Genomic DNA, 440,089 nt, shown 5'->3' with positions numbered 1-440,089 from the left:
TGTAACTGAGATCCCAGTTTGGGGTCCGTTCTAGAAGTAGATTTTGCTGACAAAATATTTACTACCTGCAAAGAAAGCAGCTCTGGCCTAACACCGTTTGGAAATGTGATTGAATATTTTCAGTTTCAAAAATTCTTTTTTTAGCACTTTTGACTACTGTACGATGCAAAATAAGCAAAGGCGATGAAAGGACTGGTAGCACCTGAAATGCAACTAAATGGTTCATATTGGGTTCAGCTCCCATCACCCTTCGTTTTCTCCTTGATGTCAAAAAGCCTTTTGTTTTCGTATCAGACTTACACAAAAGATCTGTTTAGTTATTTTCATTTTGGCCAGAAGATCAAACCAGCCATTTTCTTGTATTCCTTTTAGTATTAAAACAAGTTTTCTGCTTCAGAAAGATATGCCCAAAGTTAATCATGTGTTTAAGTGCCTTGTAGATTCAGGATGTTAAGCATATGTCTGTGTTCCTGTGTAGTTTCTGAGGGCAAAATACTGCCAGAAAAATCAACTGGACAGGCCCCCATTCCCCCAGTCTGCTTGTTCCTAAGAGTGGAGATTACGTTTATAGGAGATAAATTACCCTGATGTGAACTGAGGTCTCTGAAACTGGGAGCACTGACACATTCACCCCTGAGAGTCTGGAGCTGTTCAAGAAGCAGTGAAAGCCGTCATGCAGCGGTGTTTTTTCATTCCAGCTATTTTCTTTGCAGCTCTAGGCTAGACTTGAAAAGGGCAATTAGGGTTAAACTTAGCCTTCCTGTTCAGGATTTCATGCTGTTAACTTCCTATAGCTGTGACAACTTCTGTTGCTCTTGTTGCACAGTGTTTGCTTTTTATACACCAGAGTGGTGTCACAGGACCAAAACCTCTATGTACACGTGGGATGGAGAATGCAGAGAAATGAGGGACCTCTTTTTCCATCTCCTTGGAGACCTATGAGCAGCTGAGAAGCCTGTGCTCAAAGGTTTTATTTTACTGTTCTCCAAGTAAACGCATTCATGAAGAGATCTGGTCAAGCACAGGGGAGACCATAAATAAATTGACCCCTGGGAATAGACACAGGCATTCACATTTCCCAGCTGCAGGAGCCGTAACCAAGAAGCATTCTGCTTTGGATGTGAATCTATCCCCAGGATTCACATTTAATGTGCTGAGGTCATTCGTTCTTAAGGATTTCAATTAGAAAAAGCACTGATTTTCAACAAATGGCAGGGAATAATACTAATTTTTAAAAAAATAATTCATTTTAAAAAGTTGGTAATTTATTTTCAGAATTTAAAAAAATAATGTGGGATTTACTGAATTTTGTGAAATTTTTTTCTTCCATTAGTGTATAGCATGTCAGAAGCAGTGTACAATATGGCAGCATTACTGGCAATCAAATAACAGGAGAATCAGTAGGATGTTCCATATTTGAAATAATATTTGAACTGAACCAACATTACCAGTGATACACATTACCAATAGCGTATAGGGGCATTTACTTGCCTCGTTTGACAGGTTGCACAATAGTTCAGGGAAAATTGATTGCTCTGCAACCTCTGCAGCAGCTTCCATTTCATAAAGCTCCTGGAGATAATCCTGCTCCCTTTGTGCTGCAGTACCTTCTTTGGGCTGTGAGGAAAAAAAAGAGAGTCAGTTTAGATTTAGATGGGATTTTCCGACTTGGGAGAATACAATACAGGTTAACAGAGGAGTTTTGTAGGGGAAAGGTGGAGAGGATGAAGAGGAGAGTGCTGTGGACCCTGGGCTTCAAGATCACATCAATGCTTAATGTATTTCTAATTCTTACTTCAGACTGAAGAGATACGCAGTTATTTTCAGGATTCTTTTTGAATTCTACCTATTAAGGAGCACCAGCCTGCAGTCCTCTTGAAGATTTGATCCCCTCGTTCTTCAAGTGTACCTAGTCTTTCTAGGTGCAATGAGAACAGCATTTTCTCTGCCTCTTCTACTTTGCAGTGGGAAGAGTCTACATTTTTCCCCCAAACACTGTTCGTCTGCTAAGCCTTTCTATATTAATCCTGCAAAAAAGCAATATTTAAATGTAAATGGTGAATTGTTTGAGGTTCACATATTTGACTCTGATTGTCTGGACAGTGACTCTAAACTGTGTTGTTTTACCAGGCTGCGAGACTCTTGAGACAGGGCCTGTGTCTCCCTCTGGGTATTGTAAATGTCAATCACACAGACAGCACTGAATAAATAAATAATGCTGGGTTTGTTACTGCTGTATGATGTTTCCCCTGCCAGAAAAATTATAGTGGAGCAGAGATGAAAACCCATATGAAACAAAAAAAGAAGTACTCTGATTTATCTATGCAGAGAACAGGAAACCGCGTGAGAGTGCACTCCTGCACAAATTGGATGTTACGTCATTGCTTCTTTTTTTACCACTGGAGATTGAATACTTGGTCTGTTTTAACATTCTTCAGCAGGCTTCAGAGAAAACAATACTGAAGCTCCAAACAGTTGCGGATTGGGATAATGCAAGAATGGGTGTAATGACCAGGATTAGGAATGAATTCAGCAGGCAAGTTCTCTTCCAAATAATGGACTTGACTTGATTCAGAAAAGTCCTGAAACATGTGCCTGACATTTAAACTTTACTTCAAGAGGAGCTAAGGGAGTGTTTAAGCTGCCCTGAATAGCGACCGTCTCTTGAATGCAGGCTTTTTGTGCTGTGCCCAGCAGTGGCAATGGCCAAAGGGAATGCAGCGGGTGTCCAGCGGCTCAGAGGATTACACCTGTCCTGTGAGTGTTGAAAACACTACTTGGTTCTGTGCACACTGATGAACTGAGCTCCAGCCTACTAGCTACAGATTAGAGCTGAAATGTTAACAGCGTCTATAATCTTTCTGCTGCATTTAGCATACTGAAATCCTATGCATCTCTCTAACCTTTCTACAGAAAGTACTGAAGCATTCCCCCAATTCTTTGTAAATTGTTGCCTATCTGGAAACTATCCACAGTATTTCTATAACTTCATGCAAGCACTTTGCTTTTTCCAGATAAAGCAGAGAATAAATTCTTCATTATGAACTGCTTAGAAAGTAAGTAGACATCTTTTTCATTTAAGCTGATAGAAGTCAGGAATTCAGTAGCGTTACACTGGTATAAATTAGTGCAAAATTAGACCTGATATCTGATTCGAGCCTTGGAGAAACTTTTCCCACAAAGGACCCTTGGACAGGGTTGTTCGGCAAAGCCCACCCTGCCTCTCTGGGCAGCTGGTGGGAAGGATCATGACCCTCACATTGCCAGATCCTTGTTTAACTCAGGGGGCAGCCCTCACTTCAACGAAGGTAAATGCTGCTGTGCAGCGTTAGTACCAATACCTGATCCTAGCTGATTCCTTTTATTGCACAAGCACATGGGAATGCGGTGAAAAGGTGGGAAACAAGAATTCCGCTGTTCGCTGCCTTTCCCCCGAGCAGGGGCAGTGCGGCCACTAGGAGATGCTGCTGTACGTGGAATACACTGAGCGCCACGAAAAAAAAAGGAGGGAAGAAATACTTCAAACCAGGCTGAGCCGTGGCACATTTTTTTTGTAGGCATTTAGAGGGGAAATTTGAGACAGAAATATGTACACGACTGTTGTGTGGAGTGAAACAGTAACTCACAGTTTGCAGTAATTTGGGAGGACTACTTTAGCACTTAAAGAAAGGCAGTGCCTTTTAGTTTGATATAAATTGCCAACCCAGGAATTCACTTCTCTAATCTGGAGTATTGACTGCTGGTATTTGGGTAACAAAAAGATTTCTGTTTCTATGTGTGGAAGGGTTTAGCCTGCTCGATAATATGACTTAAATGTATATTGAAAAAAAACTTCCAGGATAAAATGAAATTAAAATTCAGGGATGTAATTAAACAGAGAAATTAGAAATACACCTGGGAATTCAAGTAAGGGGATTTTCTATGTCTGGGCAGAAACCTGATAGGTTTAATGGTGATTCCAGTTCGAAACTAAGGTGTTGGAAAAGCTTTTGCTGGAGCTGGTTGAAGGACTTCCAAAAATACGAAGATTAACTGTAAACTCCATTTATGTGTTTGTATTTGCTTGTTGCTGTAGCAAAGTTCCAGATGCTATGTAGCTTTTTCACCCTCCTCAGTGGCTGGGGGTGCCATGAGTGCTCATGTTGTTCATTTGCCATTAGATAGTATTGTCTTCTGCTGGTTTATGATGATTGCTGCCATAAAACGAAGAATGTGAAAATTAGTAAAACAATGTCAAATTTGTATTGTCCTTTGGCAACATAAATGGCTATTCATCCACAGGGAGCCCACTTATCACTAGCAATCTTTTTTCTGTGTCTTTCTTGACATGTTCACTCAACTCTGGGAATTTTTGTGAAGACTTTTTTGTTTTGTTTTGTTTTGCTCAGGGCTCTTTGAGAGATGGGTGGGAGAAGGGATACTTTTGAGAAGTATTTTGAACATATAAGCTGCTGCAATTCTCTTGCCCCTGTTTTATAGTATAAGGCTAACATCTTCATACTTGTGTATTTATTTTTAGATACCCTATTTCCATATTTAGTAAATGCACTTCTCAGCCTTGCAGAAAAAGAGGTCATTTATTTGGGTATCTGAATGCATAGAATTAAAAGTCCAGAACAGTGTATAAATAAGTAGCTTGATTCCCAGTCAGACTCAACTCTGTGCATGTATGGCCCCACCTTATAGATGTACTACATTGTGCACCTAAAGCAAATGTATATTCTTTAAGGTGCCATTTTAGGGAAAATATACTCCTCAGCCACTGCCTCCACGCAGCTTCCATCACTGCTGCTACCACTTTTGTGACCAGATCCCACTTGTGGCTGCTGTGGAAGGCCGGCATGGCAGCTACTGTCTGGTGGCTGCAGCAGTGGGAAGCAAGGCATCAGCCCATGGCAAAACCAGCAGCACGAGAGGTAGGAGTGGGATGTGGGGAGTGGGGGGTCTGAGGTCCCAAGGAAGAAGAAAATCAATGTGATGAAGGGGACGCATATGCTGCATGATATATTCGATAGTTTTGTGTGGGTCAATGGTAATCAGGTGTTACGGCACAATTCCAGGTCAGCCTTGCCAATAAGCCAACTGTATTTCTGTGGGGCTTCGGAGGGAGAAGACAGGGAGATAAATATACACTGAAAGGATAAAGTAACTGTTTCAATTTAATTGGGTAAGTTGAAAAACTTGTTCTTGATCAGAAGGCCTATGCTGGTAAGCCCTAAGCTTCCAGAAAAAGTATGTCTTGTATAACAGGGAGCATAACAAGAAATAGTTTAATTTTTGCTATTTCTATTCTATAAGGCTTGCGAATATTCATTGTGTGAGGAGTGTACTTGTGAGGCTTCCAAGCATTCCTATGTGCAATAGAAATATTTCCTTTTTTTTCTTTCTCTAAGAAACTGGTTGGAAGATTGTGCTGTTTTCTTCAGCCGTGCCACTGGCAGGACCCAGCTGGAGGGTCTGCCATCAAACCTTAATCCTGGGTTATATCAGTTTTTGGCTGCTTTTTGAGGGGAAGGAAGGGGATGATCTTAAGATATGTATACGCTTTGCAAACAGATGGAAGACTAGGCCCTGCTACAGGCAGCACAAAGTCTACTTTAGGCACAAGTCACTGATATTACTTTACCATAAAGTGGGTGCAGATGTTATTGGTGAGCAGAGGAACATTGGAAGCCTTTCAAAGGAAACACATTTAAGGAGGGATTTGAAGGAGGAAGTGGCGGGAGCTTTGCACGTGAGAGGTTATGATGAAATGTTTAGACTTGATCCATAAATGACAGGACAACATTCAGAACAGTCTCACCAGGCAAATCATAGGATATTTGATCTGCAAGTGTCAAGCCTGAAAAGTCCCTTGGCTGCTTGTGAGCATTTCACAGTGAATTCTTACAAAAGTTAATCTTCAAGTGTGTGCCCTCCTTTGGAAGGAGGATTAACAGTGCTCCTAGAAGTATCAAAATGGGAGACGTACTCAGTTGGACAAGAATCTTGATTAACCAGTCTACAGTCACAGAGGGTGAGAAAGAAACTAAAGATAGTGGTTGATGACAACGCTGCTGTTCTTGCAGACAGGCCCACTGTTATATGAAGCTTTTTGTATGAAATTAATTTCAAAGCTAGCACTGGGGAAATGGAAACTCCTTTAATGTGCAGATGACGGTGTTTTCAGTGCTCATCAGAGCAATTAGGAGCTTCTTGGAGCTGAGTTTGGACACTTTTCCTTTGTCTGGTAGGAGAATCCCAGCACTACTTTAACCTTTCTAAAAAGTACATCTTTCCCTAGTGATTAATTTGCAGAAGAAAAATACACAGACTGATTGAAGGAATGAAATAAAATGTAAGAGGGAGGAAGGAATTAGAACAGTTAACCAGAGGATCTGGTCAAATCCATTCTTCCCAGCTCTCCCATTCTCCACTGTTTACTTTAACTGCACCCCACCACAAAGTTCAGCTCAGTGTGTATGAATTTATAGGGGGTATCTTCTCTATTTTTAATACAGAGGTGTATCTAAACAAATTTTCACAGGAAAAGGGGGAATCTGGTCTTAGAAATGCTTTTAACATTAATGGAAACCCCGCTTCTCTGTCCTTTAAGTGCCTTGAGACTCTCCAGACGAGGTTTCAGATCCTTGTCTCCTATCAGTTTTCTACTGACCGCTCACCCCAGTGAGTTACTGCAGGCTTATGCAAACAGGAGAACTGTGGAATTGGACCTTTCAGTTTTCTGCATGTATCCTGCTGTGTTGACGATTAGTCTTTTTAAAATCAAGTGAGATGAGATAAGAGCTGTAAGCTCTCCTAGCACAGCCAAGCCGTGTATGGACTTCGAGTGATCCACTCCTCTTAAATCACTGCCTGATTCCTTCAATTACTCAAAAGCCAAACCCAGAAACTAATCTATCTATGGCCAAAGTATTTCTGTTCCTAAAAAAGCCAGTGAGCTCCTTATGCAGATTTGGGGCTCTTTTTGCTGTTATTATTTCAAGGTGATGTCTTCTGAGTAGCTGCCATTTCTCATTGCTGTCAGAGCAGACTAGTAGCTCAGACTGTTGCTGCTGGCACTGTGCCTTGTTGCAGAAATAGTTTATTTGTATAGGTTTCTGATTCTTCATATGTAGGAGACCTAATGCATTTTATTCATTCTTCTTCTGACTGAAGGTGGCCAGATCTCATTCTCCTTTTATAGTCTGCATATACTTAACAGCTACCAACTGCTCTCATGGAATGAGGATGAGGGTTTGTAGTAATTCTCTCCTCTGTTACCACAAACAGCTCACTGGGTCTGTGCCAGCTTCTTCAGTGCTACCCCACTGTGATCCCACCACTTGTGTTTCAGAACCTTTGGTCTCTCCTTCGCTATCTAATTCCATGCACTTGCTTCCTGGAGACGTCCCTCAAAAACACAATACCGCAGAGCGAAGCTAACATCCTCCAGGCTAGGGTTTTTTAGGAAGAGTTGAAAGAGGCTGTCCTATCTTGTCAGGCCAGCATCTAAAAAGTGGGAATGTGGGCAGCTTGCTCTTGGATTGGCCATCCTGGGGAAACTCGCTTCATCTCACTCTTCATTTTTATGCCTTTTACAGTCTCATGTGTACAGAGTTTTACTTCTTTTCTTGGTGGAATAGATAGATTAAGAACTGTTGATTAGACAGAAACTGCATCGCAGTTGGTTGAAAATCAAAGATCAAGATTTTCAAAATGTTTAGGAAGATGAATAAGCAGCATGCTTCCTTCATAATTAAGCTGGTGGCTGAGCTGCTGGAGCACAGAATGTATGTAATTTGGGCCATTTATCCGCGTTCCCAAGCATGACCTTTTGAGATAACTTTAGGTACTTCTGAAAAAAATCTTGGCCAACTGTCAACAACATAATCAACAAGCAGAGAAGTTAGTTCTAAGTAGACCACCCTGAAATAGTTCTGCTTTTGCTGGCAATTTATACCATTCCCCCCTGGATCTCTCCCTTGAGTGGAATATCCTGTTGGATTTATTATGGCTTCACCACAAATATGGTAGCAAAGTCCCCTCTAAATTTTCTTATGAGGAAGGATTCAGCTGCAAATGAGGAAATAAGGTGTTAGAGATAGTATACAGCTTGTTTATAAGCTTTTTCTTGAAAGTAAATATCTTCCACCATTTTTGAGCCCTGCTTCTTGGATTCTTTATCCTGCAGAATAGGCAAAGCTCTGCTAAGCAAAGCTATTCATAACGAATCACTAACATATATTTTGGCCCTGCACAGAGAAGTGGGAAGGCAGTGTATATCAGTTGCAGTGGAAAGAAAAATATGCTTTTAGAGGATATATAGACTTCTGTGTTACAGCTGGGAGCTGCTCCCCTTCTTTTAGGGAAAACAGAGGAGCGCTGAACTCACCTATAAAACCCGCAGGGTCACTTTTGGTACAGATGTTTCTGATGCTTTAGAGCAGGGGTACTCAAATGGGGCACCCCGGCGTGGGTGAGATTTTTAAGCACAGTTTGCCCAGACCTCACCGAGGTCTCAGACTGACATGTGGGAAATCTGTGTTTATTGCCAGACCCTATAGGTCTCCCAGGGGCCTGCTGCAGTTCACTGCCTCGGTCCCCAGCTGTGGAGGTGACGTGTGCTACTTTTCCAGGAACCAAACCTCAGTAAAACTAACCAGCTGGCCTCGAGTTCCTCTGTTTTGGGACTCTTCTTGTGGGTCAGTGTTGGGAATGTACCAATATTAGTTTCCCAGGGGCCATGAAGAGTTTTAGCTTTTTGTTAAATGGTGTTAGGTTTAGTAGATTATATCCTGAAATGCAAATGTAAACTTGGCCTTCCGCCAGGTTTGAAACAGTGGTGGACTACTTGTTTTTTGATGAGTATTATGCAGAGGCATTAGTATTAAGTGTTGGGGGGATTACATGGCCTTTCCTTTATTTCTAGATGGGAAGTCTGTATTAAAGGGATCATGTGATGGAAAGGCTGAGAGTCAGACAACTGGCATTTGGTGCTGACATTAAAGTCATAACTAAGGAGAACAAGCAGGTATACGAAGGAACCTGTAATAAGTCCCATAATAATGGAGTTTAGCACTAGTATGGTGCATATTCATATGTTATACCCCATGAGGCTCTAGTGCTGACATAACGACTCACAGCCAGAAAAAAAGTCACTAGTAGGATGTGAGGAATTAGTTTCAGTACTGATAGAAATTACACCTGAGGTGCAAAATGCTTAAAAAGTAGATGTATGTGGGAAAGCAGTGTTATTTGCACTAAATATTTTTACAGTAATGCATGTGAAAAAATAATAACTTTGTGCTGTAAGGTTAGGTGAGTTTAACAAGAAAATCACGTAAGATACTGCCTTCAAATAAATTAGTCTTCCAGACCCATGTACAACTTCTTTTATTAGTTGCTTTTTACCTTTCTTCTAGTCTCTGATTAAGTAAGAATCCATTTTGGTGTCTTTTGCATCCACAGAATATCAAATCTGAATTTACTTCACCATTTGCCTCTTTGTTTTTCTACTGATTTACACCTTATTTATAACTAGCAAACTCCTTTTTTGTCACTGTTTATTTCAGTTCAGATATTGTGCTGCATGTTGGAGGTTCCCTCCACTCTTGCAGCTCCACATGCAGAAGACAGACAATAATCCTTGCAGGACTGCACATCCCAGTGTAACACTTTTCTGCTGATGTGACTCAGGTGCATGTGTCCATGAGACAGCAGTGTAAAAGGAAGGGAAGGCATTCTGCTGGGTAATGGTTTTTGCTGGCTTGGTAAGTCTGTGGTGGTCTCCCACTTTGTTAAACTGTTAGCTGGTGTTTGAGCAGAATGCAAACTCATCATTCCAGAGGTTATGGGAGAATAAGAGGAAGCTATATTGGCTCATAATGAAGAGCAGTGCTAGCAGCACGGTGAACTACCAAGGCACAAACTCATGTCAAGACAGCAGTCACATTGGGCTGAGTCAGTATTTTAAATTCACAGTTGGCTACAGCTTATTGGAGAGCCTTGCTTCAAAGACTGAAAATACCAAAAAGCCCCTGAATAAAATGCATCTGGAGAAGTAATATTCAGAGTACTGGTCACTGTTGGGTTCAAGGACACATTATTAGTAGGTTACTGCTTCATTTTCTGGTATAGGCAGTTGCTCTCTTCGAGGCATTTCTATTCATATTCCCCCTAGGACAACAATTTGCCCTTAAAGAAGGGTTACTGTCTACACAGTTTTAAATTTAAGCAAGAGAAAAATATATTGAAATTGTAGACCTGTTAGAAGCAGTTACATATTTCTTATTTTCAGGGAGTTGAGCTCACTTAGGGCAGGTCTACGTTTGTTTTGTGAAGCTAGGAAAGAGGTGGGTTTAGAGGTACTGTGTTTTGCTTCATTTCTTTCTAAGAGATGACTTTTACCATCTTTAAATATGAATTTGGATGGAATAAATTTAATTCCTATTGAAATTAATTTAGGTTTCAATTTGTTATCTCATCCTTGCATTGAGAGTAAATCAGAGAAATCAGTATTAATTTTCTGTTTCCTGACACTGTAGGTAGCTGTAACACAATAGTGGGACAATGACTGGTTATTTCCCTGAAGTTTTTTGAAATCTCAGGGCTGCACTGTAATCTTCTCAAGGTTTAACATGCATTTACTGACAGCATAAGTTCTAGCCACAAAGCATATGATTAAAAAGTGCTGAAAGAAATGTTGATATTTAATTTCCTTTACATTAGCAGTGGCATTCCAAAAAGAAATAAAAATTAAGAGTTCAGAAACTGAACAAGCAAAAGGGAGGCTTGGGGGAAAGCTTCAGTTTTCTACCATGCATTTGAGTTTACTTAAGGAAATGTGATTTACTTATACATGTGAGGCAGGGAGGCAGCAGTACTTCTCTCTGCAGGATCCTGGACTAATTGCGCTGGGTTCCTGGGTATGTCATTGCTGGACGAGTTAGTCGCAAGCTCATTGCATTGCTCTTCTCTGAATTCTCTCCAGTTGTGGTCTGAAGCAAGCTTGGCTAAGCAATAGGCAATATGATATCCACATATGTTAGCCAAAGCAGTAAAAACCAATAGGAATGAATTAATACAGCATGAGTGAATAATGTAGGTGAAATTGAGGGCTCTGGTTTGCGACCCCTGTCAGATTTGGCAATGGCTGCTAAATCCTGGCTGCCCCAGCTGGCTGTCCTTCCCATTTTTTAAGGTTATTGCTTCTGTAGCAGAAGTGACAGAGTGGGAGATGTACCTGCTCCTCAGCAGCAGTACCCTGCTGAGTATTTTAACATAAACTAGAAACAGTGGTGCTTTAAGTTGATATATTGAGTTGTACACTGTGGCATCAGTGGAGCTGACATGTTGCGTGCTATGCTGTCTCTGCCATTGGGGCAGCAACTTTTGACAAAGGGTCAGAGAAGATTTGAGGGGCAACAGACTTTTTGGATGGCATTGCCATACATGCTGGGAATTGTGTACCATATTACCAAACCGGAAAACTGCAAACTGGTGGGAAGAGGAGCAATATGTTTGCAGAAACTCCCTATTAGTGATGTATTAGAATATTCTTATGTTTAGAATAGTCTTATGTTTTCACTGGGTTTCCTACTGTCTTAATCAGCCTTGAAAGTAGTGTAACTGATCACAATGCAATAGTGGAATTCTGATTGAGTTCCCTTGAATTTTGGTTTCCAAAGGCAATTGGTGAGGCTATTAATATATCACACTCTTTGCCATTTGCTTGACTTCATCACAAGTGTTCACAGCATCTTGCAAGGAAACCAAAAGCAGGTCCTAGCTCTGAAGGATTTGTAATCCGACAGTCAGGCCATGACACAGAATTGAATCAAGGGAGGGGTGCAAGTCTTTTTCAACAGCATGGTAGACAGCTTGCCACAACCACATTATCTGAAAAGGAAACTCTATGGCTGCAGAGTGGCTCAGGCGTGCTCAGGAGGGAATGAGCTGACCCTTCCACACTATGGATGTTCAGCGATGGATTAAGCATTTCGAGATATCCATCTGAAGACACGTTGCCCTGAGAGCTGCAGGAAAAAAGAGAGGGCCCCAGAGCCACAGCAGAGGCAAAAGACATCCAAAAATATGTCTCGCTTTTCTTGTACCCAGGTTTCACAAAGCTTTAGGAATCCTAGAAGCTGAAGATGTTCTTCCACAAGAGAATGAGCACTGTTCTTCCTTCAGCCTCGGTAACTAGGACAGAAAGTACGTCCTCCTTGCAATCCTTCCCGTGAGAGTGAGTCTCCACTTTTGCCCAGTGGAGACATAGATGGACAAGCAAATGTGGTTAAGTAGCAGAGGGAGGGTGAAACTCTCAACTGTAAATAATCATAATGCTCTGAACTACCGTCTAAGTGTGGATTTTATTTTACATTCCTTGGAGGTGTGTACAGAGCTTTCAGCAGTGCTCTTTTCTGCCTTTGAAATTGAGCAAAACTAAACTAAACGAAGAATCTGTCAGATCAAGTCCAACATGCAGACCAAATGGGGTTAGTGTGGGAAAGCTAAATATAGACAGTGTCTCTAGTAAGAGTTGGAAGGCCAGGAATGGAGCGGCACAGCACACAAGATGCAGAAAGATATTCAATTAACCTTAATTCAAGTTCCATGTTTCAGCCTGTGCTGCTCTGTTTGCTGAGAGTTTGCATCAAAGTACCCATGATATTTCGGTGAGGGCATTGTGATCTGTCAAGATTTTCACAGTCCACATCTAAAAACTATTTTTAGACTTCAGCTCTTAAAGGGAAAAAAAAAGGCAAGCTAAGCCAATTTTCTAACAAAGCCTTAGAATAATATTCATTGCTGGGCTGACAACCTTAATGGCCAGTTACGGATGAGCTGCAAACCCCGGAAAATGAGGCTTATAATGGAAATTGCAATTCAACCATGTAACGATAGCATTGCAGATGGGATATGGTAACACAGAGCCATTCCCTGCCTGAGTGAACTGGCTGTCCTAGAGTTCTGAGGAATTCACCCGCTCTGTACCCATCTTCTCTGAGCTGGAAAGGAAGCAGCAGACATTTCCTTAGATGCTAAGGATCAGAAATATCAGCATATCGAGTAGTATCATGGCTAATTTCAGGCCTGGAAATAAGAGAAGGGCATTTGGAATAGACTGTAAATAGTTGGCAAACTGTAGAATAGGCCATTAGGAGAGAGAGGAGAGGAAAGAGTAAAGCAGCAGCACTTCAGTGGCTTAAACCATGCCCACAAATAAGGGACAGATGTTTCCTATTGGAGCATCCACTTATAAAACATCTTCATCCCTGCAAAGCGGCACACTGCAGCTTCTTTATGTAACTGCAGCGTAACACAACATAGCTGAGTGTTTATGGAAGCTTGTTTATTTGTAAAACATTAAGGGTAAAATCAGATAGAGTGAAGAGCAGGTGGGATGTCTCTTGATAAGTACCTAATATTTCCATGTACAGCAACATACTTTCTTGTCTGCCTTCACAGAAGATGCTGTTACATTCCTGCAGCCAGTGTAGTTGGCAGTTCTGAATGCTACTTTTTGCATTTGTGCAAGACTTGAAAGCATCCAGAAGGCTGAGATTTAGGCCATCCAAGGCCAGATAATTGCGGGCTAATGTACTCTCTGTAACCTTAAGTCTGTTTCCACGCACAAGTGCATTACGGTGTTTCATTACCATATCATATAACAGCGTGCTGTGACAATGTGACATACTATTCAGCAAAACAGGAAATGTTGAGAAATCTTTCTGTGTTATTCACATCAGCAGCTTTCAATAATAAAAGTGACATGCCCTCTGTGATGGAATGAGTACAGATGCACTAGTATTCTTCATAAAGCATCACTCTTGTCATTATGGTAATGATAGACTTTGCATGCTTAACCTATCACTTATAAAAAGAGTATGTTTATTTCTATAGAGCCAGATTGTTCTCCCCCCGTGTGTACTCAAGTAAGAGAGACAATTCCAGGATTAAGGGTCTCAGCAACGTCAGTAGGATTAAAGCGACCATTTTTTCAGAAGTGACTGGGATTGGTAAAAAGCCTCTTTCTTTAAAGCGTTATTTTTGATGCATTCCAGCAAGCATGGATTTTACTAGGTTCATCATATACTGCAGTGCCTCAGCTACAAAATCTGGATCCAGATTCATAGCTGGGCTAAAGTCTTGGCTCTTTCTTCCCTTCACAGAGACAAAAAAAATTGTGGTTTATGACATCCAGACACCCTAAGAACAGGGCTTAGTATCAGGAGATTAGAGGTCCCTTTCCAGATGTGATCTCAAGTACATCATTTCACTTGCATTTCAGTTCCACCATTTCCAACAAAGAGGTAAATAAACTTTTGTATCCAGTGAAAGGGAATCATATCTATAGGACACATAAAGCATATTAGCATGAATATATTCAAAGAGTTATTTCATAATATAAAATAGGTCTGGGACACCTCAGAAAAAAGCTTTTCCTCGGGGATACCCTCCCAACCTTATCAAAAAGTCCAGACCTATTTGGTTCACAAGCATCCCTGTTCAGTCCTTGTTAATAATTTCCATCCACGAGGCTGCACAGGCAGCCCTGCCCCAATATGGCATCAGCATTTCGAAATGCTTTCCGTGACTGCATGTCACTTGAAGTGCTCCTTGCTGAAAAAGCGCTCCTGTGTAATCTGCAGGGGCAGGCAGGATGGTGTTCGCCGGGGTGTGAATTTGCAGCGCATTAGCTGCTCTACATTAACTCCTGTAGTAAATGTGTCATTGTGCTCACAAAAGCATTCTTAGTACAGATTAAGGCTATCCACACAGGAAGCTAGTTCAGAGTAGTTAGGGCTGTATAAATTCACACCCTAGCTTAGTCAGTACTGAGTTTCCCCTGTAGACAATCCCACCCTCTATCCACCTACTTAGCTTGCATGTCTTGTAATGCTGTTTTTCCTCAAGTGCCTAATTTCTGAATATGCTCACTGATGCATCTCCCTTTTTGCCTTTGAGAGTCATTCGTTACATACTACCCGCTGGGCAAACCTTTAGTTCCTGCAGCTGCTCTCACGTGCAGTACCAATGACCTCTGAGGTCTCAGCACTAGGTTTGGCTGCTGGAAAACGTGGATGCCATAGGCCGATACCTCACATTACACACACTGACATATTTCCAACTGCTGCTGGTATTCCCTCTATGGCCATCCTCCTCCATCCTCCACAACCGACTTTATCTTCCCCTGCCTCCTCTGAAGCTCGTTGTAGCTGGCTTGGGTTAGAGTTGTGTGAGAAAAGCAAAAAGTCTTAACGCAACCTAAGTGTGAACTCACTGACTTACCCCATATTCAGAGACCAGCGTGCTCAGGGGACCACGTGGAACCGTGTCTGAGCAGAGCTGTTATCATTTAATTACTCATTTTACAATAAGCTCAACACTTCTAAATTGTTAGGACACCCTTTGGCTGGGTATAAAGCCATCCATTGTAACCCAGAAATGCTATAAACTTCCCTTTAGCACATCCTCCACCTCACTGCTTGCTTTTATGTTGCTCAGGCTTGTTGCCTGTTGGTTAGATGGTAAGCTGTTTGGGACAGGATCAATGTCTTTTATACTTCATCAAGCTCTGGTACAATGAGGGACCCCTATCCTGTTACACAGGGGCATAGCCGCCGCACAAGTGATGGTGATCGTGATTACAGCTGACAACTGGAATAAATGGTGCTCTGCAAACCTCTTCCACTTCAGCTGCATTAACATGTAGGGCAGAGAATACAACCATGATCCCAATATTGAAAGCTAGGATCAAACAGGTAGTGTTACAGTTGTATTTTCCCTCCCCTTTTCACGACTGGATTACACACCTTATTAAGAATATTTTCCTGCATACTTTGTGTTATTCCTTTGCCCTCAACAGTGAAGGAATGCAAGAGCAAGCCTAGCTTTTCTATGCTTTCTCTCTTTTTCTCTTGCTAAAGTATGTGGGACTTGATGTCTAATCCATACGGTTTCTAGGGCAGGCTACTCAAAGAGAATACACCATTATTAATAGAGGACATCACTGAGATGCTTGAACAATGCCCCATTGTGAGAATGGAGAGTGGTTGTTGATGGTTCAGCTCCAAGAAGCCTTGAATTCCCTCCGCTAACCCCACAGCTGACCCACGGGAACCTTTTCTCCTTGCCTGCTACCCCTCTCTTTTCCTGAATAGTCTTTGTTGCCTTTCTGTTAATAAGGGTCCTTGGTGTACTCATTTGCATGGCGATTTGCACTTCCAGCTCACAGATACTCCATAGCCAGGATGTTGCTTGAGTTCTAGAAATAAACAGAACGGGTCCAGAAACCTTAAATATTCCATTCAAGCATGTGCTTTGCAGAGGAGAAAGAAGACTGCTCTCAGCTTCTGCACTGTACCTCTTTGAAACACAGGGCTATTAAAGCAGTAAGTGGGAAATTCTTTTCAAAATCCTCTCTGAAAGCTTGATGAGGTGTATGCCCTCTTCTCTGTAACTCAGGCAGGATACTAACTTTTTTATCACAAGGCCATCATAAATAACAGATTTTAGGGGAAGTTGGAACCATTGCTAGGAACTCTTACTTCTCCATAACCACAGATGGAAAGCTCTTTAGGATGGACAACTTGTACTTATTTCCTTGCTGAAAACCTTCACAAATGCAGATTTTGGCTTCCTACCCAGAGCTTTGAAGACATTGCTCTAATAAAATCTCTCCTCCTCTCCCCAAGATGTTTTTCCCCCCCCCAGAGCTACCAGTGTCTCAATGCAAGTGAGTGTAGCCAGGGTATTTAGCGGAGCAGGTATTTGGAAGAGAGTGCACCTAATTCTCACTTTTGACCCTGCAGGCCTGCAGTCAGGCACTAAAATTACAAGCTGCCTTAGTTAAACACAGCTTTTAAACAGCCAAGTGAAAAGTGTGTCTGTGATGATGATTCCTAGTTTCTGGTTAGGTCAAATTAGGTAAGATTTGTGATAATCTTAACTTTTAATTTCCGTATTCCAGGTAAACACTTGTTACTAGTTTTGCAGATTATGTGATAAATAAGTATATTCCTGAGCTTCAGCAATGTTAACTTCTTTGATAATCTTGGGGTTTGGGTTTTTTTTTTTTGAAATAAGTATAAGCAGATTAACTACCACCAATGTGAATGTTTGGATTTATTGATTTGGCAGGTTAATATTGACCTCTTGTCTTGGTCAATATTTTGCTAGGAGGATATTAAATCTTAGTGTCTGTTACAAAAGTCAGTACATATATTGTCACTGGAACAGAAGAAAATTGTAAAGCTAGAATTTTTATTAACCAGTAATGAAAGTTTGGTAGAACTAATTATTTTCAGGTTAAAATCAAATTAATCAAACCATTGGGCTGCTTTTTTAAAGGTGGTCAAGCACCTTGACCTGCAATTTGAAGATGCTTAGTTTCAATTTATCCAAGTTTAATAAAGGAAAGGGGGATGGGGAACAGCCAAGATGTTTGATTTATAGTTAAATAAAGCATTTTGTTTAACTAGAGATTAGTAGAGAATAATAGATTTGTTTTCCTGTGGAAAAAAAAGCCCACCAAAGGAACAAAGTGAAAACCACAGTCCTTTTCCTCTCAGTTCAGCTAACAAATAGAAAAAGTGATGCTTTGAGCAGTGCTTGTTATGGCACTTGTTATACGTGCTTTCACTGAAAGTATCGGGAAATTTCTTTGCATTATGGCAGTATAATTTAGATTTTAAGAAAAAAGGGGAAAAAAGGACAGACAAACATTTATCTCCAGGGAGGAAACAACCGATTCAGCTGCAGCCAGCTGTTTCCATACATTTACCAGAGTACATTCCTCCAGGGCTCCCACACTGCTGACCTATAAAAGGTGAGCGCTAGGAGCTTCCCAACGGGTTATCTTTCCAGGCTAGAAGCAAGACTGTTAATAATGCAAAAAAGGGAAATAGTCGCCCCTGTTCTCACTGCTGGAAGAGCCATTTTCCTCTTTCTAACAGGTTTCTTGCAGATCTGCCACTTAATAAAAAAGGAGGTTACACTGATCCCCATCACACATTCTTCCCATTTCTCTGGGCATAGGTATTTAACAAAATGGAACGTTCCTCTAAAGTTTTGCCTAACTAACTCTTCTCCGAATTACTGCGGGATGGCTCATGCCATTCCACAGCTGTTGTCTTGTTTACATAGCACGGTTTAAAAGGACATTCCCATCATGGGACATATGGAGCATGGATGTTACATATTGCATTCTAGAATAAGGCTAGTTAAATCCCACTTTTATGGCTTGAGTTTTTAAGTCCCTGTGAGACTTTGCTGCAGGAGACTGACAGGAGGGACAGGTGTGTCATGGCTTCAGCCTGGTGACAAGTTTTCGCATTCAGCTGCATTCTTCCAGCAGCAAAGGGCTGAGCAGCTGGCAGCCGCTGAGCCTGCCTGCCTGTGGGAATGCCTGTGGCAGGGAGAAGAATGTGCTGCGTCCCTCGCCCCGCCACGCAGCCACATCGCAGCGCAGGCACGGCTGCCGCTCCTGCTCATCAGGTGAGGCCTCCCTCGGACGCAGCCTCAGCCACCCTTATTTACCCTGAACGTGGTCCTCGGGTCCTCACCCTGAGAGATGATGAGCGCTTTTGGGCAAGAGCAGATCTCATAGCCAAGAATATGCAAAGAACAGGGCTTGCTGAATTCAGGTCTCTTTTTGCAAACAGAAAAATTTTCCAGTTTTGAAATCAGGTGGAAACTAGACATAGTTCATTGTACTCCCTTGCTTGCTTAAACATAAATTTTAACACGAATAAATTGCACCAGTTTTTGCAGGATACAGTTTTAAAAGTGTCCTCCTGAAGCTCATTCAGCCTGCGAGCAAGGTAACTCCATTAAGTGAGCGCTCCTAGATGCAGACGCCTTTTGTATGTCTATTTTAGGAAGCTCTTTTGAGGAATAGGTGTCTAACAGAACTGAGAAGTGTGAAAAGCAAATAAAGACTAGGCTTCTTGTGGCTGCATTGCAGCTAAGGGCAACTACATATGAAGCAAAGGGCTAAATTATGCTTTGTCCTACATGGATGTGTTAGGGAGGAGAGTACGTCCTCCCCACTCCCTCTCTTTCCCCTTGTGTTGCATCCCTCATGGTCTGCAGAAATGTTTCTTCATAGCTCAAGAGGAGGAGTTGGCACTGCTGGCCAGGACTAGGCATTTCTGTAGAAGCGTAAAGTAGGGATCAGCAGGCTGGATATATATCCTGGCTATACCGACAGAGCGGGCATAGTGAGGGCTCCCTGCACTGCACTTCCACCAGCTTTCACCTAGTCAGTCCCTCTTCCTTCTCTTGTGCATATTTGCAGTGCTGTAGCAGTGAGCACGACGAAGTGCTGCACCAAATTCCTGTCCCAGCTATTCAGGCTATGAATCCAGCCACAGAGAAAACAGCTAAGAAAAAGCAGAAACCAGTCACCTTCTTTGGTTGTAAAAGAAGAATGGTGTGAGAATCCAGGGAGAAGTCACAGCCCCCACCCCCTCACATACGGTATAGCCAGCAGGCAAGTGCTCTTCAGTCTTTTCTTGCAAGATGTGTTATAGGTATTTCTGCCTACAAGCTATTTCCTCTTTTTTTTTTTTTGCCCTTTGAAGGTCACTGTAAGGGTGAGCTACATCATTACACAACTCAGCAAAGGCAGGTGCTACAATTACCTAGTCTAAAAAATCATACAAGGGCATTTGCTCTTTTACAATGAGGGCAAGCATCTGGGATCTTTCCTCTTTCACAGTAATCTCATTTGCTGTGAAATGAATGAATTCAGATCCCTGAATTTTCCTCGAAGACTATCTCTAAGTACCAGCCAGCTGATCTGCAGCAATCTAGAAGGTGGTGGATCTATAAATCTCCTTCGTTTACAACCACCTTCCTCCCACCCTCCCCCAAAATCATATTCTCTCTCTCCCGATAGCAGCACTTGTGACTGACGCATCCATGCAGTAGCAGGGAGGACAACGCGGTCTGAAGCTGCAATGTTGCTTGGTAACCACCTGCCAAGAGCACCAAAGAGCCAGGTGCTGGAGCCCATGGCGTCACATCTCTCAGACAAATGGGTGCCTCGCAGTTGGCCTGAGGATCAGCAGTGCTCAACATGGGCCCCTTCTGCACAGCAGTCACGGCATTACGTGCTGGGCCATCTGGTCGCAGCATTTGAGAAGTTTGGCTCTTTTTCTCATCTCTGCAATTAATGTTCTGCTCTTCACACATGGCTTTGGAGTGCTCCAGGTCCATAAGCATGATACAAACCTATTCTGCACAAACAGACAAGGACCTGACCCTGCATCCTCAACACCCTGGCAGAAGGACTCAATGGCACAAGAACTCATTTATTTATGAAAGCATTCCTATTTGGATATATTTATCATATAACTTTTCCTGATGTTCTGGGAGTCTGTCATGTGGTGTACTTAAAATATATTTTGGGATTCTGACATATTTGGAGCTGGGTCAGATGTGGAGCTTGGCTTCAGATCAGAATCTCACGTTAAGTCTAGTTGTGGTATGAAACCCTAGACTAGGGTTTCTATTCAAATTAAACAATACTAGAATCCTGCAAGCTGTTCTCGTAAAAGCTCAGCTATATTTGGTGGCTACCTGAGCAGTTGAGGCTTTAAATAAAATCAGTAACGCTTGCTCGACTTTTACCAGCATGATCAGAAGTCTTATTAAGAAAAAAATCAGACTTTTCCCATAGGCTTTTGCATAAAAAAACCCCTTTTGGTCATGAGTTTGGGTTCATGTCAGGGAATTAAATGAATATTTCTTTCTAAGACTTTCCTTTCTCTGTATTTTTCTTAGTAATGAATGAGCCAATAACTTAATGAAGGGAAGAAGAAAGATGACCAAAGCAACATAGCCGTGAAGTATCATGTATCTGATGGTGTTGAACACTGGTATCAAATTTGTCATTGTGCACATTACTGGCTTAAAACTCAGAAACAAAATCCAAACCAGAATCATAATGTAGCAGAACATTTATTTTGGCACTTTAAACGTGCAGGCACATATTTAGAACAGCTTGCCGAGGAAGAGTCACACCTTTAAAAACAAAATGAAGCCTGTGTTCACACTTCACGTGAATGTAATAGTTTCACTATATTAAGCACACTACAGCACAGGGAGCCATCAAGAACTTCCTTAGCTCCTGGGACCTCCAACCCATTTAATATCTCTTCCTTGCCTTGATCCCTGCTGTGTCATTTTCCCCTTGCATAAATACACATTGTCCCATCGTAGGCTTACCAAGAAGTGCAGAGGCCATGGCCTTCTGGCAAGCAGTGCGGACAAGAGGAGCAAAGCTGCAGAGCAGAACCACAGGTGCTCCTGACCCAGCCCTGACACTGCACAGGCTTCAGGGCCTTCATCCCCAACTACATCGTTCTGTTTTGTTCCAGCAGGGAGGCAACCAGCCTCATGCGCCCAGACTGCCAATGTGAACATGGTAATAGGGGGTAATCAGGCAATTTACTTGAGAAGCACGCTCCTGGTCTGAGCTAGAGCATTAATGTATGTCCAGCCTGATGCGGCAGCAGCTGCTAAGCACCTCTTATTGTTGCTGTAGGCAGGGGCATTGCCTGAAGGTGCCCCTCTCCCTTTCTGCCTCTCTGTTGGTGATCTGGTAACACAGAAAAACCTTAATTTATTCACGCCTTCCCTCCATGTGCTGTGCTCTCGGTGCTGCTGTACATACTGACGGCGTGTTAGTGAAGCTCTGCGTGTGCTTACAAAGCACAGCGGGCAGTACAGAAATGCTCCGTGCTATTTTTGACAATTACACCATTTTATTTAATAGTGCACTGACTAAAGGCTCTCCTGGATGCTGTAGATAATCCCCCCATATTCCGGCCTGGTAAATGAGGAGGAGTCTACTTGTTCCCTCCCGGCGCTGCTCCCCTGGGAGTACCGCTGCCTGTGCAGATGCACAGAAGAAATGGTCCACGTGCTCTCCCCTCGGTGCTGCTGCGAGGGGCCCTGTGCCTGCCAGGCCAGAGGGAGTCTCCTCCCCACGCTGAGCTCCTCACACCGGCCAACAGGTCAGCCATGACATGGCTTTGCATAATTTGCACACAAACCCAACCCCTCTGCCTCCTGACGTGCAAGAGGAGCCTGCCTGCGTTAGTAAATGTGTTTGAGGTATCAGCAGCGGTGAGAAGGAACCAAAAGGTAATTCACTCGTTCCACCAACAGGAAGGACTCAAAAAGCATGAATCCCGCAGGTCTTCATAAAAAAGTCATGAGACTGGCTGTGAATCTTCAAAGTACACAAAACCAATTTCTTTTCAAGTTCACTTATGGTCTGAGCCTTTAGTATTCGCATTTTCAAACTCTTCTGAGATCTGGAGGGCAAGAATTTATCTCACTCACTTTCTTTTCTCTGTTTAACAGGTTCTCATGTAATTCTGACCCTAGGCAATGGGCTGCAGAAGAGCAGTCCCTCCCTGCCACCCTGCCTCAGGCAGCTTCCCCTGCGCAGGAGCTGCCACCTGTGGTGAGGTCTTGCAGAGAAGGACCAGGGGAACGTGTTTCATTCTGAGACATTCCTGGATCACTGGCTACACAGCCCTGTCCAACAGCTAAAGAAACCACTAGTGACCCAGAAAGTAAAGACAGAAATGAAGCCCAAAGAGGAAGACCATGGCATTGACGACTGGGGTATCTTTGACTTCAGGAGGAACAGCAGAGGCCAGGGACAAGCTCAGAAAGCCACTTCCACCATCAGTTTTCTGTGGGCTGCCGCACTGTGTGTGCAAGCAGCTGAGGAGCACGGGTGCTGCTGTGCCCCGTCTGCTGCGAAGGAGTTGCCTCCGGCAGAGCATCCAGCCAGGGGCAGTTCTGCAGCAAACAGCTGTGGTAGTTTCAAAGTGAATGCAAGCCAAAGATCCTACTTTGTGGTGCTCACAAGGCCACTGTTAACAGGAGGGCGGGGAGGGAGAGTAAAAAGCAAACGGTAATGTGGCAACTTTCCCCTCAACACAGGAGCTATTACTGGATTCCCTGTGTATGGCTCACACAGCCCCTTTATTATATGCACCTTTTAAGAGCTGCCTTGCATGATAGAGTCCTTGTTCTCTCTCCTGTTTTAAGTTTTCCAGACAAAATGATACTTTCTTTAAGCACTCCTTAATTACACTATCAGCCACCTTGCTCACCTGGGAAATAGTTAATTGGCCCTGTGTGATTACAGATTCCTATCACAGGCACTCCAGATAGGCAAGATTAACTAACAATCATTGCAGAAATGGCAATGACTAAGCTAGAGACACTTTGAAATTGTCACTCAAAGCTCAAAATTGTGACCAATGTACTACCCAGGTAACTGTAGACTATGAAGTTATACAGACATCTTTGGAAGTTATTTACAGGCAATTAAAGCAGAATTCTTATATGATAAATTGCAACATCCTCAAAATCTCAAGTGTTAAGTGTCTTCATTCTAAGAATTCTAAGCCATGGCTAATATATCCCCAGATCATTTTGTTTTAAACTAGATTGCATGCAAGTGACCTTCTATTCTCCTCCATCTTGATATTCTGTTTCACTTTGTTAGCAATTAGTGATACAGAAAAGCCATCTTTAGCTCAGAACAGATTTTCAACTCATTTAGCAGTTCATTGTTGGATGATGGAAAAACAATTGAATGAGAGACTGAAGCTAAATGCTTCATATGAGTACAGAAATGCTGTTTACTCTTTTGGAGACGTGTAGAATCGGCACTTTCTGCCTCAGGTCATCATTTCAAGAAGGAAAAAACACATGAACTATGTGTTCATGGACAGAGACTGAACTTCATGTGAAACTGCTTCCTTTCCAAAATGGACCCACATTAAGCCATCTACCCCTCCAGGGCTGCCCAACCTTACAACCCACAGCACTCCTCAGGCAGTGCTAGAATCGTAACTTGTGATGTACTTAGGACGAAAGATACTGTCAAAAAAAGTTTTGTATTTTTAAAGAGTTCAAAGGTGGCTAATAAATAAATGAGTCTTTGCGTTAGTTTTAGAACATCGTATGGCTTCAAGTACATGTTCCTTCTCAGGGCAAAACAGAGAAGTAGTTTTTGTCTCTGAATGGAAATGGGTTTAGAGAGGAAGCAAACTGTGTCTCTTAAATGGAAATGAAAAAGAAAACAGTGCAAAGAGCCGTGTGCCTGGCTTCCTTGAGAGTCCTCAGCAGGGGAAGGGAGGGAGTTTTGTTAGAAGGGCGAGATGTGGTCTACGCTTGTATAGACACGGAAACAAGAAAATAGCTTCAAGAGGTGAGAAATGCCAAAGAAATAAAATAGGTATCGTAAAAGAGGTGTTTAAAAGGCTTATTCTTCCTCAATGTATTTCCTTAAATCCTGTTTAATATTAATGGGACTTGAATACGCAGATTGTGGGGAAAGAACAATGACCTTTGTGGTCTTAAATGGGATCCTACGAAATTCGGAGCAGCACAAGAGGTAGCCAAAACAAGTTGCTTAAGTTCTAAAAAAATGCAGAGTACAAATGCACAGAGTGAGACATTGGGAAAACAAAATAAGACCACTAAACCAGAGGAAATATAGAGATAGTTGATTTGAGAGCCATACCCTAAACCCAGGTAGCTTCCTTGCCACTAGTAGATCTCATTGACCTGTAGTAACGCCATTAGATACGTAGCCCATAATGAAGAGCTACTGCTCACTCCAGCCAGCAGATAACTGCAAAGATATACGCATTTTTGGCAGCACATTACTGTAAAGAGTGTTCTTGCCCCTTTTCGCTATGCCATGTGATAAATCTTATGATGAAATACACCTCCTTGCATGATTTTTCATATAGCCACAAACAAAATAAGTCCAGAGGCAGCATTGCAAACATTTGTACAGAGCTACAATTCTGCTGGAAGCGTTTAGGAAGATGCAGCAGGTCAGCCCCCAGTGAGTGTTTGGCAGCAGAGCTCCTCAGAAACCTACAGATCTGGGGTGGTGTGGCAGTGCAGCTGCAGCCGGCAAGGGGACAAACGCTGCTGGAAAGAAGGATGCTGCCTCTGAACTACGGGGAGAATGAGACAGGCCTTTAACTGGGTGGGGCGGGGATCACAGGAGCCACAGGAAGAAACAGCAAAGGTGGGACATAAACACAGAGGGTGATTAATTTTGATGGGTCCCATCTCCTGACTGCAATAAATCAATACATGTTAGCCTCAAATCTGGAAGAAGTGGCGTTCTGGCAGATGCCTTTGAAAAGCTGATTGCTCCAGCGCCCACTGATTCGCAAGGTTATGAATGGTAGCAACGGGAGGGCTACAGCAGTAAACCTGCCCACGGCTTATCTGCGCTTCTTTGTCAATGTATCTTTTTAAATCAGCGTCTAGCGAAAAAAAAAACAAAAGCCAAACAAACCAGCCTCCATATGAAATCGCCAAGGCAACATGCAGCTCTCCTAAGAAACAGCAGGAGTTTGGGTATGGTGAACGCTGAGGAGCGATTAGCCTGCAGCACAGCTACCTAACCAAGAGGCTGCAAAGACCCTCCGACTCACATCGGTCCAGGAAGCTTTGCATCACGGCTGTAGTCATGAAGTTTTACAGCTGATTTATGGTACTGGTTTCAGAACTCTGCACCTTTTATAAGTGTACGGGACTTTTCCTATAAACACGGATTGAGGAAAAGGCTTTGGAGTATTTTTTACACTTTGTAATCATACACAGGCATGCTATCACTTGCAAAAAAAAAATATATTGCTTCTCTCCACGTATATATATGTATCTCCCCCATTTTATTTTAAGCATATGAGCTGGTATTCCTGTGGGTAAACCACCTAAAAATTAGTTCCAGAACAGACACATTAATGGAGACTCAAATAACTAAAACATATAGTACAGCTGATGAAACCTTGGGAGTAAAATATTGAGCATTGCCAGAAAAAAGTATATTCCCATGTTATGGCCAAATTTTATTGCCCTTTTGATGACCAATACTACCATTTTGCTTTGGTCGTGGTAACTTTTAAGTATTCCTTACGTTCTGAAGATTAATGTATTGTTGCCTGCAGTCATAACACCTAGGACTGTGGTGCTGTCGGATTTCTTTGGTTAAGCCGGAGTCAGCCAAGCTTGGTGCCCGGATGGGGCATTTCCTGGGCACCTGTGGGTGGTTGTGATGAGCCCCTTCCCGAGCAGCAGCACCATTTCTGAGAGCACTGCCAGTACCATCTTTTCCCATGTGGCAGAAAGCTGACAGGCGCTTGCTCACACCCATTAAAGATTCCAGGAGGCATTTCATGGATGAGTGAGTTACAGATGCCTATTTGCTGGCTTCCTGAGGGGAGCTGCTCTGATGCCGGATTTTATATTCATCACAAAGTTCATTGGAAAAGGTATCTTCGCTTCCTTTCGGATCTGTTTTGTGAAGCATCTGCTATGTTTCATGCAGGCTATGGCTGATTTCTGTGGAAGGGAGCGATTCCTATGTAGGATTTACACACGACAGCAGCAGGCAGAGCATTGATGGGCAGGCTTAATCCTCAGCTGTGCTCCAGCTGATATCAAAGAGCTTTTATATTTAATAAGTCTCAAACACTTACAATCATAGAGGACAGAAAAGTACAGAAAAATACAGTAGAACCAAACTATCCTCCAGGGCAAGATGAAACAGAAAATTAAGAGCACAAGATTTCTTAAATGGGTAGCAGACCACATTCAATCATAGTAAAGAATTATACACAAATCATCCTGCTGTATCAGGAAGATAGTTTATCTAATATGATGTCAGGCAAAAACCACTGGAGTGCTGATGTTGGGTAGGTATGTGTCAGAAAGCGGACATATGAGTATGTACCCTGGGAGACGACTTCTCCCCAAACCTTTTTTCCTCTCTTTGTTTCATCCAGGAGAGCAAACTCTGCATCTCTGCTCACCCACCTGGCCTTCCACATCAAGCAGAAAATACTTCAGCTGCAGCGATCAAACACATTCCCTTTCCTGCCCCACCGGGGGAATGCTGCTCCCAAAGCCCGCTGGGGTCTGTTTCTGTCCCTCTAACACAGGGACTGTTTTAATTTTAGACCCAAGCTGTCCTTAACCAGAAACACCAGAAAGACATGTTTTTAGGGGTTTTAACTAACCCAGAACAAATCTCTCAGCTGGAAAACAGTTGTCCTTAAGTCCATTGCATGCTTTCTTGCTACAAGACATTCCCAGCGCCATGCACAAGGCAGCCTCTCCATCTGCAAGGGGCCACTTTCTTGATCTTGAGATCTGTTGAGCCCAGATAAGATGGCTTCATCCTGTCCCCCAGCTAGCTGGCAAAACACAGGCTCAAAAGTTCCTGTATCTTCTCCCAGTCCCTGTATATGTAAATATGAAGTGTTTTCTGTCACCATGATAGATCTTTTCTGCCCTTCTGCTTTTTCATCCATAGTGCTATTATCCCCCACCATCAAAGCCTGTCTGTTCTCTTCTCTCAGTTCTACTTTTGCTTCATCAAGAAAAAGCCTTTAGAAGCATCGCCCTCAACTATAAAAGGCCACAATAAATTCCCTTTCCTCATATTTCCCTCCAAACATTACTGCTTTCTGCAGTGTTAACACAGGGTTACCCTTCCGTCCCAGCTTCCTCCTCTATCAGCCCCCACCATTACTGACACTTGCTGTTGATCCTGTATGACCAGTTGCCGATACATTTCTGCTCACCTATAAAGACAGTGTCTCTCCCAAATCCCTGAGAGACTGAAACAGAAAGAGCATTTAACACACGTGTAACTTTCAGCTGACTGTTTTTGACAGTGTAATCTTGGAAGGATAAAGGAACAGGAAAGCTTGTTTGACTTCTAAGCAGACGTCTATAATGCAGCAGCACAATTTTCTGAGAAGAGTGCAAGGGGAGGGCTCTGGGTGAGGCAGAAACATAGCAGGGCTGTGGAAAATAAGCCCTGCAGAAGAGATCCAGGACTAAAGAGCATGACTGATACCAAGGACGGTAAATTAAGAGGTGACCTAGTGGTCCCTGTCTCCCTTAAGTCAGTACTCACTTGGTTAGACCTCCACAGCCAGCACTACCATCAAAGATACAAATTCTCTTACAGGCACAGCAAATAGGGAAAACAAACCAGCTTGACTTTACCTTTGGCATAAAAATAATACAAGTGAAGAATATGACAGCTACAAGAAGTCTATGACAGTAATTTGAAGAATCTGTGCCCCTGAAAGATGCAGTAAAGTCTCTGGCAGCTGGAGGCCTGACGATGTTGAGATGATGCAGACACAAGGCTGGGACCTGTAATCCCAAGCAGCCGGGCTATTTTATTTTGCTTGTTCATGTGAATACTTGTGAAATCTACAGGAGATCTATGGATTCTTTAGCTGATAAAATCTCCTGACTGGCCTCCTTTATCTTGCTACTTATGGCAAGGAAAAATGTCCTAAATGTTCATGATAGGGTTTCAGATGCTTTTCTGACTGCCAGCTTACTTTTTTAGCTCTATGACTCTCCAGAGGCTGTGCTCAGTGACACCTTAGTTCCATAATTTTCATGATAACAACTTAATTTTTGCCCAGATATCACTGGTTTCTTACCGCATTCTGAACCTGACAGTTGGGTAGGTTTTGTCATGTATTTACAGGCAGTTTAACATTTACTTTGTTCTGATCCAGAGAAACTAACTAGTTATTTCACAGATGCAGATAAGAGTGGGGTTTTCTGTTTGTTTTGTGGGGTTTTTTTCCCTGCCTGGGGCGTGATGTAGTTGGGCATTTTTATCTTCCCAGTAAAGGAATTGCTATACATACCTGATCTGAGCATGATCAGGAAGCAAAAATTTTTCTTTGGAAAATTTGTATGAACAAGCAGCCATTTCCCAGAAAAATTTGTTCATGTCCTTCAAAAGTGGATGAAAATCTTCAGCTGCTAATGGCATAGCATTTTGAAACTGTACTTGAAAAACTGGAGAAGGGACCAACATTGATAGAGGTAGTCAAATTAGGGATTAGCACAGAAAAAAATACAAGAAGTAACAAAACTGGGATTTCTGTTGAATCCAAGTTTGATCTGTTCAAATTTTTGTATTTTGTCCTGAATCTATCTTCAGCAGCAGCTGAATTCCAATTGTCTTCAGAAGAATAGGATAAATTTGCCTGAGATCAATCATCATTTATTAAAAAAAGGGATACATTTAATTTATATCAACTTCTCACTGAATTCTATAATACAGGAAACCAAATCTGAAATAAATTAAATTAGTCCTCAGATCTTCCTTTCAAGATGCGACAGCTTTGAGAGTAATGACAGAGTGCTCGTGCTTGGACTACTGACTTCTTCACAATTTGCTGAATGATGCGACGCTTTTTTCCTGTGATGTGACTGACTGGGGAGGTAGTAGTGAGCACGTAGGCATTTGTGCCCAAACATCACTGCAGTAATGAGAGATTCAACAACTGATTGGAAAAGACAAAACTTCAGAACCCACCACTGTTTTATCACTAATAGCATCAAGAAGGGAAGCTGAAGATAACTGAGGGTACTGGACATCCCGATAAGGATTTTCACTTAATATCATCATAGTAATTTGGTTAAACAGAGAGAAGAACATGGTCCTGAGCAGAGTTGCGGAGGCCAGTTTAAAATGAAGCACTGATACTCAAATACTCAGTGATCGTAAGAAGATATTTTATACCAGATAAATTACTTGGAATATACTCATTCCAAATTGGGAAAAAAAAATCACCAAACTTTATCTGTCTTTAAGTCACTTGGAGGACACCATCCACTGAATCTAGGGAAGAATTCCTGCTGCATCTGACTCCCTCACCCTCTTAAAATCCATACAGCGATTTTTCTTCTGCTCCTTTTAATTTAGTAATCAAATCCTCTTCCTTCCGTCTGCTGCCTTTTCTGATTCCTAATTGTTTGTCCCATGATAATCTTTTCCATCTTTGACCCACAATGTCTGTAGGTTTCAGCCTGTTTTAAGGATGTAAATCATTGACAGTGCTTTTAGAAATGTTGGTTATCTGCATCATAATGATTCTATGATTGCCAATGTCCTGTGCTCTTCACCTTTACATTTCTGGTAACTTTTATCTTCGTGTTGGGGCATAAAAATATCCTCAGAGTTACTGTTGCATTTTTCAGAGGTGGTTTCCACTGTGATCCGTCAGGACTATACTCTTTATCGTAATAATTTCTCTGAGAAATAAAATCACTTCTTAAAAGTAATTGCTTCTGCATACAGAAATTATTTAGTAATGACCTCACATGAAAAAGATAGGAAAAAGCAACCAGAAATTTGGAATTAACAAGATGTAGGAAATTTCCCTGCTATATAATTAGCTTTTTGTGCCGGATCCTACATCTTGACCCTCACCTTGGCATTTTTATATCCTCCAAATACTCCAGCACACAAGAAAGTTTACTTCCATGACTAATCCTATTGATTTGGGTCAGACTACTCACGTGAGTGAAGTTATGTGTTAATGTAGGACTTTGCATGCTGAGAAACTCTTCATCCGAACCTTGTCCTCCCAGCCTTTTGCCACGACCCATGAATTCCAGTGCTGTTCATTCATATACGAATAAACAAACCACAGAATGAAGGGATATTAATTGGCCTGGAGCCAGGGCAAGGATGGCTTTTTTTTCAGTCGGAGGTTCTCAAGTTTGATCTCTTCGTCCCATTTCTGATTATGGTTCTCCACTCAGTAAAATTCTTGCCAGGGCTTCCCAAGCATCAACAGCATTTTAAAGCAAGTATTTGAAGCTATGACAAATGTAAGACAGTTGGTTTATCTGTTATGAAAAGTTTTGTAATACATTCACATGAAAAATGCTTGTGAATTTTAGTAAAGGATGACATACAGGGTCTGAATTTTGTCTTGAATCAGTCAGTTTGTAGGTCTAGGAAAGCTGTTTTCATCATGTTGAAAAAGGAAATCCTGTGAAATATATTAAAATCCAGATGCAAGGGGTTTTTTATTTTTTTTATTATCAGGTTTGCCAAAATACCAGTAAGGTTATGGAACTAATAAACTAAATCTTGTGCTCATGTGACTCACTTGCCTCTAGTCTGAAGATAAGTCTGACTTAAAGATTCAAATATATGAAGTGCTTGTACAGTAGATGTGAAGTGAGTATATCTAAGTATTAAATCACAAGCAAGTGTTATCCATCTGCTAAGTATATTAATGTACTGCATCATGTATACTGTACCTTAATGTACTTATATTAAATTTAAAGTGACAGAAGGCAATCAATTTGGATATTTGAAAGTGAAAGGCTTTTCCAGCTTTTTTTTCCAAAACAGTGAAGTAATTTGTTTTCTGGTTTATTTTTTGGTGATTCTGTGCTATCTTGGCAGATATTATGAGCAGCTCAATGAGAAATACCATACTACCTTAACCTGCCAGAGAGCTGAGAAGTGAGGAAAGTCACAGAAGTGCTGGATTCTGGTTCTACCTTGCATTTTACCCATATAAGTATACAAAAGTTGAGTAAAACTCATTTAGGGTGCCAGGTGCACTCTGATTCGAAGGCTGAACTGAGCAGAAGTGAGAGGAATGGAGGAAGCAGTAGAATGCAGGTACAATTCAAGTCTATGTATAATGAATAATATATACGCTCCATCTGAAAGCAGGAACATTTGGAATAGAAGGTTTTAACTCTATCTTGGAGCATGCAGGACCGTTATTAACCATTCAAGCCTTTATCCAGTTCCAACACAGAATCCCAGACTCCAATTTCTACTTGTATTTATTCTCTGCCTTCTGCCTTTTTTTGACCACGGAGGCAGAATATTTTACAAACTCAATGCGGCTTGTTGTTTCAGCAGATGAATGCTTATTTTTCACTGATCTGTTTTTGCGTAATTACAAGTTTATGTTGTATCTGGTAAAGAAATCCAGCAGTGGATTGTGGATTGGTCAGCCAGAGTACGGCACGCTGTAGACATAAAAATATGGAAAGAACTCCAGACACTAGTCCTTTCTGGTGGAAAACTGTTATCTGCAAACACCATCCACATCTTCAAACACAGCCCCATGAAATGCAAACAGTAGCATCTTGTGTCAATATCTTTGGCCTGGTCATGCATGAGATCTGCTGAAACGTGGCGTTTAGAGATTCGAATCTTCAAAGTGAGAGCACTCCCCTCCTGGTGGGAAGGGTGGCTGCCTCAGGTCTGCGTGCACAAGCGCTTCAGCAGACCTTATTTAAAATTCTCCTCCTTTTTTGCTACTGTTTGAGCTGGAGTGCTGCAGATCTGCCATTTCTTATACTCCACCTGCACGTGTTAATGGCCAGCTCAATATATCTGGGGTACAGTTCTTATTTCAAGCTGCTCTATTCTAGCTACCAGGTACAAAACAGGCTTTTTAAGCATTTTAAGTGTTTTGGAACCTGAATTTGCATGGTATAACACCTTAAGTGTGACCAGCAACGTCTGAGATACAGTTCCTGCCTGCAAGCAGTTAAATTACTGTTTGCCCATGTGAACAGCCATCTGTTTTACTCCTGTAGTTGGAGTTTGACTCCTTAGACCAAGTTACTCGCTCTAATTCAAAACCTATAAATCTTAACCAATAAAAAATGTAAAAAATAGCGGCTTTTTTTAAAGAGAGAGAAAAAAAAGAAAATTAGTTTTTTCATTGCATGGATAGCATTCTCAAGAGTGCTACAGCAATCTGGTTTCAGTTTTAGCTATGATCCTAAGTAGATGCCTTCTTGACTCTGGCATCATCATGGCTGCAAAATAAGAAGCAGGCTCCCTGGCACTGAACAAACGCATGTCCTGGAGCCGCTCTTCCTCCCGCTTGTGGAAAGCCAGCAAAAGCAGCAAGGCTGAGTCTTACATGTTTTTTGTGTAGTTTATTGTGTTTAGATGGGGTAAGCGTACTGCAAAGCTGCTGGTTGTCCACTTGATGGTATCAAGTAACTGAACACAGGAGGGTACAGCTGCTTAACGCTCTCCAATTCGGGCAGACGTAACCAGATAATTTCATACCAGGTAAACCAGCTGTGTTAGTTCTTCACCTACACCAACAACTCCTGTGCTAGACTTAATCAGACTGTGTTTAATTTAGCTTGCTGCTCAGATTCTGTAGTCCAGTCTAGTCTGTTCTGGACCAGCCTTGCTGTGAGGTGGATAAATATGCCTCCATCAGGAAGGTCACCATGTTTTTTTTTCTGTAAGAAGAGGGTACTGCTAATTTGCATCTTCAAAGACTCTTTGGTATCTATTTCTATGTGAAAACATATTAGAAAAAAAAAGCTATTTGAAATAATTTCTTCTCAAATTCTGCCATTATCAAATAATTCCTAAGCATTTTAACAAACTTTTAGGTGACATCTTTCCTAGAACCAAGATTTGGCAAAAAGAAGAATGTAACTTTAAGCTAGAGCAAGGAGAAAGTCTTGGCACTGGTCTTTCACCTCTCACTCTTCTTCATCATGTTGCCCTTTGTCTGAGGCTACCTGTGAGCAGACACGTGCTCAAGGAATGAATGAGCCTCATTTCTTTTCAGAGGTGAGACCAGGCAGGGCTAACATCTCTCCCAGGTGTGCAGAGGTACAGCAACCCATTGCAAAAAAAAAGCACAAAAACAATTTCTTGGATATTTTAAAGTTGTTCTTGCCTGATTTGGGGTTTGATTCTAGTACAGCAGAGTTTTCTGTTTGCCCGTATGGGGCACTGAAGCAGCCAGAGAACTTCCATATCTGCACTGAAATAAAAAGAGCTGATCTCGGGAGGAAATTTCACCCTGGCCTAGACGAGGCAGCACCCGTTTGAGTACGGCCCAGGCAGCAGCAGGGTGCGGGCAGCCGTTCTGGCCCCAGCGGCGCCTCACTAACCCCCCCTGCACAAACTGGAGAGGATAATCATATCCTGAGGTTTGCAGCTTTGCTTTGCTGGATGTCACCACGAGCAGGGGTGAGTAATGGCGCTGGCTACTAACAGCAGGGGGTCATGTTAAGTGCTGGAGCTGGCGCCGATGGCTCCCAGCGCCTCGCTCACCCACCAGCCGCTCCGAGGCAGCCTGGGTACTGTTCATACCATGCTCAGTGAGCCCATGCTATGCACCAAATAAGAGCACGTGGGTATTATTTGTTTTCTTCTGTCAGATTATTCATTCCAAATACCATTTTGTCGTCTTATTGCCAACAGATAGTCTGTGAGCGAGTCCTTGTTTTGAAAAGAGCAGTTGTTATTCACAAGTTCTGATCATAAGGTATGTGCCGCTTGGAGGAATTTGTTTGCAAACATGTCCATTGCAACTACTAACTGTTTATGGTGAAGAAATTATCACCTAGGGCTGTGTCATCATAATTTCTTCTCCCTGACTAGAGTCCATGAAACTTTTTTTTTTAGAAAGGAGAAAGACAAGTTACGAAGAATAAATGACTAGCTATGAACTTCTGGTATGCTTTATTCAAAGTCTAAGTAATTATCCTGAAACCCACAAAGCTTTTTGGGTTCATGTCTTCAGGGCAGTTGTGATTGCTTGAATACTTGGGAAACAATAGGTAATAAAACCGCACAAATATGACTCCATAAGGAAACTTGATTCGTAGTACAAACCAGCACACTCAGTCTTATCTGAGAAGTGCCACAGTTGGACAAGTCTCTTTTTCACCCCATGAGTCTTTATAGCTTGTAAGTAGTTGGTATTCATGTGAGTGAATGTCAATCAGAGTGAGCAACGTGTTCCTTCAGAGTCTGGTCCTGCTTTGAGAAGTTTCTCTGGTTCAGGAAGTTTGCTGGGCACAAGAAATGCTACACTGAGTGCTACATAGGAGATGGACTCTGGTAATGCCAAGATGAGAACCAAACTATAACAGGTAAATGCAGCATTTGGAAGGTAAGAGTCAGAGGGGAAAGGAACAGAAATCAACAAGCTTTCCACCAGGCCATGAGTGCCGTTCTTTGGATGTTGATGATGCTTCTCCAGTCGTACAAAACAGGATTGGTGTGCACAACACAGTGAAGGAGCAACGTGGTAAATAAACAAATAGAAAGAAAATCAGCTAAAATTAAACCGACAGCACGCAACGGGGAGTTAGCCCCTTGGAAGAGAGCCCTTGCGTCGCGTGTGCGCCCGCTCGCCGGGGAGCCGGCCCATGAGTTATACACGTTTATCCTCCACGCTCTAAAAAAAGCACGGCAGGACAGAGCGCGGCCCGTGGTTTATGCCCGCGCCGTGGGCATGGCAGCCCGCCCGTAAACCGCCGTAAATTAGCGGGGTTTCCCAGAACTCGCCCCGGCGGGGCCGGCCGCCTCTGGCGGCCCCTTCCCCGGGACCCCCGGCCGCGGGCGCTCCCCCCCTCCCCACCCGGGGCCGCGGCGCCCCCTGCGCCCCCCTCATTTGTCAGTCCAACGCCCCGCGCGCCCTGCATACACTGTGCAAAGAGAGCTCCCCGCCCACCCCAGCGCTTAGGTGAATAAATTATGCTAATGAGGGCGAGGAGGTGGGCCGGCGGGCGGCGGCTCCGCGGCGCGGCGGGCAGCGGGGCTAGCGCGGGGGCTGCCGGCCGCCTGCGGGCTTCCCCGCCGGGCGCGGCGCGGCTGCTGGGCGCCGGCAGGCAGGTGGGGGGGAGCAACAAGTCCGGCGGCGGGGAGGAGAGCGGGAGGCGGAGGGGGGGGAGCGCTTTCCGCCCCGCGTCTGAAAACCTCTCTGACAAGTGGCAAAGCGTGAGCAGAGCACGCTGCTCCCTCCGAAGGGCGGGTGGAAGCCGCGGGGGCTCGCCCCGCACTCAGCCTCGCTGCCGCCTTTTGGCTCCTCGCCCCCCCCTTCCTGCCCCCCGGCTCCGCCGCGGGGCTGAGTCGCGACCCGCTGCCGGGCGGCGTGCGGTGCGGGCTGCGGGACGCGCCAGCGCTTCGCCTTGAAAGTGTGTGAGCCGGTTGCGGGCTCTTCTACTTACTGCATTTTTAAAAAAAAATATTATTATTTTGCCTTTTTGTTATTTATTTTCTCGTACTTTATTGTTATCATTTTTGTTGCCGCTGTTTGTAAGCTAATTGCCTCCATGGGGGGCGGAGGAAAGGAAATCAAAGCTGCTGCAGCTGAAGGGTGTAAGAGCCTGCTGGCGGGGAAGGGCCGAGGTGCCGCAGGACGGGATGGCCGCGGGAAGCCCGGCTGCGGCGGGGACCGCTGCCCGCGGCGGGCCGGGCCGTGCGGCTCGGCGCTGGCCGCTCTCCTCTCGGCGCTGGCGGCCGCCTCCTGCGTCTACCTGGGGGTGCGGACCAGCGACCTCCAGGCCAGGGTCGCGGCCATCGAAGGCGCCCGAGGGGGCTTCTCTGCCGCCGCCCCGCTCCCGCCGCTGCCCGGTTTTTCCCTGGAGCAGCTGAACGCGATGATGCAGGAGAAAGTGGAGCGACTTCTCGCCCAGGTGTGCAGGACGGGGGTGGCTGCTCTCAGCCTGTGTGGGTGCCCGGGGTGGGGGAGTGATATGTGCGGGGCGGCGGGAGGCCGGCGGAGGCGATGAGGGGGCGGCAGGAGCAGCTCCGCGGGCGAGAGGTGGGGGAGAAGCGGGGAGAGTGAGCCCGCATCCCCGGGTGCGGCGGGGCCGGGGGGCAAGCGAGGCGGGGGACACCCCCGGCTGCTGGGGCGGGCGGGTGGGGGGCTTGGGGGGGGACCCCCGCGCGGGAGCCACCGGTGGTTTTCTCATCGGTAACTTGCCGCCGTACCCACGCTTCGGTCCCTGCGTTTCTCGACCGCGCGTGTTAGAAAACAAACCCAAAACCAAAACAAAAAACACCAAAAGTGGGTGCGGGGAAGGGGGGGGGGGCACTTGCGGCGGAGGTGGGAGAGAGACGCTGGCGTCGGGCTTGTTTTTGTTGTTAATGGGGGTGGAGAAGTCAGTGGACACCTTGGGTCGTGTCCAAGCGGAGAAGGCACGGCTGGCCGCGCACCCTGTGCAAGAGCCGTAAATCCCAGCCTGCGGCCGCGGGGGTCGGGAGCGGCGGCGGCAGCGGAGCTCGCTCGCCGAGTGCCCTCACGATGCTTCTCTCGCCTACAGAAATCCTACGAGCACTTGGCAAAAATCCGAGTAGCGAGAGAAGCACCTCCAGAGTGCAACTGCCCACCAGGTAACAGACGCAGCTTGGAAATCTCTCTGAGGCTTGTAACTGTGCGGGTTTTGGTATCCCGTGTTTTTCAAACACATGTAAGTCAGATCCAGGGGATGCCTCTTCAGTCAAGAGCTGTACCTTGGGTGGAGAAGGTGTAAAGCCCAGGATCATCTGTTTCCACTGTGGCACTGGACTGGAATTAATGCTAGTTTAAAAACTCCGGTTAGGCTGGGTGATGCCAAACAATAACACTTATGAAGAAGTTAATGATCTGCCCTAGCAAGAAGAAATATATTCTGTCTTAAATGGGGTAGTGCTGAATCAAGGCATTCTGTGCTCAGCTTGGGAAGCAGAACAAAAGTTCCTAGCAAAAATATCAAACAATTTATAACATGGATTGCAATAGGTGGAGAATCTGTAGCAAGTTAGCAGCAATATATACAAGAGCTTTTCAGTCTCATTTTTCTGTAGTCTTGGATGAAAGCAGTTGCCCTAGGAAGGGGTTGCAGGTTTCATGCTGAGGGTGCAAAACTGTGTGTGTATGCAACCAGTGATGTTGCTTGACTTTGGAAATGGGACCTTCTAATACTGGGATCGGTTGTTCATACACACGTGCTGCAATGTTCCCTGTGTTTTTAGTGCTGCTTTTTGGCAGTCTGATAACTGTCAATATTGTTTTAGCTTTATAAACTTCTGCTAATATATACCCAACTTCAAATGGCATCTTAAAAGCTGAGAAAATAATGCCAGTGTTTCAGAGGGTCATGTAGGAATTCCAGCATCCTCTGTGTGATGAGGCATGCTAGATGCACAGTATGCTTTACGTATCCTGCTGTTCTGTATGAAACACATCTCCTTTAGAGGTGGAATATTGACTGTCAACGAGACTTTAGCTGATGATGTTTGCCAATAGGATGTGTGATAGTACTGTGAATATAAGGAAGGAGCTCTCCTAGTTTAGGATTTAATTGCTGCCAAACTCACCAGTCTGAAAGGACTGCCGAATCTCGATGTTAAAACTAACTACAGTGGCTGGTACAGTATTTGCTGATGATACAGCTGAGAGCAGAGTATACTGGTATACTCTGGTATACTGGTATGTATACTGGCTGGTATAGGGGTTACCATGGCTAGCATGAAAAGGACTGTATATATGACTATGACTGTTTTAAAAGAGTGTATAGAATTACTCAACTCCTAGCTAGTTTTGGTAAGGAACATTGGTTTCCTGCTGCACTATATATAATTATTTCCTTTAAGGCTAACATGAGCATACAGTGTTGATCTTATTTTTTCTGTTGCTTAACTGCAATAAATTACAAGATTCAAGTTTGTGCACTAAAAATGAGGATTGCTCATCATGTTGTATGCAAAGATGTGTTCTGTGAGCCTGAAACATCGTTGAATTTGATGCCAAGCTCTTTCCCTTTTCCTTCTACTTGTTTACATTCATCTGTTACAATGTTTTTGCTTACTGTTTTCATACTAAAGGTTAGTATCTACTTTTTCACAGTTGGTGTTGTGTGCTGCTTTACTTCCTCACTACCACTAGAGCTCCACATTTTACCAATTTTTATTTGACCTTTTTTCTTAAGAAGTGTGTTTTACCAGATAATGAGCAACAGAATATTTTTCACATGCATTGTAAAAATCCTTGCTAGATGAAAGTAAATATAAAGTTATTTGGGAAACACTTTCTAGGGAGCAAGAGTCATAAGATCAGGAAAACTTTTATGAATTGTTATAAAATAAAAAAAATAAATTGCAGAGAGGACTAGCTGGTATGGGGATTAGAAATGTGATACAGAGCTTTTCACCTCTGGGTAGCTATTTCAGTTTGGAAGCAAGTCTTGTAGTGACTGAAAGATGTTGCCAGGTGATAGCCTCATTTTGGACAGCTTAAAATGAGTTGATGCTCTCATGCTTGTTGCCAGTGGACAGGTGTCTACCTCAAAATGGCATCGTCTTGGGAGCCTTGTCTGAGAGAACAAGGGCTGAGTGGCACCCCCACCCGAGTACTGTGCCTTCCTAACAGCAGGCATTAGGCAGAGCAGGAGAGGTTAGAGCGAATAAATTGTTATTTCTTCATTTGGTTCACTTTGTTTGTTAGAATTCTGTTTTGACTGGACGGGATGGGCTTTTGTTTTCATCCTTAATGCTGCTATTACAGTTTTGGACTACTGTGTTCAGAAAGGCATTTGGTTTAATAGGAAAAGTATCATTGAAACTCGGTGGTTTTTCTATTGCCTGCTATTTGTAAAGCCAAAGAGTAAATTGCTTCTTTGCTTCCCCACATGGTTCCCTTTTGCTGCTTTATTCTGCTCAGCTGCTGCATTTCTTCCCCGGGTTTCTGTAATAATAAAATACGTGTCTGTTAGAGATGACTTTGGAAAGCCTTCATGGTACAAAGGTGATTTTTGAAACATCCCTATGCTGTGAGAAAAGGCCACTGCCAAATGGCCACCAAGGTAGTTTCCATCATCCTGCTCTTTAAAGAAAAATAAAGGTTAATTTAAAATAGGTTATATTGTTCCCTACCAAAAGAAGAGAGGGAAAGTCAATCTGCAGACAAGAGGGTGAGAATGTGGCCTCTGATTTAGGCTTGAAGTTATGCAGCTGGTGTAGATCTGATTATCTTGAGATGTCCATCCCCTTGTGGCTCTCCATGGTAGGAACCTGTATGTTCAAAGGAAACTGAGTTTCAATGGCTTGGGTGCCAAAGGCATCCAGATTCACAGCTCCTCATGGGTTGCAGAGCTGTCCACATGTAGCTCCTTTTAATTCAACAGTAGCCTTGAACTTTGTCTAGAGTGAAGAGTGGTCACATTTCTCTTTTTTAAAAATTTTGTTTTCACTAAATGTAGTTTTTCTAATTATTATTTTCTATTTTCTTATAAAAGAAACACAACTTTAGGAGATATTAGAGCTTTCATTTTTAGTTCTGCAGGACTAAAACCAGATACCAAAGATTTTGTAAATATTTTTAAAATGACAATAGCAGGCATTCTTTCTCCTCTTAAAGCAGAGTAATAAAGTTTGAAAAGTAAATGCATGCTGACATTCCTCTTAAATTACCTCAGCTCTAACAAGAGTGCCAGCTTAAATCCCATGTTTGCAACTAGTGCTGCAGTCACTGCTGGTGTTAGCCTTCTGCACATAGGACTGGGGGGCATATTGAGTGGCTAAAATTATTTTAAGTGTAATAAATTAATTTTCCTTTGTCAGATTTATTATTTATTGTAAATTAATGTTTCTCTACTGTAAAAGATGAACCAAAAAGTAGATGCATAGGTAATTATTTCATATGTTTGAATCTTCCTTTAAATGGCTGTGGGAGCATAACCAGCCTTCATGAGCAACAGTCAAGCACATTGCTGGCTACTTCTTACCAAGTGCCAAGAATTACACTCTTGTGGAAAGAATAACACGTGCAGAAAGCACAGGGATACTCCCAATTCAGTAGGGTTTTAAGAAATTCTTAGGTTTTTGTACATTCTTCAGACTTTCCTCTTCCACAAAGCATTCACGTGTATACCTAGGACCTGTAGACTTCAACCAAAATTAACACATGCTTGCATGTTTTAGTGAATTGATCCTTTATATATTGTAAGGGTCAAGTTCTGACAGTTGTGGTCAAGTGCCACAATGTCTCATTCTGTAAGTGGTCCTCAGAGACTGCTCCTGGAGTCAGATGATGTTGGCAGGAGTAGGAGTCAAGTCTATTACTACGGTAGGTTCAAACTTGGTCATCAGGAAGGCTAGCAGGGATTATGTATTGTTCTGCATGTCCCTTTTGGCCAGTTTTGGGAAGCAATTACTTTTTTTTTTTTCCCCTTCTCTTCTGAGGAAGACCTTTATAATGAATTTTTTCCTTTTAAAAAAACCCCAAACAATATTATGTAAGTAGGAATGCCTACATGCCATACATTTCTTTAATTCTGCATTGACAAAAGATAGGTTGCATAATATAAGAGATGTTTTTTATCTCTAACTGCTACAACACGCAGTGTATGTATGTTCACTATAGCTTGCACGTAAAATGCTGGGGTTTGGTTTGGTTTTGGTGGGGTTGTTTTTCCTTCTCTTTCTTCCCAGAACATTAGCTAAACTTCACTGATGGGTACCTGGCGAAGTTGACTGAACAAATTTACTTTTGTTTTTCTTTTGTGCCACAGGCAATGTTTCTTCCTTTGCTCTCTCTCTTGTATTTTTCCCATCAAGACACTTGCATTTTTCTTCCTTTTGTGTTCAGATACCTGTGGCTTCAAACCCTTTCCAGGCATGGACACTGTCATCATTCTTTTTTCTTAGCCAGCTATTTTGTGCTGTTTTTGTAATCATGTCATCTTGATTATCTGTTCCATTCTTAAAGAGCTTTATGGTTTGGCGTTTGAAGTATCTCCTATTTTACTATGCAATCTGCTGTGATCAGGTTATAAAGCTTGTTTCAGTGTAGTTGTGTGTATATAAACCTGTTTGTTCAGCAGATAAAATGCCATGAGCCAAGTATTTTTTGGGGGGCTAGAGAATACCAGTTGGTCTTATTCTGGTTATAGTAATTCTAGTGGGAAAACTGTGTTCTAGAGCTACAGTTCTTCACTAAGATGATGAGTTTGCTATATGTATTTTGGTAGCAGCATGGACGGCAAAAATCAATGTATTTTCTTAGCATCCCGGTACTGTTTTTGTCTTCTTAAGCACCTATTGTTTGTTTTGACATGCAGTGGAAGTACAATTCAGGCACTCTTTCTGATTTCCACATGTTCCATAAGGACTGTTTCCTGGAGCAGTTTGATTAGTGAGGCTGAAAGAATGGAGGGGAAATCAATTTTGGGAATTAAAAGAATCCTGAAATAGATATCAGCAAAGTATTACCTTTTTTAAAATTGTGATTACAGTGAAGTAGTTCTGTAAAGACTGAAGAGGTAAAGAAAAGAGGAGCTGACTTAAGTGTCTACCGGTAGAAAGACCCAAAAGAAAATGCAGATAGATAAAGTATCCAAAGCATTTTTCCCTGTTACTTAAAATTCCGGAGTGTGCTATCTGAACCTAGCTCCCAGCACTACTTATTTCTGCCATGTCTGTGTCATCTGTTTGCTGAATGCAGTGCTCAGCTCTAATTTTGTAATTTTTCTGACAGGGCTTTGAGTTCCCCTTTCATACCTTCACTGGTTTGATATTTTTCATTTCAGTTCCTAGATAAAGATGTTTATTGATGTGCAGCAGCGTGCAACCTTCTGGGTAGTCTGTTGTCTTGTTTGGATGACTGATTAGAGATACTGTTTTCTCCCCACAGAATAGCGAAATATATTTTATTGGCTAAGATATGACCTTTTAATTCCCTTCCCTCTGGGTAAGGAGGTAGGGTGTGCAGCATGATGAGTGAAACATAATGTGGCTCAAAGTAGAACTGATTGACAGCAGACCGCACCAGGTTTCTGTATTTTCTATTACTATTGATGTCAGTGGTGGTGTAACAAAGGTTGATTTGACCACAAAAGTGTTCTTAGCAAAAGGTTTTTCTATGACTTGGATTAAAATTTATTGAACTTGCACAGTTTTGTCAAACAAGGCATATTAAAAGGAAAGTTTGATTATCTGCATTGACTGCTTTTATAATATAAGAGATTAATATTAATATAAGAACATATAATATATAATATATGTTCTTATGTATGTTCTTAGATTTCCTTCCATGTGGCAGCTGTCCATCTCAAACTGCTGAAGTGCCAAAGCTGTTCAAGTACAGTGAGTCTTGCAGTGTGAGAAGTGGCTGTTAAGCCCACTTCTGGAACAATGCTTTTAGTGTGTGTGGTGTGTGTGTGTTTGTTTTTTTTTCTTAAGTTGTTAAATATATGCATCTATTTCCTTAAGGAGTCTTTAAAGCTTGGGTAACAGTTCTGTTCAGCAGCACTCACCTCCTGCCCCTTTTCTTAAAGGTTAGTGTATTCTTGGGAATGTGTTGCCAGAAGAACAGCACTGCTGCACCAGTGTTACACCAGTCATCCTCCTTCTGATTCCCTTTTAAATTTACTGCCTGCAGCTTACCTGTCTATTTTTTGTGTACTTAGCACAGTAAAAATCAGCCAGCTTTGAAAACAGCATGACTGACAGAAGTTGTCTATAGGGCCTTTTAGGTTACCAGATAGAATCATGTAATTAATATGTTCAAGTCATCAATCCTGTGAAACCATCTATCTTACTTTTAATGCACACGTTGCTAACTACAGCCTCTCTAGGCAGGCTCATCTACACAGAGCACTTTCCCCCTTCGTTGTTTCAGCTGATTTCCTGAGTCAGTGGCAAAAAAAGAAATCTGACTGCTTACCTAGAACTATTAGGAAGATATAAGAAGGCATAGAGTAATACAGGCTGGAAGAAATGCTTTTCACTCAGTACGATTAAAGCTGCTGCTTGCAGTTAGATAATACACGCAATGGTGAACACGATGCTGCAGGCTCGCGGTTTGGAAGCTTGAGGACTGTCATGTTTTTCGTGGTTAGGCTTCCAGTAGAGCAGTGCCTGCTTAAATTCATCTGCTCGGGTCTTTTCATGAGATTAAGTTGAGCTGAAGAAGCTGTTTGTGAGAGCTTCATAAAAATAAATGTCAGGAAATAATTTCAGAACTGAGTGCCAAATTTGAAAGTGCAAGATTCGTATGTACCTTTCATGTAAATACAGCTATTTTTTCTCTACGTAGACTTGGACAACTTTAGAAATACAAGTCGGGTCGATACCCCAGGATCATCTTATTCATGCTTCTGGGCTCTGGAGTGAATGTATCTAGGCCATCACTGTCAAGTATTTCTTTCCATATGGTCCACAACTGCAGTGTCTAGCCAGTCATGGCTCAACAGGTTGTTGGATCTGCCTTAATTTTGTGATTAAGTGCAGCAGCCTCGTGTAAGTGGTCTCCTCAATTAAAAATGTGCTGCTCTGTAAATAGGTAAATGTGTAGTGCAAGAAATTGCTAATGCATAGATGTGCCTAAGCTAAAATAATCTACTATTTAAATATATCCATAGGTTGCCTAGTTCTTAGCAGGCAGACTACAGTTTCCTTATTTGTGAAGTAAACCACTTGTCCCATCCTTCGTGTTCATGAAGAAACCTGATATGCTCTCCTTAAAACAGCTTTTTAAATATGTTGGAAGACAGTCTTGTCTGTGATGCACGCTATAGAACTTATTCTTTCTGCTCCTTTCCTGCTCTTCTGTATTTTTTTTGGGGGGGGGAGGGGTGTGTTGTATTAAAATGGATTCTCGTTTATATGTGCAGATGTATGTTTATAGGAGCAGGCATTTACATGCATTTGTAAATATTGCATGCATATTTGGGGAGAACTGTTTCTTCTTGTGCTTGGAAAGCTTTGAAACTGATGATGATGCCTGGCGAGCTTTTTGAAGAAATATGAAGTTATTATACATCCATGTAAATCTTTTTACTAGAAATATATGTTCTTATAATTATCAAAGATATGATGACAGCACTTTGTAGGGCAAAGAAACAATAAATGGAATGAAGAAAGAGTGTGATAACTTGCGTTACTTTTTCTTTTAGAAAGTTCTGAAAATTAATACCATGATTTCAGAGACTTCTGCTTAGACATGCTCAACCAAGCAACAACGTAGCTTTTAAGCAACAATAGTTTGTCCTACACTGTCTTAGAGATTGAGCAGGAAGTTGTCAAATATAAAGAAAGTATAGTTTTATTTAGAATGTGTACAGCTATATTACATGAGGAAATAGATGGAAGTCTATTAAAATCAGTACTTTTAGTTTCGTCTGTGTTAGGTATTAGAATTACCATCTTACTTTTGGTTGTGCGTGAAACTCATCTTTCAATTATTGTGTGTTGTGCAAGTATATTAGAAAATTTCTTTAATGATTTGTGTATTTTTTAAGTGCTTAGGAATTTAAATTTGGGTTTGTAGGAATATGACTTACAGATTTTTTTCATAGATGTTTCCCTTTGCTAATGTGTCTTGTTTGGGCTCAGAATGGAGAGTGGATCACAAATTCGCACATTCGTGGGGAGGTTGAAAAGGGAATAACAATGGGCATGAGTCCCTCAAGTAGCTTCCCTGACCCTTCTGTGGCTCTTTTACAAGCTCATCTGCAGAAGTGTTGAGGGGCAGAAGCAGGGTATCAAATGATCATTCTCTTTGATCGTTGGTCTTCTTTTTAATGCAGTACACTGTACTGTATAACACAGCAGTATGATGTTTTTGGTAGTCTTTCACACTCTGCCATAACCTGGACACACAGTAGGCTGCCTGCTGAGTCACGGTGACATAGTGTAAAGTATAGCTCCCTAGAGCAGGGAAAACCTGCCTGAAGCCAGGTGACTGATCCACTGCTTTCCGCTGACTGAAATAGCTGGCTTGTGCCATTTCCTGGTACTGCTTCAGTCTGTTGGTACCTGGGAGGTGCTTCCTCTGAGCGGCAAAGATTTGTGAGAGGGAAGAGTTTTATTTTCTCTTCTCTTTTTAAAAAAGAAGCAGAACCAATTAGGTCATGAACTTGGCTGTTCCTACCCTTTTGAAGAGTTTTAGTACTCTTAGGAGTAAGAGGCTGTAGAGTAAGAGCCGCAAACATCATGGGAGGAAGACTGTAGAAAATAAGTAGTTTTAAGGCCTTTGCTGTTCTGCCATTTGCAGCTTATGCTGTCTTAAGAAAAATCCATTTATTTTACCTTCCATTTGAGTATTTTCAATATCCCTTCTCTGAATATAATAGCACAGAAAAAAAAAACTTATCACAAGTATATGTTAAAGGTTTAATTTATGAATGAGGTTCCTTCCATAAGTATGAACTCACTCTTAGCACACTGTGCTTAGAATTATGCTGAAAAACTGCTATTTAAAAGATCTTTTCTAGAATTTGGGGGAGGCAGGGGGGATGGGGAACACAGAAGGAGTTTTGAAACCAGGAAAATGTATTGAAAATTGGAAACCAAAATATTTTATCAGAGGTATGGCTGCTATTGCAGTGACAGATTTGTGTATGCATATCTGAGAGCAGCACCCTGTAATTTGAAGGACACTAAATAAACTCTCTAAAAAGATCTTTCTGTGATTAAGATCGTGAACAGTCTGTAAGAGCAAGAGCATAGCTGGCTACAGACTAAGGCCTAGCTTGTGCTGGTAGTACTATTTGTGTTGCTAGGAAATGATGTAAGGTTTCTTATATATCAGTGCTTCAGCTGGATGATAGTAAGGTTTTCATGGAGGACTGCAGTGCTGAAAGTCAAAGTGTATACATCTTAAGTTGAGGAGGTATTTCCTTTAGCTGGCACCTCTAATAATCTCTTAAGAACATGAGAACCAGCTGTTTGAAGGCAACCATCGTCTTCCTCCCCACCCCGTGCCCATATCCTCTGAGTAAGCTCCTGTTCTGATTCCCTTGATGTTCTTATGGGAAGCTTTGATACTTGAGCATAGGGGTATGGCTGCAGGGGATTAAAAGGATAATTTACAGACTATGGAGTTTAATATTCTCTTCTCCAGTCACGGAGTTTACATCTAGATAATGCTGAATGCATCACGATGAAAAATACTGTTAAGTGTTGGCTGGAGAGTCTCTGTACTGTCAACTCTTCAGCTGCTTTTTATCAAATGTTCCTTTAATGTTTGAACCTCCACTGCTGTAGTACTGGTTACTGCCAGTTGAAGGATGACAAGTGTTGAGAACTGTCACTTCAGCTTGACATAGAGGTGATTAATATACTATTGATTTCACACTCTTCACCTCTTCACCTCTCAGACAGGACAGCTATCTCAAACTTCAGTAAAAATACTCCCTGACTCATAATTTGGTTCTGGTACCAGGAGATGTGCTCTGTGCAGACATACTCAAGTGTAGACCAAAGTGGGGTCATTGTTAAGGTGGTCCTTATGGCAGTGCTGAGCTTGAACTCTGCTTTTTTTTGTTCTCTTTCCTGGTGGATGCTTGATAGTTGTTTGTGTCAGTTAATAATATGCGTCTTGGGGAATGGCTTTAGTTGGCACTTACAAATTCGGTGGTGTCGCAGAAACAGATCGTGGTGTTTGCTGTACCTATCTATATGTGTTTATTAAGAAGTCACAGCTCAGTAAGGATCATCTTGCATGTGTTTCCCAAGCGATTCCTGGGAGTACGTGCACAGAATACTGATGAACCAGAGAGGCTGAAAGATGCAGTGGCATGGCATCAGTTCAAAACAAACCAGTGCTTAGACAGCCATTGTCAATACTTACTTAGAGTTGGTGTCTTTGTAATGATGACAGCCATGTTTGTAGAAGGCTGGAAATGTTTCTGTATGTGAAGATGAAGTGTTTTTCCACTGCAGCAAGCATGTAAGTGCACTGTATTCCTTTAGTGCAGGGAGACTAATCTTAGTGAAGAGAGATTAGTATTTAAGTCTGACAGTTGTGGATTTCACTTTGGGACAGCTTTGCATAATTCCTCAGTTTGAATTTGAGGCTGAGCCACATCCTAATGTGCAGTAGGAGGACTTCCTTTTAGCACATTCAATTAAGAGGCAGCAAATAAGCCATTAGAATGTCCAGTTAAAAAAAGGACATGAGCTTTGAAAACTGAACCACCAGCAATGAGGGAGAAATACAGCAAGACCTGAAATCCCCACTTTTTTCCCTCTCTTAAAATTGATTTGCTGCTACAAGGTGGTATTTTGATGTGTTCCAAACAATTCCATTCCATTTTAGGATAATAAGGAGAAATTAATCTGTTTTCAATGTGTACTACAACAACTGGAACACTCTAGAAACACTCTGGAAAAAGCTCTCTCATAGCAAGTTTAAAGGAATGCACCTTAGAGGAAACATCGTGCTTAATGAATTACAGAAGGGATAACTAAGTAATGGTTTTTTATTGTGATTGTATTCCTTTACAGGACTGTAAAGGTGGGGTAGAATGTCTTCATATATGAGTTCTTCCATCTGTAAAATAGAATTAATGTGAATACATTAACCAAAGTGTGCTGAACACTTACAAGTACAAAGTATTCATAATTTTGAATAAAGTTACTGTCTTGAGGAGCAGAAGTTTCTTTCTCTCCAATGCATTCCTCTTATCTCTCTTTAATTTTGGTAATCACCTCTCCGTGTTCCATTTTGATCAGTAGTGCGGGACGTAATCAGATGGATCTGTTGAAGTATCATTGGTGGCAGTCGCATGTTCATTTTCTGAGGATACTGAAATGGGATCTTGTATAGTGCTCTCTTCTTTCCTTAGGTTGCTGAATCATCACCTGTAAAAGTAGTTTCAAAAACATCAGTTTACAACTGAAGTAACCTCTTGGGAACTTTTTTGAAGGATGTTTTTGTTTTAAAAACAACCTAACCGTGAAGAATCTTCTTAATTGAACAAGTGGGCAATGCCAGCCCAGATCACTTACGCAGAGATACAAGTAGCTGCTTCTGCTACCACAAGTTCTGATATCCAAACATTATTTTACTTTTAACTGAAGGGAGGTGAGAGTAGCCTTTAACTGGAATTCTGACTGACAATAATCAGACCTGATGTGTGCATATACATTAGTTCAGGCACATTAATAGTCCGGCAGACTTTAACTGAAATCGGTGTAGTTACTTTGGAATCTGAGAGCTGAGTGTGGCCTTGTTTCTTTGTTATTTTTTTTTTCTTTTGGATTCTTGTCCATACCTGTTTATATGTGCAGCCATTATAATCTACTTTTGCTTTGATATATAGTTCTTTTCCATCATACAAATACTATTTTTTTTATGTATTTACCACTCAGTTTATCATTTATTCTTTCCAGTCTCTGAGCAAGAACATTATGTCTATCTCTACTTCTAGGAATACAGAAGTCGTTTTGTCATATTGAAAGAGTTCTGGCTGCACTTGGGGACAGTCTGAACAGTAGAAATTATTAAATGTATTTATCTTCATGGGAAAGTTACATATTCTCACATCTCAATTCATAGTTCACAGACCCAGTGTGTATTTTTCTTAGGATTGTTGATTGCTTAGAAGTGATTAGATAAAGTTACTAAAACTCTTACAGAAATGTTACAAAAATCAGTTCTGAGGAACAGAAAAAAGACCTGTGTATACAGCTGGACCTTCATCTTCATTTCCTTACCAATATGACTGAAATCTGCATATGCATGTGTATTTCTACTCAAATATATTTTTCATACTTGCTCGAGGTGATCCTTCTGTTCAACTCGGACTGTTCTTTTAACTCTGTGAATTTAGCTCTCTCATTCCCCACTTTTCTGATACTGTGCTTGAAAAGTCACTATTTGCTTAAACCAAATGTTCCCTTCCTTTCTTTATGGAAGCACTAATTAACATTTTTCATACCACTGCACTTTTTAAGTTTCTTTGCTTGCAGTGGTATGAAAAAAGTTGAAGATCCCTGTTTGGGCTGTCAAAATCTGGAATAATCATAGAATCACAGAATATCTCAAGTTCAAAGGGACCCATAAGGATTATCAAGTCCAAATCCCTGCTCCATGCAGGACTATAAAAACAAACCATATGACTAAGAGTGCTGTCCAGACACTCCTTGAACTCTAACAGGTTTGATTGCCATTACCACTTCCCTGGGGAGCCTGTTCCAGTGACTGACCACCCTTTCAGTGAAGAACCTTTTCCTAATGTCATAGAATCATAGAATGGTTTGGGTTGGAAGGGACCTTAAAGATCATCTAGTTCCAACCCCCCTGCCACAGGCAGGGACACCTTTCCTCTAGACCAGGTTGCTCAAAGCCTCATCCAATCTGGCCTTGAACACTGCCAGGGAGGGGGCATCCACAACTTCTCTGGGCAGCCTATTCCAGTGTCTCGCTACCCTCACAGTAAAGAATTTCTTCCTAATATCTAATCTAAATCTACCCTCTTTCAGTTTAAAACCGTTACCCCTCATCCCATCACTGCATGGCCTTGTAAAAAGTCCCTCTTCAGCTCTCCTGTAGGCCCCCTTCAGGTCTACTGCTATGAGGTCTCCCCGGAACCTTCTTTTCTCCAGGCTGAACAGCCCCAACTCTCTCAGCCTGTCTTCATAGGAGAGGTGCTCCAGCCCTCTGATCATCTTTGTGGCCCTCCTCTGGACTTGCTCCAACAGCTCCATGTCCTTCTTCTGTTGGGGGCCCCAGAGCTGAACTTCCCCTGACACAGCTTCATTACATTTTCTCATGTCCTCTCTCTGGTCACCAGAGAGAGGAGATCAGCTCCCCCTCTGCTGCCCTGCTTAAGGAAGTTGTAGACTGTGATGAGATCACCCCTCAGCCTTCTCTTCTCCAAGCTGAACAAACCAAGTGGCCTCAGCAGCTCCTGTTAAGTCTTGCCCTCGGACCTTTCATCATCCTGGTTGTCCTTCTCTGGACACACTCTAATAGTCTGATGTCCCTCTTCTATTGAGGTGCCCAAAACTGCACACAGTACTCGAGGCGGGGCTGTGCCATTGCAGTGTAGAGTGGGACAATCACTTCCCTTGACCAGCTAGCTACGCTGTGCTTGATGCAGCCCAGGACATGGTTGGCCCTTTTGGCTACCAGGGCACACTGTTGACTCACATTCAACTTGCCATCAACCCAAACCCCCAGTTCTATTTCTGCAGGGCTGCTCTCTAGCCTCTTATACCCCAATTTGTATGTATAACCAGGATTACCCTGTCCCAGCTGGAGAATCCGGCACTTGCTGTTGTTAAGTTTCACACAGTTGGTGATTGCTCAGCTCTCTAGTCTACCCAGATCTCTCTGTAAGGCCTCTCTACCCTTGAGGGAGTCCACAGCTCCTCCTAGTTTAGTAACATTGGCAAACTTACTTAATGTACATTTGATTCCTGTGTCCAGATGATTTGTAAAAACATTAAAGAGCACTGGCTCTAAAATTGAGCCCTGGGGAATCCCACTGGTGACTGGCTGCTGCCATGTTTTGTAACTGGCCGCTGACTGATGTAACCCCATTTACTGTAACTCTTTGAACATGACCCATCAGCCAATTGCTCACCCAACGTATTAAGGACTTGTCTAGCTGTATGCCAGACGTTTTGTCTGGAAGGATATTGTGAGAGTCAGTATCAAAAGCTTTGCTAAAATCCAAACCACCTCATCTACTGGCTTCCGTTGGTCAATTAGATGGGCGACGTTGTCATAAAAGGAAATTTGGTTCAGCAGGACTTTCACCTTGTGAACCTGTGCTGTCTATGACCAGTGACTGCATTGTCTCTCAAGTGTTTTTCAATAACTCCCAGAATAACCTTCTCCATAATTTTACCAGGCACTTAAGTGAGACTGACAGGCCTGTAATTACCAGGGTCTTCCTTCTTAATGTTCTTGAAAACTGGGTCAACATTTGTGAGCTTCCAGTCAATTGGGACCTCTCCAGACTCCCAAGACTGCTGAAAAATAATGGAGAGAGGTCCCATGATGACATCGGCCAGCTCTTTCAGTATCCTGGGACGAATCCCATTGAGTCCCATAGATTTATGCACATCCAGCTGGAGCAGCAAGTCTTGAACAAGTTCAAGGTTGACTGGGAACTTATCATCCCCCTAGTAACTGTCTTCCAACACAGGGCTCTGGGGTTCCAGGGCCCATCATTGGTGTTGAAGACAGAGGCAAAGAAGGCATTAAACGTCTCCACTTTGTCTACGTCCCTATTTGTGAGGTGACTGACCTCTTCAAGTAATGGACCAGTGTTGTCTCTGATCCTCCTTTTGCTGTTAACGTATTTTTAAAAAGCTCTTTTTGTTGTCCTTCACAGTGCTGGCCAGCTTGAACGCTAATTGAACTTTGGCTCCACAAATTTTCTTCCTACAGTGGTGAACAGCATCTCTGTAGTCCTCCCATGTCACCTGTACTTGTTTCCAATGTCCATATGCTTTCCTTCTAGAAGAAGATCCCTACTCAGCCAAGCTGGCTTTCTGCCCTGCTTGCTTGAGTTCCAACACTTTGGAATTGCCTGCTCCTGCACTCTTGAGAGATGGCTCTTAAAAAGTGACCAGCGTTAATGGATCCCAGTACCTTAGAAGCACATTCCCAGAAGACCTTACTGACTAGCTCCTTCAGCAGCATGAACTTGGCTCTTCTCATATCCAGGGTCTAAGTTTTGCTGGCAGTTTTTCTCCCATTGCCAATGATTTGAAACTCAACTACTTTGTGGTCACTGTGACCAAGACAGCCACCAATCACCACTTCGCCCATAAGTCCCCCTCTGTTTACAAACAACAAATGTAGGAGGACACTTTTCTTAGTTGGCTCCCTTAGTACTTGCATCAGGAAGTTATCTTTAACGTGCTTCAGGAGTGTGCTAGCAGAGGGGAGAATACCTCAGTCTATGTTGTTAAAAGAAACATCCATACTCAGAAGAATATCCAGTTGTCAGGCTGAGATAAGTGAGGGGGAATACACCATAGCAGAGACAAGGTGCCTGGTTTGTTCATAAAGAGTCTGCCAAGACAGCCTGATGAAGAAGAATTAAGGATTGACACAGTCTTAAGAGGAAAAATTGTAAAATAGTATTTGAACATTTTTCCACACAGCTTCTCTTTGCAGCATATGGGAAGGGTTAGCTCAGGGTGGATTTTGCTATTCTAGAGGTTATCTCAGGTAGTGCTTGTTGTTCACTCGGAGCAGTGGACGACAGCAAGATATGTTGAAGTGTAAACTGCTGAAAGGGCTTCTCAAAGCTTAGAAAATGCAGTGATGTCAAGAGGAAAAAGAAGTGATGTCTGTGGGATGTCTTCTACTGAAGCATATTTTGTAGACGTTGTGTACTCATCTGAGAAGCCCAGATTTAACGGTTTGAGGGGCAGATTGGCTGGTGACTTGAACAGTAGCACAAGATGAGACAAGTGCCCCTTATTTCTGGGCTGTCTCCTAGATGATGTGCATAGGCAAGTAGTCATTGCACACACTCAGCTTCTCCTGAAAAATGGTGAGCAGGGAGAATGCATAGCCTGAATGTTGCCCTCCTGACAGAGGGTGTTATCCTCCTGTGTGGAGCTGACAAGGAAGGAATTTATAGGAAGATGAACGCTAGCGTGAACTAGTGGTAAGTTATTCCCTAAGCAAGGGAGCGATCATAACTCTCTCCAAGTCTATATCACTCTCTTCTGGTCTGGTAGTAACACTGCACAGGCAGAAGCATGAAAATAGCGTACGTGCTGGCTTCCTCTGTGCTGTAGCAGTGCTCCTCAAAGCCCATAGGAGCTATCACACTCTGCATGTTATTCATCTCTGTTGAAACAAACTAAAGCTTCAAGACCAATAGTCTGTGGTAGAAGCTGATGTTGAAGTTGCAATGGCACAGGGATGGACTTGTTTTATTCTAAAAGCTGTTGTCATCTCTCCTTGCTTTATCATGTTGCTTGAGTCCTGTATCTCTCTTTGATTTCTTGCTTTGTGTAGAGCAGGAAGGACAACAGCTAGGGCCTGAACTCTGATCCCTCCTATGGACTGGTATTTTGCTAGAGCTGGACTTCAATTATGGTCCCAGATTTCTTTTTTTCCTGAGGCATGTCATTGATGTGTTTGGCTTAGTAGCCTAGTGACCACATATTCCCATCATGTGTGTTTGTCTTGTGAAGTGTGGGACTTAACAGGAAAAGATTGATGGGGCACGATATTATTATGTTGTCATTAATCGTACTTTGAGATGAACTGTAATTATTTAACTTGGTCAGTTACTAATAATAGCACTTGGATAGGGACTAATGCAGCTAAAATTTTTCTGACTCTTTGGGAAAATTTCTGCTGGTTCTAAAGAATGCTTGTTTTCAAATGAAGAGAGAGATCTCCTCAAATTGTCGTCTGTCTTTCAAATGCCCAAGCATTCTCTCTCTTTGACTGCCTTCAGTGTTCTCTAAACTGTGTTGCTGGAGATGGCAAAGAGGGTTACTCACATCTCTGTATTGCATTGTGTTCAGACACACTAATCTTTTTGTTAGGCTGTGGTTGGTCATCTCAGTCTAAACCCTATGAAGCTGCTGAGTAAAAGTGGCTTGAGGAGGACTTTTTGTGACAGCCATCAGTTTAAAGTCTGGGAGGAATCTATAGTGATCTGTGAGCAGAGGTTCATGGGGGTCCTTTTCATGGCACATGGACAGATGGTTTTGTCCACTTGAGATCACACAGAATATACAATAGCACTAGCACTTGCATCCACACCAAGTGAGATTGCATGGCTGCTTCATGATGGGAGCATATGCTTTTCATAGACACAGCAAGGGAACATTTACTTGTTGTTATTTTCCTTTCAGCTGCTTTGTTGAGAGAATCTCAAGACTGCCCTTTTGTGAAGTGAAATAGGATTCTTAGTAAAACAACAGCTTCATAAATGTTGTCATTGTATACATATATACCTTCTGTATAACTGTCCCCCATTTTCTTTCTGAAATGCAATCAAAAGGAAGGCTAGAACTAGCAGTTACAAATCGTCGTTGTTTGTCTTTTGGTAAAATAAAATTAGTTTTTTTAATTGTGCTGTCAAATGATTGAACTGAATAAAATGACATTTTTTTTTTTTCCATAGAGTATGTTAATTACATGCTCTTTGACTAGCAAAGAAGGTACGTGACATTAGTTTTACTAAACGTGCTGCAAAATATAGCTACTGATGTATTGACCAGCAGCAGGTGGCTCATGTTCATTTGCATTCATTAAATATGCTGCATTTTACCATCTATTTCATTTTCTTTATCAGTTGTGTACAAAATATTATCTTATGACATGGGCCTTTTTAGAGTCTAAAAATGCCTCTTGATTTAACTACAGGGAGAAAGAATTGATTTCTTGTTCTGCTGTCAGCTAAGAACAGTTATAAAATAATGAGATGGAAGTCATGAGTCTATTTATCCCTACATGACATACTTAAAGTTAGTATGACTTTTTTTTTTCTTTTTTTCCCAGTGAAACATCTCTTACTGTGGCCGATGCCAATATCTTTTATTGATAATATGTTAACATAACTTTTATTTGCCTATTCACTGTATGCATCAGGAGGAAGAGTAAATACAAATCTTGCTGGCTTACTTGGTTGCCAAGAGCTGAATACATTTAATAGAAACAGTTGTTCAGAAATTTTGCCCTAAAAGTTGAACTGTAGGGTCAAAGGGTACTTAGTAGTGTTGCTAGCAATAAGTTCTCTTTCTAACCTGTTCTCACATTTAGTGTATTTTTCAGTAATTACTATTTGAAAACTTGGAATTTGAGCTAGGATATATGGTTGTGTATTATAGATAAACCAAATTTTTTGCTTAAAAATATCACTGAACAGACTATCAGTGGAAATTTTGTTAAACAAAAGGAGAACTAGCAAAAATCTTCTACCCTTGGAAGTTATAGTATTCTTATAAAAATTTGGAACTTGAAAAATCTTGGAGCCTTATTTGCTAAGAAAGGTGATTGAAAACCACAGAAAATTTGTCTGTGAACAGATACCTCTCTTGATTGTTCTGAAGTGAATCTTTAAAAAAATCCCAAACAAACCGAAAAAGCCTCCATTTTTACAAGAAAGCTTTTTGTGGAAAGTTTGATAAATAAGCGAAACAGGAGATTGGCTATAGGTAAATAGTGTCCCTCAGTGCTGTATGGCCTTACTAGATGCTTGTGGTCTTGCAGGATATCAAGGGAGTGGAGGAATAGAATGTTCAGAGATTTATTAGTGTTTTCTTCTAGCCTTTTTACAGAAGTCACTGCTCATTTTATCCAAGTGTCCCCCCCTTAAGATGAGAGGAGAAACAGCTCCTTGCAGCTAACTTAGTGAAATTTTATCTTATTTCCATTAATATGGAATCAAAAGTCATTTTTCTCTGGAGACTTGATCTCGTATTACTTGATTTGGTAGAAATATTTTCATTTGACTTGAATGAGCACTAGATAAATTTGCAGTACTTCGTATGACGAAGTACTTAACAGGATTCTTAAAATACACCACAGTTATTGAAAAATACTGGCCTTTATTCATTGGTGTCATTTGCTTTTTGTTGTTGGATGGACACAAACTAGATATACAGGAACTGTCTAGCTGGTGAATCCAGCGTTAACGTTTTACGTATTTAATGGTTGGTGATGGAGTGCTACTTGTACTGAAATACTTTATTTTCAAGGGTTACAAATCTGTTTTGCACAGTATACAAGATCAGCCCAGTAACAACCCAGGATTTCCAGTGCATTGCACTTGTTCTAAACCCCTTATACTACTACATTAAATAGCTTAAAATAGTTCAGTGTGTTCTTCCTGATGGACATGTGGTACTCTACTACTACTACACTTGTTAGACTGACCTTGATTTTGAATTAGAAACGGTACTTAAGTCAATTATAGTTAAGATATATGAAAAAAGTGACTTTGAAAAAGTGAATTCTATGTCTTCCATACATGTGTTTTGTTTGCAGATGAGAGAGGTTTTTTTTCTTTCTGTTTGGCAGCATTGCCGCTCAAGCTAATAAGTGAAAAACAAAGCTGTATTCAGTGTAAAGTTTCCTTCTCCCTGCCTCCCACCAGGAATCACTGTCAATAATAAAGCTTTTGAGGTAGTGCTGGTGATGAATCAGGAGGCAGAACATGCCATTTGCACTTCTGTTGTTTACTTGGTTTCTAGGGAGATTCTTCTTTGCATGTAGAGATGGCTGTTGAGTTGTAGGATATATAGGCCAGAAAGAAAGCCTTGGTTAATAAGGTGAGACATTTCTGTTACTTTCTTCTTGCCCATTAAAATAATGATTGGACTGCATTTGCTAGAAAGAAGGTGCAAGTTTCCCTGTTGTATATTGCTGTTGGCTGGATGTGTTAATAGGGTTGGTATTACATATATATGAGGTGTTAGGTCCTTAGCTACTTATTTGCATGTGCAGTTATACAGATATATTGGTGCACTCCCTGTCCATGCATATATGCTTATAGCTCTCCTTTTTTTTTTTTCTGAATTTTTGGCTTTAAGAATTTAGATTAGCACTTAAATCTCCATCTGTCACATCCAAATTCACAGATTTCCCCTGCTTTCTATTATCCTTGAACCACTGGAGAGAGTCCAGCGGAGGACTACAAAGATGGTCAGAGGACTGGAGCATCTCTCTTATGAGGAGAGGCTGAGGGAGCTGGGTCTGTTTAGTCTGGAGAAGAGAAGACTGAGGAGGGATCTTATCAACTCTTACAAATACCTTAGGGGCAGGTGTCAACAGGATGGGGCCAGACTCTTCTCAGTGGTGCCCAGTGACAGGACAAGGGGCAATGGGCACAAACTTAAACATGGGAAGTTCCATCTGAATATGAGGAAAAACTTCTTTACTTTGAAGGTGACAGAGCACTGGAACAGGCTGCCCCGGGAGGTTGTAGAGCCTCCTTTTCTGGAGATATTCAAAACCCACCTGGATGTGACCCTGTGCAACGTGCTCTAGGGGAACCTGCTTTGGCAGGGGGTTGGACTAGATGATCTCCAGAGGTCCCTTCCAACCCCAGCCATTCTGTGCTTTGGAAAAAAAAAAAAGTCTTATTCATGTAACAAGTGTAGCCTGGATCATATCTCGTTTATTGCTGATGTCTATCAAAGTTGGCTTTTTCCTTTTTCCACTTAAGTAAATCAAAATTTAGCAGATTGAGTTCCTTTCGTGTCCCACTGGATTTCTTAACACCTTCCAAATACTTAGGCTTGTAACTTTATATCGTATCAAAGTTTCTAATGTACTTTTTCTGGAGGTCTGATGGGTTCTCATAAACAAATGATGACAAGTTAATAACTTTTTATTTTATGGTAATGTTTTAGATATTTACAGTTACTTAGAAGTTGAAAGAAGTTACTTTAGAATAAATTTATTTTCTTTGTCAATAATACTTTTAAAACTTCATTTTTCTCACATGTTGCTTGTTTTCATGAGTTCTTGTTTGCCCATGGTATAGTACCAGAAATAAAAGAGCACACCCTGTTCTTACAGCAAACTCTTTTTTTTTTTTCCTTTACATACCATATTCTCACTAGAATAATTTATACCATGATTTGCATATTTTAACTCATCTACATATTCTTTTTGACTGTCTAGCACTGCTTTGATTGTTGCTTTAACAGGTGAGCTAGTGAAAAGTGTTTTAGTTACACACTTAAGGACTGAAATTGAAAGGCATTTTGTTTTTCAGTCTTCCTTCCGCTGTTGCTTTCTGTGTGTCTCAGTTTCTCGAACGGCAACCTGGCCGGATCTGCAAGTATATTTGACGACAGAACTAGAATTCAGATGTCTCACAGTTGAAATGTTTACAAGAATCCTGAAGTGGAGAAATAATCTGAAAAAAATAGGGTACAGTTGAGTAAGGCTGAGTACAAAATACTTTGAATGTAAATAAGCTTGCTGTACAGACATTGATAAAGTAGCTATTCTGAAGAAATTTCTGGGGTTTATAGTCAGTCACAAGCTGAGCGTCAGTGAAGTGTTACGTCATTATGAGGAATGACAAACAGCATGCGGGTATAGCCAAACAGGCTATCTGTATGAAATAGCTCTTCCACTCTGAATAGGTAAGGTATCACTTGCAGAATTTTGTCCAGTTCTGGGAAGCATTTAAATACAAACATGGCTCAAATGAGGAGAGTTCAGAGCACAGCTACAACAGCCATCAGAAGAAAGTCTGTAGATGCAGGGGAGTTTGAGAACTGGGATGGTTTAGGTTAGAACAGATACAACTGAGGAGAGAGGTAAGTTTTCAAAGACCTAAAGTCAACTGCAAAAAAAAAAAAAAAAAAAAAAAAAAAAAAAAAATTAAGTTGTGTGTTTATTTCTTGTCCTCTCTGCAGAAGGCAATGTAAGCAGTGGAACGGATTCTATTTAGTGGTTATAACATCTCCATCACATGTCTGTTAGGAGTGGTATCAATAACTTTTGCCCTTACTTTATGGAAGTAGTCTAGATGATCTTTGGAAATTACTTCTACTGTTGCTTCTCAGTTGCTCAAATGTTAAATGCCCTGCAAGTTAAATATTGATTCATTGCTTGTGGCAGATAATCATTGCTCATGAATTCCTTCCATAGATACTAGTTCTTAGAACCCTAAGATTTGTTTGCTGTCGTCTTTACACTTGATTTCAATTTAAAAGATAGACTGTCTATAGGTAGAGGTGTAACATTAATATCAGAAATGTATAATTTTTTTCTCCCAAGATCAGAAAGGAGGAACATAGCTCAAAAGCCAGGGCTAAGAAATACCGCTTGTGTATGAGAGAGATCCTGAGGAGGTAAGAGATTGGCAGTACTCTCTTTTCTAGTTTTCGTTTGTTGCATAGAATGGTAGTACTGAAATAGTGCAGTCAGAATGGTAGTACTCAAATATTGCAGTCAGATGATTTTATTTCAAGAAATTAATAGCTTTTAAAGTTGAAGGGTAATTTTCTAAATTGCCAGGATAAAACTTAAAAAATAAACTCTGCTGCTAACGTGATTTGGTGGTGAGGGGAATGCTTTTTGGATGTATATATTTTTTTTTTTTTTAGTAGCATAGTGACTAAATTTCTGTCACTGCTTGCCAGTATTTGGTTTCTTTCTGTTTGACATGTATGTGGGATTTTTTTGGTAAGAATTTTTACTTCGGTTTCAGTGGGGCTGTGTGTATCTTTGGTGATATTTTTACACACAAGTCAAGCAAGTATGGCTGTAGTAAGTACTTGGTTGGTATCCTGTCAAGTAAAAAAATCGAACATGCCACAGGAGATATGAGAGTGAGTTAAGTTTCACAGAGCTTTTTTTTCTTGTGTGCTGTTGTTGACTCAGTGTGTTACGGTAGCATTTGGAGAAACTATGTGAAGTTGTGGGGTTTTTTTTCTTTCTTTTTTTTTGTCACGGCGTATACTGAGATTGTGATCGCTGGTACAGTAGATGCACTTCTGTTTCTAAAATAAACAGTAAAACATATTAATAAGAGTTAGAATAGAATATACCTCTCTAAATCCTCAGTACTTGTGAAATTGTTAGGAAATTTGTTAGAGGAACACTTGGAAAAACTATCTTTTTATTTATGTATAGAACCTGGAATGAGTCTGCTTGCTGTATTTCTTTATTCTTCTTTCCCCACAAACCTTCTATACCTGTTTTGTTCTTCACAAAATAATTTGCTTTAGTGGGAAATCTCCTGCAAAATTTAACAGAATCTTAGTCTGATGTGTTTTTCCTCATTTCTTCCCATGTCTCGCTTCAACGTTTCAGAAGTTGGCATGGCTAGCTAAATGCCAGAATGGTGGATGAATGCTCCTTAGGTTCAGAAAAACCAAGGGCCTCACAGTCAAGGGAGCCGCTGTTTGGTTTGGGTCACAGTTTGATCAAGCTTGGTGCTTTCTATGAAAAAAGGTTGCAGTCAAAACCATAGTGCTGTTGGCATTGCTTCGGTATATATGAGGTGGCAGCAGTGATTAAACAAACATGACTTTAAAGTGTGGCTGAATTCTAAAAACCAACTTGTAAAATTAACTCCTTCACTAACTCTCTGCTCTGTATGTGTATGAAGACGTGAAGTATAATTGACTTAAGTGACAAAAAATGTAATTATTTCTAGTCCTGTCAACAGCAGGGTAAGCTGGCTACTGTTTCTCCTTAGGCATCATCAGAATTACCGCAGGAGTTACAAGGCTAATCATTCTCACCCGTGCTAACCCTCAGAAGCTCATGTTGCAGAGGTCTTTGCCAGTGCAATGACTGATATGTTTTGACTTACACAAGCTTTATGGCAATAGTGTGCATGAAAAGAAGAATGATCTTGTTTGGTGTTGTGGGCTTTCTTTTTAAATAGTCTATAGACTGATTTCTTTTTTTTTTTTTTTTTTTTTATTTATTAACACCATCTGTACATTTACTGCTATATCTTTTGGTCCATAGCAGAGCTGCAGAAAAACATAGACTCGATACAAATATATCTATGTGTAAATCAGAAACATAAAACTGAAAATATCGCTGTCAGCTGTGAACACACAGTAATGTTTCACCAAAACATATTTGCAACCTCCAGTAATTTGTTTCTTGGAGTGGTGTTCAGGTAGAGATGATGTCTTTTGTGGTGGGCACTTACAGCTTACCATCTAAACTTGTATCCAGAATTATGCTTTAAAACTCCTTTCACCTGAAATAAGCTGTTCGGAGGCAGTTGCTGACTGCTAAAACTTGCTATTTGTCAATCAGCCAGCACATGGGATAACATTTTTGAGAAATTGTACTTACATTGCTGCTGCAAACTCTAGGGATCAGGATATCCCTGTAAACCAAATAAGCAGTTATGTGCATTTACAAAATGAAGCATTAAGACCAGTGTCTTAACAGTCATTGTTTCAGACCTGGGAAATATATTTAGGGATTTCATTGACCATCTGCAATTTGAAAGCTAGATGCCAGTTTGTAGATTAGCCTTTCTCTTTTGAGAGGCATTATCAGAATGACAGCAAGTCCTTGATGAAGTTTGAGCTTTGCTGCTGCTAATGATTATGCCATTGTTAGTTATGTCTGTAAATGAAGGTTTTAAACATGAAAAGAAATGAAGCTTCAGAGGCAGCTTCTGGGACTCCTCAGAGGAGTAAATCCAAGATGGTGGGCGGGTCCTTGCAGGACCCTGCTGTTCCTCTCATGGGTTTGGTTTGCTTTTCAAAGGAGGCAACTGTATATATTACACTAATTAAAATATTTTAATAAGAGGAACTGTATTCCCACTAGTTCCTCTGAATTAGAGCCCTTTGTGATAACCTTGGACAAAAGAAATGCTGTAAATGTTTTTATTACAAGTTATTTTGTACACTTATAGATTTTATGGGGTTTTATGGAGTAAGATTAACATTTCTGCAAGAGAAGGGCTTAGTTTGGCCTCATTAAGTTTGCTTTTTGGCCTTTGCACCCCTGTGGTGATAGGAAACTTATCTGTAGTCTTTGGGGATTTGTTAGTGTGAATGAGGAAAAGAGGAAATGTCTTTGTGATCTAGATTCATTCAGATGGGGGGGATGGCTATTTCTCTTTTATGAAAGTGCAAAGGTGCATAAAAATTGTGTGAATATGTCAGTTAGGGGGCTGTTTCTTGTAACCAGTGGATTATAGTCGATCCTTAAGATTTAAGCAATTTAACTTCTGAAATGAGTGATACAAAGGCATATCTTAGAACAGCACTTGTTATTTTATATGATCTTAGAAAGGTGAGTCTAAAATAACAAACGTCTTAATTATGTTGCAATAGTATTGAAAAGGTGAGTAATGATTTTCATTAAATTAGTTTGAGAGGATTTTGTGACTGTCAGCAGTTTTTGTGTGGTTTTGGTGAAGTTGGTTTGTTTGGTTTTTCTTTTTATGCAGAGAAGAATGTTGATAATATTTAGTGAATTTTAAAGAATGCAGCAGCTACTTGATCACTTAAAAGGGAAGCGGTTTCCCACTTCATACCAGTGCACTGCCAAGGAAGCTTTCACATGTCATCAGTAACTTTTTGGGTTAGGAATCTTGGTTACTCTAAATAACATCTTTACCATTTCCCAAGACCTGGACAATTCTACATTGTTAAAAGAACCCTAAAAATGTTATAGTAATATTGTGTAGCAATTGGCAGCTGTTGACTAGAAAGTTTGCTCGCTTTGGTGTGTATTCTGTCAAAAAACCCCCACAAAAACCAAAACCCACATCAAAAAACCTACCCCATGCAAAAGCACCATTAAAAAACTTAAGCTTTGCTTCATTTGGATTATATCATTATGACACTGAATAATCTTCTAATCCTGGTAAGTATAATTGTCAATAAGCTGCTAAGAGGAGTTTTAAAAGAACAGTCCTAACTGCTTGCAAAGGTAGGATATGGTCTTAGTAGAGAGATGGTGTATTTCTACATACAGTACTGAATTGTGTTATCATTCCAAATCTAGTTTATGTTACTAGGAATTTCTTAAGGTGATATTTCCTATATAGAACAGATTACAACAGTCATGACAAGTATATAGGGTATAGTCTTATGTATTATGTGTTTATTTCTTTCAGTATTACTATAGTGCTTAGGAACTCTGCTGGGATCAAGATTTTGTTGCCCCAAGTATAAAGCAAATGGGGAGGTGGGGGAAGAGAGAGGCAGTCTCTACTCCTGACAGTTTACAGTTTAAGTGTGAGGTAACAGGAAAAGGTAAGTTCAATACAGGCTCCTGGGGAGAATATGTAAACAGCATGGCAATATCAGTTAATATAGTAGGCAATCATTTGATCAAATTAGCACCGTAAGTGCTATGAAGTTGTTTTATTTGATTAGCTTATCTTGTAGCAGGGAAGTAGAGGGTTTGTCTTTTTAAGTGGGACTTTAAGAAAGACAATAAAGGAGCTTTGCTGATCTTTGAAAATGTCTGACAAAATGGGAAGGGTAGGATGGGGAAAGCTATTTTGAAAGGTACAGCTTTGAAAACTAGAAGAAACAAATGTGGGCAGACACTGTTATTTGCTGTTTAGATGTTTTGGAGATGAGATTACTTGGAATGTGGAAGAACTTGAAGGTAGGCATTGATCCATTAGAGAAAGGAGTGCCAACAGAAAGATGGAGGCAGAAGAGTTCTAAGCGTAGAATTCCATACAGGTCCTCATATCTGGCTCAAATCCAAGATGATGTGCAGACTGTGTTCATGAGTGACCTGGAATTTATTCACTGCTTTTGAATTGAGAGACATGGAGAGTAGTGTTGCGATGGAAGGATCAGGATGTCTGTTTTTATGTTGAACGTAACACTGAGTTATTAGAGTAACTCAGTGTTTAGTTGAGAAATGAGAGAGAGCTAGGCAGATGCTAGATGTTATCACTGGACTCTGAAATGACTTCAGTATGGACTTCTCCATCTTGCTCATACTATCGAACCGGAAAAGTTGGAAACTACCTAGAGAAAATGCGTGGAGGTAGAAATAGGAAGGACCAAAGAAAGAAAAGAGAGGCCTGGCTTAAGGTGATACAAATATTTCAGCATCCTTTGAATTGAACTTTGTTCTTTAGCGTTGTCTGCCCATAAGAGATGGGTGCTTTACTTTATCCAATTTCATGGCTTTGGTTTGTACAAGTTTTATGTCTCCATAATACTCACATATTTTAATTTGATACGATAAAGTTACTACTTCTGTATAGTTCCTAATGCTTCTGAAGTGCTGTATGACCAATAATTTTAATGCAAGTAGGAGACCTGGAGTTTTAAATAGTAAGAGAGGGTTGGATTTCTGAAGCGGTTCTGGAACCTGCTTCTCACTGACTTAATTGAAAAGGGCACTAGGTGCTGAAGTCAATCTAAGTGCAAGTCCTTATTATGATGATGTGTCACACATCTTGCCTTACGAACACATACAAGCACACACACTTAAATGCTTTGTTAAACTAAGGCCAAGATATGATACAGTAAGAGTCAAGTATCTATTTTTTAGTCAAATATATGAAGAATACACTCACAGTTACCCTCAGCAGTCTCACGCATGATTGAAAATTGCTATTACATTGGCAATGAATGATACTGTCCCTGTAGTGCAGCCCAGTTGTACCAGATTTAATGATGGAAGCATCAAGCCAAGAGCATTTAGTCTAGACTGAGCACTTTGGACTCTTTCACTTCCAAAATATTAGGATTGATCAATGGTCTGTGAAGGCAAACAAAAAATAGCTGCACAGATAGAGCACAGTTAGGCCTTAAAAATTCTGGTTATTTAAAGTAGTACTGGCATGTAACAGGGCTCTGCTGAAATGAGTACATCTCAGACCTGTCCATCTTAGTGACGTTGCTCAAATTGAAAATGCCAGAAATGTCACCATCTGAGCATGATGCATGAACATGAAACTTTAATGATCAGATTTGCTTGGAATTATGATGAAGTCCTATCGCTGTTCAAGACCATAATGAATCATCGGTTTGTTTGCTGAATGTTCACGTATCCTTCATGCAACACAGACAGCACGATTTGCCCTGAAACAATAAAGAACATTTATTATTTGAAGATAGAACGCACTTCAGATGCTGAGACACAGTGATGCAAAGGTACGTGACTTCAAGGCCTGATTCTGTAAAGCAGTTGCAGAAGAAGAAAGATTTGGGTTTGGCGTTTATTTTGTTGTGTTTTTTTTGTTGTGTGTTTTTTTTTTTTTTTCTTGGAGGGTGCAAATATGACTGAGCTTTGAAGTGGAACTGCAGTATGCTTACTCATTAAACATGCTGTAGAGTTCTCAGAGTGGGTGGAATAAGAGGATTTGGGAAACCTATAAAGAGTTATCCACCCCCTGCAGACCTCGGATCCTGCATTTATTGCAAGCAGTATTAAAAGCCTCTGAAAAGCACTTTTTGTAGGAAGATGACATTGCTATAAGTCCTTTTGCGAAGATGCATGCAGCATGTTGTTTTTTTCCTGGCTAGGAAACAGTCTGACAGTTTAAACTCCCCAGTCTCAGTCTAAATCTGAGTTTAACAAACCTTCTTTGATGAAGAATGTAATTTGATTTCTGAAGTGAGTTTTGTGAGAATCTGAGGAAATGTATATTTTCAGCACAACGTGGTAGTTGCAGCTGAGATTTTGTTTGTTTAAGATGAAATTTGAATCCAAATTCTGGGATTGGACCCTGGCAAATTAACTCACCCCAATCTGAAAAAAAAGGCACAATTTAAAGAAACTGATGTGACCATAAAAAAAAAAAACCAACAAAAAAACCCAAACAAACAAAACAAAAACAAATGCAAAACCCACACAGAATTTCTAGGAAGTGCTACTAGCGTTTCATTACACCTGAAGTGTGTAGTAACTTTTGATGGGAGAATCTTTTGAAGTTGCTTTACAAGAGTATTTCCATCTGCCTAAGCAAAGTCTCTAAGAGTTATTTTCATCCTATGAGATGAGAAGTTGATGTTAGCAGTAGGGGTACTACGAGAGACTTGTGAAAAGAGTCTAACAAATGAAGAGAAGCTAAAGGGAAAAGATTGTGACAAAGACATCTTGTGATCTGTGAATGTTCAATTTCATTCTGCTTCTTAGTGAAAGGCACTTAAAATCAATCATGATAGTAAAAAGTTTTAAGATGCTGTTTGTCTGAATTTTTGCTTTTTTTTTTTCCTAGGTGTAATGGCAATTCCAGTGCTAGGGTCATCCCAGATTTCTCATATCTCTTGAAATGTCTCAGCATAACCAGATGTGCTTGAGTATGTTCCTCCATAACTTGTGGATTTGCTTTAAAGCAACTAAATGTATTGCAGGAAAACTGGGTGCCTTTTTACTTCACTCTCAAGAAACTGATGAAAGGTGCTGTAAAAGTACCCGACTGCAAACAAACAAAAGCTCTCTCAGCTAATAGTTATCCTAAAACAGAAGGATGCACTTGGAGTAGTGCTGCAGTGAACTAGACATGTTCTGTGTAGGACTATTTCATTGATCCCAGTTCTGAAACCATGTAATCTTAAAAGTAGGATATGTTAAAGATAAGTCCTCGTGTTTGTCTGATACGGTTGCTAAATTTGAGATTGTATATAGATAAAAGTGTAACTTGTGAAGATAAAAAAGAAAACTTCTATTACTGGCTGCAATTCCACAAAAATCTCACAGGCTGTGAAACATATCAACAAGCAGGTGTTCTGCACACTTAATCTGGTGTCATCACTTCCTGATGCACTAATGTGTACCTCTTAGAATATTAATTACAATAATTACCCAGGTGCATGGAATTTACAGACATATATTGCTTTTTCAAGTCTCAGGGTTGTTTTCTGGAGAGGTGATAAAAAGCAGGTAAGCGTGCCTCTGTTCAGCCAAGTTTATTTGTAGTAGTCTTTTGGCTGGAAGGGAAAAATTGTAAAAATTGAGCTTTGTGTATAACTGGGTATGATTGGGTGTAAAATGGGGACACTCAAAGTTAAGGGGGGTGGTGGTGTACAATCACAGTACCTGCTCAGAAGTAAAAAGAAAATAAAAAGCCACATGAAATAAAACTATTTTTTCCCCCTTCTGCATAAGTGCTCCTCAGCATTGGCCATGGTACTGCTACTGACTGCTGTGGTTGCAGAAGGTCACTAAGTGATCTGATTTTGCAGAAAAGCCCAATAATCAAGAGGTCTTATACCTTTCTGTCTGTGTATGCATGTTTCTGTATTGCCTGTTAGTGAAGAATAGTTCTGTTGTTTCTCAGAAGTTATGTGAACCTTGGAGGGGGGAAAAAAAAGCCCATTACTGGCAGTATTTTTTTGGAACAGCATGTCTGTACTGTAAGTGGATTTGCTGTGATTCTTATGGCCCGTACTAATACTATAGCTTTTCTACTGGTTCCAGATGTGTAAAATACAATATGGGGTGGGAGGAGGGAAAAGTATAATGAAAAACTTCTGGATTTCCATGTCATAGACAATTGCTGTAGTTTTGCAAACAGTTTATGGAAGTGTATATGATAGTTAATGGAAGGAATATAAAGTAAGGAAAAGATAATATAGAAAAATAAAAATACTCTATATATTATATATTATTTATTTCTATTGTATTGTATTCACTCTGTATAAAAATATAGAGTAAAAAAGGGTAATTCTGGACCCTCCGCAGGGACTATATGAGTACTACTAGACAGTTTGCCCATAAAAGCAACTTGCTTCATATATAAAAAGCAAGAGAGAGACACTAGGTCAGAAATTGTTGTGTTGTAGCTGGAAATGCACCTGAAAGGATTCCTGAACTATGAAACCATAGAGAAAGCTGATGACAGTTATTCTCCTTCCCTCCACCCTCAGTTCTCTTTGTGAAACTGGAGTTCTCTGGATGTGCTATCTGTTTGTATCCAGAGGCTTTGATCTTGGATATTTGTTGGAGATGTCTTTAGGTTCAGTAGATGTTACTAGAATCAGCTGAATCTTTTGGCCAGTCACTAATGAATTTAAACTTTCAAGCAATATGAAAGATGCCTTAATGACCTCATATCAGATGCTGAATACATCCACCTAACCTGTTTAAGTGTGTGTTTCCTTTTTTGAGAACATGATGTTTCAAGCTTATTGCAATGTATTCAAAGACAGTGAAAGCTAGGTCCTCAAGCTAAAAACAAAGCAATCCCCCCACCCCCCCAAAAATAAAAGCACCCTACAACACCCAATGATCAATCATCACCAAGAAAACCAAACAACCTTCATGTGTGAGCAGCCTCAAAATCAGAGGGGTCCTTATTGAATGGAGGTTATTTTCAGAGCAGCAGACTCAAAGCATAACATGTTGGTCATACTGGCGGAGCAAACTGCTCAGGCTATTGTACTGGAGACATGTTTGGTACATAGCGCTCAGTTTATTTTCTTGCTTTTATACTTACTTTTGAAGGACAGATATTGTTCCTTTATACTAAAGTAAATTAAGAACAACTCTCTGAAGTCAGATTTCTATCTGATCTAATACAGAGATGATTAGCTTAATTCTTACCTGATTGCAGGTAACTGCTAATTGTCCCTGATGCACTGAAAGGTGCAACCATTTCTGCTGTCATTTCTACATCTGTAATTTTGGAATATTGCCATGTGTGTCGACAGTATTAATCTGTTAATTTACCAGAGACTACAACTGAGTCAAATATACACACTTCAGGGACGCTGTTGATCAGCAGTTTAAATATTTAGATTAACCTGGGCCTGCTTGTAAAACAAGGCAAACCCATCAGTTTCCACACCAGTCAGGCTCAGCATTAAGCAAATTCAAATGTACATTTCAGTGAAGAAAAGCTAAACTGAATTGTAGAAGCAGCTATAGCATCCCATCAAACATGTGGAGAGCTGGGAAAAAATGGCTTTTTAAATCTCATGATCCCCGAGAACCATGTGCTTTCTTCCATAGTCTTTGAATATAGATCTGCTTAGGTTTGGGGTTAAGTTTTAATAATAGATGTAGATACACGAAGTATCTTGTATGAACTCCTCAGCTTGTTTATTCATGTAAAACCATAGTTGAATAATCCAGTTTAGCCACTGCATATTTTTTTATCAAGTGGATTAACATTTCATATTATTAATTGAGGGAGGGGGAGCAAAAAGTGTCTTTTTGCTTTGTGTAGCTGCAGTGCATGTTAATAGCTTTAAAATGCTAAAATAGAACTTGAAAGTGTTCTTAATGGTTAGCTGATTTACTTTTTAATCGCATTTCAGACAGAGGGCAAAAGTTTGTCTTTGAATTCAGCTGTAAGACAGCTTTCAAGTTAAGTTTAAAAAAAAAAGGGGGGTCACTTTTGAAATGACAGATACAGGACTCATTATTTAGGCAAATGAGGCTGGCTTAGTTCACACAACTCTTTATATTGTATTTAAAGGGGATAGTGGGAAAAAAAACAAGTGATGCCATGAAAAAAATGATAGTAAAGGGCATAAAACTGGAAAAGTTGCTTGCTTAGAAAATGATTTGCCTGTAAATGCGATGCTTTTTTCTTGAAATAAGTGTGTCCTGAGATGTTTCAGTGATCAAACAGACTTTCAAAACACTTTATCGTAGCAAATGAAGGAGCTGGATATAGGTTGCCTTTCAGATCATTTTGGGTGAGATGTTTCCTACCTTTACTTTGACAAAAAGAGGGGCCTGTAGGAGGGTAATGCTTTCATCACTTCAAACACAGATTATTATTCTAAGCATCTCAGGTGGTCTGTGTGCTCTGAAAACTGTCTTTGGAAATAATACATAGTTTTAATACTTTTTTGATGATGTAGCATACAGTAAAATAACCATCATTTGTCTTCATTAGCATTCTGTGTGTTAAGCATGAATGTCACTGTGTTGACTAACGTGACTCCAGGGAGTTTCCTTTATACTTGTTGGTTTTACATTTCAAAAGTGATTGGAGTCCCAAAACTATTTCTGAAAGCAAATTGATTGTCAGCATTCTCCCCGGAGAGGAGAAACAGGGCTCCTTGTTGTAAGAGGTGGTGTGGGGGTGCAGAGGATAAGGGAGACAAAAATAAAAAACATTAGAAAAACACCTTAATATCATGGGTTGGATGTTATGTTTGAATACTTCGGGTACTGCCAAGCAGTCACTTAAATACATTTTTGATGATATGTATTATAATAGATTTTGAGATTCATGAATTTTTCTCTCTGAAAGTGTGTGCAAAAATATCTCCTGTCTGAGTAAAGGGCACATGAAATGCAGTGCTTGTGATTCAGGAGGAGACTGTGGCTAACACTCACATTTGCAGAGGAGCCAGTGGAGTAGGTAGGACCTTCATTCTGCTGCTGCAGTACTGAGCTGGCAGTGATGAATTATTGTTCTGTTGATCAGCCCAAGTGGGAGGCAGAGTAACTGTTTATCAAGCTGCAAGCAGTTTGTGACCTACCAAAGGGCAGTGAGAATGCTCTTATGAAACCACTGGAGTTCTGTCGTGTAAGGTTTTGTAGGAAATAGCTTTAGGGATGTGCTTAAAGGATATTGAGTTATGTTAGTATGGTCAGGTCCTTCACTGTGACTTTGTAAATGTAAAATTTCAACCCTGATAATGAAAAGAATATCCATCTGAAAAAAAGACACCTAATACAATAATTAACAAATGTGCTTAGTTTTTAACGTTTCAAGTCCACTTTCTTGACTGTTTCTTGCTTTCTTTCTATATGCTTCGTGGGAGTTTGGAAAGAAGGGTTACTTCTGTAGCTTGTTGCATAACCTTTTCATGAAAAAGAATTTTCCCAGCAAGTTCCTTGCCCTTATAGAAAAATCAACTAGAGAGAAAAACAGAGGCTTCAACTCTTGAAAGGAAATGGGCAGTCTGAACCATGAAGTAATGAAAGTGTTCGAGCCATCAAAGGGTACTTAAAGACAGTCTCTAAATCACCGGCAAAACAAAGTCATTCTTTGGGTCTTAGGGGTTGTGGGAGTCTGAATTTCAGGTGCCACTGTTCAGGGTCTCAAGTGGGAAACTTGTCTGCTTTTAAGAAAGGAGAAAAAAAAATATATTGAAGTTTATGCTGTAGTTAGGCATCAAGGATTGCACTGAATTCCTTTGCTAAAAGATCGTGATGTTGTTTCCATGACAAATCAGTGGCTAATATATGGATTGTATATATTTGGCGATTGCAGAAGCTCAAATATCTTTTATGTTTTATTTTGAATAAATTCATTTGCATCAATTAAAAGTGCAATGATCAGAGAAATTTAGTCACCACTAAATCATAAGTATTCTGATATTGGTTAAGAGCACTGAACTGTAATTTTTTTTTTTATGGGAAGCAGGATCAAGGAGAAAATAATTAAGCAGGGCAATCATTCTCTGGGCTATCATCTGGTAAATAATGCTGAATTATCAGACATGTTAATATTTGAGGTCACATCTCCACTTTCAATAAGTAAAAGCATCCAAAAACTCAGTTAGTTTTTGGTAGAGTAAATGAGGAGAAACTGTTCATCTTGGTTGTTTACTTGTAAATTTTTAGTGGTGCTAATTGCTTACCAGAATGTCAGAAAAAGCTTCAATACTGAATCAAGAAAAGATGGACTGAAAACTAAGTAATGTTTTCCATGCAAATGCATGTGGGGAAGCAGTTTGCTGCTGAGCACTTCAAGAGCATTTCTGGGATGAAGACACTGAAGAACTCCCAGGGTACAGGGTATGTTTGCACGTTGTGTGTGTGTTTATTTCCATGCTCCAGAAGTGCCATAAATTTACTGTAAGCTTTAGTGTGGTTGTGTGTAGTCTTTTCCTGACTTCTGTAGCAGGAAGGAATTTGAGATTTTTCTCAACTATACATGTATGTGTTGTCATAGCAGTCTCTTGCCTTGCTTTCCCTTCTCTTCACCTTTTTCCCTTTCACCTTTTGCTTTCTAATCTTCTGCTTGCACACCTGTTTTTATATAACGAAGTTGTAGAAACAATTGCTACAGAAGCATATTACTTCGTGTAATTTTTTTTTAGTGGTGCTAAAATCAAATACTGATAAAGCAGAGTTCAGTTTCCTTTTTTTTTGGCTAAGGCAGAATTACACAGCAGGGAGACAAGAAAGTTTAAGTGAGAGAGTGACAACCCACACACAGATTTATGTGTAAACATGGTATTTTCCATTCAAGTAATTTTTGATGGAGTTTTTCTTCTTTCCAAGGATCCAGGCAAACCAGCAGTTTTACAGTTGGTATTTAGGACAGCTTATTAAACCATTCAAGCTGGTTCCTTTTGGTACACATATCCAGACATCAGACATCCCTCAAGAGTGTATTATGGAAAGCATTTTCAAAAGGCAGAGAGGTCCTTGCACCTCCTGAAGCCACTTAATAGTCTTCCTGGCAATGATGAGCAAACCTGTGGCCATCTTTGGCAAGTGCGTGAGGATTTCCCTGGGGATGTATGCAAAGCTGCACTTCATGTTAGTGTATGTGACCTTAATGTTAATTGGAGCAATCTGTGCATACAGGCATTGGGGAAACCTCCATTGTTAGCTTCAGGAGTTGTGATAATGCACTGCAAATCACTCAAAAACATCAGTCAGGGCCTGGATCATATTGTATTAGATGTTATGTAAACCCAAAAGAAGACACTGGAACATAAAGAACTATGTTCCAAGTAAAGGGTGTAGACAGAAAATGGAGTAGGAAACTGGACCACTGAAAGATGGAAAAGAAGAGTTACAAGAGTTAAAAGAAGGGGGGCATCATGTTGCTGTGTTCTCATATAAAAATACCTCAAATAAAAAGGTGTGAAGGGAAAGTTGCTGAAGACTGAGCAAATGCAGTAAGAGATGCTGATGGACACTTGGGAATGGGAAAATGTCTAGAAGTAGAAATATGGGAAGAAGAAGGTTGGAGACTGACAAAAGTAAAGCACTACCTGTTGTGAAAACCTAGCTAGAAATGAGACTGACAATCTACGTTCAGTCCTAGAGGGGTTATTGGTTGATTATGCTTTGAGTTACTGATCTGTACACATGGCACTCTTCTTTGGCTGTTTGTTTAGAAGAAAAACAGACTGAAGGGATGCATGAGAGGTGTGTTGCCAAGATGTATGGTATCCCACTTAAGTCCTTTGGAGCAGTGACATCACTTTTACAAAATGTGATGTGCTTGAGAGAAAAAGCAAGACTGCTAGTGATACTCCAGACAAAGTTTGTCATCTGTATGCCAAATCGGGCACCTTATTGAGATGCTCAAATGAGGATGTGCACCACTGGTTAAACTAAAAAAATTAGTCTGTATTTGCAGAGCTCAGAGAGCTCAAAGGAGGGGGATGCAAGAATGGAAAGGAATAAATATTTCTTTATGTGATGATGCATATTTTATGTGAAAATTCTTATTTATTTTTGGGAGGTTAAGGACCTATGGAAGCATGGTACACTTGTTACAGTAAAGAAGATTTATGAGAACAACAGGAACTTAAGTAGATAAATTAAAGATATTGATGTACCTGTCTGGGGGTGAGATCTGGGTTATTGGAGTTTCACTAACACTACTTCAACAACAGTTTCAAAATGTCTCCTGTGCTGTAAATTAGAAACTATGATATTTTAATTAACACCATCTGGGAGCTCAAAGGGGACTGAAGGTTGCAGAAAACACCAAGGTACAAGTCGTATTTGTAGCTGCTTGTTTTCAAGGAAAGGACCTTTCTCTACAAAGCAGCATGCTGAATAGGATGAAATCAATAAATGTTATTTTGCAGTCACTATTTTTTTGAGTTGTATAGTATTAGAAAAGATTAATAGCAATTTGACTTGATTGTATTTGGAGAGAATATTGCATGCATGTGCATATTCCCTTTAGATGGTGAGTAACTGAAATTTAGATTTTATCCTAAGCAGTACTAAATAGAGTGTACAGGACAGTGCAAGAGGCTGTAGGTATTTTCAGCACCTGCACTTCAAAAAGCATAAAATTACAAAATGAAGTTGGTTCAGATTGAACAAAAGGTAGTGTTTAATTTTTGTATGTTTAAAGATGGCAAGGTGAAAGTGATGCTTCATTTGACATGAAATGGTTTGTCTGACTAGAGACAGAATACTTAGTTTTGAACGCTCTGTGGCCAGGTGAATAAAAACGGAGATTTAAACTGCTGAGGAGGCAACTCCTTTCATCTGATAGCTTGAGCTTTGTGTTAGCTGCCCTGGATGTGCTAGGTGGAGCCCAGATTTCCCACGTATCCACTGTGCTCTGACTGAGCTAAAGAGGGAACGATTCCAGCCTCTGAGGGAGGTTTTGACACTAGCTCTTAGTTTGTTTTTCCCCAGATGAAATTAGTCAGTGAGTTTGACCTGGATTCTTTCAAGTTGGCTGAAACCACATGTTTACTGAAGAAAACCCTGCCTGCTTGAGCCAAATGCCCTTGGTTTGGTTGCAAACAGAGGAAAAAAAAGAGAATAGCTCTATGAAGTAGTCACAGCTTCATAAGATCGGGTCCAGCACTACTGCCACCCTGTTAGGAGGGGGAACCGAATTGAACAGGCTTTTATCTAAATTTCTCACACAAATTCTCTAGTGTAGCACATAGTGTATCTAATGCTGATAGCACCGTACTGTTGAGAGCTAATTTTCTTTATTTCGGTTCAGTAATTTGCTTATCCTGCTACAGCTGATAACTTCATACAAAAACTTAAGCCTTGATAAGTAGAACAGGAAGTATTTTAAATCCTGTGGATATGAAGGATGATAGTGTTTCTCTGTTTCATGTTAGTTTAGTAATGGAGAATTCATTTTGTTTTTAAAGTAAATACTGATAACTTAAGAGTTTGCAGTTGTATTCCACAGGGTTGTGTCTGTGTGTGCATGTGCACACATGTGACTTAAAGAATATTCCCCTTTTTCACAGGTTGTATGCTAGAATCAAATTCTCAGCTAAGAGGAACTGAGATGCATCCAACTTTAATAGTGCTATACTGACTTAAATCAGCTGAACTTTTGCCTCTTAAATCACTGTCTCATGTTCCCCTAATATGTAGTCTAAACTTATCTTTTGATTAATGCTGCCACAAAATTTGCAGGTGCACCTGGGTGTTTGCCTGTCTCAGTTTGGTGGGTAGGTACAAGGTTACAAGAACTGATGTGCAGATGTATGGTTTTTATGAATGCATACAGCACGTATGTGCGTGTCCCTGGAGCCATATAGAAAATACAAGTCTGTGATAGGGGGGGGGAAAAAAAAAGGTAGAGGCTGACCTCATTACATCACGTAACCAGACATGCTCATGATGTAATGCCCTGTTCCTTCTAGCACTGTGAAGATCATATATGTTTCTGTTCTTCTCCTTTCATCTGAAATTAATTTATGGACTTTCAAAGCCTTTTATATGTAGTCTAGTGCATATTTTCCTCTGCTAGATCAATGGGAATCCAAGCTAACTCAACAGAAGTCTGTGGCACTACTAGGAGAAGAGGATGAATCTTAATGAACTGTTTTTCTCTGGAACTGCACTATACCATCACCTCCCCTAAGAATGGGGGCAGGTACAGATGTTGCAATTTTCGAGAGAATCCTAGAGGAAGAGAAAGGTGGAGCACCAGAAAAATCCAGTAACTGTCACTAGACAGAAGGCAGAATTCCCACTGCCTTTCAGCAGGAGCAGAACAGCTTTGCTTTTGTGGCAGTGCCTGGCTGTGTTTCTAGGCGGAAAATTCTGTACTGTTTACACCTTGTCACGGAGCACTTCTGCCAGTAGTGGTGTGTGCAGGTTCTGTTACAACAGTAAGGATGTAGATAAACTTTTCACCTTGAGTACCTAACATGAGGCACGCCACTCTGTATTTGGACACTTACGTAAGCAGTTGATTTCAAAGTGTTCCTATTTGTTTCAAAGGGAAAATGTATCTTTTGATGTATGCTTAGATGCCTAACATTTGGCATCCAAAGCTTTCAAAGAACTACATTGTCATTGACATCTACAGCATATATATTTATACATATGTAGGAATTAAGGTCCTACCTTCCATAACCTGCCTGAACAGATGCAAGACAGAAGTCAGAGTGGTTGAGTGTGGGAAGATTAAGCTCCAGATTCTTTTACCAGCAGTGTAATCTTTTACAGGGACATGAGTTTTTCAGAAAGTTCTTTTTCAGGGGGGATTCAAAAGAGAAGGCATGCATTCTTGATGTTGAAAGCCTGCTTGTGCTTTTTATGTTGACCTTTCTTAGGAGCAGTCTATCCATACCTAAAGGAATGCAATGCTGACAAGTTTAATAAAGTTTGTCTGAACTGCTCTAGAAGAGATGATTGGCGGAAAAAGAAATTAAGATGTGGGAACTACTTTTTCCTCACAAATAATTTAGAAAAATCTTTCTCATGTTTTGTTTTCTGTATGCCGCTGGGTGTAACTCAAGGTGACCTTTTTTCCCCCTCTCTTCATTTTATTTTATTTGATTGTATAACACTCATACAATAAATTCTGTTGCGGTGAATTCCATTTGACCCAGCCCTGTAAATGCTTGCATGATGTATGATCCGGAAGGTAGCCTAGTTGAATTTAATAAATCAGTTCCTCTGCTGTAGCTAAGGTGTACAGAAACTGAGACGTATGGAGAATGATGGCTGAAAGGTCCTTTTGTTTTGCAGTCCTATTCGATATAGCAGTACAATGTTACTGCAGCTTTTCTTGTCTGTTATACTGAATGTGTTTTTATCTGATATCTCTTATCTGGTCAGAAAACTGAATTACCATTGAATGGAAAATGTAAATACTTAAGAAAAAAGTGCAATTGTAGCATAGAAGTCTATGCATGCAGATCATTGATATATTGAACAGAACTGGCCCTAGAATTGAGCCCTGAGGAGCACTGCTGGTGACTTGTCACTAGCCAGATGTAGCTCTAAATATCAGATATTGATATAACCACATTTAATGAGAAACTCTGTGTCAAAATATTTTTAATCCATGCAGCTACATGTGCTCATCTGCCCAGTCAGATAAACTCTGTATTGTTTATAATACTTTAGTGGACCTGTTCTAATTTGCACTAATTTACAAGGGCTAGCATTGGACAAAAGCACAACTAAATAACAGCACTGCACGAAGGTTGTCTGGCAAGTCCTTTTCCAGCTGTTCCTGCGTTCTCTTTCCTATGCCAGAAACAGTCATATCCTGATGGAGGCTGGCTGTTACAATGAGGTGATCCTCCTGGGGTTGGTAGAAAGGGCGCTTGCCTTATATTGTGGTTAACAGAGCATAGGAGAAAGGTCAGGAAAGACAAGGGGGAGCAACTGGCTTCAGTCTGCTTTCAGAGAAGGGAGGGAAGTATTTTTCCTGATTTCCAACTAAAATTGAATTTATTCCATGTATAGCCTTTGTGGCAGCAGTAATAGTGATGATAATGACAGTAGTAAATATCTGAAGTCTGAATCACAATATGATCCAGAATGCTTTATAAAATATATATGTATTTCTTCACTTAAATGAATAAGCGAACTTTTTCCTGCGCTCTTAATGATATATAAGTAGATAGATAAGCTCACATATACCAGAACTAATTCCAGGTATCTCAGCGGTAAGGGTGATGATCATCTCATGGTAGCGCAGATTGGGCTGTGGGTGAGGTGCAGCGGCTGGCAGGAGGAGTTGGGTGAGTCCCTGGCAGGTGGGATGGCCTGGAAAAGGCAGAGGGATTTTTGAGTGGGAAAGAATATGGGACCAGGCTTTATGGAGTTGTGGGTATGAGCATGGGGGCCTTGCACAGTGTATCCACCTCTCCTCTTGCATTCACTGGTATATGGACCTCTTTTGCACCTTTCCAGCCACAGAACCACAGGTTCCCCGCCTTGCCCGTAGGCACTGGCCTGCCTCCACCCTGTCCACCTCACAGAAAGCACCACCCTGACCACCTGCCTCTTGGGCTGCTGGGGAGGAAAAGGGATGGGAGGAGAAGGGGCTAGAGCCACAGCTGAGTTCTCCTTTCACAGGAACAGGAGGGCATCAGGTAGAAAGGGAGGGTCTGAGGCCAGGACCCAGTAAGTGCCGTGGCCAGAGAGGGGGTTTTCTGTTCCTGGGGTTGCTGAGAGGAGAGTAAAGATGACAGTTACTCCTGCAGCAGTTTTTACCCCCTTGCACATTGCCTTCTTCCTAGTAGTCTGTCAGTAGGTAGGGTATGACAGCCAACCTTTGTCCCCTCAAGCATAGGCAGAGAAGGCAAAGCACTGTCTCTTCAGGCTATTCCTGCAGGCAGCCGTCTTGCTGTGCTCATGCCTTAAGTCACCTCTGATATTTGCTGTGCAAAAAAAAAAAAATGAAAGGAAATAACCTTGGAGCTTTAAAAAAATGTTTTCAAATCTATGGCTGTGCAGAGTTTAAATTGCATCTAAATTCCTACCTGACAAATGGCAACGTTACCACCTGCGCGGTTTGCCTGCGGCCCGTGCTGCAGAATGGCTTCAGTGTGAGCTGTGAATCATCAGTGTTAGCACTTGTAGCTCTCTGGATACTCAGAACAAGTAATAACCCAGAGGAACTGTTTGTGAGGTCTGAGGAAATCATAGCATCTCAGTCTACAGCCTAGCTCTTTCTAGTAAGGAAAGAGGTTTGTTTGTTTTGTTTTTTTTTTCCTGTTGCACTGTTAAGATGCATTTTCTTTTCTAAGATAATGGACTATAATGATCAAGGGATTACCTGAGCCTTGAAATAAAGCACCCAAGAAAAATTTTTCACCACCTTGTTTTCATAATGTACTGTCAGAAGTGATTTGATCTACTGGTCGTCCTTAATTCAGAAATTATTTATGACAATGTGTCCCTCCAGTTTTTATGCTGTAATGATGTTCATCTGAATAGCCACCTCCAGCAAACCAGAGTTCTTATTCTCCCTAAGAAATATATCACATTTAAAATATTTTTGTGTGCAACTATCTGGTTACCAATTCAAGAAACAGAGGTATTGTTATCATACTCCCAGGACTGTGATAAGAACTGTAAGTAAAACAGAACACAATGTAAGTTGTTCTCTTCCCGTGGCTGGTTTGGATCAAAATGATTCAAGTTTGCTAAGGCAGAAATGTTTTCCAGAATGGCAAGGGTAGGTCATACGGTAGCTCTTTACACAGTTTCATTTATCTGGACCTCAATTTACAAGGATCTGAAACAACATCAAGTTACTTTGCTGTCTAGTGAAAGTGCGTTAACTATAACGGCATGCAACAGTCTTAGTGTTCATTCACTTCATTGCTGTCTGACAGTTGAATTGGAATGACAGAAACAAACTAAGTGTTTTTAATTCTTTCCTGGGGCTGAGGATATTAAACAGGAAGGATATTAAATGTCGTGAGTCAGATTATCACTTAGCACAAATTGGAGTAATGTCACTGAAGTCAAAGCGCTGATTTACACCTGCTGAATATTTCCTTAGCCTCAGTACTGTGCATCAGGGCACAGATTCCTGCAATGCATCGCTTCTAGTTCTTATAATAAATTTTGATTTGCAGATATCAGCAAGGGGAATTTCTACTTGATAATAAACTAATTCTTATGAGTAATACCTTATTTTGAACAATTTTTCCATTGTCAAGAAAATTGTGATAGCTTAGGACTAACAACCTCTAGAGGCTTTCCATATTCAAGTTTTGATGTAAACTGGTTCATTTGCTGATGAGTTTCATAGGATGTGTACAACTTGTTAGTATCCTCTAGCTTTCTGAATTTATCAAATGCACAGGTCCAGTGGGCAGAGATGACTGTTGGCAGAGGCTTTTAAAAACATCTGGGAAGTTACAGCTGTACTGGGAGTTTTAAATCTCCGTTGAAAGTGCCCTGCTAGCCTCATTTTTTTGGAAGTCAGGGGACTACAGATCTCTTTTTGAAAGAAAATTGGTTTTAGATGTTTCTTACGTAATTTATTCAAGCATTGCACTAAACCGTTTTTTATCAACACCAAAAATGTAGCTGGTTACATATAGGCATCACGTAACACTCCAACAAGATGAAAAGCGGGTGCCATGCCAAAAGTTTGGATTCTTTGAAAAGACTAATCCCATTTTGAGTGTGCATTCAAAGCAGTTACAGGCAATTTTTAATGTATTATTCTACACTGACACCCTTTCTTTTGAAATATAAACTGTTCAAGAACTTAAATGGAGAGCAGAGTAATAGTTTTTAGATGACTGAAAAATACCAGGTAGGTAGTTATGCTAACTTGTGTCAAATGGAATACCTTGACTTTTTACTTAGACTTTAAACTCTGGCTGTGGGCTAGAATGTGCTTTTTGCTGTGTGCCTGGATTGAGAGGGCAGTGCACAAAGGAAGCTCCAGAGACACAATGATGTCACAGAGGCATAACCTGTCTTTGGTGCCACTACTGCTCTGAGGCATGTCTTAAAAAGGTGCAGAGTACTTCTATAAATTCATCTTGATGCGAATGCCTGTGCTGCAGCTGTGCAAAGTAGTACACTCTTTCTCCATGTAGACACACACACACCATTTTGCAGTTGCCCAGAGAAGTTGTGGCTGCCCCCTCCCTGGCAGTGTTCAAGGTCAGGTTGGATGTGGCTTTGAGCAACCTGGTCTACTGAAAAGGGGTCCCTGCCCATGGCAGGAGGGTTGGAACTAGATGATCTTTCAGGTCCCTTCCAATACAAACCATTCTATGATTCTATGAGGCCCTGCTACAAAATCCTAGTGTTCAGGCTAATTCAGGTTCTGGTATATGTTGTGTATGAGATCCTGTATCTCCTGAACAAGCCCAATGTTTTAGTTTGTGCTTACATAGTCCATAGGCTCAATCCCGTGCTCTCACACTAGTGTAGTGAAGGATGGATCTACAATGTACTTTGATACGCTGATTGCAGTTGCGTGAAATACCCTGGCTATCTGGGAGTTCATAGTAAAGTGGGGAACCATGCTAGGTGATTTCTGTGTACCCTGGGAAGATTTTGCTACTGATGGCTGTGGTTTATTTTATTATCAATCTAGCCAGTTTCAAAATACGTTATCTACACGTGCCATAGCTGTATTGTGAGGGTGGAGATACTCTTGAGTCATTAGTTGTCATGTAACTACTGCAGAGTTAAATGAGTGTCTAGAGTTGTGAAGAATGTAAGATTCTACTTGAGAGGCGTTTATTACCCAAGCTGACAGATAAGGTGTACTGAAGAGTTTACTTTAGTAACTCCTCTTTTCCTGTTTTATGGAAAGTCATAAACTTCTTCATATTTGTAATATGCATAAAAACCCCCAAAACCTGCTTGTTACACTGATGCTGAGCAGTCCACTATATATACCTGATGCACGCATGTGTTCTGTTCAGACTTGATGCAATTCTGGGCATAGTGCTTGTTAGATACCTTTCTGCTCTCCTGTGGGGTAAGCAGTATGTTAAGCCCTGAGAAACCAGTTCCCAAAGGCAATTGCAGATTTGGAAAGAGCTGAAAAAGAAGTAAGGGTGTGTTGAGAGAGGAAAAAAGCTGTGATTTGGAGAGACTGCAACACTTGATCCCTGCTTCAGCACATCATCTTAATTAGTTACCTGAAGCTAGAAGCCTAAACTCAGAGATTTGAATGTCTCCCTGTTGTGTATCCTATTTTCACCTCTTTTATACTGAGCTTTTAAATCCAACCACATATTCTGGAGAACACCCAAGAGAGCTGAGAGTAGGGAATTGTGTCTCAGGAGGCCACAGGACTGAACCCTATCTCTGCATCTGGAGGATCTAGCAAAGCCTGTAAAAGCTGTGAGCCTTCAGGTTCATTTTCTCTCTCTCTCTGGACTTCTGCTGACTGTTAGCAGATCTGTGACATTGGCAGTGTCCGGGAAGAAGGCGGCATGCCTGTCTGCATTTGGATGGCCACATATCCTCTCTCATTCCAGCAGTCTACTACTTCCTCTTTCTCACTTAATACTGCAATTAGCACTTTTTTATGACTTTGAAATATTAGAAGGGGGAACCATGATGAATAGTAATGTAGATGCTTGAACTTTTGGGGAACATTCTTTTCACATGGTGGTGGTGCCAGCTGCTTCTTTGGCTCTGTCTGGTTAATACTTTTTCTCTTGATGGTTTTTAAAAATGAATGCACGCTGAAACCAAGACATCAAGGTTATTTTAAGTCTAACCAGTAGTAGAATTAAGTGGCTGAATTGAAGTGCTTTGCTCTTCAGTAAGGGGCAAAAGTTTTAAGGCTTGCCTTTCAGTAGTCATTAGCCAAGAGGATAACTAAATACCCTATCAAATATAATGTGTTACAATATTTCATATTTTGTCGCTATTAACTCTTGCATCTAAAACCATTCTAAATGTGAGCAATTAAGAGGATAGCCCATATGGTGTTTTTATGAGGGATGTGATTCCCCCAGCTTTGACTTTGTCAACCTAGCATTGCTTGACTGTCTCTTTAATTGGATGCCTGCCACTTTGGTTCACAATACATACTATGTCATCTATACATGTTCTAATACAAGCATCAGACTTACTAAAAGTTTATTTTTCTCAGTCAAAATTGCCAGTTTCATTCCAACATGTTAAATAAAATTTAAAATTTTTAAATTAAAGATAATTTCTTTTTTCACAACTTGGATTTTAAAATCAGGTTTGCATGTAAGGAAAACTAGCTGAAGATGCTGGCAACGTGATCAGCTGTAGACTTCTAACTTGAGGTGCTTAAGACTGTGATTATGTAGTTTTTTAGAGCTGAAAATTGTACTGTGGACACTTGTACTGCAGAGGTGCTTTTGATGTTTGAGGAACAAAACTTAGATAATGAGGCTGATATAGAAATAATATAAAACTTACTTTTTCATGAGAAGCAGGGCAGAGACATTACAAAGGCTCAGGGTGAGGGTGGTGATGAGAAAACTAGCTGGCAGTGTCATTAGTGGGTTGTTCTGGATGCTGATAATACTGAAAGACATGAAAAGACATCTGATTAATTTTATCGTACATGAAAAATAACTGAATATTATACATTCATCTTTTGTTGATTTAATTGTGAATGCCATGTCTGATTTTTGTAATATTACCTCAAACAAACCCTTTTAAAGTGAATTACAATGTGAGAATGTTCTTTTGATGTGGGAGGTGTGAAAATAAGTTTTTTGTGGTGAAACAACACTCTCTAATGTTAATGCAACATGGTGTCAAGTGTAATGACATCGTAGCATAATACTGATCATTCTACTGATCTGTGGAAATAACAGCCGTAGTTACAGAAAAAGGCAGTCCTTCAGTCCAATTCCTATTAACTATGTGGAAATATTCCTATGGAGTAATACAGCTTAGATTGACACTGGACTATTTCATATGTAGAAAAAGGAGCCACTATAAATTTTACTGGACTTAGATATCAATGAGATCTGATTACTGTGCTTACAGCAGTGCATGTTAGTCTTATGATTGAAGAAAGAGGATCCCAGGCTGCCAGGATAGTAGATCTTTATAGCTTAATATTGATGACATCAGTTAAGATATAAGTTCAGGAAAAAAAACCTGACCCATGGCCCAGCCTTCTTTGTGGAATTAAATCATTTTACTCCCTAAGTCATTGCTCTTGGCAGATCTAAATATCAGCTACATCATTTGAAAAGTGCCTGATGGGTAAAGGGTAATAATAATTAAAAAAAAAAAAAAGATAAACACATTGTTTGAAGGGGATAAATGTGTTTTTTTTCCTTTGGGGAAAGCTGTGTTGATCAGGAATCAGTCTAATTATTGGGTGTTTTTAAAGCTCAGTAAGAGTAGCTGTTAGGCAAGGTAAATATTTTATTAATATACCCTCTACTGTACTTGCTCTGTGAAGTACAGAGTGGCTTCTATTACTAGCTCTTTCTAATTCTGGCCAATATCATGCAACACTTTTTTCAAAAGAAAATGTCTATACTGCATCTTAGCACAAAAAAAAAGTATGGTCACGTTCCAGGATGCTCAAGAAAAGATACTAAATTTTAATACATTGAGGAATTGCGTGGAAAAGAACAGAGAAAAGAACCTCAAACTATCATGGCATAATTCCTTGGTGCATATGTAGTGCTGGTCCCCTGTCTCAAAAAGGTTGTGGTAGAACTAGAAAAGTCATAGAAAGGGGTGAAAGGCTGCCTGAAGCTATGGAGCCTGTTCTGTGTAAGGAATGACTAAGACTCTGTATTGAAAGAGGTGCATATATAGCTGTGTGTGAAATCTTAGTTGATCCAGAGAAGGCGAGTAGATAATGATGATTCACTTGTCTTTTTAATGCAAGGTGAAGTGATCATCACACAAAACTGGCTTGCTCACAGTAAGCGGAGTTAAATGACTTTTGTGCAATGTAGGGTTAGTCTGTGGAAGTCCTTACCACAGAAGATGGGTGCTGATGGTGTAAACGGCTTCAGAAAGGATCTTTAGGAATTTATGAAAGAAATGTTTATGTCTGTTAGGCATAAACCCTTGCTTCACAAAAATACCTGAGCTGCACTGTTGCTGTTTTCTGAGAAAATATTATTATGTGCTACTGCCCTGTAATGACTATCCCCAAACATCCACCTTTTATCTGATAAACAAATTCTTGTAATTGCTTGAAACTAGTTAAATAACTTCAGAATTGGATGGCACATTTCAATTTGCTTCAAAATTTTAGAAAAGGCATCTATACCACTGAAAAATCTTCACAGTCAAATTTGAAAAGCTGCAGTCTACAAATAAGTTGATTAATTACACTTTGTGTGGTGCTTTTTTACCAAGTGTTGAAAGAACATTACAGAAATGGGTAAGAAATGTTAACACAGGTTGCAGATGGAGTTGCTAAAGAGCAAGAGATCAAACTTTCAGTTTCTGCCTTCCCATGTATTGACACAAATCACATAAGACTTAAACTATAAATATAGAGGTTAAAAATGATGCCCTAGTTTTATCTGTGTAGGTGTCTTTCTCTGCTAGGTGCTGGTTTGGTCAGAAACAATGCATTAGTGATATGAGGTGTTGAAGGAAAAAAAGTACATAATTCCTATTTATGCCTCTAATTTTTTATTTATTAAAGTGGTTGTCACTGAAGAATAGGACAGGAGTCCTATTTCTCTCCAATGAAGAGAAACTATCTAGGTACCTGTTTTAGAGTTTCTCAATCATCTGCATAAGGGTTGTGTATCTGAATAATTTTATATATCTGGAGATAAGTGTCTTGGCAGGAGTCACGCCCATGAATCTGTGGTGAATTAGAGAAGTGTTGGATTTGCAAGCTTCACATTTGGACTTAATCTTGGAAATTGTGTGAATCTGTGTTAAGGAGAAAGTTTGTCTGGACGCTTATAACAGTTCCAACTCTGAGCGTATGAATTGATCTCCGTAAACTAAATTCAATGTAGGGGATTTCTATTTTCTGCATATAAAAGTTTTTGGTACTTAGTGAGCTGCAACAATTACAAGATTAAAACTTCAGTACTAGGCAATTCCGCTTTAACCAATACAAGGTGCTGGGTTATCTCTCTAGACTGCAGGCTTAGAGCACATACTATAAAATTCAGTTTGTTCTCTCTCTGTGAGTAAATACTCAAATTCTGCTTTCAGAAGCAATGTCTTACAGGACTGTACAAAAAGAAGGATTTTTTTTATTTTTTTTTTTTTAAAATAGTGCCGTTTGCAATGTACAGAGCCACAGAACTAGAGAACAAAAATTAGGTGATCTTTTATGGAAGTATCTATTATATGCCCTAACAGGCAAAGAATGATTTTATCTAATATTTTTCTTCAGGGGTACTGCTCTTACATTGCAGTAGTATTTCTTTTTTCTGTATTGGGCAGGGGGGAAAACCTACCCCTCCCCCCCGTACTTCTAGTCTTTTGCAAAAGGACACTACTAGCTAGTTACTCCCCAGTTAATTTGAACAAACATCAGTAGTATTTTTTCATAAACCAAAGGCAAGTCTGTCCTTAGGTATCCCGAAAATCTTTTGAAAAATCTTGATCTTTGAGGTCTTAAAACACAATGGAAAGTGAGATAGGATTTTTTAAAATGAAATAAGGATTATCAATCATCAAAAACCAGAAAGTAGTAAATCAACAGATGTTTCTCTTATTCCTGTATGGCAACATGTACTGTTGAGGAGTTGTATGACTCTCAAGTTACTGATTTTTAATTTAGATATCTGTTAGGTGTTAAATTTGAAAACTACATGGTGCATAAATGTTTCTGCTGGTTGCTACCATCAGAATGTCATTGAGCAAAATTATTTCGCTTTCTTCCTATACTCTTCTAAAGCTTAATGGATTTTAAAATCTTGGTTAGGTGTTTTTGCTTTAAGAAGGAAAATCTGGTTTGAGCTGTTCTATCACTTTGATTCTTTTCTTCCTTATAAATAACACTATGTTGAGAAGTTTTGCTCGTCTTCATTTCTAAATGTTTCTAAATCATGGTTTTTCTCCTGCTGAATGAAAGACTTAAAAGAAAACAATAGTGATTAAACACTGGGACGTATCTTTTGATTCAGTGGATTTTCCAGCACTTGAAGCACTTCAATCAAGATCAAATTACTTTCTAAAAGATATCTCTGTCTCCAGTAGAAATTATGGGGCTGTTGAAAGCATCAGTTGGTGATATTCAAGAGGTCCAATGAGATGGATAACCATAACGCTTTCTTCCAGGTTTCAGTATCTGCATTTATTGAAATTACTGGGTTGCTTGTCAGCCAGTTCAGTCGGATTTCTTGAAAAAGTTCACAGAATAGACAATAAGCCATCATAACAGCCATAGAAACGTAGTCCTGGGACAGAACTCCCACTGATGCCCCGATTACAGCCTGAATAAGGATTTGCTTTCTGGAATAAGACCTAACAAAGTGTGAATTGTGCTGCATAAATGCATTTCTACTGTGAGGTTAGGCAGGAGGTCAAAGGATGAGTGCCATTCACATAAATATGAGTGTGAAGTAAAAGAATTAATTTCAGTTAACTGTGCACAAAGGAATCAATGGAATTATTAATCCCAGTCTGCCATTCATTGCTATTTGCTCTTCTAATAGCTGTAAACTTTTTTTTTTTTTAATTGAAAGGAGAAGTAATTCCAACTAATGGAACTCTTGAAAGGATCTGTATCTCTTGAATATTTTTTTCAGTAAATTTTTGGGTCATATTTTCAGAAGTGTTCAGCTTTGGTTTGATAACAAACTAGGGCTTCTAGTGTTCAGAAGGTAAATGGGGGAGATCTTGAAAATAGAGTTTATTTACTTGCATAGGTGAACAGGTGCTGTTAGGCATAGGGGAGTTCTGGGAACCTGCTTCAGTCTCAACACTACCTCTGCAGAGTTATGTATGATTTGAACTTGTACTGGTGATCCTTTTCATAACAGCCTAGGGTAAACTAAATGACTATTGAAGGACAGCTATATGACATACCTATATGACATACCTCTACTTCTCTGCCACATTTTAATTGATAGTCAGATCTCCTATTACAACTCACCTATGTGCAATTCTCTGAAGCACAGGTCTGCCCTTAAGTAGGCTGTTATGGTGAATTTAAAATTTAGGTTTTTTGTCTTTAGAATGGTGCCTGGACTTAGGAACAGATCACTTAATTTAGCGCAAGTGTGCTAGGGCACCTGAATGAGAGAGTGTACTAACATTGTGAATTGATGGGTACACGCACATCTTGTCTAGCAGTAATGAACTGCATAAACAGTTTGGAATTTCAGCTGACCTACAGCTGAAAATAATTGTTTGGAAATGTGTAGCAACGTGCTGTATTAGCTGGGGAAGCTCAGTCCACAAGGAACGGAATTGTAGGTGTGTAATTTTACCTTGAAGGTACCATTATTTCATTCTGTGTAGCTTGCTGGACTTTACTGTTTTGCAGATCATGATGATACCTTGTTAGAACTGGATATACTGGAACCTGATACAATCAGGCAAATAAAGTGTTGAAACAACTCAGGGTTAAAGAATGGTGTGTGCTTGCCCTACAAAAGGGAAAATTGGTTCCATCTGCTCAAATTAAATGTTGATTTAGACCTCATTTTCTGAAATGTAAACCATGCTTTTGACAGAACTGTTTGGTAAATAGTTTTGGTTTTATTATATGGATTTATAAATAAATTGGAGAGGACTTCAGGCCTGTCTTGTCTTCCTTCCTCGGGAAAAGGTTTCATTCAATTGAGCAATGTAAGTGTAAGTGTATACAATACAGCTGCTTTTGCCATGCTTGGCACTTTGTATACCTGATTGAGGGCTATTAAACTCAAATTTGATGCACTGGCAGAGTTAGTTGAGTCTTGTTTAACATAATTAAAATTCTGTGGTCAACTTTTTTTCTCCCTGCATTCCACAGCCAAAAAAGCCAATGTGTGCTTTGTGAATGGCCTTTGTAGACAATCTGTTTGTCTCTACTGAACTGCTTTTGTTTTTAATAGATGTCTTCTGTATGGTCATTTCTGAATGTCTCTTCAGTGTGAGTTAAACTGCTAATACAAGTACCTAGAGTGATCTGGAGGTCTGTTCAATCTCAAGGAGCCTTAAGGTTCAAACAAGGGTCTACTGAAGAGCAAATCAGTTAATGGTTAAGACAAAATGTAATGAGCCAAATAAAGAAACCACAGTTCACATAGCTGACATCATCCTATAATATCTCCCAGACAACACTGTGCTTTATAATGTGTTTGATGCATTTTTTTCTTCTGTAGACACAAAGATTTCAATTGACTTGAGTGCTCCAGAGGGCAAATTCTCAAAGGTATTTGAGTACCTAAAGGTACGCATAGAAATTTCTTGGGATTAAAAAATAATGCCTAGGCACTTCATTCCTGTTTGTGATTTTAGGGACATCTATTTGCATTCATAGATACTGAAATACTTTAAAAGTTGAATAGGCAAGAAGGTCTTTCATTTCATGTGAGGTCTGTCAGACATCCTATTGCCTGCTACACAAAACATCAGTGTGGAAAGAGGCGAGAAAAGAGTGGAAGCTGAAGAGCTGATGTTACTGAGCTTGTGTTCCACAGTGAGCAATGCATTTGACATGTTTGGTGCTTGTTTATGGTGACATGATGTATGGGATGGAAAACTGTGACTGTCTGATGTTTAAAACATGACTGAATGCTTGATCTCTGACATTCTTAGTGTGTATGTTGACAGCATATAGAGAGAGGTCTCAGACATTCCCTTCTAGCACAGCCTCCTGTCAGATACCAGAATCACTTATGAGGCTTTTACCAGCTCTTTTCTTGGAAGGCAAAGATTGATAATTGGCTGCCGTTTTTGCAGAAGTACCCTATTCCCTCAAACAGTGGTGATGTAATTTTCTGTCAGTGAGCTCCCTGATATTTTTTGTAGGCTGGATTACGCCCTTTGAAGAGAAAATGTTCTGAAAAGGCTATAGGAAGGAAAAAATGTGGGAGGGTTTCTTTCCCAGTTGCCCAAATACTTTAAAAAACAAAAACAAAACAAACAAACAAAAAAACCAACCAACCAAACAAACAAAAAAAAAAACCAAAAAACCCCACCAAAACCAGCATTTGTGTTAAGGTATTAAAAAGCCCACCTGTTTTTCTAGCTACTTGCTCTGTGTTTCCCAGGCTGGGTGTTAGTGTTTGCACTTGAAATGGCTGGTTTTCAAACAGCCCCTGAAGAAGCTCTGCTGCACAGAATTGCCAGCCTGGGAGAAACCCACGGTTTGAGAACAGTCCTACCTGCGTGCCTGAAGAGTACTCGTGTGGCCACAGATGACCTTAATTTATATAAGGCAAGAATCCTGTGAACTATAGTTCTGTAGGTAGTCAAAACTTTGATCAGCTTTTACATTAGCTTTGTTGTGATTTATCATGATGCAGCCTGTCGTTTAACTTCCATCATCATTATAAGTGGAATGTGATTTTTATGCTGGTTACTTTAGGCTAATACTGCATCATTGTGATGGTAATGATTAACTCCGTGTCTAGGGAGTGCAAAATAAAGTCTTACAGCAGTGATGAGTTATACTGCATAGAGCTATTTGGAAAACAGTTTAGCTATCTGCCTTAAATGTTGTAGCGGTATATTAATATATTTAGAACTGAATTGATACTGAGAGCTATTGTTTAGCAATCTGTTTTGTTACAATCTCTTTATGACATGGGTCAGATTTTGTATCTTTAGTACATTTTTAGAACCCTATAAGCTTTTTTTCTTACTTAAGTAATTAATAACCATGATAGCAATTAACATGTAAGGTTTCCAGATATAATAGAAACACTGTCAGAAAGTAGAGAGTCTTAAGGAGACAGGAAAAAACATTCAGTGGGAGCCTATCTTCAGAATTGTATTGCTTCTCTAGAAATGAGGATTTTAATGCTGGTTTGAAATTGTGCTTGGTGTTGAAGAAAAAGTGCATTTAGGGAAGTATGGCTTTTATTACAAAGGGCTTTGCATATAGGAAATTGTAAAATGTTGTTTTCAGTGATTTCTCACAGTAAATCTAAATGCTGTGGGGAAAAACACAGGCGACCTATCAGTTTGGCATTCCTATAGCAAATCTGAAGGGAAATCTCAAGTCACCAGCACAACTGTGGAGGTTACCAAAGCCCAAAGGGTGATTAAAGTATTTCAGCAGTATTTTACTCTTAGTCCCATCATGCTTAGGTGTGTCTTCTGGCTAACTATACTGATTACTCTGTGTGTTTGAGAATCTGGGGAGAAGCAGAAGGGTATTCAGGATATTTAATCAATTTAGATGACTTGTTTAGGACTGCTTTAATAATAATAATAAAGTTAATAAATAGTCTTTTTATCCTCCTAATTAGTAATACAATAATAAATTTTAAGGATCAGTTCCTGCTTTGGTCAATGCAGAGAATTTATGGTTTTGCTTTTAAGTATATCAATCAGGATTGAGATCCTGTAGTACCACTAAGTCCTGTCCAGAAAGAGCGAAGTTGCTCTTTAAAAATGTGACTCCCTTGCTGTGAATATATATGCTGTACATTGCTGCTTTTCAGTTACCTTCCTGGCTGTGCCCAAATTGCTAAACTTGGTCTGTTTCTTATCTCATAATCATTACAGACAGTCAAGTCTCTCTTCATCTGTGGGTGAAGATAAAAAGTACAAGGCATAGATGGATGTAGAAACTGTCTTCTCAAGATTAGCTCATGTCCATAGCCATTACTAGCTCGGATAAAATGCTGTGGTAGAAGCAGCATACCAACATCACTCTACCAAGACAGGTATTATGGAGCTCAGTCATTAGGATGTATACGTCTCATTCTTAAAATGGAAATTTTGACAAGTACAGCTTAGAATTACCAGTAGATGTGAAGGAGTGTGGACATCAGCATATGTGTTGAGAGTTCTCACCCAGTGAGTGTGCTGATGTGTTGAATCTATTGGAGGAAAACGTTCATGGATGTTGTTTTAAATAGTTATATGTAGTATTGTGTTTACTTAAGCAGCACACAATGGGCAATTCCAAGTTTAGGATGGAGACAATGAGAATCTTGAGCTTTGTGAAGATTTGCTTATTCCCTATACAGCTGCAGAGTATTGCAGGGGAAGCTATATGGAAATATCTGCTCTTCATTAACTATTTTCAAACTATAGCACCTGTGAAATGAGAAGAGTAGGTAGGATTCTGGTTGTTTGAATGGCCCTTGATTACTTCCCTTAATAATGCTGAAAGTTGTATGATTCCAGGTCCAGCTCTGAGATTAGGGAAATGTAAACACAGCATTTGGTGATCAGGTCCCTGGTTTTGGCATCAGCCTCGTATGGAAAATAGTAACATCAAAATTGCAGGCCTCCTGCTGAGGAGAACATATTAAATATAGGAATTTATCCCATGATACACTTTGTAAGGCCTTCATTAGCTAGAAGACCCTGGCCTGTTCTAGACATGACAAGCAGAAACATGAGACTACTGTACAGCCTGTGCATAGAGATCTGAACTTAGGTGAATTCCTGAATAAATGGTTCTGTGTATACCTTTGCCTAAGTTATGCCAGCGTGCTGCTTTTCCAGTTTTGTTCCTCCTTGGAACTTTTCCTGATATTTTCCTAACTATTCAGCAGTCAAGCAATAATAATAATGTTTAATTGTGACTAAATATGGAAAAGGACACAAGAATAATGGTGCTACAATTCCAATTAGAATACCCTGAATGTTAAAGTTTGGCTTGTAATTATAGTGATGCCCTCATTGTAAAATGTTGCCTTTTTTCTTATGGGAAGGACATAAGTTTGAGCTCATTTCTCATTTCTTATTTTCTCTTTTACATTTTCTTTCCATGTGAACGGAAACGGAATCAGAAATCAGAAAAAAATTTTTAAGATGTATTATGTAGTAACATCTCAGTCTTTGAAAGGAGGTATATGGTAATTTTATGTTAAAATGGGAAGGAATGGAAGGATATACAGTCCAGTTGGGAAACTGAGAGGGAGACACTGTGCTTTTGGATGATAGAGCCTTAGAAGCTTTTTACAGATGCTATAGTAGAGCTCAAACACGAGCATGTGTAAGAAAGGGAGTGGCGACGGTTTAATAGTAAGACCTTGAATGTCCCTTTTGCTATTCATGCAGGCACTGATATTATTTACATCTCTCTAACCATACTTTATGGCTGTGCCAAGATTTTGAAGTCTTCCCCCTCCAGCTAATTGATTATCTGATGTGGGCTGCTTTGACTTGGCAGTATCATATATACACAGAATGAGGTACAGGGGCAGCTGGCATGCTCATTTCTAATTTCAATGTTTGGCAGCTTCTGAAATCAGCACGGGGCATACTGAAACACTTGGCACTTCACCCAAAAGTAATGAAGTCTTTCACTTAACCCAGTGTGAGGGTAAACAGGATGTTAGCCAGAGTTGCTTCGGTGTCAGGTATCAGATTAAGGATAAAACGCAAAGTAATTTATGGACTGAACTAAAAGTTCCTCTTTTACCATTCAATTTTTTGTTTACATTATTAAGAATTCATTTATACGTTTTCTTTGTAGTGAAGTTGTAAATTATTATATGGATAGGACTATAAAACAATAAATGAAGTATTTCTTTAATATAAAGCTAATTTATTCTTCCACTTGACAGATCGAGGAGATGATAAACAGTTTCCCTGGTAGTACACATGCTGGGGCTTCAGCATTCTTGCCTAACCTTGTGTTTCTCAACTTTTGCTTCTGTAGACCCTTGCCAAATTTATTTTACATGAAATGCAAATATGACACTAAATTCTGAGAGAAGGAATTATGAAACTTATGGATGCACGTAATTGGACAGAACAGAATATGGGTTTATCAACTCATGCAGTATTCACGAGTACTAATAAAGTGATTAATGAAGTATTGGGAGAGATGATACTGAAAATTGCTCTGTAATGTAATTGTCTTGTTGAAGACAGAAGGTATAATTGGTCTAATGTGGACTTGTAAGCATTTTGTAGGGACCTGAGATATTATTAGTTTAGCTGTAGAAGATGGGGTTAGTTCTGGAAGTGTCTGTAACTAAGGGCCCAGGGAGACAAGAAAGTTTTACAAGGATGTGTAGTGTAAACAGGATTCTACAGTTCTATCCTCAACACAATTTTATTTGATGTTTTCATGAAGAAACTTTGCACAAAAATGCAGAATTCTACCTATAAGGAGGAAAAAAAAAAGAAATGATCATCAATCCAAAGACAATCAGAAACCGTGTATGGAAGAATTGAATGACCTTGAGGACTAGAATAATAAAATAGAGATAATACAGTCTAGTTCAAAGTGAAAAGTCATTCATTTGGGGAGTAACAATCATCACAATTTCCACTGTAAGTTGTGGGGCCAGCAGGTAGAATCCCTGGAAAAGGAGAAAGACCTGAGTTTTATTTAGTCAGAGAAGGACTGAGCCTTCAATGTGGCATATCTGCTTTTAAAAAACCAACCAAACAACACACCCTCTGCCAAAGAAATAATAACAAATATCAGGAGAGAATACTAATGCCATTGTGCAGGGTATTGCTAAAGCCTTATTTGCAGTACTGCATCGCCATGTTCAAAAAGGTGAATTCATGCAGGAGCATATGCATCACTGTAGGGAAGAGAGCTTGTCTTAGAGTCTAAAGCAGCTGGCTTCTTTGGCCTTGCAAACTGAAGTTGGAGAAAAATGCTTCTTGTGTATAAATGAATTGAACAGGGTTAACCATCAGGGAAGAAAAAGATATTTAAGCTCAGGGATGTTGGCAGAGGAACAAAGAGGTGTAAACTGTCTACAAATGAAATGAAGCAGGAAAACAGGAATCTATCTGTTGAAAGTATGAGTTTCTGCATGTTCCTTCCGTTGAAACAGGAATAGGAAAAATAGACTAGCTGAACTAGGTAGTTAGATCGGCTTATGACAAGGTTCCTTGAAGCCTTGAGAAATTGCATTTGTTTGTCAAAAAGGCATACTGAGGCAGAGGAGTTTGTTTGAGTCTCATATTTTTACTATGAAAATTCAAGTCTCTGTGATCAAGCACAGCTTGATTTCTGATATATCTAAACTGATAAATCCCAGTCCTTCTGTGTCTAAGATAATCTTTGATAAACAAAGCAAACAAAGATCTCTTAGGTTTCCATCTGTTTCCAATGTCAAACGCTTTCTACAGCTCTGGCCTTTGTACACTGTCTACTTTTATGTGACATGCAGCCAGATCTCCTTAACATGTGATTTCGTGATCTTGCAAAGTTAGCTTGGTCATTATGCAGCTGGGAGGGTTCCAGGAAAAAAAACCTAGTTTTTGGTAGAGTATATTGGCATTTCAGTAGGTGGCACTCTTCAGTTTAGGTCTTGTTCTAAACTCTATTTTTCCTCAGGAATGAGGAGGTTGCAATTTTGCCTGTGGCCTTACCTAACTTCTGTTTTGGCAAATGTTGTTTGATCTCCCTGAATTCCTCTCACTGTATTGTTTTCATGCTGTGAATTTTACTTCACTGAAATATTCGGAGTAAAATCACCCTAACACTGGCGTTAGATCAGAAAGGACCCAATAAGTGGGACATTATCTGCTTCCTCATCCATAAATGTTAATCTTGTAATAACTCAATAGTTTCCATTAAATTGTTCCAGATGGATTTGGGTAGAGCTGAACTGTAGTCATCATTACTCCTTGATAATGTTTTGTATGCTGTCAAGGCTACTGTGGTGCCACAATATACTCATGGTATACCTAAATCTTCACGTTGGTGGTCTGTAAAGGAGCCAGCCCTGTTTATCCGACATTCCCCTTAGGCACAGGGTCTTGGTCTAATGTAACTTCACAGGAAGGAAAGTTTGCAGTTAAGCTGCCTTTAGAGCTCCCTAAACACACTGGCTCAACTACACCACTTCCTAATGCTGTAATGTTCTGGACCATGGCTTTTTAGTTCACCTTTTCAGGAAATGCAGTAACTGTCAGAAAAACACAGAGAAATCCAACAGACTTTTGCTTAAATCTGTACACATCTTGTCCTCCCAAATGAAAACTGATGTGTACCTCAGTTTCCTCATTGTGTATTTCTTGGGGTTTGGTCTTAAACGAAGTTCCTGATCCCTTTGCTTGATTCTCACGTACCCAAATAATTATCTGTCTTAATCACTGGTAATCTCCCTCTGTAGTTGGTCCCCTATTAAAAGTGCTTTCCCCTAAAAAAGGAGAGGGGAAAAGAAAAAAAGGAAAAAAAGAAAACATGCTGCTTCTTTTGACTCTCTTTTTGCCTTTGACATTAAAAAACATTAACATATTAACTGTGTTACCTTCTCTTATGTTTTGATGATATTCTGACTCTTGCTGCCTGCCAATATATATAACAAAACAAGATTTTAGTTTGGGGGCACTTAAGTCCCTTTTCTGCCTGTTTTCAGTACAGTACAGCCAATAAGGTAAACTGTTTCTTCTGTTTGTAACCAGAAGAACAGATTAGACAGTCAATGGTATAGGATCTCCTCAAGCCTTGCATTGCATAATCAACCCTGAGGCATACAGTAACTAACGTAATAAGCTGGTGTTGATGAAATAGCCATTTCCCAAAATGATCAATTTTTTTTTTCCCTTCTATGCTGCTGTTTGATGTTTTTTGCGTGTTGCCAAGCAGTTTTCATAAAGGTGATAACACGAGCTGAGCTGCGTTCTGTGAAAGAGAAGACTCTATACTGATGACAGCTGCTGTTACAGTAGTATTTCCATTACTCTATAACCTCTGAAAAGCAGTGTTTAGCTTATTTTAGAAGTTCTTACTTCTGTTTGCTGTAAGAGGAGAGTAGAAAGAGAATACATGATTTGAAATAGTTGTACCTGCTGATGTGGTTCTAACCAAAGATTTTTGGAGGTCTGTGCCTTGAAAAACACCTGTCATTGTGTGACATTGTTTGTAAAGCCTCTGCGTTCTTTCTTATTGGCTTTGCCTGCATCTAACCAGTTATACTGTCATTTTTTTCATCTTCATATCGTTCGTTGTATGATAGTGAGGATTAGGCTGCTGACATGAGAAGTCAAGATTCTCTCATCTTTCCCCCCTCCCCCCAAGCTTCGACTTTATATTTAGAAAAGTTTCTCTGATACCTCAGCACTCTCACTATTGATAAAAGCGACACAAAATGTGTTGCTTGGCTGGGGCAATGCAGGTACAAGTTTTGCTGTGGTAATGGAAGTTTCTTCCTGGAGTGCCTTTTACTGTAACACAGTGACAGTGGAGTTTAGACTGTATCCTTGTAGCCATCAACTTCTATACAGAGATTTTGTATTGCAGCTCTCTTGTGACTGATAGCTTTTGTAGCACACACTGAAAACACTCTGACCTTTAGCAATTCCCCCTCTACAAGAACAAAGGGGATGTCTGTTAGTTGTAGCCTGCATAAATTCTGCATTTGCTTTTAAACTGTTTATAGAAGTGTAGATTTAAAACCTTTAGAACACATTTTTTAAGAACTGACAAAAGAAGAATTGAGTTTCTAGGACAACAATATCTGCAGAGCAGTAGAAAAATAACCAAGTCATCTTTTATTTGCATTTTTTAACCCTTCTGTGGTACTGTTCATGTAATGATGTGGTTATGTGAGCAACTCCTCCTTTACTGCTGTCAAAACATTTTGGCTCTAGGCACTCTGACTTGTGGATTGAAAAGATGTGCTTGCTGGAAAAGCATACTTACGCAGTGTCCCTTGCAAACATTTGGCCAGATCCTTTTGCAGTAAGCAGACAACTCCTCCAAAAGTGCAGTGTCAGCTCTGTGGCCATCTTAATTTCATCTTTAGATGCCAATTTTATAATTCTTGCATTTCAAAATCCATCTTACACCTTACAGAAGTTATTTCTGACTTTACTGGAAGTTTTGATCAAGGAGATCTGGATGAGACACTAGTGTAGTTGGCTTTAAAATGACAGATAAGTAAAGGACTGAATGAAGTAAATCGTTTTTGAAAAGAGCAGTTTTGGGTCTGGGTCTTTCTTATGCTGGAAAAAAAGCCAGTGATTTTGTATCTTGTCTCTGTGGTTCCACCTTTAACACTGTACTATAGCTTGCGTTTCCTTCAAATCCTGCAGAACCTCACAGGAATCTTTTTTGCTGGACTGTGCTTTTCAGTAGATTGACATGTAATCAGGTAAGTTTGAGGTTTTTAAAACCTTTTCTTGCAGAACTAAAGGTCTCTTCATAATTGCAATTCACTTGGAAGAGAACTTAAAATTAAGTCATTTTTTTCTCACTTGTTTTCTCGATTGAAACTTATTTGGTTACAATGTAAATTTTCAGATTGAATTTTGCTTTCATAAATGAAATATTATAGATATCTGAAGTAGCTTGAGTTGATTCCAAATCAGCTTTAACTGGACATGAATAAATTCTGGCTGCAAGTTCGAAAAAACTCCCTCGTCATTAAGTCAAAAGTCTGGAACGGTCTTCTAATTAGAGATTTGATTGGGTCAAAAAATCCCACAGTATTTTAAAATGGAATTTGTTAGGTACTGTATGATAACAGTACAGCACTGAACTTGATGACCCAGGAGGGCTCTCATATTCTTGTGTTCCTAAATGTATCCTGTTGTAGCTGAAAGCACAACTTGACCTAGTTATTAAAGTAAACTGTTAACTGGGAAGGGTAGAGTAATTCTATTTCCCAAGATCTGATTGTGTTTCTGAGGTGTGGGAAGCTATGCTGGCTTGTTTACTTAAGACACTTGCTGGGTGGTTTATAAGTGACAAGGAGACTGTGCATACCTTCACAGTCGGCATAAAGTAACGGCAAGCTAACTTAGAGAGGAAGTAGAACTCAACATATGAAAATATGGAACATTCTTTTGAGAAGTCTGAATACTCCCAAGTAGCAGAATGTTCTTGCATTAATATCATATGGAAACAAAATGTTATTGGAGATAACTAAATATTACTGACTATAGCTACAGGTATACCAGTAAGAAATATCCTATTCCCTGGGGGATTTTAAGTGTTCAGGGAACAAGTCCGACAGTAGTGCTTTACAGTTCCTCAGATCCAGAGATGGGAAACAGTAGAAGTTTTCTTTGCAAAGGGCTATATATCTGCATTGTAGCCATACGGGCTTGTTAGTTCCCTGGAGGTAAAGCGGCTCTTTGGCCACCTTCTGTATCATGTGATTCGGGTAGAAATAGTGCTTTCCCAAAATTTCATCACAAGACTGGTTGGGTCTCCTTAGCTGATTTAGCTGTCTTGAAATTATGTTCTGGAATATTGGACAGGAACATGTTTTCAGTAAGTATCAAGTTGCATGCATCTATTGCAGCTATTTCTTTTCAAACATGGATCTGTTCCTGCACAACTGAAGATTTTTCAGCTGCATTAAAAATAGTTCTTACAAGTAGCTTACATGCGCAGTTGCATACACAATTGTGTTGACATACCCATTTAATCTACTTTTAGACTCATAAGAACTTCACAGTTAATACACTTAATCCTTAAATTGTATGTGAATAATGGATATAAATGTGCTAGGCAATAATTGCATGTCCGTGATTGTCAGCTATTAGATTTGTAGCACAAAGCATGAATGTTTGTTAAACAGGGGTGTGAATAATCAGGTGGTATTTAATGAAGGAATTAGATGAATGATTTATGCTAACAACACAGAAATAGCTTGGCAATTTTTATGTTTTAGTAACTTGATATTTTGAGTAGCAGCTCATATACTGGACAAAGAAATCAAATCTAGTATCAAAATCTGTCTTCAAACTTTTGACAATAAAGTGTAGGCTTTGAAAGGTGATTTAGATTAATCAGACTTGTGCCTAAACTGTCCTTGGTTTAGTACCAAAAATAAAAAACTCAGTTTTATTCATGTCTAGTGTTTATACTATTATTTTGAGTATGCTTATGCTTATGAGATCAGTGGAAGGAATGTACTGTACAGAACAGATCATTTCACCTGTAGGTTCCCTTTTCATTCTTTAACCTGTTTCTGTGCTTTGTATGGGAGAGCTCTCTAATAGTTCTGTTTTATACAGACACTTTACAAAACAAGGTATGTGCAGCGACTTACACTTTTGTGCAAGTGGAATGCTCTGGGGTAATAAGTAACAATGGTTGTATAAAGGGGTCGGTCCCCTGTAACTCACTGAAGGAACAGCTTAACTTCCTGGAGTTCTCTGTTGCATTTTCCTGGATGGCAGTTCAGTCAGTTGCATGTGATATGTAAATGTGGGTGTGTATATATCCTTCCAGACAATATGTACTTATTGTACATGTGGTATCTATCCAGCACATAATTTTGGGTAAATCAAATTTCTTTCTTCAGAGTAAACTTTTGGGTGACAGCCAAGCTGTACAGTCATCTTTATGTTGCCATTTTAACCTCATTAAGGGGAAAGGGAAAGCTGCCTAGCCCTGCTTGCTGTCAGTTTTCCTCTACTACCATGTATGCATACCAGGGTCTCTAAGTCCAGCTTCCTGTCTCGTTGATCCAGCTTAATATTTCTACAATATATGTACAACATGTGTTGTGTTTACAGTACACATGAATGTATCTCCCTGTGTGTACTTCACTGCCAGAGTAGTACCCTCATCTGGCTTTGAATGGGTGACTCTTGTGTGCCATCTACTTTGAGTGGAAGTGAGTATACACCAAGAAGAAGGAGGAATCAGGGCTGCAAAGATGGGCACTAACCCCCAGCCCCCCAAGCTTAATAACAAAAAGAATATGGACAGAAGCCAAGTATATTATGTACCAAATTCACTTCCTCTGCAGAATATGATTAAATGAAAAACATATGGAGTAGCTTGTTGAGTTGATTTTGTTCTGTGCTCTGTCCTGGTAATGGATTTGTTTTCAGAATTTCAGAGCATTCTGTATGTTTCTTGGTGGATGCTAGTAGGCTTGGAAATATCACAGCATGTGGGACCCAGTAAAACATGAATTTCATTTGTTTTCCTTGGCTTCTGTGTGTCATGATGTGTTCAAGATGATAGGGTCTGGAAAACTGTAAATTTTAGTTAGGTCTCAAATATGAATCCTGAGCCTTGTCTTCGTGTTGCAGAGGAAGTCTGGTAGGAGGAAGGCTGTTGTTCAGCTGTGTTCCTGAGGGTGTACTGTGCAGCCTAGGTTTTGTTTACATTAAAGGTATGCTGACAAAGCTGCTGGCTCTAATATTGGACTTAATAGTTTTGTTTGGGTTTGCAGCTGTGTCTCACTGTCCTTTCATTCTGTCTCCCTGCAGTTTTTCACAGAATTATATACTGCAGCAGCAAATCCCACTCCAGTAACACTGCTGAGGCCAGGATTCTGCTATATTTCTATATTGTCCTCAGAGTTTGCCAGGCAGGTTGGAAAGATGGAGATAAGTGGATGGGCATGTGTGTACTTTCATTGTTTTGTGACTGTTTAAGGAGCTGTGAGCTGAAATGACACATATGACTATTTGTTTTTCCTTCAGCCTTGTTCTTGAAAAAGTAGGGTTGGGGAGGGTGAAGATAGGGTTCCCCTACCTTATCTGGCTAAGGTACATAGTTTAGAAAAGCAAAAAAAAAAAATCAAAATAAAATTTTAAGACCTTGGAAGATGAGCTTTTCATAAGGAATGTAAAAAAACCCTGAAATACTGTGACTTTACTTCTTAAAAGATACATCACAAATTCAAATACTAGTTGCTTAATATGCGTATTTGAAGAACAGCTGCAGTTGTAAGGGACTGTGGTCCTCTTGTACTACCTACAGTGGAACCAAAACTATACCATGCCCAGCGCGGAGTGCTGCTCCTTAGGACCTTGATTGTGCAAGGCACGGCACCTGTGGGGAATTCTTTGTAAGGCAAGGTCTTAAAAAGATAAACTAAGGTCAGAGAGATGGCAAAAATTGCTCTGGGGAGCTCTGGCTTTCTAGTTACTGAAATACATGTTGACTTCCCCCAAATTTTATTTGGACAAAGGACAGTTCATGGGGGAATTCTATTTCACTTTTCTATTTAGTGACATTTTATTTAACAAAATAAGTACTTACTTTTAAGTAGAGTGAAAATGTTGGTTCATCAGCCTCATGTGACACATTTGATCCTAATCAAATACGAATATTTAGTGGTCTAGTCAGCAGGGTAGATTAAAGCACAGATTTTCTCATCTACCTATGTGGACCTCAGTGCAAAGCTGACTGAGGTCACAAGTGAAAGCCAGTTTGCAAGTCCATGTCCTTAACTGATGCTTCAAAGTCACTACTTTTGTTGAAATACAGTTCCCTGTTCTGGAGTGTATAGGATTTCCCAACATCTCAAGTAGGTAAGAGTTTGTTATTATAGGGAAATGCAGTGGTGTTGCCAAAGAAATTACACTATAAGTAGCTTTCACTTGATCAGCTCTTAGGTTCTATCTGTCACTATAATTCCTAGAACTTTGAGTAAGGTATTTTGTCCAGCTCATCCTGATAGATTGGATGTTTTGTGTCTGGGATAGTGTTTTTGCATTGGTTATAAAGGAAAAGGAGATTTAGAGTTTGGGCAGTGGAGGAACTTCAGAATCTGCTTGCTATAGGTTGTGAGTACTTGGCCTCTTCAGAACAGCTGCTTAAGTTCATTTCACTTCTCTCTGTTTCTTGTGGGTGATAAGTAAAATCTCTCTGGGGGAGAGAGGCAGAGGGAGAATGAAGAGACATCAGGGTTCATAGCCTCAGCTGTTGAAGTTCATCACCCAAATCAGATAACTAGGATTCTCTTCTGAGTTTTCCACAGGGTGTTCTTCCTGCCAGCCTACAAGGTCAAACGTATAATTGGGTATTGCAGTGAACTTTGGTCTAAATCTGCTCTGGTCATGCGAATAATAATCTGAAAAGTGACTTCTGTTCAGCCTGATAAGTCTATTGACCTGCAGTGAGACTGAGCTCTTCAACACTGCTCATTTTCATTCCCAGGAGTTGTTACAGCACTACAAAATACGTGCAAGATACTTGACAATTGGGTTTCCTGTGTGATGGCTGCTGTCTCTGCAGACAGTTAAATAAGCCCAATACCACAGATTTGTAGCTATATGATATAGACAGAATGGTTTGACTGGCTGATTATAAGGGTAGATGGTAGGGCAGTGACTCAGGTCCTTCTTGTTTCTTGGTACAAGTGACAGTTGTTCTGGCCTTGTGTACCACAAAGAGTCTACGTGCCTTCAACTCTTGTCACCTTCTCCTACGCACCTGTGTTGGCACAACCTGCATTCTTTATTGCCTAGCTTCACAGGGTTTACCAAAGTGTACTGAAGATGGGCTTATACAAAAACCCTATAAGGCACAGGGTCTGCAGTCCTCCAATGCCGTCTAGATTTAATTTTCTGTCCTGCTATAATGGCTTGTTTGCAGTTACCACTTAGACTATTGTGATATAAAGATGTCACTACATTTTAATGGCTCCTTAGCTGGCATTACTTGGAAAAACCCCAGTGGTGAAGTGGGATGACACCAATTTGTACCAAGTGTGGATTTGGCCACTATGTTCATTCTAGCTCTGAGCTAGAAGCGGTATGAAGTACATTCTTTCCAGATTGCAAAGTGTGGCATTTCTCCGTATCATTAAGTCTAGTAGGTCTAGTGGGTAGAGCTTTATTTACAATAGGTGGAAATTTATGCGGAGAGCATAGGTTCAAAAGGTCTGCAAACATCAGAGCAGAACTTGAGTAATGGCCCCTTGTGGTTTTCCTGTGTAATGGCATGATGTTTTTACAGGCGTTTAAACTATGGGAAAAAACAGAAGTCAGGCTTGTGTTTAGACAACTTCTAAAAATTTCTTTCATGCAATAATTTTGAGTTTGTTCAGCAAAAATCAGGTTTTTTTTCAGAAGCTTAGGTTTTGGAGAAGACATGAATAAGATATGCTGTAGAAATCTAGAAAAAGGTAATTTAAAAATTTAATAGCCATAGTGTGCCTTATTTCTTAAACTTACATAAGCATTTACTAATTTTTCTTGAATTTGATACCGGCTTTTTGTTCTACCAGGAGCCTCTCTTAAAGTGACTAGGTGTTAATATAATACTGTGTTATCAAACTTCAGTAGTTACCCTCTTTGACACCTAATTCAGCAGCTTGCCCCATTTTGGATGAGTGCTTATCACACTTCTAACCATAAGCCCATAATAAATCCCACTGCTGTTACTGGGGTTTTTACCACTTGTGAGCATTACCTTGGATTATTTTGAGTTATGAAGTTCTCGTACTTCTGGATATGTTTTTCAGAGATCAGATATTGCCTCTTCAGACTGCAACATTACTGTTTTGGCATGGGGGATTTTGTAAAGGCACAAGATAATGAGGACAAGATGAATATTCTGAAGGGGGATGATTTTTTTTTTCCTTATAGTACTGTCATGTTTCCTGTAATCAATCTGCTTACCTGGCTGCTAAACAAATGAAATGTGCTATGACTTATTTTTGGCATGGGCACAGTGTGGTTAGGGGCACTAGCCACACTCTGACACGAGTTGGCATTCTGGCACCTTTTGGCTGCTTTTGCAGCTGCAATGAGACCCAAACTTTATCCCAGAAGGGGCAGTTATACCCATGGATTTGCAAGGGAGCCCTGTTGTTGTGTGTTCACAGGTAGATTGCAGTTTCCCTCTTCCATGTAGCTTCAAAGCAGGAGTAAGAGGAGGGCAAGCCATTACAGCAGTAGCATGTGTTGTGCCTGTTTAGGGTTTGTAACAGCATGCTGTCCTACCCTAACTCTGGCTGTAGTATCATGGGGGAGCTGATAGAACACAAGCCCTTCCAAAAGTTCAGAGTCCTAAATGGCTATTGCACTCCCCCTATTGCTACCTAGATAAAGCAGTCAACCTTAAGATCGTAAAGTAATTGTTCCCAAGAGTATAGAGATTTCAGTATTATAGAAGGGCAGAAATTTGCCTTTTAACCTTGGGATTAGGGGTGACTAACATTTCATTCTGGTTAAAAAAAAAAAAAAAAAAAAAAAAGGCCCGTGTCCAGCACTGACTTTGTGCAGTTTGGCTACTATTCATACAGCTCAACATCTTTAACAGATGCTTGCTTGCAAAAGGACCAGACAATGTAGAAATCTGTCTCTCATACTTGCAGATAACACTGTAAGCATGTGCCTACTTGCAGCCTGTGGCAAAAGAGGTCTCTTTAATCAGAAGTCATACCCAGAAGTATCCCTGTTCTCTTTTCGCATTGCTTTGGGAAGTCATCTTTTACCGAATGTGGAATCTGCGTTTTACATGGTGAAGTATGGCCCTGAAGTTGCTATATCCTGATCATGTTGAGCTTTCCAAGTAACTTTGTTTTTTTTCCCAAAGCTATGACATTGAAGCCTGTTCAGTCTGTGTTTAAGTTGTCATGACTGTTTCTAGTTATAAAAATACCAGTATTACACTTGTATACTAGACAACCAGGACCTGTGCAGGAGAATTATTTTCTGCTCAGCCCTGTAACACCTCATTAGAATGGGGATGTGGTCCTCAGACTACATGCCAGTACATCCATTTTATTCCAGTGCCAAAAAAAAAGAAGAGAAAAAAGCCTGGGCTGTCTTATTGAAAAACTTCTGGAAGCACCACCTGACTTGCACAGAAGAAATATGTCAACAAGCATTCTGTACCCATTAGTCCAATTTCCAAAAAACCCCAAACATTCTTAAACTAATAAAATGCATTATCTGCTTCATATTTAGTTCACTATAATCCTACAAACAGTATTCCTTGAAGTCTTACATCTGGAACTGAGCCGTTTCCTTGGTCACAGGACCCCAAAAGCCAAGAAAACCACAGCCTGCCCGTTCTGGGGTGTGTTTGACAAGAGTGGGACAGTGAAAACATTGTATCCTGGCTGCTGTATCTGGCTGCTGCAGAGATAACGTGCTTAATCCTTCCAGTTTTGCAGCGGTTTCGTTAAGGTCTGTCTGGAAGAGGTCATTGCAGATCACCTTTAGAACAGTTTGATTATTTTGCCACCTTTAGTCTTAGAAAATAAACCACCATAAACCACCTGAAGAACCAGTTTCAGCAGTGTCTTCGTTTGGTCAAAAAAGCATGTGGAGCAACTGTCTCGCATGTAGTCTGTACCCTGAATCATTTTAAAGGAAAATATCATCATTGGAGCAAAATCCAGGCAGCAAACTCAGCACGGTAGACTGATGTTGATGCAGAGTTCGTTAGGGTCAAACCCTTCATTTCTCTCTCTTCTTGTTCCTCTGATGACATAATGGTGAGGGCACAGCAAGGTTGGCAGCTGAGAAAATAGAGGTCTTGTATAGGGCCTCCCACATTTTTGTTAGAGGTGAGGTCACTAGGCAGGTGAACTCCAAAGTTGGGAACATCCAAATAGGATGCAAGGAAGAGGTAGGAAAACCTGGCCTCACTAATAAGTTGGGAAATGAGAACTCGGACCTCAGGGGAAGGGCTCACAAATTCCTTGCCCAATGTTTTACAGGAATGTAAGAATGCTGGTGGTGTTGGTCTCTCTTGGCATCTTTTTGTCAGCAGTCTTGTCTTCATCTGTTGTCCCTTAGTACAACAAAAAAACTGGCTCAATATTTAGCCTAAAATGCTTAATTTATGAACATTCACTAATTAGCCAGAAAGTCTGGCAGCTTTTTTATTTGCTTTTAAATAGCTCATGCATTTCCTCATCTCTGCAATAGAACTGTACAATAGCCAGACACACAAATTGAAAGCGAAAAAAATGAAGTGGAGCCTACTTTGGTCTTTCTTTCATAAAGAACATTCTCTCATATAGAACATGGCCAACCCCATGTAAGTATAGAAAGGGCAGGGAGGGGTACAGCCTTTGTAATTAGATCAGAACTGCTAGTAGACTCCCCAAAGACTGTGGGTGGAGCAGAGGCTAGCACCTAACATACAAGATAAAATTCTGAATTCTTGAAGTACCCGTAACAGCAACAATCCAAAATTTTGACTAATCCCAGCCACCCCAGCACTGTAGGTAAAGAGATGCAAGAGATGGAAGAGGAGGAGAAGAAATATATCTAATATTTAGGATTTACTTTTTAAGTTGTTTTTAAGTTTTCAGCACATGTGACACCTAAGTATATTGCAGCTCAAGTCTTATGTAATAGAGTATCAGAGAGTGATATTAAAAGGGCAAAAAAGTTCTAGTATGAAGGTGTGATAGGGAAGTTTGAATCAGGATTTACTTTCTGAAGTCCAAAGGAGGTGTAGCAAATGTTTGGGATCATGACAACATATCAGAGATCTCGAATGACCATGGTATAACCAAGATGAGACCAGCATGCATAGTTTAACCGTGCAGGGCTTTGAAATCAGAAGCACCAGCTGGAACTGTCCAAACAGTTGTTGTGTCAGGTGCAGCTGGGGCCAGTCACGGCAGGTTGCGTGGAAAGCAGTCTGTGACGTGGTGGAGGATGTGTTTTCGCCAGTTTGGAGGAATTCCAAAATCAGCTGCCCAGCCCATGAAGCTGCTAGGGTACAGATGGTGACTGTCACCTTTGGTGGTCATAGCGTAGCGAATGCTAACTTGCAGTTGTCGTAGCAGAGTCCCACGACGCAGTCCACGAGAGGGCACGGAGTAAATGCACACAGACCAATATGGTCGTTAAGCAAATCTCCTTTATTCGCGTATCTGAGGGTACATTTATACTATTTCACTACCGTGCACGCTCCGTGTGCGTGTCGTCTTAATCCTAATTGGTTAACATACCTTACATGTACTAATATGATTGGTGAGCATGCTTTGTCCACGCGCCTCTATATTAGTTCTGATTGGTTTATGCTAACAGGCCATACTATGCTGTCATGACATTCTTCTTGTTTCAATCTTGTTTCGACTTCTACATATCTCGCTTGTCTCAGTAGCCAAGGTCCTTGCTCATCGTTATGATTGGTCAGTTCATCACCACCTACTACCACCCCCTTGGACATGGCTCGTTCAGTACGTGACCATTGTCTCGTAGAAACCCCACATGCAGTGAATGGAAAGTGTTAATGAGGTGTCACGGTTTAAAGCTGGGCTGGCGATTAAACCTGCAGCAGACGCTCTCTGTTAACCCTCCCCCCCCACCCAAAGGGAAAGGGAAAGGGAAAAGGGAGAGAGACTTACGGGTTGGAAAGTTAAAACAGTTTTAATAAACCTATAATAATGAAAAAGAGTATAATAATAATATTGGAATAATCAAATATATACAAATATATATACAAAACCAAGATCGAGCTCCCCCGATGTCGGCAACGTCACCACCGGCACTGCAGGGCAGGCTCCGGGAAGGCCCAGGCTGGGCCTAGCGACGGTCGAGAGCTGGATTCAGGGATGCAGATCAGAATCGGGGGCAGCAGGAAAACAGTCGGAGTCCTCCTTGGACACCAGCCATAGCAGAAAGAGCAAGAGCGAGCAAGAGGCCCGAGACCCTCGTGATCCCCCCGCTTTATACCGAGAATGACGTGTATGGGATGGAATACCCTCGTTGGTCAATTTTGGGTCACCTGCCCTGTCTGCTCCCCCCTGCAGCTGCGACCCCCCCTTCGGCTTTTCACTTGTAAGCAGTGAGGAATTCAGCGGTGACCTTGGTTTCTCTAAGAAAAAAGTACAGCAAGAGCCTTACTGCACAACATCCCTACCGGTGCCTCAGCGATAACTACAAACTTCGAGCGTTATCAGTCCTGGAAGCAGACACTGTCTGCAAAAACATGCAGTTAGTTTCAGAAAGTGCAGTTATTTAGAGGAGACTTAGCTGAAAGTAAAAATCACTGAAAGGAAAATCGGCCTGGTTTAGGCCAAACCAGGACATGAGGTATGAGGAAATGACAAGAACGTGCTTGTATGAGGGTGGCAGAACACGTTCTTGGGTCGTCAAACACAAAATTTTCTCTTGTAAATTAAATAAGTCTCTAAAGGAAGCAATAAGTTAATCATGCTGCAACGTATTTAAAAAAAACGTCCAAAGGCTTGTCAAAGTTAAGACAGAAAGATTCCTAGAACGAAGGCCAGTTCATAATTTGTGGACCTCTGAACACATGGCCAGTTGTCGAAGCATGACATATAGTGGAAGAGAGGAAACAAAAAAAAATCCAAACCCTTATGGGGATGTCTGTGTGGTTTTTATTCTTTTAATAATGTTAATTCAATGACCATTCCTGCTACTCCAACTGGACTTTTATTACACTACCTATTCTAGCCCTGTGCCAATCTTCTATGGAATGTGGAAAGATTGGAGTAGTTACAAAACTCCTAACAGTTGCTTCTGCATGTCTATTAAAGTATATAATAAAATTGCAAAGCTTGCTATGCCTGAGTGATGGTAATTCATGGAAATATATCAGACGTTCTGTTCCAACAAGCAGCACTGAGATGTTCAGTGTGTGCCTATATCCCCAGCTTAATGTTGAACCAAGGATTCGCATCAACTCCAAAGCATCTAAACAACGGTGTCATGCTCTTCAGAGTTGCTGAGTGTTTACACTGGTTTTGAATTTAGCAGTTCTTCTGTTGATGCCAGCTGTTCTGAAGAATCAGTCTGGTTTTATTCAAGTCTGGCAAGGTTTCCTTGATTAACACTTGCTACAAGTTCAGTATATTAAATATTTAAAAACAAAACCAAAAAACCTCAAAACTCACCATTGTGTTAAAAACTCATTTTAAACTGAAACAAATGTGATATCATGACTGGATTTTCAACAGTATTTGGGATCTCCAGACTTCAACTGCTGCAGTTGAGGATGGATTTGTCAAAAATACTGCTGTGTAGGAAGGCAGCTAATGGCATGATTTTCCAAGTTAGACTAGTCTAACTAGTTTGAAGGGCTTGCAGTAATGGCATAGTGTGGCATGATGTGACCTATCAAAAAAGCCAGTGTCTGAGATATTTTTTTCTTTGCTTGTTTTGAAGAACCTCTTTGATTCACTTCTTCCTTCCTGGGTGGATGGTGCTGGTGATACACTTCCACAAGCAAGCTAAAAGGAAAAAAAACATATGTATTGTCTTTGAAAAATTTCAGGACATAAAACTTTGTTTTCATCTACATCAGCAAGAATGATGACACTAGTTATAATGTTTTAAGTACGTTTCATATATTCTTCATTTTGAGGCTTCTTGCATTTCTGAGAATGCTTAGCTTGCTTTCAAAGATAAAGGGCACTGCTGACTAAGCTTAAGTTGGCTCTGTGGAATCTAGCTTCTTTTTTCTTTTCCATTATTTATAAAGTTAGATCTGATGGCAATTTTGCAGTCAACAGTGTTCGCAGTAGATGCATGTAGATTCTGCAGGCACCATAAACAATGAATTGTATTATCTGGCACATCAAGCTCCGAAGTTTTAAATTATTGAAAAACTTTTTTGTTGTGAGCTGACCCATTCTCATTAGCATGGATCTGGTCAGCCAGGCTGAATCAGCCATGCAGGGCAAATTTGCGAACTGCCAGGCATGTCACCTTCTGTTAACTCAGAAGAGAAACTTGGCCTGAAACAAGTCTCGACTGGGGAGCGTGTGGACAGTATTGATAGCAGATGGTACCCACTCCATTAGCCCTGAGGGAACTCAGCTGTACATTGATGGGTTAGGCTGAAGAGCAAGGATATGGTTAGAAGAAGGTTTTGTTACTTGTTTGAATATGAAGAGAAAAAAAGGAGAACTTGCTGCCTCATATTGCTGAGAAATAACAGTCCAAACTTTAATGATGTAGACACCTGTCACCGATTGACTGAATACAGTGGTACAGGGGAGAAAAGTCATGAGCGCAACTGTGCTCCATGTGCCTAATTCATCCTTAAAATAATTTTCTGGAATTGCAGAGAATGTTTAACCTTTTTAAGGAGGAGGTTGCTTAGTGTTTTTATTGCTTTAAATTTGAAAGAAATCCTTTTTATTCTCGTAACTTCCATCTAAAGCAAGCATTTTTGTGTTTGTTTTTGGTAAGGAAACAAGAGCTCAGTAGCCAAATCTAACTTTCATTTGCATGAAAATCAGAGGCATCGCAACTAGGAAACAAAGAGCAAGGCTCCTTTGCTTTGGTGTGGGCTTTCATGATGCATAGGGATATTGATACGTTTGGTGTATAGGATGAAATTTTGGTCATCTTGAAGTCAAGAGGGTTTTGACAATGATTTAAGCGTAGGGGGAAAATCAAGATTTCATCCCAGAGATTACTGTCCCCAAGACTTCCAGGATTTTCAACTATACTGAGTCACAGTGATGACGAGAAAATGGTGTATGTGTAAGATGTGTAATACTATAGGACAGAATTATGCTTTTGCATGGTATTTTGGTCTACTTTGAAGGAAATGGTGGAGAAGACCAGAATTTTTTTTTTAATACCGCATCCTTTTTTTCTGCTTCAGGTTTCCAGGTTTCATTTGGTAAAGCTACACCTGCAAACAGCTCTGAGACTTAATGTAAGTTTGATGGCTGAGTCTGACAGAGCTTGATGTTTTATCAGCAAATTCAAGCATGGAATTTAATCTTTGTTTTCCTTCAGCAAATAATATTTCTGGGTTGCAGAGTTGTGGCAGCTGCCCAGAAATGAATCTTGGGTCTATTGTCTGGACTTTGCTTAAGCTTTCTTTCAAGTTACACAGGGAGCAATTAAATGCTTTTTCCTACAGTAGTATCAGAGGCTGTAGAAATATTTTTCAGAACCCTGGTCAGGATCACAGGAGAGAGTGGAAGCTATGTCAAATAAGCCAAGAAGTTTTTTAAGGGTGGTCTAAATAGATAGGAGCCAGGTCACTGGTTCAAAGGTGGTAGAAAGCCCACAGAAGGCAAAATGAAAGGACTAAAGTAAGGCAGCGACTTGGCTGTGTATCCATGAAAGGGGTTGGCTTTGCAAAGGGTGGAAACTAGGCTTGAATTTCTCACCGTTGCTTTTGTTGTTTACATTTTGTTGATTATAGTTCTGTAAATAAACAGAATGGTACCAAAGAAACAGCCAACTTAGCAGTCACATACTTCTCTCTACATTTGGTATAGCTCAACAATATCCTAGGCTTTGACTAGTTTCTTGGGCCAATGAACTACTGTATACATATTACTATTAAAAAAAATACTCAGATTATTTCCCTGATCAGTAATACCTCAGTTGCTTCTTTTGCTGTACCCAGAATATAAAATAGTCATCACTTCTCAGACACTGCAAGGGGTTGCTAGAGAGTATTTCAAATGGCAGTCTTCCTGAGTTGAAAAAAGAATAAAATTCCTTAATGGTGATTTGGCAGTCTGAGGTAACCTCAAATCTGAGCTGCCAAACCAAAGTGGGATTTTAATAGGAAGAGAAAAATTCAAAGAAAAAAAAATCAGCAGAAAGCTTGTATCAGGTGTCCACACCAGAAAATGTGGCATTGCTGATCATAACTGGATTTGAAAGTAGTAAACTATTGCTATGCTGAAAGACAATACACATAAACAGGATAGCATCAATATTGGTTCAGTCAGTCCAGTTTAATATAATGGTACACATATTTAAAGCCATAGATTTGTGTTACATAGCACTGTTAAACATCTGCCTTGCATGGTCTGTTTGTCTCATAGTGATTTTTATACAGAAGCCCTGAACAACTGATCATCTATTACAGTTCCATTGCCATGAAATTAAATTAATGCTGCCAGATGAACAAGCAAGCAACCTCAGAAAAGATCTCATATGGCCTTGGGTTTTTAGTCATTCCAGTTTTTGTCCTAAGGTCTAGGAGGAGAATCACTAGGTCAAGGCAGTGAACAACTGTTCAGCTAGTGGGTGGAGTGAGTAGTGTCTTGATGGGTTTCAGAAGAGCATTTTTTAATGTTTTTCTAGAACATCACGGTAACTTCATGTGCAGTAAACACTGATAGCTGTTCTGCAACTCTGTAAAATGCTTCCATAACAGAAGAGCATAACTCTACTGAACACTACATGAATTGTATGCTCTTTGGAAGATTTTTTTTTTTTTTTTTTTTAACACATACGGATTTTGAAGAGACTTGATAGCATGCACTTGCCTGTAATGATGAGTGACCAGTTCATCGGTTTCCAAGGGCTAAAAAGCCATGTTCAGGATTGATTCCAAGGGATTTTAAATCAAACCCTGTAAGACGTTACAAGTTCAACAGGTGCCTTTGTCTTATTGTACGTCTGGTTACTGGTAATATCTAGTGCTGCTTCTTTTGAGAAACATGAAATTTATAAAATAGGTTTGTGTGTACTCATACAGGATGAAGATTAGGCTAAAAGTCAATATTGTGGTTGAACTACAAGTACTTATAAAGGGAGGTACGTTATCATTATGAAAATGTCATGGATGGCTAAATCTTTATTGGATATGTGAGCACATAATTCAGAAGGCTCCTCTGACCCTTAGTTTCATTGTAGACCTTTTTGTTATATTTAGCATAAATATATTAGAGATATGGAGAGAATAAAGAAGAGAGAGCACTTTTTGCTACATAAAAAAACATGCCTTTTTCTTTTAAGCATCAATCATTCTCAGTGCATTAACTACATTTTATCAGATTGTTTGACCTTTGCTGTCAAGGGAGTAAATGTAATTTTACTTCTCCATAATGAAAATAACATCAGGAAATATATGCAAGAATGCCTGTTTAATTTCCTCCTCCCTGAATTCTTTCCCTGGAAAATTATGAACTGTTGTCTCAGTCCTATGAAACATATTTTGCTTGGTCTTGACTTTAAAATATGAACACATTTGTTTTTACTTCAGAATAAAACAAATTAAGTTGGTATTAAATGAGGTAATCAAATTTGTATCTTCACTATCCAGTGAGTGGAATTAAACTAACGCTTAGTCTTACATGTTTAGTGTTTATAGATTTACATAAATGTGTGTGTCTGTATATGCATTTTCTCTTTAAGACATTCATATGAACAACATAAACTAATACTAAGTAATGGTAAGTTAAATTAAGTGATGATTCTGTGTTTTAGCATTAAGTTTCTGTTTCTGCATAGGAATATGCGGAAAGAATCGGCAATCTGAGAGAATATGAGCTCATCCATCTTGACATGGGGCAATTAAGAGAATCCTAAAATAAACATATACTTAAATGAAAGGGGAGAATACTAAAACATAGGAATTTCAGGCTGTTCAGAAAAGTGAGGCAGGAAATCTGGAAGAGGACATACTATTGGAAGAGACATGCAGAAAATACTAAAAATAGCTAGTGACAATGAGAAGCAAATGTGTTATGAAGTCCTGATATTGTATGGTCCATCAAGAGTGGAAACAATTAAAATGAGCCACCTCACCCCTCCACCCAAAACATCCTCTTGGAGAGTGGCTCTTGCAGTACCAGGCAATTACCAGGGAAGACAAAGTGTCTGTTCACTAAACATGTTACAGGTGTACACTGGGCAACTTCTGGTACTAGTCAGTAAATGAGAAGTGCAAGAAGAGCAATTTGGTTGTTGAGAGAAAGTTTTACTCTGAAGTAAAAAGAACATGTTGTAAATACAACTTTTGACATGGTGATTTAATATTGGTTGGCAAATATATGGTGTAGAGAAGACTAACAGCTGCTTGATGGACAGATGTAAGATATCAAACAGAACGACATAATAAAATGGAAAATGCAGGCTGAACAATTAATATTCTGTCAAATGCGTCAAGTGATTGAATAATCTCAAGGAAAATCATAGAAGTTGTATTACTAATTGTGGTGGGTTAGCCTTAGCCAGCAGTGAAATGCCCACCTGGCCACTCTCTCCCTTGCTCCTCAGTGAGACAGGGGAGGGAAAAATAGGAAAGAAAAGAAATGAGAAACCTTTTGTGGGTCAAAATAAAGGCAGGGAGATTGCTTATAAATTACAGTTGTGGGCAAAACAGGACTTGACGTAGGGACAATTAACTTCTTGCCAATTAAAATTGATTTGGGTAGTAAGAAACAAATAAATGTTAATCTTCCCCTCCTACCCCCCAGTTCAACTTCACTCCTTTACTCCACACTCCTCTACTTGCCACAGGAGGCACAGGTGGGATTTGGGAGGGGTTATAGTCAGTACATAGCAGTTCCTCTCTCCTGCTCCAGCACAGGTCCTCTCCATGGGCCACCTTTCCTTCAGGAAATATCCACCTGCTCTGGCATGGGGTCGTTCATGGGCTGCAGTGTGGATATCTGCTCTGATGCCTGGAGCACCTCCTTCTCCTTTTACTTTGGTCTTGGTGTTGCCCCTGCTGTTTTTCACTCTTACTTTTTTTTTTTTTTTTTTTTTTTTTTTTTTTTTTTTAAAATTCTCTTCTGCCTGCATGGGATTTTCTGCCCTTTCTCAGAGATGGCACAAGCTTTTCTGGGAGGTTCAGCTGTGCCCTGTGGTGGGTCCGTTGGTGTTCACTAGACCCAGCTGTGTCTGGGGCATTTCCTGGCCTCTTCTCACAGAGGCCACCCCCGCAGCCTCCCACTGCCAACCCCCTGGGCACCTGTGCGTGATTCTGCGTAGTTCACTTAGAAGTTATCTTCTGAAAAACTGGAAGGAAATAGGCAGTAGGGAATAAAGCTCTTTGTATTCGGTACTTTTTTGATATTGTTAGCGTACACCCATTTTGTGGGTAAGTCATGGGGGGAAGGAAGTGTGTTTTGTGTCAGAGTGGAAAGAGTTTTTGTTGTTGTAGCTATGTTATAAAGTAAATGATTTTGACATTGTATTACTCTTAGCTTTACTGTTTTACAAATGACAGAAGGATTCATAACTCGAAAAGTGTTTCAGCTTAAGCAAGTTATGTGGTCTTATAGTCAGTCCCTCATGCATGAAGTGACAAGAGTGAAAACATTGACTTGCAGGCACTCACCATCTTATTCTGCTTGTTTATTTTGTGGTATTTCCTCACGACTGTTTCTAACACTCTAGATGCTCTGCACAAAACTTTAAGAAATATTAATGTCATTTTGAGGATCACTCAGCTTCTGTTTAAGCTACACTTTGTAAACACTGGTTTTGGAAGATAAAGGAAGTGTTTGTTTTTGTCCTGATCTCCTCTCACTCCAACAGGGTAAACAACCTTTATAGACAAGAACCTGCCAGGTAGGAACATCGCCAAGCAGGGTGGTGAACTTCTTTCTACTACTCATTCTTGCTTCTTTGTGTCAATAAACTAAAAGGTTACAACATAGTACAGTGTCAGCCAGCTTTCCTGAGCTGCATCATGCTATAGCCCTGCATGTACTCTGTCTCCATGTGTACAGTTGTATATCTCCATGGAAAAAGAGAATGAGAAGAATTACATGGTGGTAGTGATAGAAAAATCTTTATTAACAGGAGCTTCAGAGATTAATTTAATTGTATATAATTTGTTGTGGTTTAATTCATAGTGTGTGAATCATGTTTGTAGTTCTAGATGAGTGTCCATTACACCTTTATATGATATGTTGGCATTATATGTATGTCATAGATGTTAAAAAAGCTCCCAGCATTTAATGGATGTTTTGTGGAGACTGTAAACATTGTAATGGGACTATTTCTTGTGTCTGGCTATAATTTCCAAATGAATTCAAGAAAAGGGCAAAAAAGTCTAGACTTACTTCTCTGGACTAAAGATTTCCCAGGTCTCAAGAGTCCTGGTCTTTCTATACAGATTCAAGTTCTGAACAGTTTATGGTCTGCGAGCAATGGTCCACATCTCAAGAAGCTACAGTTTGTAACCATCCCCCTCTTCTGCTGTGGTGGCAGACAGGTCAGGCAGAGAAAACGTTGCTTTTTTTTTTTGTAATCCTGCAGAAGCAGTTACTGTGGACTCTGTGAAATGTGGATGTAGCCGACGGCAATGTTCTACCAGGAGAGTATCTGTGTGTGGCTGAGGCTTTATGTTCCCCATTTTCAGGATTCGTTTAGACCTAAAGGTTTTTTCCACAGAGGTAGAACAGGTTTAGTAAAGTCTTTGATGTTTGTCTCTGCCTAGATGGGCTTCCTAGTAGATGGTACACAGTATGTGCTCCTTAGTCAACATAGAGCTGGTAGCTCCAAGGGCCAAGTGGTGAGGTAATAAATCTGTGCAGTCTGTAGTCAGGTGTACTTTGAGAAGGGATTACTGGATGGGAAAGATGACTGTACCAATCTCCTCTCCCCTTTCCCCTACAATTTCTGCTCTGATTAGATAGCCCTTTCTGTCCCTGCTGTGGTACACACAACCCAAATAAATTCAAGAGGACAAGCATACTGGTAAAATAGAGCTTAATAATTTAATTGAGAGCCAGAACCAGAAAGGATCACAGAGTTATATTGACATTACTTGTGATGCTCTAATTTTATTGATTTTTAGAGTCAAAACCAAGGCATGAAAATGGTGTTATCATTCAGTAAGAAATGTGTGTGTGGGGGGGGGTTTGGAACTGAAGAAGTGCATTGCAACCAGATTGGCAAAAGGAAGCTAATGAGTTACAGCTGTATTTAAAAGAAAATCTTGCAGGTTTTGAAAATTAGCTAGTGATGGATGGATGGAGGCTGTGGCAATTGATATAGCAGTGGTGCCAAGTGAAACACATTTGTTACCAACAGGGAATAAAATATATGCTACTGAAACCCTTTAGCACAGCTTGGAACTTAATATAAATAAAGTATATTTTAAAATTATGCCAACAGTCATTCCCAAGAAACAATTTCACTCTCTATGATTCTTTTTTTCCCCTCTTTTCTGCATCAATTTGTGAATATACACGTTTCTGTATTATGTTTTAGTAAAGAATTATGGTCAAATTTAATAGCTCTTACATCCAGGCTGAGGAGTCACTGCATTCAGGGATATGCATTAGATATTCATTGAGCATTCAGACACACAAGCTCTCTCGAAGTGTTAAAAGGTCACCATCCAGTTGGTTGTGGATTATCAATAATAATCCTAATAATTTTTTTATACTGTAGAAGTGCCTAGAAACTCTAGTCAAAGGGTAGTAGCGCTCTGTCAGGCATGGTGTGAACATGGCACAAGAAGATGGTGGTTGTCCTAGAGAGCTCACAATATAAGCTTCAACCCTGTTGTGTTCTTTTTGTTAGACTTTCCTTTTTTAACAAGGAGACATCTTTTGTTGTATTTTACAGAATTCATCTTCCCCCATTCACCTCCCCCAGTCAGAACAGGATTAAAAGAGAGAAAATAACCTAGTGCTGCCAGATCTTATATTTCATTACTGTTGCACCTAAATTTGAATTTAACTCCTGGTTGGTGCACTGTGATTTGAAAAGATGGATATAGCAGGCTGAAACTGATTAAGGAACATGCTCAATCTCCAGGGCTTTGGAGAGGGAGGAATAGGAGACAGGAAGGAAGAGAAAGTTGTCTTTTCTCCTATACTACTTGCTTGTTCTTTTCATAGACAAAGTATATACCTAATGGAAGCAGTAAAATAACTTAAATTTGACTTCAGCTCTTTAATAATAGATTGAATTTTTAAAGTGCTATGAGACATGCAGTTTATGTCCAGTATTCCATAGAATCATAAAATGGTTTGGGTTGGAAGGGACCTTAAAGATGATCTAGTTCCAACCCCCCAGCCATGGGCAGGGACACCTTCCACTTGACCAGGTTGCTCAAAGCTCCATCCAACCTGACCTGGAACACTGCCAGGGAGGGGGCATCCACAACTTCTCTGGGCAACCTGTTCCAGTGTCTCACTACCCTCACAGTAAAGAATTTCTTCCTAATATCTAATATAAATCTGCCTTCTTTCAGTTTAAAACTGTTACCCCTCGTCCTATCACTACATGCCCTTGTAAAAAGTCCCTCTTCAGCTTTCCTGTAGGCCCCCTTTAGGTACTGGAAGGCTGCTATGAGGTCTCCCTGGAGCCTTCTCTTCTCCAGGCTGAACAGCTCCAACTCTCTCAGCCTCTCTTCATAGGAGAGGTGCTCCAGCCTCTGATCATCTTCGTGGCCCTCCGCTGGACTTGCTCCAACAGCTCCATGTCCTTCTTATACTGGGGGCCCCAGAGCTGGACGCAGTACTCCAAGTGGGGTTAAAATGTAAAAATCAGGACCAAAATGATAGAATGATTATGATAGTTTCAGAATTTTTTAGATTTTATTCCACTGTTGGATTCTGTGTGCCCAGCAGCTGTGAATTCTGTCTGTTGGTAAACATACATTGAATTTGAATGGATTGATAAAGCTCACAGTTAAGTGCTGCACATCTCTATCATCCAGCTAGTAAAGTTTCATGTGGAATGTTGTCAACAATATCTGTCTACTGAAGGCTCTTAAACTGGTACCAACATATGTTCTCAGACAAATCCCTTAGCAATATGAATGGGTCTCATGCCCAGCAGATATTTAAAACAAATCACTAATAGATAGATTGAAACCTTTCAAGAGGTATAACTGAGCCTAGTCTGCAATAAAGCTTTATATTACTTAGGCTGTATTTTTACTTTGAAGAGTCTTATTTTCTGATTAGAGCTTTGGATTGCTCATTTATATCTGTGAAAGGAGTACATAGGATACAGATTGCTATAATAATAAAAATGATCTCATTTTTTTCTGGAATTTACTTAGCAAGAAAATATAAGTTAATACCCTTTTTTTAAACAAAAGGAACATGTCAAATGACTGTGTGAACGTAGAACTGGATATTGTGTTGGCTCCAGATCATGGGAACACTGCAGGACTAACACATTCAGCATTATTCGAGCTGTCTAATGGAAGTGAGTTTGAAACAATTACATATAAAATTAAAAACGAGATCTCGGTTATTGGAGGGGATACAGAGAACGATGGTGAGTGCCACTACTGAGATTAAACAAATATCTCTTTCTTAAGGTTTATATGGACTTACGGAGCTCAAAGAATTTGGATGGACGTGACGGAGAACACTCTTGGGAGGACAGAAGTGTCTAAGAACTTGGAGAAGTTCCATTTGAGATGTTATTTCTATTGCTCTAAAAGTAAAAACGTAAAGAGTGGGAGAGTGCTTTCAGCCATATGCCAGCTTAGGTGGTTGCAGGCTCTTAATAGTGTCTGCATGTCAGTGTTCTTTGAACGCTTTACACCTAAAACTTGGTGTGGGATGGGATGGAAGGATGTGATGCAGGGAAGTACAGATTTGTAGTCGTATTGTGCCAGGGTTCATCCTTCATGGTAATAGTTAAATATATCTGCCATATTGATATAACTGAGCCAATTCACAAAATGAACAATAGATGCTTCACCTGGAAAAGCTAGAGGGGAAAGAGGAATAAAACATCATATAATTCAACGTTTTAAGAAAAATGAAGACTAGTTTATGGTGCTAGGGAAAGTGAGTAAGATGTATTTTCTGCTACCTCCTAGTCCTTCTGCTGTGGCCTTTTTGTGGAGTAGGAACTCAATTCACTAAAAATAAGAAACCAGGTAATTGAAAGAGTAACGACTCAAAGCAGTTGAAACCAATTCTGACATTATTTTTCACTCTGAAGCCAGTTTTTATTAAGCAGTTTTAATCCATTATATGAGCCAATTCATATAGAGAGGTTTGGAACTACAGATGCAGAAAAGAAGCAGAAAATGTCAGGAGTTTAAGCTTTTATAAAGGTTGACAAGACAGAGGAAAGAGAACAGTTGATAAGGGCAGCAATCTTGAAAGGGACCTTTTAAGCAAAGATTTCCTGAAGTTAGTCCAGAGATAAAAATCTGATTTTTAGAAAAAAAAGTCATATAAAGAATAAATCTTTCTAAAAAGAAAGAAATGGCCATGTAAGAGCAAGTAAACATTTGCACTTTAATATTTTCTTGTTCAGTTTGAGTGATTATGCATAAAGAAGCTACGATTGCATTAACATTTCGAGGGTTCAGATTTCTAAATGTCATTTTCCTTTCCAAAGCAAGGAAGTACATACAAGGACTTCTTTTGTTATTTACCGCTTTTAGTTAGAAGACTGTAAGATATGTCTCCTTACATTACCTGTAAATACTGTTCAAGATTAAACAAAACTAAAAAAGAAAATGGATAAACTACTTTATATAATATATATTGTTGTCAACCTTTGTCCCAACCAGGTCTGGGTGGTCAGTTAACCTTTACTTTTGTAGACTTCTTAGCATTTTTCTGTGAGAACTTAATCACTGACCTCATAGGAAATGAAATACTGAACTCTTGGACTGAATGCGGTATTTCATGATTCGGTGTTCTCACTTTTGCAGTGTATGGAGTCTCCATTAAACTCTTCAGGTAACCTTTTTTTACATAATCCTAAGTTGTGGAATTCCAATCTCAAAACTGTTATCTCCATGGATATAGGCAAAAGGGAATTACTGGCAGCCTCTCTGACTTTAAAAAAAAGTAAAGTAAAATAAAATATTTGTGACAGTTAGGTAAGTGGATAGCAGATGCCTAATCATAGTAATTTTTCCATCAGTCCTGGAGATTTTCTGCCCAGTACTTCTGGAATTCTAACAGATTTTGACACTTTTTTTGATTCTCCAGGTATGTGTTCCTTCTGATGAACTGCTGACAATGGAAAGGTATTTTGGAGATATTTCCATACAGTTGTTAGGTTGGCTTTAGGACTCTGTTATAGGATATGCTTCCTGACAGCAGTTGTAGTCTGAGACCTTGACCTTGTCCTGGGCCATGAAACCTTTTAGTGTGCAATCATCCTGTGACCTACAGCACCCTTAAGGCTAACAGGTGCTCTGCTCACCCTCTGTACTGAAAAGATGCTTAAGAAGTAATTGTGAACAAAAAATTATCAGGCCTGATTCTGAAGTCAGTTGCACTGAAATACAGCAGATGTGAAGTACAGCCCCCCATGCAAATTTAGCGCCCAGTGATTTCAGATCTCGGAACTGAGTGTCCTACTGTTCACCGACACACATGACATGAATTCTACATGTACATAGATGCATGCAGATAACTCTGCAATTCTATTAATGGTGGAGTTATCTGTCAATTATATGTTAAATTTGGTGGCTAGTAAAAGTCAGCTCTTTACTAGGATATTCAGGGCTTTATCTCTTAAGTTTGCCATCTCTTTGCAGATTAGAGAGGTTATGAAAGCGAATAGGGTGGTATTGCGAGCAACATTTCGCTTGATGGTAAACGTTAGCAATGCCCTGTCAAGAAGCTACTGACAGCTCTCTTGTGTTGTGAACTTGTGAGCAGCAATATGTAACTTCGCCTGTGTTGTGTTAGAATAAAGGCTGGTAATTGATAATGCTGAATTGTTCAATTTTTGGCATGGCAAATCGTTTTGGGCTGAATGAGCAGATTGCTAATGCGCTCAAAACAATAAGAGAGAATTGTCTTGCTCAAGAAGAACTTTAAAAAACATGCTTAATTTTCTAACAATTTTGTCTTGTTAATTATCTCTTTTTCTGAGACATCTTCCTTGGAAATCAAGTTTTTGCAAGTTATACTGGGATGCTACAAGCAAAGCTCACTAGCTGGGACCCAAAGTTCGGTGTAACAGGAAGTTATGAAAGACATCTTTGCTTTGCGGGTGGAATATATTTTAATTATGTACACTTTTATTCTGAGAAATTTAATTTGAATTCCTACAGTACAAATCAAAAAAGGTCCATGTAATTCCCAGTTATAGCGAAGAGGATCAGAAGTTGAAAAGATATCTGATATGTGCAGGTAATAAAGCTAACTATTTGAGGCCTGAGGGTTTTTTGTTTGAGCAATTACTCATTTGGCCTAGCTAGCTTGGGAAAACCATTAATCATAATGACCGTTTTAAAGTGCTCCCTTTCCTTTGTGGACGGGACCACAGAGGTCATCACCTAGTCATTCAGGTCAACGGAAAGGTCACATGTCTCCTCTTGCTTGACTACTGGCCCAGTGTGTAAGTTGACATTGGGTTAACAAACGGCCACTCTTCTCCTAATTATAGGAAACATGGCAAGCTTGTCCTGACGGACAAGGTTCAGACTTAAAGGAACATTCAGGTGGTGGCTGGGCCTGTGGTTAAAAGCTGAAATAACAATGTAAGCCAAATGAGTTTCACTCTCACCTGAATGAACCTAGAGTTTTCTAAATGACGTTATTGTTTGGCAGTTGCTTCATCTTTGGTATAAATATGGTACAGAGAGAAAATTCCCATAACAATTTAGATTGCATATAGTTTTGTCTTTTAGTTTGTTTTGAGACTCTGACTCCTTGAAGATTTAAGTGTAATAATTTAAAAACTTTGCTGAATCATGCCATTAACAATACTTGGATTTACACATACGTGCATACTGTCTATATGATCTAATGTGTTGTATTCATCTTAATATCTTTATAGCAATGTTTGATTTCAGTAATAGACCTTAAAAGAGGATATTAGTCGTACAGTATTGACGAATACGCAAAGAGTAAATAATATATTGTAAGCACGATATTAAAGAAAAAATCTAAATACCATTTGTTTATGAACTTGTATTTGAGATGCATAACTTCGTGTTGGTTTTGTGTAAGCTTATGACTGATAGAAACATATGGTGGGAGGAAAAAGAAGGTCAAGATTTTGAGTCATCTTCCCAAGGTTGATTAGATGATCTCTAATTCCCTGTATCATATGTGTACCTATCATCATGTTCTAGGAATGTAGCTTTCCAACAAATATTCATAGTTTGTAGGGTCAAATCCTGAGCAAGGTCATGTGGGAGCTTGAAACACCAGGGTTAGAAATGTGTTCTAAACCGTATCTTATTGCCTTGTGTAAAGTTTGCTGTCGTGGCCATGTAGAGGAGGGGGGAGTTGTTTGACATGTAAGTAGAAGCGCTGTCAATGTGTGGGTGGACAGCACAAATTCTGCCACCGATTGCCAGTCTCCCAGTCATGTGGTCAGTCCCAGACGTGACTCACTTAGGACCTGAAGCGAGAGCTCGCTGCATTCTCAGTGCTAGTGCACCATATGCTGCTGATTCTGATCCTGCAACTCCACTGTTGCGTGCAGTTTCATTTTTACTTGACTTGTCCTTTTATTCCCTTTACAGCAGTTGGCTGATAGTTAAGACTGAATTGCAGTTTAACTTATTACACTCATTGGGGAGCTAATACAGTGTCTTGTCACCTGTAAATTGCCTCAGCATGATGCAAGTTGTCATTTCAGGTGTTAATTTTCCTGTCAGAAAGGAGCTGTGTGGATTAAACTTTCATTACCTTGAGAAACTTATAAAGCCTTTTTTTTTCTGTAGTCTACTTTGCCAGCCTCTGCAAGGCAGAAATACATTTTGCAGGAAAATAGGCTTCAGACAATGTGTGATATCAGGTGCTTTGAAGAATAAAAGAAGATTTGCCAACATGCGTGTATGCGTATGTATATTTTCATGTCTATGTATGTTTATGTGCTTTTGAATCAGTCAGCGTACTGTCATCTTTTAATAACCTTGCGAGCTTGCTTTTGAATTATAATCTGCCTCTTCTTTCTGAGATAACTATTTAAAGATACTCACATAATTCAGTGAGTTTACTAACTGGCCTGACTGGCTTTCACTTCACATCTGTTTGTGGCTCTGACAAGAACAGATTAGTACTATTTTTACTCCAGTGAAACCAGCACAAGTCGGGAGGACAGTGTAATGAGCGTGTGAGTGTGATTTGTGTGTAGTCTTGTGATGCCAGCTTTATGCAGATATGTTAGACCCAGGCTCCTATCCAATATCTAGCAATTTTTAATACGTGCTTTACAGAAAAGCTAATGATTTCACACAATGAATACAAAAGTCTCCCACTACAGAAGAAATAAATTCTGGAAAGGTGTTGGGAATTATCCTAAAGAGGCAATAGTCTGACTCAAGATATAGAGCAGGCTTTGGAGTTATGTTCAAATGTGACAGAATACACATCAATACTGGGATTTTTTTTCGACCCAAGTATAAATCTTGTTATTTAGGACAGTCATTAGCATTCACAGGATGCTGTAAATATAAAGGGTATTTAAAGAATCAAGGGGAAGGAGCCTTCAGCTTTTTCACAGATTAATTCATTGCTTTGTGGTTAATGGATAACTGGAAACTTTCCATCTGAACAATCCCATAACTTCCTTTTGCAAGTGTGAATCTCAGTCAAAATTCCGAATTTACTTAGATCTGAGTTGCTGCTATTTTGGTGTTTTCCATAAGAAGTCATGAAGTAGTTATGGTAGTACTTTTCCATCCCCAAAATATCCAGATTCAATGACTATTACTTCTTTCATTGCATAATATATTGTACATTATGTAGCATAGAAAAGACATTTTTATAACAAGTGAATTGGGCTTATTCCTCAAACATTAGGCTGCATGAGTTGCTTTCTGCATGCTGAAGGTCTGTGGTGGTTTTTTTTTTCTTTGGGCTTTATTGTGTGATCTTTAGTTGCATAGATTTCCCTCCTATCAGTCTTCTGCTTATAGCTTTTCTACTGCTGCTGTTTTTCCTGTAGATTGTTCTCAGGCCTACCTGACCACATTCACTGTCTGTCAGCTTCTGTAGTACTTCAATGTCTGTTCAGAAGTTTCCCACTTGTAACACTTGCACCTATTCAGAAACATTTTACTTGCAAAGACCCTAAGTTGAGTAAACCTGTAATGCTACAGTCTAAGATTCTGTCTGTAGATTTTTTACTCCTGAGTAGGTTCTGTGTTTACAAAAGTGTTTTCACTTTTACATTCTTATGGACTCAAAATCAGTCTTGAAATCTCCTGTCTTTACCTGTGTTCTGGCAGTGGAACTACTTAAGTTAGAATGCAGTCAGAACATTTTGCATAGACTTAGATTATATCTAGGTTGCATAAAAGATGGCCAAGCTAGTTTAAAATCTAGCAAGTGGAGTACAGTGATCTGTGCTGGGCCTCTGTGCCAATTCAGTCATAAATAAATAAATATACCCTTGATACTTAGTTCTTCAGCACTAGTGCAAAACTGTTTGTATTTCCTTCTCTTCCCTCTGTTCTTTTCTTGTTTTCCTCTTTTCCTTCCTTCTCCAGTAAACAGAGGCGTCCTACATGGTCCAGCTGCCATGTTTCTTTTACTGCAGAAACAGTGAGAACAGGACCGCCACTCCAGGACTTGTTAAATGTTACCATCTCTTCCAGTCTCTGTTACTTCTCTCAAGCTGTTTCTCTGCTCTCCAGGTCAACTTATTCCTAGCTCTCAAGAGCAGTAGTCTTTTTTGGTTCTGCATATTTAATGGTAACCGTCTGCTAATACTTAATTATGAGATCCCATGTCCTCCAACTGCTTGGAACTGCTGAACCTATCTCAATTGTGCTTAAATACCTTTTTCTGTAGTGTAACTCATATGTTGCAAATAAATGGTAAACCCCATTCTGTTTTAGGCACACACTAAGACTTGTACATTCTTATTACATGTGTGGTGAGAGACAGCTAGGAAGTCAAGATAATAGCTATTTACCAATACACTCTTACAATATAATGCAATTGTGTGTGCAGTTAAATCCACAGTTTAAAAAGAACAAAGTTCCTAGATATGCCTGCGTTTCATTGACATGAGGGCCATTTGTTAAAATGGAGATCTTTGAGATTAGAATGCAATTAAAAAGTGCAAGTTGAGTTTTTTAAATGTGGACTCGTAATTGGATATACAGTCTTTCACTCTTGGGTCACCAGTTCAAATCTAACCCAGGTCAGTAGTCACTGAATCCTGGTACCATCTAACAGCTGGTGGTTTATGTGAAATGAGTAGCCTATCTTACTTCAGTTTGTAGTGAACAGGTGTCCACACTGCAAAAAAGCTACTACTACAATTGTTAGCTTAGCTGACAATCTTTGTATGGGAGCAAAAATCTGGGTTGCTGTAGAATTAAACTGCTCTGCAGCACTTAAAAAGGATTTCTCCAAACTGGCACTGAAGTGTATTTGTGGGCAAAATGATAATGTTTGTAATTCTTATATTCTCTTCTTAAACTGCAAATAAGGGGAGCTGAAATGCTTAACATGGTGGCCAAGATGTCTGTGTCAGAAACTCTAAATTACCTTTGTAAAAAGGAAACAGTAAGAAGACAGCCTAATCTAAGTATCGAAAGATCAGAACGTACCCATTATCAGCATATGGATTTTTTACACTCTACAACATTGCTATTAAAACTTTAAAAAGCCAATGAACTAAAAAAAAAAAAAATCAACTTCCTTGAAATTGTCTCCTTTTCTGTGTTGTAGTTCTTATCTGATACTGTCTCCCAGATTGTTTTTCACAATCTGTCTTCCATGAGAGCAATGCTACTGTGGTATTTGAGCATACTGAAAAGCCAAGTACAGAACATTAAAAACTGGTATTCTCAACAGATATACACCCTGCCTATAGGTGAGAGAGTCTTTGACAGATGAGAATCTGAAAAATTAAAAATGCAAATCCTTAGTCATAGAGATGGATCATGAAATAGTTTTGTCTTAGCCCCTGCCCTGCCCCTAACTCAGTAATGTGATATATAGCCTGTGGATTTTTTGAGACACTTCTTTTCCCATAAAGCTCCCATTACAGTAAGGAACCTCTTCCCTTTCTGCCCCTGTCATTTTGTCCCATCGCAACAAATGTGAGATGGGGTGCTTGTGGGAGGGCACACAGCGCTGCTCGAAGGGCTTGACAGGACCTGCGCGTTCCCAGGCAGCGAGCCCTGGCTGAGCAAGGCAACGTGCCTCTTGAGCCAGGGCCACTGCAGGGTTCCAGCAGGCACCGCCTGGCTCTGCCCTGATTCACACACCAGGGCGGGTGTGCGAGGGAAAGGGAAAAATGTCATGAGGACATGCAGTAAAAGGTGGCCTCACAAGGGCACAATGTAACACAGTTTTTCTTCAGCCTAACAGGTGGCTTGTCAACATAACTGTAATTTTATATAGAGGTATTCAGAAGCTGTAGAGACATAGACTGTGGCATTTCAATTATGTCCATGCCTTTGATACTGGCGCTACAGTGTTGGGAATAGCATGGCACTATTTAAACGCGGTGTATGTCAGTGTTGGCTACGTGGTTGTGTGCCTGGTGCCAGCTCGCTACTTTCTTGTGTCAATGACTGCTCATGCTGTGCATGTAAAAGGCAGCTGGAGTAGTAAAGCTTGGGTTTCGCAGATTTGTTGATAATATGGATGAACACCGTGTTACAAACATCACAGTGAAAAAGCTTCTTGCTAATGCATGACGTTCCGTCAGCTGAACATATGAGTTTAATAAGTAGAGAGAGAGTCGCATATGGTTTAAAGTATCACCTTTGTTAACGGTTCTGGTCCATGCAGACTATATGAGTGTGTGTTCTATTTTTGTTGTCTCTCAAGAGGAGCTATATTACATTCTCTGCAACTGTTAGGAAGAAACAAGGATACTTTTTTGATTTGAAGAGTGGCTTAAGGAGTATTTTAAGCCCCTGGATTAAAACAAACCAACTAACTTGAAATCTTTAAGACTTCTTCAAATTCGTAAATAATATTATCTTTTTTTAGTTTTGTATTCTGACAGATGGTTTCTTTCTCATCTCGTTTAGATTTGAGTAGCTGTGCTGACTTTCCTGATTTGTATCAGTATGTGTGAAGGAAGAGCATGATCGCAGATACATCCTTTTACTTCTGCCATGTTTTCATTCCTATGATAACACGAAGGATCCTTAACGTGTTTATGTCTCTGTAGAAGGAATTGATTAGCAAGGAGCCCGACGTTGCTTCCTTTAAGCTGAACAGAGTTTTTTGCTGGTGATGTCAGAGGCACTTGATACAGGCTATGCTGCTGTGCCTTTTTTACGAAGAAGAAAAAATGAGATTTATATTCATTACACTCTCTACCCATCAGCCTGAAATAAAGTCATGTTCATCTCTGAATTCCACCAGTAGGTGAAAATGGAAGAGAAACAAGCTCTGTCAACTACTCATCCAGATTTCTATGGCAAATATAGTTACTTGTCTGTCTGTTTTAGCCTGATAATTTTCATTTAAATCTGAACTGTGAATTGCCTTTTTTGGGTGAAGGTCCCCCAAAGACATTAAGTTTGCTTACATTTTTGTCAGCTCTCTAAGAGATCTTGTATGGCTCTTGTACCCTTAAAATCACCCAGCAGAGGAGATAACCTTCTGTAGTAACATCTAACTGTAATAACATTAGATTGTTAATTCATAGTCACCAAAATAATAAGTAATCAATTTAATGCTTAGTCTATTTCATTTGCTCTCAGATTTTGCTTAGTGGGTTGCTGATGGGCTACTGCATACTCTGTGGTTGCTTCTCCCCTTTTCACTTGCAGCTGCTTCTTTTGATGCCTTGACAACTGTAAGAAAAAGAAAGAGGAGTGATTGCTTAGATCTTCCCCAGTGTTTCTTGCAGCCCTAAGAGCAGGGATGTAGCATGAGAAACACCGCCACTTTGAAATGGAATAAACCCCAAACACCTACTTGTTATCAAGCCTGGAGTTTCAGAGAGGAGGAAAAGACTGGGCTTTCTTTGAATATACTAAAAGCAAAACAGATGCCGGAAAAAGAGCAGTGTGAGGGTATATGGATATAGTCAGAAAAGTCAATCATCCCCACTGATTAGGACACCAGGAACAACATGATGTTTCTTCCTGTCTGTTTAAAGCACCCTGTTAAGGAGCAGGAATGCCAAAAGGGAAGATAAATGAGCACTTTAAGCCTGTGCAGTGGAGCAGTGCTCAGTGCTGTCTTCTTCCCCTCTTTGTTATACAGCTGCTCAGCACGGCAAAGAGGAGGGTGCTGAAGTTGCACCCCTGACAGTGGATATTCTCTTCCCACTGTATGGAGTGGTCTAAGTGCCCAAAGACAAGAACCAGAACTGCTGAGCAGGAGAACTGAGAGACACAGGCTAAAAGACAGATACCCATGTTGACCCTTATGGTATATGCCAGGGTGGTGATAAGTTCTAGGTAACCCATTTCCTTTCGCATGAGACTGTTGGAGACCTTGTCTAGTGTTTGCAGTAAAATGAGTAGGATTGCTCATTGCTATGCCAGTTGGACTTCTGTTCCTCAGCAGTCTAGGGCTACCCTTTCCCACCATAGCCACTAGATTCTGTACCTTTAAGTCAGCAGAAATCAATGTTAATATAAGAGGTTAAACAATATGTCAATTGACTAATTTGGGTGTCACAGGAGAAGAATCATAATTTCATAATTTGGTGCATATGATAGCAGCCCTCTAAGTGGAATAGATATGATTGTCATAGATAGTCGCATCTGGAATTACTCATGATGTTAAAGAATAAAAAGCCAGAGAAATACTAGTGTTTCAGGTAAGAGTATGGAATATGTGATCTATTGTAGCTTATGTTTGCTGACTGATCAATATGATACTTTCGTCCATAAAAGAGAAAATTGTGTCCGGATGTTCATCTTGTGCTAGCCAGAGGTATAATATTTGAAGGCCGCTTCAGCTTTAGTGAAAGCAAAAATCTGCTATAATGAAGAGCTGTCCCGAATCCCTGAATTGTTCACATTCCAGTACAGCAGCTTCTGGAGAAAAAGGCGCTGGTCAACACCTAAGGACAGACTAAGGATTACAGATTCACAATTTATCTGGGAATTGACAGGAGGTTTACTTCTTTGAATACTACTGTAGTGTGTGCCACTCCTATAGGAAATTATTTACTATTATTAAAGAATCAGGAAAAGTTGAAAAAGGAAAAAATGCAATCTGTAAGATTCATCAGAGTTCATCAGAATTTCAATGGCTGCCTAAGTTTGTGATATAATAGGTTTGCTTTCAGACCTAGCCTTTTCACTGCACTGGCTGAGCATACTTAAATAATTTATTCACCTAACAAGGCAAACATGCCTTAAAGGAGGCATTTTACATATTTTATTGACAGTTTATGTTTTTGTTGTAAAGACAAGACGAGATACGACAGGGCTTTATTGTTTGCTTAAAGTGTTCCTAAATAATGGGTAATGATGCAGAGAGTTACCTGCCTAATCTCAGACCCTTTAGAAAAACCTGTAGGGGTTGTTTGTCTCTCATGATAGATTTCTGAAGATGCCTTCTGAAAGAATGGCTCAGTGCGCTTACAGTAGTTAGCAATGGCTTTTCTTCCATCAAAAGTGGCTCCTTTTATGCATCAAATGTAACATACCACGGATGATCACAAAAGAGCTTGATTCCTATGTTACCATAGTAGAATAATAAACAGCAAGCTAAGAAGTAACTCTGTATTGCCACTGGTTCAGTGCTCAACAGATATTGAGAAGGACCTGTGTAACACTTCCATAATGGTTAAAAAGATAGTAACATCGAATATGTATGTGTGCCATTCAACTCCCCCCACCTCAAACAGTCCTTTAGTCTTACACATCTTCTTAGTGAAGGTAGGAAAGGGAGTTTACTCTTATTTGTCTGTTTTGTGTGTTGGGTTCGGTATCCGTGCCTGAAAAATTAAAACTGGAAAAAAAAAAATAGTATTGGACTCATCCTCACCTTTTCTGTGAAAATTACATATTCAGCACTTCATATAGACTTTTCTTACTTAGTACCATATCTCAAACTATATTAATCACATAGACTGTTCCCAGTTGGGATCATTAGTGGATTACATTGGCATAAATCTACTGTAGAAAGTGTTTAATATATAATCACTGGAAGCAAGTACCTCCTATACAACTTGAAGATGTGTCTTATTGCCATAATCCATTCAGCAGAAAAGGTTACTATTAAGATTTTTAAAGTTTAGTATTTTTTAAATAGTCTTTAAAATGTGGATTTTGTAATTCAATGTAAACTTTTGTCATCTTTAAAGATCACTGTGTTAATTGGGTAGAAGCTACTTAATATTCTTAGAAGATTCCTTGTTGAACTGTATCATTTCATGTTATTTTAAAGGTAAGGAAAATACTAGGGAAAAGACAGCTTTTTTCTTTACCTGAGTGAAAACAGTGACTTGCAATTGCTTGTGCAATTGGTTAATACCCACTACCATATATTGAATATTATATGGGTCAAAATTTACAGTGTGGAGGGACAGAACAGAGGGTGGTTGTCATCACAACTCAGCATCTGATGGATTTCGCTTCTAATGCGTTTTCTACAGATCCATGTGCTTAAGGATTAATTGAGAATGGGGAGAAGCTGGGTGGGTCACTAACTCCCACTCCACCCCAGTAGGCCATTGAAATTTAATTTATTTTGTGGTATTGGTGGCGTAGCTACTAAAACTTTCAGGCTGCGTAACTATATAATTTTCACAGAGTTCTTGCTCATATCTGAAAAGCTAAGAAGTTTTGATGTTAGATTTATCAGTGTTAGCCTCTAAAAAAGAGGATTTTGTAAACAAAGCTGTGCTTAAATCCCTGTGGCAAACATGAATGGATGCTTGAAGTGGAGGTTTAACTGGATGCTTTTTGAATGCTGAACTGAATCAAGTAATCCGTGTAGGTTTTTGAAAGATGTCATCTGTGCAGTGCTTTCGTCTGGTAGTCATGTTAGTAGTAGTAAGAATATTATTGAAAACAAATCAAAAAGGTGAACAGAAAATATTTTGGAAAAAAGAATTAGGGCTAGGAATGGTTATGCTAACTTCTTAAACATGCTTACTGTGTCTGCAATGCAATGTGTATTAGCACTTGCTTCAAGAGCTGTGCCTATGTGATATTCTGGTAATGTCATATCAAACTGCTCTCATTGCAACAGTTTTTCCTTGTCTGTCAGGATTCAGATGTGAGGGTGTATAACTGAAATTTTATACAGTTTTTTTGTCTTTTGCTTGTTTACAGTATGGAGTCTACAGTTACATGGATACTGTGCAAAATTCTGTCTCGTCTTTTGTGGGCGAACTTCACGCGTCTGTATGATTTGGTTATTGGTGTGACATTGCTGGCAAAGATGCTGTTCCAGAAAGTTGAGTTGAACCAATGCATATGTCTAAAGCTACCTGCGAAGCAGTGATACTTCGCATTAGAATATGAATGTGATAAAGTACAACTTCAAGGTGCTTGGAGGTGGATCACAGATGTGTGAAGACGCCTTACTGTGTTGTTCCTCAGTTTATTCTCTTTAAATATTTACAGGTCATGTTTCTATTTCCTAGAGTTTTTGGTGTTGCCTTGGAGGAAAGGGGGTGGAAAGAGTGGGGCAGGAGGTGAAGAGCCAGTGGAAATGAGGATATGTTTTACTCTTGTCCATGTTTTAGTCCTGGGAAGCCCATTTCAAAAGCTGGGTCTTTAAGGGTCTTTGCTTTTATCTGGAACACACAAAACCCGTTAGAAAGTTTCTTTATCTTTTTGTTTCGCTTGACACCTACACACTAGGTTAGCCAGTGTGCTAACCAGCAATGTCTAAATGCTTCCTTTTATGCATTTCTGATGGTGGTTTTTTTTTTCAGAAGGGTCAAATTGGAGCTTGCACACTCTGAGCTGTGGCAGTGACAACTGACAGGACCAGATCAGTTCTGCCTCTACAGGCAGATGGTTGGAAAAAATCTGTTTAAATGTAAAATCTCTTACTCTGAAAGTGCATCTGCCAGACATGTTTGTGTTTACTTTCCCATGGGCTGTTTTCTTACCTTAAATATAAGGGGGTTTTTGTCCATTTGGTGAGACCATATAAAATATGTTTGTTTTTTAATAAAATTTAGGGGGTAAGCATGGGTGAGTGTGTGTGAGAGAGAAAGAAAGGGAGAATGGAAGGAGGGGCAAGTGGATAGTCCCCTGAAATTTGTAAATGCTTTCATTTGGTCTCGTATGGAAGAATACTTGTTTTTTTCCTATGTTACCTGTACTACTATTATACTACCATTCTAAGCAGAATTGCTTCAGGGTATGAATGCATTTTGTGAGCAAAACTAATAGTATGCTGTAAAACATTAGACTAATGTATGTTAGTTGAATAGATCCAGAATTAGCACTCTAATTATTATGCAGTTCCAGGATCACTTAGTGGAAAACCAGTGGAGTTACTCTGGGTATGGAAAGGGAGGGATAAGAGCAGAATTTAAATCTGGAATTTATATATACAGTCTTTTTGTACTTCAGCATATGTTTGAAAACTATGTTAATAAAACTAGAATAACAGCATGAAATAGCTGGGTCCAGAAGTGAAGGCAGGGCCAATGGAATGCTTTGTTTAGACATATTCTGTTAGTCCTTACCATATTGTTCTTGTAGGATCAAACTTTGCTACCAAATGCTGCTGTGCTTTTCTGTGCAGCAAGGGCACCTCATTTATGAATTACAGCTGTTGAAACCAGCTCTTATAATAAGCAAATTTGGTGGCTTGATAGGGTGTTTAAAATTGATACCTAAGCCTGAATAAACTTTCTCGAGTTCTAAAATTTTACTGGATTATAACCTGTTGTTTTATAGCACTGAAAGTAATTTATGACAGTTAAAATAAGTGATAAATGGGGGTTTGGAATGTGCTGCTTTTTCCCAGTAGGCTAAGGGGTTAGATGTGGAGGTCAGATATGCTGTACAGGCAACCTTGCCTTTTCTTCAGAATGCCTCAGTGCTTCTAGTTTGAAACAAAACAAAAAACCAAACCGTCCAGTTGTCTCAAAACAGCTTAAGAAATTGCATCAAGGGTCTTTTATCTTTTCCTAGTGTAAATTTTGATTAGTTGTTGCCTTTTTTTTTTTTTTTTTTTATTTTGAGGAAAAAAGTGCTGCTGAACTTTTCAGGAGAAGTTTTGATTTTACAGTATTACTGCCTTTTATTGTGAATTGCCCAGCCTGTTGCCTCTGATAGCATCATCAAAACTGCAAGCTGTGGTCTTAGGTTTTTATTAAATGTCATCATAGTATATTAGTTTCTGTTTGACGATTGTAGGAATGAAAGACCCAGAAAAGCCTCAGCAGTTTAACCTGTGTGCTGTCTTTCTCAGGCAGGATGGTTCTCTAAGTGCATGTTGTCCAATCTTGTTTAAATTGTTCTAGTGCTAGATTTTTTCCATTTTTGTTGGTAATGAAAATCTATTCTGTGACTTTTTACTTGTTTAGCTGTACCCAGTAGTCTTTGTGGATTAAGTCCTTAATGATAGGTATTAGATAAGAGTCACAGACGAGACGAGCAACTAGAGCAATTCCTAGTATTGATGGAGGATAGCTGCCTTAACCTTCAGTGAAGGGTGGGTAGCCAGCCTTGCATCCTGCCCTTCCATGATGTTATCAGGTAGTTGGGGCAGGCTACGTGCTCTTGGAAGTGAAGGTCTGTACGTTGCAGAATATCACATCCAGTGGTACCATCACCAAACTGCTGAAGGATTATTTCAAGCCTGTTCTCAGCTTGCTCTAGCAGTAGTGTCAGAGTCAATTTTCAGACCCTAATGAGGCTTGTTGAGTATTCCTTCAAATGCAAACATTTCTGCTTCAAATTCTAAATAATAATAATAAATACTGAGGCACCATCATTCTCAGTGCATAGATTCTGAAGAGAGAAGCCATTGATAAATACCTAGATAAATACATTTGTACATGTTAGGGCATTAAAAATAATATTTCAGGTGAAGTAGCAGTTGCAAATGACTCAGTTTTATTTGTGTTGAGTTTTGAAGCAGTCATGCAATTTAGTTTCTTTATTGTGATTAAATGTTTCCAATTCTAACAACTGTGTTACGTAAAATACTGATACTGGGAAGTACAGCAGGAGACAAAAATGCTTCATCTGAGAGTTAAATGATTTACTAAATTACAGAGTTTAAAACTAGTTGCTTCAATATTTTAATAGTAACATTGGTGAGCATTCAGCTATTTCAAAATGGTATTTGATCTGCTGTCCTATGTATTTGCTACAATTATTAATTCCTGTATTACTGAAGCTAGTGGGATTCTTTGTTCTGCTCTTAAGTGCATAATGTGAAGTCTGTGAAGTTCAAGGAGTCCCAACTAATTTAACTTTTATCCCAGCGGAACATCATCTCTAGGATATTACCAAAATAAACAGTGAGGCTAATGAATTTACCCCAAGTTCATTATTAAAATTATTTTTTAATTACAAGTTATTATTATGCAGCCAGTTTTACATATATGGTAATTATGCTTTATAGTGAACATTTTATATATTATAAACCAAACATACTTCAAAGCATGGACCATTATCTCTAAATGCTAAATGGAGAGAAGCATCATATGTGGAATAAAATAGTTTACCTTATAAAATATTTCCTAATTAAATGCTGAATAACCTAATTGTTTTAAAAATGTGGACTGAATATGACTTAGTACTAAGTTAAGACTATTGTCCAAATACAATATTAACCACCAGCAGAATCTGGTCTTGAGTCACACACCCTCCAGTACTGTACCTGACAGTATTTATATTAGAATGCCTGCGGTAACAGCAAAACATCTTCTGTTTTCCACAGTTCCTAAACTAAATATCCTGAAGACACTCTCATCAGCTTGTCACTGTCTTTGCATTAAACAAAATGACTTGATGAAGATATGGGATCTGCATGCAGCATTAGGAGCCAGGGACAGTTCTAGTTTTGCTGTGCAAAATGGCACAGACAGTGGGACTTAATAGGCTGTGGTTTTTCTGAGCAGGTGTGAATATAACTAAGGTGAGTGCCCTCTTAGAACATCTCCTTCTATCTGTTTGTGTAGTATGTCTTTGGCTTTACTGAAATTGAAGAAAAAAGAGAAGTGATAGGACCTGGACACATGTGCCGAAGTTTACTGAAGTCAACAACAACACATGTGCTTGTGTGATTCCTGGGCAGAGCTGTACTTAACTATTTGCTTAATTGCTTTTACTGAATAGGAATGTTCATTGGCAGAACAGGTTTAATGCAGGCAGCTCCTGCCAATCTGCCTCAGCCATGTTGCAGAATGACGCTTTCCAGGACTCTTGAGGGCAATTCATTCCTTGTGCCAATCATTGGCCTCCCTGCTCAGGCTGCCAATAAACTGCCAATTATTATGGTGGTTTTTGTGAGACTAACAGGTATTCTTGAGGAATTGGACCACCAAATCATTTTACACAGTAAGGGACAACAAAAAGTGAATGTTACTGTATATGTAAATGTATTGCTAGGTATTTTTAGTGTTTATACACCATATTATGAGTTTTCCAGAAAATGTTTTTAATTGCTACAATAAAATGTTAGTTGGCTGTATATTCTGTGTAAAAATTAAAAGGCTGAACTGGTGTGACAGAGACTTCCTCCTGTTTGTGAGCAATTTTCCCCATGCAACACACTGCAGAAATAGCTTTGGTACCAGGAATGCACAATAGTCATGAAAGGCCATTTTTTAGCAACCTGCTTCCTCCCATTTCCTCTCCTGAGTTTTCCTGGTGCATACCATGCCTGGGAATGAAGACCAGTGCATGTGGGCCACCCAAAGAGATGTTCCTGTGAGGTTTCAGCAAAGAGAGGCAGTGGCCACATTCTTCCTCAGATTCCTCCATTTTTCCCAAGCATAGGATGAGGGACAGACTGGCTCATGGTTTAGGACAGACTTTGAGAATACATGGCCTTGCCCCTTGGCGGTGTAAGCCAGTTCGCATCTGATAGCATGGTGTTCTAATGTTTGTTTAATTTTATGACTTCATTGATATGGTATTTTGAATATGCTCTTAGTTGGTCTCAAAAGAAAAACAGTGCCTTGAGTATTCTCGTCACAGTTGCAGTAGGCAGAAGGAGCTGCAGGAGTCCTAATTTGGGCTTCAGATATGTGTACATTTTGTGTCTAAGTCATGGTTGACCATATAAAGTATGTTGTAGGAGTGGAAGATTAAAATGTGTTTGCTTTTTTAAAAACTTCCCTGTGTTTCTGTAGGTAAGAAAGTTTTCACAGCCTGACAGAATTCCATTCAGAAACTGAAGTGATTGCTGACTAAGTTGCTCTGAACAGTTTTGGGTGCGATCTCATTAATCCATAGCTGTCTGATAGGAAGATGACAAAGTATTTTGAATGGTGCTGGACTATGTGACAGTGAAGTCATTTAAAAGTGAGACTAATGATACCTGTTAAGAAGTTGAACAGTGTGTGGCTTAGAAAATAGTTGTTACTGGGTTCGTTCTTTAATGTTTCCAAATCTAGTAATCTGGTTCACGGGACTTTGCCCACTGCTGTCCTCCATATGCCACTCTGCAAACACTTGTTTTCAGAACATGAGACTGTAGTCAATTACTCCTCTTTAGGAAGAAAACAGAAAAATCAGTGTTTTAATTTTACATACCCTGAAAATCAGTGTAGTAATGCCTATGTCACGTGGAGCTGGGATATCGCCGTGGTTCATAATGTATTTTGAGATCTCTGTGTGTAAAGTATACTGTATAATGGTGTATTGTTTCTAGTGAATATTAATATAAGCATTTATATATTTGTTCATGACTTCAGCATACTGTGGAGGTCGCTCCTTGGAGGTTTAGTGTAGACTTACAGAAATTATTTTTTTTTCAGCATTTAATTCCATTTCCCCTGCTCATTCTCTTTTTGAACAAAATTATTTCTGATGCATGCTGTTAAAATATATTAGAAAGTTGCAAAGATGTTTCTTCAAGTACATATATTTATCTTTTTGCCAAACAAAGTACTGTTTCATAGATTCACTCCTGCGTCTTACCCTATGCATAAAGACTGAGCCATAACTCCCTGAGTACTATGAAAATGGGATTTTTAGTTGTCTCAGAAGAACCCTTAGGAGGTCCTAGTTGATTAACTGAGTTGAGAAGAACTTCCAAAGACTTTTGAAATTCAAGAAGCCTAAAATTTTTTTTAATTTTAGAACCGTACTGGGGTAAGCCAATTTTCAAAGTATCCACAGCAAAATGGATTTTTAAGTATATAGTTATATTATCTTGATGGTCTATGAATGAACCTTTGTTTTTCACAGCTTTTCATATTAGGCTCTAGTTTGAGATGACCAGAGGCTATATTTCATCTTTCCCACCAGAATTTGTATATAAATGAGATTGCAATTTATATTCTGATATATATAGAATATCATGAAATGGATGTGATTTAATGATATTTTATCATCTTGTAGACCAGTTAAATGCTTTTGTTCATGCTTTGGGGTTTTTTTGCTTTCTCTTCCCTTTCTGATTTGCCTATTGCCAGCAGGCTGAATGTAGAATCGGACTGACAGAGATGCAGTTTTTTTAAAGTGTTGTAGTGCTTTATTACAAATCTTTTATCTAGTGGCTCACAGTATCTCTATTTCAGATTTCATTATATATAGCAAAGACTTATACCTTAGGTATGATTGCTAGGCAGTAGTTTGTTATCCACATGCCTGCTATAATCTATGAGGGTTAGTGAGGGAAGGAATGTTTGACTGGATGACGCAGCAAAAGTGCTGAACTTTACGCTCAGTGTTAAAAAACAGAAAATCTATTTGGTCAGACAAGCGGCATCTACCTAGAAAACGGCAGGTTCCCATGCTGGAGAAGACTTTAATGGTGAAATGATCAAGGCCTAAGGCTATTAAGGCACCTTCTTTGACTTTAAGTTCACCCTAAATTAGTGATGTTAAGTTTAACAGTATATGAAGGTGTTTATTCTCTCTCACTTCTTCCCCTTGTCTTTTGCCATTTGGGTGGACTAGGAAAGCTTCTCAAATAGTAGTCTGCTGGTACTTCAGCATAAGAAGGATGTACTTGCTCAGATGCATACCTGAGTCAAATTTAAAGTCTTTGACTCAAGGACAGTCGGGTGCAAACTTCCCATGGAGATTTTTTGCCCAGGCTGAGCAAACAGTACCTCCATGCTATCTGATTTAAACCTGCCTTAGATATATCAATATAAGTCCCAATCACTGCTGTGTACTCAAGAGTTGCGTGGGTCCCGTAGGTTTGCATTTTTGTTATTATTCCTTGTAGAACTTTTTAATCAGGAAACATACTACCTACGTGTGTGTCCTACTGTATTTTTTCTGCATAATTTGTAACAAGAAATACTATCTGTTACTATCTCTCTCAAACCCAATTCAGCTACTTAAGCTGTATGGTGTAAGTTAGACTAGATTTGATTGATTTCTTTCTGTTGCAGCCTTTCTCAAATCTTGCCTTCCACTTATGCCACAAAATAGCTGCCCAGAGGGCATTACAAAGGCCAAAAAGAGACTTGTTCTGAACAATCTATCCCATGTTATTCACACAATGTGTATGAGGTAAGTATATCCTTGCGTTTTAGATTTTGAAAATTTTCCCATTAAAAAGGGAGAGTTCAGCCAAAAACAGTTGAGCAAGAGAGAAAAATGTTTAAAAAGAATCATAGAATGGTTTTGGTTGGAAGGGACCTTAAAGATCATCTAGTTCCAGCCCCCCTGCCACAGGCAGAGACGAATAGTCAATGTAATGGACATGGCAATTGCAGAAGGGCATTAAAGGTTTACAGTTATGTTAAAAATCACAAATTTTCAAAGTTCTAATTTTTTTTTTGCTTTCAAAATAACACACTTTTAGCTTGGGATCTATTGTGGCAGTGTGACATTCTGACCTCAGAGCCCTGATTCCTCAAAAGACAGTTTATTCTGTACACTGTTAGATCCTTCTTTTCATTCTTCTCATATAGAAGACTGTTGTGGGAAATATTGGACTCTCTTTAGATCAAGCTGCTGATCTGAATGGTGAACGGAAAACCTTCTGCAAATAAATAGAAGGAAAAGGCTAAATACCTTTAAGCAAATAATCACACTGATTTTTATTAAGAGGGCAAATATATAGGGACAAAAGTATTCTAAAAAACATTTTTTTAGTATCTAGCATTTATTTTACCATACGCGTATAAAAAACTGCGGAGACATCCTTGCTCTAGATTGGCTGTTCTTTTTTAATACTTCTATATCTTCATAAAAAGTGTGTTTGCAAATACATGGCAGACTTTCATAGTAATACCATGTTTTCAGTTACCTGAGAAAATGCCTTTTTTTGATTGTCTCAAATTGCTTTACAAACAGTCCATGAATTTATGCTCACTTTAATTTGAATGCAATTTCAGTGCGTTGAAAAGCATAGATTTAATTTATAGTGGTTCATTATGAACTACTAGTATCAACTGGTATATAAACAATTTAATTTATAGTGGTTCATTATGAACTACTAGTATCAACTGGTATATAAACAATCTGTAAGAATTCCTCAGACTAGATCTTCCTTTTCTTTCTTTCTTTCTTTCTTTCTTTCTTTCTTTCTTTCTTTCTTCTCAATTGGATTTTACATGTTATCAGTGATATGCTGTCTATCACAACCCTGGGTAAATTGAGTGGTTAATGTCGTGTTACATACGTTTTCTTTATCATACCTCCTGAATTTTGTCCAGCTTTTGATTTCCTGCCAATAACTGGAAGTTGAAGTGGCGATAGACATGGATTAAAATGGAACTTCCCTAATTTCTCAATTGTGAAGCATCTCCAGCCTAATATAGTTACTGACCTCAAAATTAATTGTGGCTGTTGAGTTTTTCTTCATGGCACAAAGCAGCATAACACAAAGACGTGGCAGTGTACTAGCAAAAGGCTCGCTTACCTACTGAAAGGACTGTAGTTATGTTAGCACGGTGCTTAACTAATTAGTTCCCCTCCCCCCCGCCATCATGACAAGACTGCTGTGATACCTGAGCTAGCACTATGTGTGATAGAGTTTCTAGTTTAAGTTTGTTAAAGTATTTTCCATTTTCATCCCTCTCCTTCTGCCTCCTTTGAAATTAAGGCATATGAGCTCACTGACCACTTCAGTCAGAAAAAGACAAACCAACCAACCAAACAAATGAAAAAATCCCAATTTGAAAGGCTTGCAGGAATGCTGAAACCCTATGTGACAGGACACAAGTGTACTCTAAGTTCTAGTATTAGATCTGAGCATCACTGTTGTACCGTACCATTCATCTGTACACCTGTACTTGACCTTACATGTACACATTTCAAATGAGCTTCTGAAAAGTAAAGCAATTTCATTATTTTTGGTCAGGATTTGAATTCTCAGGCCAGCATATAGCAGAATTCACACATGGTCTTGTTTTGAAGCTGTAAATCTCTCTGGAGTGATCTGGGTTTTGTGGCTTTCACCGGCTGAATGGAACCTTGTTTCTTCTGAGCACTCTTTTGTGTTGGTTTTGTCATTATGTGCCTCTTACTTTCTAAAAGCTTCTCAAACACAAAAGACAAATTTTGTCCGTGGGACATTTCCATATGTCAGAAGTCATTGATGAGAAGTCTTAAAGTTTGGAAAAATGTGTGAGTATATTTTAAGGGAAGCAAAATGAAGGAAATGAGAAAAAGAAACCCTAGGCAGGGCAAATACATGGAGAACTCTCTGTGTATTTAAGGGCAACTCTTGTGTCGGGACATGGTATGCATCACTGCTGCCTCTTGACAGGTTCACCGCGGAGAGACACAAATTAAATTCTTTCAGTTGCAGTTTTGAAGCTAAAAGTGTTTGACTGGTTCAGCCCCTGAATGGTGTTTAAGGAATAAAGGGAAAAAGAGCAGGAAGTTCTAATTGGTGAATTACTTCTTGTTATTCAGTTTGGCTTCCAAATTGGAAATTACGATAATGAGGAGCTTTGTGGGACTTGCCCTTGAAGAGGGCCAGGCAGCTTTTTGTTCAATTACCATTTAATGTGAAGATATTCAAGGAACACATTGTAGCATTTAAGCCATCACTTTCTATTAAACAAGTTTTCTAAAGTAATGATTTTTAAATCCCTCTCTGTGGATGGCTTTTGTGATTTTAAGATGTCAAAGTGAAGTGTAGATCGCAAACAAGGGCTAAAAGGATTGTCTTGTTATGTAATATTTAACAAAGTGACTTTAAATGTTATTTCCCAAGATGTAATAAAGAATACAATGTTGTATGCAATGATAGGAGGACTTAACATTAATCTCAGTAACTGCCAAGGTGAATATATACATTTTATATGTAACTTACATTAATTATATTGTGTATTGCTTTTACAATTTCTTAACAACAAGTGTTATTGTTGACTGAAAGTAAGATCATTGAGAAAGATCTGATCCTGGAAATACATATGTAAAAAGTGTTGTTAACTCTGAATTTTATCTTACAAATCAAGGCCTGAAACTTGGACTGTTTGGTGTTATATATATTCACAAATACAAGGAAAAAAGTCTGAAAAAAACAAAGAGAAGATGTCAAAACTCGGTCCTCTGAGAGGAATACAGTGTGAATTCTCAATTTTTTAAACATGCCACTTGTAATAGGCTTGTGGATATTTAGATCTAACAGAGAAAATCGGTTTATGGTTCCACAGCAATGGGATTGTATTCTGTGACCTGTTTTCATTCTTCCTCTTTTGTGCTTTCTTAGTGCAAATGACTCGTTCCTTTTCTTTGTCTTTGAAAGATCTGTCAGCAGTCTTGTCTACTTTTTATTCTGTAGAGCAGGTTGCACACAAGCTTGGTAAAAATCTAGAGGTTTTAACCTCATGAGCAAGGAAATGGTGTAGATAAATCAGTTAACAAGTTCCATTCAAAATCTAAAGGCAAAAAGTATTCAGTGATGATGCTTTGAACGGACCACATAAAAGTAATAGTTTTACGCTATTAAGAACCATTTCATACATACACGTATTTTCTTGCTTATTGTTCTGTAATTGACCCTTCCCATTAAGTTGCAAGCTCAGAATAAACAATCCTAACTAGCTGACTTTTCACTTATCAATGTCCACATTAATTCAAATGGTTAGGTAGAATACTGGAAGAGAGTTAATTTGTTCAGCATGTTTCCTTCTGAATCGGTTCCTTTCAACCCCAAATTTGGCCTAAAGCAAGTGCACTTAATGCCATTTTTTTTAAACCTCTTAAAACAGAGGCATGTAATAGGGACACAGTTCCTGAACTCTAGGAGTGATGATGTACGCTGTTCTCAGACTGTCTATTATTGTTTTGGTATGAGTGGATGACCAGTGGATGATTCATAGTCTCACCCTCCTGTCCAACACAGAGAGCTGTTTGAGAGCAAACCCACAGGCAATTTACTTCATGTTTTCCCTTTCGGTTAAGCTGGTCCAGGAATAAGAAAACCAATTCATTAAAAAAAAAAAAAAGTTTGTTGTACATGCTGTTTAGTTACATTTATATGTTAATGTGTGTGAGCGTATAACTGTATATCTATGTATATACAGATCCGTATGTACATGCATGTATGTGTACATGGTACTAATAAAGGAAACATCAGCAGATTATAGTAGTAAATTACTTCTTTTTCTGCAATGGTAACCAAAAATATTCTTTGGAATTAGCCCTTTAAAAAAGATGGTAGTTCATATCAAAGTTTCATAGTAAAGCCAGGAAGGGACGTCTGGATAACCTATGCTGACCTCCTCCTGTATATCACAGGCAATACATTTTATCCAGAGACTGTAATGAAAATACTTTATTCCTTGGGAGATGGCATGCCATAAGCAGTAAGCAAGAAAGACAAATGTGTTGGTAAATATCAGAGCCTTCTGTGTTGTCCAGGTTGTATAAAATATATCCCAGTGGCCCCAGGGAAAGCCTGTGTGCTGTACTGGATGGGGGGAATAAGGAAACAAACCAAAGGCCCTTGCCATCTAACACAGGGGAGGTCTTTTCATATTTGAATGGTCTAGTGATCGGTAATGCCTTGAGCATGTGAACTGGTCACGTACCAGTCAGGTATCTTAAAGGCGGATTCCTTTTGCAATTTTTGAACAGTGGGTCGCTTCATCTCATATCTGCTTTGAACCTGTGGCTAGTCTCTGATGGTCCATGGGAAGGCCTGCCCAAATACAGTGAAATGCAGAATAGCATTTGTTTCTGACCTCTCCAGCATCTGGCTGGAGCCCTGAAGCATGAGATTCAGTCACGCTGAGTGTTGCAAAGTGTTACGAGCATTTGGAGGTCAAAACAGGCAATCTTATTCTCCCCTTTTGGCCCTTGCTAGACGGAGATAAGCAGCGGGTGTCATAGATCATCAAGTATCAAAGCTAAAAAAGGACAGCAGTGTCCCTGCAGTAGGGCCCTTCACAAATAGGCCGTTGTTTGTTTATTATTTTTTTTTTCTTCTAGGAAGTAGAGGATAAAAATGTCTTAGATATTGTATCTTTTTTAGAAGATTCCTGGTAAGATCTTACAAAGTTAAAGATGTATGCAGACAAAAGTAAAGATGAGTTTAAGTAGACTGTGCTTTAACATTTGTAAAAGACCTAGATAGACAGAGTGTAGGTAATTGACTATTCAATTTATCTTGGCAGTTCTCTCTGCCAAATCTTAGTGGAGTCTTGAGTATGAACATGTTCTGCTAGTGGGGCGCTGTCATGGTTAACCTGAATGACACTGTTTAAGGGCAGATCATGAAAGTACTACTCAGTTCTTCCATCGGAAATGTTATTGGATTAACTTCCTGGCATTTCTAATTTTTTTTTTATTGGTACATTAGTTTCTGATTCAATGGAAAGCAGCCTACATAATAGGGGTATTTTTGAGTGTGTGTGTTTTTGAGTGATGCTTTACCATGCCTTCTAAGCATAACTGTTTTGGGCATCTTGGATGGTGTATGGGACACCATACAATCAATAAATGCCTTGAAACATCTTTCCTTTGTTCTCACATATCCTTGTGACTTTTGCTAAAGGAAAAAGATTTAGCTTAACAAAAAAAGATAACCTTATAACTTAATAATTCTAAATATCTGTTTTGAAGAAAATATGTTGTGTACTTTTTTGTAGACACGAAAGGAAGAGCACGGGCCAAGGACAGTTAAAATCACAGAAAACTAAAAATAAAAAGAAGATGATTAAACATTGGAACTTAACACTTTTAAAAGAAATGGTACATCTCCATGCTGAGTGTCATCTTTTTATCACTGGATGCCTGTAAGGAAAATATGGTGCCCAGTGCAGGGGTAGAGCATGCAAAGGGAGTTATCCAAAGATGAGTAATATGAAATAACTTTCTAGCCTTAGCACTCTAGAAACACAGTATACATAATTATTTTTATTATTAATTGTGCTGTTTGTTTTCCATTGTAACTTCCTTTCAACCCAAGACACAATTGTAGTATGTCTTCACAGTAAAATAAAAAGTAAGAAAGGATAGAAAATTGAGATTTTTAATCTTCTATTTAATAGTCACTTATATCACGTGTAACTTCAGTTCTCAGTTTCTGTTCAGAGATAATGCATGAGGAAGATGGAATATTTCATGTCTCTGCTGAAACAAAGGTGAAGCAGTTAGATCATTGTCATCCCAATAGAAGATTTTGTAAATCTGAGATCTGAATGCAAAATAGAGTAAACGTGATACTATCTTTGAGAGGTTTATAAAAAAGTTAGTACACTTCTTGCATCTTTGTATAGTTCTCCTGTGACTGTTATAAATGAAAATGGCTAATCATACTATCAGTAATCTTACTGCAACTCCAAAAGCAGCAACAAACACAAACGTTATAAAATTAAACTGAATTTTACAGGGGCAGTGAAGCAACAGCATGCTCTCACACAACAGGCCTGTTAGTAAAGTGAAAGACCTGTCACTTGTAATTTATTGAGTGAGGCACACCACAATTTTGGAGCCAAGAGGATATTTTTTAGTACACCTTTAATGATGCTGTATCATCCTCCATAAAATCCTACCATCTGAACTGCAATGTGCTACATCACCTTCTGGCGGGCAGAGAAGGTGCAAACCAAAGAGCGTAACAGAGCCATGCACATTTTGTGGCTCCTGTTCCGAGTAGTGCACGTGTAGTCACAAGCTGATAAACAGATAGATGAGAACAGCAGGGGAATTGAAATCATGTAATAAAGGGAATGTGGTGAAACAATTCCTTCTTTAGGGTGAATGAGGTCAGAGGCGCAAACATATGCTACGAACTTTGTTGCTGTAGCAAGAATTGTGCTTCAGACAGCTTCAGAAGTACTTACTGTCCACTCAAATATTTCCTTTTTTTTTTTTTTTTTTTTTTAATCTTGGACACCTGAAAGTAAAATAACAGGCATTTAAGGGATTTTAGGCACACTTTCAATTATTGTTGTGAAGTTAATGCTAAATCTGACTTGAAATAATGATGAAACTTCTGTCTCACTTGTGCTTTTGTGGGGATGCTGCTCCCTTGGATGATAACAAGGGCTGTCTCTGGCATATATGGAGACATGAATTAAAACTACCATTTCAAGCTGCCTAATTTCTCCCTTCTCTGGAGGTTACTGTTCCGACCATAGGATCAGCAGGAGGGAAGTGTGCGAGTCTACTTCTGCTGCCCAGTCGTTTGCCTTAAACTGATGATGAAGATGGATTTGTGCAAAGATTGTGTCCGCATCATTACTTCATGTTGAGATGTTATTTTTTTGTTTTTACTTTTTGTATTTTTTTGTTATGCATATTATGTTATTATATAATTAATTATATTCTTTTTTAATGTATTTTTTATTAATTTTGTTTTATTTATTTTATTTTTATGTTTTATTGTCTCTTTTTTGATTTGCTGTGTCACCGAGAGTACATTCCCCTTTCCTTTGTCATACCTTTTCATTGAGTTTATACATCTAGTAATAACACCTGAATACAGACATACATTATGGAAAAATCAGTTTTCTTGGTAACGAAGTGGCTAAAGTTTAGTCTGTCTTTCTACCTATGGTTGTTACACTCTGAGTATATATATTATATGGAAAGGTATACTAATGACTTTCCAACAAATCAATATCAGGAATAAAGTTTAAAAAATACCCAAGTTTTCTACTGTAAGTCCTAAAAAGATTTTGTGGCTTGGTCAGATAGCTTGGAGATGGAAGGAGGGAAGAGGAATATTTTCAGCTTGTAGAACAGGAAAATCCCATTGAACCACTTCCTTTATACCTCTTTGAGAGATTATTATATGTCTATGGAAAAGAGGAGAACAGCACAGAGAACTTCTGCAAAAACCATAAATCTTATTGGTAACATACTGTCACTGGTTTATCCATATTTCCCAGATGCATGTGGCAGCTGGGACAGTCACGAAGCTGAAGCAGAGCTATACTTTCAGGAGATGCAGGAGCCAAGAACAAAACAAAGACCAAAACCAAATGGTATAGCCCATGGAAGGGTTTAATTACAGGCACATTCCACCTGTGTAGACGAAAAGATGTCATAGATGTAGAATGCCTCCCTGTGTTTTCACTGTGTAAGTTCTCATCAGCTTCTGCTGACCTCTGTGTCATAAAGATTGTGTAGTGTTTCATGAACACCAAATTCCTCCTGCTCATTGTATTTTTCTCATGAACCATAATTAGCTAAGGAGTAAATACCATACAATATGACAGTCCTTTGATTGCTCTCAGCCCTGAAGGTCTCAACTCAGTTCTTTATTGTGTGTAGAAGCATAAAGACACAATAAAACATCAGTTCTCATATGCTTTCCTACTATCTATCTTTTAAAATTTCTTGCTGTTGAAGAGATGTACATTGTGTCGTAGTTATTCCCTAGATTTAATTATTGTATCCTTGAAGAACGCAGCATTTTTGTTCCATCATTTTGTTGCCTCTTAAGACTGCCAGCTGAATCTCTTCATCACTTTCAGGTTTTACACTGACTTCTTGACAAAACTCAATTTTAACTTTTCAGTTGCAATTTAATACTCTCTTGAATTTTCTTTGTGTTGCAATTGAAAAAAAAAAAGTAAAGGAAATACTGAATGCCCTACAGAGATATAAAACTGATACTTTACCAAACATGATTAGGAGTATTAGTTCTGCGCAGTAAAATCTCATCATTGCTTTTATAGTGTCCTGCATAAATAACAAAAAAAACATGTATTCTAAGGAGCCAAAGAGGGCCAAGCAGGATCTCACATTTCAGAACATGTTTGTTTACAGCATTTCTTCAGACTCCACAGTGTATTTTTAGCATAAGAATCAGATCAAAAGCAATTACATTGGCTTTATTTTTTTTAATGCTTTATGCTATTTATTGCCTTCTGATACCCTCTTTGGCAGTTGTTCTGAGTAGGGAATGGGAGTTCTGTGGAAGATAGCGATATTTTGTCAAAGCAGATCTTAGTGATGCAGGAGAGTTCAAGAGTGAAATAGTTTTTCTTGCTGCTACTCTAATGAAGGCATACGAGAAACTGTAATGTGCAGCAACCTGAAATGTCACACCGCTTTGTGCTACCTTGTGATCATTGTGTTTAAATTGATATTGCTGGGAGAAAGAAAAAAAAAAAAAGGTGCCGGGCCTTTAAATGTTAGGGATCTTGCTGTTCACAGTTATATCCCTGTTGCTTGTTCTTTAGGCCAGGGAGTTTCACAGTGAGCAAAGTTTATTGTAAAAATGTTTCAAGGCTGGAAACAAAAATCTTCATTTTGTTGAGAGGTTTGTGTGTGTGTGCGTGTGTGTGCATGTATAGGCAGGTTTGCATGTCCACATCTGTGTGTCAGTGCTTCAAAGTGGAATTTAGTTTAGACAGAATATGGATGAGATAATGTAGTAGACTTCTTTCTTTGACAGCACATTACTGACATGTAATTGCCCAGTAGCTTGTGCTGATCAATTTGCAGCCCAAAGTGAAAATGTCACCATAATGTGAAGGCTGTGTATGTCCTTAGGTGGTGAGGACAGTTCTTTTCTTCTGATAACAGGCCATTTAATTTCATCTGGTAAATGCTCATTGAGAAAATGCTTTACGACTAGACGTACCACAAAAAAAATTCCATCTGTCTTACCCTTTCATAGGTCATCATAATGGTTAATTTGTCTCACTTAAAAATTTATACCTTCACCTTGTTCCCAGCTCTTGGATCTAGCCATGCATTTCTCTGCTAGAGTAAATGGCTGTCTAATCTGAGGAGTCTGTTCATGTGTAGCTACTTATAAACCATAATCAGGTCTCATCTTAACCTTCTCTTTGATAGAATAAATAGATTAAATGCTTAAGCTTTTCACTCTAAGGCAGATTTCCAAGCCCTGAATAATACTCTTTAGCTGTTCTCTGAACCGTTTCCAAATTGTCAGATTCACATTTTAAAATTGATGCTAGTACTGACCACTTAATTTCAGTAATGATCTGACTAATGTTATATGAAGTTACAAGCATTACCTCACCATATATATGCTAGAGTTGCTTCAACTGCAGCATCTGCAGATGCTCCTCTTTGCTTGGTTAGTAACCACAACCAGGGAGGCTTCTTTGAACTCATAGCTGCTTATAAGGTTCCCCTGTCATAACACTGGCCCTCGTGCTTTGTTCTTGAAGACGTGACTTTGCATTTGGCAGTGGTTCAGATTTTTCTCAGGAAAAATTTGTCTGTATGCAGTTGTTGATTCAATCCATTTTTACTGAGTAACTGAAAGGTAAAACCATGTCATAACAGTTGGGGTACTCTCCCTGCTGAGTACTACTAGCAAAGTGATTCAGTTAACTCCGGAGCGCTGAAAGAACTTGAGTTCTGTACGTGATGTAAGCAAATAGGGTCCAAGAGGAGCCCTGCTAATGATCAGGCTTGGGAGATAGCTGAAGCTTTTATTATATTTAAAGCAAACTGAAATATAAAGCTAATCCCCACAATGATAAGTTCTCGTTCCTAATTGAAAGGGCCTTGTAGTTGCTAAGTAGCAATTCTGTATGAAGTTCAGCAACAGCAAAAGAAGTTTCCAGATGCCTGATACTGGATATTCAGAACCTTTAGCATTGTTCTGATTCTGTTCGCACTGAGTTTGTGCTCAGCTTTAGAGAAGCTTGTTGTTGTCAATGGCAAAGGCAGTTCAGCAGCTTCAGTATGGAGCTCCATGCGTGATAATTTACTCTGCTGAGAAGTACAGAGTTCTGTGCCAACAGGGCTATATTGAGTCTTACACCTGCTATGGGTTCACTTAGAGCTAGCTCCTGTGTCTCTACCATGTACATTAGACCCTTCGGCTCTTTTGAAGATCCAACCTGTGCTGTAATTTGAGAATAAGAAGTTTCTCCTGGCATTTATGCAATGTTAAGTCCTTTAAAATAATGTTCAATTATTATTAAAATTAATCTGTTTGAAGACTTAATATTGATGCAGGATGAGCAAATACACATCTATACACATGTACACATGCAAACATTTACATGTGCAAATACACACATGCACACAGAGCATACTTCTGCAAAACCCACTATTTTTTTCATAGCCAGTAGCATACTAGGTTTCACAGAGCCATTATAATACTAGTAGGTCCCACAGGCAGCCTTCTGTGGAGCTACTATTGTCATAGCACTGTGATTATATAGTATTTGATATTCTCAGTGTGGGCAGAGGTGGTAATGACATTGAAGCAAACACTTAACGGTGTTTAGTCAGCTGTGTATTAAATGTTATGTATCAGCATACCTTATTGTTTGAAGATTTACATTCTTGCTGGTAATAATATGCAGTGGCCTGGCTTTATAAGGAGATACATGTAAGCAAAGCATATCCATAAACCAAAAGTGGAATATATATATGAAATATTTGTGTCCTTTTAATTTGTCGGAGGAGAAAATTTAACAATTACAATAGATTCACGTTATTAGGTCACAACAGTGTCCAACATGAAGCTGTTGGAATGTGAAACTGAAAAAGCTGAATTTATTGATTTGTTCAAATTTGATCATGCGGGATTGAGGTATGGGACTCTGGCTCCCTGTTTATTGGGCCATAACCAGAGCCAGCAGAGTTTGTCTCATTATCTTTAATGAAGGATTTGTTTGTGTTGTAATGGAATTTCCCTAGTTTTCCCTGAACAACTGGAGTGAGGGATATGTTTTCAGTTATGTAGCTAGTGGCAGGGAAATACCAGCATCAAGAGTATCAAGAAATTTTGGATATAGATGCAGTGATCTATGCATCACCTTAATTTGGATGGAAACCATGATTTTTTTTTTGTATTATTTGTGAGTGTACTGAATCTCTTGTGTGTAAAACTGAGTCTCTGAACTCAGGGAATCAAGTGAGATGTGGCTAAGTGAAACACTGACATTTTGGTGAAGCAGAACTCTTTTCCTGTATTGATTAGCTGAAAGCATAAAATTTTACTAATCTACACCATTTAAACCTAAAAAGAGTTGAAGTGATTGTGCATTGGATTCTGTGCTTTCCTTCCCTCGGAGTGAGCTGGGGAAACGGGGGTGCCACAGGTGCTGTGAATGGCCTGTTATGAAGAGGTTGAGGTGCCGAAGAGCTGCTGGGGGTGTGAGAGGATCAGCTGTAAGCAGGATGGTGAGGAGCTGAGGATGCATCCCTGCTCCTGGGACCAGGCTGTGACCTTCCTTCTGGCTTTATAAAGTGGGGGATGGCTGCTTTTAGAAGCATGTTTTGGACCAGACCAAACTGCATGTGGATACAGAAGGACTAGGTGAATCTGAAAGTAGTATTTCCTACAGTCTTTTGAAAGAGAATGTCTGTGTTTTGTATGCATTTTTGGAGCTATAATAACTTCAGGTTTAATTTTGCTAGACCAGGAAGGATTTGGATTTGAAAATATGTGTGTCTTGCATCTGGAGGAGTTGATCTGTCTCAGCAGAAGAGCATGACTGTTCCCCTTTATTATGAAGCTAGCTTCTATAATTTGAGGCTTGTTCCCTTGAAGTGATACTAGTGGGAGGAGAACTGCTGGGGAGTTCAGAGACATAAGTAGTGGCTGAAGCTGTTGGCTTGGCTTTATTTGCACTTTGAGTTTTGGCTGATGAACTGAGTCTTTCCTCAAGAAGATTTGGCATCTTGCACTCTGAGGTGTTTTTGGAGTAAAAGACTGATATGGCCAAAGACTGTCTGTCCCCATCCCCCACACCCCCCAGATTAGGTTGTATGTGAGTGAGGTAGGCGATGCTACCTTTCAAACACAGCTAAGTTTGCAGAAACAGGAAAACAAAAAAATAAAATGCTTCTACTTGGTAAGCTAAGCTAATTGTTGTAATGATACTCCATATAGACAGTGAACAGTTTCTGAATATGTCTGAGTAAAATATACAAAATAATTTTAAAAGTCCTGCAAACCACCTTTTCCCTAAAAATATTGAGTTTTATGTGGCAGGATAGATGTATGTTCAGTAAAACACGTGCTGGGTATGAATACTTTTTTCTGATCCTCAGCTATGTACCACATTTCTTCTGACAGAGGTTTCCATTATAGTGTTACATTCTGAAGGACTGTGCTGCCTTCCACTGAAGATAAGGTACGTGTTAAATAGATTATAAAGTTTACAGGAATACATTTTTATTGGTGTGTTCATTAGTCATGCAGACACATCAAAGTCTTTCCCCTAATGGATAGCTGTCTGGTCCCTCTTCCTTCTCACTGCCTAGGAGTAAGCAAGAAAAACTTAAGATTACAAACCCCTTGGATATACCTTATGGAAAAGAAAACCTATTTCCATCAACAACTGTTCTTAAGCTCTTCTCACAAAACATGGTCATCTTTTTTTTCCATTCTTTCTTGTTCTCAACAGGATGCCTTTCACTTACTTTATCCTAAATATAGTCTGAACTGTAACCATTGAACTATTTGTTCTGAGCAGTAGTAGTGGAGAGAACAATACAGCTGATCTGCACAAGGATTTCTTAGTCTTTTTCTGTATTTCTGACAAGTTGCTACATGAACTGCATTTGAAAATTAAGATTTTGTAGGGGTCCTTTGTGAACCACCTGAACCTCTGGATTTGCACTAAATCTTGAAAACTACTGCTATTCCACAGAAAATTATTTTCTTCCTCTGCTCAATGGCAAACAAGTATATGTGAAACACTTTAAAAATGCCCTATTGTGCAAATGCAAGTGGTAAACAGTGATCCCTTACATAAATATCTTTTCTAGAAAAAAAGGGGTGTTTTGAAATGGAAAATGAGGGAAGTATACAAATAATTCACTAGCTCTGATAGCTTTTGGTAAGGGTGGCTTGGTTGATGAAGGTTTTTCTGCTAAGAACCTTTCCATTTTGACAGTCCTGCCCATCATATTGATAGCTTTTTCCTATATGGATAAAAGGGATGGGACTATTTTTTTTAATGTGGAACCCAAGGCTGATGTCCTTGGACATGTCCAAGGACTTGTCCTTGAGCCAACTAGGAGAGGAGCATTGCTGGATCTTATCCTCACTAACAAGGAGGGTCTGGTTGAAGAGGTGAAGGTTGAGGACAGCCTTGGTTGTAGTGACCATGAGATGGTAGAGTTCAGGATCTCATGTGGCAGGAACAGAATAGCTAGCAGAATCACAACCCTGGACTTCAGGAGGGCCAACTTTGGCCTTTTCAAGCAATTGCTAGGGGAAATCCCATGGGACAGGGTACTAGAAGGTAAGGGGGCCCAAGATAGTTGGTTAGCATTCAAGGACTGCTTCTTCTGAGCTCAAGATCAGAGCATCCCAGCAGGTAGGAAGTCAAGGAAGGGTACCAGGAGACCTGCATGGTTAAACAGGGAACTGCTGGGCAAACTCAAGTGGAAGAAGAGGGTGTACAGATCATGGAAGGTGGGGCTGGCCACTTGGGAGGAATATAAGTGTGTTGTCAGAGGATGTAGGGAGGCAACTAGGAAAGCTAAGGCCTCCTTGGAATTAAACCTTGCAAGAGAGGTCAAGGACAACAGAAAGGGCTTCTTCAAATACATTGCAGGTAAAGCCAACACTAGAGGCAATGTAGGCCCACTGATGAATGAGGTGGGGGCCCTGGAGACAGAGGATAAAAAGAAGGCGGAGTTACTGAATGCCTTCTTTGCCTCTGTCTATACTGCTGGAGGCTGTCCTGAGGAGCCCCGGACCCCTGAGGCCTCAGAAGAAGTCAGGTTAGAGGAGGAAATCTGTCTTGGTAGATGAGGGCTGGGTCAGGGACCAATTAAGCAATCTGGATGTCCATAAATCCATGGGCCCTGATGGGATGCACCCGCGGGTGCTGAGGGAGCTGGCGGAAGTCATTGCTAGGCCACTCTCCATCATCTTTGCTAAGTCGTGGGCAACGGGAGAGGTGCCTGAGGACTGGAGGAGAGCGAATGTCACTCCAGTCTTCAAAAAGGGCAAGAAGGAGGAGCTGGGTAACTACAGACCGGTCAGCCTCACCTCCATCCCCGGAAAGGTGATGGAACAACTTGTTCTTGGTGCTGTCTCTAGGCACATCAAGGACAGGGGGATCATTAGGGGCACTCAGCATGGCTTCACCAAGGGAAAGCCATGCTTAACCAACTTGATAGCCTTTTATGAGGACGTAACCCGGTGGATAGATGATGGTAAAGCTGTGGATGTGGTCTATCTCGATTTCAGTAAGGCGTTTGACACGGTCTCCCACAGCATCCTCGCAGCTAAACTGAGGAAGTGTGGTCTGGATGATCGGGTAGTGAGGTGGATTGTGAACTGGCTGAAGGAAAGAAGCCAGAGAGTGGTGGTCAATGGGATAGAGTCCAGTTGGAGGTCTGTGTCTAGCGGAGTCCCTCAAGGGTCGGTACTGGGACCAGTACTATTCAATATATTCATTAATGACTTGGATGAGGGAATAGCGTGCGCTGTCAGCAAGTTCACTGATGACACAAAACTGGGAGGAGTGGCTGACACGCCGGAAGGCTGCGCAGCCATTCAGAGAGACCTGGACAGGCTGGAGAGTTGGGCGGGGAGAAATTTAATGAAATATAACAAGGGCAAGTGTAGAGTCCTGCATCTGGGCAAGAACAACCCCATGTACCAGTACAAGTTGGGGGCAGAGCTGTTGGAGACCAGCGTAGGGGAAAGGGACCTGGGGGTCCTAGTGGACAACAAGATGACCATGAGCCAGCAGTGTGCCCTTGTGGCCAAGAAGGCCAATGGCATCCTGGGGTGTATTAGAAGGGGTGTGGTCAGCAGGTCGAGAGAGGTTCTCCTCCCCCTCTACTCTGCCCTGGTGAGGCCGCATCTGGAATATTGTGTCCAGTTCTGGGCCCCTCAGTTCAAGAAGGACAGGGAACTGCTAGAGAGAGTCCAGCGCAGAGCCACGAAGATGATTAAGGGAGTGGAACATCTCCCTTATGAGGAGAGGCTGAGGGAGCTGGGTCTCTTTAGCTTAGAGAAGAGGAGACTGAGGGGTGACCTCATTAATGTTTATAAATATGTAAAGGGCAAGTGTCAAGAGGATGGAGCCAGGCTCTTCTCAGTGACATCCCTTGACAGGACAAGGGGCAATGGGTGCAAGTTGGAACACAGGAGGTTCCACATAAATATGAGGAAAAACTTCTTTACGTTGAGGGTGACCGAACACTGGAACAGGCTGCCCAGAGAGGTTGTGGAGTCTCCTTCTCTGGAGACATTCAAAACCCGCCTGGACGCGTTCCTGTGTGATATGGTCTAGGCAATCCTGCTCCGGCAGGGGGATTGGACTAGATGATCTTTCGAGGTCCCTTCCAATCCCTAACATTCTGTGATTCTGTGTGACTACTATATGCCAAAATAGTAATTAGTAGTAGTTTAAGTAATAATGCTCACTCTAAAGTATTAAGTATTATTAAGTATTATTAAGTAATAATGCTCACTGTACTTGGGCAATACAGAGAAGAAATGGTGAACCATCTCTTTTCCTTTGTGCTTCGATATAGTACTGCCAACTTTTAACACACTGTTTCTGAGTATTGTTTTCACTGTTATTTTTAAATAGCAAGATCTGTAGAGCCATATAAGTGTAGTAACATTGAGTAAGAACATTTGGAAAATTTTGTTCAGATTTTAATTGGCAATTGGCACAAGGCAAAGTCTGCATGCTTCAGTATGAAAGTTGTTCTCATATGTTCATATGAATATAAAATACTTTGCATCACTCAAGGGACATCAGAGCACATAGTGTATGATCATATAGGTCTTTCTCTAGAACTTTATTCTCTGTAGAATTACTTAGGGCTTTTCCACATGCCCTCTCCAGGAAATCAGGGAGTTAGGTAGTGTACTGCTATGGGATTAATCCCTTATCCAAACTACAAATGCTATTCTTATCCTATCACCAAAGGGAGACAGGGCACTGGACCTGTGGTAGAGAGCTGTAGTTTAGGCTTACTGTTATGTCTACTTAATGGTGTTTGAAGTTCATGTAGAGAAATGGAGCCACAGTGCTAACATGGTCTGACTGGCTGTATCTACTGGCATGCAGGGCAGGTAGGACCACATCATGATCACCTACTTGCTCCTCATGCTGCAAATAGCCAAGTCAGAACCGTTACATGGCACCTTGAGTTACAGCTGTGGTCCTGCCTCATCCCTTTCCCCTTCTCTTTTCCCCTGTCTTTTCTTCTGAGGTAATTTTGACTATGCTTAGGTAAGTCTAACACTGAAACTGAAGAGTGGAGTACCACTAATTTTATTTGGTTTATACCAGCATATCTTCATTAGAATTGAGAGTTAGGTTTTTATACTCTCTGCTGTCCCTAGATGTATGGTGGGAAGGATGATAAACAACATCTTCCCAGGTACACAATAGTGTTTGTGAGAGAGAGGTGCTTTTATGATGTAGTGAAAGCTGAGAAATACTGATAAATCATTGCTTCCTGAAAGACAGATAAATGACAGCAATGGGCTGATAATCATCCATTTCTTTATTAATCAGAAGATCAGCAGTTAGATGAACCCTCTAAGAGCAGGCATAGAAGAGGGTAAGTTTGGATTTGGATTTGTCAATATCCAGAGATCCACAGTGAGGCTTAATATAAATTATATTTTCATTACAATGTTCTAGAGCCAAATGCTACTGAAATACGAATACCACTATCAAAATCTTTTTTACTGCAGTGCTTCAATGAAATGTGGAAATCTATGCAACCTGTGAGTATCCTTCCAAGGACAGAATATGGTCCTAAGACTATGTATGCATCTTGGGTTTAGATATCACAAACTATTTGAGTTTCTAATTACACTGGGTGTAATCAGACCCTCTTGATGTGTGTGCATGTGGACATATAGTTTACATTTGCTAGTGAAGAGGTTATGCTCTACTTGCTGCAGGCATTTGGTTGTTGATATGTTAATGGAAGCCTTTGTATAAATTGAGTGGAAAATGTGAGTCATAGTTTCCTTCCTTTCTCTCTATATACCCTGTATAATACCAAGGAAGGCATAATAATATTTAATATAGAGTGCTCTTTAGAATGGAGATTCCTTAGCATATAGCTTCTTCCTGTCTCTGCTGCGGTGTAAATTATTTTATCAGATTATCAGAGGGAGGATGGAGGAAGTTAATTAGTAATGACACAGTTAAGTGATGATTCCTGAAGTATGTTATTCTCTTACCATGTTAGTAAAATGCAGGAAGTTCTATTCCCCATTCTGTAATACCATATCCAATGACACTTGTTGGAGCTGTAATTTTGCCTATGAAAGGGTGAATAAAAGCTCTCTGCCCTTCACGCTTGTAAATTGCTTTATTACTTAGTCTCAGCTGACTTTTATTCCACAAGTAGTGATCTTGTAGATGTCAAGGTATGTTTCAGGCACAGATAGATATTGGCACCTGTACTGGTGACCTAGAGACTCTTCCTTCGTTATCAGTTCTCACCATTTTCTACCCCACCCTGCCCTGCATCATGTGGATTCTTATTCTACTTGACCACCTCCTCAAAAGTACTCTCAGTCTGATGCTCTGTCAGGGGAAAGACAAGATTCACACACTGTATTTTTCTTATGCTCTCTTCTCTGTCATAATTTTGTGCCAAATTTCTTCATTTTTGGAGGTAATTATCATTCACATTTCAGAATCAGCTGAGAGGTGATACTGCATCACATACAAATCGCCATAATTAAAATACCATGGTGCACAATGAATATATGCAAGATCAAAGAACAAAAAGTATCCCTGTAAAAAAAAATTACTCAGATCGCTCCTGTTAGGACTAAAGTAAGTTTTTCTTCCAGCTCTGTGCATCAGGATGAATTGCAAGCTGTGTGAAAAACCATACGCGGGAGTTGAGAAGAGCCTGAAGACAACTGCGGCTCAGACTCATTGTCTTCGATGCACAACTTCTTGCAAAACAAATCAGTCAAAAATACTGCTAATGAAAAATATTTTACAATGCATCTGAAGATAGATCCATCAGAGGTTTTTCAAGATATCCTCAGCTTGTTACTTAAAGATGAAATTATCATTAACATTTTAAAAAGCATATTTTACTTTTCCCGAGGAAAGTGTAACCTGAGGTACCACAAATGTGGGTATTTAGACGGTCTCATCTATCCAGATGGGTTTTCACATGCAAGAAGGTTAAAGATAGGGCCAGAGTCAAAGTAATAATTTCCACTACAAACTTTCCATGAAGGAAGAGGTTTCCTGTGTTTCCATGTTTTCGTTCCATATTTTCATTTAGAAAACTAATGTATCAAATCACAGAAGAATGTGACTGATAACATTGATACTTTCATATTTCTGTGTGAATCAATCATCTGGTTTAAGGCCAGTATCTACTGGACTAAGATCTCTGTGATGGAGTTTGCTGTCATAAACAGAATCTTTTCTTGGTTATGTCAAGAGAAAGGCCATAGCCAGAGCAAAAAACATGAGAGATTTGTTATCTTTCCACTTTCTGTGCTTTGCGGGTCACTCAGATAAGTGCAGCTTTCAGCTGTAATCGGCATTCTTGTGAACACTAAAGTTGTTCTAATTCTCCCTTTCACTTCTGTCTTCAAACATGCTTATTGAAGGGGAAATAAGGACCCAAACCAAAAAGGCCTATACAGATGCATACAGAACACAGACATAATAAGCACATAATGTAAGTAAATGTAAGATGTGATCTGGGGGTTTTTTGATGATAAAGTTTATGTATGTACAGTAGTAAAAACCTAATTGTAGCTGTAACTGCTACAACTGGAAATGCTTTTTAGGCTTCAATAATTTAAAACCAGATTATAGGCTCTTTATTCCTAGCATTGAGTAGGAAATCACTCAGTTGAGTCATTTCACTGAATGTGCTTTTGAGAAGTAAGGATTTGGAAACAGACTTGAGAAAACAGTAGCAGGCATAAAATAAATAATCATCTTCATTGTGTAATACTGATGATTTCCAAAGGAGTTTGTGTAACATCAGAACATGTTTTTTAAAAAGTGATTTTGGTAATTTGTGGGTTTTTTTGGGTTTTTGGTTTTATTTCTATGGCTAAAGAATTAAACTGAAAAACAGATAGGTACTCTTTAGAGGCTGGGTGGGTTTTTTGCCAAGAGAAAAGGACAGTTCGACATTTATATACTTTTATAAAGTAAAAAAACCTTCATATCACCAAGGAGCATGCCAAGGAGAATAAAAATTACGATTGCTGAAACTGCAGTGCTGTAGCTCTGTATAATATCAAGGGGGAGAGATCTGTTCTGCACATTCATGGCAAATCTCTCCCTATAGCTACAAAACAAGTTGCTTCTGTCATCAGGGGGTTAAAGAAGCAGTTGTCTTCCTGTTCTGTTAAGAGAACTTTTATCCACCCTTAGTTGTTCAGGGAAATACATCATAGGAAAGAGATTATTCACAGTTGTCTAATGCTGCTATTACATTTCTTTTTAAAAAATTTGTCTTTCTTTACTGTGTTCATCCAGAGTTAAGAAAATATGGGACTTCAGATGTCATCTTGTCAACTCATTTATTTCTCCTGTCTTACTGAGTAGTTTTTTTATTCATAGGTAAACTTGCAAAATCATTTGACTGAAAGAAATGGGGCGTTTTGTAGATTAATGTAATCATCAACCTAGAGACAAAGTTCTTGTCATGTGTATCTTGAATAAATGCTGCAGCCTCCAGAGTTTTGGCTCATTTTAGATGAGTGTGGCTTTCTTAATGCAGAACCTGACTAAAGGATATTTGTGGAGAGTGCCATCTGATATTTTGGATATGCCTTCAGCCCCAGTAATTGAGATATAATTATTCACCATGGAGAGGATTGTTCTCTGCAACAATGTTTGACAGTTGATATCACCGTGGGACTTCAGGACAAGACATTTTTACTAATTTACAGATGTCTTTTACTACATTGGTTTCCATTTCCATTTAAAAAAAAAAAGTGAAAAAGATTAATTTTTTTCAGTTATAGGGCTCCAGACTCAGGACTAATTTCTTACAGGAAGGAGGAGTAATTTCGTACAGGAAGGTAAGATTCAAGGTTGGTTATACCTACCTAATAAGTTAGAGAAACTGATTACAATGTTGTAATGAGCTGATAAATGAGCTAGTTTCAAGGATCCCTTTTTTTTTTTTTAAAAAAAAAAAAAGTCCTGTTATTAGTTTGATTCTAGAACCAACTGAGACAAGGGATGTCGGAAGGGTGACAGAGTAGATACTGATAGCTGAATGGGGCCATCAGCTATTGGACTTGCTCGAATAGAGCTGTGAAGGAATTTTTTTTGCCACCAATATTTTATTTTAGAAAAATGTTTCTGGCCTAGCTGTTACCATGAGGTCTGTACAGCTTTGTGTACACATAGCCTTTGATGGAATTGAGAAAATGAGCACTCATACCTTGGGAGAGACTTTATAATCATCATGAATAACTTATTTAAAAGATTGCCTATTATAAGAATTTTTATCACTGTCTGTTTCTTCTCATAAGACCTGAGTGAACTTAAGTATGTTTTATTCTAATATACTTTGTGATTTTAATAGATAGGATTGGATTTCACCGCCCTTTTATTTTTAGTTAGAAATATTAAACATGCAGCTATATAGCAACCAGAAAAATAACTAAATTAAAAGCTTGAAGTGAAGGCCAATTTGAGAGCATACATGATTCTTCATTCTTCTTTGTTTTGTTTCTTGCACTGACTGAACTGGCCTGATACATGGATTCAATTTAGCGTTTCTTGTTTTGATAGCTTGAATATGGTTTCACTGATGCAAGGCAATACTGATGCTGCCCCCTCCCCCCCCCCAAAAAACCCCAAACCAAACCAAACCAACAACAAAGTGACAACCACCAGAAAAAACAACTTCAATAGCTCTGTCTATAACACTTAAGTCTTTCCCTGTGAAAGAGATGGTATAGTGATGAACAGGGTGACTTGGGTGCTGAAAGAGTAACACAGGAACCTTCCTGGGCTGTCCCTAGGCATTAAGCTGAGCTCTCCTCTGTTGGACAGGTCTGCTGGGAGTGAGCAGGGTGCCTGCTTTTCCTCTGGCTGCCAGGCTCATGTGGCAGTGACAGTGGCAGCAGAGCCCTTCTTCCTGGGGCTACCTTTGCGGGTGGTGGGAAGGTTTGTCTTTGAAGTCCCTATCCTGTGCTGGTAGGTTTTGCTGTCCACAAGAGGAAGAGGAGGCAGTACAATCCATGCTTTGCTGAAGACGAGCCTCGTTTTTCTTGCTTCTCTCTTTTTGCCCACTGCTTGCCAAGATGTCTAGACCCAATCCAGAGTTTAATGAGCTGTAATGGGAAGGAGCTTCTTAGTCAGGCTTTTTCCTTTCTCCAGTCCTTTGAAGTGTTCACCTGGGAAACAATCTCCCCTGATCCTTAGATCAGCAAGTGTCAACAGACAACTGTTGAGGCCACGCTGTCCTGGAGCCTCATGGGGATCCACTCTCTAGCTGACTTGCTTCTCTTTATCCTGACCATGGAAAACTTCTCAGAAATTAACACCTTATTTAATGTGTTAAATAACACAATGTTATTTAAAGAAAAACATTGTCAGCACATCACTACTCGATGGCAATTGTATCTGAAGGTCTATGCTTTGCTGCAATCATTCAGACTTGCACAGTGTCAAATAGTTTGTATAATGTAACTTCTAGATTTTGAGGTAATAAGTTGATTATTTCTAGAACCCAGATGACAGATGATCTCAGCTGTAGACTCTTTTTTCACTACATTCACTTTATAGTGGATAAACAGTACAAAAAGAAATTACAATAATCACTAAATGACCCTTTCTCTCTGAAGAGAAGGGTCAGAGGAATTATATTTGGGAAAAGTACAGAGAAGAAAAAGGCTGTGGGAGATTAAGACCAAGAAACGTGGAACAAAGTTCTGTTAATGTATGCTTTTCAGGGCTTTTTGGTGTGGCTGGAAGGCAGTGAGTGTAAAAGTACTTCCCTGCAATTTAACTTGTGACAAAGCTGGTGGAAAATAATTGGGAACCTGCAGTTTGTTCCCTATATTAGTTTTGAAGGTATAGTTAACAGTCATACCCAATGCTGTGATACCTTCAGATACTGAAGTAGCACATCTGACAAAAGATTGATGTTGAATAACAGTCCTCAGTGATCAGGTATGAATGTAAGTAAGGACTGGAATAAAAGTTATCTGTGGTTTGAGGGATCTTCTTACCAGGAAAGTATTCTATGCATCTTTTAAAATTGCATTCATAGCATATTCACTGCATTTGCTTAATCTAAGTCAATTTAGCCTTCTTAAAATCTTATTTTTGAATTCATGTCTTTTGACCTATAATTTGCTGTTCCAGTTAGTCTTTAACTGGATACATGAACCTTTCAGTGCCTCATCACTGTAATATACAGTAAGACATAAAAATAAACTGAAATCTTAAAGATAACATCCATCTGGAAAACAGCGGAAAACTCTCATGTACTGCCTCTGGAACAACCTGTTCCCTCAAATTTGTATGTGGAATGGAGTATAAATCAAAGCCATACTGAATTTTCCACCACAACCAAAGCAAACAACCCATAACAGAAAAGCTATCTGAATTCATTATGAGGTGTTAAAATGAAAGAAAGGGTTTATGGAACAAAACTGTGGGAAAGCAAATCAAGAGTTAAGTATCAAAAAGTTGTGAAAACTTGAATGTTTGCTTCAGCCTACTTTTGCTTGCAGTTTCAGTGACTGAGCTATCATTTCTTGGTTAATGAAATGACATAGGAAAGGAAGAGGATTATGAATACAAGTTGAAGATCTCTTTTCATTAAAGATATTGTCTTGTGAAGCAGTAACAGTGTATTTATCATGCTTTCTCTTCAGAAATATTATGTGGGCGCTGAAAGGTGCTGACTTAAAATTTTACAAAAAGAGACTTGACTAGCATTCCAATTAGAAAGGCTGAGTTGTGGTTGTTTTTGTGAATAAGGAAAATTGCTATGAGCACATTTCCAAGTGGCAATTTGTGTTTTGAAACATATCAGTATTTCTTTGATGGTTGTCTTTATTTTGTAGAGAAGCACCTTGTTGATATTATCAATGTTTGCTGTTTCTTTTTGTTGACTTAAGCTGTCAACAACTGTACCATGTGAGTGACATGATAGTTCTGATTATTCTTTGTGTTCTTCAAAAAATAGGCAAGGAAAGGCACACGTATCGGTTTTGCTTTTTTCATTCTGTGTCACGGGAGCAAATTTTTGTTGGCTAATGGAAATTTTTTGAGCATTTTCTTTTTTTTTAATGGTAATTTACTAAACATTTAGTATTCTCATCTCATTAGAAACTTAAAGACAATTATGAAATGTAATGTGACAGCTTAATGAGGCAGTATCTACTTAACTTCACCTGCTAATCATTCATTTTCCCATAAAAACATCCCTAAGTCTCAGACTTAATTTGATTTTTGACAGCAAGCTTTATCCATGTGTTCATTCAGTTGGTAGAAATTGCCTCAAAATATCAGAGAAAGGAAATAATTAAGTATTATTTATGCTATGTGCTAACAAATTTTTTTAGGAAAACTGCTTGGCAGAAGGCTTTGCTTATTTTTTCTTTTGTAAGCTCTTCACTAACAGAGTTTGGGCATGAGAAAGAGAAGCTTTTTTGTGTGTGTGGCGGGTTGACCCTGGCTGGACGCCAGGTGCCCACCAAAGCAGCAATATCACTCCCCTCTTCAGCTGAACAGGGGAGAGAAAATATAATAAAAGGCTCACGGGTCATGATAAAGACAGGGAGAGATCACTCACCAATTACCGTCACAGGCAAAACAGACTTGACTTGGGGAAAATCAATTTAGTTTATTACCAGTCAAATCAGAGTAGGGTAATGAGAAATAAAACCAAATCTTAAAACACCTTTCCACCATCCCTCCCTTCTTCCCAGGCTTAACTTTACTCCCAATTTCTCTACCTCCTACCCTGCAAGTGGTACAGGGGCATGGGGAACAGGGGTTGTGGTCAGTTTATCGCATGTCCTTTCTGCCACTCCTTCCTCCTCAGGGGGAGGACTCCTCACACTCTTGCCTTGCTGCAGCGTGGGGTCCTTCCCACGGAAGACAGTCCTCCACAAACTGCTCCAACATGAGTCCTTCCCATGGGCTGCAGTTCTTCACAAGCTGCTCCAGCATGGGTCCCCCACAGGGTCACAAGTTCTGCCACCAAACCAGCTCCAGCGTGGGCTCCTCTCTCCACAGGTTCACAGGTCTTGCCAGGAGCCTGCTCCAGCGCAGGCTTCCCATGGGGTCATAGCTTCCCCTAAGGGCACCCACCTGCTCTGGCATGGGGTCCTCCACAGGCTGCAGGTGGATATCTGCTCCACCGTGGACCTCCACGAGCTGCAGGAGGACAGCCTGCCTCACCACAGTCTTCACCACAGGCTGCAGCCTACCCCAGCATCTGGAGCACCTCCTTCCCCTCCTTCTTCACTGACCTTGGTGTCTGCATAGTTGTTTCTCTCACATATTCTCACTCCCCTCTTCTGACTGCTGCTGCTGTTGTGCAGGTTTTTTCTCCCCTTCTTAAATACGTTATCCCAGAGGCACTGCCACCGATGCTGATGGGCTCAGCCTTGACCAGCAGCGGGTCCATCTTGGAGCCAGCTGGCATTGGGTTTGTCAGACACAGGGGAAGCTTCTAGCAGCTTCTCAGAAAAGCCACCCCTGTAGCCCCCCCACTACCAAAACCTTGCCATGCAAACCAGGTATGCTGTGTTTCACGTGAAGATTGTAACGGGAATTAATGCCTGACTTTTATTACCTTTGAGGTGGACTTCTGTTGATATTGATTCTGGATTCGGATTTTTTTTTTCTTTTTAAATGAGTAATGTAGTCAAAAGTCTGTAAAATAGAATTTGTGGTTTCTAAATTATATAATTAATTTCTTCACTCTGCAAAAGAAAAATAATTAATTCTGAAGTATGTTCAGTAATGTTATTATTCTTGGGACACTCTGGCTATTGATAAAGCATGAGGTTTGTGTTTGGTTCCCAAACAGATACTTAATTCTTACTTGGAATGTAACACACACTGTAGGCAGCAAACAAAGCATATGTTACCATACCTTTCTTGAACAATATGACTTCTACAGTGTCTGGAGGTGATTAAGAATATAGAAAACAAGCTTTCATGAATATGACCACATCTGTCTTTCTAACCAAATTCTCTTATGGGGTTTGAAATTCCAGTGCTCTGAGCTCCTTAGAAACCCTTTCAGTAACTGAAGGATTTTTCAGAACAATATTTAATGGGATGTGTTTAAAGAAAACGTCATGTATTGTGGCAAAATTGGAGGGAAATTGTTTCCCAGTCATCAGCTACAGGAACATTTCATGCCTTCTCCCTTAATAAAATCACCGGTGATGCAGTTTTTGTTTAATCACATATACTCAATTGATTCTTTTTCTTTCTTTTTTCTTTTTCCTTTTCTCTTTCTTTTTCTTTTCTCTTTCTTTTTCTTTTCTCTTTCTTTTTCTTTTCTTTCTTTTTCTTTTCTTTCTTTTTCTTTTCTCTTTCTTTTTCTTTTCTCTTTCTTTTTCTTTTCTCTTTCTCTTTCTTTCTTTTTCTATTTCTTTTTCTCTTTCTTTTTCTCTTTCTTTTTCTCTTTCTTTTTCTCTTTCTTTTTCTCTTTCTTTTCTCTTTCTTTTCTCTTTCTTTTCTCTTTCTTTTCTCTTTCTTTTCTCTTTCTTTTCTCTTTCTTCCCTTTCCCTTTCCCTTTCCCTTTCCCTTTCCCTTTCCCTTTCCCTTTCCCTTTCCCTTTCCCTTTCCCTTTCCCTTTCCCTTTCCCTTTTCCCTTTTCCCTTTTCCCTTTTTCTTTTTTTTTTTTTCTTTTTCAAAGGCCTAAGATTGAATAATTTCTTAAGTCCAAGTTCTCTTCATTTGTCCAGTTTAATTTAATCTGTGACACTTAGGTCAAGTGGAAGATTAACTTCTACCATGGAGTTAACTACAGTATGGGACAGTGTTACAGTGATTAATACTGTGGGTTCCTTCTATTTCTGCTCTGAAGTATGTGTGCAAAATAAAGAAGTTGAGTTCTGGTTTAATTTAGGATTTCTATTTCCTTGTATTCATAAGAGCTCCTGTATGGATGGATGTGCTGCAAGTATAAGAAATTCATGTTATGTCTGTTCTGAGTGTCCAGGTACTCCTTTGGTATAAAAGTTGTTCCCAGAGAGTAGCCCTTGTTCTTCATGAGTCTATCCGCACTGACGGCTCTGCCATGGAAGGGCAATGTTCTGCAATGTCACAAAATCGGCAGCCAAGTTCCAACATGGGATTCTACTGTCCTCCATCAGTTTTCTGCTATTAAAATATTATCTAGATTTCTTTTGAGGTTTCAGTGAAATTAAGGTAGCCAAATTAGCTTATATCAGGAAACGCAATGAAAGAATGGCCCTTTGAGATACTGTGGATTTTCTCTGTGGATCCATCTCTAGCATTTCTTTGAGTGGCACGGCACATTGTCCATCATAGAACACCTTACAGGTAGAGTGGACAAGAGATTAACGTAAAACTTCTATGATTCTTCTGAATGCCAAGGTACTGGGATAAATTCAAGACTGAACTCATTTTTCTTGTGGCAGAGTTTAATGCTATTAGCATTAAATGGATTATTTTGAATTAATTTCCTTGTAGTGGTGTATAAAGAAGAGTCATGTGAAACTACATTTCTGGCAAACTTTCTTATAATGGCCAGGATGTGCCCTGTTTACACTCTTCTTCAATGTAAGTGAGACTTGAGCTTCTGAGATTGTATTCTTGGTCTTTATTGGTCTTGGATAATAGTGCTTCTAAAGTGTTTAATTATTGAATGAAATAATACATATTTTAATAATATAAAAGGGACAGGTTTCATGTCATTTATTTTAAAATTTCTTTCAAGTTCAGCATAGTTTTTCTAATAAGGTGAGACACAGAGCGCTGCTGGTTATAAATTTCTCACTGGGGAGAGAAAAGAAAACTCCATCAGTAGCTCAGTCAGCTTAGTGTGTATGCAGGGAAGGCCCAGGAGGAGTAGAAAGAGACATCCAGATGTCAGCTTAATGGGGAAACTTTTGTTCATCTCTGTTCAGGCTATGGGGTGTTTCATGAGAGGATGATAAACATATGGAATAAATTATGGGGAAGCTATTTTGAATCTAGAAGCTTCAAAATTCAAGAGATGTCTACATTTCTTTCTAGAGAAAGATAGTATTGAAGGATATTGTGAGAAAATCGGATGGCTGCATTAATGCCATGCTAAAGTAGGGAGATATTCAGGGCTAGGTGGCCTTTTATTCCTAATGATTCTGTGTTTTTCACTTTTTTCTTGAATATTTGTGTTCTGAAATATCCATCTCCAGCCTGGTGCTAGGGGAATGAAGTTAAAATATGGGTATTGTAGTGTTGTTGGTTTGGTAACAACTGTATTGCTGTGGACAATAGAGTAGAAAATGTTTTACTACTAGTTGATGTTTTCAAGGTCTGTTGGGATGTCATGAGCTGTGGTATTAGGCTGATTACCAGTTGAAACATGAGTTTCAAAATTGGCAAGTTAATTGATGATAAGGTTATTGTCCTTAGGCAACTGAAAGGAATTGCCCTTCACAAATAGAGTACCTTTCCACATTAGTCTGAATTGTATGGGGAAGATTGTGCTGTGTGGATGGCTAACAAGAATGCTAAATATGGTGATTAATTTGTAACTCAAGGAGACAGTAGGGGAACATTTTAAAAAGCTGTGCTTCTGGACTCTATGTTATTTTGGTCCATTTCTAAGGTTACCTATTTAAATATTCCATATCTTTCTTTGACATCTTTGTGTATAAAGCTATTTTGGTCTATCCCTGCTCTGTTGAATATAATTAAAATAAATTGTTCTATAAAAGTAATTTACTTCTGTCTGAGGTCTTCCAAGACTTATGTCCTAATTGTACACTCTTATAAATGTGATGTGGTACAAGTGGGACAAAAGGTAATATTCTCCTTTCCTGCTTATAGTAGTAGCTTACAGAAAAAGCTTCTTCACCTCAAGTGTTACAACTATACAGCAGATGAAATACAAACATTTTGTACTGTGGTTCTAAGATAAAAACTGTAGAAAAACAATGTTCTTCTGAACTAGCACAAGGGTAATTAAAATCTGAACAGTTCATTATTGTTCAGATGCCTCCAGTTTTATTTTGTTTTCTACCAGAAGCTCCTCTCGAATTGCAGTATTTGCAGTCAGAGCCTTTGCTCACAAATGAAGTCGCCCCGTAGTAAGTGATCATATACTTGTCCAACTGTGCTTTCACAATGAAAAGTGTGAAATAAAAGTCTTAGTATAAATAAATACACTTAGTATGCATTGTAAAATCAGGAAATTTATCTTTGTGCTTAAGTATAAGCATGTACTAAAAGATCTCTCTCTAACATTGTTTTAAAAAAAAGTGAAGAAAACTTTATGTTAATGTGGACTGCTGTATCTGGCCTCTTCTCCTGTTTGTTCCTTCCTTCTATCTCACACCCTCCAAGGGCTTCCCACAGTTGCTTTCCTTGCATGTAATCTGGCCCTTGAGCTTTATTATTTTAAATTATTCTTCACTTACACAAGTCAAAATCTGGAATTCCACTTCCATCTGTTTTAGATCAAGTATGAGAGATAGAAATAACTTCCTACACTTCAAGGGTGATTGTGCGAGATCTGAAAATAGAGCTTGGTGGCAGTGGAAAAAAGCCAGCATCTCACTGCTTTGTGAGCTGAAACATCTAATTATAACTAGAGGGAGAAAGTAAGTTAGGTATTGGATGTATTCACTATTTCTTTTGTTGGTGCGTGCTAAGGCAGCAATAAAAGATGTAATCTCACATGATGATAGGAGAATCAGGAATAGTCTTAGGTGTTTGCTGACAAAAGTAAACAGGATTTGGGCCAAAAAATGTCCCTAGAAGGAGACACTAATTATGTGGCTGCTTGGAAAAGGAGTTCAGAAAAGCTTTGTTAATTGTTTGGATTCTGTTCATGCCAGATCCGAATGTGTCAGCATTTTAAGCCATTATTACCTTTCCCTCGTTGATAAAGCACTCCAAACCTCCTGATGAAATAACTCATTTACCACAGGTGCTTATAGACTGCCTGTAGCCTGCTGAGATCATTTATCCAGCCCATGGTGGCATCATCTTTGGGGATGCTGAAAGGCACAAAATCTGATAATGGGCAGTAGGAGGCCCAGGTTCCCTCTCTTTCCCCCGGAGGAGGTGGCAGCTGGGAGAAGGTTGCCACAGCTCCAGTCGGTTCACCTCTCAATCCACTGCAGTGTGAGCCTGAGGTGCCTGTGGGAAGGTGAGTCTGTAGGAGTGAGCGGGTGGAGGGCAAGAGCAGCCTGTTGCAGCCATGCCTCCTTGGTGAGCAGGGCTCAGGTCCGCCGCTCCGATGCAATGCTGTTTCAGAGTGTGTGCACACGAGGCAACTGCTGAGGTGACCACAGGCATGGCAGCCCCTGACAGCTGGCAGTGCTGCATGGCTCTGCCCAGCAGAAAGATTGGACACTGGTCAACTGTAGTGTCTCCAAAAAGTGAAGACCTTGTGAATCTCAATGGCAATGCTGTACAGATTCACAAATTTCTGTGGGTGAACAAGCACCAGATTATCATTGCAGACTTTTATCCTGTGACATGACAAATGAGATCAAAGTTGGCAAATTCTAGAAATTTATGTTCTGTTCTGATGAGATTTCTAGAAGCAATTATGATTTTTCACAGGTGGTTTAAACCAAGCAGTTTTATTTAGGCTGTTTTATTTCCCACTTTGATGGATCAGAATCCATGGAATGGATCAGATTTTACCACAGCACACATCTGAACAGTCTCTGACTCTTGTCTGCTGTAAAAGCCTTGCACCTGACTAGTGACAGGGTTTTTGGAGGGTCTGCACCTGTATTTTCATCTAAACCTACCCTATATGCTTATTATTCTTAGTCACAAGACTAATGTGCCCATGCAAGGAACTTACAGCATTTTGTGAAGGCTGAAAATGTAAAATACAGGCCCTCAGGAGGCAACAGTCTAGACGCGAGCATGCTGTGCTGCTGAGTGCACAGGAGAGCATCACACCATAGCAGGCAGGCAAGTGCCACCCCAAAGGAAGCATTTCTGATTCTCTCTGAGCTAAAGGCAAGTTAGCCACCCTTTGGGGGAACTTCTTTCCTCATCCTTCCTCTTACTTTTGTAATGGTTTAAGTACAAAATATCAGCCGTATACAGCCTTGGCCTTGGGAGAAGGCAGAGGTTGAGGTTGTGCCTGGTTGTTAGTGTTGCTGCAGAAGTGCAAAGGCCTTTTGAGCTCCTATTCTGGTAAGCACCCGAGGAAGCAACAGTCCCAACCTATCCTTAATCAATTAATCCATTTTATACTTTTTTTTTTTTTTCTGTAAAACAAGCCAGGTGGCTCAATTCCCAGTCCCTTGGCTTTGATCATTAACCAATATGCCTTTTCTGACATATGAGTCTGAGCACCCTGGAACAGGCAAGCCAAGTGGATCAATGGAGCTGTGTGTTTTCTTAAAGCCTCTGTTAAGTTGTGGAATAAAACACAGCTTATTTTGAATTGAGAGAAAAAATATATTTCTCCTTCAAAGAGATGAATGGAATTGGTTCAGCACTGCTTTTGCTTCCAAAACCACTCCTGCTGTACTTCATATGTTTGCCAGTTTCATATGGATCTTCCTGAATTTCTCTCTCACTGTACATATAATGTAATATATAAGCATGGTACTGAAATGGGGCTAGAGTATTATCTTTACTGAAGAGTAGCATGACTGCCTTAATGAAATGATTGTAATGCACTAGCTTTGCAAGAAAAGCTTGTTCTTGTTCTGTTATTTAATGGGTATATATATAGCACTAAAATATTGCACCCTTCTGTCTACATATCAAAATATTGTATTTGGACACCTCATGCTAAGACTAAAGTTTTAGAATGAGCTCAACATTGTCTATCCAATAAGTTGGTAATCTCTTTTTCTGTTAGGTTTACCTTTCCCACCCAGGGAATAAGATTCTCTGAGCTAAAAGTGAAACCGCTTTCTGCTGCCTGCGCACCTTCCCCTAGAGAGGGAAAGCATTGTCAGCAGAGCAGCTGTTGCATAATACCCTGCAGACAAAATACTGGGGGCGGCACGTTGTTCGGTAATCTGACTTGTTCGTTTGCCAAATAGCGATTTCCATGAAAAAACTTGTTGGCGTAGGAGCTTGATGCATCATGTCACTTTATCTCCGTCTCTCCCTCCCTGTTACATATTAAATTTCTTACAAACAGGTGAAGCGATCTGAGTGAGATTAGCCTGTGTTCCAAGTTTGTTAAACAAAGAAGTGGAAACAACAGGAGTGCTTTCAAGTGATTGTGATGACGGCTGGTGTAAATTTGGGATCAAAGCTGGTTTCATACTAAAAAATGCTTAATTATTATTGTGAAAGAAAGAAAAATGGAAAAGGATACCTCGTCTGGCATGCCCAAGATAATTAAATTACATTCAAGCGTTCTTTCTTGCACATTAGAAAACATTTCACTAGCTTAGAGCACAGCAGGTGCTTACTCATGTCTTCTAACCCTATCTATTACCTTTGGATATGTGGGCTTTGACAATATATTTTGAGAGAACAGCACTGGCACAAGCTAATACATTTCAGCAGTTAGGTCTCTTAAAATTGTGGGCATCCAAATGCTCCTTTTATTTCCTGTGGTCTTCCCCTGTGTTAAAACACTACATTCCACTTCAGCTACCAAGTACCCCTTTCTCTGGGAACAGACAGACATACTCACAGAAGCATAGCATCATTTTCGTTGGAAAAGACCTTTAAGATCATCTATTCCAACCGTTCACCTAGCACTGCAAAGTCCACCACTAGACCATGTCCCTAAGCACCACGTCTATACATCTTTTAAATACCTCCACGGATGGTGAGTCAACCACTTCCCTGGGTGTCTTGCAAAGCAAGTGTCAGCTTTAAGCAATGTGCAGCATTGTCTCTGCTTAAATAAAAGCAGCACGCTGTAAGTCCATGAAGTTTTTTAGGAAGCATGTGATTTTGATGAAGGACTATAAATTACTGTCCAAAGCAATGAAGGCCTTTGCATACACTCTGCTGTAGAGTGATGTAGTAGGACTGCACAGATGAGATCTTTGGAAAATTGATAGGCTGTCTGTCCCTATGCAGATGATGTTTCCTCTGTTTCAAATGAACTTCACTTACTGCTTTAAGAATGGCATTTCTTATTTACTTAAGATAATACTGATTTAGTAAGTTCACATGCCAGCAGCAGCCCTCTGATCAGAAATAGCTCCGTGCTGTGAAATATTGTTGCCGTTGCAGTGAATTCCTGTGCAGAACTGTCAATAATATGAATAGTAATGAATATCTTATATAAAGCCTAAGAACACCTAGAAAGGAGGTGACACCAAAACTCATAAGTTATTACGAGTTTATAAAATAATAAGTTATTTTTCCTACATACTGTTTAAAGTAAAATGAGAGAATTTCTGATTGAAGTTCTTAGATCTGGAAAACAAGTGCTTGTCCTCAGGAAAGAAACCAGCTGAGAGACTTCTGAAGAGAAATGTAAATCTTATTTGTACCTTGGCCTCTTCCCTTACCACACAACAGCCCCTGTGTCCGTATCAGCCACTCTAACCTATTTGTCATCAAAATCTGACACATTTTTTTATATTTTCTTTCTAGGTGTTGAGCTCTTATCGGGCATGAGTTGATTTCCTCTTCTTAGGCAATACTTTGGCCTCCTTCGGCAGAGAATCATCCACCATTAGGGTGCTGGATGCCCTTTCTCAGGCTTTAGCTGTATGAACAGTGCCAAGTCCCACATTTCCACCTTGGTCTGCTCAGTGCTTTGTCATGCTCAAAAACCTGTTTCCTATGGTGTTTACCTTCAGCCCAGGCTCCATTCTTAACTAGGTCAAAGGATTTTAGTGTTATTAACCTTAAAGAAAATAATACTTACAAGATTTTTCTTTCTAGAGATTTTTCTGTGGGAGTAGCTTTGTTATTTTTGTATACTTGATGCAACCTGGTTTTCTCATGAGCCTTTACCTAAAATAAAATTGCTTCAGAAGTTCTCTCCAAGTTATGAACAGACAAAATCTGCAGAGCCTAGAATTAAAATACTATCAGATTTTTTATCATTTTACCTGGTTCTCTACATAAGACCAATATAAACCAAGCTGAGTAGCATTTATTTTTTATCCCTTCCCCCAAAGAGCTTGAATTGTAAAAGGCCTCTTGACAGTTTTAAGCTAGTTCTTGGTTTTGTGTAGTTTGTTCACCTGAACCTATAGATGATCCACCAAATTATTTTTGTTTATTTTTTTTCGTGAAGTGAATTAATACTTCAAAGCTTACTTTCCCTTGTGCATTCCAAGCAAGAATTAATATTTCTGTCTGACTAATCTCTGAGCTCTCAAAACTTTTCAAACAGATGGCATGAGACATATTGCCAAAGCCCATGCATTAATGCTGTGTGATGTAAATTATTTAATTGAACTCTGACAACCTGCTAACAAAACTGTGAACCTTACATCATGCACTAGGTTCATATTTGGATTAAGATAAACTCTCCTGTAAGTAGGAAGAAAGGAAAAAGGATTCTTATACATGTAGAAAGAAAATTGTAAAAACATACTGCTAAAATAGTTTAGGAACCAGGCAATCAATTGCTGTTAGTGTACCATGTAAAGATCATGGAAATGTGGCATACTGAATGTAAGTGGTCCAACCCCAGGCAGACCTGCTTAGTGGATGAGGGAAGGGCTGTGGATGTTGTCTACCTAGACTTTAGTAAAGCCTTTGACACTGTTTCCCACAGCATTCTCCTGGAGAAACTGACTGCTCATGGCTTGGATGGGCATACACATCGCTGGGTAAAAAACTGGTTGGATGGCTGGGCCCAAAGAGTTGGGTGAATGGAATTAAATCCAGTTGGTGGCCGGTCACAAGTGGTGTTCCCCAGGGCTCAGTATTGGGGCCAGTTCTCTTTAATATCTTTATCAATGATCTGGACAAGGGGATTGAGTGCACCCTCAGTAAGTTTGCAGATGACACTAAGTTGAGCGGGAGTATTGATCTGCTTGAGTGTAAGAAGGCTCCACAGGGGGATCTGGACAGGCTGGATCGATGGGCCCGAGGCCAACTGTATGAGGTTCAACAAGGCTAAGTGTCGGGTCTTGCACTTGGGTCACAACAACCCCATGCAACGTTACAGGCTTGGGGAAGAGTGGCTGGAAAGGTGCCTGGTGGAAAAGGACCTGGGGGTGTTGGTCGATGGCCAGCTGAATATGAGCCAGCAGTGTGCCCAGGTGGCCAAGAAGGCCAACAGCATCCTGGCTTCTATCAGAAATAGTGTGGCCAGCAGGACTAGGGAAGTGGTTGTCCCCCTGTACTTGGCACTGGTGAGGCCACACCTCGAATACTGTGTTCAGTTTTGGGCCCCTCACTATAAGAAAGACATCGAGGTGCTGGAGCGTGTCCAAAGAAGGGCAACGAAGCTGGTGAAGGGTCTTGAGAACAAGTCTTACGAGGAGTGGCTGAGGGAACTGGGGTTGTTTAGCCTGGAGAAAAGGAGGCTGAGGGGAGTCCTTATCGCTGTCTACAACTACCTGAAACGAGGTTGTAGCGAGGTGGCTGTTGGTCTCTTCTCCCAAGTAACAAGTGATAGGACGACAGGAAATGGCTTTAGGTTGTGCCAGGGGATGTTTTGATTGGATATCAGGAAAAATTTCTTCACTGAAAGGGTTATCAAGCATTAGAACAGGCTGCCCAGGGAAGCAGTTGAATCACCATCACCGGAGGTATTTAAAAGACGTGTAAATGTGGTGCTTAGGGAAATGGTTTAATGGTGGACTTGGCAGTGCTAGGTTAATGGTTGGACTCGGTGATCTTAAGAGTCTTTTCCAACCTAAATGATTCTATGATTCTAAGTCTTTGAGATCTCAGTAGGGGCCTCTTTTTTCTAAAGGTCTTTAAGTGAGGTATGGTATTGTCTGTTACTTATATAATCTGATTGGTTTGTGTTTATGCATTGAACAGTTCTCAGGACAATAAGAATATATTCCTGTAAGGGGAGGATAGCTGTGTTAGCTTGTTACATAACTGAACCTGCAGTAACTACAATGAACTATTCAGAAAAACTTGTGAATATAACCTATGGAGTGTCTCTGTGTATGGCAAGCTACAGTTTTCATGCATTGAGCGAACAGTTGCTGAACATACAGACTCAAGCTTGTTAACTGTATAGTTTGGTTGAAATAGTTGTTTCTTTACTTCTTGACAGGTAAGGTAATAAAATCTGAGAACATGATACATGAATCCTGCTATGAAATATAAATAAAAGTAGAATTGGAGCTGGACTTTTTATAACCTTTGGATAATTGCTTGCAAAACCAGAAAAGCTTTTAATTCATGTTACTCAGTGAAGTCTAATGTTGCAAACATCTATCCTTTACTGGAGTATGGTATTGAATGCTGCAGACTGCCTTTACGCAGAGCTGAAATTTGTTCTGAAAATTTTTCTCTTTCTATAGCTACAGTGCTTTGACTCCAGACATGCTGTCGTGCCTTCTTTTCTTCGAGCAATGCAACCTAATAACGTTTTCAGCTCAATACCCAACTTCAGCTATGCTAGCAGGTAACTAGAAGCTGCAGTTGATAGAGGAAAAAAGTAATAGCAATCACAGTGTTGACACGAAATAAATGAAGGGCACAGTTTTCTAGAAAATGGAGTCAAGTAATAGCAAGAGGATTAGAAAACAGTGGGACATCCAGCCTGCAGAGCTACCCTGAGAGTTTTTCTCCTAAAACTACTTGCAGAGATGAGTACTTGCTTCCAGCCGCATTCATGAGGGTGTTTTTATGAATGCCTAAAATGCCATTATGGAGGAAATGGAGCTGCAATCATAAATAGTCTATGAAATAAAAATACAAAAATAAAATGCAGGTTCAAAAGGGACTTGCCAGAATCACTCAGATACAAGTCAGGCTATAGCCAAAGCTATATCAATTTTTCTTTAAGGTGAGAAATACCTTATCTTTTCTTCTGTTGTCCTTGACTGAAGGATATTTATATCTCACAAAGTATTTAAAAGATAAACAGATGATTAACAAATGCAAGTAAAGATTTTTTAAATTCATCTCTAATGTATTCCTGTGCTGTGGGGTGAAAGTAGATAAAATTTAGGTTCACAGAATCACAGAATCAACCAGGTTGGAAGAGACCTCAGGGATCATCGAGTCCAACTGTTGCCCTGACACCACCCTGTCAACTAGACCATGGCACTAAGTGCCATGTCCAGTCTTTTCTCAAACACATCCAGAGATGGTGACTCCACCACCTCCCTGGGCAGCCCATTCCAATGTCTAATAACCCTTTCTGTAAAGAAATTCTTCCTAATGTCCAACCTGAACTTCCCCTGGCAAAGCTCGAGGCTGTGTCCTCTTGTCCTATCGCTAGTTGCCCAGGAGAAGAGGCCAACTCCCACTTCACTACAACCTCCCTTCAGGTAGTTGTAGACTGCAATAAGGTCACCTCTGAGCCTCCTCTTCTCCAGGCTAAACAACCCCAGCTCCCTCAGCCGTTCCTCGTAGGTCAGACCCTCCAGACCCTTCACGAGCTTGGTCGCCCTCCTCTGGACTCGCTCCAACACCTCAACATCTTTCTTGAAGTGTGGGGCCCAGAACTGGACACAGTACTCAAGATGCGGCCTCACCAGTGCCGAGTAGAGAGGGACGATCACTTCCCTAGACCGGCTGGCTACACTATTCCTAATAGAGGCCAGGATGCCATTGGCCTTCTTGGCCACCTGGGCACACTGCTGGCTCATGTTTAGCCGGCTGTCGATCAGCACCCCCAGGTCTCTTTCCACCGGGCCGCTTTCTAACCACTCTTTCCCCGGCCTGTAGCACTGCGTGAGGTTATTGTGGCCAAAGTGTAAGACCCGGCGCTTGTTCTTCTTGAACCTCATGCCGTTGGTCTCGGCCCATCTATCTAACCTGTCCAAATCCCTCTGTAGGGCCTTCCTACCCTCCAGCAGATCAACACTGCCACCCAGCTTGGTGTCATCTGCAAATTTGCTGAGGGTGCACTCAATCCCTACGTCTGGATCATCTATAAAGATATTGAACAGCACCAGCCCCAGAACTGAGCCCTGGGGAACACCGCTAGTGACCGGCCGCCAGCTGGACTTTGCCCCATTCACCACCACTCTCTGGGATCGGCCATCCAGCCAGTTTTTAACCCATTTAAGAGTCCACCCATCCAAGCCCCGGGCAGCCAGTTTGTCCAGGAGGATGCTGTGGGAGACAGTGTCGAATCCCTTACTGAAGTCTAGATAGACTACATCCACAGCCCTGCCCTCATCTACTAAGCGGGTCACTTGGTCATAGAAGGAGACCAGGTTGGTCAAGCAGAACCTGCCTTTCATGAATCCATGTTGGCTGGCCCCGATACCCCGATTGTCCTGCATGGGCCGTGTAATGGCACTCAGGATGATCTGTTCCATCACCTTGCCTGGCACCAAGGTCAGGCTGACAGGCCTATAGTTCCCTGGATCATCCTTCCGACCCTTCTTGTAGATGGGCGTTACATTTGCTAATTTCCAGTCAGCTGGAACTTCTCCAGTTAACCAGGACTGCCGGTAGATAATCGAGAGTGGTTTGGCAAGTTCATTTGCCAGTTCCTTCATTACTCTGGGGTGAATCCCATCCGGGCCCATAGCGTTGTGGGTGTCCAACTGGCACAGCAGGTCACTAACCGTCTCCTCCTGGATCATGGGAGGTTCACACAGCCCCCCAGAGGTTCTGGAGGTTCTACCAGATTTTTTGACCATGCAGTTTTGTTCTATCAGAATAGTGTCAGATACAGATATTTCAAAGCTTAAAGTACATATATGCTCCTTAGCCTTTTTTATTGAAACTCCTCTTCAGCTAGTGGGTCAACAAGCCTGTTACAGAGATTCTAAGAATTGAGTATTAAAATGCGAATATTTAATTTTTTAAATTATTTTTAATTACTCAATATTTCTCTGTAATGTCTCTTCCAAGAAATGGTGAATCCATTTCCAGCATTGTAATTGGCACCTTGGAGAATCCGACACATACAGCGCTGAAGTTAAACGAGGTTTCATGGAGAAATGAGTCTGATGCCTTAGTAAGTCTCCAAGTTAAGAACATATTCATGGCTATAAGTGGATGCTGTCACAGAACAACTAGGAAGGTCTGTTGTAATGACCTGAAATACGGAGTGCATTTTATTGCTTAGCTCGCATTGCCTTCTTCCCAAGTTTTTTCTGTTTTTTCTTTCATTTAGCCTCTGTTGCTCTATCACAATAAGTAAAACATTCCTTACAGAGGAAGAAGGGAGAGAAAGGGTGTTGACTGAGGCCAGAATCGGTTCCTGTTAAATGCAATATAAAGTTGTGTCTCTGGAGAAATTTCTTATGTTATTGTGAAGCTTCTAGAACTCATCATGGTTCCCAAAATAGCTCTACTGTGAGACTGCAAGGTATCTGTTTGTTTTGTGGGCTAGGTGCCAGGTTATTTCCACATGGAAACACATTCAAAGAATAACTTCACAGGCTTTCTTCACCCTCACAGGACATTCTGTGTAAGAATGCAATCTGCTCTCTCTCCACATTCATTAAAACCTCTTTTGACTGACAGTGGATTTGTTTGCAGAATTTAGTGGAAATAATTTCCTTTTCATAAAAAGAAATGATCACATGTTCTTCATAAACGATAAACCCATCCAAGTAAAGACTGAGCCATCACTTTCCATGACTTGGGTTGATTGGCAGTGATCTGTGGGACTGTCTGAGCATCAGGAAGGATGGATGTCACTCACCAGCAAAGACCTGGGTGGCACTTAGGTTTTGCTTGGGAAAAAAAAACAAACCGACTAATCTGGCCTTGGTCATAGTTTTTAGGAGATACTTCTGAATAACAGATGAAAAGTTGTGTATGATGCAGTTTTTGAATTAGACTATAATATAATGCTGATTTCAATTATTTTGCATTTTTCAGTACTAGTCATCTCTGACATGTCTTTAGAGATTGACCCTTTTTTAATACAAATTATCTCTCTAATGACTACAGTGCACTCAGGAAAGAGTAAAATTGCCTGTTTTAAGCACCTTTTGCCTGAATTAATGGTTCCCTGTTCTGGTAGCGGTGCACTTTGTCAGCTTTTTTTTTTTAATCAGTTAGTACTGAAGAAATATTTGTAATAAACAGAAAAGTCTGAAAAGAGTGTGGAAATTTGTTTCTCAGGAGGGCATAGCCTGTATCACCAGGGAACTGCTGGGTGATGGATCCCTTGCTGACTGTGGAACCATTTCTGAAAGCTTCCCTCCTTCTGGGAACTGACTGTCAGCTGTAGCAAAGTGTTGAAAGGGAAACCTTTCAAAGTGAGGAGGCCACAAAGGTGGTAGAATAAGTGCTGTTTAATTGCCTCAAAGCAAATAAGGGGAAGATTAGGCACTTTCTGGGGTCCCTACACATTGACGTTTGCAACAGAAGTACCTTTTGTGCAGTGGCCTCTGTCCATGCTGTACATATGATAGTGACTGGCATTGGATGCAGATATAGAAAGATTCATACAGTTATGGTTGTCAAAGCTCAAAATATTCCACCTGGGGTTTGCAGACCCTGCTTCAGCTGTAACACAGCCAGTGAATAATGTGACAGGAGTTGTTGAGGATACATCTCCCATGTGAGCAGGGAGGTTTTTATAACAAATTCACCATGTGCTCTCTTCTTGTGCTTCATGTGAAGTCTGTTTTGCGCTAGTACCTCAGTCTCTTGTGGCTTTGCTTTTGTTCATTGAGCAAGCTGCTGCTTTTTGCCTATTTCATATAATTAGTTTCTAGGAGATGTGCCAGCTGTGTCTCTAAAAAGTTTTCTGTAATAATATAGTAAAAGACGAAATTAGTCAAGGGATGGGATGACATCAAAATAGGCTTTTTTAAGTAGTGAAAGAAACAGTGAGCTGTGATGATATGGTGAAGGGAATGCAGTGACAGTTTACCACCTAAATTGGGGGAGGCCCAATCCTGGTTTTTAAAATTTAGCTAGTTCTCCTAGACAACCAAGTTCACCTCTCCATAGGTGCTTGTGGTGAACTATAATGATTTATAATTAATCTGATTCCATGCCGTCATCAAATCCTTTCACTCCAGCAAATTCTTTGAAGGCCCTACCCTCAGGGAAAATCAGAATATATAGATACCATTAGTATTAATAGCTCTTAATCACCTTTGCTTTTTGTCTGGAATGGGAAAAAAAATGATGTCCAGACTATGTGACCCTGCAGTGAAAATTTCGTAATGGAATGTTATTCATAACATGAAAATCTGAAAACAGTTTGGATAGCTGGATTGTCTTATCACTAAAAAAAAAATATCCTTAGAACTCAGGATATAGTAATATGTAAGAGGAGATTTGCATCACAAAATGAAAAAATCTGTTTTCATAAAATGTAGTACTTTGTTCTATGTTTTTAAAATATCTCTAGATATGGCAGTTTTGGTTTTTGTGTTTTTATCCTAGAATAAGCCACCTTCTTATCAACGAGTTTGCCAAGTATACTAATGTTTCTATAACACTCCAAATGTGTGCCTAATCTCTTCTTCACATTTGACTGCTGATTTTTGCAGTGACTGACAAACAAGAGGTGTTTTTGAAGTATAGGAATGTAACCGATATCCAAGTTTCCTCTGTATGTGCTGTTGACATCCAGGTGAAGGGTCTGTTTCAGTAAGTAATAATCTGAGACATTAGCTTCTTCAGTCTTTTTTGGGCACCTAAATAAATACCATGGCTTTCAGTACCGTTGGGGGTTCATTAGCTTTCAGTGATTCTGTTAGCAAGTGATCAGGTTTGGGGCTCATTTCTGATCTGAGATATTCAACAGCAGAACGTTGTCCTTGGAAAATCTTTTATCCCACTTGTACATGCAAACCCAGCAGCAGACTATTCAAGATAAGTGCTGAGATGCGTCAGCCTGTTTCAGATTGGAACTAAGTCAACTGCATCAATTTCTAAAGAAAGAAATTGGTTAAATGACTGGTTTAGATGAATTGCCATTTGTTACAAAAGGTGAATGGAGGACTATGCTACACATTATACTTAGGCTGTGAAAAGTTGACATAGTTGACCCTAAAATAATTTGTTGACCTCAGAAGTGACAGTAGCTGCTTTTGAAAGCTCTTCACGTCTTTCTAAGCCTCCTATAAACATAGACTGCAGTTGATTGAAATTTTTTTTCCTTTTTCACAATTTAAGAAATGAGGAAATGAGTCTACACGCTTGTCAGTGCAGTTACAGAAGGTATTTAAACTGAATTTTTTTGGTTAATATGTTTGTTTATCCTTGTAAACAATTCTTCAAGAAACACTGCCACAAGCATTGTGTTTCATGAGCTGGTGAAGTCGTGTTCTCTGTCCGCCTGTGTCCTTCTGCCTTCATCATTCAGTACGTCATACTCAACCCAAAATAATTACTTCACTCATTAGAGTGCTGTTGTTTTTATAAGCTCACATGATGTTGGTTGAGAAAATAAATTTTCAAGTGTAATTTCAATCTAGTATATTCTTCTGGACATTCAGACTGAAGTGTTGGTATTTGAAATGAAAGTGAGAAGGAAAGTATTTCTTCGTAACACTTATGAATAAATTACCATTACAGTAACACTTGCAGCAAACTTAGAGATGAATGTACGTGTTCATTTACATTTCAGTACTTAAAAGGCCTGTATTTTAGTGGTTGCCTCCTATGCCAGAAATGTACCTTTTAATTTAGTCTAAGTAAACAACATGAGTGGGTTTTTTTCACCACTAGTTTTCACTAATTTGTGATAAGCATAGCTAAGTGTGAATGATGGACATGTTCCTTGCTGGGCTAATCGATACAGAAAATCACTTGCAAAACTAAGAAGTAATTATGTGGGGGCAGAATATGGAAGGGAAATAAAGAAAATCTGTTAGATAGGAAGCTGTTTGAAGATTAAAGCCCCAGATTAAACACTCATGAATAAATTATCAAAGGCTTTATCAAATGGCTAAACCTTGGAAAAAGCTTGACAACACTCCTGTGTCTCTTTCCTTGTCTGTCTAGAATGCTTGCTTTATATAAATGCAAAAAGACTACCTTGTTCAAGAGAAATCATGTAGTTTAAAAACGTTCTGACTTTCTCCACAAGTGATTTCTGTTATTTAAAGGCAATTTTTTTTTGTAAGAGCAAACACCTGGCATGTTTTGAGATGTGAGGCACAGGGTTTTGGATTTTCTTTTAACCTTTCCAAAAAAGAATGTGACATTTGTGCATTACATTGCAAACTTCATCTGCTTGTTTTTTTTATGAAGTCATTGAAAATATAAGTTTTTTTCTTCCTTTTTTTTCTCCTGGTATCTTAATTCATGTAAGAACTTTTCTTGAAGCAGTTATGAGTCTTCATATTCCTATAGTGAGTAATGCACTGAGTTGCTACTAACACTCAGTCATGGGGGACTGAGTGATGTGGCCACTGGAAGAGAACCACACTCCATGTTGACATATAATCTAAAATGTGTTTATTTGACAAGACAGATACAGTGGGTCAATAGTGGCTCCTGTTCTACAAACACGTGTGTATCACACACAAATCAGAGCTCAGTCCTACAGTTCAGACCTGTCCAGTGCCGGGAGAGTGGGATACTCACTCATCCAGGTGACATGCAAGGAGTGTGGATGACAGCTCAGCTACTACATGTAGCAGTTGTTCTCATCAGGCTGCAGCTTCTGCAAAGTATCTGACATCCATGTATCGCATTTCTCCCCCCTGGCTCCTCTGCCTACCTTGAGACTATTGTCTTAAATATTTATTGCTCTTCACGTTAGATTATTGGCATAGTCATATAGCCCCAGGACAATTTCTCTGACTTCCTCCTTCCTTGAGGCTAATTAGTGGTTGCTGCTGTGGTTTCTATCACCCTTTGGCCTCCCACCTGTATGTGTTATAAGAAATGTTACCATTGTTATCCAGCACATGTTGGATTAATCTAGTCAATTTGAGCTGGGCAGATTTAGTCAAGTCTCATTTATCTAGGCCTTGGGTAGGTTATACCTGGTGTTGTGTATTATGAAAATGAGAATTCTGGGAAGAATATTAACCAGACAGGCTAATGGCAACCCCACAGTAAGGTGTTTGTGGCCACCTATTTGGTGATATAGGAGTCCTGTATTTATGAATATGGTAATAAATGGAGTACTCTGCACTGTATGTGGTTCTGATCTCTCCATCCCCTCCACGCCAACGTCTCTGTCCTCACGTGGAAGGGAGCTACAGATCTCAAGTAACTGAGTGATTAGAAATTGGATTTTCAGATGCATTTTGTAGAAGCTTTTTTCTTCTCAAATGTCTTTGCCTGAAATATAGTACTTCCCCAGTGACTGAGTACTGGCAAGGTGAAAGGGTGCCTAAAAAGATATTCTTTTACTTTGAGGCTAACACTGAAAGATAGTTTTGTGTTTTCCAGTGACTTGGATAGATTTGGAGGATATTTTAATTATTTTAAGTTTGTTCTTTTTAGATAGGCAGCAACTCTAAACTGGCTGAAGAACCTACAGAAAATCAGAGAAGAGCAGTAGCTATTGATTCAGTGCCACTTGTCTGAAATCCTTTCTAGAAATCAAAATTCATCTTTCAGAGCTGACTGCCACTGTACTGCTAGTTTATAAAGTCAGTTTCTCAAGGAACTTCTTGCTTATAGGCAGAGACTTCATTAGTTCTAGGTGTATAATAATGATCTAAACACCATGGTATGCATATCCTTTTCCTAACCCAATATAAACATATAATATGTAATTCCAGTACAAATATAGAATTGTATGATTCTATTATAAAGAAGCATTTGTACATATTTCTACTGATTCTCAGGTTTTTGAGACCTACGATAATTTAGGAAACAGGTATAGAGTTGTTTGACCTTTTTGCAGCATATACCACTGAAGTAGGTACGAGAAATCCTCCAGATCCTGTGCAAGAAAACATGTCTTTAAAACTGGTGGAAGCTTTCCTAGAACAAAGATGACTTCAGAAAGAGCACGAATTGCTGATTCAGATTCAGAGGGAAGCTCTCAGAGTCATGACTAGAAATTTTTTTCTGCTGTACAGTGATGTAGTAAGGGAAGAGAGAAAATTCAACACTATTGATTTTAGTGGGGCTCAGGATCCAGCGCCTGCAATCCTTGTCTGTAGGCGTATATAAATGTTTTCCTTTACTTCCTTTGAGATGCTGAGGAGGCAAAGTAGAGAAGAGGGCCTCTAGGTCTTAACCACACATCCTGTGCATGGCAAATGAGCAGCACTTATGTTGTTTCCATTTAAGTCCAGAGTCCTGTCCTGCACCTGTGCAAATCGTAGCTTGGGAGGTGGATCGCAGAGTAGTGCACTGGGTCAGTGTGTGGCAGTGGATCAGGCCAGCGTTAGTGAGACAGCATGTCTGGATGCTTTGCAGCACTTCTGTCTGTCCTCATGCTTCAGTTTAGAGATATCAGTTCAAATTCTTTTCAGTGCTGAAAAGCTTTAAAAGCGAGGAAGGTTTTGAGTAGTCCTGAGGGGCCATATTGGCTCCATGTATGTGACTCTCATACAAGGAAAGGTTTCATAGAATTTAAGAATAATACCCACAGCGTGAACCACTAATGCCATTGCTGAGTGGCTGGGATCCAGCCATGATTCCTGCATTTCTTGAATGTCACTACTACATCAACTTCTCAGGACATTTTGTCCAAACACTGGGAGGTTGACAGACAGGTCCATGTTTGGCCTGCAGCATTACTCACACTCTGATGCTGTCAGTGATGAAACTGTATAGCATGGATTCAGAGAGGACTATAGGTGACAGCAGGTGTTCCATTACTCACTGTCTGATAACCGTTTTCTTGCCTCAACCCCTGCTGCCCAGCACAATGCAACATACTGTGCTACTGGACCTGTTATTGAATCTGTTTGTGGCACTCAGATAATGCTCTGTAGGTGCCTGAGAAATTCTGGTGGGACATTTAACTAGCTCCTTAACAGGTCCGTGAAGATATTGTGATTTTCTCTACCATCTACTTTGCTAAAACTGGATTCCCGAGCATGGAACAGCAGATGATTAAGAACTAGTAATAGTTTGCTCTTCTACTGTGTGTTGATCAATGATCTCAAGCTGCTTTGCACACAGTCGCATTTATCAGCATCATTCAGAGTTTGGGATGGTTGTACCCGTTTCATTCAGAGAAACACTGAGGTCTGGTGAGGTTTTATGACCTGCTCAGAATCACATAGCACAAATGAATTATCAATCTGGAAATGTCTCCTTCCAGGATATTCTGGCCTCAGCGTGTGCTAACAGCACATTTCACAGATGGTCCACAATGAAGACTTTGTGAAGGTAGCCCACTTACCAGTTTTTAGGGCTTGTTGGTGCTGCACTCTGCAGGCCTTTGCAAAGGCAGAGGAAACAGCCTCTTGTCTCATTGTGAACTTCTTTCAGGTGATTTTAATGCCTGACAGTGTATCCCTGTGAGCAGAGTCTGTAGTGGGAAGTTATCCCTTTATGGCTTTTCAAAATATTGGCAGCTTCTTATGTGCTTACCGTTGGAATAACTGTTTCAAAGATGTTTGTAGTTAGTTATATTTGTGGAAACCTCTATATATTTATTTCTAAAAAGTTATTTATATAAAGTAATTTCAGTTGATTTTTTAAATATGACTGCACCTATTTTTTTTAACAAGAATTGGTGTTTCTGTCTTCATTGGGGCAAATTTTCATATACAGTAGCTAATGTATAATGTACATCTGGTCTGGTCTCAATATTTATGAAGTGTCCCATAGTGAATCATATTTAAGCAGTAGATTTTTGGTTGCGGTGGGTAGGGGTGGGAGGCACAGAGTGGATTCTTTTTTGCTCTTTATCCAGCACTGATTTCTGGAGAACTCTCTATTGGTTGTTTTTCCCTGTTTTGTGAACCAGGCAGGATGCTGCACATTTCAACCAGATGCTTAATATTCAGAGGGGTTTTTTTCTGTTGTACAGAATATTACAAACCTTTATTCAAAGACTGTAAGTTCAAATATGTAAATGGGTAGTTATATCTTATTCATGGTACCAAAAGTATTGTATTTTATTAGTGTTGAATTAACAAGAGTAAGCCTTGGGAAAACATCTTGGATCACACTGCATTCTGTGATGGCTGAGTAACAGGAAGATATTTGAAAGCCAAAAGTCTTCTCCTCAGTTGTGACTACAACTGGAAACTATTGTTGAGCATGAATTTTGCCTGTTGTTTCAAAGTTTAAACTCTTTTGCCCTTTTCAATGTAACATGTGATCCTTGATCTAATAAATAGGGTGGGATCCTATTGAGGGGCCTCTTAAACTTAATGTGGCAGTCTACTTGCATGTTACTGTTGCTGTTTTGTCCAGAGGGTTGGCTGTTCATATCTTGATTTTCTCAAATACGTTGCACTGTAATAGTCTGAAAGTTTGTTGAGCACTTGCTCAGGATAAAGTGCTGGCAGCGTACACAATAGCAATTGCTATATAATGTTACCTATGAAAAAAGCTGTTACCTATGAAAAATCCATCACCTTAAACAATGAGAAGCTGACATAGCATTGTAATTGTACCAGCTTGGGCATTATGCCCAGCTGCAGATGTCTTTAGAGTTCATTGCTTTAGACAGGAATAAAATCCCAGGCTGCAAGTTTGCATGTGGCTATTGCAGAATTGGCATGAACTCCCGAAGAAGATAGGTTACTATTAAGAAAATATTTAGGCCTCCTATAGTGACAATGTTAAGTCACTGATGTGAAAACATGCCATAACTATCTGGGCTGATACAAATTATTGCTCTGGGGTACGTGATGTTTGTACATGGCCTTTTAAAGATCTTGCAGTGCTTGGTAAATGATTCCTCTTATTAGCAGTAGTGAGTTTTGAGAAGTAAGTCTTGACCTTGAAATAATTGAAAAATGTCTTTAAAGAGATCATCGTTTTGAAAAAAGAAAACCAATGATCCTGCACAGACTGCTTTTTTTGTTTTGTTAGCTTTGAGGTTTTTGTTTAGATCCATGAAATACCGGTATACAAGTATATTTCTTAATCCTGTCATGGTGAGGTTGGACTTAAAACCCTTACTAGAGACTGCTGTATTGGCTGCTGTCATAGAGTAGAAATTGTACATTTTAATTTGCAGAAGTACTCAATACTGAAAGGAGGTAAGTATTTGCAGGTTTGAAACCTGGAGTAGTACATTAATAGTATGAATGTTATAGATGCATATGTGTCGACCTTGCACTGCCAGAAACAGTAATAAACATAGTAACGTAATATTATTACATATGTAATAATCTTATTAAATAAGCAGGTCAGAGTCAGCTTATTATGATTTGTGAATACAGAACATTTCTTCTCTTCCCTAATGTAATAGTGTGGATATTAGAGGAAGTAGAGTCAATCCACATTGGAAAACAGAAAGTGAATTAGATCCTTTTAATGTTACTTGACCAAGATTTTACAGTATATGGCTACCCAAGTAGTATATACTACTTTATAGATAGTAAATAAACTGTCTTCATGTGTAAGCTATAGCAACTGTAAATACTGAGCGATTCAAGTTTTAGTTTTTAGTTTCTGTATTTTTATAGTTCATATGGTGATAATGTGATCCTGAGAGCCTAAGTTCTCAAGAGAAACCAAAATGGGTTGCTCCTGATAGGAAAATATTAAATTAGTGCAAAGATATTAGAGATACTGAAAAGTTTCAGAATATTCACACATACAGCAGCATTCTGAATTAAGTATCATTTTTATTCATGTTCTCTTTAGGCTTTGAAACTTAGTTTGTGTGTTATCTGAGAAAGCAGTTTAAACTCCTTTAAGAGTTTTGATATAGTCCTTAGAACGGTTTCTTCTTGTGTTGGTGCAAAGACAACAAAATAATAGTTGTGTACTTGTCAGATTTTCATTACTTTATTTTAAAAATTAATACGAACTACTAATTCCCAACACTGCACATTATGTCCTTTCATCAAAAATCCCCATTCTTCAGGCAGGCAATAACTGAAGGAAGTTTTCAACATATGGTATGGCAATTAAGAAGGCAAATTGACAGTTACTTGTGGTGTTCTACAGAATGTGAACATGGATTAACAAGATTGCAACTCTCAGTCTGATTTTTTTGGTAATTTTTAAATGTGACAGCATCTTGAGCTTGGAAAGCTAATTATGAAAAAAAGAGTGATGCCTATGCACTTTACTGCTATGGAAGATGTAGAGAATCTCATGACAAGGAAAAAGTATTGAGATACTTTGGAAGATTGGCTGGCATTTTCATTCTTTGTGAAAGTGCGTTCTGAAACTACTCGTAGTATATATCTAGAAATAAACAAATACCCTTAGGTCTTATGGAAAGCAAAGAAATATCTGGAAGATGCTTCTACACAGGACAGCAAGCAAGCATGAGGTAGTTCAGAACACTGAGACTGATCCTAGGTATCAGGAGTTGGTGCTGGATGCAGGAGGCTGTGAGGACTGTTTAGACTGCAGGAAGAGGGAGGAACGGAAAAATACTTCCACCTTTATTGGAATGAATGAGCACATTGGACTACAGTCTAGTATTTTCTACACTGTTCTCTCCATGTGGTGCAAAATTTTTTAGTGGGGCAAAGATGCTTTCATAGTCATGACTGAATTTTTCAGTTCTTTAAGGTGTATGAAAAACTCAGTGATCAAGATTTTATATTGCATACTGGGCAAATGACTTGGGGTACCATTGATAATTCAGTACTTCTCTATTTTCTGTGTGATAGAGTCACTGTTTGGGAGAATGGCAAGACAGCATTGAACAAAAGCTTAGAATTGTTTTTGCAATTTAGAAGACTTTGGAAGGTAATTTCATTAACCCCCTGCTGGTCCTGCTGTGAAAAATCTGTATTAACCGTAGATTATAAATACATGAAGATTTCCAAAAGCTCCATGGTAGCAAGCACCTGCAATTTTACTAGTGCTAGCAAACTGTTTTCCATATTCAATCTGCTTCTCCAAGCAGAATAACCTGATTTCACATAGCTTCACCACTGTGAGCTGTTCTTCCTCAAGTATTTACATACATTGCATACACTTGCATACTTTAACACAAAAACTTTTGGATGCACACTTCCTGATTAAGTTATGAAGAAGAAATGAATTACTTAGCCATAACTCTATAGCAAAACTCTTCAGAGGAATTCAGAAGTTTTAGATATGCCTGACAGTCCGACAAATGAGGCAACTACTTATTATGAATTTATTGTGACAGTATTTCTTTTGTATATCCAAGGTATATATTTTTACCTTACATTACTTTTTTTGTGTGTTGAATGATGAAAGTTACATTATCGTACCCCGGAACATTAACTCAGTATTATTTAAGACAGACAGTGTACTAGTGGCACTGATAGTAATGGTGCTACTAACAGTAACTGGCTCTTAGGCATTTTCTTCCATAGATCTCTACTGCTTTACAGAGGAAATTGTAATAGTCTGCGTACTAAATGTATAGTATTTGTTATGTGGTGCTAGAAAGTTTGTGGCTTGGGAGGAGAAGGGAAGAGGGGCTTATACTTTGTGAATATCACTGAGAAAAAGCCTTTATTGAACAGACTGGAAGGGAGTAGATGTTACATGAAAGGTCCTAACCAACCCCATGTATTCATTACCTTATCTGTATTTCAAAACAGGGGGAGCTGAGACTCAACGGAGAACATGCCTTGTCTGCAGGTTATTTTAGACAGGCTTTAGGCAAGGCCAAGGAGAGTATCAAGCTTATGAATTGGAAAGAAATTTGGTTCAGAGACCTTCTGAACCAACCAGCAACACCTTTGTTTTCTGGCTTTTGTCTTTGTTAGATTTTATTTTTAAAGGAAAGGTTACTTGTATCTTGTACCTTAGAAGAGGGAAAACAGTAGCATCTTTGTGAAAGCTTGAATAATCAAAATCAGGGTTGGATCATAGGGTGGTAGTTGCATTTACTGATTGTTCCATAAGTGAAGGAACAATCTTTTCCTTTGACTATTGTGATAATGAGAAGAGGGAAATCTGCTGAACATATTAACAGTAATGACATTAAAGACCATGAAGAGGAAACAGCTGAAATCTGGACTTTTTCTGGCAGTGATGACATTTCTGCAGGCAATCAAGACCCAAAAGGCAGAAAACTTCTCTCCATCCTCCCTTTCCCCGCCACATGTTTTTTTTTAATAGGTAATAGCTACATGACTCAGTATTTGACTGTCAAAGTACTCTTTTCATGGTTATTTGAGCAAGAGTTTGAAGAGCATAAAAGTGAAAGGGCCACCCTTATTGAACTCCTGTTGAGCCTCTAAGGGCCTCTGTTGCAAATTTTTCTCTTCCCAGCTATCTTTATACAAAAGTGCTTGATCCTAGTACTGCTTTCAACATCATTGATTTTGACATACCTTTAAATTCTTGAGGTGTTATTCCTTTGTGTCCAATTCCACTATAAAGCAATTTTAATGGTACATGTCTGACATCGCACCAGTATCTGAATGGATGTTCTTTTGCATAGGAATTAATACGGTCTTTCAAAAAGAAAGGCTGATAGTTAAAGATCTGCCTTTATTTAATATGTGAAAGTTGCCCTAATTTTAAATTGTTCATATGTTTGTTGTTTTTCAGTTTTCTCATGACATGATCTGAACCTGTCACCTAATTCAATTAAACTTGTTTGGGCCACTTGTCTCTGGCAGAGACTAGAGACTTATTCACTAATAATGAAATCTGTGGATTTTTTTCCTGATTATTTTTAAGTGTTAACTTGGGCAAATTGAATTGTTTGCTCTCACCAACAGGTTGTGTAAGTACATAAGTGAGGCGTTGCAAATAACAACAATAAAAATCCGTGTTTTCTCTGAAATTCTTACTGTGTTACAGTGAAATCACTAAACTTTGTAATAATATGGTTAATGTTTGCTCTATGGTCTGTTATTTGTGATTTATCTGAGGACCTAGCAGACTTTCAGATTTGGCATTGTGTGGCCCATAGAAAGGGGCTGCCTCTCCAAGGTCTGCTAAAGCTTACTTCTTTCTCTGTGTTTGTTTGTGTGTATGCATGCATGTGCCCGCTAGCACTGTCTGGTTTATGGCCATATTTGAAAGGCCACAGTAAACAGGTGGTTTTGTAGCATCTTTTCAGTTTGGGTAGGCTTTCGCTGAATGCATTCACTATCCCTTTAATTAGCATTGATATTGTTGTCTTAATTCAGAAGTTATGTTTGGGCTTTGATGTTCAGCAGATGACCATGACCCTGTATTAACATCTGAGAAATATTGCCAGGCCCTAGCACGCTTGTTCATGACTGACATCAAGCAGTTAGTCTATGCCTTTATCCAAGAAAAATTATTCCAATACCCCGCTGTCTGGCTTGCCAAGTAGGTTTATATGCAAACTATAACTCGTTCCAAACATTGTTGCCAAGTTACTGTTTTGTCCAGGAACATATGAGTTCATATCACTGATTTTGGGATGTAAGTAAAGGTGTGGACGTCTTTTTTTTTTTGTCTGAGAGATCTGCACACATGTTGTTTTCACAAGAAGAACGCTGGATGCTTTCGGTAGGTCTGTGGCCCTTTCTAGGACAGCCTTGTAACTGTAAGGGAGCAGGAGGATGTCTCACTTCCTGGCTCAAACAGTCCTTGAAGTTTAATCTAAAACTTTAAAAGAAGATTCTTTTATTAACGATTAACCTTGGTGGGGGTTATGAATATGACTTCCCGTTACATTATGAATATACCTTTTCCCTGCCTCCAGTAAAATGCAACACTTAGTCATCGCAAAGTGCTAATGTTTAACTTCCTGTAAATTCTGCTTTCAGGATATTTAAGTACTGCACCATATAAATTTATTAACTCTGGACAGCATTTTAGGTGTAATACAGAGCCTAGTGCTTTTCAACATCCCATTCTTTTGAGGCAGTGTTAAGTCATATCGTCCAGTTTCACCAAGAAAGATGTTTGTAAAAAGTGGTTTATTCCATTTGTGACACCTTGAATATGTCACATCTGGGCAGGTCAAGAATGTGACTCTTGCTCAAACATTTGTTCAAGGAATAGCCTTCCATTATGGTCAGCTCCCTGAAGGTTATGTTGTGATGCTCAGAGCCAGGTTTTCAATAGCTCTTCACACAGAACATGCCAGGCTCCTTGCAGCTTGACTTGTAGGGCAAAAAGCCAAGAGCTCACTGTTTACAAGCTTGTTCTCAATTATTGTCGTTTCACTCCAAATGTTATTGCTACTTACCAATTGTGGAAAGCTACAGTTGTGTTTTGCAGATGGAAGGCCGAAGTTGATTGCCCTGTTCACGGTGAGGTGTGTTTTGTAACTGGCTTACACATATACCCACTCATAGAATCATAGAATGGTTTGGGTTGGAAGGGACCTTAAAGATCATCTAGTTCCAGCCCCCCTGCCACAGGCAGGGACACCTTTCCACTAGACCAGGTTGCTCAAAGCCTCATCCAACCTGGCCTTGAACACTGCCAGGGAGGGGCCATCCACAGCTTCTCTGGGCAACCTGTTCCAGTGTCTCACCACCCTCACAGTAAAGAATTTCTTTCTAATATCTAATCTAAGTCTACCCTCTTTCAGTTTAAAACCATTCCCCCTCGACCTGTCACTACATGCCCTTGGAAAAAGTCCCTCTCCAGCTTTCCTGTAGGCCCCCTTCAGATACTGGAAGGCTGCTAGAAGGTCTCCCCGGAGCCTTGTCTTCTTCAGGCTGAACAGCCCCAACTCTTTCAGCATGTCTTCAGAGGAGAGGTGCGTCAGCCCTCTGATCATCTTTGTGGCCCTCCTCTGGACTCGTTCCAACAGCTCCATGTCCTTCTTATGTTGGGGGCTCCAGAGCTGGATGCAGTACTCCAGGTGGGGTCTCATGGGAGTGGAGTAGAGGGGGAATATCATCTCCCTTGACCTTCTGGTCACGCTTCTTTTGATGCAGCCCAGGATACAGTTGGCTTTCTGGGCTGCAAGCGCACGTTGCTGGCTCATGTTGAGCTTCTCATCAACCATCACCCCCAAGTCCTTCTCCTCAGGGCTGCTCTCAATCCATTCTCTGCCCAGCCTGTATTTGTGCTTGGGATTGCCCCAACCCACGTGCAGGACCTTGCACTTGGCCTTGTTGAACTTCATGCGGTTTGCACAGGCCCAGCTCTCAAGCCTGTCAACGTCCCTCTGGATGGCACCCCTTCCCTCCAGCGTGTCGACTGCGCCACACAGCTTGGTGTCATTGGCAAAGTTGCTGACGGTGCGCTCAATCCCACTGTCTGTGTCACCGACAAAGATGTTAAAGAGCACTGACCCCAATACCGACCCCTGAGGAACGCCGCTCATCACTGGTCTCCACTTGGACGTCGAGCTGTTGACCACAACTCTTTAAGTGCAACCATCGAGACAATTCTTTATCCACCAAGTGGTCCATTGTCAAGTCCAGGTCTCTCCAATTTAGAGACAAGGATATCATGCGGGACAGTGTCAAATGTTTTGCACAAGTCCAGGTAGATGATGTCAGTCGCTCTTCCCCTATCCACCAGTGTGTAACCCCATTGTAGAAGGCCACCAAATTTGTCAGGCACATTTTACCCTTAGTGAAGCCATGTTGGCTGTCACCAGTCACCCCCTTGATTTCCATGTGCCTTAGAAAAGTTTCCAGGAGGATCTGCTCCATGATCTTGCTGGGCGCAGAGGTGACACTGACTGGCCTGTAGTTCCCTGGGTTATCTTTTTTTCCCTTTTTAAAAATGAGGGTTATGTTTCCTGTTTTCCAGTCAGTAGGAACTTCACCAGACTGGCACAACTTCTCAAAAATTATGGATAGTGGTTTAGCAACTTCATCTGCCAGTTCCCTCAGGACCCATAGATGTACTTCATCAGGTCCCATGGACTTGTGCACCTTCAGATTCCTTAGATGATCTTGAACCTGATCTTATCCTACAGTGGGTGGCTCTTCATTCTCCCAGTCCCTGCCTTTGCCTTCTGCGACTGGGGTGGTGTGGCTTGAGCACTTGCCAGTGAAGACAGAGGCCAAAAAGTCATTGAGTACCTCAGCCTTCTCCATATCTTGGGTAACCAGGTCTCCAGTTTCCTTCTGGAGAGGGGCCCACGTTTTCCCCAGTCTTCCTTTTATCACCAATGTACCTATAGAAGCTTTTCTTGTTGCCCTTGACATCACTGGGCAGATTTAATTCTATCAGGGCTTTAGCTTTCCTAACCTGATCCCTGGCTGCGTGGACAATTTCTCTGTATTCCTCCCAGGCCACCTGTCCTTGTTTCCACCCTCTGTAGGCTTGCTTTTTGTGTCTGAGTTTGTCCAGGAGCTCCTTGTTCATCCATGCGGGCCTCCTGGCGTTTTTTCTGTCTTCCTCTTTGTTGGGATGCATCGCTCCTGAGCTTGGAGGAGGTGCTCCTTGAATATTAACCAGCTTTCTTGGGCCCCTCCTTCCCTCCAGTGCTTTATCCCAAGGGACTCTACCAGGCAAGTCCCTGAAGAGGCCAAAGTCTGCTCTCCTGAAGTCCAGGGTGGTGAGCTTGCTATGAGCCCTCCTTGCTGCCCTATGGATCTTGAACTCCACCATTTCATGGTTGCTGCAGCCAAGGTCCCCCACCAGCCCCTCCTTGTCGGTGAGAACAAGGTCCACCAACATGCATGAACACAAGTAGAAAAGTATGCTGCTATCTATGTATTTGATTAACTTGATTGACTTAAGTACCAGTCTAATTAGCTTTGATTCTGTGCTTGTAGTACGTATGTAAAAAACATTCTTAATGTCTTTATTTCACTTTCTGAAAATACTGTGAGTAAAGTTTGTAGCTAATCTTCAAGCATAAACAATAGCTGGTTCTAAGTACCGATATGCAATTTTGGTGTATAAGGATCTTTAACTCTTATTAACACAGTAGCATGTGTAAACTGTTGTATATTAGAGGACAGTTACTTTTGTAATATATTATGAAGAATATCCATTACTTTTTTTTCTCTTTTGAGTGTCAGCCAGATCTCAAGGTGGTTTTTTTTTAATTCAGCACTTGCCCAAGTAAAAGCCCCATAGCTTCAGGGGAAGATTTGCCTTGGTCAAAGCTGATAAGGCCCTCTGGAGTTGCCTTAAAGTAGAAAGTTCTTTTGTGTGTGTACTTGACTCTGAATGTATATTTGTGTGTCTGGCAGTCTACAATGATAGATCAACTCCATGTGCTTTGCTAGAGATGGATTTTTTTTACCTATTTGTACGGCTAGTCCATTTTCTTTGTACGGGTAAAGGATGTTCTATATAAATTAATATGAACAGTCATTAGATTTTTTGAATCTCTATTATGTCACGAGAAAGGTCTTGATAAAAGAAAAGGGCACAGGTTCCACCTGTGAAAAGGCAATAATAGAGTGGATTAAGTTCTTTAAGTTCAACATGGGGTTACAGTTGGCTGACAAAGTTACAGCATTGGATGGTTTCCAAGCTGCTGAAGATACAGCTGGTCCCAGAGAAGCAGCTGAGAGCATCCATTCTCTTGTGCTGCTTTCTGCAAGCTCTCTATATGTGGGATGTGTGCTAAGCTTTAAATTTACATTAGACAATTTTTGACACTTCAGAAATAGTTGGAAACTTATAGTGAAACAAGTCACTATAGTAGTATAATAAACTTGTCTCCATTAATTCTTAAATCTTACTCCAAGCTTGACCTAGTACAACTTTCCTTGGTTGTCCTCTTAAATTATGAAAGAGACTTGTGTAGCAAGAGCAGTCCTAGTCCTGGTTGTTTTGGCATCTGCTGAAGTCTTTTTATATTGTCATTATCCAGTGCACTCACATCTTAATCTGAAGTAATGTCTGGTCCATCAAAGACACACTGCTGTATTTCATGAGCATAGTCTCATGAGAGTGTTTAAAGCATGGGAGAATGTACTTTCTTTGAAGAATTTTTTTCAGGCAAGTATGCTATTTGAAATAATCGAGACTAAGGTGCAGGTTGTAGCCTGGGATAATAAAAATATTTTACTGTTGAATACGTGTCTCCTTAGGAACTAGAGCCAGTATCACTGCAAAAGTTCACAGGCAGCTGTAAGATGTAAACCAAAGTGAACAAGTTACTTCCTTTATGCTATTTTTGGTCTTTTGCAGTTGTGAACCTCCTGTGTTAACTCAGACAAAATGTTTTGATGCATTTGTATGCAGTTTGTTGTTTTGCCTTTCTGTAGGTGAATGGTGCATCAGTAGAGGGGCTGCTTTTATAGATTATCCAGAAGACACTGACATTTGGGCTTTGGGAGTAAGGCAGTCATGGCACTCTATTTATTTATTTAGTTTTGCTTGTAAGCAATAATTGTGCTGCTTTGGTGCTGTTATGCAATAGAGACTTATTGAACCTTTTAAAGCCACTTATTATTTTTTGTAATTAGAACTAACTTGTGCAGCTGTCACTAAGCTCCTCATCAGATGATATATTTACTGTGTTAGAAATGAGAGGAGGCACGTGAGTAAGACTTTGAAAGGAATATGCTTTGGTCAGGGTAGGGTTTTATGTTTAAATGGGTGATCAGCATGTGTGGGTTAGACGAAGATGATTGCAGTACCAGTGCCTGACTAGTTATGTGCTGCCTTTAATCCCATGGTATTGTATTTCATTGTCTCCCAGTACACTACTGTCACAACTGAAATAAAAACCCTCTAAATTCAATGAACACTTTAATCTGTCATCATAATCACGAAAGTCTTGTCAATCATGGCTTAAAAGTTAAGCATGCGGATCAAATCTGTAGTAAGAGGAGACACCTGGACTCCACAATGTAAGTGGAGATAGTCTAGGATATTAAATATTTGTTTCATTTGTGTTGTACAGTTTTAACTGAATATGGTGTTGATGATGTTCCACATCTTTAAAAATCTAGAAGACTATTCACTGACTTTGCAGGAGGAAATTTTTAGAGTAAAATGAAACTGATGTGCTAAATTATGTGGTGGAAATTTTACTTGTGTGTGTCAATACTTTGGATTTTAGTCTTGCTCTTGAGCTGAGATGAAAAACCAGAAAATGTGGAAAAGTTAAGTAGCTTATAAATAGCTTAAGGTAGATCACTGCAGGTTTACAAAAGGCACCAAAACGGAAGGAGACTGTGGTCACTTAAATGTGTATTTGGTTCAGCTACAGCTTGTAAACAGATATAATTGGTAAACCGTTTGCTTTTACAGGTTCATTTCAAATTCAGATTAAAAAATGTTTTGCTCTTTGCTCATATAGCAGCTACCTCAGTAGCATATCCATAGTACATAAAATGATAAATTTTATACCTTCTCAATAAAATCTAAGGCAATATTGCTAGTATTGTTAGATTTAACCCAGCTTTTTAAATCTATTTTAAAAGGTGGCACTCTTTTCAAGAAATGACTAGTTCTGTAGGTGCTGTAACAGAACAGTGTAAAAATTGAAATTGGAGTGTCATACTTTGTCTTCAGAGTGTTTTGTGGTGTTCAAAGTGAAAAATCTATTTGAAAGCACTTTAAGTGAGATTTTTCAAAAGCACTTGTATTAATCTAAATCGACACTCGTTGAAAATTGTAGCAAAACTCCCAACCTATGATGAGCATTCAGAGTAATCTAAATCATTGATCCTTACGTACTTTTACTTTCACTACTGCCAGTGAAAATAACATGACTGACCGCGATAGGGGTTGTGAGTATCTGACATATCGTTACTAGCATTGCCTCTCCCTTGCCATTGTGAGACTCAGTTTTCAGCGACTTATGTTTTTGCCAAAAATTAACTGCAGTCAGTTGGTGTTTCTTTTTAAACAGGGGCAGCTGTTGAAGAATGAAAGTTAAAGGAAGTACATTCTGGCTTTGCCTGTTCTTTGTTAATAAAATCTCACATAGCCATAATCTGAAGTGAAAGATTGAGATTTAACCTTGGCTGGTATTTTTATCAGGTTTATACGACCTTCTGCTATTGCCATGTGTGGGAAAAAGATGACACTCTAATTTCACAAAGTTATAAGTCTTGGAAAAAATCATCATTTTCATATGCTTAATACAGCCCATGTTTGCACTGAGGTGAGCTGTCCTAACTGCTCCAAAGCAAAACCAACAGCCTGCATTACATCTCCCAAGAGTACTGAGGGGGTGTCTAATTGGCATGTGGGTGCTTGAGCAGGACTTTTTTCCAGCTGTTGCACCTAGTTGCTGCTCTACTGGGCCTGGAAGCTGAAAGCCATATGGCCAGCAAGGAGAAAGGATGCATTTTAAAAAGTAAAACAGAAAAAACATCAGATTGATGAAATGCAAAGGGAAAAGAACATGAGAAACTTGGTGGGTAGTTATAGCAGAAGGAATAAATTGATGTAGAACCTGGGAGGAAATAGAAAAGGCCATTTTGATTTTAACATGCTGCGGGGGTTTCAGCCCTGGTGTGGCACATACCTGTGTTCATCCCACTGTGACATGAGAGAGGTGTCCTCTTTTCCTCAGGAGAGAAGAGTTGAGCGCCTTTGGTTGCTTGAGGGAGCTTTGAGGTCATGAGTTTCCTCAGGACAGATGAACTATCACAGAGAGTAATGACCAATGTCTCCTATGCACATGCAAGACCATGTGCTTAACTGAAAAATCACTCAGACTGAGTGTAACTCGACACAAGTAACATGAAAGCCGCAGCCAAGATGGATGTCTGCATAGTGCTTAGTGGATGAAAGGGTACCTGCCATGTATTGGGGGAGTGCAATGACTGACAACAAAAAAGTCCCTATTTCTCAACAGCACTACCTGAAATGCTGCAGTCCTGCTCTGTCCCGACCTATTGTCTCCATTACTGTGTAGATACTAGAGAAAGGTTGACGCGTGACAGACTCTCTACTTTAGAGTTAGCATGTCCAAAGCACTGCATTTGAGAAAGACGATGTGCTTTCCACTGTTATTATGTTGTTGTTGTTTGCCATTTTCCTGATGGCAGAACTTTGACACCGAGATACAAAGTGACTTGCTAAAGGTGGATGCAGGATTATGTTTTAAGGACTTTTAATTCTGAAGTTTTTGCTTTTATACAACTACAGTTGTACTGTGTAGTTACTTAACCATCTGATATGGATACATGTCCTCAAAAAGTGTCTAAATCTGTCTCTAAAGGTAATTTAAATTCTGTTGAGGCTGAAGAAGAATTAATTCTGGTACCTTATTTCATCTACATTAGTATCTGAAAAAGTTAAGTGAAGCTTAAATAGTTTTTCTCAATATGACATGTGCTTTTTTGCATCATAGGGACAACTATTGATATGGCATGATAATAATACAATGGAATGGCAAGTTGAAATGATGAGAAGACTTTCATGCCTTGCTAGTATAGAATAGCTATCCCTACATACTTCAGCTGTCCCTCAGCAATATTTGTCAGCCAGGTGATGGCAGCTATTTCTGTGTTTGCAAAGATGACCATGTGTGCTTGGAGTGTTATATGTTCATTAAAATAGTTTAGTGGCCTCACCACTAAAATTTAGTCTGTAAGAACTAGCAAACTGTTCCAGCCCAAGCTACTGGGATCTATTTCAGACTGCTTCAGCAAGATAGGTTGTAATTCTAGCCTGTAGCTGGACACAAAAGCTGTGATCTGAGGTGAATCGTTTTACTGGTTGCCTTATAAATGTGATCTTCACTTCTGACAGTATCAGTTACACATGTTCTGCCACAGCACTTTGGTGATGCAGTAACCTATGAAAAATGCAAAGCTCAAGAACCTATTTGTTCTGCATTGTTAAGTCTTCCTAAAATGAAGTCATGTAAGCAGTGGTTCCCTATCCCACTCTTCCTCCTCCTGAGCAGAAAAGAGAGAGAGAAAATGTCAATATGATCAAACTTTGGGACTGTAATGCATCACAAGACTCCTGTAATTCCATAAAGGTTTGTGATATGCGTATGAATAGGTCAGTGAAGGCACTCCTAAAATTACAGCTATGCCAAAGGACATGGCCAAAGTGTTAGCATACATAACTGAATGAGGTGGGTGCCCTGGTGACGGAGGATGCAGAGAAGGTGGAGTTACTGAATGCCTTCTTTGCTTCAGTCTTTACTGCTAAGGGCGGCCCTCAGGAATTCCGGGTCCTGGGGGTAGGAGAGAAAGTATGGAGAAAGGAAGACTTTCCCTTGGTTGAGGAAGATCAGGTCAGAGATCATTTAGGCAAAGTGGACTCCCACAAATCTATGCGCCCCAATGGGATGCACCCACGAGTGCTGAGGGAGCTGGCAGATGTTATTGCTAAGCCACTCTCCATCATCTTTGAAAGGTCATGGAGAAGAGGAGAGGTGCATGAGGACTGGAGGAAGGTCAGTGTCACTCCAGGCTTCAAAAAGGGCAAGAAGGAGGACCCAGGCAACTACAGGCCAGTCAGCCTCACCTCCATCCCTGGAAAGGTGACGAAACAGCTCATTCTGCATGTCATCTCTAAGCACGTGGAGGAAAAGAAAGTTATCAGGAGTAGTCAACATGGATTCACCAAGGGGAAATCATGCTTGATCAATCTGATAGCCTTCTATGACAAGATGACTGGCTGGGTTGATGAGGGGAGAGCAGTGGATGTTATCTACCTTGACTTCAGCAAGGCTTTTGACACTGTCTCCCATAACATCCTCATCAGGGAGCTCAGGAAGTGTGGGTTAGATGAGTGGACAGTGAGGTGGATTGAGAACTGGCTGAATGGCAGAGCTCAGAGGATTGTGATCAGCGGTGCTGAGTCTAGTTGGAGGCCTGTAGTAAGCGGTGTTCCCCAGGGGTCAGTACTAGGTCCAGTCCTGTTCAACTTATTCATCAATGACCTGGATGAAGGAACAGAGTGTACCCTCAGCAAGTTTGCTGATGACACAAAACTGGGAGGAGTGGCCAACACACCAGAAGGCTGTGCTGCGGTTCAGCGAGACCTGGACAGGCTGGAGAGCTGGGCAGAGAGGAACCTCATGAAGTTCAACAAAGGCAAGTGTAGGGTCCCGCACCCAGGGAGGAATAACCCCATGCACCTGTACAGGTTGGGGGTTGATCTGCTGGAAAGCAGCTCTGCAGAGAAGAACCTGTGAGTCCTGGTGGACAAGTTCACCATGGGCCAGCAATGTGCCCTTGTGGCCAGGAAGGCCAATGGTATCCTGGGGTGCTTTAGGAAGAGAGTGGCCAGCAGGTCGAGGGAGGTTATCCTCCCCCTCTACACTGCCCTAGTGAGGCCACATCTGGAGTACTGTGTTCAGTCTGGGCTCCCCAGTTCAAGAAAGACAAGGAACTACTGGAGAGAGTCCAGTGGAGGGCTACAAAGATGATCAGAGGACTGGAGCATCTCTCTTAAAAGGGGAGGCTGAGAGTGCTGGGTCTGTTTAGCCTGGAGAAGACTGAGGAGGGATCTTATCAATACTTACAAATACCTTAAGGGCGGGTGTCAAGAGTATGTGGCCAGACTCTTCTCAGTGGTGCCCAGTGACAGGAGAAGGGGCAATGGACACAAACTGAAAGACAGGAAGTTCCATCTGAATATGAGGAAAAATTTCTTTGTTTTGAGGGTGGCAGAGCACTGGAACAGGCTGCCCAGGGAGGTTGTGAAGTCTTCTTCTCTGGAGATATTCATAACCTGCCTGGACGCGACCCTGTTCAACATGCTCTGGGTGAACGTGCTTTAGCAGGTGGTTGGAACTAGATGATCTCCAGATGTCCCTTCCAACCCTAACCATTCTGTGATAAGGATGAAAAATAATGCAAAATGTGCTGTAGGTCTGTTAGGTAAACTACTAGTGTCATTTTTGCTAGAACACTGGTCACTCATATAGAACATGAAAACAACAATAATGAAACAAACACAGAGGAAAAAAAAAGCAAACTGATGGGGGAAGAATTTCTAGACTGAATGAGCCCAGTCTTCAGATTGGGCTGGGAGCTGGTAGCCAGCAGAGCAACTAAAAGGGGAAATAACCCTTAAGCACTCAAGAATCTAGCCCCAGGGAGCAGCACCAGGAGCATTTGCAAAGCTCTCGGGCAGCTTCAACCCATTGAACTACCTGTGGGTTGGACAGGGCAAACCCGAATTCAAACAGTCCCAGTGCCTGCGTCTGAACAGGACCAAACAGGTGAAGTACATTTGTGCCAGAAAACTATATCTGTGGGGAGTGCAGGTGGAGGGAGAGAAAAGTGGGAGTTATGCAGTGTTTAGGGAATGCTCAAAACCCGGGGTTGCTGTGAACCCTCTACTGCAGCTGTGACAGATGGAAAGTATCTTTGGAATCCTAGGTTAGATGGAAAACAAGAAAGGGTGTCCAGTGGTTACCTGTGGCCAAGAATTGCATTTTGTGTACGTTTTGCTTGTAAAGAGTTATCTTCTACTTTACAGTTGAAGACATTTAAGTCTTGCTTAAGAAATTTTTGCCTTTGATTTCATTTTAAGCCAATGTATTGTTAGGGGGTAAGATGAAGAGGAATGAAATTTGCAGATTTAAAGTGAGCTGTCTTTAGAGAAGTTATGAAACTAAGTTTTGAGTACAGACAGTGCTTGGAAGGAGGACCTGCTCTTGAGAACCCGAGGGCTGAGAGATGCTTCTTGGCAGGTTCTGCAGGAAAGGCTGTGTCAGGCTATTTGTCACCAGCTGCTGACTCCTGGTATAGAGCAGCTCTGCTGGACATGGATTAGTGCTTCTCCTGTAGGAGTCATGTCGGAGCGAGAGCTCAGGACTGTGAACAAAGCATGAGATGCTTCAGCCTTATCATGCTAAAAGACTCACTGCAGAATCAGAGGAAGCTTAGGAAAAGGTAATAATAATGATTTATGATATGGAGAAAATTCAGATGGAGAGATTGAAAAAATAGTGTATGTTCACCTAACAAAGGAGACAAGCAAGAGAAATCTCAAAAATGTGTGTGCTATTTAGCACAGTGGTATCAAGAAGCTGGGTAAGGGATGCAAGTTTCTCAGTCTCATAATAACGTAGAAGGAGACATCTGGGATTTTACGAGACAGTGAATTTACTGTTGACAAATACTTCGTGAAGTGTGTTTTACACGGTGAGGCTTATTGTCACACATGGTTTCTTAGGCCAACAATTTTACATAGTTAGGGGAAAAAAGCAGTAGACATTGATATAGTTATAGAGTTCATTCAGAATGATGTTAGAATTTTTGAAAAAGGATGTTACTTTTCGTGCTTCAAGCATGTTTAACTACTAGAGAAGGAAAAGACATAATATATATGTGTATGTGCAGTTGTGGCTATCTTACAAGTGATGATTGTGAGATTCTTTGAGCTCCCTCAGTAGTGTCTGGTACTAGTGCAATGATGTTAGGCTAGATGCATCTAGTCAGATGGCATTTAGCATGCACAGAAGTGGTACAAATAACCTGACTTAGGGAGGTCAGATTTCTTTGCTCTGGATCAGATAGACTGATTTTGGCATTTCCTCAGCCAAGTTGCATAATAGCCTCTGACATAGATCCAAGCCCTGCAATGCAATGATGTTTCATGGTGAGCCAAAAAGATGATGAACTGTGTGTGAAACAATGAATGTTATTTATCCAGCTGAGGGTCGAAATGAGGTAGATAATTTTATGAGGTAGGAAATTCAGGCAGGCTGTCCCAGACAGACCGAGGTACAAAGCAGAAGACTGACACACCAGGTGGGATGATTATGCAGAGTAGGAGGAAAGAAGAGTCCAAGTGTTATGTGAGCTAAAAAAGCTGGGAAAAGAGGGAAGAGCAAAAAGGCCAATGAAGTAGGCTGGAATAGATCCATGCAGTGCTTGTAAGAATGTGCTCAGCTTCAGAGATAGAAATCTTCTTGTTCTTCCCTACTTGGGATGGATTTGATGGCAGTGCTATGAGAAAGGACCGTGGATGTGTCTGTCGAATCTCATGTTGCCCAGACATCCATCGGGTGAGAACTCAGCCCATTAGGATGTTTCCGTACTGTTTGCTGAAGTCAGTGCCCATTCCAGCGGAGGAGGCTAGCGGGATGGGGCAGTTAACCACGCAACATTAACTGGAGTCACCATGCTGCTCATGGCTTGCACGTTTCACAGGAAGACATGTTAGGCTCAGCGGCTGCCCCTCTGCTCTGCTGCCTACCTGCATCGCTGGCCTGCACTGTCACTTGGTGCTCCTACAGTTGTAAAACACCAAGGTGTCAGTTTGCTGGGGAAGCGGTCCTCTCCCCGTGAAAGGCGAGGGGTTACTCTGTTCAGCACAGTACTGCAAGTTCTTTCTGAGTTTGTTTGACAGGGAGAAATGTGGAATGGGATTAAATGATGGCAGCTGGGTTGTACTCTGGAAGTGGAAAGGAGAGAGTTGAATCCAGTGACAAATTAGGGTGATGGAGCTTGAAATGCCACCAACAGCAGTTATTTTGCCAGTGTTACAGTCAAATCAGAAAGTATAGTTTGGGTGGCTTTGTTGGTTTGGTTCAGCTGACTTCTAGATATTTTAATCACATGGTTTCAGCAAGGTTGGCCGTTTTACACCTAATGATACTGCAGTAATTTACTAACTTCAGCAAAATTGCTCAGGATTTATTCTGGGAATGTAATTGGGCCAATTCATTTTTCTGACTTGACAGGCAAAATCCTATGTTGCTGTAAACTACGTGTGAAATGGATGTCCTTTGAAATGGCCAGGAAAATATTCTTCTCTTCATGTACACATGGAATATTCATCACCTTTAAGAGTAGCTATGTGTGCGTGTCAAGCAACATGTGAGCAAGGTCCTGTGCATCAGTAAAACAGGGAACAGAATTCTGAACTCTCCTGTTATCCTTAGGTAGGTGCACCAGTTTGGTGTAGGAGCTCTTACTTACAGAGACAGTGAATACCTGTTAGAGTTTGGTATAATCTGAGATGAGTAAATCCTTTTCCTTTGACTTTAGAATGCCACTGTACTTCTTTCCAAAATTAAGACAAACTTGACTTTCTAGATCAGCTGATGACCAAATGGCAAAGCATTTTGACACACCCAGCAGGAGCTGATAGGGGGATTCTAGGTCTCATTCACCGAATGTTTTTGGTTTGTTTTTTTTTTCCAGTGTGCTTCTTTGAAAAGTAGAATTTGTTTGCTCTAAATATATCAATAAATGAAAGAATACAAGAGATGCTAGTACCACCCTTAGTTCTACCAATGAATATGTGGGGTTTTTTGAAAGACCTGGCTGTTATGGCATAACTTCCTCTTCCATTTTGGGCCACTTAATTATTGACTCTATCTCCTTAACAGCACAGGATTAGTCTTTAGAAGATTAAGAGAAAGTTACAGAGCCAGAGCGTGATATAGGCAAACTGTATGTTGTCTATCCCTCTGTTTTCAAAGTTCTTAGGTGTGAAGCAATGTAACTTATATAACTTAGTCATCATCAATGATTCATACCAATTAAAAACCTGAGCCCATTTTTTCCAGTGCCTCATAAATATGCATTATTACAGTGTAAATTATTTCTTCTGTAGGTAAGAACGTATCTCGGAGACGGAAAACATTATTCTTGGTTTAGGCTTTTGATAGGTCAGTCCTTTTCCCCTTTGAGCAATAATAACCTATCCATGCTTTTGGAATGTTCTTTTTTAGAAAGTAGATGGAGAACTGAACTGAAGAAAATCCTGCTTTTGCAGTCTAATGTGTGAACAATCTACACCATCTTTACATTTTTGCATCTTCAATAAATTAATGATGTCATAGTTTAACTCATGATTCAAGCCCAAGCACTGGAAAAATACAATAACATATAAATTTTAAGATTATATTTTCCGTCTGTTGTATCTGAATTAAAAAATATTCACAGATCTAAAATTAAGATTTATGGTGTTCGTAACTATCAAGTTAAGATAGATTCTCTTGTCTACTAAAGCTTAAGTGCATAGCTGAGTCTTACTGTAGTGTGAAGATGGCATATTGGCTCCCACCCTTTTTAGGAGTGTGGCTGATTTATGTGACCTTTTTTTGATATATGGCAAGGCATATAGTGAAGTACATGCAACTGTAATCTGCTTTCCTCCAGTAAAAACTGTCTCCCATATAGCAGTATAAAAATAGTACATCCACCGCAGACCTCTGGCACTGCTGTGCACATAGAGGACAAATTATTAGATTATTAAAAAGTAATAAGGCACATTGAGGCAACCTCTCCAGGACCACAGAAATGATCTGACCATAGTCGATCTGTGCTAATTATTTCTGATTTGGTTCACTATACTCTGGGATTTCTGATTGCAAAGATTAGAATACCCATTACTAGGAGGTGAATGTCACCAAAGTGGTGTTTAATATTTTTGAAAATGTCTTGGAAAACCTTTTAATAGTCACACACTTGTTCCTACATGATCTCTACAGTGGTACTACATCAGTAGTTATTTCGACAGCTACTTCTACTGAAGATTGAGAAGAATTTTGAGGTTTAATTGGAGGAATTAGGGGGGGGGGGAGAAATTGTTACAGACTTATTATTGACTTGTTACTTTTTATTGCTTATATTTCAGTTAAAATATCAAGTACCAAAGCCTAAAGCTGTTATCTGGCTGAAGTCAGTTGTGTGTGTGTTTTTTCATTTGTGTTTTTGTTTGTTTGTTTGCCGGTTCCTTATGAGTAGGTGTGAAAGGCAAAACTTTTGGAAGAGCTGACACCTAGTGCTTCAGAAAATAAATTCAGATAAGTAATTGACTCTTAGTTTTTGGAAATATATCCCCACCCATCCCAATTTCTTTAACTTTCAAAATTCCCTTGGTGTAGATATGGAATACCAGTGGCATTAATTTTTTTTATATTTGAATGAAAAAATATCCTTTTTAAACTTTCTCTTCATAAAAATTAGATTAATAAATGTATTTGGAAGAATAAAGTAGTTTCAAATATTTTGAAGCTAAACTAAGTTAGAAATGAAAACCAGCTTATCTTCTGGCATTTTACTCGCACTCCCTACCTACAGGTAAATCTAGTAAGTTTAGGAAAAAGATATATTAGTAAACTTGGCTACTATAAAGTACAATTTGCTTATTGCTCAGTATCATTAGTCTTTATTAACCCAGCTCACTCCACTGTGATTCAGACTTCTATTTTTCTTTCTAAATTTTATATTTTTAATATAAAAAGATGTTCAAAACAAATGACTTTTAAATTCAATTCAGCATGGACATTTCTGATACTATTCTAGAGAGATTTTTACCCCAGACAAGAAAGTTCAGAATAGTTGTGTCATATATTGTGTATCTTGTGCAAACTGTAAAAATCTGTGGACTTGTTGTAAGATGACATTGTGCCTAGTATAACTTTATGCACTGCTCCTTCTGCTGCAATGAGTCACCACTGAATCTTCCAATTAGTGCAAAGTTATAAAACTATAGACAGATGGAAAATTGATATTTATAGCAAAATACCCAGGGTTTTGATAACTGAAAACTCTTAGAGCAACAGATAATGTTAGGAGTAAAGAATTAGAGAAAGCAGCCTGTTCAGGAAAACATGAAAGCTCATGTAGTTTCTGAAGTAGCAGGTCATCTAGTGATGACCTGAAATGTGAGTGTTAGCATTTCTGTGAACTGGAACCATCTGTGATTAACTGCTTAAAATGAATTGTTTTGTATTGGTAAAAAATAAACAAATAGATAGATATATAGAAATTATTTCCTCAAATGGTCCCCAAAACCCAGTAGAAGTTTGCAAGATACACCTCTCATCTCACAATTCTGAGAGATTTGCAAATGCCACCACCTTGACAGAGACCTGAGTAGTGCAGAAATCAAAAAAGCTTTCAATGAGAGGGAGAAGTGATTCACATCACTCAGTAGCCCCTAAATACTGCTGGTCTGATGAGCCAAAGGTCAGGGTCATGATATGATTTCATTAATGCTGGTGTAAGTCCAGAGTAATTTTCCTAACTTCAGTGATGTGGTTACTGTGGAAATATAATAATAATAATAATAAGCATTTTTCTGCTGATTGATACATACATCTGAATCTAGTAATCTCAGAATAATGGCTTAGAAAGGATCAGCGCTTGATGTCAGAGGAAAGAACTGAAGCCCCTTCTTTGCTGTCACTGTACACAGCTACTAAACTGGCAGTTTAATGCTCTATGGAAATATGGTTTGCTGGACAAGATTCATTCCTTCCTAAAATTCGTAGCTTGAAGGTACCTTCAGGGTTTTCTGTTAGTGGCTTTAATGACTTTTGCTGGTCTGTAGCTGAAGTTTTTTAGTTTCAAAGTTTTGTTGTTTTCTCAAAAGGAAACTTGGTAGTAGACATGTTTCTGTGTGTGCATGTGCACACCTATAGCACGGTTAAAGTTTAATAACATAATATTCTGCAAAACAGGATGAGAATATTTTGTTCTTATATGCTGAAAGACAGGTCATTACCTGACGAAGAACCTTGTAAGTTTCTCCTGCACATCCATGTTTGTGCTCAGCCCAAACTGCTGCATTGCTGTGTTGTGAGCTTGGGGATAGCCCAGGAAATCTCCACTGAGGACTACTGCAGAGGTATGTGCATAGGGACTCTAATAAGTTTCAGTGTTAGCAGGGGTGTGTGTGGGGGAAGTATGTGTGTATAGAAACTTACTATGAGTTGTAACATACTGTTACCAGTGTAAGAAGTTTCCATGGATGTCTCTTGCAGTGGCTGGAGTATTTCAGGAGGAAGTTGCAACGTTCTCTACACTGAAGTGACACTTTTGCTATTTTTCAGTGTATAATAACAAAATACTCTTGTCTTGTTAAGTATGCTTTTATCATTCTTGCTTTGTATAATACTGTTGTCTTAAACTTGTGTTGCATTATGCCACTACTGTAATTATTAAAATGTTCTGATAGGAATAAACCTCTCTACGTTTAAGGCAAGAGCTGCTCCTCTTTTTTGTTTCTTTTCCTTTTCCTTTTCCTTTTCCTTTTCCTTTTCCTTTTCCTTTTCCTTTTCCTTTTCCTTTTCCTTTTCCTTTTCCTTTTCCTTTTCCTTTCCCTTTCCCTTTCCCTTTCCCTTTCCCTTTCCCTTTCCCTTTCCCTTCCCCTTCCCCTTCCCCTTCCCCTTCCCCTTCCCCTTCCCCTTTCCTTTTCCCTTTCCCTTTCCTTTCCCTTTCTTTTTCTTTTTAATTTCCCTGGCAAACTAATTCTATTTCACATATATATAGAAATTGTATTACTAATATTTCTTTTCAGCATCTTAGTCTTTTAAGCCAGATTGCCACAAATACATAATGCAAAGGAAGATTTGGCATTCATACACATATAAAAGCAATGGGATGATAGTTCAGATGATTTGTAAAATCTTGTAGCTGTTTAAAGTAGCAGACAGTTGCTTAACCATTTGCACAAAACCACATGTGCTCCCAACATCGATTACAAAGAGTGAGATACAGCCACAGCAGAGGTACTTGCGCTTCTGCATGCATCGCTGCTTTTGGAAATCCCACCCGTGCGCTTGCCTCTCTTCAGCAGCTCTGAGACCCCCACCTCTGGTTCTCCCTTCAGAGCAGCAGCATTTCAGTACTCTGTGTCACCACCACAGCTGCTCACAGCCTCACCTCCAAGCTGTACAAGGAGAAGTGCAAGTGCACTGTCCTTGCATTTTCAGGAACAATAAGTCAAGGTCAACAAGAAGAGGGGAAGAATGCTGTACTGATGTCTGCAGTTTAGAAAGGATGTTGAAGGTTGGAGCGCAGAAATGAGGGACAAAAACGATTTTATTTTTTCTTTAGAGGTGGCAGAAGACACTGACCATAGTATGTAAATATTTGTGGAGAAAGGGCCATGCATAATAAAGGATTCCTTAGCAAAAAGCATACAGGCACTAAGCCATTGTGTTACAGTTAACATAAACTGGAAGCAAAATACCTTAGTTGCTAAGAACACACACACTGTTGTTAGTGTTTCGGGGATGGCAAGTCAAGTGATGGCTTCTTCATCTCTTGGATAGATGGAGGCTGGATGCTTTTTCCAGAGGATTTGCTCTTATAAATAAATGCTAATCTTTGGGCTTCATACAGGAATAACTGAATGCAATTTAATGCCCCATAAGTCTGGTTTAAGCAGATTGAAGGAATGGTGTAGCAATTCTGAGGAATACAAAGATTTTTTCTGAGGGAAGGAAAGGAACAGTTTCTTCTCTGGGGTTTGTGGTGCAAAGCACAAGAATTGATGGGCTTCAGTGCAGCAATTTGGACATAAAGAAAAACGTTCCGCTTGTCAGAACAGAGAAATACTGGGGAACAAAATGCCTGTGGACGTTGCAGTAATGATTTAGATGTGGCTAACTTTTTCCTTGAGAAAGAGGGATGAACTAGATGACTCCTAAAGTTTCTCCCAGCCTTTTTTCTGAGAGTCTGTAGTGGGTAATGTAGCTGTCAATTTTATCTTCAACTTCCTGAATCATATTCTGGTTATCACAGAATCACAGAATCAACCAGGTTGGAAGAGACCTCAGGGATCATCGAGTCCAACCGTTGCCCTGACACCACCCTGTCAACTAGACCATGGCACTAAGTGCCATGTCCAGTCTTTTCTTAAACACATCCAGAGATGGTGACTCCACCACCTCCCTGGGCAGCCCATTCCAATGTCTAATAACCCTTTCTGTAAAGAAATTCTTCCTAATGTCCAACCTGAACCTCCCCTGGCGAAGCTTGAGGCTGTGTCCTCTTGTCCTATCACTAGTTGCCTGGGAGAAGAGGCCAACTCCCACTTCACTACAACCTCCCTTCAGGTATTTGTAGACTGCAATAAGGTCACCTCTGAGCCTCCTCTTCTCCAGGCTAAACAACCCCAGCTCCCTCAGCCGTTCCTCGTAGGTCAGACCCTCCAGACCCTTCACCAGCTTGGTCGCCCTCCTCTGGACTTGCTCCAACACCTCAACATCTTTCTTGAAGTGTGGGGCCCAGAACTGGACAGAGTACTCAAGGTGTGGCCTCACCAGTGCCGAGTAGAGAGGGACGATCACTTCCCTAGACCGGCTGGCTACACTATTCCTAATAGAGGCCAGGATGCCATTGGCCTTCTTGGCCACCTGGGCACAGGCTGGCTCATGTTTAGCCGGCTGTCGATCAGCACCCCCAGGTCTCTTTCTACCGGGCCGCTTTCTAACCACTCTTCCCCCAGCCTGTAGAGCTGCATGGGGTTGTTGTGGCTGAAGTGTAAGACCCGGCACTTGTTCTTGTTGAACCTCATGCCGTTGGTCTCGGCCCATCTATCTAACCTGTCCAAATCCCTCTGTAGGGCCTTCCTACCCTCCAGCAGGTTGACACTCCCACCCAGCTTGGTGTCATCTGCAAATTTACTGAGGGTGCACTCAATCCCTACGTCTAGATCATCTATAAAGATATTGAACAGCACCGGCCCCAGAACTGAGCCCTGGGGAACACCGCTAGTGACCAGACGCCAGCTGGACTTTGCCCCATTCACCACCACTCTCTGGGCTCAGCCATCCAGCCAGTTTTTAACCCATTTAAGAGTCCACCCATCCAAGCCCCGGGCAGCCAGTTTGTCTAGGAGGATGCTGTGGGAGACAGTGTCGAATGCCTTACTGAAGTCTAGATAGACTACATCCACAGCCCTGCCCTCATCTACTAAGCGGGTCACTTGGTCATAGAAGACCAGGTTGGTCGAGCAGGACCTGCCTTTCATGAATCCATGTTGGCTGGCCCCGATGCCCCGATTGTCCTGCACGTGCCGTGTAATGGCACTCAGGATGATCTTTTACTCCTGCTCAGCCAAAGTCTCTGGACCTCGTGTAATGCATCTGTTCAATGCCTTTACATCCAAATACAAATGATATTCTATGTATAATGTCAAGAAAAAAAAGTTACAATAGACTATCTTCTTTTTAGGTCCTCCAGGGAAAAGAGGTAAGCGGGGCAGAAGAGGAGAGACTGGTAAGTTTTCAATTTCATAAGATCCATTGTTATTTGATGTCTGTGTTTTTGTGAGGATGCGTACCCAGCATGCTTTCATTTTTATTTTTATTGCTTGTGTGCTCTGAAAGAGAGTTCTGAAACTTCTCTGGTAAAAATTTGTGACCCTTCGCATATACCTGGTGGCCTTCCAGATAGTTTTCTAGTCTTGGGTGTCGTTAATTTGTAGTCACACCTTATAATGCTTGACATGGTACCATTGGTAACACATTGGTAACTGTCAAACCATTTCAGTGTCTTCTACCACTTACACAAGTTAGAATAACTCCATGTAAGTCAGTAGTAGGAGTACTATAAGTCAGTGTTGCATCAGGCCCCCTTGGTTCAAGGCAAACAATTTTATAGGGAAATAAAGGAAATAAAATTCCTTATGTTAAGAATGTCGATACTCAGGGAAATAATATGATAAGTAGACTACTCTGTATGAGAGAAATTGTTCTTTACTAGAAATGAGCAGCAATTAAGTCCTTACGGAAATGAGAAAAACATTTATTGGTTCATTACCCTGTACCAAGGAGGTTGCTGTTGAGAGAATCCTGCTGGCGGTGTGGAGTTTCATGTTTAATTTGAGACAATGTTGTGAGATGCTCTTCCTGCTGACAATCGCGGGAACTGGAACTGTTGATTACCTTGTGGGGTTGTGTCTTTCATAAAGGTGAACTTTCTGGAGGCGATGCAGGAAAAAAGGAGCATTTCTAATCTCCTTGGCTGTCTCATCTAATCTGCCAGTTAGGAAAATCTTCCAATCAACTTGATCTCTGTAAATCTTATGTAGCTGTTCTCATCTCTGTAAATCATCATTTATCTGGCACTTAAAAACTATTTCCTTATTTTCCTGTATCACAAAACAGAAGCCAAGCCCTGCCAAAGGTTAATGTAAATCACCTTGGTGTTTCCATTCAATGTTGGATTAGTATCTACTTCAGAGAAAAATGCTATGGTATAGAAGGAAATTCTATGGTTGAAGATTGTGTTACAAATGATCCTGGCAATTACTTTGCAGAATGCTTGTCAATTCATTTTACATCTCAAATAAACACATATTAAACTATTAATAAAGGAAATTGATCTCTCTCATTTAAAAGCAGACCTGCACCTTAAAAAGCTATTTAAGAATGTTTACCAGGATGCAGAAGTTACCTTAGTTACTGGACAATAAAATTGCATTGTTAAAACCAAAAGGCTGTCAATATTAAAAGCAATCTCAAAGTACAGCTGCTGCTGTTTTATACTCCTTTTGCACTTCACTTTATTCAGAAATTAGAGAGAGGCATAAAAGCTTAATGAAATGCCATTGATTTGGGAGCTGCAGCTGCTCAACTTAATAAGACTGAAATAGATTTGATTTGTGACCCTTTGATAATGTTTCCAAGAACTGCTATGCAAAAGTCTTTGAGTCTAAATAATTGAAAAAATGTGCAAATATCACTTCACGAAGTGTGGCATTTTAATAGGGACCATTTTATATGTATGCCTTGAGAAAGGAAGGTGATGAAAAGAAAGCTCAGCACTGTCAGGTGGCCACTGAAACCTCCCCTCATAGGCAAAGTTGGAAGGCTGGAAGATGCCGGTGCATGTATGTCTTGACGAGATGCCAAGGTTAAATGCCAAGGGTACTTTGTGCAGTTTTGCAGCCAAGCTGTAATCAAATGCCAGCTGCGTGGGTAACTGAAACTGGTGATGTGGTTACATGTGCTTTATGTGGAGTCTGACAAAATGAATTGTAGTCCATGGCTGGTATTTTTGGACTGCCATGAAATTGCATGGAAATGGATGGAGAAGCAACTTGCATAAGATTGCATGACTGTGGTTGAAGAATTAGTAAGGTAAGCGCATGCATTTAGGCATTAGTCGTATTTACAAGTTGCAAAGCACAACCAAAACTAAAAAGTACTTGAATGGGAAAACGTGTACAGTGTATTAGCAGTGTTGCTCACTCAGAATCCTGAGGCCTTGTGCTTGTCTTTGTACATATATGTGTTTCTTTAATAAGTTCATAAGCTTACATATTCTTTTTTTCTCTTTTTTTACCCTCTTTCCCTGTCCCCTGCCCCGCAGGACCTCCTGTAAGTACAGTGATACACTGTTGGTTCTTCCAGAACCAGGGAGACATCTGTTAGATCCTGTTAAGTTATCACCGTCATAAAATGGTCATTGTCTTCAAGAGGGAATTTTGATATTTATAGTTATACAGTGTAAACACTAATTATCTTGGAGCTGAATAATTTAATCAGAAAGGTCCTTAAGAAAGAAGTCTCTAAAACAATAAAGCTTTATATTCAGCGCTCCAGATAGCAGTTTGGATCACGATTCCACGTAAGTATGTAATGTTCATTTTGCTTATGACTTGATAACAGATATTTTACTGCACTATAAAAACGTGTGCGTATGCTATTTTAAGTCCAGACTCGATCACTCTGCTGGGTGTTACTACCCTTTTTGCTGGGTAGTAACTTCCTGTGCAGTTATCACAATCCTGAGGTACAGGCTCCTTGTTCTTTGGAGCTACGCAGACTGTCCAGCTCATCACAGTGTAATTGTTACTGAAGCCAGTAAGTGCTTGTGTACAATGAATATTAAATAATACCATTCAGTTTAGTAAATTGATTTAATCTCACGTTTGTAAGAAAACGGTTTCTCTCTTCTGGGGTTTTATGGTTGTTTTGGGTTTTGACTACTTTTATTTGTTTGTTTGTTTTTTGTTTGCTTTGTTGTATATTTCCAGGGTAGAACAAAAGTCTGACTTGAAGAACAGGACTAAGGACATGTATCTCAAACAATTGTATTTGTCATGCCATGCATGTGCACCATATGGTGTAAAAGTGTGACCATTAAAACAGTATTTTTTTTACAGTGTTTGCAGACTTCTAACTTTTTTTCTTTGATAGGTATAGTATTTCCACAGTATTTTCAGGACCAGATTATTTGTCTATTCTATGCTACATGCATATTTGAGAATAGTGAATTAATATGTTGAATTTCTGCTGTGATGTAATGATTTTATTGTAAACTGTATATACTGAGCAGTGGTATTACTTATCCTTGAAAGATTTTGACCATGTGCTCAGCGGTTCATAGTGACAAATTCATTTAACAAGGCATCAAAGAAAAGCCAGGCTTAATGCATAATGGTGCTGTTTATTTGAAAGAAACACTAGCTTCCCCAATTTCTTTTGCAATCTTCCCATGAAACACAAAGAACCACCATAAATCATGATACAAGTGATTTTCCTGTAGCAAGATAATGTAGCAAGAGTTCACTATGTGCCTCATTATGAATGTCTTCAACTTCAGCTCCCTACTGTTTTAGTATAGGTCTATTTAAAAAGAAAAAGGTCTAGATTGTGGCAGTATTAACACAAACCTGAAATAGTTCCCAAGACTGAATAATTTTAAGAAGTATCTGACTTAAAATTCCAAGTTTCATATTCAAAACTTAGAAGACTTCATCTTGCTGACAGGCAGTAAAGGTTTAAATTGCTACAAGGCATCAAAAAAATGTCGTTTCTGTCCCTAATTCACTTTTTTATTTTCATAGACACGGTCTGACTAGGGGCAACTGTTGTGAACTCAGTTATTGTTTCACCTGTGGTAATCGTTTTCATTTAAAATAGCAAATATTTGTATATCCCACAGAGCACTGCATGGAATTAGGTGTATCTTGTATTTTCAAAAGCTACTGCAGTGCTCTGTTTATTTTCCTTGTACGTGACTACTGAGTGTCACACGTGATAACAGTCAGATGCTGGGGCTTCCAGTTTTTTTTTTTATGATCTGTTATAGCATTCTCAAATTTCGTCTTTGACACCAATGTTCTTGTGGTAGCCCATGTGTCTAATACTTTGCTGCTTAGGCACTGAACCTTTTTTTCTTTTAACCACATATTGCCCTTCAGTCTACACGGAGAATTCTCTTTGTAACAAAAGGAATTTCAGTGAGCATCAGAAGTAGCCAGTAGCCTTTTAATTAGTGTGTTTAAGTTAAAACATATAACTTCCATTGCCAAAGCCTCATTTCTTCACTGTGTAGTACCAATTTCATATTTGTTGGTTTGTAATATCATCACATATAAAAAAAAATAGATATGCAAATTATAATTTGCCAGTAATGTATTCTGCATGTTTGTTATATCATATGTCATGACTGTGTTGTTAATGTGTGTCATACCATTTCATCTCATTCAACCAGGGTCTACCAGGGCGAAATGGCTACCCGGTAACACATCATATATTTATGATAGCATATATTACTCTAAAATCATGTTGTTCTATTTTTGTTTTCCTTTATTACTGTCAAAAAGACCTTTTTGCTGTTTCTCACATGCCTAGTAAGACTTTCCTTTAAAAGCAAAATAAAACAAAAAACCTTTGAGAATTTTTGAAAAGAACCTGAGTGTTTACAATGCATAAATGCAATGCACTGTATGACATTGTACATATTTTATGTTGTTTCTGCATTCTTGCATACAAAAATAATTTTTTTACTCTAATTTAAAAAAAAATTCTCTAGCCAAGATACTGCTTCTCAGTTTTCCATATTAGAAAGCTGTACAGTTGCCATACGGAACCTCTAAGTCCTTTCTTTTAATTGTGTCCTGTTTCTCTTGACTGCTTCATTCAGTGCATTTTGAGCAAAGTAAAATGCTCTTACAGAGATCCTAGCAGTTGGCTGCATTGTCTATCATGGAGTAATTCTCTGATAATGGATGTAATTCATTTTTCTGTCAGTGTCATTCATATCTTTATCATTTATTGCCTGGAAAAAATATGAAATAATGCATCTTTCTAAAATCTATTAATACTGTATTTATTTCAAGTAGTCAGGCAAGTTGACTGCAGTGTCCCACTCAAGGGAAGAAGTATATGCCTACTGTCATGTGCATTAGAAATCAAGTGACAAAGTGTGTTAGTGGATTCATTTCAGAGACAGTATGTATGCATAACATAGTGACTTTAAAGTATGATAATAATCTTACTTAAGCACTTGATAGTACAGCTTGAAGGGCCCTCCCATACTGATTTGCCTATGTATTCTAGACAAAAGATGCCTAATTTTTCAGTGAGTTTTAAAACTGTTTCTGTTGGTAAATATAAATTGCATACCTTGAACACCTGCAGGTAGAGGAAAATTTCATAGAATCATAGAATCTCAGAATGGACTGGGTTGGAAAGGACCTTTATAGATCATCTAGTCCAACCGCCTGCCATGGGCAGGTACATCTTTCACTAGATCAGGTTGCTCAAAGCCCCATCTAACTTGACCTTGAGCACCTTCAGGGATGGGGCATCCACAACTTCTCTGGGCAACCTGTTCCAGTGTCTCAGCACTGTCATCATAAAAAATCTTTTCCTTTTCTCTGATCTAAACCTACCCTCTTTTATTTTAAAATTGTTGCCCCTTGTCTTGTCACTACAGGTCTTGGTAAAAAAAATATGTCCCCGTCTTTCTTATAAGTCCCTTTTGTATATTGAAAGGCCTCAATAAGGTCTTCTCGGAGCCTTTTCTTCTCCTGACTGAACAACCCCAACTCTCTCAGCCTTTCGTCATAGGAGAGGTGTTCCAGCCCTCTGATCATTTTTGTGGCCCTCCTCTGGACATGCTCTAACAGGTCCATGTCTGTCTTGTGCTGGGAGCACCAGAGCTGGACACAGCATTGAATGCCTTGGCTTTTTCATCATCCCTATTAGTCAGATGATCATCTTCAAGTATCTGTCCAGTGTTTTCTTTAGACCTCCTCTTGCTATTAACATACTTAAAAAAGCCCTTGTTATTTGAAACAACACTGGCCAGTTTCAACTGTAATTGAGCTTTGTCTTCTCCCTGCATAAATGAACCACAGCTCTGTAATCTTCCTGCGAAGCCTGACCTCACTTTCAGAGATGATGCAATTTCTTTTTCTTCTTGAGTTCCATGAGGAGTTCCCTGTTCAGCCAAGCTGGTCTTCTGCCATGCTTGCTTGACTTACAACACTTCTTTTTATGCAGCCCATTTCAGTACTTTTCTCTGGGCATCTTCTGTAGTTGCAGAGTTTTCTGAAAAATGTAACCAATGAAACGTCATCCAGTGCCTACCTTTACTATTACGAGTAATTGAGAGTCAGCTGGTATGGAATTGATCATCAATATCAAGAAACCTGCTTGGATACACTGAAACCATTACCAGGTTTCAGAGTTCACATTCCCATTTCACTTACAGTGCTTAATCTGTTAAGGTGAGTGCTCAAGTGTGTGGAGAAGATGGAGTGAAAAGCTTGCTAAAACCTTTTTTGCTCATCATCCAGCTATGATCTCTGTATACAAAGATCAGGATTTAAAAGAAAAAAGACCCACAGTGACAACAAACCAGCCCTTAGGTTCTTAGGTCATGACTTCTGTGGAAATTAAATATCTTTGGTATTCCTCATTCCAGTTAATTACCTTAACGCACGAGGTAAAGTTTATATTGTGCAAACCACAAAAGCATCATAGATTTAACTTCTTAGCCTAATGTGTAAATTGAGAAAATTAGTGAATGTATTAGTGATGGACTCATGCATGTTTTGAAGGCTCCACAAGGACAGTTTGAAAATATAATTTTCTTTAGAGCCTGGAGGCCCAGTCCTTTGTCCTGGTCCAGCTGTTTTCTTGAAGAGATTTGTTGTGGGATCTGAAGACAATAAAGGTTCTTGGAAACCATGTTATTGAAATTGCTGGGTCTAATAGTGGCATTGTTATGGGCAAGCTGTAGTCTGAATGCATTTCTGTGCATGCGTGCAGCCATCCGTGTGTGCACAGGCAAATGTGTGCCTTCAGTAGTGCTTAGCGCTGATTCAACACAGCAAGTTCAATGTGCTTTAAAAGTACTTATACAGTCCTGTAGAGCTCTATGAAAAGGCTATTGGTGTTTCGAGTTATTTCTCTAGAGTCCTATTTAACTCCTGCAGAAACCTTATTGCTTTAATCTTTATTGGATTTTATAGGATATTCTGTGAGGACAGTGAGGTATATGTGCTACATATAACCAAAAAAAGCTCTCTGTTCAGTAACAAAATATAACGTTGCAATCTCACAAAAGCTAGTGGCTGTTTTCTCCAAGACTTAAGTTTTCATTGTTGTGTGTTCATTCTAATTTTAAAGGTAGCTTAAGAAATAACAACAGTAAATGGAATTACAGTGAGAAATCCAAGTTCCTGGGAACATATGGTATCAAAAGTCAAGAAAATAAGCTGGACTTACTGCTAATGAGTAACACAGTTAAGGGGCCTATAAGACCATGGTTAATTGGTTATTATGTAAGGCACCATGAATACTATAAAAAGTGTATGCTGGTACAGCTCCTTTTTTTCCCCTCATTAAGAGCTTTGTATAACAGAGACTGACCAAATTCAGAGTTGTAACTCTTACAACTTAAGTCTAAAATTGAAATAGGCTATCACATCTTCTTAAATAAAAGACAACAAAAGAGTGCACAAACATTAGAGAAAGAGAACCCAGGCATTTGTTGCAGCGGTTTTGTATGACAATATCACTTCAGAAATAATGCTATAACTTGGAAGACAACAATAAAAAACACCAAAAAAACCCAGCAGCTTGTGAATGCAGTTAAGAGGCCAAATACACGAACCATGTAGTGCTCTGCAGGGGAAAAAGAATCTTATAAGCTGGTTGAATGGGTAGAAGTAATTTACTGTTTTCCACTAAAAAACTGAAGCAAACGGAGAAAATTTTTCCTACCCCTTCTCCCAAGCTGGGGTACAGATCAAGCTCAACATCCAAGTAAATTATCCTGGAAGTTGTTGCATATATGGTGGTAAAGCTGCACTATCTTCTGAATAAAGTGTCAGATTATGAAGATGCCCATATAGTATTTCTTCATTAAAAGAAGGGATTGGGGAAATTTCTCCTACATCTTTCCATGATGTCAGTCTGCGGAGCACCTGATGCATTTACAAGACTTTTAGGAGCTGTGGAGGGTTATGGCTGCTCCGGGTGACCATGTGTCTTGTATTAAATCCCATTTTTCCCAACATCCTTGCTTTGTCTTCAAGAAATGTAGGCAGATTCCTCTCTGGCAGAAAAGGATGTGTCTAAATTGGAGATTCTTCTCCTGTACTTGTAAAATATCATCACTTGGTCAAACCTGAAAGGTAGATCTTTGTAATTTCACCTGTCATTTCATTTAAAATTTTCCTAGCTCTTGAAAGACTTACCTCTGAATGGTGAAGATAACAAACTGGCAAAGCTTAGGACTACAGGTAGAGAATCTCAATTGTTCTGTAGCCTGTTATAATTCCTTCTAGCTTAGAAATGTCTTTATCATCGCACCCATAAAAACGTGTCCCAATATAACATATGACAAGCTGTTCTGATACGTAAAGAATTTCAGGTTGCTGTTAGAAGGCTTTGATTACCCCTCACCCCCCTTTCTGTTCTTGTATTACTAAAAGCGAAGAGAATTCCAGGTAGAACAGAGAAGGACTGTAAAGGGTTTGAGTTTGAAGAAATAGGCCTGGTACGGAAGAACATGAAAACTACTGTTGTGAGAAATTGGAAAAAGGCATTTTATTGTCCTGCTGTGTTGCTTTATCTTTGACAGCGCTTAATATTTTATTGTTTCTGCTGGGTAATGACTGGGGCTGTGTAGTAAAATGTGTAGTCAGTAGCAGTGTAGCACAGACCCTTCCCTCATCCTTCCTCCATCCTTCTTTCATATCGTGAAACTCAGATGTAATTATATGGGGCAAATTTCCTGTGCAGTTTTGAAAGAACATCTTTGTGTAAGGCAAAGCATTGAGCTTCCATTCTTTCTTGTTCCATGCAGTAGCCAGGCAAGGCTGTGTTTGAGGGCTCCGTTGTATTTGCCTGCATTAAGCAACCATGAAATCTGGCTCTTCTTCCACCTGTTCATTTTTAAGCAGCGTAAAGCAGTTGCAAAACCTAACAGAAATACTGATGTGGGTACTTGGGCCAAGTATTCAGTATCAGCAATAACTTCTCAAAAGGTACTGCATATTCTCAGGCACATTATGTATGTGTTGTCTGTTTAAAAATGGGAAAACTGAATGCCATTGTGAGTCAGCAGCAGGAGGCTTACCTGCATGGGAAGGTTACCCTGGAGATTTTCTTCCTCTTGTCTATGCCTCCAATTCCGTGCACATCATTGGAGAGCAACAAGCCTTGGAGAATGTTTCTCATCTGTGCATGAGATATCAGGACCAATGTCTTACAGGAGCTGCCAACAATTGGAAGTAGAGGCTGTGGGTATGACATTTCAGTAATTAGGCTGTGGCTGAGGTTTGGAACTAACGTAGTTTCTGGGAGAGTTTTCATAGGAGATTTCAGGCCATCTACAGAGTTAGGGCAACACTAGTTTGATTTTGGAGGTATTTCATATATTCTTTAAAATTAAGTGGCATAAATTGATTTCTAGCATATGAAATGAAACACAATTGATGCATAAAGTTTTCTCATTGGGGTATCCTGTGGGATGTCTGCTTTTCCAGTTTATTTCTTCTCTTGTTAGTGTTGCTAAAAAAATAATAAAATAATTGCTTGGCAATACTTATTTTCTCCCATTTAACAGATTTGATGTAAAAGTCTACAAAAAAAGGGGGCAGGTGTTGGCTGGGCTTTTTGTTTCAGTTCAGATGTATCTAGTAGTCTTTATTCTGTTGTTAATTTTTAGTGTAAATAAAGCATATAGTATGTAAACTTAATCCCATCCAAATGCAAGTTTTTCAACCTCAGATACTATCGAAGCTCAGTTGCTGTAAAATGAACATAACTGGAATAATCAAAAGAAAAGACATGACCAAAGACTGAGAGTTTTTCATTTCTGATTAAGCACAGCCTATGGCAGTATTAATCATTTCTGAAACAGCTGTGGTATTTCCAGTAGCTGGTCAGGTCTCCTCTTTTTCACAGTTGTGGTAAAATATAAATGTCTCAGCTCAAGGAGCGGCTATGTCGATTCCTGACCTTACCCTGAGGATTTGGCTTGGTGATCCCATAGAAGTTTCCCACTATACAGCATTTCTTTTTCTCAACAGGTTTCTTTGCAGATCACCTTTTATTTTTGGCATTTGACCAAAGTAACATCTTAAACATATACCAGCAAAACTTCTGCAATAAATTTCAGGTTTGGTAGTGAAACATTGATAACTGTTTCAGGTATGTTTTATTTTTAATTTTTAAATACACAGAAAATTCAAAACATCCGAAATCTCAAAAGCATCTTTGTACTGTGATTTTAGTATGTGTTTTCTCAGTTCTGTATACTTTATCCTTATTTTCAGTCCTGGCAGAGGTGATTGGCTTGGGAGACATGAGGTTTTCAGTTGATACATGTACCTCAAACTTCTTGCCTTGTTCTCAAGGAGTGGAGAGAACACATTCTCAACACATTCTCAAGGAGTGGAGAGAATCCTCTGCTCTCTTCAAAGAGGTACAGTTGGTCAGCTGTTCATCTCAAAAGGTTACTGGGTTTACAGATTTCTTTATTCGTAACCATGTACTCTTTGTCCATAGTTCCAAAAAGTTGCTAGCTGATGCCACTGCTTTAGATTCAGCAGAAAATTAGTGACTACTCAGGATGAGTATAAATTAAGTCCTTAGACCTTTTTTTCTTATTTCACATAAACAATTTCTATTAATACATTCACTCTGACAAATCAGAACTCCAAATAGTTTTGCCATGGTTCACCAAAACTCTGCATAGAAGCCATTTGTTAGTATGTCTTCCAAGAACATACTTCAGCTCACGTGGAGTGTAATATTAATCTGTCACAGCCAGTGCCTAGATTTCTGTGTATGCTGTACACAAGTGCTACAGTCCTGTCACAGAAGCTTATAACTAGGGCTGTACTTCTCTATTATAGTCAGCCCAGCAACTGCAGGAGTAAGAGTTGGGGAGATATGGCATCCAGTTCCCACTCTCACGCATGAGGTTAAGCCAGCTTTCTACGACTGCAGGCAAAGGATGCTTTCAGTCTTTTTCATGGATACATCTGTAGAGTCCAGCACTCAATGGTAGCTGTAGCTACTGGAATTGATCGCTCTAAGTGATGGAGACTGGTATGACCTTTTTCAAGCCATACCTGTGTTTTGTGATGTGAGCCTTCAACTTTCTTAAGTATGAATTTTGCTTTGATATCAAACCATAGATATGGTCCTAACTGCAGTTTTTAACTGCAGTATCAAAAACTGTGTTCTGGCAGTATCTTATTCTGATAGGTAAGAGAGAAAGTCTACTCTGTAAAAAGGTGAGTTACACATTTCTTGCTTGCAGTTGTTGTCATCCCGTAGTATTGGTTAATAGGCCTATAGTGTCAAGTTCTGTCAAATTTTTTGTTTCTAGAAAACTTCACTGGCACCTCAAAAATCTTCCCAACAGCCACAATACAGTGAATCAGAGTTTCTCAATAGTACGGTACTAGAATCCACAACAGTTATGCAGTTCCAAAATACACACTTCAGTTTAAACAGGCACAACACACACGTGCTGTTAAGCAGGTTAACTATGTAGTATTTCTGTGCCATGAGAACCAGAGGAAGGCTGTAAGAATGTGGTAATTTTTTGGAAAAATACTGCAGCTGAAGACATACTAGTAATACTCAGCAAATAAACTTCCAGTTTTTCTTACAAATTATGGGAGTCTCTAAATTCACATGGCTAGCTGAGTAATAACTGTGGTCTTTGTAATGATGTCAGTCACATTAATGCGATAACGTTTTTTATGGCCTTTGGATCTATAAATAATATGTAACACAATTCATCAGTTTAATTTTTTCTATGCCAATTTTTTTACAGTGATTGAAGATAATCATAAAAGTTGACTAGAACAGAAAAGTTTGAGACCTCTTAAGCTTACAGTTGCTATTATTTTTGTGTCACAGATGATAACTGAAGCTACATATCTGAACATGTTTATTAGCTTCTTATAAGCCAGTTGCCATTTTGAATGAACTATGGGCTGAATCCTTTCATCTGTTACATTCACGTAATGTTGAGTGTATAAATAAGAGAAGGCAGTGTTTATTTCTGCAATTCCTTGGAGGATTCTCAGGGTGCCCCAGGCTATTCTGTATCTGTGACAATGAAGTAATAACTGCCTCATCTGCAAAAGCCAGCAACATAAAAAGATATTTCTACCCTTTTCCTCCCTTGCTGTTATAAAAAGACATTGCCGTAGATAAGCTGAAGTAGAAACTTCATATGGTGACTTAAGAAAATTACTTGTGCTGCAATAAATGCCTGCCTACATAGTATGTTCTGGTTTAAACTCATTAAACTTTCTAGATTATTTTAGTCCATTTTCTACATAACATCACAAAGAAAGATGTAAAAAGTTAGTAGAATAATGAAACAATTATAATCGATAACCTCGATGTATCATTAGTAATACAGACAATTGTTACCATATGCTGGATCCTCCAGGACCCTTCTTTAAACTAGCAATTTCCATCTCAGATGCATGGACAGAGAACTCTTGTATTGCAAAATCCATATCTCTGCATGGCACTTTGTAGATGTCAGTGTGTGATAAGAATAGAGCACATGATGCTGGGATACTGTTGGCTAGCGTGAATCAGTGTAGTTTAGATTCACAGCTGACATCGGTTTACAATGATGCAACCCCATATATCTATCAGGTAAATACACTATTATAACTGCTGAAAGATAGATATGCTAGGTGTAATTTAACAATTAAATATCTTTTTTTCAGTATTTTCCTTTGTAGCTTTAAAAAATTATGGTCTCCTCTTTCATACTTAAGCATGTATAGGCAGAGAAAGGAACTAAGCTGGTTTGTCATTTATTTGACAGTATACATAAATTCCTGGTCTCTCTAGGCTACTCCACTGAGGTCAGCTTGGCAGCTAAGCAGGTGGTATGCAGAACGCTGTAATTACGATTTTCACATTTATGCTTTGGCAGACATAATTAATGCTTGAACTGTACCTAAGATCATCCATACTTGCCTTTTTTTGGGCATACTACTTAAAATTTCCCAGTCATTTCCTCACAATGCGTGATGTAACTCCCTAGTGTAACAGAAATAGCTTTATTTATGCAACAAACTACCTTGGAGCAAAATTTTGAGTTCTAAATGTTTTCCCAATATATGAATAGCTGGGAATTGTAATTCTAGGCCTCATTTCTCAATTTGTGTTTGACAGTTGCACATGGATGTAGAGTGAATAACCAGTGATAGTTAAAAATCCCTTTTACAATTTGCCTGAACTGTCACTTTCTCACGAGAAGTTTTGAGATTCAAAGAAAATGTTAAATCACTTACAGTAGAAATCCTGTATTTAATTAGTAGTTATATCTGTCACAAATGGGAAGGGAAATCCCAAAGCATCCTGTAAGAATTCTTAAGTCATCCTTTCCTTCATCTTGAAGGAGGGTTGCAAACATGATGTGTCACTTTCTTTCACGCTGGATTTTTCATTCAGACTTATGATATAGCTGAAAGGTATGTAAAACTTTACTACCCTTACAGCTCCCAGATGAATATTCCTTTGTGGGAGTTTAAGTGCATTGTTAATCCTAGTGGAGGTCAAGGAGTGTAAAGTTTCATTGAAGAAACTTGTTCGTAAATCATTAGACTAGGTGGTTGGGTTCTGTGATTTCCTCCAGAAAGTGCAGGGTAGCAGTGTTTTCTCAAAGGCTCTTTGGGTGCCTGCTTCCCCCTGCAGTCAGTGTTCAGCTCCCATTTATGAGAGAGGCAATATAAGAAAGCGAACATCAGGAGCAGGCGAGTACCTGAACTAGTTCTTATAAAGGTGAACAAGGAACTTTTTCCCTACTGGGAATCAAGAACTTCTTTCATATGCCTGTAGTGGGCCCCACACTGCTTAGCATCATCTGGCAATTACACCAGAAATTATTTAGCTAGCATTTGTCAAGGTAATAAGGTTCTCGGCTCTACGTTTCTGGGTCTCTCTTTTCAATGCCAGAAGTTAGCTGGTAGAACAAAGCCTTAAAGTACTTTTTCTCCATTCCTGGGCATCTTTGGAATGGGCACATTTAATGTGCATCTTGCCTCTCGCATCACAAGGAAAATACTAGAGTGTTGTTTGGACTGCCCTTGTTCTCCTTTTCTCAGCTACATGTGTGCATATCGAAATCAAGATTAGTTAAAGCCGTTTCTGAAAGCAAACATACTTGTCTGGTAGGAAAGATTTATAAAAGCAGTGTGGAATGTCAACTGGAAGTTTTTCCGTGACTGTGTAGGATACAGATCATAAATCACCCTCACAAAGTTGGGTTTTTTCCCCACCCCCCATCTTTGACTTAAGGTAAAGCAATTAACGTTTAGTATTTTTCCTAATATTGAGTTCTGCACAGTACTGATAATCTAACAGAGGACCATTGAGTTAAGAATTCTTTTTGGATTATTTCGTATACGTTCACGATAGCTGTTCCCAGTATAAATGAGAGGAATTTAACCCTTTGCTGCTTTGCCTCACAACAGGAGCATGATGAAAAACAATCATGCTCATGGGCACTCATCACTTGAAAAAGAATATTAAGTTTTTAATGTAGAAATCAGTTTCTTGCTGTTACATGATATTCTCACAAAAATAAACTGCTGTTTGCTCCTGCTTGGAAGCCTGGAATTCTTAGCAAGTGAAGTAAAACTGGGAAAATTTGGCAATTGTAAAAAATCACGCTATTCTTTCTGTAGCAGTTCCTCATTTTACCAGATCAATTGCAACTAAGATAAGCAAAGGCAGGGGTAGATTCTTCTACTTTTGTTCATGCTGAACAGCACTTACTCAGAGGAGCAATCCCCAAAATAAGTACTACTTACTATGAGAGGGCAAAGTGGAACTGGGACCTATGTGGACAAGAAATTAGGAGACAAATTGTGGGTGCTAAGGAAGTTCTTTATTTCTCAGTACACAGATTTTTGTGAAACAGAAGCCATATCACTATACTGGAATTCAAGGCTTACATTAAAATTCATATTTTAGTTCAGTAGTATTAGACATGTATACTGAGTTTTTGGCCTCCAGCAGTTAGAATGATCTTAGTTTTCCACCTGCAGTTTGTTTTAGAGGGTGATGTTAATGATGGTACATTTTTCCATAGGTGAGAGTGAAGATTGAAAGTAAGTGCTCCAAAAGCACCAAGAGTAACATACAGCAGTTCAGTAACTTTGTCATGTATAACGTAGGATTTGCATTCCTAGTCTTTGTGAAAGTGCAAGTGCAGGTTCCTTTTTTTTTAATGAGAATACTCCTCCTAAGTGAGGCTTGTGTTTTCATTCAGGTAGTCTGACTGATTAGCCAGTCTCTGAAGAGAAAATGACCTCAATGTTTCCACTTCCAGCTGTGTGGATCAATTATCCACTCTGCACATGATAGGAGATCTCTCGTTTAAGGTCTCTGCCCTTAGGGTATGTGAAGTGTAATCTGGTATTGCCATCACGTACAAATTGTTTCTCCCTAGATGGGAATGCAAAGAAACACATTTTTGCTCTTCATGCTGTCACGAGCTTCTGCAAAAATCCTTTAATAATCTTTAAAAATAGTTATGTCAGAAGAAAGTAATGAAAATGTTTTATTTGGATGTATTCATGTGTGGATCCACAAAACTTTGAGATTAAATGGACTAATGAGATTGGTAAATGCTTTAGGATTTTAAAAACTGTTTCACTGAACTATATTCTGTCTTTGGATTCACCTCTTCAGCTCTGGTGAACTTCAATTTAACTTGCATAATTTGACAGAAATTAGAAAACAGGTGAGAGGACTGTATGATTTGCTGGAGTACGGCTCAGAAAGGCACCGGTATGAAATACTTGGATTTGCAGGTTTTCTTGGCTGGAGCGGGGGAGCCCATGTTCTATACTGTAGGTTGATCTGATTTTTGTAACTTGTTTCCTTGGTTAAATGTTTTTTTGGTTGAGTTTGCTTGTTTCTGTGCAGCGGTTGTCAAGGAAGAAGGAAAGCCTTCTTTCTGACTGTGCAATGAGACCCTGTCTCTACTTGGAGATAAAAGGGGATTTTGGAATCCAAGTGGAAAAATTTCTGAATTTGTTTTTAGGTAGGCAAGCTTCAAAAAGCAGATGTATGAGTACAAAGAAACTTAGTAGCTTTTCCTAAATAGCTTGAGGGGGAAAACAGGCACCAATTCAATTGGAGGATTTTGTAGAGATGAGCTTTTGTTCTCCAATGTGAAACAAACAAACAAACAAAACCCCAAAAATCTGCTTATTTTCACATAGATTTCAAAAATAAATAAATGGAATTTGCCATAAAAGAAAAAGAATTGTCAGGAGAAGTTTTTTGAAAGTTGTGCCTGTATATCCTCTCACCTACAAAAAAAGAAAGAACTGCAGTAGTAGTTTGAAGCAGCATTGCTGCTGAGGCTCTGAATTAAAATGACAAGATTCTTCCAGCATCCTCTCAGTAACCTCTGTCGAGTCAGTTACGAGCAAAACAAAATTCCCTTTAGACACTGCATCTAGCTGGTGAACATATGGCTCCAGGCTTTCCCCTTCATGGCTGCTTTATTGCATTGACTCATTCTTGACTGAGTTTCTTTTCTTCCTTCTCTGTCTTTTGCTCCATTTCCTTACCCAGCAATATGGTTGCTCGGTCCCTCAAATCTTTTGGCAACCAATATGGTGTTGCATCTACACTCTTTCAAGCATCTGCTTAATTCTGATAACAGGTTGGTTTTGGGGTTTTTTTTATGTAAGGATCAGCATTTTTCCCCTCTTTAACACCTTTGATGTTTGCTCTTGAGTGAAATATTGAAAAGCAGAAAATTCTTAAGTTTTCCCAATAAATACTGGCACAAATAGAAAGGTTGTCCTATCTAAAACATTATGTCCTATCCAGATATTATTCATTGTCATCTTCCAGGCATGAGTTACACCTGGACTTACAGTAAGGAATACGCAACTTCTCCTCTTGCTCCTCTTCCTCATCCTCCACACTCTTGTGAATGGGAAAACCTGCTACTTTCAACGTTGTCATGAACTTCTAAATGTTACACTTTGGGTTTAAATTGCAGTATCCAGTGTTTTGCTTGAAAGGCCATTAAGTCTGAGGTCAGTGGGACAGGACATTAAGACAGTAAATGAGGTAGTATTCAGATCCCCAGTTAAAATAATATAACTAGTAAAAGCACAGACTTGCAAACAAAGATGCTGTATGCCTTTGTGAGCACTTTGTGTGATTTATAATCTTTGTTATTACATGCTTAATGATTTCGTTTTCATAGTCACAATAGATGTTACTTCTGGAAACCAAGTTTTGCTACTGATCACGGCAAGATTTACGTGAAAATTTTCTTCAAACACTAGAAATAATCCTTTCTTAAAATACAAATTCTTTCATTGCTACATCCTACAGGTGCTACTGAGGTTGTTTAGCCTGGAGAAAAGGAGGCTGAGGGGAGACATTGTCACTCTCTACAACTACCTGAAAGGAGGTTGTAGCGAGGTGGGTGTCAGTCTCTTCTCCCAGGTAACAAGTGATAGGACAAGAGGAAATGGCCTCAAGTTGTGCCAGGGGAGGTTTTGATTGGCTATTAGGAAAAATTTATTCACCAAAAGGGTTATCAAGCATTGGAACAGGCTGTCTGGGGAAGTGGTGAAGTCACCATCCCTGGAGGTATTTAAAAGACGAGTAAATGCGGCACTTAGGGACATGGTTTAGTGGTGCACTTGGCAATGTGAGGTTAATCATTGGACTCGATTATCTTAAAGGTCTTCTCCAACCTAAACGATTCTATGATTCTACATCCCTCTTTTCATGTTAAATTGGGGAAATAGAACTGGTGGTGCATCATTAAAAACTATATGGGGAAACATTTCAGGAAGAAAGAATGAAAAAGCTTGTAGTGCATCCCTGAATTCTGCTTTATTTGCTGCAATAAAATAATCTTTTTAAGTGTGCTTCATATAGTTTTTCCATAATGATTTATAATTTTTGAGAATTTACTGGTTCCAACTTTTAATTAATGATTTAGGTTATAGTGTGTTTCAGACAACAGTAGTGTCTTTAAACTAGCTACATGTATATTTGTGCCTTTTAAATCTGGTAGGTACAGGACAGAAGTATCTGAATGGGCTTGCATGTGCAGAATTTTTTATTCCATGAGCAAATATGACAGCGCATAGCTGAAAGCTCCTGCTTTGGTGTTTAAGTTTTAATGCAGTGCATCTTCAAAAGTTTTTTCTTTGAATCTTTTTTTTTTTCATATGTTGTATCCCAGATGGAAATACTGAATTTATGGACTAGGACTAGGTATGGACATTGGCATTTTGGTTATCCTAGCATTGTTCAAACAAAGCTTTCTTTGACTGCACTATAGTTGAAAATGATTGGGGTTTTTGTCTACATGTTTATTTATAAACACTTCAGTACCTTGGCTTTTATTTTTATTCTCTTTTAAACCATTTGTAACTGTTCTCTTCTCCTCTTTTATTGAGATGTATCCACTCAGATTCATCTCCTTTGTTGTAAGTCGAAAGGGAAGTATTTCCATGGCAGTCGTATCTTTTTCTTAATTCCCTGGGAGCCCCACTCAAAATATGCACCTCTATAGGTGGATAAAAGGAGCATGATGGTCAGATTCTTCTGTCCTAATGGAGCGAAAATCAATTTATGTACCTGCTCTTGAGTTTTGATAATCGTCCAAAGCTGATGGTTCCACTGAGGGAAGGTCAAAATTGGCCTCTGAAGGTTATTTCTCTATGATACTGTGTTATTTACCAAAAGACTATTCTTATTTTTCCTTAAAGAACTTCATTCCCCCTGAAAAGAGAAGATTTGCAGAAACAAAAAAAGACTGAAAAGAAGTGAAATAGATTTTTTTCATATTCTATAAAGCCATCAAAATACAGATAACAAGAAAGACTGTTCTTTAGTAGGACTTCAGTGAGCAAATGGATTCACTTCCATTGTGGTGTGAGGAGACAGATTCTTCAGAATTATTCCAGGAGAACAAAAATCTAATTCATCAAATTCATCATGCCACAGCTGTTACAACAATCTATCTCCTGCTGAATGCTAGCCAGCTAATTTTTGAGAAGTGACATTTTTCACAGTTTGTTGTTTTCTCATTAACATGGCACCAACCACATCAAATATATTCACACAGGGATGTTGGCGTTGATGAATTAGCCATGTGCTTTCTATTTATGGATATGGGAGTTCCAGTTTCTTCAGGAGAAATGAGAACTTTTAGGCAGAATGTAGGAGATTTCTCTCTTGTCTATGTGTATGTTCCGCATGTTCAAGTACTTGTTAAGCTATGGTGGAATTCAGTAGCGTAATGAAGTATTTTTATGGAAACACGTAGTTCTGCAACCTTTCACAAGACTGTTTTTATGGATGGGTGAAGCATAGGGGCGTAAGCACTTTAAGATCATAATTTTAATACAGTTCATATTTAAGAGCAGGCAGTTACAATGTGCTGTTTGTCAACAAAATGTACCATATGTGATTTGCCAAGATTAGGCAGGATCATTTTACAATTTTTTTTTTTTTTTCCTCCTGAAGAAGTATCTGAGTATCACTTAGGTATTTAATACTTGGAGTTTTAGTCTATATTAAACAATGTTAGTCAGTGGTAAGCAATTAGTTTAAAATGAACCAAAACAAAATAGAGTCCATATGACTCCATTCTTTACTATGACTTGAATGGGGAATTACTATGTCACTCTTTCTGGGGTCAAGAGTAGTTTCCCTTTGCAGTAATTTGTCATACAGACATGACCATACAAATGTTGCAGATGCTGATGAGATGGATAGGCTGCAAAGAGAAAAACAGCGTCTGTCTGGAAATAATCTTCTTGCTAGTCTGATGTATGAAAACAACAAAGGTACTTTGAACTTTGGGGTTCACAGTCATATTTGGCCATTTTTTCACAGAATCACGGAACGGTTAGGGTTGGAAGGGACCTCTGGAGATCATCTAGTCCAACCACCTGCTAAAGGAGGTTCATCTACAGCATGTTGCACAGGGTCACATCCAGGCAGGTTTTGAATATCACCAGAGAAGGAAACTCCGCAACCTCCCTGGGCAGCCAGTTCCAGTGCTCTGTCACCTTCAAAGTAAAGAAGTTTTTCCTCATATTCAGATGGAACTTCCCATGTTTCAGTTTGTGCCCATTGCCCCTTGTCTTGTTACTGGGCACCACTGAGAAGTCTGGCCACATCGTCTTGACACCCGCCTTTAAGGTATTTCATACAGAATCACAGAATCACAGAATGTTAGGGATTGGAAGGGACCTCGAAAGATCATCTAGTCCAATCCCCCTGCCAGAGCAGGATTGCCTAGATCATATCACACAGGAACGCATCCAGGCGGTTGTTGAATGTCTCCAGAGAAGGAGACTCCACAACCTCTCTGGGCAGCCTGTTCCAGTGTTCAGTTACCCTCACCGTAAAGAAGTTTTTCCTCATATTTATGTGGAACCTCCTGTGTTCCAGCTTGCACCCATTGCCCCTTGTCCTGTCAAGGGATGTCACTGAGAAGAGCCTGGCTCCATCCTCATGACACTTGCCCTTTACATATTTATAAACATTAATGAGGTCACCCCTCAGTCTCCTCTTCTCCAAGCTAAAGAGACCCAGCTCCCTCAGCCTCTCCTCATAAGGGAGATGTTCCACTCCCTTAATCATCTTCGTGGCTCTGCGCTGGACTCTCTCTAGCAGTTCCCTGTCCTTCTTGAACTGAGGGGCCCAGAACTGGACACAATATTCCAGATGCGGCCTCACCAGGGCAGAGTAGAGGGGGAGGAGAACTTCTCTTGACCTGCTAACCACACCCCTTCTAATACACCCCAGGATGCCATTGGCCTTCTTGGCCACAAGGGCACACTGCTGGCTCATGGTCATCGTGCTGTCCACTAGGACCCCCAGGTCCCTTTCCCCTACGCTGGTCTCCAACAGCTCTGCCCCCAACTTGTACTGGTACATGGGGTTGTTCTTGCCCAGATGCAGGACCCTACACTTGCCCTTGTTATATTTCATTAAATTTCTCCCCGCCCAACTCTCCAGCCTGTCCAGGTCCCTCTGAATGGCTGCGCAGCCTTCCGTTGTGTCAGCCACTCCTCCCAGTTTTGTGTCATCAGCGAACTTGCTGACAGTGCACTCTATTACCTCATCCAAGTCATTAATGAATATACTGAATAGAACTGGTCCCAGTACCGACCCTTGAGGGACTCCGCTAGACTCAGGCCTCCAACTGGACTCTGTCCCATTGACCACCACTCTCTGCCTTCTTTCCCTCAGCCAGTTCACAATCCATCTCACTACCCGATCATCCAGACCACACTTCCTCAGTTTAGATGCGAGGATGCTGTGGGAGACTGTGTCAAACGCTTTACTGAAATAAAATTAAATATTTGTAGGTATTGATAAGATCCCCCCTCAGTCTTCTCCAGACTAAACAGACCCAGCTCTCTCAGCCTCCCCTTGTAAGAGAGATGCTCCAGTCCTCTGATCATCTTTGTAGCCCTCCGCTGGACTCTCTCTGGTACTTGTCTTTCTTGAACTGGGAAGCCCAGAACTGCACACAGTACTCCAGGTGTGGCCTCACTAGGGCAGTGTAGAGGGGGAGGATAACCTCCCTCAACCTGCTGGCCACACTCTTATTAATGCACCCCAGGATACCATTGGCCTTCTTAACCACAAGGGCACGTTGCTGGCTTATGGTGAACACATCCACCAGGACTCCCAGGTCCTCCTCTGCAGAGCCGCTTTCCAGCAGATCAACCCCCAACCTGTACAGGTGCATGGGGTTATTCCTCCCTAGGTGCGGGACCCTACACTTGCCTTTGTTGAACTTCATGAGGTTCCTCTCTGCCCAGCTCTCCAGCCTGTCCAGGTCTCGCTGAACCGCAGCACAGCCTTCTGGTGTGTTGGCCACTCCTCCCAGTTTTGTGTCATCAGCAAACTTGCTGAGGGTACACTCTGTTCCTTCATCCAGGCCATTGATGAATAAGTTAAACAGGACTGGACCCAGTACTGACCCCTGGGGAACACCCCTAGCTACAGGCCTCCAACTAGACTCAGCACCGCTGATCACAATCCTCTGAGCTCTGCCATTCAGCCAGTTCTCAATCCACCTCATTGTCCACTCATCTAACCCACACTTCCTGAGCTTACCTATGAGGATGTTACGGGAGACAGTGTCAAAAGCTTTGCTCAAGTCAAGGTAGATAACATCCACTGCTCTCACCTCATCAACCCAGCCAGTCATCTTGTCATAGAAGGCCATCAGATTTATCAAGCATGATTTCCCCTTGGTGAATCCATGTTGACTACTCCTGATAACCTTCTTTTCCTCCACGTGCTTAGAGATGGCATCCTTCACCTTTCCGGGGGTAATTTTTTTTTTATTTAATTTTCCTATATACTTGCAATGTGTGCAATGTTGGCCATGATAAATAGAACGATGTCTGCTTACAGTCTTTTAGACGAGTTTGTTCCAACTTAGATCAGTCCAGTTCTTTCTCACGGATTTTTACATATATATTTCAGCAGGAAGAGCAGTCATAGTGCTCAGATACTCAAAAATGTATCTGCACCACAAGAAACTGCCTGTCAGATTTCCTGCATAAACTATAAAAATAAAGATTATCTCGGCAATTATTTTTCAGCTGTGAAATATGCTTTTGAAAAGCTGTGACTATAATTTTTCTTGCATAGAACTCTTTGTACTCCCTTATTGTTACCATATGTGGTGCTTTTTTTGTAGTTCAGCTACTCTCTGAATAGCCAAACTCTGAACAATTTTTCTTTCTCCAAATTGATTGCTTCTAGACATAACCAGCCCATCTTATGATTGCAAAGGAGCTACTGGAGTATTCAGACTGCATGTAGGGCTCCCAGCTAGGAGCCTTGTAATATAGAATGATGTTGCTTCAAGGGAAAGTTTTGGAGACTGTACTTAGCATTTCTGGTTTATTTTGGAATCTTTAAAACTGTCCTTCATTTTTCATTTTGTTCCATTATTGATGATTTCCATCATCTAATTTAGGCTAACATGGACAATAGAGCCACTCCATGAAATTCAAAGCTTCAGGTCACGTGTCCTTTTGTTTCTTGATAATCAAAGAATCTAAAAAGTCTGAAAAAATGGAAACGTTTCCTTTTCTGTAACAAGAACAGCAAAATATGTATAAGATTCCTGCCGGTTCTGCTTGGCATCTTACTATTAGCATTGGCTTATTGCTTTACACATGCATGTTGCATATTTCTCTGTACTGAAGGCACTGCACTTGACAGGTGGTTTAAAATATAAATTGGAATAACTTCTGATTACCTTTATGCTCATGAACTGAAGTCTCAATACTGAAAGCCTAGTCTAGGCATGGTGTAGCTTTTCTGGCTGATGAAGGTGTAGTGTGGAGTGCTACATGGTGCTGCTATTCTTCATTCTCCAACTTTTATCAGGAGCTTGATTCTGAGTCTCTCGTACGCTTCCAGGGTATGCTTTGAGATGCTTGTTGGCTTGATAAAGGAAATTTTGTGGGATATTTTGATGAGAGAGTTAATACATGGCTTGCAACCAAATGAGAGATTCCTGGAATTACAGGATGAGGCTATTAAAGACTTAAGAATGTGCTTGCTTCTTTCTCTCCTTTTTTCCTTTTCCTTTTCCTTTTCCTTTTCCTTTTCCTTTTCCTTTTCCTTTTCCTTCTCCTTCTCCTTCTCCTTCTCCTTTTCCCTTTTCTTCTCTTCTCTTCTCTTCTCTTCTCTTCTCTTCTCTTCTCTTCTCTTCTCTTCTCTTCTCTTCTCTTCTCTTTCTTTTCTCTTTCTTTCCTTTTCTGTCTTTATTTTTCTTTTTCTTTCACTGAATGTAGTTTTCCCATTGAAAGAAAACCAGTGTGGTGTATCAGGGAGGGGTTGTAGTTCAAATCTTGAATAATTAATTTTGCATCAGTGTTTTGAATGAGTCTAGGAGAAGAAAGATGTTGTTTCTGAAGGCTGAATGAGATAAAGACTCTAACAGTTCAGTTGGGACCCATAAGTTGCTGGTCAAGAAGATCAAGCAGTCTAACAGTGCTGTGAATTTTGTTGGGTTTGGTGTTTGTTTTGTTTTTTTTTTAAAAAAAAAAACCCAACCTTCATTTAAAACTCTAAATCCCTACCTTGGAAAACATTTATACTTACTGCGCAATCTCTAGGTGATGATCAGTCTAGCCGAGTTTTATGTCTCAGGTAGAAGCTAATATGAATTGCTTAAGGGAAGAATTCAGGAAATTATGAAATGGACTTCTTTGAAAGAGCTTTGTAGCGCTTCATTTATCTTTGTCAGTAATTTTGCTTTTTGTGGTAAAGGGGTTTTAGACACCAGGCTCATCTTTCTTGTACTTTTGTAGTTCAATCTTTCCACAGTAAAGTTTTCTCCAGCCCAAATGATCTGGATAATTTGTTTTTTTTCCAGTAATGTCCTTATTGCTGGCCAGAGAGACTTGTTGCAGGTTGATTTAGTGCACTTTTTTTCTCCCAGGCTTGGAGCAAGTGACTTCTGTACCTGGGCTGTTTGCTCACATTGCTCTTAACAGTAATCACTTCCAGCCATTGAAAAAGAACCAATAATGTTTCATCAGCAGGAGAAATTTAGCTAGCTGACGAGCTTATCATACTCATTACCCACATAAGTTCTAAAACAAAACTTCACAAAAAGAAATCTCATCAGACTTGCTAGGAATTATATATTCTTGCTAGGAATACTATATTACATCTAATTAAAGTCATCCTTGATAAACCTTGTAATTAACCAAAGGAGAGAAAAAGAAAGACATGGAGATCCATCATTTTAATGGTATCATGATGAGGAAACCTGACCGTTGTGGGTTTTTAACTTCTATCAATCTTGAACTAAAATAGGTGATTTGAAAAGGCAATGTGTCATCTTTCACCTTACCTGAACTTAGTGGGGATGATCTGCAAACCTGCTGTTTGAGACAGATTTTCTTTTTTTTTTTTTTCCCACATAGGTATTTTTAAACTCAGTCTGACATAGTAGCAGACATGCAGCTCATACAGCTGCTATAAGGCTAGATTCCTGCTTTCCTCTGAATCTCCTATTGTATAGGTATTGACATGAGAGATTTCAGGCAGCTGCAAGTAAAAATTTAACAATCGATCTTACTGTAGATTGTTTAGAAATGTGGAATAATTTAGTTACATGATTTAATCAGGTAAGAGTTTCTGAATTCTGAAATGCTACTGTGATACTCTAAATAAGTATAGCTTAAAAGTGCCAAATGTGTGATCTAAAAGATTTTTAAAAAATGACTGGGAGATACTCTAAAATATGGGTGGGTTTTTTTTTTTTGGACAGCTGAGTGCCAAATCATACTCTTATTAAAGTCAGTGTGAAAACTCACTTTTAATTCAGTGCACTACAAACTGAGTCCAGAAAATACTTGTATGCTGCCAGCTTGGCATTGTTATGTCTCACTAGCTTTATTTGCTGGGCCAACATTGGCCATCAGAAGTGTTGAAATAACCTCGGCCACTTATTTGTTCCATGAAATAAGTTCCAGTAAATTGAAACACAGTCTAGCATGGTGTTATTGGGGGGTCTGTTCAGTTTTCTGTGTTCATGTGTCTCTCTGAGATGCAGATGTTTCTGTATTAATTTTGTGTATGCAAAACATTTAAGACACCTATGGTCTGCATTGGCGAAGAGAATTTTTTCCAAAATACTTAATTTCACACTGAATAATCAGGAAAAACAATGAGGCATCAAAGTTTGAGAAATCATTACACTTTTGGAGATGATAATTGGCCTGCTTGTAATTTATTTCTACACAAAACTAGAACTAGAGTAATTTGCAATGTCAAAATTTTTCCTTATTCTTTCCATGGGGAATGTGTTAGCAACAAATACATTTCTCTGCATGTCTCAAGCAAATTTGTCTTTCTTCTCCTATTCTGTAAAGCAAATCCCAGAAGACTTTCTTGGACTTCAGACCAAATAGTCCTGATACAAATGGAATCATGGGGGAAATTCCTATTATTTTCAGTTGTGAGCAGGTGCTTCTCTTCAGCCTACTGGGAATTTCTGATTCTTCGTTACTGAGACTCTTCCAGATGCTACAGATAGTCCTCTACTTCAAGTGCAGGAGCTATGTAGCATGGACAAAGAGCAGGCAAAAATTTAACAGTAGTTGAAATGCCTGTCATTGTAAGGGGACACAAATAGTTGGGTTTTTTTCTATGCTATAGAAACATTCCCTGAAAAGAGTGCTTATGTGCAAAATACAAGCACTGCTACAGCTGCAAGAGCTGTTGACTGGTCCCTCTAAGCCAACAGTTTGATCTTGTAAATAATTTTCCTTCTACAAATACTTGTATAATTCTTTTCTGTATTCATTCATTTTAAGAATAGCTAAATAGCCTTTTATGAGGATGTAACCCGGTGGATAGATGATGGTAAAGCTGTGGATGTGGTCTATCTCGATTTCAGTAAAGCATTTGACACGGTCTCCCACAGCATCCTCGCAGCTAAACTGAGGAAGTGTGGTCTGGATGATCGGGTAGTGAGGTGGATTGTGAAGTGGCTGAAGGAAAGAAGCCAGAGAGTGGTGGTCAATGGGACAGAGTCCAGTTGGAGGCCTGTGTCTAGCGGAGTCCCTCAAGGGTCGGTACTGGGACCAGTACTATTCAATATATTCATTAATGACTTGGATGAGGGAATAGAGTGCACTGTCAGCAAGTTCACTGATGACACAAAACTGGGAGGAGTAGCTGACACGCCGGAAGGCTGCACAGCCATTCAGAGAGACCTGGACAGGCTGGAGAGTTGGGCGGGGAGAAATTTAATGAAATATAACAAGGGCAAGTGTAGAGTCCTGCATCTGGGCAAGAACAACCCCATGTATGAGTACAAGTTGGGGGCAGAGCTGTTGGAGACCAGCGTAGGGGAAAGGGACCTGGGGGTCCTAGTGGACAGCACGATGACCATGAGCCAGCAGTGTGCCCTTGTGGCCAAGAAGGCCAATGGCATCCTGGGGTGTATTAGAAGGGGTGTGGTTAATAGGTCAAGAGAAGTTCTCCTCCCCCTCTACTCTGCCCTGGTGAGGCCGCATCTGGAATATTGTGTCCAGTTCTGGGCCCCTCAGTTCAAGAAGGACAGGGAACTTCTCAGTGACATCCCTTGACAAGACAAGGGGCAATGGGTGCAAGTTGGAACACAGGAGGTTCCACATAAATATGAGGAAAAACTTCTTTACGGTGAGGGTGACTGAACACTGGAACAGGCTGCCCAGAGAGGTTGTGGAGTCTCCTTCTCTGGAGACATTCAAAACCCGCCTGGACGAGTTCCTGTGTGATATGGTCTAGGCAATCCTGCTCCGGCAGGGGGATTGGACTAGATGATCTTTCGAGGTCCCTTCCAATCCCTAACATTCTGTGATTCTGTGATTCTGTAAATCTTTTGCGTTTAGCTTGCAGAAGACCAAACAGTTAAATTTAGCTGCTGGCCCCCTCTGGGGAACTACCATGACCTTACTGTTGAGTGTTTTAACTGGTAATATCTGTAGTTTGCTTTCTAGAAGTAAATGTATTCATAGCCAGGGTTCAGCTCAGCCTTCATTTATGTACCTGCAACAGACTATGTGTGTAAATATTACTAGATAAACATCCTGTAGTACAGTGCTAGAAAAATCTGGGAAAGCTACTAATTTGCAGACTTGCCTTGATTTTTGGGGTATACAGTACCATATTTAGCAATTTGCTAAATAACTATGAGAAAATTAGTAAGTGCTGTATGTGTGAGATCAAAAGGCACTGAGGAAGCATAATAATAAAATTAAATAAAAGCTGTCCTGTTAATGCGCTGGGAAGAGTTGCTTTCTTTATTGGATACCAGGGAAGAACTGTTATCAGAGATAACGCTTGAAAGATATTGTAGGTCATCCCAAGAGTCACAAACTTTCCTAGGACATCAGCACACAAAAAAGGTAGTGGTCGTGCAGATAACCAAGATGCTGGTGACCTGCTTTACACTGTCAGCATGTCATCTACTCATAATGTGACAGGAAACCACAGTAAGAGCTGGAGGGAAGGAGAGTTAAGGGGTTTTATTCCTGTAGGGCTGCCCAGACACAGTAACCTTTTATTGGATCTGACAAGTAGGTTACACAGGCTTCTTAGAAAGCAAATAATGTACCAAAAATCATGAGTTTCACAACATGTACATCCAACCGATGTCTTCTTTCATACTAAGTATGTGTGGAGTTTTTGGCAGAGTCCATGATCTAGGCTGGGAGAGAACAGATAGCTAGGGAACTCACTAGATTGATATGGCATCACTTTTTCGTAGTGTTTATTGCTTTCTTGATAGCTGGTTGAACTGGCACATTCAGATGACTATAGTACCTATCAGTAATAGTGCATAAGGTAGGAATACACACTCCTGGGTGAAGGCGTTAGCAGAACTCCTGCAGACCCAATTTAGACTAAACTATTACACTTTGAGTTTTGCTTGCAAGATGAAGTAGTGCTCAGAAAGGGGGCAAAAAGCAGCACAGACAAAATGCATCAACATAAAGCCAGCAAATATGTTATGTGCTGTCTTCTCAGCAACAGTGATCCAGATCAAGCAGTGTGAGCAATCACTCCTAAGGGGCCATATGCCTAGGGAAGGCCGTCTTGAAAGAGTGCCTGTCAAGCTCCAAGGGGAAAGTCTGGCTGCAGTGCCAGCATTTAAGAGAAAACTTCTCTCCAGCAGACATAAATTAGTGTCTTTTTCGCATGGGGCAGACCTGAGAGCTCACACTTTCAGCCTAAAAGAGGAGTTTAATGGCAGAAACAACTTCTCTGCCTGCTCTTATTCCCTTGTCAGTGAAAGGTTAACTTGATTGTTCATTTGTCAGGAGACATAGCAATTAAACATCAAATTTAAAATTAATCCACTTTTTCTAGCCCTCTTCTCTGTCCTGTGATCACCTAAACATGCAGTTGACACAGAACCAGTTACTGAGTTACAACAGTGTACATCCATGTTAAATCCTTCCTAGAATTTGCATCCATATAACAAGAATCACCCTCTGAATTCTGAAGGAAATAAGTAACTTGTAATGTATCAGCAAGTATAATTCCATGTTTCCCAAGGGAATAAAAAAGAAAGCAGGATAAGGCACAGGACTTCTTGGCCAAAGTATAGGTGGAAATCTATAGTACCTCAGTGAACTGCATGAGCTGAAGTTTCTTATTAACTATCTGTATTGTAATGTTAATTTAAATAAAGACTAGTTATGAGATTTTAAGTGTTTGCTTTTTTCATCTTGCAACCATGTGATAAGAGCATTCAGTAAATAGGTTACTTATTCTGTTTTCTCAGTTATTGAAAGAAAAATACACAAGCCAGATGCATTATTTCATATGTTTGGTTCTGTTGTGCCACTGTGATTTGCCAAGCTAACAATTCCTTCACTGCATGTTGAACCTGTCTTTTGTTAAACACCGGCTATTGCCTGGCTACTTCCCCCCATACTGTTTTTATTAATTCTGTCTTAGGTCTGCTTCTTTTGTTATTTCTTTTCTGTGCCTTCATTCTCAAAATATCTTTAAGGTATTGCATTTAACTGCTGACATAGAGTTATTCATCTTCTACACAGTAGAAGTACACAGCCCACAGTACTCCCCAAGTCTGTATATTTTTCCTCATCTTCATTGTTCCTCTGATTTAACTGTTCCGTTTTGTTTTGACTTTTGATTATCCCAGGGTCCGATTGGTATGGATGGAAAGCTGGTAGGTGATTTGTTCAAAACCAGTGTAATTTAGGTCTTGCACATATTCCCTCTTTGCTTTTTTAATTGCCTATGCTGAAATGTATATTAATCACATATTGGCTTCCTTCGGCATAACTTATTTCGGCCTCGGTAGCATAGATTTTAACAGAGTGCCAAAAAGCCACTTCAGTCTTTCATGTCTATCCAAGGAAATGGAGGTCAGCCATGCTACTCCTGTTTCCTTATCATTTTCAATCTGGATTAGATTGTAAAACAGATGTTCCTACTTGGGTGCTCTGTCCAGAGAATGCTCCACAAGGGTAGATTGGTGATGCCTTTCAAAGAGTAGGGTATTATTTCTGACCACGTATCTGTGGCTCTTGCTGGTTTCCCTTTTCCACAGGTTCTTCATTTTTGCTTTAATTTCTCTGCCTGGATTTTGTTGAGTGATTAGATCTGAACAGCCCCATGTCTCATTTTAAATGCATTTGTACGCTATCCCAGATATTCTTTAGGGAAGTGTTACTTGAATTAAGTTAGAAATAACCTTTAATTTTATACAATGCATTTGTAAATATATTTGTATTTGTGTATATATTTGTATATCCGTATATTTGCATGTATGAGCCTGGAAGTTCGTGTTCCTAGCTCTTTCAAGATTAAAATCCAGTTTCTGCACTTTCTCATGCTATTGTTTTTGCTCCTTTCTTTTTCCTTTTCCAGGACAACCCTTTTCTTTGATACCCTGAATACATCTTTTTTCTATGCTTTCCTTTGCTAGAAGCCCTGTTTCCTCTGCAAGCTCAACTTGCTAACTTGCAGTGTCAGCTTCCATTTTGTTCCCTTAAGACTTCTTCCTGTGCTCCTTGGTGTCTCTTTCTACTGTTAAGTAACTTTTCTGCAATGTTTGCAGCCTCCAGTCAACAGGATTTTTCTTTAATCTCCTCTTTTAGCAGATTGATGACTTACCTGTTGACTTCAGCTAGACCTGGCTACACCATATCTCTTTTCTTTTTCTTTTAGTATCATTTACTTATCAGCACCTAGTATGAGGATAAATTGCTAGGAAGGGATTAACTATCAACCATAGAAGAACTTCCTTCGTGGTAATTAGAATAGGCTTTCAACCCCATTCTTTCCTGCAAAATAACATATTAAGTCAGTAAACAGGAATATACAAGGGAAAATTGTTCTGAAGATTTTGCTTGAAAACATGATCTATTATGCAGCTATACCCACTGTAGTCATGCAAATTCAAGAAAAAAAAAATAAAGATCAGCAATCAGTAGTGGATAATCAAGTACATGAGCAATGAAACAGAGGTTCAAAGCAGCAGCGACTAAAATAACACCTGATCAGTTATTGGTGGTGGGACTGATCTGTAGTTGCGTACAAAGAACATCAGTCATTTGGTAGCTACAATCAATGAATCAATTTTAGAGTACGTAGCACATTTGAATAAAGAGATGCTTGTTAGAAAAAAATCAGAGTAATGCTGACTTTTTGGTCTTGAAGAGTATTTTCGCCCTGTTTTTTATCTAAAATTTAGATAAATGCTTCCATCTAAAACATTTTAATCCACAAGTATCGTGCATTGGGTACAATTTACGCAGCAGTGAGCCAGAGTGATTTCAGCAATCCTGGAGCCCCTTTGGGAACACAAGCATATTAATTGAGATTGAGCTTGCTCAAATGATTTCTAATATCAGATTGTATTTATGTTAGAGGGTTTTTTAATGAACACGAAAGTAACTCACAGAGCTTTATTCCTGACTCTTTCACAACGTACAAAAATGAGACAAGGCAAAATGAACAGCCCTTTTTTTGTCTCCCACACTTTGCATTGTCCTTATGTGACAATGACCCTTTACAGTCAAAAAGGTCAGTATGGTGATGCCTCTTTCTACCTGTACCTTTGTAAGCGAAGCTGATGAGTTCCATAATATAGTGCTTGCTGCATCCTCTGGTTCGTGTCACTTACCAGATCATTAGTGAGAAGGGAAAATCATACCGTAACTGCAGTAGCTAGGATCTAAGAGCATACAAAAATATTGAAGGACAACTGAAAAAACCAGAAAATAATTTACCTTCACTAATGCAAAGTTCCTTCCGTGTTCAAGGAGCTCATAGCCAACAGGATAAAAAAATCAGCGTATATAAACTAAGAGTAATGCAACTACTACATTCCCCGGTATCTCAGAGAGTTCTGTGTCACCATGAAAAACAATTGTCCTATAAAAATTCAGTTTCCAGCTTCTTCTCTCCATATTGCAGACATGATAAAAGAGTAATTATAAATGCACAATAACAAAAAGGCAAACTGGTAATGCTGTTGAGATTGAGAGTGGAAAACACTTTCATAGGAGCATGATTCTATCCCTGACATCCAGTTCAGGGTATCTTTGTGTTATGTGTGTATGTCCTTTATATCATACATATAGCATGTACCATGTGGACACAGTCGCCTCTATGTCTAAGTAGATTGAAGAAAAAAGTGTCAGTTTTCAAATCTTTTTGTTTAAAAATACGTATATATTCTGTTTATTTGCTTTCTACTGCTTTAAATCAACATTTTGTTGAAACATTTTGGTAATTTCAGACTTTCATTTAATTTTTTTTTTTTAATATATAACTTGGAGACTGTCTTTAATGATTTGGTCAAAATATATTGCAACTTCAGATATACTTGTGAGACAAACATATTGTGAGTTTGTATCTAAAAATTTGTATGCATAGGTTTCAGTTTAGTTAATTTATACAAATTTATTGTACAGGCTGCCCAATACTGCATCAGTAAGCAATTTGTGATGATTTTAGGGTCAGATATAGCATATAATATCTTAAAACCTGCTGTGATGGGAAGATTGAGGTAAAGGCTGAGTAAAGAGGAGTCCCAATTGTATTCATTAACCCAGTGAGATGTGTGATGTGTAACTTCATAGAACCAACCAATTCAGATAATTTTACTTCACATTAGAACTGGCAAACCATAGCCATTATTTTTTTTTGTCTGAAAACCTCTATAGTACAGTGTTGTTGTAAGGAACTAATACAAAACTGGAGCATCTACAATAAGGAATGCTTTAGGCTGCCTTCAGTGTAAGGATTAGATAGCCACAATTCTGTCTTTTACCATGATTCTTCTGTAACATTATTTCTAATATTTCTTGTATTTTAAAAAAAAATCTTTAAAAGCTTGCATGTGAATTAAAATATGTTTCTTTTGGTTTTTAATTTAGCACAAAAAATCTTATTAGTTACTAAAAAAAAAGCATTTTTCTTTGGCTGCTTTTCTTGTACATAATAGTTCACAGTCGAAATGCTTCTCCTTGCCCCCTTTAAAAACACACAGAATCACAGAATAGTTGCAGTTAGAAGGGACCTCTGGAGGTCATCTGGTCTAACTTCTCTGTTCAAGCAGATCTATCTAGAGCAGGTTGCCCAGGATCATGTCCAGACAGCTTTTGAATATCTCCAAGAATGGAGACTCCACAATCTCCCTGGGCAAGCTGTGCAAGTGCTTGGTTACCCTAATAGTAAAAAAGTGTTTCCTGATGTTCAGACAGAAAAGTTTCAACTCTGTGTAGCAGTACAGTACCTTCTAGCTAAAGTGAAGAGGCTTTATAAGACTTATGAGAAGTCTTCATGCTCAGTTTCTTTCAACAAAAGGAAATGTAGTTTCAATTAGAAAATTTTAGTTTTCAATAGAAATATTTTTGAAGTGTCATAAAACACGAGAAGCTAAGCTAGCCCTAGGAGTTTAATAAATTATATAAATTATTTATTATATAAATAATAAAATTTATATTTATTATATAAATTAATAAAGTATATAAATATTTGTCTCTGTGTTACAGTGTGAGCTGATTGTCTGGGTGGTTGTAGTTCATAGTCACAGCTACTATACTGTTTTGTAATATAATTCAGCTTCATGCAAATAATTTGTAATGAGTAGGCTAGAATAACTGATGACTTTCACTGGCTTTCCTAGGCTAGGGACCTTAGTGATAGGAAGCCTGCTCTGTAATGGCTTGCAGCAACAAGAGATACATACACCTCCGCGGTGTGCAGAGGGTGCCTCTCCATTTGGCCAGGGGTGGTCCAAGGGTGATGTTGATAAATAAGGGAGAGTAAATGTATCATCTACCTCTTGGGCTGACTGGCAAATGTTCACTTACTGCTGACTTGCTGATTTAAATATTGGTTTATACTTGCTTAAAACTGTGGAGCTTGCAACAATGGCAAAAAGACTATTGTTTGCCCAGCAAGGTGTTCCTCCAGTTTTTAGGCTTTGTTCATTCAATAGGCAGCAATTAGCACGTCCTTGAAACATGAGGATGAGCCGTAATAGAGAAAAAGCACCCAATACCTACTTCTAAATCAGCTCAGTATCTGTGGACTTTTTTCTCAGTTGAGAAGGATTAAATTAGGTCTTTCTATAATTTCTAAATTTTATTGTTCTGACTATCTAAAGTATGAAGTTTCTCAAATGCATGTTCAATGATGTGTTATTGTAATTTATTTCCAAAATCAGTTAATTGCAAGAAAGTTCATCAGTTTGAATTAAAACATTCAAATTCAATATAGACTTAAGAGTCCAGAATCTGACTTAATACAGTTACTGGATTTTTTGCTGTCTCCTTATTGGAGAGTACTGTAACTATTTGCTACTATTTAAGGAATTAATCCTTGTCATAATGTTCCATAACCTTATCTTTTTCTTGTTTTTCAGGGTCAGCCTGGTCCTCAAGTAAGTGCCATCTTATTTTCCTATATAACTTAAGGCTAAGTACAGGGCACACCAAACTCAGGTTATCCATAAAGTATTTTGACCTTTTTTTTAAATCCTACTCCTACTCCTAATAAGATAGAAAGTGGTAACCATTGCATAATTCAGTAAGGCAAATATTTCCCAAGAGAGAAACATGGGCCTCCCCATATGGTTGTCTGAGTTCCCTCAGCTGTTTGACCAGATGGTGGGGTTAACACCGTAATACTGAATAAAGCAAATCTCCTCACTGTGGCTTGAAACATTGCCACCTAAACTTAAAGCAAGATAAAATAACGTAGCAAATGTGTAGCAATTGTAATACTTCAACTGCTTATTAATCACATGCTAATAATGTTGCTATAATCCAGGCAGCCCTCAGTTATTTAAAATATTACACTGCTAGCTATTTTGATTAATTATATACACTGTTTTGAATTAGTTCTGCTTTATTTAAGAATCATAGAACTTTGTCTTGTGAGCTGTAATTGAAGACATGGAAATCTAGGGATCTAACTTCAGTTCTAAGGTAGAAATCAACCAGCAGAAAGGAAACATTAGGTATAGCAAAAATTAAATGTAAATTATTTGAGTTAAAGAGCAGTATAGAAATGTGGAAGAGCAAGGAAATAGGGGTGAAGAAAAAAAATACCAAAGCCAAACTTAGTGAAATCAGTTGAAAAACTCTGTCTTTTGCATACTCAAGATGCATTATGGGAAGTAAACTCTGACCCGTGGGACCATCTTCACACAAGTGAGTTGCCTGAACCAGGATTTCTGTGGGGGTCTTTTATATTTCAGAATAATAATTGAAACTCAAAGCTTTACAACCTCATTGACTGACAATTTGTTTTAAGTTAAGATTTTCTTTATGGGAAGCAAGCATTTTCTTCAGATTTTGTTGTTTCTAATCATCATTCTCTGTTGAAAGACGGTTTGTGTTACAAGCCCTCATCCCACTCAGTTTGAATGCCTAGTATCCTTGCAGTGCCAGGCTCCATTTAATGGTATTATATAAGTAGTCTGTATGATATTGGAAATGACCACCCCCCCATAGCACTTATGTTTCACAGCAGGCTCTTGATGTGTGGCCTACACAGAGAGGTATCTACAGCTTCTGTGTTGCTTGGGGTCAGCGAAGAGAGAGATTGTAATTTTGTGTGGCACTCTTGCTCTGAACAAGCTCTGTGGAGGACCTGAGGCTGTTACTTGAGCCTGTGGACTGCCCTCTAGTTGATGGTGACTTGTGCTGCCACTCATGTCTTTTCCTTCTGGGTTTAGACCCCCACCTCCCACATTTCAGTTGCTTGGAGAGTGTCTCTTGCTTAATGCTTGTAAACAGCTTCTCAGCCTTTGGAGCTCATATCTCTACATGAAATGCCCTGATGTAGCTGTAGGCAAAGAACCACCAATGGAGATGGCAGCATTCAGTGCTGTTTCAAGGGCAGAAAGGCAGAGAAATCTTGTCATGACTGCAAGAGAAGTGGGGTGTGAACCATAGGAAAAACCCTCTAAAAATACCCCACCAAATTGTATCAACTTCTTTGTGCCTTGAATGGTTATACAAAAAACAGGTACAAGGTACTGGGACCCACAAAATTTAGGATGAAAATTCTTACATCCTAACTTCAGTAGTTCCTCACAGTGGAAACGCTCATCTCTGTGCCATGGCCATTATTCTGAGCAACACTTAGTATTATTCTTAATACTGCCTTTTCCTCCTTTTCAGCTCAAGATGCTCATATTGTGACAGGAGGATGAGTATGTACTCAGTCATTTTGACTGGCTCATTGAATCCAGGGATAATTCTTGCAAGGGAACTGGTGAGGAAATCATAACAACATGAGACAGAGCAGGATTCAGCTCTAGATCAAGGTGCCTAAACCTAGAAGTTTGTGTGTAGGTGTTGACATGTGAAGTGTGTAAACGCTCCTTGTAGTCAGTGAAGGTTGAGTTAATACTCAGTGCACTTAGAGACCTCTTCAGCTCATTGTAAACTCCTGGGGCTTAATTGCATTTCCTGCATACAGGTGTTTGTTGCTCCATGAGATGATCCAGAGTCTCCAGCACAACCTCTGTCTGTCATATGTACAAGGGCTGGAGTCTGTGTTGGACCCTTGTTGTCTTTCTCAGTCGTGGGCAGCTGTCTTGGATACCTAGGGAACATCTCGCATGACACTAGTTGCATACATTCTTACCTCTTAATTATAGATTCTGATTATAGGCAGCTACTGAATCTGATAACCATTGTAACTGAACTGCTCTCTAGCCTATTTTGACATCTATGTATCTTAGGCAACTACATGTAGGCTGTATATTTAGATGTCTTTCCTCTTAAACTGAAACCCAGATCCAGAAATCATCATGAGAGAGTGTTTTAAAAATGTTGAAAGCTATGGTTGAAAATCTCAAGACTTTTAAAAATTATTTTTGAAGTATCAATAGAAAACAGAATCTCTTCACATACGGATAAAATAAGTCAAAACCCCTAAGTTTCTCATTAAAAAAAACTGTTTGCAGAAATTTCAGCCACCCATGATTGTCAGTAATTTCCCCAGTCTTGACTGTGTCCCTGAGAAATCCAAAATGAAAAGTATTGGTTGGTTTGGTCAGTAAGTAAAGGCTTCCTGGCTTCAAAGGATCAGAATTGCTATGCTGACAAAAGAAGCACTTAGAAAGTTTTTGATGTCGTAGCCGTGTAAGTCTACACTAAGATCAAAGATAAATTCTAATCCTTTTTACATTCAGTGTTTTATTAACACCTATTCTCTTTTGCTATGATTTTCAAAAAGTACACACGAAATTCACCCAACGCATACATAATTACTGGGTACAAATATAAATTCTTAACAGATCAGTAACACTTTCTACCTTTTTATCTTTGAGTTTTTGCTTCATCTTTTCTTCAAAAATACACCACAAAAGATAATTTTGTTTTGTGTTTTCCTGTTTTAAGTAAAAAGAAGCTTTACTACAACCCACAAGCATTTTTCAGAAAAAGCTTATGGTTCTATTTTATCTCTGAAAGGTAGAGACCATGATCAATAGCTAAACAATTTCTAGCATAACCTTTAAAAAAATAAAATACTGTCTTATAATTTTAGTTTTCTGTTAAAAAAAAACCTGTTTCAAATACCTTGTAAACTGAGTTTCTTTATAGAAGAGCAAATAATGAAATTTTTACTATTTTTACTGAAAATTAAATACTGGCTTTTAACTGATCCCAAAGAATGCCTGTTTTTTCTTGTTTAGAATGCAAATATGTATTTAGATTAGCTTGTACCAGAAAGGTTTATTTTCACAATAAATCTATACAGCCAAATTCTGCGCATACATCTTGTATTTAATATAATGGAAGTATTCATATTTGTCAAAGAACAGAGTTTAACTTCTAGTGGTCTAAAGTTAATACCATAAAGAATGTACTATCTAGATAAAGAGAGAAGGCTTGTTATTTTTTTTTGTTGTTTAGAAGTAAAGTTCATATAAATATTAGAAAAGAGTGCATTTAGTATTATGGTGAAAGAAGACAAAATGATCCTTTACGAAATCCTGCTGAAGTAAAACTATGAACAACTATAAATGTGGGGCAGGATGGTGTTTCAGTGTGACTTTGTCTCAGTCAGCCAACTGTGTTCTTCCTCGTGGCAGTATCTTCTCCCTGACCTATCTCTAGTGCAACATACTTTTTCTCTCATGTCAGCATACATGATCGCTCTTTGCTTGGAACTTTGAGATGTAGCAGCCCCACAGATGCTTCTGCCTTCTCTTTGGCAGCCATTCAAATCTGCATTAGAAATGGACAAAATACTAATGATTGATACTTGTTTTCCTGAGGTTCTTGTTTTCCTGTAAGCGAAATGTCTATGGAAGCCATGTTATTTCAGTCTGAAATTTTCCAGGGTTGTGTGCATGATAAAGGGTTACCATAGCAATTCTGGTGACAAATAACATGTGTGTGTCTTTTTCACCGTCAGGCTTCAGGGTATGTGACTGGAGTATTTTTAATTTCTGATGGCAGATTCTGATTCATGGTTAGACAGGCTATTACTGGCTTGTGCTGTCAGAAGAGCTGGTGGGAACCTTTTTAACTTTTTGTTTTCTGGTTTTTGTCAAGGCCTGAGAAAAATAGCCAGCAGGACACAGGCCATAGTATTGAGCTGGTTTGGATGGCAGCAGTGTATGCAAGAAATTTTTTTATCACTTCCTGGAGAACACTGTGGTGGTAGGGAGAATCCTAGACCTTGGGAAAGAGCTGAATGTCTGACAGCAGGAAGGATGGGAAGGGGGTTGTGTAAAGAAAATGTATTTTAAGTCCTGCTGAGTTTCACTTTCAGTTTTGGTAGTTTGGATACCGCCTGCACTCCAAGATTTGTTAAATATTCCCCTCAGCACATACCATTTGGTACTGAGGCAGCTGCTAAAGTCAGGTGATCATGTCTGTGTTTTGATGGCTTTTTAAGCTATGGGCAAGATACATAATATGTCCTATTGAGTAATGCTGCAAAGTGGTCTCTACCTGGCAGACCATTAGAGTTGGACATACTTCGTTTGTTCTCATCACCATAAATTGAGGTTTAAGCTCCATATTCCTTGTTCCCAGTAGTTTGCCTTTAGGAATGCCTAGAGTCTCTCTAATTGTGTGGAGAGTGGGGGAAGGAGGCAAGAAATACACTTGTGAAGGACAGAATCAGCATAAGGGTGGAGAAATATTTCCTCACCTTGAGATACACAGTGCAGTAAAGTTGCTGCTCCTGAGAGAAGCCCCCCAGTGGTTGTATCCAGGCCATCAGCTGTTCACACTCTAGAGAGGGACCTTGTGGGTTGTTTCTCCTTCTAGTAGCTGATACTCTAAGCTCCTTTGTAAACTTCTGATCCGGCTGAAGGATTGTATGACTCGGTTTGAATCTGCAAATGCTAGTCTGCATTTGAGTTATGAGTTACAGGTCAGATTTTGCTATCAAATTTTAACAGTTAGTTTCTTAACAAAGAACAGGTACAGTCACTCAAATTTTTGTTTTCTAGGAAAATATGGAGTGTTATCTTTGTTTTATATGTTTTTGTGTGTGTATGCTCATTGTCAGATGCCATCAGACCATTATTGCAGTGTAGGTTATGAAATTCCTTCAGTAAACTTTGTGCATCTTAGTTTCTTCTTAATTCCTTATGTAAAAATGTGATTACTTATATAGAAATCAGAATATTAGTTAGAAGTTGTTGTAAATTCACTGGGGAGATGCACCCTATTACTGTGATCTTTCATTTAAAGGAAGCCAAATACCATTTTGCATCTGAAGATTTGGGTTCAGTTTTTTGCTTCTTCTGAAGTGTTTTCACTTGTAGACAGTGCAAAGAGCTACTGCATTGCCCATGTCCTGCCTTAGGTATTACTGATGCCAGTGGGTGTTGAATACAGGAAAACAGAACCTCGATGTCATGTCAAGGCAAGTACTGTAAGTTAAGGAGGAAATGTATTTTCAAAGGGGAATGAAGCTTGTTAGGCTTTGGTAAAGAGGGACAAGTACTGAAAGAGAATATATAACAGGTTTATTTGTCTTTTGAATAAATTCTTCCTACGTGAGTTTAAAACATTTGTAGTTTTTAGTTTTTCATATGCATGCCACACATTTCCTCCCAACTACTGTCATCAAGTCCAAACTAATTAGTTATATCTGTGTAAATGAAAATAAGCTTAGGCTGAGCCTGAGAGCTTGAGCTCATATACAGCAGTAGAAACAGATTATTGTAGTGTCTTTTAAAAAATAAATATTAATCTCATCTAATGGCCAGGTAGGCATAGGAAGACAGCCAAACATGGTATGTGAAAGTCTGTTTCGTACTTGCATCTGTACAAATAACAAGCCAAATACTTGATCCCATTGCTGCTAATAACATTTTGCTATCAATTTTGAGATCAGAAATTAATCTTAACTGAGGGTATCACATAAATAAACAAGCTTGTACTAAGTCTCATGTATTTAGCGGGCAGAGCTTTACCACTTGTTTATCATTTTCCTTCCTTTCTAAAGCCGTAATAGAATTTCTGAACACTATTAAAATTGCAGAACCTTTTTAGGAAGCACTCAGCCTGTATCGACTTGTGAACCTGAAGAAACAAATGTCATCATAATGGCTTTTCATTTCAGGTTAGTTGCCAGATAAGAAGTGAGGATCTAGCTCTTGTCTCCCATCAGGTTTATAACCATATAGCTCAGCCATTTTGAACGACATCAGAGAATGCAGGAGGAGAAATCATGCTCAGAACTTCATTTACTGTCTGATGTGTACGTAAATGTTTATGATACAAAAGATGCAAAAAATATGTCTTCCCAGAAGGAGTTAATGTATTTAATTGTTTTAAAGTATGTTGCTTTCTCAGCTTTGTACATAATAAAGCACAAGTTAATTTTGTTAAAAGGAATTGACAACAGCAATAAGTCATTTCAAAATATAAAACACTTCAGTTTCTCCTGGTAGACTTCTGTACATGTGTGAACCAGGATAGCTGTGAATGTTAAATGCCTATTCAGCTAAGCAGATGGCATTAGTGCAAATAAGAGGATTCTTTGCTTTGTGAAGAGAGCACAGAATTGGAGATTCAGGGGCAAGTTATGCTGGACTATCAGTTGTACCAAGACGAAGGAAGCACCACACATAATTTAAAAAGCCCAAGGGGATTGAGTTCCAGGCATCACAAGGAAAATTCTTGTAGCATTGGATATTGTGCTCTGCTTCCAACATGTTTTTTCACTTGTCTTTTTCTACCCTTTTGCCAGGATTTGTGAAGGAGCCTCTAATGGCAGATTAATGACTTCCCTACAGTAACCTGCTAAGTGAACTTAGTTGGGAATAATCAGACTTGTTAGAGCTCTCTTCATCTGATGTCAGATGGCCAAAGCAGAGGCCAGACTCCTACCCCAACTGTGCAACTGTGTTCTTTTACCTACTCTGATAGGCATGCTTTTAAGTTATGATTTCAGTAACTATCTCTGGAAATCTTGTGCTGAAATAGCAAGATGTTCAAATATTCCACAGCATTTCCTGGAACTGGTAATTTATTTCTGAATTGTTCACCTGATTCAGAAAAAATAACAGATTTTAAATCTGTTAATTTAACAATTACTCATTCAAACTAGGTTTTGATTTTCTACGAATACAAAAATAAAAATATTCGTTGTACAGAATTCTGTGGAAAGGGCTGCTCATGCAAGGTAATGTCAGCTCTGGATGTCCTTGTAAAATAGGTTCTGTCATTATGAAGGTGGCTTCTTTTACTAAACCTGAAGATCTCTCTCCAGAGTAGCTGTATGCAATAGATGAAGAAAGATTGGAAGATGGATTTTTGGAACAGTTTAAGTTGTTTGGCCCCAGATTTTTAGAAGTTAATCCCCTCATTTCATAGTTCACATAGTGACCATTTGTGGTACTGTTGCTCTGAAAAAACAAGTCCTAGAATAAAAAAATATATAAAACTAATATCATAGAATCATAGAATGGTTTGGGTTGGAAGGGACCTTAAAGATCATCTAGTTCCAACCCTCCTGCCATGGGCAGGGACACTTTCCACTAGACCAGGTTGCTCAAAGCCCCATCCAACCTGGCCTTGAACACTGCCAGCAAGGGGGCACCCACAGCTTCTACGGGAAACCTGTTCCAGTGTCTCACCACCCTCACAGTAAAGAAAACATGAAGGACAGCTTTCCATTTGTAGGGTGTTACCAACTTTTCTTTATGGTGACATCATTAATTTCTGAAAAGAATTGGTTTTGTTTTAATAAAATAAACATGAAGGTCTGATTCAGTTGTTACATATGCTAGCATAAATGTTATGGGGAATTACACATTAGCATTCCACCCATTCATCTAGAAGTTGCAGCTGTCACCAGGGCATACTAGATCTTCTAACATCAAGTGAAGAACTGTGAAGCAAAAATGACTTGTAATCCTTAATTTGGTACAGCATTGCTTATCTTAACAGAGTACATATGAGTACAAAAAAGCAATTGCAAGCCTAGTACTGTGGTTCCATTATGAGATGTACAAAGAGTTGTCAAAATATAATTAAGAACTCTGAAATATTTCTTATGTTCCTAAATCATTTCTTTATCAAATGACCTCTGTATTTTTTTCATCCTCTTCTACAGATGGCAGAAACACACTAGTGTGTTCTGTGTTTTATTAGGAATTATGTCAAAGCAAAGTATTGCACTGTGTTCAATAATATTATATAGTATTTTATTATCCTGCTGCACGTGTTTTTAATTCGATATTAAACTCCTACTGGCTTATTGTTTTTACTGATCTTCATGATTTATTTCAGCTTTGAATTCTAGTTCAATTTGTTGCATATCCCAGTAGTTTCACTAGCTTTAAAAAAAAAAAAGAAATGAAGAGTTATAAAAATGGGTATTTCATCAAGCTTATGGTGACATAGAGATAATGCTGTGATATCTAAGACTTTAGTCTTTCATAAGATTTTCAAAATATCAGAATTTCCTTAATCACCCCATTATCAGTCCAGAGCCCTGGTGACTTTCTGTGTTGGAAGCTTGGAAGTCCTGCAAACTAGAGCAGACCTGAGAGATTTTAAAAAAGCTTCAAAATTTGTATTTACCATTTTAAAGTGACAATTTTGTCAATACAAATTTGACTTTAAGCAACCTTAGATGTTAGCAGAAATACTTCAGGTTCTTTATATTGAATTTGTGCTGGCATGAAGAGCTGTGATGATGTTCTATTCTTTCCTTTAAGTATGAGTCAAGTTTGGAAGAGAGAAGAAGAAAATATAGAAAATGCAGCAATTCCTTTCATTGGAGTGTTTTGTGTACTGCCAGTAATGTTATTAATGAGCATGGCATGGAAGTGTCCATTCTGGTGTGAGCTTTAATCCAGAATTCTACATTTGAAAAAATGCTTTGATTGTCCCTGCAGTAGCATAGGAGTTCCTAATAATCTTTTTTTGCTGAGATCTGTCAGTAACATTCAAGAGTAGTGAGCTGCTGAGAAACATGTAAGAGAATAATGTATTTTCAGAAATACAATCCAGTTGTATTGCACAGTATGTCTGTTAGTGATCATTTGCCAAAAAGAATGAATATCCATTTAAGTATACATGTACATATGTGTGTAATTTCCCCTGAAGATGGTCTGAATTTTGCAGACCAAACTATTAGTCTTGAGGAGAAAACCGTTTTGTTTTTAATAAACTTTATGTTGTCTTAAATTGCTTCCTCTATAAAAAAAGACGTTGCCAGCCTTAAAGGTTACAAAAATATCTTCAGTCATCTCACTTTTATATATGCCTATGTATAAAAGTATGTGTATGTTTGTAGTTGATATAAAATTCCTTTGCATTTATCCAGTGTTTCAACTCAAACTTTACAAATCTGAATAGTTCTCAAAATAGCTCTGTGAAGTATGCCATTGTAGTTTTCCCCTGTTGTAGATGAGGAAATTAAGGAAGATAAAGGGAAGGTTTAGCTCTTTTACTAGCATTTGTTTGTCTTATTGTAACATATATTTTATATGCCATTTTTATGCGCTTTTATTTCTATATGCTCATTGACTTTGAATAAATTAATCTGTGATTAAAGGCTGACACATCAAGATTAGAGTTATGACTTAGAGTGTCACGTCTTTGCCTCTTTTAGCAATGACTTGTAGCTCAGATAGTTTGGAGACATTTGCGGTAACCCAGTACTTAGAGGTTGCCTCAGATGGATTTGTGCGGCATAGCTTTTATCATTACATTTGTCAAGCAGTTCTTGTAAAAAGGCTTGTTTGGGTACCGATGGAGCCTGGCATGCACAGAAACGATTTAAGTGACTACAGGATGTGCAAGGCGGGGATAGGAAAGAAAGAAGGATAAGGTCCTCAGGTAAATGTATGTTGGTATTTCACTAAAATATGTTTTTCCCAAGCATTAGAATATACTCGTTAAAAAAGTTACCTAGGTTATGAAATAATTTCATTGCTCTTAATCTGTGGAGATTATACTGTGGTCCCAGAAGCCTTTATATGCCTTGGGATATATTTTACACAGCTATGGCTTTATACTAATATTTTACTGCCATTTTCTTTTAACCATTCATGATTTAAGTAATCTAACACACCACTTCTTTTACAGTAGCATTTTATAGTAGCGTTTGCAGACAACACTAAAAGAATATCTAAATCTTTCTTTGGCATTCTTCTACCTTGAATGAGCAAATGTATCCTGTACTGAATAGTGAAGTTTGGAAAAGAAAAAACAGTGTATGTGCAGGATGAGATGCCTTTGAAATACTGAATGAAACTCAAGGCATTGCTGCTGAAACAAGTGTGGATTCACCATAGTAAATGGAAGAATGGAATTGCCCTCCCCTATTTAAAAGTCTATGTTAAAATCCATTTGCTGAAATTAAGTTTAGTGTTGAAATAGAGCAAATGTCTGTTAGCTGCAAAACCTTGTTTGTATGTGAGCTATCCAGTTTTGCTCATTTACATAAGTTCAGCCTTTATTATTTGAATGTAAATATGCCTTGATATGATAGCAGGTATTGGCCAAAATTCTTCCAAAAGGGTACCGGGCTTTCAGTAGCAGATTCTTTGAAATTAATCTTAGTGCTTTCAATAACGAATTTTGAGTCGTTTTTAATTTCTTCTGGAGAGAGAGATGGGTAAGTGGGAGAATCTGTGAAAACAGAATGAAATGGGTATAGTTCCCAACAATCAAGTTGGAGTTTTTTACCTTGAATTGGCTTACTTTTATTTCACTAGCTGCCGTGTTTTGAAACTAGTCCTTATTTCAAGTAGATGAACAGAGAGTTTTTCAGGTATTTCAATCATTTGTTTCTGTGTGGTTATGATTTTTTTGTAGAGCTGCACCCTATGCAGCATCTGTTAATGAAGTACATGCCCCACGTTGGGCGACTTTAATTTCTGTGGCAGGGGGGATGGAACTAGATGATCTTTAAGGTCCCTTCCAACCCAAACCATTCTATGATTCTATGATTCTATGAATCTTCTCGGTGACCCAGTTGCCAGGCAGAGGAGGATCTGCCTGCTGGTAGATATTTGTATACTATTTCTCTACACGGTAGTAATGGAGACAGTAAAGTTGAAAGATCTGGAAGGCTAGGGAGGTTGGAAGACATATTTCAATGACCACAGGTACTTCTCTTATATGTAGTGACTGGCAGTAGCGAATCTCCATTGCTCTGAAACTCTCCCCTTCCCTTACTTTCTTCCTTTGTCTGTTTTCTTCAAAATGCTTGATGTTCAGGCTGTCATCCTCACCAGAAAGATTCTTTTAAGTCAAACAAAAAAGGCCAAATGAGGGAAGAACACTGTCATTTCAGCTGAATTATCTACAAGGCCACTAAGCAATCAGGGAAGCACCAGAGCTCTTTGAATTACAGAAGCCACTGTTCAAGTTCTAAGTAAAAAATAAATGAAATATTAGAATGTGAACTACTGTTTCTGAAAATAACAGGAAGTTGTTAACTCCTAGTGAGGAGCTGTTTTCTTACTAAGCTTCTAGGACAAATGAGAGTGCTGGCCTATGGATAAAAATCTACCAAAGGAAGTCTAAAAAATATTTAATGGTGTACTTTTTATCTCAAAAATCTGGAAAAAGGATTTCATGAGTTTGATTGGCAGGAGGTATAATTTTTTCTTTTCAATTTCTATTGTGTTGGGAAAGAAAGCCAGAATGTACTTCCATGATCCCTGCAGTTTTATAAGCCCTAAATTCCACCAGACTATATTGGTCTTCCTTTTAAGTCTTTTTCTCTTTCTTTTATTATTGTTTTCCCAAGTTCTCATTTGGTTTTGGAGCATATTAATTGCTTCCATAAAATAGAACGTTTTGATCAGGTTCAAGGCATCAATACCTAATGCATCTGCTTAGACCAGAGGGGCTGAGGATACCAGGCTTTTTGAGCAAAATAGCTCTATATTTGTACAGTTTGTTTATTGGCTGCTTACTGGTACAGTCCTCACTGGCGCGTGCAGAAAACTCCTCTGGAGTGGTACTATGCCATTGTTATTCTAACAAGTGGGGATAATTGGGAGGTTAAACAGTGATAGTTATTTTTTCTCCTTTGTTTCATATCCCTTTTAATGTTCAATGCAAAATAAAAGGCGTGAAGTCTGTGGTAATAAAAACTGTTTAGAGCTATAACTTCTTTCCTGCTTCAGTAGTTTGACGCAAAAATAAATGCAGTTCTTCTTTGAAAAAGGTGAGCAATCTACCTTGAAAACTCTTTGCACTCTAGTTCTTTTTATTGCAAAATTTGAAAGCAGCCTTTCATTCTTCTTTGTCTTCCTGACACCCAAATATGCTTTTTCATAGTTGTTTAATTCATTGCTCCTTGAATTTCTGTGGAATCATTTCTGTTGACTGCAATGAATATTTTTTAATGACAGTACAAGACTCTAGCCAACTGCACTTTCCCTTGTTATTGAATCTTGTAAACTATTGAATCTTATCAAGAAGCCCATGACTTACAATAAATATTTTCATGTTGATAGCATTTTTGCCTATTCCATAGCTACCATGCTATATATTAATTTTTCTGTCACTTGTGACATAAACACTCAAATACTGAGTGAATGCTGGTATAGAAATTCAGTCTGGTTTCTAAATTTCACCACCAGCATGGTCACACATGCAGACACACGTGTGAAGGCACACACACACGTATTTTCCTATTAGAGAGGATATAATAGGAATTCAAAAATAATCTGCTGCATAGTAGTCTAATATACGATGGAGTGGGACTCCAAGTGTCTATTCACAATGCAGTGAAAGGAAGAGGAGGAAGAAGTAGGGAGGCTCTGTGAAGGTAAGGGAGTGCAGAACAGCCTACCAGAGGTACTGGAGGATGAGGAGTTAATCTTGGTCATACTATACATTTTAGCAGGGCCTGTTGCAGTAGGACAAGGGGTAATGGTTTTGAACTAAAAGAGCATGCACTTAGACTAGATATAAGGAATACATTTTTTACAATAAGGGTGGTGAACACTGGAAAATGTTGCCTAGAGAGGTGGTAGATGCCCCATCCCTGGAAACATTCAAGGTCAAGTTGGACGGGGCTCTGAGCAGCCTAATCTAGTTGAAGACATTCCTGCTCGCTGCAGAGGGATTGGACTAGATGACCTTTAAAGGTCCCTTCCAACCCAAACTCTTGTGTGATTCTAAAATAGTATGTGATGCATTTTCAAATCTCAGGTGGGCATGTAATGAGACAGGGATCTGCTGGAGGATTGGTGGAAGAGTAGGAAGCCTGATCCAGTCTGTATCAAAAACATGTTTCATTTTTGGAATGTTTTATAAACCAAGTATTGAACACTGAAAATGGTATTTTGTTATACTGTCGTTAAAAAATATTTTCTAAATCGTGTATTGAACTCTAAAAAATCCTGAGACTGGTTTGGAAATAGCAAATGTAACAGTAGTAGTAGAAAAAGCTCATTGCTCAGTGTTTTTTAGGAATTTTGGTTCTGCAGGGCACATATCAGTTGTGTTTTCAAATGCCCTCCTGCAGTTCTGAGCACCAGTCAAAAATTTGTGTGTTTCTGTCTTTTTGATGTAACCAAGACTATGTGTTTGTATGTTCCTTGCACCTATGGCATTATTGAAAACAGAAGCTCTGGATATTTTCTTATAAAATGAGAGACTTAGCAATATTAGATTTTTTCATCTGTGTTTTTATGTGCTGTTTTACACGTTTAGTAGAGTGATATTTCCTTGTGATTTTTTTTTTACAGTATTGCATCAAAACTCTAATATCATCAGTAAACTTCTTGTCTAGCAAGTAGGAAAGCAGAAAGGTGCAGCGTGCACAAGGCAATGAGGGCTTAGATTCAGGAAATACGTGTATTACAGTGCATTGAGCAGCAAGTGGTAGTCAGGAGGCTCTTGACTTTACCCAAAGCCATTTTCTTTAATATTTCTTTAGCATGTACAACAGCTACTCAGTTCACAAGAAACTTAACAGTTGATTCAGATTATAACATTTGCTTAAACTCATTTATGGCAATAGTAAAGCTGATCCTTGATTTTTCATGCCTAGGCAATAGGTAGTCATATCCTCTTTATACCATGGAATCTTTATAGGTCTATTTGTGTTGAGTTTTGTAGCTTTTCAAAGAAAAACATCATGTTTTGTAGCTTTTCAAAGAAAAACATCCCCCTTGTAGAAGGGGAGAAAATGTGGGGGAAGAGGACAGCCTTACTGAATAATCAAAGAAAGCAAGTACATTAGAGAAAGGAAGAGGAGACCTCCTATAGCAGGTTCGTGCTTGGAACACCAAGCCTCATGCTTCTTCCTGGGTACTGAACTAGTCAGTTAACAGTGACCCCTTGACTTGTGATGCAGTCTGATGATTTTTGTGAGCAACTTTATAGCATTCAAAAAAGCACACTATCCTGATCTCAAGAGCATTGCATGAGAAATGAATGTCTAAATTACAGTCTAAATGTTTTCTTGATGCATTTTGGGTAGATTGTGTTCTCCTGCCTGCAGTTTATGAACTTGTCTGGTTTATGTATTGGCATAAATCACTGACTTCTGAATATGTTTGTATGAATTTATGGCAGGATTCACTTACAATTTACTTGTTGAAGTGAAAGTTAACTGACCTGTTTATCTAGATTGTTATATATATCAATTTTATGCTTCTCAGGTTACATCCATTTACATAATGTTTCCTGAGTCTGGCACAGTTATTGTGTCAAATATTCAGGTTTCCTTTCCTCTGCCTTGCAATATTGTAACAAAAACTTGAGAATATAAGGGGGGCAAAGGAAAGATTGGTAAGAGTCTTTTGGGTGGTGGGTTGTTTTTTTTCTTTAAAGCTTTCACCATAAGTCAGTCATATCCCAGGGGAAGAATAAAATATCTAAAAGAGAAGGGAATATAATTTCAATGGTAGAAGCTGTTCAGATTCACTGGAAATTATTGTGAGCACTTGTAAAATTGATGCAAGGTGAGGTGTTGGCATTGTAAACTAGCATATGTAAACACTGGCTGCAAACATGGCCAAGTTCAGCAAAAGCCAAAACTGCATTGCTCAGTAGTTCAGGGCTTGCACAGTGGACACAAGACTAAAATGAGTTTAGGAACTTTGAAATAGTATTGTGTTTCATATTGCTCTGTGTAACCTCTTATCTTATGATTCAGCATATCTGAGCCTAATATTTTGCAGCAACTATAGGTTAGACTGGGGGTTGTTGTTCCAGTCAGGAAATTGTAATTTGTGAAAGTCATGAGCCAAATTTCAAAGAAATAAAAACTTTGACTTTTGTAACTGACAACTTTGTTGTGTGCTGAAACTACCCTCAAAATAAACTGCAGGAATTGAACTAATTTAGGCAATGTATGGCATGTCATTTAGTTGTGAAAACATAATTAAACTAAGTTGACAAATTGGTTTCCTTTTTGAATTTGTCTAGATGACATTGGACTGTTGGGTTCTCTTTTCTGCTCGTCTCCACAAGGCCACTGTTCCCTTACGCTGCTAGTTACACTCTTATTGTGGATGCTGTAGCTGCTAATAGGGATGAATGCATTGTATGCTGTTTTATCCCAGATGAAAATGAAGGCTGCATATTGCAAGCTGCATTCAGTCCTCTAGCTGCCAGATTGCCTTAGCCTGTGGATGTTGTGGTTGAAATGTAGGAAAGCAGTGACTGTATCTAAAAGGTTATTATTACCTGTGTCTTCTGTGGTAGCTCTGTCTGATGGGAGCTGCTGAGTTTGACACCTCAGGTGCCTTAGGAGCCTTCGAGGTGGATGATCCCGCTGGGACCTGGGACTGTCACAGTCCAACTGATTCTGCTTGTTTGGTTGTTGCCAGCTTCTTCTGGGCACTGACAGGTCCTTTTTGCAGTGGCATCGTATGGGTTATCTAACAGTCACTAAAGGTCTGGATTCCTCTGCCCTGACTTTGGAGCTTTCCACAGAAACTAGAAACTTTGCTGTTTCTTTGAACTCCTTCCTGAGATTCCCTTACTATTTTCAGTTCTACTTTTCCCTCAATGCTTGGAGCCTTTTTGGTGAAGTCATGGTAGAACTGCCTGTATTACAGTTAAAGGCAGATCTATAGCAATAGGAATGTGGAGAGAATATCTCTATAAGAGAATTCAGATAATTTTGAATGTTTGTAAAATGAATATAAACCAAATACTGGCTTTTTAAGAGATCATCTGAATTGTAACCACAAGGGCCACAAGGGTGGAATACAAAATTAGCATCTTTCAGGGAATGAATTATAAAATGCCAGCTGTGTGAAAAATCATGCTGATCACACTCAGTTAACCCTAAGGGGAATGTTGTCTGAATGGACACCACAAGGATTGGTCTCATGTTTTCTAGTACTGCATTCTCTTGCCCTTGTATTTCTTGTACACGTATTTATAATGAGGTAAATATTCCATCGGAGAATGGAAATGGGATTTTGATAGCCAAAAAACAAAAAAGATCACCTGCCAGTAATCCTGAACGTGGCTGTTGAGTGGATTTGACCCTGATTTCAGCTTTGTTCTTGGCTGCCAGGTGCCTGGAGGCCTTTCAATCTGCTTTAGAAGACCTTGTTTTAAAAACAGTAGTATTTGTCGCCTAATTATGAATGCAGATTTTGCATGTGTTTGTGATTTACAGGGCCTTGCTTATGTGAAACAGGCTATAAACTCTCCTTGGAAATGTATAGTAGTCTGGAGCAGATAATTATGCTTTGAGAAAAGAGCCTCTGTTTCCAGTGAAAACACTGTAAAGTTATTTCAGAAATGTTCTGACCTCAGACGTTTCATATAACTTGCACAAAATGCTTTCAGATTTGTGCAACAGCTAGCAGCTTGATCTCTGCCATCTCATAAACGAAAGCACAGAAGTCTCTCTGGGAAAAAAAGCAGGATGTCTATGCTGTGGCCTACAAAGCTAGTGTTATTTTACTCACTCTGTTCTTTGTGTCTATATCCTTAAACAGAAGAAACCTTGCCCTCCTTTAAAGAAATCTGTCTCCTAATCACACCCCACCCCCGCAAACCCAACTTTCCCTCAGATTTTTCTTTCTCCCTGCCTCCACTCAGTGTACACACAATAATAAATTCTGCAGTAAAAACCTTGGGAGAATTTCTTAGTGCAAATGGAAAGAAGATGTCAAAGGCTGAGGATAGGAATTTTCTTTTTAAAGTTGCAAAAACAATAGAGAACAATTGAAACAACAGGGGAAGAGCCAGAGATGGGTGAACAAGCCACGAAAGAATTGTATTAATTTTCTTTTGATGAAACCCCACTGGTTCTCTTCACTAGCATCCAAAAGAGCTATTTTTGTTTGCAATTGTTTGTTTGTTTTTCAAGACTCTTGGTGGAAAGCAAAAGCATTGCAAATACAAGTGCAGAGACTTGTGAGAATGTTCACACCAGAAATGCTCTTGTGGCCTTTTGAAAAGCTGTTTTTAACTTCTGGTACAATAAAGTTGTCAGATATTGCTGACTTTGTATGAAAGATTTGTGTGCTGGAAGGACGACTCAAGAGAAACAATGGTGTGTGGCACTCAGGGAGAGCAAACACCAAGCAGTCATAATTGCCAGCTTTGCCCAATAGAGAGCAATGAAAAGAACCTCTGGATTTCTGAATATGATATGGACCAGTAATTTTCAGAAAACCCAGCACAGAAAAAGGAAAACAAAATTTAATTGAGATATGTGATTCAGTCTTATTAAAAAACATGTTTGGGTATGGATTGTGCTTTCAGAGAACTCTTTAACAGAGGAAAACATGCAGGGGAGAGGCAGGGGCCACTTCTGCAGGTGGAGATAGCTGAGCATATTGCCAGCAGTTGTACCAGGGAGATGGTCTAGTAGCCCCACAAATCTGCTGGCTGAACCTCTCGTGTGAGCACGCTCTAACTATTTTCTGTTCCAGTGAGCCAGCTTAGTTCAGGGAGCTGATGCGGTCTCTGCCGTCTTAGTTTGTACCAACTGGCAGAGCTGTGGCAGGCATGCCTCAGAAAAGTTGTGAGCCAAAACCCATCAGAAGTAGGGCTACACTTGGGTGTAAGAATGGTGTTGAGCATCTGGATGAAGGCAATAACAACTCCTACATTCGCAGCATGATCCAAAAGCCAACATCTGTCTGCAGTCTTGGTCATGTCATGTTATTTGTAATTTCACACCTAAGACCCAAGAAATAGGATTCTGACTGGAGCAGATAGGGGTCATGTTATTTGCAGTTTGCAGCCAGTAATGGTTTGATAATTCAAGGAGATAGAACACATGAGCACAGCCCTTTGCTTGTGCTCAGTGTTCACTGTAAAAAAGGCAGTTACAGCCAGCACTGAGTGATTTTAGTTCTTCCTGTTTCGCAGTTTCTGGGTTACTGATGGTGTGAGTTTGTTCAATGGCATGTATGCATGTTTTAAAATGGGCCTGCTGAAAATGTGCTCTACTGTAATGTCATGTCCAAGTAAGTATATGTGGAGTCTGTAGCTAATAGTAGAAATGCTGCATGTAGTTTCCAGTGTACATATATGAACATGTGCATTGGAAAGGGGTAGTAAGGGATAAAGTATTAAAAAAGTAGACAGAGAAACCTTAAAAGTGCAGCAAAGTTGTATTCATTCAGTCATTTTGTTTAATTTGTTTTTAAAGAGGACAAGGTCTTGCAGGGCAACACAAAGTGGAGAGAGGTCATAGTTAATTGAGCAGATAGTTTCCACTCAGCTTGCAGTGAGCCCTGTCCTTTCTAAAAGAGACGTGGGGGTAGCAGACTTGTTTCTATGTCCTTTGCAGCAGACAAAAGAGATGGCAGGCTGTGGAAGGAGAGGCATATGCTTTAAGTCCTTGAAAGATTTAGCAGCAGATGCTCTTCTCTGGCATGGTTCAGAAGTCCTTAAAAATAAGCAGAAAATTGGCTACAATAGGGATTCTCAAAGACTTGCACGTGGTTGATCACATCTTTAATCCAGAGCAGACTGACCTTCCTTCCATTTCCATTTATGTGAACCACATGAATATTTACTAGTGTAAGTTCTGAAATTGTCCAAACGTGCACAGCTCAACTAGGTTGCACTTGGTTATTTCTAATTATGTTGCTGGTGGCAACCTTTTCTTGTGCTACATACACATGTGCACACACGTATGCACTCTCTCTGTTATAACAGTGGACCCAGCTTGCTTGGATGGCTCCTTCTCTATTTCCAGCTGCTTTCATATGTACCTCAGGTCCTTCTTTGTAATGAAACACCCGCGTATCTTTCAGGAAGTTGGAGGTAGAGTCTGCAATGTGTAAGCAGCCAGTTCCCTGCAGACTGCAGGCATTTTTATTCACAAGACACTAACGTGAAAACTAGTGTTTTAGAAACCTGCTGGTAGCTTTCTGGAAGGTGCTCAATAAAAATGGAATAGGAAAGGATCTCACTGTTTTGTGATTCTGTCACCTTACTGTTTGTCTGGTGGTAAGTAACAATAAATATTACTTTTGCAAAATCATGTTATACAAAAAGCTTATTTTGCCTAAAACTGTGCTTGAGGCTAAACATCAACTTCAGCATTGCCAAAGACAGGAATGAAAACACTACTTTTAGATTCCTTAATCCATTTTTTTTTTGGCAATCTAAGCCAAGAAGGGTGCCAAAACACATGGCAGATTTATACGCCTCTGAATTTATTAGCTGCACTTGCAAAGAAGATTTGCGGTCTAAGAAAACATTTATTATCTGATAGGAGATAAACTATTGTCCCTAACTGAAATCAATAGAAATTTTGCCATTTCAGGAATAGTTTTGCTTGTCTAAGTGGCCTGATACAACACACGGGGTGAGAAACTATTCAAGAAATAACTACACAGTGCCTATGATTAATACAGTGAAGAAGCCATCTCTGGAATAGCCCTGGCATTTGGAGTGAAAAATGAGAAGGAAATACGTTGTTAGGAAGAAATAGCAGGTTGGCGCAGACCTGTTTCTTGCCATGTCCCAGGACTTCATCAGTACCACTAATTCATCTTTGCTTCTGTTTCTTTCAGGGCCCTCCTGGTCCAAAAGGCGAGAAGGTGAGTTGATGTACGGGTGACACTTACAAGGTGAACGGAAAGCCCTCACAGCATGAACTAAAGAGACCGTTTGTATTGACGCAGTGTAATGTTAGATTGTGTAAGAGAGCTGGGTAGCACACAGATGCTGTGTTAAACCTATCATCTCATCTTTCCACTTTGCAGGGAGATCAAGGTGATCAGGGCCCTCGGGTAAGCATCTTAAAAAAAATGTTACACTTCCCCTTCGCTGAGTAGGCAATTAGTCTCTAGTGCAAAACTAAATTAAATACACTGTCTGAGCTAATTATGCTTATTAGCTGCATTTACCCTGCATGTTGAAGTAAGTGTCTGCAGGACAGTAATACTGAACATGACCAGATAGTGTCTGGGAAGATTTGAGTAACAGTAGTAAGTAATGCATTAAAATATACGATTTCCATTATGGGTGGAAGCAGGTTTCACAGTGATTTTGCTCTGCTGTATAAAAGCTGGCTTTCCTAACCAAACCTTTCAGTTTCCCCAGCAATGTTTTCACGCCTTGCATGGGCTCCCACAATGCAGAGGGCCGGTGGGTTTCTAATAAATGTACTTCTAGATTTCATGTAAAATGTATCTAGTATTTAGTGAATTATAAACAAATATCATGTATGCATGTATTAGCTCTTTTTCCTGACACGTGTTTAATATTTTTAATAATAACAATATTATCACCTTATAGATACATCCAGACAGTTAGACAGAGCATGATTTAGTTGTGGAAATATAAAGGTTCTTTTAATTTTTAAATGTCAAGTTTATTTTAACAGAGAAATAGAGGAATACAAGGGTGAAAGTTCAGATAGATTGGCTGTGCCAGTTCATTCTTCTTTACATCTGTGCTTCATTAGAAAACATTTGGTTACATTGTTCTGATGATATAGTGACTCTCTTCCATTACACATTTATGAACTTTTCCGTAAGAGCATGTTCCATGGATTTTTTTTCTGTCAACCATGTTAAATATTTTGAGTTTGCACTTTTGTTTTATTCTACTATTTTTTCATGTTATTTTCTTTTATTTTATTTTACTTTTTGCAGTCAGTAAGATTATCTAAAGTCACTACATGCTTTTATAGTTGAATTTGGTGTTGGTGCTACTGGTGGTGTGTTACATACAGAGTTCAGTTAGGTGTCCTATTATGCTTGGTGATATGAGTGCACATTATGAAGACAGAGGTCTATTAGTGAATAGCTTTAAGTATTTCAGTTGAAACTCAAAAAGAAGAATTGGAAAACTCTTTAAAGAAATACAAAGGAAGTAGAGTAACAATGTGGGGAACATGTTTTATCTAGGCTGACTAATACACAGACTGAAGGTTCTGAAGCATGTAAAAATGTCCCTTTAACATCTAAGCAAATTTAGTATCTCTCAGAGGCCGTGCTGGGCTGTATATTTTGGCTGGTTCTGTGCTACAGAACCTCATGGGGAATGTGAGGAGGGAGAGCAGAGGAGGAGAGTGGAGCAGTGTCTGTGGCTTAGGAGAAGATACTCCATTCAGAAAGCATAAGTCACAGGTCCGTGCGTAGATGCTTGCACCAAGTGACCTTACATTCAGAACTGGTGTTTGGTTCAGAACGGGAGAGCAAGCTTGATGAAGGTATCAGAAAGGGATACAGTAACAACTAAATATGGAAGAGCAATGTTGTAAAGAGTATTACATAGCTGAGGATAAGAATCTGGAATTATGAGTATTCGAGAAGTTTCCAGAGAAAGACCCAGAGGTCTGAACACAGAAAAACAAATGAAGTGCTATCAACACAAGGGAATGATGGTGCTTGTTTTTCTCATGGCAGCATAAAATGGGAGAGCAGAGGACAGTTTTGGAGGGAAACCAAAGGTGTCAGAGCCTCCACTAGTCCAGAAATCTTGGCAAAATGTTGGAGAGACACAAGAGCTAGAAAGTGGTTAAGTGTGTGTGGCTCTCAGTCCATGGGCTGGAAGTGTTGGCAATACCCAATAGGAGGATGCAAGTTTGTTCAGTGTTACCTTGTAGGCAGAACACCTGCAAGGACTGCAGTGGAATATCTGCTACACAAAGACTGTTGTGTCCCACTTTGCCAAGACATGCCCCCTATACTGGAGGGCAGTAGAGTCCTCACTGGACCATACAAATCATGGTTATGGCTACTTTATGGTTTTGGTAAATCAAGTGCAGCTAAAAAGCAAAAAATATCCACCCTAAGGAATTCATGTTTAAGGACATCTCAAAGTTAAATCTGCAGCAGCAGCTGCAGTTGAGACTGAATTCTATATCTGAATATAGAAAAGGAATTTAGTAAGGTCAGCAGTAGAGAGGAAGAGGTGGTGAATAGCACCTTGTGGGCTAGCTGAACCTTCACTGATTGTTTCGTCAATGCATATTGTAGTAACATACCTCTTTTTTAAGTATATGGGTATAACTTAGATAATTTGTCCAGTCTTGTTGGTTTTCCCATTATCTTTTTTTTTAAGTGTGTTTGAATGTGTTCTGCAGCAGTTTCTCTTTTTTTTGCCTTGTGTATTTCACAAGTAAGAAGTACTACAAAGCCTCTGACCATTTTATGTTTCATGGTACAGCAGTTATCTCTTCTGATGACTGTCTTCAGGGTGAATCTGCTCAACTTGCTGTGCCCGGGGATTTACAATATAATTAATGGAAATTATATGTGTAAGCCAGTCATGCACCAAATGAAACTAAACCCATTTAAACCTGATTGGTTACCTCTGCATATAGTTTTCTACCACTGCCAAAGTAAAATAAATGGTTTCGGAGATAATACCATACCGTTTTATTTTAGAGAAATATTGTAACCTGAAAGTGACTGTGCAATGACATCAACATTTAGATTTGACAAGTTTGCAGACAGACTGGATAGAATATCTAAAAGTGATGGACATTTTAAAGATAACTTATCTTTTACAGATAAGAAGCCTGAAGTTTCTTTGTGTTTATATTTTTACATATTGGTTTGAAACTAGCATTTATCTTAGCAAAGATTTTTGATGTTCCAAGTAATTTTTTATGATTGAAATTTCAAAATGACCCCTATTCTTTATAAAAGCTGCTTTCTTTCCTCCAGGCATTTTTATCAGTAAAAGAAACTAAAATAAAATGTAAAGACTGTCCAGGTCAAGATGAGACCTTAAACTTTTAAAATCCTGCTGAAATGAAAAGAAAAATACTTGTGAAACAAGAAATTGTTGCTTTCTGTCCTCACCCAAGTTTTCATCTTGGGCCTTGAGATTTTTGAGAGATCCTTCTTTCTGAAATAATTTCAAAACTGTAAAAACAGTAATCAGTTATCTCGAAACTTATTCATCACTGGACATATTGAGTATATACTGAACTGCTTTGAAGTTCAGGTTCTTGAAAATATCTTCAATAAATTGATACACTAGTAAGAACCCGACCCTGCAAATACCGCCCAGAAGTCAGGCACTTGTATTTTTAGAATAATAGGTCTGATTTTTTTTGTCTTTTTTTAAAGAATCTGAAGGATTTTCTTAGGTATTCAGAAATAATCTGCTGATCAGTCTCCTTCCTCATACAGAGATGGCATAAGGGCTCTAGTTCATAATGCCATATAGCTTAATCTACTTCTGCCCATACTGCCTGTAGAAAATGTGAGCCAAAACAACACTCCAGTAGTTTGAGTAATATCGAAATTCATGCCCTGAGTGTGAGTTTGAGCAGCAGGTTAATACAGCTTTTGGTCACATGAGACCACAGATAAGGTAGTGGTGGATGCATTCAAAAGTCCTGATCTTATTTGAAGAAATGCTTTTTTTATCTCTTTATATATTTTTATATCATGTCTCTACTCCATACTCTAAAGTTCTGGTAGATTAAACATTTAGGTCAAATGCAGAACTAGCTTTCCTCAATACCAGTGTAAGAAGCAGTAATGTTAGTAAATCTTTTGGATGCTTTTCTTTTTGCAGAAGACATGGCTTCATGACATGTCCGTGGAAATTTGCATTAATGTACTGAGCCATGGCAAAATTAAAAATGATGGGGTTTAGCCTGTGGACTATTAGGATAAATGCTTATGTCAGTCCACTGCTCGGTTCCAGTTGCTCAGCTCTACCTCAGTTTAAAAAAAGCCTTTAAAGATTTCACAGTGGTAGGATTGCAAATAATATATTGTCCAAGTAGAGATTGTACCCTGAGTAATGGAAATTGACCTTCAGAGGTGAATGTTTGGGAATGGAACAGCTAGTACTGAGTGTCTTAATCAGTCTGTTCTCATCCTTCTGTAAATGATACAATAAATATCTTCTGCCCTTTAGTTCAGATACACGAGCGATTCCTTGCGTATCAGGACTAATCATCATCAGCTAGCAGCTACCTTTAAATTGGTTTTGGTCTAGGTACAATGAGAAGCCACCCAGAAGCCATACTTAAGTATTTCCATAAAATTATTTTCTTCTTTTGGTATGTGTAAGTAAATTTTCCTAGCAGCTGGGTCTGCACAGAACTGATAACATCTCTGAAATATCTTCAGCAGAAGAGATTAAGTTCTGGAAAAGAAGGGTACCCAGAAGTTTATTTTATTGTGTTAACCTTTATTGACTTGAAGATTAAAAAGATTCCTTGTCTCCTGTTAAAACAGTTAGGTTTGGGTAGTGATATAATGTTCTTTTCTATTTAACCCTTTCCCCTTCCCTGTTTACTTTTAATACATTTGCTACTTAATTGCTGCCCACTAGAGAGAAATCATTGTTTTACAATAGAAATTTTGCAGGTTCTACTATTCTGTGCTGGCAATCTATTTAAAAATTATCTATTATTGACAGAAGTGGTCCTGGAAGCAGTCTATTTACTGAAATAACTAAATACAAATATGTGTGTGTATATAGATATAAGCTATCTTTTTAAACTGAAGTATTGCTTCACTTGTTAACATTATAGACACAACTTTTACAAACAACTGTCCTGTATTAAAGGGAAATTAAAGATAGCCAAGCAATACATTTGGACCTGATTTTTTTTTTAAGAAAATTTTTAAGTGTCTGGTTTTAGAATGTGTGTATTATTATTAGTTAATATGTTTCTAGCGAATGTATAATAAATATTTTGGGCCTCTTCCTGCCTCTACTGACAATAAATGGAAAACCGATATTCATGTCGTTAGAATCAGTACCTCATTCATAAATTAGAAAATACTAGTTACAAAGTGATGATTAAACCATGACCATTAACTTTTTACCCTCAAGCCATCTTTTTTTGTATTATGTTTCGTACAAAGGTCGGCACATTTTTTTTGAGAAAGGAACAAATTTGCTTCACAAAATAGATAGTAGTATACAAATTAATCTGAGTTCTTGCCTTCACCAAAAGCAAGACTACGTCTTTTTTGGAGGCATTGCTAACTGTACAAATGTAGGTAAATCACTGATGCAATATGAAGCTTTGTTCCCAAACAGTGCATGCTGCTAATTTTTATCCTCATTCAACATCTTGTCAAAGCAAAAATTTATAGTATTATAATCAGAGTATTATGTTAATTAGATATAATTTTACATAATTTAAACATATTCTGTGAATTTCTTCCAGGACTGTCCTTGATGATGTTCAATTATACCCTACTAAAGTTTCTCTTAATTTCTTCCATAAATACTGCTCATGAATTTTATCTGCCTTAATAGAAGGACTGTGTAGCTTTCATTAGCATAAATTAGCATTGTCTCCAGCTTTTTCTTTTCTGATTAAATACTCTTTGGTTTCATTTATATGAATATGTTGTCAAAAGCTGTGGCAGAGGTGGTGATATAGTGATGGTATTCCCTTAAGTTATATTCTTATGTGTGTATAAAAGCATATTTTCTGTTTTACTATGGGTTACTTCAAATACATAGTACAAACACAGTACTGTTTAAATTCATGCTTTACCAGTATGACTACCCACATAGTTGTTTCTTCTGTTATTAATTGTCCTGTGTAAGGCAAATTATGGTTCAATTATAAACTATATCTAACCATTGTTTCAGACTATACTCTTAGTGTGCCACAATAAGAAGTCTAAAAAACTGTTCATGATTCCTTCTGTTAACATAACTTTCACCAAAGCAGCATCACTGAGAAAACTGCTGAACATCTGGTTTAATGCCAATTTGTCTGTGAGAGGTTAATTTAAATTCTGAGACTTTGTTTCCTTATCTGCCAAAAGGCAACAGGGATATTTACCTACTCCATTCCTGGGACTAATTATCTGTTCTACTTCACCAGTATTAGGCTGTTGTGGCTCCCCTGTTTACTATTAAGCTGAAACTAGGGTAACAAATTGGAGCAAGGTAACTTGGAGCTCTGTAACTATGAGAAGTTAGGAAAGAACTCAGATTGTACTGGCTGCCAGCTTTGTCTGAAGCATTGAGACATTCAGACTTGAGATATGCTTCCTTTCAGAGTTCACAGGAGTGTCCCTTTGGCTTCAGATGACTCGCCAGGGCCAAGCTATGCCTTTGATGTTCGGCTCCTGAGGTTCCCCTGGGGAATGCAGAACAGCTGTGACACTCTAGAGAGTGCCACATACCTGCTCCCAAGACTAGGATGTTGTCATTCCTGTCTTAAAAGCTAGGCAATGCATGTCTTCACTCACTACCACTTGGTTTGCATCTTGCCCCTTTTTAGTAATGCCAGAGGAACGGCGAGGAAGGAAGTGTCTGTACATCCTGTTCCTTTTTCTACAGCCCTGTCCTGTGACACAGAAAACATCATGTAGTCATTTTATCTCAAACTGCAGCTGTCCCAAAAAAAGTGCTGCAATACCAGACACTTGAGTTAGACCAATTTGATCAAAAAAACCTCTTTAAAAATATTTCATCCAATCCTACTAAATACCATAGAAGGAGCTTGAACCACTTACTCAATTCACATAACTGCAGTGGTCATAAAATTTGAAGAGAAACGTAAGCCAGGACAGAAGACTTTTGCTGTGAGAACCAACTTGGTTTTGGGGAGGACCAACCCATCTTGAAGTTAACTGGATGCTTACCACCAGTTTCAGTGAGAGTAGTAGGTTTGCCTTCAGGAAGGATATTTTGCGTAGGTCAGATGGTGATCATTCATCAGAACTCGTAACTGAGTTGTGTGGAAAAGGTATTTGCCTCACTGAAAATTCACCTAATATTAGGACCAAAATAGAGAAGTGCTGGCTTGTTCCAGTTTTGTTCATTTTAAGTGCAGTGTCAGGTAGAGTTCACTGTGAAAATACAGAGGTCATTATAGAAAATAACACTTTTATACTGATCTGTTTATGCTAGTTCTTAAACATTACATTTTTGTTATTTTAATACAAAATCTGAATCGTTTCATAATGTATTCAAATTAAAACTCTTTGTCGAATGATTGCCTAAGCAAAAAGAAATTCCTGGATCCTTGTCTTGTTGTGGTGCACTGTTTTAGTTAGCAGATTTGCTGATGGAGAAAGCAGCAGTTACGATAAAAGGGATTATATAAAAGAGCTCCTGCTGAGAGTCCATGGCACCGTACAGGCTGATACTGAACACTGTATTCCCCAGGGTGGGCACAATAATTAGCTGCAGGACTGGCACTTGGTCTGAGGGATTAATTAGAACTGGAGGTGGTGTTGGGGGAAGGTAAAGCAGCCATGAAGAGCGTCAGGATCGCTCTGGCCTGAAGCCTGTGTGATTTGATGTGAAATAGCAGCAGCTGGCTGTAACCTTAGGAAGTGCAAGTGAACAGCAGGTGGTAATTCCCGTCTCATTTACCATGTCTTCACAGGAACATGTAAGCTTGTGCAGCTTGGGTTTATTGGCAGGTCAGAAGAAAAGTCCTAAGGAGGACTGTGGTATTTACTATACTGAGCAAAAGCAATAGTCAAAATGGAGTGTACACAGCGTAGAGTAAAACCAGTAATGCTGTTGCTTAATGTTATTATGCTTGCCATACGACAAGGCTGTGATGACCTTATAATATTGACCTCAGATAGACCAATGCACAAAGCTGAATGTACTGTGAAAAATCTAGGACTGCTAGTGGGAATTACATCTTTGAAGGCTGTGATGGATGTAACGGGAGAACTACTTCATCTAAGTAAAAAATCAGACAGAGGGAATGATAAGATGTTCTGGCATCCTTCGGTTTTCTCAGTAGCCATTGTATGGAGACTAGTAGGCTTTGTCTACGTTTCCAGGTAGGTAAGCAGGACACTGAGTTATGTGTTCACATACCTGTTAGCCTCCACCAAGCATCATGTTTTGCTTGGCATTTGGGCAAAAATTGCAGTGAGGCATGCAACAAATGTGCTAATTTAGAAACTGTAACCAGCTAGCATTTCAGGGTGAGCTTGAGTTGCTGTCAGCAGAGGAATTTAGTGGCCCAGTGGTCGCTGTTGATCACTGTAGTGTTTTGTATTCTGTGAGGGCCTCCCAGGGTGTAGAGCAAGAGCCTTTCCTATGTGCAGTTCAAGAATCAAACCAAATAAAGAGAAAATTGAGTAACTTTAAATCCATCGTTGAGAACAGCTTTAGATAGAAAGAAAATAAAACAGATCTAGGGGATATTTGTGGCTATATTTATAGCAGAGTGACAGGAAAGGAAGAGAACTCATTTTGTGGGAAGGATAGCTCTTTTTATGCCTTTTTAGAAGCTCATTGTGTGCCAACATTATCTTTCATGGATGCCAGAAGATGCAATGCCCTCTAAAGCCTCCCACGCATGCGAAAACTATGTACCCGTTATAGTTTCTTTGCTGGGATCCATTCAATATTCCTGTGTTTCTGACTCTCTCCAAATATGCGTGTTACATATGGGGAGATGATCCAGGTCCAGGCTGGCATGGCTTGTCTCTGATCATTAGGTCTGAGATTATGCCTGCTTTGGGCAAAGGAAAGAAAGTTTTGTCCTACTTGAGAACAAACTGAAAGAAGTTACTAAGCTGCTGATGGAAGAGTACAGTTGTCCCCTTTTCTCATGAGTTGTTTATATAGGCAGAAAACTGTAGTACTGATAGCTACTCTTGAACTTGTCCATGTGGTGTTGGGAAGCATTGAGAATGCTGTAGTGGACTGTGAAGTTCTCTATCTAAATGTTTTTGTGGGGAGCTACACAAAGCTTCCAAAATTCTTTCATTTCTTCCCAAAAAAAAAATCTTTCATGGCAAACCAGTATATTTTCCGATTAAACTCCTTTCTTAATTAATTCTCAGCTCTCCTTCGTGTTCAAGATGAAATAAATGAAACCTAATGAGAGTTTTGAGTTTCCAGTTTGTAAAATGTCAAATTGCAAATACACTACATTTAGAGGTAGCTGAAAATTACTGTGCTGTAATCCTAAAGGCTGATAAGTAAAAATGAAGTTGTTAAAAGATTTTCTGTTTATCCCTTTTTTTAATAAATGAGATTTAAAGTTTATTGCTTGCTACTCAGATTTTAGTTCTTTCATAGATTTCTTGTTTGTACTCATTTCCATTACACGGGTATTGTAGTTCTATCTAGAAGAGGAATGGACCATGTGCACAGCAGGGCTAATGAGTCACAGATGTAAAGATTCTGGCATGTTACCATCTAATAACTTCTCTAACTTATATTCCATAATAAGATAAATGCAAATTTGATACATCTGTTTTCTAAATGATATATCATTCCAGTCTTAGCAGTGCCTCAGGAGTGAGTTTCTTTAAATGCTCAGAGTTTTAGCCTTTTTTGGTTTTGTTTTCTTTGTATTTGTTTATAAAGAGGAGATTTCAGGTCACTGAGCAATGCAGTTAGCCACACCATGGCTAGTAAAAGGCTGGTAAAACTGCCACTGGCTTTATGGGATCCACTTACAGGGTCTAGTTACATGGTGATGTCAGGGCAATGGTTGGACTCGATGATCCCAGAGGTCTCTTCCAACCTGATTGATTCTGTGATTCTGTGATTCTGGTCTCATCTTCCTTGTCTTATGGGTGTGTATCAGGAATAAAGCTGCTGAATGCAAATCCAAGGTGCTAGTGAAGGACATGTACGCATCAGAAAGTTACTCTGCCTTTTTTTTTGTAAAGACCAGTGCGGTCTTTGTGATCCAGAGGATCTCTGATGTGATTGCATGTGGAGATGAATAGAGCAAATATTTGCCATGTTGAAAGAAATTCTGCTGCAGCTGAGAGACTTGGCAGGCTGCTGTTGCCTGTTGGTGCTTTCCACCAGGCCAGCTGGGCTGCAAAGCGCTCGTGCACTGTGGCAATGTGGGTTGCCCCAGCACAGCCTTCATGCGGGATGTCTTGGAAGCCATCTTGTCTGGCAGCCAGAGCCAGACGAAGCCTTCCCTTTTGGAGGTGCCAAGCTGCAACCATGCAGCCATACACTTCAGGCCTCACAGAGGGGCTGTGCCACCAGCTCCACCTCATAGAGGTGGCATGTGTGCCTGCATGCATGTAGGGAACTTAAAGCTACCAGACTATATTTTATTCTGTGTTTCTCAGCCTGATGTCTTTTGGCATTGAACTTTAGCAGACAGTGTGCTACGCTAAAGGCAAGGAGAGGACTTGGGGATTTCTTTTTTTTGGAGTTCACTGCTCAAAGGTTTCAGCTTTATCAGAAGGTCTAATTCACACCCTACAAGGCAGCACAAGAAAGGTGTTGAACTGAGACCAAAATTCACCCCTTGTATTTTCACAGCAGGCCACGCTTACCGCACTCTTCTTTTTTGTACCAGTACAGTACAAGTTCTGCACATGTTAGTTGAGTAGGATATGAGAAAACATATGCAGCATACAGCACTTGAGGGGAAAAATTTTGCCCTGGATATGAAAATGTTGCTATGTATGTCTTGAAAAGGTTGACTTTGGCCATTCCGGACTACCCAAGATCTAGCAGTAGATTGTTGTTCGGTGTTTGTAGTTGTGTATGTACTACCAGTTTATGTGCTGAATGTCCTATGTTAAACAGAACAAGAGGAGCAGGATTTTAATTATACAAAGCGTTTCAAAATCCACCATCACTGCTGTCACATTCTGCAGTATTCCAGAGTCAAAGCTTTCCACGTAGCTCTCTTGAAGTGCTGTAGCACATTTTGATTGAAAATGGCTCAGTCATCCTCTGGCTGATAGTCTAACAACTGTCAAATGATCATAAAAATTTCTTGTAATTTTAAGGAAAGTCACCTCTGTGGGACTGCTCCTTCTAAAACCTCTTGATATTCTTGTTATAAAGTAACAACCTGCATCTGCAGTGTCATTCAAACCTAATTCTGTTTCCCATGCGACAGAGAGGCTGTTTCCTGTCAGTAGGCAATGTGGGTTATACTAAACATAGTGTTCGTTCTGTTTGTCTGTTAGTAAATTGTCTCTGTGATGTTTGTGTTGTGCTGTTTTGGTACCATGTTGTGCTGTGTCCCTAGGGTCTGCCAGGCTTCCCCACAGTCGCTGCTCTGCACAGTAATCAGATCCTCACCGTCAAGGTTTGTGGCTGGCAAGTACCTGTTCAGTCAGGTCTCTCTGTATCAGCATAAAAGTGCACATGAAAAATTGTTTTTACCATGGGATACCAATGAATCGTCATGGTGGACCTAAGCCAACCCTCACTGCTTTTGCATTGGTACAAGTACTCCTAATGCAAAGCATGGGGTCAAATCTATAACTGTGTACAGTGTTGTCCCCAGCAGCACCCGCGTTCCATGTGATCTTGGTCAGTATTTTATTTTCAGATGAGATTTGTCTGTAGCTGTGATTCCCAGAGGCATACAGGAGTGTGGAAAATGTCCGTGAACTCTATACTGCTTACATATAGAGTCAGCTATTTGTTTTAGATATCAGAGGTTTGATCTGTACATTTTTTCAAAGCACATTTGCAAATTAAGCAGGAAGGATTGAAGCAATCTGGCCAAGCTGGACCTCCAGTCCTTATTGAAATGACACCATTCTTCATGGCACAATATGCTGGTTAGAAAATCTGACTGAAAGCTGAACTGGTGCTTTGTCTGTAGAAGCTTTGCTGAAAGACAACGTATAAAAATACCGAATTTTAGAGCCTGGGTAATGAAAAAATTAGTACAAGAATTCTCACAGGAAATCTGGGGAGAAAAAGGTACAGTTAATTCATTGTATATGATTAATTCATAAAGTGGTATGTCCTGTACATTAAAGGTCAATTTCTTCAAAAGAGAACGCACAGTTTCTCTCAGGCAGAAGCACTGGTTTATATTATTTTAGGTATTACAAATCTAATGAATATGTCTTTATTTCTTTCTCGGGCCTTCTGATGTCTGTTCTTCAATTTTCTCATCTCTGATCTTCAACCTTTGAACTCACCTGCCTGATCAGATGGTGTTCCCTAAAATCAATCATGGGTTTCTCTCTGCTGATCAGCAGCTCATTAAACGCCGCCTCATTAAGGTAGTGCTTCATCTCACTGGAGTCTGGTTCTTCTTTACATTCAGTTTACTCTTTGCTGTACCTTTTTGTCAGATGCCTTCTTATAGCAGATTGTTCATTTGAAAATATTTTGGAATGAAGCAATTGTTAATGATATTAACAATTAAAAGGCTATGGGTAGCTTTGCTAAATGATCCACGTTTAAGGTGCAGTCAGCTTTTTTCACTGCTTTGCAGTGGTGTGCTGGAAATTAAATAACGAGCACCATTTTTTGGTGTCTTTTTTAAAGGAGAAGGTAATATGTTTTGGCAACTGTCTTGAAAATTAGCTTTTACAAATTAATAGGTATAAATCGTTAAGGGAGTTAGCTAATTGTTACTATAAAACAGCTCCACAAAACAGGTGAAAAATTATGTACAACTTTGTGGAAAAGCAGTTATTTTCCATGCTCTTTTTTTAAATCTATCCATGTATCATTGATGGGCTTGGAAAATTGCTGTGCAAACTGTATATTCTCACACATGACTTTTTTTACCTCAGCTTTGTTATCATTATGCCAATCGTGAAGCAAACAGCTGCTTATTGAAAACAGTTACTTGCTCTGGAAAACTGGATGAGTAAAATATTGCAAGGCTACCCCAAATTTTGGCTTATGTTCTGTGGGTAGGACAAGCAGTTTAGAATTTGAGCCTTCTGCTCTATGGCTGATTGCACTGGACAAACTCCCTGGTCTTCAAGGCAAAGTGCAGTCTCTGGCATAAGCAGTGAAGAAGCAAGTGTCCACCTCATGGCCGCTTCTTCCAGCCTGTCTTGCACTCTTTCTGGGTAAATCAATGTCTTTCTGTGTGGTTGATGCCTCTAAAGCAAACTTCTCACAAGTTTTTTTGTTGATTTAGGGGGACCAAGGACAAGCTGGACCCCCTGGGCCTCCAGGGCCACCAGGACCCAGAGGTCCCCCAGGAGATACCGGCAAAGATGGTCCTCGTGGGATGCCTGGCATACCGGTGAGTTAGTCTGTTGCTGTCATGCTGTCCAAATTCCTCTTGTGTGTGCCAGCTCAGTTTCAAAGACGTTTTCTGAGGTAAGATTGGCAAGTAAGACATGTGGAAGCTGAACCACAGACAGATTTCTTGGTGCACCTGAAGTCCCTCACACACGGAGCAAGTTCATAGCAGGGCCAAGAGTAACACCTAGGTTCCTTGCCTCTCACCCCTGACAGTTTCCCCCACATTCTAAGGTTTCTCTGTTGCTCACTGATGTTTAATAGCTGTATGAGGAGGGTCTGCCCCACTCCACAAGTAACAAATGTTTCTACTCAGACTTTGAGATACACAAGTAGAACAGTACCATTTTATTTGGCTCGTCCCCCCTATTTTCGTTAGAACAACCAGCAGAATCCAGTATATTGCTTATTGTTTGTTTTAGGCACAGGATCAGACCCACCGCGTTTGGCACTTCGTGACCTGATAATTAAACACTTTTTAAACAGATGCATAAACAGGACTTATTTTTTTAGGAAAATGAGTATGGTTTTGGTTTTATATTTCATAGCCTCCTTAATTTTCATTCTTTTGAAAGAAGTACCTCTCTTTTCATCACGAATGTTGCTGTGTTATCAGTATGGAAACGGAATCACAGGCAGGAAGGAGATGAGACAACTGAAATGCCACATGTACAGATGCACACACCCCTCTATAAGTAAAGATCGCGGCCGAGAGGGCACATAGGGAGCTAGCAAGGTGAGGACCAGTACTGGAAACAGAAATGGGTTTTTTTGAAGAAAAAGCATAGCTCATTATGTGGGGCCAGGACAGGAAGGCATAAAATTTCCCTGCAAGGCCTTTTTAGGTAAAACCAAGAAAGAAAATATCTATACTCCTGTTCTGGCCGTATTCAGATTGCCTCATCTGAAATTTTATTAACTCTACAAATATAATATAACATGATGATAATAGTAAGGCTCTGCTAAAATTTCCAATGAAAATGCAGCAAGGCTTGGCAATTAAGGCCTGTAGTAATCTAGGGTTGCTTTTGGTGGTGGTGGTTTTTTTTTTTTACCATCATTGCCCTTATAAGTTCTAGCTCAAGGTTATGAAATGATATTAAAAGTCTCTTGCATTCATTGCAATTCTTTACTTCGAGCACCTGCTCATTTCTTGCTAGTTCTGCAGCACATCAGGCTTTGGGCCTCATCTAGGCCTCCCTTGTGTTCTCTTCATGTGGTAAAATTGACTGCAGTCCGCAGAGTTGCTTCCGGTTTGGTGCAGTGAGGGTGAGACTGAAACCAGAAACCATTTCTGACTGCAGTGATACCATGGACAGTGGGATTGCATGCGCCCTCAGCAAGTTTGCTGATGACAACAAGCTGTGTGGTGTGGTTGACACGCTGGAGGGAAGGGATGCCATCCAGAGGGACCTTGACAGGCTTGAGAGCTGGGCCTGTGTGAACCACATGAAGTTCAACAAGGCCAAGTGCAAGGTCCTGCACGTGGGTCAGGGCAATCCCAAGCACAAATACAGGCTGGATGGAGAATGGATTGAGAGCAGCCCTGAGGAGAAGGACTTGGGGGTGATGGTTGATGAGAAGCTCAACATGAGCCGGCAATGTGCGCTTGCAGCCCAGAAAGCCAACTGTATCCTGGGCTGCATCAAAAGAAGCATGACCAGCGGGTTGAGGGAGGTGATTCTGCCCTTCTACTCTGCTCCCATGAGACCCCACCTGGAGTACTGCATCCAGCTCTGGGGCCCCCAACATAAGAAGGACAGGGAGCTGCTGGAGCAAGTCCATAGGAGGGCCACGAAGATGATCAGAGGGCTGGAGCACCTCTCCTATGAAGAGAGGCTGAGAGAGTTGGGGTTCTTCAGCCTGGAGAAAAGAAGGCTCCGGGGAGACCTTCTAGCAGCCTTCCAGTACCCGAAGGGGGCCTACAGGAAAGCTGGAGAGGGACTTTTTACAAGGGCATGTAGTGATAGGATGAGGGGTAACTGTTTTAAACTGAAAGAGGGTAGATTTAGATTAGATATGAGGAAGAAATTCTTTACTGTGAGGGTAGTGAGACACTGGAATAGGTTGCCCAGAGAAGTTGTGGATGCCCCCTCCCTGGCAGTGTTCAAGGCCAGGTTGGATGGGACTTTGAGCAGCCTGGTCTAGTGGAAGGTGTCCCTGCCTGTGGTAGGGGGGTTGGAACTAGATGATCTTTAAGGTCCCTTCCAACCCAAACCATTCTATGATTTTTATAATCCACATGCAACAAGCTAGGAGAATCATCTGATGTTGCTGATTACAATGTGACTGTGTCGCTTGGGATTTTGTGCTTCTTAGCAAAGGGAACATTAGTGTTTCTCATAACAGGAAAGTAATGCATTTTATGCAATGACGTCATTCCATTTTATAATAGTTCTGTAGTGATTTTGACTTTAGATGGCAAGAGAGAGTTTCTTTTTATAGTTTTTTAAGCAGTGGCTATCTTAAGCCCTATAGCATTATGGAAAATCAGTTCATAATACTGCCTTAGAATCAGATACAAACAAGCACTTGGATAGAAACCATCCAGATTTCTGACTGTTGTTACCATTCTTCTCCTTGCTGCTGCCCTGTACTCTCAGGTTAATGTTGCTGATCCTCACAAGGCTTGTTCCTCCATGGCTATGTGATATACAGTCAAGCAGGAGAAAGCGAGAACTTAGCCAAGAGGTAGTGACAGCTTTGTATTTTTGAAAGGCTTGCATAGACCTTTGAGATGAAGAGCTGAACTATACAATAGATGCACTGTATTATGAGGAGGGACATTGCAGTATCACACAACTATAGGAGGAAGTCCTTACAGTGGCCAACTACCATTAGAAGGCAGTCATTTTTTCTTTTGCAGTGCTCAGCAGAGCAGGGGCTTCTCACAGAATCACAGAATCAACCAGGTTGGAAGAGACCTCAAGGATCATCGAGTCCAACCGTTGCCCTGACACCACCCTGTCGACTAGACCATGGCACTAAGTGCCATGTCCAGTCTTTTCTTAAACACATCCAGAGATGGTGACTCCACCACCTCCCTGGGCAGCCCATTCCAATGTCTAATAACCCTTTCTGAAAAGAAATTCTTCCTAATGTCCAACCTGAACCTCCCCTGGCGAAGCTTGAGGCTGTGTCCTCTTGTCCTATCACTAGTTGCCTGGGAGAAGAGGCCGCCTCCCACTCTGCTACAGCCTCCCTTCAGGTAGTTGTAGACTGCAATAAGGTCACCTCTGAGCCTCCTCTTCTCCAGGCTAAACAACCCCAGCTCCCTCAGCCGTTCCTCGTAGGTCAGACCCTCCAGACCCTTCACCAGCTTGGTCGCCCTCCTCTGGACTCGCTCCAACACCTCAACATCTTTCTTGAAGTGCGGGACCCAGAACTGGACACAGTACTCAAGGTGTGGCCTCACCAGTGCCGAGTAGAGAGGGACGATCACTTCCCTAGACCGGCTGGCTACTCTGTTCCTAATAGAGGCCAGGATGCCATTGGCCTTCTTGGCCACCTGGGCACTGTGCTGGCTCATGTTTAGCCGGCTGTCGATCAACACCCCCAGGTCTCTTTCCACCGGGCCGCTTTCTAACCACTCTTTCCCCGGCCTGTAGCGCTGCGTGGGGTTATTGTGGCCAAAGTGTAAGACCCGGCACTTGTTCTTGTTGAACCTCATGCCGTTGGTCTCGGCCCATCTATCTAACCTGTCCAAATCCCTCTGTAGGGCCTTCCTACCCTCCAGCAGATCAACACTGCCACCCAGCTTGCTGTCATCTGCAAATTTGCTGAGGGTGCACTCAATCCCTACGTCTAGATCATCTATAAAGATATTGAACAGCACCGGCCCCAGAACTGAGCCCTGGGGAACACCGCTAGTGACCGGCCGCCAGTTGGACTTTGCCCCATTCACCACCACTCTCTGGGCTCGGCCATCCAGCCAGTTTTTAACCCATCGAAGAGTCCACCCATCCAAGACCCGGGCAGACAGTTTGTCTAGGAGGATGCTGTGGGAGGCAGTGTCGAATGCCTTACTGAAGTCTAGATAGACTACATCCACAGCCCTGCCCTCATCTACTAAGCGGGTCACTTTGTCATAGAAGGAGACCAGGTTGGTCAAGCAGGACCTGCCTTTCATGAATCCATGTTGGCTGGCCCCGATGCTCCGATTGTCCTGCATGTGCCGTGTAATGGCACTCAGGATGATCTGTTCCATCACCTTGCCTGGCACCGAGGTCAGGCTGACAGGCCTATAGTTCCCTGGATCATCCTTCCGACCCTTCTTGTAGATGGACGTTACATTTGCTAATTTCCAGTCAGCTGGAACTTCTCCAGTTAGCCAGGACTGCCAGTAGATAATCGAGAGTGGTTTGGCAAGTTCATTTGCCAGTTCCTTCATTACTCTGGGGTGAATCCCATCCGGACCCATAGCCTTGTGGGTGTCCAGCTGGCACAGCAGGTCACTAACCGTCTCCTCCTGGATTATGGGAGGTTCACACAGCCCCCCGTCCCTAACTTCAGGCTCTGGGGGCCAAGTCTCCTGAGGACAACCAGTCTTGACATTAAAGACCGAGGCAAAGAAGGCATTGAGCACCTCTGCCTTTTCCTCATCCCCTGACACTACACTACCCTCCTCATGCAGCAAGTGGTGGAGGCTCTCCTCGACCCTCCTTTTGCTGTTAATGTATTTGTAAAAGCTTTTTTTGTTATCTTTCACTGTAGCAGCCAAATCGAGCTCTAATTGAGCTTTGGCCCTTCTAATCTTCTCCCTACACGACCTGGCCACGTCCCTATAGACCTCCCGAGTTACCTGACCCTTCTTCCAGAGCAAGTAGGCTCTCTTTTTTTCCTTAAGTTCTAGCCTAAGTTCTCTGTTTAACCAGGCCGGTATTTTTCCCCGACGGCTTGTCTTCCTACACACCGGGACAGCCTGCTCCTGAATATTTAGCAATTCCCTTTTGAAGCATGTCCAGCCTTCCTGGACTCCTTTGCCCTTCAGGACCGCCTCTCAAGGGACTCGGTCCACCAACCTCTTAAACAGGCTAAAGTCTGCCCTGCGGAAATCTAAGGCAGAAGTTCTGCTCTTGCCCTTCCTTACTTCCCCCGCTATCGAAAACTCTTAACATTTCGTGGTTGCTATTCCCAATTCTCTTCCAGCCTATCATTCTCAAGCAAAGAGCTTTACAATCACCTGAACTATAAGATGATATTTTGGCCCTTGCTTTGCCCCATGCCCATACACTTGCAGTGTATCCTGAGAACGTCAGGCAGCCAGGGTAGCAAGGCACAGGGAGCAACTCCAGCAGCCACCATTACTTCTCTTTCACAGTGTAGCAGGGTTGAGGAGCAGCCTGTGTGCCCACACATCTCCATCTGTGTCATCACCACCTTGCATCCCAGAAGTGTGCATCCTGTTACAGATACTTAAAGCTTCTAGAGATGAGAATATGTTGGTTTCTTGGGCAGGAAATATTTAGACCTGAGGAGGCAGAAATGTTAGGGAACTGCTGTTGGGCATATTGCCAGCAGAGACAGCACCAAGGAAGAGTAAAGGTGTAAGAAAGGGTTGTGCAGCCTTCTGCTAAGCCTTTCTTTGGATGTCAACAACCTGTTGGAACCAGAACATACTTGTCTTCCTACAAAGTAATACCTAGAATAGGTGCCTTCCCTTTGCATCACACAGACACCAGCACGAAGACTGAAACTTTAACACCTCCGAAAAAGAAGTAAAAGAACAACTTTTTTTTGCTGGTAGTAAGATAGTAGAATATGATACAAACTCTTGAAATTATTTCACCATTATTTCCCAACATTTATGAGGATATCTTGATGCTCACTTCAGGCTGTGTAATTGCTGTATACCTAAGTTAGCAAGGGTTCAGAGTGAGCTGAAAAGTCCCAACAGGCTTGGGTAATTAGCTGTCAGAAACCTATGTCTCTGTGGTTTCTCTGTCTTGGGTGTCTCAGTGTGTTTGCAGATGCTATGTGTTTCCTTCTGAATGCAATGTGCACATATCCAGAGAAGCAGTTCTGATTCTTTTCATTTGCCAGGAACAACATCAGAACAGTTCTCAACAGCTTTTTGACACGTTTTCTTTTATGACAAAGCTGCTAAAGAAGATCCTGCAGCTGTGCTGATACAACAGCACATGGACTGCCCTATGCTCTATTGGGTTTACAAGGGAGTGATCACTGAACCAGATCACTGAAACAATAGGAACCCTGGTTTTCAGTTGGGTATTTTTAGCCCGCGTTGTACAACTGATATATTTTACTGTCTTTACAGACAGTTGTATGTGTTCGTATGGGAAGAAAGGGGAGAAGACAGATTCTGACTTTATGTAGGGCTGTGTCCACAGAAAGAGAATACATTGCAAAAATGATTAGTTATCCTTTTGAAAGCCAGTCCAGGTATTTAACAGCTGAGTAATTATTGCATGGCTTCAAATACCAATATTCATGGGTTCATGGAACATGATAATCTGCAATGGTAAGTTATGCCTGCTGACTGAGGTGATGACACAGAGCAGTAATTTTGGAATATGTAAACAGTAGGATTCAGCACATATGTGAAAATAACCTTTCTCTGTGTCCTTTAGCACCACTGACTGGAGTGAAACTGGATTGTTTGAAACCAAGGGACAGAGTCAGGACACCAATATTTAACTGTTGCCTTGAGAACTATACCATTACACGATGGTGAAATAGTACTTTGCCTCTTAAAATGTCTGAGATTCAGCCTACTAGTTTAAAAAGCAAGAAAGTAATATATTTAATGTGCAGTCAGCTGCCATACATGTTTAAGAATGGATTTTTTAACATATTTTATTATTAAGTAGAAAACTGAATTCAAGACATGTTACTGAAATTATTCATTCCTTCTTTTTTATTTTAAGGGTGAGCCAGGAAAACCAGGAGAACAAGGATTGACAGTAAGTACTCTTCCAGTTTGCTAAGGAACTGTAACAGATACATGAGATATGCACTTTTTAAAATGTGAAATTCCAAAAAGCTTTATAGCTGTGTATTTCCTAACCTTCCTTTGTCACAGACTATTTGAAGCCTCATTTGTGATGAAAACATGAGAAAGACAACGTTCTGTTTTTACATACAGTTGGGTGTCATATAAGGCCAACTTCTTCTTTAAGCTTGCAGAAGTAGAGGGAAATAAAACAGCTAAGGGCACAGCAAAGAAAAAAGAGCCAAGCCAGGTGTTCCCAGTTCCTGGCCCCCACTTATCACTGTCTCTGAAGTTGAGCTGTTTCTACCTTGAGACCATTGAGCAGCACAAGAACCATCTACTTGTTTTAAGGGCCAAAATGCCAGCTGTCTCTGTGGCAATAGCTCTTGCCCTTTGCCTGGTGGAACAGTGAAGACACAGCACAGCATACTGGAACTCAGAATATTCTCCTCTCCTGAGGTTTTTTTTTTTTTTTTCCTCTGTGTGTGAGAATGTAACAGCCAAATGAATGCATTTCTTGAAAATATTCCGATGTGGGAGTAGATGTTTTCTGTTGCATCAGGAACTAATTAACCCTGTTCATTTGGAAGCAACTTGAAGCTCCACTGGTTGTAAATCAGCTTCAGCCACAGGGTAAGGCATCAGAAATTTCTGCCTGTCACATATTCCCAGAACTGTGAAACATACGGTGTTTTTTTTCCCCTTAAGATCTCCCTAAACACTCATGGTCATTCTTATTTTTATGAGAGATGACAGAATTGTAGCTCTTGGCATGTGGTTTTGATTCCTGAATGCTTCTGAGGAAGAAGATTATATGCTCAGTAATCAGTGTAGATATGATTGCTATCTGTTTGAATTTACGAAGTTTTAAACAGATGTGATGATATTTTACCTTGACAAATTGCAAAACATCTTGAATTGACAAAATCCAATATCTTTTGGAAGAAAAAACTAATATTCTGAGACTTGGAAATACCTGCTGTGATCAGGCAGTTAAGTCCTGTACTTTTTCATTTTGAGATAATGGTTTAACAAAACCAAAATTGAAGCCTCCCAAAGGTGCCACCTAGTGTTTTAGCATGCTTCTGGGCTCTTTTTGTTCTGTCCTTTTGGTTTCTGAGGGCCTGCTAATAATAGGTGCAATAGCTGGGAAGGGATGTTTTTTTGTTTGTTTTGTTTTATTTGGAATATTCTCATATTTGACCTCTGGACAAAACTCACTCAGATTCTGCAACAGTGTCTTCCTTCTATTCAAGACCAGAACTTCAGGGTCACAGAATCCCTGAGGGCTTTTGTAGCAAAACATAGTCCGTCACCTTTTAGTCTCCATGTTCAGAAGATTCCCACTGCTCTAAAGTAACCACCTGAGTGTAAGAACTGAAGAATTGCTTCTGATCTGTTTCAAGTGAGATGGCTTAAATGTTAGGTTGTGTATAGATCAAGTAACGAGCATCAGAGTATCAGGGAGGTAATTAATTTCTTCTTATTCTTCTTGGTGCTTCTGACATACTGTTTATGCCAGTACAGATTTCCAGACTCTCTTCCCTGCAGAAAGTGCTACAATTATTCAGGTGCTGCCTAGCTGCTTCTGACATTTTCCGTCATGCATTTCTGCACTCAGATACCTCTCTATTTCCACATTGGAAATTGAGACACTACTGCAGAAATGGCTTATTTCCCAATAAGTATGCTGTAAAATTGTGTTGCCAGAGAAAACAGGTATAGTTTGCTGTGGAGAACACAGGCCTTTGCCTACCTGAAATTCTTTTTCTGTATTATGCATGTATTATATTTTCAAAGTAAATGAAAATGAAGATTTCTGCCCAGAGGAGCTTCTAGGTCAGTTCTGAAGGAATTCTTTTGTAAGGACTTGCCTTTGTTTCACACCAAGAGTCTCAAGTCCGAGTTAGCTTCCCATTTTTAATTCCTCATGAAATTGAAAATGTGAAGTCAATGGGTCGCATAAAGGTCCTCCTTGACCAACCTGATCTCCTTCTATGACAAAGTGACCCGCTTAGTAGATGAGGGCAGGGCTGTGGATGTAGTCTATCTAGACTTCAGTAAGGCATTCGACACTGTCTCCCACAGCATCCTCCTAGACAAATTGGCTGCCCGAGGCTTGGATGGGTGGACTCTTCGATGGGTTAAAAACTGGCTGGATGGCCGAGCCCAGAGAGTGGTGGTGAATGGGGCAAAGTCCAACTGGCGGCCGGTCACTAGCGGTGTTCCCCAGGGCTCAGTTCTGGGGCCGGTGCTGTTCAATATCTTTATAGATGATCTAGACGTAGGGATTGAGTGCACCCTCAGCAAATTTGCAGATGACAGCAAGCTGGGTGGCAGTGTTGATCTGCTGGAGGGTAGGAAGGCCCTACAGAGGGATTTGGACAGGTTAGATAGATGGGCCGAGACCAACGGCATGAGGTTCAACAAGAACAAGTGCCGGGTCTTACACTTTGGCCACAACAACCCCACGCAGCGCTACAGGCCGGGGAAAGAGTGGTTAGAAAGCGGCCCGGTGGAAAGAGACCTGGGGGTGTTGATCGACAGCCGGCTAAACATGAGTCAGCCTGTGCCCAGGTGGCCAAGAAGGCCAATGGCATCCTGGCCTCTATTAGGAACAGAGTAGCCAGCCGGTCTAGGGAAGTGATCGTCCCTCTCTACTCGGCACTGGTGAGGCCACACCTTGAGTACTGTGTCCAGTTCTGGGTCCCGCACTTCAAGAAAGATGTTGAGGTGTTGGAGCGAGTCCAGAGGAGGGCGACCAAGCTGGTGAAGGGTCTGGAGGGTCTGACCTACGAGGAACGGCTGAGGGAGCTGGGGTTGTTTAGCCTGGAGAAGAGGAGGCTCCGAGGTGACCTTATTGCAGTCTACAACTACCTGAAGGGAGGTTGTAGTGAAGTGGGAGTTGGCCTCTTCTCCCAGGCAACTAGCGATAGGACAAGAGGACATAGCTTCAAGCTTCGCCAGGGGAGGTTCAGGTTGGACATTAGGAAGAATTTCTTCTCAGAAAGGGTCATTAGACATTGGAATGGGCTGCCCAGGGAGGTGGTGGAGTCACCATCTCTGGATGTGTTTAAGAAAAGACTGGACATGGCACTCAGTGCCATGGTCTAGTCGACAGGGTTGTGTCAGGGCAATGGTTGGACTCGATGATCCCAGAGGTCTCTTCCAACCTGATTGACTCTGTGATTCTGTGGAAGTACTACCAGTTGTGGTCTTCCTAGAGGTCCACTTGTTGGGATGTACTGTAGTTTCCTACTTGCCCACATGTCCAAGGCCCTTTCCAGTAAGAAGCAAGTACTGTGGCATGTATTCTGGTTCTTTGTCCAGGACAGAGGCAAGATACAGCCAAGGAGAGCACCAGATGCTGTGAAACAATCCCTACACTTCGGATGTACTTGCTGAAGGTTGTGCAAGATGAAGGCTATTTGTAGCCTATAGGATCACAATCTCAGCAGCTTTAAATCCCATGGTCCTGTTCAAGTGAAGAAGAACTGCAAGCCTGACCTCTAGATTGTAATAATGGGGATAGAAGCTTTTCTCTTTCAAAAGCGTTTTTAACACCTGTATTCGGTAACATGCCTTGGTATTTCTAGATGAATGTACAGGTAATTGATAGAGCTGGTAAACTCAGTTTTAACCTGTGAACCAACAAAGGCACAGCTTGAAATTACTTAGTTTTCTATTTTCTCTTCTCATAAGAAGTGGAATAAATAAGAGTACAAGACAGTAGATAATGAGATAACAGTGTTTTCCAGCTTGTGTCTCAGATCGTACCACAAGCCTGTTACACAAGTTGAGTAACTTGTGACCTACTCAAACAATGTGTGCCTTGATTCACAAGAAGTTGAATTAATTTTAATGCATTTGGAGTTCTGGGAATGTTCATGTTCTCCTTTCAGTGAAATAGGAAATCCAGTGGCTCTAGTGAAGACATGGCAATTTACTCCAACTGAGAATCTGCTGCCATGTTCTCCTCCATTTTAGTGAAGTTCTGTGTCAATAAAGAAAACGAAAATCATGTTTAAGATGATGTTGTGAGAGAGGGCAGTAATAACCTTTCTCCCTCTCAGGCAGGGTAGATTGGCTTGGACCATACACAGAGAATGACAATGTTTGAGTTCTCTAGCGCGAGTTCTGCTTTGGCATGAGAGAGCTCAACCTATCTTAGGTGCACAAGGGAAATTTGCCTTGAAGACAGGGCCTCTCTTTTCCCCCTTTCCAGTGTAAGTTATGGGTAGGCTGGGGAAGGGTGGTGAGAAGAGAGGTTTAGGAAAGCTAGGTGTTGCTTGCAGGGGTCTCTCATTCCCTGTTGAAAATCTTTCCAGATTATAGAAGTGCTAGTGTGCTTCTACTGCTCTTCCGTCCTTGCGGCTGAGATGTTGGGGAGAGCTGTTTGCAAGGATTTTTTGGCTCTCTGTGTTGCTGTGTCAAGAAGAATCTGTTTTCTCTTTGAGCCAAGAAAGTTCAATTTCTTTTCAGGTGTGATGGAGGCTTAGGTTTAAGTTAAAAAGGCGTGACTGTAAGCATCTTTAATGTTAGAAGGGAATGTAAGAATGACGAGTTAGTTGCAATTTGTGTGTGGTTTCCACGGCACTTCAAAGCCCTGCAGATCTACTTTCTACAAGAGTTGAAGGTATCATTCCTCTGTGCAGAAAGGATTAAGAGAATTCAGAGGGAGGCCAAGCAGTGGGGCGACCAAAGGGATCAAGTTTTGAAATGTTATGTGGAACTAGCAAAATGTATGCTATGCGAGAGGGAAGGCCAGCAGTTTCCTTAACTTTTCAACCTTTTCAGTTAAAGTTCTGTCCTACCTCTCATAATTCATCCTTCTTCCCACACCATTTGTCTGCTCTTCCTGGTGATAAGGACTCTTAAATACCATACAAGAGTGTTTCTGTTTTATCTTCTCATTTTCAGAATGAATCATAAATGAATTTGTGATTCTTTTCTATCCAAGAGCTAGGGTTTCTGGTTGCAGACTATTCATGAGAACTTCAAGTGAGCCAGTGATGGGAAATCTTAAAGACTGACAATGATAGATCGACATTTTCAGATTCATAAGCTGCAATAGGATAGAAGGTGTGCATGGAGTGTTTTTGTTTGTAATTTCCACGTGGGAGAGTTTTTGATGCTTTTATGTTTAAAGTATTTTAAACTAGTACATAGTAATAAAGATTTGGAAGATGAAAATTTGCAATGTTTTCAGCCTCTTGGAAAAGAAGTAAATTTAAGCATGTTCAGTGTATGAATCAGCCATTTCTTGTCACTGAAAAAAAAATATACGTTATTTTATCCCCCAAAACTGGCTTTAAAGACAGATAAGTAATTTTACAGATGTTTTGCATGAACAGAAAAGTTCAGAATAACCAGAGAATTCAGGTAAAGGTGTCTCTTTGCAAAAGGAATCTATACTATAATGATCAACCCAAATGTAAAATCCCTCTGCTTTAAGTTATATTGTTTTGCAAACTAGTAGTTTTGTGCTTTTACAGTCTTGCTGGGCATCTGTTCAAGAAAGTAAGACCTAATGTTACTAGTTATTCAGCATAAAGAGGATGTTCTTCCAAAGGACATTGCCATTTCTGTGAAAGACAGTGGAAAAGTGTAACCTAGCAGTTAAGTCTGCAAAATGTCACATCTTTAAAATGAATTAATATTAATTTTTCATCTTAGGTTAAAATGAACAAAGTGAACTCGCAGGGACCAGGCAGAACTGACTGGGAAGTGCTGCTGGCTTCAATTCAGCCTTTCAGGCCAATGGCTGAGGCCAGATCCTCAGCTGGTGTGAATCTTCATAGCTCCTCTGGGAAACTACTAATTGTGATTTTGTTTTCAATGGCCAGAGTTCTGCAGCAGCCTTCTTTGTTTCATTCTGGTGGCATGTTCAGAGTAAATTTTATAAGGTGTTGTTCTTAAGCTGTTTAGCTGCAAAAGTTTACTAAGGACTAGCAGATGAAATGGAAATTCTCAGCCTGTGCCTCTCACAGCAACTATTATTTTTTTCCCCAGTACAATTGCATTGGCCTTAACTTGCAGGAGATCTCAAGAAAAATAGTCTTCAGTATTTTGTAACCTCTGTACTTCGGTAATGGCTGCCACAACAATGCAACAATGACTAAGAGAATGATGATAAGAAGCTGTGCCTGAGCACTAATTAATAGTTATTGCTGTTCTTTTCGTCAATTAAGGTGGATAGCATGGGAGGGGAGCACTGCTTAATCAGAAGTTATATGAGGTTTCCCATTGTGGTTATTAGCTGGTTGTTCTCTTATCTAGGTGATTCATCAATTCTAAAGCATTGCACATTTCAATACTAGTACTCTAGAAATTGTAATCTTTATGAAACACTCTTCAGCCATGCAGGAACACATTTTCAGAATTCCATCATGCACCCACTATACACGGAAAATGGGATCAGTGGGTGGAATACAGGCTCCACCGAAATGCAGATGAAACCTATGCTTTCCTCTTCATGTACATCTGCTAGTTCAGGTTTCCTGCTTAAGTTCTTTACGCCATTAGACTGGTAAGAAATTGGTTTTGTGGGAGTAAGGAAGTGATCGTCCCCCTGTACTCGTCAGTGGTGAGATTGCACCTCGAATACTGTGTTCAGTTTTGGGCCCCTCCTACAAGAAAGGCGTTGAGGTGCTGGAGTGTGTCCAAAGAAGGGCAACGAAGCTGGTGAAGGGTCTAGAGAGCAAGTCTTACAAGAAGCGGCTGAGGGAACTGGGGTTGTTTAGTTTGGAGAAAAGGAGGCTCAGGGGAGACCTTATTGCTCTCTACAACTACCTGAAAGGAGGCTGTAGCAAGGTGAGTGTCAGTATCTTTTCTCAAGTGATAGGATGAGAGGAAATGGCCTCAAGTTGTGCCAGGGGAGATTTAGATTGGATATTGTGAAAAATTTCTTCACCAAAAGGGTTATCAAGCATTGGAACAGGCTGCTCAGGGAAGCGGTGGAGGCACCATCCCCGGAGGTATTTAAAGGATGTGTAGATGTGGTGCTTAGGGACATGGTTTAGTGGTGGACTTGGTAGTGGTGGGTTAGTGGTTGGACTTGATGATCTTAAAGGTCCTTTCCAACCCAAATGATTCTATGATTCTATTCTGAGTGTTTAATGATTCGTATAGGCACCAAAGTGCCTATACCTGTTCTCAGGGACAGTCTTGGAACTTCTTTTGTCCCATAGAAATATAGACACAGTACCTCCTAGAGGCCTTCTAGTTACAAAGAGCTTTTACTTTACATAGGAAGTATTGAAGTTTAAAAAAAAAAAAGGACTTTTTCTTTTTTTTGCAAAGCTTTGGAATAAGAGAGTTTTTGTATGACAGTGTATTGCACCATTGTGACGTGTTTTACTGTATAACTTTTTCAGTATACAAAAACATTCACTTTTTCTTTATATTTTTGTTAGGCATTTTCATTGGGTGTGTGTGCTCACTCTCCATGATCTCTGATACTTTGTAAAACAAATCATTACTGCTGCCCCAGACCTGCAAATTGAAAATGCTCAAACTTTCTATTTCATGCATTTCTCTAAATGTTAAGCAACTGAGTCACTATAAGTTGAATAAAAAAACACTTTGAAAGGCTGCTGCTAAGGTATCACACCCTGAATTACTGTGCTTTGAAACTGCAACTTTAACCTTTACAGGGCAGAATTATTTCTAATTTCACAGCTTGCTAAAGTACAATGAACAGAGTAAGCTTAAAAGGGAAATATAATTGTAACATTAGAAGGGAGGTCTAGGAAGAATTCTGGACTCAGAACATGTGTTCTAACTACATTGAGGTCAGTCTTTTCAGTTTTTTTTTAATTTATTCCAATAGTTATTTGTCAAGGCCAAACTGAAGTGTCCAACTTCATTTGATCATTTCTATGACGCCAAGATTTGATATGATACAAGCTCTGGAGGTCTGTTGATTTCAGAAAACAGTGATTGAAGAGTGGCAGTCATAGTGGAAATATTTTACCTTTTGAAAACATAGTTGCATAGAAGACTTTTATAAACATTTGTTTATCATTGGTTACCCAGCTTTCCAAGTGCTTAAGTAACTATCAAGTAATTCTCCATCTCCAGAGAAACACAGATAGCAGTTGATTTTCTTTGGAGCAATGCACCTTTTTCCATCCTCCTGTTGAGGAGCTATTTGAATGAGAACCTAATTCAGTGAAGCCTGCAACAGCTTGTCATATCTGCCTAGCTAGTTTACTCAATTGCACATGATGGCAAAGGGTTCTTTCTTTGAAAGAACCTTCAAAGGGTTCTTCTGAAGTCATCATGGTATCTGAAAGAGTGAGAACTGTTTTTAATTTTTATTACAATTAGTTATCTTCCTATTCTGGGCAACTCTCACAACCAAAATTTTCATCCCTCTCAGTTGAAGCTTCTCAGTGAATGTGTATAAATTTAAAGAAAAGTAGCATAACTTTCAAAAATGCTAAGCAGTTACTTCATCCAAAGAGTTTTCATGAACTTTCACTGGAATTTTTGAAGCCTAGATGCTCTTTATAAAATGAGCTTTTAACATTAGTCACCAGTGGTTTGGGAGCTGATCCTGAGCATTCCTACATGGCAACTCTGTCAGCTTCCAATGATACAGGCAAAGACAAATAGTTACTATCAACGTCATCTGCATAGACTATTATAGAGTGATTTTTTTATCAATTATAGATATCATATATATAGGCAGGAGGTGAAAGAATTCTACAGCTTTTGTCTTAAAGGCTTTTGTTTTACAACCTTAATATTGCCAGGGATGATAATGATAGAGGCTGAGTGACAATATATTACCTGTGGTAGCAGATCGAGCCTCCAACTAGTGAAGACTGCCGAGTGTTTCATACGTGCCTGGTCACTGCAGAGCAGAGGCTTTGGGCTTGAGGGGAATGACGTGGGGAGCAGTGGTAGCAGCTGTCTGCACTGGGCTACCAGGACCCTGTGGCAGAAGAGCTATCCAAAGTGAAGTTTAGCTGAGTCTGCATTTGCAAAGTATCCCTTGGGTTGTACTGGAGCAACCAGCAGGGCCAATATACAACTGCAGCTGTTATGGAACACAAAATAGTTGAAGAAAAAGAAAAAAAAACCAAAACAATCTAAGGATTTGGTTGGAAACCTTCACATATTTCTTGCCTTCTGCTCCTGTTTCAAGACCTACATAGAGATTTTGATTGCTGGTCTTACTGTCTGTTCATCAAGTGGGCAACACAGCACTCTTCCCAGTTCAGCAGAATAATCAGGGGGAAAAAAAATCCACATGGTCATATTGAATTTCCTGTATAGATTCTTCTAGAAGCTATTAATTATACCTCTGGAAATTAACTTAAGTCTAGGGTTTTTTTTTATTTTATCCTTTCATGTTCCTCTCTTTCTCCTAGATTGGATTTACTTGCTTATTTCTATCTCTCCAGTGTGATTGTGTGCCTTGCTCAGAGAATGTAGATAACTCAAAAAATAGGCACTGTACAGCAACTCTGGAGTGTTTTACAGTTTTTTGAAGTCATTTTCTGATAGTAATTTAATTTCAGATTTTCTGCTTAAGTGGCTGCTGGCAGACTTATGCAGGGGAGGGATGGGAACTGTCAATGGGTGAGCTGCTAAGTTTCCAGTGGCTTTGAGCTTCTTTCCCAGTGCTGGGGAGCAGTGCTTTAAAGAAAAATTATTGCTATTCAGCTATGTTTTACAGTCTGAGCATTCAAAGGATAGGAAGCACTTGTTATCCTGTGTAAACTGTGAAATGTATCACTTCAGGTAAGCTTTTTCATAGAATTATAGAATGGTTTGGGTCGGAAGGGACCTTAAAGATCATCTAGTTCCAACCCCCCTGCCCCAGGCAAGGACACCTTCCACTAGACCAGGTTGCTCAAAGCCACATCCAACCTGGCCTTAAACACTGCCAAGGAGGGGGCATCCACAGCTTCTCTGGGCAACCTGTTCCAGTGTCTCACTACCCTCACAGTGAATAATTTCTTCCTAATATCTAGTCTAAATCTACCCTCTTTCAGTTTGAAACCATTCCCCCTCATCCTGTCACTACATGCCTGTGTAAAAAGCCGCTCTCCTGCTTTCCTGTCGGCCCCCTTCAGATACTGGAAGGCTGCTATGAGGTCTCCCCGGAGCCTTCTCTTCTCCAGGCTGAAGAACCCCAACTCTCTCAGCCTGTCTTCATAGGAGACAAGAATTTTATTACAATTGGTTTTCTGAGCATAGTGCTGAAGGTAGCTGTAATGTTGGGGACTGTTCTTGTCATCAAGTGGCATGGTAGCTCAATGGGCATAAGACACTAGAGCCATTTCCAGGCCGAGTAAAGGCTTAAGTACCCGAAATGGAAAACTGCTAATTGTATAAAATATTTATTGATAAGTATCTGCTGCTTCTTTTCTCTGAATGATTCATTTTAAATGCACAATAAGAGCAAGAATATGCTACTGTGTAAATATTTTCTTATTCAATAACTCTTCTGGAGGAGCTGGAATGGTGGCAATGGTGAGGGGGAAATTCTGGGGAAAGATCTTTTCCTGGAGACATCTGCAATGTCTTGAATTATATCCGTCCCACAGGCTGACATGTGCAAGCGCCAGGCACAAAGTGCTCCACAGAGCAGGACATTTAACAGTTTACTTTGGGGGATAGTATTAATAACTGAATGATCATTTTACCTTTAAATAGTAACTTTTTATTGAGGACTCCCAAATGGTACTTTGATATAGCTGAATGTCTTTAGAAGGTTTTATTAGCTTCTTAAGTAGTCAGAAACTGAAGAGGCAATATCCAGTCCTTGGACATAAAAGTAACAGATATGAGCTATGAAGGTGGTCTTCAGTTCTGTATTCAGTCTGGCCTACTCATGGAGGGATTTTTCTTAAGACCTGAAATACCCCCAGAATGCAACTGGTTAATATGCAAAAGGTCAACAGATAACTGATGCCCAGGATGTAGACATTTAGAGCCTATTTAGGTAATGGTGATGTAGGAAAGCTCTAGTTTGAGCATTAATTTGTTAAAGTTTTTAAGATGTTAGACAAACTTGCATCTTTCTTACAGAAGAAGGGGAGGCACTGGAAGAGACTTACTTCCTTCTCTGGAAGAAAGGGAAAAAAACCTGTTTGTGGAGTATATTGTTATATCCATGGTTCCTTACCCAACAGGCCACACTCACCTGCCAGCATCCTCTTGGTTTGCTTTATCTAGTTTTTTCCTCCTCTTTAGATTTCTTGGAGACTGTTTGCGAACAATGCTTAAGAAATAATTACCACATTCTTCAATTACCACAAAAAAATTCTTCAATTACCACATTCAGTACTACTGGTGTCCTCAGCCTCTAGCAAATATTAGGGTTAGAATTCAGGCACCTAATGAAAAGACGACCTGATTTAAACAGCAGGTTTTTTTGAAACATAGTGGGCTGGGGCGGGGGGGGCATTTCTCCAGTCTGAAAAAGCAGATGAACACTCTGTTCGCTGCTCTGATCATCACCAGTTCTGAGTGCTTGGGTACTTTTGCTTCCTTTTGAAGACAAGGGAGTAAACTTGTCACCCTGCACCTCACAAGTGGCTTTCCATGAACAAAATCTGTCCCTACAGTCAAAAGGAGATGCTTACAAGACCCTAGTTCTGCTGAGACAATTAGGCAAAAATTTGAAGAAGCAACACTGATCTATGCAAACCGTTTGCAAGGTTTGATACTCAGCCTTGGATTTATGGATCCACATTTAAAACAGCAAGGTTTTCATCCACATTGGTGGATTCAGGACCAGAATTACCACCAGTGGAGCTTCTCCATGTTAGCAGTTCAAAGTTGCATCAGAGCAATACTCCAACAAGCCCTGCACCTTCTAACAGGGGAGGATTCTGCTGAACTTCACACTACCTTAAAAATAAAATTGGCCCCACATTTTGAAGGAGTAATCCTTTTGTTCAAGATGAATTTCTGAATAATTACAGTTCTGATATCAATCAATACTTCTTTTATTCTTTCACACATTAGAAGGATTTGGATTCTCCAGTTTTGGCTTTTTTGTTTTGTACCATTATGGACTCAGAATTACCTTGCTTGATATAGCACCATCACCCACAGGTTGCACCAGCACTCATAGTAGGAACATGGGGAAAAGAGTACGTAAGAACTGCAGTGGACATGGTCTGGCTTTTACCAAAACAGAGTGCCAAAATGTCAGAGACATGGTCGGCTGATCTGTTTCCCTGCTGCTTCCTCTCTCCACTGTGGCCATAAACCACCTGGGTACTTCAGAGACACCAGATGAGAAATGGATCCTATTAATATCAGTGAGACTTTGACTCCTGTACAACATTAAGCAGTTAAGCTTTCCTGAATCGAGATATCTCTTTCTGCCTTCTCAGGTCATAGGGACAAAATGGTGATTCTTTACTTCCCAAGAGCATTCTTAATCATTTCTGAAGTTAATTCTTAATGATTTTTCTCTTAACTTGCAAATGATGGCACAGATCACGTGTTAGGTAAAACATAGTCACGTATGCTGAGACCTAGAAGGTAAGGAGATTTTGAGGCTTATACTTCTCTCTATCTTTAAAATACTTGTTTTTATGATGCCGAGCAGATATATTACTGTGGACCCACAACTGGCTATTAGCTGGCAACAGAAAGAGAAAAAACATAGTCGTCTTAATGCTGACAGATTTGTCAGTGTTAGAAGAAAAGATTAGAAGGGGGGAAAATTTGAGTCTTCCAGTTAGTAGTTAGATCAGTTCCAAAAGAGAAGAGAAAAGATCCATTGTGTGTTTTGAGCATAAAGTTTTACTTTTCCTTGATGTAGAAAACATCGGCTGGGTTCAGTCCAGTATCAGAATGCTTACACAATAAGACAGTTTTAATTGGTCATTTCAGTTTAAATTGGCTAGAGTTATGATGTTAATTGAACTGTTTTCCCTTTGCAGGGACCTCAGGGGCCTCCAGGACAAAAGGTATAGTATAAACAACAATACTGTGAAAGTGATTATTCCTCCTGGTGCCAAATTGTGAGCAGAAAAGGTGAATGGAATTAGCTACTGTACACCGCATTGAATCAGCTAGTTTAGGCTCTGAATTTTGTTTTTGCAAAATGCACCCATATAATGTGAGACATCAGATTTCTCATTTCCCCCATTGTAGGAAGTTCAAGCAATGCAGAGCAGACTGTTTTCAATCCGTCTGCTTAACTTTCAGGTGAAAAGGTCACTATAATTTTCTTATTCGTGCAGTGGTACGACTAGGAAACCGAAGTTAAAACATAGTGAAAGGTGGGGAGATAGAGTTTCTGATTAAATACATGTCTTTACTCAAGTAGATCAGTGCCATATGACTAAAGAGTTGAGCAGCAGAAACAAAGGACATAGGTGTTGCTGATAAATGGTGCTTGGTTCGTGGTGTTCAGGTGGTCTGCTGGTGTCTTCCTGTTCCTTTGGTAACCCAAGATCTGACTTCCTGGGAATGCTTTCAGCATTATTTACGCTCATTAAAGCTGACTGCCTCAGTTTGATGGAGTGAGCTTAGGATTTATCGAATTACACCGTTAAAACAGTCCTAGATATACCAGCAATAACAGATAGTAAGTGGCACTTTTCCAGCATCTCACCCACACACCAACAGGCAAGACATTTTCTAGTTGATTTCAGAAGATTAAAAAGTGGTGTGGAAGATACTTAATAAAACAAGCTTAATTTGTATAAAGAAAAAATGAAAGAGGAAAGGAATAAGTAGTATTAACATATGTGAGAAGGATGACAGCTCTGTTTTTTTTCTTCTGAGATAATATTCTTTAAGGTGAAGGTTTGCTTGCATCTGTTCAAACAGAACTTTTTAGAACAAAAGAAAGAAAGACCTACTGAAATGTAAAAATGTAATCCCAAAGCATATACATTAGTGGAATTTTGTCAGCTGTGAGCTGTACAGAGTTTGCAGGCTGAAGCAGAGGACTGCCCTTCACATCTGGCAATGCAGGAATGTGACATTGTGAAGCTGTACTGATGACTAAATTGCTACTACAAAATTATACCCTGAGACTTGGGGAGGAGGGTATATTACATGTACAGCATCAGCAAAACCCATGTGCTGATAAGCTTTTGTCACATCTGATAAACTTTTACTTGGCATGGTAGAATCACCTTTATTTACACTTTTTAACATCCTGTGTCTCATAAGAAAAATCAGCAGCTGTAGAAGACACTCACTGGGAGGAGGAACTGTTATGAATAGGATAGTTTATTAAGGCTGGTGGTTTAATGCCCTCCTGAGCTTTGACTTCTAGTTTTCTGGAAAAATTATACAAAGATGTGAAAATGTTCACTAGGGCCCCTTTGCAGTGGTTAGCAGTCGTGACCATGCATTCAGCAAAAAGAGGCAACAGGAATACCAATGTGGAAGCTTTGGGAGTAAGGGGAGAGCATTCTGGGTCATGGAGATATGCTGGGATGCCAGTGTGTTATTTCTTACTGATTTGCAGCTCTGCTATGAGCTGGAGCCTCCTGGGCATTCAGATGCTGGAGGTTTTTTGAGGCTTTCATGAGTTGCTTCCTTTTCTTATTTCACAGGATTTCTCAATTCTATTCATTGACAAACATGTGCATCCATTTTGGATGCATTTCCTTTGGGTCGTGGTGTCCTCTGACTAAACCATTTCTAGTGAAACCTCTAACCAATATGAATAGAGGGGGAAATGTCATGCGCTGATAATTGGGATGCAGAGAAAACAAGGCATGAAGGGATTCACAGGGTGCTTATTTGTTTTAAGGGTCCTGGGAAACTGCACATTTCACTGTTGACAAAGCCTCTGCCTTTCTCGGTCTCCTGGCCTCTTTTTAGGGTGCCAGCCTTTCAAACAACACATCACATTTTTGTATCCTGTTAAGGTGTTTATAAATGCAAAATTGAAATAACGCTTTCAGTTTCCTTGCTGAGCAACACCATTATTACTGAACATCTGTACCAACCATTGCGCAAGTTCCTTCAAAAAACTTGCCCATCATACAGAAACTTATCGTGTGAGAGCTTTGTAAAAAGATCCCTCCAATGTCACAAGTCAATGCTAAGATTTTGCTTTCCTTCTTTGTCTGCTCCTTGTGTTTGACCTGTGTTGGCTTTTAAATTTTAATTGCAGTAATACTGTTGTAATTTAAAAAGGTATCTGTAATTTGCACTGTCAGGCTGAATTGTTGCAGATTAACTCTTAAAAGCCTTAAAATAGATTGGTGCTACCAGTTGTTGAGCTTGAAGCGTCCCTCTGGAAGCATTAATGGTTTTTTTCAGGTGCTATGTTTGATTGTGTAGGATCAGTCTCAGAATTTATCAAGAGCATTAACTGGAATTGTATTTAAATTCTTACATTTCTTGTGAAGCATCCAAAACGTTACAAAGCAACCATCAGCTTGAAGCTTGTTTCTGGAAGAGGCCATACAGTGGGCCAGTCAATAAAATGTACAACAAGAGAACATGTCTAATTAGTATAAAATGTCAACTGAAAAGAGAGCTCAGCTTGGATAAAAATTAGGTTTTGAAAAATTTATTACAGTTACAATAAACAAGCATTCACCATCATTTCTAAGTACTGTATTAAGAGATGAAAGGTTTCATGACCTGTTTAATTTGCTAAACACCAGCATCTGTTTCCCACCAGGGTTCTGTTGGAGTGCCTGGTGTTCCGGGGAGAGACGGACAAGTGGTGAGTTCACTGACTTTGTCAGCACTGCCATTATTTATGTAGTTGATTAAAGCTACTTAAGCAATATGCAACCTTACATCCAGAGCTGTGGTTTCAAATTGACTTCATGGAAAAGACTGTACAATCTGGTTTATGCTCTGAAGTAATTTTTTCTAGTTTTACTTGAACAAGCAAAAAATGTAATTAATTAAGCTGAAAGTCTGGTGTTCAGATTTGATGATGAGTGATAGGTTCCAGAGAGAAATGCGTATTAGTGGTGCGCAACTTTAGACAGTATATTTACAAACTAAGTTTTTTTCTGCAGATTTTTTCTTACTTTTTGTTAACTCAGTCCCATGATATAAACACTTACATTGATATTGGGTATTTATACACTACCAATACATTGTTAATACAACCTATAAGTAGCGAATAAAAAGAGACTGGAAACGTAGGTGGAGAATAATGTGAAATTGAAGTTGGGGACAAAAATGCAGAGAAATATATCAAACAGAAATGTTCTCGAACACAATCAGGAGGAAATGCTAACTCAGGCAAGTCAGTGTCATCTTTCAGCACCATCACCACATTAACTCATAGTTCAGAACAGCCGTCCATAAGGAGGGGTCACAGTAAAGCAGCAGGCATGTTTTGCAGCTTTGCCAAGGTTTGTTGGCAAATCTGGGTGGTGAAGTTCAAGTACAGTCCCTCCCTGACTGTAAACAGTATTATCCATCTGTTGTTCTCACAAGCACTAACATTCCTAGTGAATTTCAAAAGTGCTTGCAGGGAATACCAAAAGGGAAATGAATGATATAGGTTGTTCACCGCATTTAAGCAGCAGTAGATGGCAGTGTATAAGGATCATATTATACAATCCCTCCTTCTGCCTCCCTCCCCAAAAGCCCTAGGAATAAAAGCACTAAGATGTTTCAAATAATTTAATTTTGATTCCTCTTTCCTCACAAAAAGGATGTATTATTTTAATAGCATAATATACCATATTAGACCTGTGTTTTGACAGTGGTTATAAGAAATTATGTAATAAGCAGTTATTTCACTTTAGTGATAGTGATAATGCTAGGAACCTAATTTTAAAATATTCAGAGTATTATGACTACTGTGGAACAACAAAAGAAAAAATATTTAGAATTAGCTATATTTAGCACACAAGAAATTATAAGAAAATATTATGAAACAAATTCGTATTAAGACCTGAGATTTTTTTCCTTCATATTTTATAGCTCCGTTCAATTGCAACATGAATGGTAAACAGTACTTGCCAACACAGATGCTGTTGCTGTACATAATTCAAGTAATTTTTGTGACCAAAGTATGAGTGAAAAGCCAGTGAAGACACACTTTGTAGAATTATTTTCTTTGGATGTGCAGGAAGATGTAAGAAGTGTGGACAGGGTGAAGTTGCAAACCACATTGAATAGAATAGAACTGTAGATGCATATTTTATCCAAGAGCTTTACTTTTAATAGCATCATCACTCAAACTTTAGTCAGAAATCTTCACTCAGGTGAGCACAAAAAATGGATATTGATGAAATAAGTCAAATGTGTCAAATGTGCAAAACTAATCTGATTATTAAAATGACATTTTGGGAGATGTGGAAATTTTTTTAAGGTGTATTGGCAAGGTTGTTGTATATCTACTTCTAGGAGACCACATAGACTTGCCTGCAGTCATGTTTCATGGGGAAGAAAAGAAATATGCAATTGCCTTTGATTAAGGGAAAAATGCAAACACATCTTTAAATGCTGTTTATCAACTTCAAATTGTGCTTTAAAAACAGCTCCTAACATTTTCAATTTATGGGTTTACGTTTATTTGATTTATTTCAATATTTATAGCATCTAAAACTCTGAAGACATTCTTAAATTATTACCACTTTAATAAAGATGTCAGCATATTTTAAGTGTAGCTGGACTATTTTACTTTTGACCTTTAAGAAAAAAATAAATTAATTACTAAACTAAAATCTAGGTACCAGGACAAAAACCATATAGAGAAAAAGGAAATGTGGTCACATTCTTTTGTTTGTTTTCACAATTGTTGGTTGATATTGACTAGCAAGCACTTCCTTATGTGAAGAAAATATATTATTTTCATATAATACTAAGCAGATGAAAGTTGAATGTTGATATCTTTTAATAAATAGATAACAAATTTGCTAGCTTGCAAATAGTGGTAGAAATAAAGTTAAACTGAGCAGTATTTATGTAAAGTTAGAAAGTATAGTGCAGCCTAGGACTCCCATGGTAATATTTTGCTACGAAAAGATCCATTCTTCCAATTTCTATGAAAAAGCAGATTCTCAGCACAGTGTGACACAGAAGATATTATTGAATGAAGACCAGAGTAACAATTTTAAGAGTTGGGCTGTACTATGAGCTGGCTGCTGGCACTCCTGGCTTTGCTCATACAGATTCATGTTGATTTGCAGAATAGTTGAATTGGACTTGAATGTGTGATGCAAGTCACCCCCTTTTTAGAACTTACATAGTTAAAAGGCTTTACAAAAGCCATACTGTCTTGATAGCCTTTTAATCATTGAGCTTGCTGTGTCAAACAGCAGCATGTGCAGTGCACTAAGTTCCAAGTTAGTATTTTTTCTTAGTTTAAAAGGCAGTGAGTGTTAAGCACATGCTTAAAATTAAGTGTGTGTGTGAATGGTTTCCTCATATGGACAATGAAATATTTTTGAGCAGTGAATTAGCTTTGCTCTCTCCTTAAGCAATTGAATAATACAGAGTTAGGTCATCTCCATCTTATATGTGTCTGTGTAATTTTCCTTTTCCTTTCCTTTCACCTCTTCTTTAATTGAAATAGTGGATTATGGGAGACGATTGACAAGTCTGACCAATAGGTCTGGGAATGAGATCATGAATTCTGAGTGCACTTAGAACAATTTTCTAATCCCTTAACATATGAACCACTTCTCTTAGACAATCTCTAGATATTAGAGTAAGTGTAATTTTACACAACCCACATGTTTTCACAGGACTGTTAACTAGTAGATTTTTCTTGTATTAAGAGCAGTTGCAAAATCATTGCCATAAAAACTTCATATGTTTTTTTCTTTTAGGCCAAACCCAATGAAACATTACAGGTAGTCTTGCAAGGGCAGTTACATTCTTTGTTACATTTGGGAAACTATAGCCATGCTCTGCTTATCTTGTGGAGAACAGTAACTGGAAAGGAGCTGCCTGATAATATCTGTAGCTAGAGTGAGTGTTGTTCCTGGGATGGACAGAAACCTGAGATAGCAAGGAGAGTCTTTCTGAGTGCTCCCTTTCCTTTGCAGACTGTTGTGCAATCCACCTGTAGCAGGTTGCTTCCTAGCAAGATGCTATGGGAGATAACCTATCCTTTCTCAATCCCTGGCAAGAGATCCTCAGGCACTTGAATAATATGAAAAAGGTTTATACCCACATAGAGATATGAGGTTGCAGTGATCTAGGGATATCAGATCCCTACATTAATCATGTTGATATGACCACAAAGGGGTTCTTGCAAAGTTCTACTGTGCAAGTATAGAATACATATTCTGCTATTTGGTAAGTGGTACTGATTTGATAAGGACTCCCACTGACCACAGCAATAACACAAGGAGAAAAGGGGAGGCTCCCTAAGTAAGGATTGCATTTGGACTGAAGGAATCCAGTTTCTGGAGTCTGTGCAACTAATTCTCTAATTCTCTTTGTTTTAAATAGGAGTTTGTCTGGAGTGCATACACCCCTCACTCTATACTTCCATGGAAAGCTTTTTCTTATGTAGTACTTGGTATTTTTGGCTTTTTGTAGGAGTGTATTGAGAACAGAATGTGTGGTCGGGATAGATCCCTTCATTTCAATTTGTTTCGGTAGTTTGACAATAGCAATTTGATAAACCTCAGCAGAATTTCCTTTCTTATCAGTAGATTCCAAGTCTGGGTATGCACATTTCTTATTGCTTGCTTCATGCTTCTTTTTACACTAATTTACATGTATTGCCCCATCAGTGTGTAGGGAAATACTGTACTATGTAGGGGACACATTTTGAAAGTAATATTATCACTTTTCTCTAGAGAAATGAGTAAGGGTATGCATGTACTAACATTTTTTTAAATAAAGTAGTATAAAGGAAGGAAACATCATTAAATGCGGTTCACAAATTCTCAGACAGGTTTGCAGGCCAGCTGAGTCTTGTTGAAGAGTCTTTCCACTTAATTTCAGCTGGTGAGTGGGCCAGGAGAGATTTTCAGTCCTTGAACAAACAATTTTAAGTTACTTTTGAGGGGGGTGAAAAGCAAGTTGAAAGGAGGTAATTCAACCCTGGTTTGAAATGGAAATCACAGTAACATGTCTGAGAAACCACTTTTTCCCCTTCTGTCCTCGTTTATGTATTTTAGAGTAAAATTAGACTGGATTAGGTTTGGGGGCCTCTTGTATTTCCTTATCCTTAAAATTGATTACATTCTAGTGACTGAAAAATATAGCAATACTGACAGCCTTTCTTCTCAGGGCGAGGTGGATATCAGCCAGCTGGTGTAGACAGAGTTAGGCATCTCACCAAAATTAAACCTATTCAGAACAGCAGCCTCCAGGCTGTTTTTCTGTTACAAACAAGAAAAGCTGGGGCCTCCAGCCGTGTTATTTTTAGCTGATTAATTCTGGATATGAAGGTATATGCCTCCAGGGAACAGAGCACTCCAGTAAGGAGAAGAATGCTTTCAACTGGCTTGACTCCTTTGATACGGACTCTAGTGGGTGATACATTTTCAGACCTGTTCTGAAGTAGGTTTTATGAGACGTATTAACAGATTTTTCTCGTATTAGCAGCAGAGTCCAAGCAGTGCTCTACACGTTTGAGTGCTTATCAAATTCAGATTCACTTCAGTGTAAGCATTAAGACTGTCCCTACCACAAGAGTATCTGAGGAAATTACTACACCTGTTTATTGGGCGATGTGATAAAGGATGTTCTTTGACAAAATACAGGAAAGACAGAGACAGTCTGTCAATGTTAATACAGTTATACAGTCAACATGGCCTCGAGAGTGCCAGGACTTGAACCAAGGTGTTCTGGTGTGCTGTCCAAATGAACATCCTTCTGGTTATTCTTTGAATTATCTGAAACTCTTGTATTGAATGGCTGGGTTGGGTGTGTTCTTGGCATGTTAGCATTTTGTTTGCCCTGGTAATTGATATTAATTGGAAGAAATCCAAACATTTCTGAGTCTCAGAGCATTTTGTTGAAGCCAGTTCTGGAAATTATCAGAAGATTTTGAATAGCTTATGGTGATCTTCTGCATAACTCTTTCAGTCATGCCTTGATATTGCAGTTTGCTGATGGAACAATCTTCTTTCTAATTCATTGCAGTGGTGACAGTAACTTGGTTTGTTAGAGTGCTGCTACTTTTGAGGAACCAAAGTGCCTGTCCTCCCACCAGGGCATTTCGGGTTAACATGTGGAACTTAATTGGTGTTAATGGCAGCTCTCCATCCACAAGTTAGCTCCAGTAACATATTAAAGACTTTCATGTTATTGACAGCAGACACAACATTGCAACCTATCTGTTTGAAAATGCACCGTCATTATTCCGCTGATGGGGACCCTGCAATTTGTCTATAGTGTATAAACAACGGCAAAAAAATCCCACTGTGTCTGCAGCATTCTTCTGTGTAAGTGGTCATCAAATAAATTACTGGAACATTTACACTCCTGCTGAGTTAAGCTGCTTGATTTTGGGTAATTGAAAGAACAATAGCACATTTGCTGGAAATTTTTGTTTCCACCATTTCTGAGACCATTTGTGAATTCAGCAAACTGGATCAGAAAAAAAAAATCGGATGCTGGTGGTGAATAACTGGGGACTTAAGTGCTTACAAAGCTTCTAGTGGCAATGTCCTTTTCTGCAGTAGACAAGAGGCTAGAGAGTTACCTTCTAGTACTACATGTTTTTACATGAAATTTGGGAAAAGGCAGATTTTCTAGCATTTTCTAATATTTTATAGTCTATTTGTCTAGTGGGTCATGGCATGAAAACAATCCTTTTTTTGGGGTTGGTCCAGTTACTCAAAGGCAAGAGAAAACAACTTTCTATGAAACAGAAGTTAATGGCTACCTAAGGAGTATTTCTGATGCAATATTTGCAAGTTTACCAGTTTGGGGCATGACATTTGTGCATCTGGTAGTTTTGTTACTGCTTTTACAAGTACAACAAAACCTTGGTAGACAGTATGTTCAGATAAGATGGTGCTGGTACCGCAGGATCCCACTAGACTATTTCTCTGTCAGTCATGGAGTCAGTTAAGCCCCACGTTGCGGAGGCAGTATGTGGAAATCGTAGCCCATCTCAGTGCCAGTAGGGAGAATTTATTTTTGTTATGGTACAACATCATGGTCGTCCCAGATGATGTTCATTGCACAGCACAGCTTTTGTGGTGTGGTCTGGATGAGAATAAGAATTCAGGAGAAGGGCAGAAAGGGCTAGTGACAATTCCTTTAAACTGAATACTGAGACATTTCACACCTCCCCACAGCATCTTCCCCACAGTCCATCCCTTTCAGGGAAAAGTTCCAAGCAGATGCTCTGAGGGTGGCTTCAGACAATTTCTCTGGGCCTTGCATCTTTTTCTTGTGTGAGGGTGCGGTGTGGCCCTCATTATAGTTTTAACTGGGCTGATGAGTAATGTTATACATAGGTACTAGAAGGTTTTAGAACGTGTTGTGTTTTAGTGATTCTAGTCCATCTGTCCGTGACTGATGATTTCTCAGGAGTTCATGACTGCAGAAAGGCAACCTATGACCTAAAATAAGGTATACTATAGACAAAGTTACTCTTTTGGAGTACTGTGTCCAGTTTTCGGCTCCTTGGTACAAGAGAGACATGGACATACTGGAGAGTGTCCAACAAAGGACCTTGAAGATGAGTGAGGGACTGGAGCATCTCTCCTATGAGCAAAGGCTGAGAGAGCTGAGGCTGTTCAGAAGAGGAGGCTCGGGGAGAATCTCATCAATGTGGTCAAACACCTGAAGGGAAAGTGCAAAGAGGATGGGCCAAGCGCTTTTCAGTGGTGCCCAGTGACAGGAGCAGAGACAATGGGCACAAAATGAAACACAGGAGGGTCCCTCTGTACAGCAGGAATCGCTTTTTTTGCTGTGAGGGTGACTGAGCACTGGCACAGGTTGCCCAGGGAGGCTGTACAGTCTCCATTGTTGGAGATATTTAAAAGCCATCTGGACATGGTCCTGGGCATGCAGCTCTAGGTGACCCTGCTTGAGCAGGGACCAGATGATCTATAGAGGTGCCTTCCAACCTCAACCATTCTGTGATTCTGTGAAAGAAAAAAAAATATGCTGTCTCGATTTGAAAACTAAATGATGTGCAGAAGACAATTGTTTCTGCAGCTTAACACCTTTGCTGTCAGTGCTATTAACAAGAGACTGCAATATGAGTCAGGAAAGACATTAGCCATGGCCTGTTGAATGTAAAAAATATGTGAGATTAAGAATCTAGTTTTATAGCTTCTTTCATTTTACCAAGTTGAAAAGCAGTCTGATTGAAATTATTGCATCCGATGACATTGTTGAATGTCTAGTTTTCCCTTGCACGCATCACTCCTCGAACAGCAGTGTAACAGTCTTCAGCCTTTTAAAGGGCAGCTATACTTTTTGTTCATCTCCAACACATTAACTTGTGGGGCTGAAGCATACTCATACAACATTTTGCATTCCAGTTTTAATATATGTTTTGGTTAATAAATAAAGAAATAAATAAAAGTAACTAAATGGAAGGAAAGTAATTAACTATACTTCCTAACAGGAGTATTTTAAATTGTTTTCATGACAAGAAACAAAATTGTCTTTTGGGACCAATATTCTTAAAATAACACAGTATTTTAGTGTATAGCAAGGGAAGAACTATCATTCTGCTCTTCAAAATGGTAGCTGCTGATTTCCTTCATAACTACTTTCAGAATTTTCTAACCAATGGGAGGTCTGTCAAGACTTCGCTTTTTTTTTGGGTTTGGTTGTGGGGGGTTGGGTTTTTGTGGTTTGTGGGGTTTTTTTGGTTGTTTTTTTAATGTTAGGCTTTAATGGAATTGTTAAAGTATCTACACATAAAGCCAGATTGCCATGCCTACAAGAAATGCAGTGTGAAAAAGGCAGGCTCCCTGGCACAAAGCTTGTTTTGCCATGCACTGGGATCGTTCAACAGGGGTAGGATATAGAATAGCTTGTGTGCTGTACGTTTTTATTTCATCTTATTACTCCCTGGTTCCTTGTATGGACAAGAAAATAGCGTTCTAAAATAGGGAAAGGAATATTGTAGGTATGACAGAAAATTATTTTAGCTCCTGTTCTTCTGGCCATTAGAAGGATAATCACTTCAAAAGCATAAAGCCACAAGGTCCTTTCTGTGCTCTCGTTCTAGGTCTGCCTTCAATCTTTGCCATTCCCAGAGCTAATTTCTGCTGTACTAATGCCTCTGACTAGTACTTTCAGTGCCATAAGTGTAGTGTTGGCCATAGGAAAGTCACATATAGGTCAAAAATGAGACTGTTGGTATGAATAGGGATTTACTATGACTAGGTGACAGCCTGAGGTTTTCACTTTTTTCCAAAGAAAATAAGATAATTCTTTTGTCCCATTTTTGCAGTCTCCTTTTTGTTAGGTCTCTGCATTCATAGCACTGATATGTAAACCTGGGAGGAAAGTGTAAGCTTGGGACTTCAACCCTTTGATTAGAGATTTAAGCCCCTGAAAGTGTCAGCCGACAGCAGCTGTTTTAAAATGAAGGGGACAGAAACAAACTTGTTTGGGATGTGGAGATGAGGAGAAACAAGTGCATATTCATTGATCCCTTCTGCTTCATTTTGTCAGCTGGCAGTTTTCTTCAAGTGCCTTTTAGGTCAATCCTTTAGGACATTTATGTCTACTCTGCAACAGATTCAAATCCTGACCACTCATATATCAAATGCCTGTGCTGCTATATCAGCCTTAGAGCTACTGTAGTACAAAGGAGCCTTGAAAAAGGGCTGACTCAAATGGCCATTTAATTCCCTGTGAGTTTAATGGTACCTAGCACTTTTCTCTGTCTTGGAAAATACCTCATTAGAGTTTCACTAGAACCTCTTACGTTTTTGTTTTATGTTTTGGAATAGTCCAACTCTTGATGAAATTAAAATGTAATTGATGATCCTGTCACCTAATTTAGAAATTAGAATGGAACTTGCTTTTATGGAGAATCTGAGTTCATATATCTATGACTAAAATATGACTGCGGAAGCAAGAAAGATAAAAGTCCTTTCTTTATGGAAGGCTTTTATGGAGGATTAGAAGATCCGCATTGTTGCATTTGGAACAAGCCTTTATTTTACCTCCTCTGTGACTTTTGAGTAGAGGGTTGGTTCATCATGTCTACTGAGTTTGAATACTGTATGAAAATTGTCCACTGAGTTTCTGATATGAGTTACTGTTTCTAATTTGATTACTGTATTAGCTATTGTATTTGACTTTTACACATTTTTATACATTTACATAGCAAAGGGCTTATAGAAGAACCTCATTGCAGGCTTTTTCAAATCTTTTTTAAAATTTATTTTAATGTACTTTTCCACCCCAGAAGTGCAATGCAGTTGTGTACATGAGGGTTACCAAAGACGACAGGTATTTCTTGTGAAACTGAGACATACTTCTGCAGAAGGTTTTACATAATTAGCCATCATCCGTAGTTGTTTTACAATAAAGTCTAACCACTGCTTCATCATTTTAACTAAAATAAATAATATATGGTTTTTTTCCATAAATCTGGGAAATAAACACTAGGAAATGTTTTTAAGGGTTTGTTTTGGGGTTGGATTCTTTTTGTTTGTTTGGTTGATTGATTGTTATTTTTGTTTTTAAATTTGGAGGGAAAAAAATAAGTTTGTAGATAATTGTTATTTGTTGATTGACTGATGAAGATTATTTATGCCTCCTTGAACTGTGGAAGTATAAATATACTATCCATTAAACATATCCAAAATTTAGAACATTGATGTAATGCTGCAAATTTTTAGATCTTTCGAATCTAGTTTTCAGCCAGTGGTATAAGAGTATGAAAAATGGACAAGTAAGGTATATTTAAAAAATTTAAAAGCTGTCTGTTCTTCCAAACTCTTCCATTTCTGGAATGGGACCTTCTCATTTTTCTTCTTTATCTGCCTTCCGTGTGAGACCAGAAGCACAAATGTCAAAATCATTTAAGATAAGCCTTTCTTGCAGTATTTCTAAGTTGTAAAGAAGAGGAAAGCACTGACAGTCTTGCTAGGAAGACTATGCTCTTAAGGTTAATTGGTCAGCTTTTCAGAATCAGAAGTTGCAGTTCTGTTTTCTGTTTAGTTTGACATCTGTGTATTTACACTGCCTCCAGTAGAATTATTTCTTCCTTATACAGAAGTTAATTAGAATTAATCTACCCTAAATGGTGAACTAAGCCATTTTAGCACTCAACTGTGTTCATATTCACAGAGTCTTTTTAAATTTTGTTTGTCATTACTTACCCAATATGAGACAGTAGGGGAAATGCCGTTAACACACTTCATCACGTCTGTCTTAACGACATCTTTTGTTTTCTTTGCCTTTAGGGTGAACCTGGTTTGCCTGGCATAACAGGAGAGAAAGGAGCAGCAGGCCTTAAGGTTAGTATTGAAAATGGATTAAAACCAGAAGCACACAGTATGTGAGTGCATGTATAGATGACAGTCATGCTTTCCAACTTGGGTTTATATTCTGACTGGCTTTTAATGATCTGTTCCCTCCAGTGATCACTGCTGTAAGAGGCTTTACACATTTCACCATAAAGAAGCATATTCTTCTGCTGTGCATGTATAATACCACTCAGTGGCACTGACGCATATGCATCCGCTGCCAAGTGAATGCAATATGCCTGCAAGTGTTTGGGAATTTGGGGACCTTTATAGAAGGGCTTTGTTTATGCTCCTTACAATGTGTTTCAGGCTTCTTTTCAAGAACTACTGTGGTCAATTCTTTGACGAATGTCAGAGTTAAGTCTTGAGAACTGATCCTGCTATTATGGAAGTTAACAACAAGGAGCATGTCTCAGCCTGTATTTGTTACATCAGAATGTCTCTTTGCACTTATTTTGTTGTTAAATAATTTGTTCTGCTGTTTCAATATTAAACAAATGAAATAGAACGTGAAGCTTATGATAACTTCATTTAAAAGAAAGCTCAACATGTCTGAGATGATGGGATCTGTGGGCCTCTTGGAATGGGTAATGCTAAATTCTAATCCATCAGCTGTGAGCGTGTGTCTTCGGTGCACATGTGCTCCTCAGCTGATTCTATGCGTCACGCTGCTGCTGACAGACTTGCAGGGCAGGCTCTTTACATTTACTGACTGGTTGCTTGTCCTTCAGGAATGAAAACAAACCATTTGGGAGCATGACCTTTTCTTACTTCATATACAGAAGCAACCAAATTATGGAAGTTGATGCTTAATTCGTATTCGCAGCTGTAGTCGTTGAGTTGCCTAGCGACTGCCAGCCATCAGAGGGGGCAAAGATGTGCCAGAGTGCAGTTCTGAGCCAGAAACGCAGAGATGAGTTGTCAGGGTCAAGCTGGTATGCAAAAGTGCATTTGCCATTGAGGCAGTTTCTTAAGAAAGTTATAATTTTGAAAAATAATGACTATAAGCCATCTTTTTGTTACAGAAAATGTAAAGAGCACTGAAGGCTCTTTGCTCTGAATCAATTATGAATTAGTTGAAGACACTTAAGGCATTTTTTCTCTCCCGAGGAGCCTTCTAAGCCATTAACAGAATCATAAGACTGTCCCCTCACATTCGACGTCTGGATTTTTCCTTTGTTCATTCCCAAAATAAAGAGAACCATATGTAGGAGTCACCTAGGTCCTGGCAGGCCACTTCACAAAGACATATGCCTGTTTGACAGGGTTTAATCTAGGACAAAAAGGGCGGAAAAAAGTCTTTACATGCAAATCATTAAGCTTTTAAAATTACATTGAAGATCTATTGTCTGTTGAGTTCTATTAAATTTACATATTTTATTGTTTATTGAAGATTTTCGTGTTGGATTTTGTCATCTGAGACAATGTCATCAGTAGTGACATAAGTGTTAGTAACTGACATACTAATGATAGCAATATTAACACTTTGATTTTTGCTTGTGTTAGTAACTTATGACTTCTTTGCTCCAATTATTTTCATCAGGGTGACCCTGGAGAAAGAGGAGAAAAGGTGAGACACGTTTTACTTCCTTTGTGGTGGTTCTGTTTTGGAGAACTGCTTGGAGAATTGCCAGTGCACTGATTCTGAGTTTAAAACAAAATAAATACAGCTACTACCTAGGACTTGAGCGGCATTGTGCAGCCTTTATGAGTGTCAAATAGTACCTGCTCATGGACATTACTGACTGTGATTACTTCAGTGGGATTAGTCACAGAGAGCAGTGGTCGTGTTAAAGGCCGCACAGTCGAGCAACTGTGCAACTAATCCTAGGTTAGTTTCAGAAAAAGATGAGCCTGTTTGAATAAATGAGAGATCCATACATTTCTCATAACTTGGTTTCAATGCTCTGTCACGTGTGCAGAGTAAAATAATTAGGTAACAGAGTGATAACTACATAGACTCTGAATGATATATGGGTAACCAGTTCTTCACATACTAAAAGTGGAGTCCTCCATTCTTGTTTGGATCAGTTTAGGTAAGAGCAAGAGAATCTGCCCCAATGATCTTAGGCTATAGCCTGTCTGGAGAGGTACCAGCCCCACAAATGGTGCACTAATGGTGCTCTGACTTGCAGTGAGTTAGTGAGAAGTTACTTCTCGGACGTCCACAGTCACGCCAAGACAAGGGGACAGAATGAGCTCCACACTGCAAAAAGTGGGTGTAATTCTGCTCTTCGAGGGAGAGTGGCCAGGAGGAGCACTTGTGTGAGAGTACACACTGAGAGCCAAGCTTCTGCATCTGTACAAGGGCAGTTTGAGAAATGGCGTAAGCCTTGAGTAAGAATCTGTACACAGCCTCATCCTCTGCGAGTACACCGAGACATGTTTTTAAAAGAAGGTTGCTTGTATTCAGGTGCAATTTGCTCTTGAGAAATGTTTACCCATGTCTTTGCAGCTGCAGTTGAATTTCACTTCCAGATCTGTGTAAATCCATGTAATAGCATCTGGAAGCATGCTTTGCAAAGGCAATTCATTTCACGTTTTGAAAAGCACATCATACAAATAATCCAGGGGAATCTTGAAAGTGTATACCCCACATGTAGAAGTATGTAACTGGGAATCTCTTTTCAGGAAATCATTACTTTGGTTAAAATTATATTTATTGAAGAATTTCAGTAATCCTTTGTTTGTTTTCAGACACAAAAGGAATAACTATAAATTTTAACATATACTGATTTTCTGTTACTTAAAATCATGGTATTTTTCCATAATTGTCTTTTGTCTTTTCCTAAAAAATGTAATTATAAATGCCCTCAATATGCTTTATCATGTTGAATGAACTTGGGATGACACTCTTTAACTGTTACTGTTTCATGTTTCCATGTTTCACCAAGCCCTTAATTAAAGTGTTCCTAGATTGTTAGCTAGTTCCCGTTGTGTTAGTGACTGTGATATGCAAAAAGGTCTCTGTTATAGGTCCTCTGAATGGAATTTTACGTTAAGGTTTTCTGAGCAATATGACAGACACTGAATAAATATTATTATTTGAATACTACTACCGGTTACCTGACCAAGACCTACTAGAATGTTTTTTAGCCTGCTTACACTCAACATTTAGCAATATTTTTGGCATTTTAAATATTTCTTGCACTTTACATGGACCTCAAGTCCCACAGAAATTTTTGGCCTATAATATCATATATAACGAAGACTTTTTGGTGTAGTCTGGACTTATTATATGGCTATATGACTATAAATGGAAATTGGGTCTTTTTACAGATAAATCTTTTGAAATATTTCTTTACAAAGTTGTTTTTAAAGTAGAAAATGTCTACCCAGCCATGAAAAAGTGTTATCTGCACATCACTTTTTTAACAATAAACAATGCATAGAATTTGTGTAGAGATAACAATCATTTTGGTGGCTCCTTGGAGGAATGACATTCAGTGAAGTTTTTCTAGTTTGTGAATCATTCGTGAAGGGCTTCAGACTCAGAGAGTATATGCCATAAATTACTTGAGATTCCTAATAAAAAAGTATTGGACTTGTATAACTGTCACCTGAATTTGATTAGATGCATTTAGGTGAATGTCTCTATGTTGGAAAAACACATACATACTGGTAATTTAAAATGCTGAATCATCATTAAATCATTCCTTCATTGCTAAACCACAGTGAACTGAGGAAGTCTGTAAACTATACCAACAGGAAGATAGATAGTTATTCGATAGTTTGTGGGCTTTTTGAGGACCTGTGAAAGGGATTACAGTTATAGTGAAGACTGTATAAGACATAGCAACTATATAAACCATGCTTCCTGACCATGTCATAGAGAGATTGACTGCCTAATTAACAAAATTAGCTTGCTAATCACGTTGGAATGCTGACTCTTTTCTGCATGCAGTGTGCACTTACATAAAATCATTAAAATATAATATGTATTTTAATTATAGGGCGATGCTGGAGAAAATGGACCAAAGGGTGACACAGGAGAAAAGGTACGATGCAGCTTCCCAAATGTATTACAGCTGGCCAGTTAAGTTTGGTGTGTAAGAAGCATGGTTGTTTGTTTCTTTGTTGTTTAATGTGTGTTGTTTAATGTGGTTTTAACAGTTATAAACAGTTAGTGTGGCTTTTTATTAGTAGAGAAGAAAATACGTGCTTTAGGCATGCTTACAGTATAACTAGCTAATGAAAATAATAATCTGATCAAAAGAAAAATGCCTTCTAAACTTTTTTTTTGTAAAGATGGTGAGTTATTTGACTGAGTTCATTTTTATGAACAGCAGAAAAAATGTCACGGTTCTTTCCAAATAAGCATAAAATTCCTGACTTTATAAAGCAGCAGCTTTAGTACAGGATACATTAGTATGTCTCAAATTAGCAGTCCTCTTTGCTGAAGTTTGCATCATACAGAAACTTTGGTCACAACCTGCCAGACCAAACCACAACTGGATCTGCTGAGTTATAGACATTTCTGATACATCCTTTTATGTTTCCCCTTCTCTGTTTCCCTCAAAGAGAGGGACTAAACCAATATGGGACAAAAAATATGGTGTCATGATGGGTTACCTTCCTCCAAATTGCCAGCTGGACAATTGAGAGTTGGAGATAAAAACTACATTTTAAATCTTTTTGCCAGATGACATCAGCAATAACCTCACTTAATATCTTGATAGTTCATTGTTGCAAAGTACCAGCATGTTGTAGAAGTCACTAACGAGGTAGGCATTGTCAAAATTTTATTTTACTTAGTTTTGATTTATTTCATTTGAGACTCATGCTGCATTACTGCAAAACAATTTGAACTGTAGTTTTTAAGTGTGCTTTACTTACACAAGTCATAGTCTTTGGCAGTCAGAGCAAAGCCTGTGTTGTACAGGAAGAAGCATCAGTCATAATGATCTCTCCTTGCCATCACTTTGGAACTCATATGCTTCTAAAAACATTCGTTTTAGTGACTACACTCAGGCAGAAGCATAAAAATTTCTTCTTGTACCCCTATATGTGTGATTGCTTAACCAACTCACATCAGTTTAGTGCAAGGAGAAATTTATGATGGATTTATCAAGCTGGTAAGGAACACGCGCAAATCTCTCAGGTCCTATCGTTTCGATACAGTAAAGCTATGCTTTCAAGAACACGAGGATTTTATGGGGCATATTCTAAAATCAGCAATTAAAAATAGGCATTAGATTTAAGAATAGTCAAGTTTTTTGATTCCCAGAGTTCATTTAAATAATACTTCATCTGCAGTCATGCTTATTAACCCAGATGAAAGTCTTAAGAACCATATTTAGTTACTTACACAATGTATGCCGGTAATATCATCTTGATTCACTTTTATGTGACTCAAGAATATCATCTCTTAGCAAGTATGAGATTGTTGTTCAGATAGACAGTCCTGCAATAAGTAAATGGGGAAGTTAATAATCTCTCTGGAAAGCCTAGTGCAGCTTCGCTTGTTGCTTTTCTACTTTATCAACTGCTAGAATGATCTTACATGCACTAGGATGCCCATACTGTTCTGTGGGCTGCAGTGCACACATCACCCAGCTTGGGATCTTGTTTAAGGAAAGAAAAAGGTCTCTCCCTCTTTCAGTGGGAAATCCTTCTCCCCAAGTATAATGTTTTAAATATTTCTGTGTGAGCTTTCAACAGTTTGGCAGGCTAGCTGGGATCAACTTGTGGAAAGTATAGGTCACCAGGAGACTTCTTATATTGGTATATCTGAAGAAATTTCAATAAACTTGTTAAACTTCGTAATACAGAAGTCTCCCATCTCTTCCAGGTTTCATATAAGTTTCAGAGGTGGGGTGGTGACATGGCAATATATGCTGTTTGTGTGGAGTGCATTGCTTTAACCATAACAGGCTAGAATCCACTGCATGAATTTTTACAACAGAGTGAGCAGAACTGTAACTTAGTTGACTTTCATTATTTTTCCTCCATTTTCCCTGCCTGCAAGACAATTTGCCACTCAGAAAAAGAGATCCAGAGCTTACAGGAGAGCTGCAGCTTTACGTTTCTGTTAGATAGCTCTGCAAACAGCACTTTATAGGGAGCTTAGGAGGGTATTTTTTGACAGATAATTTAGGAGTGAGCATTAAACTTGGTGTCATTACATGACATTTGTACTACTTAACAAGGATTGTATTCTTTCCTGCTGTTCAGCATAGGGGGAAGGTTTTGTTGTATGATCATTATGTATAATTCCAGCATGAATTTGCCCAGCAATTGCTAATCATATCAGTATTAGGGGAAATCAGAATGACTATTACAGTCACATTTAATTAACATGTTCACAAAGTAGCCTTGACTTTTTTTCTGTATTTTTTATTTATATTTTTTCTGTATTGTGTCTGCACTTTCTCTACTGGTGTCATGATCATCTTGAGGAGTCAGTTAAACATACCTTGATTATACACCCTGCTATAATGCAGGGTTTCAAACTAGCTCAATAGCATTCCTTCTATGTTTTCCACTGGGTGCTTTCTAATGAGCAGGAGATTAACATTAAAAACTATGTCTGTTGTCTTAAAAGAAGCAGATAAAATTGAGTTCCAGCAAATTTCACAACCAGTCTTACTGATGCATTATGCTTATACATATCTTCTGTTGCAGTTTTTCCCTGGTACACAACCTGTGCCTTGTATTTGGGTAGCTCTGAAAAGTTTGGAGCATGTGTTAAATTATGGAACTTCACTGCCAGATGAGTACTGAAAGTTTTTGCCAGCTGAACACTTGTGGGGAGGAGTGTAAGACTTATGAAGGCTCAGTTTTTAAAGACTGTTTTTAAGAGAGCTGCTGGCTGTATTGTTCAGGAATGAGATAAGGCTAGTATCCATTCAGTTCTCAGGTGTTCAACCACATACATGTACAAACCCTTCCTGCTCAGTAAAGAAGCCATTAATTTTATGTAAATAAATGCAGAGACCTTTGCACTAGATCATAATGCTATATATGTGCTTAAGAGATTTAATTCATAGTTCACAAAACTTAAAAACATTTCTTTAAAAGCTTAAATAGTGTTTCTGTGACATAAATACTAAATTTTCATTTATATTGTGAGAAAGATCAGGTGACAACAGTTTCAGACTTGGTTTAGGAATGGGTTTGTGTTTGTGCAATTAATGTAGCTTTGTTTTCTGAACTGCTGTACCTAGTGGCTCTCAGAAATGTGGACTTGGGTGCCTGCTTCTTGATTGGTGACTTAAGATAGAAACCATCTTTGTTGAATTGTCCTACTTTGAAGACAGTGTCAATGCCAGATGAGTTCTTGCTTCTACTCTTCTACCGCAGCCTTGGCCCCTAGAAACTACCAACTATCTTCCTTCCATGTGCATGTTCCCCTGCTAAAGTTTCTTCACTGTCAAACTGTCTGTCTCATTAGAGAACTGAAAACATGGTGTACCATAATTTTTTCTTTAATCCCATATTAATTTTCCTTCTTGCATAAGGTGGATTATAAATACTTTGTGTCTTATCTTCTTCATATCCATCATTATCCTTTAAAATGTTTAACTGGTGAATGTTTCTTACCAGTTGCTTTGCCAGTTTATAGCTATAAAAAGTCCTTAAGGCTTTGCAGTTGTACATGCTTGTAAGGGATATCAGAAGTATCACTCATGCATGTCTATCAAAATGAGGCAGCTCAGGTTTCCAGACATGAATCAACCCTTCATAAAACTGATTTTTGTTTTTTCTTCACACAAGAGAGAGCTGCAGTAACTGTGTAGAGGAAATCTCTTCCTATTCTTCAAAGAGCAGTGAGCGTGTTATCTGGTACCATTTAATTTTATGAGACTATTACCAAAAATACCCCATACCCAAACCAACTTTGAAACTATGGAATTCACAGAATGCTTTCTCCAACTTCACCAAACCACCAGGAACAGGTATTCCCCATTTGTAATTTTAATGCAAAGAATGTTAAATGTTTATACTCCACATAAACATCCTCAAAGAGGATTACAGTACTGGCTCCTATGATACCTATGTAATTCACTAGCAGGCTGTTGGGGAGCTTGAAGTTGCTACTGTGTAGCAACCTGTTATTTTCAATGAACAATCAAAATTTATATTGAATAACGAATAATGAGACAGTTCTTCAAATATAAGCACTCTAGCCATCTTCAATAGCATGTAGTTTGACTAGCAAACTTTTCATTAATTTAGTTTCTTTCGGTTTTGTTTGGCATGTCATTTAAGAAAAAAAATGCAGCGAAGTAAGTATGCAAGAATTTTAAGGATCCTATGACAATTGTACAAAGCTGGGAGCTAACAGCTTCCATGCAAGAATTTTAAGGATCCTGTGACAATTGTACAAAGCTGGGAGCTAACAGCTTCCTTGGCCAGGTCACTCACTGATCCTCTGCCCTTGTGCACATCACTGCTTATCAAAGCCAGTCAACCCAGCAAAACACAGGTGAATCTTTTTAAATGCTAGATGTCTTCTCAGAACAGAGACCTTTCCTGAGTACGTTAATTACTATAGCTCTCTCATCCTGTAAAGTATAACACTTAACTGCATTAAACTATCCATTTAAATATGCTGAAGAGCTGTGGAAATAGAGCTACAACTTGTCCTGATGGGGATAAACAAACACATAGGTCACTGGGTTTTTTTCCAAGGCTAACCTTCATTAGCACAAAAAGCTTTGTGCTGATGTTGTGAGACCTGTTGAGACCTGACACTTGCCATCTGTAGAATTAGGTCAAAAAGATTGCTCATATTCTTTGTAAATGGCAGTAAATTAATTTTAAGCAATTTAGAGATGTCAAAGTATGTCCCATCTGCCGGCTTTATGAAGTACATTTATACAAAATCTGCATTTATTACATCTGCGTTATTAGTTGTGAAATTTGAGGTTAACTATTATGCTGTTTGGATGAGTGAAATTAAATCTCTCTGTGTATTCTTGAAAACAGTACTGTTCCTTTTCTGCATCACACTGATTTAATTTGTTGGGTAAATTCCTATGTAGCAGCACAGAGAACAGGTAGTCTTGCTATATAGCTATTTTGTTATATAATCTTGCTATACTCTTGCATGTTTTATCTGTTTTCTGAAAAACTGTATATGTAATAAGTGTGATTATTTCTTGTGGATTTTGTATCAGGGTGACCCTGGTTCTTCTGCTGCAGGAATTAAGGTAATTTAGTTTTAAAGCAGTTGTACAGGGAGAAGAGGGGTGGTTGGTCTGTGTTACTTTGTAGTGTAACAGACATTTCGGGTACCATTAATGTTATGGTTTTACCCTTCTCTATTTTTAATTCATGTTGTCAGATCTCATGTCTTTCATCTCTTTTCTTTTAGGGTGAACCCGGTGAATCTGGACGACCTGGGCAAAAGGTATTATTTGGAAATGTTCAGTTTTCCTTTTTCTCTCTGTTGGATTTGTGATAAACATAGATGTTAGCAATGGCACTTACCTGTACTAGAGTGATCCCAAGGCAGTAAAATTTAACAGCCCAAGGCCTGTACACATTTGTTATATGATCATTTTGTATTTTAAAAAAGCACAGGAATGATGATACTAATTAGCATGAAAAGGAATATTAGAATAACCCATTTCCTTTTCGAGCCACAGCGCACTTCTTGCGATGAAAGCTTACCCAATTGCAGCTGGTGAGACTAACAAAGAACGGCTCTGCTCCTTGAGTGATCACCAGTTAACTCTGCATGTTTGGCTGAATATTAACCTTCAGACTATGGCACGTTATTACATCTCATTAGGAAGAAAAGAAATATTGACTAGAAACCCTTTCACATATACGTGTAAGGGGAATCTGTCGGAGGCATGCAGCATGTTTGGAAGGACATAGACCAGCTAATGCTGCCCTGTTCTTCCTTCCAGCGGAAGGAATTCTCCTGGATTCTGTGTAGCTGAGGCTACTTTTGCGAGTAAAGGTCCAGCAGGAGCTGTAATGACTCTGTACTGCATGAGGCCCTCTGAAACTGGGGAATTGCCTCTTTGAATCCATAGTACATCAAACACTGAATTCTGTGCCTTTGGTGCCTTTCATGAGAGTAGGAGGCAGGTTCTGTGGGGAGAGTTAGTGGAAAGGCAAAGAGAAGAGACAATGAGGGAAGCAGGTTTTTGCAGTGCAGTACTTGGTTTCCGTTGAGATCCTTTGGCACCATTCTTGCCTCTTATAACATTGAAAATTACCCACTGCTGCCAGAGTGGAGCAGAGTCCAGATGCCAGTTGAGCTAGAAAGTATTCCAGACAGACAGCCAAGAGCTAAAATTCTATGGAGTGAATGGCATTACAACCATTTTCTAATACTCAAGGTCTTTTGGTGACTAAGCAAAACCCCAAAACACATAAAAAATAAAATAAGAAGTCTTTTTGTTTGAGAAATTATAACTATTATCAATTATAACAGACTAGACAAAGACTATTATGGTTGTAAATGCAGTTCTTTAGTAAAATGCAGTTTTAATTAGGAAAGGTAATCAAAGTAGTTTAAAGCTATCTAATCCACAGAATCATACAGTGTGTGCATTCTGCGGTGTATGCTTTGCTTGGATAATAAACTAGAAAATGCACTTAAGAGCCTGTTGAGATTCATACTCTCATTAGCTGGCTGCCATGGAGGCAAAACTAGCAGTGATTTATCAGCAGGCTTCTGAGTCTCAGACCCCAGGCACTCAGGTTTGATCTTATTTAGGTAACATAGATAAGTGAGAGGTACACAGTTCAGACTTTCTATAGTCTCAGCTTGTTTTTCACACCAAAGGGGGTTTAATGGGTTCTTTCCACTTCACCTCACAAGCTTCCAGTATGCCACATTCATGTCCCCAGCCCGAACCAGCAGCTCCCGTAACGCGCTCGCTCAGAGTGCCTCCTTCAGACGGATGCCCCGTGCCTGCTGTTCTGCCTCCTGCTTAGTAGGAAATTGTTCACCCCACCAGAGGTTATGAGGGACCCTTTTTTCAACTGGAGGCATGTCTCTGCCCTCTATGTCATCTCAATACTTTTTTTCCTACTGTCTCCCATTCCTATTTCCTTCCTGTATTTTCCCTCCTTATATTTTACTTTTTCCTCTTCTTCCAGTTATTCCTTATCTGTCTTTCAAGACAGATAAATATTGAGCTGCCCACCTGAATATTATTTACATGAAATGAAATGTGATGGTATTTCAATGGCCTGACAAGGCTGTTGTGTGCCATATGTATTGCAGAGGTGATAGAACAACCTGCCCTGCCAACCTGAGCATTATGAGATGGAGTTGGTATACAGCCTTGGTTTCTTTAAAAATCATTCTTCTTATAAATCATACTCAGATCTTTTGTATCAGGAAAGGTCCAGAAAAGAAAATTTTATGCATTCATCTACAATACTAATTCTAATGAAGCATTAGTGATTTCATTGTGTTTCACATTGTTTAATGTATTTTTGAGGGGCATTTGAATTGTTTTAGCTTACTGTGATTCTGAACTGGCTTTGCTGGATCCTTTCTGCTTGTTATGTGTGGGTCTATGGGAGTTAGTTCTGTCCCAAGACTAAACAGTGACCTACTGCAGCAATAATAATAGATTATGAGTTATAATTATTCAAATGCTGTACTTGGAAGTGAAATTTAGTACTTCCACAATTAGATGAGAAAAGGTCACGGTAGTAGTGTGGTATGTATGGCTACTCAAGTAAGAAACCAAAAGACGGAGGCGTAGGGTTTTGGAGATAGCATTTTGTCAGGAATGAGTGCAATGGAGACCTTTTAAAGGATTATTCTTTTGCAAGAGTGACAACCCGTTTTCTTCTTTGGAAAGCGTTAGGCAACATACCAAGAAATAATAATGTCTATTGAAAATGGCATCCTAGCCTCTATTTTTTCATCTGATTTTATAGTTAATATTTTGAGACTGGAATCTTTCCTGTGCTTTTAGGCAATGTGAACAGTTAAAACTTGGGAGTAACTGAAATGGACAAAGAAGCTGTTATCAGATCCTTCTATAACATTTTAAAATCACTCCATTTGGTAAAGCAATTTGCAGACCGTCTATTGTGTTTTTCAGTTTGTGGCAGAATGTAATTTCGTTATTAGCCCTTCAAGTCTATTTAATATTATTGCCTCAAAGAAGTGTCTTTGGGGTACTGTAGCCTGATTAACCTCTGTATTATGTATACATGTGTTTATGTTTGTGTATGTATCCACGTGTATATGTGAGTGTATGAATGTATGTAAGTGTGTACGTATACACACATGTGAAATATTTTAATAGCACAACCTGTATGAATCAGCCCAAACCACAGAGTTGAAATCTGGATTTCTATAAAGCTCAGGAGTGTACAAAATCTGGAATATAGTTCAACTCATTATAAAGGTAAAAGGTAAAAGTTCAGACCTGAAATTCCAGAAAGTTCAGGGAATATTCAGATCCAAGGTGCTGGTTAGAATCCATCTCTGTATTAAAATAAAATCTCTAGCCTTTAAAATAATGTTTTCTTCACATGTTATTGCTCTTTTTTTTTCAGTTCATCGTCTTTATTTCCCTAGACAACATCTTTCCATTTATCTGATATCTCAAAATGACCATTTGCACAAATGTTGTCATTCTTGTCTTAGACTAATATCAACTTCATTTCAAAATTAATGCATTCAGTTTTCAATTTCTGTTACAAAATTACCCTTGAAAATGCAGTACTATAGGTCTTTTCATTGTAATTTTAAATAAGCAAGGCATTTCTGGGTAAAGCAATAGAAGGTTACATTCTGACTATCCTTCATGACACCATGTATATTCACAGATAAATAGCGAGCACTGAAATGATGTTATGGATAGCTCTATAAAAATGATGAGCCAGTTATAATTAGGCAGTCCTGCTTGAATTGCACAATTTAAACCAAGCTCTTCTGAACTGATTTATAGCTAGACCGGACAGTTCCACAGCACAATATCTAGCTCAGGGCTGAAAACAGAACAGAATTGAACATCTGTCGTAAGTATGGAACTGAAATGGCAGCATGTAAAATGAATCAGTGCTGCTTGTTTTCTTCTCTTTTGGTGAAGGGTAATGTGAATTCAGTTTTGGCTTTACTGATGTGGATTTTCAATCTGGGTGTCATCTTCACATCCAAGGTTCCCAGAAGATATTTAAGTTCTTAACATGACTCTTACTAATTGTGCATTTAAGTCACTCATTTTGAAAATGGCACTCCTGCTTGAACTGACTAGCAGTCATCTGTGCTCTTTTATCTTGCTGCAGAATATACAGGGGTGTTCCCTGGATAGTGACCATTAACTGAATAATGTCTGTAATATTATGTAATTTTCCTGTATAGGGTGAACCAGGTCTTCCTGGGCTTCCTGGACTCCCTGGGATAAAGGTAAATAAGCTGTAGTCTCTGTTGTACTGGGGGGACACCACAAAGAAGGGGAGACTGCAAGAATGTGGATAAAATGAACTTACTGTGCTCGTGCTCTTATCTTCTTCTGAGTCTCTGGTAATGAACTGGGGATTGTCATAGAAAGGTTTCACATGGAAAATTGGTTGTGTCTATGAGTAAGCAAACAGTACATCATACATTAAAATGTGAAGTAAAACATTGCATTCTAGTGCTTTTAAAAAATAATCTAATATAGTAGGTTTTTGTATTTTTATATAATGGAAAAGGCTTGTCATCAAAGTTTCACTTGGTTTCCAGTCTGATGGGTGCTTTCCAGTAGCAATAGTCTACCGAATTTACTGAGCCTCCAGCCAGAGAACTGCATCAATTATACACAGGCTGTGGAGAACTAGCTCTGTCGACAAAAATACTCTGTGCTCCATTACAAAGCAGTGATTTTCCACTGACAAGTCAAAATGTTTTAGTAAGATTCTAGTCAGTATTAGTTACAGCCTCTGACCTGATACCTGGTTTAGTCCCTGGGTTCCGGTTTGTCTGGGATGTTTAGGTAAGTTGATACAAAAGACATGTGGCTGGTTTAGTTCTAGCATAAGTCTTTGCATTGGGAGTTGCAGACACTTGCACAGTCTGAGCTGTAACTGTATAATGCTCACAAAGTGAGTGGATTCACATAACCTGAGTGAGTGCAGATTACAGTGGTTGCTTCTCCTTTGTGGCAAAGACTATTTTTCTGAGAACAAAATCTCTTTAAAACTTTTTCTTTGCATTCCAGAATGGGCCTGTGCATGCCTCGGAAGATAGTTTATATCATTTCTCCACTAACAAGGCGGATAAGCCAGAGGCCAAACTGGCCTTTTGGTAGGATTCAGGATTTATCTCGTGGAATGTAACATTTGCAGTGGTTTTCTCGAAGGAGCTATGAATTGCCACAGCATTCAAGCACAATGTCCCTTCTGTATTTTTTGTGAATTACGGAAAGAATTGAACTTGCATATTAAAGTTTGTATGTTGTAATACCTGAAAATATAGTTCCCAGGGAGGTTGTTCATTTCCTGCGAGAATGAACCCTATATTGACTAGCAAAGATCATGTAGGAGCAGAGTCTTTTGTGTGATGAAACTGTTATTTTTGTAAAGACTTTTGACAGCAATCCCTATTCTGTTTAACAGTAAGCAAAGAGGTAGCTCAGTTGGAGGTCAGTGCCGGCGTCCTGGGGGCACTTGCCAAAACCCGCTGTAGTTATGGCCTTTGGGGATTCCATGTTCATGCAGACCATGCGTGTCCATGCATATCATCAGCAAGTAAACAAAAAAGTCTAAATCTGAGTCTCTGCTGTGGGAAAATTATTGCTGTTAAGCTTTATTTGTTGGTGGTAAGCCTGGCTCAGAAGGGCAGCTTTCAGATTCACCTGAAAGGCAAGATGTGAAGTGAAAAATGGATGAAGTGTGGGAGTTTTGCACAGTGAAAATTTGTTTTAGAATTCAGTGGATACCATGGAAAAACAGTACAGATGCCTGCAGAATAAAATGGAATATTTTGGTCAAATATTAATCCTTTAGGAGAATGCTAACTTCTATTAAAAATCTAGGCCAGAGGGAGACTAGTGGTGGTTCAGTGAAGAAATTCCACCTAGTGCAATTCTGCATTGAGGTGGCTAGATGCACGCTAGATGGTGACGAGCAAGCTAGCAGAACGCGCAGAGGAGAGAGCAAAGCAGATCTGGTCACATCAGACTTGCAGGATGGGTGCTGTTTGATTCAAGGCATTTGTAAACTCTGTTTAATTAAGGAGTTTATGGAAAAAAAGCCTAGATTTTTCTGTTGCAGAGACTATGTCTGTGGCATGAGAAGTGACAGCAGAAACCAGAGAATGGCTGGAGTTACAAAAATGGGCACTCATCAGCAAAGAAAAAGTAGTAGTTTAGCCCCTTTTCTCATCCTCTGTTTTAAAAACAATTTATGTATCACCATGGTAAAAAGTCATCTCATCAACTTCCAAGAACAACCTCAGTGATATCTTATGGAGAAACAAATTTCCAGTGAACTGATATTGATTGAAAGCTACTTTGAAATAACAGTGACTGGATGGGAAACTTGAGCATAGAGGAAATCCAATTGTCTGGACTGGCACTCTGTTGGTGCTATCATGGTGTTACCGCACAAAATTGAAAGGAATCTTATTTGGAGCAATGGCTTTTTTTTTTTTCCTGATTGATCCTTTTTGTTTGTCACACTTTTTTCAGGGCTTCTAGGGTCTGCTCCCATCAGGAATTTATAAAACTCTCAAAGATATGTCTTTCCTATTCTATCTTAATAGTGATATGAAATGGTGGCATAATCATAGAATCATAGAATCGTTTTGGTTGGAAAGGATCTTTAAGATCAAGTCCAACCATTAACCTAGTATTGCCAAGTCCACCACTAAACCATGTCCCTAAGTACCACATCTACATGTCTTTTAAATACATGGTGGTGACTCCACCGCCACCCTGGGCAGCCTGTTCCAACGTTTAATAACCCTTTCGGTGAAGAAATTTTTCCTGATATCCAATCTAAACCTCCCCTGGCACAACTTGAGGCTGTTTCCTCTCGTCCTATCATTTGTTACCTGGAAGAAGAGACTAACACCTGCCTCACTACAACCTCCTTTCAGGTAGTCGTGGAGAGCGATAAGGTCTCCCCTGAGCCTCCTTTTCTCCCAGCTAAACTCAGCCGCTCCTCATAAGACGTGCTCTAGACCCTTCACCAGCTTCGTTGTCCTTCTTTGGACTCGCTCCAGCACCTCGATGTCATTCTTGTAGTACAAACCTCACACAATGTCATTACAACACCTAGGAACTTGTTACAACACATAAGAAGTTTCCATAAAGGAAGTTTTTCCTAACACTTACATGGATTACAGAGCTCTCGTGCATTTGCATGCCAGCACAGTAGCTGTCAGCGGGGTTTTTGCAGGCCATTCCCAAACTTTGTGAGATGGACATCTGTCAACCCAAACAAAGCGCTAACAGGGGCATGTAGGAGAAAGTGGCGGGGTTTGATACAAGGCAGTGGCCATTTAATCTCTTTCCCAGTAGGAAAAAATAAATGTTCTTGTATTGCTGGTATTATTTTGATACTATTGTTGTTTTCTGCAGTATTGTTCTCTTCAGTTTCTGTTACATTACACAGGCATCCACATGCACACTCAAAAGTCTTCTACAAAATTTTCTGTTGAGGTCCCTTGCAGCTAAAAAGCTTTAGGGTTCTCACTGTACTTTTTGATCTTTCTTCAGTCTTATGTAATTGGAATCACAGAATGTTCTCCAAATTTATGACTTTCCATGGTGTTCTAGAAATTAACACATTCTATTTGTTTTCTAGCTTTTGCCCTGAGTTATTGTTAAAACATATTTCCCAAGCAGGTTTGAAAGGTTAGCCCTAGGTGGCAAGTGCATCTGAAATGCATTGATTCCTGTACATGAATGGATATAGCTTAAACCTGTGTTCAACCGGTCAAGTAGTCAAGGAATGGGGACAATATATTTTCTGAAAATTACATAAATAAATAGCAAAAGTTCACATCCATTTGATGTACAGTAACTCAAATCACACAGGTGATTTCAAATGAACAAACTAGTTGTCTGAGGATCACGTTTACAGAGCTTTTATGTTCTAAACAGCTTTGGAATTGTTGGATGATGATGGACTGATATGTACAGGCATCTTCGAGAAGAAAGAGGCAAGAGAAGGCTCCATGTGGCCCAATTTTGAAAGAATTTCCTTTAGTATCTTCTAGTACCTCCATACAAAGAAAAGAAGATCAAGATACAGGGATATTCTACGCATAGGAAACTCTTGGATGTAGCTTTTCTGGTCTTAAATATTTACCCTTTGACTATTGTGTAAGGAATTGACGTTTCCTTTTCTTTAAATCTGTTAGTTGAACTACAAATTTTCTTTCTTGTGAATGAATCTCTCCACAGTGGCAGGCTGTATTATGAAATGTTTTAGGTAACTGTGCACATACATAGTACTCTTTACAAACGCTAAACCAGCCTGTGAGAACATAAATGCCATGCCAGGCAGTGGACCATATCTTTCCAGCTACATCTCATCTTTCTGCTCATGGTTGAAGAAGCTTCCCAAGGCATCCAGTCCAGTATGCTTGAACATCTAGCCAGACTACTTAAAGGATTAATAAATGCTAATCACTGGGAAAGTTTCAGCTTCTTATAATGCCATTTCAATTAATTAATCAATTTTCCCGGGAACATGTTAGAGCTTGCTTGAATGTGATACTGGAGTCTGAATGAACAACAACACTGGACGGACATGCAAGTATCATATCTGAATTCAGGGTATGCAGCAGGGTCTTTTATTACTCACTTTTCTAGACCCATTCACTATGCACATGCGGATGTTTTGGGAGTTCTTTCTGTTCTTTTTCGTTCTCTCCTCATTGTCAGTTGGTGCCATGGAGGAAACACAAGTGCAGTCAGTTATTTCCAAGACAGTGATGAAGCTGTCTGTGACATGCTGGAGAAACGTTTCTCAAGCACCTGTTGCTGTTTAGGAATGGCTGGAAACTTAATGAGCCCCTGAATGTGTTCCACCATGTCACTTGGGAAGTGAGTAAGGCACCTAAACACAAAACATTAACTCATTGCTCTGATATCCACCAACTGATGCCAAGCAGACGCAGAATGCTTTCTATGAAGCACAAACTTCATCTATCTGTTTTATCTCATAACTGTCATGGGATGATACGAACAAAGCAGCACTCACTCACTGTAGTGGAAATCATGCATACCCTTATTCATTGTAATATCAGACATCTCTCAAATAGATTGTGTTGCATTTTCTGCATTTGGGCAGTACAGTCCTTAACTTTTCATTGCTGCAATGGGAAGCCTTCACAGAACACAAGCCTCTTCTCAGTAGCAGCACTTTATGCAGGATCTGGCTTTTCTTTAATATTGCTGGCATTTCTCCCTCTGTTTTTAAAATTAATACTGAAACAAAGCTTGTGAGTGCAACTAAGTTTTTATTCTGTTATGTTCAAGAAAACTGTGGTTAAATGATTTGGCACTAGAAAAGAAAGGCTGCTTAGCCCTTCTCCTTTTGGGAGGCAAGGAAAGTTTTCTGCGTTTTCAGATCCAGTGGAACTGGCTGATTCAATAGACTTGCCAGTGTGCAGCATCCTGTATTTTTTTATACAATTACTTTGGATTGACTTCCCTGGGACTGTGCCTGAGCAAGGTTTCAGAAGAACCTGGATAAAAGGATATGGAATTTGAATCATGAGGGTTTTTTTCTTTTCTTTTTCTTTTTATAAAAGCAAAAGCAGTTCTAATTTTCATCTGTTCTGTACTTAAATTTCTTTTTTTCTGTTCACACTCAAAGATCTTATCCTGTGACTTTACTAATTCCATGTAAAAACTGAAAAACTCGCTGCTCCACAGAACTTATTTTTTTAGCTCTAGAAGAGTTGATACTCCTTTCATCTAGTGAGTTCTGTTACAAAAGAAAACTTCCAGAGAAAATGAGAGGCAGAATTTTCAAGCTGAATGCATGTTAGTCTCCTATGTAAACTCTTTTAGAAAAGAGAGCAACTGTTGTTGAAGCTCGTGTTTAGATGTTGCTCTTGTCATTTGGTAGCAAAATGAAAGGAAATCTGAAGCAAGTGGTAGTTCCAAGCATTTCATTTTGGAGTCAACGCCATTCACCACCTGTAGGAAAGTTCTTCAAACTCCCCTGTTCCCTGAGAAGTTCTTAGGAAGGCTGAGCACGTTTTCCTAATGCATTTTTCCTTCTACGTATTTCCATTCTTCTTCCTGTTTTTTTTCCCTTGTTAGTGACTCTTACCAGGAAACCTGCAGGGCCTATATCTCTCTCTTGCCATTTTTTTCTAGGACTCAGATATTCTTGCCCAGGCTTCAGTTCATCTTTATCCTTTATGTCACCATACTCAGAACTCTTTCTAGCCTGAACTCAGGAGCTGGAAGGGACCAGCTGGCCTTGTGACAGGCATCTCTGAATCCTGGATACAGAGATGTACTAAAGATGAAAACCGTGAGAATTCAGCTTCAAACCCTCCTTCATAGAAACTTAGGTTTCTCAATTTGCCTTAGCTGATATATATTTTTAAATATTCAAGTGTGAACTCATTTCCAACCTTTCATCACTCACATAGAGTGTTCTTAAGAGTGGGTCATCCACCTGAGTAGAGAAAAATGTGCAGTGTGGTATAGGTCAAATACTGAAAACTAGACTATAAGGATGTATGTTCTGGGTGAAAATGGGAACTGATATAAAAAAATAGGACTTAGTACCTGCATTTGGAGGGCTAGTATTCAGAAGCAGCTCTAAGTATGGGTAGCTAAAATATAAAATAAGAACAATTACACAACTGTGCAATTAATTTTCAGTATTCAGTTTCCAGAGTGGAAGTATATATACAAACATATATCTGTATGTATGTAGTTACATATCTAGCTTTGTTCATTCCTAGCTGTCTGGTTTCCATATGTTATGGCAGTAATCACATGCATAGGGTAGATATGTAATTTCCCAGAACTAATTTTGAGAATCAAGGCCAGAAAATGAAATCATCATTAACATTGGATGGTACAGACATGTCAGAAGTGTTTACTGGGGCGTTCTTCGAGATATATGCAGTTCTTATTCATCTGTCAGAAACTATAACCTCCAAATCATGAAAGCGCTCATTTTCTTTCCTGGAAAAGACTAAAACATAAGTAACTGAAACACAGGATGTTGTTTCCTCTAAAGTTATTACTAGTTGGAAGACTGAGCTTATAAGGATCTATTTCACAGCATCTGTTTTATAGCATAGTTTAATTTTTCTTTTTTTTTAAAAAAATTCAATCCAAATCCAAAATTTTGAAAAGAGCTGAATAATCTGAGAGTCCAATATTCTGCTGTATTCAGGAATCAAGTATTTTGCCATCCATAAAGAAGACTTGACATCAGTAATTTGAAAGTATTTCTGTGCCTCAAATACACAATTTTAGATTGTCATAAATGAGTGCATGCAATAAAGTTCTTTATCTTCCAGAGTAGCAACAAAAATTCCTTAGATTTGTCATCTAACTTTTCTAAAGGAAACAACTTGGGGGCAGACTCTTCATAATTTAACAGTTCAGTCATTGCAAAGAATTCAAAACAAGATGCTCATTACAACAAGTGTTTTTATTCTAATCCTCAAAAGTAGGTACCATGCTGACTTGAATTATCGTTAACCTTTAAGAAGTCCTTGATATGACTAGTGCATGCAGAATTAATCACAATTATTACTGGCTCTGTTAGCACCCTTCCAAAGCAGCATACCTTCTAAGCAGGCAGAACTTAAAAACAATGAGAAAATCAGGCTCACTGAAGAGCGATAAATGTCATACAAAGTAGGGCTCATTGTGAAGCTTCAGGGTTTTAGCTAGGTTGTAAGGTTTCGCTTCTCTAACTCTAAATGAATCATAAAGGCTAAACATGCATATGGAAATTCTAAACCAGAATTGTTTTTCTAAGTTTAGAGACTGATTAGGGAGTAAAGATATTGTTTCAAATGTGATGACTGAGCCAGACAACCTGTTTTAACCGGCCATTTCTGGAGCCAGTTCTGAATTTGTATGAAAAGCCTTAACAAAGACTTCATAAAATGGGGTTAGGTTTTTTTATCAGATTTCCTTTTACCTTGCTCATTTCCTTCTTATAAGCTGAATACTGTAGTCCTCCTGAGAGCAAAATTCCCATGGACATCAGGCTATATATAAAGTCCCTTTAACGCCCTTCACAGTGAGAAAGTATAAGGTGCTGTTCTCTCTGACTTCTATAGTCTATGGCCGGCTGAGTTTCTGAGAAATCGCTTCACTGGAACTGCGTGTTGCAGATGTAGGCAGGGCAGGAGCAGGCATGGCTTCATCAACTGCCCCAGACTGCTCTGTTCTAGACTTCTGAGAATTTGGCCCTCACTGCTCTCCAGAGTGGAAAAGTTGCCGTATTTTGATTAGATAACAATCGCGGAAACAAAGTCTGAGGGCAGCAGATGGCAATTTCTGGAAAATCAGCACAGGCACCAGTGAACCAAATCCAATTTATTATAACTTCATAGCTGTTCTCCAAACTGTCTTGCATCTGGGTTTTGGGGGGTTTTGCTAGCTCTTGTTCTATATATCTCCACCTTTGCATGGTTGTTTTGGTAGTGTTAGGCAAGGAAAGGGCATCATACTGGTTTTGTTTAAAATATGCCTGTGAGTGAGTCAGGGTAATGTTTAAGACAAGTATGCTTTGGTCTCTTGATGTTATTAAAATGAAGACCCTTCTGTATCAGTGCTTGTCAGAAAGGACACTTTGGGCTCTCCCACGATCTATGACTCCTGAAGAGTTTGCAGGCTGCCCCGTGCCAGATGCAGGAATTTTTGGAGAACTGCTAGACCTACAGGCAGGAGTTTGGAAGCTCCAAGCCTGCCCCTAGTTGTGTGCTGGAGCATGTCAGTGTTCTCCTCCAGCCCACACAGCTAGGTTTTCCATGTATGGAAACTGTGGGGTGGACCCACATCACGAGAATCCTCCACAGATATTCTGGATGCTTTGGTGTAGTTTGCCAACCCAGAGGTGTGCATGCGGGAGTCCTGGCCTTGGCACATTCAGACTTGCAAGTGAACACCAGGGAAAGGTGCTCATGTCCTGGCTCTGTGGCAGACCTGCCAGTCAGCCCTGGAGGCACAGAACTGCCATGGTCCCAGCACTGGGGCAGACACTGAATAAAACATTTCAGAACCAATTAACTGTGTAATAATGGTGAGAGTTTGACATTTAAACTTCTCTGGCTATTTCTAGTGCATCACAGTAGATAAGGATAAGGATTGAAATGACATTGTTCCTTGCAAATTAATGGTCTAAAGGTTGGTTTAGTCTCATTTCTATAGCACAGAGAAAATAATGCAATAATCTGATGTAGAAGGAAAATAGTAAGGTGGCCATGAGACTTTAAAAAAATTTTAAGAGCTCTTGCATGGTTTATATCCATGAAAGGAATAACTGGCTCATGTATTTTGTGGCTTTAGCAACAATAAAATAGTTTATCAGTGATTTCAAATATTTTTATTTACTAAAGTAGGATAGCTTCTGTAATTTCAGAAATGGAAGCTAATTTATTTCATTGTTATAGAAAAGATGATGGTTTGGGTGCTTTTCTGCAGCACAGGTTTTCTTTTCAGGCAGACATTGGTCTGGATGAGAAAATGTGTGTTATATTCATTAGAAGAATAATTATAGGAGGAAGAGCCTTCAGTGGGAAAACAGTGTATCCAAAAACTGTTGTTCTCTGTTGATTGCTGGTATTGGCATAGAGCTGTGTATGTCAGACACTGGAATTGGACTAGGCCTGTCTGTGAGAACAGTTTCAAATAATTGTGTTGCTGCGTGTGTCTCAGCTGTGCAATGAAGGCTAATTTTAACTGAGTACAGATTTAGAACTATATTGTTAATAAACTTTGCCAAATTAGTGGTTAAAACTGCAATTAGCATTGCAAATAGCATTTCAACTGTTGCACCTTTTTTAAGTGGAAGTTCAAGATTTAGCCAATTACAGGTTCTATAAAAGTTAAAAGAAGACAGCAACAGCAAGCAGAGTATCTTAGGGTTAACCTGTAATACCAAAGCTAGCCTCTGCCTCAGCCCATAAAAGCTTTGATCATCATGGAAGCCAGTTATGAATATGTCTAGATAATAATCCTCATAAAAATTTAACTGTCCTCTGAAGTAAATTACAAGGTGGCTTTTTTCCTAATAAATTCTGCTGGAGCTCACATTATGCTAGATGTACAGCATGACATTTAAGGGCCCTTTTCTGTTTCAGGCATTTTATGATAAGAGGTGAAAATGAACATTAACGAGGTTTGTGAAAAGTAGTATATTGTTTGCTGTCTGACCCACTAGTATTTCTACAGTTCACAAACATTTGAGGGTGAAAATGAGCACACATATAGATAGTCTCTTAAAATATTAACATTTCAGGCCATTAAAAATTATTCTTAAAAAAGTAACAAATCACTCCTGTAAAATGGAAGCAATTCACAAGCTTGTTGGGTTTTTTTTTTTAATACCCATGTTGTATGATTGATAAAAATTGCTCCAAGTCCTAACGGTAGACGAAATCTGAATGCTGGAATTCATCTTCTTGATTTCCTGTGCAAAGTGGTGGTTTCTAAGCAGTGATTTTGTAACCATGCCAAAGGGTTAAACTAAAAAGCACAGTCATCACTTGCTGATGGCTTTCTACACAGCTGCCAAACAGTATTTCAAATGGGGGAGTTCCTTACTTTTCTTTCAAAACCTATCTGTTTAACTTCGCTTTCCAGATTTTGTGTTCCCTGATCCTGCTTTAGTGGGCAAAGAAGTTTGTGGTAGATTCTTACTAGATAAAACTTTGTTTTTATTGTAAGAAGTTGTAGTGAGCTGTTTAGAAAAGCATTATAAATCTTGGTTACTCTAATTCCTTGCATTCCTCTCAGCATTTCCTGGTAGTTTAGAACAAATTCTGAGCTCATTTAAGCAAGAGTCTTAAGATCAGGAGATGCTTCAGTGAATCCAAGAGCTACAATGTTGTCAAATCGAAGTGCAGTGCTGAGCAAGCCTTTACTCTCATTTTCCCACAGTTATGTGCCAGCTAAATTGTAGATGTCATATATTTAAAACAAAAACTAAAACCCTTAGTCCTTGATTTCCTAACCACATTCCTCTATGGCTCTGGCATCTTATTTGTGTGATGAACTACACAGAATGGTCTCACCCTTGCCTTTGCATAACAAGGACATCAGCATGCCTTACTGGGAAGAAACTGTTCTCTTTACATTTCACATGTCATTGGCAGTGCTAATTTTGATAGATTCTCATTTCCTTTTTTGCCCTCTGAGTGGCATAAAGGATAACATAAAGCGGGAAGCCAGCAATTTTTGCAGAATATAGTTGCAGGATACAGTAGGTATGAGGAATGGGCATTGCTTCTCATGTAAATATTTCTCTTCTGAGTAACGGAGACAGAAATGCTGGAGACAAACCTGATACAGTTGTTACTTCCACTAACTTTCAATGGTGCATTTTAGTTAATACCTTACACTGTGGTCACATTCAAGATATTTGAAATATTAGAGAGGACACGGCTTAGTTTCAAATCATCCAAACATGTTGCCTTTTCACTTAGAAGCCTAGTTCAGATGGCAAAACAGATCTGTCTTTTAATCTGCTTAGGCTCACTAGCACTGGATAGAGGGAGAGATGCATGTTTTTCTTAATGTAGCCAGGTCTTAACTACTGCAGTTTATTTTGTGTGTGATAAGAACACACTATTGGATCACATTCAACTTGGCATCCACCATAACTGCCATGCTACTCAGCCAATCAGTTCCTAGTCTCTACTGTCACACCACTTCTTCCACTCCACATTTGATAATGTTTTAAAGCTCTGTGTCATATAAGATCTGTGTTCTACTTATGCTAATTAATCCATTCTTCTTCCATTATCAATTTCACTAGCTATTTATTGCAAAGCACCTTTTTCTTGTCTCTTTAGAGATTTTGTGGGAAGGTGGGAATTCTTTTTGGACTTTGACCAGAGGTATTCTTGTGGTATGCAACTGGTATAGTCCTGAGCAAAGTGCGAGAATTTGACTTAAAAGCTGTGCATCAACTTCTGAATGACATTTCTAAGCCTTACCACTGAAAAGATTGAATCATGTTGTCACTGCATGTTTCTTCTGCCTTGAAGTCATAATTAGCTGGCCAATAAATTAGCCCTGGTAAAGTCAGTATTAAAATAATCTGGGCTGTCAAGTACCTTCTTGTTCTAAAATAAATTATTGAAGCTGCATTGTTCTTCATTTACTGACAGTAAAGTGTAATGTCATCTGCAATGACAACTTTGTGTTACTCTGGCTGGTGAGCACTGATAAACTGGTGAGCTTATATAAACTGTAGGGTTATTTTCCTATGACAGCAAAAAAACATGCTTCTCTAGGACATGTTTGCATTAGTTTATTCCTTTGTTACCATATTTTGAACCATGGCCAGCTGGAACTTCATGTGAGAAAACTCATTATTTAGTTGTATTTTTTGATAATCTAAGTTGAGGTCACTGAGAGATTGCTATGGCCCTCAATATAGCCACAGGAAAGATTTCTCTGGTTATAGGTTTGCTAGAGACCTTCTTTACTTTGAACTGTTAGTGATGAATTGTTGATGAGAGTGCAGATCAATGTGCAAGAATAGTTCCTAATTTGCTTGCCCTGTGCAGCATACCTGTGTTTCTACAGAGGCAAAGTGGTGAAGAGAAATATTATCCAACTACTTATATTCACTGTCTCTATATGTTGTCAGTAATTATATCAATACAGGATTATGACATATCTGTCTTTTAGCTATTGAAAGAGACATCTGATGGATAATTTTTAGTCATTGAAATCAGGGATATTGTTAAAAGGCTGATAAATAAATCTTTATTAATTTGGTTACACTACTGATTTTAAAATTTACAATACCTTGTGGATACATCTTCTTGATTCAAATCTATGTGAAATAATGCAAGATTAAATAGCAGGAAACATTGTTCAGGAGAGTTTGGGAAGGAAAGCATATAGCTTATTAATCTTCCATTATGCCCCCCTTCAGGCGTGGAGATAGGTAATAAAAGATGTCCTTTCTCCTTTGCTTAATGCTGCTTCTGCTGCAACTCAGCTAGATTCCTGCTGTGTCTGTTATGTTTGTACAAATGAATGGGCAAGAATTGGGCAGAACAGAGAGAGAATGAGGAGAGCTGTGGCTCTTTCCCAGCTGTTCACAGCCAGAGAAGTTGTCTGGGTGCAGAGAACCTAAGTATTTTACTGTCAGAATGAGGAGGGATAGTACCATGGTGCTGGGAGTCTCTGGCTTGAAAGGAGATCACTTTTGATCTCATTTTTGGGGATGATGCAGCCAACTATCTCCCTTGAAAACACATGGCAACAGTACCATCTGGCCTCTCCATTTGTCATTGCTTTGTCATACCCTCACCCTGTCCGCCCATCCATTCACATGCTGCAATAGAAAATTACCTCATAAGATATGACTGAAATGAACTGTCTCTTTTTAAATTTAGGAGTCACTCAGAACTCCCCTCCTGCCTTCAGACTTGCTTTGATATTAGTTTGGTATATTACGTTATAGTCCAGGTTGCATATTAACAATCCTTAACCTCATAAAAACTATGTTTGACAGCTTCTGCTTCATTTGCATTTCGTAGGCTGTGTGATGGCTTGCTACAAGAATTTATGCTGATGAAAGCTACCCGTGATGAAAAGTGTGTCTATATAACTGTTGCATCACAGCTGGAGAGCTGTAAGCAATACAGGGAAAACACCATCCAAAAGAAACTTGGGTTACTGTAACTACCTACTGCTAAGTAAATAATGTAACATTCCTCTCATATCATATTTTTAAAGGGTGAACCTGGTTTCATTGGTCCGCAAGGAGAACCTGGATTGCCAGGGCTGCCAGGAACAAAGGTAAGAGTAACTGGCCAACACTGTAGTGTGAAGCCCTTAGAGCCAATGTCAAATTCAACTTCATCAACACGTAGCAGAGACTGAGACTGTACTAATCAAGTAAGAGTCTTTTATGCAGAAACATAAAATGCTTAGTCAGAATCTTTTTTTGTAAATGGCCAGGAAGTTTAAAGTTCAGGTTAAAATACAGTATATGCAGTGCTTGGAAATGTGGAAAGTCATAGTTTACGGACCAGTGCCATGATATATATGTACTGATGCCCTCAAACAATGTGAAGGCAGATGTTATATCCATCCATAACTTAAGTTCATCCATTGCCTTTGTTCATGTTAGCATCCCAAAAGTTATTTGTTCAAGAGGCAGAATGCATGACTGAAGAAACTATATATTCATAGATTTTTTTTAGGAAAAAAGCTTGAAAATGTGTGCATGTATTAGAACTTTGATACTACACACCAGACTGAAAATACAGATCCACTAAATGTGTTATTTTTTCTTCCTTCCTATGGATTTTCTTTTTGCCACTGTACGGCAAAGTTAGAATATTATGAATCTTACAAGCAGTCTCACAGTTTGGGAATCTTTATTCCAGTCCTTTCAGAATAGGGAAAAAAAACCCCTACAAATCCCATTTCCATTTTGAAGCCCTCTTCTTTTGCCTTTGAGAAGACTGTATTTACTCAGGGGAGAGTTCCCCAACACATTACAAGTCATAGATGAACTTGAAAATGTTTTCTTCTGATGGTTTGGTTCCTTTGGTCATGATGAGTTGGTGGTGTGCTGAAGGATGCCCCATGTTTTGTGATACATCTATATCTGTTGCAATAGGGTGACAGAGGAGAGGCAGGCCCTGTTGGAAAGGGTGAGCGAGGTGAACCTGGAATTCCTGGACCAAAGGTCAGTCTGATATTACATTGGAAATGTTTTTTTTAGTTTTACACCTATGAACATATCTTTTCCTGCTGAAAAATAGAACAAAAACTTGGTGAGTGAGCTTTTAAATGAAAATGCTGTCAAATACTCCAGTTCAGTCCAGAAGACAATGGCAGTTTTGTATTCACAGCTGTGGAACTGCAGTCTGAATGGACTTTTAGTTGGTCTACAAAGTAAAGACACTACCTACATACACTGTCATAGAGTTGGCCTAATTCATTCCAGCTAAAGTCCTGACCTCCAAGTCCCTAACATTCAGCACTGAAGTTTGAACCGTTTGACCACTGTAGCTATTGAATGCAGAGAAAATCCATTTTGCATGCTGCTTTCTAACTCTGTAAGAAAGAGATCATTCTAACTACATATTAATGTTGCCTTAATATTTTCTGTTGTGTCAATATCAAGTTTTCCCTTCCTAATACATCTTGAAAACAGTAAGGCAGATTCTGTGCTCCTTGGCCAGTTGGTTTGTATTCACCTGAACTGCTGGGAAAAGAACTTGTGGTAACACTTTATTTTAATCTCCTTATTTTAGGATATTTAACTATCTTCTCTACCTCTTAGCTATCATTTTTCAGGAGCTATGGAATGACATAGGTCATTCCTGCAAGCCAGTGTTAATGATGTCTACTCTTTACTAAAGCAAATACTACTTTTTCCTGTGGAAGGATGGAATCTGTGGCCTTTGCATGCTTGTGTTAAAGAAATAGCACTCTGGGTGCTATTAAATTCAGTGCCTTTACAGATTCATTATCTTGGTCATATAAAATGAAGTGTTTCTGCTCTTCTGTACTGTAGTTAGTCATTACTAATTTCTTCTTCTCTGCACTTCCATTTCTCTATCATTTTTCTCCTATCTTCCTTCAAACAGGGAAAAACAGGTGAACCTGGATCTAGAGGCCCAAAAGGGTCAAAGGTTAGTAGTAAAGAAACTGTCTTTAGTGGAGTAATTAACACAATGATTTTTAGGATAAATTATTTGTAACATTTCACAGAAAGTTCACTTATCTCTTTAAAAAGAACGTGTAACAGTCTGCAGTGTTTTTTATAAGTGAAACCTTCTGACTTTCAGCTTTAGCTATTAGAGTCGAATCCCATGTGTTTTAAACACTGTGATTCTAGTTCTTCTTCTGTTATAACATCTGTTCCACTCTGCTCTGGTTTTCCCCATGCAACTTGGTTTCTCTCTGTATAACTGATGTGGGTCAGCCCTCCCACGTGCCAGGAACCAACATCTGACTATGCCTGTGGAGATTTAGTTGATTTTCACAATAATTTTGTAGATCCACACTTTGGTGAGTTAGGAATCAGTGGTATCCCATGGACTGCAGGCTGAGATATGGTGGCCAGAAGTCCTACAAAGGCAAGATTTGTAGGTTACATTACTGGTTTACCTACTTTAAAAAACTACTTTGATTATATCTCTCTATCCATCCACCCATCCATCCATCTCTATACAGATATAGTTGGTTCACATAGATGTAGAGAGAGATAAAATATATGCTTTTCTATTACTTCATCCATTGTGCAAATACTGTGCTCACTGGACTCCATGTTATATTATGGAGTCAAAGCAAAAGGAAAATAGATTTGTTTAGGCAGTTATTGAGTCTACTGTCAGAATCAAGATGATGAGACAATGTAGGCTGGTAGGATACTGTTTGCAGTACTTGTAAGGTCCTTGAAGAGCAGCCCATTCACAGTGTTTAAGGATACGATTAAGTAAGTGCCACAACCTGATTCATTCTCACCAGAAAGAAACATTGGAAAGTGAGGAAGCTGATGAGGGGATTAAAGCATCAGAGTGAGAGTATAAGAGTAAATCAGCCTCTCATTTGCCTGCAGTACATGGGCACCTCCCAAATGCACCAAAAAAGATAATGATATCCCCTTTAATTCCCTTTTTATCAAAAAAAGGATATATGATTTTAATTTTACCTGCATACCGGTCTTGACAATCTGGCCCACAGAAGTCAATCTAGTGGTTGGGAGCTTCATTTTTTGAGCAACTCCAATGACATATTCAGCCTGCTCTCCATATTCCTTCATTACCCCATGAAAATTTTCTGTTTTCTGTGTTTTCTGTTACCACTGGTGAATTAATCGTTCTTCCCTGACTTGTAGCAAAGTTTTATAGATTTCAACAGGAGCAAAAGTTACAGTTCTTACCCAAATTAATTTCAAGTAATATAAAAATAATACGATCTTGCTATGAAAGTGACTGTGAAGTGAAATGAATCGTAGTCACTGGATGTTGGGTTATGAATGCATACCTGTTTGAAATTCCCTCCATCACTTGAAACATATTACTAATAGCCAGGAAGAAAAAGTTGCGTGCAAGATGGTGAAGATCTTAAGCCTGTCACAGTAAGGGAGTAAAGGAACTCTAATGCTGGTGGTGGTAATGTTGTGTTTGTAGGGGAGGCAACGACTCAGAGTAGGGAAGTTCAGAAAGTTAGTGATCACAGAAAGAAAAGTTTATACACTTTGAAATACACCTTTGAAGAAGTTGTTGAGTTTTTTCAGACTGAGTGATTTCATTTCTCTAGCTTTCTTCTAAAACTTCTGATTAAGAATAGGGAAGTTATACAAATTGCTTAATAAGTAATGTCTTTTATTGGTTCTTTGGGATTTCTTATTCCAAACCAATGCAGCACTCTATAACAATTCACACAGAAACAAATGCATCATTGTCAACCCTGTCACTACACAGATTTTGAAGGAATTTTTCCTATAATTAATTAAGATCCACATTCTGTTTATGATGAGAGGCCTTTTAAACCAGTTTATTTAAGGTAAACACATTTAAAAGGGAAGAACTATGTGATATATTGTCAAATAGCATATCTGTTTTCAAATATCATTTTTCCATAGGGCGATACAGGTGACAAGGGTGACACAGGATCTGCAGGTCCCAGGGTAAGTCTGCTTCTCATTTCAGCTGTTAGTTTTGTACTCTTAGATTCAGTCCTTACTAGGAATCGACATTGTAGCAGCAACTCCAGTTAAACCGGTGTAATTGGGCACTTGACTCCGGTCAAGTGTTGCTTGAACATATGTTGCTAACTGGCCTTTAATATGAATAACAGCCCTTGCTACTATTTGAAGCAGTCTCCTGTTCACAGTTCATGGGCAGGATGTTACGTGCCAGATGTTCAGGCATTGTTCACAGCCAGTACAGAACTGGAGTGTAGGAACTGCTTAAATATTTGACCTCAGAGGTTTCATATAGTTGCCTTCCCACTGCAGCACAAGTCACTGTGTACTGACCTGTTTATATTTATCTTTTTTTTAAAAAAAACTTTTCCTTTAAAAACAATCTTTAGTTCCATGCTAACTTTTGTAGTTTGTAGTAATATTATAAGTACAACAAGATTTCAACACCGCAAAATAAAGTCAAAGCATGTGCAGTAGTTAAGTGTCTAGAATAGTCTATGGCAGGTGTCTCAAAATTTTTATGGAAAATATATTACAGGGACCACCTGGACAGAAGGGTGATCAAGGTGCAACAGAGATAATTGATTATAATGGCAATATCCATGAAGCTCTGCAGGTATGCAAACATAACAAGGCTGGAGTGACTGGTCTGGGAAAAAGCAGTTTGACAGCACTGTAGTTCTCTTTTGTGCAGACCTTGGAAACGTTTTGTGTGCAAAGATTTGCTGAGCTTATTAATCAGGTATCTCTTTCTATATTTGGAAACCAGGTTTTCTGTTTGGTGTTAGACAAACTGTTTCCTTGATACAATTTAGCTGAGTGAATTAGTTTCATTTCCCCTGGAGAGTATTGACATCATCTAATGAGGATAAAGCTGATTCATTGCTGGCTCTGTTGCTTAGTGGTAAATTCATGCCATAAACTACATACATAGGTTCAACAGAAGTGTCTGCTTTTCAGTTCATGTAGTGTAACACTGACATTTCTTTTTTTCCTCCTTTTCCTCCTCCTCTTCCTATAAAATGCAAAGAGCAGAATATTTGAGTTTTGGAAACCATGTAACATTGTTCCATTAGCAAGCTGTGGATTCAATCAGCAACTTGAGCACGTTAAATAGACCGAGCACCAGTCTTCCCGCTTACTCATTTCCAGAAAACTTATTTTGACTGGTGTGCAAAAAAGTGTGGAGGATTAAAGTGGGGTTACAGAAAAGAATGAATGAGTGTTTGCATAAAAGCAAAGTACCAAGGTGACATATGTCATTGCAGTCAAGGTGATTTTCATTGCAGTATACTCAAATGCAAATTCTGTGCAGTATAACTCCACCAAAGTGAATGGTTTGCTTATGTGCAACTGAAGACTGAATTTGGCTCATTGTGCATCTGACCATTTTCTCACTGAAGCCGCTGAACTTTTTTTCTTGCATTTACTCAGTGGGAGTGGATAGATGTCTGGCCAGTCATTTGGTTTTCAAGGCTCTTTTGAAAAATAAAAAAAATCTCACTGCCTTTACTAAAATCTAAAAGCCTGCATGTCGCTAAGGCTAATTCCACTCTTTCATTGTGAGTGGTGCCTGTGGGGAAGCCTACATAGGCATGTTGTGAGGTTCTGCATTACATCAGTCTCATTTGATTTACTCTTAAGGGAATCCAAACACACAACTTTCAGTCTTTTAAACACTGAGTGAGGTGCCTAAAGTAGCCCAAAATTAAAGTTGCATATTACCAGACACAGATTTACTAGCGGCTTTAGCCCCTGTATCTCCTGTATTCTGTCTTTGTATCTTAACTCTGGCATCAATGTTACTTTCAAGCTTCCTTAGAAAAGCTGCAGCACATAAAGAAGTCTTAAAAAAGGACTAAAGCCTATTGCAGTGGTTGAAACAGATTAGGAGGCCCTTCTCCCATTTTAAATCATTTCAAATGTCATCACCTTCTGATCCAGGGCAACAAATAATTGATATTAGTGGGAATGGCTGTGCAAGGATGGTGTAAGTAAGACTATATAGGATCAGTCGAAAATATCCTTGCCAAATCCAGCTCAGTCCTTTCAGATGGCAAGCACCCATTCCTAAGTCTCCTGGTGCCAAATTCTTAGGGGCTCTGAGATATGCAGCTCTCCCATAGAAGCAAATGAGAACTTTCAGTGCTCAGCACTGAGCTGTGAACTTGTGCAGAATTTGGCCTGCTGATTTAAGAAATTGACAATATTTTGCAAAATCTGGGCTGCCTATCTGCGTTTTTAGAATTTAGTAATAAATCAGCAAGCAGCCTAGAAGCGTCATAACAATTTCCTTACTTTGCCTTGTGCCTCCTACTCAATCCCACGTGTCAGTGGACAATAAGATGTCTTAGTCCATCAGCACTGAAAATTGCGGTCTAAAAATTATCATCATAGTTTGAGCAAGACCCCTGCTGAGAGTATGTGGCTTTCACTTGGAGGACCAGATACAAAATTCATGTATCTATTGAAATTGCTCTTCAGACCTATTCTGCAGAATTTCCAGAGGCAAAAGGCAGTAGCTGCAAAAGTTTGACCTTTGTAGGAACTACAGGATCAAATATTAAAATCTGAATATGCTGCTGAAAAGGAACCCATTAGTGTGAACGTGCAAACATTAATTTGCAATGGTTATTTTAGGTTTTCATATCTAGATAAACTGAATTTTTCAGTATTTTTAAAGTCCTTGATATATTTCCATTAATATATTAAAATGCAAAGGACATCAATGTATTAAAGCCATGTGTTAGAGAACATTTTTTTTTAAAGCTTAAAACAGAAGATTTGCAAACATTTGCACACAGGAAAACAATTCAAAAAGCTAAATATTTCTTGTGCCATGTAGGCCAGTAGATTCTTCACAGGCGATAGGAAAAGCATGTGCAAGCAGCAGTATTTGGGGATTCCACTCTGTTTAAAAATACAGACTAGCATTTTAATGACTTTTAAACACTTTTTCACTTGCTTTTAGGTTCTTCTTTGGCAAAAAAAATAGTGGCATATTTTGGCTCCTTCCATGATGAAAATGTCTTTTGTCTTCCAAACATTTAAAGCAGAACTGTGGTATATATAGCTGGCTTTGTATACCAGCAGTTTTGGATTTAGAACTTAACTTTTTTTGTACATCTGCATTTCTATATGAATATCAATGGTATATCTCCACTCTAGGAATTGCATTTATTAATTCAACATTGGTGTAAAATCTGCAGATTGCAAAACACAGGGCAAGTCCTTTATTCAACTTAAGACAACAACTCATCATGTTTTCTTAAAATGTTTTTAAAAAACTTTTGGAAGACTTCTGCTATGATTTTGCTATTTAGTCATCATTTATTTGATCTCTTAAATTGTACAAGAACCTGCAGTCTTCACCTATGTAAAATCCCAATTCCCATAGAAGCAAAGCAGGTAGTACAACACTGGGAGTTAAAAATAACGTGGTTTTTACTCTTAGCTTTTGGAGGCATGATGTTTCCCAGATGCAGCATAGGTTTTGTGGAGATTATAATTGAAGCAAGCAGAATCATTTATATCCTTGTTCAATTCTGGTAATGGTATCTCTTGTTAATACATTTTGCCAACAGAGGATTGCCACCCTGACCGTCACGGTAAATTCCTATTGCATGACTTAGTGTGTGTTGTAGAACTTCTCCTTTGTGTTGTAGCATGTTCATAATTCTGCTAGTTCAGGACATGCTTTCATTAGATGTCGACCTGGTTCATCATCACATGTATTTATTTATTTGCTTGGCATTCCCCTAACAGAGAACCCATTGTTGAAAGTCATTCAGTAATGGAACCAGTTTTGCTCCAGCTGAATTAATGGCAAAACTTTAGCTCACTTAAATAAGAGACCAGAAAAATACAGAACTCAGTATTTCTGTAGGTACGCATCTAGGCAGATAGCTGCTTTGGAATTTTTGGTGTATATTCCCCTCTGTGTGTGTCTACATGGGAGCTGAGCGAAAACACAAAGCAGGATTTGAGTACCAAACAATTTTCTATTAACAACCTTATTTTCAAGGCAGAAATGTAGTTCTTTCAAATTGGCTTGTGAAGAAACTTCATTTGGGACTTTTCAGACCAGATGCAAATTAACTATTTTCTAGAAAAAGGCCTGTCTTAGTTATATATAAATAAGTAAAGCTAGGTCGAAAGCCCAAGTATGAGGAATTCTCTTGTCCCATCTTGTCAGATCTCAGAAATAAAGACATCCCCAAAATGTGCGGATGACTATACACTCCAGTGCTCTTACTCCAGACAATTTCAGTGGGACATTTAGCCACATCAGGCCAGACACAATTTCTGAGAGTACTGACACCAGGTAAGGAGATGCTCATAGTATTGCAGGTTCAGCCTTCCCTTAAAGCTGCAGACTTAGTGTAAACAAATTATTTTATTCTTCTTTTTGTTTCAAGTTCTTCTCTGCAAGATTGCTGTCAGTCCTATTTTCCTATCTGTACAAATTCTCTCTTTATATTAATAGAGAGAATTTTTAAATGTTTTTTTTTAATAAAAGCAACCCCACTGTGCACCATCCACACCAATATTTGGTACATGAGACTGTGTCCACAGCCTGAGGTAGAAATGAAAGAAATAGTTCCAACCTATTCCATGCAATTTCACAAAGTACTGAGTATCCCCAAATGCACTTAACATCTTTTAGCAGAATCCTCTTTGCAATCAGCTGGTGATTACTCTTGATCTTGGATTGTTTTGGATCAGGATGTGAAGGCTGGCAAACGTGGCTGAGATGAGTTTTCATCTCCCTGCCATTAAGAGGAGCTTTGCCATTTCATTAACGGGAGCAGCAGGACTTTATTAAAAAATCTGAACTTCACTGTTACGTTAACATTGTTTTTTGTGGTACCCTTCTGTTTGTCAAGACTTGTCATAGATTAACAACTTGTCCATAACTGGTCTTTGTTCCCCTTGTGTTAAAAATCTAATTCATTTTGTTACAGTAGCTATATTAACATTCAGCCTGTGTTTACATGGCAAGTCCTGCAGGAATTTATTTAAAAGCTGAGATGTTTGTTTGTTTGTTTCTGTTTAGGGGCCACCAGGACCACCGGGACCCCAAGGGCTGCAAGGGCCAAAGGTGATCTTCCTTATTTTACGCATTGTATCTTAAGAGAGGAGGTATTTTCTGTTTTTTTAACTGATGTGTGCAGGCAGGTACACGGAGCTCTCCTGTACATCATATTTAACTATACTTTTATAAAATATGGCATGTTTCAAACTTTGCATCCTAGCCTTTTGAAATGTAGCTTTCCAGAATAGTTGCTTTGTTTAGTTGCCACACACATGCTCAGCTGAGAACCAGCAAAATTAATTAGTACTGAAACAGGTCAGAAGCATCTCCCCCATGGATCTGCACTGAGGCTGTTCCCTAGGACTTTTGCAAAGTTAGCTGCACAACCAGCCAGTGCCTCCTATGCATCACTTCTGGCTGGGTGGGAATGAGGTGGACAAAACTGTGCAAGGCAGCACTGGCCACAGTATGAGTGCATGTGAATGCAGCTTTATATTACAGTGGTGCCCACCCAAATAAGCACAATGTTTTCTAAAGTCAGTAAAAATTAAAACGTGCACATGGAGGCAGGAGCCTGGCTGCAAACCCAAGCCTGCTAATCCCACCTGGCTGGTGCTATGCATAGGACAAGAACTGTTAGTGAACAGCCCACACAGAGACAATGAATACCATATGCTGCACTGTTCTATAAAATTTAAATAATAAATTTGCCTGTACTTAAAAAAAAAAAAGTGTTGCACTTAGTGGACCCTCCTTAAATTGGTTTTAAATTAGTTGATATAATTCTCCTATTTCTTTAAATACTGGATATATTGTATCTTCTATCAGTGACTCTAAGCTTTTCCAAGAGTAGATGTGCGTTTCTTCAACAATACTAGACATTTTAATTTTCATCCAAGTTATCATATGGAAATACATCCCATTATACACGTTAATTGTTTTGAGAAATTGTGAGAAACTAGGTTCCTTCTACAGGAAAATTCATAATGGAATACACAGTTAAGTGTGCAGAAATGGCTTTCTGCATTAAGATCTACCCAGCATTTCTGCAGTCTGGAGTATGCTGTAAAACATAGAGAAGTTGGAGAATCAAAGAGGTTGTGTTCCTTCATAAGAGTGAGCATTCCCATTCAAAATTAAGGATGTAAAGCAGAATTCAATGTTACAGGAGTTTGTTTCCAATAACGTAGTCTATACCCATCAATGTAACTTGCTCCCTTAGAGAATGCTATTCAGGAACTGGTGCATAGGGCAATGTTGCAAATGTGAACTCCTCCACTGGGTGATTTATATTATCCAGGGAAAGAAAACATGAAGTCTCTGTCTACTCTACATGTATCAAGAGCCAGGATGCCATATTTATTACAGTAACTGAAAATGTTTCCATTGGATTGAGGTCTTTTCACAAGGCTTCTAGGGTTTCTTCTTTTTTTTTCTTTCTTCTAATGCACTTGTCTAGCCTTTAGACATCCCAAAGTTTGTGTACTGGCCTAATCAGCAGGGCTATTTAGTCAACATGTTGCATAAAGATATTGTATATATGCTGTTCTTTTTGATGGAATATTCTCTGGTTTTCTTGTTGTTAATTATGGCAATTTACTAATCTCAGACATTACTAATCATTTTAGTTCATTTAGCACTGCCTCTTTCCTCTAATGTCTGGGACAATTGGGATAATCCAATTCCATCTTATCTTTTGCAGGGTGAGCCAGGATCCCCAGGAACTCCAGGAGCTGATGGGGAGCAGGTACATTATGCGTAAATCATCTAGTGCAGATTGTGTGAGCAACCATAGGTTATTTCAGGCGATTATTTCTGTGATCCCAAGTTGTAGCTTAGATTTCATAATGTAAATAATAATATAATGATAGTAATTATTAAAGATCATTGTTGTGTTGCCGCATACTCTGTGGTCTAATAATGGCTGCATTTCTACATATCAAAAACAAAGGTCAATCCATAGAATGACTTATTCTGCTTATTAGGATCAAAGCCAGAATTCTGTTGGTGTCTGGTTTTTTACACATGACTTGCTGAGTAAGTACATATTTTAGGGTCCTAAAGGCTCAAAAGGAGATACAGGTGATCCTGGAATGCCTGGAGAAAAGGGAGGAATTGGACTGCCTGGCCTACCAGTGAGTATGAAAAATGAATTAATTTTAGCTAAAATACTTGTATTTTTTCTCTCTTCCACTATCAAGAATTTCCAACAGTGCTGATAAATTGCAAATGAGACAGAAAGCACTGGGGAGGAAAATTCTGAGATTGTTCTGCAGCTAATCTAGGAGGAGGTGTAAGATCATCAGAACTTTTCATTCCACTTAGGGTCAAACACAGTATTGCTTTGGGAAGAGAGAGATTAGTTGGCAGCTGATCAGATTTGTACCTCTGTTGTAATGTATAGCACAACTTGGGCAAGTGTAAGCTTGTAGAAGAAAGGAGCTGTTTTGAACACTTGTCAGGAATTTCAGATGACTTAGGCTGAGAAGGGAGAGAAAATGCATCAATATTTATGGGATGCATTCATCCTATTCCTATATACATGTATATGTACAAAGGAAATACCTCAGTAAAAATAGAAACAATTCCAAAAATGTATCCGTAGTACAATGTATCACGAAGGGAGTGCCAGCTTAAGGGTTTGTCATAAATATTGATAGCTGACAATATAAAAGCATACCTTTACATTTGTTAACAGTTATTAATAAAGTAACACCAAAATTAAAAAAAAAGGAATTCCATTATGTGTGCTGTATTATTCTTTTCAAAAAATATAATTATTTGCAAATAAATATTATAATTTTTAGATTGATTGTTAGTAAGATTAAAGCTGTTTATAAACGCTGTTTTGTAATGATTTTGTAGGGAGCCAATGGTATGAAAGGAGAAAAAGGAGATGTTGGTTTGCCTGGTGCCCAAGGTCCCTCAGTAAGTCTCAGTGTGGTGTTGCAGTGAACATAGTAGTCCAGCAATGGTTCTCCAGCTTCTGATTCTGAACAGTACTTTGTATTCATGACAGATCTTTCCTGACATCCTTGATGCTTCCTACACTTGAACTTTCAAAATCTTTTTCTTCTTTGAATAATTATTTGCCCCTTTGAGAATGAACGGACTCTGGTCATAGAGCTAAATACCGTTTAAAAATCTCTAGATATAATCTTGTTCTGTTCTGTTCTCTCACTACGAACAACAGGCCTGCTCACCTCAGTGAATGCCTTCTGGCTCTATAATGAATCAAAAGAAAAATGCTTTGCAAGATAAAATAGAGACACAAAACTGATGGGAAAAAAAACCCCACACAAATCTCTCTCAACCCCTTGTATTCTGGGGATCTCAGAAAGTTCAGTGGGAACCAGACTAGACTGACTTCAGCGATGTCAGGTGATCCAGGATGGAGACCAGACATTGTCCTGATTTTTCAAAGCATTGTAAAGGCATTTAAAAAACCCCAAAACAACAAAAACTCAAAAAAAAACCCCACCCCAAAACAAACAAAAAAACCTCCCCACGCATCACCTGCTATGGGTGATTAACATTATCAGAGCACAGTAAGTTAGGAAACCTCAGAGCAGAAGTTAACTACCACTACCTTGTCAGTGGTGACATGCTCTGGGTATTTGGAGGTATAGCTCTGAGGAATCAAAGAGGTTACCTTCTGCCATCTCAGGACACACTAGGCACACTGTATCTCCAAGTCTCTTTCTCTGAAATTAAAATTAATTTGTTACAAAATAATTCACTAACTCATTCATCTTGTTCTGCTTGTTTTCACAAAACAAGGCTTTCAGTTTTCAGAAGATTTCACAGATGGTGGAATCTCTGTCTTACATTTCAAAGGTCATTTTATTGCCACTATTGCCATCACCAACAGCCAGTGTAGCAGAGGGGTTGAGCATAAGTCTGGAGACCTGATTTAGCATCCCTGCTGCCACCTTGCATGTTATGATAACAGCCCTTTGGGATTAAACCCAGGAAGAGAGGTGATATTAAACTGTAAATATCATCATCAAATTCTGTTCCATGGATTTGTTAGGAACACAAAAACCAGCACAGAATATGCATGCACTAAATGCTGAGCAACCTGATTACCTGTTTCAATGACTTTAGGGAATTCTTGGTAGAAGTAGGCTAAATGAAATAAAAGGAGAGTCAAAGGGCAATTTTGAAAATACACCAAACTCTAGCTTGAATTTAATATCTTTTCCATTCATCAGTATTGGAGAGTAATAAAGTCACGCATCATTTTCTTCTGTTTCTGTAGATTCTGTCATACTAAGGAGCACATACCGTAAAATATTAAAAGTTCAAGCATCCCTGCTCAGTAATGTTTTGTTTAGAGATATTTTATTCCCCCTAGTGTCTTAAAGTGTATCTTAGACCCGAGGAGTAAGAATCAGGAGACAAGCACGCTGCCATATGGCACAGGCAAATCTACGCTTCAGGTACCCTATCTTTCGAATCAAAATAATTCCCATTCCTGAAACCCTTTCTAGATATGCTGTCAGTGTGCACCGTTGTGTTGCTATGTTTGTAAGTGCTTGCCAATAGAAAAAGGGTCAGTCAGACTTTTGGTATTTGTGGGCGAATTCTTTACTCTGCATGATTTAATGCCATTGATTTTCATCTTTAGGTGATAGGACCACCTGGACCACCAGGGCCACATGGTCCTCCAGGCCCTATGGTAAGCTTGGGAGGAAGAGTGGGGCTAGAAAGGGCTTAAGCCCTCTTGTCATTTTAATGCCTGCTTAATAGAAGTGCTATGAGCGTATGTGGCCTTTAGGGAGGGACCTAGTTTAGGACCTTTTATGCATGTCTTAAAATTCATAGGAAGTAGAGAAACAAATTGTACCTGCCAATGTTAGTGTTAACACACTAGTGGTCTGGTTCATTCTCTAAATCAGGTGTTTACACTTGCTTTATTGGCAGCTGCATTTCATTTGAGAGGAAAAAAATACAGGTGCAACTTGCACCCCTATAAAGCAACACACTCTTAAAAATTTATGGCATATTTTTGTAATGAAAAATGGTATCTTTATTTTCAGGGACCTCATGGACTGCCTGGCCCAAAGGTAAATTTATGGCTGTCTTGAATTGTCATGTTCTTGATGTCTGCAAAGTGTCATGCTTTGTTCTTTAATGCATGCAGCTATGTTTTGTCTTATGTCTCATTTAATAAATGTTTCTGATATTCTTAAACCTTAAAGCAGATTTTAATATTAACAGATAGCTTAAAATATTTTTGAATTTTCCATCATTGTTTCTGATTACTGTTTCTCCTGAGCATTGGCTGAATTCAATTTTTGTATTAATATTTGTTATGTGACACTAAATTATTTAGTTTCCTGTTTATGAGCAAGTTACGATTGTACTTGCAATTGGAATTACTTTTGAACATAGAAGCGTATTATACGCTCAGGAAATGGAGTCAGATAAACTGTTCTTCATTTATGCTCTCTTGCATCTCCTACTTCTTCCAGTATGAATGGCCTTTCACCTTCTTAGGTGCCATGTACTTTGCTGACCAGTTCCTTCACACATTATGCAAGTTCCCCATCACAAGTTCATGTCTGTATTTTCATGTTTTCCAACCTGGAATCCCTGATCAAGCAGGTCTGCAATACTATTTGAACATTTTCCACAGCACAGTACATGAAGATAAGCTGTAGGACTCTCTAAGCCCATAGAAACAACTCAGGAGAAGGGAAGGGGATTTTGGCAGAGTTGGAATATTTTAATTTGTGCTTTAATTCAGTAATAACCAGTAAACTAAAATGCAGCATGACACGATAGCATAGCATTCATTAGGGCTAATGGTGTTGTCAGGCCTGATCATTTTAATCACCATGGCTCCCTAATCACATGCATCTTTCTCAAAAAAATAAATAAGAAGAGGTGGGGTTTTTTTGGTTTAGTTTTTGGATTTTGTTTGGTGTTTTTAAGGTGTGAGACAGAAAATCAGAGGTTTGACTCATTATAAGACTGCTTGTTTTACTTTGGTGCAAGAAGCCTGACTCATAAATCATTTTTTGAAGTCAAGTCTGTTCCATCTTAGCACCAGCCCTGCCTTACCTCAGGCTTTTGGCCTGAGACTCAGGCTTCTGTGAGATTTCTCAGGTCTGTTTCCAAAACTTCAGAGTTTTTGGTGCTACTGCTTTGAAAGTCACCGTGAGTCAAATAGAAGAAGAAATGGCTACTTAGGCAGTCTGCAAAGCAGGCAGATGATGTCTGGAGTTACTTAAAGCAGCAGACTAGATTCTATTGAGATTATGTTTTTAAAATATGAATATCATATAAGGTAACATAATACATCAAAGAGAAACCTAGGAACAAGGCGATGGGGAGCAGCGTGGATGAAATACCCACGTATTTCTGTTTCCTGAAAGAGGCAGGTGTGGTCAGTACTCTTTGTGACTGGGCAGCCCTCATACTGAGGTAGTTTTTCATGATGCAAGAATGATTTATTGGCAACTCCCAGCCCACTGTTATCCTCTTAGTGATATTTAATGTAACAGCCTATGCATAATTTAACAATCACAAGACAAGTGCCATTTCTTACGTTGTTTAAACTTCTCTGTATGAAAACAGAAACTATGGACCTCCCAAATAGCTTGGCATTGTATAACCTGTACTGCTTCTTTTCATTTGTTACTGTTTAATTATGTATGCTTAAAGGTTTAAAATATCTTTATGTAAGATTTTGCTGCAAATTCCAGTTTGCTGTAAGAAAAAATATTGCTTCTTTACGAAATGTACTTTTCAGGAGATCCCACTGTAGAAACCTGCAGTTTTCAGGCTTATTTTTCTGCAAGTTTTCTTTCAGTTTGAATTATGGTGGTTTATGGGATTTGAGGAAATTCCAAAACCCCCTGAAACTCATGCTTAATTCAAACCATCTAACTGTAGTGATAATTATTAGGAAAAGATTCAAAGGAATCTGTTTGTTACTCATAAGTTTCCTGTAGTTTCTTTCACACAGATTTTAAATCTCCAGCAGACACTTCCCAAGTGCTTTTGCCCAGTACTATATCAGTATGTAAATTGCCAGTAAGCTGAGAAGGTTGAATTTGTGTCCTTGTTTCAAACTGGAATTTGCAGCCATTTCTGAGACTGGCTTCTTCTGTCCCAGCTTGAACACCCGTTATAGCACCAAAAATTTGGCATTTATACTTTTACGTTTAGGGTGAACCAGGGTTAAATGGTCTTAAAGGATTGAAGGGTGAACCAGGTCAAAAGGGTGACAGAGGGCCCCTTGGTCTTCCAGTAAGTAAAAAAACCCAGCTATTCAATCTCAGTGCAAATCGCAAACTTCTCTTTCTACTCCTGATGAACAACTCTGGTTTACTCAACAGCATACATAGAATATACCACGTTAGAGCAGAGCATCAGTCTCGTTTAGTTTTACCCCAAATCTGTGCTATCGTCCAAAGTAACGTCCTTTCATTAGGGATGGTGGACTGTTACTTTTGCCTTGTTCTTTAGAAAATTTCCATTCTGAGGAGTGTTTGGCATAAATTTTGTCTTAGAAAGAAATGAAGGACCTTAAAAATAAATTTTCATGTGGGAACACTATGGTTCTTAAAATTTAGGTTGACAAAAGAGAAAACACTTTGTGTGCTTACTTTGTGTGTTTGAAAGCACTCTGAAAAGTTAGGGTTTTTTTTCCTCACAAAAAGTTCATTTTTCCTTTTTTTTTTTTTTTTTTTTTAATGTGAGGATTACTCCATGTGATTACATTGTTAATAGTAATTTGGAGGAAAAAGACAGTTGACCAAAAGAATGAAAACGCTTCTAATTAATATTTTCAAGAATGATGTGGAGGGCCTCTGGACAAAGTCAGCTTCACTGAGAATTTTAATTTCTTTTGAAAGAAAAAGATCATTTTCAAGTTGACAGTTAGAGCTATGCAGAGAAGGAGCTTTGGAGATCTGAGCCAACCCCCTGAAGATGTCTAAAAGGAAGAAGAAAGTTTTGTTTCTGCCAGAAATGTTTGTTCTAACCCAGAGCAAAATATGCCATTAGATTTTCAAATCATATAGAACTTGCCTTGCTCCTGCTTACTACTTTTTCTAAATGCCATTTTAAGGAGCAAAATCCAAGTGTTTGGGTTTCTCAAAATGGCTCATTTTCACAGTTAATAAGGGGGTTTGTATTCTTTTTTTTTGGGGGGGGGTGGGGTGGGAGGCGCAGATTATTCCCTATCGTCCCAAATAGTTCCAGTCCCCCTAGCCCCAGCATCCCTGCCAGCAGTGCTGACAGTCGAGCAGCGATTTCGCAGCTGCTCTGTTATTCGCACCAAAGCCACCAGAGGTCAGCCCGGCCCCAAGGATGCCGAAGCCCAGAGCCCGCAGTGCCGGGTCCTACCCACTTCCAGCCCTTGACTGTGCTCTGAACTGGGAGTATAGTGGGAAAACAGGAAAAGTGATTGTCTCCCGGGCTCTTGGAAATGAATGAGGCCATTGTAGTCAGGATCCAGATTTTGTTGGCTGCATAACGCAGTATTCTTGCACTTAAATACTTCCATCACGGTTAACATACATTTTTCCTTCTTTGTGTAGCATAGTATTCAGTATTGTCGTTATTTACAAATCAGAAAGCATGCAAGTAAATTACAAAGTAAATACTTGCACATTACGGCTCAAAAACACCCTAACATCTGGTGTTTGTAGCACTCCTATAGCTTGACATTTTTCTGGTCTAATATACCGTGATGTGAAGGCAGGGGTGGGTCAGTGATGTTACATTAATGTGAGAACAGAATCAGGCTCTTGATGTCTTATGTGAATTTTTAACTAACATGCTGTAGTAATGTGATACCCATTCCAGAACCCTGTCACAACTTGTACTGTACATTTGAATTATGTTTATTCATCAGCACCACTTACTAATCTCACGTTCTTGTCATTCGTGTTGTACCCATCATCCATGCTTCCACCTAACCACACAGGGAGCATCTGGCTTAGACGGAAAGCCAGGACCCCGGGTGAGTCCCTTGTCTTTCTGTGTCGCTCTTTGTTATTGAGTCTGTGTCCTCTCCAGCGGCTCTGCCGGCCATGCTCACACACAGCAGGGAGGAAGGAAGGCCAAACACCGCAAGCATTTTCCATGCTGTATAAGATGGGGCTTCGAGCAGACTCTTAGGGCAACGTGTGGGAGAAAAAGAATGTAATTCTCTGTAGAAGGAGCTCTGAATCTTAAAAAGGCAGTTTGGTTTTGATTTTTGTTTGGATAACTGCCTTGGTTGGTGTGCTTATTTTCCTGAGCAAGGTTAGGGATTTGATTTACACAGGAAAACATCCTTGTTTAATGCTAATATGGAATCAGTGAAATGGAGGCAGACATGCTGGGGTTCGGCTGCAGGCATTCTCAAATTTAACATAAACGTTAAATTCTTTGGTTTTTGTAATGATAAAGAAATGGATAAAGCGAAAGAAGAGTGGAGTTCTGTATTTGAAGGCTTTTATAAGACTCTCATTGATTCTGCAACAGGTATGTCCACTTCAGGTGGACATTTCAATCTAAAAAATAATCAAAGTTTAAAAAAGAAATCTTTGACCCTTATTCTTTCAATAAATTTAAAATCTTTGTAAATCTGATGACTTCCATGAATAAAGTAAAATGTAACTAGAAGAGAGGTGGGTTAACTCATAACACAAGAGCTTTTAGGTGGAGTTTTGAAAGCCAAATGGATTTGTTTGGCCAAGTCCAATCACAATTAATTCTGCATTTTCAACCAATGAAGACTGATTCCATGTTAGTTCTTGGCTACAAGATGGCTATTAAAACTAAAGACTTGTAAGAGCAAGACCTCTCTCTTACCCTCTTTTTTTCCTTTTGTAGGGTGTAGATGGCCCAGCTGGTCCCCATGGCCCTGCAGGTCCTAAAGGAGACAGAGTAAGTATAAATTCTGTGTGCTTCTCTTTACAAAGCAACTGTCGCAATGGAAAAATGTCGTATGGCTACTTACGGTGTGCCTAGATGTTACTAAACAGAACAGTATCTCATCTGTTTAAGGATCAGCCCAGAACTGTAGATGTGTTCTAGTTACGCACACATTTATCTGTTTAAGGGTTGATTTTGTAGCTCATTAACTTCAGAGGAGCTGGTATTTTGTAATGACTAACCAGTAAGAAACTTCCAGGACTTTTAAGTTCATGGTGCTATACAGAAGACAATTTTGGTTGATTTCATTATTTTGTGTAAATTTCGAGAACAAACTAGGACAAAAGAAGATAGTGTGAACTGATTATACATATATGCAATGACAAAAAAAAAAAAGAGTATTTTTCACTTTTTTGCACTTAAGCGTTTTTATCTTGAAAAAATTCTCTAACCTCTATAAAATTTAAACATTTCTTCCTTTTTTTTTAAGCTTAGAAGATAGTACCCCTCCTGTTTCATTTGAAATATTCACAGTAAATTTTCTCCAATGGAAACAGGATAGGGACCTTAATCTTTACCTGTGAACCTGACATCTTTAACAATACAACCACCAGCTTGTACAATAAACCAAAAGATGTTACCTTATACTAACTAAAACCTTCCAAGGAGTTGGCAGCCCAGAATTTTGTCTCTTTGAATTTCTCACTTTAACAAAACAGCTGTGCTAAAACGACTTCAGACTTGCTGTATTAAGGATGCAGCCATATGGCACAGGTCCAGGTAACTTTAACAGCAGTACATCTGAGAAAGGTATGCGTTACTTGATGATTCATTTTTACAGAGCTCTGTGTTGATAAATAAATACAAGACAGGCAGTGTATTCCAAAATAGGAACAGTAGACTGTAGTTACCCCTCAGGCTAGTTAACTGTCTGAAGGACTTGGCTATTTTTCTTTTTTTCCTGGGGCATTACAGATTCATGTCCTTTTTTCAACTAGGACATAACTTTTTTCCTATCATCTCTGTGAAAAGATAGTTGAACATCATCTTCTGAACTTCAGGAAATAATTTAGATGAGATATACATGTAGAAGCATATATAAATACTTTACATTTTTTTTCTTGCGTTAAGAGCTTATATCTTGAATGACATGCATATGTACTACCAGTGGAAATTTCTTTCAAAAACAATGTGCTATAATATAATCTATTCTTCTAATGTATGGAAAATAACTATAATTGTTTTTTCTTATGAAAGTATCCAAGGTCATAATAAGTCGTACAGCTGGATCTAGAATCAGCCCTACCATGGCTGTTGACAAGTAGTAGTTACAAAGGGGATAGGAACTGCTGTGATGTAAATCGGTTCAATAATTGCATGAGCACAGAGAGACAGATTTGCAAAAATATGGAAACTAAGGTGTGCAAAAAAATCCTGCACACCTACTCTTTTCTGTGTAGCTGAATGAATGGGAGGAAGTTCACAAGAAAGACGGAAGGGTTTTTTTTCCAAGCAATCAACTAGCAAGATTATTGCTGTAATTGTTCATTTAATTATTCAATACTGTTTGGGAGCAGATGTTGTTTGTAGTGTAGTTATCTAACAGGTGCTTGGCGTTGATATATGTCTTGTAATCAAATAACAAATCATGTGTTTTTAATGCAGTTTTACAACTTGCATTTGCAACTGTTGAACTTATTTATGTGAAAGCAGGAGGAAAACAGTTGCCTGCAGATTTCAGACTTTGCCTTTTAATTAAAAACGGTGCAGAGTGCCACTGCTCACTATCACGGGACAGGATCACATTTTGCCCATACTGATAAGAAAAACTTTGGGCCAATGTTAACCTCGAAGGGCACTGGGGATTCCTAACATGAACATAACTATGTTCTTAAATCCACATTATTTAAAATTTGGAAAGAAAACCTCTCTTTATGAGAGTACATGTAAAATGCTGCTCACTATATATTTATGTCTCCCTAAAAGTGCAGGAAAGCAAATATAATCAAACTGAAGCCTAGTGATTTCTTCTGTAGAAATCATGGATTCATTGTTGCATTTGAGGCAATACTGAATTACTCTTCTTAGGTAGAACAGACTGTTCTGCAAATTAGGGTTAATTGGTTTGTTTCCAATTTAGCTATTTAATTAAAATAGAAAACATCAGACAGTCTTTATACAAAACTTAGTTAGATAGTGAGAACGTAAGACTAGGAGAATAGCGCATGTCACCAGAAAATAAGAAAGCATTAATTTTAGAACAGATGCACTATTAACCCACCGTGTGAGCTTAACTGTGTAATTTTCTCTCTAAACTTTAAACTGTTCATTGATTATTAAAAGCTAACGCAGGATTTAACACTTCCTGAAGTATGATACTGGTGAACATTCCAATACTGTGTTTTTGTGCATTTCTTTTGGTAGAAACAGAAATGGTAATTAGCAGTGTGAATTAATATCATTTATTAGGCTGGTAAATTCTTAATAATTTACAGTCCTTAATAAATTCTTCAGCTATTGAAAATACTATTTTGCTAGGTGCTTAGAGAGCTTTTACTGAGACCATCTTCATTAAATGGAGGAGTTGCACATAACAGGCCTCTGAACCTGGCTAGGTACCTATTAATCTCACTTACATATTGTCTTGAAAGAAAATAGAGAACATTGGTAAACAGATAAACATCTTAAACTACTAGTAGTGAAAGGGGACATGTAAATCTGAAGGGTAATGAGAGGCATCATGTGTATCCAACTTCTTGTCCATCTAAAAGAAGCTGAAAGACAAAATTAATGAAATGCTAATTTCCTGAAACTCTTGCCTTGGTGGCAAAGACCTGCTTTTGAGCTTGGTTTTGGCTCTCAGATGTGTAGCCTGTGCAACACTGTCATTACTACACACGTTCTGGACTGGGAAGGAAAGTGCATTCTCTTTAATTTGGTTAAAATGTTTGTCACTATGGCAGTGTTACAAAATCTTCATATCAATCTTAATGGAGACACCAATTATGCAGCTTTACTCATGTAAATGGTAGTTCATACTCACCCATGACTCAGGAGACTGAAGTGAAATAGGAGGCAAAAACAAAGGCTATGGTTTCTGTTCTTTGGGCACTGTTTGCGAATGTCTGTTTCCCCAAAGGAAATGTGTTATTGTGATGGCTGAGGGCAGTGTGCCCATGACAGTCCATCAGTCTTATATAATCCACAAACATTCAGGACTTCATCTGATATTCCAAACACATTTCAGCATGTGCTTTGTATTGGAGGCAGAAAATTGAGAGATACATTTCTCTAAATATATTCTTACGTAACAGATGAGATTATTTCCTAGACTGATACATTCAATATCTTTATGTCTACCATATGTTTAGCAACATTATAGCCCTATCTTGGGAGGACTTTGTACAGTCGTCTTCGCTGTTGAAGGTTTAAAAAAAAGATAACCAGTCTTGACATATTTCAGGTATTGATCAAACAGTTTCGTAGCCATTAAATACGTGGGTCAGCACATTAGTTTCTTCTCAGCAGTAAGTTTTAAAGCTGCAAGGGATTTACTGTTTTGAAAATCAGCTGTTACTTCCCAATACCTCCTATTGTTCTGCAAGGGCATCCAGCCTAAGTGCTGCTGCTCAGAAATGGCTGGAGATTAACAGAATCCAGAAAGACCAGACATTACACATCTAACCACCACTAGACTAAAGTGAGTATAGACAGTGTCCACCTATGTAAAAATAGGAAGGATCTAAAATAGATCAAATGTCAGTTACTCTGACAAACTCCTTACTGCTGTGATTATTCAACAACAGGTTCAGACTCAGTTTATTCTGGTGCCTGCTTTTTTGTATTATCCAGTCAATAAACTTGAGACTTAGCAGCCCATTTTCAGAGCTGCGCTAAGGGACTTGGTTGTGGCGATGATCAACACTATTAGGCACGCTTCTAGATCTCTGTATTGTGCTTTTAATAACAGAGTAATGAATTAATAATGAGTAGTAAATAACCCATATTTTTAGAGGATCTTGTACACAGAATTATCTCAAGAGCTTAAGTGCAGCAACTGCTAGGATGAAACACAGCACTTCTGTATGTTAGGAGCCTTTCACGAAGCCTTGCATTAAGTTACATTAAGGAAAGGAGGTGAAGAAGGGATCCAAATAACCCTATGTAACAAATACAGAGTAGGAGCTTTGAAAATTGGAGGGGTCAGGACTTTTTTTTTTAATCTCATCAACACTTTGAGCAGTTCAGTTCACTCAAGCAAGTACGGCTTTTCTGCTGGATTTTATTCAGAAGAAAGAGCATAACAGTCTGAAACAAGACTGCTGCCCGTACCTCCTTACCAGCCCTGCCTCCCTAACAAGCTCACAGAGGGCTGTGCTTGCAGTTACATGGGCTAACATTAGCTCACTCAAGAAGTTTAACTCCATATCAGTCTTGATGAAGAACAATTGGAGAGCAAAGGTGATTACTACTGTCAGCCTGAAATTTGTCATCTTGAAATTTAATTTCATTTGGACAAGTTTGCTCTATATTAAGCTTGCAAAATTATTTTGGTAGCATCCCTCTGGAAACTGGTGATTTTTCCATTGATTTTAGTGCAGAATGAGATCAAACTTCTGGAGTAATCTCTGTACTTGTTTGTCTTGCACATTAATACAGTTTTGATTTAATAAACCAGGGTATTTACGTCACTAATCTAGAATCCAATAGAGCAGTTACCAACACAGTACAGTGCATGGGATAATATTCACACTGTCACTGTTAATAGCATTGCATGCTTAAATGCAAGCTTTGGTTGACACAATGTTTTTGCTTGTCACTGTGTTGCATCTCAGCTGCTGTGCTAGAGCTTGATGCTGTATATCCTCAGTTTTCATTACAACATTGGATTTTTACTGAGCATGATGTTGCAGCTGTTACAAGCTTAAAATTGAAATCGGTGCAAGTTCAGTTTGAAAAATATTTTCAGTTACTAATGGATTTAAAAACAAATTCTTTATGATGAGGGTGGTGAGACACTGGAACAGGTTGCCCAGAGAAGTTGAGGCTGCCCCCTCCCTGGCAGTGTTTAAGGCCAGGTTGGATGAGGCTTTGAGCAACCTGGTCTAGAGGAAAGGTGTCCCTGCTGTGGTAGGGGTGTTGGAACTAGATGATCTTTAAGGACCCTTCCAACCCAAACCATTCTATGATTCTATGTAATATCATATGCCTGAAAAGTCATTTTGCCTAGAAAGTAACACATATTTCTCTTTGTCCCCTTAATCATTTAATAGAAATAAATGAACTTGAATATTTATCACTCAAAAGATTTAGGAATGCATAAACTTTAACCTAAAGCACTTGGTAGATTGTCTAAGATAGACAATGTTTTTGTTTGCTTGATCTGTAATCTTTTCTTAGGGTGAAAAGGGAACTGTAGGTGACCCTGGACCCAGAGGACCATACGGCCTGCCTGTAAGTTGCACATAGTTTATACACATTGCGCTTTTCATCACTCCTTGATTAAACTTTGTGTGCTTTATGACTGCTTTTCACCTAGCAATACAATTAGTTGGAAGAGGCAAAGATAGATAATAATCCCTGACAGTGCAAGGTCACTGGTCTGTATCGCAGATTTAGATTCCTACCCACGCACGTGGTCATGCAAAAGTAATGAAACAGGCCTGACATGAACCAGCAAGAGAGAGGAAATCCAGAACGCAAGTGCTCCTGTTTCTGCAGCCTGTGGCCGTCAGGTGTCTGAGAACCATGCGAGAGTGGCAGGAGTTCAGGATGAGCTGTGGAAAGCTGTGATTTTCTTAATGTCAATAAGCTGCTGGGATTTCTGTGCTGCGAGGCTACTTCGCTGTTATATTTTTGTTTTGTTTGACACTTCAGAGACCAGTTTTTTGTTTTCATTTCTGGGCCATGTGCTCAGAAGCAATTTGAGAAGTTCATTGTTGATCACTCATAGGTGGAGATGGTATGCTTTAAATCAACCACTGAAATGACATTATCTGTTTCTAAAATATGAGTGAGAACTTCCTTTGGCCTAATGAGGATAGCCCAAATAAAATTAGTTGACTTACTCTGTTTACTTTGCTGATGATTGGGTCAGGTGCGTACATAGACGCATGTCTGTTCTGTACTTTGACACAAGAAAAGCCATGTAAATGTGCTTGGCCAGGCACAACCCGCCTCTGCAAGAGACTTGCGATTTTTCCATACACTCTCCAGTCTAATCTGTTTGATTAATTAATTTAAGCTGGAATACAGACTCGTGGTTTAATTGGATCAGGAGTCAATGACTAGAGATAGTTTTTAGTCTCTGTGGAGTGTTAAATTAGCTTGCAGTGCATGTCTATCTGAGGGTCACTTTTTTGAGTTAAATAAAAAAAAAAAAATCCAATTTCTGTTTCCTCTTCCTGGGAACTAAAAATGAAAAATGATAGGCTCTTCTGTATTTTTGGTTTGCTCCTGGAATCTGCGTACAAACAAAATTTTACAGTCAAGCAAAATTTTACAGTCAAGTTATCAGTTCCTGGAAATGTTAAACACTGACAGAAATGTCCTTCACTAACGGCAATACTGTGTGTACAGCCTTAGCAACTTGGGGTACCAGGGCATAGAGGGAGCACAGAAGTCGGGCATCAAGGCAGCCGTTGGTATCACCGCTTAGGGACGCTAATGTAGTTTATATGGTTCTTTGGCAGGGCAAAGATGGCGAGCCTGGCCTTGATGTAAGTAATATGTATGACCAATACACTCTTAATGGTAGGTAAGCATCTTTCAAGAAATAGCTTACTGAGTGTAACACCTTTGCTTCCATTTAGTGTGTATGCAGTACATACAGGGAGTGTGCTAAATGCTGCATTTGCTCTTTCTCTATGATAAAGAGGACAAAGATTGTGCAATATACAGCCCTTATCGACAGACCCCACCAGATATAGTGCTTAGTACTACAAGTAGTCGGTCCTTTGGAAGTCAATAGGCTGAAAAACTGTACTTGGTAAGAAAATATTCAGACTTGTGACTCAGTCGTGGAAGAAGAAGGAGTCACTAACATTTGGTTAAGTAAATTTATCCAAATTAAATAGAATAATTCCATAACCTGCAAGTGATACATTTCAAAATATAGGCTTGCTCTTTGGCATGCTAAAAAGACTTAATGAAAACCTTTTCCTCTGGTCCTACACTGAAATCTCTAACTTGGAGGAGTCTTTTCCAGAACGTACATATGCTACATAGCATGGATTATTGCCATTTTGAGTGATATGATTTCTTTCCATTGCTGGCAAAATGACCCTACCAAACACTATGACTTACTTGTCTCGTGTGCATGCATGTGTGCACACATCACACACATATACATACAAAGCATGTAGTGAAATCATCTTTTTTTATGTTTTCCAAGAGTATCTGAAAGCTTAAGCTGCATGTGTATAAAAGTCGACCTATGTTTGTCCATTTTGTTTTTATAGGGTTTCCCTGGTCCTCGAGGAGAAAAGGGTGATATAGGAGAAAAGGGAGAAAAGGTGACCACAGTGTTATTAACTGTTGCTTGAATCCTCAGCCTAGTCAGTTCTGCTGTCTTTATGCTATAAATTGTCCCATTAAAACTTATCTTTGTTTTTACTGTGTGCTAAAAGGCAGGTCACAGACACATGCTAAGAAAAATCATGAAAAACCATGAAAATTTACGTATAGAACTAGTAATATCAACATGTCCCAAAGCACGGCTTGTTTTTGGCTCATTTTCTCCAATCCATCCTACGCTTGTTGAAAATCCTTGTCAGCCTGAAATTTTTAATGCAGACATCACTGGAATGTGTCATTGTGGTAGTAATTTTATACTGAAGACCCCCGCTCTGTTCATTGGCAGTATTTGCAGTATAACTGTTGTACCAAGCCTGTACACACTACCTATCCCACACCAAATGTATAAGTACAGGAACTGTTTAAATTTTTATTTTTGGCATTGTCTTATTTACAATTAAGTACTTCGTGATACTTGTGGATTGAAATTAGATCATATACTCTACCGTTCTGGTAAACCAACCAGACAGTGAAGTTAACAGAAACAGCCTAACTTCATTTTCACTGTCCAGACACAGTGACTTGGAAATATGTTTAGTAAAAAGCAATTTAGGACTAAATGTGTGCAGAGAAAGCTCATGAGTTTGTAACTGACACAGAGCCCAGCTGCTAAAACTGCTGAATTAGCGCCCAAACCAAGCCACTTAATATGAAAGTCCATACACACAGCAGGTGATTTTTCTAGTTCAGACAGCTATTTTTGCCTAGCTGACATGTATGGGGTTATACTAGGTCCACTTCCCATCACTGTATCTTAAACAAGAAGCAGGGTTAAAAAGTCATCATGGCCATTTGAGTTCATCTCCTTTTCTTAATACTGTTAGGCAAAACAATTCCCAATAATGCATTGATAAGAGTACTATGAAATGTATCCTTCCCTTCTGTCCCTTGTTATATTACTTATTTTGAGCTCAGAGATCACTGGTAAGGTACTGATTTTACAGAACAACTGTTGCTTAAGCAGGTGCTCTATGAATATTATAAAGGCTGTGTCTGACCTGGCAGAGTAATCACAATGAATGGTGAGCTCTTGCTTGTTGTCAAAGACCACAGGTCTGTCTGTCACAAGCAAACAGCTTTTGTTTTTGAGAGCAGTTATCAGTAGAAAGGTGTAACTGATAACTGCCAGCTCTGATAGACGACTGGCAAAATGGCCAGCCTGTGCTAAGTGGTGGGTGCCAAATCAAATGAGCTTAACAGTATATTCTCATACTGGGATACATTAGAAGGGTTGTGTCCAAAAGGTTAAAATAATTCCTCCACTTGGGAGGAATATAAGTGTGTTGTCAGAGGATGTAGGGAGGCAACTAGGAAAGCTAAGGCCTCCTTGGAATTCAACCTTGCAAGAGAGGTCAAGGACAACAGAAAGGGCTTCTTCAAATACATTGCAGGTAAAGCCAACACTAGAGGCAATGTAGGCCCACTGATGAATGAGGTGGGGGTCCTGGAGACAGAGGATAAAAAGAAGGCGGAGTTACTGAATGCCTTCTTTGCCTCTGTCTATACTGCTGGAGGCTGTCCTGAGGAGCCCTGGACCCCTGAGGCCTCAGAAGAAGTCAGGATAGAGGAGGAATCTCTCTTGGTTGATGAGGGCTGGGTCAGGGACCAATTAAGCAACCTGGACGTCCATAAATCCATGGGCCCTGATGGGATGCACCCGCGGGTGCTGAGGGAGCTGGCGGAAGTCATTGCTAGGCCACTCTCCATCATCTTTGCTAAGTCGTGGGCAACGGGAGAGGTGCCTGAGGACTGGAGGAAAGCGAATGTCACTCCAGTCTTCAAAAAGGGCAAGAAGGAGGACCCGGGTAACTATAGACCGGTCAGCCTCACCTCCATCCCCGGAAAGGTGATGGAACAACTTGTCCTTGGTGCTGTCTCTAGGCACATCAAGGACAGGGGGATCATTAGGGGCACTCAGCATGGCTTCACCAAGGGAAAGCCATGCTTAACCAACTTGATAGCCTTTTATGAGGACGTAACCCGGTGGATAGATGATGGTAAAGCTGTGGATGTGGTCTATCTCGATTTCAGTAAAGCGTTTGACACGGTCTCCCACAGCATCCTCGCAGCTAAACTGAGGAAGTGTGGTCTGGATGATCGGGTAGTGAGGTGGATTGTGAACTGGCTGAAGGAAAGAAGCCAGAGAGTGGTGGTCAATGGGACAGAGTCCAGTTGGAGGCCTGTGTCTAGCGGAGTCCCTCAAGGGTCGGTACTGGGACCAGTACTATTCAATATATTCATTAATGACTTGGATGAGGGAATAGAGTGCACTGTCAGCAAGTTCGCTGATGACACCAAACTGGGAGGAGTGGCTGACACACCGGAAGGCTGCGCAGCCATTCAGAGAGACCTGGACAGGCTGGAGAGTTGGGCGGGGAGAAATTTAATGAAATATAACAAGGGCAAGTGTAGAGTCCTGCATCTGGGCAAGAACAACCCCATGTATGAGTACAAGTTGGGGGCAGAGCTGTTGGAGACCAGCGTAGGGGAAAGGGACCTGGGGGTCCTAGTGGACAACAGGATGACCATGAGCCAGCAGTGTGCCCTTGTGGCCAAGAAGGCCAATGGCATCCTGGGGTGTATTAGAAGGGGTGTGGTTAGCAGGTCGAGAGAGGTTCTCCTCCCCCTCTACTCTGCCCTGGTGAGGCCGCATCTGGAATATTGTGTCCAGTTCTGGGCCCCTCAGTTCAAGAAGGACAGGGAACTGCTAGAGAGAGTCCAGTGCAGAGCCACGAAGATGATTAAGGGAGTGGAATATCTCCCTTATGAGGAGAGGCTGAGGGAGCTGGGTCTCTTTAGCTTAGAGAAGAGGAGACTGAGGGGTGACCTCATTAATGTTTATAAATATGTAAAGGGCAAGTGTCAAGAGGATGGAGCCAGGCTCTTCTCAGTGACATCCCTTGACAGGACAAGGGGCAATGGGTGCAAGTTGGAACACAGGAGGTTCCACATAAATACGAGGAAAAACTTCTTTACGGTGAGGGTGACCGAACACTGGAACAGGCTGCCCAGAGAGGTTGTGGAGTCTCCTTCTCTGGAGACATTCAAAACCCGCCTGGACGCGTTCCTGTGTGATATGGTCTAGGCAATCCTGCTCCGGCAGGGGGATTGGACTAGATGATCTTTCGAGGTCCCTTCCAATCCCTAACATTCTGTGATTCTGTGATTCTGTGAAGTTATTAACCCTCTCTAATCAATCCCAGTGAGGCTGCTTGAATACTGCAGATGGTATTTTGAGCCTCACAATTCAAGAAAAATTGCAAGAAGGCTACTAAGCTGTCAGGGGCCTGGGGCACACACAACCAATAGAAGAGGCTGAAGGAGGTGGACTGGCTTAGTCTGCAATGAGGAGGCCAGACTACTTGAAGGCGAGACACAAAGACAATGGAGCAAAACTCCTCTGGGTGATGGCAAATGGGAAAACACAGGACCACAAGCTGGGAGGTTCAGAGTGGCTATTAGGAAAACCTTGTTCACTAGGAAGGCAGCATGGCACTGGAACAGTTTACCCAGAGAGGTGGCTGAACCACTGTACATGGAGGACTGCAGGACCTGGTCTGGTCTGACCTGATCTAGGGTCAGGAATCATCCTGCTCAGGGTGGGAGGTTAGACTAGACGACCTCCAGAAGTCCCTTCCAACCAGACCTTCTGAGTCTGTGTTTCCATGTACAGCTAGAGATAGGCAGACAAAATACAGCCATCAGACCCCCAGAAGATATCTGGAAGAAAAGCTGGAAAGCTGGTAAAACGGCTTATATAAATATGATATCATGTGAAATGGAACAGCTGAGATTCTTGCATTCAGGATGTAGAAACATTTTAACGTACTAGAGCCCAGTATGCTGCTTTTGAGTAGCTTTTGGGTATTAGTTCATTATTCCCAGAGGTTTACTAAATAGCTTAAACACAGAAGCTCCAGTTGCAAGAGGGTGAGGGAACTGTGTGTGGGAATTGTGTGTGTCCACGAGGCACATTAGGCCCTTTTTGGAGTTCAGTTGCGATTCAGGCTGCCCATGTCACCTTGTTCTCTTGAGCTGCAGGACACATCTCCTAGGAAGTCTAGTCCTCTGTCCCCCTAAAAAATTCAGGAAAAGGTGAAACCTGTTTCTTGAGGAGAATGCATGGGATGAAGTACTCAGCAAGTCTGTCAGATATTTCACAAAACATGTTATCTTATGGACTTTCATATTAAGAGGATTGCCAGGAAGTCTGTAGAGTGAAAATGGAGATGGATCTCTGCCTTAAAAACTCTCAGAATATTCAAAGAAAATTAAGGCAAAGGAAGGCCTGTCTTGGTGAAAAATTGGGGAAGATATAGCTGAGACCTCTGTGAAAGAAACTTCTGTTGCAGAGTTTTGACACATTTTTTCCAGAAACAAGGGAGTACTTGTATCTTGCAAGTAAACTGATTTCACCAAAACCACCTCAGCTGCATCAATAGTTCTTTTTCCAAATAGAAAGCTGACTCTCAAAAGACACAATGTAATGCAATTAACAGAAGCTTTCGTTATAACAAATTTTCTCAGTTCTGATGTTTTTCCTTATGTAAATTACTAATTATCTATGACCAAATTGGTGTAACAGCACCCATTTCAATAGCGATAAACCAGTTTACAAGTTGAGGGTCCAGCTCATGATTTCTTGTTTTTTTAAATACTCCCCACAGTACTGGCTGTTAGACTGACATCACACAAGTTGAGATTAGTGAGTTTCTAGTTGAGAAACTTAATTCAAATTGCATTGCAAAAATATATATCATTACTAACATTCTATTGAGAACCAGTGACACTTGTTTTTTTCATAGACATGTGAATAGGCAGGGAATAAATCTTTACTTCTTCAGTTTGAGATGAGTCCTAGACTGACGATTTTTATTCTGGCCTGTCAGTAGTTCTGCTACAGTGAAAGCAAGTCAGTGTTTGCATTATAATGCTGCTTAACTTGGCTGTAAAAATAATTTTAAAAGTGTTCTAGCTGTAATTACTCATATAAAATTATAGTCCAGGAGCACTCAGCATGAAAAAGGTTTGTACAATTTATTTTGTATTTTCACGTTGTATGAATAGAAAAAAAATTCCTTTTAAAAAGGAATAACTTTTAACAAAAGGTAGAGATAGTGTTGTGGGGAGAGGGAGGGAAGGGGGCCCCGATCCCAAATGTGCAGTTGTGTCTATTGTTATAAATATTGACAGAGGAGTATGATGTATCACAACAGTGGCTGAAAAGGCATCATCCTTTTCCCCCTACACTCTGCATTGATGAAAATCTGTGTGTGTAAGGATTGGAGATTGTTCCAACCATAACAGTGTTACAGAAGTGCACAAATTTGTATTTCTCTAGGCCCTGAGGAAGCACAGGAAGGAATTTTTTTTTAATCTTCATTAGAGGTAGATTCTCAATATCTCCTGTAGATGTCTGTAGTTCAGGGTAAGGAGGTGAAGACTTAAGAGACAAGAACTCCGTCCGTAGAAAAAGGAGTAAAGTACTCAGGAAATCCAGACTATTGTCTACACAGATGACTGCTGCATTGGTTTGAATAAGATCATAAGTTTCCCCTGCAAAACTGGAAGTTTAAATAGGTATCTGCTGCCTTGTAACACAACAAGTTAAAGAAATACAAGTCCTAAAGATATGAAAAGAGTCAGAAACCAAACTGTACTGTCCGTTTTCAGAATCATTTTTGAAGTATGTCCATGCTCTGTGCTTGCATATGCTCACAGCAAATATATTGGTGTTACATTGAGCACAAATAACATGAGATTTGACCCTGAAACTCTTGGGCTTCTGTGCTATGCTGTCATGTTTGTAGGTTTAAGATGAAAACTTAGCCAACTTACGGTTCCTGACTTGCAGGGATTTTTTTTTACATCACAATCTTATAATTTGGTAAAGGAGGCTAATGTTTGGGTTGCTGTTTTCCTAAATATTATCCTGTGACTTTCTGGCACACAGAAAAGATAGACAAGAAACTTTGTTCCTATCGTGTCATGAATGTAATATGTTTTGTTCATGGAAAAGATTTTTTCATTTGAATGTGTCAAGTATGCTATGATATTAATTGAATAATGTGCTTTCCTTCCTTTTTAAAATATGCTATAGCTAATTATTTTTTAATTGTGTAAAACCAGTTTTTCACTCTTGTTAATGGATTAAGTCTTTTTGTGCTCGTGTGGAACTAGTTAAATGTCTATTTACTATGCTTCACCAAAATCCATCTGTCATCTGTCTTTCCAAAGGGGCATTCCTTCCTTCTCCTTCTACCTTCATTCCTTACAATTCCTCTGTCTTTTTTACCCTTTTCCTCACAAATTAAATCCTCCCAATAGCCACAACCTCGCTTGCTGGTTCTCCAATGTCATACTAATTTTCCTATGACTATTTTTCCCATTTCTTTGTGATATTCCTGATTTACTCATCCTTCCTATCCCATTTTTTACAATCCTAGTCCAATTTGTTTCATTTTTTTTAACAGGACCTATTTTGATTTTTGTGAAATTGAGAGCAAACCTGAAACTCATTTACCATTGTGATCAGTTGGTGTGAAATCAATTATAAAATGAACTCTCCAAACATCTTATACTGCTTGAAGGTGAGGTCATTTTTGCAGGTAGCTTTGTTGAGGGGAGTCAACTCATTTCCATGAGTAATTAAAGCATTGGAAGTTTGTCATTTAAAAAGAAAACTCAGTGTGAAATCAAAGGACTTAATTTCAGTAAAATAAGGAGGTGAAATGTTGCCTGCAGTAGAGAGAACATTTAAAAGTTGGAATATTTAAATAAAGAATCTAATTATCACTTCTGATTAGTTTATGATACCAAGACATTATGAAATAATTGAAAGTGTCATAGCACCTCTCCATCAAGCAGTTCGGATGTTTAGATTCCTGTAACAGGGTTTGAAAAGGTCGTGTTGTATTTGGAGTGACAGGACTGCACCCTCAGTGATGTCTGTGGGTTTCTGTGGCCATGACTGAGAACAGAATTTGTCCCAAACTCTTACCAGAGTGCAAAGGGTCAATTAAGCAAAGAATTCACCAGGCCAAGTTCACCCTTGACATGACACCATGGAACCTGAGATAGAATTTAGCCAGAGACCAGCTGTCCCTGCAAAGCATCCATGCCACAGGTCTTTTTTAGAGAAACTATGCTGATATACTCTGCTCTCGCAAAGTTACACCTGACTAGTGACAAACCTTCTAGGGAAGCTGACAAATTCAGCTTAGTGTGCAATGCACCTCAGTACTATCACTTAGAGCAAATAGGAGACCTGTTATTTTGGACTGTGGATTGGGGAGATTTGCAGATTTGCCTCTATCTCAAGAAATGAATGATTTCAAGCCCTGTTCTAGGATTCAAAACATTCATAATACCGATATGAAATACCAACACAAACTAATACCGACTGATTGCAGTTCTTGCTTGTGATCATATAATTTATTTTTCCACATAATGCACCATCCAAACCAGAACACAGTGGTAAGTGTCCCTTCAGCTCTCCATTGGCTTAAAAAGAAAAATTCAAACTTTTAAACCAATCTTTCTTTAATTTTTTTCCAAAAGAATGAAACTTGTTTTATCCAAACCATTGTATCCACAGGGGGAAAAGGGAAAGAAAGGCAAAAAGGGGCCTAAAGGGGAGAAAGGAGAACAGGGTGCTCCTGGATTAGATGCACCTTGCCCATTGGTACGTCTCACTTGTGTATTGGACAACCGATCATCCTGCTGTAGACTGATGGAATAAGAAGTGAGGGGAGAGGAACAAGCACCAGCTATTTGTTGCCTGCTGGCCTTTGTTAAGACAGTCTTATCTCAAGCTCTGGCAAATTCTGGAGCACTCTTTGTCAGCCTCCTAATTTGCTTTCAAGCACCAGACTTAAGACCTTCAGGCTAAATTTGTGCGTTTTGTTTGTGGGTTTTTTCATTATTTTCTGCTAAACGTGTTGGAAAAGAACAAAATTTGGGATGTGCCAGAGTCAGTGCCCCACAGGTTGAAATCATACCATGGCCATCAGCTTGCTCCTCTTGCCTCTCTATTGTTATTTGTTTGCTCCAGCTATGTCAATACTGAAGGCATTTCCTTGACAGTAACATTGCAAGTTAATCTTTACAAACAGGGATTCCGTGGAATTAAGGGGGAAAAAGGGGAGCCAGGCCAGCCTGGCCTGGATGGGCTGGATGCCCCTTGCCAATTGGTACAGTATTTCTCTTTCCTACCAACCCTGCATGTGGTTCCTTTGTTTGTAGTCAGCCATTCTCAATGTAAAGTAATGTTTTTCTGAGCTGACTTTACATTATTCACGTAACACATGCATGTGCATGAACAAACCAGCTGCTTCAGTGATCATAACCGCAATGAGAGAATACACATTTTTGTTGGCACCTCAAACCTAACTCCCAGCAGTTTGCTCCCACATCACATGGCAATTTATAAGTTTGTGTCCTTCCTACATTTTCCCTGAGAATCGTTTGTTTGTTATTTTCCTCACAAAATACCTATTGCCTTACTCATCCTGAACGCAAGTCTTTGTAGAAATCCAGCACAATGTCCACTTCTAATCAAGTCTGATGACTTCTGTCTGCACTGGCTCAGTTTTTCACTCTAGCCTGTCCCAGAGCTACTCTGCACCCTGGCCTTCCTTTCAAATCCATGCAATCTTGGGTGCATGTTTTCAGGATTTGGCCAAAATGGGAGTCATGTACAGAATGATGTAAATATAATTTCTAAAAATCAAGTCATAGGTTTCCAGTAAGCCAAGCTGGAGCCTGATCTCCCAGACCTTACACAAGTAATATTTTTGGTGTCTGGCCTGTTCATCAAGTAGTATTCAAACAGATCTGGAAATGAAAAGCTTACCCGAGGCTTGTAAGAAGATAACGGTCTGCAGCCCAAACCCTCACTGTCTTTGTTATTTAACGTCTTCAATTTAATTGTGTTACCCTTGGAACTTACCTTCCCAGAATACACACGACACTCCCTACCCTATGTTAGCATGAAATCAAGTTCCCACCTATACTAAAATGCTACCTGTTGACCCTCTCCCTTGTACCAATCTGGCAACAGTGATTTTTATTTAATAGCAAAGTAAGTTTAAATTCTTTTCCATTTTTAAAAAAACAAGGAAAAAAGAACAGTACATACACATTTCCTAAAGATACAAGGAAGATCTGCTTTTTAATTGTTTGCGGTAAAATTTGATCTGCATGTTCTGATATTGTTTGGTGGTTAAGCACGGTTCTCTAAGATGAATGTTAAATTAAGTAGATTTTATTTCAACTATAGCACTTCTAATTTGAAGCCAATAGATTTTAATCTTAAATACATAGCCCATTAAGATTATTCCATAGTCCATTTTGTTTGCTTCCAATTAATGGTAACCATATCTCATATTTTGTTGGGGATAATCAAGCATGCTTTTGTAATTTAAAAATATTTCTCTGTCTCTGTATTATCATTTATATCTGGAGATTCACTAACCATCATTGATGGATGAAAAATATTCTGTTCATAGGTAATTACTAGAATAAGCTGCTAAGCAAACAGCACTGTTTCTTGCTTTACGCAGCAAGCCATTCCCATCAGATTACATGCAAGCACATTCAAAAATTTTCATTAACCACTATCTTCACATGTAAATTCACATAATAAGTATTGTTATTCTATATTCTAAAAAATGTCAAGGCCTGTTTTTTTTTTTATTCTCATGTATAGTCTAGTAACATGATACGTGCTCCTAATTCTGAGCATATAACTCTGGATAAGCCCTGTATAGCCATGTAAATTGGAATTAGTTCCATGAAAACCAGCATGACCGTGGCCAAAAGTTGGCTCTGATCTTACTGGATGCATGGAGATATGTGAAAGTAGGGTGGTGACAGAAAAGACATGGAGTGACTCACTAACATAACAAGAAATTAGATAGCCATGTTATCCAAGTGATGGAATAGTCAGTGCTGCTGTACTGCCCTGCTCCCACCACTGATGATTTCTTCCACCATGTCGCTTGAGGTATGTTCAGGCTTTAAGTTTTTGCTGCTTCATTCAAAAGCTAAGAATGAAAGTGAACAGAAAAGATCCTACTGAAATTTGAGTCTTGCTATCTTATCATTGGGTTAACTTTGTACTAGGGGCCCATAAAACACAGTACCCTCCAGATAAAAGTGATAATTTTTTTTTTTACTCATTGATCTTTTACATTCAGCTACAGGTTGTTGTGAATAACAGATTATATTTAAAATAATATGCAACCTGATATCTAACAGCAACAAGAAACTGATGAAGATGTTCTAATGATTTAGGAAAAACAAAATCTTTGTGGCAGAGAGGTGCACGTGTGTATTTACAGTGTAAATCTCTCCTTTGGCTTTTCCTTCACCTTGAGAACAAGAGAGGAAATAAGTTAGGAACTGGTAGCTACTTATTAGATAAAAAGTCAGAGCTGCTTCAGCTGTTCTAACAGATATTGATGGAATATCTATCCTATCAAACTTAACTATGTTGTCTTTTTTTTTTTTTTTTCCCTCCCCGTGAAACAGGGTCCTGATGGATTACCAATGCCTGGCTGTTGGCAAAAGGTAGGATGGACAGAGCTTTATCTTTCCAGGGGTAGCACATCCTTGGCACACAGAAAAGCCTGTCACAGTCATACTGAACAGTATCAGGATATACTTCAGAGCCTTTTAGACAGACGTATGCAGCAATGCAAATTAAGACCTCTCCATGACAGTAGTTGGTGTGATGAGGTTGTAATATATGTAGAAGTAATAACTCATTGAGGCAGTATTGTAGAAACAGTTGGCGTTAGATTTCTGGAAAGTCCAAGACTTCTCTTTCATATGAAAAGTCATACATCCTTTGTTTTCTGCATGTGATCACTGCTTCCCATTCTTTATAAAAGCTCATGGATGTGGCATTTTTCTCAAATATTTATATTAAACTATTATGATACTATTTTTCTGGGATTCCTAGAAGAACAGTGCATCCTGCCCTTCTCTGCTTTATGTTTATGTTCGTCAGTATATTCTCCTGGTTGTTATATTGCATGCTAATGTTAACTGGCAACATTATTTTAGTAAATATTTAACCTAGACGGTGCTAGATTTAAACACATAGTATTCAGAATAATGTAGGTGGAGGGATACTGGCGTATAATACATTAGAAAACACAAAGCATAAGTGACATCCTGGATGCATTTATCTCCGAAGAATAGCTGGTGCTGAGGAAATAACTATCCATATTTGCAACCCTGCCATGTCTATGTATTTGGAACAGAAATCTGAAATATTGATTTACTAATTTGATTAATCTATATCTTTTTTTTTGTCTCTGCAGTGATGAATCTAACCTTACAAGCATGAAGTTGTGTATATAGTGCTCCACTTTTTGTATTTATAGTTGAAAACTGAAAATTTGATTTTACAAGTCTGAGATATGTTTACATGTAGCTGCTTCTACTTGTTTGCAATAGTCCATGTGTACATCTTTTTTTCACTTACATCTGCAGTTACGTGTTATATAACTGCAGGGTAAACCTGCAAAGATTCTCTCTCTAATGAGAGAGAGATCTCAATACAACAATAATAGAAATCTGATTATTTCTGTAAATTCTTATATTTTGGCTTGTGGACCTGCATGGACAATGAGTGCCATGAACTAGTTTACAAGAAATTGTGACCAAATAAGAGCAAAATGCTATGAAATGTACTGTACCGGCTGCCGTTGGAGTTTACTGACTTGGCTTCCATGTCCATCTTAAACACTTCACTGATTCATGCCACCATATCTGCTTGTATGGACTAAAAGCATGAGTTTGTGTGCCAAACCTGCTTGTTGTGTGATCACGTCACATGTTAAGTGGCTGCTTAAGGTGACCTTTGATTCCAGCTTCTGAATTGTTTCCTTTTGTCATCTCAAGGGAGTCACACCATGGCTTATTGCTAAAAAGAGATAAACCAGAGGAGGATAGAAGGAGGCCTTGAATTTTTGGGGAATTGAGTTCCAGCTGCAGGTGGATGGCTTCCAGTCCTGCAGGTCACCTGACCCCTTTGATCAAAGAGGGTCCTGCCTGTTAATCAGCATCAGTTTGCCTTGCACTGCTCACAGTCGTGAAGACATTCACGATAGGCCCTGCCGAGTCCTTAATCAAGAAGGAAAGAAGTTTGAAGAAGAAATCAGACTTCTCTGTGGGTTGTTTGAAAAGGTTACAGAGGTGCTGCAGGGATCATTTGATGGCAGACACCACCTGAGACCAGAAGCTTCTCAACCTTACTCAAGGATAGACAGAGTATGTGCTCTTCATATTGTATGTTGGGACTGCTGGAGGAAAAAGCATTCCTGAGGCAGGGATGAATCGGAACATCCTCTGGAGGAGGAGGATAATGGAACTGACCAGAGACGTAGGTACCATGGTGTGGTTTTCAGGTGATTCAGTTTAGATTATACAAAACTAGCTGAACTTCTCTGCAGAATTTTGGAAGCTATGGTTAATTTTGTTTCCTTTTCCCATAACTGTTGCCGTAAAGGATGCATTTCAGTAATCTGTTCAACATTTGTGATGATGGCATTGAAGAAAATACTTCAAGCTACATGTTCATCTTGTTTCAGTGTTAACAGTTTTCATTTCAGTCTTTGAAGCCTTTAAGTCTAAAAAAGAAAAGAGTTTATTTTTGTGTTTCACAGGCTGATTTATTAATCTAGTTCTTTTTCTGCTGTTACAGTGACCTTAGTGGCCATTATTACTCAAAAAACATTGGAGAGAAACAAGTCTGTGTGATTACCACTGCACACTTGTCATCGCACTACGCTTTCAAAGGTGTCACTATTTCTCCATTTCTGTTCAGGTGACTAGGTTTCTAGAGAAACATTGGCAAAGTTTTGCTTTTCCACTTTTTGTATTGCTAGAAATACTTAATTTGTGCACATTTGTAGTTTTTGCCATGAGGTATTTTTTCCAGTTTTGAGTCTTCATATGGTGCACTGTAGTTAGTTTGAGAGACTAGTTTATGAGAAATGGTGCCATATTTGGCAGATGGAAGTTCTTTTTATATCACTTCTGTTCCTAGTGTATAGCAGGATGATCACAAGCTTTTATAGTTACTTTCCTGAGACATGTCTTTCATATGTAGACCAAAACTAAAGTTGAGGAAGACAGCCTGTCTCCATTCATGTGTGGGCACCTTGCCCTTCTTGGAATGCACATTTTTCCTAGCTCAGTCGTTTATAAATCATGTGAAGATGGGGACTGGCTGTGGTTGCACTTTCCGTGTTGCTTCACAATCTCAGATCAATGGAAATGCCACTATAATGCAATTTTTCACTTTCCTAGATCTTTATTGTCATTTTGGTATATCAGAGACAAAAAACAGCTTTTCATAGGCGAAAATATTCCACAGATTTTTAAAACTAAAAATTATTTTAGTGGCCTCCATCTAGTAGTACCTTACTAATAAAAACAAAATCCCAACACTATATAGATATATATACTGAATATATACATATTTACTGTTCAATTCCATCTTTCCAACAGTAAGAAATAAACAAGTGTTCACACATATGAGGAAGAACATTTTTCTTTTTCTTTGCTTAAATTTTCAGAGATGCAAGTATCAACCTATTTGAATAATCACGATTACAATAGTAAAAGCCTTCACATGGCATAGACTTAATATAAAGTGTTAATAAACCCGAGTGCTACGGTGCTAATATGAATGAGGGACTTTCCAGAAAGGGGACAAGAGGAGCACCATGTAAGTGCTTTGACTTGCCAATTTTATTCTGCTTGTTTAAGAAGCACTATCTCAAAAAACAACAGGCTGAGGAGCAAGCTGCCCTCTCAACAGAAAAGAGTCTGTTATGCCTATGTCCTGACTCAGCACAATTTGACTAGGTATATTAGAGATGTGAAGACTGGAAGTTGAACATTTTTGTAAAACATCAAATACTGGCAATCATACAGTAAGATAAAATATTTTTTAAATGTCCCTCAGAGAAATCAAGTGCAAAATCAAGTAGGATGTTTATTATTTGGCTAGATGTTTTAGCAATCCCACGTTGAGAGTGTCCACAAACACAAGTCATTTTAAGAAACAGCAACAAGATAAAGAGCTATTAAATGCATGCTGTCATTAGCACTTTGATATTTTTTAAATTTGTATATCTATATTTTTAAACTGTCCTCATAGCATCCATTTCTACATGCCTCAATAAATCTAGCAGAACCTTGGTTCAGGTTTCTTCATATTAAACGCACTACTGTTAAGCGTTAGTCAAAACTCAGTTCTCCTTTAACTCCCTGACACTGAAACCCTGCTGAAGACACACTTAAGCGCCTTTAGTCACTTTCTTTTCTGTCTTGTAATTTCTTTATTTAACTCCCACCAGGTAGGATACTGGTCTTTTCCAAATAATGTAATGTAACTTTTTTAAGCTTCTGTATTGTTCAATAACATGAAAGGTTCATTCTATTTAAACGACCACGGGTGAACAGCAGATAACTGTTTAATTCACTAAACTGCATACATAGATTCAATATTAATATTTACATAAAATATTTGCATCTCAAAGGTTGACTCAAAATGAAACCTAACAGTATCTAGAAAAGTTGCATAATCAGTACAAGGAAAAAAAATGTTGAGTTTAATATTTCATGAAGAAAAGCACCCTGTGAAGACTTGCAACATGTTTATTTTGTTTAAAAAGCAACTATTTTTGGTGCTAGTATATCTTTTTTCTTTTGATAGCAAACCTACAGTTTGAACCACCTGTGTGTTGTTATATCTTTTAGTATCATTCCTCCAAATAGATATGATTTGTTTTGTTTAGTTTGTGACAGGAACAGTAGTTCCTCTACCAGTCTTTTCAGCTGTAGAAATGTGTAGTGGTATTAGTCTACACAGTTTCTATATCCCTGACTTTTTTGGGTATGATTAAGTCTTGTTTCTTTGAGAGTTTTCAGTATTTGTTTCATACCAAGTTTTGTAATCATTTGTTACTCCCACTGTATTACAACCACATTGTGCAGAAGTCCTGCTACAGAAGCAGCAAGTCTTTTAAGCACTGTATGAAATTTGTCTGACATACGTGGTCCTTGTCTTCTTATTCATAGATTAGCTACGGGGAAATCTTCTTTCAGGATGTTTTGGACACCTTTTTATTTTTTCCTGAGGTAAAGCATGAAACATTAATTCATGGAACAATGATATAATGTATTTTTTTGATTTATATTTTTATTTATTGCTGATTTTGATGTCATGTTCTGATAGTGTAGCAAGGCAGAATGACACTCTTCATCCAGATGTTTATATATTCTTTTAGTCTATCGTGCAAGTATTATGAATGAGTTCAGACTGATCAAATCAGTATACCTGCATATGTGTGAAGTATAGCATTTAAAATGAGGTAGTTCTTAAGACTGATGTATACGGTGTGGAAAGTTAGCATTGGCTCCATTGAACGTTACACTCATGGAAGAGTGCACGTGAACATCGGTTACTCAGTTACACCAGCAGAAGAGACAATGCAACCCCAAATGAGACAATCAGGCCTTTGGTCCTTGTGGGAAGGTGGTGCTGTGTAAGGCTGGGGGCTGCGTCAGGAGATGTGGTTTGGATCCCAGATCCCATCAGGTTTAGAGAGAGTTGTCCTACTGACCACCACAGAACTGTGATTGTGAACCTGGGCTCAGCCATGCAAGGCTCTTCATTGGCTATGCCTCCCTTTCCCCAGCAATAAAATGGGGGGGGTGATACATCCTTCCCTTGCAATGCACTTTGAGACATGCAGAAGGAAGGACCCAGGTATTGTGCTTAGTAACATGGGGAATATCACCTTCAACAGTGGGGTTTTGCCTAAACCAGGACCAGTCCTGTGAGTAAAAACTGTAGAGAAACTCCCAGCCTATTGAAAGTGATGAAGACGTTCAAGGCATGCAAAAGTTGACCTTTCCTTTCAAATTTCCTTGATCTCTGGTGCTTGACCATCTGAAATTACATTTTTAAATCTCTGTATTTTATCTAATGAGACACCTAAATTTTCACACTAGAGTCACACAAAACACTAATATCTGCAAAGACAAGGGTCAAAAGAAAGTCTAATTTTTAGTCATTGCAAAAAAGTATTCAATTTCAGTGGGAGAATTAAAACTAATACCTAGTTATTATTTTTTTTCCTTTCTGCAACTTGCTCTTATGGATCTGAATGTTGCTGTAATGTACAAATGAAGGTTTTATTGCATCTTCTGTTACTGAAGTATTTTACATGGTGGTTGGATTTATTAAATGCTGTTAGAAACAAGTGCCTGCCACTATCATTTCTGACAGAATTTGAAAAAGATACTCCACAAAACAAGTGGAATTTGTATTTTAAAAAAGGATTTGGAGTGTTGTTTTTGTTTCATTTTGTTTTTAAATGCATCCAATTATCAATGCTGCTTGAAAATGGAATTTTCTTTGGAAAACAGGGGGCCTTAACTTAACCTGGGACCGTTGGTGTTTTACTTGTTGCTATTTAAAAAAGAAATTGTATGAATTTCCCAGATACCATTGGTACTTGCACACTTCTCTTAAGTATTATGAAGAGTTGGGTTGGTGGAAGAATGTTTTACATATTGTTAACATATATGTGGATATTCTTATATTATTGTACATGTTTGGGAAAATATCACACAACTTTAAAAATGTTACTAAGATGTATGTATCTGACTTTTTCCTTTGGAAAATATTATATATTTTTATTTGTATTTTTTACTTTTTTAAGTTCATCTATATGTGCCATTATTTTTGTATTGCAAGTGGTCTCATAAATGCAGTAGAGGAGATGAAAAATACAAGGAAAAGTAATTTGGCAAGGATTACACTGCTTGGGGGGAAAAACACATGGGTCAGTATCATATTATGAATACTAGAAATATTTTGCGTGTCTTACACTGTAAATATGTCACGAGACCTCTTTTGATGAGTAGTGTAAAGAATTACAAGGTTTTAATCACCCATTGTAATTTGTTATTCATTACCACTTTCTTGTGGCCTCTGGTCCTGACTTAATTGAACTTGATCAAACAGCATGCTTTTGTTTTTATTATTAAAATTTCTCCTTGGTTTTCAGTTGAATACTGTTTTGTTTTCCTTCAGTTTTGTACTTCGGGTTTTGTTTCTTGCTTGTGAGAAGTTGATCTTCAGAATTATTTTTACACTATTTATGACTTATTTTCATAATGTAAAAAGTGTGTAACTATTAAAATATTAATCCAACCATTGGTGCTGATTTTGCATAGTTATAAAGTTCTTAATGTTGATGCAAAAAAATTGTTCTGGTCTGTCTGGATTGGAAAAAGTGCGTGCTGCATTGTGCCAGTCTGTAGTTTGAAATCTAGTGCTGGTCATGTTGGTCAGTTTTCACATTCACATAAAAATCAGGGCCTTTGCAGCATGCTCTATTTTCCTACAGCATGCGACAAAAAACTCCACACCTTGCTCTTCCTATTTTTAATAAGACTTTTCCCTTCAAAGGCAAGTCTGTTCAGTCATCTTTTCTAAACAGGCAGCACAGGCTATGGGCATCCACAAAAGGAAGGAAGAAAGAAGCTTTGCTGCAAACCTTGGAGCCTTTCCTCGCTCTGGAAAAGCTGCAAGGATTTATGTATTAACCACAAGTCACAACTATTGCTTAGGCAAGTCCACAGGTGTCCTAAGATCCAAAGAAATAAAGCTGAAAATCACCAATCTCCCCTTTCTATAATACTGAAGGTGAAAAATAAATCTGAACTGCTGAGAAATAAAGATGTACGCAGGCACAGCATCACGAGCAACAGTGCAAGACAGAAAATGTGAAGGTCTGTTTTACCACAAATCGAGTTTGTTCAGAAAAGATGGAACATAGTAATTATTGCAAAATAGTGTATTTTCAAGCACCCTGGTCTAAGATGACACATTTTTGCAGGAGTCTCCTTGAACAAAGGACTTTTTTTGAAAAATAAAACATTGGGCAGCAGCTGTAATCTCTTCAAAGCACTATTTAAATGTTTGGGTTTTCTAAATCCCAAAATATTTCAGACAAACAAAACACTCCCCGTCGTTTCCCCTTCCTTCACCTCAAAAATGTAGTCACTCTAGGCGAAGACAGAGAACGAGCACCGAGGGGGTTTGACCTCTGCTCTCGGTAATCTCCATAAATGTCTGTTACTCATATCTGGCTCTGTTTAAACTCTTGAGGGGACTAAAAATAGCTTTGCTCCCTTTCCCAGCTGAGGTACTTACAGCTTAACGTGCCCAGCGTCCCCGAGGAAGCGCCCGGCGATGCCGAGAGCAGGCGCTGCCCCGCCATGCTGCACGCACAGCCCCAGCCAGGCAGCCCTGGCCCAGGCAAAGTCCTCGCTTTTACTGCGGTCACTCTTGCCTTTTCTTCCTTCCAGCTTTCTCCTTTCTTCTCCTTGCGCAGAGGAGGGAAGGCAGTTCTCCATGCTGCTTCAACTGTCCTGCCAAGAAAAAAACACGACGCATGTTCTGGACAATTCCCGCTTTTTTCCCCTCAATGCCATGGCTACTCTGTTGTTGGCCAAGTCACCATACGTGTTCTGTCCATGGTGTGTGCATTTCTGGTAGTGTCATTGCTGGTATGGTAACAACCAACATGCTCTGGCTGCTGCTAGAGCAAACTGGCCTTGGGTTTTCCATTCAGTCCTTTTACTGCCTCCCTGTCATTTTTCAGTATCACACACTCTCTAAAGTCAAACCTCAGCTAACCAATATCCTATAGCCTTCACATCCTACTGCGCTCATGGGACATGACTTTCCTCTGGCATTTCCTCCTATCCCAATACCTCCTTCATGATTTTGAGACGTGCCAAAGCAAACGCAGGGCTGCATGTGAAACGCCTGCCGCTTCTCCCTCTCATTTTTTTTTTTTAATGGAGCTTTTAATTAAATACTTAAAGGCCATTACTCACATCCAACTCTGCTTTGTGGACGTACTAAACCTGCTAATCCTTACCCATTTGTAACAAGGAGTCTACAGAAGTCAAAAAAATGCAACAGAAGTGGCCTTTTATATCCCCATCTCACACAGCTTCACCTAGTTGTTCAATTATAATAACAACACACAAAGAAATGGCTAAAAAAAAAGAACAAAACAAAATATGGAGCTGACAAACCATTCATGTTCCAGCAAGTAGTAACAACTGCACCCAAATAAATATTGAAATAAAACAAACAAGGGAATGCCAAAAAATTAAAGTTATGTTCCTGCAAGCAGAGTCTTTCTGTCTTCCCAGGGCTACTACTTCATCTTCTGTTCTGTTGGCTTCTGCTAATTTCCAGACAGGGCACTCACAGGGCATGCTCCTCTCCTGGCTGCAGTAGAGAAATACAGTGTTCTTGGATTCTTGCTCAAAACTTGGAGCTTGGGTGCTCCGTATGTATGTATATATGTGTCTATATGCACATATACATAAATATATGCATAGATATATATGCATGCATACAAATATATATGCATGACCTGTAGTGTTCAGGAAAATACTGTACACAAACCTCCTCAGAGAGCTCACAGTCTGGTAGTACAGTTGCACTCCAGCTGCTCTAGTCTGTGTAGATCTCAGAGGATCAAAGGTGGACACAGCTCCTGTCACATCAACTAAGGTGCAGGTTTTTCATGTGCTTACGCCAAGACAGAATGTTCAATAACTAATAAATACCCTGATTATGTTCGTATGTGCAGATTACAGCTTTAATGAGTTTTCCAAGTGCCCACACCTCAACTGAGCAGTCACAAGCTCTCACTGGCATCTCCTTTGACTGCTCCCTCCTGGAGCTAACAAGTACCTGGCAACTTTTTGCAAGCCTTTAGGAGCTCTCTTCTCTTTGGCGTATTAAGATTGTTGTGAGGTAATTGATTCTGGTTGAGATAAGACGGATAGTAACAGATACAGAAAAGAAAATCTAAAATATCAATTCTCACTATTATATCGATTAGCTTGTCTCAGAAAGATGCGTATAGAATAAATTTGCTATTTAAAAAATCTGGAACTTCAGACACTACTGTATATTCAGCACGGAAACGATTCTCAACAAAAATTATTCAGGACGCAGCAAGCATGCAAATTGCTCTGGAAAGCAATGCTGCCATGAAGCTCAGTGAGTAACATAATCTGGCTCTTTTCTGCCTTTGCCTTGGCTTGTTTGTACCCAATTAACGCACCCTGCGCTCAACTGACTCAGGGGCCTTCTGGACCCATCACCCCATCAACTCGCAGGCAAGTCCATTCCGCTTTCAGAGTAAACACCAAGCAGCTGGCTGTCCCTGCGGAGGCGCAGGCGGGTACAGGTTGCCTGTCTTTACCTTTCTGTACTGAAACAGATCTTCAGTTCAGATCACTTTCCACCGCCCATCTGTAATGGGTTTGATTCTCCGGATGCACTAGCAATATATTGTTTTTCCAGAGATACAATAACTCCTTAAACAGTTAAAGAGGGAGAGGAAGGCACCTTACTTGGGTATTTTGAATAGCTCCTAAGAAATATTGACTCCTTTTCATCATTCATATAGGGAGCCAGGCTGCTGGTTGCTGGTACTCCACCAGGACAAAGGCCTTTAAAAAGTGTGGGGAAAAAAAAAGAATCAGTTAAAATGTTCAGAAAGCAAACAAAGCAGGATGGAGAAAATAGTACAGTGGCTTTAAAAAAAAAAAAACAAACTATTTTAATAATTCCCTCGATCATGGAGAAATAGCTACTAGTATTTACTTCACAGCATTATGAGGGCAAGTGGAAGGAATGGGAGAGGTCTAAAAAAGCCAAGTGACAGGGTGCTAGAAAGCCCCGTGTCTCAGGCAGAGTCTCTCTCTACTAATCAGGATGGAGAGACCTCCTCTGCTCTACACATGAGACTTGGCAGGCTTGCTCCTGCTGGTAATATCAAAAGAGCATGCAAGAACTATAAGCCAAGAGGCAGGGATATTTTCTTGATTGTTAAGCCTCTTTCTATGGCTGTGAAGGAACAGAGGAGCAACCCTTCCCTTCTAACAAGCTACCTCACCTACCACTCTGAGCTTTCCTGATGAAGTTTATTATCGCTTCAAGCAGTTGCTAATTTAGCTGTGAACAAGCTTTCTGTTGCTAAACCTGCAACAAAAAACCCTGATACAAGCAGGGCTGGCTGCTGATGCGTGCTTGTAAAAGAGTAGAAGCACAGCAGCTTGCATATCCCTTAAATCTGTTTGTGGTCCAGGGTTTCTGAGCGAGCAAGACTGGGCAGGTCAGCATAAACAGCTGAACTGTTCCAGCACTGGCGAGCCCAGCAGCCCCGGAGGAGGGACAAGGCAGTGCTTGGCACTGACAGAGGGTGAGCACCAGCTGGGGGGAGGCAGGAAAATCATCGCTCCTGAAGTGCCTTCAGACCCACAGACTCGCGTGCTGCCATTCACTGCTGGGGCTCCAGCCTTTCCTTATATTACTTTTGCAAAGGGATTGCAATTAGGTCCAGTATATAACGTGTATGACTTGAACTACATCTTCCCTGTGCTAAATATCATTCCCCAGCTTTCAAAGACGTGGGCAAAACAGAAAACCATTGCAGACAGCATTCCTGACAGGCTCTAGCCTAGGCTCAATGTCGGTGTTAGCAGATCTAAATGCCTGTTCTCTTCTTGAGGCTCATCAATGAATCTCATCACTGCCTGTACAATCTCATACTTGCCCTAGCTGACTGCTTTGACAACTCCCTCATATCTTTTAAATCCATGCCTTCTTCGGCCTGCACAAGGCCCTGAAGACAGGCAGCTGCTGTGTCTGCTGGGGTACGGAGGTGTAGCTGCTGGTGCCTCCTACCCTTCCTGCTACACGGCTGTTTTGTTGGTTGGCGAGGCAAGGACGGAGCAGGAATGCAAGAATGTGAACGCTGAGGAGCTTCAAAATTAACACTGTCTAAAGAAGTTCGAGAAAACCCCTGTAGGAAAACAAAAGGTTGACTAGAGAAACAGAAATGTGGCTTACTGGCAGAGATATGAAAAAATGTAAAAATCAGGAGGCATGTTTCTTCCATCTGCAAAATTTGGGATGACTTACTGGGTACTGATCTAGAAAAGACAAGTATTATCAGCACAGGAAATTGTGTGGCTTTACTTATGCTCTCTGAAAAATCTTCCAAGCATAGCACTGCAGGTGGCACAGACGAGCTACAGATGGGGGAGCAGGGACATGGGCGCAGATTCTGCTGCTCTCTGCCCATGCAGCTCAAGGAGCAGCCTCCAGATGAGGTGTGGGTGCATCCATGGCAGGGAGAAGGTAAAGCTGAGGTGCTCCACCAGCAGCTTCGCTGTTTGGAAATGCGATGCCTCTTGACATGAATTCTACCCTTCTTCCCCATGAAATCATCCCCTCCTTTTCTTATGGGCTTTGATGTCCAGTGAGATGGTTATCAAGGGTAACCATGAAGAAAAGCCGAACTCAAGCAAATCACTTCTATATTGGCCCTGTGGTTAGAAAGAGATCATAAGACCAGTTATACTTTGGTCCTGCCTAGACTGAAAAAGGGTGTACCAGTGCATCAGAGCACCAGGGCTAGAGCCCTTCTCTACTTACGTGTATGAAAACATAGAAAACCATAGCTCTTACTGATTTGCCCCACTTTATAAGAAATACGGATGCTGGCTTTGATGGACCTATGCAAGTATATATCCCAGCCTACACTTACAAACAGGTTCTGGGAGATAAGAATCAGTGACGGTCCTTGAATTATGACCCTAATATTGATTAAATCAACCACTCGGAGCCCCCCACGAGGCTGTCTGTAGCAGAAGTGCTTTGACCACCACAATGACCGACAACAGGCCACCAGGCGCAAGCCCGGCACACTGTCCTGTCCCGGCTGGGTGGCCGCCCTGCTCTCCTGCCGTCCCTCCGCTGCCAGCCGGCTGCTGGGCACGTTTGTGCCGTTTCGCATCGCTACAAAAACTCCGAAGCGCGGGGGCAACCCTCGGCCGAGCCTCGGCCAGACGGTAAACACGAGGCGCCCCAAAGAACCCGGAGAGGGAGGCGGGCCGGGCCGTCCCGCCGGGGAAGGAGGCAGGCGGGCGGGGAGGGAGGAGGGGTTTGGCGGGGGCCGGCGTCGGCATAAGAGGCGGGGAGCCCCCGGTTGTGCCGTGCCGTGTCGTCGGGATGGAGGAGCGCTACAGCAAGGCAGAGACCCTCGCCCTGCGCAGGAAGCACATCGGGTAGGGGGCGGCGGGGCCGGGAGAGGAGCGGGGGAGGAGGAGGAGGAGGAGGAGGAAGGTCTCCGGCGGCTGCACCGGCCCCGCTCGGGTGCGGGCTGGGCGGCCCCCCGGCCACCCCCTGCGGGCACCCGGCACAGCCGCGGCCGGCAGCAGGTCTCCGCGGCCGGGGGCTGCGGGGGAAGGACACGACCTGTCAGCCCTTCGGCTTGTCAGATCTTTGGGCCGCTTCATCAAACCGCAGCAGAGCGAACGCTACTGCACTTCTGTAACAGATCAAAGCCAGCCAGCAACCGGAGCGTGGTACCCAGGGGTATTTCTAAAATGCTGCCGTGCAGGGCTTTTTTTTGTGAATAAACTGCACGCTCCTGTCAAATAGCTGTCTCTGTTAAATGAAGCTGAGGAGATTTCTTAAGCCGAGTCTAACTGGGGGAAATTCAGGGAGGCTGCCTGCAGCTGTGACCTGAGCAACAGTCCTGGCTGTGCATGTATCTGATCCCACGGCATTGCAATATTATATTGTTTCCTCCTCCTTCAGGAGGTGTTGCCAAGTGAAAAATAAGTCCAGACTGTTAAAACCAGCCCTGGCTATTTGCTGATTGCATCCTAAATGTGTGGAACGTATAGAAAGCTCACTAAAGACGCATAAAAGTCATGGCTTCATAAAGCGTGCCCAAAACCTTCTCTTCAGGGTCCAGCTCAATGTTAAGGGACTCTTGCCTGTGCAAGGATTATAGGATTGGGCTGTGCTGGGTGAACAAAAAGAAGCTTTCACAGAAAGGACTGGCACCTAACAGAAGAAAAAACTGTAATCAAGAAATGGCCGATGATGATGATGATGTGCACTGCTTTTAAAGCATACAACAGGAATAGCTGAAGATGTCAGAAAAGATCTGTGCAATGGGCCTAGAAACTATGAGACAGTAAACAACTTCACTTTCTAGGAGTCACATTTGGGCTTTACAAGTTCATAATCTCAATTATGACAAGAAGGATGCATTAGCAGCACTGTCTGAGTTACCTGGAAATGACTGTGTTTATCTGAGGCCATATAAACATTACTAAAAGTTCAGAAGACTTTCCTTGTGCTCAGTAATATCACTCAACATAATTACATAGCTGGCGTGTTCTCCAAGGGGAGTGGGGGGGGACAGTGTTTAGCGAGTACTTTGGATGATTTTACAAGGAGCCTGAGTTTTGATGGAAGCCAGTGTGATTCAGGTGCCTATGAAAAAGACATTTTTAAAGATTTTATCCAAAGCAGTTAGGATGAGATATGGAGGTTTTTAGGACCTGCTCAGCATCTCTGAAAATAAAGCCTGCAAGACATTAGTGTTTTGTTCTTGAATGTGACCTCTATGCGATACAGTCATCCATTGCATAATGAATTTTTGGCTATAGTATAAAACAATGCTTAACGACTTAGTTTTATTCCTGACAAATTAATTTGTCAGACATGTTCATAAGGCACGTAAACAAACAGAGCTACAGCCTAGAAACACAGCAGGACATATAAGGACCTGGAATGACTCGCAGTCACTGTGCTCCTGTGAAACCACTCGCAGACAGAGTCGTGTTTTGAAAGTGTGCTTATTAAACACCTACTTCTGTTCCCACTGTGCCTGGGGTGTGTGGGGGCTGTTTTTAATTTCAGCAAGAGCCCCCCCTGACCACCATCTGACCCACTCATGAGCTCCTTGCAGAGGGAGGCAGTTGTCTCCAGTGCTGCAGAAGATCAACCCCCTCACCACTCAAAGGTGGGGAAGCAACTGAGAAAACTCAAATGGTGTTATTCTATAATTTTTTTTTTTAGGCCTTCCTGCAAAGTTTTCTTTGCCAAGGACCCTCTGAAGATAGTGCGTGCTCAGGGGCAATATATGTTTGATGAGAAAGGAGAAAAATACTTAGACTGTATCAACAATGTTGCACATGGTAAGCAGTTCAGTTTGTAAGCCTGCTTCTGTTCCTTCACTTCTAATAGAGATTAGAATACACTTCTTCCAAGTGATGATGTTCGAAGTGCTTCTCTGAATATCCTTGTGTGGTTCAATAACTGACTGGTTGCTACTAATAACTAATTATTTTCTTCTGTAGTTGGCCACAGTCATCCATACGTGATAAAGGCTGCAACAAAACAGATGGAACTGCTCAACACAAATTCCCGGTTCCTGCATGACAACCTTGTTCAGTACGCGCAGCGTCTTACAGCCACCCTGCCGGAGAAACTCTCTGTTTGCTATTTTGTTAACTCTGGGTATGTCTGAATACTTATTTTTTTTCCATTATTACTATTTTGCTCCTGTTTGAGATGGACACTCAGAACAGCTTAGTCCAAATCTTACTCAGTTGGACTTAGTAATAAGCAATAAAAATATTTCCAGTACTGATCGAAGGATCCTTCCTATTTGCAGGTGTCATATTTAGTGAGATGGCTCAATGCAAGAGAGCCAGAACATGCAACTGATCTGCTGAATGCTATGCAAATAGAGGGCGGGGAGGAAGAAAAGCAAATTAGGCTGCACATTGGTGAACGTTATGTACAGATTGGTGAATACTACCTGTAAATTGGCATATGGCCTTAGAAATAAGTAGTTTTCTTTAGGCGGTCCATATAGTCTCTGAGCACTTATGTTGCCAGAACAGACAACCTGTAGGGACTTGTGAGCAGCAGGGCTGTGACGGGCCAGGCTGGAAGTTTGAGTCTTCATCTGGGGAGCAGATTTGCGTTCTGTGCCGCCTGATGGTGCAAGCACTGGGGAGGATGGAGCCGTTGTGGAGGGTGGGAGATGGAGTTGGTGCGCTGTTGCTTTTCGAGGGTTTGTGACTGTATTATGCTCTTGAGTGCAAAGTGGTCTCATTTGTACCAAGAGGAGGTAAATGTCTACAAGCAAACCGGGGGAGGGAAAGAAAGCATCTCTTTGTTTGCTGTTTATACAAAGAGCTGTTTTTTCTTTGCCCTCTTACATGGCATTTACAGCCTCAACCTTAGCATTGTAGTATGTATAGTAACAGAGCCTGCTGTGCTGATTTACTATATCCATTAGTCCTGTGCCTCCTCTTCTGTGTCAGAATACCATTTTAATTGGAAGTGCTTCCTCACTGTTTTGCGGCTGTGTCTGTTATTATGCAGGTCTGAAGCAAATGATCTTGCTTTACGACTGGCTCGGCAGTACCATGGGCACCAAGATGTGATCACCCTTGAAAAGTAAGTACACAGAGTAGCTTATGTGAATGCAGCCAGCAACTCCTACCATTACTTCAGAAGCTTTGCGGCAACCTCCTGCTGTTTGTACTCCACTGCCTGCTGAAAGAAAAGCTTTGTTGCTTTCATACTAGAAGAGGTCAGGATATCCCTTTTCTGCATTTGGATAAACACAAGTTTTGAAGATCTCTGAAAAATAAGCTTGTCAGTCACCCCAGAAGGTCAATCACCCGTTACAGGGCATTTCCCCCAGAGACTCCCAAAGCAGTTCAGGCCAGTCTTGAACGTTGGTTTGAAACATCAATGAGTGGTCTGGCCACTGGGCTGCTTTGGAAAAGGGCTTTCTATTTGTCACGGCCTGCTGGACATGTTTCTTATTGTACAAATAAATATTCAGTGGTCAAGAAGAAAGATCCTGTAGCTCTGCAATGGTGCTGCACCGATGCTCAGCTCCCCTCCAGTGCACACAAAACCAAGCGGCTCCAAAATCGAGAGGCACTGAGAGGGCTGTCAGCCATGGGAAAGGTGGCCAACCACGTCTCTGTGTTTCCCTATCCTAGATGCAGCTGTAGGGTTGGTTACACTGCTGTAGGGCTGGATCTTCTCAGGTTGTGATTAGAAAGTCCAGGCAGAGCAACTGCAAGATCACGTGTCTCTATCTGAATGGCATAAAGCTTGTTTGAGTCAGCTGTGCTCAGATCCCTGTTAGCCCTCCGTGACTCACGTGGCCAAGATTTGGAGCCATGGACAGTAGCTTCCGTCAGGAGAGGCTGAGGATGAAGCTGGCTCTGCCACTGTTTCACTGCAACATCTTGTCTTCCTGAACACCACAGGGTATTTCTTTGCTGAGGTCCCAGGGCTCTGTAGGCTTTTGCTATAGCTGCTGTCCCAGTCAGCGTGGGCTTTCTGCCGTTTCTTTCTGTCCATTGGCAGATTTTGTTGACTCGTTAGTAGAAAAGGGTAAAGAAGAGAAAGGGGTGCAAAAATGTCCTCTCTGCCCTGTGTGTGTGCTACTGTGAGATTGTGTCATGTCTTTGATTTGATTTGAGGTTCACTTTGCTTCAAGTTTATGGCTAAATTAAAGTGTTTATTCCCCGAATGAAGCTGCTACATGCTTTGGGTTCAAAAGGCTGTGTTTCCTCACTTCTAAGTCAAATTGGCGTACTTTAGCATACTCTGCAATATAAAGCTTTTCTACCCAAACAATATTCATCCTTATCCTGAAAGTGACTTTGGTCAAACAGTCCAGACTGTAGGGCCTTCAGGGCAGGTAGCAATGTGCTGCTGCTGCGTAAGATCCCCACCTTCCGTTGCAATGCACTCTCTTGAGAGTCTTTGCAATGGTGTTGAGGTCTAGCTTGCAAGCTTGGGCTGGCCAGAGGGGGGCCCACAGGTTGGAAATGAGGGAGCTGGAGTCACCCTTCAACTGCTAGGTGAGGCTGCCAGGGCAGCCACCTTAGAGACGGTGCAGTCCAAGGGACATCATCTTCGTCTGTCCTCATGCTGGCACTTGATTTTATGCAAAAAAAAAAAAAAAAAAGAATCCTCTGTCTGCAGTCTTACTAGTGAATTAAAGTCAACAGCAATTTCATATTGCCTTTCAGAGAAAGACTGAGTAAATTAAATCGAGATCCCTTTGCAAACAGTGCTACTGTGTTGCAGATAGACTCGCTTATTCTGGATTATTTATGGGCACAGTTGTAAACTTAGCTCTTCTATATACATTTGGTGAAAAGTGACTTCGATATTTAACACTCATGCAGTGCTTACCATGGCCATGTTACATCTCTGATTGACATCAGTCCCTATAAATTTAATCAGCTGGGAAAGGACAGCAAGAAGGAGTTTGTGCACGTGGTAAGTGGTTTTTTTTGCTTTTTGTCATTTTTATGCTTGTTATGCAGCATATTGCATTACCCACTTCCGGTGTAAATATACTTCTGTTTTGCTGATGCTAGAGTACATACTCTCTTTGGCTGTTTGTCGGTGAATTAAATACAGCAGAATTGTTTGCTTTTGGATTTCTAAGAGGTTATTCAGCTGTGAGGCTGATTTCCTTCATAGTGCTGCAAGTTTCCTGAGTCATTGCACTGTATAGTAACACAGTTGGAAGAAATTAGCCATTATCTGATGTGTTGGGTTTGGCTAAAGATATGCAGGACTTCTGGGTCTACTTCCAAAAACTGGAAAGGCAGAACCCACAAGTTCACACAGTTACAGAGCTCATGGGTGTCCAACTGAGCAGGATACTGTTTGGTTTTCAGCCTGAACTTGTACATCTTACAAAGACAAAAATCATTCTTAGCCCCGAGATGTACACCAAGCAGGTCTTTCCTATCTAGACCTCCTTGTGTTAACCACACTGCCAAAGTAGTATCCACCTTTTTACACTGCTTTCCTTTCCCTTATTTACTGAACCTTTCCCAGCGCTGTTTGTAGAGGCTTGAAGGTCATAGAGATTCATACCATGACTAGGACGCTGGAAGGGAAGTGATAGACTGGAAAACACTGTTCTCCAGTTGCAGAAATGGATCTTGCTGCAAGAATCTGAAATAAGATGATGGATGAGGACAGTATTGTGTCTTGAGGGAGAGGAGGGATGGTCTTTAAAGGTGGATGAGGTAGATGATCGCTGTTTCAACATTTGAGTCCAGTAATGTTGAACACATCACAGGGCTGGATTGAGTTTAAGTTCCTGTAAGTATTTTTGCAGTTCCATGCAGAAATTCAGGCTGTGCTAACCCTTATTATCTATCTGTGTGGAAAGAAAAAAATGCAGAGCAATAGAAAATAAAGTAAATGTTTCGTAGAAGGATGGGCTTTAAAAAACAAAAAAAAATGGTCTTTTCAGGCTCCTTCTCCAGATATCTACAGAGGGAAATATAGGGAAGACCACCCAGATCCAGCAAGTGCTTATGCTGAAGAGGTGAAAAAGATTATTGAAGAAACACAGAAGAATGGACGCAAGGTGTGTGTTTTATGCTCTGGAAACACTGAGGCTTCATCTATTAAGTGTGGCATGGGGGCATGAAACAGGAAACTAAGGACATGTTTCTCTACTCAGTTTCCCTTGCTTCCCCCTGCCCTTTATTTTTCTGTGGTGGGTTCTGTGTTCAAAATGGGCCATTTTTCTACCTGATGCTCATTTCATAGTTTTTCTAGGCATCAGTGAAAGGATCAATAATACAGTTGTAAATAAGCAGGTACAACCAAAGCAGTTTAATTGCCTATTTTATACATTGAATCAGTAGATTGTAAATATCTTAGGGCAAGCTTTGAGGTCAGCTGAGAAACTACATCATGAATTCTAGCAAGGATATATAAAAGTCTCCAGGACATGGAGAAAATATGCTAGATAAGATCTTGATACGTTTCTGAGTCTAGTAGCTTAAGATAACTTTGGAGTCATCTAAAAAGATGAACCTTTCAATCATATACAATATGACCTTGACAAAAACAGATAATTGCTGAACAGGTTTACCTAAAAATGTGTGTTAATGTTTTGTATGATGGCATTAGCATTTTGAAACATGTAGGGCTTGATCCAAAGCCCACTGAAGTCACAGAAGACTTCAGTGGAGATTGGAACAACAAGTTGCCTTCTAGTCCAATGGACTTACATCACTCTTCTTTTAGTTTCTTCATCAACTTTTTTAATTCTCTACTAACGGATAGTTTTGTTTTTTTCTTCCCTTGTTTCCTTTCTCTTGCATATTTCTTAGGTTTTGGTGACATAGACCTGTGGCAGGACAAGTTGTGCTAAAGGCTAAGCCTGACATGCTATGGGAAGCTTCGTACTCTTTGGCTGTAGCATGCCTCTTCAAATATAGTGTACGGTTCTTTACACGTTACTGCTCGGCCTTGTTTCCAGGAAGACTGCACCAGCCCAGAGAGACCTCTTGATGCTCAGGGAGGGGTTCAAAAGTGGTGTGGGGATGCAATCCCTTAAATAGCAGACTTATGCTGAGACTTTGGGGTAATATTGTATTTCTGCTGCATAGACCTCTGCTGTTGACAAGAAACGAATTTTGATGTTCCAGTATATTTGATTTGCTGCTCTTACCCTTCCTGACTTGAAATAACTTTCTTTTTCATTCCTAGCAAGTGGAATTATTTCACCTGTAGAATTTTTCTCCTCTTTTGTCAAGTGCCTCATGCTGAACTTTTACTTGTGTAGTTATTTGCATTAGGCAGGGGTGCCCAAAGCGTAGCCTCAGGTCATCCTACAGTTCAGCTTCTACTCACCTCTGCCTGGTGTTCAAGATCGAACAAAAAAGCTGATGACCGCATACACCCATTACTGGAGAGCCTTGGCATTAAGCAAGTCTCATTAACCTCCTGGGGAAAACGGCAAACACTGTTGTGTGTCTCCTGTAAATTGAAATTTGTAAATAAATTTACAGGGCTCCCAGGAGCCTCATCCAACATCAATTGACACCAGTTAAGTGTCTTTCACTTCAACAGCTGTAGGACTAAGGCTTAACAGAGGTCTCTGTATTCCCATCAGGTTGCAAAGGTGGCCCTGGCTACTGCAAATTTGGGCACCCCAGATTAGAAAATGAATAAATTCTCTAGCCATAGCTGTTCTCAAGAGCCCTCAGCTGCCCAACCTATTGCGTGATTAAAATAAGGCACACATTTAAACATTTGTTTCTAGACTGTTAGATGTTTGTGCAAGGGCCAAGTAGATGAACACAGTTCTTACCTGAGTTTGTTTTTTGTAGATTGCTGCCTTCATAGCTGAATCCATGCAGAGCTGTGGAGGCCAAGTAATTCCACCTGTGGGCTATTTCCAGAAAGTGGCAGAGTACGTACATCACTTCAAAAGGGCATAACTGGAAAGTTAACCAAAGGAACAGGTTTTTCCCTATAGGCTTATCCAATCAGTTCAGCTATCACCCTCTCTTGTTCTTAGCTATCTGTGGTTCCTTTCTACTTTTTGAAGAGTATGATTCCACTTCTATTTTTTATGGAACATCAGGTGACTAATTATTTTTAGCTGGATTATTATCTTTCCTTTTTTACCTTTAATCCTCAGGCCATAAGTTTGATGACAGATGAAGTTGAGCCATCATAGATATAATCCTGCATTACCATTACAGTACCCCTATTTTGCATCAAAATATCAGATGTTTTTTCTTTAACATTTAGCAAACTGAATATTTTATCATTTGAAATAGCTATAGCTGTATTTCAGCAGACACATTTGTTCTTTTTTTTCTAACCTAGTCTCACACTGGAGAATTTCTGTGATGCAAACTTTGTTGTCCTTGACTGCCTACCCAAGACATGTACTACAGCACTAGTCATTTAAGCTATTCCATTTGTTTTCAGGTACGTGCATGCGGCAGGTGGTGTGTTCATAGCTGATGAGGTCCAGGTTGGCTTTGGCAGAGTTGGGAAGCATTTTTGGGCATTCCAGCTGCAAGGTGAAGATTTTGTGCCTGACATTGTCACCATGGGAAAGCCCATTGGCAATGGCCACCCTATGTCTTGTGTGGTCACAACAAGGGAAATCGCTGAAAGTTTTGGTGCCTCTGGCCTGGAGTATTTCAATACAGTAAGTTTGTAGGTGAAGGTTTGCCTTTTTTTCTTTTGGTCTGCATTTAGCATTTAGAAGTTGTTCAGGTGATTCAGCTAAAATTTGCATCCATCACTGCATCACATTACTAAGAGCTCGAGTCCACCACCGTCTAATTTAAAAGCAAGTGGAGAGGCTTTGAAATATGCTCTGTACCAAGTGGTATATCTTAATATGGACCAGCATTAGCTCTCTGGCAAGTCATGCAGCTCAGCTCACATCCATACAGATAAATCCTTCCTTCTCTCTCTCTCTCCACCTCTGAATTGTTGACCATGTAAAATTTAATTTTCTAAGATAGGCTCTGTGCCGGTGGGGCTCATGCCCTGGCAGACCTTGCTCTGCAGTTGTCACCTAAAGGGTTGCTGTTTTGTTACCAGGAAACATCTGAGCTGTGTGCATGCCACAGAGGAGTAGCTTTCTTCTTGTTTACCGAGTCCTCGTTCTGCTCCTGTGACTGAGCTGCCTTCCCAGCTACCATGAGTTCCTCTGCTTTCAATGGAGTTTATACCCTCCAGTTCAAGAAATATCAGATCTATCACAGCTCTTCAGAGGAGCATTTTGCCTGCAAATGCTATCAGCAACTCATGAAAGCAGCTTGAACACTTCAGCTGTGAAATCTTCAGATTACTGAAACCCGAAGCAGAGAAGGGGCGAGCCCCTCCCTTGGGCCACCAAAGTATGGGGGACGGTGCTCCACAGCCCGCACGGCACAAAATCCCCACCTCTTCAAGCTTTCCTCACGACACGCCAAGCAGGAGAGGGCAAGTGAAAACTACATGGATAGACACAGATGAATGTTTCTGATGGGTTTTGTTTTCCTGTTTGTCTTTACTATCAGTTTGGAGGCAATCCAGTGTCTTGTGCTATTGGTTTGGCTGTGCTGGAGGTAATAGAAAAAGAAGATCTCCAGGGAAATGCTACACGTGTAGGAAATTATCTCCTGGAGTTGCTGGCTGAACAAAAGGAGAAACATCCTTTAGTGGGAGATATCAGGTGGGTGCCTTGGAGTGTGTCAGAGAAGAAAAATGTGCTAGAAAAACCAACAAGTTTGGAGTGAGGGGAACACAAAAACATCTCATTGTTATGCTACACCTCTTTTAAAAAATGGACTACCCGAAACTGATACTGTAAGGCCACATATTTTTCAAAAAAAGTTTTCCATCCATCTGCTTAGTTAGGTATAAGTGTAGCCACTAGAAAAGCTCTGGCAGAGAGTAGGAGAAAGAGCCACCCCCATGCAATAGCCCAGTTGTCAGCACACTGTTGGGGTGATGGAGATATTGTTCCCACTCTGGTCCGTTTCATTTGGAGATCTTAGTGTGGGTTTTCCTCATCTCATGTTACTACCACGATAATTGCCTTCAGGTTTTTGTGGGGAGTTTGGGTTGTGGGGTTTTTTTAGTTCTTGTTTTTGGTTAATTGTCTTCCACAGCTCCCTGGCTTGAGGTTTGCAGGATAAGAGAGAAAGAAAGTTATTCTATTAATTAGAAATTATTAAATTTCTATATAAATTATTCAGATTATAACTTAGTAAATTTAGAATTTATTAAATTATTTAACTTGCCACATAGCCTTAATGAGCCAGCTAAATTTATTTATCCAGAAATATCTGTTATCCCTCTTGATCATCTGAAGTAGCCAGTGACAAAAGACAACCGAAGAGAAAGTCTCCTCTCTTTCCTGCCTCTTCCCCACTTGCACCCCAGGGAAGGGAATTGCAGTTATTAGAAACAGTTCTTGCATTTGCAGCAGAAGGCTTGGGTTACTGACACTGGATTTAATTCGTCTGTATTTTTTTCTCTACTCCAGGGGTGTTGGCTTGTTTGTTGGAGTGGATCTGGTGAAAGATCAACAAATGCGAACACCAGCCACGGCTGAAGCCCTTCACCTTATTTACAAGTAAATGTTTTTAAAGACTATGTGCAGTGATCAAACTCTCCTAGTATTCCCCAGTAGTTAGTCATTAATTTCAGTTTAAATTTGTGTAGCTTTTGATGACATAGTACTAGAAAAACAAAAGTTTCAAAATCTAACTCAGCCTGAGGGTCTGACAGGACACAATATAGTTTTATACCTGTGTCTAACACAGATGTTTCCTCTCTCTGTAGGCTGAAAGAGCATCAAATCCTTCTCAGTGCAGATGGACCCCACAGAAATATACTAAAATTTAAACCACCAATGTGTTTCACGATGGAAGATGCAAAACACGTAGTGGAGACAGTTGATGCACTTCTCACAGGTATATATGCTTTAGTGCTCAAAGGGATACTCTTTGTTCATTTCCAGATGACCTTTTAGAAACAGCAGCCACCATAATCTAGGCCATTACATGCAAGGGAAAGTAATAAATTACATTTCTTACCACTTGTCCAAAGTCCTGTTCTTAATGCCAATTATTACAAATAAATAAAAAGCCCCATACATACTTCATCCAAACTTTTAGGCAAAATCCTGCTCTTGATCCTTTCTCTCACAGACTCAGTGTTACTACTCATTTCTGGTCGCACAAGCTATATGTTAAGGAGTGGACGTATTAATTCAGCACAGGCCTGAAAGACACTGTGGAAGCACTGGTGCAACTTTCCATAATGTGTTCTGCCTTTTTTTTTTTTTTTTTTCTTTTTTTTTTTTAACTGATTGTCTCACTCAAATTTAGCCTGAAGGTTTTCAGGCTCTATTTATCTTCTACCTGGGAATCAACCCAGGGGAAGATAACCTCAGGTGTACTATTAGCATAAGGACTCTCCAAGCCCCACACTCCCACCTCCTGAGATTATAACAACTGGAGTTAGACTAGGACAAATCTGCTGGACAAAGGCAGAATTCAGCTCTGAAAGGTCTATCTGAACTCCCATGCTACAGTCAAGCTCTAAATTTCGTTCTTTTCTCTAAACACCCCCAAGCTACACAGTCCTGATACATTAATCACATTGCCTCAGAAAAATGTTTTAGGAAGTATTCATCATTATTCAGTTATTCTTCTGTGTGATAAATCCCCAGAGGACTAGCTGATCAGGTATTTTTTACTTCAGCCAGCTGTTAAATTGACTGTATGCTTACTTAGCCCTATTTCTTTTTAATTTAATTATTTTATTACTTTTTTTAGAAATGGAAGAGGCAACAGGAATGAAGACAGAAAATAATGCATCTACAATTGCATCTACAAATGCACAGTGTGAAAGAAAAGTATGTTTTGAATTTTTTTTTAACTCTTATTCAGATAGGTGTTTGGCAAAGCAAGTATAAATTACTCTGGTAGAGCACACCTTCATTTTTGGTGGTGTGAGTGGTTCTGTGCCTTGAATCTGAGCTACTAGAAACCTGAGAGGATTGTGTTACTGGGGCAAATCTAAAAAGAGCTGCCTAATACAGACCTACAACGAGAAACATGTTATAGACAAGCCCCTCACCTTGTGAGCCTTGTATGCAAACAAGAACAACGAGACTTTGGGCTGCACCAAATTGTGAGCTGAGCAGTCAACAATTTCACTAGTTCTAGGTATTGTGTGCTACTGCTGGATATTTGGCTTTCTAAGCAAGCCGTCTGCCTGGAAGGTGTCCAAGTTTTCGGAAGAGTTCCAAGGATTTATTTTCCACTATAGCTCTTTGCGTATGAATGGCTGACACGCATCCAAATTAGGATGACTTAGGTTGCAGACCCAGCTTTGGATAAATCATATATAATTTCTTACACCCTTAAAAACACGTCACCCACTGTGTTATAGGAAAGCTCGCTGAGCGGTTTCTCAGTGAGCTTTCCAGTGATGCTGCAAATGGTGGGAAGGCAATAGCTCAGCTGTCCAGGGATGTAGAGGCCTCCCTAGACATAGAGACCCTATGGTTTATTGGCTGTCTGGATTATACTAGTTTTGGGGTACAAGCCTCCTCTTACAGACATTTGTACACATCCTGTTCAATTTCTTTCAAAGCTAAGAAGCTGTGCCACTAAACGAGGAGAGTCAGGTAGAGCTACCTAGTGGGACTCAAGTACAATGGCTGCCTGTTGGAAGGCATGCACGTGCCTTCACTGACATTTCATTTGTTTCAGACACCTGAAGGGAGTTCTCAACCAGAAGGTGCAAATGAAAGCATCACCCATATGAATGGAGCTGCCTGCAGACAAGAAAATGGTCTTTATTCTAAAAAACACTCAGTGCCAAGTAAAGGAATAAGAACATGAAGAAGGAAAGTTTCCTCATTCAGTTTGAATTTGTCCCCGGCTTGCTTTTGAGGTGAAGAGTGCAATAGTCCAAGTCCTAGGATCTGTGTGAAGCCTAGTCCTACCCTCCACAAACTGGCTGAGTTCCTATTAGCTTCAGTAGGAGTTTAAAATACCTTTTCAGATGCATGAGAACTGCACCATGTGGCTTGAAGTCTAGATGTGCCAGAACGGACAAGTGATACACAAATACCTTGGTGCTTATGGCAGGCTTGACACAGGTACACAAACTCAGTGAAATCTTTGGATTTATCCATGTTACACAGAAACTGAATTGCTTAACCACCATACAAGCAAATGCCAATCCTATTAAGTTTAAAATTATATGCTTAACATGCTATTTTTACAATATTTTAGATTTCAATATGTAATATTGAGATGTTAATTACTTCCCATGTTTTAATGGCTGAATTCACAAAAGAATGCTTGAGACAGAAATCATTATTATGTTCCAGCGTAACTTAGGTCCTATGGACCAGTTTCCCAGTTGATGTAAATTGGTGTAGCTTTGTTAATGCCAATGATGCTCTACCAAGAGTCTACCACTGTGTGTGTAGAGACACAACGTTTATGCAGGGCATTCTCACTTTGTGTTCAAAGAAAATGATGAATCTGCATCCTAATTTTCTATGGATAAAGCAACTTTTATAGATAACTATTTATATAGAGTAAAATTTTATGATTATTTTTTTCCAAAAGTTTATGTATTGAACACTCTCAGTCCAAAAAATATGCAAGTAGAGTATATATCATTTCAGACACACTGATTGATTGATTGCATTTAACCTGAGCGTCTCTCAAAATGAGGTTCCCAGGGACAGCCCAGCTCACATTCCCATGGATTTTAGTTGTTTTGACAGTCGTGGGAATTACTGCCTGATCCTGTTGTAGCAGTGCTGTTACTTTTTGTCAGGGGTGATGAAGAGTCGCATACCTGTTGCATGGGATCCTGACACAATAATGGCTATGCCAATATTTGATAGTGTACTAAAATGAGAGGACCACTGCATAAAACATGCATGCAACCACTGCCTATCTGTGCTGCAGATACTTCAGACTGACTTGTCCCTTTGTCAGTGTTAAATTTTAATGAGAGCACACAAGCCCTGCTTCTCTTTTTTAATAATGCACAACTCCATGCTATCGAAGACGTTGAGGGCTTTACAAATGGTTTGTACTTCAGAAAAAAAAAAAAGACAAAATTTATTTCCTCTTTGATTTTAATACCCTCAATTCTGCTGTTTTGTAATTGCTGCTGCTGACCCTACTGATATGACTGAAAATTGAGCACCTTATCTAACTTTGTGTTTTCCACAATTTGCTATATTAATATTGAAGTTTCCAGTGTAACGTCTTCCAACACGCTCAAGCTGACTTATTTTCTGTTTTATGATCCTTGAATAATTCTTCCATAAAAATAAATCTCTTATTTGTAATTATTATGTCCTCCACAAAGAGGTTTTTTTTTTGTTTTAATTTTATTCTTCAGTAACACCTATTTGATAAGGGAAGTAACTTCAGTTTTGGCTGGGGGGCTGTCTCCATGCTGAAGCAGGACTGGCTAGGCTGTGTTTCCCCAAGGCCCTACGTGGTCCTCAGCTGTCAGCAGCTCTTACCCTCCAAGCCAGATGTTACCTCAGCTGCCACAATTCAGCCCCTGCTAACCCTGCGCCAGGAAAGACGCCACACATCTTTTCCAACATGAAACTACACAAAGACCTAAGTCAACCTAAGTTGGGATGGGTCCAAAGGCACGGTTTATGTCACTGCCCATATGGAGTGGGGCTACTTATGTTATACCTCATCCACCACATGCAGCACCAGCAGCATGCTCTTTCAAGCAAGCAAATGCTTGTGCGATTTATTGGAAGGGTTAAGCTCAAAGGCACACAGCCCACCAGTCTATACTATGGCACTGATTTTTGTGGCAGGTCATTAATATTTAATTTTCACAAGCATGTCAAAGAACTAGAAAAAAAAAAATCTAATTAGCCTAAACCTGAGAGGAGGTGAAGATTACAACCTCATAAACACAAGGGGCCTGTGCCTCTATCTCTACCCTACCTGCGTCTTGCTTCTGCACACACTTGAAATACATGGAACAACCATTGCTCCAATTACTAGTGTTTTTCACCCAGTTTCTGCTTCACAAATCAGGAAGCTCTCTACCTATTGGTTCTGCACGTTATGCAAGGTGCGAGTTAGCCAGAACAACTCAAGTCGTCTATTTTCTTTAAACAAGAGAGACTATCACTTTTATGATACACACTGGAAAAAAACACCATCATTTAAAGGGAGGAACCAATCCAACAGTTACCAGGAGCTGAGCTGGACCTACTAGAATTACTATATAATTGTTAATGTTCCCACAGTATCTCAGAGTCCACCTGCAAGATTAAGCACAATCCCTACTGTGAAGGGCTTACTAATTAGAAGAGACTGACTAAAGGACAGGAGAGTGGAAGCAGAAATAATTATGGCTAAACACAGAGAGAGCAGTTCCAGTCAGCTGAACTGATCAAATATATTCCCTCTACTGAACAGGCAAGGCTTTTTTCCCCTGACTCTCTTATTTCCCTTTTTCTTCTACCTCTTCTGTCCTGGCTGTGCAATTCCTGTTTTTAGCCATATGGTTCAACCTCCACCCTAGCCCTTACATTCATCAAACACCTCTGTAAGTCAGTTCAACTCACTAACCTTGCAGAAAAAAATAAGACCACACTTTTTTTCCCTATCAGTTTTCTGCAAGGCTAATGAACAGGCTCATGGAGGAGGCCTGAGCCTGCACAGGACATGCAGCAGGAGGAAGAGACAGTGGAGTAAGGGAAAGGCAAGACTCCATCCCAAGTGGGCATCACACGCTGGAGTTTAGTTACTTTTATCTTCACTCTAGCTCATCATTCTACTGGAAGCTGAATCAAGGTAATTTTATTGCATTCTCATAGTCTATCACTGTTTCAATCGCTTCTGTGTTGCATGTTTAAGACATTTAAGCAAACAGACTGGTTAGAACAAGGGAAAAAGAAAGGACGGTGCTTGCTGCAAATATTGATGAAAGTGTGACACTGTGAGAGTCTGAACCCACCTCCATTTAATTCTCCTACATAAAAGCAAGCAGGACTGAACCTGTGTGAAGTTGGAAAGCTGTGCCTTAGACAGCACTGTGCTGGGGAGAAGAATCAAGATCAGAAGTTGCCATGTCAACAAAACACCACTGAACTGCCAGGGGAACAGAGCATGGCACATGTCCACACCTGCGACAAAAAGCCTCAGCCTTAGATCCATTAAACGTTGCAATGGGAATACGCTGAGTAGAAGAATTACACAGGAGTATTGTACTTCGTCTGTTGCTTTTTAGATGTATGGTTTCTTACACATACAACACAGTGTTATCAGATAATACATTTATAATCTTCACAGCTGTTAAGCTTGGTGACTACAAACTAACAGCAAGCCCCAACACACCAAAGTCCAGGGAGGCAAAGTCCCCACACACATCCAGAAGAAGCAAGCTCTGGTGATATCTGGTTAAAAAAAATGGAGATGAATGAAGGAGACCAAGGGACAAGCCTGGAACACTTATTTTACATGTGTTGTTGCAATGTTCACGGCATTTCTGTTAAATGAAAAAAAGAACATCATAAAGCAGAGAAAAAAATGTCATTTTTAAAGTGGTAAAAGTCTGGGTCAAATGTCTGACTGGGCCTGGAACACCTTCATCTGAAACCACAGCTTTCAGCACCAACATGCAAAAAATAGAGCCTAGAAAAAGAAGTCAAAAACACCCATTAGGAAAATATTTCTAAGTGAACAAGGTTGTTTAAATGTCTCTTGCAAAATGGGACACAAGAATTTGTACAGGCATCTCTTGGGTGGTAAGATCCCAGTGCTGCAGATACTGTTAAGCTAAGAGCTGAAAGAACAGGAAGTGTTAAAGAAGCTGCATTCAGTAATATACTAGAGAAGACAAAGTAAGGAACTGGGATGTCAAAGAAAGAATATTCATTATACTATACAGTTATGTACTGTGTATACGCATATAAGCATATTGTATATAAGCATGTTTGATCTACCTTGTTGGGTTTTTCTCAATTTAATATAATAATTTAGAAAAAAACAAGTGACTAATGCTTGCAAGCAGAGCAAATTCGCTCATAGCAGCAGAAAGATTAGTTTAATTTTCCAGGTTTGTCAGTGATGACTTGAGCAGGTGTTCTAGTAGTGTCTCTTTTCAATCTGGACCTGGCCTGTGCTGCTGCCAGCCAAGTGCTGGCAGAAGGATTATGCAAGGGAAAGCAATGCCAAATGACTGTGATGGGATTTCCCTATCTCTGCTACCCATATGCACTTGTATGTTCCCACCTGGAACATTTGATTATGTTGGTGGCTGTGGTTCAGCAGAAAAGATGAACTAGAAAAGACAAGTTATGTATTTGTATTTCCCACTGACTCGTGGTGTGACTGGACTGTGTCATGTCATTTCTGTAGGCTTCAGCTTCCAGAGATGCAGGGTATCTTACAAGGGCCATGAGAGAGAAGTCTACACTGGAGGGCTCTTCATGTTGATATTTCATAAGGAAACACATTTGGGCCTAAATGAAGACCCTAGATACAAAGCATGAAAAGTTTAAAGCCTTCACTGAGCTTCACAGCTCAAGACGAATCTGCACTAAGCAAAACAACCTCCAGTCTCTCCCACCTCTGTTCGCAGCTATTCATGTGTGCTAGGGTAAACACTGCTCCAATATCACAATAACATACATTTACAACAATATGGAATAAAAAAAAAAATCAAAGGAAGCGGAAGGGGAAGAACATGAAGAAATGTGTTTCAGCACGGCTCACTGAAGGTTATGAAAAGTCTTTAATAATCAACAAGGCAGAAAGTCTTGTGGTTGAATGAAAGCCTGGAAAAGGATTCCTGGCTTCAGCTTAGCTGTTAATTCGTTACACAGCTCAGCGAGTGACTTAACATCTTTATGTCTCTATTTACTTCCACATATAAAAGCAGCTGTAATAAACTTTGTTATGGTTTGTAAACGTTAATCACCTTATCAGGCACAGTCCCGATTATATAGGATTGCAAGTCACAAAGTACAGTTAGCTCCATTTACTTATTTGCAGTTACCTCATTTTATTCCCTACTTGCAGGTGGTTTTGTCAGGAAATAAAGCCCTATGATGTGCGATACAAAGTCAGAGACTGATTATGCGAAATATCATGAAGCAACGAAGAGACACAACCACAGAACAACAGGGAAGCAAGCAGTCTGGCTAGCGTCTCCCAGGAAGCTGAAAGATCTGTAAATACATTTTCAGCTGCCACAGGGCACTTCTTTCGAGCAAAAAGAAAGCTTTCAGTCTCCATTCCTTAGTTTCTTCATTCTAGTCACAAAATAAGGCAGGGAAGGAATTCATCTGGAAAATGCGCTGCCAACATGCTCCAGTGGCTTGCTCTTGAGAACAAAGATTTCTGTTCACAGCACTTATAATCAGCTCTCATTTAAGTTAGCTTTATTCTACTTTCTGCTAGGCAAGACACAGCTCATACAAATCATAAATAATTTTTTTTTTTTATTATAAAGACTATCTTTTGCACATTCACCTTTGAAGACCAGCATTATAGTACAGATAAGACCTACAAGTCTCTGTGAGACAGAACCAGATTCCCTTCCAATTTAGGCACCTACTCAAAAATAATCATGGCATTTAATGCTGCTTTCTCAACTCACAGCTAAATGAGGACACTGTTACAGGTGGTGAAACTCCAGTAAAAAAAGAAAAATGAGTTCCAGTGTAAGCTAGATTTGATGTAAGAAAGTTGTTTTCTGACACAGATGTGTAAATATAACAAATATCTACAAGTAAGGACTGCATCTTCACTCTTTTGTCTGAAGTGTGTTAAGCTATTTCCTGAGTCATGAGAGAGGTTGGAGAGTTGCCTGCGAGCACTGTATGAAAATATTTGCCCACAAATGCGCATGGCTTCATATGAAGTTCAGAAGACTTTTCCTTCATGCCCCTATTTACTTATTCCCTGCATCCCCACACAAGTCCTGTTCTCTTTTTACTACACCTAACCTACACTATAAATCTTTTCCCAGTTTGGATTTGAGAGCAATGGGATGGAGCACACTGGGAAGCATGCTAAGAGAGCACTTCATATTGCAAGCGTTCCCTCCTCCCATAGTACAGCCAAAGCAGCATAAAACTTCAGGTGCTTCTGGATACCCAGCTCCAGATATGTTTTCTGTTCACTTTATTTTGTCTTCCAGTGTTCATAAAGTTACCAAACATCTTCTTCCTCCTTGTCCCTCAAAGGTTTGCCAGCTACTGACTGTCACGGTTTAAAGCTGGGCTGGCGATTAAACTTGCGGCAGATGCCCTCTGTTATCCCCCCCCCCTCCCCCCAGAGGGAAAGGGAAAGGGAAAAGGGAGAGAGACTTCTGGGTTGGAAAATTAAAACAGTTTTAATAAACTACAATAATGAAAAAAAAGTATAATAATAATAATAGAAATAATCAAATATATACAAATATATATACAAAACCAAGATTGAGCTCCCCTGAAGTCAGCCACGTCACCACCGGCACTGCAGGGCAGGCTCCGGGAAGGCCCAGCCTGGGCCTAGCGACGGTCGAGAGCTGGATTCAGGAACGCACGGATCGGGATCGGGGGCAGCAGGAAAACAGACGGAGTCCTCCCTGGACACCGGCCATAGCAGAAAGAGAGCGAGACCCTCGTGATCCCCCCACTTTATACCGAGAATGACGTGTATGGGATGGAATACCCTCGTTGGTCAATTTTGGGTCACCTGCCCTGTCTGCTCCCCACTGCAGCTGCGACCCCCCTTCGGCTCTTCACTCGTAAGCAATGAGGAATTCAGCAGTGACCTTGGTTTCTCTCAAGAATAAGTACAGCAAGAGCCTTTCTGCACAACATCCCTACCGGTGCCTCAGTGATAACTACAAACTTCGAGCGTTATCAGTCCTGGAAGCAGACACTGTCTGCAAAAACATGCAGTTAGTTTCAGAAAATGCAGTTACTTAAAGGAGACTTAGCTGAAAGTAAAAATCACTGAAAGGAAAATCGGCCTGGTTTAGGCCAAACCAGGACACTGACAATGCTGCCTTCTGTATAAACTTGCTACCTCAGTTTTCAGAAAAACAGTCTAGAAGAACAACTAGCAGCTGTTTATACAGGCATTTCTTCTATAAATAATACGTGTGCATGTACATTATGCATATAAGGGGGGGTGTGTGCATATATATCTCTCTATATATATCTTCTTATATATGCACAAACTCATATAGAAACATGTATACAGATGCATTCCAAAGCAATTGATCTGTGAGGTAATCTCTTTATGTTCAGTAAATGTAATGTGAAACTGAGGGAATCACCATTTGACATATTTTTGAGATGAACAAAATAATAGATTTTATGAAGGGAAGGGTGCTTAGGTAGAGACTAGTAATTGAAGGTGAACCCTTTAAGAATACCTCGGCATACTGCTGTCATGGGCAAAGATATTCCCACAGGCAGCAAGGAAAAGGAAAAGGCACTAAGATATCTGTAGGACATTGATGAAAGAGAAAGGAGATAACATCTAAGTATAAATCCTGAAAAATGCAGAGCTTTAAAAGTGTGGTTGACAAATTCGACCACATTAACAACAACAACAAAAAATCTCACTTATGAGTCCAGGTCTTCATTGCATGCTGTTCTTCAAATTGAGTAAATCTTTGCACCAAAACACATTATATGGATTAACCTCGTTTACCTATAAGTTTAATACTGTCAGAAGTGAGCTCTTGTAGAAAACCTTGCAACCAAAAATGCCTTGGAGACCCTCAAAACATTAAATGCCTACAGAATGCCTGTAAACAAAAATAGTGAGGCTTCTTTAACTGTACACAGAGGAAAACTGTCAAAAGCTACAACCACTTTGTGATCTTACATGCCGTCCCCACAACAGGGCCAGCTACCCTGCTGAAACGTGGCAACGCAGCCTCTTGGGTGTCAGCCTTCGTGGCCCTGAGCTTTCCCGAGGTGGAGCTGCTCCGCTCTGGGGCTGAGCGTGGGGCTGTAAGTCTCTCCACCAGCACTGATGTTACTAGTTGTAGAGAGATCATGCACCAACAGTCCTGCTGCTCAGGTGTCTGAGACCAGTGGTACACATGGATTACCTATCTGTCTGAAAAAAAAATGTCTCTTTTTCAGCATTTAGAAGAAAAACTACAGTGCCTACAGGAATATTGACCAATAGACCTAGTATCTTCAGAATTTCCTAGATGAAAATCACCTCTCTGCTCGCTTTCCCTCTTGCAGCCCCCCCCAGTAAGTACCTGGAGAGAAAGGGACACAACTAGCTTCCCCCATCCCATCTCTCCATCCGTTCACAGGCTGCCCCCTGCCGTGTTTCAAGGCAGGCTCCTAGGACGATTGCTGGGGGGCTGAAAGTCAAAGGTGGCAGCTCTGGCATGTCCGGTAACAATCCCCCTGTGCTTGCTGAATGGCGAATTACCTCAAGACAGTCTGTTCTTTCTTTCCTGTTTATCCAGACTGGTTTCTATTGAATTGAGTGCTTTATACTTACACAATAAACAACGCAACAGCTTGCCCAAATACAGCGTTCATTCTTGCAAACTGGTCCGCCAGTCACACCTGCATTTTCCATTGACGTATTTTTTGCCTTCTCTAAATGAATACCACCCCATTTGCAATGTTTCCTTGCAAAGCAAACATTGCTTTTGGCTTCTGCTCAACACGGCTTGCAGCAGGCTGCTCAAGTGGGAAGGTTCATGGCAACTGAACCATAGGCATGAAGAGCAGATCGCATGGGGAGAAAGTGATGACACATTCCAGCCTGTGGGCACCAGGCTGTCTTAAGCAAGAGGCAAATGGGGAATAAAAACAAGGAAGCGGAAGAATCACACGACTTTAAGCATCTTCTAAGTGCACAACACAAGGACAGATGGGAGAAATCTCTGCCGGCTGACACAGCACATAGCAATGCCAGTGTATTTACATATATCTCTCCTGACAGTGCCTATCTAGAAGGTATTACAATCCAGCCCCTAGTATGTACTTGCTGAGGGCCTTAGAGCAGCAGCGTTGCCTCATCTCAGACCCAGGCATCTCTCCCAGTGGGTATGCAATGATGGTTTTCTTGAACTGGTTGAAGTTTTTTGGCAGTACACAAGTGTTTCCTCTTGGTTAGGCTCCATAAAAGCCTGTGCAGCTTCTGATGGTGCATTGCATCTGCCTCGCCCTAGCAGTTACTGAACCAAACAAGACACATCAGTCCTTCAGTACCCAGGTTTTCCAAAAGATGATCTATTGCACATGGGAAGAGTCGCACTAGTGACTTAAGGAGATCTAATTCCACGGGTTTGAAAGAAGTTCTTGTTTCTCACAGCAGCAGCAGCAAATTTAATTTAGCACTGCCTAGCTTTCAAAAACTTTTTTAGGTCCCATCTTTTGCACAATACCAGTGGAAAAAAAAGTCTCATGACTCTGTTATCGGTCCGTTTTATGTAACATGTTTGCAGTGAATGATTAAACAAAAAGATTATTGCTTAGTAAGTTTTGAGTAGTTGCCCAGAAATCATGCATGCAGAGCCAAATGCTACCATTGATGTTTAAGCACTTTTAAAAGAATTAACTAAAGGAGTGGTGCCAAAATTCATCCTTTGAACAGGGAGGTGTGCTTGCCATTGAAATGTCAATGACAAACTCAACATTGATTTGAAACTTGACGCAAAATGCACAGGGAACTTCATTCTCCTGTTGCTTTAGATATCAGCGCTAATGTACACTGAAGAATGACTCTGTGGTAATGAAGTTAGTGACGGCCACGGTCCGGGCAAATGGGGATGCGTAGGCTTATGTCTTTGACAGTTCTCTTTGTGCGCCCTTTATGAAAGTGGTAAACATTCGTGTGACCCAGTAGGCTGTTCAGGAATAATTTCCATCTGTAATTCTATGAGTACTGTTCACAGAGATTTCATTATTTAAGTTTCAAGTGCTCCCTGAGTTGCTGATTCCTTAACAATTTTCAGATCAGGCACATCAAAAGTTCTAGTATAAATACTTGGGCAAACACTGTCACAGAAGAATTGACAAGCTTCCCTATTGCTTGGAAAATACAGGGGTTTAATGCCAGCTCATAAAATGTTTGTGAAAAGCAAAACCAAAATGAGCTACAAACGTCATGGCAGATTTTATAACTAATTACCTTTATTAAATGTTTTCACAATTTGCTCAAGTCTAATGGAAGGGCTTGTCTGTACTTGAAAGTTAATTCTGACCAGGACAGAGTACATGTACATTGCAATAACTATTGCGGAATAACTCATGTGTGAAAACCTGTTCTGGATTCAGTCTACCTCGTTCCACTTTAGATTAATCCACTCTGAAAGAAAGAATTTGGGATCTGACACATATCAGACTTGAGAGCTCTTTTTTTTAGAAGTGCTTGAATTTGATACTGTCTTTCACTGTTCTCTCCTTCCCTTTTCAGTAGGCTTTTTGGCATTCATTTAATTCAGCTCTGCAGTAAGGATGAAGGGAATAGTAAAAAAGAAGGGAGTCCTTCTGGAGAATCCTTTTATTGATTAATTCCTGCCAACATCCTTGAATTCTACAGCAAATGTTGTAACTGATGAACTCCGGGTATCTGAGGCCTCTGCTTATACCTTTAGGTTCAGAACTTCAGGACCATGGTGCTCAAGACCCCTATGCAGCTTGCACACCACGCTCTGTCTCAATAACACTGCAGGGGTAAGGAGAGGATCAGCTTGGACACTACAGCTGCACAATAGATTACCATGGCATCTGATAACATGACTTTCAGAGAGTTCCATAGTCTTGCACAAGATTTTGGTCACCATACTCTTTTAGAGTCTCTGAACAGAGCAACAATGACACTAGCAATCAGTAGCTCTTCAGACAACTTTTTACTCCTTTTCCCTGCAAGAGGGACAACCAGCATGCTCATTTTCAGTACCACATAGCAGGCCTGAACTGCTTACATGATGGCTTGTAACCCTCATAGGATGGGATAGAATTATAGAATCACAGAATCACAGAATCGGTTTGGTTGGAAAGGACCTTTAAGATCATCGAGTCCAACCATTAACCTAACACTACCAAGTCCACCACTAAACCATATCCCTAAGCACCACATCTACACATCTTTTAAATACCTCCAAGGATGGTGACTCCACCACTTCCCTGGGCGGCCTGTTCCAATGCTTGATAACCCTTTCGGTGAAGAAATTTTTCCTGATATCCAATCTAAACCTCCCCTGGCACAACTTGAGGCCATCTCCTCTCGTCCTATCACTTGTTACCTGGGAGAAGAGACCAACACCCACCTCACTACAACCTCCTTTCAGGTAGTTGTAGACAGCGATAAGTTCTCCCCTCAGCCTCCTTTTCTCCAGGCTAAACAACCTCAGTTCCCTCAGCCACTCCTCATAAGACTTGTGCTCTAGACCCTTCACCAGCTTCGTTGCTCTTCTTTGGACTTGCTCCAGCACCTTGATATCTTTCTTGTAGTGAGGGGCCCAAAACTGAATGCAGTATTCCAGATGATCAACCACCTCCAAGGGGGCTCATAAAGTCAAAAAGGAAATACTCACTCCTCTGCATATGCAGCATCTCTTGCTGTTGGGAATGCCTGGCACAACTGTTGAACAAAAAATATACATTAAAAATAAAAATAATAAAAAATCAAAGTAGTGGCAATAGATGACTCCAGATCATTCAAGGCACTCTGTATTTCTTTTCCTTGGCTTTGTTCTGACTGTCCTAAAAGCTGGTGCTCTGAACAAAACTGGTGTTTGTGTCCTAGCCTTCAGCTAGCTGGGCAGGAAGCCCATTTTCCAGTACTGTGCTCTTGACCACACAGTACACACCTGGGGCCAGGATCTGATGTGACAGTTTTAGGCTGACTACTACCAGATCAAAACCACTGTGGCCACAAGCTACACAGAGCTGATTCAGTAGAGATTAAGCTTATTAAATTCTGGGGGTACAGAGAGGGGAAGTTTATTTTGACGGATGTTATGCCAGATGAGGCATAAACTGTCCTGCTGCAGATAGCAGTCTATAAACTCTATATGATGTGCTTTGGTGAATTTGATAGAAATTCAGTCATCAAGTGTATTCATCTCATCTGTGTCAAATCATGTCTCTAGGATGCTCCAGAGGTGAACAGAGCCAATATCTGGTACTGGATGGTGTACTCTGAGGCTGGGGAGTTAGACAGCAGTCTCATACAGATGCCCACCAGAGGCATTCATTACTCTGGCAAAACTGCAACTATAAATGACCACAGCAGGACTTAGGTGACCCTCAGGTCCTGCTGATGAAGAGTGCTGCTGCAAATGATAGCCAAAGAGCCTGTGAACACACCAATGATGATGATTTTCAGTTTCAGAAAGCAAAATGAGAAAAAGAAGAGATGCAGTGTCTCTAGCAGGAGTGTCTCTAGGCTTCAGCAGCAGTATGAACTGAACATAAAATGGCTGGCAGCAAACAATGCATTTTAAGATACGTAAAATCTCAGTGTGTGGCAGCAGTACAGTACTTACTTAACTAGGCACATTAACACTTGAGACCCTCTGTGGCTTGGGTAGGGAGCCACTGGAATAAATTTCAAGTAACCTATATGTGCTATTTTTTATTGCACATGAAGGTATCCAGCCAGAGCATGATACAAACTGAGCTCAGGGACATGGAATAACAGCAGGAGGTCTTCCACTGGTCTTCCACTAATTTGTAATGTATAGTAGGATCAATCTAAAAGAGAGGAGGTGTTTCAGATTAGGAGACGCTATCTACATTGTTTATGACTGCTGCACGGAAATGTCTTGATACCTATCCTGCATGAATGCCTTGCCACCACTGACTGATCTTTTTTTAAAATGCCTTGGAAGCACATTTTGTCAGGAATTTGAGCATTTCAAAGGTCTGGAGCAATCATCTCACAGAGTAAGGAAGGCAGAGAGAAGAGTGTGCGTATCCATCGTAAAACATGTATGTAAATATTTGAGCCGCACAGAGCTTTCCACATGAAAGGATGTATCAAGCGTCTGATTGCTCATCACATTTATTAAGCAAGACAGCTCTAAAATTTGTTAGAATGGACCGTATTCCCAGCTGGTATAAATTAGTGTGGCACTTCTGGCTTCAGTGAAGTTATGCAAGTCACAACAACCTTGAATCTGTATCTTTATTCATGCGCCTGCACCCCGGTCTCATGCATTCAAACTACTGTATGAAACACAAAGTGTGAATTTACAGAGTGTTTTTACCTCCAAAGTGCATAGATAGCCTGAAGTACAAACCTACACTCCATCGGTTTTCACCAGCTCACATACTCTCAGGTTATGCTGTCTTGCACTAATATACCATTAAAAGGAAGTATCAACACAAATTAAACAAGCTGGTCAAAAGAGTTAGCAGGTTGGCTTGTAAACAAGCATCATGCTGGCTCCACTGCATTCCTAGCATTAATTTCTAGTTAAATAAGCAGTTGTAGGTGTCTGAGAAATTATGTTTACCGTTCATCTGGAAAAAGGAATCCTCCTTTGCACCCCACTTCCTATCAGAGACTTCCACTGCGCTCACATTGCCCTACTCATCCTTCACAACTCCTCCTCTCTTGGCAGCAGTGACTGAGGTATATAAATGGTAGCTTGTTCACTGGATAAAACAAGTATAAATTCCTTTAAACAGAGACAGAAAGGGAGAGAAAAGCCTCACTGCTGCTACCTCTCCCCCTCCTTGCTGTCCCCCCATGCTTTGTGAGCCCCTACCACTTATACGTCACCTCTGCCTGCCACTTGGGCTCTCTCCTCCCCCCCATCCTCTGTCTCCCACCGCTTGTTCCAGCACTCATAAGCCCAGAGGATTATGCTTTGCTATACTTCAATTTTGTGTTGGTATGCTCAAGAGTGAAAGAGGCATCACTGACTGATAAGCAGTGCCCAAAACATTTTCCTGACCTGCAGTGAAGAAGCCGTCCACAAAGCTTTTGGGCAGTGAAGCTCCAGTAATTGATGTCCAGAGTCCTCCTCCTGCCACCACAGAATGTCATTTCCTCCACTGTGGCCGGTCACAAGCCCAAACGGAAGAAGTCAGGGCAGAATTCACAATGGCACTGAAGGAGATGATACCTGCTTTGTGTGTTGATTTTTAGGGTCTTTTTATTTACTCCCCCTCCCCCCCCAAAAAAAGGAAAGCAAATACCAGCTGTACTGTCATGTGAAAAATCACGCTATTTTTTTAATAGTCACTTTGAAACACTTCTCTGTTCAGATAGCTCACAGCAGACACTTCATTCCCCTGCAAAACTGGCTTTAGCATAGATTAATATAACAGCAAAAGAGCTAAACTTCTTCCAGGGCTGGTGCTCAAAACCTTGCATGCACTCATTTTTTTCCCTTGGTTTCCTAGTGCTTACTGTAATATATGGCAAGCAACCTCTACTTTTTCCAGAAATTTATATCTTTGGTATCAAAGCTTCAGAACATCTACTTCCCTTTTCACCTTCATATGCCAATATTGAATATGCTTAAATACCTGGGTACAAGGCAGTTAACCTGAAGTGAAAACTGAGTTTCAGCAGATTGTTTAAACTACATGAAACCCTGTGTTAGATGCTGTACAAATATTGGGCTCTAGTATAGCTCAAACTAATCCCCTCTCCAAGTTCATCATGAGTCAAATAAGGAAAAGTAAGATTATAGCTAATCTTCACAAGGTACCATGTTCTTTGACTGGGGAAGGTTTCGCTGTAAAGTTAGTTGGTTTGTAAGTATTATTTGTATCATGCATGGCCGTTCTGTAAACTCTACTTGGTTGATTCTTTGCCAGCCACAAATGATCAAAAATTATACACTGAGACCTTAAATAATCAGCAGCTTTTCTAAAAAATGAGTAACATATTGGAACATTTATTTATCTTTTACTTTCTGTGTATGTTCAGTGGCTTTCAGTGAAGCCACTTCAGAAAACATCTTTCAGAAAAATTGTCCTGCTTCATGGACACGGTCAAAGTAACAATTTCTGGTGAAATACACTTTCAAGGAACACAGCTAAAACTGTAAAGTTTAAAATAAACTTCTGGGTGAAGAACTGCAATATGCGTTGCTTCATCTGTTAAACTCAGAACCGCTATTGCACAGACATACTGTAAGCTTGGCAGAGGAAAAATACCCTTAGTGGGCCATAGCATTAGGCTAAGCCCCACTTCCTAAACCCAACACACCTCCTGCCAAATCCACATAAAGGCTGCTGCAGGGTTAGGTGTCTTCTGCATCACACGGCATTACCACCTCCCAGCACTGTTCAACATGATCAAATATTACTCTCCCCTCTCAGGCATCCCACTCACCTTGCATCACCCCACCAACAAACTATCACAGCACTCCACGTGCTCTGGAGCACGTGGCTTCTCAAGCAAATTTGTACCTGCTCCCCGCTGAAAGCTCTTCACAGACATGCTCAAGGAGACAAAAAAGCCAACAGAACAGAACCTTACCTCTCTATGAAGCCCTCAGGACAGAGAGGGTGTCAGAGGGACAGGGGCTACCTGTAAAAACACAATCGGTTCTGCTCTACAAAACCCAGAAATTGTTCCACCAAAGCAACGTCTCCCTCCAAAACACCACAGTCTTGCACCACAGTGGCACCACAGGTAGCTGTGGGGCCACTGGGCCTGGCAGCACCCAGGGCATGCATCCTTCCCCACCCCTGGTCCCAGGGCCTGGGATGCTGTTTTAGGAGCCTCTGCTCTTTGCTCTGGTGTGCCCCAAACATATCCCTCCTGGAAGGTTGTTTCATTTTTGGGAGCCTGGTAGGGAGAAGAAACTTTTCCAGTATGAACAACCACATTCTCTATTACAAGCAGTGCAGAAATAACCCGGGTCTTTTTCCACTGAAAATAAAGGTCAGATAACTTTAGGCTCCATCTATGGCTGGCAGTGCCTGCAAACATTTCTGGGTATAGCAGCTCAGTTGTTTATGCTATTAAATTGTTCTTACAGTGTGTTAAATGATGTTGGCCTACAGCACTTTTCCAAGCTTTTCCAGACACGGTTAGGGAGTTAGTGCAGGTAAGAGACCATTTCCAACAGCCAGGTTGGATGCAGGCACCCCGCTCTAGAGGCTAACACCGATGTGAGCCATTCTGGGTTACAGAAGTAGGTGACAAATGGTTAGAACATTTTCTATTTTAGTACAAAAGGATTAGGCTCTTTGCCCCCTTACATCTTTTACTACTTTTATCTCTGCTTCTTCTAAGATTGAAAATACAAGCCTTAAGTCCTTCTGCAATTGTCAGTCTAACTTTACATGGGAATTTACAAGTTAGTCCAGGAACAATATTTTATAAATTACTTAAGTGAATCCCAGTTTCAGAAAAATGTGGATCTCAATACAAACTTTGTTGGTTGAGTCCATATCTAATTTTACTATAAAGCAAATTATGCAATGGGATAACTTGTTTACTGTGTTAGTCAAGTCATCTCCATCAAAGGCTTTCATAGGAGGTGATATAACATCCTAATAGGCTTAGAGAACTAGTGACTGTGCATTGACTGCGTGATAGGAATGATGTTGGACTGGATGATAGGGAAGATATTTTCTAAGCTATGGGTAAGCATGTGACTTCTATATTTTTACACTGCAAAGGCCCCAGGCACAGGGAAAACAAACATAAAAGGATGTGCAAGAAACACTACACGTCACTTGAATGGCCAAAACTAATGCAGCAATCATTTTTTTCGAGCACGTAGTACATAGCTAGTAACATCTGAAACAAGCAGTCTAAAATGACTGTCATCATTGCTTTTTGTTTTTCCCCTCCCCAGTTCAGATTTTCTTGAACCATCTTGGGACTGCAAAGGTTCAGTGACTTGTCTGTACCCCTCAGGAGCAACAAGCTTTTGACCTCGCTCATCTGTTTGCATGAATTTCATGGAATCTGTAATCACAAAAGCTGGCTCTTTTCTCGGGTTATGTATGATTCAGGGTAACCAGAGGGCACAGGGAGCAGTGGCCAGCAGATATACCCTTTAGAGGTGGTGAGAGCATGACTTAGTCTTTGTGAGCATCAGAATCCCCATAAACTATCATTTAGTTGGCTTGCTGCATTTAGCTATTGCAGGTTTTTTTGTTTGTTCTTTCATTTCTCACTGAACCTTGAGTGACCTGGTAGGACATATGACATCAACCATGAGTAATCATTTGTTTGTAGTTAGTTACTATTAACAACAGCTAACCAGGAAGCTTAGTCAATAATAATAAAAAAGGCAAAAGCACTCAATAAATATCTTTATCTGTATTTAAAGGGTCTCCCTTTTTGTGTCTCTGATAACTGAGGAAATTAAAAAGGAAAAGGTTGACATTATTGCGGAGTAGAGCTATAAATACATAAATAAATTACTATATATGGGTTTCTATCAGGACATGTTTTTATTGACTACTTGTCTTGCTACTAAAATGCCCCTGTTTTGTCAGACTTACTCCAGAACTGTCCTGCTGCAATTTTTGACTCTGATCTCTCCCCCTTTCTCCTTCCCTTTTTAAAACAAATATCTGAATGCAGCCTTTGTTATGGTGGGTCCTGAGGTACAGAATTACCTTCTGCTGACATCCAGCTCATCTTTCCAATCCCAGTTTCCAAACTACATCATCTGTCTATCTATCTATCTATCTATCTATCTATCTATCTATCTATCTATCATCTATGTATCTACTCAAAGCTGTAATCACTGTGACCAATGTTAACTCCAAGTCCTTTCTCAGTTGCGTCTCCAGCCTAACTCCCTTTATTTTCCAGCTCTTTCAAATAAATACTGCAGTTTAGCTGGAGGTTACAGGCATGACATAGGCCTGAATGTATCAATAAATCAAATCAGGTAATCCTAACTGTCTTTTCTGGTCCTTTGCTCTTGTGAATTTCCTTAGGGCTTGTCAGTATAATATTAAGAGGCTGCATGTCACTAGTGAATTGCTTTTCTACTTTCATTTAAAGTTTTTGGGGAACTGTCGTTTTGGTGTTTAGTTGTACAGCACCTGGAATACTGAAAGCCTGGTGCAGGCTTATGGCTCCTATGCCAATTGACTGTTAATAAAATAGGAAGAGTAACCATTGGTAAATGGCAACCTCTGTATTACACTGGCAAAGCCCAATCAGTGTTTTGGTCATGGACACCAAAATAAAAAGATAATTGTGTCTTTAGAGGCTGGCATGGCATACTCATACAAATATCATGGTTTACTAGATTGTATCACTTGCATAGTGTCTGCATGTCCCCTGGAAGCCCAATTCAGCACTGTTTGCATTTCATTAGATTGGATGTACTTTACAGGGAGATAAACTTTAAAGCGCTTAAAGAACTACTGTAATTTGGTTCAGGTTATCCAAAAGAGTTAGGCAGCCTGGTTTTAAGGTAGGGAAGCTTCACTCACTCTTTATTCAGAATCATAGCAGGCCACCTACAAAAATACCCAGGAATTTTTCCAGATACATGGAACATATCGTAGCAACAGGACACTACACTATTTCCAGGTACTAGGAATGTACTTATCAGGAGAGTAAAAGTCCATGGCTTGCCTGAAAAGAATCAAATAAATAGTTCCACACAGTACAGGGCAGAGGTGCATCAATGGCCCTTATGCAGGAACAAAATGCCAATAATGATTCTGATCAAAACAGTTCCAAAACCATGCAGCTGGTTCCAGGGCCATGGAGGCATGTGAGGTTGAGATGTGGTGAGAAGGAGTGACTTCAAAAATCCTATTCGTGCGGGAGTCTTTGAGTGAGAAACCCACCCCTCTAGCTGCCTTATACTGAATTACTAGGCTGAAACTACACTGGGTCTGTTTAATGAATAGATTTTTCTTCAGAAATTGTTTTGTCAAACCAAACACATTTGTTTGAACTATCAGTTTTAACGTTTTTGACTAGATTTTGCAAGTGCAGTGTACGTAAGAGAGAAAAACTTAAATACAGGGACTGACCTTTTCACTCTGCAAGCAGAGGTTTCAACAAAGTCATGTCTGATTAGAGATTTCAGAAGATTTCAAAAGTTTTGAAAGCCTTGGAGGTATTTGTGAAACAGAACCTGTTTTTTTATGGCTTGTTCCAGTGTTGACATGCACTGAGAGGCAGAGCAGGACCTGGCACTCCAGCTAATCCAGCACACTGTGCTGACTCAGAAGCATAGCTGGAGACTAATAGGACTCTGGCTTACACAGAGTAACAGTTGATAGAGTCTTTTGGCCAGCCTCCTTACTTTGGTGTCTTCTGCTTTCTTGTCAAACGTAAAGTGAGACTTTCTAGCTAACCTTATTACTGCTGTGTTACTATCTATGCCTGCATTATTTATTTCCAATAGAATTTGCAATAGCAGTGTAAATCTCACAGCTAGAATCTTTTCCCTATGCTTGTATCAGACAACAGAACATAAGCTTTTGTCTTATACAGAATCTTCCAGATGATGCAGTAGAGGAGATAGATAGATAGATAGATAGATAGATAGATAGATAGATAGATAGATACCCATGAATCAAAGATGGCACCAAGGGGGTTTCACTTGCAATGAACTATGTTCCACTTAGAGGTTTCCTAAGAAGCAAAGAATATAAATTGAAGATAGTCCCTCAAAGACCTTCTTTCTGGCATACAGCAAATGAAAAGGAAACGTGCAGTAGTTTAACCAAAAAGATGTTCAAAAGGATTAGGACTGTATCAGAAAGAGAGCTTTATCATTTCTATACTCAGTTTTACCTGAGTGTAAAATGCTGGAACAACATTGATTCAACCCAAGAGACCACGAAATACTGTTAACCACAGTGAAGCATTTCCAAAATATTTGTGCAGGTTCCAGAGTCTCTCCTGCTGCCAAAGCAATTTAAATTTAATGCATTAACTTTATTTAAAAATATCTCTCTGCTTTGGAAAGGAGTTTAGGGCCAGCTGCCCTCCCTCTCAGCATATGTAAGTGATAATGGCAGGTGAATATGTACTATACAGTAGCTTCATATTTCTCCCATTAGGATCCATGTCACTTTCTATTTTTGAGAGCTGACTGAGTGTTTACTAGGCTATGTTTCATCCCCCTCCTTCCCCTGTACCGTAACCTTGTAACCCAAGATGCTGGTGGCAGTATTGGGTTTGCAGTGCTCTGACCTTTTGTCCCTCTACTTGAAGCTGACTGGTTTTATCCCACGATGGCTGCCGGTTGGGTTACACTGATAACCTTTCATGACATGCCTGGTGAACTTCCCAGCAGAAACAGAAAAGGACCACGGCTTACCTCAATTCAAATAGCAGCAATTCAAAGTTGGATGGGATGGTGTTAAATCTTTCTGAAATTGCCCTGGATGCACATGGGGCCATGAAGGGACCATTTAAGCCTTCAGGTGAGTGATCCATATGTGACCCAGGGATGGAATTCACATTCTGGGCCCCTTTGTCCAGTTCTTATTCAGGCAAAATACTTGGTGAACTTCTTAGGTATTTTGCCTAGTAAAGACACTTGTGGAAGCCATCACATGCAGTTAACAAGAAAAAGAAATTCCTTACCCACTGAGCCACTGTACATCACCCCTACCACACACACACCTCACCCCAAAAAGATATCCAGAAAAGGAATCCCATGACAAATGGGAAGACGTTTGAAAGACTTTGTCACTCCTGTCTGGAGGGCCTCCAACTAAACCCCCTGGGAGTTTTACCTGTGTGCCAGCTGCGAGATCAAACTGGAAACAAAGCCCTGACTGCCAGTGTCTGGTGGCCTGGTTCAGGGAATAAAAAGACTTGGTGGTAGGTGGACAATTGCTGCCATTTGTTAGTAAGGCTCTGGGCTTCTTTATTTGAAATCTTTCAGCCTATCTAAAACAATAGATTTGCACCCTTTATCTTGATTTCTGTTGTGCGACTGAATTCATGTTTCTATATCCCCTCAATTCACTTCCAAAAGGTTTTATTTTCTATTTCAATTTTCTGTGATTATCCCAATCTGGAATATTAACCTTTATGTTCCTTCTTATATGCAAAAACTCATGGGGGGTGAACACAGTTCTCAGAAAAAGATCAAGAAAGTTCCCATCCTGTAGCTAAAAAAAGCATTATTTTGAATCTCCTCTTTGCATAGCATTTGACTTAATTTTGGCTTCGACATACTGTAAAACTGTGCCTTACTGAGTATCTAGTTGCTGCTCAAAAGGATGGTTCTACCTCCTCTGACCACTGGCAGCATCTTCTCACCCTCCCCCTTGGCCAGCACAGGCACACATCTGATGCTATGGAGAACCAGGGCAGGAAGCTTAGCCAGCAGAAAATTAATCTCTCTTTTTTCACGGTTTAGTTTTTTGCTGGTTCAGTTTGAACAAACTCACTGACGGTTCAGAAAAATGCAGAGTTAAACTAAAAAAATCAGCACGCTGTTAGATTGGCTCAAACATTTTCCGAAACTTTACTTTTACCATTTGCCAAAAGTAGAGTTTTATCTGGTATGACTAGAAATCGTTCTCCCTATCTTGCCACTTTTTCAGATTGTGGTCTCTTACATTACCCCCAGATTTTGACAGTTCTGGAAAGCTCAGTGGACAAGACTTGGATTCCTTCTAGCACACATCTCTACACCTTGCTTGCCCTCCACCTCCAAAACACATTTAATTATACTCAAGGCAATACAAATTCTGAAAGCTTTTACACATAATTTACTAAGAAGCAAAACAGACTTATTTTTCCTTTAAGGTATTTTAATGAGTTGCTAATACTTTTCCTAAGCAACATTCTTTTAACCATTACCCGTCTTTTTTATTCAGCCATTCTTTGAGGAATTATGGTCCTTTTTCATAAATCCATAGCCTATCAGTGGACACTTGAAATACAACCAACTGCTATTTTCCCTACATGTTACAGTCAGATTTCATAGCACTTATTTTTTTTAATGTGGATGCACAGACAGGGAGCTAATTCATAGAGAAGGCTCATTTGCTTTGATTAAGTATTCATGACAGTAACTGCTGACCATTCTAGTATGTCCAGAGACCAAAATATGCTCTTTCCCAAATCACTAGAGAACAGAGGGCAGCACGAGAAGCACACTGATAAGACCTTGCTGATTTATGCTAGATTCCCAGTTGAGCAGTCACACCTAGGGCTGCCGTAAGAGGTAACAGATCTCTACATTGAATCCTTGGTTTGTCTGCCTGACCTGCCAGTTAACTGGCGGTTAACAGTTAATGCATTTCCCAACAGTGTCCTGTGATAAAGGAACATGTTCATGGTTTCATAACGCATATTTCGTTGCAGGTGCTGTCTCCATCAGTTAAAAGTCTGACTTTTCCTGTTGACAACAGGGTTATAAACCTTCACTGATTTTCATGCTTTGGAAAACAGTAGCTAATATATTGTACAAATCGCAAGCCCACGTATGTGACTTCTTTAGAGCTCAAAGTATCATCCTTGATAACGATGAGAAATGCTGGCCTGGCTCTTATGTGTCTGATAAGTGTGCACAAAACAGCTGAGTGAATTAACAAACCAAGGGCAAAAGGCAAAGATCATGCATGGGATTAAGGTAGACAGTGATCCTCTCTGAAACATGCTATTTGATCATTTCATTTTGAAAAGGCAATATGACTTTGAAGCCCTAACAGTATTTTCCATAGAGCTGAAAAGTAAGGATGACAGATGTCCCGCCAGCTCACTATCTACTGTCACTGCAAATATAGTTTTCTTGTCACCACCTACAAATCCCAGGATACAACTGCCTTTCCTCCCTCCCTCCCGTTTATCCCTCCATGTTTAACTCCACATTTCCTCACCCACCTGCTCTGCCGGAGCTGCCATCAGCTTCCCTCACAATCACTGCTGCTGGGTCCCTTATGAGCAGCAAGACTTTCCTGAGCTCATCTGCAAAGTCCCTATCCTTCTTTTAATGGCTTATTGCTGTCATGCTACTAACTGCAAGCAACTGAACGTACCTTATCTTTTTATAAAATAAACGAAGGAAAGAATGAGGTTCTCAGGTAAATCCCAAGCTGAATGATGTTGCAGGGAAGACTCACATTTGGACAGGATCTCACTGACACGCGCTGCTGATTTTTATTGCTATCAATGGCAATCTGCATAAGGATCTAACTTCCCTTGCAAAGCATAAGACAGGGCAAGGAGATAACAACAACAAAATGAAGCTCATAAAAAAATAGAAGAAAATTATTACAACACTGAACAAGGTTATTCTGTGAACAGTCAGCATATTTTGGTATCGGGCCTCAATTTTGCCTTTATGTTCTTTCTTTCCCCCTGTGAGGGTCCTCAAGACCTTAAGGCACAATTTTCTAAGGCTCCTCCACAGTCCATACACAGTCTTGCCAGAGCTCCACCTTCCTACTTCCTTACACACAAGTTGTCAAAAGGAAATTCTCAACCTCAACCACTTTACTCACAAATTAAATGAAAGATACAGGCCATGTCTACACAGCACAATGAAGATCCAGGTATTACCAAATGGCTTATTTTCAGGCCTTGAAGCAGCACAATATGGTGGACATTAGCACCTAAACTAATATCAAACACATTTTTATATCTCTATGGCACCAAAGTAATGCAGCTGTGCTTCTTCTAGCACTCCAGCTAGCACCTCTGTATGGCCCTGTCTTGTGGCATGTGGATACACAAATTCATGTCAGCATCCACCTGGTAGCTCTGCACCATGTGAGACATACCTATCATTGCTGCTCCATGCATCTGAAACACGAGTCCATCTCTGTTGCCTAACCCCTCCTGAGAGCCTTTTGCATCTTCTGCAGCAATACAGGGTGCACTTCTCTTCAAGCATCACCTCTATTTATTAACTTTGCTTGCTGAAAATAACTTTATTTTTAAGGACCAGAAGGTAAATATCTTTGTCTCCTCCTGCCATTCCCCTGGGGTTTTATCATTCTCCTGTCTTCTCTGTTAGTTACAGCAGATCAGACTGATTCAGCCAGTCAGCAGAGTTTTTTGCTTATGAAGCTATAGTTCTGCTTCTGTCCTATACTGGACGTCCTCTTTTGAACTCAGGAGAAAAATGTTTTAGTGCCTGAACTGGCTGACTAAATATTTCAGTAATTAGGTTAAGTATTGCCTGCCTGCCTGCAGATGTGTAATCCTTTTAGAACTAGATTATCCCTCTTCACCTACAATATCAACAATCAATAGACAAATGGTATATACAGAAGCTATTCAAAATAACCCACATCCTCTGCTATCCTGGTGGTCACTCATGGGTTTTACTAAGGGTGAATTGTAATCACATGAAAGATCTTGTACCAAGACAGTACACTTCCCATGTCTTTCCTTTCAGCAGCAAAAAAAAGTACTGCATTAATAAGAAAAGTCAAAACCATGTATCCTTACAGTCATCAAATAAGTGTAGTGCAATTATATCTCTCAGACTGGCTTTAAAAGAAGTCTGTGTTCACAGGGTACAAAACATCCAACTTTCACAGATATAAATACTAACAGTCCACCCAGAAGCAATTCCCACCAGGGAATTTTTCCACAGGTCCGTAGAGGGCAATGTATCTAAGTAAAATGAAGAGCAATGAGGCTCCAGGAAAAAAACAGCAAAGGAGAGAGCCTCTCAAGCTGCAAAAACAGGTGAGAATTAAACTTGGCAGATATTTCTCAAGATGATAAGAAAAATATGTCAAATGTATGGTGCAAGCGACTCCCTGAAATGTGTCCGAAAAAATGTTCTGGCAGTGACCAAAAAGTTTCAATTCCACTGTGTATGCAAGTCTACCTGAGACTTCAGGTTGGAGGGGTGGATGGGGCAGGACCTCGGAGGAAGAGCTCTCTCATCACCAGACTCCTCTTCCCTCCCTATTCAACCTACTGTGAGCAATTCTAGCCCAGCAATGCCATCTGTGGGTCTGCATAGCCAACGCCATGAAACCCAGTGTGAGTTTGCTCCTCTAAGTGTTACCACGGAACAAGCAATGACCATATTTTTTTAATAACAGTAACTTCAAAAAGTACACTCTGTAATTAACAAGAAAATACAAAACTGAATTGGGAATCATCAAAGGCCACTAGTATCACAGGTTATGTGGAGGGCAATTAGCATGAAGCTGCCTTAAAGCTCATGTGTGAACCCACGGTGTGCTCCTTAGGACCAAAGGATGTTTCCTTCAGTGCAGACATAGCACAAAGCTGCCTATAATAAATCCCTTCCAAGCTCCCACTATGATACTGATAAACATGTACAGGGCAAGGGAGTCTCAGTTATGAAAAGCCTTTAATAAAATATTTTACAACCAGGTTACATTATGGCTAAGCAGGCATGAGTAACAGCAACTTCCTTTCATCCACTAATACTTAATTTACATGCAATTCCATTTCATAAATGAACACAAGAGAATACAGGAGACTTTGCAGGCAACACAGCAACTCATAGATCATGACCTGAATTTCAGAGCACAAATATGGTTCCACTGTGTGCACTGGGGAAGTCTATAAACACTCCCCATACAACAGGAAAACCTTAAATGACATCTCCAAACCTTGGGCAAATGTGCTATATTTCGAGATGCCAGTCACTGCTGGGCCGTGGTTGTCTGTACAGCGGGCCAAACCAAAACCCTGGACTCATGTGCGTTCACAGCATAAAGAAGCTTGTGTCTCAGCCAGGAACAAAGCTTTGGACTGTACTCTGAATTAATCCTTAACGAGCGATTGGTCTTTCTAACCTATAGGAAATTTTTTCCTTAGGGATATTTTATTCAGCCTAGGAAGTGAAAGAATCATCAACAATACCTAAACACCCTGCGTCCCCTGCAGTTGAGTACTAAATCATTAAATTCCTGAAATTTTCCCTTGTCCTCACCATTTCTGAGTCACAGGGACTCAGAAAGGAAGAGCATGTGTGTCCAACTGCACTGGAGCTGCTGAAACTTCGTTGCCATGCGGCCGTTTGCCTTCCTCTGCGCAGAACTTGCCTCTGCCTGTGGTGTCAGCACAAAGTACAATAAAAAGTAACATGCTTTGTCTCCCAGATTATCTACCCATGGTCTGTGTGTTATTACAGTAGTCTGCCCAACTGAGACTGTCCAGCCGAGGAGAAAACTCTCTTCCTAAGTGAGAGGATGTGACCGTGCAGGAACAGTGAGAGAGGTTATCTCAGGACAGGCAGCAGACCAAAAAACAGATTGCGTCAGCATGGGAAAGGATTGGGCAGGAGCGGAGGGTGTGTTCGGGGCACGCTCCCAGGCAGAGAAAAGCTCAGAATAAACAGGGAGAAAGTTGCTGGCCGGGGGTTTGAATAAAGGCCTCAGAAATGCAAAGAACTGGGCCACGCTAATGAGGGCACTGGCACTTCCCTGCGAGCAGAAAGATGGGGAGGAGGGTGGAGGGAAAGGAAAGGAGAGCCAGACGTGGAAAACTGGAAGAGTTGCAAAGAGAGCTTTAGAGAGGAAGTAATCTGAAACCTCAATCTGACAAAGATAAACAGTACAGTTGGTCGGGAATTTGGTGGTAGGGTGTCTCGTGCCAAAATTTAATTAATGTAAAATCTACCATGGGTGTAACCGAAGCGCAGAGGAGTCCTTTACATGGACGAGGTGTGGTGGAAACAGAGGCTGCCCTTGCCCCAAGGAGCTTACAAATTACATTGGGGTGAGACCCAGCAGATGGCTGCAAAGAGCTGGGCAGCAGGAGGAGATGGAGAGGTGCTGTTGGGCTGGTCTCAGCACCAGAGCTGAACTCTTGTCCTCTAATTTTGGAGACACCACAGGATCAGAGACAGTTTTAAAGGAGGGTGTGCTTGGAAAAGAATAATGTGATATTTTGGCATAGGTTTATGGGGCATAAGCAAAAGGGCTAACAGAAGTGGAAATACGACAGGGCTCCTTTGAAAATTTATCAAGGGAGAAAGTTTAGCAGAATGGACTAATTGGAGAGAGCTGGAAGGAACCGTTTCAATAATATATGAGATGTAAAGGAGGTGAAGGAGACACCAGGAATGATCTTGCAGTGAAACAGTCTACATCTCAGAAGACACAGAGCTTGCCAACAAACTAGTAAGCAGGAGGGGAAGTACTGTGCTTAAAGTTTCAGTAAAATGCTGCTGCAAATTTTTTTTTCCTGTAGAAAGTGGCCTTTGACAAAAGCATTTAAAAAGTCATTGTTACCCTGAAAGTATCTAGAACAAAAAAAAAAATTATTGTAAAAATTCTAGAGAGTGCTTGCTGCTGAACTGACAGTGCCTAACACTGTTGGTAGGATGCAGCACTGACAATTAGATACAAATTTTATTCCTAGCTCTGCTATTAAGCTGCTACATAACTTTAAGCTAGTCACTTTACTGTATGGACATCCCATCTGTAAAAGGGGCATAAAACCAGCCATCTGCGTGACAGACACTAATGCTTTGAAATGCTCAGATGCAGGCATCTGTAAGGGGTGTTGAAAGGGGTCTTTTCTGCAGGCACTGATGCACACGTTCTTCCTCCTATTTTCATTTATCTCCCTTTCACTGTTGAAGAGATATCTACAGGACTTATTTGTAATAAGCTGTCATTTAAATTTCTACCCAAGTGAAACAAGAGACTCTCACTGCCTTAAAATACACTAGGGTGAAATCCCTGCTAACTTAGGTAAATGAATCTTACAGGTTGCAGTGTTTCATGGGGGCTGTATCAACACTTTTTCACGTTGTGCTTCAAGACAGATGCCAGTAGGGAGAGCTCCAGGTTTTGGTGGGAACTTTTCTAAAACCTTGTGGCAGCGAAGGCACCCTACTTTATAACCATACACACAGAAATCCTGGTGAAGTCCACATGGCTTTCTCTACCTCTGCAATCTATGTTCTGACTTTTAATTCTAATTTATGGACATCAGTCATCATTTCAATACTAAGAAGTTCTTATCCCTACACTTAGTGTATTTTAACCATCTTTTAGCCATTTAATTCTTCCCCACCACCAGACATACAGTGAATGTTCAGTCAAAAGACTGAGCCTTTATTTTTTTACCTCTCTATGTAAACACTGTAATTTTGATTAATTTATACAATTTGTAATACTCCAGATTTTTTCCATTTTATGAGCTATGTATAAAGTCAGCATATATATATTTTATATATATATACACACACACATACACACACTGACTTCTTAATTGACCTAGTCTGTATAAAGTGCTTTGAGATTTTTGGCTGGATGGTGCCATAGAAGTGCAAGTTGTTACCCTCTTGTATGATTTTAAGCCCTGAAATTTCAATTGGAAAATGAATTTAAGTGAAAGAAATCTTCAGAAAAGTCTTTCACATACTTATACTTTAGCAACAAGAAAAATGGATCCAAATATACTCACCAGTGTAATATTTCATGTACATATTCCTGTACAAAGCAGTATGTGATTTCAGTAGGCTAACTTTAAACCCAGACTGTCCTTCACGGAGTGAATAGCGTTGCAGGGACTGCCATCCAGTGGTGAACCAACAGCTTAACAGGTGATTGAAACTGCACATATGTAAATTTAAAAGGTGTCAAGGCTGAAAAAGATTAGAAGTAGTAGCTAATAACGATACTGGAACTACTAATGGTAGAAAGAATTTCTTTAGTCAGCTTCAGATATTATTTACAACGTTTAAGTAAATGACATTTATTTTCCAAATGTAGTTGCACAAAGGCAATACTTTATACTGACCATACGAAGTAGGTAAAACGAGGCTTGTTCAGTCCCAGTCTAGGAAACAAGCTGCAGTTAAACACAACTCAGACACATCCAAAATATTACAAGCCTGATTTCCCTCTTTGCACCGTTGATTTCAGTGAAGTATAGCATGGGTTTATCCAGGTGTTAGATGAGACAAGAAAATATTTAAGGTCACTATGTGTTTCTACTGCCTTTTAAAACATTAGAGGGAAAAAACATTCCTCATGCATCTAAAATTGTTGCTGGTTAGGCTATGAAACCAAATGATGATTTAAATCTAGCTTGTTAATAATTTTGTTAAGTAGCACTGGTTTTAAGCATTGTGTGCCTTGTGTACCTTTAAAAAAGGTCTGACGGAATATTCCATTTCCTTGGTTTTATGAGCTTTCATATTTATTGCCTTGTCTACTGTGTATATGAATCTTGGTATTTGTGACAGATTTTGCTTAGTTTGTTCCATTGTGTACAGACCATATGTTGTCTATGCTCATAAAACAGTAATTGTATGTGCAGAAAAAAAAAAATAGTTACTCGCTAAGAAACCTAAGAACTTTCAGGTTATGCCTCCAGAGGTGTTTTTAAATACAGCCCCAGGAAACAATTGCCTCCTTTCCTTAGAGCTGAGATGAAACTTTGGCAGGATTCTCAGATGTATTTGGCAGTTAACTTCTATTGATTTAAACAAAAATTATGTACCTGAATTCCATGAGGATCTTGGCTTGACTGCTGTTGATGTCGATTTTGGATACAGGAGTGCCTCCGCTGGCTCCCTAGTGTAATGCTTGGGGATGCAGTAGGATTTTTATTGTTTTCAGGATGAGTCATGCAAGCAGCAGCACAACAGATGGTGCGGAGTGTAGAACAATAAAGACAAAGATATGAGACAGCTAAAAGAAAACTGGAACAGTCAAAGGAACAACCAGAGGATGAGAGAGGCTGAAAGGATGAGAGAAGCCAGGAGGTTGAGCTTTGCCACGGATAGCAGGAGCTAATGAAGTGCGGAGTCAGTGCAGGGTGAAGTAGCTCAGGAAGTGGTCAGCAGGGAAAATCAAAGGACCTGTAGTCAGAGTAGAAGGAACAGAGGTAGGAAAACCAAGAGAAGCAAGGCTGATGGATCGCCAAGAGGCTGGTGGGGCTAAGTGATGGATATCGGTGTGATAAAAGAGAAAGTACAAGAGAATAAGGAACAATGAAGTGGAAGAGCTGAGGAGAGTGATAAATAATATCCTTTGAAGGCAGAAATACCACAGCAGTTGGAAAGACGGCAATCAAAACCAGCAGTGGTGTCCTGAAACGTGGAAGTCTAGAATGACAGCAAAGGAACAAGGGATGGCAGCTGCTGAAAGACAAGAGTATAAATCCCCCCAAAAGAGCTCAGGCAAGCAGCAGGCCAGCAAAAGGAGATGAAACATAGTAGTTCAGAGCTGGTGTGACAACCAACTGCAGCAGAGAGAGGCAGACATGCTTGGGTAAAACACAAAAGAAGTTAAATTCCAGGGGTCAGTGAAGCATAGTACCTGAAAGGAGGGATCTGGAGAAGCCCATGTAATTGAAAAGTGTATTAGTGTCTTACTGCTGCTCCAGCTCAGAGAAGGCAGAAACGCAGTGAAAGCTCCATCAGCAAAATACTTCCTAGAAATATCACAGGCTCCCTCCACCCACTCATCGTCCTGTTCTAATGCAGCAGCTCTGACAGATGCCTAATTGTAACATATTATAGATGAAAGACCAACATGGAAATTAGGAAGGGAAAAAGCCTTAAACATTCATCTGTACATTTCTATTTTCCTTACCACAACAGCTAATTCATTTTCTGTTCTGGCAGTAGGCAGTTAATGGAGCTACTTTCTGCTGGCATGTCTAGGTCATACAACTACTTGATTTTTTCAGACTGAACCGAGGCCAGCAGGATTCTGTCCTACAACTGCACTGCAGGGATAGTTTTAAAGGACAGATTTAGTTATTTACAAAGACTTTTCCATAACTGTTTTTAAAGACAGAGAGCGTCGATGTTTGGAAGGTCAAAAGTTTTGTTCTCATCCATGGAATAATAAAGATGGGCAGCTGCTGGAAGACACCTCAAGAAGCCGATCACTCACCCCAAAACAAGGCCAGATGTATCTGCAGATTTTAACAGGCATTCGCCTAGCCTGTTCTTAAAGCTGCGCACAGCAGAATATCCATCACCACCACAGACCATCTAGTCCAGCAGTCAACTATTTTACCTTCAAAAGTATTTTGCTAGTATTATCCCAGCTCTTCCTTGCTGCTATTTAAGCTCTATCTACTACTGATGCAGAAATGAAATTACTCCTTTCCTTTTCACAGTTACTTTTATGCTTTATATACTTCGTAGTTAAAAGTTTTGCAAATATCTCATTGTGATGTTGCATTGCTGCACAAAAAGCAAACACTCCTCTTCAGCTTGTGGTGCAGCAGAACCCAAGGACTTACTCTGAGGAATCCCACATTTTGTCAGTTATTTTGCTTGAGTAGCATTGGTATTTTGTACTTGTACCTAGAAAGAATAAACCAATCTACTTTGTTCAGGGCACTCTTTTTGATTTGTTAAGATCACTATGCATCCTAATTCTGCCCTCCTAGCAGTCTCTAAGTTTTATGATTTCTGCTAATTTAGTAAGTGCTCCCTACTCGATCCAGGTCACTGTGTGTTGAACAAAACTAGCCACAGGACAGATCTCAAAAAAAAAATCTTTCCACTTTGATAAAAGGACATCAACTAATCAGTAAACACTCTCTGAAAATGGTTTTCAAAGTACTTTTGCATCCAGCTTATAGTTGTTTCGGCTAAGCCAAGTTTCTGTAACATGCAAGACTATCAAAAGCTACAGCATAAACATCTGCTTTTTTTTTCTATCCATGGGGCCCATAGCTCTCATGTATGGCTTTTTCTTCATATGACTTATTCTTTAAAAATCCAAGTTGGCTACTCAACCTTTTGACATTTTCTTCCAGGTGCTTAAAATGCTTCCCCCATCCCCCAAAAGTTTTTCTTCAGACTGAAGTTAAGCTTATTTTTTTATTATTCCCCATCCCTCATGCTCTCCATCCGCATTTAAAGACAGATGAGGTACTGGAAGGCTGAACATAGCGAACATATTACCTATCATCCAGGAGCTGTCAGGAGTAGATAAAAGTTGTGAAATTGTTTCAGCCTGTCTACTAAGTAACATAGAAAAAGTTTAACTTTCACAGTTTACTCTAGAATAACCCAACCTGTCTGAGGCCTTTAAAAATTTTTCTTTCCCTGTTTCCAGCTAAGAGCGTACAATTACCACCAAAAACAAAGGGATACAAGTCCCCACCTCAACATTGATCTTTGTAGTGAAAACTGATAGAAGAAAAAGAAGGAAATTACAAATGTCAGTCTTTTGCATGCATAAGGCAGCGGATGATACCATATTGATCTGATTTACTCACAGCCAAATACTATTTCTTGCAGCCCTGCAGGTACAACAGTCTAAGAGCTTTGACATTTAAAGAACTCATATGCGATAGTTACATGATGAAGTGAAAATCCATCTTATACCCAAAGAAGCTGATATCATTAAACAGGAGCTCGGCAAGTTGCCTTATAGATTCAAGATCCTAGATATCAGAATGCAGTGGCTCGCATCTGTATCACCAATTAAAACGTGGTGCAAGTCAGACATGCTTGACTCCCATTATAGTGACACAGCTGTTGCTCTAAAATGAGCTCGTGGTCTCAGTCTAATTCTTAGCTGACGGGTATCCATGTCAAACAAAAAGGATACCAGCATAATTAGTTCTTACCAAAGAAACCAAATCACCTAGAAACTCTCATATTCCTAGTAGCTGCTTCCCATGAAACACTACCCTTTAAGAAGAGTTCAATGCATTCGTTGTATTTTTTGCTGTTACTGAAATGCAGATTTATCCAGATTTCTCCAACCATCAGTATAGCTGAAAGGCCTCAATGCAAACACAGAGCATTACAAAATGTTCTCCTTCTGAGATTCTTACGATCATTCCAATTCCTTTCTTGTAATGGTTTCAACCTCTTTAACCATGTTCTGGGAGAAAAATATTCTAAAGTAACTGCAAAGTTGAGAAGCAGTAATTAGAAATTCTAAAAATAGGCCAGAGTTATTGCCGCAACCCTTTTTGTGAGGAAAATCATAATGCTGAAGGGAAAACACAATCATCACATTCACAAAAGTGCAGTACCAATTACATTGTCGCAGACATTGCTATGCTGTAGGAAAACAGTTTCCATTGTATGCAGCATTTCATGCATGCCAGGAAAACAACTGAGAATTGCTGTCTTCCTCATACTCACGTTGGTTCCCTGTATTCGGAGCAGCAGAAGAAATTTAGGATTGTCTCAGTTTCTAAGACTGTAACTCTTAAGAAGTCTAATATCTAGTGCTTCCTAACTCATACATTAAGAACATATGTTTATGCACATAAAATACACAACTGGAACTGGAAATTGGTAGATTATAGTAACCATATCAAGCAGCATTCTGTGAACAAGTATCCAGCTTTGCAAGTAGTTAACTGATGCACTTTCAGCCTCCTAAGCAAAATTCCATTAAGCACATTCTATTTAGGATTAGAATGCTGTAAATTAGTAAGAAAGTCTAATGGTGGTGCTTAAAAATATTCTGCATCAGTCTAAGGTGTCGGTTTATTTCAGGCATCAGTGTGGACTACTTCATACCAGTAAATAAACTTACCTGTAAAAAACATTGTAGGTTTTAGTTAACAATTACACATCTTTAAAAAGTTGGTATTCGGACTTACAAAAAAGGCCATGCTTATCTTTACCAGCAAAAGTATTTATCACTGTCTCCTCAAAATGGCTGAAATGACCCTCTCCCTACAAAAATTGTTTCAGTGGCACAGATCTTCCAAACATGTCTCGATTCTTGGCAAAGCAAGGAGGGTGGTTCACAGAACTGCTGCCTTGGGCTTTTGGAGGGCAGGCTTTGGCCTGTTTAGGAGGCTGGTTGACAGAATCCCTTGGGAGGCAGTCCTGAAGGGCAAAGGGGTCCAGGAAGGCTGGACATCCTTCAAAAAGGAAATCTTAAAAGTGCAGAAGCAGGCCATCCCCATGTGCCAAAAGACAAGCTGTCAGGAAAGAAGACCGGCTTGGCTGAACAGAGAGCTATGGATGGAACTCAGGAAAAAAAAGAGAGCTTATGACCTTAGGAAGAAGGGGCAGGCAACTCAGGAGGACTACAAAGATGTCATGAGGTTATGGAGGGAAAAAATTAGAAGGGCCAAAGCCCAACTAGAACTTAATCTGGCTACTGCCATAAAAGACAATTAAAAATGTTTCTATAGATACATTATCAACGAAAGGAGGGCTAAGGAGAATCTCCATCCTTTATTGGATGCAAAGAGAAACATAGTGACAAAGGATGAGGAAAAGGCTGAGGTACTTAATGCCTTCTTTGCCTCAGTCTTTAGTAGTAAGATCAGTTGTTCTTGGGGATACCCAGCCCCCTGAGCTGGAATACAGGGATGGGGAGCAGAACGAAGCTCCCATAATCCAAGGGGAAATGATTAGTGACCTGCTATGCCACTTAGACACACACAAGTCTATGGAGCCGGATTGGATCCAACCAAGGGTACTGAGGGAGCTGGTAGAAGTGCTCACCAAGCCACTTTCCATCATTTATCAGCAGTCCTGGCTAACTGGAGAGGTCCCAGGTGACTGGAAATTAGCAAATGTGACACCCATCTACAAGAAGGGCCAGAAGGAGGATCTGGGGAACTATAGGCCTGTCAGTCTGACCTTGGTGCCAGGGAAGGTTATGGAGCAGATCATCTTGAGTACCATCACGTGGCACGTACAGGACAACCAGACAATCAGGCCCAGTCAGCATCAGTTTACGAAAGGCAGGTCCTGCTTGACTAACCTGATCTCCTCCTATGACAAGGTGACCCACTTAGTGGACGAGGGAAATGCTGTGGATGTTGTCTACCTAGACTTTAGTAAAGCCTTTGACACCATTTCCCACAGCATTCTCCTGGAGAAACTGGCTGCTCATGGCTTGGATGGGCGCACACTTCGCTGGGTAAAAAAACTGGCTGGATGGCCGGGCCCAAAGAGTTGTGGTGAATGGAGTTAAATCCAGTTGGTGGCTGGTCACAAGTGGTGTTCCCCAGGGCTCAGTGTTGGGGTCAGTTCTCTTTAATGTCTTTATCAGTGATCTGGACGAGGGGATCGAGTGCACCCTCAGTAAGTTTGCAGATGACACCCAGTTGGGCAGAAGTGTTGATCTGCTTGAGGGTAGGAAGGCTCTGCAGAGGGATCTGGACAGCCTGGATCAATGGGCCGAGGCCAACTGTATGAGGTTCAACAAGGCCAAGTGTTGAGTCCTGCACTTGGGTCACAACAACCCCATGCAACGCTACAGGCTTGGGGAAGAGTGGCTGGAAAGCTGCCTGGTGGAAAAGGACCTGGGGGTGCTGATCGACAGCCAGCTGAACATGAGCCAGCAGTGTGCCCAGGTGGCCAAGGCGGCCAACAGCATCCTGGCTTCTATCAGAAATAGTGTGGCCAGCACGACTAGGGAAGTGATAGTCCCCCTGTACTCAGCACTGGTGAGGCCGTACCTCGAATCCTGTGTTCAGTTTTGGGCCCCTTACTACAAGAAAGACATTGAGGTGCTGGAGCGAGTCCAAAGAAGGGCAGCGAAGCTGGTGAAGGGTCTGGAGAACAAGTCTTATGAGGAGCGGCTGAGGAAACTGGGGTTGTTTAGTCTGGAGAAAAGGAGGCTGAGGGGAGACCTTATCGCTGTCTACAACTACCTGAAAGGAGGTTGTAGCTAGGTGGGTGTTGGTCTCTTCTCCCAAGTAACAAGTGACAGAACAAGAGGAAACAGCCTTAAGTTGTGCCAGGGGAGGTTTAGATTGGATATCAGGAAAAATTTCTTCACAGGAAGGGTTATCAAGCATTGGAACAGGCTGCCCAGGGAAGTGGTGTAGCCACCATCCCTGGGGATATCTGAAAGACATGTACGTGTGGTGCTTAGGGACATGGTTTAGTGGTGGACTTGACAGCGTTAGGTTTATGGTTGGACTCGATGATCTTAAAGGTCTTTTCCAACCTAAATGATACTATGACTCTATGTTACTGTTACACAATTTGCAGAAGTCTGGAAAAAGCATGGGGGGAAAAAAAGGAAACCAGAATGTCTGGTCTTTTTTATCTAAAGGTATTTTTCAGCTTAACTCAAGTATAAGACCACTTGGATTGTTAAGGGTTCATATATGTATATACTAACTTTCAAAAGCTGCACAGGTTATATATCTCTTCCTGACTATATTGCCTAGGCATCATCACTCAGAGACTATGCTGAAGCCTACAGAACAGCCATGGATTCAGTATTTTCTCCAGCAAGACAGATAGAAAATCAAGACCTCTACACTTCAGCCTAGCTCTTTTTGTTGCATTTGGAAGTAGGCCAAACTTCTGTTCTTAATCATGGAAAGATGTGTTCCTATAAGCTCTGCTTTACCTTTATCACAGTGTTTCAATTTTAATTTCCCACCCCACAATCTAGTTCAGTTCACCCTAGAAGATACAAACACCAAACAGATGGATATTGCCACTAGTTACAGGAAGTTTTCTTTCAGTCACTGAAATATTCCTATCACTATCGGAAACCCCTACAGTAGAGGCCACCTGCTGTTACTATGAAGAACAGCAGATGCTTATAGAAAATACCAGCCTTTCTTTAGCTGAAAAGGGGATTCCTATAACGCACAGCAATACCTCTTTGCAGTTTATTTGACAGTGCTTAGTAGAAGTTTTTCCCTGGGTGACCAAGAAGCCTCCAACCCACATTCAAAATGAACAAATCTCCAGTTGTGCATTCTCACGTCTTCCTACCTAGCACGGTCCTAATTTCTGGGTGGTCTGTCTTCTGCTCTGCATTCGTTTTCATGGTTCTCTCTGTGCCTCATGCTTTGGCAGAGGATCATACAAGATCTAGTTCATAGCCTGTGACCAAAGAAACATAAGGGATCGTTTAACCTTGGTTGTTGCAGACAGTCATCATCTTTTAGTCTTACTCTCCCAAAACTATCTATCTTCTACCTTGCAATTATAAGTCTGCTTTATTTGTTCCAAGTTATATCACCTAGCATGCAATTATAATCAAATGCATTTCACAGACCACAGGCATTCAACTATGCCATTAAAACTACTGTTTAAGAGCACGCTCATTTAGAATCAGCTGCAAACTTGAAAGCTGAAGTTGAACTGCAGTGGGATAAGTACTGAGCCTGAGGGATCTCAATTATAGTCAGTGAAGTGACTTTCTGGTTTGTCTTCCCTCTCCGATGTATTAAAAAGTTGGCTTATTTATCCAGTTATTTACTTACATAATATCAATACTCCTCCTTGAAGGTAAGCATATGTCTCGTCAAAACAAGAGCGACCAAAAGATAACTGCTTTGAAAAGACTGGAAACTTTGCAGTTATGAGCCTCATAGAACAACTTAAGCTACCTTAAATCTTAATGACAAACATGTAAGATGAGCAAATGCAGAAGTCACATTGTAAAAATGAGGGAATGGAAGTGACATATCCTGAGGGCAGATGATTAATAGCTAGCTCAGAAATTTGATTAAGTATGTGAACAGTAATACTTACTTCACAAGTATGGGAATAAACAACATTTCTCACTGACAATTATTATACAGATTAAAATAGTCCTTTAAACACATATGGCTTGCAAAAAAGACATTTATGAAGATTTAGAGGGATCTTTCCTTCCCCCAGAATGCAATACAATACTTCAATGAAACGTGATAGTAACATTCAATCTTTTAAAATTAAGACAAAATAAGCTGGAGCTTCAACTCTCACACAAAAAAAGCAGCAGCTTCAGAAGTAAGTTTTCTTGGCTAC

At 39.8% G+C, this 440,089-nt stretch overlaps 2 protein-coding genes across 2 annotated transcripts; both read left to right on the top strand.

Annotated features, from left to right (window-relative positions):
- Positions 1-35,952: 35,952 nt before the first annotated feature.
- Positions 35,953-377,010, top strand: COL25A1 (collagen type XXV alpha 1 chain). Its single transcript, XM_068404174.1, has 40 exons — positions 35,953-36,315; positions 36,946-37,015; positions 211,769-211,813; positions 213,911-213,918; positions 216,041-216,067; positions 241,550-241,576; positions 246,290-246,307; positions 266,339-266,365; positions 266,531-266,557; positions 278,633-278,704; positions 279,580-279,687; positions 286,574-286,609; positions 299,556-299,582; positions 302,270-302,314; positions 312,918-312,971; positions 314,524-314,550; positions 316,934-316,978; positions 322,103-322,135; positions 322,300-322,335; positions 326,275-326,319; positions 339,815-339,877; positions 340,707-340,775; positions 341,683-341,727; positions 343,686-343,730; positions 344,287-344,364; positions 347,333-347,356; positions 348,805-348,849; positions 350,486-350,530; positions 350,838-350,918; positions 351,649-351,711; positions 353,414-353,464; positions 353,826-353,852; positions 355,963-356,043; positions 357,728-357,763; positions 358,621-358,674; positions 364,063-364,116; positions 365,355-365,381; positions 366,123-366,185; positions 373,835-373,921; positions 376,771-377,010. Exons 1-40 carry the CDS (start codon positions 35,953-35,955, stop codon positions 377,008-377,010), a joined length of 2,418 nt encoding a protein of 805 aa, XP_068260275.1.
- Positions 377,011-389,358: 12,348 nt separating this feature from the next.
- Positions 389,359-403,880, top strand: ETNPPL (ethanolamine-phosphate phospho-lyase). Its single transcript, XM_068403647.1, has 13 exons — positions 389,359-389,439; positions 391,250-391,368; positions 391,531-391,690; positions 392,567-392,641; positions 394,402-394,495; positions 395,490-395,606; positions 397,363-397,445; positions 397,973-398,198; positions 399,061-399,215; positions 400,032-400,121; positions 400,331-400,461; positions 401,329-401,408; positions 402,271-403,880. The coding sequence occupies exons 1-13, from the start codon at positions 389,384-389,386 to the stop codon at positions 402,400-402,402; spliced, it is 1,518 nt and encodes a 505-aa protein (XP_068259748.1). The 5' UTR covers positions 389,359-389,383; the 3' UTR covers positions 402,403-403,880.
- Positions 403,881-440,089: the final 36,209 nt, after the last annotated feature.

Source organism: Nyctibius grandis, chromosome 6 (assembly GCF_013368605.1).
Source record: "Nyctibius grandis isolate bNycGra1 chromosome 6, bNycGra1.pri, whole genome shotgun sequence".
Lineage (NCBI taxonomy): Eukaryota > Metazoa > Chordata > Aves > Nyctibiiformes > Nyctibiidae > Nyctibius > Nyctibius grandis.
The sequence above is the reverse complement of the archived record's forward strand: the minus strand, read 5'-3'. Positions and strand labels throughout refer to the sequence as shown.

What these genes read in the sequence shown, in the direction of transcription:
- ETNPPL (XM_068403647.1), top strand. Translation starts at nt 389,384, where the DNA reads ATGGAGGAGCGCTACAGCAAGGCAGAGACCCTCGCCCTGCGCAGGAAG. An exon ending in GATGTGATCACCCTTGAAAA is followed by an intron (nt 392,642 to 394,401) that starts GTAAGTACACAG and finishes ACACTCATGCAG; the next exon opens with TGCTTACCATGGCCATGTTA. An exon ending in GCCCTTCACCTTATTTACAA is followed by an intron (nt 400,122 to 400,330) that starts GTAAATGTTTTT and finishes CTCTCTCTGTAG; the next exon opens with GCTGAAAGAGCATCAAATCC.
- COL25A1 (XM_068404174.1), top strand. Translation starts at nt 35,953, where the DNA reads ATGGGGGGCGGAGGAAAGGAAATCAAAGCTGCTGCAGCTGAAGGGTGT. An exon ending in AGAGTGCAACTGCCCACCAG is followed by an intron (nt 37,016 to 211,768) that starts GTAACAGACGCA and finishes TCTTCTTTTTAG; the next exon opens with GTCCTCCAGGGAAAAGAGGT. An exon ending in GAGGCCCAAAAGGGTCAAAG is followed by an intron (nt 341,728 to 343,685) that starts GTTAGTAGTAAA and finishes ATTTTTCCATAG; the next exon opens with GGCGATACAGGTGACAAGGG.